This window comes from Apteryx mantelli, chromosome 17, assembly GCF_036417845.1.
Source record: "Apteryx mantelli isolate bAptMan1 chromosome 17, bAptMan1.hap1, whole genome shotgun sequence".
Lineage (NCBI taxonomy): Eukaryota > Metazoa > Chordata > Aves > Apterygiformes > Apterygidae > Apteryx > Apteryx mantelli.
The window spans coordinates 670,995-1,247,710 of NC_089994.1; positions in this window are offsets into that span (position 1 = coordinate 670,995).

Below are 576,716 nucleotides of genomic sequence, written 5' to 3' on the forward strand. Positions count from 1 at the left end.
CCGGGAATGGAATCCCTGGCAGGTAATTTTCTCCCCACCTACTGTAAAAGCAACCAGAGAAGTAGAGCAGAAATAGGAAACTGCCTCACAACATGAGAGAGCCCCATTCTCATCTGCTGCTGACTTCGTCCCAGCCTCCTCAGTACAGTGAAAACACTCCTTCCTGACAACACCTGCTTCATTATGCCACAGGAGACAGAAACTGAATCTGCAGGCTGAAAGAACTTCCTTGTCTTTTTCACAGAAAATGTTTCCCAGAAGATCCATGGGATGAATCAGAAACCAAGAGAAAGACACTAGAGCTGATGCCAGGTCCCAGCTTCTCTGAGCAGTCAATTCCGATGCACTGGGGCAGGAAGGTAAGCATTTCTGGGATAGGTTCAGCACTTCCTTGCCATCATTAATGCTTTGGGATGTTCTCTGTCTCTGCTGTTCCATCTTCATGCCCTCTCTCACAGACATCCACACACACACGATCACTGCGTAGAGTTACCCCCTCCTCATCTCCTGCTCCTCCCTCTCTATAAGTAGCAATGTTTTCTTCTGCTTCTTTTTTTTTTAACTCTGTTGAACTGCCTCACCCCGTCTTCCTGCTTCAACCTCTCCAAATTTCTGCATGATTTTGCCTTCTCCTCAATATGTAGCACCTTGCTGTTACCTTCCCAGACGTCAGCCATGCATACTCCGTGAGCGACAGCTGTCCCAGGCCACAAGGCTGTAAGTATAAAAGCAGTGTATCACTCACTAAATTCCCCTCTGTCTCTTGCAGAAACAGAGAGAAGAAGAAACTTTCTCCATTTTGGTTATTTCATAGTGACTGATCAGTTCATAATGCTCTCCTTTCAAAGCAGTTCAAGCCTGGCTGAAGGGACTAATTACAGTGGGACTGTGCAGAGCCGTCATATGCTCTCCTCAAGTTCATGGAGAGCTTCTGCCTCATCAGCTCTGCCTCTGGCATGGTGGGAAATGGCACAGTCCTGTGGTACCTCGGCTTCTGCATCCGGAGGAACCGCTTCACTGTCTACATCCTGAACCTGGCTGCCGCTGACTTTGGCTACCCGCTCTGCATCGCCATCGAAACAGTTCAGTACCTGAGGCAGTTCAATGTGGGAGTGCAGTTTGGGATATTCCTCTTCCTGGATCTTTTCACGTACGGGACTGGCTTGTATCTCCTGACAGCCATCAGCATCGAGAAGTGCCCGTCTGTCCTCTGTCCCATCTGGTGCCGAAGCCATCGCCGAAAGCACTTGTCTGGCATCATTTCCGGCCTGCTCTGGAGCCTCTCGCTGCTGCTGAACATGCTGGGGTAAGTTTCTAGCACTGTTCGCCTCTCTAGCAACTGCCACATACTCCTCATCACCATTGGAGTCCTGGACTTCCTCTTCTGCACGCCCCTCATGCTGGTATTCAGCCTCACCCTCTTCCTCAAAGTCAAGTGCACCTCCCAGCACCTCCAAACAGGCAGGCTCTTCACTGTGATTATGCTCACCATCCTCTTCTTCTGCTCGTTCCAAAGGGGAAGGAAACACACAGCCACACCACCAAGTCCATACTTGTCAGTTCCCAGCACACTCTCCTCCCTGAGATGCAGGTGCAAATCCCAGGCTAAGAGGCTTCTGAACCTCTTGAAGCCAAAGAGGGCTGCACTGATGCTCCCGTCGTCCGGGGCAAGTGCACTGCATTGGGTAGCGCTGCCCTGCCAGGGAGTGCTGGGCAAGCACTACTCGTAGGAGCACTACCATTCGACACCAGTGCTAGCAGCAAGGAGAGAGAGCAGGAGGGAGGGCTTTTCAAGTGAAAGGGTAGAAGATGCAGAGGAGCAGGAGCGCCTGGGCAGCAGCCCTCTCTGAGGGGACACAGTGAGTCAAATGTAAAACCAGATCAGCAAAGGTTGTGTCCCTTGAGGGATGCTCACAATTTTACAGCTCGGGTGGTTGTTTCCTTCGTAAGTGCTTAGCTGCCTTGGAGTTTCTCCAAAGTCTGGGGTAAAGTGTGTGTGGCGCCTTCAGCTGTTCGCTCTCGGCTCTTCCTGCTGCATCGCACAGCACTGCACTGCACAAAGGGGAAGGGCAGGAGCGCTCTCTCCTCCTGATTTTCTTGCCTGCTGTTTGCTTGATTTCTGTTTGCAGCGGGCAGAAGCAGGAAAAGAAAGACGACGCTCCCGTGGCCGCTTGCTCTGCGATGGACGTCTGCCAACGGCCATCTGCCAGGGCAGCTTTTGGATCTGCGCTCAGAAGGGCAGGCTGTGACCAGCCTCTGGCAGCTCTCCGTTGGGAAGAAGGCCCATTACCGCTGCCGATCCAGGCAAGCAAGCCTGGCAAGGGAGTTACCATTGCCCCAAGCCGATTTCTTGTGTTACAATGCCAGACGCGAGCCTTTAAAGCAGTGCGACGAACACGCCGGTCGCATCCGTGCCGAGGGCGCTGAGCCTCGGCGGGGCGAGCAGGAGAGCGCTGGGGAAGAGCAGCGCCCTGGGCTGGAGCGCCGCGGCTGCGGGGCGCGCTAGCACAGGCTGCGGCCGGGCGAGGCGGGCCGGGGCAGCGGCGGGGCAGAGCGCGGGCGCCGGGCGGCGAGGCGTCGGGGCGCGGGGCCGCTGCGCGGAGCCGAGAGCGCGACAGGCGCGGCGGGGGCGAGGGTGCGGGGGCAGCCGGCGCCGTGGGCGCTGCAGCCCCGGGCAGGCTCGCAGCCTCGGCGGGGCTCGGGGGCGCTTCCCGCCGCGAGGGCGGCTCCCGGCGCGGAGCGCGGCTGCCGGCGGCGCTGGGGGTCGCGGCGGGTCGCGGCGGGTGGGGGCCGGGCAGGCGCTGCGGGCGGGGGTGGGCGCCGGGGGAGCCGGGGGCTGGCGCGGCTCGGCTCGGCTCGGCTCGGCTCGGCTCGGCTCGGCTCAGCGAGGCGCGGCTCGGCTCGGCTCGGCGCGGCTCCGCTCGGCGCGGCTCGGCTCCGCTCGGCTCGGCTCGGCGCGGCTCCGCTCGGCTCCGCTCCGCTCGGCGCGACTCGGCTCCGCTCGGCTCGGCTCGGCGCGGCTCCGCTCGGCGCGGCTCGGCTCCGCTCGGCTCGGCGCGGCTCGGCGCGGCTCGGCTCGGCGCGGCTCGGCTCGGCTCGGCTCGGCGCGGCCGCCCGGGCGGAGAGCTGTGCCGGGAGAGCCGTGCCCGGCGGCGGAGCGGCTGCCGGGGGCGCTGGCGGGCCGAGAAGGGGGCCGGGGCCGAGGCGAGGGGCCGAGAGAGCGCGAGCGCCGCTTGCCGCCGAGCGGGCGGAGGAGAGCTGCTGGGGGGGGGCGGCGGGCAGCAGGCAGCGCTGCGGGCTGAGACGTGCCCGGGCGCGGGGCGCCCCGAGCACAGCAAAGTGCCGCTGCCTGGGGAAGAGTTTTCCTCCCCGACGCTTGCTGCAGGCTTGTTTTCCTTCTCTGAGAATCCCTGGGGGCGCGAGCAGGTCCGGAGAAGAATGACCTCTGCGCTGCCTTGCAACGTTGCCTAATAGACAACGGCATAGGCAGTAGCACAGGCGGCGCCAGAAAAACCGCCTGTCACCGTTTGGGCAAAGATGGTCGAGTTTTCCATTGCTTTCTTTTGAGAGAGGCTTTGAGAGAGGCACTGAGATTACTTGGAAGACGTCCAGATGTGTGTAGGTCAAAGGCACTGACGACCATTGGTCTCCTAAAAAAGCCAGGCACGAGACTTTCAGGCAATGCACATGCGAAAGGAAGGCTGAACGCCTCGATCTCAACAGATCATGTATGTATACGCAATAGGTTTGGAACACCAACAGCAACAAACAGCCAGTAAGAAAGCTTAAAAGGATTTATATGAGCTTTATTGGTATAGCCTCGCTATATTTTGATATATATACAAACAGATGTCTTTATATTATAACTACAGGCTCTCTTCACTGAATTGTGCACTGAGGACTAAACAGCAAATAATGAAAAAGAATGGCAGAGTAGAAGCACGCTTCCTGTTACTGAGCACGGGAGAAGTTTTCAATTTCTTCCTTCATTTCCTAAAAAAAGATAAAAAAAGATAAAAAAGGAATAATAATTGCCAACTAAACACAGGCAAACTTGCTATAAGCTGGAATAGAAATGTAAAATCCTGTAGCTAGCTGCTTTGTATGAAATGAAAGTCTGTGTAGGTGCCTTCCAGGTGGAAGTCAGCAACTCGTATGTAACACAGACTGCTAAGCAGGAAAGAGAGGAATAGCGAATAAGCAGGATATCCACAGTGCGCAAGGAAGAAGTGCAGAACAGTGACAGGAAGTGCTGTGTAAGCAAAGTACCTCTATCAACTGCGTTTTGTCATCGTCTTGCCGATGGCGGAAAACACACTGGCTGAGCACCAGGTGTAGTTTTTCGAGGTGGCAGATGTTGCAGCCCTTTGTTGCGTCGCCAACGACATTCAGCAGTTGCTGAAGAAAAAAGGGAGACAGTTCAAGTTTACGTTAGCACGAGATCATTTGAATAGGCTCTCGATGTGTTCAGACACAAAAGAAAATGGTCCCACACAACTCGCATCCTCCTTCCTTGTATGGCTAAATAAAAAAGGAGTGAAACGTCCAAGAACAGACTAAATATCGCAGCAGATTTCCATGGAGGAAATGAGCTCCTGTGTCCGACTTGCGAGAAAAAGCAAGGCTCCAGTTTCAGCTAGCATTGTGCTGCTCCTCAGGCTATCAGTCACCTCCACGATCCTAACTGCAAGTGAACTTCTCTGAGAACAGCGGGAACTGCCATGGCCCGTTTTGTAGTAAAGGACAGCGGCTGCCACAGCAAAGCCCCTCTTGCCTTGCATGAGCTTCTGTGGCTGCAATGCAGGGCCCTGCGAAATGCATCTTTTGAAGAGAGGCCACAGAGCCTCTAGAAAGAGGGCTGCCAGCTGGCAGTGGGAGCCTCCTCAGGTGCTTCTGTCTCCCCGTTAGCTGAATGTTGCCCATGCCTGCAGCTCTGCTGGCAGAACGGATAGCTCAAGGGTCGTCAGCAGAGCGGGAAGCAAAGGTGGATCAGTGAGCTCCAGCCTACCCTGAGAGAGAGGCTGGTTTCCTTCTCAGCAGGGGGTGAGTGTTTCCTCCTCTTCTCTGCTAGGCTCTCTGAGGGCGATGCGTTCCTCCTTCGCTTTTGTCTGCAGGCAGCTGCACGGAGATAGGAGAAAAAGCAAGCCAAAGCATTAGCTAAGCAGTTCTGTCTGCAAACTCTAGCACCGTCGTCTTACTCGGTGCACAAGGGAAATGGTGAGAGGGACTGAAGTACCATTGTGCTGGCTCACTACATGCATGTGTTGAGGGAGAGAGGGCAGCAAGTGAAGGGGGCCCAACTGTTATTAGAATTAAAAAGCGCAAGAACTATTAGATTATATCATGCATAAAAGAATGCCCTTGACGATTTTGTGCACAGAACAGACTGTAGACCGAAGGCATGAGCACAAAGCAAGGTCATAAGCTCAGGTGGCTTCGTCTCTCATCACAGGAAGTAAAAGAGGTGAGAAGCAGAAAAGGCTTTGGAGACAAGCTCTCCTTCCCCTGTGTTCCAAAAGCAGAGGTTGCCTAAGCCTCACAGACAGACGGCAATTACTTGGTGCGGGGGTGGCGGGCAGGAAGGCAAGAGGGAGAGGAAGAGAAAAAGGAAGCAAAAGCAAAGGAAAAATCCTCACTGTTTCCTATTACCATAAGAACTTGTGCAGTGTTCAGCAACTGCTCTAAACAACATGTTACATTTGAGGAGTTAGCCGTTGCGGGGCCATTGAGGCCAGTGTTTTACAGTGTGAGCCAAGCTCTGTGGCTGGGCTTTATTTCATAAGCACGTTGAGTGACTGTCCTGGGGACTGACCTCACATGCTGCGCCTAATTTGGAAATGGAATGCCTTTGGCATAAAGCCACCGGCATCACCAAAACCAGGTATGCCATGACAAGAGGGAAGATATCAATGTCATTGGCACCTTATCCAAAAAAGGAAAAAAGAAAAAAGAAAAAAGAAAAAAGAAAAAAGGAAGAAAGGACTTGCCAGTAGAGAGGGGTGTACTGGACTCTGCAGGCACCGCTGGCCGTGTCTCATCCCCTTGCTCTTCGAGCTGCCTCTCTTCCTCCTCCGTCAGCAGTCGAGGCTCAGTTGGTGATGCCGCAGGCAGGAGGACTTCCCGTGCCTGACAAGCTTCAGTCAACCAGAAAAGGTTAGCCAAGTGATGATACTCAGACACAAGCAGAGTAAACCTTCGTGCCAGGAAATCTATTACCAAAGCAAATGCCGAATGGCTGCTAAGCTAGAGATAGCAACGCTGTGTTTGTAGAATAGCCTCACCTGCTTTCTTCTGTGGTGCAGCAGGCTTAGCAGCTTGCTGGACAAGCAAGTCCTCGAAAAACTTTCTCCCTTCCTCCTCGCTAGGTGACTGGACACTGAAAACTTCTCCGTAAAGCTCAGAAAATAAAGCTCGTACCTGAGGTGGGAGGAGAAAAGACAGCGCAGCCGTAAGCCCCCCGCAAATTTGTGTTCTGCTCCACAAAGATGAATGCCTTTTCCAGTGAAGCTGAGGAATGCTTTGAATAAGGGAGAGACTAGAATAAGTTTGCTTCTTGGCCTTAAAGGCAAGATTGTAGTGGGTCGGCAGGGCAACTTAGGGCATCTTCTTTAAGGAACACCTCTAGGATTAAAGCTCTGTGAAGCGACCCAAGGTTCCAGTGCTCCAAGGGAGGACACTGAGCATCTCCTAGGTTGCCTGTTTTGGATTTACTTGCCTTGCTGCCCTTCAGGTTGAAGCCTTGTGGCAACTGCAGAGGGAAGAAATGCCAGCAGGGTGCCCTAGTAATGCCGGTGTTGAATGGCTTAGGAGAGCACAGTATTTCGGTGCTTAATGGAGTGATAAATTAACGTGAGACTGAAAGAAGCCGGGAAGGCAGTGAGAGAAATACCTCTGCCGGGAGATCTGCATGGCAAACATCCGACGTAGCGAGCAACAGCACTGGAGCATATGCTGGAACGCCCTCTAGCAATGTTGTGAGCGTAGCTCTCAAGGTGAGTCCAGCAGCCTCCCACCAGGCATGGATACGTGGAATATAAAGGATGCTCGGTGCTGTCCTCTGGGCTTCTCGGATCAACTGGTCAAAAGGAAGTTTGGAGAAGACTGTTGAAGCGGGCAGCAGAGGCTGCTGCTGAACAACAATGTATCAATCAAAATTGCCTGCAAAACGGGAGTGCACAAAGTGTCCAAACAAGCCACCAAGAATAAGGTAACGTTGCTGCTTGGAGCCAGTTCCTTCAGCCTCTCCACAGCGAGAGGCAGGCCTGAATCTCCGCCTGATTTCCAAACTGCTTAGATGTCAGGTAACTCGCCCAGAGCCTCACGCCCGGTGCGAGTGGTAGTGTGCTTGAAAAAACAGGCCCAGCCCTTCAGCAGGGTCCACATCAGCCTGGGGCCACTGCTACACCGCTCGAATGCAACAAGCGTGTTCTTGCCTCTTCCCTGCGGTATGATGAGAGAAGAGGAACCCTTTTCTTCCCCCCTCCCAAGCCTGGGTTGCGTTTCAGCGTTATAAAGAGGGAGGCTAGAGAAAGGGCAGGACGTGCAGTCAGGCTGAGGCAGAGGCGCCTCCTGGGAGCTACAGAGCCTGAAGAGGCAAGGGAAACAGCTCTGGAGAGCCCACTGTCATGAGCAGCAGCTCTTGCCATGCAGAGGGCTTTATCAAGAGCATCTTGGAGCTCCCTGAGCTGCTAGCAACATCCTTACTGTTTAGCCTGGAATGGAAAAGATGCTCATGCACAACGTCCTTCTTCTCCATTGGTCAGCGTACAAGAAAAGTGTTCTTTCAGCGCGAAATAACCACCACAGGAAGCAGAGGAAAGCCAGGCCACCACCATTAACCGCGGGAGGTCTGCCTGCTTCCCCTGAGTCTATTCATCCTGTGAGACTGCAGAGAGAAGAGGTACCTGTGCGCATCTTTCTTCGGGTGAGGTGCTGCTAGCAAAGAGAGCCGGCAGGTCCAGCACGTGAACCGCAAACCTCTCCAGCGCGTGTATTAGTGCAGGCGCCAAGTGGGAACTTTGCCCGTACCCGGGCTCTCCAGCGATTAAGAACCTGGGCCTGTGACATGCTGGCTGGCAACAAGCATTGCTAGGAGCGTAACTGCAAAACAAGAAGTTTGCAAAGGAAGTGATCGATCGAGACACAGATGTTAAAAGTATCTTTCTTTGTCCAGCACACACTGGTCTGGATCTCTTCCCCCCGGCCGTGAGGCTCTTATGTTCAGGATGTCTTGACTGAGCAGCCTTGAGGCCTCTGCCTTGGTCAAGTTTAGGTGCAGGGGGTCCACTGGAAATGGAGAAGGTGGTCAGGAAGGAGCAGAAGAACCTTGTGGGAAAAGAAATGCCGTGGGCTCTGAAAGGCCTTAGCTGTATCTAACAAAGTGCAAAACATTCCTGTGAGTCCATAGAACTGGAGGATATTTATCAGATTCCTTCGTTCAGATGGTTTCATCTTTCCTTGTGTGCTGTCTCCTAGATTGCAAATACAACTTTCTCGTGGTTTTTGCTCTGTTATCATGGAATATGTCTGTGAATAGCACCTTTTTTTTTCTTTTCTTTTTTTTTTTTTTTTGGCCATCTCAGTACTGCAGGACCTTTTCTGGCTCAGGCCAAGGAGCCTAGAGACTGGACCAAGTTCTGTGGGTCAGAAACCTTCCTGAGCAGCACAGTAAGAGAGAGTGAGAAAAATTACTGATGCAGCTGGGACCCCAAAAGCTAACTTCTCCACTGTGGGATTGAATTACTTTCACATTGCAATATCAAAATATGAATGTAAGCATAGTGGCTTAAAGATCGCAAATGAAGCCCTTTTTTGCAGGGTTTTTATTATGCCCTTTTAGCCGGCCATTCCTCAATTTTCTTCCTACGAAGTGAGTCACTCCTGCATTCCCAATCTGGGAAGCTAGGTGACTCCACAAACCCACGTTGCATTTTTTTAGCTAAGAGGAGAGACAACACATTTCTTTGGCCTTGAATCCTTGAAGAACAGCATGCATGAAATCAGCATGCCCTAATTGTCTGTGGATGTCTTTGGTGGAGGAAAAGGAGGCTGGCTCCTTCCGGATGATCGGCTGGAGCTACTTGCTTTCCTACAACTGTAGCACCTAGTTATATCTCCGTGCTTCCTGCTTGCAGTTTTTGATACCAAAGCACCCTGGACTAACTCTTCTGTCCTCCCTCATCTAACGCCCCTCCCACTTGCAACGGCCATGGCCACGACAGCTTGGAAAGCCCCAGCAATCGGAAGAATTTCAATGAAAGGACACGGCCAGTTACCTGTTACAGTTAAGGAAGGTTTGCTTTTGCTGGCCAGGCCTTGGAGGAAACGGCTCATCTTCAGGACCAGAAGGTGACTCCTCATCACTGTCCATGCAGTCATTTTCTAAGAAATGAGTGGTACCATGAGAAGGCAAGAGAGGCTTGTTAACTTTCCCGAAGAGTCTGCAACCTTCTCTTGTGCTAAGGCAGCTTCTAAATGTGAGCTGAAACCCGGGGCCTTGTATTTCTTCGTCTGAGGGGCATACGCTGAATGCCATTTTCCAAAGCCTTCAGTCTCTACAGAGCTCTCCTAAGTGTCTGGATTTGCGCAAGCTATGTTTTGCTAGCGGTGAAAGCTCCTTTTCTCCTTGCAAACGGGAAAGATGATGCTGACAGCCTTCAGAAACTGGATGCTCGAGTGGAGAACATAGAGTTCTGTACTGTGAAGTGGGAGGAGTTCCCGGCTCTGCCCTCTCTACCATTCAGTTTCACCTCATCCTGACTGAAAGGTTTTTTTCTGTTGCTTGCGCAAACTAGCAGTGTTTGCTTTGGGAGAGTTTTACGGCGGTGAAGGCAGTGAAGCCCTACCTGGCTGTTGGTCCTGCTGGAGTGCAAGTGCTGCGTGGGGAAATACCCTCTGCACGCCTCTTAGGAGTCTCTGTAGCGTGTTCTGAAGCAGTGGCTTGGAAAGGGGTGGCAGTGGTTGTCCAGGGGAAGCCACAGCCCTCTGTGAAGCTGGTGCAGTCTTCTGCATAGCCACAAGAAAATCTGTTGCTGTGATTTCAATGGCAGCAACATCGATGTGCAGCTTGTGACTGCTTGTGTAGATCTGCGGATAGTGTCGATGCAAAGCACAGAGGGCAGCTTCAGCGCAGAGGGCTTGAATATCGGCCCCGCAGTATCCTGAGCAACAAGAGCAGAATCCAAAGGGATGTCAGTCTCAGGCAGCAGAAAGCAGTCAAGGACAGGCTTTGCAAAGGGACACTCTCAAAGTCTTTGCATGTGGCCCAAAGGGGAAGAGTTTCATGGGCAATGGCAAAAGAGTTCCTGCACTGCAGAGCAGTGCCCTGATGGGGAGCCCAGCGCCCTACAGCCTGTGCTTTGGAAGTAGGCCTCTGAGCCAACCTTAGTTCCTGAGGAAGACGCCCCCCAGAGCCTTCCATGTTCTCAGAGGCAAGGGAAGGCAAGGAGACAGAAGCAGCTTGGGTACTGCCTGGCACAAGCTCAGACGCTGTCAGGAGCCAGGCGCAGGCAGGAACTCGGTGTGTTTTTTCATCTTACCGATGCATTTTTCAGCAAGCTCCTCAAGCAATGCGTCCAGGGGCTTAGGGCTCCAGTCTCTGGTGTGGATCTTGAAAATCTCTTTTCGAGCCTACAAACCAGGTGGTCACACTGTGGTTTGTCTTAAGCCTCTTTCTCAAAAAGAAAATAAGCAATGCGCAGTCCCCCTCCCCCCGTCACATTCCCGTAATTGCTTGTCTTCCTCTGCTAAAATTAAGAAATGTTTACATTCTAGTAACACACTGCCTGCTTTTCAAAGCTCAGTACTTTTCAAGTAGATAGGAAGAGTAAGTAGAGTAGCAGGAGCAAGAATTCTGACTCCAGCTGCTATCCTTGAACGAGCAAATGTCAAGCTGTGCCTATGTTCATCGCTGCTCTTTGCCAGAGCTTCAGTGAAGTGTTTCCTGTTTCTGTCCAGTATAGTGTGTTGTGCATTTTTCCTAGCCTTCAATCCAATAACCTTTTTCTCCTTTTCCCCACAAAATGCGAACTAAAGACAAAAGAATCTGGGGTAGGCAGAAAAAAAAAGAAAAAAGAAAAAGAAAAAGAGCCCGAGCTCCCTGCTAATACCAGTAACAATGTCAGCTCCCTAAATGCTTTTGGGCGGCTCCGAGGATTCCCAGCCCGGCCACACTCAAGCCCAAGTTTTCCCCCGAGGCTTTCCCAGCTGGAGAACTGAGAACAAGGCGGCAACCTCAGAAGGCAAGAGCCTAGGTGGACTCACTAACTAAGCAAAGAGCAAGCCCTTGGGCAAGGAAGAATGTCCATGTGCTCCAGCCAGAGTGAAACTCCTGTTTGCAGCCTTCCTGCCAGTTCTGTGTGGGGAACCGGGAGGTGTGGAGCATGTATGCCACTTGTTTCCTTGCTCGCTCTCGGAGATGCTGTGGGGCAAGCCGGTTTTCTTGTCAAGCAAGGCTTTGTGCCAGTAGCAGGAAGGTTGACGAAACAGCCTTACCTCTTTGTTTGGCAAGGTGAAAAGGAACTCCCTGTCAAAGCGTCCAGGCCTTCGTAAAGCAGGATCCAGGGAGTCTGGCCTGTTGGTGGCTCCAATGACCACGATCTCTCCTCTGCTGTCTAAGCCATCCATAAGCGCCAGGAGCGTTGTGACAATAGAGCTACCAAAAAAATGTTGTTTGGATTCCCTGGGTTAGTAGCTGTTGTTACCTTTGGCACGACTTTCTCCAAAGTCACGTCGCTCAGAAAGGATAAGCTTTTCCGGATGAGCTGTTGTTAGCGAAAGGACTCATGGTAAGACAGAAAAACCGAGGCAAGGTCTCGAGAGAGACCTTGTCCGGACACCAAGCTTAGTGACCTGATTTCAGCTCCTGCCTTTAAACTGCTACGAAGCTCTGTGTCATTGTACTCGAGGAGTTCAGAGTGTGGGTGTGCGTGTGTGTCCTAGAAAGGGAAGCAGGTGGGTCTTCTTTTCCTAGAGATGAAGCAGATGACATGGAAATGGAAGCGAAAGGAAGTACCTGTGAATCTGGTCTTGGCGACTGGAGCACACAGGAGCGAGACCGTCGATCTCATCGAAGAAAATAATCGAAGGCCGCATCTCATAGGCCTGGAAGGGAAGTACAGATGCAGGCATACTGACGTATGTGAAACCGAGCACCACGCAGCGAGAACATGCAGGATAAACATTATGGCTGCAAAGGCACTGGCGCTGTGTTGGACCCAACATCTGCAAGATTTCCAGCCCCTCAGGCAAAGCAGCACGGCACGGGAAAAGGAAACACTGATGTTCCCTTTTCAACAGGAGACACTGCCAAACTGCCCAAGAGGCCAAGTCCTCCTGGAAGACGTCCACCCCGGAAAAGTAGAGGTCCAACTCTGACCCAGCCTACTGCGCATTTCCTCCTTACCTGCTGAAATAATGCGCGCAGCTGTCGCTCGGATTCTCCCACCCACTGGCTGAGGCAGTCGGCACCTTTTCTCATGAAGAATGCTATTCTCTTGTCTCCCTGCCTACATTCATTTGCGAGCGCTCGAGCCACCAGTGTCTTTCCAGTGCCTGGTGGGCCGTAGAACAGACAGCCTCTGCAACATGAAAAAAAGAGATTTACGTAGCTACAACAAAAACATGGAAAAGTGCCCATGACAGCCCCTGTTGTGAAAGCAAAGCGGCCTTCCCTCCTAACCAAAACACTTCCCGTCTTAGACAGATTTGAGAGCAAAGCCTGTCTTTCTCCCTGCCACAGTTGGAGTCTCTTGGACTGTGCCTCCCAGAATTTGTTGGAAGCACTGGGGAGGAAGCCTTAAGCTGGGAGGCCAAAAAAGGTCTTCTGTGTTTCCACATCCTACTTAGAACATCAGCCAGAAAAGGGAATTCCTGTGAACAAAGCAGCAAAGCATCTGAAGATTTGCACACTTTTAAAGGTATGGAAAGGGAAGGATTTCAAGTCATATTTCAACATCGAGTGAGTCAAGCTTTGTTGGCCAAGAATATATAAAGCTAAGCATTACGTCTTGAGATATTGCCCCTCCAAAAAAAAAAGGAAAAAAAAAGGAGAATACTTTTCATGTTGAAAAGCATATTGCAGCAGTTAGCTCTGTAGTTCGAATGCACTGCCCGTTACCTGGGGGGTCGGATTTGGAATCTCTCAAAGAATTCTGGGTAAAGCAGTGGGAACAGGACCATCTCCTTTAAGGCTGAAATGTGGTGAGAGAGACCACCCACACCATCAAAGCATACCTAAAGAGACATGCAACAGAAGACATGTCAGAGGTCGGAGAAAGCTGCCACCTGGAAAAAAAAGGCTTCCTCCAAATTTACCCTATGCCAGCACAAAGGAAAGGCTCAGGACGATCTTGAACTTCCCTGAGAGGAAAGTGTAAGGCCCGGGAGCTGTCGGCAGCACAGCAGGGAAGGTTTTCATGACCCCTGGAAAAGTCCCCCCTGACACAATGAGTTACCACTGCTTACCGAACTCTGGATTTGCACTGGATCAGCTTCCGGCAGGGTGGTTCCGGTTTTCCTTCCATCCACGTGCTTTCCCTTGAATTCGTCTTTCCCAGAGCTTTGGGGAAGACACCAGATGTGAATGGAGGAGAAAGGGAAAAGGGCTTTCTAACTGAACATGCAGTTAGCGGGATTGCTGTGGTTTTCATGTTGGCAAGCGAGTGCAGAAGCGCTTATACACTGGCATAAACTTCCCAAACCATGAAATATTCCCTAGACTTGATTGGCGCTCACTATGCAAGCGTGAAGAAAGGCAGGTGGGCATTTTTATACTGCACGATGAAATCGTCTAATGACAATTTGTGGAAGGGGATTCTGGCTTCAAGTGCAGAACAGAAGAATTGCAGATCCCCAATCTCAGCCAGGACAATCCACAATCATCTCATCGCTGACCCCCAAATCCTGCCTTTTTAAAAGCCGTGGGCTAATGAAAGTTATCTTCTCTCCCAAAGGAAAAGCCTTGCTTCCTCTAGACCCTCCAGCTGTCCCAGCTACAATGCTGCGATTTTCCCATCACGGCCGTCAATCGGAAAATCTTTTCAAGCATTACTGAGTGATGGGAGTGGCAGCACTATGGATCCCTGAGAACTATCACTATCCGTACACCAACCTGTTTGTTCTTCTGCAGCATGGGCTTTGCGACGGAGCAGCCCTTTGCCTGTCAGGAGAAGACGGCCCTGAAGAAATGAAAAGCAGCAGTGAGCATGCACACTGGCCAAGAACTGCAGTGTGCGCAGGATACAGGCATCTCGATCCCAAAGGGAGAGTTTTACCTGCAGAAGGCAGGAATTTAAATGAAAGGTGTGTGTGTGGGGGGGGAGGTACATGTCTTTTCATTTAGCAACCTCTAGCCCACTATCCACAAGAAATCAGCTGTTCCGAGAAACTGTGCGTGGAACCTACTTTCCAGTGGATCCTGGAAGTACGTGATGGTCTTCCTGGGTCGAAGGTTATACTCCTTGCAGGGATCTTTGCCATCTTCCCCTTCTCGGCCTTCACCTTCTTGTGTTGCCCCTATGATTATAGAACCTAGCGAGAACTTCTTATTTGTCTGTGCGCGTATAGCTTTTCATTCAACAACGTGTATGCCACTTCTGCACAAGAAATTAGCCCTTCAGAGAGGCTCTGCATATAGCCTACCTTCCAGTGGGGCTTGAGTGTCTTCAGCAGTTTGCCTAAGGTTAGATGGCTTTGGAGTATCTTCGCCGTCATCCTCTTCCTGCTCTTCATCGTCCTCTGAGGACCCTGTAATTACAGTACCAAGTCATCATTTCTTGTTTGTCTCTGCGTATGCACATTTTCATTCAAGAACTTATAGCTCCCACCCTTAAGCACAAGGAATCAGCCCTTCTGACAAACTGTGCGCGTAACCCACATTCCAAAGGCTCTTGATACTGGACAACAGTATTCCTGCGCCGAAGGTTATACTCCTTGCGAGCATCTTGGCCATCTTCCCCTTCTTGGTGTCCACCGGCCTTTGATGGCCCTACAATTACAGAACCTAGACATAGTTTCTGATTGCACTGTGCGTAGCTACATTTTCATTTAACATCTTCTCTCCCCCTTATACAGGAGAGATTAGCCCTTCCGAGAAGCTGTGCCTATAACCTACTTTCCAGTGGAGCTTGATAGCATACAACAGGCTTCCTTTCTCTCACGCTATAGCGTGCCTATAGGGAGCAAAGATACAGGTTCTGTTAGACTGTGGTACACTTTGGAGGAAGTTCTTCTCAGCTGAGCGAAAAGTGCAGTGGCATCACTGTGCTGTGTGAAATCCATTACTTACCGAAAAGGAGTAAGGTAAAGTCATTTTAACTTCTGCAAGGACTCGCACAGTCTGCCTGAGGTCCATTCTTCCTCAGAACCTGAACTCAAAGAGCATATGAACCACAAATGAACTTTTGTAAGCACGGAAGTAAAGCTCTTTACTTTTGCAGAAGTTTCTCAGGCAAAGAAAATTGCTGAAGAGGACAAGGTAAATCTCCTGCAAGTGAAGCAAGCGTTTGGTTCACAAGAGAATACGTAAATTACTGAGCCCACAGACATGAGGGGCACAAGTTGGAAGGTTTAGTTGGAAAGATGATCCAAAACCGAAAACAGCAGCAACAGGGAAATACACAGGAGCTGTCTGCAAATTCTTCAGACATGAAGCACCTTTACAAGTCCTCCTCTCATGCACCTTCCCAGTGCTCAAAGACTCCAGTAGCCATGACTGTCCACCTCCAAAACACTCCTGTCAAACCAGGTTGGCTCCGCAGTGCCAAGGACCACAGGTGTGACAGCGGCAAAGGAGGAAAGAGTTATTGGAGCGAGGACCAAAGGTCCTATGGCCGCAGCTGACAAGGGACTAGTAACACGGGGGTGGACGCGCTGCCGGGGAGCAAAGATTCTAAACGTGCAAGTTCTGCAGCCCTGACAGCGCCATATTATGGAGGGCTCCCGCAGGCAGCAATTCCCAGCAGCACTGAGGACTTCCCTAGGGGCGCAGAGGGAATTCCCAGCCTACCGAGTTAGTCCAAAGAGCTCTTGTGGCCAGGAAGAAACGCTCCTCTCCAACAACCTCCTGGGAAGGTCACCAAACAGCGTCTCGCACTGTCCCACCGCCTCCTCTTGCCTTCTCCTGCTCGCTGCACAGCAGCTGCTCCAGAGCAGAGCAGGGCAGGGCAGAGTCGTGGCGAGAGCAGCCCCAAGCACCTGGGCTCAGCTCAGGCTCCCAGGGCCATAGGGGGAGGGTGCAGCTGTTGCTGCGATGCACTGCGTGATGCCCCAGGCCATGTCACAGAGGGGCTGCAGGGTCCCCTTGACCCCCCAGGTGCTGCCAAGGTGGGCCCTGCAAGGGCAAGGGGAGCCGCCTGGGGCACTTTAGGGAGCTGCCCGCACCTCACTGCCCACTCCCCAAGGACAACAGGGGGCACGGGGAGCCACAGGAGGGGTCCCCCAGGCTGGGACTCACCTCAGGCATGCCACTCCCGCAGTGTCCCCAGATCAGGGTTGCGGGGCTACAACTGCTGGCAGGGAGAGGCTCTGCTCAGGAAGGAAGGCCTAAATGAGCAAGTGAATGAATAAAGAGGAAGACTGTGACTGCACTCTCGCAGCCTCTGGGGAGGAAGGGCCAACTCCTAGCTGTTGCTTCCCTAGGCCACAGGCATGGAGATGGCATGGCCTAGCGAAGGAGCAGAGGGGTTTGCTCTCTCACCCTGAAAACTGTGTTAAGGCAAATCCACCATGAATGCCTCCAAACGGTGTCAAAGCCTGGGGGGGAAAAAAAAAAAAAAGGCTTATCGGAAAGGTCATTTCTTTCCCTCGGCACTAAATTCTCTCTGCATTAGAGACGACGTCTGGGAATCCTGGTCTTGGGGTGGGTTCTAACTGGAGGGGTTTTGAAGATGTGGTCCTAACAGGGCAAAACAGAAAGAAGGGTGGCGCCAGGTGGAGATTATCACTGGAGCCCCAAAAGCCCATTTCCATTCTAAAGTCACTCGTTTTGCAGAAGAAAAATGTGATGCTCAGATGGAGCCTGCAACACTCGCAGTGCCATCACACCGCTTGGGTTCCCAGTGGAGGAGACTGAGAGCAGCTTCCCATCTACAGCGTGACAGCGCAGTATCACACACCCGAACGAGGCACAGGAATAATGCCTGCACGCAGTACATTCTGGTGACCCTCTCTGGTTACTTCTCAGTCTGCCCTGAGGGTGGTCCGAGGAGCGGCCGGCCCTCTGGCCTCTTCGGAAGGAAACGATGCCTGAGGTCTTTGCTTTCTCACCTGCTTGGTAAGCACTGCAGGCTGGGAGACCCCTTGCAGAAGCAGAACAGATAGCTGAGATGGCTGCATGGAAAGCAGAGTGGCTTTACACCGAGTGCCCGAAAGGCATCCCCTGCACATTATTTTCCGCCCTGCAAATCTGAGGGAGCCTCAAAGGAAGCAACGGAGTGAGCGAGACAGTGGGAGCAGAGCTGAGTTCCTACTGACCCCCGCGCCCCAACTCTGCAGCTGCAGAGGTCTGTGGAAGGGGCACGGTGCCTTCGGCAGCAGCACTGCCTGCAGAAGAGAGAAGCTGTAGAAGGGAAGTGAGTGTGAGTGGGGGAAAGGGAGGGGATGCGAGCGTGCCGGGAGGTGAATGGAGGGGACGGGAGCACCGAGGGAAGGGGATGGAGGGGCTGAGGGTGCGCGTGGCGAGCAACGGAGGGGATCAGAGGAAGCCTTGGGGGAAATGGAAGGAAGGAGAGTGCTGCGGGCGGGGAAAGCAGGGGGCTCAGGTGCTCACGGAGGGAAACGGAAGGAACCTGAGGATGCAGGGAGAGGACTGGAGGAGACTTTAGCAGGTGTGAGGGGACCAGAGCATCAGAGCATGCATGGAGAAGGGATCTAAGGTCGCACAAAGGAGCCTGGAGTGTGCCAAGGAGGCAATTGAGGAGGTTGCAAGGCACACGACTGCACGCCCCCGGAAAGCAGACAGCGACGCACTGGCTGCGTAGAGCCCATGGCTTTAAGCTGGCGGGAAGGCAGCGCCCTCAGGCTGCCAGCGCCTCGGCTCCGCCACACCAGGGCCGGGCTGGCGGCAGCCACCCTCCCAGCATGCCCTGGGGCATCCCCACGGCCTGCTGGGAGCAGGGCTGCTATGGGGCACCACGGCTCCGCCCGGGGAGACGCGGCCCCTGCCCCCGTGGAGCCCCGGGGGCAGCTCTTTCCCCTGCCCCACAGCCCCAGCCCAGACCTCCTGCCCCACGGCCCCCGCTGCCACTCACTGCCCCAGGGCCCCAGCTCTGCCCCGGTGCCCCACAGAGCCCAGCACAGAGACCCCCTGCCCCATGGCCCCCGCTGCCACTCACTGCCCCAGGGCCCCAGCTCTGCCCCGGTGCCCCACAGAGCCCAGCACAGAGACCTCCTGCCCCATGGCCCCCGCTGCCACTCGCTGCCCCAAGGCCCCAGCTCTGCCCCGGTGCCCCACAGAGCCCAGCACAGAGACCTCCTGCCCCATGGCCCCCGCTGCCACTCGCTGCCCCAAGGCCCCAGCTCTGCCCCGGTGCCCCACAGAGTCCAGCACAGAGACCTCCTGCCCCACGGCCCCAGCTCGAACCTCCACAGCAGGGGCCCACAGGGGCAGTGACTGTGGCAGATTTCGAGCACCGGGCGCTCTGGCCTCCGTTCCCGAGACTCTGCCGGGGGATTGCCAGCACGGCCCCCAAGAAAGCAGCCTCCACGTCAGCCCCTGCTGTTCCTCTCTGCAGAGGAGGCAGCACCTTCTGCCTGAAGCACTGGCTGGGGCCCCGGGAGCTGCAGATGCTCTGCGGTGCGAAGGAGGTGCCTGGGCAGGAAGAAGCTGGCGGAGGAGGAATTGTGCCCCAGAAGCAGGAATTCCCTCATCCTCCTCTGGCCCTCCGGCACGTGCGTTGACACTTGCTGGTGAGTCGTGGGGACGTGTCACGTGGCAGGGCTGGACGCCATGGCACAGTGCTCAGGCTTCATGCTTGTCGGGAACGGCAGGCTCCAGCGCGGGAGTGGGAAGTGGAAGGAGAGGCACCCCTCGGTTTTCAGGCATGCCCACATTGCCTGCTGCATTGCCACCGTGGCCTCTGTGAAAAGCCTGTGCAGAGAGTGTGCAGCGTGACATGAGCAAGGGCAGGTTTGCAGGGGGGAGTGGGGCTGAGAGGTGAGCATGCAGACAGCTGGGACCAGATGGCGCCAGTGTGCAGGGGTGCACTTCTGTGTCCTTCAGCCCCCGGTCAAAGTGATGACTTGTGGTCTCCAAAACCAGCAGACTGGCTTTCACCTGGCAGCCTTTACACCCGTTTGAGCACCAGCCAGCACTGTTCCTCTTAGCAGTTCATTGCTCCTGAATAGCAGGCAAGGAGTGTTGAGGGCAAAGGGGGCTGCCCATATGAAATCTGGAGAGCCGCAGTGTTCACAGCAGAGCTTGTCCGTTCATGGGTATCCCCAGAGCTCTGGAGATGCAGGAGCCAAAGGCAGTCCTGGGAGGATGCCTTTTGGCTTAACGAAGCTTTGTGTCAGGCACCCCTGCCTCATTTCATCCTAGCTTTGGATCTCAAAGCAAATAGAAAGCTTGGAAGGAGAGGAGAAGTCTTTTTATGCATGCCATACTGCTGTTGAGATTTGTTTAGGCCTCTTCTTTGTACTGTGCATGCTACTGCATTGTGTAACCCTGCAGACTGGTGCTTCCACCGAGGGTCGTCGGCCTTATACCTGAGGAGCCATCACTGTGGGGTTTATGTAGGCAGCAGAGGGGCAAGTGTTTGTCTGGAGAAGGGCTTTGTTCAGCCCTCTCATGCCACACCAGGACTATGTTCCTGGAGTAACGCGATCAAAGCAATCTGATTTTGACTAATAGTGGAATTAATGAGCTTTGTCAGGTCTTGAGCTGTCCAGCTAAGGATGCTCGTTATGACCCCAGGCCAATTACAGACTTAGCTGCTGCCTTTAGACATGGGGCTGAGAACGATCCTTTTTTCTTTCATGGCCATTTGTGTTTCAGACATAGAGACAAGACGCTCTGAGGTAGTTCTGTTGCAAGGGAATAATCCCTCACTGCGTCTGACATTGCAGGTGGGCTCCATCCTCCCTGCTAGGCTCCCTCAGAATGTTCTTTATTCTAAAATTAAATTAAAAACTGGGTTTCTAATGAAAACTTTGTCCCCTGCTTTCCAGGTTCTGCAAAGGAGATGGAGTAGCAAGAAGAAATCTGCGGAGTAGGAGGCCTGGGACAGCAGAAGAAGACAGGGAAACTTGTGAATTGGCCTTATCTTTGCCAGAAACCATTTCTGAGTTTACTGCCTTTGCTATGTAGACCAAATTGGTCAGTCAGCTGTGTATCATCCCAGCAAAAAACAGAGTAGTTCAAAACCAGCTCAGTCCAGGCAGTTTTAAAGCTGCAGCCCCACTAGTGCAATGCAGGCAGCTCTGTTTGACCCATCATCTTTAAATGAAATAGATTAGACCAAGGTCTCTGTGGGTTTTTGGAGATACAGCAAAAGCATTGTAGAGATCCTGCCAGTTTTCACAGGCTGCTTTTCCTTCAAGGTGGTCTCTCACTGTCCCTAGATTAGAGCAATAATCACGTCTGACTGTAAGATGAGAGAGCTGCTAATTTCAAGGAGTGAAAGAACTTGAGATTTTAATGATGCACACTGGAGCCAATTTAAACACACTCACAAACTCACTTGCCAAGTTGCATCATTGCAATTTGTCAGGCACAAGTTTCTTAACTGTACCTACGGAGACCTTACTAAAATCATCCTAAGTCATTTCCTGGAAAGACAACCAATTATATTAAATTGCTTGCCTTGAGTCTTTAGACACAGGCTCCTTAAAGCTGTAACCTACCTGGAATTTGCATTTGGCTTCCTTGTCAAAGTCAGAGTGATTAGTTCAAATCAATACATGTAATAATCTGCATAGTGTTTCCTCAGAGAAAAGCAAAGGAAATCACAGACATTCCCCCTGGAGGAAAGGTAAAGCTTAAAAAAATAAACTAGGAAATTACAGTTTCACAATTACAGATGAAGCAATTAAAAAAAAATCTGAAATTCCACAGTTTTGTTCTTATGGCTATGTTAGCATCCATCAAATATTACTAGTCATCAGTTAATAAGTATCAGCCAGACGTGCCTGTTTTCCACAGTCTCTCCATTTTGCCTCACCAGCACAAAATGTCTTCTTAAAGGCATACATCTTAATGCTGAGAGAAATCAAACCGGCAACTGAGGAATCCAGTGCTGAAGTCCATCACTTCCACAATTTATGAAACGGGTGGCCCCTTCTGGGGAAAAAAAAAAAAAAAGAACTTTAATAATAAAATAATTGAAATTTGACAGTGTACATAATCCAGCCCAAATTGTTCTCTCTCCTGCCACCTCTCTCAGGTTATTAGGCAGAGCAGAGGGGTTGCCTTGGGCAGCAGATTAGTAATGGCAGCAAAATTGCCAAGACCCCAACAGAGCAGAACCCTGGAAAATTTCAGTGGGGCATAAATGGAGGTGGTCACTGAAGGAGTGGGGCAGGGAAGGAAGAACAGCCCCCTCCCCAAACTGGCACTTGTGTCCTTGTTTTTTGCTGTATCCTTAGCAGCGGGTAGTAAATTCCAGCTCTTCAGGGCTGTCCCTGCACAACTCTGTGGCCTCCTTTGCAAGGCCATGGCTGAAGAAGGTAGAGTCCAGGGGGTGGGGGAACCTGGATGTGTTGGTGGCTGGACAGGCTACAGCCAACACTGAGGCGGTCTGTGAAGTAAGTGCCAAGGTCTGGCTGAGCTCCTGGAGCAAGGGACTCAGCTGAGGAAGACTCCAGGGGCTGTTTGGGGAAAGAATGGTCTCGCTGTGGTGGCCTGGTTAGGTTGTGCGTGAGAACGCTGACTCTGGATGGAGGGAAGGCAGAGGAAGGGAGGAGAGGACTAAAAGGAGACATGGCTCAGCCTAGCAGGAGGAGAAGAAATGAGTAATTGGAGCAAGTGACAGAAGCGAGCGTGAGAAGCGCAGTTCAGGGCACTACCTAGATAAGCTCAAGCAGCTGGAAGTCCAGACTGGCACTCAACCTAGCCTCCACAGGTAATGACACAGACTGTGAATGCTCGTAATGGCAGAACTGAGCTGAGGCCAGGGTTTACCTTGTTTCAAGCAATGACAGGCTGTGAGGCGATCAGAAATTGCAAAAAAGTCATTTGCGCATCCTCTGCAGACATGTCCCTTGTTTGTAGCTGGCTAACTCAGCTCCTAAATTCACTGTTTCCACCATTCTTTTATTTCTCCCTGAAGTCCAGCTGAGCACATTACATACTCAGTTATTTCCAGTTGATAAACCTCGTGTGCTTAGAGATGCATGCGATGGACACACATGCGGAATTACCACTACCTTAATAGCCCTGGTATTCCTCCACGCATCCCACAGTGCCTCCATCTTCCCACAGGTCCCCTTCCCACTTCCAGCACAACATCTCCCAAGGAAAAATAAATAAATAAATAAATAAATCATCTCTGTAAGTGCTCCTATTCCCATGTTTTTAGCATTTCCTTTTAAACCAACTGCCCAGCTAGTCAGCTCGTATAGTTTGACTTTGAGCCATCCTTACATTTGGGGTGGAGAAGCACTTCCAGTTTCCAAAGCATTTTTCATACCTACTTTCTTCTCTAGCTTCGTTTAATTCAAAACACACTCTGTTATTACATACTATATGACTGTATTGCAATGTCTATGATATACATTCTGAAATATCTAATAATTTCTTTATTGAAATTAAATGATTCAAAATGATCAAAGAAGTGAAGCATTTTGATTTTTCTCAATTGAAATTTAGCATAATTGACCCAGAAGACATTTCAATGTTTCAACAAATCCAACAAATAAAATAGCCATCTTCAACTTACCGGAAAACATCAGCACCAGTGTATACACATTTATATACACTCAGGTTTGTGCCTTCGCCATCTGGTGGCAAAGCACGATCATAGCATGTCCACAGAGCTGAGAAAGTTTTCGGACCGTATATATTTGTTTGAAAATGAGAATTCGAAATAAGTAAGATGGTTGAGAAAGTTTCCGTTTTTCAATGTTTATTGATAATACCATCAGTTATCTATATACATCATTTGGAGAGCTTCTATTTTGTAAATAGGTGATACTTATTGTTTACTGCTGCTACTTGTTTTAATGTATTATCTTGTATTGTATTGTACTGACCAACATTGCATTGCATCATATCTGAGTGTTGTGGCACAAAAATATCCGACATGCTCTTTTCAGATAGTTGACTATGCATCTAGTCATAGGCTTGAGCAAAAGGCTGTCCCGGCTTATTCCAGTCATAGGTGGGCACATCATTGATTTATCTTACCCAAATTTAAACCTCTGCAGCAGATTTGAGTCCATCTGACCTCACCAATCTAATCTTCCTTTAAGGTTAAAAAAGAAAAGGGGGGGGCACTTCTTGGGCACTGTTCATCTTTTCTTAGAAGAGACATCTTCATAGCCCGGGATCCATGAATCTTCTTTGTAAACTATGAAGAACACAAGATGCAGAGCTTAGGTGAAGGCGATTACTTCTGAGATCATATACCTTATATCATAGACAGCCAAAGCACAGACAGCAAAAACCTCACATCTTGTCCTTCCAACTGGGGAATCCAAGTCAATGAGTGCAATTATAACTCGGTTACTTTCTCATGTATCCTGAAATATTGGAGCTGAGAAAGATATCTGAGCCATATTACATACTAAGATCAAATTTAAAAAAAAAGTACTTCTCTTTTTCTTTTTTCTAACTCTTACATTGTGTAGGAGGGGATTTACTAGTTGCACTGGATAGTATGAAATTTGCATTTTCCTGGCCTTAGAAATTAGTAGCTGAAAGATCTATTTCCCATCTCTAGTTTCTTTGCTATGAAGGATGGCCATTCATCTTCTTACACCCACTGCTTAATCCTGCCTGCTACAACACTGGATTTCAACACAGGTGGAGTTGCTTGCTTTCTCAGCTGGGAAGTAACATCTGGGTTCACTTTGGAAGTTCTTGTATGATCCAAGCATAAGTTGCTATGTAATTGCTTGCAAGGTTTTTTTTTTTTTTTTTTTTCCCCCAATAAGGACTGGATTATTTACCAGATTTGCTTATAGACCCTTGATCTCCAGATGTCTATACACACATATAGAAGCTCCATCGTTAACCAGATAGATAAAAGCCTGTTCTCCTTATTTTTCAGAGTGCTGGGTATTAGCAAGAGTGGAATAAATCCAAATCTTCTCAACATTTTGGAAAGAGACCATCTCTGTTATACAAAACAGAAATAACAGAGATAAAGTCTGTTTCTATTTAAAAGTAGACTGAAATTTAGCAAAACATCATTTCAGGACAATGTGGAACTAGAATGTTACAGTCTAGGAATCCTAGAATAGCCTCATTTTCACACGTGTTCTTTGTGGCTTGTATGTCCAATTTATTGATAGAATTGATACAGCAGCAGCAGATTGTAGTGATGTATTCTTCCGTGCAAACAAATTGCAGCTACTTACCTTTGGTTTAATGAAGTCATGATAAGTGAAAATGGATATGAATTTAACTCTTTTCATAGTCGTGGAGTTTAAGTGCAGCTGACATCTACTCTGGAATATCATTGTAATCCCATGCAGACAAATGCATTTGAAACCTTATTGTCCCCAAAGATGCTGACCATCCATTTCTGTCTTCCCAGGTAACTCTGTATATCCTGCACACCTTCAAAAGTCAGCTCATGAATTCATACGTCCATGTACCTACTAGTCAGACAGTCAGTTTGTTATGAGTGTGAATGGAGCTTGGTTTGGTGCAGGAATGAGCAGAATTAATCAAAGAGTGTTTTCTATCAGACATTTGTCTAGTAGAATGCTATCAAGTTGACTGGAAACAGTTGGAATCCAACCAGTGGACTTTAATATCCTTTTCTGAATTAAAAAAATATTAGTATCACAGTTATAAATATGGCAGTGAAGGAATAGTTGGTTTATTTGTAATAAATCTGGAGTAGCTCTACATGCATATGCCTGCTTATGGAATTCATCTCACCTAGAGATATACCTTTAAGCATGCCTTCGTTTCTGTCTTCCATCTTAGTTTCTTCTCAACAGGAAGGGGGAGAAAATAAAAAGTAACAGGTATTTTTACAGAATGGTTCATGTGAGTATCTTAGACATCTGCTACATGATGAGATGAGTGATGCCATAGAAGTGCCCATTTTTTCCTTCCTTTTCCCTGTTCAGGATGTGTAGAATGATAAGCTCAGGAGGCTGCAGCCAGGGCCTGTCCCTCTGGCCCTGAGCCAGGTGGGCAGAGAAGACCTAGAGATGGTAGCCGAGTTCAACCAAGAGTCCGGATGACCAGGAGAGTTCATGGTGATGAAGCAGGTATGAGGTCAAGCTGAGAAGTCAGCCTGCGGGTCAGAGTCAGGATCAGGCCTGGTGAGGGTAACCAGGGACAGAGACAGTCCAGTGCCTACTGGGCAGGCCCAAAGTGACAAGATAGGTCCAGGGTCAAGCTGGGAAGTCAGTCCACAGGGCAGGGTCCAGAGCAATGGAGTCTGCACGCTGAGCTGAGCTGAGCTGAGCTGAGCTGGAGATCAGTGCTCCTCTAGGGTAGCTCAGACAGAAACTGAAGGCCCAGGGTTGCGCTTAAATGGGGCTCCTGGGCCCATGGGCAGGAGGTGCAAGTGGCTGCCTCAGGCGAGGATGATCAGGCCCATTAAGGCCTATTAGTGCCCTCAGACCCTGGAAACAGTAGTAATTGAAATGCTCACTAGCATATGTAATTTTGATTTAAGAATTCAAAGAACTGGGAAATGTTACTACCTCTTTAAGATCTGTCAGAGACTATTTCTTCTGTTTCCAGTCTCATTTAGCCTACTTCCCACTAACAGCTCTTGAACATTGATACCTATGTATTTCCCATTATTACACTGTGACTTGGTGGCATTCATAGTGCTCCAGCTTCACACTGGAACAATCTAGGTAGATAATGTATGTTACAGCTGGTTTGGGATAACACAGACAAGTGATTACATTTCAGAATGGCATGTTGGATGAAATCAGTACTGTCCTCGTTGACCAAAGGAAGTAAGCTGTTCACCGCTAGCGGGAGCATATGATCATGATCGGTTTTTGCCAGTTGTTCTCCAGAGCGTATCAAGACAAGATTGCTTACCTAATGTGAACAAATATCTGAGCAAAACGGCAGGAGAAAATTACACCACAGTAGCTGAGTTCCTCCTCCCAGAGGTCTAGATCTAATCAACAAGGCAGAAGCACAGCCCACTCTCATTGTAATGCTTTTAGTTATTTACCTGATGACTGTAGTTGGAAGTCTGGGCTTGACTGCATTAATAAGGATTGTCTCCCCAAACCACCCTCCCAAATTGCTTTTCCTTAGCCATTTGGCAGTCTTAGAGCTCTGCTGCTCAGTCATCACCCTCAGGACGGTGGCCAGTCTCTTAGCAGAGAGCAAAGCTGTCTCGTTTGGTGGCTGTGCTGCCCAGATGTACTGTTTCTCTACATTTTGCACCAACGAATGTTTCATTCTGGCTGTGATGGCATATGACCAGCTGGAAACCACTGCTATACAAAGCTGTCATGTCATGAAGCCTCAGCATCCAGCTGTGACTTGGTTCTTACTTTTGTGGGTCTCTAATCTCAGTGATACACAGCAGCTGTGCCTTTGGGGTGTCCTTCTGCCATTCCAGCATCACCAGTCACTTCTGTGGTGTGGTACCCCTGATCTGTGGTATCTCCTGCTCTGACATCGGGTTAACAAGATCATCCTCACAGCATTTTGCATCTTAGGTGACATCTTCGTCATACTGCAGGTACGCATTTTGCTACATCTACATCATCTCTGCCATCCTGAGGTGTCACTCCAGCGAGGGAAGGCACAAAGCCTTCTCCTCCTGTGCACTTGATAGTTTATGCCATATCCTTTGGCACTCCAGCTACACACCCCACAGCTCTGGCTCCTTGCCTGACCAAGACCAGGTGATATCTGTGTTTTATACAATGGTAAGCCCCACAGTCTACAGCTTGAGGACCAAGGAGGTCCTCAAAATGAGGCACTGAACAGAGTGTTACATGGAGAAAATTGTTTGTCAGTCAATAAAACCTCCAAAGGAGTTGGAACAGGTGCTTAAAAAATTAAAATGATGAGTACAGCTGTTCATGGATGAATTTACTCTGAAATAATTGCTCGTTATGCAACAGAAGTAGGAGAAAAGTGAATGCAGAAGTGAAGAAAGAAATAACTGTAATATTTAAAGCTTTTCTGTAATAGCAAGAGCTACAGCTTTACTGTGAGAAAGTACAACTGTGACGCTTTTGAAGGTGATTAGTTTCACCTAAGTTTTTACTTTCAAGTTGGATGCCTTGAAGACATCCCAGCTTTGTTTTCAACTGTTGCTAACTAGTACCAGTTCAGCAGTATTGCTTCCATGTTCTGTTTCCATTCCCTTACCTCATACATCCTTGTGGTCTTTTTTTTCCTGACTCCCAGTCTGAAGGTGATCATTAACCTTTTAGCAAAAGTGGGTCACATTCATCAGGCACCTTAAACTGTTTACAGTATTAGTGATGTGGGCGACTCAAGTCTTCGATGCAAGAACAAAGTTACCACACAGCAGGTGGTCCTGAGGGACAGCCTACCCTCTTTTGTTGTGGGTGAACATCCTTGAACCAATTCACATGCATCGCAGGCTAAAAATGTGCACACAGAAGAATTTTTTACAAATGCTGAGGCTGGGATTCATCTTACCTAAGTTTAGACTTCTGTTAATGAGCTGCCAAAGCATAAACCAAACTTGTAGGCTCTTTCTATAGCTCATGAAGGCAAATAAAAGTCTGTTTGCCTCCATAGTTTTGGAAGAGAGATTGATCACACCTGTCTCTGTCTCCCTTGAAAGGTATATACTTATATCTATGAATTACAGGAAGAGTGTAGAGTGACCAGCTCAGGTTTATGGAATTATTTCAAGTCCAATGTTAATGCAGCTTAATGCTGCCCTGAGTTCTGGTTTTGGATCACATTCCATCTGACTCAGGGAGCTGGCTCGTAGAGAACAAAAAGCCACTGGCTTCAGTAGAGAAAGACTTCAGTCTCAGCTGCTTTGGCCATGGAAGTAGCACAGAGAAGGAAACGGAACCTGCTATAACACTGCCTCAATACACAGAGTTATTAGACAAATGGGTGTAAGACCATTTTTCCCTATCCTTAGGAAGGACTGCAAGTAAAGGTCCCATAAAAAGCTACACTCCCTCTCACTGGGGGTCATCACTCAGAGCAACCCATTCTGCCCATCCTGAACCACTTAGAGCCCTTAATGTGTAAACGTAGTGTCTGAGGAAGAAATATGTTCCACTCTTCCATATCCATAGATTTATCATTAAGACTGACAGGTGTTATTAAACAATAACCAGTCAGTTCCCAGAGCAACTCTGGCAGGATCTAGAAGTACAAATTTTCTGCAAGCAAACATTTTCATGCTTCCTCGAATACCGTGGAGGTTTCAGATATTTCTGACTAAACTGTGAGAGAGGACTACAGCAAAGAAAGATAAATAACCCAGACAAGCAATACCTGTTGATCCACTTTTAACCCAGCTATCTCCTGAACACCACGGCTTTCACGTAGTCTAGACGAGAACTCCGGAAGCCATTACATTGCCAGTCTAATCCAGTCTGGAAGAGGACTCGGTCCAATGCAGATACATTGCAGACCTCATGGTGCAGCCCAAAGAGACGAGCTTCCCTCACTCGTCATCTTACACATGGCACTGCACATTCATTGTCCCAGGAGTTGCCCCCACTCCACAACACGAGCAGCCACTGTAAGCACAGTCTAACCGGGGCTGCGTTACCTGGGACATTTCTGCCTGCCTAAGCCCCACTGATGACTTTCCCTGCTAGGGACAGTCAGAGCAGATCACTCTTCAGCTGAGCAATCCAATTCAGCTCTCTGTTCTGAAGGCCAACAGTTTGTCGAACAACCTCTAAGCCCTCGAAGTAGCACAAATAAGCTAGCTTTTCTGGCAGGTAGAGATGTCCTTAAACTCCTGCCAGAATCAGGGGAAGGGTCTTTGTTCATATGTCTCAAAGGCTCCTCAGCTTCCCAGAACAGCTGTCTTCATCATCTTATCGTAAAGCAATTTCAATAAGTGTCCAGTGATATTGCAAGAACAGAGAGAGGTTAATGGCAAACTGTTTACTAAAGCATGATATCTATGTCAACATCTTCCAATAGACCATTATTTTTCTTTTCTTCAAAAGAGTTAATTATTCAAGGATCTTAGAAGAAAAATATATGTGGGATTAGGTGCAAATGCAAAGGCAGTGTTAAGGCAGAGGCACCAGAACTCTAAGCAAATCACCAGCAATTACCTACTTGAAGAATTTTCTATCTGCATTTGAAGAAAAATCTACCCCGATGGATGGACACAGAATCTGAGCCTGGATGGTCCACAGATGAACAGGTTATCACAGCAAAATATATGCTCCACAGATGAGCAGGCTGCCTGAAACTAGATGGTCCATGAGACAAAGAGGTTATCTAACAAAAGGACACGAGTCCAAGGGTGGGTGTGTTATTAGAGACAACAGGAGTCTTCTGTGGAAAAACCAGCTAACTGTGTATCAGGACTGTGCATTTTAATGAGAGGAAGAATTATCAAGTTTGATCATAATTAATAACAGAGGTGGATTCACATTCAGATGGCATACTTAAACTCCACGGAGTTGCACTGCAGCTCTTCAGAATCAGATAAGCAGAACTGATTCCTCTGATATCTTACACTGTACTGCTATTTACGTGAATATGGTCTTGTTATTATTAAAAGAATTTATATTAAAGTTTGCAGTCTAAAGCTTTGTTAAGCTTTGTTTGTGAGTTGATAGGGACAGACCAGGGTTCACTGAATTTGCTAGGATACTTATGTCATCAGTTTCACTAGTAAAAAGTAGTAAGGGCAGGAATGAGACGGGCATGTCCTATAATCAATGACAACAAAGACACCCTTAGAGGATGATTCCTTCTGCTTATCACACTTATCTTAAGATGGGATGAATTGTCCTCTGAAGGTGATATTGCTTCCTTTGTCTATAGGGGGAGCCCAGAATAGATGTTGACTAGACCCCCAACCAAGGGTAGGGGAAATTAATTCACAGAAAGATTCTTCATTACAGTGCATCTGCTGAGACTCCTAATTAAGGCCTGGTGTCTTGCAGGAGATCTAATTTACAGACATTAAACTGCATCGAGAGTCATAAATACACCAAGTACTTCAGTAACACCATTTTTCTGAAGAAAGAATTCCAAAGCGGCAAGCTGAGTGTTAGAATATCACATTTCATATTTAAGTTGTTTCTCAGCGTGTCACTCCGCTAATGTTTCACAACGCCCAGGCTGCAGGTCAGCCGCAACATACAGGGAAAAGAAGGAGCTGTTGCTCCAAAGGCAGTACTGAATTGCGTAGTTCTGCAAACTTCTCAGCAAATAACATTTATCTGGGCAGGTGGAGCAGGGAGGGGCTCTATTGCAAGTTTGAAGTCCTAAAGATTTTCTATTTAGATAAATCTTCTGATTTGTTTCAGTAAGATGTCTTTGAAGTGAACAAGGAAGCTACTCACTATTACGAAGGTACATGAAATGTTTGTAGCTTTTGAAATAAGAGTTTATTTCTGGGATCAATACTGCCTAAAATATCTCGCACCTTCATGCAAGGAAGGTAGGCCTATTTCTTCATTTTAGAGATAAAAGAGATCATTTTCAATCTGCAGATGGAATCATAGAATAATTTAGGTTGGGAAGGATTTCTGGAGGTCATCAAGTCCAACCTCCTCCTCAAAGTGCTGAGTTACGAGTGCTGAGGGAGCTGGTGGACGTTATTGCTAAGCCACTCTCCATCATCTTTGAAAGGTCATGGAGAACAGGAGAGGTGCCTGAAGACTAGAAGAAAGCCAGTGTCACCCCAGTCTTCAAAAAGGGCAAGAAGGAGGACCCAGGGAACTACAGGCCAGTCAGCCTCACCTGCATCCCTGGAAAGGTGATGGAGCAGCTCATGCTGGAGGCCATCTCCAAGCATGTGGAGGAAAAGAAGGTGATCAGGAGTAGTCAGCATGGCTTCACCAAGGGGAAATCATGCTTAACCAATCTGATTGATAGCCTTCTCTGATGGGATGACTGGCTGGGTAGATGAGGGGAGAGCAGTGGATGTTGTCTCCCTTGACTTGAGGAAGGCTTTCGACACCGTCTCCCATAGCATCCTCATAGACAAACTCAGGAAGTGTGGTTTAGATGAGTGGACAGGGAGGTGGATTGAGAACTGGCTGAATGGCAGAGCTCAGAGAGTTGTGATCAGTGGCGCAGAGTCTAGTTGGAGGCCTGTAGCTAGCGGTGTCCCCCAGGGGTCAGGACTGGGTCCAGTCTTGTTCAACTTCTTCATCAATGACCTGGATGAAGGCACAGAGTGCACCCTCAGCAAGTTTGCTGACGATACAAAACTGGGAGGAGTGGCCGATACACCGGAGGGCTGTGCTGCCATTCAGAGAGACCTGGACAGGCTGGAGAGGTGGGCAGAGAGGAACCTCCTGAAGTTCAACAAAGGCAAGTGCAGGGTCCTGCACCTGGGGAAGAATAACCCCATGCACCAGGACAGGTTGGGGGTTGACCTGCTGGAAAGCAGCTCTGCGGAGAAGGACCTGGGAGTGCTGGTGGACACCAAGTTAAGCATGAGGCAGCAATGTGCCCTTGTGGCCAAGAAGGCCAATGGTCTCCTGGTGTGCATCAGGAAGAGTGTTGCCAGCAGGTGGAGGGAGGTGATTCTCCCCCTCTCCTCAGCCCTGGTGAGGCCACATCTGGAGTCCTGCGTCCAGTTCTGGGCTCCCCAGTGCAAGAGGGATGTGGCACTACTGGAGCAAGTCCAGTGAAGGGCTACAAAGGTGATTAGGGGACTGGAGCATCTCTCTTATGAGGAAAGACTGAGAGAGCTGGGCCTGTTTAGCCTGGAGAGGAGAAGGCTGAGAGGGGATCTTATCAACGTGTACAAGTACCTGAAGGGAGGGTGTCAAGAGGATGGGGCCAGACTCTTTTCAGTGGTGCCCAGCGACAGGACGCGAGGCAGCGGGCACAAACTGAAACACAGGCAGGTCCATCTGAACATGAGGAGAAACTTCTTCCCTGTGAGGGTGACACAGAGCACTGGCACAGGTTGCCCAGGGAGGTTGTGGAGTCTCCTTCTCTGGAGATACTCAAAACCTGCCTGGACGCGATCCTGTGCAAGGTGCTGTAGGTGACGCTGCTTGAGCAGGGGGGTTGGACTAGATGATCTCCAGGGGTCCCTGCCAGCCTCAGCCATGCTGTGCCTCTGTGATTCCGGGAAGGAGAGCTGCTCTGGGCCTAAATTGTAAACATTCAAACTCCTTCCACAGTGCAGTTCGCCAGGTCAGTTGATAATTTTCCCGAGCTCAGCTACCAGCGGCGCTGGGGCTGCGGCCGCTTTTCCCTGGGCAACGGTGCAAGCGGCCGGGAGCCGCCGCGGCGCTGCCCTGTCGCCGGCGCCTGGCAAACGCGCGCTGCTTGGGGAGGGCCCGGGCCGGGGGCGCCGGGTGTCCCTGGGCGGGTCCGGCCCGGGGTGACGCCGCCCGGCTGCGGCTGCGGCTGCGGCTCCTGCCCGCGCGGGGGCTGCCCAGGCCCTGCAGTGCCCCCGCAGCCGCCAAGCGGCGCCGCCATGCGCGGGCGAGCGGCGCTGAGGGGCAGCAGGTGCGCGGCGGCCCCGGAGCCCGAAGCGGCACTGCCCGGCCGGGCAGAGGCGGCAGCGGCAGCAGGAGCGGGCAGTGGCGGGCAGCGGGGTCCCGTGGAGGGCCGGGGCCGGGGGGGGCAGCCGGGGCACTAGCTCTGCCGCGGGGGCACCGGGAGAACCGGGCCGGCCCGCGTCTGTGCGCAGGGCAGAGCAGCCGGAGGCCCGGGCTGCCCCCGCCGGGAGCCGCGGGTCGAGGCCGGGATGCACCGGCAGGGGACGGGGGAGCCGCAGGACTCCCGCAGCGGCGCCGGCGGTGCCCGGGGCAGCGGGCGAGGCCGGGGCGGCGGGGCCGGGCCTGGGCGCTACCCGCGGGGCACAGGGGGTCTCTCCGCCGCCCCGGGAGCCGTGGGGGCCCGTCCTGGGCCGGGGCTGCCCCGGGAGACTCGGGCTGGCCCCGGGTCCCGACGGGACGGGACAGGCAGGGGAGCCCCAGGGAGGGCGGCTGCGAGCGCTCCCGGGACGCGTCTTCCCTTCCCTTCCTGCCGCGGGAGCCGGGAGCGGCGGGGCTGCAGCTGACCGGGACCGGGACCGAGCCCGCGGGAGCCGCCGCCGGGAGCGAGAGCCGCAGGAGCCGCGGCCGCGCCAGAGCTGCCGCTCGGGCCGAGGCCCCGGGCCAAAGCCGCCGGCTGCTGCCCAGCGCCGCGGGCTGGGGCCGCTCCGGTGCGGGGCCCCCGCGGGAGCGACGCGGCCGGGAACCAGCCGCTGCCCCGGGCACAGGGACGGCGCCGCGTCCTGCTGGGGCAGCCCCGAGCCCGGCGGCGGGGAAGGGGGGTCCGGCGCCAAGCCGGACGCTCGTGGCTATTGCCTGGAGCCGACTCCTGAGCTCGGGGATTTGGGAGCAGTGGGAGCAATTAGCTCCTGGGCAGTGGGGCAGTGTTGACGAAGGAGCTCACAGCTGTTCCCTGAATGGGGACCAAGGTGCTGCTGGACATTGACTCAGGACATGGGAGCTTCTGCAGACTGAAGCCAGGCTGACTAAAGAGCTTCCGAATACTGAATGCTGTTGACCAAGGAGCTGATGGCTATGGACTCCAGAGTGACTAACCAGCTACTACTGATTCAATAATTAGAGGCTAGTTGGTTAATTCTTAGGGAAAGTGGTGACAAGGCCACGGATTAGTCACTGTCACAGCTTGGAGATTGATGGCATCAGTTAATAGTGGAACAGTCTTGAACAAAGAGCTGCTATGCACTGCATCAACATTGACTAATGAGTTTATTAATAATAAATGCTGACCAATTTGCTTCTGTACAGTGAATCAATGTTGACTAATTAGTTAAGATACAGTTATTGTCCAGGAAGCACTGAAAGTCTGGGATGAATGTTGAATAAATACTGGCCCTGGAAGATGGTGTCTCCTGGTGTTGCCTCCCCCCAAAACCACTTTTGCGCCAGAAACTATCTCAGATGCGAGGTTGGGCCTGGTGCATGCCAGCCTCCCTGCCCTCGGGGCACTTGTGGATGGACCCCCCCTTTGGGGAGGGTCCACGCACCCTGCCTCCCCCCCCCACCCCAAAAAGGGCCCCCTCAGCCTCCATTTTGGGGCTGGAAACAGCTGAACTCACCTCCATTTCCAAGTCCCCAAAACACAGCACTTGGTCTCTGTTTTCAACCCCCAAAACAGCCCCCTGAGCCTCCATTCCTGGCCCCAACAAGGCAGCACTTAATCCCTGCTTGGAGCTCAGACACGCAGGGCTCAGGCTCCCCGAGTAACAAAAGCCGCCCCCTAAGCCGCCATTTGTGGAGCCAGAAACGCAGCGCTTGGCCTCCGTTTTCCACCCCAAAAAGCAGCACTTGGCCTCTGATTCTGAGCTCAAAAACCCAGGACTGAGCTGTTTGGGGGGGCTGAAAACAGAGACCGACAAAGCCGCTGTTCTGGACCCCAGAAGGCAGCACTCGCTCTTCGTTTCTGAGCACAGAAGCGCAGGGCTGCGTCTCCCTTTTCAGCCACAAACCAGCCCCCTCAGCCTCCGCTTCTGGCCCCTAAACGCAGGCCTGAGCCTCTCTCCCCAACCCCCAAGCAGCCCCCGAAGCCTCTGGGTGTGACCCCAAACCCAGGGCTTCAGCCTGCTGCTGAGCTCAGAAACACAGGCCTTGGGCACCTGCTCTGGGGCTCGAAGCCAGAGCCTGCGGCCCCACTGCCGGCCCCAAAACTCAGCCCCCCGGCTGCCTCCCCGAGGCTCCCAGTGCCCCCAGCCCCCCGCAGCCCCCACTTGCCCCTCAGCCCCTCCGCTCCCCCTGGGGTCCTCGGGGCCCCTCTCGTGCCCAGTCCCACCCCAGCGCCCCGCTCCCCCCAGTGACCCCGGTATTCCCTGGTGTCCCCAGGCACCTCCCAGTGCCCCCACTCACCCCGGTCTCTCCCCTCCCCCCTGTCCCCGCTCCCGCAGGCCGCGTCCCCAGGCAGGGCAGGGCCAGGGGGCACCAAGGCCATGTCCTGGGGGGGGCAGGGCCAGGCCAGCGCGAGACCCCCCCAGAGCCCAGACACAGCTGGCACCCCCAGCCCAGGGAGCCCCCGTTTGCACCCAGCGTCCCCCTTGCCACCCTGCTGACGGCAGGGCGAGGAGCGCGGCCCTAGTGCAGCCCCGCGTCTGCCTCTGCTCGGCTCCCCATGCTCCTCGAGCCCCGCGCACCTCTCCCCGGCGGCTCTCGGCTTCGGGCTGCGCTCAGAGCACAGGAAAGGCCGTCTCACCTTCGCGGGCGCTCCGCTGGCCACGTTGCCCACGCCTCTCACGGCCGTTTGCCCCGCGCTCCTGACGGGGTTGCACGATCTCTCTGTTAAGGCCTCTAAGAGGGGCTTCAGGAGCTCGCTCTGCTCCACCACTTGCTCCTTCATCAGCTGCAATAAAGCCACGGGGCCGCCAGCATCCCGACGCCGTTCACGCCAGGCAAGACGCAGCACTAGCCGCGGCCCGGCGCTCCAGGGTCGAGAAGCCCCTCAGCCCCCGACGGGTTCCCCCACAGCCGGGGGCTTTCCCTCCAGGCCGGCCCGGCTGCGGCTGCGGGGCCGGGCAGCTGCCGAAAGCAAAGCCGCGCAGCGCCCGGGGAGGCCTCGCGCACGGCCCACGCAGGGCGGCACCTCCTGGCAGGAAGCTGCACTCGGGCCCGGGGCCCCCGCAGCTCTGCCGCGGCCCCCCGAGCTCAGCAGCGCGTCCCGCCTGGGCTTGGGGTGCCTGGCAAAGGCGGCACCCAGCAAACACCCCTCCGCCTGACCTCCCCAGCAGCACCAGGCACGAGGGCCACGACGGGCTCGGCGGCACCAGCGACAAGCGCCAGCACGGGCCACTTGGCAGCGGCAAGAAGGGCCCTGGCAGAGCTCTGGCAAGGGCTCTGCAGGGGCCGGCGGGTGCCGCTCCCCAGAGGCTTCCTACAGAGCAGGAGCCAGTCGAGGCGCTCCAGCAACACTCGCTGCTGCCACCTTCCCCCAGAAAGGGACGCCCCGAGCAGCCGCTTCTTAGGGAACCCTCCGAGCCCTCCCTGCCCTGCTGCTGCCTCACCTCAGCAGAGAAAGCCGTGGCCGCGAGCCGCAGGTTTGCCGAGCGCCACTCCAGCCACGGGAAGAGGCTCTCCGCTAGGCGCTGCGGGACCAGCTCTGCACCGAGCAGCACGCTGCGCACAAAGCACCAGCGGGCTTGTGACGTGCAGTCACGCAGGACGGCCACAGGCGGCGACTCCCAAATCCCCCTGCTCTGACGCAGACGCTGCTCTGCACCTCAGCAGAGCTCCCGGGCACGCAGCGAGCTCCCAGCAGCCCTTTCCCCGCACACAGCCCCCGAGACAGGGCACGCCGCATCCCGGCGCTCTCACCTCGCCAGCAGACGCACGGCATGCCGGCGGTGTGAGCCCGGGCGTCTGCCAGCAATGCCCACGCTCCCTGCTCCCGCAGCAGCCGCAGCCACCGCTCCTCCAGGCACTTCACCAGCACCAGCTCTGAAGCCTCCGCAAAAAGCCTGGTGGAAAAGAAAAACCAGAGAAGTCGCCAGGCGCACAACTTTGGGGGAACATTTATCTCTAGCGGAGCTAAAACAGCTCAGCCGCTTGGCAAGGCACTCGTTCGCGCAGCCTAAACCCCGCTGAGGGAGAGGCAAAGTACCCCTGAAATGACACTCCGCAGTCGCCAAGGCTCAAGCTAACAGAAAACTGGCCCCTACTGCTCCTCACCTGCCCGGCGTCTCCTTGCTCCCCGGCTCCCCGAGGGACAGCGCCATCTCCTCCCCCAGCGTCTCCCTGATCTGCCCCAGCAGGCAGGGAAGCAGGAAGGGAAGCAGGCGCTGCACCAGCGCCTCGCTCCGCATCGTCGACACCACCTCGCAGAGGGCCTGGGTGATCTACAGAGAAATTCAACCGAGAAGCACCGGGTGAAACAAGGCCTTTGCCCACCATCCACGTCCCCCCACCGGCCTGCGAGGCTTTCACTGGCTCCAGGTCTCACTGCGGCCACAGCCTTGCGGCCCGCCAGCAGCAAACTGTCCTGCCTCCCCACACCGCTAACACTGCTGCTGCCCCGGCACAGCACCCCGCGAGGCTCCCCGGGCGCTCGCAAAGGGCACCAAACTCCCTCATGCTCAAGCCCAAGCTGGAAAGCAGACGTGAAGCGGCACCAACGCCTCCGCCGCTGGCCGTATCGCGCAAGGCTCCCGCGCTGCCCAGCTCCCAAGCGCAGCACTCGCTCCTCTGCCTGCTCTTTCCAGCTGCCCTGAACTTTTCAGGTAAGTGCACCAGCGTGCAGCCCCCCAGGGCGCCGCTCCCCAGGCTCCTCCACAGCTCCGCTGTGTCGCTGCAAGGGAACAGACGCTCGCCCGGGAGCCCGCATCCTCGCGCATCTGCGACACCCTCGCGAGAGGCCAAACACTCTCCTCGTCTGCAGCAACAGGGCTGCCGAGGCCCGGGCGGGCACGGGGACACGAGCCCCCGAGCCAGCAGAGCTCAGCCTTTCCTGGGGAAAATCCACCTGCTGCCCAGCGGGACCCCCCCACGCAGGGGTGCCCTGGGGCCGGCTCTCGCTGCCGAGGGAAGGGCCAGCGCACAGACCTGTCCGCGCGCAAGCACTTCTCAAGGAGGCTGTCAAGCACCAGCCGTTGGCGAGAGCGGGCCAGGAGCAACAACGCCCGCAGCACAACCCACCGCGGGGGGCTCTGCCAGGTGCTCCGCAGGCATGCGGAAAGGATGCTCACCATTTCGGGCACCTGGAAGGAGGAAGGCAACAAAGAACGGCTCGCTGCATCCTTTCCCTGTCCTTCTTTGGGGCCAACAGCCAACAACAGAGAACAACCAAAGGCAAACGGAGAAAACGCCTCTCTCTCACCTCCGCCTGCAGTAGTTGCTCTCCGCACTCCCCCAGGAACGGGAGCATCCACCACCCAGCGACCCGCGCACACACGGGCCTGGCGCACAGCAGGCTCTCCGCAGTGGGCCTCAGGAAGCCTGTGGCCTGGCCTCGGGGGAAACGTTTGCAAACAAGCTGGGGAGAAAGCAGAAACGGAAAAGACCACGTCACAGGTTGCTCAGAAGCAGAACTCACGTCCTGGCAACAGCGCTCACACACGTGCACAAATCACGGCATCTGCTCCTTTTGCTGTGGGCCAAAAGGACGGACTTGTCTCCAGCTCCCTGCTCTGTGCTCACATCACGCATCCCCACGCGACAGCTCGCTCGCAGAACTGCGCGAGACCCTGCAGGGAGCAGGGAGATGGGCAGGAGCCCCGCACCAGGCCCCCACCCCGCTTTGCGGGGCCCAGGTACCTTTGCGATGCTGACGGAGGTCGCCGGCAGAGACTCAGCGGCGGCAGCGGTCAGCCGCTCGCGTAGGGACCCAATCTCTTCAGCTGCCACTTCCGTGGTCTCGGCTGCAGCCAGCAGAGAGGGGAGTCACGTTCGCGGGCAGCGAACCTCCGGCCCTGCGCGCGGATAAAGCAGGACCTGAGGGAGGGCGGCGAAGGCCACGGCGAAGCCAGGGCTCCTCAACGTGGCGCAGCGGGTTCGCGAGCCAGGTGAGGGGCCGGCCGCGGAGGGCACCGGTCCCTGCCACCGGGGACCACGTCCTGCCCTCAGGCAGCAGCGGGCACCGGCCCTACGTGCTCTCCTCACCTCCAATTTGCAGCAGGCGGCCGAGGCAGGTCGCTGCCCACCGGCGGGACGCGGCTGGCACGGCGCTTGTCAGAGGCCCCAGCAGTGCCGCCAGGGAGCCCAACTGCTCGCGGGCACGGCCTCGCTGCGGGAGCAAGAGGCAGCCGAAAAGGTCACCGGCAGCCCCCGCAGCCGCTCGCCCTCTCCCGGCCGCACCCCCCCACCCCGAGCCGCGGCCGGGCAGGGGGCTAACGAGGGGCTGCCCCGCAGCCCGGGACACCCCAAACCCAGCGCTCGCCCGGGCGCAGCTCCCTGCCGGGGCCACGGCCGGCACGGAGGGGGCCGGGCAACGCGGGCACCCTGATCACCCTGCGCTCGCAGGCCTCTTCGTGAGCACCCAGCAGCTGGACGCGCACCCGCCCGCAGGGCCCTCTCCCACTCACACGCCTGCGCCAAGGCGAGCCGGCGCCGCAGCACCCGGCCACGGGCGCACCTGCCTCACCACGGGCCTCTTCCCGCCCGGCGCCCCTCGCCAGCCCCCTCCCTTCCCGGCCCTGCCGCCTCCACGGCCCTGGGCTCTCCAGGCCCCCCAGCCCCGGCCCAGGAGCCCTTCCCCACGGGCACCTCCCCGCTCGGGGCTCTCGCCGCAGCGCCCTGCACTTGGGCAGTGCCCCTCGCTCACGGCTGCGCCTGCGCAGAAGCTGTGGCGCATCCAGGCAGCTCCGCACCACACTGCGAGCTGCCTGCAAGGAAGCTGCTGCCCATAGGAAAAGCTTGGCTGCAAAACTAGGGCGAGGGCACCTCAAACTGGCACCCTTTCACTCGCTGCCAATTTGGGTGGGGTGTTGCACCTGCTTACAGGGAAGCTCCTCTCCTCGGAGCAGCCCCGCGGGCAGCATCCCCACGGCTCTGGCCGCCCCGCTCGGGCAGCAGCGACGCTTTCCCTGCCGCCCCACGGACGCTCACCTGCACCATGTCCTCGAAGCAGGCAGGGGCCGCCTCTGCCCGCAGAAGGGCTCTCAGGAGCTGGCGCAGCGCTCGCAGGGACGGCGCCCGCACACCCTGACACCAGAAAGGGCGACTGAGGCCGGGCACCCCGCGGAGACGCCAACGCAGCCAGCGGCTGCCAGAGCGCAGGGCGCCCGGAGCTGGGCCCCCACCGAGGGGCGGCTGAGAAGGGCCGGCGGGTACCCGCGTGCGTGCAGCAGCCACCACCACATCCCCTTCCTCTTCCCTCTGCTCCAGGTGACGAAGGCACACAACGCCCTCGCAGCACTGAGCCAGGAGGCTGCGCTTTTCCTCCCTGCTCACACGGGGCTGCAGCTTGCTGCCAGCAGAAAAAGGGACAGAAACCACAAAGAGGCCTTACTAGCGCTCTCCAGAGCGACTCAAAGGACCACTGCCGTTGTCCCCATCCACAGCCCCAAATCCAGCGCCCGCAGCCCCAGCCACACCAGCCAGCTGCGCTGGGACACGCAGCGACTCCCACAGCCCCGCACAGACCCTACCTCAACTGCTGCACGGCCACCACGGCCTGGGGGCTCACCGGGGGCTCCGGGGGCTCCTCCTCAATCACCTCCTGCAAGTCACAGGGACACAGGCACAAAGCGGGCAGCGCGCAGGGCTGCGGGAGAGCCCGCCCGCCCGACCCAGCCACGCGCTCTGCTGCCAGGTCCCACCAGCACCACCACCCCCACGGCTCCCACCAAGGCCCCGCAGGACGAGGCGGCACCTCCCCAGCGCCCGGACGCACCGCGCTCGCCCGCCACGGCCCTGAGCACCAGCACCCAAGCGCCCCGCCAGCTGGGGAGGCAGCTCAGGGCGCTCAGGACTTCGCGCACGGCCCCACGACACCAGCGCGCCCCTGCGCAAACCCACCCCAGGCACAGCCCAAAGCTCCCCTGCGCAGTGGCCCTGGCTCTGGGCGCTCACCAGCACCGTCTGCAGCAGCTCCCACTCGCAGCTCAGCTCAAACCCGGGGCAGGTGGCCACAGCCCGGACGGCCAGGCTGAGCTCAGCGATGCTCTGCACCACGGAGAGCTTCAGCTCTGCGTCCTGAGGCCAGGGGACAAAAACATGCTTGGAGCTCGGCCAAGGGCGGAAAGAGCAGCGCGGCTGGGGGCAATCTGCCTCCAAGCACAGCACCGGCAGCACACTGCGCCCTCCAGCAACCCAGCGCACCCCAGCTCGGCACCTGCGCCCCAGCCAGCAAACCTCCTCTCCCCTCCCACGAAGGAGCCTCCCGTGGCCAGGGAAGCAGCTGCCCTGGCTGCCACCCGGAAAGACCCCGCCGACCCCAGCCCAGGGCAGCAGGGCGAGCAGCGCTGGCACGGCTGCAACGGCAAAGGGGTGCACGGGAAGGGCGAGGAGAGGCCGGAGCTGGCGGCACCTGGCCCACTCTGCCCCGCGCCCCAGCACCCGCCCGGCAGCCCTCTCGGCACAGCCGCAGGACGCTCCCCACCACGTGGCTCTCAACGGGGGCGAGCAGCTGCTCCCTGGCGGCGCGCAGCGCCATCCTGCTCTAGACACCCACGAGCGCAGCCCGAGTCCTCACCGGGTCGCTCTGCTGCGCATTTGCCGGAGAAGCACCAAGACGCCACCCCACGGTCCCGCTGCGCCCGGCGCCCCCTGCGCTCCCCAGGCGGGAGCTGCTCCGCACCCCACCGGCGCCTCAGCTCCCCGCGCACCTCCCGGCACCTCCCCACGGCACTGCTCGAGCTCCCGGCAGCTCGGCGCCGGCGGCCGGCACCCACCCCACAGGCGCGGAGCTCGCACAGGCACGGGCCGAGGGCAGAGCCTCCCTCGCCCCCGCCGCTGGCGCTTCACCAACACGGCGGCGGGCAAGCGAGCGCTGCAGCTGCCTCGGCTGGGCAGCTCCCACCCACCAGGTGCCAACCCCCTCCGCCCTAAAACACCCCACGCGCCCCAGCCCCGCCACGGCCCCTTTCAAGCGCAGCGCTCAGGCGCTTCTTAACATGGGCGCAAACAAAACGCAGCAGCCGCCACCAGGCTGCCGCTGGGGCACAAGTGACAAGAGGCCAGAAGGAAAACAAACAGCGACACCCCGAGCCCTTTACCTCCTGCTGCTGCTGCTGCAAAGTCTCCGTGAACCCCTTGACCGAGGACAACGCCAGCTGGAAGTGGCTCTCAGCACAGCGAGACGCAACACAAGTCAGTGCCTGCAACGCACCAGAAAGGGGCAGTCGCTGCGGCCCCAACGCCCAGCCCTGGCCAGCTCCACCGCCCACGCAGGGAGCAAACCTTCTCCCAGGACGGGCGGGGAGAGCTGCCCAGCTGCCGCCTCAGCTCCCACCTCAGGCCCACGGTCCAGGCCTCGCTCTCGATGAGCTCCAGCGATGTTCGCGGGAACTAGGGCGAAGCGAGACATGAAGCAAACGCTCCCCTGCCCTTGGCCAGGGCCGTCTGCGCATCCATACGGCCCCACAGACTGTCGGCGCAGAGCTCCCCTTCGTGGCAGCCCCTCTCCCTGCTCGCCCCTCTTGCAACCCACCTCTCGCTCTTCCCCTAATGCAAAGCCCGAGGAAGCAAAAGCCCTCGCTCTCAGCCCAGCGAGCGCCACGGCAGGGCCCGGGCGCCTCCTTTGCGCTCCGACGCCCCAAAGCCTCAGGCCATCGCGCTGACAAGCGCTCGCCAACCCGCCACCATCGCCCTCCGCCAGCCTGGGCGGCTGAAGGCATCTTGCTGCCCCCTCCGCCGCCAGCCTCTCCCCCCCGCCGCCACTTCACCTGCCAGGAGCAGCAGCAGCAGCAGGGGGATCTCTGCAGCCCACCTCGCCCCCATGGCTCCGGGGACCGTGCTGGGCACTGGCCTCGGCACCAGCTCTCCCAGCCTCTCCCCTCGCCCTGGCCACAAAAGCTCTGTCCCCGGGGCCCCGCTACTCACCAGCGGGTGAGCCAGCAGCGCCTGGGCAGTGGGCAGAGCACCCACGGGCAGAAGGAAAGGCTGCGTGAGATGCTCAGCCCCGCCGGACCCTGCCCGTGCCATGGCCCACGGCCCCACACAGGGCTCAAGGGCACTCCGGCCGCACCGCCTCCGCACCAGCCCTGCCGGGCTCCTGTGGCTCAACAGCCGCCGCCGAAGGCAGCCCCGGCACGGCAGCAACCAGCCCCCGGGCCCCCGGCAAGAGCCGGGTGCAGCAGCGCCAGGCGGCTCCACCAGGGAAGGGGCAGAGCCCTCGCAGCCAGCAACAGGCACCGCTCTGCCCCGCGCTGGCCCAGGCCTCCTGTGCAGGGCTGACAGGGGACACAGGGACCCGCGTGGACCCACTCCCACCCAGGCCCATACAGCACGCCGGCACTTTCTGCTCACCACCTTGCTCCTCAGACTCCAGGGTCTCAGGCGCCTCCTCCTCTTCCTCGTGCTCTGCTCTCTCCTGTCTCTCAGCCAGTGCGCGCAGACAGCGTGTGATGGTGTGCTCCTTCCCCCCACTGATGCACTCTCTCCCCCTCAACCTGACCTCCCTGTAAGCAGCACCTATGTAGGGGTTAGTTGAGCGCGTGCCAACTAAGGTCCATCTAGCATGCAAATATGACGATGAGTCAATCATCTCCCCCCAGAAATAGGGGGCAGCCCAGAGCCCATGGAGCTCTCCTGAACGGCAGTGGGCTGCACTGCAGAACCTCCCCTTGAGCAGGGACACCTCTCAAGGTCACTCCTCAAGGCTGAGAGATTCCTTACCCACCACAGATCCTCGGGAAGTGATTAATAGCATGCTGAACTTTTGCGAACTTTGTGAAACTTTGCTGAGTTATATCTCAGATTAATTGCGCACATAACCCCTTAGACATAAACCGTTGACCAAGTCTGGGACTTGGACTGGATCCAGCAGCACCTAGGCTCCTCTCCAAAGGAGTTTAGAAAGCAAGGGGGTCCTTTCCGAACCTCGTGACTCAACGGCAGGGTCTCCGTTGTTGCACATGCATCTGACCCCGTCCTTCATGCAGTAAATAATTGAGTGAACCTTGCCAATCGAACCTCGTTAAATTGGTCTTATTTACGACTGAGCTTTGTTAAGTCGCTGTCTTACTGCAATAAATGTAGTGCTGCTTCCCTCTTACAAGTGAAGTGCATCACTCCTTTCACAACACCGTCCCAGCCAGGCCACAAAACCGGGCACACGGGAAGCAGAGAGACCCAGGCCAGAGCCTGAACAAAAATCCAGCGCACTCCCACTAGCGCACAGGGGCCATTGCTCCAGCACAGAGGCCCCGCGAGCCAGGAGCGGCTCGCGCCACTGCTCACACCAGCGCCGGGGCATTCGGCCGCCTAGAAAGCCTCGCTGGCACCCAGGGGCCCCATGGCAGCAGCACAAAAGCTGCCAGGTCACACAGGCTGCCAAACTGCTCTCCAGCTCCCCGGCCAGCCCACAACACAACCCTTTCTCAAATGTAGCAGGACTAATTCATCCCGATGCCATGGAAGAAAAGCCGGGGCCAGAGGCAAGGCAACATCATCGCCTTTCTCTTCTGCATTTCGGAGCTGCGTTTCTGGAGGCCCCAGAAGCCCTTCTGATAGACCCGGGGTCCCTGGGCTCAGCCCTGCACAAAGGCAAAGCAAAGCTGGGCCCTGGCCCACCCTGCTGCAGCCTCCGCACACATGGGGAGACACAGGAGGATGCGCACACCGAGCACGGGGCTCCCTGGAGACCCCAACGCGGGAAGGCCATGCATGGCGCTGCTTGGGACCAGACAGCCGTGGAGCTGCTTTCCAGGGATGGGGGGTTTCCCTGGGAACGTGGTCCTGAGGGAATCACCACTGCAGGCAGAACGGGGCTGGCCACAAGCAGCCGCTGGGGACGGACGGGGGCAGGCCGAGCTGCCAGCGAGGGCTGCAGCTTCTGCCCAAATCAGGCTGCCCGGGAACCCCATCACCTGACCCTTTTGCCTGTCGCCACCCAGCAATGCAGCCCACAGCGCCGCTGGCCCAGGCGCCTTTCTGAGCAACCTCCTGGGGGCTCCCAGACACGGACCTGCTCGGGGACTCATGCCACCCCCATCAAGGGACTCTTTTGGCTTTAAATGGATGAGGCAGCATGGCTTTGACACCATCTGCCTGCTCGCTGGCTTCACTCAGGGGGCTCCCAAAGCGGCACACGGGGCAGGCAGACCTACAAGCACAGGCAGGGGCAGTTCTCAGGGCCTCGACAAGCAGCCTCAAAAGAGGACAAGCTGACAAGGACTAAGCTGCTCTCAAGCTTTTTGGGCTGGGAGCAGGAAGAGCTGGGAGTTCATCTCTGAAACTCAACACGCAGCCAAACCAGGAGATCGCAGCGGTGCACGTGCCACACGGAAAATCCAGTTAAGGGGCATCTTTGGAGGTCTCAAATCGCATGGCAGAGGTATACTGCAAGAGCACTGATGAAGCGACCCAAATAAGGGGCAGGGGGCAGATGCGCTTCACACACAGCAGGCTTGCTGCGGGATTTGGACCCTCACCACCACCAGCTTTACTCGAGCCTCTAGCTAGGACCCATCCCAAGCAAAGCGGGCTCCAGTCTCATTGCCCACGTCCACCCACAACTCAGGCTAAAACCAGCGCCCCTGCAGCGCCAGCCCCAAACCCAGCCACAGCCAGCGCAGTCGCAGCTCTGCAGCTAGCGCCCTTGGCTGCTGCGCTGCACAGCTGTCACACTGCCTTGATGCCGGCTAAGAACTCGTACAGAGGGGAACTGGAGGGAAGAGAGACACCCCCCACTGGGCAGCCCTTTCAGGGGACCGGGCCCTCCTTTGGGCTTTCCTAGTTACAAAGCATGCAGTGGTCGAAGACAAAATCCACTGCTGGTCGGCTGAGGGCGTCTGCTTGGACAATGAGATTTTGAACAGGAAGGCATCGGCCACTTTAGGCCCTCTCCTAAGAATAGCCTTGCCCAGCCCAAAAGGGCCCCTCTTCTCAACTGGGTCCCTCTTCCAAAGAGCTTCAAGCAAACCATCAGCAACCCAGCAACTGCCAGCTCCCACCTCACCCCCGCAGCAAACACGGCTGCGCACAAAAGCCCTAAACACAAACGGCAAAGGAGAACAGGGCAGGGAAAGCGCACGAGGGACCCGACTCAGAGCAAGGTCCTTCCCAGCACGGCAAAATTGAAGATGCTTCCGTCCTTCGGAGCACCGCAGGCAGAAATGGCAGCAGACCTGCTTCTGTGCAGCCGGATTAAATCCTTCAAGCAGCAACCTGGGGAGAAGGCTGGGCCTCGAGTGTCAGACCCACACTAAGCAGGGGGGGCTGCGCTTTGGGAAGCCACAGGGCCTAATGCAGGATTGTTGCCGCTCCGTCACCGGACACAGCCCCTCTGCCCCCCATTTCCTTCCTTTAGGGGTACACGCACAGAAGAAAGGCCCTTTCTTTTACTCCCACAAGTCACATGAAAGCAAGCCTTGGGTTTTACAGCAAGGTCCAAGCAAGGCACGATTAGGAAGGGACTTCTCAAATAAAAGGGCAACTCCCTGTCTCCAGGTCGGCAGAAACGCCTGCGAGCACTAACAGCCTGATCAAGGAGGGCAAGCAGGCGCCTCGGGACCGAGCGAGCAAGGAAACGCAACGCTCCCCTTGCCTTGACGCTCAAGCTCGCCGAGGAGGAAGGAGGGAGGCCAGACCCCACGGCGTCCAGCTGACCACGACACAGCGCCAAAAGGGGCTGCAGGAAGAAAACTTTGGGCAGGGCAGCACCCTGGCACACCGCACAGATCCTGCCCTGCGTGGCGCTGCCCACCACTTCTCCACAGCCATTGCCGCACAGTTATAGTTGAGGACAAAGCCGCGGGGCTGCCTGCTCCCCCCGTACGCACCAGCCACCCAGCCATCAACACGTGGCAAGCACCGCTCTCCGGGCTCGCTCCTGGCAGCGGGGAAGCGCAGCCGGAGCGCGTTACCTTGGGACACCATCACTCCCCAGGGCACACTCTTCCCTGCAGGGCACCTGACCCCAAACTAGCTCTGCAGTGAGCGCAGACGCTGCGGCTGGGGCAGCACTCATGCTGCAGCAGAGTTTTGTGGCTCTGGCACGGCCGTGGCTCTGCTCAGCACCCGGGCGCCGCTGGGCAGGACTCGCACAGCGCAAGTGGCCAGGCACAGAGCTCCTCGCCGGCTGCAGCCCCACACAAAGTGCCCTGGCCTCAGACCACCCCACAACAGACCCCTCAGCGCTGGGCTGTCTCCGATACGTGACAGTGCATGCAGAAGGCTCTCGGACAGCGCGCAGAGGGATGCCACGCAGGAACCTAGAGAAGGAGAGCACAGAAGCTAGCAGCATCCTTATGAGCACACAGAAACAACTCCAAGCTCCTCCAGAAGCACCAGCGTTCTAGGCCACTTTCTGCACGGCTCCCAAAATCCCAAGGGCAAGCCACCGCAGAAGGGCTAAAGGGCTAGTGCAAAGCAGCACGGCACCAGCTCCTGTTACTGCCATTGGTGGGAAACCACACTGGGGCACAGCAAAGGTGCCTCAGGCTGGCCTTGCCTGCAGCTGCGCTATCTAGGGCCTGGCAAAGCTCACTTACCAGCATGCCTTGCAGATCAACCACCTTGTAGATGAGTGGAAGGGCCCCACAAGCCCAGACACATTTTCCCACCTGCTCCTACTTCAGCTGGGCTTTTGCAGCTACTCCTCTCCTACTTCTCCACAGAAGCAACTCCCCTAACACTTCCAGCTATCACTCCCAAGAAGGAAAAACCCACATCCTGTTTTTGACCTCTGCCAGGGGGTTCCCACAAGTTACTGGCTCAGAGGGCCCACTACAGTTAGTGCAGTCTTTGGCTTTCCTCCTAGCAAAGAGGAACAATTCTGAGCGGTAAACTTGTAGCAAATGAAGGCACGGCCTCAAGAAGTGGTGCATCTTGAGACATTTATTGTTTGTTTCTGAGCATATTTATACTAAGTAGTTAGCTGCTTCAGCGGTTTTACAGATACACTTTGCTAAGCCAGTCATCATGCTGATTACATCACAGGTAGCCAGTCATTACACCGATCACACACACGCGATCATGCCTTGTACCTCACTCCTTGCTTCTCCTTTCCCATACGCTTTGCTACTTGTAACTCCTTGTACCTCGCTACTTGCTTCTCCTTTCCCATACGATCTGCTACTTGTAACTTTCCACCAGTTGAAGCCTGTCATGACCCTCCACATCTCCCCCTTCCTTTAATAATTGAAAGGCTAAGGCGGTATGAACTTGCAGGGTCATGACTTGCTTCATGTTCCAGTCAATCATTCTTTGTATGCAATTCAATAAGCATGGCACACACATTAGTATTGCAACAAATACAAAAACTATAATAAGTCCTAGAATCAGGATGCGTTTTAACCAAGGTCCTACAGCAAGCATATTCAACCAGTCAAACATTCCCCATACGTTTTTCCCATCGTCTTCTTGCAATTGTTTTGTTAACGCCTTCAATCTTGCAATGCTCGTATGTGTTGACTCAGAATGATCACTCAGATTCATACAACACATTCCCTCAAAATCCTGACAGCCATGGCCTTGGGCCAATAGCAAAAAATCGATCGCAGCCCCATTCTGCAAGGTGGCATGTCTAACTGAATCTACGTCTCTTAACAGGGCGTTCAAAGCAGTACTAGTAGCATTTGCTTCCTCTGCAAGCCAGCATCCTAATTTGTGAAGTTGTGATAAAGCGGGAGCAGTCCCTACCCCTGCGAAAATACTACTCAAGACACGCTTAGTTGGGTCCCGCAATTCTATGTCGCTACTACAGTCTGATGTAAAGCTGTGGGTGGACCGTTTTGTCCGAACACGGGCAGTTCCATCAATTAACAACTTTTCGGGATGGAACAACGTCAGAAGCCCAAAGGTACCTGGGCCTCCCACTTAATAGGATACTGTTTTTGTCCTACCGGTTTAGCTCCAGATTTTAGAACAACCTTCACTGGTTTCGCCAATTTAGACCTACCTGGAATTCTGCTAGCCCATACAACTGGTAGTACTGCAGCCTATTAAAAGCTATCCAGGCCACTTCTAACATTTTCCCCAGATCTCTCAAATCTGCTCCTTCTAATTTTTGAAGTTTCCTTCTTATGTCTGGGCCAATTGTCCCATAAAAATTGAAGCTAACTGCTGGGCTTCCTCTGGTTTCTCAGGATCCAGGTTGGTAGATTTTCTGGCAGTAACTTCTAATCGTTCCATAAAAGCAGATGGGGATTCAGTCGGTTCTTGTCTGACCTCATTTATTTTGGACCAATTAACTGCTTTGGGCATACCATGTTTTACACCATACAATATCCATTTCTGATATCTTATTAGAAGTCCCCGGGGTCCTGGCAGGTTAGGATCCCACCCCGGGTCTGTAGCAGGAAAATTCTGATCTAGCATCCCCTGCAAATCCCTACCAGCAAGTGCTCCTTCCACTTGCTTCCGAGCAGTGTTTAATACCATCTTCTTTTCAGTATCATCTAGCAGCGTGTCTAATATTACCTGTAAATCATTCCAGTCTGGATCCTGAGTCCTAATTAGAGTTTCAAACACTTCTGCCACTCTCTCTGGATCTTCTCTACAGTCTCCTGCTATTTCCTTCCAGGACCTTAACTCCATTATACAGAAAGGCACTTGAACTGTTACAGGTCTGGTATTTCCAACCGCCTGCAGAAGGGAAGCCTGTAAAACCTCCCCCGCTTCCCCTTGTCGTCCTCTTGTTCTACCTGCAATCGGGCTAAATCCTTCTGCCTCTTCAGCCTCCCCAACAACATCCTTGACATCTCCCCCACACTTATGTCGGGGGGGGGGGGCCACCAACAGCTCCAAATCCTCCGCCTCCTCCCATTTACACTTTAAACACCTCTTTCCGATACTACAAGCAGAACAACACCTTTTCAACTTTTGACCCTTTCTCTCCTTCTCTACTGCTAGTATCATCGGATCCTTTGGAATCATCCCACAATCTTTCTGCCATTCAGGGTGGTTTCTTAATGCGAAGAACAAATCTACATACATTACTTCATCCCATTTCCCCTCCCTCCAGCAAAACAACATTAATTGTAATATGGTATTGTAGTTCACACTTCCATTCTTAGGCCATTTTTCCTGATCTTCTAAAGTATACATGATTACGATGATTACAGTATTCAATTAATTGTTCTCTTGGTAAGTGTACCTCCCAGCGGACCTGCCGCCTCTCTCCAATGCTTTAAAATACATCCCAGGGGTGAATTCTTCAAAATCCCCCCCTCTTTCGACGCTTGGTTACCCATAACCACAAAATCCACAAAACAAAGTCCAATAACGTTCCAAATGTCAAATTGCCACACAAATCGAGCAATGCAGGACTCTAACCCGACCTTTTCAAGAAAGGAAGGCCTTTATCTTTCCCAGGGGTCTTGTTCAGAGCTCTTTGGTCTGTGGATTGGAGGTTCTCCCCGAGAATCCCTCGGTGCCGGCTGGAGGTCCTGCGATCCCACGGATCCGACGAGGTTCAGAAGCAGAGTCCCATCTGGGGTGCCAAAACTGTCACCAAAATTGGGAGAAAAACTCCTTAACACCAATGTAGCATTAAGAAGCAGGCATTCTCTTTATTACAGCGCTGGGTACACGGGGGACAGCTCCACCCAGTGTGCACACCGTGTGTCATATCATCTAAAGTTTATATTGCTCTATCCTATGCATATGCATTAAATTTCCAGGAATGATTATACATATTCATTCTATTTCCTAGAACTAATTACTACATTTACATAATCATTACGCATGCGGTCTGAGTCTCTGGGGGTCTTCTGTGGGGGTCTCTGGTGGTGTCAGAAGAGGTGTCACTCAGCATCTTGCCATGAACTTTGCTCTGCTTTTCCATACATGGTCTCAACTTGGCCTGCTTCCTTGTTTGAGGAAAACTGTTTCAGTCCTAATCTTGCCTCCAACTGGCTTCTGCTGGTTTATCTGTACTTTCTCAGGATGTATCAGTCCCAGCTGCACCGGTGTCCTTGGGTATGTTTGTCTGAGCCTCCTGTTGAGACTCCTCCTTGTCCGAGCTGGTAACAGTTCCCCCATGTAGCCAAATGCTTACAAACCGCGACATCTCCAGTCCCCACTTCCTCATATAATCTCCGACCTACTTTTGCCCATTCATCGAGTTGAAACGTCCCATTTGCAGGGAAGTCAGGTACATTTCTCGTAATCCAGTCCAGGAGTGTTAGTAACTTTACCTCTGAAATGTCCCGATTGTGCCTGTCCAGAAGCCGTCTCAATGCGTTGAGACTTGGTTTCTGTTCTAGGGATAACCTTCCCCCCATGATTCCCGACTGCCCACCTTTGTCGAGGCGATGGGTGCGCACTCCTTGTAAGGCTTGGAGTCCCGGTTCAGTCTTGTTGTCCCGGTTCAGACAGGTTTTGCTACCGGATCGACGTCACCTTCTTACGTCAAGCTGGGTCCCTGTTCGGACGCCATTTGTAGCGAATGAAGGCACGGACTCAAGAAGTGGTGCATCTTGAGACATTTATTGTTTGTTTCTGAGCATATTTATACTAAGTAGTTAGCTGCTTCAGCGGTTTTACAGATACACTTTGCTAAGCCAGTCATCATGCTGATTACATCACAGGTAGCCAGTCATTACACTGATCACGCACGCACGATCATGCCTTGCACCTCACTCCTTGCTTCTCCTTTCCCATACGCTTTGCTACCTGTAACTCCTCGTACCTCGCTCCTTGCTTCTCCTTTCCCATAAGCTTTGCTGCTTGTAACTTTCCACCAGTTGAACCCTGTCATGACCCTCCCCAAAACTGAAGGGAAATACACTGCCTCCACAGAGCTGGCCCAGCAGCAGCAGCAAAAACACTCCTTGTCAAGGGCCTGCAATACAGCTTGCACTCCAGCCTGGGCAATTCCTGCAGCACACCACTGAGGCTGCAAGGACTCCAGGCTGCACCTCCAAAGACCCGAGAGCAAGGAGGGGACTGCCAAAAAAGAGAAACCGCAAGCCTCTTGTCATGCCTAGAGGATTGCCCAGGGCTCAAACAGCTGAGGCTTTTCAGGGTGCCTTTGGCACACAGCATTATAAATTGCCTCTCACTGCAGAGATTGCAGAGGGCTCCAACTCTGCAAAACTGCATCAACACCAGGAAGCTGCAGCAGTCCTGGCTCTGCTGAGCACCTTTCCCTCTTGCCATTATCCTGTGCCCTGCAGACACCGCTTGGCCACCGCTGCGTATGACAAAGCACAGAACGCCCCCAGAAGCGACCAACACAGCAAAGCCATTGCCACCAAAGAGAAGGCAGGGCACAACCGAGGGCCCACGCGCTCTGCCACAGCACTCTCAGGCTTTGGGTCCCAGCAAGCTGAGGCCTTTTACTAAGGAACACTTGCCATCAGTACAAACTGCATCTCTGGGCGCTGCCCCTCCTGGGCCTGAAAAGCAGAGCTGAGGCACATGCCCCCACCCTCCGAGATATCCCCAACTTCTTCAGAGCAGTCCTCTCTTGGCAAACACGGACCAGAAGCGGCCAAGCCCCAGGGAAAAGCTGCCGGACAGCACCAAAGAAGGGTGCGGGACCATCTCCCAAGGGCTTTGGCCAAAGCAGGTAACCCCCTCTGGGGCAAAGAGTCAGGGTCCAAGGCAGAGCACAAAAGGGAACCTTCCAAGAGAGAAGCACATCCCAGGAAGGGGCAGGCGCGTCCCCCAAAGCACCAAAAGGCAGTCCTGCGAAAGAAGGACTCATTTCTGCTCTCCCAGGCAACACCTCTCTGCCAGACCATCCCACTGCTCCATGCTCACACCTACCACCCTCCTTCCTTCTTTCCTGCTTTACAGACACTAAACACCCAGCCCTACTTGCTCCTCCAAACAAAAGGCACCTCCAGCTCTCCGCTCAACACCTGCACACACACCACTCACTCACACAGGAAACACAGCAGCTCCCCTGCACAGCATGCTCAAGTGGGCAGCTCCCACACCCACAACCCTGCGCATTGGCAACCTGCACTAGGTCTCAAGTACACAGCCAGCTGCCGGAATCGTTCCAGACAACCAGCCCCAAACTTCTCTCCACAACATCCTCTTCTCTTCCAAGGAAACCGCTGCCCCTCCACTTGGCAAAGCAGCTGCAGCTTTGGGCAGAAGGGCACAGACTGGACCACTAGAGCTGAGCTCTACTGACACCTGGGCAGGGGGAAGCCAAAGAGCCCTTGCTGCACTTGGCACCTGACAGCAATTCAGCCCGGGCAGCTTGGGAAAACTGCACACAAAAGCCATGCTCCCCAAAACACTGGGCTCACACTTGGGAGCCCTCTGTCCTCTCTGACCCTCACGAGCCCATTGGCACACCCCTACAGCTCCCCTGGCTGCTCCCACCTCATGGCAGGCTCTCCCTCACAAAGCCACACTGCAACTTCAGCCTGACATGCTCTGGGGGTCCTCAACTCCTCTGCCCTGCCCCACCAGCCCCCACACCCCCACTCTCCACCAGTGCCCCAGGCAGGCCTCAGCACCCTCCCTCCCACACCTTTAGGGCACACTACCTTCAGCTGTCCCACCTCAGCTGCTGGGGGGGTCAAACAGGCAAGACAGGCTGACACAGCAGGACAACAAGCCCAGCACATGTTAGCCTGCCTGCCTGCCTGCAGCAAGCTTGCTCTCACACTGCCCCATTTGCACTAAATGGCTTCCATGCACGGGCTCCTTGCCAAGCTGCTTTCTTGCCCTCCCTGGCTGCTCTCCCCTCTCCTCTAGCCTGCTCTTCTACCTTTTCCCCAAACACCAGCACTCAAAAATAACAGCAATCCTGCTCTCAAGCTCAAGGTGCTCCCAACACTTTTCTCCTCCTGCTTCCACCTGACATGCGGGGCCCCAAGGAACCATCCCCTTTACTGGGACATGCTCAACTCACTTGACTCCAGCAGGCAATACATACTGCCACTTCTCCCTGGCATAGGCCACTCCACCTGCTCTTCACTTCCACATTAATGCCCCAGTGACCACCTGCCTCCCACCTAGGGGGCTATGCCTCCAAGCTTCTGAAGCCTTTTAAGGCTTCTTCTTTCCTCAACTCCAAGACTTGTGTACAAGTACAGCAACCAGCCCTGCTAGCCTTCATTTTCCAGGCACAAAAGCACCTGCCACCCCCCACCTTTGCTCCAGCCACCAAGCCACCCTTGCAGCCCTCTCTGCAACTGTACTTTACAACAGGGCTATCACCCCCCCACACACACACACACACACCCTCCTCCCTCAGCAGCACTGGGCTCTGACAACAGTGTCACTCAACAGGCTGCCAAACCCCTCCTTGTCTCCGCAACTCTGCCCAGAGGAGATATGCCAAAGAGTTGGCTTCAAGGACTTTAGTCCATTCCCTCCCCCTCCGCCCCCCTCTACTACCCATTTGGCAGCTCCAAGTTACAGGAGTGCTCCTCATTTTCCAGAGAAACCCCTCTTGTAAAGGGCAACCTACTGGCACAAAGCACATCTGCTTGGGTGCCAGGGGCCCTGCCTGCAGGCACTAGCTGCCACCTGGCATCCTGGGCAGCACCAGCAGCACTCCTTCTCCCCCACCTCTTTGGCTTCTCAGCTGTGCATGCCACATGCCAGGGCTGCCCTGGGGGCAAGGCACCCCAGCAACACATGTCACACCTGCAGCTGCCTCAGCTCATCAGCTGCTGACAATCTTAAGCATCTGCCTTTGGGCAAGCCACCTGCACTACTTGGGCTCCCTGGCCTTGCTGGGACACTCCCTTGCATGGACAGCACTACCCCCAAATTCCCACCAGGCAACCCCCGCCCTCACCTCAACAGCACAGACAAAAGCCCTCCCCATCTGCCCCTGGCAAAAGGAGAGCGGCCCAACTTCTTAACATCATGCCACCCCCTTTCACTTCCAAAGGCTTTCCTCAGCTCCCAAGAAGGAGCAGCCCTCCACTCCACTCCTGCCATCACTGATCCCCTGACCAGCAGCAAGGCTTGCTTGGGCACACACAAGCCACACCTCTGCTCACTCTAACCCCCAGCCTTCTCCCTGCTTTCATACAGCATCAGCTCTGTTCATCCCGCCACCACCATAAACATAACCTGCCCTCCCAGAACTCTTCCCTTCTGGCCAGCTGTCCCTGCAGAGCAGCCAGCAGCTCACTCTCAGCTGAGCTCACCTCCTATTTCCAGGCATCTTAAGAGCAGCTTTTAAGCTCTATCTACTTTGTCAGTCTGGGCAGCAAGGCTGAGCTTCAAAAAAGTTACCCAGATAGAAGCAGAATTACCCTGGCACACCTGCAGTCCTGCTCCAGCCTCAGGTGGGCACCAACTCCTTGTCAGTGCAGCCATGCTCCAGCCAGCAAGAGCAGCTCATCCCTGCAGATCACCACCACGAACACCACAATGCTGAAAGACAGATTATCAGACATGTACAGCAGTCCCAAGCTCCTGGCAGAACTCGAAGAGGATGTGCCTGTGCTCCTCAACAAGAGGAGGCAAGCGCAGAGCAGACCACGGAAGGAAAGAGAAGCTGCTGCAGTTTCTTGGCTTCGGCCAAGAAACCACCACTGGGAAAAGGGAACCCTCTGCCTGCCAGCTGCTTCCACCTCCAACATGGATCTGACCAAGTCAACTGCTCCCTACCCACAGGGGGCAATGTGGCCCCAGAGGCATTCTTCTCCCAGCGACACATTAGAGTCCTAGTCCCAAACCAGAACTAAAACCATTGCCAGTGGGGGTACTTCTGGCCTGGCATCCAGCTCCTTTCACTCACTGCACCAGGCCCAGGCATGCTCTGTCCCTTACCAAACCACCTAGCACCCCTTCCTTTTGTAACCTTAAAAAAAAAAAAAAGAAAAATAAATCGGTTAGACGCTTTAACGGTTAGACGCTTTAACGGTTAGACGCTTTAACGGTTAGACGCTTTAACGGTTAGACGCTTTAACGGTTAGACGCTTTAACGGTTAGACGCTTTAACGGTTAGACGCTTTAACGGTTAGACGCTTTAACGGTTAGACGCTTTAACGGTTAGACGCTTTAACGGTTAGACGCTTTAACGGTTAGACGCTTTAACGGTTAGACGCTTTAACGGTTAGACGCTTTAACGGTTAGACGCTTTAACGGTTAGACGCTTTAACGGTTAGACGCTTTAACGGTTAGACGCTTTAACGGTTAGACGCTTTAACGGTTAGACGCTTTAACGGTTAGACGCTTTAACGGTTAGACGCTTTAACGGTTAGACGCTTTAACGGTTAGACGCTTTAACGGTTAGACGCTTTAACGGTTAGACGCTTTAACGGTTAGACGCTTTAACAATTAGACGCTTTAACAATTAGACGCTTTAACAATTAGACGCTTTAACAATTAGACGCTTTAACAATTAGACGCTTTAACAATTAGACGCTTTAACAATTAGACGCTTTAACAATTAGACGCTTTAACAATTAGACGCTTTAACAATTAGACGCTTTAACAATTAGACGCTTTAACAATTAGACGCTTTAACAATTAGACGCTTTAACAATTAGACGCTTTAACAATTAGACGCTTTAACAATTAGACGCTTTAACAATTAGACGCTTTAACAATTAGACGCTTTAACAATTAGACGCTTTAACAATTAGACGCTTTAACAATTAGACGCTTTAACAATTAGACGCTTTAACAATTAGACGCTTTAACAATTAGACGCTTTAACAATTAGACGCTTTAACAATTAGACGCTTTAACAATTAGACGCTTTAACAATTAGACGCTTTAACAATTAGACGCTTTAACAATTAGACGCTTTAACAATTAGACGCTTTAACAATTAGACGCTTTAACAATTAGACGCTTTAACAATTAGACGCTTTAACAATTAGACGCTTTAACAATTAGACGCTTTAACAATTAGACGCTTTAACAATTAGACGCTTTAACAATTAGACGCTTTAACAATTAGACGCTTTAACAATTAGACGCTTTAACAATTAGACGCTTTAACAATTAGACGCTTTAACAATTAGACGCTTTAACAATTAGACGCTTTAACAATTAGACGCTTTAACAATTAGACGCTTTAACAATTAGACGCTTTAACAATTAGACGCTTTAACAATTAGACGCTTTAACAATTAGACGCTTTAACAATTAGACGCTTTAACAATTAGACGCTTTAACAATTAGACGCTTTAACAATTAGACGCTTTAACAATTAGACGCTTTAACAATTAGACGCTTTAACAATTAGACGCTTTAACAATTAGACGCTTTAACAATTAGACGCTTTAACAATTAGACGCTTTAACAATTAGACGCTTTAACAATTAGACGCTTTAACAATTAGACGCTTTAACAATTAGACGCTTTAACAATTAGACGCTTTAACAATTAGACGCTTTAACAATTAGACGCTTTAACAATTAGACGCTTTAACAATTAGACGCTTTAACAATTAGACGCTTTAACAATTAGACGCTTTAACAATTAGACGCTTTAACAATTAGACGCTTTAACAATTAGACGCTTTAACAATTAGACGCTTTAACAATTAGACGCTTTAACAATTAGACGCTTTAACAATTAGACGCTTTAACAATTAGACGCTTTAACAATTAGACGCTTTAACAATTAGACGCTTTAACAATTAGACGCTTTAACAATTAGACGCTTTAACAATTAGACGCTTTAACAATTAGACGCTTTAACAATTAGACGCTTTAACAATTAGACGCTTTAACAATTAGACGCTTTAACAATTAGACGCTTTAACAATTAGACGCTTTAACAATTAGACGCTTTAACAATTAGACGCTTTAACAATTAGACGCTTTAACAATTAGACGCTTTAACAATTAGACGCTTTAACAATTAGACGCTTTAACAATTAGACGCTTTAACAATTAGACGCTTTAACAATTAGACGCTTTAACAATTAGACGCTTTAACAATTAGACGCTTTAACAATTAGACGCTTTAACAATTAGACGCTTTAACAATTAGACGCTTTAACAATTAGACGCTTTAACAATTAGACGCTTTAACAATTAGACGCTTTAACAATTAGACGCTTTAACAATTAGACGCTTTAACAATTAGACGCTTTAACAATTAGACGCTTTAACAATTAGACGCTTTAACAATTAGACGCTTTAACAATTAGACGCTTTAACAATTAGACGCTTTAACAATTAGACGCTTTAACAATTAGACGCTTTAACAATTAGACGCTTTAACAATTAGACGCTTTAACAATTAGACGCTTTAACAATTAGACGCTTTAACAATTAGACGCTTTAACAATTAGACGCTTTAACAATTAGACGCTTTAACAATTAGACGCTTTAACAATTAGACGCTTTAACAATTAGACGCTTTAACAATTAGACGCTTTAACAATTAGACGCTTTAACAATTAGACGCTTTAACAATTAGACGCTTTAACAATTAGACGCTTTAACAATTAGACGCTTTAACAATTAGACGCTTTAACAATTAGACGCTTTAACAATTAGACGCTTTAACAATTAGACGCTTTAACAATTAGACGCTTTAACAATTAGACGCTTTAACAATTAGACGCTTTAACAATTAGACGCTTTAACAATTAGACGCTTTAACAATTAGACGCTTTAACAATTAGACGCTTTAACAATTAGACGCTTTAACAATTAGACGCTTTAACAATTAGACGCTTTAACAATTAGACGCTTTAACAATTAGACGCTTTAACAATTAGACGCTTTAACAATTAGACGCTTTAACAATTAGACGCTTTAACAATTAGACGCTTTAACAATTAGACGCTTTAACAATTAGACGCTTTAACAATTAGACGCTTTAACAATTAGACGCTTTAACAATTAGACGCTTTAACAATTAGACGCTTTAACAATTAGACGCTTTAACAATTAGACGCTTTAACAATTAGACGCTTTAACAATTAGACGCTTTAACAATTAGACGCTTTAACAATTAGACGCTTTAACAATTAGACGCTTTAACAATTAGACGCTTTAACAATTAGACGCTTTAACAATTAGACGCTTTAACAATTAGACGCTTTAACAATTAGACGCTTTAACAATTAGACGCTTTAACAATTAGACGCTTTAACAATTAGACGCTTTAACAATTAGACGCTTTAACAATTAGACGCTTTAACAATTAGACGCTTTAACAATTAGACGCTTTAACAATTAGACGCTTTAACAATTAGACGCTTTAACAATTAGACGCTTTAACAATTAGACGCTTTAACAATTAGACGCTTTAACAATTAGACGCTTTAACAATTAGACGCTTTAACAATTAGACGCTTTAACAATTAGACGCTTTAACAATTAGACGCTTTAACAATTAGACGCTTTAACAATTAGACGCTTTAACAATTAGACGCTTTAACAATTAGACGCTTTAACAATTAGACGCTTTAACAATTAGACGCTTTAACAATTAGACGCTTTAACAATTAGACGCTTTAACAATTAGACGCTTTAACAATTAGACGCTTTAACAATTAGACGCTTTAACAATTAGACGCTTTAACAATTAGACGCTTTAACAATTAGACGCTTTAACAATTAGACGCTTTAACAATTAGACGCTTTAACAATTAGACGCTTTAACAATTAGACGCTTTAACAATTAGACGCTTTAACAATTAGACGCTTTAACAATTAGACGCTTTAACAATTAGACGCTTTAACAATTAGACGCTTTAACAATTAGACGCTTTAACAATTAGACGCTTTAACAATTAGACGCTTTAACAATTAGACGCTTTAACAATTAGACGCTTTAACAATTAGACGCTTTAACAATTAGACGCTTTAACAATTAGACGCTTTAACAATTAGACGCTTTAACAATTAGACGCTTTAACAATTAGACGCTTTAACAATTAGACGCTTTAACAATTAGACGCTTTAACAATTAGACGCTTTAACAATTAGACGCTTTAACAATTAGACGCTTTAACAATTAGACGCTTTAACAATTAGACGCTTTAACAATTAGACGCTTTAACAATTAGACGCTTTAACAATTAGACGCTTTAACAATTAGACGCTTTAACAATTAGACGCTTTAACAATTAGACGCTTTAACAATTAGACGCTTTAACAATTAGACGCTTTAACAATTAGACGCTTTAACAATTAGACGCTTTAACAATTAGACGCTTTAACAATTAGACGCTTTAACAATTAGACGCTTTAACAATTAGACGCTTTAACAATTAGACGCTTTAACAATTAGACGCTTTAACAATTAGACGCTTTAACAATTAGACGCTTTAACAATTAGACGCTTTAACAATTAGACGCTTTAACAATTAGACGCTTTAACAATTAGACGCTTTAACAATTAGACGCTTTAACAATTAGACGCTTTAACAATTAGACGCTTTAACAATTAGACGCTTTAACAATTAGACGCTTTAACAATTAGACGCTTTAACAATTAGACGCTTTAACAATTAGACGCTTTAACAATTAGACGCTTTAACAATTAGACGCTTTAACAATTAGACGCTTTAACAATTAGACGCTTTAACAATTAGACGCTTTAACAATTAGACGCTTTAACAATTAGACGCTTTAACAATTAGACGCTTTAACAATTAGACGCTTTAACAATTAGACGCTTTAACAATTAGACGCTTTAACAATTAGACGCTTTAACAATTAGACGCTTTAACAATTAGACGCTTTAACAATTAGACGCTTTAACAATTAGACGCTTTAACAATTAGACGCTTTAACAATTAGACGCTTTAACAATTAGACGCTTTAACAATTAGACGCTTTAACAATTAGACGCTTTAACAATTAGACGCTTTAACAATTAGACGCTTTAACAATTAGACGCTTTAACAATTAGACGCTTTAACAATTAGACGCTTTAACAATTAGACGCTTTAACAATTAGACGCTTTAACAATTAGACGCTTTAACAATTAGACGCTTTAACAATTAGACGCTTTAACAATTAGACGCTTTAACAATTAGACGCTTTAACAATTAGACGCTTTAACAATTAGACGCTTTAACAATTAGACGCTTTAACAATTAGACGCTTTAACAATTAGACGCTTTAACAATTAGACGCTTTAACAATTAGACGCTTTAACAATTAGACGCTTTAACAATTAGACGCTTTAACAATTAGACGCTTTAACAATTAGACGCTTTAACAATTAGACGCTTTAACAATTAGACGCTTTAACAATTAGACGCTTTAACAATTAGACGCTTTAACAATTAGACGCTTTAACAATTAGACGCTTTAACAATTAGACGCTTTAACAATTAGACGCTTTAACAATTAGACGCTTTAACAATTAGACGCTTTAACAATTAGACGCTTTAACAATTAGACGCTTTAACAATTAGACGCTTTAACAATTAGACGCTTTAACAATTAGACGCTTTAACAATTAGACGCTTTAACAATTAGACGCTTTAACAATTAGACGCTTTAACAATTAGACGCTTTAACAATTAGACGCTTTAACAATTAGACGCTTTAACAATTAGACGCTTTAACAATTAGACGCTTTAACAATTAGACGCTTTAACAATTAGACGCTTTAACAATTAGACGCTTTAACAATTAGACGCTTTAACAATTAGACGCTTTAACAATTAGACGCTTTAACAATTAGACGCTTTAACAATTAGACGCTTTAACAATTAGACGCTTTAACAATTAGACGCTTTAACAATTAGACGCTTTAACAATTAGACGCTTTAACAATTAGACGCTTTAACAATTAGACGCTTTAACAATTAGACGCTTTAACAATTAGACGCTTTAACAATTAGACGCTTTAACAATTAGACGCTTTAACAATTAGACGCTTTAACAATTAGACGCTTTAACAATTAGACGCTTTAACAATTAGACGCTTTAACAATTAGACGCTTTAACAATTAGACGCTTTAACAATTAGACGCTTTAACAATTAGACGCTTTAACAATTAGACGCTTTAACAATTAGACGCTTTAACAATTAGACGCTTTAACAATTAGACGCTTTAACAATTAGACGCTTTAACAATTAGACGCTTTAACAATTAGACGCTTTAACAATTAGACGCTTTAACAATTAGACGCTTTAACAATTAGACGCTTTAACAATTAGACGCTTTAACAATTAGACGCTTTAACAATTAGACGCTTTAACAATTAGACGCTTTAACAATTAGACGCTTTAACAATTAGACGCTTTAACAATTAGACGCTTTAACAATTAGACGCTTTAACAATTAGACGCTTTAACAATTAGACGCTTTAACAATTAGACGCTTTAACAATTAGACGCTTTAACAATTAGACGCTTTAACAATTAGACGCTTTAACAATTAGACGCTTTAACAATTAGACGCTTTAACAATTAGACGCTTTAACAATTAGACGCTTTAACAATTAGACGCTTTAACAATTAGACGCTTTAACAATTAGACGCTTTAACAATTAGACGCTTTAACAATTAGACGCTTTAACAATTAGACGCTTTAACAATTAGACGCTTTAACAATTAGACGCTTTAACAATTAGACGCTTTAACAATTAGACGCTTTAACAATTAGACGCTTTAACAATTAGACGCTTTAACAATTAGACGCTTTAACAATTAGACGCTTTAACAATTAGACGCTTTAACAATTAGACGCTTTAACAATTAGACGCTTTAACAATTAGACGCTTTAACAATTAGACGCTTTAACAATTAGACGCTTTAACAATTAGACGCTTTAACAATTAGACGCTTTAACAATTAGACGCTTTAACAATTAGACGCTTTAACAATTAGACGCTTTAACAATTAGACGCTTTAACAATTAGACGCTTTAACAATTAGACGCTTTAACAATTAGACGCTTTAACAATTAGACGCTTTAACAATTAGACGCTTTAACAATTAGACGCTTTAACAATTAGACGCTTTAACAATTAGACGCTTTAACAATTAGACGCTTTAACAATTAGACGCTTTAACAATTAGACGCTTTAACAATTAGACGCTTTAACAATTAGACGCTTTAACAATTAGACGCTTTAACAATTAGACGCTTTAACAATTAGACGCTTTAACAATTAGACGCTTTAACAATTAGACGCTTTAACAATTAGACGCTTTAACAATTAGACGCTTTAACAATTAGACGCTTTAACAATTAGACGCTTTAACAATTAGACGCTTTAACAATTAGACGCTTTAACAATTAGACGCTTTAACAATTAGACGCTTTAACAATTAGACGCTTTAACAATTAGACGCTTTAACAATTAGACGCTTTAACAATTAGACGCTTTAACAATTAGACGCTTTAACAATTAGACGCTTTAACAATTAGACGCTTTAACAATTAGACGCTTTAACAATTAGACGCTTTAACAATTAGACGCTTTAACAATTAGACGCTTTAACAATTAGACGCTTTAACAATTAGACGCTTTAACAATTAGACGCTTTAACAATTAGACGCTTTAACAATTAGACGCTTTAACAATTAGACGCTTTAACAATTAGACGCTTTAACAATTAGACGCTTTAACAATTAGACGCTTTAACAATTAGACGCTTTAACAATTAGACGCTTTAACAATTAGACGCTTTAACAATTAGACGCTTTAACAATTAGACGCTTTAACAATTAGACGCTTTAACAATTAGACGCTTTAACAATTAGACGCTTTAACAATTAGACGCTTTAACAATTAGACGCTTTAACAATTAGACGCTTTAACAATTAGACGCTTTAACAATTAGACGCTTTAACAATTAGACGCTTTAACAATTAGACGCTTTAACAATTAGACGCTTTAACAATTAGACGCTTTAACAATTAGACGCTTTAACAATTAGACGCTTTAACAATTAGACGCTTTAACAATTAGACGCTTTAACAATTAGACGCTTTAACAATTAGACGCTTTAACAATTAGACGCTTTAACAATTAGACGCTTTAACAATTAGACGCTTTAACAATTAGACGCTTTAACAATTAGACGCTTTAACAATTAGACGCTTTAACAATTAGACGCTTTAACAATTAGACGCTTTAACAATTAGACGCTTTAACAATTAGACGCTTTAACAATTAGACGCTTTAACAATTAGACGCTTTAACAATTAGACGCTTTAACAATTAGACGCTTTAACAATTAGACGCTTTAACAATTAGACGCTTTAACAATTAGACGCTTTAACAATTAGACGCTTTAACAATTAGACGCTTTAACAATTAGACGCTTTAACAATTAGACGCTTTAACAATTAGACGCTTTAACAATTAGACGCTTTAACAATTAGACGCTTTAACAATTAGACGCTTTAACAATTAGACGCTTTAACAATTAGACGCTTTAACAATTAGACGCTTTAACAATTAGACGCTTTAACAATTAGACGCTTTAACAATTAGACGCTTTAACAATTAGACGCTTTAACAATTAGACGCTTTAACAATTAGACGCTTTAACAATTAGACGCTTTAACAATTAGACGCTTTAACAATTAGACGCTTTAACAATTAGACGCTTTAACAATTAGACGCTTTAACAATTAGACGCTTTAACAATTAGACGCTTTAACAATTAGACGCTTTAACAATTAGACGCTTTAACAATTAGACGCTTTAACAATTAGACGCTTTAACAATTAGACGCTTTAACAATTAGACGCTTTAACAATTAGACGCTTTAACAATTAGACGCTTTAACAATTAGACGCTTTAACAATTAGACGCTTTAACAATTAGACGCTTTAACAATTAGACGCTTTAACAATTAGACGCTTTAACAATTAGACGCTTTAACAATTAGACGCTTTAACAATTAGACGCTTTAACAATTAGACGCTTTAACAATTAGACGCTTTAACAATTAGACGCTTTAACAATTAGACGCTTTAACAATTAGACGCTTTAACAATTAGACGCTTTAACAATTAGACGCTTTAACAATTAGACGCTTTAACAATTAGACGCTTTAACAATTAGACGCTTTAACAATTAGACGCTTTAACAATTAGACGCTTTAACAATTAGACGCTTTAACAATTAGACGCTTTAACAATTAGACGCTTTAACAATTAGACGCTTTAACAATTAGACGCTTTAACAATTAGACGCTTTAACAATTAGACGCTTTAACAATTAGACGCTTTAACAATTAGACGCTTTAACAATTAGACGCTTTAACAATTAGACGCTTTAACAATTAGACGCTTTAACAATTAGACGCTTTAACAATTAGACGCTTTAACAATTAGACGCTTTAACAATTAGACGCTTTAACAATTAGACGCTTTAACAATTAGACGCTTTAACAATTAGACGCTTTAACAATTAGACGCTTTAACAATTAGACGCTTTAACAATTAGACGCTTTAACAATTAGACGCTTTAACAATTAGACGCTTTAACAATTAGACGCTTTAACAATTAGACGCTTTAACAATTAGACGCTTTAACAATTAGACGCTTTAACAATTAGACGCTTTAACAATTAGACGCTTTAACAATTAGACGCTTTAACAATTAGACGCTTTAACAATTAGACGCTTTAACAATTAGACGCTTTAACAATTAGACGCTTTAACAATTAGACGCTTTAACAATTAGACGCTTTAACAATTAGACGCTTTAACAATTAGACGCTTTAACAATTAGACGCTTTAACAATTAGACGCTTTAACAATTAGACGCTTTAACAATTAGACGCTTTAACAATTAGACGCTTTAACAATTAGACGCTTTAACAATTAGACGCTTTAACAATTAGACGCTTTAACAATTAGACGCTTTAACAATTAGACGCTTTAACAATTAGACGCTTTAACAATTAGACGCTTTAACAATTAGACGCTTTAACAATTAGACGCTTTAACAATTAGACGCTTTAACAATTAGACGCTTTAACAATTAGACGCTTTAACAATTAGACGCTTTAACAATTAGACGCTTTAACAATTAGACGCTTTAACAATTAGACGCTTTAACAATTAGACGCTTTAACAATTAGACGCTTTAACAATTAGACGCTTTAACAATTAGACGCTTTAACAATTAGACGCTTTAACAATTAGACGCTTTAACAATTAGACGCTTTAACAATTAGACGCTTTAACAATTAGACGCTTTAACAATTAGACGCTTTAACAATTAGACGCTTTAACAATTAGACGCTTTAACAATTAGACGCTTTAACAATTAGACGCTTTAACAATTAGACGCTTTAACAATTAGACGCTTTAACAATTAGACGCTTTAACAATTAGACGCTTTAACAATTAGACGCTTTAACAATTAGACGCTTTAACAATTAGACGCTTTAACAATTAGACGCTTTAACAATTAGACGCTTTAACAATTAGACGCTTTAACAATTAGACGCTTTAACAATTAGACGCTTTAACAATTAGACGCTTTAACAATTAGACGCTTTAACAATTAGACGCTTTAACAATTAGACGCTTTAACAATTAGACGCTTTAACAATTAGACGCTTTAACAATTAGACGCTTTAACAATTAGACGCTTTAACAATTAGACGCTTTAACAATTAGACGCTTTAACAATTAGACGCTTTAACAATTAGACGCTTTAACAATTAGACGCTTTAACAATTAGACGCTTTAACAATTAGACGCTTTAACAATTAGACGCTTTAACAATTAGACGCTTTAACAATTAGACGCTTTAACAATTAGACGCTTTAACAATTAGACGCTTTAACAATTAGACGCTTTAACAATTAGACGCTTTAACAATTAGACGCTTTAACAATTAGACGCTTTAACAATTAGACGCTTTAACAATTAGACGCTTTAACAATTAGACGCTTTAACAATTAGACGCTTTAACAATTAGACGCTTTAACAATTAGACGCTTTAACAATTAGACGCTTTAACAATTAGACGCTTTAACAATTAGACGCTTTAACAATTAGACGCTTTAACAATTAGACGCTTTAACAATTAGACGCTTTAACAATTAGACGCTTTAACAATTAGACGCTTTAACAATTAGACGCTTTAACAATTAGACGCTTTAACAATTAGACGCTTTAACAATTAGACGCTTTAACAATTAGACGCTTTAACAATTAGACGCTTTAACAATTAGACGCTTTAACAATTAGACGCTTTAACAATTAGACGCTTTAACAATTAGACGCTTTAACAATTAGACGCTTTAACAATTAGACGCTTTAACAATTAGACGCTTTAACAATTAGACGCTTTAACAATTAGACGCTTTAACAATTAGACGCTTTAACAATTAGACGCTTTAACAATTAGACGCTTTAACAATTAGACGCTTTAACAATTAGACTGCAAAAACAAGCAAATTTACAAATAATTCAGCAACACTCACTCCCAGGTCCTGGCTTAACTCGAGTGTAATGAACCCAGGCTTTGATCCCTTCCACCTTGAGTGCAGTGCAAGTAGGTAGGAGTACCCGGAAAGGTCCTTTCCACCTCTCTTCTAAAGGTTTGGAGTTCCACCTTTTTAATGTATTCGAAATCTCTCGGTTGATACTGATGGACAGGAGTGTCCAACACGAGCAGTCCTGTCAAAATAATATGCCATCAGAGAGCTGCAAGGACTTCCCCTAAAGAAATCAGATAGAACTTTAATCTGTTTTTCCTTTTACGGGGATCTCCCCTGGAATCAGCGGCGCTTGGTATGGTTTCCCCATATAATACCTCATAAGGACTAATCTTACTCCTAGACCTTGACTGTATTCTGATTCTTAAAAGAGCCAGTGGAAGGGTCTGGGGCCATCTTAAAGAAGTTTCTGGACATATCTTACTAATCTGTTGCTTTCAAGTTTGATTCATTCTTTCTACCTTCCCACTCGACTGAGGCCTCCGCGGGGTATGTAAATCCCACTTGATACCAAGAATTTTACTTAGCTGTTGGACTATCTGCCACAAAATGTGGGCCCCCATCAGAGGACACTCCTATTGGTACCCCAAATCTTGGTATTATGTCTTTGAGCAATATTTCAGTTACTTGCCTAGCTTTATTGGTGCAACAGGGAAAAAAGCTTCCGGCCATCCCGAGAAGGTGTCAGCTAATACCAGGAGATATCTAGAACTGTCTTGCCTTGGTAATTCAGAGAAATCAATTTGCCAATAATCTCCGGGGGAACTTCCGGGCTTAGTGGTCCCCAGGGGCAGTCTTCTCCTGTTCATAGGATTAATTTTTAAACAAACAGGGCACTTTGCCATCACAGACTTTACTATTCCACTCATTCCTACACATATAATCGAGTTTTGAAGACTAGAAATCAGAGCCTCACTACCCCAGCGTGTTTCTTCGTGTCTCTTTTTTACAATTTCGGTCATTATCTGCGGTGGAACAATGACCTGTTTTGTAGGCGTTATTAACCAACCCTCTCCCTTTGGGGGTGCTTTTAACAGTGATGCTAATTGTTGATCTGCCTCACTGTAATTAGGTTTCAGAATTGGCAGCTTCACCTCTTTTACTGGTACCAATACAAGGATGCCTCATTCGGCCACCTCTAGCGGTTTTATCGGCTAATCGATTACCCACATTTACTGTGGCTTGTCCAAATTGGTGTGCCTTGCAACGCATTATTGCCACTTCCCCAGGTTTTTGAATATTCTCTACAAGTCGGAAAATTTCTTCCTTGTATTTAACAGGTGATCCTTGAGCAGTCAGCAATCCTCTCTCCTTCCAGGTAGCCCCATGTGTACGGACTACCCCAAATGCATACTTTGAGTCAGTCCTTATATTTACCTTTTTCCCTTCAGCTATCTTCAAGGCTTGTCTCAATGCTATCAATTCCGCCTTCTGGGCTGACACGTTAATGGCTAGGGACCCAGCCTCTGTTACCCATGTAGCTGTGACCACTGTGTATCCGGCCACCCGTTTCCCATCTTGTACAAAGCTGCCATCTGTAAACAGTTCCAAATCAGGATTAGTTAGCAGTTCATCTCTCAGATCCTGTCCGCTTGAATATACGTGTTCGATGCTTTGCAGACAATCATGGTGCAAGGGCTCAGGGTCCCTTACTTCTGAGTTCAAAAACATCGCCGGGTTGATTGCTGCGGTGGTTTTGAGTTCCACATCACCCTGTTCCAACAGGATAACTTGATATCTGAGCATACGGCTTGGAGACAGCCAATGTCCCCCCTCTTGTTCCCAGATGTGGAACATACACTATGATTCTTTGTCCTATTGTGAATTTTCCAGCTTCTTGGATCAAAAGAACAGTTGCGGCTACAGCACGCAAACACCCTGGCCATCCTTTACTCACACTGCCCAATTGTCTGCAGAAATAGCCCACAGCTCTTCTCCACGTTCCCAGTTTCTGAGTCAGCACACCCAGGGCAAGATGTTGTCGTTCATGTACAAATAGCTCAAAGGGTTTAGACAAATTGGGCAGTCCCAATGCAGGTGCTGACAGAGCCTTTTTTAAGTCTTTAAAAGCTATTTGGCATTCAGGGGTCCACAGTAGGTAGCTCTTGTTTGACCCCTTCAAAATTTCATAAAGGGGTTTTACTAATAGCCCATAGCTGGGAATCCACAGTCTGCACCATCCGGCCATACCCAAGAATGCCCTCAGCTCTCGTGCAGTTCTTGGTTCTGCAGTTTGGCAGATCGCTTCTTTTCTGTCAGCTCCCGGTCTCTGTTGTCCTTGTGAAATCTCGAGACCTAAATCAGTCACAGTCTTTTTCCCTACCTGAGCCTTACTTTTTGTTACACAATGGCCTCTTTGTCCTAGAAAATTCAACAGGCTTATGCTCATCTGTAGACACTCTCCCCTAGTCTCCACAGATGACAACAAAATGTCATCTACATACTGCAGTATTGTTCCTTCCAGGTTTTCCCTTTTCCATGATTCCAGCTCCTTGGCCAATTGCTTGCCAAATATTGTTGCACTGGTTTTGAACCCCTGAGGGAACACCGTCCAAGTAAGTTGTGTTTTGCATCCGGTGGTGGGGCTTTCCCATTCAAAGGCCAATATCGCCTGACTGTCTTTGTCTAGAGGTATGCAGAAAAAGGCATCCCCGAGATCAAGTACAGTGAACCATTTATGGTCCTCCTTCAGGGAGGTCAGCAAGGTAGATGGCTTAGCCGCTACCGGGTGAATATCTTGAACAATCTGATTCACGGCTCTTAAATCCTGAGCCAACCTATATTCCTTGCCATTTTGTTTCTTTACTGATAATACTGAGGTGTTATATTCCGATTCACACTATCAGTAACCCATAATTCAAAAATTTAGTTATTAATTCTTCCAACCCCTTTCTAGCCTCCCACCTAATAGGATACTGCTTTTGTCTTACCAGTTTAGTCACAGATTTTAGAACAACCTCCACTGGTTTCGCCAGTTTAGACCGACCTGGAATTCCACTAGCCCATACCAAGGGTACTACTGCATCTTCTACGTCAGCAGAAATCTCCTCCTCCGCTTTCTGCGTGCTGCTCTGTAACATAAAAATTCTTGTTTCCACAGCTTTTGATTCAGGTATTAGTGGCTGCACCTCTCCATTCTTAAAGGTTATCTGCATGTTCAACTTATCCAATAAATCCCTACCCATCAAGGGCATCAGACATTCAGGCATATATAAAAATTGATGAGTCACTCATTGGTTTCCCAATTTAAAATTTAAGGGCTGCAAAAAGGGCCCATTCTCTCCTTTCCCTGTAGCACCAACAACACTTACACTTTCATGGCTAAAGCTTCCTTTACAAGTATTAAGTACAGAGTAAGTGGCTCCTGTAGCAACTACAAATTCTACTTCTTCATTTCCCAGCCTTAGTGTAACCAGGGGTTCGGCTGCGGATGATTCCCCCAGTCCCCTTCAGGATTCATCCTTTAAGGTCATTAGCTTAATGGCTTGCAGGGCTGCGTCTAAGTTCCCAGCCTGAGGACACTCCCTTTGCCAATGCCCCCTTTCTTTGCAGATTGCGCACACTGATCTTCTGCTAGACGGGGTTGCACAAAAGGAGGTCATGTTCCCTTTCCCTTTCACACCTCGGTAACCCCCTCCTGGGCCTTCCCTTTCTCCATAGGCTCCTCCAGGAGCCCTGCTTAAAGCAGCAATCAATCTCCCTTCCCTTAGGTACTCCCTTCGAATATGTCACATTTCTTTTTCCTTTTCCCTATTATTAAAAGCCGTCCAGGCCACTTCTAACATTTTCCCCAGATCTCTCCAATCTGCCCCCTCTAATTCTTGAAGTTTCCTTCTTATGTCTGGGCCAATTGTCCCATAAAAGTTGAAGCTAACTGCCGGGCTTCCTCTGGTTTCTCAGGATCCAGGTTGGTAGATTTCCTGGTAGTAGCCTTTAATCATTCCACAAAAGCCGATGGGGATTCAGTTGGTGCTTGTTTGACCTCATATAGCTTAGACCAATTAACTGCTTTTGGCAGGGCGTGTCTTATGCCAAACATTATCCATCTCTGCTATCTTGTTAAGAGTCCCCGGGGTCCTGGCAGGTTAGGATCCCACCCCGGGTCTGTAGCAGGAAAATTCTGATCTAGCATTCCCTGCAAATCCCCACCAGCAAGTGCTCCTTCCACTTGCTTCCGAGCAGTGTTTAATACCATCTTCTTTTCAGTATCATCTAGCAGGGTGTCTAATATTACCTGTAAATCATTCCAATCTGGATCCTGAGTCCTAATTAGGGTTTCAAACACTTCTGCCACTTTCTCCGGATCTTCTCTATAGTTCCCTGCTATTTCCTTCCAGGACCTTAACTCCATTATAGAGAAAGGTACTTGAACTGTTACTGGTCCGGTATTTCCAACCACCTGCAAAAGGGAAGCCTGTAAACCACCCGCCCCCCCCCCCCCCCGCTTCCCCTTGTCATCCTCTTGTTCTCCTCTCAATCGGGCTAAATCCTTCTGCCTCTTCAGCCCCACACATAGCCTCAATATCCTCCCCCAACCTCTGTCGGGGAGCAACCATCAACTCCAAATCTTCTTCCTCCTCCTCTTCATACTTTAAACACCTTTTTCCAATACTACAAGCAGAACAACACCTTTTCAAATTTCGACCCTTTCCCTCCTTCTCTACTGCTAGTATCATTGGATCCTTTGGAATCATCCCACAATCTTTCTGCCACTCAGGGTGGTCTCTTAGTGCGAAGAACAAATCTACATACATTACTTCATCCCATTTCCCCTCCCTCCAGCAAAACAACATTAATTGTAATATGGTATTGTAGTTCACACTTCCATTCTTAGGCCATTTTTCCTGATCTTCTAAACTATACATGATTACAGTATTCAATTAATTGTTCTCTTGGTAAGTGTACCTCCCGGCAGACCTGCCGCCTCTCTCCAATGCTTTAAAATACATCCCAGGGGTGAATTCTTCCAAATCCCCCCCTCTTTCGACGCTTGGTTACCCATAACCACAAAATCCACAAAACAAAGCCAATAACGTTCCAAATGTCAAATTACCACATAAACACACAATTGTGCACAAATAACTAACTTCCTCCGCCTGAGGGACCTCTAGAGCCCAACCTGACCTCCCTGCATGGCTTTCGCCACACCTTACAGGCGGGCGACCCCACCTTTTCCACCCTTCTAACCCAGCTCTGCAAGGCTCACTGCATCTGACCAGCGGGCAACCCGACCTATCAAGGAAAGGAATGCCTTTACCTTCCCAGGGGGCTTACTCAGAGCTCTTTGGTCCGGGGATCAGAGGTTCTCCCTGAGAATCCCTCGGTGCTGGCTGGAGGTCCTGCAATCCCACAGATGCGTTGAGATTCAGAAGCACGGTCCCATCTGGGGTGCCAAAGCTGCCACTGAAATCGGGAAGAAAAACTCCTTAACACCAATGTAGTATTAAGAAGCAGGCATTCTCTTTATTACAGCGCCGGATGCACGAGGGATAGCTCCACCCAACGTGCACACCATGTCTCACATCATCCAAAGTTTCTATTGCTCTCTCACATACATATGTACTGAATTTCCCAGAATGATTATATATATTCATTCTATTCCCTGGAACTAACTATCATATTGACAGAATCATTACGCATGCGGTCCTGGTAACAGTCTTAGCTAAAGCTCCTGCACATCTTCCCAGGCAGGTGATCCACACCCAAGGAAGACAAGCATCTCGAATAAACCAACCCCACAAGGAGGCTGCAGAGCTTCCCACCACAAGGCACTGCTGAGAAGGAGCCCGCCCGCGCTCAAGGACAACTGCACATTCAGGCCAGCATAAAGCAGCTACAACTGATAACACACAAGCCACACACTCAAACAGCCAGCCACACAACACCAGCTGCCTTCAGCCTCGGGGCTAGCTACTCACTGAGAACATTCAGGCAAGTTCCCACCTGCTCTGCAAGGTAGCACAAGGCTGCCAGGAAAGGACCATAAAAAGCCTGCCCCAGAAGCACATTTCCACACCACAGGACACCAGCACCCTGCCTGCCTAAGACCACTGCCCACACCCACCTTGCCATTCCCCTGCAGCTAGCACAAGCTCAGCAGCTGTCTCTCCCACCTACAGCAACTCCTTTGCAGCCCATTCACAGCAGGAAGGTCCCACCCTGTGGTGCTTAACACAAAGGGACACACTCAATGACCACCCAGGGGCAATGGAGCCCTTGGAGCTCACTTCCTTTGGCTTTTCCCTCCTCAACACAGGCCACACAGTCACACTTATAAGCAAGCCAGGGCCAGACAGCCAGAAGCAGCCTAACACCTAGCCAAAGGGAAAAGCAGCTCTGCAGGGATGCACCTCAAAGGCCAAGCAACTCCACCAGGGCACCGCTGCTTATGTAGATACCAGCAGCACCTGATCAAGGCTCCTTGGCTTTGGTTGCTTCACTTTTTGCTTTCTCATTTATACTTCTGAAGCTGACGACAAGCAGTCAGGACTGACTGGGGTCTCCTTTCAGAGATACTTTCACAACTGACCCAACGCCTGAAAGTCACACCTCGCCTGTAACTCCCCAGGATAAACACCACTGCTTAAGGGACTCGGAAGGCAGCCTCAGGAAGCAACTGCCACCCAAGTCTACAAACCCTTCTACTCTCCACTGCGAGAGCAGACCCAGACCCACCAGCTTGCAACAAGCCACAGCTTTACTGCAAGGCAAATTCACATCACCCACACAAGTGATAGAGTCTGCTTTAAGAGGCCACTGGCCTTCAAGAAGGCACTCCCACACATTGCTAGCATTTAAAACACACACTTCAGAGGTGCCCTGAGCACAGCTGAAGCAAGGCATGACCAAAGAGCTGCTGCACACAGCTGCTTGCCTTCACTAGGGAACCCCCAGGCTGCACTGCACTAGCCTCCTTGCCTGCACTGGGACAGGCTGCACTAGGAAGCACTTTCAGGGCTTTGGAAACACAAACAAGGGCACTTCCAGGGGAGCGTCTGGGGGGCAACAGGCTGCAGACGTTATGCTGCAGCAGAAATGCCTCTCAACCGAGGGAAGAGCCACGAGTGCAGAGGCAAAGCTACCAAGAGGACACCAACACAGCCCAAAATGGCTTTAAAACCCAGGCATGCTCAGGGGTCACCTCACCACTCTCACCCCCACAGGCTTCCCCAGCACATGGCACAGGCAGCCGGGCAGCCCCACCGCTGGCTGCCACACAGCCCCACTCACCCCCAGCAGCTGCAGCCCCTGCAAGGCCTCTTTGGTGCCACCGCCGCCTCTTCCCCGCTCCCCGGGGACTGCGGGGCAGCAGCAATTTGCCTCCGTCTGGGTTCTGGCACCCGGACACCAGCCTACAGCTGCCTTCCCCCACAAGGCTGAGAACCAGCCCTTCTCCAGGACCGACGCTTTCTCTCGGCAGGACACCTCACCAAAACCCTCAACCCCCACCACACACGCCCCATCACAGCACCCAACAGCCACCCCCCACCGCAGCCCGCTCCCTTTAACGGCCGCCGCCGCGCGCCCCGCCCCTGCGCCCCGCCCTAACGGCCGCCGCGCGCTCCCCGCCCAGGCTGCCGTAACAGTCGCCGGCCCTTCTGCCTCGTTGTCGCCCTAACGGTCGCCGCGCGCCTCCCCCTCCCCCCCCCCCAACGGTCGCCGCGCGCCTCCCCCTTCCCCCCCCGCCTCGCCCTAGTGGTTGTTGCGCGCGGCAGGTACTTGCTGTAACGGGAAATCCGGCGAAAGCTGCGCCAAAACATCGTCCCAAGACACTGCTGAAATCAGCACTAGACATTCAAGCTAGAACTTTGTGGGTATTTTAGTAATTCAAGTGGACAAATCTGACTGATGATTGAATTATTAGTAAGAGCTTTATTCAGCCTGACTTGCATAAATCTCTGTTGGTTTTCGTTAGTGTACTCCACTTTCTCTGTCACGTAAACCTATGTGCTCGAGGTATTAGGTTTATATTTATTTATGCAATAGGGAAAATATGGTAAGTGTGCTACTGATTTCATTGATTGGAAAAATGTGACTAATACAACAAAGACTGTGGAATGGATATCAGCTGCCCAGAGGCTTCTGCAGTTAGATAAAGGATTAAGACATGAAAAGAGAAGTCATTTGAATGAGGTAACTGTATCAGGCTGCATAAATGCTTGTGTTCCTGCACACTCACAAATTGAAATGCAATGCTTGACGATTACGTAGGGATGTGTGAAGAAAAAGATTCTTACAAGAAACTCTACCCGGGCCATTTGCATTGATCCATAAAGAAAGAAAGAGAACAGCAAAGCACAGAGAGTCCCAGCCCACACATGTAGTGGGAAAAATGCAGCAATGTGAACTAATTTTTCTTAACCAGGTGCGCAAAACAGCAGGAGGCCAAACCCAGACTCTCTGCAGATTGAGAGGGGTAGGAAAGTATCAGCAGGCAAAGTTTCATTGCAGCAAGGCACTCTGCTTCAAATTATTTTTGTGGAGAAAAAGCAAATGCATGTACCCTGTCAGCTGGGGGAGACTTCTTTTTATTGTAAGCTGTGTATGACAAGCAGCACGTATGGGTTGTTATGGCTTTTGTGGTTACTTTTTTTAATACCTGAAAATCTTTGAAAACTGTTGGAAAATCTCCCAAAACTGAGGTATCCAGGCATTCAGCCCAACATTCCTGCAGAGCAGTGGCCTGCAAACCTAGAAGGAACTTTTCCCTTCTCCAAAAGGTCAGTCTGTTAGGCACAAAATAATAGATGTTGAAAGGAAGTAATTTCAAAATGTAAGATTAAGGTTGGCATCAGGGAGAGATGAGTTACCAGAATATGTCTTTGTTTTGCTGCCTCTTGAAGCCTCAATTTCTTCTAATGGAAGACTTCCATGTTTGGCTCATGTGCAGGTATATATGCGTGCTGCATTTAAGTTGCTGTGGAGCTGCAGCAACAGAAGGCTCAGGATGAAAAACTGCCTGAGAAGCAGGTCCAGAAGCAGTTACCCTATGGTGAGCTCTGCCCCGCTGGGGTTTTAGTACCAGTGGTACAAGAAATGGTAATTTCTGAGGTAAGTCAGTGGAAGCTGCAATCACTCTAAGAGTTCAGAGAGATATAGCCACCCAGGAAGAAGCGATGGGGATTTGGCCCCTGGAATTTCCCAGATCTGGTTGTTTTGTCTGCATGTGAGCACTTCAGTCCCAGTCTAACAGGAGCTGCTCTGGCTTTTCCTGAGGAGCTTCACTTTGTTTCTGGTACAGCCTAGTTGCTCTAGGGTTGAAATTACTGCATAGAGACCCCTGTGCATGTGCAAAGTCTAAGCAAATGAAGCAGAGATTAAATTAATAGGGGTCTTTGGAACTGACCTAGAAAGGCAAAAATGAAGAGAGAATTAAAGAGCAGATGCATGATTTCTTATTGAACTTACAGGGAGGTGCAAAAACTCTAGAATTGCTTTGTAACAAGTTATACAGAATCCTTTTTAATTATTACACACATATGCAAAGAAATAAGCAGAATTTTGTAAATAAAGTAGTCATAGAAGGAGAGTAATTAAAATGTTAATTCTAATTGTATGCTATGATCCTGCACTGATTTTCTTTTAAGCTCACTTTATCCATTAATTAGTTAATGCCTGTAAAAGTGCTTTGAAAACAGAAAATGCTATTGTTACTATCATTATCCACCAGTTTTAATTAGTTCTCTTACATTTTAATTGGATTATTGAGATGTAGACTTAGGAAAAGTGATTTGGGAGCAATTGCTATCCTCAGAATCCCAGTGAAGTGAACAGCTGCCACTGTCCATACAAAGAAATAAGACTGGCTTGTCCTCTATGTGTATTGATGGATAAATCTTCCTATGTGTCCTACATGAATGGGTGCAGATGATGGCTTTCCTCTCTCAAAATTATCTTGTCTAAGACCAGGATAGGACATATTCAGCCTGGTCTCGTGACAGCTTTTCTACAGAAAGATGTGTCACGGTGCTAAGCTGTGATTTATGACCCTGGAAGACTAGAAACAAGAAGATGGTAGCACAAAGATGGGGAGATTCCTAATTTCTGTGTGGGACCGACACGTTTCTCTCACTGTTTCAAGAAGGGATACTGGCTTTAAACCGATAATCTCTTTAATAGTATCTGGTTGTGGTTGTGCTTTTTCATGTCTTCAGGAGTGAGGAAACTTGCCCAACTAGTCCTTCATTCTTGCCTGTGGTTGAGAAGAACATATAGGAATAACCGTTTCTATTCAGACTTTCTTTTCCTTCTTTTTTTTCCCCCTGAAATAACTGCTTCTGAGGTGAGCTTCAACATCTGATCCTCTTGGGAGATTGTCTGGGGGAATTTGCTTTCCAATTTGGTCCAAGAATACCTCCCTTTCCCCTCCCCCCCCCAAACCAAGACCAGGGACTTTCTGAATTTGTGTAAATTTGTGGATGGTGTGGTTCCAGAATCTGTTTTATTTCCAAAACAATAACTGGGGAGCCAGCAAATCTTCCCGTGTGTGCTTGCCATTAGAGACTCTCTTTCATGCATTTTTATAACGTTTTGTTTTTAGTGCTGATAAGACTCCCTGCTTAAAAATCCCACAGAAAAGCATTCTAGTGGCGAAAGGAGTATATTTGCTCTTATTATAAAAGACATTTATCAAAGTTAAATCAGTTGGGGTTTTCTAGTGCATGGCTGACTTGCAAAAATCTCTTTAACAATTTTGCATTTTTGGTAATATAAGGAAGTTCTTACCATTTGGAGTACTGGAACTGTAAGGGGATGCCAGCTGTCAAGAGCAAAAAGAGGTGATTTCAGGGGTTTTTTTGAGCTTTTTTTTTTATTAGCTATATCCATCTTCTACTTTTTTCTGTCATTTTCCGTGTACAAATGGTAGCCTGCTTCTAATAAGAGATCAGGAATAAAGCTGACAGGTAAGTGATTGAGCAATACTTGATCCAGTGCTCCCCACAAATAATGGAAAGTTGCCTATTGAAGCCAGTGAGTTTTGGGACAAAGTCCTAAGACATCTGACAGCTGCCTACTTCCGTAGCGTTTGAGTACCTGATAAAAAAAATAGTTGAGGTACGTTCTTTTTAATCATAGCTTTTCAAGAGTCTCTTCTGGGGTCTTATGTAAAGGCATCTTATCTCCAGTTCTTCAGGCTTTGTAGTATTGAACCCAATTGTCTCTGGTTTCAGGTATTAGGAGGTTAAAATCTTATATTTAAATCTTTGATGAATGTTTGTTATGTTAGCCTAGAAAATTAGATTTCTGGATTAGATCTACTTCTCTATCACATGATGCTGCAGTTGCAAGAATTCCCTATGCAGTGATCTTGCTTTGTGTGCATTATTTATGTGATGTTACAAATAGGGAAAATACTAGTCCCCTGAAGAACATATTTTTGTTTGGCCTCTAATATTTCCTTGTCAGAAGTAATTGTTTGTACTGCAGCCTTTCCTTTTATCTTCAGAAGCACTTGCCCTTGGCAATTGTCCTACGTCAGTTGTGACAAAATGCACAGCAGTTTGGTTCTCTTTCCTTTCTGCTCCCCATATATTCCAAAAGTTATCATGTGTGTCATTCCTAATTGCTGGGAATTGACTGAGGATGGCAATGTTTTGCTGGCAATTCTGAAGCAGTGGCTTGCGCTCTACTTAGGTTAAATACTATTTCTTGGAAACTTTTCCAAGTTGTCTGCTGGGACAATGATGGTGGGCCATGAGGGGCACATTCTCCAGGTGCAACTGCCTTCTCCCAGAGCCAGCCCTCCTTGTGACCTGACACACCACAACCTCACGATTTACCGATGTGATTTACAAGAGAAAAGTGGAGATGTTAAGAACTTTAAACTTTCCTCTTAAGAATCAGAAATCTTCTTTAATGCTAAGTAATTATAAAATTGCAAAATTAAAGGTGGTAAGGGCCTGTTAATATGGCACCCTGCTCTGTCTGCAGGGGATTGTTCTGGGGGAACTAGGTAGTTTAAAAATGGGCATTCAATCAATCATTTACTTAATAATTTCTGTTCATCGACTTCTGTCATTGAGATATAATGTATCATCTTTTTTCATGAGCAACAAGAATAGATTAATTTCATTCTCAAATCATCTGCAAGGCAGATTTATATAGAGCCTTTGTATCTCTACGCAAATTGGAAAACGTAAGCCTTCCACAACGCACTTGCTAAATATTTTCAAAGAAGAAATATGAATATCCCAATCTTAATTACTTTTTCATGGTATGCTACCTTCAGCTTGAGTAAAGAGTTGGAGTACGGGACTGCATCTAGTTTTGTCTGGAAAGAATTAGGTCTATAAAGTTTAAATATTCCCATTGTAAATGAAAGATGAGGTGAAAGCTGCTGCGGTGCTGGCTTTTGGCGATCAACTGCGACTCGCAAACCGCCCTGTGAGAGGTACCAGAAGTTCTGTGAAGTTGAATGTGTTTGTACATTTATTTCCAGAAATAAAATTGCTTACTTAAGCGTCACTCAAACCACATGAGGGAAATGTGAGGCTTGTGTAGGCCTTAGGAGAGCGCTGATGCTCTGTTTAAGTGTGCTTTGAGCTGGGGGGGGGGCACAAAAGCAAATCCCTCCCTTTGGGCTTTCTGTGGGCGTTTTTTATGGGCTTCCATGGAGCTGCCCTGCCCCTTCGGGAGGGGGGGGGGGGGGGGGGGGGAGGACCAGCAGAGGGTAAGCGAAAGCAAACGGCTGTGCCCACCCCTCGCGCGGCAGCTCCGGGGTACCCGGCCCGCGTGTCCCGCCCGGGCCGCCGCGGCGAGCAGCCTCCGCAGGTGCCGCGCGGCCGCCGGTGCCGCCTCCCTCCCTCCCTCCTTCCCTCCCTGCCTCCCTCCCTGCCTCCCTCCCCCGCGCCCGCGCCCCGCTCCAAAGCCGCGCGCCGCCCCGCGCCCGCTCCCCGGCGCCGGCAGCGTCCGCCGGCGCCTCTGGCTGCTGCCGCCGCGCTGCCGCCCTGCGGGCACATGCCAAGGCGCGGGGCGGCCGCGCCGGCCCCCGCCTGCGCCCCTTCCCCTGGCCGCCGCCCGCGCACGGGGGCACGAAGCTGGCGGGAAGAGGCGGCTTCGGAGGAGCGCTTGCGGTCTCCCTGCGCGGATTCCCGCTTCTGCCCGCCCGCCCGTCCGTCCGTGCACGATGGGGCTTCGGCTCGGGACTCTGCGTTCATCTGTTGCGTGGCTTCATCTGCCACCCGAAGAGAAATCGATTGCCACAGCAGCCCTCGTTAGACAGCACGGCTTCAAGGGACGAGCAGCTCTTAAGGAGCAGGGAGGACGAGACGCGCGCTGCTACCGTTGACTTGTTGAAAGACCTGGTTTTTTTGTTTGTTTTTTTTTCCCCTTTGGAAGGGGGACGTTTGCTCCCCAGACTCTAGCCCGGCTTCCTCCACACCCTTTTCTTCTCCTCTTCCTCTCTTTTTCCAGGATCCGCTGCTTGGGGCCGGAGGTGATTCCCTTCGTATCCCCCCCCCCCAATCCTATACCGGCACAGGAGGCACGAACTAGCCGGGCGGAGCGCTGCCCGCCCTCGCTGGAAGCGGGGCGACCCCCCCCCCCCCTCCCTCCGGGAAGAGCTGCCCGCGGCGCTCCGGGCTCGCCCCCTTGCCCTCGGCTGGGGCGGTGTTGCGGGGCTGCCTCCGCGGGGCGCCTGGGGCGGGAGGAGCCCGCCGGGCTCGGGCTCGGGCCCTTTGGCCGCCACCACGTCGAAAGCGGCGGCGGCGGCGGCCGAGGACTTGTGCAAGGTGTCCGACGAGGAGCTGCTCGCGTGGAGCAAGGAGGAGCTGATCCGCAGCCTCCGCCGGGCCGAGGCTGAGCAGAGGAGCGCGATGCTGGACCGCAGCAGCCTCATGCGCGAGGTGAACCGCCGCCTCCAGCTCCGCCTCGGCGAGATCCGCGGCTTGAAGGTAGCGGGCGGCGGGGCGGCGGCGGGGGGGCGAGTTTCTCCGGTGCGTCCCCAGCGCATGGCGGCGGCGAGAAAGGGAGCCCGCCCGTGCCGGAGCGGCGGGCACGGAGTGGTGCCGGGGAGCAGGGCCGAAGCTGCGCCCGGCGGAGCTGCCGGCACGCGTGGGGCGTGGGCCGGCGGCCCCCGAGCTGCGACGGTGCCCCGGGGCCGAGGTGGGGGGCGCGGGGGCTGGCGACCTTCCCGCGGCGCAGGGTCCTTGCGCGGAAAATTTCCCTGCACGTAGGTGCCGGGCACACGAGTGCGTCTCCCGCGAGTGGCGTCGCCCAGCGCTCGTCAGGTGAATGTGCTGGCGGTTCTCGCCGAGAATGGCGTGAAAAGCGAATAGGATTGAGCCTGCTGGAAATGAAGTGCCCGGTTAAAAGCGGTGAGAAACTATTCCGCGGTCTGTGGAGCACAGCTGTTCTGTAATGTGTCCCACTGCGCTTTGGGCTGATGGGAACATCTAATTCTTGTCACCTTTGCAGTAGACTTCGTTGGTTTCTGGTAAGATTCAGTGTTTGTATTCTTTCACGTGTATTTCAGATAGAACGTGTGGAGCTGTAGAGATTCAAAAGGCTTTGTTTTGCCTATGCTGTTTTCTGTCACGTTTTTTAAGATGACTTCCTAGGCTCTGCCTTGGAGTGATGAGAATCATTCCCTAGTTTCCTTGTCTGGAAAGGACACCTGAGGATGCATCCCTAAGGAAGTCACTTTCAATGGTGTACTTCCACAGACTGCACTGAGAGGCAGACCAAGTCTGTGATGATTGATGCCTTCTTAATTTAACTCTTGCTAGGTGGGAAGCGTAGTCCCTAATGTTTCCTTCCCTGCTTCTGAGAATTGGGAAGACAGCGTAACTACTGCCAGAGAATTACCCTGATGTACCAGGTATAACTGTGTTGGAGAACTTGAAAGTTACTTTAAAGCGGACGTGACTACAAAGCATTATCTGTCTTGTTGCTGTGACACGTGGCACTTTTTGTAAAATTCCTTAGTTGAGGTGAGGTTGGAGAGGAGGAGAGACCCAGGTGCAGTGTGGCCTTTTGAATTGTTATGTGAGGGTACAACAGAAGAGAGTTCATGACTTGTAGAATGGTTTTAGACAACTAAATTATTGAGAAAGTGTCTTTGATAATCCAAGCTTTCCTGTTCTGCAGCGTACAGCAATCCTCCCTCCCTCCCTCCATTTTGACAATAGAAGGTGTCTGGGGGTAAGAGAGACCCATCAATGATATTAGCTTAGTAAAAACAGAGCTTACATTTTAAATGCAATTTAAATTACAGCAGCAATATCATTCTCCTGGTTATGTTCAAAGGTGTTGTGATGTTATATGGGTTTATCTATCTGCCAGCTAAGTAACAAAGCACACCAAAATGTGTAGGAAGGAGTGACAAATTCCTCTCTCAATTCTGAACTTCCTAAGTGATGTTCAACTTCCACCTTTTGTTCAGATGTCTCAGCTGAAACTTTTAAAAGGGATTTGGGAGAACAAGGTCTCTGGGCTGCAATGAGTTTCAGTGGTGTGTGGGTACCTACTTGCTTCTTTGTCCCATGTGAAGACACAGGTCCATGAGTAACGATGAACAGCTGTGCCTGGCTTGAGTGGATGGCTGCTGCCTGCTTAGATACTCTGACTGCTAAACTGTGGGCTGTCACTTCAACTTTTTTCCACCATGGGGTCATCTGAAGAATCCCTATCCTGTATAGGTTTTTCAGGTTACCTTGCGACCTCATTGAGACTTTTCCTTTGTCAAACCTGGGCTGAAACTGGTCAAGTTCAAAGTCATTTTGAGAGGAAGGTCACACACTCAGGCACGCACCCAGCAGAGTTGCAAAAGCTTCCTTTTTTATTTTAAGAAACTGTGCTAAAATGGTCTTTCCGTAAGGCTAAGCTTGTAATACCAGACATAAGGGAAGACTATTTAGACCAGAGAAGACAAATATGGTTACAAGCCAGTTTAGTAAAAGTAGGGTGGCGAAATACTGAAAATGTTTTCTTTGCTGTATTCTTCTGCTACAGTAAGAGCCTGAACGTTTTTTTCTTCAGATCATTACTGTTCTTCAGTTAGAGAAGGGCACTGGGAACATGTACTGCTTTGTTTTGTTAGAAGTGAAAAATCTATTAAAGCAGATTATTTCATTTTCAGAGTGATTGAACCAATTCTGATTAAGTGAGAACAGACAAGATTCTTTTATGCAAATCTGAAGCAAAATCAAACAAACCCCAAATATTTTAAATCTCTAAAAAGTTTGTTTTATATGTGAATATGCTTTAGGGAACAGAATATAAATGTTGTTAGTTATCTGAGCGAGATTACCATTTCTGATGTACTTTCTGGTTTTAGTCAGCAATAACTTTACAAGTGAGTATTTCTGAGGGAGTGAGAACATCATGAGAGAGTATGATCATCTGGATTTCTCATTGTGTTTTTGTTGTTTTGTTTTTCCTTTGGGCATTAATTAAACACCTGAAATTTTCATACCATATTGGAAGTTAGTCATTGAACCTTTCCAAATTAGCTCTGCATATTCAGTTTTGTACTGGACAGGTGTTCTGTTAGTATGAAACATGATGCAGTTATAATATGCCAGATCTGCACACACAATTGTTTATGCCTTACTTGAGTGCTTAGCTGATGGTTTGTAGCAGTGCTGTTCACTGACTTGTACAATGCTAATGGTATAATGTTAATTTTTTTGGATACTCTTCTCTCATGCTTATCTTTCTTTTAAAGGATATCAATCAGAAGCTGCAAGAAGATAACCAGGAACTGAGAGACCTTTGTTACCTTCTTGCCTTTCTGCCTATCATCATCCAGAAAGCACCCCGTGAGTGGCAGAGACTGGGCAGGCACAGTGCTAGCATTATGCACAAAGAGGTTGCCTTATACCTACAGAAGCTGAAAGGATTGGAAGTGAGGCAAGAAGAAGTGGTTAAGGAAAAGCTGGAGCTAAAAGAATTGTGTGTGTTGCTGGATGAGGAGAAGACTGGTGGAGCAGGCAGCCGGAGCTCTGTTGACAGCCAAATCAGCCTGTGCCAGTTAACTGCAACAAGCACATCCATAAGAGATGTTGGTGATGGGAGTAGTACTTCTAGCACTGGAAGTCCAGACAGTGCAGACCATCATAAACATCATCCTAGTAACTAGTCCAGAACACCTTCAAAAAACCAGGGGTGAAGGAAGCCCTGAGCATCAGAAACACAGGAGCATCAGCCCCGAGCATCTCCAGAAGCCTAGGGGTTCTGGCAGTCCTGATCATCACCTGAAAGGACCAAGTCCAGAACATCACAAAACCCTTGTCAAAGCACCTGAGCAACAAAAGCACAGCAGCAGCAGTCCAGAAACTCTCCCAAAGCACGTTTTGAGTAGTAGCCCTGAACACTTTCAAAAGCACAGGCCTGGCAGTAGCCCTGAGCATCAAAAGCACAGCAGTGGCAGCCCAGATCATCTTCAAAAGCACACACCAAGCGGAAGCCCAGAACATCTGCGCAAAGTGAGGGGTACCAGCCCTGAGCACCTCAAACAACATTTTGGAGGGAGCCCAGAGCACCTCAAACATCTCAGTGGAGGCAGCAGAGAAGGTCCCCTCAGGAGACAAGTAGCAGATGACCTGTCATCTCACCACAGAAGTATATACAATGGAATGAATGGTGGGTCAATATATTTAGTGAGAGCTCGTTTTTCAAAATTCCTAAGGCAGTTTCAGTTCTGTGTCAACACTTTTGGAAAAAGAATAATATTTTATGTGAAATGAAAGGTAACAAGTCTGATGTTAGTATTAACTGACTTGATAAATAATCGGGGTATACCCAGTTGTCCTTCTGCCAGGTTTTAGGGGGATTGATGAAAGAGTGGAGGAAAAAGTTCATCTTGAGTGCTTGTGTAAGGTATCAAGAAGCAACTTTTGGACTTGATTCTGCCCAGTGGTTGGTAGACATAAACTGTCCCTGTGTAGACTTATGTTTACATCAGGTATCAGATAGGGAGGAGTTATGCGTGTTTCTTATCCTGTCTGTATTTGAGTCAGCAGAATGGAGGTGAATGTCTCCAATTTCATTTCCACCTTTCTAAGCTAGTCTGTCTATAGCTTTGAAGATTTTAATTTCCTCTCTATTGATGGAAAGCTTCTTACATGCTTTTCCGTAAACTCTGGAGAAGATGCCAGATGAAGAGCTAGGCTCAGTATAAATGAATCTGATACTCCTAAAGCTTTCCAAAGCCTTGATTTTTGCATGTATTTAATTATAACAAATTAAAAATTAAGGAAGATCCTAAGGGATATTTGTTGTTATTGCTGCCCTTTAGGAAGATACCCAATACACATGCCTAGCTTTAAGGAGCTGATATCCCCACTGATTGCAATTAACTTTTTTTTTCCTAAGATAAGGCACAATGTAAGTATCTTGGTATTTTGGGAGACAAGTGGTTATGACAATATTATTGAAATGAATATAGATTGGAATAGAGTAAATGAAATAATTAAAAAAAAAATTCGAATAAACATCTTTCTGTTGTTGAAATAACTTTTTGTAGACTTAGCAAAATTTCTGTAGTCTGCTCATTTCTTCTACATGCTCTGAGATCTTTTCATAAAAGAAATCAGCATCTTATTTATAGCTGAAAACTCATTTCTCAGTTCTTTGTACGTAGAAAGTGAGGATTTTGCCATAGTAACTTGTCTCGGAGGGAGTTCATGTGTTGCCATTTTATAAGCAGCTGCGAGAAGTCTTTCTGCCATCGCTGGAACTGACTGCTTGTTGTTGGATCTGCTTGTGAGATGGAGACAGTGAGCTCTCTGCCGGGTGCTGTCCTCAGCATTTATCATGTTGCTGTCTCGCATCAGTCCATTTGTCTTTGATGAAGAACTTGCAGAATGCCTTCAGCTGAGATAACCTGCTTTGTAGGTGCAAGTCCAGATTACTTTCAGTGACATGTGCGTATTCCACAGGGCTGATAAACCCCAAAGCGGTAAGTGTGGAGACTTCAAATTAATTTTTAAAACAGGTAATTAATAAGGTGAATGTATGAAAACTATGTGAAGATGCAAATAAGTAAGTTCTAAAAGTTGACCTTGCCAGACTTCCTTTAAATGCTGTATTTCTTTCTCCCTTCAGTTCAGTTAAAATAAGGGAACAACACTGACTTGTAAGTAGCATGTAGTATGGAAACACGCTTCCTAGAGACTTCTTACTTTTACCCATGATGTTCACGAATGTATTCACTGGTTACGTAGAAAGGTGATTTAAGGTCTTAAGTATGCATTTTTCAAACTCTTTCACAGACAAGGATACAGGTTTTCTGCTCCCAGCACGGTGGGCTTTCTGGTGTTTTCAATCCAAATAGTTCTTTTTTGTTGTGTTTTTAACAGTGGGATGACAGCAGTTGTTACTTTAAACCTGAGGTGACTGACCCGCTTTGTGCAGGGCATCTCAAATAGCTGCAGTTGTGACTCAGATAACAGGGAGCTGGAGAGGGGAGCCAGTGATTTGGGAGTCTGTTTATCGACTTGAATCAGAGCATCGCCTGTCCCACCCTTTGTGTTAATCGCTTTTGCAGGGGAATTTGCACACGGATAAGTTGTCAAGCCTCTCTCATGTTTATGTAACTTGATATAAGCATGAGGTAGATGTTAGCTGTGAGTTGACTTCTGGCTTTGGTCTGACTTTTTGTCTCATTTTGGTCAAGTGTTAAACTCTTGTGAGCTTTGCTGTAAGGAATAACCCTTAAAAACTTGAGGAAAAGACTTTGTCTTCACATCCTCGCAGCTAGGCTCAACTGCTGCTCTCCTCCCTCCCCCCCCCTGCCCCGGCCTTTTAGGGAAGAAGTTGCACAAAAGTGCTAGAAGCGCTGACCAATATAATTTACCATCACTGCAAATGTAATCTGTAAACCTTAATTGGCATGTTTTGTGTGTTCCTGTATACATGAACCTGCCAACTGAGTACAGACTGGGAGCTGTACATTGAGCTTGTAGCAAAAATGCCAATTTTGCATCTGCGGCAAGAAATGCTAAAATTGTGCAAACATAGGTAAGAAAGTGGTGTGGAAACCTGGCCTTAAACTCAGATGAGCAATGTAAAAGGATGCTATTTTTGAATCTTATCCCCAAATCAAGTAGTAAGTCTATGTTCCATAGATGGGTTCTAAGTCATGTTGGTGAAAACCTAGTTTACTTTAAAATTCAGAATATATTCAGCTAGTAGGCTGATTGCGCGGCCATTTGATTATTTTGCAGGGCATTTCCAATGTTACAGCAGTACTTCTGTGACTGTCATTTGTTTGAGCAGCAAGAATGAAGTTTTTGTGTTGATAAATGGTAAATGGTGAAGAGTAACATCTTTTGACTCTTCTGTAGAAATAATATATTTTAATCATGTAATTGGAACTTACCCGGCTCAGTAGAGGCCTGGCCCATCTCCCTTTGGATGAGATGGAATGGCCTCCACTGCCTTATGTGGACTCCAGATCAGGTCTGAGAGGAGAAGGTATTCCTCTGCGTATCAGACCTTGCTCTGAGAAGTACTATACTGTCCACCTGAAATTGCTCTTCTTTCTTGGAAAGCATGTTTGCAGACAGCCCAGCTGTTTCTGTTGAAATAAAATGTTCCATCCATAACTAATAGCTCCTATTTACCCTGAGTTCTGGTCTTGTTAGCACTTGCATGACCACAGGGAAGCAATGTATTCAGTCATATGCAGTTATCTATACCAAAATTTTGTATGTAAATATACAGGGAGCAGAGAAGGAATCTCTGCAGGCTTTAGTCAAACTCTTAAGCAATATAATGTTGTGATGGTTTCAGAAATACGGTGTGTAGCTATAGTCTGCATTACAGGATATGGTATATGCATTCGTTGTTTGGGCCTCGTGCATCTTTTAAGCTCCCATGAGGGACATGAGAAGTTGTCTTTGGTCCGTTGTCTCTTCTGAAACGGGCGCCCTCAAGCCGTGGAGTCACAGAAGTGGGGTCTGAAAGCTCCGCTTGGCTTGGTGCTTGTTAGTTGAAAACATATTTCATTTTAAAGGCTCTAACCAAATTCAAGGTGTGTTGTAGCAGTTAATGATCTTGTGCTGGAATCCCTCTTAAAATGTTCTGGTTAATGAGCACAGGGCTATTTGGGATAGGAAGATGGCTGAAATTAGGTAGAAACTAGCAGTGGTAAAAACATTTTACAGTGAACACTTATGCAGTCTCAAATAATACATGACAATCTTTAACTCTGACACAAATATGTGGGTGCAAAAAATATAAATTAATGTGTGTTCAGGATTTGCAATCTAAGTGTTTTTTATTCTAAGCAGTTTATTGTAAATTTTCTATTTTAGAAGTCTTTTGTTTGATTCTGGGCTTTGACTTGTGTGTGACAGGAAACTATCAGAAGGCTTTCAGATGTGCTTTTTGCTTCCTGCTGAGGTTATTAATGACTAGAAATAAAAGTGCTGACTAACACTGTATGCACTGCTGGAGGTGCGAGGACTCATGTACAGAACAAATGCAATGCTGTCTCTTGAGCAAAAGTATTTGTTGTCTTAAATGGAGACTCAGCTTAAATTTTGAAAAATTCCGCTATAAATGCGTTGCTGCTTATAAGGAAAATAAAATAAGAGCCTACTGCTTTGAGTAAAAAGAGGAAAGTGCAATGTGACTTCAGAGAGCAAAAATAGGTAATAATGTGACTGAGTTAATTTCAGTGGAAATAGCTCCTATCCTGCTGCTCAAATAGTGAAATGATGTCACGTGTCTGTGTAGGCTTGCTTACATGTTACTTTTCATACAATTGAAATGAAAATAATTCGCTTGCCATTCGTAGCAGTGCACAATACTGTGTGTAAATTGAGCTTTCCTGATGGCACCCAATATACATCTGACATTTAGAGCCTAATACAGTGTTATTTATTCTTAAGAGTAACCTGCTGTATAAACAAAGGCTACAGGATTGATAGAATTTCTGCTTGTTGCTGTGAATTAATCTACTGTTTATTTCAGGGGTTTATTATTTTAAGTGTAGAGGTCTAAAACTTCCATGTCAATGGGAGTCTTTCAGTTGAATTCCATAGGATTTGCATCAGACTCATAAATCGGGTTCAGGCATTACAGACTGCAAGAGAACTGAGGCCTGATATGTGCGTATGTGTGTGATTAGAGCATGCTGTATTTATTGACAAAGTCCTTTCTGTGGGGTAATTTGCCAAGCTAAAACATGGCTTATAATATGAGAGCTATGAAACAACTAGAAACTCATGTCTGAGGGCTTACGGGAGAACTTTACATTTGCATTTCTTTAACTTCACTGGCAAAAATAGTTCTGCTTTAAATGTTTTAGTGTATGCTGGATCATCTTTCCAGTAAAAGTATGTGAATCTTAATGGGAAGACTGTGTGTTCATAAAGAAGCTTGTCTGGTTTAAACCAGCTGGCTGAATGTTCCAGCACTCTGGTTCCTGAGAAGTTCAGCTGAGGATCAGAGTGGGAATCAGCCAGTGCTGACTGCAGAGATGTGCTTCCCTCTGTAGCTATTTGGTGGGAGATAGGAGGTTGCACTACACTTTAAAGTGGGAATGCATAGGAAGGATTCGGCTTAACAGTCCCCCCCCTTCCAGGACTGCAAATAAACCACAGCCACACATGGTATGTAACACTTTGCGTGAACTCACCACTTGCAGCTTCTGTGCTAGTATTTCTGAAGTGCCTGGTGGAGGCTTCTGAATGCTGAAGTGTTGAATGCTTAGCTGAAGCCTTACCTACCCCCTTGGTTTTGTTAATGCTTTTAGGGCAGGCAGGACAAGCAGTACATGAATAACACCTGTCTTGGGTTGAAGGCTTGTTGTCAGCTGAGAGCATTCTGGGTGGGATTTTCTTACCTACTGTGGTGTTCTTCAAAACAAACAAAAATATCACTCACCAAGCAGCCTGTCCCCCTGCCATTTAAGGGCCCGGTGTGGAAGAAGGGTAGGCGGTACAGTTAAAGACCAGTGCATTTAGGTTGTGAGCTCCTCAGTGATTAGGAAATCAACACCGAAGTTCCCATAAAGTGGGAGTGAGATCCAGTTCCTCTGAGGGTAGAAGAAGAATGTGAGCTGAGGTGTTTTTGAGACCATACTTAAAAGAAACCACATGCATGAAAATGTGTGCACGGTACTATTTCTGCACTTGTGTACTGTAGAAGCCCATGAGGATGTAATGAGAAAGGCTGTTGGAAAGTACAGCTAACCAAGGGCTTAAAGGACAAAAGCATTCTGCAAGTATTTTACTATCACAAGGAGGATGACGGCTACTCTTCTACTTAATACCATCTACAAGTGATGCCGGATTTTTCATTGATGGATTTTTACTTTTTGATTCCATCTTAGTCCATTTAGTGAATGGTGATTGGATGGCTAAAACCATTCTAGTAAGACCTCAAACTTACAAAAAGGAAAGGGAAGAGGAAAAAAATAATTAGTGTTTTTTTTGTTTTTTTTCCTCCAAGTAAACTAGGCCTGATAAAGTTCATAGTAAATTCTCTAAGGAGAATCTCAATCTCTTCTTTGATATCTTGAAAGAAGATGAGTGAAGTTTTGGAAGAGAGACTATGCTGACTTTCCAGTCTTGAGGGGGGAAAAAAATGAGAAAACTGTGGAATTGTCAATTTAATAATAATATCTGGAAAAATACTGGAACAAGTAACTAAACTTTTTAAATGTCTAGGTGGTAAGGAGGAAATAAGTTGAGGTCAACTTGTTAAGAAGAATGATACAAAACAATCTCTCTCCTGTGTATTGTAAAGTAACAGGCGCTGGGGAGAGTGGGGGGTAGGGAATGTAACTATCTTGAACTAGGAAGGGTTTTGGCCCTGTCTCACCTGATATCCCCTAGCAAGCTAGGGAAGCATGGCTTGATTAAACTCCCATAAGGTAGGTCCACAGCAGTTTGGAAAATGTGTCTAGAGATGCATCTTCTCAGTAATTGTCTGTACTTCTTGCCCTTTCAGGAAGGCTGTATCAGAATTGAGCTTTCACAGGCGTCTGTCGTTCTCCACTGTTTTCTTTCATAACTTGCTAAAGGAATGGAGTGTATACTTTGTAAAATTCAAGATGACACACTTTGTGGGAAGGTCCGAAAGCAATTTCAGTGATAGCATCTTGACAACTAGCCTTAACAATACAATGGAATGTAATAAGGATGAATGCCAAATCCTACATTTAGGTAGGAATAGTTATTGCTCCATTAGAGGTTGGGGGATGTTTGGTTAGGTAGCTGTTCTGCAGATACAGTGTGGAGGTTATTTTGAATCACTGATTGAAAACATGAACCTTGTTATGCACTTAAAAAAAAGAGGATAAGCCTGCCTAGGGTTTACCTGTACAGAGCCTTCTTCTCATCTCTTTTCTCTGCTTCCTTACTTTTCCCTTTAGAGTGCTTATTCTGCTGCACAGATGTCTTTCTTTTGGCTGTCAGGACTTGATGCTAATTCAGTCTTTCCTTGATGCAGGCAGTGACCCTTTCACTGTGAGTGCCAGAGCAGGGAAGGGGTTCCTAGAAGGGATATGTTATCTTTAAATCATCACCAGTATGCCACATATCTTTAAGAGCAAAGTCTCTGTTAGCTAGCCTGTGATGACTGTGTGCATTAATAAGGCAGGAGGGAAGTGATGGTGAATAGAATAACAAGCAAGAGCTTTTGCCCTCTTGAGGTACCATTTTCAATTTGTGCAAAGGTAAGCACAGCAGAGCTAGACAGGTTCAAGGCTGGACAAGATGGGCAGTTTATTGAAGACAAATTATTTAAAGACTAGTTTCCTTCTGATTAATTGGCCCTCAAAGAGGGACTCACCAATAAAGGTAATGTTTCAAAGGCTATCGGAAATAACTTTCAAAAGGTAGAGAGTGGAGTGCAGATTTTATCCATTTTGAATAGCACCTCAGTGTGTTCCTGTTCTTTTAAACACAAATACCTTTCAGTGTGAAGGCCAGAAGAGTTTTAAAAAAAAAAAATTTTTTTTTTTTTTGGTGAATGGGGCTCCTATAGAGGGAATGGGAGATACCCCTAGTTCAGGCAAGTTATTTGGAAGAGATTTAAAAATATGTTTAATTTTAATTAGTCTTTTATGGGTGACTCATTTATGGGTGAATTAGTCTTTTCTGTTGCTGAACCAGTTCCTCACTTCCCCCAGTGTCTGTGGCCAGGGCCAGGCGTATTGCAGTTGCACAGAAGCATTGACACAGTGCCGTCAGTAACCCTCGCTTCAGACCTGAGTAGTGCCCTTATCTTCCAAGCATTTAACCAATATGAAATGGAGATTAGCGGCTATGCCAGCTGGCTAGTTAATTTGAGATTTATGGCCTTATCTCTTGTTTTGAGCGTCCATTAGAACTTCACTGGCATTTGAGCGCAGACCTCCAGAGGTGGAAGGCTGACGTAGTGCATCACTGTGCCGGTGTTGTCAGAGTCTTGACCAACTCTGCAAGCCAGCGTTTGTGTGGCTCCCCTGACTTTACTGGTGTTCTACGTGGGACGCATCTGATGCGTTGCGGGGTTTTTTGGTTTATTTAAATGTATGTTTTGAAAACAATAGATTTTTCAAGTAGTGAGTAGGAGGTTGTTTCATCATGTACTGAAGCCAACATAAAAGCTCATTTATTTTCATGATAATTGGGTCAAGTTGTAAGATATTTGCCTTCTCTTTGCCTTCCTGATGATTGCTGAGTCATCGGGAGCTTGGAGGGGCAGTTAGTGTTGTCTGCCTGAAATATATAGGCAGACTACTTTTGTACCAGGATGAAAAGTCTTTATGTTTAAGCCTAGTTGGAATGGTTGCTTGGGGAGAGCACCTTTAACTTCAGGAGGGGCCATTGTGCAACGTAGCCCTTCAAACAGCTTTCTGAGTTACTATGTTATGGTATTATTATAGTAAAATGTTTTTAGAACTATTGCAGTGATTAAATTGTCAAATTCTCTGGACTCTGGCAGTTTTAATGCAGAGTTGAAATATTATTATAATTCTTGGTAAGTGCTGCTTGTTTAAGCACTTCAGCCTTGCAGGATGTACTGTGCATGTTAATCAAAGGGTGTCTTGTCTTTCCAGCTCTACCTAGTAATGGAACCTTTCTTTTTCTTGTGAGTTTTTTTATTTTATTAGAAAAGTAATGGGGGCTGCAGATTGTACAGCGAGTTGAATGGGTTAATAATACCCAGTGAGGAACAAAGCAGTCAGTGTAGAGAGGTGCTGAAAATATTGTGCTTACTGTTCACACACCAAGTACATTCTTTAGATGTTGACAGGTGCTATAGGACAGTGAAGCATTCCAAATTAGAGGGTATTTAACGAGGTGTAATAAAGCTTTGTGTACTTAGAATGACTCTAGCAATGAGAACTGATTGGTTTCTGAGCTAGTAAGTCATGTCTCAATTAGTGAACTGAAGCACAGCTTATCTTAGGTCTTATTGTCAAATACACAGATCTATAGTAACTGAGAGAACACTTAGAATTACGTTCAAGTGACGATCTTGATATAAATCTTGTGTGTGTGTGCTTCTTGAACAGTTAAAGGGTGGGTTACATTGAGCAAAGTAGCTAGGATGGAAACACTGAGCTCTGAATTTTGCTGCTTCACGCAGAAAGAAGTCAGTCTTTAATATACCACATCTGTTCTTGCAAAAAGGTTAAACCTGAATCATGCAGTGCTTGTTTTACTACTACAGGTTTTACTACAACTGCATACTTGAAGCTGCAGAAGAGTCCACTGTATCCACTTGCCTGTCTGAAGAAAACTGTAGTATTAAGCCTTAGTAAAGAAAAAGGGCTAGAACACTTGACCATGGAATTTGGAAATGTATTTTAATAGGATGCTCAGTTGTAACTGAGCTCTTAAGCCCCATTAGCACATTTAGCCAGATGCTCGTTGCTGTGAAATGACACTGAGCCCAACAGCTGTCGAGGTCCTAAAAAGGATCATACATATTATCTTTCATTCAGTAGCATTCAAAGAAATGTAAAAACATGGGAATGCATGACACTTTGGAAGAGAGATGTGATCCTTTTGGTCTAAGGCATAAATTGCCATCTACCTAATGGAAACTAAGAATGAATTTCACTCTGACGTGTTATTCCATTTCTGTTTATGGCAAGAGGTTTTGTGTGCCTCCATCTAAAGCAGCTGGTACTGGTCACTATAGGAAAAGGAATGAAAGACTGATTGGGTCAATTGCCTGATCCAGTATAGCAAGCTGTAATTGTTGTAGGTGGTTCTTTTGTAGTCCTCTGTATGTGGATGCATTTTTCTTTTTTTCCATATCCTTGTTCTCCAGCAGTGGTTTGTAATATGCCTCAAGGGCTTAATAATATGGTCTTTACCTTCATGGCAAACCTGAAGTACTGTGAAGGGTTTTAGTGGTGCTTATATACATGAATTAAGAATCTTCCATAATGTGTGGGGCATTTACAATCAAGAAACCTAAAAGCACATCTAAATAAACAAGCAAGAAAAACCTACCTTTCTCTCTTACCCCCCCCCCCAAAAAAAAAAGGCTTGTTGTGTCTCAGGTCCTTCTTTTGAAACCTGATCACTTGTGATCAAATTTTCAGACAGTCTTACAACTCAAAGATACCAAATGAAATAAGGAAATGGAGGGATTAGCCTGGAAGGAGCCTTGGACAGTGGGACTGCAAGACAGTGAGATATACCATTAATAACAGTAACTTGTTTCAGAGGAAATTAATTCTACAGTTATAACATGGGAGGGGAAGAAAATACATCAGTCATTAAAAAAAAAAAAAAAAAAAGCCCTAATGATACTAGTCTATGCACACTTAGTATCTTTGTGAAATTTTTAATGCTTTTAATCTTGTAAAATCCATAGAAAAGAAACAGGATCATAGTTTGAGATCTGTCCGTGAGCATGTGGTCCACACCATGAAAAAAGTTGCAGATGTATTAATTGCAAATGGGAAAGGTGCCATATTGAGCTGGCTATCTTGAAGGATAAACAGATCTGTGAAGCCTGATTGTGAATAATAAATAAGCTTAGTTCAACATGTGTCAGTTTTGCTATAAAACTTCTGGTTTCTTTGCACTGGTGCCTACACATTGTTTGGGGAGGGGAGGGATCTAGCAGGTTTTTGCACCTGTGTACTTCAGCAAGCAAATCTTTGACCCTGTATTTTTCCTGTGCATGATTTGTGTGAACTTTGCACTAGCAAGGAATTATTTGGATTTTCAGTTTTGCTAGGTGCGTTTCTTCTCTTTTTGTGATTTGTTGCTGCAACAATAAATTCTTCAAATTAGTGTGTCAGCCATCTCTCCTCAAAGTGCAAAATGCATTACCCTAATGCTGTTGGGTTTGACAGAAGATTCAGCCAAGAAATATCTTGTACAAATGCAGTATTTGCTGATATGAGGGCTTGGTCTTGTTTTAATGGGCAAAGCTGTGCAAAGTTTTTTTCATTTAAGTTGGCACTACAAGAAATCACATGGTGCAGGGAATTTGTTGCAGACCTAAAGTTCAGACCGTGTTGATAAGTAAACTTTAATTAACTTTGGGTTTGGAAACTGTGCTTTGGACACTGCAAAACAAACCTAACGTAGATCAAAGTCATAGAAAACGTTTTCCAGACCTGGTTTACAAGTTCTGGTCTGCAGCACAAACCCAGCTGTGAGAGTCCTGTCTGTCCTCGTAAAACACATCATCCTATGATTGCTGCCTTTCATGCAGCACTTAGTTAATGTTTTCTGTTTCAGTTTTATTTCATCATCTCTTGTATATTGTGTGCAGTGTAGTAGTAAATAGGCTTAATTTCTTTTGTGTATTGGAAGAAGTTTAGTGTTTATGACTTTTACGTTTGTGTAATACATCTCATTAGATAAACTTGGGGTCACATCCAGATCTGACGTGATTCTTCTGCTTTCAACAGCACTATCCCTGTTCCCATGAAGTGGGACTTTCCCCCTAGCCCATACTGAGGTTTGTTACTGCAAATCTGGCAGTGACTACAAAAGATAATAGGTTCTTCTAAAATGTTTCCTTTACCTGGATTTATTTTTGATAGCAGATGAGGTATTATTCAGAGGGAGGCAGGGATGTAGGAATTCCTCCTGGTTCATCTTATTATTCCATGTCTAGCAGCTGTTTTAATGGGTGCTGTCTGGCTAATATGGAGTCATCATTTGGTGGTATGAAGAACTCCACAGCGTTTCCTAAATGTGCCTATGCTTTAGCACTCGGGGGGGAAAAAAAAAAATTGTGTAGATTATCTGAATGAGGGAAGAATATGATGATTCACATTGTGTTTCCTTACATGGTAGCAGTTATGAATTTAGGGAACCACTTCATTCAAATTCAGTAAAAAGTGTTCAGTCAACTGCTCGAATGCCATGATAATAGGTATGACAGATGGGTAGACCTATCAAATTAATTAAATTAAAACTAACAAATTAATTTCAGTTACTAAGGTTGTGTCGTGTGTCACTTGATAATCATATAGTTGTACATTGCATAGATGTAAGGTGCCACTGAACTAGCATGTTAAACTACCATCTACATATCATTTTAAACTTCTAATATCTTACAGCAGAATCCTGATATGTTTTCCACTAGCCAGTTCTCCAAGTTTTTCTATGGGCCTCAGGGAAGTTGTTTGTGTGTTACTTGCTCAGATTCTGGTCTTTAGAGTTGTCAGTTTAGGCTAGGCGTTTTTTTCTTTTTCCTTTTTCCTTTTTTCTTTTTTTCTTCTTCTCTCTTGTAGTGATAAATAGCAAACTCAAACATGAACTCCAGTTATAAAGGGGACACAATATTTAACAGTATCTCAGTGTGGCTTCCTCCTCCTGTTGGTCCCCCAGTGCTCTTCTATTTCTGCAGGACTGTAACCAGCTCTACTAGCGCTTTTCACTAGCAGTGAAAAACTGCTGAACTCATCACAAGTTGAAAAAAAGGAAAGGTTGTTATTGCTAAGAGAAAGAGGTTGTTTTTTTTAGAAACAGAACAATGAGTACTAGTTGGAACAAAAGCACTAAGCTCTTCCTACCTGTCTTTTTTCCGCCATCATTTCATATAGGTGGACTTGCAGCTCTCTGGATAATCGTACCCAGAAACAGAGCTGGGGGTGGGGAATAGCTGGATCTGTAATTTTTCATAAACTTCAGTCCTGTAAGATGTTTGGAGAGAGAGAGAGGAAGAAATGCAGCTTTCTGAAGTGGATGAAGTGTGTAGCGCTGGGTAGCGTTATCAAGGGACGTTGCCGTGAGGTTGTTTCCTAGTGTTTGGATTTTGGAGTCTGTATTTCAGTGCTGGAAAGTAAACTCATGGATGAAAATGGTAGCAAAGGATTTGTTCAGAGCCAGAAAAGTATAGAAAATCAGCGGCAGATGAAGGTTCTCAGAAGTATATTACACATTATACAAGGTATTCAGAGTGTCCAGGGGATGGTATGAGGTATTTTCTGAAGACTTTAGTAACTTTGGGAAGTGTGAGCACCTAATTTAGGCACCTAAGTTAGTCAAAGATGGACAATGTGAATATACTCGTAAAGGATGGATTCTAGCTTGGTCTGTCCTTCAGCTAAAGGGATTATGGAGCAGGAAGAAGAAAGAATTGTCCTTTTAGAGTCTTATTGACGTTATCTAGGCTTTGAATCCACACATGCAGGAAGGGCTGAAATGAAATTGCCTGTTTGCTGCCTCATGGAGGGAGAGAAGCAGGTAGTGAGGGGTCTCTCGTCTTCATTTTCAAGCCAAAGGGTTCGAGGCAGTACATTGCAGGCAGCAGTTTGTTGCTGGTGTAAGTCAGTGTTTCATTACCTTTGCAGCACTTGTGGAGCAAGGAGGAAGCAGGAGGGGAAATGATCCTTGGCAGAAGTTTGAATAATGATTTCTCCCCATTTCTTCTGTTTTTAATGTGGGTAAGTTTCCTTTCCCATGCCTTGCTCGAAGCATTGTCGAATTCATAATTCGTACATGGAACGAATCCTGCAAACCAGGCAGTACTTAAATGAACAGGGTAGAATTTGAAAAATCTGGAAAAAAAAAAAAATCTTAAATGTTAAATGGTTTCCCCCAATAGACTGGAATCACCATAATGACTGAGCAGATTTTAATAAACCTTTCCAAAATAATGTCTTTTGGTTCTTACTTAGCATGAAAAAGTACTGGACTACATAATCTGAGGAAATGAAAAATGAGTAAAGGGAGGTGGCAGGATAAGAAAGGCTGTCTTAGTGTTAGCTCCCTGTAGTGAACAGTGTTGTGATACAACACCAGAATGGATCACAAATCTCATTGACAGTACGCCAGTGAGAAGAAAGAAAATGCTTATGAAGAATGAGTTTGTTTGTGTGCATTTTTTATTTATTGTAGAAATATCCTCTCACATTAGCATATTTTCATAAAGAAAATACAGCATCAACCATAAACTCTTTAAAAATAATGACTACTTCTTATTCCAAGCTTTGCCTTAGTAATGCACTACTAAGTAAATGTATGTCTTTTAGTTAAGGTCTGAAAACAATTTCCTACAGTTCAGAAGACCAATTGAGGCTTTTTGGTAATTCATGATGAGTATTTTTTGTTGTTGCTTTGAAGATTATCAAGGAACTAACTAAATAATCTTTTGAAGGCTGTAGATGAGAAAGCTGTCTTGAGTAACTTGAAATCCATAGCCTTTAGCGTTATGACTCTTTTTGAGCGTAGCCTTGATTACCTTTAATTTTTCAGTTTGTCTAAATGTTACCTTTGGTTCCTGTTAACTATCAAAATTATTGTGGGAGTGAAAACTTTCATGGAAGATCAATGAGATGAGAAACAGATTTTAGAACTGGACCAAATTAACATGAAATTCCCTTTCTGTTTTAAAAAGTTTAAGTTAAGAGAGCAGATGCTTTGTCTTGGAGAGACTGGAGAGTAAAACGGTGCAAGTGCCTGGGGACTGTGGTCACACTGCCAAGGTTTTTGGTGAAAAGCAAAAATGTTTATCAGAGAGGATTTTTATGTTTCAGATTTCAGCACGGAGTGATATGTGCTCCTTCAGGAAAAGAGATAGATGTGGGCTATATTCTCCCCCATCCCCTTCCTTCCATGTATTATAGATACTTTTGTGCAAAACTCCAGGTATGATATGCACTTCTGTCTGGAAAATTCTATATCCATGTTTCAAAAAGATAGGTCAAATGCAAGAGCATATGCAATGTAATAAAGTATAGATTATATTCTAGCTCTGCAAATGAACTGTATGTTCAAATATACAGGCTGTCTGGGATTTAACAAGAGATGTAAAGTAGAATTAATCCAAGAGTGTTGCCACCTGTTGCCAGGCTATCGCTGTACTGATGGCACGAAGTGACACCTCCTCTGTGCAGGAAGTTAATTTTATGAGCGTCTATGAGACAGCCTTTCTGTATGCCAGGCTCGATGTAATGCTTCTAGGAGAAAACTATACATGAGTGAGCACTCAAGCTGTTCTAACGCGAGATATGATTGCGTTTCTGGAGACTAATCTGTTGCTTCTTTCCTTTTGACTTTGCTTTGGTGACAGCCAAGGGCCGGCAGTGTTTGCTTGCTAAAGAGATAATGGTAGACTGATAAAAGAAGACAACTCTGCTCCCTGAGTGATGTGCAGATGTTAGTCACTGATCTCTTAAAAGTCACAATTACTGTGGGTGTAATTTTGGCCATGCTGTTTGGAGCTTTTTCCTCACAAGTAAAGGAATTGCATTAAATATTTCACTGTTTTTCAGGAAAATGGAATTAGATTGGGAAAGGTGTTGTTGTTGTTGATGCTTTGGAGAGAGAGAAATGCAGGATTTTACTGCCCTTGGATTACGTTCTGCTGGGCTACAGTTAGTTCTGTCATTACTTTAGATGAGATGAAAGTCAATGTGAAGACTCCCATGGACTCCTGTTTCTGAGCAGTGGACCTGTGAATAGGAATATGAAGAAAGCCAAGGGATCAAGACTTACCAAGCAGCACAGAGTAAAAGGAAAGGCAAACAGAAATTTACAGTAGACACAAAGCTTCCTATAAAACTCCATATAGCTGTAAAATATGTTTTTAAATTTATTAGAGACTTTTCTCTTTAAGGTTAGTTTTTCTTATTTTGTCAGATAGGCAAAAGCAACAGATTTTCCTTGGCTATCTTTTGCTAGCTGGTCATTGTCAGTGTAACCAGTATCTGAGATCCCTGCACTGTGACCTGGCGTTCATCAGAGCAACGGACATGTTGTTGAAATAAGCCTAAAAGCTTGAGGGTAAATTAGCAGAACTTCCTGTAATCATTGAACTTTTCTTCACATCAGATGTTCTGGTCCTTATGTATTTCGAATAATAAGAGTATAGTATGCTTTTTCAGTAATCCCTTTTGCTACATATGTACAAAAAGAGAAATCCATACACATGCTCATCCCATGTAATTACATATATATATATGTGTGCACAAACACACACATACAGAGAAAGAGAGAAATCCAAAGTAGAATCAAGAAAATACTGAACTAGATGAATTGTAGGGCTTGTTTTCTTGCCAAACAGCAGTGTTCTTTGAAGCATGAATAAGAATTAATGCTACCAAGGTCAACAATTAACCCCTGGACAATTGGAGCGATGGAGGTTAGAAGGTGACATGGGTGGTTCCAAAGTGCTGCTTCCAGACTGTTCAACACCATTTTGGGTTTTGAGGAAAAGTGGAATGTTAGAAGGAGAGGAAAAAACTTATCTTACTGTTAAGAGCTGGTAGTACAGAATTGCCTTTTGATTTTATTTTCATGGGAATGTATGTTTCATACTTGATAGTGAACTTTTTCCCTAAACCTCTGTTTCCCATGATAGTTAGAAGTTTGAAAAATCAATGCGAAGGAAACAGCTGTGTGGGGTTGGAATAAAACCTTGACACACTAGGCCACAATTCATCCTTTAGAACATTAAACAGGGGATTGCACCAGAAAAGAATGGTCAGTAAAGCGTGGGGAGAAAGGACAGAGGAATTTGGAAACTGCTGAAGTTGCTTTCATTTCATTTTGGGCACGGGGGAAAAATCTGAATGAGAAGTTGATGGTAGAGGTTTTGATCTTGTCATTGAAATTGATAGAAATATTGCCATCGTTTCTAGAGGAAACGGATGTAGCCTCACTATTTAAGATTCAGTGCTTCTCCATTGGTATAGACTAATTCACTGACACTTAGAAAAGGTTAGGTTAGGGTTAGGTTATGGTGTGTTCCTTGAACTGATTTGTTCGGTATGACTTTTGAGACAGAATCACAGAATAGCTGAGGTTAGAAGGGACCTCTGGAGATTGTCCAGTCCCCCCCCGCCTTGCTCAGAGCAGGGTCACCTAGAGCAGGCTGCCAAAGACCATGCCCACTTGCATTTTGATCATCTCCAAGAATGGAGACTCCACAACCTTTCTGAGCAAGCTCTTCCACCAGCTGCCCTCACAGTAAATTCTTTTTTGTTATGCTTAAGTGGAGTTTCCTGTGTTTCAGTTTGTGCCCATTGCCTCTTATCCTGTCACTGGACTCCACTGAGAGTCTGGCCCTGTCGTTTTTACTGCCTCCCATCAGGTATTTGTACACATTAATACACTCGTTGCCCTTCCCCCCACCCCCGAGCCTTCTCTTCTCCAGGCTGAACAGTCCCAGTTCTCTCAGCCCCTCCTCATATGAGAGATGCTCCAGTTGCTTAATCATCTTTGCTGGACTCACTCCAGTATGTCCATGTCTCTCTTGTACTAGGGAGTCCAAACCTAGACCCAGCACTCCAGGTGTGGTCTCAGCACTGCTGAGTAGAGGGGAGGGATCACCTCCCTGGACCTGCTGGCAATGATCTTCCTAGTGCAGCCCAGGAGGCTGTTGGCCGCCTTTGCTGTGAGGGCACATTGCTGGGCCATGGTCAACTTGTTGTCCACCAACCAGGACGCTCAGGTCCTTCTCTGCAGAGCTGCTTTCCAGTCTGTTGGCCCCCAGCCTGTTTTGATACATGGGATTGTTCCTGCCCAAATACAGGACTTGGCATTTCCCTTTGCTGAATTTCATGAGGTTCCTTTCTGCACATTTCTCCAGCCTGTTGTGATCCCTCTAAGTGGCAGCCCAACCCTTCGGAGTATCAACCACTCCCACCAGTTCATGGTGCCCTTTCATCAGGTATCAGGGTGGTTCAAATGCCCCATGTGTCCCAGGGCCTGCAAACATGAGGCTTCCTCCAGTTGTCTGAAGAAGGCCTCATCTACTTCTTCCTGATCTGGCAGTCTGTAGCAGACACCCACCCACAAAGACTTTTTGCAGACTCTGCAAGTTGTACCTCAGATTTGTTTAGGAAATGCGAATTCATGCTGTTTGCCTTCCTTTTCCTAGACTAAATTTGACGTGACATCAACACACAGGCTGTCGCTGTTCTTCTGATGTAATCTGAGGGATGAAATAAAAGATAATTGCTTAAAATTTTGGTTAAACTTTAGGAAGTGACACGATCTCAGTTGGTGTGTGAGAAGGTGAGAGAAGAGGAGGAAGGTGCTGACTAGTTCAGTAGTTGAAATGGTTAAGTAATTTTCTAAAAATCCAGTAGGTACATGAAAATGAGAGAGTTTTCGATTTTATTTGAATCTCTGAGGAATATAATGTGAAAGCCTCTTCAGGTTCTACTGCCTGGCCAGAGACTGCAGTGAGTTTAATAAAAGCCACAGCTAAATTTACCAGGATGAATTGCTGCTTCGTGCATGAAATAGATGCTCTAGTCTTGTGCTGGTGATTTGGTGATGTATTGGTGATGACCTTTAAAACTGTGGAACCAACATGCAAAATTTTTAGTGGATTATTCACTTGATCACTTTTTGGTACCCCCTGGACTCTTATATGATTGATAAATATCATTTAAGAAACCCTCAAAAATAAGATATGAGAGATTTAAAGAATTGTGCTTTTCACAACAATAATACTTCCCTTTTCCCCAAGAGATGTTTAAGAAGCTAGTCTAACAGCAGTTTATGCTGCAAAAGATGTTTGTAGCTCACTGTAATCCGGTTCCATATGAAATTCCTGGTGTTATTCTTTAAAGCTCTCATGGGGCTTGACTTAAATGATGAGCCTGTCGTCCCTCTCTTTGTGTGCGGTGCTTTGTTACCCACTGCGGTGTCTGGGCTCATCTCTTGACAGGCCTTTGCTTGAAAGCCCAGGTGGGGAGAGAGAAGTCGCTGTATTTTTTTCAGGGCTAGATCAACTAAGGGATGCCCCGTTCCAGTGCCTAAGGGAGTCTTCAGCGCCAGCCTCTGTACCTAGGCTTCCCCTTTAACTTATGGTGAGAATAAAGCGTTTAGGAGTGGGATTAGCAAAGGCTGAGCAGAGAAGCCAACAGGAGGCGGAGGGGAGAAGTACATCAGGGGCATCACCTCTTAAAGGTAATAGGTCAGCTGTGGTATGGATGTTAGCTCTCCCCTGGAGAGAAAATGCCTAATGACACAGAGATGAGGGATTTCTGTTGGTACAGAAGAGACTTGGGTTTGAGTCGGGCGCTGTGGAGATTTGAAAATACTTGTGCTGTTTCCTAGGTGGGTATCTTAAATGCAGCATTATGTGAACATATACAGCCGGTTCCTGCTGAGAATCTCATTTTGGTAATCTTGACTAGATGGAATGAACTGTCAGTGTCCATTAGATCCTGGAGACAAGCAGTGTGTATTTGAGAGTCTTGCCAGAGTAAAGAGCAGCTCAGCTGGTGAATAGCTCAGCTGCATCAGGCTTTGCAGGAGCAGGGTGAGGGGTGTTTTATGTGCCTACTGGTGGAAACGCCAGTGTCTACAGGACTTTGGGAATCCGCAGAGTTAGGCCGCATATAGTAAAGACTTTGACAGTCTCACTAGCACCTAAATGCTGGACATAAGTGACTACTTGCTCTTTCAGATTCTTAGTGGTTTTGGTTCTGACCCTATGGGGATCAGGTGATCCTACAGTTTTGCTTTGTTCAGAGGTTATTGCGTAATCCACACTTATGCATAGGCTCTCATGCAGTTTCAGAATGGCAGAAGGTTCAGCAGTGTCTTAGCTAACTAAAGCAAAGACTCAGTGTAGAAAAGGAGAGTTTAATTCCTAATAGGAAGTGTTCTTTAGTTCTTTAGAGCTTTAGTTTTGCCGCATTTAAGTGACAAGCATGTTAGAAATGTATATGTGCCTAGGTTTTTATTGAAGTATTGTTTTTTCTTTATTTATGTGTGTTCTGTATAGTGTCTTCAAAATGCAGTTTGTCCCTATCTAAATAGCAGGTGGAATCTGAGAGCAGATCATCTGCTCACTTGGGCCTTCCCATGCTGCTGTACTTTAGCAAGTGAGGCTGTTCTTGGCATTTGTAAGCTAAGCGTGGTCAGTCTGGGTTATTGCTTGGATGTATAACCTCTGCAGAGGACACAGGTGTCCTAGGAAGTGATGGAAGAAAACATCATCTTTCCTTTGAGTCAGTCATAAATCCTGTTAGAGTAAAGTCTGAAAGATTAAGCTAAGATTCTTTCGACTTATTATTTAAAGTCCCAAAGACCAAGAGCAGTGACATTTTTCCAAGGCTCTCTGCTAACATAGCTGATGCATTTTGCTTCACGTGCATTTCTCCTGTTGTTTTGGCTGAAAATATTACCGTTCACTTCTTGTCGGGAACTGTTGCATAATACTGTTGTGTGCTTCTGAACAAATACAGCCTTTTACGCCGATCTGCTTCAAGTCCTGAAGCAGACTCACTTTCTCTTCTCTCATAGTAGTACCTATTTATTCTCTTTATCAAAACCGTCTTTTGCCTTATGTGATCTCTTTGCCCCTTTTTGTTCATTCCTGGTTCCCTGCCAGCCTTCAGTATTTTCTTTTTGGAAGTTCAAATAGATCTAATCATAAGCAAAAATACCTGCTGAGAGTGGAGATAGTCTGAGACTGTGTCTGGAAGAGATCATTGCCTTTGTGGGAAAAACTCTTCTTTGTCCTGTTGTTGGAAATGCTGTTTCCTCTCTGACTATGTGTCTTCAAAAAAAATCTGTGTTAAAGCATTTCAAAATATCTGAGCTGGATTTCTGCTTATCCTGGCTGGTGAAGTCAATATGTACCTGGTGACTATGCAATTGCCCCTACTCTGATTGCCTGAGAACCACCCGCTGCAGTGCCCTGTGACTCCCAGCTGCTCACAAGTGATCCTGTAAATTACAGGTTTCAATCCCTGTAGTGCAACAAACCAGAGAATATTCTGCCGGGTAAAAAAGGATCGTGATTATTCTTTACACATCTCCCTTTTTTTTCAATGTCATCTTGTATTTATCAGAACGAACAGCATTTGGACTCTCGTAGTTACATCTGGCTTGACTGTCTGATGAACAAGCGTAGTTATGAAAGAGACGGTTTCTTTAAGGGGCTGTTGGCATCCCAGTCTTCACCACTGGAAAAAGTTGTAAAAAAAAAATGAATGAACGTTGATGGTGCAGTAAACATGGGTGTGTGTGTTACCGTTCTCGTTCTTACCGAGGAGGCACGGGGCCTTCTCCCCAGACCCCGGACCATCACCACACAGACACCAATATGAGGAGTGGCAAAATGGCGTTTAATGAAGCGTGTCCTGCTCTTTTATAATGCTGTAAAGCCCCGCCTTCTTTTCCGGCAGCAGTGCTCCGCCTACCATGACCGGGTCTCTCCCCTACTTCTTCCCCTACATCTCCCCCTCTCCCATCCACCGCTTTTAGGCTCATGCGTAGCATAGCAGTCACTTAGCGTAGCATAGCAGTCACTTAGTCACGCGGGATCGTCCCCGGGCAGCTTCTTGCGTTCCTTGCGGTCCTGCTGACCTTCTCCTTTCTCCTGGGCGCTGTTGGTTATGCCCCCACGCGTTCGTAAGCGGGGCCGTTCATTTCCACGAGGGCAACGTAGTCCCCGCCTGTGTCTCCCTCCCGCAGGTGAGCAACCCAAACCTGACCGATCATCTTCCGCAATGCTCCCTTAATGCAGCTAAGCAAGATACATAAGCATATTCCTACCGTCAGGAGGATCAGCACAATGCGTACCCCTTCAGCAAGCAGCCCTACCAGCCACTGCGGCAGGTTCCCAAATATGCCTGCCAGCCATCCGTCTAGAAACCCATGATCCTGGCGGATCTTACCGGCGTGCTCCTTCAGCCACTGCAACTGCTTATGAATCGATTCTCCGTGGTCGGATAAGTTCATGCAGCACATGCCTTCAAAGTCCTCGCAGCCATGGCCCTGAGCTAGCAATAGAAAGTCAATTGCAGCCCGGTCTTGCAGGATGGCATGCCTTAGGCCCCGCTCTGCGACACACTTCGACAGCTGGTTCACTGCCTTCGGGTCGATGGGTGTCCACTCGACCAGGCCCCCAGGGGCCACTCTCACCGGCATGGCCGTTGGCGCCTCTGGGGGCGCAGTGAGTTTCAGGCCCCGCAGCGTCACAGCTCCCGCCGATAGCTGCCAGTCCGGCAGATACAATTCCGCTCGGGGCCTCTCCTCACCGGCATGCCCCCGGGGCCGGGTGCTGGCCATTTGTTGCAGCAATCGTTGTTGCTTCTGCACTTCCCTTTCCAACCTCTGCATTAACCGCAACGCCTGCTCCAAACCGACTTCTGTTTCCTCCGCCCCGCCTTCTCCCTCACTTCGTCCTTCCCCCTCCTCCTCTGCTCCCTCTTCTCGCTCCTCCCCTCGATAAATGCCCTGGAGTTGCTTAACCAGCTGTTCCATCTCATCTTCCCCTCCTTGTCCTCTCCTTTCTGGGTGCCCCGTCTCTTGAAACGTGACTCGCTTCCCTCTCCCGCTCGGGCCCTCGTCGCCATTCTTGGGCGCGGCCGCGCCTTGGCCCCAACTCTCATGGGGCACCATTAGAGCCCCGGGCAACCAGTCCTCCGGTCTCCTAATCCTCCCTCTGTCCTCCCCATCAGGGCCGCTGTGGGCAGCCGGGCAGGGGCGCCCCTCGCCCCTCGCCTGCCTCAGCTCGTCCCAGGGGTACTGAGGGGGTGGCGGTGGCGGTGATGGTTGCGAGCTCGAGCTCTCCAGTCTGGCGGGCATGACCAGCCGGCTGTCACAGGGCTCCTTCTCCCGCTCCTCGGACGCCTCCGAGCCCTCTTCCGACGACGCCTTCCCCTCCATCCCTTCATGTCCTCCCGTCTCCTGCGCCTCCGCCACCACCCCACTACCTCCCAGCGCCTCCCTAGCTGCCTTCCCCGTCTCCCGCTCTTCCCTCGCCCTCTGCAGGAGCATGCGTATCAGTCCCCACACCTTCAAATCCTTCGCCGACCCCCCGCTCATAGGGGTCTCCGCCAAGGCGGCCGTGCATTGCGGCCAACGGTCCTCCTGCAAAATCTCCATAGGAGAAGTAATCGCTCCCTCCTTTACGAGCCTCTCTACGCACGCTCGTATCGCGCTCGCCTTCAGCGGCGCCCGCCATTCCTTGGCGCAGGCCATCACTACCTTACATATGGCCTCCATAGTTCCGGATCCGGATCCCTTCCTCACGCTCCCGGTGCCTACGCCGGCCGAGCCGCCTCCCCGGAATCACGTCGGGGTCACCACTTGTTACCGTTCTCGTTCTTACCGAGGAGGCACGGGGCCTTCTCCCCAGACCCCGGACCATCACCACACAGACACCAATATGAGGAGTGGCAAAATGGCGTTTAATGAAGCATGTCCTGCTCTTTTATAATGCTGTAAAGCCCCGCCTTCTTTTCCGGCAGCAGTGCTCCGCCTACCATGACCGGGTCTCTCCCCTACTTCTTCCCCTACAGTGTGTTAAAAGACTAAGCTTAAGCTCAGTGTAGTCATAAAGCAATGATTTCAAATTATTGACTTCTGGAATGTGAAGTCATGAAGCTTCAGTTATGGAAAAATCTTTTTATATTAAAGAAATGCATCTTAGGTCACAAATAGTTTCCTTTGTCTTTCTCAACAGCCAGGCCTCTGTGGGCTCTTCACCAGCTCTCCGAAATGATCCTAATTCGGCAATATTAGTACTGGATTGTACTGTCTGGTCATAGTGGGGAAAAAGTTGGCCAAAATCAAGATCCAGTTTCTGCTGTTCCCTCTGCTATAGCCTTCCTGCATTGCCTGTAGATGTTCTGCATTACCTGTCAGGCTGCTCAAGGCACAAACTCTTTCAGGACCGCTCAACATTGGCTTTGTTGTCAGTGGTAGAATATGTTCTACTGCCTGCTTTTGTAAATACTACTACAGTTTCTCTTCTGTCTCCATGGTGTACTCCTGTCTTCCTTTACAATGTGAGTAATAATTGTAAATAAATAATAGAACCTTTTATTATTATGTATAGTAGTGAACATTTTGCTGAATCTAGTCATAGGCTTTAAGCCTATGGCCATTTACAGTACATTAGGGTTGCTAAGGGAAGAGACACTAAGATTTGTTACTATGCTTTAGATAGGATCCTGTGATCACTCCAGCAAAGTCTAGTTAGAGGATAATCAAACTAGCACTCTTCTGCAGGAAGTGTTAGATGCAACAGATCTAACAGATGACAGGTTGGGCTTAATTTTTATTTGAAGACATGAAAGATGCAGTGCATTTCAGGGCTGGTAAAAGTGCTGCTTCTCTGGAAGTTTTAGCAAAATTAAAATGGTTCTACAGGCCAAGCAGGTAGAAAAGTTAAAAAAAAAAAAAAAAAAAAAAAAAAAAGCCGCCTCTGGCCAAGAACAGAATGTGCATCCAAAATGTTCCTTTTTCAAATGTAAATAATTCTTATAATTCCAACTTCTGAAAAGCTAAAAGTGCTGTCAGACAGCATGGAATGAGAGAGCATCTCAAAACATAGGGGATAAAACCTTGGAATAGAAAACAGTGAAGGACTAATGGCTTGATCTTTTGTTGCCTGCTGTACCAGAGAAAGGAGTGTTGACTGGAGCCATGTGTTGCATCATATGAAGTGCTGTATTGCCAAAAAGTACAGGCCTGCTTCCAGCCTCTGACTCTGGCAATTCAGACAACTTGAGTATTACACTTGTACTTGGTGGTCTCAGTTGAATGCTGAAAAAATTCTTTCCCTTAGATACTTGCAGAAGCTTTATGCTTGCATCCAAAGGCAGCATTTAGTTTTGATGCATACGTTAAGATATATTGCACTTTATGTCGAATACGTACTTTGTACTATATGATTTGCTTTAGTGTTTCCTGGTTGAATAGACAAGGGAATGGCAAAAATGTGGTGGAGAAAGAAAGTACTTAGGATGTGTTGTTGTCAGAAATGGCGCATTCAGCAAAGTCATGTGAGAAGAAAGCAGCCCTAAAACTCTTCCCTAGGGAGCTAGAAGACGAAGCTCGGAATAATTGTGCCTTACCTGATCTGGTCTGTGCTTTCACCTGGCCTGTGGAAAGTTATCGCAGCTTTGTCTTTCCCTGGTTGTTACTAGATCATTGCTGAAAGCAACAGCAGAGATACAGAAAGCGATATTGCTCAGCTGACTGTATCGAGATGTCTCAATATTTGGAAGCTATGATGTGTCATGTTGATGAATGGTTCCATTCTCCCATTGCTACAGAGGACAGGGAGAAGAGTTGCAGAATATGTCAGGGTAGTTCATTATCTTCAGAGAATGTATTGGCCTGAAAAGACTTGGCTACCTTACAATCACTGGTTATTTATTCCTGAACACGGATCGCTAGGCCCTGGATCCTTACAGTAGAAGGTCCATGCCTCCCGCGTCCTTTGTTACTGACAGAAAAGAGCTTATGAGCATTCTTGAGATTAATGTTTCCTGATCATTCTCAGGAACAGAGCAGAGGACTGCATCACCCTGCTTGGTATGAGAGGAAAGGAAAGGTTAAATGTGAGGTGCCAGTTACAAGCTGCCTATTCTACTCAAATATTGTACTAGTTGTGAGTTTTCATTGTAAAGAGAAGTGAACTGTCTGGAGGAATCAAGTAGCCTGGAAAATGGGCCTCTTCTGATTCAGTGATATCAGGGTGGAATCGTAAGAACACAGACTAGTTTAGGCTTGGTGGAACCTTTGGAGGTTTCTAGTCCAACCTCCTGCTGAAAGCAGGACCAGCTTAGGTCAGGGTGCTCAGGGCCTCGTGCAGTTGCGCTCCGAGTATCTCCAAGGGTGGAGATTGCATGCCTCTCTGGGTAACCTGGCCAAGCATTTGATCACCCTCACTGTGAATCTTGTTTCCTAATAGCTCATCAGAATTTCCCTTGATGCACCTTGTGCTCGGAACCTTTTATTCTTTCCCCGTGCATCTGAGAAGAGTCTGACTCCATCTCCTCCGTAACCACCTGTTAGGTAGTCATAGACAGCAGTAAGACCCCCTTTGCCTTCTCTTCTGCAGACTGAACAACCCCGCTTCCTTCATATGCCATGTGTTCCAGCCCCGTGACCATTCTGGTGGCCCTCCCCTGGATTCGCTCCAGTTTGTCAATGTCTGTCTTGTATTGGAAGTCCAAAACAAAGGAGGACCAAATCCATTAGTGTGGATGAAGTTGCATTGTCTCTACACCTGCTTAGGCTGACACGCAGTTTAGAGGAAGCATTGGTTCTTCTTGATCTAGAAAGAAAAAAAATCAGAGCTCTTGCAAAGAAAGCACCCCAAAACATTTGACTGATTAATATGAGTTAAGTAAGGCAATTGATTTGATGGGATATTTCTTTTCTTGCTTTCTTTTTTTCCATTTTCTTAGAGAAACTGAAACAAAATCTTTTTCCAGATCTGAGATTTCCTAGGCAAGCAATGTCAGCAGGAATCATAAAAGCCTGAGAAGAGCAGGAGAATAAAGAAAAAGTGCAAGATCTAGTTGATCCTCAGTATTCCTTACACACAATGCAATGACTAGTTAAAATGATGAGAAGATTTCTAGTCAAGCTTTAAGGAAATTGTAGTGTGATCAAGAAGAGGGGAGAAAACTGGGAAGCACTGGGAGCAGTGATGGTGATGTTTGTTTAGACAGAAGACATTAATAGCAGGTATTCTGAAAGTAAATAGCAGTTGCAGAATGCCAGTGCTTTAATAATCTACTCCTTGAAATTCCTACTGTGGCTGGTTTGAGTTATGCTAAATGTGCAGGACCTAGAAACACATCCTGTGTTGAAGTGTAGAAAGATCAGTGTTGTCTTCAGAAGTCAAATTCTCCTGCTGAGTACCCTCAGTCCGTGTGGATTAGTCAGGGAAAGGCGTTCAATCCCAGTAACTCAATAATTGCTGCAACGCCAGATGTTGACTGACACGGCCTGATACTGAGCTTTAGTGATGTTCTGAATGTCATGTCAGAAGGAATAGATCCCAAGGAAAGTGTCTGGGAATATGTTGCAGTGCAAATAGTCGTAGTGTTTGTAGTATTTTTGGAATCTTTTCTCTTGCCTAGGGAGTATCTTGATGAAATCAAGACAGACTTGACTATGTTTAACATTTTGGAGAAAGAAGGCAATAATGATATTTTTCTTAAGGTCAGTTCTCATCTCAGAACCATTTCTTCATTTCTCCTTTTTCCAGTAAGAGGTGGCTCTGATTGCAGGAGATCATTTAATCCAATTTAGTAATAGCCAGAAAAGAGAGGCTTTTTGGTTACTTATTAATACATCTTTCTTGCTGTTTTCATTTTTTCCCTATTCTTCATGAAAGAGTTTTAAAAATGTGAAGACATTGTAGTGAGGAGGGAAGAAAATGATGAGCCATTATGTATCCAGAGCTAGATACAGCATTGAGGTAACTCTTCTGTCATTGCAGTGAATAGTATACCTCCCTTAACCTCAGGCTAAGCACAGACCGCTACGGAGCTGCTTTTTTTTTTTGGGGGGGGGGGGGGGGGATTTCGTGTACCTAACATGGACTTGCTTGAATATGAATATGACTGCAGGCATACCTCAGAGATATTGTGGGTTTGGTTCCAGACCACTGCCATAAAGCGAATATTGCAATATTTCTAATGCTTTTTTTAACCACTTCATTCTATTGCCATGGCAGCTGGTATTCATGGCTGGCTCCAAACTCTTGCTTGTCTACCTCATCTGTAGAAGCCTATGCAAAAAGGTATTTGTACATGTAGACCAATTCAGTCATCTCTTAGCTGTTCTGCAAGTGCTTAATGACACGTCCAAACGTATAGTTTGGAGGGTGTCCCAACAGTGCTGTAGCTTTTAACGCTCTCTCCTTAATGAGCTGACAGCCTGCAAAGGGCCACGTGTGTATTTTATAGTCTGATGCACAGCGAAGGCCTGATAGCAAATGCAAGCTGATCGATGCTGCAGAAGGACTTTAAAAATAAGGTGAATTAAATTGTGAACAGAGTTTTCTGATTTTGAACATTCTGCTTTGGGGTTCAAAGATAAGGAAATTAAGCTCCAAACCCTACTTCACGGGTAATTTTAGTTATAAGCGAACAGCTCCCTTGGGATCTTTTTAGCCTGACTTGAAAATCTAGCTTGATGGTTCCTGATAAATGGTCTGTCTCCTGGCCTTTTCTGAGGCTTTATGAAGAAATGTAAGCTGCATGTGAAGTTGCAAGAAGAGTAAGCTGTATTTCACTTTTACAGGGATTTTTATCAGCTGCTATTTTTATTCGTCTTATAATTTAACACCATTAATTTTCAGTATTGTGCCTTAAAGGTTTAAAACTAAAACTCACTAGAAGACAGCAGGCTTTCCAGCATCTCCTAGGAATGATAAAGGAAAACTTTAGACAAGGCAAGAAGCATCTCTGTTGGGTTAAAATAGGACATCCAACATTTTCCAGATAATGGGATAGGTGGGTTGCTAGAAACCTCTCTCAACTGAGGGGACATCTGAGCAGAAAAATACTGTCTCTGTGAAAGCTCTTTTGTGCTATACAGCACAGAAACACAGCTTACCTTCTCCCAGGTGGTCTGCAGGCAGCCAAAATCTGCGGTTACCTAGAGGAGAAGGTACTGGCAAGATAGAACTGTTTTCTGATTCAGCAGGGCCCCCGTCCTTGTCCTGTGGAGCTTCTGATGGTTACTGCAGCAGAAGACTGACTAGGAGGGCTGTGCAATGCCGCTGGTGTGAGCTGGCTCGGCGACTGAGCCCTCCGGGGTGCAGTGGCAGCCAGGCTGGCAGGAGGGCTTCGAGCTCTGCACGTATGGATGTAGCTCAGCCTTCCTAGGTATCCTGACGGGAAGTTATCTGTTCCCTTCAAAACAGGGGAAGGCATGATGCAGACATTGTAGGTAGGGTAAAACAGCAGGACCCATCTCTTAGTTAGAACTGCCTCTATGTTACTCTGCCTTTGGTTTACACCTGGAAGTGTGTGTAGCACAGGTGGCTACCTGAACTTTCATGCCCTTGCTGTCAGGATGGTCCTTACTCTTATTTTGGACCATGTTAGGTCAAAGGAAAGGAGACTTGGTCAATGTGAATGTAAGGCATTTACCTCCTTTTCTTTAAGTTCCTCATTCTGCCTTCTGATCCTCGCTAGTAAGGCTGGCCTGGGGACTGGAAGAGCAGGTCTCCCACCTGGCACCTGCGTATGCTCCCTCCGGTCGCTGGTTCTTGCTGTACCAGTTCTGCGGACTGTCAGCAGGAACAACTGGTGTAATATCTACAAATTCCAGCAGAGAAGACCCCACTACCACCAAAGTACTGACCTCGCAGGTGAGTGTGAAGTACTTGATTCCTCGCTGGCACTGGCTCTTAGTGACCGGTTGCCTTTTGGGACCTTGACTATAAAACTGCAAAGAGCACCTGAGGAGGAATACTGCTCCTTGCCTGGATTCGACCAGTGTCTGTCACCTGAAAATCAGGTGTTTGTACTGTAAGTGCCCATGCAGAAAGTGCTGCTCTTTTATTTGGGGCGCTTTAGTACAATACTGAACCCTCTGTTACCTCTGGTGAAAAACTTGACCTTTGTTGGAATTAATTTTTCTTAGTTCAGCTCTAAGCCCCTGCTGCATGCCGTTTCACTCTGCCTCTGGATAGCTCTTGCCGTGTGTCTATGGGTTTCTGAACAAGAGGAATGAAAGGAGCGTGAAGCAGGTGATGAGATTAAATTGACTACCGAACAGGACTGGAACCGAAAATGTTAAACTCTTGCTCTGCCTCGAGTTGCCCTTTTACCGAATAAGAAAAGCTGTCTTTAGATCAATGGTGGGCACCTGAAAAGAGAATGACATGTGAAAGAGAACAGAGGGAACCTCTGCAGAATTCACAGTGAAGGTGTGAGTACAGCAAGTAAAACCCAGTGGAAAAGTAGCAATTGAACAAAGATTGCCCCTGGAGGAAGTCTCAAATATTTGTCCTTCTGTCTCTTTTTAGAAAAAAGATTCAAATGCCTTTAGGAGTAAAAACACATTGTGGATAGTGTTTGCTTAATATGTGAGTCATGCCTGGAAAAATTCCACAGCAAAACAAACTTATTCATGATCAGCTTGCTTGAATATAATAAATTTTTCTGCAAAAATTTGATGCAAAGTCATCATATTGTATCAAGCAACATATTGAAAACCATTTCATCTTGGGATTTGTCTTGCTAGTGCTAGTTAACCCTCTTCCATTTTTAATGACGTACATGATACTTTCATTGGTGGTGTGAATTGCTTGCTCATGGGGAAGCTGTGGATACCCCTGCTACCTAAAGCGTTATATGTTACTGTTGTTTTCTTTCTGTGAGAAGCTAGGGTTGACAGTGTTGGATCAATGACTCTAGCTAGCTAGTTACATGTTGGAGCTTGATGATAGGAGAAATGGTTAACACCAGATGCCATACACTAGACGTGTTTAACAAGATGACTGATATGAATCATTTACACGTTTGCATTAATTTAAAATCTTGAAATTTGGTGCACTTGTTTCTTATAGGATATCAAGTGTGGGAAATGATTGCGTCTTTAATGCTTTCATCACAGTTCAGTGATAGATCACTAAAAAGACCAAGGATACAACTTGTCTTCAGAGCGATAAATTCTGTATACGGTGGTGAACTTAAACTACTGTAGTGGCTTAAATGGGTGTTGTATTGTTCCAAGCCTGCATATCCTGTAAAGAGTGATGGAAACCTGTGCCTAAGAAAGGTATTATGCAGGCTAGGGAGAGAGGCTGGCATTTGTTTGGATTCTTGAGACTAAAGAGCACAAGGCCACGATATGTGGCCTGAATATGACAGCCATACTGTCCAGCTAGGATAATTTTAACAGGGATGTGAAATAACTAAGATACTTTTCATAGCTCTAAAGTCATGGCATCATCAATACTGCTATTGAACCTGGGCATTGCAGCTGAATGAGGTCATATTCTCGTGTGGCATTGGTTAGAAAACGTGAAGGCGATGCTAGCTTGCATGGGACCTTGAATGCTATGGAGAATATGATAATACATGTATATTCTGTATAAGTCTTATCTTAAATAGTATGTCAAGTTCTGGTCATCTCCGTCTCATGAAAAAGATTCACTGAAGGGCAATTGAGAAAAGATTTTTAATCTTTAAGGAGAGGAAGAAGAGAAAATATTTTGAAAATATGTAAAGCATGAATAACTGCAGAATACAGTTTGGAGCTTTTTTCTTCTCTCATAGAAAAGAGATACTCCATGAAATTCAAAACCAGGAAATTCAAAATCAATGAAAACAATCTACATCTGTTGTTTAAATATATAAATAAAATTTACTACCCAAAGAAGTTGTCAATGCTTAAAATGTAGTTATATTTGAAAAAAGACTCAGATGTGGATATTAGGAATGTCCAGTGTCGTCATAATTAAATGGAATAAACTTTGCTCTAGAATAATTGTATTTCAGGATTTTGTTTGCTTCTGTCCAGTAAAGAACAAGATATGCTCCCTATGGACAGGGGCAAATTAACCTGCATGAGCCTGTGGTGGAGTGTTTGCCTGTTGCTCTGCAGCATCTTGATCCAATCACTGGTAGAGACTAGACTGACTTCAGCTCTTCAGTGTGATAATTCGTGTGTCCCTGAAACAGCAAGTTAGTTTGTCCACTTCAAGGCTGTATGTAGTCTTTTATTCTGGATCTTCATTTCGTCCTGAAGTGCTATTCCACGAATTGTTTGTATTACCTGTTTTTTGAATCGATTACTGTCATGCACAGAAACTTGCTCACCTGGTGAGGAGCCCTAAGTGCAGAAGAGTCTGCCTGTATATGCAGCATAGATAGAGCTGGTCTGGATCATTTGGTCTGCACACAAAGTGAGCTCATACTGAGCATGTTGTGATTGAAGACTAAGAGCATTAGGTACTGTGGCTTATTTTAGTGCTAGTGGATGGTTATAATTAAGGGAATTTGCAAGCAGAAATGTTGTTTAGGCTATATGTACAGAAATAACACCATATGGATTAAATCCTACAGATGTGCACATTTTTATATGAAAATGTGACTGAATAAAAATCAACATGAAACAAGGACAAGGGAGAAGCCCTCTAGCAGTATCTGCAAATGGGAGAAAGGCATTATTTACTTATTATGTGTTCAGCAGGATCAAACGGGACAAAAGTTGGAGGACCAAAAAGGAAGAAGGGCAGAGTGCAGTAGGTGTTTGGTTGGAGGTTTTAGTCCCTGCCCCCGCCAGTTCTGCACCCCAGCGATGCGGTGGTGTCGCATCTGGCATCTGCAAGGACAGCAGTAACAGCACTGGACAGTGCTACTGATCAGGGCTGAAGGGGTAGATTCAAACACTGCCAGCTCCTGCTCTCAAGACCATCCTGGTGCGTGGCCCAGAAGGGCATGGCAGATGCTAGAGCTGGAAGAGGAAGCAGTGTCACTTGTCAGCTGCCTTTGGACTCTTTGTACTGAACGCAAGCTGGCTAGGAAAGAGGATAAGTGGTGAAGTATTGAAGGAGGCACCAATTTCTTATTTGGTGGCTGAGCAAAAGCCAGTACGATTTATGCTCCCGGGAGGTAGAGCAGGATTTAAGTTGCAAGCTCCCCTGCTTTACCACTGGGCCTGCTGCTGAATTCAGTAAGAACCAGTCTATATTTCCGTAGCTGCCTTGGCAGGACAACAGTGGAATAGAGGTTTCCCAAAGCTTTTTGCCCAGAGAGTATGCCGAGATGGAAAAATCCCTTTTTTTCAGATGTCTAGTATACTCTTAATTTTCTTCTTAATATTTTTGGGACAAAATCTCCCCTCTGTCTCTCCTCTACAACCCCATATTTTTTTTTTTTTTTTTACAAAGGACAGGGTTTTCCTCTTAGGATTCTGCCTGGCACCAGATGGGAAAAGGTCAAAACTTCAATAGTAACTATTTTATCACCATTACGAGTCAAAGGGTGTGATAACATCAAATTACATCTTCTTGACCTATGTCATCTGCAGTCCTGGTACATGCTCTTTTTCTGATGGAGTCATAACTTATTCCAGGTCAAGCCTTGAGAGCAATATCCGAATCTGCTTACGAACACAGAAGACTGAATTAGTCAGATTTGTACTTTTTCCTCTGCTGCGGCAAGTGTTCGTTGCTGCACTTCTGCTGCTTTGTTTTGGCCTTTCCTGCTCTCTTTTACTCAATGAGCCTTGTAGGTGTCAGCCAGTGAGTTCTAAGGGGACAGATATTAGCTAGATTGTGGTGGCATCCCCAAAGTGTCCAGCACTGTCAAAACACAAAGGAATATTGTCTTTTCCACAAAGACGATAAACACTAGAAAAACAGCAAAAAAGGGATGCAGAGAGAGCTACACCAAGCAACTCTAACGATCGATGTGATCATAAATACATAGTTCATTGTTCACATATTTTTATGTAATTTTTACATTGTGTATGTATAACTAAACACAGTAAATTATCTTCCTCTTTCCATACATTGGCCCCCTCGCCCAGCTGTTTACCAGCTTTGGTTTATTCACTTTAAGGTAAATAAAATGTATTTAAAATTAAATAAAAATGGGACTAAGTAAAAGATTTTGCTCTGTAGTTTCCTGTAGACTGTGAAAATGGGTCAGTGAAGGAATTTAAATTCTTGGGTAGAAACGAGTGAAAGGTTCCTGTTTGCTCTCATTTGTCGTTTTGCTAGAAATGTAATAAATGCTAGGTACTAGAGTAGGATATTATTGTTTTCAGGTTGATAAAGTCTGCCTAGAAAGTACTGTTCAATTCCTTTAAATTAGAGACCTGCCAAGTTATAAACCAACCCAGTGGAACACAAGAAGTTCTTATGCGTTTTCTCTCTTTCATTTTATGCTGTGCAATATCCTGCCCTTTATTAAACCACCTTCAGGATGGACAGTGAGTGTCAAGGATAAGCCTGTTACTGTTCCCAAAGGCCTACTCAATGCCTCATTTCTTTGAATTCTTATTTTTCCTAAAACTAATATCTCTCATCTGGAAATGATGTCATGCTGTCAGGCACCCACATACACACAAAGAAAACCGTAGAAGATTCATGTGGAAGAGACTCTCAGAGGTCCCTTGGCTCATCTACCTGACTAAGGCAGAACCAACTCTATCTCAGCTATTCCTGGCAAATATTTCTCCAACCTTTTCTTCAGATCTCCAATGCTGAAGATTTTACAGTCTCCTCAGGCTGTCTATATCATTGCTTTGCTGTTAGCCTTATAAAGGTCTGGTGAATGTCTAACCCAAATTTTACTTGCGGTGATTCTTTATGTGGACATACTTGCTGGGAACAAATATTTCATGTATGGTTGTAGAGTTGCAGAAAATTTGAAGTATAGCCCTTGCCCTAAAAAAGAAGTCTAACTTCCATCAAACATATGGTATAGTGATTACAGAAAATGGCATTTCAGACACAAATACGTATTTTTATTCACTAAGCAGGGTGTTACTATCACAGAATCAGAATCACAGAATCACTGAGGTTGGAAGGGACCTCTGGAGATCATCTAGTCCAACCCCCCTGCTCAAGCAGGGTCACCTAGAGCACATTGCACAGGATTGCATCCAGGCGCATTTTGAATATCTCCAGAGAAGGAGACTCCACCACCTCTCTGGGCAACCTGTTCCAGTGCTCTGTCACCCTCACAGTGAAAAAGTTTTTCCTCATGTTAAGATGGAAGTGTCTGTGTTTCAGTTTGTGCCCATTGCCTCACGTCCTGTCGCTCGGCACCACTGAAAAGAGTCTGGCCCCATCCTCTCGACACCCTCCCTTCACATACTTGTACACGTTGATAAGATCTCCTCTCAGCCTTCTCTTCTCCAAGCTAAACAGGCCAAGCTCTCTCAGCCTTTCCTCATAAGAGAGATGCTCCAGTCCCCTAATCATCTTTGCAGCCCTTCGCTGGACTTGCTCCAGTAGTGCCACATCCCTCTTGTACTGGGGAGCCCAGAACTGGACGCAGTACTCCAGATGGGGCCTCACCAGGGCTGAGTAGAGGGGGAGAATCACCTCCCTCCACCTGCTGGCAACACTCTTCCTGATGCACCCCAGGATACCATTGGCCTTCTTGGCCACAAGGGCACATTGCTGCCTCATACTTAACTTGGTGTCCACCAGCACTCCCAGGTCCTTCTCAGCAGAGCTGCTTTCCAGCAGGTCAACCCCCAACCTGTCCTGGTGCATGGGGTTATTCCTCCCCAGGTGCAGGACCCTGCACTTCCCTTTGTTGAATTTCATGAGGTTCCTCTCTGCCCACCTCTCCAGCCTGTCCAGGTCTCTCTGAATGGCAGCACAGCCCTCTGGCGTATCGGCCACTCCTCCCAGTTTTGTATCGTCAGCAAACTTGCTGAGGGTGCACTCTGTGCCTTCATCCAGGTCATTGATGAAGAAGTTGAACAAGACTGGACCCAGGACTGACCCCTGGGGGACACCGCTAGCTACAGGCCTCCAACTAGACTCTGTGCCACTGAGCACAACTCTCTGAGCTCTGCCATTCAGCCAGTTCTCAATCCACCTCACTGTCCACTCATCTAACCCACACTTCCTGAGCTTGTCTATGAGGATGCTATGGGAGACAGTGTCAAAAGCCTTGCTGAAGTCTAGGTAGACAACATCCACTGCTCTCCCCTCATCTACCCAGCCAGTCATTCCATCATAGAAGGCTATCAGATTGGTTAGGCATGATTTCCCCTTGGTGAAGCCATGCTGACTACTCCTGATCACCTTCTTGTCCTCCACATGCGTGGAGATGGCTTCCAGGATGAGCTGCTCCATCACCTTTCCAGGGATGGAGGTGAGGCTGACTGGCCTGTAGTTCCCTGGGTCCTCCTTCTTGCCCTTTTTAAAGACTGGGGTGACATTGGCTTTCTTCCAGTCCTCGGGCACCTCTCCTGTTCTCCATGACCTTTCAAAGATGATGGAGAGTGGCTTAGCAATAACATCCGCCAGCTCCCTCAGCACTCGTGGGTGCATCCCATCAGGGCCCATGGATTTGTGGGTGTCAAGTTTGCTTAAATGATCTCTAACCCACTCCTCCTCCACCAAGGGAAAGTCTTCCTCTCTCCAGACTTTCTCTCTTGCCTCCAGGGTCTGGGGTTCCTGAGGGCTGGCCTGACCAGTAAAGACTGAAGCAAAGAAGGCATTCAGTAACTCTGCCTTCTCTGCATCCTTCGTCACCAGGGCACCCACCCCATTCAGCAAAGGGCCCACATTTTCCCTAGTCTTCCTCTTGCTGCTGATGTATTTGAAGAAGCCCTTCTTGTTGTCCTTGACATCTCTAGCCAGATTTAATTCCAAACGGGCCTTAGCCTTCCTCGTCGCATCCCTGCATACTCTGACAACATTCCTATATTCATCCCAAGTGGCCTGTCCCCCTTTCCACTTTCTGTAGACTTCCTTCTTCTGGTTGAGTTTTGCCAGGAGCTCCTTGCTCATCCATGCAGGTCTCCTACCTCCTTTGCTTGACTTCCTACTCATAGGGATGCACCGCTCTTGAGCCTGGAGGAAGTGATGTTTGAATATTAACCAACTCTCTTGAACACTCCTTCCTTCCAGGGCCCTCACCCATGGGATTCCTCCAAGTAGGTCCCTGAAGAGGACAAAGTTTGCTCTCCTGAAGTCCAGGGTTGCGATCCTACTTGGTGCCCTGCTGCCTCCTCGCAGGATCCTGAACTCCACCATCTCATGGTCACTGCAGCCAAGGCAGCCCCCAACCTTCACATCTTCCACCAGTCCTTCTTTGTTTGTTAGTACGAGGTCCAGCAGCACACCTCTCCTTGTTGGCTCCTCCACCACCTGGGTCAAGAAGTTGTCACCAATGCTCTGCAGGAATCTCCAGGACTGTTTGTGCCTAGCTGTGTTGTCTTTCCAGCAGATATCGGGGTGGTTCAAGTCCCCCATGAGAACCAGGGCCTGCGATCGTGAGGCTACTTCCAGCTGTCTGTAGAAGGCCTCATCAACTTCCTCATCCTGATCAGGTGGCCTGTAGTAAACACCCACAACAGTGTCACCTCTATTAGCCTGCCCTTTGATCCTTACCCATAAGCTCTCGACTCGCTCTTCATCCACCCCTAGGCACAGCTCAATACATTCCAGTTGCTCTCTCACATAAAGAGCAACTCCACCACCTCGCTTTCCTGGCCTGTCTTTCCTAAAAAGCACGTAGCCATCCATGACAGCACTCCAGTCATGCGAGCTATCCCACCATGTCTCTGTAATGGCAATGAGATCATGGCCCTGCGACCGCACAGATATCTCTAGTTCTTCCTGTTTGTTCCCCAAGCTGCGTGCATTGGTGTACAGGCATTTCAGGGAGGTGATCGAGCATGCAGGTTTCCCAGGAGGGCTAAAAGAGGGTCCTCCATAGCCACATCCCATGCGCACTTCCCTGGCTGCATTCACCTGTTGGAGGCATCCTGACTTGAGCAGTCTTTTGCCAACTACCCTGTCACTATAACTCTCCCCTTCCCCCATCTTTCCTAGTTTAAAGCCCTCCTTACCAGGTTGGCCAACCTGTTGGCAAAGACCTGTGTGCCCCGCCTCATGAGGTGGATCCCATCTCTCGCCATCAGTTGTCGATCTTCAGACAGGGTCCCATGGTCGTAGAAACCAAAACCCTGTTGCCAACACCAGCGGCGCAGCCAGTCGTTAACCTGGAAAGTCCGTCTCCTCCTCCTCTCATCCATCCCCCTCACTGGCAGGATTGAGGAGAAGATGACCTGGGCTCCCAGACCCTTGACCACCATCCCCAGAGCTCTGAAATCCTGCTTGATGGTCTCCAGTTTGCCCTTGGTGTCATTGGCGCCCACATGGAAGAGCAGCAGTGGGTAATAGTCCGAAGCGTGGACAAGCCTTGGCAGTCTTTGCATGACATCTCTCACACAAGCCCCCGGCAGGCCACAAACCTCTCTAGACAAGAGGTCAGGTCGGCAGATAGATGCCTCCGTCCCCTGCAGCAGGGAGTCCCCCACAACAATCACCCGCCGCTTCTTCCGGGTGTTCCGGCAGGGCACAGGGTCTGTTGTCCCGGTTACTTCCCTGGCAGCCATGCCCATCTCCTCCTCATCCTGGAGGGCACTAAACCTGTTCTTCAGCTTCAGGTCTTCAGGAGGAGTAGGAGCCTTTCTCCTCCCACGAGCAGTGACCAGTTTCCAGCCTTCTTCTGTGATGTTATGATGTACCGTTTCACACGGCACAGAGCCCTCTGGCAACTCCACTGCTGCAGGGGGTTGGGACTCCTGGAGCTGTACAGTCTCCGAGAATACCCTGTCTATCTCTTGCTCTGCTTCTCGGATGCTGCGCAGCCTACTGACCTCCTCCCGTAACTCCCTTACCTGACGACACAACTTGTCAACAGCAGCACACCTCCTGCAGGAGAGCTGACTGCCAGCCCAGGCCTCCCGGAGAGGCCCCAAGCACTCCCTGCAGCCTGAGACCTGTAGAGCTGCATCTACTGTCAGAGGGCCAGTCTGGGTCCAAGCCTCTGACACAGCAACTCCAGCAGCCGCTGGGGAACGCGCTGTGCGGCGTGTCACGACCATACTTGAGGAAGTGTACACCACAGGGAACAGAAATGAAGGTCCCTTCGCACGTCCCTTCGCGCACCCTTCTGCGCGAACTGCTGCGTCTGTTCGCTGCCTCTGTTAGCTGCGCTCTAGGCCTGGCTCTTATATAGGCCTCTCCCTAGCACTGACTCACAGGGTGCTTGACCGCCCAATCAAGGGCCACTGGGATCAAAGGCCCCAACCCCCTCTGGTCAGGGGCAACCCAGAGAGCTCGTTAGCAGCAGCCACTCCTAGCTGGAGCTTTTCCCACGAGCTTTTCCCAGGAGAAGTCAAGGCCTCCTGCAGTAGTCCTTGCCTAGCTTCCCCTGTCCTGTTCACAGCGATCACCTTCTAGGTCCTCGGGGGTCCTCAGAAAGCCCACAACTTCCACAAGATCCTCAAGTTCTAGTCAGAGCCCAACCACTGCTGCGCAAACTGCTGCCTCTGTTCGCTGCGCTCTGGGAGCTGCGCTCTAGGCCTGGCTCTTATATAGGCCTCTCCCTAGCACTGACTCACAGGGTGCTTGACCGCCCAATCAAGGGAGGTTTTAGTGCTTATTTATTTGGCTTAATTGTTTACTCCCTTAAGTTTATCAGGAAAGGGCTTAGTCATTCAACTCGCAAAGCAATTTTGTTGCCATCTCCCAGTGTGGAAAGGATAATTTATCTTGTGAATGTCCTGAATGGTTTTCATTTGCTCAGACAGACAGGAAATAACCATTCCCACGCTTGCCTAATTGGTTAAAAATGTGTTTATTTGTTGGAAGGTGAAACCTTGCCTCCCCTAGTGCTGGGAAGTGATCACAGTGCAGATTAATTATAATATAGATATTAATACACACATTTATATATATATACACCTGCACATGCATGCGCACACCAAGTTAGCAAGCTGTATGTCAAATCATATGATGATGATTAATGTAAGTAGCTATTTGCTGACTTCCATCTGCAGCCAGATGTGGTGATAGCTTCCCTGAGGTGATAATGGGTCTGCAGAGCTCAAGCCCTTTGCTGTTTTTGAGGGATGAGGTAAAAACCTTATTTCTGTGTGGCAAGCGAGTTATAGTGTATTTTCTGTTCATTAGCCCAGGTGTGTGAGATGAATTTGATCTAGAGACTTTGGCTTGGGAGAGTGAGCAGAGCCAGTGAAAAGAAGAGCAGTGGTTTGGAATAGATTCTAGGTCCCAGGTTTTTTTATAATATATATGTATTTTTTGCTTCTAAAGATATAAATTTAGAAACTCATTAAAGTTTTGTCCTCATGGATTAGACACTCTTAAAACAACCACTGGATTTTCTCTGAAAGAAGTGATAGAATTTGCTGCCAAGATTAAGGACAGACTATGGGTGTCAGCCGAAGCTCATGGAAGTCAGTGAGAAGCCTTCACTGACTTCTAAGGGCTTTGGGTATGGTTTGAAGGGCTTTGAATTTTTACAGGAAAAGCAAGCTTCTGTTATCTGCTGGATAAGTAATAATTCATTGCTCCTTGCTAATATAAGCCATGGGCATTGATTTTTCTATAGGTTTATGTATGATGGTTTATAAGACTCTAATTTTGATAAATGCTTTCTACTTGCAGATGTGAGTAATCTCTTACTGCAGTGCCTGTACAACTGCCATTTAGCATGTGGTTGTTATCAGAAGGTAATTTTTTTTAGAGCTTAACTTGACTTAAACGTTTGTTGTTTTTTAAAGTAGAAGAAATATCTGTAACATTGCAAAAATGGAAAAAAAGCCCATATGTCTTTCAGATGGCCGAGAAGTCTTTGAGACTATTGATTTAGGTTGTACCTTAAAAGGATGACCACTACTGTACCATTTTGCCTGTTGAAGATCATCGTGCACACAAAATCCACTGATGTCTAAAAAATTGAATTGGTATTTGAAAGATCTTTCTGCAAATCTCTATTCCTTCCACCCCTTTCCTCTGAGACTACTTCAACTTTTTAGATAGGTTTTTCTCCGCTTCTGATTATCAGCTGCAACTCAAAACATAACCTGTAAGAGTCTCACAAAAGATTGATGTTCTTGAGATGTTGAAGTTCTCATTTAGGGCCTTGCTGCGTTTGGGTATTTTGGAAGCATTTCAGAAGAAATCATAGATTCAAACCAGCCTTTTGTACCATTCATGGGTAATTATGTCTTCACTACACTACAGAAGGTAAACAGAAGGAAACTGGTATTTCTGCTTTCTGAAAAATTTCCTTATGTTGTTCCTTAGGTATGTGGCACAGCACTGGTTTTGGGACATATAGTTCACATTTGTCATCAAATACTCTGTACTTTTACTTGGAACAAGTGTGACTCAGCTAGGTTGTCTGCTCCCTTCATATACAGCCTTTTCTTTGAGCAAAAGTACTTGAAAATTTAGATCTTTCTAGAGCTACTGGGTAACAATATTGAAAATATTAACAGGAGATGTTTTTAACATAGCCCACTTGAAAAAGAACCTGCAAAGAGTGTTTCATGCAAAGCTCTTGTTTTGTTTTTTATTTTTTAGTATAAATTGCAATAATGGAAAATGAAACAGACCTTCGTCCTATAAACTGTTCAATTTACATAATGAAAAATAGAAATCTCCAGTTCTGTTCTCCTATATAGCTTTACTAGACAACCTTTTTGTTTTTTCAGTGCCCAATATCACACAGAAAGTGTCTTACTCTTCTGGTGCAGAAGTTTCATTCATTCATTCATAGCCTTATTGGCAGCAGATTATGCGAGGTGGGAGTAGGCTATTAAGTCACCATCAGTTTATTTTGAGGCAGAATATTCATTGTCAGACTGTTCCCTGCCCTTGATGTTTCTCCTGGGTCTACCTGATCTAGTGATGCAGATTCCTTCCTTTGTGAAAGAGAGGTGACTTGGACCCACGTGCCCACACTGCATGCATTCCTGTTGCATCGAATTGCATGGAAGGTCCAGCATATTTACATTCAGTAGTTAGTGTCAGATATTAATAATGTTGCTTACAGCTATTACTGTTGGTTTGTTAAGGGTTCATTGGTGCACTAGGGCTAGGTTTCTGGTGATATATTACCCTAATTTTGGTCAGGAGTGAAATACTATAATCCTTGGTTCTGATGGCATTCATCTAAACCTGTCTGTCGCCTGACAGGGTGTTTATGCTGAAAGAGTGAAAGATTTGCAAGTCTGGGTTATGCAGTGTTTTGGCAGACTAGTGTGTTGGAACTTATAAAGTTTTGGCACTTTGCATGGAAAATTTGGCTGAAACTTTTCAGGAGTTCCGACTGGTTGAACCGCAGATACATTGATCATAGCTCCCAGGCAGGACAAGTTTTTCATGGAAAGCACCAGGTCTCTGGACGTGGGGGTGCTGCCTGGTGAACTGCTGCCAGACCAGGGCACGGATTCTACCAGTGCCAGCTCTCTGAACACTTGCTGGGCTGGAAAATCCTGACCCCGTTAGGTAGGTAAAGCCACAGGCTGTGCTTTTTACTTGAAAAAAATTTGGCAATCAGCTTGTTTTGCTCTTCAGTTTGCTCCTATTTGGATATTTGCTAAAATGGCAAAAAATTGCTCAAGAAAGATTCTCAATCAGAGAGCACTCAGATACTGAAAAATAGAGATAGGTGCACAGTTAAAATATTTTGACCATCTGCCTATTAATTTTAAACAGAATTGTGTAAAGAGAAAAATACAGGAGAAAATCCAACTGCATGGAATAAATGTGTCTCTCAAATACGTGTACACTCTGCATTTAACTTACTTGCCCTGAAACCTTTTTTTTTTTTTTTTTTTGAGTCTTTTTTATCTTGTCCCAGGTAATCGAGCTTTCTTTAGCAGTCTCTCTTTAGAGTAACACCTAAGCCGAGGGAATGTGAAAATCATATTCTTAAAGCCCTATTTCTAGAGGTGTAGGACGGAAACATTAAAAAAATCACTCTCGGGTGAAAACTGCTGTGTGAAGTCTCTGGTGTCCTGGCAGTGAAAGGCTCACTGTTCCATTATCTGTTCTTTAGATCCTATGATATCCCCCAAAGTGTCTTTCTCAATTTATTTTTGTGTAGGAGAGAAGTAAGGGAGGGTGACTGAATAGCATCTTGGAAATACCATTGCTTTCAAGGCTTTTCACCATGAAGATCTCAGCTGAGATCTGACTTTGAAGGTGTCATGAGACAAGCACTGATCTTTCTGTAAAGGTAGGGCTTCTAAATCCAGCTCCTGGTGGCGATAGTTTGCTTTGAAAATCCACTGATGCATTTGATGCTCTTTTAAACAACTGTTATTAGAAATCCAGAGTAGTGGTCAGACCAGTTGTTCGGGGTATGTTTCAGCTGTACCTTCCGAGCAGATTCCAATCTCCGGTGACGTGAAACCAGAGCAGTTTTGGCTCGGTTATGATTGTTCCACAAAAGAGATGGAGCCACTCCGTAGTTGCCTAGGGACGAATGCCAGCAGACGGATTTCCTCGAAGAGTCCCTCAAAGGCACATACTTAGGCTATCATCCCTTCAGCATGTCCCATAGCTCTGTAGATGGAATTGGGTGCTGGGAGGAAACAGAATTTCTTGGGTTGTGGTAGTGCCAAATGTAAGATCCAGCCAGAAAAGCTGTTTTTTACTCTTTCATATACCATCACGCCTGCCAGGCCAGATCTTGTCCATGACAAACTTAGCTCCTACCGATCAGTTAACAGTGCTGACGTGACTTCATCTTTGGGAGAATGGAGATGTCAAGGGAGTGGAAGAGCTGGAGCATTTGGAGAGAATACAAACGTGATTGTGGTTGTTAAAATCTACCTGTGGCATAGATGCTGCAGCATTTCTCTTTAAGCAAAAAGTCACATAAAGATGGTTAGCGTGCAGTTTTTGTGGGCAGTAGGTGAGAGGCACTGTGATCTTGGAGGTGACCGTTTTGCATACGTGGGGAAAAAATGAATGCCCCAAACCAAATAAACCGTTGCAGCTGTCTAATACTACACGTGCTTAAAGCTTGTAAACTGCACATAGTTCTAGAGAGTCTCTGAAGGTCTTACAGGAGCTCTCTGATCCACTGAATTAATAATAAAAGGCACATTTTAGAAGTTACACGAAAAGCAGTTGATCAGAGTTTTACGAAAAGATATGGTAAGTGGAATGTTTTTCTCACCTTCCTCATCTTTAATTCTTTATAGGGAAAGCAAAGAAAAAGACATTAAAAAGTCGTCTTGTACAAAAGTGCTGAAAATGTAACAATGTTTGAAGGATAGTGTGTCTCATGATGGGTGGTAATGGAAGAGGCCACAAATGCCACAAATCAGATGATTGATAAAATGAATGCGCTTACAGATAGGAGATGCTCTGCCTATTGAGAGCTCAGTATTATGGTCCACAGAATAATTTGAGAAGGTGACCGCTGAAATACAGAGACATCTGTCCACCGTGTGCGATTTGAAACTGTTGCTGGCTTCAGATGTCATCTGTTCCTTAGTATGTTTTGCAATATATTCCGTTGTCATGATTTACAACAGACAGCATTTACTGAGAGCTATCGCATCCAAATAACTATGAATCTGCAAGTGTCTCACTATAATTTAAACGCCCCTCATTTAACTAATACCTTTGCAGAGGCTCATGCAAGAAGTCATTTTAGTAATAATTAATTGCTAGATTCTTATAACTATTGCCTTTGCCTCAAGGGCAAGCAAATCCTATTCGTTCAGTTTCAATTGCAGATGCTGACGTCTGCTCTTTTTCGTCTAGGCGGTGAAAGGGCTCAGGAGTATGACAGAGACTATTCTTCACTGGGATATGGCTTCTTGGATGTACCTAAACGCGCAGGTACTTAGGATCACGCTTAGGTGCGTGTGTTAGTGTTTGGATGGGAGATACTTCTGAAATGAATTGGGCATTTCTTGAGAAAATGGGTTTTTGTCCTGATGGGCTTTGGTCCTGTGAGCTGTGGTGCGCAGCCAAGGCTTTGTACTTGCTCTTCATGCCAACCTGGAGTTTACGTGCACGATCAGGTCCTGAGTAAAGGGAGCTCAGCATGACTAAAGGTAGCAATTTGGATCCTTATTTATTTAACAGAACTGCTGTTGTAAGTGGCCCTTAAGAAAACCCAATGTTTGGGAAGAATGTCTGTAGCGTTAGGATATGGTACTTCCTCTTCTACGTACAGAAAACTATATACAGCCTCTCAGATTCTGTCATGTTGAAAGTCCGGGTGTATGGTAGTTACTTCTTTAAACACACTAAACCGTTAGATTATTTGGTGAAGGTAAAATTATTTGCTCTAAGTGCTTTACTATTCCTTACACTCTCTGTTAAGAGTTTTAAAACCTATATGTGATGCTATTGTAATGCAACATATTATTTATTTAATATTTCTGTTAATCGCCTCTTAATTATTCATGTTACTTAAGTTTTATAAGTTACTGCTACAAGATATAGCTCCTTTTGCTGTAAGAAACATTGTGCTGCCGTGTGTTATACTTCAGGTCTAGGTTAAGACTCAAACATTATGCATTATGTCCAGATTTAAGAAACAAAGAGAGTCATGAATCTCAGTTCTCTCTCTCTGCTCCTCTTGGCTTTCATGTCTGCTGTGGCTTTGAAGTGAAATACCTGCAAACTGCAAAATTATTTTCTGAGGTAAATTTACAGAATTGTTTGAGCAATTTACATTTGTGTATACCCATTTTGTAAGCTTTTACATCTCCATGTAAGTTAGGATTTAAAAAAAATTCTGAGTGTTCCTCTAACTTTTCCGCTGAAGTCAAGAGAGACTTTTCCTGGTAACTTCAAGGAGAACAGAGCGGGCATTGGCTGCCTTTCAAAATCCGACCCGTAATTTATTAAACAATAAATCCATGTCAGCAACAGTGGATTTACAGCGGATGTCAGCATGTACAGTGTAAATACATTCGCCATATGCACACGTACAGTACTGTATGTAGAGCACTACAACACTCGCAGTATAGATATGCCCACTACATTAATCATTGCGAAAGCGTGAGAGTTACCACTGGATTAGCTGGGACGTTGCTCGGCTGTTAGCCAAGGCCAGACTGCCGAAGTGGGGCAGGTCGCAGGCGTCTCCTTAGGGAACTTGCCTTGGTGGCTGCTGGTTTACTCGCTGCCTGTGTATGGGGCCAGGCAGTATCGCAGCTCTGCTGGGACAGGCAGCATGCAGACACATCGCCCGAGGCAGTCCCTTTTCCTGAAGTGGTTACATCGGGAATAAAGAAATGAAGATGACCTGGGATTTACTCAGAAAGGCAGGTTTCAAACTGGGGTCAGCATCCACGGTCCTGACGCCAGCGACAATTTAACGCCTCTGGTCTTGGTGCCAGCTGCCCTTTACTTGGGGGGGGCTGTGCTTGTTGACACAAACTAGAGAGCTCTTATGGTGTCTGAAGAAATTACTGATACGGTAGTTGGTTATGGAAACACAAATACGTGTATGTGTTTTATATTATATATTACATTTCTATTATATTTTATATTATATATATATATATAATGTGAAGTAAAAATCAAGTGGTTCCGCTTTTACTGTGCTGAATACAGGTGTTCTAACAGCAGGAAGGATCACAGGGAAATCCAGTGTATGTAATGCAACAGGATTGCGTAAATGTACTACTGTCTAAAATATTTATTCTGTGTTAGTAGAGCTCGCATCTTCACAATTTTCTGTGTATTACGAGAGCCTGAGTCGGTGCATTTAGAAGAAAAGTGAATACTAGAAATGATGCTGGCACAGCTTCCTTCTGCCGGGGAGGTATTATTTGCCAGGGATATTTACTGGCGAGGGCTAGCGCCATTGAAGGGCGGAAGAAGAGACGCCTGTGGTCCGCACGTTGTTCCCCTCGGTCTGCAGTCTATGAAGTTAGTTGGGCGTCTCGGCACGGTGGCCCGAAACGACGGGAAAGCTGAGCCCCCGCTCGGCGCAGGGGGGCCCGGCACGGGGGCTGCTGCCAGGAAGGGCAGAGGGGGAAGGTAGTCCTGCACCCGTCTGCTCGCAGCCTGCTCTGTCTCTTCTGAAATGCAGAAGTAGGTCTCTTCCCCGCCTTGCTTTTGAGGACCAGACTCTTAGGATGATAGCTTCGCTGTCCCTTTTGTGCTCTGTTTTTACCTTAGTCTCCAATTAATTTTTTGCATGGTCGACCAGCAAGGGAAAGACTATCCGCTCTGCCTCGGTCCCTTCCTCTCCCACCAAGCCTGAGGCTTGGCGTGTCGAACGTTTGCCTGAGGTGCCAGCTCCACTCGGAGCTCCTTTGCTCTGTCAAGCTGGAGCCATTTTAGGCAAGTCCAGAGGCGTAACAGGTTCCCTGGCAAATTTTACAGTTTAAAATGTGATGTGACCAAGGAGCTTGGAGATGGTGTTTAAGCAGATTTTTTTCAAGGTTAGAGTCTTTGATGTGGAAGTCCAAGTTCCACCTAAATGCCCTTATAAGCATGGAACTCTGTTTTAAATCTGACTTGCAAGCATAGGCACATCTAAGTGGTAGAGGCACACTGTGATAAACGCACATATTTCTGTTTTACGAAGCGTCACTTGGTCTTCCAAGCAAAAAATGTTGTTGTTAACAGAACCAAGATGATGTTTGCATTCTCATGAAATCGTCTTCTTCTGTTTTCCGGCCATCAGGAGAGCCTGCTGCTCCACACCGGCTTTCTGTCTGGCCTAGCATCCTGTCTCCAACAGTGGCCATAAGTAAATGCCTAGGATCAAGGCAAACAGTGTTCTACTTTTCTCCCAATACCTCCAGCCTCCAAGTATTTTCATCTTGGAGGACTTTCTCTCTTATTGTGGCTTGTCTGCTTTGTTTATCCACTGTATTACAGTTTTTCTTCAAAGTTAGGAAACTCTAACCTTCTTTTAACATCAATGAAGCAACTAGTATCTTCTGCACTGATGATTTATTGTTTAGAGTTAATCAAAAGGCGGTATGTAGATACCCAGTGGTCAATTTTTGCAGAGAACTATTATTAGTATATTTGGAATCAACATTTTTTAAAAATCCAGAAAAACAGAGTTTTAGTTCTTGAGTTAAAGCAGTTTTAATGGATTATTTTCCGAGCTTATGTCAGTACTAGAGGTATTACATCTTCTACCCTTACTTTACCTCAAATGTAAAGGCATTAGATAATATCCCTTCCCCCTGCCTTATTGCGCTTGGCGCCCAAGCTCTCTTGAACAAGTAGAAGTATAGGTTGAACCCTTGAGTTTTTCCTTTGTATGGGATTCTGATCTATCTGTTTCACGAGGAGCTAACAGCTGGGTGAAGGTCCTCATATTTTAGGAAGTTCTCCAGTGCTGTCCCACATTTGCCTGTACCTTGTAACCCCCCTTGTCTCTGTAACTTCCATTAGCTCCAGGGTGCCAGAAACGACCTGCTAGATCATGCCCATTTCATCAGTGTGGGCTCTCTTACTCCCCGCACATCTTCTGCACCGCTCGTCTTCTCTTTACCAGCCTGTTTAAGAGACTGTCGCATCAGCTGGCTGGAAGAAGATATTGGTGTCCTGGTTAAACATTGTTCTGAGAAGGGAGGTTACAGGGAACATGGTTTTTGGAAAAAAAGTGTTTGTGTGAACCTATTTGGAGCTGGGAGAGCAGGATCAGGTGGACAGATGTCTGCTTAAGAGAGTGCATTACTTAGATGTCTGTCACATAGCAAAGGGTGGCAACTGTGAGTCTAACAACTCCATGTCCACATGCTGCTTACTGCGGGGATTTTGAGCTGCTGCCTCGAGTGCAGAGCTCACAAATCAGCATGACTGGGGAGTGCACCGGTTTCTAGAGGAGCAGGCCCTAGAGCAGCTTCTAGTAAACGAGGAGGTGAAGTGACAAGGACAGAGCTAACAAAAATTGGGATGTTGGAACAGAGTCTGAGTCAAGCTCTGCAGGGGAACTATGAGGGGAAGATGCTGCAGCTGTTGCAGTTCAGAAATGGTCATGGGGAATACTGTGGACTGAAGCCTGCAGGCTTTCCAAATCTTTTTGGTTACTTTGGATGTTTTAATGTTGTTAATAATTTGTTTTTCTCAATGTAATATTTGGGTTGTAATAGAGATAAGAGAAACAGAAGTTGGCTCTTTTATTATCCAATATATGCAATTTCACATACGCCGCAGAAAAATGAACAGATTAGTTACCCTGTAAACTGCCGGAGCACGCTGCCTTGCAATCCCCAGCCCTGCATCACTTTTCTCCGTGGTTTATCATGACTATATGAGAAAAGTGGTGCCCAGAACATCCTGTTTCTTCTTCTTCGCTCAAATTTTATGATGGTAGAAGTGATGGTACCTGTGCCAATGGTGACAGTTGTGTTTTCTAGTTATCCTTATAAGACCTGAAAATTGTGGGGCTACTTAGAAAGCACCACTTTATTTGGAGGGGAAAAAAGGACCTTGCTTCTCCAAATGGGTAAACAGGAGACCTGCTTAGCATCCTGGCATCATGAGACTTGGTACAACCAACAGCAGTTGATCACAAACCGTCCTGTAAGGCCATTCAGTCCACAAGACCATCAGCTAGTGTCCTTTGCTTTGACTGAGATGCTCGCACCTGGGAGGAATATATGAGTGCAGTTTGGGAACCTAGCATGCTCTGAGTAACCCATCATCTCAATCTCCAGTATTATTCCAGGCATAGTGCCTGTTTGTGCTGTCCTAAGGGCAGCTCATTTTTAATAACTCCATGCAAGTCTAGTGTTGCGGTACTGACATTTTACTTGCTAGTACCAGCTGGTTAGTAGTCGACCCCTTGGTAAGGAGCCTGCTCAGAGCTGATAGCATCCTATTTCTGTATCTCCACAGCCTCCATCACCTCAGTGCCTGGGCAGTGCAAGGCTTTACGCTAGTTACCCCCATCTACGTGACCCCATTTACCAGAGGGAATTCGCAACGGCAGGATGCTGCGGGTGTCTCAACACTGCTGCGTTGCGGCCCAGCATGGCTGGCGTCTTTGCGTTGCAGTGCACCCTGCTGCCTTCCTCTAAAGAAGGGCTGAAATGTTACCGCCATCTCCACTGGAAGAGTGGAGCTGCAGTAAGGAGCAGCTCATCCTGCCACGCTGGATCCCTGCCTTGGCACCAGCCAGAGCAGATGAAAGTCAGGAATGCAGAGAGCCAGAAGTGCTGAAGGGTGGAGACTGGGGACGCTTTGGGGAGGGTAGGTGAGCTCTCCTGTGAGGTATGGGGAGTCTGTCCCTGGTGTGACTTGGACTGGGGGCACAGGGGGAGGAAAGGAAGAGAAGGCGAGTGTGCAGCTCTGCAGCGTGAAAGCTTGTTTGTGAGAGGCTGCCGGCGTGCTGGGGACTCTCCCCCAGCTGTGCTCTGCAGTGTAGACAGAGGTGCCGCAGCGAGCGTGCGGGCTAGGAAGGCTGGTCTCCAAAGGGAGCCAGGCTCACGTGCACGTCCTCAGGGCTAACGCTGATGTGGAACAGAAAAGTCTTTTTTGGCTTTACTTGTCACTGGATCAATGCCTTTTTACTACTGGCCTTAAAAGGAGGAAAAAGAAAAAAAAAACAGAAAAGAAGGGAATCTGTCTTTAGAAAGTTAGAATTTAATGTGACATCTTCAACCATTCTAAAAGAGCAGAGGATAATCTAGCTTAAAGAACATTATGAGGTATTTAATAGAGTGAGATCAGGCATAGACACACAAAAAATGGATAAAGCCAAGGCACAAATATGCCCTTGGCAGCAACATACGGGTCTGATACAGTTTGACATAAGCCCAAAATATCTACCACCTTCAAGAGCGTAGATGTCAAAAGAAAAAGAGATCAGCTACATCAATATTGATGTTCTCTAATAACATGTTAGAATGATGGATTTGGAGAAAGAGCAGATTGTCACTGAATTTCGCTAAAAGCAAGATATTATTGTCTCTATAATAATTTGGAAAAGAATTTGAGTTTCATTCCTGAAATGAAGCACTGCACAGTGATCATATTTGCAATCATCTTAAGAGCGTGGGAAGCTAAACTGTGGAAGTTCCTTTGGTGAAATTGCAAAGTTTTTTCCGTTTTTTTCCACTGGAAAGATCAAATGAATTTGAATATTATTTGTCACTGAAATAAGACTTAGACTACACTAATGGTAAATTAATAGTCCTATAACTTAGTTCCTTGGTTTGCTCCTGGTCTTCTGATCATGTTTATTGCAGGTTTTCTTCACAAGCTCTTTTTTTGGAGTGAACCGATTAGTTCTCTCTGAGACAAAACCCGGGGATATTTTATTCTGGGAACTGCTTTCTACAGCTGTTATAGACAAGACCATGTCATGTTTAACTTCCTTCACCCTGCGTGATCTGACACTTTCCCAGCATGTGTTGTACACCTCCCACTCTGTCGTGTCATGTCCCACATACATACCATGCTGCATGCTTAAAAACACCGTTCCAGTAAGACGGGACATGTTCCTCACATTATTCCAGATGCTTTGCACTGAAGAAAACATGCAGGGATCTGTGGCTTAGAGCCCTAGGGGCAAACAAACTCGCTGAGTGTGGACTTGGGCAGGCCGCACTGGTGTGAACGAGAGCCACTGTGAACCCCTTGGCCTAAGAGTGGGTGACTTTAGCGGTGTGGATGTATCCCGAAGGAGCAATGTGTAAAGAAATATTTGGGAAAGAATATGAGAATGGGAGTTTTTTCCATCTTTAATAGATAGTGATATAATTTAGGAGCATTAATGTAGGAGCATTAATTTATTCGGTATAAATCTGGTAGTAGAGCTTTTATAGTGTTAATACAAATACCATTTTTTCCTTTTGTATTTTAGACAGAGGGAGCTCCCTTTAGAGCTGTATTTGGAAGTTTGTATATAAGCAGTCTACTACTCAAATTTAAGATCTGGCAAGTAATGCAGGGCTTTTATGTGTAGTTGCAGTTCTGTGGAAATTATAGATATTAAATAAATCTACTTGGGAAGGATAAAACAGAAAAGGTTTTATGACTAATGACATCAGCTGAAAAATCCTGTTTGCGCAGGTTATTTTTCAGAGCAGTGATTGCCTGATATATTGTAGCATCTTATAAAATGCTTTAATGTCAGATAATAATAATGTTATGAAGAAATGCTATGTTTCTGTTCTCCTTGACTTTGGGAGACATTTGTTTTCAGGTCAGATACATATTCTTGTTGAAAATAAAGCATTGTGATCATCAGTTCGTTCTGCCTCAGTTTAAACTTGCTTAATTTTCATGTGAAAATTTGCCCGGAACAACAAGGAGAGCGACAATAGGTGACCATTTTCTGGCAGGCAGTTTAAGGTCTACTTTTTAGTTAGGGCTCTTTACTGGTCTCCAGGCTAGTTAAGAATAGATGGATTTTATAGTCCCTTCCATAAATACTTTTACGATGCAACTTTTTGGGGATGGTTTGCTGTCGACATTACTGATGACAGCGTTTCACTTTGTGTATTTTCAATTCCTCGTTCTCTTGTGTCCTTGACTGCCTTTTCCACTCTCCCTTTCCTCTAAGCTCATGCATAGCATCACAGTAGAAATACATTAACAGATACTGAAATATATATGCATCTAGCCTATACGTAAAGTATCCTCACATAAATAAGGATTTGCTAGATCAGGCCTTTGGTAGCTGACCTAATTTTCAGTTTTCATCAGATTGCAAAAGGAAATTTAAACAAATGTTTCACACTTTAAAAGGGTTAAAACGCCAGGAGATTTTAGACCAGATCCTCAGCTGGTGTAAACTGGCACTGTGAGGTTCTGAGCTGACAGTGGAGCTGTCTTTTTGGAGGCAGCAGACATCTCAGCGCTAGACTCCAACATATAAGTGAAGGAATAAAACTGAGAGGCAAACTTTGCCGAGAGCTATGCAGCATATACGGAACTAATAAATGGTAACACAGAAAATGCCTCGGAGTTAACGGGAATTCAAAAGGGAGCTTGCATGAACTAAGCTGGTGAGCCCGGCATGCTCTGAAGGGGTCGCCGGGGGTATATTATACTGCTTTTGTAGCTGTGCTCAGGTTTGGCTCAGGCCTGTGGATCCGATTAGCTTGAGGCAATTGTGCCCCCATGTGCAAATCAGTGCCCGCCCTGCCCCTGGATTTTGGGGCCAGGAAAGCTGGCTGGCTTCCACCCGGGCAGAGCTGGGGTATTAGTCAATGCGTTGTCAGATGTGGATAACGGGGAAGTTGGACTTGAATGTGAGCTTGGTGCCCAAGCTGACATAGCAGCAGAATTGTAACCAACAAATTGGGAGATTGCTAGTGCCGAAGAAAGCCCCTACTTCAGTCCCTCAGAAAAGGTGGTTCCACAAAAAAACATCTTCTGTAGAAAACAACAGAGAGGAGAAAAGAAATGTGCTGGGAGCTATTGCCAACACTAATGGCCATACCAGTGAGGAAGCTTCTACAGCTCCTCGCAGAAGTGCTACTGCTGGGAAAGGAGCTGATTTGATGGGAGGGACCCTGTCGTCTATAGTTAATTGAATAAGCCGTTCATTTTCTAAGTGCTCATCCGAACCGGGCTTAGCAGCTCTCCAGAGATGCACCCATCACTAGCTATGAAAATCGTTATGCCGTAGAGCACACAGAACCTCAGATTACCTCTTTCCCTTTTGTTGTACAATGCTATTTTTAATGCAGTGCCTTGCTGTGCAGTAATCGTTCTTGACAAATTTCTGTCTGTTGTCCTCATGCTCTGTAAATTCGCATGCACTATCTGTGCGTGCATATTTTAGCCTGCTGCAGTCTCACAAGAGCAATAAGTGACGCCTCATGTCCTGTCACTTTTATTTTGTGGGCAGGCTGGCACGGTGATTTAGATATCAGAGGAGAAGGGTACACAAATTCATCTGATGATTTATATCAGAGAACTGCTCTGGTGTCAATGCAGCTTTGCAGGTTGATATCAACTGCCAGTACTGCCCTGACACCAATGGATTCCATACAGTTAGACATCAGAGATGTAGTTGTTTCTCTTTGTACACTAGTTACATGGTAGTGTGAGTACATATAAATTAATGGAATTGACTTCTCAAAGAAAGTTTAATGGATCGTTGAGTCAGGAGTCAATCCATGGTGGACTTGCACCTAAGTATGAGGAGGTCCTAGAGTCATAGCAGTGATTCTGTATTGAGAAGAGGTCTTTTCTCTTACAGTGACCAACTACTTTCTCAGGCATGTATTTTTTTCTAGGTACAGTATTTTAATGGCAGAATTTCTGTGTGCCCCCCAAAATGCATGATACAAGACCTCTCAGATGCTTCTAGCGATGGATCTTGGATCTACTCTTCTTACAGTAAATTCTTGGGAGCAGAACAGACCGTGACTCATTTTCCAGGGGGAAATAAGACCATTGATTGAAACATTCAGATGCTCTTTCAGTACTCATATCCACGGGAAATGTTATTCTCCATAATCAATCAATTTATCTTAGGAAGGCCAGTGATGTTACTCGTGAGTAGGGTGGGTGGGATTTTGCTCTGCAGCCAAGCAGCTTTACGAGAGCATATGCTAGTACGGTGCTGCCCTAGCTTGCACGAGGAATAATAGTTGTAAGGATGCTGTGTCTCAGGCGGTTGTGCACTCTATCAGCCAGACTCAAAGCTCTCTCAGGACCCTGGAGATGCACACAACTGATTCCCAGCACAGGCTAAAGCCAGGACAACGCACCTGATTCCCAGCACAGGCTATACCTTGTGCCTCCGTGCTGGCTAGCTGTGGTATTCCCTGCAGGCTGGATCACTGCTTGCATGGGAAGTCTGCATGTGCTGCACCAGCCCTCCGCTTCCTGGTGTGGAGGGACCTCTTTGGCTGCATCTGCCAGCAGAAGACAGTCTTCTCTTTCTGAGTTTTGAAGTGGTGACCCTGTAGAAGAATGCATTGCTCTTGTCCAAGCTCACAGAGCTTGGGGTATGGGATAGAAGAAATCAAGTCTGTGTTGCCTTTCTGTAAGGTTTCCTTTGTCTGAGAAGGGACTATAAATATTGTTTTAAAGTGCAGTAGTTTAGAATCAGAAGTGACGAAGAACTGGATTAATTCTAGTACCAGCATTATTTGCAGTGCCCTTGAGAGGAACAGAGCTGCATGTTTAAGGGGATTTTAAGAGAAGAAGGCTGCTGCGAGCACAAGTCAGCATGTGGCACAGGCTCTGACACTAGTCTACACAAGCAGATCTATGTGGATAATGAGAGTTTTTTTCTTTTTAATTTTAGAATCAGCCTTGTCCTATGTTAGGCAGCTGGAGGCAAGAGGGAGACAGCTGGAGGAGGAAAACCGCGTGCTGCCCCAGGTGGGTGACTTCCTGTTGGTGGGAGCAGTCGTGGGTAGCTAGACAGTAACTCTTGAGTCTCAGTGCTTCAGATAAAGTCAGCATTTCTGTGATCTGGCTTTGCATTTGGGTGATCAAAGGCTCTCGCATCTTTTCTTTCTCTCTCTCGTGATTGAGTGGAACATTTCTACTGGTGTATTTAAGACTATGACAATACTTTCATTCATTTTTCTCCTTTGCAGGTGTTGATACTTTACTGAGAAAAATTCACTGGAAACTGCTACTTATGTTCTAATTCAAAATTCCTTTAACAGTTGAAAATTACAGTAAGCTGACCCTTTACATTCTGGTTTCATTCCAAGAGGTTCTTGTAATTAGAATATCAAATACTTTTTAGAGTTAACTGAAATATTTTGCTCTAAATGTGCAATGATTTTAAATAATAATAATTGGGTTATATGATTTTTAATATTTTGAGGAGTATAGCAGTACTTAAATGCAAGACTGAAATTAAATTGAATAAATAAATAAGCAAATATGAAATTAAAGGTTTTCCTCATATGTTTCTAAAAATGAAAAATTTACAAGTTCATTAAGAATGAATCAAAGACACTTCTATTAAATTTCATTAAATAGTCCTTCAGAAAATCAGTAACGTCTCCAAGTGAAGTTGCCCACTGGAAAAAAAAAGCATTTTGGTTAATTGAAGCACTAGTTTAAATGAAGTAATTGCTGTGAAGAACGAAAATGCTTTTCATTGAACTTAGTCAGAACACTGTCATTTGAATATAAAACCCAAGATAACAGTGAAATGTAGGAAGAAGTAAAAGCCACTGACTCTGATTTATTCATTTATATAAGCCAAGATGCAAATTCTTTAGCTAGAAGCTATTTCCTTCCTTAAGCAGATTTTAAGCAAAGTTATTTTTCTCAGTCGCAGTGTAACAATTAGAAAGGCCTCTATAGTCCTATCGCTTGCTTTGGTCTTGACTTGTTAGGTGACCTCGTGAATTTATTTAATTTCTCTGTACCCTAATTTGTTAATCTGGAAAAGAAGAGCAACGGGAATGGTTAAATGTCTATGCAGTAACATTTATATGGTCTTAAATAGGAAAGAAAAAGTGAGATGCTCTCTGGTGAAGAATATTATTTTCTTGTCAAGGAAGGTATTCAGGGCAAATGCTAAAAAAAAAAAAAGTTGCCTGAAAACTACCATTGTGATTTGTCTTAGGTCTGGAAGAGCACTGGGAGATAAATCATGCAGACCGTTCTTGGTGGGCAGCCTTTAGCAGTGACCATATGTTTTATTTGTCCAGCTTTGGAGGTGTCCGGGTGGAGGCCCATTAAGCGGATTGCCCGATCGTGTCAAAGACTGGAACGCCCACGTTCTGAATGTTGAGTTCTTTGAAAATATTTTCGCTGGGGTGCCAAAACCAGAAATTGCTTGTGAGAACAGTGCCTCCCCCTGTAGCTATTGCAAAAGTAGTCCAAACAAAGTGTGCTGAATGTGGGACATTTAAGGGGGAAAACTAAGGCAGCAAGTCTGCAAATTGCTTTTCATTGATACACAGGTCTCAAGTCCCAGGTTTGCCATATGTTTGGTTTTGTTGGCACCAGGATCTACAGCAGAGTTCTGAAAAATATCCTAACGTCTCCGAATAGTTTATCGTAAGAAATAATGAGTGACATGGGTTCACATTTCCTGGCGTGCCTTCCTCACCTTTCCTGCTGAAGAAAGTCACTGCTTATGGGAGAGGAGGGAAGGGAAGACACGAGGCTTATTCTGAGTTTGCGCTTGGTCGCATTGGCGTTACGTGTGTACGAGTTTGTTCGGGGAGTTTGTTGTTCCTGTGGGTAACACCCTGAATGTGCTGTCTGTGCTGGTCAGGCCCCGTCGGAAACACGAGGACACTGGATGGAAATGCACGAGCTCCTGGCACGGGTCTGATTCCGTTTAATGGGAGGAACGGGAGGTTGTTAGGCGTTAAGCCAAACGCAGTGCTTTTGACAGATCAGCTGAAAATATGTGACAAGCTACACGACAGACGAGGGGTTTTGGCGCAGCTATTACCTAGTCCCGGTGTTGTGCCTTAAAATCTCAGCAGTGCTTCAGCGCGAGTGCCTTCTGGTTTTTGTATAGGCCTTCGTTATTTATCGCTGGTTGGCATATAGCAGCACTGGGAGGGTTTGAAAGTTGCAGAGCTGCACTTGGTGTGAGAGAGGTGACGGCTCCCACTCGTGGAAGTGACTCTTCTACTAGTTCTGTCCTGAAGAGTGCCCCCTCGCTATCTAAGACACTTTTTTCTCTCCTCCTGCTGCACTTCTCCTCTTTCTCCCCTCTGCTTTCTCTCAGTATCTATCCTATTCCTCCTTTTTTGCTTATTTATCACTCATGAAAATATACCAGCACATCTGTTGACACCCTCTTCAGATAAATCACTCCTTTCATTTACCACTTAGTTATGATTCTTTCCCAGCTTCTCTTGCTTTGCTTGTCTCCTTCCATACATATTATTTTTCTTTTCAAACCCCACCGACCTCTGATATAAAGGTTTTGTTAATATTTAGTGGCAAGAACATTTCCAGAGAAGATGGTATTAAGTGCTGCCATTGCTGCTCAAATGGAATCTGAGTTCAGTTCACTCTGCTGTACCGACAGACTTCCTTGTGTGGGGAAAAGCAGCAGCAGCCCTGAGTCAATATTTTAGTCTGATCAGGTAACAGAAAAGGTATAAAAATGCCAGTGTTCACTTAAGCCCGTTAGTGTCTCTTCCTGTGCTGCACAGTTGTGCTGGTGATGGTTTATAGCGTACTAGTGGGTTTAAGAGTTATGAGAAGCTATAGATGGGCTGTAGGTTTACTTTGTTGGTGCAGGCCATAATTAGCTGTTTTCTTCTTTTTCCCCCAGATAGCATGGAACAAGATATGATCCAGACCCTTTCAGTTTCTGGCCACAGATAGGATTTTTGTGCAAGAAAGCAGATACTTTCCAGGATTTATGGTATGCAGCTGGGTCTTCTGTAGAGAATGCCAAACTGAGGACTCGGCTGAGTCCGAGACGAGGGGTGTACACAGCTTGCACTGGTGCTTCTCAAACCCTGACGTGGGTAAGGGTGCTTGACAGCAGCGTGTAGAGGCAAAAGAATTTGAGAGAGAACATTTCTGTTCTGCCGGATGCGTTTCAACCCGGAGGAGTTCCCGCCGGGTTCAGCACACAGCTGCACGTTCCTTGTGCTGGGGCTGCAGCGATGCTGGCGCAGGGACGGCTCTCTGCAGCAGAGGGGCAGGGGGCTGCTTATTCCGGCAGTGGCTGTCTGCTGCTGCCTTGCAATGTTCAGGGAACTACAGCTTCGCTGTGGCTCAGTTTTTGCCGTAATGTTCAAAGAAATGCGTGGTAGTGCGGCCAGCAGTCTAGCCAGAACAAAATTTGTGTATTGTAATGAAGATGCCTAGCAATGATCAAGAAAATATGTACGGATCAAACAGTGGATTCAGATCCCAATTACAGCTTCATGGGCTGTGTTATGGTATCAGTTAGGCCAGTGAATAACTTCCGATAACTGAAAACAGGGGAGTTCTCCCAGACCTGATGTGGTGCAGAACTGCTAACCGTGTTTTACACTGGTGGAAGTGAGATCAGGATCTGGCACCCACATGTCAATTAACTGAAGACGTTCCTCAGTTTTTTTAGGGATGCTATTTCAGGGCTGAGAAGCTAAGCTGAAATGTTATGGGAATGCGGACATCTGTCCTAATGACAATGAATGCATTTCAAAAAGATGTTCTTGGCAAGGCACCAGTTTAAATTACTTCAATTTTTATTTGTTTTATGGGAGGAGGGAGCAAGTGGAGCAGATGGAAAGCTGTGAGATATCTCCGCCTTCTAATTCTTTGTATTCGTAATTTGGTTATACCTTTTAATGAAAGAGAAAGGAAATATCGCCAGGACGCTGCTTCCTGAGCAAGCAGAAAGAATCGGCCGCTGGGGCCAGAGGCTCCACGAGAGCGCTCAAGGAACGGAGTTTCCGACTTCCACGGCAACCCTGCCTCCGCTGGACCCAGTGGAGTTAACACGGCAACGTGCTAGTGCAGGGCTTGGCGAGCAAGTCGGCAAAAAGGGTCCCCAGGGGGATCTCTCATTTCCTCTCCGTTTTCTGCGTTAAGTTGCTTCCTTTCAGTTTCCTCTTTTGATCACTTATTGCTATTTGCTAATGTAACGTCTGGAGCAAAACCCACGCAGGACCAGATCTCTGCTCTGCCAGCTGCTGCTTGGATATTTAATGCGGGAGGCAGAGCCTGCCGCAAACAGCTTAAGCTCTGTAGTCACAACAGGATGGTTGAGAAGAAACACAAACCACGAGGAAACAGGCACCTAAAGTGCATCTCGTGTATTAAGCTGTGCCCGTTCCGCAAAGCCTTCCCTGGTCCCGCAGCCAGCCTGCTGTTCCTTCTTCCGCTTTCTCTGGGCCAGCTGGCAAGTGTCTAGTTTATCTGGAAGGCAGGATGGCAAAACGGGGACTGTCTTTTAACCCTCTGCTTAGTGGGTCCTTCAGGGCAGCAGAGAAAACCTGGAAATATTGATGTACAAGAATACACCGGCGTGTGTGTTATCGTTCTTCAGCATGTTCCTGGCAGGAGCCACCAGCTGTGCTTGGAGTACCCTTAACAGACCAAGTCAGCATCAAGAAGCAAGCACAAGAAGTCAGACGTTCATGCGAGTTTTGTGCAAAATGACATTGCGGGTTTAGATCATGGCAGGTTTGGAAGCCAGGCTTGTGGTTAAACTTGGAGAGCCCTTGGAAGAGCCTGGCACCCAGGCAGCAAAGCACTGTATAGACGCAGGATTTTTCAGGAAGCAGCTGCAGCGGCCAGCCCCCCCTTTTCCTCATCTGTGGCTGATCACAGAATTTTGCCCCCTTCCCGTGGATGTGGTGTGAGGCTTCATGCCTTCCAGGTCTGCCCTCACAATGTTCTGGGCCTCGCTGGGCCTGAGTTGAAGATTACCCACATGCTGTCACTGGCCTCAAAGTCTTTTTATGCCCAACTAAATGCACATCTTTCTCCAAAGGATTAGGGTTTCTTTCCTCTCATATCAGGGTTAGATCTTAAGACGTGTCCGTGAGGTCTGATGCAGGCATCCATCTCTGAGCTGGCCATGTATGAGCCAGCATTGGTCCCAAAGCCATGAGGGAGCTTTAACACAGGACTGAACCTGAACAATTCTGCTGTCACTCATGGGGGTTTTTCTGTCTCTGTTTCCTCATTCTTTCCCCAGCTTCCCTTTGCTAACCTTTATGTTCTTTTGCATCTCCTTTTGTTGCATCTCTTTCATATCTACTCTTGCTTCAAGCACTTTTTTCTTTTTTGCATCCTTGCTAGCCTTTTCCAGTCCTGGTATGTCTAAGTGTGAAATGGCAGACATGACCCTTGGGCACACGCTAATTTATTTTTAAGCACTTGCGACACTTTCCATTTCCGCCTTGCTTTCTTCTCTTCTGTTACATTATCACCTTTTATTTCAGCCTATATTTCCAAATCTTTCAGAAATCCTTTTGCTGAGATTTATGCTCTTGATTTTCCCTCTGCATGGCCTGATTCTAGTTATAAATCTAATTAGAAGATGGTAACTGTTTGGTTAAACAGTATTTCAATCACTTTGTGAAATCTGTGCCATTCACAATCTAATATTGTTTTGTCTCCTCCTTTCCATGGCATGTAGAAGAATAGAGGAGACTTCTTCAACCAGAATGTAATTAAACTCATTGAACAAGCCCATATTACCTAATCATGTCATCAATATTTGTCATCAAAAATTTGTGTATTGTAGTGAAGATACCTAGCAATAATCAAGAAAATCAATTTATAACAGCTGAGGTTCTGACCAGATTCTTTGTCTCAAGGTATCCTAAGTATAAAGTTTCCGCCTTGGTTTGTCTGGGCTTGCCCATATGGCAAGAACTTATTTGCTTGCCGTTACTAAGACACAAAATTCAAGAAAACCTGGGATACAAAAGGAGTTTCCCATTTAGAGGGAAGGACGTTTTTTTTTCCCCAGAGTAATTTCCAAATGTCCTGAGTTAACTTGTACTCAAAATTTTCTACTAGAGTTCACTGAATTTGCCAAATTTTAAGTTGTGTTGATTTGTATATGCATGTCCTATAAGATTCGGAGACACTAGAGCCCCGAGCCTTTTCCTCTTACAGGTTTATTAGCCAGCAAAAGAGGTTTATGAAGGGCCTGCTGAAAACGGCTGCTTCTGAAGGTGTGTAGCCAGCAGTAGCTTGGGCCGTGCAGAAAGACTGTGCATTTAATATGCCATGGAGATATGTGGATTTAGGCAGAAATGTGGAGAAGTACAAGTCTTTACTGAGGCCTCTGAGCACAGGAATTATGCTGAATAACAGCAGCATTTTTAAGTTGTATATTACAATTGACAGGAGTGTTTCCTAAAAAAAATTGTTGCTGATTTGTTTGGTGCCTGATTTATCCAGCAGAGCAACATACTGCAGTTTATTGCTTTCCGTTTTCCCTTTCTCCTGCCTGCTTGAAACAAGCTGACAAATGCAGCCTGTGTTTTCTTCGGAGCTAACGGGGAAATTGAGGGCTGAGGAAATAAGAAAACCGGTTTGAGAATCAAATAGTGCTTGAAGCGGCACGGCAGTTACCCAGCAGGAAGAATGCACTTCCCTAGTAAACCACTTGCCTCTGGGATCAAAGCTTCCTGAAGAACAAGGTCTTTTGCCTTTGCTGAGCTAGAACTGCCTCTGGTAAGTGTGCGGTGCGGTGCCTAGTGGGCAGGAAAGTTGTGTTTTCTCTGAAGCCTGCTCTGGAGGCGACTGCTGCTGTCCTTGGGGCAGTGATGTGCTGTGTGTCTTTCGCTTCTCGGCTATTCCTGCGTGGGATGGGGAGAGTGCTAGTCGGGCAGCAAGTGGCAAGCTTCCTTTGAAGGACGCTTGCAGGTAAACTGAATGTAATTTGAGTTACGCAGTGTGTTTTGCACTGCAGCGGTTTTCATTCATGACTGTCCTTATCATCTGTACAAATAGAAAAAACAGTGTTTTCTACTGGCTCAAGTAACCAAAGGCTCCTGATGAGTTTTCTCCACCAAGGAGAATCCTGTTCTGCACAGAGGTCTCTGTTCTGTCTGGGAACAGTGCACAGTGCGGCGTTTGCCTCCGGCACTGTGCGAGAATGGCCTGAGTATCCCTAACATTTTGCAGCCAACGAGAGGGAGATACTAAATTTCCATTCATCTGTTGCTTTGTTAAGTGGCATTATGGGCTTGAGGCAGGTTTCCTGTGCTTTCTGCTCACTAAAGAGTTGCTTATTGCCATTAGGTATTTTGTGGATTTACTTACAACAGAAGATGGATCTGCACATTTACTGATTGCACTTCTCTCTGTTATCTTTGCGACAAAATATGCAGGGAATATTACGTGTGTTCTGCCTCCTAAAGTCAATGTGCTTTCTGCAGCTGCATAATTTAGACACAGTATGCGTTTGACTCGGAGGAGCCAGTCTGCAAACCGTGCTGTAGCTTGGGCAGATGGGCTAGGCAGGGGCAATAGGGAAGTCTGACAGTGCAGGATGAAGGACAAAGTCAATTCTTTCTCTCACATTGACCGTGCGCAGTACCATTTACTCAAAATGGCTCAAGATGTTTAAGATCAATGCAGATTTCAGCACTGCTCTATGGAGCCATGACTTTATGACTGTTTGATTTGTTTCCATGTCCACAGCTTGGTTCCTGGATAATAGATGAGAAGATCTGTCCTAGACACGGGGACACGTGGGACGCCCATTTTGAGCGGCTGAAAACAAATGCACTGTGTGGTGTTAGAGAAGAGGAGAAAGGGAACAGGGAATTCTCCTCCCTTCCTCAAGTTCCTGCTCAGCATGTGGTTATAGTCGATCAGCCTTGGTCTGGCAGTGGTGGAAAAGGGACTCAGTGGAGAGAAAAGCAGGTCGCGTTTTGGTGGAAGGATGAACATTGCCATACTCCCCGCTGGCAAGCAGCTCCTGGGACAGTGGGTCTGAAAAGCCCACTTTTCTAGTCTCTTGAGGCATCTTGTTTGCAGATACCAGCACTTTGGAAAAATGTCTTTTCCTCTAGTTTTGCTTTACTGCGTCAGAAACTTGTCATGGAGTCAATAGGACCCAAGTATCTTTAGGCTCACAGGACTTGCCGAAGAAGAACAGACCCATGTTCAGACTGGTCCGGTCTTCTGTCTCCTCCGGTAGCTGGAATAAGCTTCCTCCAGAGAAGGCAGAAGCTGTACTGCATTTGCAGAGTGGCCTAACCTGAGGTCTAAATTGGTCTGAAACGCACTCAGAAGCAGATCTTCCATCTTTCTTCCTGTGTAGTTCATGCCCCTCTCAAATGACAGGTGCACCATGCAGAGGAGGATGGTGATGCAAAATTATCCTAGATTTCCCTCTTTAATCCAGATTAAGCATCTTAAAAATCTGTAATGTTTTGAAACATTAGCTAGTGCTCTTGTTTGCCATAGTTTTAAGGCAAACAGGCTTAACTTGGCATACCTTTAAGTATTTTTAAGCAGGGTCAGATTTCCATAAGGTGTCTCAAACTGTGTACACCAAAATGGGGTTTCTTAGAATAACCATTTACTTTGGGAAAGGAGGGCCTATCCCAAAGTTCCCAAACACCCTTACAGTCTCTTCCCAGTGTTGCTATGTGACATCAGCCCAGTGGCACCAGCTCTGGCACTGTGACCCTGATTCATCCTTCCTAATTTTAGGTACAAGTCAGGAGCACAGTGTCTCCTGCAAAATCAGTAGAGAGAATTAGGCATTTCCTAGCTTAATCTCTCTCTTTGATGCCTCTCTCTTCAGCAGTGAAAGGAGGAACCTGCTTACCTGTATGTCCACTTTTCCACTGCCCCTAGGAGCCTGCACTTTGGTAAGATAAATGCAGACTTGCTTGTACAAAGGAGAAAGCTGACTACCAGCTTTGGAAAGTGACTCTCAGGTCCAAGAGCATGACTTTGTATGCTTACAGGACCCAAAGTAGAATGGGGGCTGTAAACCTCCGCAGAGCTTTGGGAAGCGAAACCACCTTTCTGCCTGAAAATAGAGGTAAATCCAGATTCTGTTCTTAGGATGTGAAGCTAGCTAGGGGGGCTCATGAGAAGCCTCAAAGCCAGGAGGATGGGGTTTAAGGGCTGCAAAGCTTGTTTTAATTTTTAAGAAAAGTTTCTCTCTCTTCTAAAGGACAGGAGGAGGAGGGATAAGGAAGTCCACAGGGGAAATACTAATTTTCAGTCTTCTACTAGCATGTGTTGAGAACACTGTCTGCTTACAGCAATGAATGTTCACAACAAGCTTCTCATTCTCATGAAGGGAGACAGAAATGTGCTGCAGATGGCACAGAAGTGGCTGTGGAAGAAAGCTGCCTAGAGGCAGCTGAGCTCTGACAACAGCACAATTCGCAGGACTTTCAGGTTTTCTCATATCCAGGAGACTTTATATGTGTCTGTACTAATTTTACGTGCCTTTTAATAGCACTGTTTGTATGATACTGTTTGAAACTGGCCAAAATTGTTGCTGGCCCTTGAGCAGATAAAGAAACAGAATATCCTGACTTATAAAAACAAGGCTGGCTGAGGGAACTTGTCCTAAACCAGAATTGCTCCAATCTGCTTTATTACTCCTTTTCCTTCCTCTTTCATTTCCTTTTCCAAAGTATAGCATTAAGTCTGCCTAGTGGCTAACAGGTCTATAAATCCTTCCCAAAGGAAAATAAGTCCTAACTCTCCCTCCGTACATCACAGCCAATTGATAATAGTTGTTGCTGTGGAGAAGTGCAGGATGATGCACTGCACGTTGCCTTAAACGTGTGCCAGTGTTGTCAGCCTGGTTAGGAGACACATTACTGTCCACTACTGTGGCTTACGTTCCTGCCACCCATTCCTTGACGGGACGGGGGCACTTGAAGATGAGTGTGTGTACTGAACGGGATTTAATATTCAGACTCAAGATATCTGTTCTGTGGGCTAAGCATATGCAGCATTCCCATTTTTGAATTGCTTTTAGGGTTTTTTCGATGTGTGAGGTTCAGTGCTGCAGTCGGGGTGCACACGTGGCTTAAGGAAGCCTGGGATCAGGTCTGACATATTCAATAACGACAGCAGTTCTCTGTCCCTTGTGCTGTGGGTCATCATTTAGCCCTTGGCACTGGTGTGATCAGTGCAGCATCGCGTACAATGGATTGGGCATATTTTGATGAAGTCAGGCACAGATCTTGCTCTCTCTTCCTCGGTCCCTCTGCATTTCTCTTCTTGCCTCGCTCTCTCCTTCCCTCTCTTCTCTCACTAGCCTTGTTTCTCCTCTTTCTCTCTCCTTCACTCTTACTCTTTCTCTCTTTTTCTCTTGCTTTCTCTCTCCCGCTGTCTTTCTCTGCCTCGCTTGCTCTCTTTTGCTTTTTTCTCTTCTTTCTCTCCTATCTGCCCATCCTCCTCCCTCCTCCTGTCTTTCCCTCAGTTTGCCTCTCTCTCCTTCTCTCCTTCTTCTCTCCTTCTCACCTTCATTCTCCTCGACTCTCTTTCTCTGCCCTTCTTTCCTTCTCTCCTTTTCCCGCTTGGTCTCTTTCCCCCTCTGCTTCTCTCTTCCTCTCACCCTCCTCTTTCTCTCCCTCTTTCTCTTTACTATTCTTTCCCCCCCTTTTTCCTCCCTTCCTCCCTCTTTCCCTCTCTCTTTTCCTTTCCTTCCCCCTTTCTCTTTCCTGCTTTCTCTCTTTGCCTCTTTCTCTCTTGTTCTCGCTCCCTCTCTCTTCTCCTCTCTCTTACTCTCCGTCTTCTTCTTTCTCTCTCTCTTTCCCTCCCTCTCTCCCCCTTTCTCGCTCGGTTTTTCTCTTTATTTCTTTATTTCTTTCTCTTTCTCTGTTTCTCTCTCTCTTCCTTCTCTCTTTCCTTTGCTCTCTCTCTCTCTGTCTCCCTCTGTCTCTCCCTCTTTATCCTGCTTTTCCTGTCTTTCTCTCTTTCTCTGATTCTCTTTCCCTCTGTCATCTTTTCTTTCTCACTCTCTCCCTTTCTCTCTCTCCCCTTCTCCCTTCCCCACTCTTCTTCCTTCTCTCCCTCTCTTTCTCCTTCATTCTTTCTTTCTTTTTCACTCTCTCATTCTCTCCCTTTCTCCCTCCTGCTGTCACTCTCTCTCTCTCCCGGTCTTCTCCCTCTATCTTTATCTGTATCGATCTCCCTCTTACTCCCTCTCTCCTTCGCTTCTTTTGCCATTCCTTTCTCTTGCTCTTTTTCTCTTTGACTTTCTCTTTTCTTTTGCTGTCTTTTTCCCTCTCTCTCCCTCCCTCCCTGTTTTCTTTCCCTTTCGCTCTTTCCCTTTTTGCCTTTCCTCTTTTTCCCCTTGCTCTTCCTCTTTTCCCTTTCTCTCTCCCGCTTGCTTTCCTGCTCTCTCTCACCATCTTCCTGCCTCCATTCCTCCCTCCCTCCCTCCATTCCTCCCTCCCTGCCTCCTATCGTTCCTCCCTCCCTCCCTTCCTGTCTTTTCCTTTCTTTCCCACTTTCTCTCTCCCGCTTTCTCTCTTTCCCTCTCTCTCTCTCGTTCTCCCTCCCTCTCCCATCGCCTCTCTCTTCCCCCTCCCGCTGCTTTTTATCATGCTTTGCATCTCTCTCTGTCTTGGTCTTTTTCGCTGCCTCTCCTCCTCCTTCTCTCCCCCTTTCTCCCTCTTTCTTCCGCGTTTCCTTCTCTCCTGTCTTTTCTCGCTCGCTCTCCATCTTTCCTTCTCCTGCTTTCTTTCTCGTTCTGTTTCTCTTTTTCTCCCTTCCTCTTTTTCTCTCTTTCTCTCCCTCTTTATTCCCCTTTCCCTTTCTTTCTCTCTCTCTGGTTCTGTTTCCCTCTTTGTTCTTTCTTTCCTCTCTCTCTCTTTCTCTCTCTTTCTCTTGCTCTGGCTTCCTCCCTCTCTCTCTTTCTCTCCCTTCCTCCTCCTCTCTTTTCTCATGCTTTCCCTTTCTCTTTCTGTCTTGTTCTTTCTCTCTCCCTGTCTTTCCTTCTCTCCTTTTCTCTATCTCTGCCTCTCCTGCTCTTTCTTTCCCTTTCCCTCCTTATTTTTCTCTTTTATCCATCTCTCTTTGTCCCTTTCTCTCACTGTTTATCACCTTCTCTCTCTTCCTTGTCTCTTTTTCTTTCTCCCTCTCTCTCTCTCGTCCTTTCTTTCCTTCTCCTTTGTTTCTTCTTTTCTGTCTTTTTCTCTTTCTTTCTCTCTTCCGTCTTTCTCTTCCTCTCTCCTTCCTTATTCCGCTTTCCCTTTCTCTCTCTCTTTCCTTTTTTCTCCTTGTTTCCCTCTTTCTTTCCTTCTCTCCTCCCTCTCCCTTTCTGCCCCCTCTCTCTCCCTCTCTCTTTCTGTCTCCTCCCTTCCTTTTTCCCTCTCGCTCTTCTCCCCGCGGCTCCGGGCCCCGCCGCTGCCGCTGTCGCCGGTCGCGGAGCCCCGGGGCGCTGCCGCGCGGGGGCTGCCCGGGCCCTGCAGTGCCCCCGCGGCCGCCAGGCGGCGCCGCCGTGCGCGGGCGAGCGGCGCTGAGGGGCGGCAGGTGCGCGGCGGCCCCGCGCCGGGCCGGGCGGGCGCTACCGGAACCGGAACCGGAACCGGCGGGGCGGGGCGCTACCGGAACCGGAACCGGCGGCGGCGGCAGAAGCAGCGGGAGGAGCGGGCAGAGGAGCAGCAGCAGGGAGCGGGGAGGCGGGACGGGCTCCGGCTCTGCCGGGAGGCACCTGGGGCCCCCCCCGGGGGGGGGTCGCAGCGGGCGGCCCGGGCTTGTCCGCGGGGCAGCGGGGGGCGGAGGCCCGGCCCGGCCCGGCAGCCGCCGGGGCTGGCGGGAGCCGCGGCCGCCGGGAGCGCCGGGCCGGGCCGGGGGGAGTCGCGGGACCCCCCTGCTGCCTGCCTGCCTCGGGCGGGGCGGCCCCGGCCCCCGTGACACCCGCGGGCGGGCGGCGGCGGGGCCCGGCCGGGGAGGGCAGGGGAGGGCGGCACCGGGCACCCTCGGGGGAGCCCCGGGCCGGGCCCGGTGCGGAGCCCCGTGGGGCCGCGAGCGCTCCCGGGACGCCTCTGCCCTCTCGCGGGGGCCGCGAGCCGCGGGGCTGGCACGGACGGATGGATGGACAGCGCCAAGCGGGAGCTGGATGGAGCCGCCGCCGCCGGGAGCAGGAACTGGACGGAGGGACGGAGCCGCCGCCGGGAGCGGGACGGAGGGACGGAGCCACTGCCAGGAGCGAGCGCCGGACGGAGCCGCAGGCACAACAGAGCTGCTGCTCGGGCACAACAGCTGGTGCGGAGTGATGAGCTTGTGCACATGGCATCAGCCTGCACTGATGAGCTCACACTGATCCAATAGTTTACTCTTTAATTACTCTTTAATTACTCTTTAATTACTCTTTAATTACTCTTTAATTACTCTTTAATTACTCTTTAATTACTCTTTAATTACTCTTTAATTACTCTTTAATTACTGACAGGGCCATAAATCAGTTGCTATCACAGCTCAGAGCTTGGTGGCATCACTGAAGGTTGCATCAGTGTTGAAGCCTTAGCTGATGGATATGGGATCAGTGTTGGCTTATTCCCTTATGAATGTTCAGTGAAGGCTGAGTAATGAGCTCAGGGACATTGACTCAGGGATGACTAATGACCTTACACATATGGAATCCCTAGTGACTAGTTAGTTCATGTTGCTTCAAAACCTCTAAGCTAATTGTTTATTTAGTACTGAAAGTCTTGTGTGAATGTTGACTAATTGGTTTCTATATGTCCACTCCCTGTTGACTCCTCAAACTAATTGAGCATTTGGCTTGTGAATATTGAATCGATATTGACTCCCTGGTCAGGACTGATTCAATACTTCCAAGCTCATTGGTTAATTAGTGGTGAAAGTCTTGGATGAATGTTGAATAAATATTGGCCCTGGAAGATGGTGTCTCCTGGTGTTTCCTCCTCCCCAAAACCACTTTTGTGCCAGAAACTATCTCAGACGCGAGGTTCGGCCTGGTGCATGCCAGCCTCCCTGCCCTCAGGGTACTCGCGGATGGACTCCCCCCTTCGGGGAGGGTCCACGCACCCTCCCTCCCTCTCCCCCATCCCACCGTCTCCCCCCACCCTAAAAAGGGCCCCCTCAGCCTCCCCTTTGGGGCTGGAAACAGCCAAACTTGCCTCTGTTTCCAAGTCCCCAAAACGCAGGACTCAGTCTGTGTCTTCAGCCACAGAAACAGCCAAGGGAGCCTCCATTTGTGGCCCCCAAAACACAGGGCTTAGCCTCTCTTTTGGGCCCCCAAAATGCAGGACTCATTCACCTGTTCTTGTGCTTGAAAACAGGGACTAAGCTGCCCTCGGTGGCCCCAAAACACAGCACTGGCCTCTGTTTTTAGTGCCCAAAACAGCTGACCTCGCCTCCGCTGCCAAGTCCCAGAAACATGCGACTCCTTAGTCTCTGTTTCTGGACCTGACAACATACGACTTGGTCTCCGCTTTGAGGATTAGAAACAGCCACCTCAGCCTCCCTTTCAGGCCCCCCAAACACAGGCCTTAGTTGCTGTTTGCAACCACAGAACAGCCAACTGAAAGCCCCTGTTTCGGGCCCCGAAGGGCAGGCCTGTTCCCGCACTCCCCAGAGTTCCCGCGCTCGCCACAATTCCTGCGCTCCCCACAGTTCCTGTTCTTGCCACAGTTCCCGCACTCCCCAGATTTCCCGCGCTCGACACAGTTCCTGTGCTCCCCAGAGTTCCCACGCACGCCAGAGTTCGCTATCCCCAGCGTTCTCGCGCTTGGCAGAGTTTGCACTCGCCAGAGTTCGCGTGCTCGCAAGAGTTCACGCTCGCCAGAGCTCCTGCGCTCGCCAGTGTTCGCGCTTGCCAGAATTCCCGTGCTCCCAGAGTTCCCATGCTCGCCACAGTTCCCGCGCTCCCAGAGTTCCTGTGCTCGCCACAGTTCCCGCGCTCCCCAGAGTTCCGGCACTCCCCTGATTTCCCATGCTCGACACAGTTCCTGCGCTCACCAGAGTTAGCACTAACCAGAGTTCTCATGCTCGCCAGAGTTCTCGCGCTGGCCAGAGTTCCCGCGCTCCCCAGAGTTCTCACACTCCCCCGAGTACGCACTCCCCAGAGTTCTCACGCTCCCCAGAGTTCGCACTCACCAGAGTTTGCGCTCGCCAGAGTTCCCGCGCTCGCCAGACTTCTCACACTCGCCAGTTCTCATGCTCGCCAGAGTTTGTGCTCGCCAGAGTTCGCACTCCCCAGAGCTCCCGCGCTCCCCAGAGTTCTTACGCTCACCCGAGTTTGCACTCACCAGAGTTCTCGCACTCCCCAGAGTTCCTGCACTCGCCACAGTTCCCGCCCTCCCCAGACTTCCCCCACGCCCCAGAGTTCCCGCACTCCCCAAAGTTCTTGGAGTCCCCAAAGTTCTTGGAGTCCCCAGAGTTATGGCGCTCATCAGATTTCTCACGCTCCCCGGAGTTCCCGCGCTCGCCACAGTTCCTGCGCTCGCCACAGTTCCCGCGCTCCCCAGAGTTTGCGCTCGTCAGATTTCCCGCGCTCCCCAGCGTTCCCACGCTCGCCAGAGTTCTTGCACTCCGCAGAGTTCTCGCGCTCCCCAGAGTTCGCACTCACCAGAGTTCTTGAGCTCACCAGAATTCCCGCGCTCGTGAGATTTCGCGCTCACCTCAGTTCTCGCATTCGCCAGAGTTCGCACTCACCAGAGTTCTCGCACTCGCCAGAGTTTCTGCTCACCTGAGTTCTCACACTTTCCAGAGTACGCACTCACCAGGGTTCTCACGCTCACCGGAGTTTGCTATCCCCAGAGTTATCACGCTCCCCAGAGTTCCCGCGCTCACCAGAGTTCTTGCGCTCACCAGAGTTCGCACTCGCCAGAGTTCTCGTGCTCCCCAGATTTCCCACCCTCCCGAGAGATCTCACGCTTGCCAGAGTTCGCGCTCCCCAGAGTTCCCGCGCTCCCCAAAGTTCACACTCACCAGAGTTCTCATGCTCCCCAGAGTTCCCACCCTCCAGAGAGATCTCGTGCTCGCCAGAGTTCGCGCTCACCTGAGTTCTCGCGCTCGCCAGAGTTCGCACTCACCAGAGTTTGCGTTCGCCAGAGTTCTCATGCTCCCCAGATTTCCCGCGCTCGACACAGGTCCCGCGCTCACCAGAGTTCGCGCGCCCCAGATTTCTAATGCTCCCCAGAGTTCTCGCACTCCCCAGAGTGCACATTCACCAGAGATTGCGTTCGCCAGAGTTCTCGCGCTCCCCAGATTTCCTGCGCTCCCCAGAGTTCCCGCGCTCCCCAAAGTTCACGCCAGATTTCCTGCGCTCCCCTGATTTCCCACGCTCGACACAGTTCCTGCGCTCCCCAAAGTTCGCGCTCGCCAGATTTCTCACGCTCCCCACAGTTCCCGCCCTCTGCAGAGTTCCCACGCTCCCCAGATTAACCGCGCTCGCCAAAGTTCTCGCGCTCACCAGAGATCACGCTCGCCAGAGTTCCTGCCCTCCCAAGAGATCTCGCGCTCGCCAGAGTTCCCGCGTTCACCAGAGTTCGTGCTCACCTGAGTTCTCACGCTTGCCAGAGTTCACGCTCCCCAGATTTCCCATGCTCAGAGTTCCCATGCTCGCCAGAGTTCTCGTGCTCCCCAGAGTTCCCGCGCTCCCTAAAGGTCCCGCGCTCCCCAAAGTTCGCGCTCGCCAGAGTTCCCGTACTCCCCAGAGTTCCCGTACTCCCCAGAGTTCCCGCGCTCCCCAGATTTCGCACTTGCCAGATTTCTTTTGCTCCCCAGAGTTCCCGCCCTCCCGTGAGATCTCGCGCTCACCAGACTTCACACTCACCAGAGTTCTCGCGCTCCCCAGAGTTCGCGCTCGCCAGAATTCTTGCGCTCACCGCAGTTCCCGCGCTTGCCAGAGTTCCCGCACTCCCCAGAGTACGCACTGCCCAGAGTTCTCACGCTCGCCAGAGTTCGCTATCCCCAGAGTTTGCGCGCTTGTCAGAGTTCTCGCGCTCGCCAGATTTCCCTCGCTCACCAGAGTTCACACTCCCCAGAGTTCCCGCGCTCCCCAGATTTCGTGCGCTCCCCAGATTTCCCACGCTCGACACAGTTCCTGCGCTCCCCAGAGTTCGTGCTAACCAGAGTTCCCACGCTCCCCAGAGTTCGCACTCACCAGGGTTCTCGCGCTCACCAGAGTTCGCACTTGCTAGAGTTCGAGCTCCCCAGAATTCTTGTGCTCACCAGATTTCCCGCGCTCACCAGAGTTCCCGCGCTCGCCAGAGTTCGCACTCACCAGAGATCTCGCGCTCAGGAGAGTTCTCGCACTCCCCAGAGTTTGCACTCACCAGAGATCTCGCGCTCGGGAGAGTTCTCGCACTCCCCAGAGTACGCATTCACAAGAGTTCTCGCGCTCCCCAGAGTTCCCATGCTCACCAGAGTTCTCACACTCGCCAGAGTTCCTGCCCTCCCGAGAGATCTCGCGCTCACCCGAGTTCGCACTCACCAGGGTTCTCGCGCTTGCCAGAGTTCACACTCCCCAGAATTCCTGCACTACCCAGAGTTCCCGTGCTCGCCACAATTCCCGTGCTCCCCACAGTTCCCGCGCTCCCCACAGTTCCCGTTCTCGCCACAGTTCCCGCGCTCCCCAGATTTCCCGCGCTCGACACAGTTCCTGCGCTCCCCAGAGTTCCCGCGCTCCCCAGATTTCCCGTGCTCCCCAGATTTCCCATGCTCGCAACAGTTCTCGCGCTCCCCAGAGTTCCCACGCACGCCAGAGTTCGCTATACCCAGAGTTCTCGCGCTTGCCAGAGTTTGCACTCGCCAGAGTTCGCGTGCTCGCAAGAGTTCACGCTCGCCAGAGCTCCCACGCTCACCAGTGTTCGCGCTTGCCAGAATTCCCGTGCTCCCAGAGTTCCCATGCTCGCCACAGTTCCCGTGCTCCCCAGAGTTCCGGCGCTCCCCTGATTTCCCATGCTCGACACAGTTCCTGCGCTCACCAGAGTTCGCGCTAACCAGAGTTTGCGCTAACCAGAGTTCTCGCGCTTGCCAGAGTTCTTGCGCTGGCCAGAGTTCCCGCACTCCCCAGGGTTCGCGCTCACCAGAGTTCCCGCGCTCCCCAGAGTTCGCGCTCGCCAGAGTTCCCGCGCTCGCCAGAGTTCTCGCACTCCCCTGAGTACGCACTCACCAGAGTTTGCGTTCGCCAGAGTTCTCACGCTCCCCAGATTTCCTGCGCTCCCCAGAGTTCCCGCGCTCGACACAGTTCCCGCCCTCCGCAGAGTTTCCGCGCTCGACACAGTTCCCGCGCTCCCCAGAGTTCCCGCGCTCGTCAGATTTCCCGCGCTCGCCAGAGTTCTTGCACTCCGCAGAGTTCCCGTGCTCCCCAGAGTTCCCACGCTCGTCAGACTTCTCACGTTCCCCAGAGTTCCTGCGCTCACCAGAGTTCGCACTTGCCAGAGTTCTCACACTCCCCAGATTTCCCTCGCTCGCCAAAGTTCTCGCACTCACCAGAATTCCCGTACTCGCCAGAGTTCCTGCCCTCCCGAGAGTTCTTGAGCTCACCAGAGTTCTCACGCTCCCCAGAGTTCGCGCTCACCTGAGTTCTCGCGCTCGCCAGAATTTGCGCTCACAAGAGTTCTCACGCTCACCAGATTTCCCGCGCTCGATACAGTTTCCGCGCTCACCACAATTCCCACGCTCACCAGAGTTCGCGCACCCCAGATTTCTAATGCTCCCCAGAGTTCTCGCACTCCCCAGAGTGCAGACTCGCCAGAGATTGCGTTCGCCAGAGTTCTCGCGCTCCCCAGATTTCCTGCGCTCCCCAGAGTTCCCACGCTCGACACAGTTCCTGCGCTCCCCAAAGTTCGTGCTCGCCAGATTTCTCACGCTCCCCAGAGTTCCCGCGCTTGCCACAGTTCCCGCGCTCGCCACAGTTCCCGCCCTCCCAGAGTTCCCGCCCTCCCCGGAGTTCCTGCACTCCCAGAGTTCCCGTGCTCACCCCAGTTCCCACGCTCCCCAGAGTTCCCACGCTCACCAGATTAACCGCGCTCGCCAAAGTTCTCACGCTCACCAGAGATCGCGCTCGCCAGAGTTCCCGTGTTCACCAGAGTTCGCGCTCACCTGAGTTCTCATGCTTGCCAGAGTTCATGCTCCCCAGAGATCTCACGCTCACCAGATTTCCCATGCTCAGAGTTCCCACGCTCGCCAGAGTTCCCACGCTCCCCAGAGTTCCCGTGTTCCCCTGAGTTCTCGTGCTCACCAGAGTTCGCACTCCCCAGAGTTCCCACCCTCCCGAGAGATCTTGTGCTCCCCAGAGTTCGCACTCCCCAGAGTTAACACTCAGCAGAGTTCCCATGCTCGTCAGAGTTCGCGCTCCCCTGAGTTCTTGCGCTCGCCAGAGTTCTCGGGCTTGCCAGAGTTCTCGCACTCCCCACAGTTCACACTCGCCAGAGTTCGCGCGCTCCCCAGAGTTCCTGCCCTCCCGAGAGATCTCGTGCTCGCCAGATTTTGCGCTCACCTGAGTTCCCGCGCTCGCCAGAGTTCGCATTTGCCAGAGTTCCCGCGCTCGCCAGAGTTTGCGCTCACCAGAGTTCGTGCGCTCACCAGAGTTCCCGTGCTCCCCAGAGTTCCCGCTCGCCAGAGATCGTACTCCCCAGATTTGCACTTGCCAGAGTTCTCGCACTCCCCAGAGTCCCCGTGCTCCCCAGAGTCCCCGCACTCGCTCCCCAGAGTCCCCGCACTCGCTCCCCAGTGTTCTCACTCACCAGAGTTCTCGCTCACCAGAGTTCATCCTCTCGCTTGAGTTCTTGCTCACCAGAGTTCGCGCGCTCGCCAGAGTTCAAGCTCACCGGAGCGCTCGCTCTATGTCGTGCTCACTTGCCTGAGAGCTCTCTCATGTGAGTGCTTACTCACCGTACTGCTTGCTCACTGGAGTACTCATGCACCAGAGTGCTCAATCAGCAGAGTGCTCACTCACCGGAATTCTCGCTCACCGGAGTGATCGATCACTGGAGTGCTCCGACACGTGAGTGCTCACTCACCTGGGTGTTCACTCATGTGAGTGCTCGCTCAGAGTGTTCCCTCACTGGAGTTTCCACTCACTGGAGTGCTTGATCACCGGAGGGCTCACTCATGTTTGCGCTGTCACCAGAGTGCTCAAACACGTGAGTGCTCCCTAACCAGGGTGTTTGCTTCTGTGAGCGCTCGCTCACCGGAGCACTCGCTCCACAGGGTGCTTGCTCACCGCAGTGCTAACTCATGTGAGTGCTCACTCACCGGAGCACTCGCTCCGCAGGGTGCTCACTCACCGGAGTGCTCTGTCACCTCACTGTTCACTCAGAGTGCTCGCTCAACAGAGTGCTTGCTCATGTGAGCACTCACTCACCAGGGTGCTCGCTTACAGGAGTGCATGCTCTCTGTAGTGCTCAGTCCCTGGAGTTCATCTCACCAGAGTGCTCGCTCACTGGAGCGCTCAATTGTGCGAGCGCTCGCTCACCAGAGTGCTCGTTCACCAGAGTGCTCACTCTATGTAGTGCTCATTTGCCTGAGAGGTCACTCATGCGAATACTCGATCACCGGAGTGCTTACTCACTGCACTGCTTGCTCACTGGAGTGCTCACGTACCAGAGTGCTCGTTCACAGGAGTGTTGGCTCACTGGAATGCACATTCATGTGAGTCCTTCCTCACCGGAGTGCTTGCTCACCAGAGTGCCTACTTACTGGAGTGTTCACTCAAAGGTGTGCTCACTTACAGGAGGGCTCGCTCACATGAGTGCTCGCTGAACACAGTCCTTGCTCCACAGGGTGCTCACTCACCAGAGTGCTCTGTCACCTCAGTGTTCACTCACCAGAGTGCTCGCTCAACAGAGTGCTCTCACCACAGTGCTCGCACCCAAAGCGCTCGCTCATGTGATCACTCACTCACCAGAGCGCTCGCTCATGTGAGTGATCTCTCTCCCGAGTGCTCAGTCACGTGAATTCTCGCTCACCAGGGTGTTCACTCACCAGAATGCTCGCTCACCAGAGTCTTCCCTCACTGCAGTGCTCTCTGGCTCCACAGAGTGCTCACTTGTGTCAGTGCTCGCTCACCTGAATATTCATTCACCAGAGTGCTCACTCACCAGAGTCCTTGCTCACTGCAGTGCTCATTCATGTGAGTGCTCACTCACCACAGTGTTCGCTCACTGGAGTTTCCACTCACTGGAGTGCTTGATCACCGGAGTGCTCACTCATGTGTGTGCTCAATCACTGGACTGCTCGCGTGCCGGAGTGCTCGATCACTGGAGTGCTCACTCACATGAGTGTTCACTTAGCAGAGCGCTCGCTCACTGGATTTCTCACTCACCGGTGTGCACACTAACCGGAGTGCTAACTCATGTGAGCGCTTACCGGGGTGCTCGCTCACAGGGGTGAGCGCTCACTCACCGGAGGGCTCGCTAACCGGAGGGCTCTCTCGGTGGAAAGCTCGCTCACCTGAGCGCTCGCTCACTGGAGCGCTCTCTTGGTGGAATGCTCGCTCACTGCAGTGATAGCTCATGTGATGGCTCACTCACAGGAGTGATCACTCACCAGAGTGCTCGCTTGCCAGACTACTTGCTCGCTTACCAGACTGCTCGCTCACAGGGTGCTCACTAGAGTGTTCATTCACCATAGTGCTCATTAACCCGAGCGCTCACTCACCGGAGTGCTCACTCTTGTGAGTGCTCACTCACTGGAGCACTCGCTCGCCAGAGCGCTTATGCATGAGAGTGCTTGCTCACCAGAGTGCTTGCTCACTGGAGCGCTCTTTAATGCAAGTGCTCGTTCACCGGAGGGATCGCTTGCTGGAGTGCTCACATTTGTGAATGTTCACTCACCGGGGGGCTCACTCAAGTAAGTGCTCACTCACATGAGTGCTTTCTGGCTCACCAGAGTGCTCATTTGTGTGATTGCTCCCTCGCCGGAGCACTCCCTTGCTGTAGTGGTCCCTCATGTGAGTGCTCGCTCAGCAGAGTACTCACTGCAGTGTTCTCTTGCCGGAGTGCTCACTCACCGGGGCACTCACTCAGAGGAGTGCTCGCTCAGAGGAGCACACACTAATGTGAGTGGTCGCTCAACGGAGGTCTCACTAACTGGACTGCTCATTCACCAGAGTGCTCGCTCACAAAAGCACTCATTCACGTGAGTGCTCTCTCACCGGAGAGTCTACTTGCGAAAGTATTCACTCACTGGAGCGCCTGCTCATGTGAGTGCCCGCTCACCAGAGAGCTCACAAATGTGAGTGCTCGCTCACCGGAAAAACTCGCTCACCGGAGTGCTCACAAATGTGAGTGCTCAAACGTGCGATTGCTGCACTCAGAGTGCTCGCTCGCTCCCTGGAGTGCTCAGTCGTGTGAGGTGCTCGCTCCCCAGAGTGTTCTGTCACCGGAGTCCTCGCTCCCCAGAGTCCTTGCTCCCTGGAGTCCTCACTTGTGTGAGTGCTCGCTCACCAGAGTGTTCACTCACTGGAGTGCTTGCTCACTGGAGTACTCACTCACATGAGTCCTCGCTCACCGGAGTGCTCAATCATTTGAGTGCTCGCTCGCCAGAGTGCTCATTCATGTGAGTGCTCACTCACCAGATTGTTCGCACACTGAAGTTTCCACTTCCCATAGTGCTTGATCACCGGAGCGCTCACTCACTGGAGTGCTCGCTCACTGGGCTGATCACCTGCCCGAGTGCTCTCTCACAGGAGTGCCCGCCCGCCAGAGAGCTCGCTCGCCTGCTGGAGTCTTCACCCACCGGAGTGCTTGCTCAGCGGAGTCCTCGATAATCGGAGTGCCCCCTCACCGGAGTGCTCCCTCTTGTGACTGCTCACTCACCGGAGTGCTCACTTGCCTTTTGTGCTCACATGAGTGCTCGCTCATGTGTTCTCACGTGACTGCATGTTCGCTCACGTGAGTGCTCACGCGTGTGAGTGCTTGCTCAGCTGAGTGCATGATCGTGTGAGTGCATTCTCACGTGAGTGCTCGTTCGCATCTGTGCGTGGCTGTGTGAGCACTCACGCGAGCACGCACGAAAGGAGCGACGCACCTCACCCGTAAGAGGGAAGCAGCACTACATTTATTTCAGTAAGACAGCGACTTAACGTTGAACCTTTTCCGTAGGCACTGATAGCTCCTGCTCTCGACACGCGCGCATACCTTTCGGTCTGGGGCCAATGTTGCTCTTGGTAGGCACCGATGACTCTTGACGTTGACCGTTTTTGACCTCGACGGGCCTTGGCAAGTATTGATTTCCACATGTTTTGTCAGGGCACGACATCCCTAGCTGTCACTCTCGGTACGCATCGCTCCCGCTCCATCTCAACAGGCACCAAGGCCTGTGGATTTCCAGACCCGCTTCGAGGCATCGAGAGCACGACGGATCCTTAGTTCTCGGTAACTGTCGCTATCCATCCTTGCCGATAGCCATCGATACCTCTCCATCTCAACAGGCATCTCTTGCATTCACCCTCACTCCCAGTTTCCTCTTGGCAGGCATCGAACCTGTTGACCTCAGGCCCCCTCAATATCGAGCACCATCGATACCTGTCCAATTCCACACCTATCGAGAGGGTTCGATAACAATATTGATATCAAATCCTATTGATAAGCACCAGTACCCCTTGCTCCACACGCGCATGCATACCTTGCTCTCCGAGGCCCACGCTGCTCTCTCGAGGTACTGACAACTATCGACACGGACCATTTTTGACATCGATGGGCCTTGACGAATATTCATTTCCAGGTGTACCTCTAGGGCACGATACCCTACCTTATCCTTCCCTCTCGGTACACATCGATACCTCTCCATCCCAACAGGCTTCAAGGACTCTCCATTTCCAGACCCACGTAGGGGCATCAATAGCACTATGCATTGACAGCTATCGATAAGTGTCCGTATCCATCCCTGCCGACAGCCATCGATACCTCTCCATCTCGACAGGTATTGATCGCTTTCGATCTCGCCCCCCCTTTCCTCTTGCCAGGCATCAAATGTATCAACATCAATCCCTCTCAATATTGAGCATCATCGATGCCTGTCCAAAGCCACAGCTATAGAAAGCCATCGGTATCAAGAGCGAGCGTCAAAGGGGTATGATATGTCAGGGGGTTTAATAAATTGCAAGGGGCATAATAAAAGGGGGGGGCGCGATATCGATCGATACAGATATGAAACCCTATCGATAGGTACTGATACGTCTGCTTCCCCACACGCATGCTTACCTTTCGCTCTGTGGCCCATGCTGCTCTCCCTAGGCATCGACAACTATCGACATTGTTTTTGACATTGACAGGCCTCCACCAGTATCGATTTCCATACTGATCACTAGGGCACAGCTTCCAAGTATATCCATCCCTCTCACTACACATCCATACCTCTCCACGGCAACAGGCATGGAGGCTTTTCGATTGCCATATGCATTTAGCGGCATCAAGAACACTGTGCATCTAGATGTATCGGTGACCGTCGGTATCGACACGTGCCCACAGCCACCCATACCTCTCATCTCAACAGGCAGCTATCGCTTTTGTGCTCGCCCCCATTTTGCTCTTGGGAGGCATTGAACGTATCAGTATCGATCCCTCACAAGATCGAGCAGCATCGATGCCTGTCGAATTCCACACCTTTCGAAAGGGTTCGATGTAGATATCAAGAAGACATGGAGGGGGTGTGTGATATGTCAGGAGGGGCTGTAATAATGAGCAGGGAGGCATAAGAAGTGGCTGGGGGGCTTAATAAATGGCTGTGGGGGGCGTAATATGTCATAAAGGAGCGAAAGAGATGGCGGGGAGTGTAATATGTCAGCAGAGGGCATAATAACCGGCGGGGGGTGTAATAAGTGGCTGGGAGGGCATAATATCTCAGAAAGGGGCATAACACATGGCGGAGGAGCAAAATAATTTACAGGGGGCTTCATAAGTAACAGGGGGGCAATATCAATCAATACGGAACCCCAGTGATGATAGGCACCAATACCTCTCTTTCCCTACTCGCACACGTACCTTTTGGTCTAGAGCCCACGGTGCTTTCGGTAGCCACCGATGACTATTGACGTTGACCATTTTTGACATCAATAATAAGATATTAATAATAAGTGGAGGGGATGTGTGTTTTATCAGGAGGTGGTGTAATAATGAACAGGGAGGCCTAAGAACTGGATGGGGAGGTTAATAAATGGTTGAGGGGGCGCAGTATGTCCTAAGGGGGCGTAACAGTTGGCGGGATGGTGTAATACGTCGGAAGGGGACATAAGAACCTGCAGAGGGGTGTAAGAAGTGCCCAGGGCAGGGGGTGATAAGTTGTGGGGGGGAGGGCGTAAGAAATGGAGGAGGGGTGCAATATGTCTGAAGGGGCCAAATAAGTGGTGGGGGGGGCCTAATATGTTAGAAGGGGTGGGGGTGTAATAAATGGCAGGGGGACATTATATGGCGGAAGGGAGTGTAATAAGTGGCGGGGGGGCGCATTATGTCGGAAGGCGGCATACTACATGCCGGCGGTATAGATAAAGGCACAAGGTTGGTCCAGAGCACAAGGGTCTCGACCCTGCCACAGCCCCTAGGAAGCAGCCGAGACTCCGCAAGGGAGAGCGGGGGGCGGGGGGGGGCTGTCACCATAAGCTGCCTGCAAAGTGAGAAACCAGCAGTGCTGGGAGACGCCACGGCCTGAACCCGCTTCCAGGGAAGCCCCGCACGGGGCTTCTGACTTGTCCTTTCCGCAGAGCAGTGCCACGAGGTCGCTCTCCTCTGCCCAGCGCCGCCGGGAAAGCCTTTCCCGGCACATCACCCCCCTCACAGGGGCCGGACATGGCCCCTGGGTGCGAGGGCAGGGCTCCTCGCACGCTCCCAAGACCCGTGAGGCAGCGTAGCCTCCCCTCCCAAGCCGCTCGCCCCAGTGCCTCGCTGCTCCCTCCTGGCCCTCCTGCCTTGCTGGTTTCTTCCAGCAAGAGCCCAGGAAGCCACAGGCCCCTCTTCCCCCTGTTCCTGCTCAAAGGGGCCACGGCTCCTCCCAGCACCCTCCCCGACACCTTGCAGCATGTGCACAACTCCCAGCTGCACCGTGCCCTGCACGACACCTCGCCGCGGTCACCCCAAAGGGCTCCTGGACTTCTCAATGTTGTTGCAGGAGCCAGAGGAGCTGCTCCCAGGCATGCTTGTGGTGCTCCTCCGCGTGCACGAGGACACCCATCATGGCACCCATTGCCCTGAGGACAGCCTGCTTGACCTGCTGCGGGACAGGGACACACCGTGTCGAGGGCTGAGGGAGAGCTCACCTCCCCCAGGCACCAGCCTGCCCTTCCCGCACAGGGGGCTTTCCCTTCCCCTTCATCCCTGGCGAGAAGGGCTCGCTCGCCAGCACGGACAGCGTTTCCTCCCCGCGCCCCGGAGCCCACCCTGCCAAAAGGCCCCAGGATTCGCATGCTTCCCGGCATGTTCCCAGCCCCGCGGCTCCCAGCTCAGAGCCGCTACGGGGAGCTGCTGTCCTGCCGCCAGCCAGCACCGCTCGCTGCGGCACGTGGCCTGCAGGCTCCCGGCTTGGGGCACTTGCACGGCCAGCCTGCTCCCTTGGGCTCCTCGCACAGCGCCGCGCACAGCCCAGCCGGCCCCCGCGGATGTCCCCACCGCTGCCCACGGCTGCAAAAGCAGCAACGCTCACCTCTTCCTCCTCACAGCCCCACCAGTTCCTGCGCACGTAGCAGAAGAGGAGGTAAATGGGAGCACAGAGCTGGGCTGCCTCCAGGTGAGGGAAGGCACATTGCTCCCATTCGCGGAAGTACGTGGTTATCCCTCTGCACCACTGCTCCACAACCGCAGCACCACAAGGGAAACAGGATCGCGCCAAAGCCTCTGACCCGCAGAAGACCTTGCGCCAGCCCCCACGCCTGCTTGAAGCCCAGGCCAGGCTTGCCAGGGCTCAGGTTGCCAGGAGACCCGGCTTCAGGAACATGCTGGCCCACGGGCTGAGATGTCTGCACTGAAATGCTGCCTTCTTTCTCCCCTCTTCCACCCCAGCACCCCTTTCCCTCCGCACAGCCTCACTCCTCCACCACTGCCTGCTGCAGCCCCTGCCTCTTCCTTCCCAAGCGTTTGCCCCTCGGCCCAAGCCTGGAGGTTTGGGCAATTCTTTCTTGTGCTCTCCCTTAAAGCCCACAAAACCAGGCTGCCCTGCAGAAAAGGGAAGGGGGGGGGGCAAAACTGGCCAGAGCTCAGCCGAAGACAGCTAAAACTTGCCAGGAGGCAAGTGGGGCAACGGAGGCAGCGAAGGCACCCAGGAGCTCCTCGGGCCAGCTGCACCGAGCGCCAGCCCGGCCTGCCCGCAGACACCTCTGGCGGCACCTGCTGCTCCTATGCGTTCAGGGCTGCCGGGCTCAGTTTGGGGCTGCCGAGGCCAAGGCCGGAGCTTGCCGCAGGCTCAGCCCTGCCAGCACCACCTCCCTTACAGCCGTGCAGCAGAGTCTCTCCCCTCCCGAAGCCACCAGCTGCAAGTAGCAGCTGCATCTAGTCCAGGCTGCTCTCACAGCAACAGGCAGCTCCCACCCAGCCCCCTGTGTTTCCCCAGGTCCCGGCCCTGAGCTCAGCAGCCCCCGACCTCTGCAGAGCCCAGCACGGCCGCGCTGCCAGAAGCGCTCACGGCAGCAGGGGCTGCACGAGGTTGGTTGTAGGGGCTCTGGGGCTGACGACAGGTGAAATAACTAGCTCTGTGGTGAGCGTGGAGGCTGTGGCCGGGGCAGCACTCATGCTGCAGCAAAGAGTTTTGTGGTTCTGGCACGACCGTGGCTCTGCTCAGCACTTGGGCACTGTTGGGCAGGACTTGCACAGTGCAAGCGGCTCCTTGCTGGCTGCAGACCCTCATGGGCTCGCTCTGCCTCTGTCTCCCCTGCTTGTCTCATCTCGCAGCAGGGCCCGCTGCCAGCAGCGGCACCCCACGCAAAGTGCCGCGGCCTCAGCCCACCCCACAAAAGCCCCCTCAGCGCTGGGCTCCTCACAGCGCCTGATTCCAGCCCCGCAGCCTGGGGCCCCAGGGAACAGGCCCTGCTCTGCCCACTTAGGCTGCCTGCGCTTGCACCGGCTCTTTACTACTTTCAAATGCCCGGCCCAGCACCAGCTGTTAAAGCAACTTGCCCAAAACCTCCACGCAGCCTAAACTAGACGCTGCTTTGGGGAAAACTCCCTTGTCCTTGCTTAGAGAGGCTGCCTTTATTCCGCGAGCTGATCCTGTGCGTTATCTACACGAGCCCTCACCCTTTTCACTGCGCTTGCAACTTTTTCAGCCTTTCAGCCTTCTCAACCCTTTTTTGCCCTTTCCGCTGAGAAGCCCCTAATGGAATCACGCTACAGCAAGAGGACTCACTCTGCGCAGAGAGCAAGAAGGGTTTGTCCTTGATTCCAACAGTCAAGAAACCTTTTCTTGAGCTCAAAAGCTGCACATCCACTGCAAAGTAGATTCATGTGGCCCCAAACTATGTTCAGTAAGTGCTGCTGTATCCGAGTGACTTTCCTTACTACCATCCACACCCAGCTGTGTTTGCTTTAAGATTATCATTACCCCTGCAGCTAATTTGTTGCATCTGTGATGTATAGGGAAGGCATTGAGTTACGGGTAATCTGAAGGTTGGGCATCCTGTGGTGAATTTATTGTGGGGTTTGGGTTTGTTTTAGTTTCAAGTTTTATATGCCAGACATGCACAGAATCTCCCTTTAGGCTCAAGCAGATACAAACAGCTCTGTCTCAGTTTTCACAGTGCCAAGCTCATACATTCCTCCTATGGCACAACCAAACCAAGAGCTGTCCTTTAGTTTAAAGCAGAAAATGGTAGGCTGAGGCAAAATTAAACACACACAGAGAGAGAGAAATGAATCACCCCCCTATTCAGAACCACATGCGGAGGTTAAAAAATAAATAAATAAATAACCCAAAGCCTGGAAAAAAAACCCACCCACGGAAGATGTTTTGGTACTAACCCTGCTGGGGCAGCTGCTAACGCAACCACTTGCCAACCAAAGGGCATTAGCCCAACCAGCGTGTCAGCACAGCTGACCCAGGAAGGCTCGTGCATGCACAGCATGGCGCGCGCAGTGATTCCCTTTGCCTGCATTGATCTGACAGGGGGTTGGTAATTCTGCTTTGCCTCAACTGCTGCAAAAACAACAAACCTTTTCCGAAAGCCAGGCGGAGAGCTGATGGCATTGGAGCAGCTCAGTCTCAGGGGAGAAATCCAGCAATACCTGATCAAAAGAAAACTGGAAGCACAGGCTCAGTGTCGCTGCCCACATCCCCCATTCAAAATGCGCCTTCCCCCTCACCCCTCTGGGCTGTGTCCATTCCTGCCCTCCCATGACACCCCCAGCCCCATCCCACCCACATCCATGCTGGGAGCTGCCAGAAGACTGAAGATCCTCCCTGCTTGTCCCAAGCCACCCCCAGGCTCCAGAGGGTCATCTGACAACAGCAGAGCAACTGCCCCATTGCTCAAAGGGGCCTTGCTGGGGGACACACTGGGCACAGAGGGGACTGGCTGCCCCCAGCTGCTCTTCTGCAAAGCTCTCTGCCCTGGGCAGTGCAAGCCCAGGCAGATGGAGCAGGCATCTGAGAGAGACTAGTCTTCCCCTACAGAAAAAAAAAAAACAACAACCACCAACAAAACTGCTTGCTGGTTCACACAACCTCAGGTTTCTCAGGAGGTCTGACACAAATTGGACAAAGCAGCAAGGCTGAGCTCTTCCCAAGCACTGTCTGACCTGGGGGACTCAGCAGGACCAAGCCTTTCTGTGGGACCTTTCAGCAGCAGGAAGGACAGGGGAAAAACACTCGAGTGTCTTTGATGAGGAGGAGTTTGAGACCTACATGGGACAGTTGCAGCCTAATATTCCTCACTCTAATTGGTAAGGGAGGGAAACAAGCCTTTGCTTTAAAGAAGAGAGGAAGAACCAGACTTTGTGTGTTTGCTCTGCAGCTCCACAGGGGCTGGGCTGAGCCCAGAGTGCAGCAGTGAGAGGAGGCTGTGGAGCTGCAGAAGAGATTTGGAGGCCTGTCCCATCCCTGCTGCTGCCTGGGCCGTCCGTGGCGGCTGCTCTCACCCGGCTGCCCTGGTCCTTGCTCTGGGCTGTGGCCGTGGAGGTGAGGAGCTCTCTGGCACAGGCCTTCTCTCTCGCGAGGTGTTACAGCGCCCAGCACAAAGGGACCCTGGATTTAACTACAGCCTCCTCGAGCAAAGGGAGGAAATGTTAGTGTGTCCTTTTTTTCCTCTCCCCCAGGCTTTTTAAAGTCTTCACATCCTCAGTGAGGACTTTTAGACACAGCAATTCACCTCCCAGGCTGTCAGCTCACCATTTGGGGGCTTTGAAAAAGCAATAGGTTTTAAAGGGAGAGGAAAAGCCAGGGCAGCGAGCCCTTTTGGGGAGGAAAACATTTTGGCTGTTTGTCCTTTCTGGGCAGCTGGTGTTAAGGGCTCTTCTCTGAGGTGCCTCACTCCCATCAGTACGTGACCTTGTGGTGTTTGGCGCTGACTGTTGAGGTGCAACTGCCTCGTGGCCCTTGAAGCTACCATTCCTTATCTCCCCAAGAGAAGGATGGTGTGTGGAGGGGTGGCAGACAAAGCGGCATTTGATGATAAGCAATGGAGCCCCTTGAAAATACTTGAAATAAGAAAGCAGCCCAGCAAATGATCTTCCTCCTTCTGGACACAAAGGACCAAGAAAGCCACATAAGCAAATGACGAGGCAACTGCTCGGAGTCCGAGTCTCAGTTGCATGCAGCTCCCTTTGCCCCACTGTGCAGACATGATGCTCCCTTGCCAAGCTTCTGACCCCTCAGAGGTGGTTTGAAGAGGACTGTGCGGAAGTGAGACTAAGCCCCAGTGTTGTGGGGTTTCTTCCTCCCCTGTGCTCAGGCTGGGCAGCTGATGGGTAGGGCTTGACTAGTTTAACCATCGAGGGGAGTGGAAAGGTACCTGCTGAGTTGGAAGGCAACTCAGCTGGGCTTTTGGGGACCATTGTCTCAGCAAGGGAGAGGAATTGCTGATGGTGCCTTGGCAGCCTTTTGTAGCTGAGCTGGGGAGCAGCTCAAAGGAGATGCTCTTCGTTCGAAGCAAGGTGGCCTTGAGTTTTTCCGTACTATTTTTTTTGTCATGTGCTTTTTATGGGAAACTACAGTCCAAGAAAAGTTTCTTTCCTCTCGGAGGGAGGAGGGGGGCAGTGATAGGAGAGGAGAGGATGGGTAGTCAGTCCCTTGAGACAGCTTTTCTCGCATACTTTCTTCTGTTATTCCTCTTTGACTTTTGTGGGTTACTTCTAATTTAATGTTTTGTACCCTTTTCTATCAGAAGAACTGCACAGCATTTTGAAGAAATTGCCTCCCAGCCAATCAGTCCGAGCACTGCCATTCAACGTAATTGCTATTTTATTTTGCACCCTCTGTTTGATTTATGGAAGTAAGGTATAGCAAGTGTGTATGTATGTGCTTGGAGAACCTTTCCCTCAGCTGACAAGGTCAATGGTTAGGACTAGGATGTGAGATGGGGGGCAGTCCTGTGACCCCATCAGTGGGTGAAATGTGACCTGCTGCACCTGGAGTGATTTCTGGAGCAGGCATTCATGGCAGCTCTTCTCACAGTGGTTGTATTTTTCAAGTGCTTCTTGGTGTTTCTCCTGTTAATGGGAGAAGGATTTTCAGGAGCACAGAGAAGAGCCTGCTCTCCAGCAGGCAACTGAACTGCTCTGTGACCTTGCCTTCTTCACGCTCATATTTTGTCCTTGAGCAGCTGAGGTTTCTGTTTCCTTTGGAGGGAGCTCAGCCTGTGAGTCAAGGTGAAATTCAGTTGTGAGCTGCCTTGTTAACGTGTCTGGGGAGAACTTGCATCCTGTCCCCAGGCGGCCTTTGTGGCAGTGGAGGGGGAGGATATGTTGCCTTTGCGCAGGTGCCACCAAAGGTCTGAATTCTTCACCCACCTGTGGGGCAGCTTAAGGAGGGTGCGAGGTGACCGTGGGTTATGGTATTTGGCCTGCTCAGAGGGTGTGTGATTATTGGCAGTGGTGTCATCTGCCTGCTCCTTTGCGGGTTTAGCGTCTGGCCCCGATTTATTGCCTTGTCCTCTCCTGCTTTTCCTGATTGCTACCTGTGGCATGCTCCTCTTGCAAGGTTCATGCAGTCTGCTCCTGGATAAGCTGGAGGCTCCTTTGCTCCCGGGGGCAGGAGGGAGCCCTGGGTAGATGGTTCTCAGCCTTGTTCTTAGGCCTGGTAGGGACAAGGTTAGATGTCCATGTGCTCTGCAAATTCACAGAATCACAGAATGGTTGAAGTTGGAAGGGACCTCTGGAGATCATCTAGTCCACCCCCCTGCTCAAGCAGCGGCACCTACAGCACGTTGCACAGGATTGCATCCAGGAGGGTTTTGAATATCTCCAGAGAAGGAGACTCCACAACCTCTCTGGGCAACCTGTTCCAGTGTTCCGTCACCCTCACAGTGAAGAAGTTTTTCCTCATGTTCAGACGGACCTTCCTGTGTTTCCGTTTGTGCCCATTGCCTCGTGTCCTGTTGCTGGGCACCACTGAAAAGAGTCTGGTCCCATCCTCTTGACACCCTCCCTTCAGATACTTGTACACGTTGATAAGATCTCCTCTCAGCCTTCTCTTCTCCAGGCTGAACAGGCCCAGCTCTCTCAGTCTTTCCTCATAAGAGAGATGCTCCAGTCCCCTAATCGCCTTTGTAGCCCTTCGCTGGACTCGCTCCAGTAGTGCCACATCCCTCTTGTACTGGGGAGCCCAGAACTGGACGCAGGACTCCAGATGTGGCCTCACCAGGGCTGAGTAGAGGGGGAGAATCACCTCCCTCCACCTGCTGGCAATACTCTGCCTAATGCACCCCAGGATACCATTGGCCTTCTTGGCCACAAGGGCACATTGCTGCCTCATGCTTAACTTGGTGTCCACCAGCACTCCCAGGTCCTTCTCCGCAGAGCTGCTTTCCAGCAGGTCAACCCCCAACCTGGACTGGTGCAGGGGGTTATTCCTCCCTAGGTGCAGGAACCTGCACCTGCCTTTGCTGAACTTCATGAGGTTCCTCTCTGCCCACCTCTCCAGCCTGTCCAGGTCTCTCTGAATGGCAGCACAGCCCTCTGGGGTATCAGCCGCTCCTCCCAGTTTGCTATCATCAGCACCAGAGGTGCCTCCTGGCACCGGAGGCTGGACTTTGTGAGGCTGGCTTGTGTGCCTTCCCACCCTCCCCTCTTCATGTCGAGCTCCCCAGGTCACTTGTGGAGTTCTTCTCTGGAAAGAAGAAAGCAAGCAGTGAAGTGACTCTTTTCAAGGCAGGTGTTTTTGTGGAAGAGCCAAGCAGTAGGAACACTGTCATAATACAGCTAAAGTCATTTTACTTTTGTAGACTGCACTTTCTAATTTACATCTAACAAATTAGCAGAGTGTGCTTTAAGGATTAGTAAAGTTCAGTCATGGAGTGTAACAGAAGAAGGTGCCGGCCAAGTCTGCAGATGTTTTGTCCTTTTATTGTTGACAGATCCCAATCATATGATGGAGATCTTCTGGGTACATGGCTCAGCCCATGCGAAGCTCTGTGACTTCGCTGGCTTTCCAGCTGCTGCTTATACACATTACGTATTCTTCATCAAATGGGTTTTCATCTGAAACATACTGCTTTATGGATGCTTAATAAATTAAGCTTCAGTATGCTTCTTGATTTGAAGACAGAAGATAAATAAAGAAGGGAAACTGAGGCAATATAACATTTTAGTTGCCTTTGTAGCCTTTACTTTTCTGTAACACAATCTCTTTTATGCCTACCTTTGTTGCATCACAGGGTTCTAGTTTTGACGTCAGAGAAAACGTCGAGTTTCCTAACTGCAAGTTCAGAATGGAGCAGGTAGACGAGTTGGATAGAGATTGTTTTCTGTATGTTTAAGACAGAAACAAATAATCCACACAGTGGCAACTCTGCGAAACCTGAGCACTTTGAATATACATTCCTTTTGGTATAGAGCATTAAGGTTCAGCATGGCATAAAAGAAGTGCTCAGGTCTATTTTCCTTGTACGCATTTCACCTTCCCTCCACCAGCGTTCCCTCCTTGTGCTTACCATTACTTTTCTCAACAACCCTGTCTTAAGACTACACCAGGTAGCACACGCTAGCTCTTCTATGTCTAACTTCATGCTATGGCCTGAAAGATGCACTCCTGGCGGGGGACTTCTTGCACAGATTTTACCCGGAAATCCAGAAAACATTGCCTCTTTCGATCGTTGCTCTAGCATGTATCTAGCAAACATGTTCTGGCCCTGCTTAGCATGTCAGCTACTGGCCTATGGGGGTGTTATTTGGTTCTTTTTTCTTTTTGATGAAGGTGTTTAAGGAGCTGCACAATGACCAGAAAGATATGATTTTGACTCCTTGTCTCTTACTGGTGTCACTGAATGTTTAGGTTTAGCTTAAGAGAAAAATTTCTAGCCTCACTGAGCCTTGTGCACAACCGGAACCAAACAGAGGTCTCGTGTCCCTTTGTGCTCCTGGTGGCTTTTGCTGCTCTCGGCAAGAAGGAGTTCCTGACGCGCTCCCATATCCTGGCACTGGAAGCTGGACTTTGTGAGGATGGCTTGTGTGTCTTCCCACTCTGCGCTCCTCATGCTGAGAAGGAAAAAGCAGGCAACTGGAGAATACTGCCATTGCCCTCCCCCTTGAGAGACCCCAAACTGTGTGTCTGCCTGTTTCAATTACGGAGTCCCTCAGACCTGTTTACCAGGCCACCTGTGGACTTCAGGAGCTCACAGATGCAGTGTGACTTGAGGAAAAACTGTAGCCTCGACTCAGGCTGGCTCTGAGGCAGGGAGAGCAGCTTTCAAAAGAGACCTTTCTGAAGCTGAATAGCAGAGGGAGCAGGAGAGAGAGGCAAGCTGCCTCCTACTGCCTGGTCCTTCTCCATTCCCTTTTGTTCAGCTTCCTTGAGGCCTTCCCACTGTCCCCTGTGTTTCCCTTTCTCCTGTGCTGCAAGTAACAAGCCTTCCCAAGTTGGGTGTTTTCCCCTCCCGCATTGCCGGTGCTCTGGCTTAGTTCCGAGCAGAGCAGAAGAGGCTCAGCTAGGAGGAGCAGCTGTTGGAGAAGGAAGTGCAAGGTGTGCAGTGTAGCAGCTCTGGTGTGCTCAGAAGGGCTTGGGACCTTCAGGTGGCGCTTCTGAGCTGAGAAGCTCGCAGAATCTCTGAGCATGGGTGCTGACTCAGGCTTGCCTTTTCGGACCTAGCTGCACGTCTCTCAGTAACTCTAGCTCCGGAGGGATACACTTCTTTGTGGCATGGCAACGTTTACCAAGATGGGTCTAGGTGTTTAGAATTGGGACCTTTTTGGCTGGTGGGAGTAGAGGGGTAAAGCGGAAACGTCAGTGTCCATGTTTAGTGTTGCTTGTATGAGTTTTGCACAGCTTTGGTGTTACAGTACCACAGCTACTAGAGGCCCGCATCCCGGGTGTTTTCAGCCACGTGCCTCTTAAGAGAAATCCCCAAGCAGGAACTCCTTGACTGGCTGGAGAGCTTCCCTTCTCCGGCCATTGCTGCTCTGTTCCTGATGGGAGTGGCGAATACGCAAGCTCTTTGCTTGCCTTTCCCTCGAGTAGTGTAAGCAAATCATCTACTTCTTCCTTAACTCTTTTGGCTACGAGCATGGGGGTGCCCAACACTGGTGCAGGTAAAACCCTCACCTTTGTGCTGTGTCCTTTGAAGAGCTGGGACACTCGTGGTGTAGTCAACTGATGGCTTGCAGTCTTGGCAATAAGGTATTGGCCTGTAGGTGTCCCTCTCTAAGGCAGGAGTGACTGTTTGTGGCCCTGGTGATCAGGGGAACAGCACCTTTGGGAAGGGCAGGAAAGAGAACGGAAGGGCAGGGAGCTTCCTGCATTTTTCACACCTTCTGGTAGGGCTGGCATTCGTGGGCTGCGGTGGAGCAGCAGAGCTGAGCCTGCCCAGCCACCTGCCCCTGGCTTTCCTAGCAGAAGCACGGACCCTGTGTCTTAAGCACAAGCTCTTCCAGGCAAAGTGCATTGATTACATTTCCTCTTGTCCATTCAAGGTGATGTTGAGTGATTTCTGAGTCACAAAAGCTTGGGGGCAGGGGAGGCAGGAAAGGTCTCAGAGGAAAGAATCAGTGGCCCAGAAGAATGTACACAGGCAGGGAGGCATTTCTGTCTTTACTCATGGTTCGGCTTGCGCGTCCCCCGACTTCTACAATGACGCCACAGGAGCGTGAAGGGCTCTCTTCTGCAAGACCGGCCATAACTAGCACGCAGGTGGGTTCTGCCCCTTCCCAGGCGTGGACGTGAATCGTCCGCCTGGACACGAGTTTAAGATGCCCGAGGTGCAAATACTTCTCTTCCTGCAGGACCCAAGTTTCCAGTGGCAAGTAGGTGGCTTTGGAACAAAGCGTGGACATGCAGGCGCTGGCACAGTATTTGTTTCTTCTCAGAGCTTGTTGCCTCCTTATTTGCAGAGTCCAAGGCTGCTCTTCAGCTCTGAGGCACTTTGCTGTGGGTTTAGTTAGACGTGAGGAGGCAAAGAACGCCTCTGCCTCTGGAGGCGGCTGGGAAAGAGGCTCTTGTTGAGTCTGCTCCGATTCACAGAGCTGGTCTGTGGGACTTTTTGGCATGACTCCGTTTCCCTCCTGTTCCTGGGAAGTGGCATTTACTTTACTGCCATTTCTCTGTGCCCAGTGAGTGCTTCTCTGACTCCAAGCCAGTGTGTTTTGGTGTTCTCCCTTTTGGACTCCTTTGAGACGAGGGGGCAGGTAACCAATCTCATTTTCCTCAGCCCGCAGTTTTCAGACTGCAAGCATCTCCCATTGTGAGGGCTTTGTTTTTTCTCAGAAGCAAGTTTGGTCTTTGTTCCTATTTCCCCCTGCCGGGAGGCATTTCTTGTGCTTTGCCGTGGAGCAGTTGTTTGCAGATAAAAGCTCCATTGCTCACCACCTTCCGTTTCGGCTGCACGTTAAACACCACCGTTTTTTAGCATGCTGGCCAGGCCCTTATAGCTGTTGCTGTCGGAAGGAGGCCAGCGTGGGCTTCTCTGGGTGTGTACCCCCGAGAAAGGGGAGTGTGTTGACAAAGACATGGTCTGGCTTCTGGCTGGAGGGATGGAAGGAGCAGCTGGAGGGACTTTACCCACTCCCTAGAGGTCGCGTTCTCTTTCTAGGATAGCTTTATTCCCCGTTCCCGAACCATATGAACACCCGAGATTTTAATCCTTTAAAGGAGGAATTACAGGCAGTAAGGTCAAGCTTGCTCTTTTCGTGTCAGTAGTCTGAAGAAGGAATACAAATACACTCTCATCACCAATGTTAAGGAATTTCTGCTTTTTGGCCAACCCGGGAAGTTATTTTCATTGACCCTGTTTCAAGTTGATGCAACACAAGATGTTGGAGGCAGTCTTCCTGCAAAGGTGTGAGGAATGAAGAACAGAGGAGCTTGTTGGTCTATCATTCAGCGCAGCGTATGGTTCTGTAACATCGCAGCATATGAAAAGGCAGCATTCCTTCTGTAGCAGTCTCGTGTGCTCGTCTACAGCAGCACGATCAGTTTGGCAGCTGCCGAGAGAGAGGTCTTCCTCTCCCCAGACAACCGCCTAGTTCCAGAACGTTGAATATGCACATACTGGAGAATTATGCCATTGCTGGTTTTCTTGAGCCTACCCTTCTGCAACAGAGATACCCTCTTCTACAGGTGAGCAGCTGAGGCTGTCAGGATGACTTGCCCCTGTGTCTCTGTGGTGGCATGAGGAACGGAGCCTGGAACACCCGAGTCATGAACTGCCCAGTCCCGTCACAGCCATCCTCCATTTTGGTCTCAGTGTAATTAAGTAATGCAGATTATGCTACCTCTGTCTTTGAAGGCTCATTGCAAGAGATCTGAGGAGAGCGAAAGAAGAAGCAACTGCGGATCTGTAGTCTTAGTCTTTCTACCAAAGAGTGCATGCAGCATTCACTGTATTTTGGTCTCTTGGGGGACTGCAAGGGTCTTCTTCTCTTGTGATGCTCCGCAGGTTTTCAGCGCTGTCTGATCACACAGCCGGCATCGTCTTTGGCTCTGTTTTCAAGAAGTTCATTGCGCAAAGTTCTTTGGTCTTGCGTTACCAGCCAGTATTGCAGTTACCATCCAAGTTTAGTGGCTGTTTTGTGGGGTACTCCGTTTGGCAAAAAAAAAAAAAGCCATTGCCAAGCTGGTTTGATGGCTATCACTGTCCTTTTGGTCTTTAACATACCATCTCTTTGAATTTTTTACAGAGCTTGCTGGGGTGCTGCATCAGTGTCACGTTCGGGCATCAGAAATGGTCCATTTCATTCATCAAATGCAGTATTACATTACATTTGAGGTACACTTTATCCACCCAGTTGGTTGCTTAAAAAAGAAGCGCTTCTAATATGCTGTGCATGTTGTGTGTGTTAAATTTCAAAGAGCTTGTCATCTAGCAAATCAAAATAGCCCCATCCTGAATCATTGCTCCAGGTACTTGAATGTTCGTGGGATGAACTCTGGAACAAGGTCCGACAAGCACAGGACTTGGATCACATCATTGCGGCTCATGAGGTTTTTCTGGACACAATCATCGCTTGGTGCTTGCTGGATAGTGACTCCAGGGTAAGTCGTTACCTTTGCGTTAAGCTGTAGCTTTTGTGATCTTGGCTCATGGGTTAGCAGTTCTCCTCTGTTATGTTACAGGAACACCGGGAAAAGTCATTTTTCCCCCTCTGATATAAGACTTGTGGTAGGCTTTGTACCTAGTCCCTGCACACACACGTGGGTGCTGATTATAAAACTTGCTGCAATGATGTGAGCCAGTTGCTTTTGGTCCTGAGAAGCTGCATTCTCAGGCAGCAGCTGACCTGGGGCCCTGCAAAGCAGCCTGTCTGGCTGTGCTTAAAAAGATTAAATTTCTGCATGTTCCAAAGAGTCTCTTTCACTGTAGAACTCTCCTCAATGTTCTGCTGTTGTACGATCTCACAGGTACCTCTCAACCAGCTTCGGGCTGGTTTTGATCAGATCGTTGAGCTCCAGAATGCCCAAGATGCAATGTACAGAGCTGCTTTGGAAGAGTTGAAGAGCTGAGGTTGCAGTTTGAAGAGAGAAAGAAACAGCGTGAGCTTGAGGTACAGCAATGCTCTCACTAGAACATGGCAGTTAATTGAGGCAGATATAGGTGGGTTTTGCTCTCTAATGCTCAGGGTTTTTCTGACAGCATCTAGAGCTGAAACAAAAATTTAATGCTGGGACAAGTGTAAAAGTCATCCGTAGCAGGGAGTGAATTCAAACAAAAGCCCCCGAATGGTGTTTTTTTGCTGTGATAACTCACCCATGTTTTCCTTTCAGCTTGTAACAGTACAGTAGGTACAGGTTATTTACAGCAGCTATAATGGCGACTCTGTACCTTTTCAGCATGTGCACAGCATTTCCCAGCGCTTCTCTCCAGCAGTTTCCACCATAAGATCCATTTCTCTAGTGCCTACAGCTTTGCCAGGATATAGCTACCCTGGATGAAGTGCTGCATTGCCAAAAGAGTTCAGTTCACATGCAAGTTTGAGGGAAAACAGGTCAGAAGTGTTAAGGTCAGAAAATGCTGGTGGCTGTTGTTGGAGGCTGTACTGATCCCAAGCTATTGATGCAAGGACTTCAAGTTTGGGAGCAGTTTGCCCTCTGGCTCCAAATATGGCATTTTTCCTGCCTGTGAAAAATTGTGCTCAATTCTTTAAGAATTGAGAGCCCAGAATAAATTGTCATTTGCACGTTCAGAAGAACTGCTAGAGGTTGGCGATTTAGCTTCTGTCTGCCTGGACTATATTCTGGCTCAGCCCCACCATGAATTTCCCAGGCAGGACCTCCCTGGCCAGCCTCCGTCATGTCTGAAGGTCACTGGGTGCTCTCCCTACGCATACGTCCACACTAGCATTTCAGCGGAGATCAGGAGCGAGCTCTTGAAGTGAGTCTTCCCACGCTCCCTACCTCCTGAGCTGCGCTCCATCCTGGGGAGAGCTCCCGCAGCCCCTTGGCTGGAGCTGAAGGGCAAGAGGGGCTGCAGGCCTGTGCCTCCTGGGTCCTGACTGCTGCCGGCTGGGCAGTTTATAGATATTTATTATGATATAATCGTTGGCTGCCTCCACGACCGGACCTAAATGCCCCCAGGTTTCGACCGGCTCCAGCTGGTTCCAGTGCAGCAGCAGGGAAGCACAGGCGGGGGGCCGGGGGGCCGGGGAGGCGGTTTTGCAGGGGGCTGGACGGCACCGGGCACAGCGGGTGGCAGCTGCTGCTTCGCCCACGGCTGCATCTGGGCCGCGGCCGTTGGCTGCTGGTGCCCAGGTGCCGGGGCAGTGCTGGGGGGCCGCGAGGGCCGCGGCGGGGGCGGCCGGGGTGGGCGGCTGCCCGCGCGTGGTGGGTCCCCTTCTCTGGGGCGGCCGGGGCGGTTTTCCGGGGGCGAGGGGCGGCCGCTGGCGTTGGGTCCAGGTCTCCCGGGCGCCGGGGTGGGGGACCAGTTGTCCCGGCATGAGAGGCGTCCGCTGGCGTCCGCTCCGGATCTCTGGGCTGCGCGGAGGTTCCTGCGGGGAGAGGCGGCTGTTCAGGACACGCAGGCTGTGGGTCCCAGGGCGCAGGAGAGCCTGGAGCTGCCGGGGCGCAGCAGCCCCGCGGTGTGGACGGGCTCTGAGGGCTGCTGCTCCGGGCCCCATCGGCCGCCTGGCTGGGCCAGGCCACAGCTGATGCGAGGGTGCCGGCGGAGCGGCGTGCAGCCCCCGTGGTGCCTGGCACCCTGCCTCCGAGTAGGAGCTGTGGGGTACCGAAAGCTACACGTAGAAAACAGGGCACACTTGCACCCACACAGCGTTGGTTTTGCTCCCCTGCACCGGCCACCCAAGCCTAGCGGCCTCTCAAGTTCTTCTTGGCCCGTACCACATTGACCTGCCTTCTCTGCACACGCTGGGAGGGGGATCGAACTCTGAGAAACAGCGGGGACTGAAGTACTGCACAGTATGCCAGAATCTAGGAGAACTGCCTAGTCTTACTTCTCAGCGTGCCTGACAAAGACCAATACTCAACTTGTAATATTTGACTGACAGCGACTACCCAGGGCATCCCCAAGGAAACAAGATCACAACTTCTGCTGCAATGACAGCTAGGCTGAGCAGCACATTTGGAATTAATGGCATTAGATAACAAGGTGATTTCTGTCGCCAAATTCCCTCATAGTGGACTCTAGCTATTGCAGTTCTTGCTTTCTATGGCAATCTCGCCCTTCTTTGTTTCTCTTCCTGACTTGGCTTTGCCTTCGTCTGTGCCTGCGTCTTCTCTTTTAGCAACAGTGTCAGTATTAGGTAATACTGGCAACAGCAGGAATGGCTTTCAGCAAAGAATACTCATTGCTACGAACTAAGGGGCCAAACAGAAAATCTTACACCAGAAATCTCAGTAGAGCGCCGTCAACAGCTAACTTTGCCCTCCTGAAGACTACATCTGTAAACTCTTCCTTACTAATAGCAGCCGTCTAATACAGAATTTTAGGGAAAAAAAGCACACGCACCGTTTCCTCTTCCTCCGCAGCAAAATAACTAGGCAGCACAACACTGCTCCAGCCACAAGGATCCCCAAGGCTGCTGCAGTGCCTATCGCGCGATGCTTCCACACGTCCTTTGGATCTGCAGCAGCTGCGCTTCTCTCACTCGCCAAACCTGGAGGAAATTACATAAGGCCATATGTTACTGTGTTCTGAACTGCTAATAATCTCACAATGTGTTTGACATTCCCAGGAAATTTCCTTTTTCCCCTTTCTTAGCATCTCTGAAGGAGTGAAATCTTGGGGACTGCAACGCTTCCTTGGTTTCAGTAGCAGCAAAGTGCCCAAGTCACTGCAAATGAGCACGCTTTGGAGTCTCTCTTTAGCCTCTCAGCCTTGTTTACGTTCTGCGATGGCCATAATCCAGTTCTCCCAATTGGATGGGTTTGCTCCCCCTTTCTGGCGATCCTTTACATCCCACAATTCCTTTGGTGCTCTCTCGCCTTTCTGAGGCTCAAAAGTGCTGCTGCACGGAGGCATGCTCTGACCCTTTGGGACAAGTCGTCCCACTGAACAAGACTCATTAGGCCAGGCGGAGAGCACTCGGCGGTGCTCATCTGCTTTACCAATAACTCCTTTGAGTGACGTGGACAAAAGCCATCCCGGGTCCAGGGAGTGCCACTCCGACTCTTCCCTCCCCGGTCGGCACACTTGCCCCAAGGGGAAAGAGTCAGGCTCTCTTGGGCTCTGGCTTCCATAGCCCGTGACACTGGTATTCCTGGCTACACCGTGTGCTGGCTCCAGCTGAAATGGTGCTGGCTGCGCTCCCCAGCCCAGCAGCCAGGGCCGGCTCCTCTGGGGCGGCCGGCAGCAAAGGAGACACCTGAAGCTGGCTCTCTCCCTTTGCCTTTTCTCCAACACAGGCACCACCTCCCCTTCCTCCGCCCTCCGCTCTTCCAAACACCACTTGTGTGCTCCACATCTTCAGAACAACTCTCTCACTTAGGCATCCCTGCAAGACTGCTCAGTACCTCGGTGCTTTGGAAAAAAGGAGTATTTCCTGTCGTGGAGGGCTTCCCCGGGCCATGACACACTTGGAAGCCCTGTCAAGAATCAGAGAGAGGTAAAGCCTCAGCACTGCTCAGGCACGCAGCATGCAGAAGGACGGACGAGCTTCCCTCCAAACCCCTGCCCGACCGCTGAATCAGGGCATCACTTGGGACCTCCTTTCACAGCAGGCATCCCACTCTGTGCTCCTTCTGCGCCTAGGGCCTCTGGGGACTCCCTGCAAGTTCTGAGATGCAGACACGGCAGGAGGTCGAGTCGATTAAGAGTTGTGGAGCCTGTGGAACCTGCACTCAATGTGGTTAAAACTGCCTCGTTCCCCAAATGGCAAAGCCCCGAAATCCCTGGGAGCTGCTTGGGGGGGGGGGGGGAAGTGAGGCTGTCTAACAGGACCCACAAAGGTTGCTATGCACATCTCGGGCACACTAATTGCAATCATCTCCACATGCCAGAGACAAAAGTCATCTTCAGAAAGCCGTTCCCGGCTTGTTTCAGAACACTTCCGGTGCCCTCATACTTGAACATTTGGTTGCTGACATGCTGTGCAGTAGTGGGCCCCCAGGGAAGAGCCTGCAGACACACAGGGATTTGGAGTTCCTACACCAGATGACAATGGACAGCAAGTACCTGGCATGCCCGCTGCTTGAATTGCCTCTCCTTCTTCATCAGGGACTGCCGGAAAGGTCTCCTTCTCCAGGGTCTCCTGATGATTCTCTTTGGAAAGAAAGCAAGACAGCTTGATTAGAAGGAACTGTTCCTCATCCACTTTCTCACGGTATCTTCAGGAGGCAATACTTTTCAAAAGGCTTCAGGAAAAACCTCAGAAACAAAACCTGGCGTTTCAGGGCGGGCACCCAGTCACTAGCCCAAACAATGTGTCCTTTGTAGAGAAAAATCAAAGCGCGCAAAATCTTCCAGATAACCAATACGGGTAGCAACACCGGCTGTTTGGGTGGGGAGACGAGACAATTGCATGTGATCCTCTCGTTCCCATTCCACTTGGTGCCTTTTTGAGAATTGGCAAGAGAGATTTGGCATGATGAGCCTTGTTTCTCAGAAGGCCTTTTTCCCAGCTGAACCGGCTACAGCTTTTTCCTGCTCTCTTTGAAGGAAAGCATTCAATAAGGCTCATCATGCCAAATCCACCACACAGTATGCACAGCAGTCACATAGAGTGCACTGAGCCCCAAGCTCTTGCCGCTCTATATCCAGGGCGCTTTCACAAACATGGTGAAGAACACGCTCGTAGAAGAGACCCCGAACAAGCTCTGCAGCTTGCCAGCGCCTGCAAGGTGTGAAATGGTGCGTCACTGCGGCAAGGCTCTGGTCAATCCCTTTCTCCTGCGTAAGCTACAGCTTATCCATTCCTGTTTCTAAAACCTCGGGTTTACAATGATTGCGCTTAACACACAGTGAAATCTACCCACCAGCTGCTCTCTCCAAGTCCTTCAAGATTTCCTGTAGGACTTCAGAAGATTTCTGAGAAGACTTTTCCTTTCGCCGCCAAGGACCTAAACAGAAAGGATTAAGCTGAATTTCACATGAACGAGACATGCACAAAGAAATGCTGCTTCTTTCAAGTAAACCAAAACAGTAGGAGAATAGTCACGACCCACCTGCACGATTCCCCAGAGTCTCTAAACCTGCATCCAGCTGAGAAGCTGCAGAGACATCCTCTACGGCCACATCTGTAACCAAAGAGACGAGCAGAGCTCTTTCCGTAGGCTGCTTCAGATTTGAATGGGAGTCAATGAGCATGGAATGTATCATTAGACCAAGGCACTTGTCCCGCCCTTCCACTCCTGAGTCTTCTGCAAACACTTATCGGGTACCTGCAAAGGCACCATGTGGCTACAAATCTAAGCATGCAGGGAAAGGATGCCCTGGAGTTCACACAAGCTGTAACCTCAACCCCAAAAACCTGCTGCCTTTGCTGTAGGCGCTGCAAGAAGCACAAGGCTGGAGGAGCCAGGCAGAACACCCACCGTACATCTCTGAAGCCCTCCCAAAGCCCACTCTGCTCCTCTGCAGGCATGAGCCTCGGCCAAAGAATTAAGCTACACGGCCCATGAATAAAACTCTCAAACAAAATGCTCATTGCAGGAAGTGAATAAATCTCCACCACTTACTCCTCGCATGCCCCTCAGGCTCAGAGATGGGATCCAGCTGAGCAGCTGGAAGGCCACTGCCTGCAGGAACGCCTGTAAGCAAACACAGACAAGACAAGTTTTCATCACGTGGTGCCACATACTTCCGCAGAAGTGACTTGCCGTGAATTTCCGGAAGGGGAATGGGGGACACACATGTAGGTCGAGAGTCTCCCAGCTGCAGGAGGGCCAGGGGGACTTGTTGGCTGGGACCTGGCACCTCTCCAAATCCTCCTTCAAGGCGCTACCCAACAGCCCCCAAGCACCCCCAGGACAAACATCCGGCCCCTCGGTGCTTCCTTCTGCGGAGGTCTCTAACACACACCAGGGAAACCAGAACTTTACCAGCAGGCAAGCTGTAGAACCGGAGGACAACAAGGATCATTTACATTGCTCACGCACAGGAGCCCGCGGGCCGGTGGAAGACCGAACCAGCGTTACCCCTAGTTGTTCTGCTGCCCTTTGGTCAGGGGATGTGTGCTGCAGACTTTGGCTTCCTCAGGAGGGCGCTACAGAGTGAGAAAAGAAAGGCCTATTTGTTCAACTGACTATCTGCTGACTACTCACCTCCAGGTTCAAATCCAGGGTCCAGAGGAGAAGACAAATGTCCATCGCCTATGCCCACACCTGTAACCAAACACACATAGGAACAACTCCCATTACACAGATTTCCATATGCTTCTTCAGATTTGAATGGTAGTGAATGACGGCGGGGAACACAGAATCACAGCTAGGCACTTGTCTTGCCCTTCCACTCACGAGCATCTTGCAGACGCTCACCACGTGCGTGCCCAGGCACCGTATGGGTACCAATCTAAGCAGGCACAGAGCTGCTGCGGGAAAGCACACCCTGCAGTTCACACAAGCTGTAAACTCAACCCCAACAAGCCCGCTGGCTTTGCAGCAGGCTTTGGAAGCAGCACAAAGGCTCTGCAAGGCAAAGCACCCCGAGGCACATCTCTGAAGGCCTCCCGAGTCCCACTCTGCTCTTCCGTCTGTGCGAGCAGCAGCCAAGCACTTATTCAGTTACACTCCACACCAAGAAAAGTTGGAAACGGAAAAGCTTCTTCTGTGAAGTGAATGCATCTTAACTACCTACCCTGCAGATCCTCCCGAGGCTCGGGAAGGGGGTACAGCTGAAAATCTGGATAACCATTACCTACAGGCAGAGCAGAAAGCCAACACATAGGTGGCCAGTTTTCCTTACAAGCTGCTACCAGCTTCTTCACAAAGCAGGTGTAATGAATGGAAGGGGGGGGGGGGTCACGTCATGACATGGGACATATATGCAGGTCGAGAGTCTCAAAGCTGTGGAGGGGCAGAGATGACTTTTGGTCTGGCACCTGGCAGCTCTCAAAGTAAAGAAATGCTCACAACTTACCCCTGGGGCGCCCCCGCGGCTCTAAAGCCCTTGGACGACCTGAAGAGCAAGTATGAAGTACAATTTCATGTCAACAGAATAGTACAAAGTAAGTTCTTCTTCTTTCAGGGAAGTAAAAATGGACTACGTACCCCTGGGAAGACCCCGAGGCTCAGCAACAGGATGCAGCTGAGAAGCTGGATAAACGCCCACTACAGCCGCATCTGTAACCAAGCCGAGACGGGAACAGTTCTCATTAAGTATTTCCATAGACGACTGCTGATTTGAAGGGTGGTGAATGACGGGGAACATATAATTACACCATACTTCTGCTCCCGTGCACCTTGCAGACACCTAGCGGGTGTCTGCACTGGCACCGTATGGGCATAAATGTCAGCAGGCACAGAGCTGCTGGGGGAAGGGATGCCCTGGAGTTCACACAAGCTGTAAACTCCACCCCATCATGCCCCCGGGCTTTGCAGCAGCCACTGGCTCGGGGGCACTCGCCAACAGCGCTTTGCGAGCCAAAGCGGCCAGCGCAGATCTCGGAAGCCTTCCCCAGGTCACACAGGCAGGTCGAGAGCCTCACAACTGCAGAGGGGCCGGGGGCACCTGTTGGCTGCGACCTGGCAGCTCTCCAAACCCTCTGTCCAGGCGCTATACGACAGCCCCCAAGCGCCCCCGGCACAAACACACGGGGCCCCTCGGTGCCTTCTTCCGGGGAGCTCTCAAACGCCCACCAAGGAAGCCAGGACTCTACAAACGGGGAAGCCTCAGCACCGCAGCGCAGGAAGGCTCATTTACACCGCGTGGGCACAAGAGCCCGCCGGCCCGCTGAAGGCCAAAGCGGCGCGAGGACATCCGTGCTTCCAGCCTTTCCAGGGAAGATCCCCTGACGACTCGCCTCCAGCCCGTCCGTGAGGCTCACCGCTGGCACCCGGCCAAGCGCCGCCATCGCCATCGCCCCCAGGCACCGCTGAAGCCACGCGCGGGGACAGCAGCTCCCGCCACACAGCGCCAGGCGCTGCTCCACGGACAGCTCCCGGCGCCGGAGCTGCCCCGCACAGCGCCCCCAGCGCCCCCAGCCTCCCCGCGGCCCCACGAGCCTCGCGGAGCCGCTCCCGGCCCCCGACGCCGCCGCCGCCGCGGCCCCGCAGCCCGGCAGCCGCCTCCCGCCGCCCCGGCCGCAGCCGCCCCGGCCGCTCGCCAGCCGGCCCCGCGGCCCCCAGGCTGCCGCGCCGCGCCGTGCAGGGGCGGCGGTGCCTCCGTCGCCGCCCGCCCTACCTGGGCCCGGCGCTGCCCGCGGAGCAGCCCGGCTGTCCCGGGCACGCAGGGCCGCCAGGAGGCCGAGCAGCAGCAGCAGGCGGCGGCCGGGGGCGGACGCCCCCCGCGCTCGCACCATGCTGCCCGTCGCCAGCAGCCGCCCCCCGCCGGCGCCCTCGAGCAACGCGCGCGCGGAGCGGCGTCTGCCGGGCGCAGCGCAACAACACGCCGCAACACGCCGCAGCGCAACGCAACGCAGCGCAACACAGCGCAGCGCAACGCGGGGCCCCTCTGTGAGCTCACGGGCGCCCTCCGCGCGCCTCCGCGGGGGCGCCAGGGGCCGCGCACCCCCGCCGCGGCCCGCGCTCCCTCCGCGCGCCGGCGCCGCCCTGTGCGGGCAGCCCGGGCCTGCTGGCGGCTGCGGTTGCTGCTGCTGCTGCTGCTGCTGCTGCTGCCGCCCTCGAGGAGCCCCTCGGCGGCAGCCCGGCTCTCTGCCCGCACGCTCGGGCCCCTGCGCTCGCCTCGCTGCTCTGCAGCTCTGCGCCAGCGCCTGCTGCAGCCTCGCTCCCTGCTCTCCTGCCCGCCCCCCCTGCAGCCGCTTTGCTCCAGCCCCAGCTCTGCGCTTCGGCAGCTGGCCCGGGGGCAGCTGTGGAGAGGCGTGGGGGCTCCGGCGCCAAGCCTGTGCCCCAGCTCCCATCACCCGTCAAGCTGCGTTTCGTTCTCCTGCTTTCTTCCTGGCACCACTCCCTCTGTACGTTTGGCCTTAGCACGAACATTTCTAGCCTCGCTGAGCCTTGTGCATCGCCTGAAGCAACCAGAGCTCTCCTGGTGCTGTACATTTCCCTTAGTGCTCCTGGTGGCTTTGGTGCTCTCTCCCAGCAAGGAGGAGGTCCCGACGCTCTCACATATCACAGAATCGCAGAATCACAGAATGGTTGAGGTTGGAAGGGACCTCAGGAGAAGATCATCTAGTTCAACACCCCTGCTCAGGCAGGGTCACCTAGAGCACATTGCACAGGATCGCGTCCAGGCGGGTTTGGAGTATCTCCAGAGAAGGAGACTCCACAACCTCTCTGGGCAACCTGTGCCAGTGCCCTGCCACCCTCACAGGGAAGAAGTTTCTCCTCATGTTCAGATGGACCTGCCTGTGTTTCCGTTTGTGCCCGTTGCCTCTTGTGCTGTCGCTGGGCACCACTGAACAGAGTCTGGCCCCATCCTCTTGACACCCTCCCTTCAGATACTTGTACACGTTGATAAGATCTCCTCTCAGCCTTCTCTTCTCCAGGCTGAACAGGCCCAGCTCTCTCAGCCTTTCCTCATAAGAGAGATGCTCCAGTCCCCTAATCACCTTTGTAGCCCTTCGCTGGACTCGCTCCAGTAGTGCCACATCCCTCTTGTACTGGGGAGCCCAGAACTGGACGCAGGACTCCAGATGTGGCCTCACCAGGGCTGAGTAGAGGGGGAGAATCACCTCCCTCCACCTGCTGGCAACACTCTTCCTGATGCAGCCCAGGATACCATTGGCCTTCTTGGCCACAAGGGCACATTGCTGCATCATGGTCAGCTTGGTGTCCACCAGCACTCCCAGGTCCTTCTCCGCAGAGCTGCTCTCCAGCAGGTCAACCCCCAACCTGGACTGGTGCAGGGGGTTATTCCTCCCTAGGTGCAGGAACCTGCACCTGCCTTTGCTGAACTTCATGAGGTTCCTCTCCGCCCACCTCTCCAGCCTGTCCAGGTCCCTCTGAATGGCAGCACAGCCCTCTGGTGCATCGGCCACTCCTCCCAGTTTGGTGTCGTCAGCAAACTTGCTGAGGGTGCACTCTGTGCCTTCATCCAGGTCACTGATGAAGAGGTTGAACAAGGCTGGACCCAGTACTGACCCCGGGGGGACACCGCTACCTTCCTTGCTTCCTAGCTTCAAGGACAGCACCTGGGAACATGGCTATATCTGATCAGTCAGGAAAAAACAACAGCCAGCTGTAACCGAGAGTGAACTTTCTTCATTATAACACCATTATAATGCTAAAACTCACCCCCACCAGGCTGAAGACCCCCAGCCGTGGGAGCCCCTTCCCCACCGGGCGTGCGGAAGTGAGAAGCGCAGCGGAAGCAGCCCGCAACTAACTGAACCCGGCCTGTACCGGGGCAGGACAAGAGGCAGCTTCTGGCCGAGAAAACCCGTCCGGCCGGAGCGATGCCGAGCAGCCTGGCTGCTGCCTTTGGGGATTCACCCCCGGCGCCGACCGCGCGCAGCCGCGAAATGAACCCACGTCTCGGCTCCGTGGGCGCATTGACTCGTTGCAGCCCGGGCGACGAAGCCCCGATTTGGGACAACGCCGCCAGCAACGGCGCCCGCAGGGGCCGCGGCCGCCACGTGCCGCCTCGGGCAGAGCCGCGCCGCGCCGGTCACGCGGGGCACGAGCGGCCCCTTTGCGCCCTGCGGCGCCGCCACGCGGGACCCCGCGCACGGCGGCGCTTGGGGCAGATCCGCCGCGGCCCCGGGCGCCCCGCGAAGCCCCGCGCGGCTCCGTCCCGGCGGGGTTGGGGGGGGGAAGGGGGCGACGATGCCCCGCGCCGCCGCCCGTCACCGGGCTGCAGCCAACACGGAGCGACCCGCCCCGGCCCGCGCCCGCCCCCGCGCCGCCCCAGCCGCCCTCAGCCGGCCCCGGCCCCCGCGCCGCCCGCGGCAGGCAGAGCCGAGCCGAGCCGAGCCGAGCCGAGCGCGGGGTCCCCGCGCCGCCTCCGGGGCCGGCGCGGCTGCAGCCCGGGACGGGGATGGTGGGCGCGGAGGGCGCAGCGCAGCGCCGGGGCTGAGGCCGGGGCCGGGGCCGGGGCCGGACACGGGCAGCCCGGGCCCGCGGCGGGGCAGCGGCACCCGCCGATCACCCCCGCGCTGCCGGGACGTCGCCCAGCGCACGCGGCCCGGCCGAGAACGGCGCGCTCGTGACACGCGTGGCGACGGGGGCGGGGCCAGGGGAGCGGGGGCGGGGCGGAGCGGGAGGTAGCGGGCCGGGGGCGGGCAAGGGGGCGTGGCCAGGGGGCGGGGGCGGGGCGGGGCACTGGGGGCGGGGCGGGCGGCAGGGCGCGTGCGCGGGCTGCGGCGGGCGGCGCGCTCAGTTCGGTGCCTCGCGGCTGGCGGCCGCTCGCTGCCTCTGTGCCTCCGTCACGGCGCGGGCGCTCGGGGCCGGGCGGGCGGCGGCCCCAGGTGAGGAGCGGGGGGGCTCGGCCGCGGGGCCGGGCGGGGGCAGCCGGGGCCGGGGCTGCGAGCACGGCTGGGGCTGCCGGGCTGCGGCGGCCGGAGCCGGGCCCTGCTTCCTCCCGCGGCGCCGCCCGGCCCGGCCCGGCCCGGCCCGCGCAGCGCAGCTGCTCCCGCTGCGGCCGCGGCTCGTGTCCCGCCGCGCCGGGCCGGGGGCTAAAGCGCGAAGGGCCGGAGCCCGGCGCCCCCCCCGCCCGCCCGGGCTGCCCCGCACCCGGGGCCGGGGCCTCCGCTGCCCTCCGCTCCGCTGCCCTCCGCCGCCCTCGCCGCGGGGCCGCCCCGGCGCAGCTCCCGAGCAGGGCCCAGAGCCGCCCGGGGCCGCCCGGGCTGGGGCTGCTGCGCCGGGCCCCGCACACGGCCGGGGCAGGGGCGGGCGGGGGCGACACGGGCCGCGTGCGGGGCTGCGGGGCCGGACACGGGCTGGGGGAGCCCGGCTGCTCCCGGGGCTGGAAGCACGGCCTCATTCCCGGGCTACGTGCCCCGGAGCAGCGGCCGCGGGGGGCTTTGGGGGCTGGAGAAGGGAGGCGAGGTCGCTGCTTCCAGCTCTGCCGGGAGGGGCCGAATGCTGCGTTTTGGGGGCCTCAGGCTCTGCGTTCAAGCGGGTGCCCAAGGCCTGTGTTTCTGAGCTCAGCAGCAGGGCTGAAGCCCTGGGTTTGGGGTCAGAAACAGGCTTCGGGGGCTGTTTTGGGGGGTGGAGAGGGAGGTTCAGGCCTGCCTTTAGGGGCCCGAAACAGGGGCTTTTGGTTGGCTGTTCTGTGGTTGCAAACAGCAACTAAGGCCTGTGTTTTGGGGGCCTGAAAGGGAGGCTGAGGTGGCTGTTTCTAATCCTCAAAGCGGAGACCAAGTCGTATGTTGTCAGGTCCAGAAACAGAGACTAAGGAGTCGCATGTTTCTGGGACTTGGCAACGGAGGCGAGGTCAGCTGTTTTGGGCACTAAAAACAGAGGCCAGTGCTGTGTTTTGGGGCCACCGAGGGCAGCTTAGTCCCTGTTTTCAAGCACAAGAACAGGTGAATGAGTCCTGCATTTTGGGGGCCCAAAAGAGAGGCTAAGCCCTGTGTTTTGGGGGCCACAAATGGAGGCTCCCTTGGCTGTTTCTGTGGCTGAAGACACAGACTGAGTCCTGCGTTTTGGGGACTTGGAAACAGAGGCAAGTTTGGCTGTTTCCAGCCCCAAAGGGGAGGCTGAGGGGGCCCTTTTTGGGGTGGGGGGAGGTGGTGGTGTGGGGGGGAGGGTGCGTGGACCCTCCCCGAAGGGGGGGGGGGTCCATCCGCGAGTACCCCGAGGGCAGGGAGGCTGGCATGCACCAGGCCCAACCTCGCGTCTGGGATAGTTTCTGGCGCAAAAGTGGTTTTGGGGAGGAGGAAACACCAGGAGACACCATCTTCCAGGGCCAATATTTATTCAACATTCATCCAAGACTTTCACCACTAATTAACCAATGAGCTTGGAAGTATTGAATCAGTCCTGACCAGGGAGTCAATATCGATTCAATATTCACAAGCTAAATGCTCAGTTAGTTCGAGGAGTCAACAGGGAGTGGACATATAGAAACCAATTAGTCAACATTCACACAAGACTTTCAGTACTAAATAAACAATTAGCTTAGAGGTTTTGAAGCACCAGGAACTAACTAGTCACTAGGGATTCCATATGTGTGAGGTCATTAGTCATCCCTGAGCCAATGTCCCTGAGCTCATTACTCAGCCTTCACTGAATATTCATAAGGGAATAAGCCAACACTGATCCCATATCCATCAGCTAAGGCTTCAACACTCATGCAACCTTCAGTGATGCCACCAAGCTCTGAGCTGTGATAGCAACTGATTTATGGCCCTGTCAGTAATTAAACAGTAATTAAACAGTTGGCTATTGGATCAGTGTGAGCTCATCAGTGCAGGCTGATGCCATGTGCACAAGCTCATCACTCCGCACCAGCTGTTGTGCCCGAGCAGCAGCTCTGTTGTGCCTGCGGCTCCGTCCGGCGCTCGCTCCTGGCAGTGGCTCCGTCCCTCCGTCCCGCTCCCGGCGGCGGCTCCGTCCCCCGAGGGTGCCCGCTGCTGCCCTCCCCTGCCCTCCCCGGCCGGGCCTCGCCGCCGCCCGCCCGCGGCTGTCACGGGGGCCGGGGCCGCCCCCCCCGCGACTCCCCCCGGCCCGGCTCGGCCCCGGCCCGGCCCGGCGCTCCCGGCGGCCGCGGCTCCCGCCAGCCCCGGCGGCTGCCGGGCCGGGCCGGGCCTCCGCCCCCCGCTGCCCCGCGGACAAGCCCGGGCCGCCCGCTGCGACCCCCCCGGGGGGGCCCCAGGTGCCTCCCGGCAGAGCCAGAGCCCGTCCCGCCTCCCCGCTCCCTGCTGCTGCTCCTCTGCCTGCTCCGCCCGCTGCTTCTGCCGCCGCTGCCGGTTCCGGTTCCGGTAGCGCCCCGCCCCGCCGGTTCCGGTTCCGGTAGCGCCCGCCCGGCCCGGCGCGGGGCCGCCGCGCACCTGCCGCCCCTCAGCGCCGCTCGCCCGCGCACGGCGGCGCCGCCTGGCGGCCGCGGGGGCGCTGCAGGGCCCGGGCAGCCCCCGCGCGGCAGCGCCCCGGGGCTCCGCGACCGGCGACCGGCGACAGCGGCAGCGGCGGGGCCCGGAGCCGCGGGGAGAAGAGCGAGAGGGAAAAAGGAAGGAAGGAGACAGAAAGAGAGAGGGAGAGAGAGGGGGCAGAAAGGGAGAGGGAGGAGAGAAGGAAAGAAAGAGGGAAACAAGGAGAAAAAAGGAAAGAGAGAGAGAAAGGGAAAGCGGAATAAGGAAGGAGAGAGGAAGAGAAAGACGGAAGAGAGAAAGAAAGAGAAAAAGACAGAAAAGAAGAAACAAAGGAGAAGGAAAGAAAGGACGAGAGAGAGAGAAGGAGAAAGAAAAAGAGACAAGGAAGAGAGAGAAGGTGATAAACAGTGAGAGAAGGGACAAAGAGAGATGGATAAAAGAGAAAAATAAGGAGGGAAAGAAAGAGCAGGAGAGGCAGAGATAGAGAAAAGGAGAGAAGGAAAGACAGGGAGAGAGAAAGAACAAGACAGAAAGAGAAAGGGAAAGCATGAGAAAGAAGAGAGGAGGAGGAAGGGAGAGAAAGAGAGAGAGGGAGGAAGCCAGAGCGAGAGGGAGAGAGAGGGAGGGAAAGAAAGAACAAAGAGGGAAACAGAACCAGAGAGAGAAAGAAAGGGAAAGGGGAATAAAGAGGGAGAGAAAGAGAGAAAAAGAGGAAGGGAGAAAAGAGAAACAAAGAATGAGAGAGAAGGAGAAGGAAAGATGGAGAGCGAGCGAGAAAAGACAGGAGAGAAGGAAACGCGGAAGAAAGAGGGAGAAAGGGGGAGAGAAGGAGGAAGAGAGGCAGCAAAAAAGACCAAGACAGAGAGAGATGCAAAGCATGATAAAAAGGAGAGGGAGGGGGGAAGAGAGAGGGGAAGGGAGAGGGAGGGAGAACAAGAGAGAGAGAGGGAAAGAGAGAAAGACAAAAGGTGGGAGGAGGACGGGCAGATGGGAGAGAAAGAAGAGGAAAAAAGCAAAAGAGAGCAAGTGAGGTAGAGAAAGACAGCGGGAGAGAGAGAAAGCAAGAGAAAGAGAGAGAGAGTAAGAGCGAAGGAGAGAGAAAGAGGAGAAACAAGGCTAGTGAGAGAAGAGAGGGAAGGAGAGAGCGAGGCAAGAAGAGAAATGCAGAGGGACCGAGGAAGAGAAAGCAAGAGAAAGAGAAGACAGAGCAAGAGACAGAGGGAGAAGGAGACGAGAGAGAGGGAGAAGGAGACGAGAGAGAGGGAGAGGGAGGGAGAGAAGAGAGGGAAAGAGAGGGGGGCAGGGAGAGGGAGAAAGAGGGAGGGAGAGAGAAAGAAACCGAGAGATGAGGAAGCAAGAGAGAGAGAGAAGAGTACAAGTGAGAGAGAGAAAAAGAGAAAGAAGAGAGCAAAGGAGGGAGAGAGAGAGGGAGAAGGAACAAGAGAAAAAAGGGAGAGGAAGAAGAGATGGGGCAGAGAGAGAGAAAGAGGAGGAGAGAGCAAGAGAGAGAAAGAGAAAGAGACAGGGAAAGAGAGAGAAAGAAGGAGAGAGGGAAAGAGAGAGAGGAGAAGGAGGGAGAAAAAGCAGGGGGAAGGAAGAAAGCAGGAAAGAGCAAGAGGGAGAAAGGGAGAGAAAAAAGCCAGGAAGAAGAGTGGGACATAGGTGCAGAGAGGGAAAGAGAGGAGGAGGCAGAGAAGCAGAAAGAGACAGAGAACAAGAGAAAGAGAGGGAAAGAGAGACAGAACGAGAAGAGAAAGGGAAAGAAAGAAAGACAAAGATGGAAGGAAGACAGAAGGAGGGAGAAAGAAGAAGGGAGAAAGAGAGGGAAAGAGTGAGGAGAGAGAAGAGAAGAGACTGGGAAAAAGACAATGAGAGGACAGAAAGAGCAAGAGAGAAAGGCAGAATCGGGGAAAGGGAGGACAGAGAGAGAGAACAAGAGAGGAAGAACATGGGAGAAAGTAAAAGAGAGAGAGAGAGAGAGAAAGGGATAGAGGGAAAGTAAAGAAACAGGGAACGAGAAAGGGAGGTGGAGACACAGAGAGAGAGACAGAGAGAGAGAGAGAGACAGAGAGACCCCTGCAGCAGGGAGAAGCATTCCAGATTAGGGCTAGGGTTAGGGTTAGGGTTAGAGAAGAGAGGGAAGGAGAGAGCGAGGCAAGAAGAGAAATGCAGAGGGACCGAGGAAGAGAAAGCAAGATCTGTGCCTGACTTCATCAAAATATGCCCAATCCATTGTACGCGATGCTGCACTGATCACACCAGTGCCAAGGGCTAAATGATGACCCACAGCACAAGGGACAGAGAACTGCTGTCGTTATTGAATATGTCAGACCTGATCCCAGGCTTCCTTAAGCCACGTGGGCACCCCGACTGCAGCACTGAACCTCACACATCGAAAAAACCCTAAAAGCAATTCAAAAATGGGAATGCTGCATATGCTTAGCCCACAGAACAGATATCTTGAGTCTGAATATTAAATCCCGTTCAGTACACACACTCATCTTCAAGTGCCCCCGTCCCATCAAGGAATGGGTGGCAGGAACGTAAGCCGCAGTAGTGGGCAGTAATGTGTCTCCTAACCAGGCTGACAACACTGGCACACGTTTAAGGCAACGTGCAGTGCATCATCCTGCACTTCTCCACAGCAACAACTATTATCAATTGGCTGTGATGTACGGAGGGAGAGTTAGGACTTATTTTCCTTTGGGAAGGATTTATAGACCTGTTAGCCACTAGGCAGACTTAATGCTATACTTTGGAAAAGGAAATGAAAGAGGAAGGAAAAGGAGTAATAAAGCAGATTGGAGCAATTCTGGTTTAGGACAAGTTCCCTCAGCCAGCCTTGTTTTTATAAGTCAGGATATTCTGTTTCTTTATCTGCTCAAGGGCCAGCAACAATTTTGGCCAGTTTCAAACAGTATCATACAAACAGTGCTATTAAAAGGCACGTAAAATTAGTACAGACACATATAAAGTCTCCTGGATATGAGAAAACCTGAAAGTCCTGCGAATTGTGCTGTTGTCAGAGTTCAGCTGCCTCTAGGCAGCTTTCTTCCACAGCCACTTCTGTGCCATCTGCAGCACATTTCTGTCTCCCTTCATGAGAATGAGAAGCTTGTTGTGAACATTCATTGCTGTAAGCAGACAGTGTTCTCAACACATGCTAGTAGAAGACTGAAAATTAGTATTTCCCCTGTGGACTTCCTTATCCCTCCTCCTCCTGTTCTTTAGAAGAGAGAGAAACTTTTCTTAAAAATTAAAACAAGCTTTGCAGCCCTTAAACCCCATCCTCCTGGCTTTGAGGCTTCTCATGAGCCCCCCTAGCTAGCTTCACATCCTAAGAACAGAATCTGGATTTACCTCTATTTTCAGGCAGAAAGGTGGTTTCGCTTCCCAAAGCTCTGCGGAGGTTTACAGCCCCCATTCTACTTTGGGTCCTGTAAGCATACAAAGTCACGCTCTTGGACCTGAGAGTCACTTTCCAAAGCTGGTAGTCAGCTTTTTCCTTTGTACAAGCAAGTCTGCATTTATCTTACCAAAGTGCAGGCTCCTAGGGGCAGTGTAAAAGTGGACATACAGGTAAGCAGGTTCCTCCTTTCACTGCTGAAGAGAGAGGCATCAAAGAGAGAGATTAAGCTAGGAAATGCCTAATTCTCTCTACTGATTTTGCAGGAGACACTGTGCTCCTAACTGTTGTACCTAAAATTAGGTAGGATGAATCCGGGTCACAGTGCCAGAGCTGGTGCCACTGGGCTGATGTCACATAGCAACACTGGGAAGAGACTGTAAGGGTGTTTGGGAACTTTGGGATAGGCCCTCCTTTCCCAAAGTAAATGGTTATTCTAAGAAACCCCATTTTGGTGTACACAGTTTGAGACACCTTATGGAAATCTGACCCTGCTTAAAAATACTTAAAGGTATGCCAAGTTAAGCCTGTTTGCCTTAAAACTATGGCAAACAAGACCACTAGCTAATGTTTCAAAACATTACAGATTTTTAAGATGCTTAATCTGGATTAAAGAGGGAAATCTAGGATAATTTTGCATCACCATCCTCCTCTGCATGGTGCACCTGTCATTTGAGAGGGGCATGAACTACACAGGAAGAAAGATGGAAGATCTGCTTCTGAGTGCGTTTCAGACCAATTTAGACCTCAGGTTAGGCCACTCTGCAAATGCAGTACAGCTTCTGCCTTCTTTGGAGGAAGCTTATTCCAGCTACCGGAGGAGACAGAAGACCGGACCAGTCTGAACATGGGTCTGTTCTTCTTCGGCAAGTCCTGTGAGCCTAAAGAGACTTGGGTCCTATTGACTCCATGACAAGTTTCTGACGCAGTAAAGCAAAACTAGAGGAAAAGACATTTTTCCAAAGTGCTGGTATCTGCAAACAAGATGCCTCAAGAGACTAGAAAAGTGGGCTTTTCAGACCCACTGTCCCAGAAGCTGCTTGCCAGTGGGGAGTATGGCAATGTTCATCCTTCCACCAAAACGCGACCTGCTTTTCTCTCCACTGAGTCCCTTTTCCACCACTGCCAGACCAAGGCTGATCGATTATAACCACATGCTGAGCAGGAACTTGAGGAAGGGAGGAGAATTCCCTGTTCCCTTTCTCCTCTTCTCTAACACCACACAGTGCATTTGTTTTCAGCCGCTCAAAATGGGCGTCCCACGTGTCCCCGTGTCTAGGACAGATCTTCTCATCTATTATCCAGGAACCAAGCTGTGGACATGGAAACAAATCAAACAGTCATAAAGTCATGGCTCCATAGAGCAGTGCTGAAATCTGCATTGATCTTAAACATCTTGAGCCATTTTGAGTAAATGGTACTGCGCACAGTCAATGTGAGAGAAAGAATTGACTTTGTCTTTCATCCTGCACTGTCAGACTTCCCTATTGCCCCTGCCTAGCCCATCTGCCCAAGCTACAGCACGGTTTGCAGACTGGCTCCTCCGAGTCAAACGCATACTGTGTCTAAATTATGCAGCTGCAGAAAGCACATTGACTTTAGGAGGCAGAACACACGTAATATTCCCTGCATATTTTGTCGCAAAGATAACAGAGAGAAGTGCAATCAGTAAATGTGCAGATCCATTTTCTGTTGTAAGTAAATGCACAAAATACCTAATGGCAATAAGCAACTCTTTAGTGAGCAGAAAGCACAGGAAACCTGCCTCAAGCCCATAATGCCACTTAACAAAGCAACAGATGAATGGAAATTTAGTATCTCCCTCTCCTTGGCTGCAAAGTGTTAGGGATACTCAGGCCATTCTCACACAGTGCCGGAGGCAAACGCCGCACTGTGCACTGTTCCCAGACAGAACAGAGACCTCTGTGCAGAACAGGATTCTCCTTGGTGGAGAAAACTCATCAGGAGCCTTTGGTTACTTGAGCCAGTAGAAAACACTGTTTTTTCTATTCGTACAGATGATAAGGACAGTCATGAATGAAAACCGCTGCAGTGCAAAACACACTGCGTAACTCAAATTACATTCAGTTTACCTGCAAGCGTCCTTCAAAGGAAGCTTGCCACTTGCTGCCCGACTAGCACTCTCCCCATCCCACGCAGGAATAGCCGAGAAGCGAAAGACACACAGTACATCGCTGCCCCAAGGACAGCAGCAGTCGCCTCCAGAGCAGGCTTCAGAGAAAACACAACTTTCCTGTCCACTAGGCACCGCACTGCACACTTACCAGCGGCAGTTCTAGCTCAGCAAAGGCAAAAGACCTTGTTCTTCAGGAAGCTTTTATCCCAGAGGCAAGTGGTTTACTAGGGAAGTGCATTCTTCCTGCTGGGTAACTGCCGTGCCGCTTCAAGCACTATTTGATTCTCAAACCGGTTTTCTTATTTCCTCAGCCCTCAATTTCCCCGTTAGCTCCGAAGAAAACACAGGCTGCATTTGTCAGCTTGTTTCAAGCAGGCAGGAGAAAGGGAAAACGGAAAGCAATAAACTGCAGTATGTTGCTCTGCTGGATAAATCATGCACCAAACAAAGCAGCAACAATTTTTTTAGGAAACACTCCTGTCAATTATAATATACAACTTAAAAATGCTGCTGTTATTCATCATAATTCCTCTGCTCAAAGGCCTCAGTAAAGACTTGTACTTCTCCACATTTCTGCCTAAATCCACATATCTTCATGGCATATTAAATGCACAGTCCTTCTGCACGGTCCAAGCTACTGCTGGCTACACACCTTCAGAAGCAGCCGTTTTCAGCAGGCCCTTCATAAACCTCTTTTGCTGGCTAATAAACCTGTAAGAGGAAAAGGCTCGGGGCTCTAGTGTCTCAGAATCTTATAGGACATGCATATACAAATCAACACAACTTAAAATTTGGCAAATTCAGTGAACTCTCGCAGAAAATTTTGAGTACAAGTTAACTCAGGACATTTGGAAATTACTCTGGGGAAAAAAAAACGTCCTTCCCTCTAACCTGGAAACTCCTTTTGTATCCCAGGTTTTTCTTGAATTTTGTGTCTTAGTAATGGCAAGCAAATAAGTTCTTGCCATATGGGCAAGCCCATACAAACCAAGGCGGAAATTTTATACTTAGGATACCTTGAGACAAAGAATCTGGTCAGAACCTCAGCTGTTATAAATTGATTTTCTTGATTATTGCTAGGTATCTTCACTACAATACACAAATTTTGTTCTGGCTAGACTGCTGGCCACACTACCACGCATTTCTTTGAACATTAAGGCAAAAACTGATCCACAGCGAAGCTGTAGTTCCCTGAACATTGCAAGGCAGCAGCAGACAGCCACTGCCGGAATAAGCAGCCCCCTGCCCCTCTGCTGCAGAGAGCCGTCCCTGCACCAGCATCGCTGCAGCCCCAGCACAAGGAACGTGCAGCTGTGTGCTGAACCCGGCGGGAACTCCTCCGGGTTGAAACGCATCTGGCAGAACAGAAATGTTCTCTCTCAAATTCTTTTGCCTCTACACGCTGCTGTCAAGCCCCCTTACCCACGTCAGGGTTTGAGAAGCACCAGTGCAAGCTGTGTACACCCCTCGTCTCGGACTCAGCTGAGTCCTCAGTTTGGCATTCTCTACAGAAGACCCAGCTGCATACCATAAATCCTGGAAAGTATCTGCTTTCTTGCACAAAAATCCTATCTGTGGCCAGAAACTGAAAGGGTCTGGATCATATCTTGTTCCATGCTATCTGGGGGAAAAAGAAGAAAACAGCTAATTATGGCCTGCACCAACAAAGCAAACCTACAGCCCATCTATAGCTTCTCATAACTCTTAAACCCACTAGTACGCTATAAACCATCACCAGCACAACTGTGCAGCACAGGAAGAGACACTAACGGGCTTAAGTGAACACTGGCATTTTTATACCTTTTCTGTTACCTGATCAGACTAAAATATTGACTCAGGGCTGCTGCTGCTTTTCCCCACACAAGGAAGTCTGTCGGTACAGCAGAGTGAACTGAACTCAGATTCCATTTGAGCAGCGATGGCAGCACTTAAGACCATCTTCTCTGGAAATGTTCTTGCCACTAAATATTAACAAAACCTTTATATCAGAGGTCGGTGGGGTTTGAAAAGAAAAATAATATGTATGGAAGGAGACAAGCAAAGCAAGAGAAGCTGGGAAAGAATCATAACTAAGTGGTAAATGAAAGGAGTGATTTATCTGAAGAGGGTGTCAACAGATGTGCTGGTATATTTTCATGAGTGATAAATAAGCAAAAAAGGAGGAATAGGATAGATACTGAGAGAAAGCAGAGGGGAGAAAGAGGAGAAGTGCAGCAGGAGGAGAGAAAAAAGTGTCTTAGATAGCGAGGGGGCACTCTTCAGGACAGAACTAGTAGAAGAGTCACTTCCACGAGTGGGAGCCGTCACCTCTCTCACACCAAGTGCAGCTCTGCAACTTTCAAACCCTCCCAGTGCTGCTATATGCCAACCAGTGATAAATAACGAAGGCCTACACAAAAACCAGAAGGCACTCGCGCTGAAGCACTGCTGAGATTTTAAGGCACAACACTGGGACTAGGTAATAGCTGCGCCAAAACCCCTCGTCTGTCGTGTAGCTTGTCATATATTTTCAGCTGATCTGTCAAAAGCACTGCGTTTGGCTTAACGCCTAACAACCTCCCATTCCTCCCATTAAACGGGATCAGACCCGTGCCAGGAGCTCGTGCATTTCCATCCAGTGTCCTCGTGTTTCCGACGGGGCCTGACCAGCACAGACAGCACATTCAGGGCGTTACCCACAGGAACAACAAACTCCCTGAACAAACTCGTACAAATGTAACGCCAAGGTAACCAAGTGCAAACTCAGAATAAGCCTCATGTCTTCCCTTCCCTCCTCTCCCATAAGCAGTGACTTTCTTCAGCAGGAAAGGTGAGGAAGGCACGCCAGGAAATGTGAACCCATGTCACTCATTATTTCTTACGATAAACTATTCGGAGACGTTAGGATATTTTTCAGAACTCTGCTGTAGATCCTGGTGCCAACAAAACCAAACATATGGCAAACCTGGGACTTGAGACCTGTGTATCAGTGAAAAGCAATTTGCAGACTTGCTGCCTTAGTTTTCCCCCTTAAATGTCCCACATTCAGCATACTTTGTTTGGATTACTTTTGCAATAGCTACAGGGGGAGGCACTGTTTTCACAAGCAATTTCTGGTTTTGGCACCCCAGCGAAAATATTTTCAAAGAACTCAACATTCAGAACGTGGGCGTTCCAGTCTTTGACACGATCAGGCAACCCGCTTAATGGGCCTCCACCCGGACACCTCCAAAGCTGGACAAATAAAACATATGGTCACTGCTAAAGGCTGCCCACCAAGAACGGTCTGCATGATTTATCTCCCAATGCTCTTCCAGACCTAAGACAAATCACAACGGTAGTTTTCAGGCAACTTTTTTTTTTTTTAGCATTTGCCCTGAATACCTTCCTTGACAAGAAAATAATATTCTTCACCAGAGAGCATCTCACTTTTTCTTTCCTGTTCAAGACCATATAAATGGTACTGCATAGACATTTAACCATTCCTGTTGCTCTTCTTTTCCAGACTAACAAATTAGGGTACAGAGAAATTAAATAAATTCACGAGGTCACCTAACAAGTCAAGACCAAAGCAAGAGATAGGACTACAGAGGCCTTTCTAATTGTTACACTGCGATTGAGAAAAATAACTTTGCTTAAAATCTGCTTAAGGAAGGAAATAGCTTCTAGCTAAAGAATTTGCATCTTGGCTTATATAAATGAATAAATCAGAGTCAGTGGATTTTACTTCTTCCTACATTTCACTGTTATCTTGGGTTTTATATTCAAATGACAGTGTTCTGACTAAGTTCAATGAAAAGCATTTTCGTTCTTCAGAGCAATTACTTCATTTAAACTAGTGCTTCAATTAACCAAAATGCTTTTTTTTTTCCAGTGGGCAACTTCACTTGGAGACATTACTGATTTTCTGAAGGACTATTTAATGAAATTTAATAGAAGTGTCTTTGATTCATTCTTAATCAACTTGTAAATTTCTCATTTTTAGAAACATATTAGGAAAACCTTTAATTTCATATTTGCTTATTTATTTATTCAATTTAATTTCAGTCTTGCATTTAAGTACTGCTATACTCCTCAAAATATTAAAAATCATATAACCCAATTATTATTATTTAAAATCATTGCACATTTAGAGCAAAATATTTCAGTTAACTCTAAAAAGTATTTGATATTCTAATTACAAGAACCTCTTGGAATGAAACCAGAATGTAAAGGGTCAGCTTACTGTAATTTTCAACTGTTAAAGGAATTTTGAATTAGAACATAAGTAGCAGTTTCCAGTGAATTTTTCTCAGTAAAGTATCAACACCTGCAAAGGAGAAAAATGAATGAAAGTATTGTCATAGTCTTAAATACACCAGTAGAAATGTTCCACTCAATCACGAGAGAGAGAAACAAAAGATGCGAGAGCCTTTGATCACCCAAATGCAAAGCCAGATCACAGAAATGCTGACTTTATCTGAAGCACTGAGACTCAAGAGTTACTGTCTAGCTACCCACGACTGCTCCCACCAACAGGAAGTCACCCACCTGGGGCAGCACGCGGTTTTCCTCCTCCAGCTGTCTCACTCTTGCCTCCAGCTGCCTAACATAGGACAAGGCTGATTCTAAAATTAAAAAGAAAAAAACTCTCATTATCCACATAGATCTGCTTGTGTAGACTAGTGTCAGAGCCTGTGCCACATGCTGACTTGTGCTCGCAGCAGCCTTCTTCTCTTAAAATCCCCTTAAACATGCAGCTCTGTTCCTCTCAAGGGCACTGCAAATAATGCTGGTACTAGAATTAATCCAGTTCTTTGTCACTTTGGATTCTAAACTACTGCACTTTAAAACAATATTTATAGTCCCTTCTCAGACAAAGGAAACCTTACAGAAAGGCAACACAGACTTGATTTCTTCTATCCCATACCCCAAGCTCTGTGAGCTTGGACAAGAGCAATGCATTCTTCTACAGGGTCACCACTTCAAAACTCAGAAAGAGAAGACTGTCTTCTGCTGGCAGATGCAGCCAAAGAGGTCCCTCCACACCAGGAAGCGGAGGGCTGGTGCAGCACATGCAGACTTCCCATGCAAGCAGTGATCCAGCCTGCAGGGAATACCACAGCTAGCCAGCACGGAGGCACAAGGTATAGCCTGTGCTGGGAATCAGGTGCGTTGTTCTGGCTTTAGCCTGTGCTGGGAATCAGTTGTGTGCATCTCCAGGGTCCTGAGAGAGCTTTGAGTCTGGCTGATAGAGTGCACAACCGCCTGAGACACAGCATTCTTACAACTATTATTCCTCGTGCGAGCTAGGGCAGCACCGTACTAGCATATGCTCTCGTAAAGCTGCTTGGCTGCAGAGCAAAATCCCACCCACCCTACTCACGAGTAACATCACTGGCCTTCCTAAGATAAATTGATTGATTATGGAGAATAACATTTCCCGTGGATATGAGTACTGAAAGAGCATCTGAATGTTTCAATCAATGATCTTATTTCCCCCTGGAAAATGAGTCACGGTCTGTTCTGTTCCCAAGAATTTACTGTAAGAAGAGTAGATCCAAGATCCATCGCTAGAAGCATCTGAGAGGTTTTGCATCACACATTTTGGGGGGCACACAGAAATTCTGCCATTAAAATACTGTACCTAGAAAAAATACATGCCTGGGAAAGTAGCTGGTCACTGTAAGAGAAAAGACCTCTTCTCAATACAGAATCACTGCTATGACTCTAGGACCTCCTCATACTTAGGTGCAAGTCCACCATGGATTGACTCCTGACTCAACGATCCATTAAACTTTCTTTGAGAAGTCAATTCCATTAATTTATATGTACTCACACTACCATGTAACTAGTGTACAAAGAGAAACAACTACATCTCTGATGTCTAACTGTATGGAATCCATTGGTGTCAGGGCAGTACTGGCAGTTGATATCAACCTGCAAAGCTGCATTGACACCAGAGCAGTTCTCTGATATAAATCATCAGATGAATTTGTGTACCCTTCTCCTCTGATATCTAAATCACCGTGCCAGCCTGCCCACAAAATAAAAGTGACAGGACATGAGGCGTCACTTATTGCTCTTGTGAGACTGCAGCAGGCTAAAATATGCACGCACAGATAGTGCATGCGAATTTACAGAGCATGAGGACAACAGACAGAAATTTGTCAAGAACGATTACTGCACAGCAAGGCACTGCATTAAAAATAGCATTGTACAACAAAAGGGAAAGAGGTAATCTGAGGTTCTGTGTGCTCTACGGCATAACGATTTTCATAGCTAGTGATGGGTGCATCTCTGGAGAGCTGCTAAGCCCGGTTCGGATGAGCACTTAGAAAATGAACGGCTTATTCAATTAACTATAGACGACAGGGTCCCTCCCATCAAATCAGCTCCTTTCCCAGCAGTAGCGCTTCTGCGAGGAGCTGTAGAAGCTTCCTCACTGGTATGGCCATTAGTGTTGGCAATAGCTCCCAGCACATTTCTTTTCTCCTCTCTGTTGTTTTCTACAGATGTTTTTTTGTGGAACCACCTTTTCTGAGGGACTGAAGTAGGGGCTTTCTTCGGCACTAGCAATCTCCCAATTTGTTGGTTACAATTCTGCTGCTATGTCAGCTTGGGCACCAAGCTCACATTCAAGTCCAACTTCCCCGTTATCCACATCTGACAACACATTGACTAATACCCCAGCTCTGCCCGGGTGGAAGCCAGCCAGCTTTCCTGGCCCCAAAATCCAGGGGCAGGGTGGGGACTGGTTTGCACATGGGGGCACAATTGCCTCAAGCTAATCGGATCCACAGGCCTGAGCCAAACCCGAGCACAGCTACAAAAGCAGTATAATATACCCCCGGCGACCCCTTCAGAGCATGCCGGGCTCACCCGCTTAGTTCATGCAAGCTCCCTTTTGAATTCCCGTTAACTCCGAGGCATTTTCTGTGTTACCATTTATTAGTTCCGTATATGCTGCATAGCTCTCGGCAAAGTTTGCCTCTCAGTTTTATTCCTTCACTTATATGTTGGAGTCTAGCGCTGAGATGTCTGCTGCCTCCAAAAAGACAGCTCCACTGTCAGCTCAGAACCTCACAGTGCCAGCTTACACCAGCTGAGGATCTGGTCTAAAATCTCCTGGCGTTTTAACCCTTTTAAAGTGTGAAACATTTATTTAAATTTCCTTTTGTAATCTGATGAAAACTGAAAATTAGGTCAGCTACCAAAGGCCTGATCTAGCAAATCCTTATTTATGTGAGGATACTTTACGTATAGGCTAGATGCATATATATTTCAGTATCTGTTAATGTATTTCTACTGTGATGCTATGCATGAGCTTAGAGGAAAGGGAGAGTGGAAAAGGCAGTCAAGGACACAAGAGAACGAGGAACTGAAAACACACAAAGTGAAATGCTGTCATCAGTGATGTCGACAGCAAACCATCCCCAAAAAGTTGCATCGTAAAAGTGTTTATGGAAGGGACTATAAAATCCATCTATTCTTAACTAGCCTGGAGACCAGTAAAGAGCCCTAACTAAAAAGTAGACCTTAAACTGCCAGCCAGAAAATGGTCACCTGTTGTCGCTCTCCTTGTTGTTCCAGGCAAATTTTCACATGAAAATTAAGCAGGTTTAAACTGAGGCAGAACGAACTGATGATCACAATGCTTTATTTTCAACAAGAATATGTATCTGACCTGAAAACAAATGTCTCCCAAAGTCAAGGAGAACAGAAACATAGCATTTCTTCATAACATTATTGTTATCTGACATTAAAGCATTTTATAAGATGCTACAATATGTCAGGCAATCACTGCTCTGAAAAATAACCTGCGCAAACAGGATTTTTCAGCTGATGTCATTAGTCATAAAACCTTTTCTGTTTTATCCTTCCCAAGTAGATTTATTTAATATCTATAATTTCCACAGAACTGCAACTACACATAAAAGCCCTGCATTACTTGCCAGATCTTAAATTTGACTAGTAGACTGCTTATATACAAACTTCCAAATACAGCTCTAAAGGGAACTCCCTCTGTCTAAAATATAAAAGGAAAAAACGGTATTTGTATTAACACTATAAAAGCTCTAGTATTGTATTCTGAGTAACAGCACAAAACTGTTAACTGTTTTGAGATCAAATGCAGATAAAAACAGACAATAAATTTGGGTCAACATCTCAACAAGATCTGACCACAGAGACATGACACTGTGGTAGCCAAATTACCAGTTTCATCAACTACGGGCTTCTTGGTTGCATTATTTGTGCTCCTTCCAGTCTTCCTTTGCTAAGCAGAAGTTTTACTGAAATAACAATTTTGAACAATTTCCATTCTCACTACCAGATTTATACCGAATAAATTAATGCTCCTACATTAATGCTCCTAAATTATATCACTATCTATTAAAGATGGAAAAAACTCCCGTTCTCATATTCTTTCCCAAATATTTCTTTACACATTGCTCCTTCGGGATACATCCACACTGCTAAAGTCACCCACTCTTAGGCCAAGGGGTTCACAGTGGCTCTCGTTCACACCAGTGCGGCCTGCCCAAGTCCACGCTCAGCGAGTTTGTTTGCCCCTAGGGCTCTAAGCCACAGATCCCTGCATGTTTTCTTCAGTGCAAAGCATCTGGAATAATGTGAGGAACACGTCCCGTCTTACCAGAACGGTGTTTTTAAGCACGCAGCATGGTATGTATGTGGGACATGACACGACAGAGTGGGAGGTGTACAACGCATGCTGGGAAAGTGTTAGATCACGCAGGGTGAAGGAAGTTAAACGTGACATGGTCTTGTCTATAACAGCTGTAGAAAGCAGTTCCCAGAATAAAATATCCCCGGGTTTTGTCTCAGAGAGAACTAATCGGTTCACTCCAAAAAAGAGCTTGTGAAGAAAACCTGCAATAAACATGATCAGAAGACCAGGAGCAAACCAAGGAACTAAGTTATAGGACTATTAATTTACCATTAGTGTAGTCTAAGTCCTATTTCAGTGACAAATAATATTCAAATTCATTTGATCTTTCCAGTGGAAAAAAACGGAAAAAACTTTGCAATTTCACCAAAGGAACTTCCACAGTTTAGCTTCCCATGCTCTTAAGATGATTGCAAATATGATCATTGTGCAGTGCTTCATTTCAGGAATGAAACTCAAATTCTTTTCCAAATTATTATAGAGACAATAATATCTTGCTTTTAGCGAAATTCAGTGACAATCTGCTCTTTCTCCAAATCCATCATTCTAACATGTTATTAGAGAACATCAATATTGATGTAGCTGATCTCTTTTTCTTTTGACATCCACACTCTTGAAGCTAGTAGATATTTTGGGCTTATGTCAAACTTTATCAGACCCGTATGTTGCTGCCAAGGGCATATTTGTGCCTTGGCTTTATCCATTCTTTGTGTGTCTATGCCTGATCTCACTCTATTAAATACCTCATAATGTTCTTTAAGCTAGATTATCCTCTGCTCTTTTAGAATGGTTGAAGATGTCACATTAAATTCTAACTTTCTAAAGACAGATTCCCTTCTTTTCTGTTTTTTTTTTTTCTTTTTCCTCCTTTTAAGGCCAGTATTAAAAAGGCATTGATCCAGTGACAAGTAAAGCCAAAAAAGACTTTTCTGTTCCACATCAGCGTTAGCCCTGAGGACGTGCACGTGAGCCTGGCTCCCTTTGGAGACCAGCCTTCCTAGCCCGCACGCTCGCTGCGGCACCTCTGTCTACGCTGCAGAGCACAGCTGGGGGAGAGTCCCCAGCACGCCGGCAGCCTCTCACAAACAAGCTTTCACGCTGCAGAGCTGCACACTCTCCTTCTCTTCCTGTTCTACCCCTGTGCCCCCAGTCCAAGTCACACCAGGGACAGACTCCCCATACCTCACAGGAGAGCTCACCTACCCTCCCCAAAGCGTCCCCGGTCTCCACCCTTCAGCACTTCTGGCTCTCTGCGTTCCTGACTTTCATCTGCTCCGGCTGCTGCCAAGGCAGGGATCCAGCATGGCAGGATGAGCTGCTCCTTACTGCAGCTCCACTCTTCCAGTGGAGATGGCGGTAACATTTCAGCCCTTCTTTAGAGGAAGGCAGCAGGGTGCACTGCAACGCAAAGACGCCAGCCATGCTGGGCCGCAACGCAGCAGTGTTGAGACACCCGCAGCATCCTGCCGTTGCGAATTCCCTCTGGTAAATGGGGTCACGTAGATGGGGGTAACTAGCGTAAAGCCTTGCACTGCCCAGGCACTGAGGTGATGGAGGCTGTGGAGATACAGAAATAGGATGCTATCAGCTCTGAGCAGGCTCCTTACCAAGGGGGCTACTACTAACCAGCTGGTACTAGCAAGTAAAATGTCAGTACCGCAACACGAGACTGGCATGGAGTTACTAAAAATGAGCCGCCCTTAGGACAGCGCAAATAGGCACTATGCCTGGAATAATACTGGAGATTGAGATGATGGGTTACTCAGAGCATGCTAGGTTCCCAAACTGCACTCATATATTCCTCACAGGTGCGAGCATCTCAGTCAAAGTAAAGGACACTAGCTGATGGTCTTGTGGACTGAATGGCCTTACAGGACGGTTTGTGATCAACTGCTGTTGGTTGTACCAAGTCTCATGATGCCAGGATGCTAAGCAGGTCTCCTGTTTACCCATTTGGAGAAGCAAGGTCCTTTTTTCCCCTCCAAATAAAGTGGTGCTTTCTAAGTAGCCCCACAATTTTCAGGTCTTAAAAAGATAACTAGAAAACACAACTGTCACCATTGGCACAGGTACCATCACTTCTACCATCATAAAATTTGAGCAAAGAAGAAGAAACAGGATGTTCTGGGCACCACTTTTCTCATACAGTCATGATAAACCACGGAGAAAAGTGATGCAGGGCTGGGGATTGCAAGGCAGCGTGCTCTGGCAGTTTACAGGGTAACTAATCTGTTCATTTTTCTGCGGCGTATGTGAAATTGCATATATTGGATAATAAAAGAGCCAACTTCTGTTTCTCTTGTCTCTATTACAACCCAAATATTACATTGAGAAAAACAAATTATTAACAACATTAAAACATCCGAAGTAACCAAAAAGATTTGGAAAGCCTGCAGGCTTCAGTCCACAGTATTCCCCATGACCATTTCTGAACTGCAACAGCTGCAGCATCTTCCCCTCATAGTTCCCCTGCAGAGCTTGACTCAGACTCTGTTCCAACATCCCAATTTTTGTTAGCTCTGTCCTTGTCACTTCACCTCCTCGTTTACTAGAAGCTGCTCTAGGGCCTGCTCCTCTAGAAACCGGTGCACTCCCCAGTCATGCTGATTTGTGAGCTCTGCACTCGAGGCAGCAGCTCAAAATCCCCGCAGCAAGCAGCATGTGGACATGGAGTTGTTAGACTCACAGTTGCCACCCTTTGCTACGTGACAGACATCTAAGTAATGCACTCTCTTAAGCAGACATCTGTCCACCTGATCCTGCTCTCCCAGCTCCAAATAGGTTCACACAAACACTTTTTTTCCAAAAATCACGTTCCCTGTAACCTCCCTTCTCAGAACAATGTTTAACCAGGACACCAATATCTTCTTCCAGCCAGCTGATGCGACAGTCTCTTAAACAGGCTGGTAAAGAGAAGACGAGCGGTGCAGAAGATGTGCGGGGAGTAAGAGAGCCCACACTGATGAAATGGGCATGATCTAGCAGGTCGTTTCTGGCACCCTGGAGCTAATGGAAGTTACAGAGACAAGGGGGGTTACAAGGTACAGGCAAATGTGGGACAGCACTGGAGAACTTCCTAAAATATGAGGACCTTTACCCAGCTGTTAGCTCCTCGTGAAACAGATAGATCAGAATCCCATACAAAGGGAAAACTCAAGGGTTCAACCTATACTTCTACTTGTTCAAGAGAGCTTGGGCGCCAAGCGCAATAAGGCAGGTGGAAGGGATATTATCTAATGCCTTTATATTTGAGGTAAAGTAAGGGTAGAAGATGTAATACCTCTAGTACTGACATAAGCTCGGAAAATAATCCATTAAAACTGCTTCAACTCAAGAACTAAAACTCTGTTTTTCTGGATTTTTAAAAAATGTTGATTCCAAATATACTAATAATAGTTCTCTGCAAAAATTGACCACTGGGTATCTACATACCGCCTTTTGATTAACTCTAAACAATAAATCATCAGCGCAGAAGATACTAGTTGCTTCATTGATGTTAAAAGAAGGTTAGAGTTTCCTAACTTTGAAGAAAAACTGTAATACAGTGGATAAACAAAGCAGACAAGCCACAATAAGAGAGAAAGTCCTCCAAGATGAAAATACTTGGAGGCTGGAGGTATTGGGAGAAAAGTAGAACACTGTTTGCCTTGATCCTAGGCATTTACTTATGGCCACTGTTGGAGACAGGATGCTAGGCCAGACAGAAAGCCGGTGTGGAGCAGCAGGCTCTCCTGATGGCCGGAAAACAGAAGAAGACGATTTCATGAAAATGCAAACATCATCTTGGTTCTGTTAACAACAACATTTTTTGCTTGGAAGACCAAGTGACGCTTCGTAAAACAGAAATATGTGCGTTTATCACAGTGTGCCTCTACCACTTAGATGTGCCTATGCTTGCAAGTCAGATTTAAAACAGATTCCCATGCTTATAAGGGCATTTAGGTGGAACTTGGACTTCCACATCAAAAACTCTAACCTTGAAAAAAATCTGCTTAAACACCATCTCCAAGCTCCTTGATCACATCACATTTTAAACTGTAAAATTTGCCAGGGAACCTGTTACGCCTCTGGACTTGCCTAAAATGGCTCCAGCTTGACAGAGCAAAGGAGCTCCGAGTGGAGCTGGCACCTCAGGCAAACGTTCGACACGCCAAGCCTCAGGCTTGGTGGGAGAGGAAGGGACCGAGGCAGAGCGGATAGTCTTTCCCTTGCTTGTCGACCATGCAAAGAATTAATTGGAGACTAAGGTAAAAACAGAGCACAAAAGGGACAGCGAAGCTATCATCTTGAGAGTCTGGTCCTCAAAAGCAAGGCGGGGAAGAGACCTACTTCTGCATTTCAGAAGAGACAGAGCAGGCTGCGAGCAGACGGGTGCAGGACTACCTTCCCCCTCTGCCCTTCCCGGCAGCAGCCCCCGGGCCGGGCCCCCCTGTGCCGAGCGGGGGCTCAGCCTTCCCGTCGTTTCGGGCCACCGTGCCGAGACGCCCAACTAACTTCATAGACTGCAGACCGAGGGGAACAACGTGCGGACCACAGACGTCTCTTCTTCCGCCCTTCAATGGCGCTAGCCCTCGCCAGTAAATATCCCCGACAAATAATACCTCCCCGGCAGAAGGAAGCTGTGCCAGCGTCATTTCTAGTATTCACTTTTCTTCTAAATGCACCGACTCAGGCTCTCGTAATACACAGAAAATTGTGAAGATGCGAGCTCTACTAACACAGAACAATAAATATTTTAGACAGTAGTACATTTACGCAATCCTGTTGCATTACATACACTGGATTTCCCTGTGATCCTTCCTGCTGTTAGAACACCTGTATTCAGCACAGTAAAAGCGGAACCACTTGATTTTTACTTCACATTATATATATATATAATATAAAATATAATAGAAATGTAATATATATATAAAACACATACACGTATTTGTGTTTTCATCACCAACTACCGTATCAGTAATTTCTTCAGACACCATAAGAGCTCTCTAGTTTGTGTCAACAAGCACAGCCCCCCCCAAGTAAAGGGCAGCTGGCACCAAGACCAGGGGCATTAAATTGTCGCTGGCGTCAGGACCGTGGATGCTGACCCCAGTTTGAAACCTGCCTTTCTGAGTAAATCCCAGGTCATCTTCATTTCTTTATTCCCGATGTAACCACTTCAGGAAAAGGGACTGCCTCGGGCGATGTGTCTGCATGCTGCCTGTCCCAGCAGAGCTGCGATACTGCCTGGCCCCATACACAGGCAGCGAGTAAACCAGCAGCCACCAAGGCAAGTTCCCTAAGGAGACGCCTGCGACCTGCCCCGGTTCGGCAGCCTGGCCTTGGCTAACAGCCGAGCAACGTCCCAGCTAATCCAGTGGTAACTCTCACGCTTTCGCAATGATTAATGTAGTGGGCATATCTATACTGCGAGTGTTGTAGTGCTCTACATACAGTACTGTACATGTGCATACGGCGAATGTATTTACACTGTAAATGCTGACATCCGCTGCAAATCCACTGTTGCTGACATGGATTTACTGTTTAATAAATTACGGGTCGGATTTTGAAAGGCAGCCAATGCCCGCTCTGTTCTCCTTGAAGTTACCAGGAAAAGTCTCTCTTGACTTCAGCGGAAAAGTTAGAGGAACACTCAGAATTTTTTTTAAATCCTAACTTACATGGAGATGTAAAAGCTTACAAAATGAGTATACACAAATGTAAATTGCTCAAACAATTCTTTAAATTTACCTCAGAAAATAATTTTGCAGTTTGCAGGTATTTCACTTCAAAGCCACAGCAGACATGAAAGCCAAGAGGAGCAGAGAGAGAGAACTGAGATTCATGACTCTCTTTGTTTCTTAAATCTGGACATAATGCATGATGTTTGAGTCTAAACCTAGACCTGAAGTATAACACACGGCAGCACAATGTTTCTTACAGCAAAAGGAGCTATATCTTGTAGCAGTAACTTATAAAACTTAAGTAACACGAATAATTAAGAGGCGATTAACAGAAATATTAAATAAATAATATGTTGCATTAAAACAGCATCACATTTAGGTTTTAAAACTCTTAACAGAGAGTGTAAGGAATAGTAAAGCACTTAGAGCAAATAATTTTTACCTTCACCAAATAATCTAACGGTTTAGTGTGTTTAAAGAAGTAACTACCATACACCCGGACTTTCAACATGACAGAATCTGAGAGGCTGTATATAGTTTTCTGTACTTAGAAGAGGAAGTACCATATCCTAACGCTACAGACATTCTTCCCAAACATTGGGTTTTCTTAAGGGCAACTTACAACAGCAGTTTTGTTAAATAAATAAGGATCCAAATTGCTACCTTTAGTCATGCTGAGCTCCCTTTACTCAGGACCTGATCATGCACGTAAACTCCAGGTTGGCATGAAGAGCAAGTACAAAGCCTTGGCTGCGCACCACAGCTCACAGGACCAAAGCCCATCAGGACAAAACCCCATTTCCTCAAGAAATGCCCAATTCATTTCAGAAGTATCTCCCATCCAAACACTAACACACGCACCTAAGCGTGATCCTAAGTACCTGCGCGTTTAGGTACATCCAAGAAGCCATATCCCAGTGAAGAATAGTCTCTGTCATACTCCTGAGCCCTTTCACCGCCTAGACGAAAAAGAGCAGACGTCAGCATCTGCAATTGAAACTGAACGAATAGGATTTGCTTGTCCTACCTGGGAGCTATGATCAATGTATCTGCGGTTCAACCAGTCGGAACTCCTGAAAAGTTTCAGCCAAATTTTCCATGCAAAGTGCCAAAACTTTGTAAGTTCCAACACACTAGTCTGCCAAAACACTGCATAACCCAGACTTGCAAATCTTTCACTCTTTCAGCATAAACACCCTGTCAGGCGACAGACAGGTTTAGATGAATGCCATCAGAACCAAGGATTATAGTATTTCACTCCTGACCAAAATTAGGGTAATATATCACCAGAAACCTAGCCCTAGTGCACCAATGAACCCGTAACAAACCAATAGTAACAGCTGTAAGCAACATTATTAATATCTGACACTAACTGCTGAATGTAAATATGCTGGACCTTCCCTGCAATTCGATGCAACAGGAATGCATGCAGTGTGGGCACGTGGGTCCAAGTCACCTCTCTTTCACAAAGGAAGGAATTTGCATCACTAGATCAGGTAGACCCAGGAGAAACATCAAGGGCAGGGAACAGTCTGACAATGAATATTCTGCCTCAAAATAAACTGATGGTGACTTAATAGCCTACTCCCACCTCGCATAATCTGCTGCCAATAAGGCTATGAATGAATGAATGAAACTTCTGCACCAGAAGAGTAAGACACTTTCTGTGTGATATTGGGCACTGAAAAAACAAAAAGGTTGTCTAGTAAAGCTATATAGGAGAACAGAACTGAAGATTTCTATTTTTCATTATGTAAATTGAACAGTTTATAGGACGAAGGTCTGTTTCATTTTCCATTATTGCAATTTATACTAAAACAAACAAACAAACAAGAGCTTTGCATGAAACACTCTTTGCAGGTTCTTTTTCAAGTGGGCTATGTTAAAAACATCTCCTGTTAATATTTTCAATATTGTTCCCCAGTAGCTCTAGAAAGATCTAAATTTTCAAGTACTTTTGCTCAAAGAAAAGGCTGTATATGAAGGGAGCAGACAACCTAGCTGAGTCACACTGGTTCCAAGTAAAAGTACAGAGTATTTGATGACAAATGTGAAATATATGTCCCAAAACCAGTGCTGTGCCACATACCTAAGGAACAACATAAGGAAATTTTTCAGAAAGCAGAAATACCAGTTTCCTTCTGTTTACCTTCTGTAGTGTAGTGAAGACATAATTACCCATGAACGATACAAAAGGCTGGTTTGAATCTATGATTTCTTCTGAAATGCTTCCAAAATACCCAAATGCAGCAAGGCCCTAAATGAGAACTTCAACATCTCAAGAACATCAATCTTTTGTGAGACTCTTACAGGTTATGTTTTGAGTTGCAGCTGATAATCAGAAGCGGAGAAAAACCTATCTAAAAAGTTGAAGTAGTCTCAGAGGACAGGGGTGGAAGGAATAGAGATTTGCAGAAAGATCTTTCAAATACCAATTCAATTTTTTAGACATCAGTGGATTTTGTGTGCACGATGATCTTCAACAGGCAAAACGGTACAGTAGTGGTCATCCTTTTAAGGTACAACCTAAATCAATAGTCTCAAAGATTTCTCGGCCATCTGAAAGACATATGGGCTTTTTTTCCATTTTCGCAATGTTACAGATATTTCTTCTACTTTAAAAAACAACAAACGTTTAAGTCAAATTAAGCTCTAAAAAAAATTACCTTCTGATAACAACCACATGCTAAATGGCAGTTGTACAGGCACTGCAGTAAGAGATTACTCACATCTGCAAGTAGAAAGCATTTATCAAAATTAGAGTCTTATAAACCATCATACATAAACCTATAGAAAAATCAATGCCCATGGCTTATATTAGCAAGGAGCAATGAATTATTACTTATCCAGCAGATAACAGAAGCTTGCTTTTCCTGTAAAAATTCAAAGCCCTTCAAACCATATCCAAAGCCCTTAGAAGTCAGTGAAGGCTTCTCACTGACTTCCATGAGCTTCGGCTGACACCCATAGTCTGTCCTTAATCTTGGCAGCAAATTCCATCACTTCTTTCAGAGAAAATCCAGGGGTTGCTTTAAGTGTGTCTAATCCATGAGGACAAAACTTTAATGAGTTTCTAAATTTATATCTTTAGAAGCAAAAAAAATATATACAGATATATTATAAAAAAACCTGTGACCCAGAATCTATTCCAAACCACTGCTCTTCTTTTCACTGGCTCTGCTCACTCTCCTGAGCCAAAGTCTCTAAATCAAATTCATCTCACACACCTGGGCTAATGGACAGAAAATATACTATAACTCTCTTGCCACATAGAAATAAGGTTTTTACCTTATCCCCCAAAAACAGCAAAGGGCTTGAGCTCTGCAGACCCATTATCACCTCAGGGAAGCTATCACCACATCTGGCTGCAGATGCAAGTCAGCAAATAGCTACTTACATTAATCATCATCATATGATTTGACATACAGCTTGCTAACTCGGTGTGTGCATGCATGTGCAGGTGTATATATAATGTGTGTATTAATATATATAATTAATCTGCACTGTGATCACTTCCCAGCACTAGGGGAGGGAAGGTTTCACCTTCCAACGAATAAACACATTTTTAACCAATTAGGCAAGCATGGGAATGGTTATTTCCTGTCTGTCCGAGCAAATGAAAACCATTCAGGACATTCACAAGATAAATTATCCTTTCCACACTGGGAGACGGCAACAAAATTGCTTTGCGAGTTGAATGACTAAGCCCTTTCCTGATCAACTTAAGGGAGTAAACAATTAAGCCAAATAAATAAGCACTAAAACACTGGGAACATAAACTATTTCATAGCGATTCATAGTTTAAGCTAGTTCCATCAACCCGTGGGCTGTACGGTTACAAATGACTAGCTATGTCTCATTCCAACTGACTCCTTATTTCCTTTTACTTAGTAGCTTTTAAATGAAAGCGATTTTCTCTTAGAATGACTTAAATGGGAGAATGCTTAAAAAAGTGTATTTTATTAATTACATTTCTCACAAAACTGCCTTGATTTGGCAGAAAAAATATTATCTGCAATTTATTAAGCTTGACTATGCAGTTCATTGGCCATCTGAAGTTGCCTGTTTCTCTCTCCATTAACTACAGAGGGAGCCTTGGGTGACTAAGCTCCCAGCTTTCGCAGTCGGGAATGGGAAGAGAGATGGGAGGAATACAGCCTTCAATTCATCAGACTTGCCAGAAAGATTCAGAGACACCAGTCACTACTGAGCCTTTACTCTTCCCCAGGCTTAAAAAGCATAAAAGAAGATTTCTAGGGTCTGGAAAAAAAGATTGGAAAACTGAAGCTATATTTGAACTTAAATGTATTTGTCCAATTGCCTTTGAATTCCCCGCCTCAATAAATTCGTGTTCAGTAAAGGACCACAGACAAAACATTTCAGGTGGATTACTTTAGTTTTTACCAACCTGATGTGCGACTTCAGCTAGGGTTACTGGGATACCTGTCTTAACTATGGAGACAACGTAATAAACCTAAGCGTTCAGCATTCCCCTTGACTCTTTTGGTTTTCCAACAGAGAAAAATAATGTTAGGTAAAGTGGTGGTGTTAGTGAACATCCAGTCATCAAATGTGTAATGTAACACCCTGCTTAGTGAATAAAAATATGTATTTGTGTCTGAAATGCCATTTTCTGTAATCACTAAACCATACGTTTGATGGAAGTTAGACTTCTTTTTTAGGGCAAGGGCTATACTTCAAATTTTCTGCAACTCTACAACCATACATGAAATATTTGTTCCCAGCAAGCATGTCCACATAAAGAATCACAGCAAGTAAAATTTGGGTTAGACATTCACCAGACCTTTATAAGGCTAACAGTGAAGCAATGATATAGACAGCCTGAGGAGACTGTGAAAGCTTCAGCATTGGAGATCTGAAGAAAAGGTTGGAGAAATATTTGCCAGGAATAGCTGAGACAGAGTTGATTCTGCCTTAGTCAGGTAGATGAGCCAAGGGACCTCCTAGAGTCTCTTCCACATGAATCTTCTACGGTTTTCTTTGTGTGTATGTGGGTGCCTGACAGCATGACATCGTTTCCAGATGAGAGATATTAGTTTTAGGAAAAATAAGAATTCAAAGAAATGAGGGATTGAGCAGGCCTTTGGGAACAGTAACAGGCTTATCCTTGATACTCACTGTCCATCCTGAAGGTGGTTTAATAAAGGGCAGGATATTGCACAGCATAAAACGAAAGAGAGAAAACGCATAAGAACTTCTTGTGTTCCACTGGGTTGGTTTATAATTTGGCAGGTCTCTAATTTAAAGGAATTGAACAGTACTTTCTAGGCAGACTTTATCAACCTGAAAACAATAATATCCTACTCTAGTACCTAGCGTTTATTACATTTCTAGCAAAACGACAAATGAGAGCAAACAGGAACCTTTCACTCGTTTCCACCCAAGAACTTAAATTCCTTCACTGACCCATTTTCACAGTCTACAGGAAACTACAGAGCAAAATCTTTTACTTAGTCCCATTTTTATTTAATTTTAAATACATTTTATTTACCTTAAAGTGAATAAACCAAAGCTGGTAAACAGCTGGGCGAGGGGGCCAATGTATGGAAAGAGGAAGATAATTTACTGTGTTTAGTTATACATACACAATGTAAAAATTACATAAAAATACGTGAACAATGAACTATATATTTATGATCACATCGATCGTTAGAGTTGCTTGGTGTAGCTCTCTCTGCATCCCTTTTTTACTGTTTTTCTAGTGTTTATCGTCTTTGTGGAAAAGACAATATTCCTTTGTGTTTCGACAGTGCTAGATGCTTTGGGGATGCCACCACAATCTAGCTAATATCTGTCCCCTTAGAACTCGCTGGCTGACACCTACAAGGCTTATTGAGTAAAAGAGAGCAGGAAAGGCCAAAACAAAGCAGCAGAAGTGCAGCAACGAACACTTGCCGCAGCAGGTGAAAAAGTACAAATCTGACTAATTCAGTCTTCTGTGTTCGTAAGCAGATTCGGATATTGCTCTCAAGGCTTGACCTGGAATAACTTATGACTCCATCAGAAAAAGAGCGTGTACCAGGACTGCAGATGACATAGGTCAAGAAGATGTAATTTGATGTTATCACACCCTTTGACTCATAATGGTGATAAAATAGTTACTATTGAAGTTTTGACCTTTTCCCATCTGGTGCCAGGCAGAATCCTAAGAGGAAAACCCTGTCTTTTGTAAAAAAAAAAAAAAAAAAAAAAAAAAAAAAAAAAAAAAAAAAAAGGGGTTATAGAGGAGAGACAGAGGGGAGATTTTGTCTCATAAAAATATTAAGAAAATTAAAATAAGAGTATACTAGACATCTGAAAAAAAAGGGATTTTTCTATCTCTGCATACTCTCTGGGCAAAAAGCTTTGGGAAACCTCTATTCCACTGTTGTCCTGCCAAGGCAGCTATGGAAATATAGACTGGTTCTTACTGAATTCAGCAGCAGGCCCAGTGGTAAAGCAGGGGAGCTTGCAACTTAAATCCTGCTCTACCTCCCGGGAGCATAAATCGTACTGGCTTTTGCTCAGCCACCAAATAAGAAATTGGTGCCTCCTTCAATACTTCACCACTTATCCTCTTTCCTAGCCAGCTTGCGTTCAGTACGAAGAGTCCAAAGGCAGCTGACAAGTGACACTGCTTCCTCTTCCAGCTCCAGCACCTGCCATGCCCTTCTGGGCCATGCACCAGGATGGTCTTGAGAGCAGCAGCTGGCAGTGTTTGAATCTACCCCTTCAGCCCTGATCAGTAGCACTGTCCAGCGCTGTTACTGCTGTCCTTGCAGATGCCAGATGCGACACCACCGCATCGCTGGGGTGCAGAACTGGCGGGGGCAGGGACTAAAACCTCCAACCAAACACCTACTGCACTCTGCCCTTCTTCCTTTTTGGTCCTCCAACTTTTGTCCCGTTTGATCCTGCTGAATGCATAATAAGTAAATAATGCCTTTCTCCCATTTGCAGATACTGCTAGAGGGCTTCTCCCTTGTCCTTGTTTCATGTTGACTTTTATTCAATCTCTTTCATAACTCTTCAGTCACATTTTCATATAAAAATGTGCACATCTGTAGGATTTAATCCATATGGTGTTATTTCTGTACATATAGCCTAAACAACATTTCTGCTTGCAAATTCCCTTAATTATAACCATCCACTAGCACTAAAATAAGCCACAGTACCTAATGCTCTTAGTCTTCAATCACAACATGCTCAGTATGAGCTCACTTTGTGTGCAGACCAAATGATCCAGACCAGCTCTATCTATACTGCATAGACAGGCAGACTCTTCTGCACTTAGGGCTCCTCACCAGGTGAGCAAGTTTCTGTGCACGACAGTAATCGATTCAAAAAAAAACAGGTAATACAAACAATTTGTGGAGTAGCACTTCAGGATGAAGTGAAGATCCAGAATAAAAGACTACATACAGCCTTGAAGTGGACAAACTAACTTGCTGTTTCAGGGACACAGGAATTATCACACTGGAGATCTGAAGTCAGTCTAGTCTCTACCAGTGATTGGATCAAGATGCTGCAGAGCAACAGGCAAACACTCCACCACAGGCTCATGCAGGTTAATTTGCCCCTGTCTGTAGGGAGCATATCTTGTTCTTTACTGGACAGAAGCAAACAAAATCCTGAAATACAGTTATTCTAGAGCAAAGTTTATTCCATTTAATTATGATGACACTGGACATTCCTATATATCCACGTCTGAGTCTTTTTTCAAATATAACTACATTTTAAGCATTGACCACTTCTTTGGGTAGTAATTTTATTTATATATTTAAACAACAGATGTAGATTGTTTTCATTGATTTTGAATTTCCTGGTTTTGAATTTCATGGAGTATCTCTTATCTTTTCTATGAGAGAAGTAGAAAAAAAGCTCCAAAGTGTATTCTGCAGTTATTCATGCTTTACATATTTTCAATCTATTTTCTCTTCTTCCTCTCCTCAAAGATTAAAAATCTTTTCTCAATTGCCCTTCACTGAATCTTTTCCATGAGACAGAGATGACCAGAACTTGACATACTATTTAAGATAAGACTTATACAGAATATACATGTATTATCATATTCTCCATAGCATTCAAGGTCCCATGCAAGCTAGCATCGCCTTCACGTTTTCTAACCAATGCCACACGAGAATATGACCTCATTCAGCTGCAATGCCCAGGTTCAATAGCAGTATTGATGATGCCATGACTTTAGAGCTATGAAAAGTATCTTAGTTATTTCACATCCCTGTTAAAATTATCCTAGCTGGACAGTATGGCTGTCATATTCAGGCCACATATCGTGGCCTTGTGCTCTTTAGTCTCAAGAATCCAAATAAACGCCAGCCTCTCTCCCTAGCCTGCATAATACTTTTCGTAGGCACGGGTTTCCATCACTCTTTACAGGATATGCAGGCTTGGAACAATACAACACCCATTTAAGCCACTACAGTAGTTTAAGTTCACCACCGTATACAGAATTTATCGCTCTGAAGACAAGTTGTATCCTTGGTCTTTTTAGTGATCTATCACTGAACTGTGATGAGAACATTAAAGATGCAATCATTTCCCACACTTGATATCCTATAAGAAACAAGTGCACCAAATTTCAAGATTTTAAATTAATGCGAATGTGCAAATGATTCATATCAGTCATCTTGTTAAACATGTCTAGTGTATGGCATCTGGTGTTAACCATTTCTCCTATCATCAAGCTCCAACATGTAACTAGCTAGCTAGAGTCATTGATCCAACACTGTCAACCCTAGCTTCTCACAGAAAGAAAACATTAACATATAATGCTTTAGGCAACAGGGGTATCCACAGCTTCCCCATGAGCAAGCAATTCACACCACCAATGAAAGCATCATGTACGTCATTAAAAATGGAAGAGGGTTAACTAGCACTAGCAAGACAAATCCCAAGATGAAATGTTTTTCAATATGTTGCTTGATACAATATGATGACTTTGCATCAAATTTTTGCAGAAAAATTTATTATATTCAAGTAAGCTGATCATGAATAAATTTGTTTTGCTGTGGAATTTTTCCAGGCATGACTCACATATTAAGCAAACACTATCCACAATGTGTTTTTACTCCTAAAGGCATTTGAATCTTTTTTCTAAAAAGAGACAGAAGGACAAATATTTGAGACTTCCTCCAGGGGCAATCTTTGTTCAATTGCTACTTTTCCACTGGCTTTTACTTGCTGTACTCACACCTTCATTGTGAATTCTGCAGAGGTTCCCTCTGTTCTCTTTCACATGTCATTCTCTTTTCAGGTGCCCATCATTTATCTAAAGACAGCTTTTCTTATTTGGTAAAAGGGCAACTGGAGGCAGAGCAAGAGTTTAACATTTTCGGTTCCAATCCTGTTCTGTAGTCAATTTAATCTCATCACCTGCTTCACGCTCCTTTCATTCCTCTCGTTCAGAAACCCATAGACACACGGCAAGAGTTATCCAGAGGCAGAGTGAAACGGCATGCAGCAGGGGCTTAGAGCTGAACTAAGAAAAATTAATTCCAACAAAGGTCAAGTTTTTCACCAGAGGTAACAGAGGGTTCAGTATTGTACTAAAGCGCCCCAAATAAAAGAGCAGCACTTTCTGCATGGGCACTTACAGTACAAACACCTGATCTTCAGGCGACAGACACTGGTCGAATCCAGGCAAGGAGTAGTATTCCTCCTCAGGTGCTCTTTGCAGTTTTATAGTCAAGGTCCCAAAAGGCAACCGGTCACTAAGAGCCAGTGCCAGCGAGGAATCAAGTACTTCACACTCACCTGCGAGGTCAGTACTTTGGTGGTAGTGGGGTCTTCTCTGCTGGAATTTGTAGATATTACACCAGTTGTTCCTGCTGATAGTCCGCAGAACTGGTACAGCAAGAACCAGCGACCGGAGGGAGCATACGCAGGTGCCAGGTGGGAGACCTGCTCTTCCAGTCCCCAGGCCAGCCTTACTAGCGAGGATCAGAAGGCAGAATGAGGAACTTAAAGAAAAGGAGGTAAATGCCTTACATTCACATTGACCAAGTCTCCTTTCCTTTGACCTAACATGGTCCAAAATGAGAGTAAGGACCATCCTGACAGCAAGGGCATGAAAGTTCAGGTAGCCACCTGTGCTACACACACTTTCAGGTGTAAACCAAAGGCAGAGTAACATAGAGGCAGTTCTAACTAAGAGATGGGTCCTGCTGTTTTACCCTACTACAGTGTCTGCATCATGCCTTCCCCTGTTTTGCAGAACAGCTAAGAGATGACTGAATTGGTCTACATGTACAAATACCTTTTTGCATAGGCTTCTACAGATGAGGTAGACGAGCAAGAGTTTGGAGCCAGCCATGAATACCAGCTGCCATGGCAATAGAATGAAGTGGTTAAAAAAAGCATTAGAAATATTGCGATATTTGCTTTATGGCAGTGGTCTGGAACCAAACCCACAATATCTCCGAGGTATGCCTGCAGTCATATTCATATTCAAGCAAGTCCATGTTAGGTACATGGAATTCCCCCCCCCCCCCCAAAAAAAAAAAAGCAGCTCCGTAGTGGTCTGTGCTTAGCCTGAGGTTAAGGGAGGTATACTATTCACTGCAATGACAGAAGAGTTACCTCAATGCTGTATCTAGCTCTGCATACATCATGGCTCATCATTTTCTTCCCTCCTCACTACAATGTCTTCACATTTTTAAAACTCTTTCATGAAGAATAGGGAAAAAATGAAAACAGCAAGAAAGATGTATTAATAAGTAACCAAAAAGCCTCTCTTTTCTGGCTATTACTAAATTGGATTAAATGATCTCCTGCAATCAGAGCCACCTCTTACTGGAAAAAGGAGAAATGAAGAAATGGTTCTGAGATGAGAACTGACCTTAAGAAAAATATCATTATTGCCTTCTTTCTCCAAAATGTTAAACATAGTCAAGTCTGTCTTGATTTCATCAAGATACTCCCTAGGCAAGAGAAAAGATTCCAAAAATACTACAAACACTACGACTATTTGCACTGCAACATATTCCCAGACACTTTCCTTGCGATCTATTCCTTCTGACATGACATTCAGAACATCACTAAAGCTCAGTATCAGGCCGTGTCAGTCAGCATCTGGCGTTGCAGCAATTATTGAGTTACTGGGATTGAACACCTTTCCCTGACTAATCCACACGGACTGAGGCTACTCAGCAGGAGAATTTGACTTCTGAAGACAACACTGATCTTTCTACACTTCAGCACAGGATGTGTTTCTAGGTCCTGCACGTTTAGCATAACTCAAACCAGCCACAGTAGGAATTTCAAGGAGTAGATTATTAAAGCACTGGCATTCTGCAACTGCTATTTACTTTCAGAATACCTGCTATTAATGTCTTCTGTCTAAACAAACATCACCATCACTGCTCCCAGTGCTTCCCAGTTTTCTCCCCTCCTCTTCATCACACTACAACTTCCTTAAAGCCTGACTATAAATCTTCTTATCATTTTAACTAGTCATTGCATTGTGTGTAAGGAATACTGAGGATCAACTAGATCTTGCACTTTTTCTTTATTCTCCTGCTCTTCTCAGGCTTTTATGATTCCTGCTGGCATTGCTTGCCTAGGAGATCTCAGATCTGGAAAAGGATTTCAGTTTCTCTAAGAAAATGAAAAAAAAAGAAAGAAAGAAAGAAAGAAAGAAAGAAAAATATCCCATCAAATCAATTGCCTTACTTAACTCATATTAATCAGTCAAATGTTTTGGGGTGCTTTCTTTGCAAGAGCTCTGATTTTTTTTCTTTCTAGATTAAGAAGAACCAATGCTTCCTCTAAACTGCGTGTCAGCCTAAGCAGGTGTAGAGACAACGCGACTTCATCCACACTAATGGATTTGGTCCTACTTTGTTTTGGACTTCCAGTACAAGACAGACATTGACAAACTGGAGTGAACCCAGGGGAGGGCCACCAGAATGGTCACGGGGCTGGAACACATGGCATATGAAGGAAGCGGGGTTGTTCAGTCTGCAGAAGAGAAGGCAAAGGGGGTCTTACTGCTGTCTATGACTACCTAACAGGTGGTTATGGAGAAGATGGAGTCAGACTCTTCTCAGATGCACGGGGAAAGAATAAAAGGTTCCGAGCACAAGGTGCATCAAGGGAAATTCCGATGAGCTATTAGGAAACAAAATTCACAATGAGGGTGATCAAATGCTTGGCCAGGTTACCCAGACAGGCATGCAATCTCCACCCTTGGAGACACTCGGAGCGCAACTGCACGAGGCCCTGAGCACCCTGAGCTAAGCTGGTCCTGCTTTCAGCAGGAGGTTGGACTAGAAACCTCCAAAGGTTCCACCAAGCCTAAACTACTCTGTGTTTTTACGATTCCACCCTGATATCACTGAATCAGAAGAGGCCCATGTTCCAGGCTACTTGATTCCTCCAGATAGTTCACTTCTCTCTACAATGAAAACTCACAACTAGTACAATATTTGAGTAGAATAGGCAGCTTGTAACTGGCATCTCACATTTAACCTTTCCTTTCCTCTCATACCAAGCAGGGTGATGCAGTCCTCTGCTCTGTTCCTGAGAATGATCAGGAAACATTAATCTCAAGAATGCTAATAAGCTCTTCTCTGTCAGTAACAAAGGACGTGGGAGGCATGGACCTTCTACTGTAAGGATCCAGGGCCTAGCGATCCGTGTTCAGGAATAAATAATCAGTGATCGTAAGGAAGCCAAGATCACATATGCTCTGCAAATGAACTAGGGCTAAATTTTGTCGTGCACATCAACAGCGTTCACACAGGAGGAAGCTCATCCATGCCTGCTGCCTTCTGACAAACGCAAAACAAGATCGCAGAAGAGGAAGAACAAGCTTGTAGGTAAAGCTCCCAACCAGCTCCATGGAAAACACGATTCACTTGCAGCCCTGCCACAGGCCTTAGCCTGCAGCACTACCAACAAGATTGCCTGGTTACAGGGAAATTGGAAAAGGTCTCTCCTAGGCTCTGCTTGTCAGTGGGAAGCAGGTACCTAATTCTCAAAACTCACACTCACTTTCTCTGTACATCCTCAGCATTAGCTGCCGCCCATCACCATCAGCGTATCTTCCACATAATAGGAGCAGAGATTCCACAGGGTTCAGGCACTCCGTGAATCCGAAGGATAAGAATGCTGACTGGGGCAATTTGCAGCCAGAAATCTATCCCTCACAGGTACTTACACCTAAACCAGGGCTGCAAATGCTCAAATGTGGCATTGTTCTGATCATGTAATTCAAAGCCAAAAAAGTTTAACGTTGCCTCGTTTTGTCATTTGAGGTTTTGAGCTACAACATTTTCCTGTCTTTTATTTCTCATTTTCTCACCCCGATGCTTAAGAAAGAAGTTAAACACTCATTTCAATTCATTTTCCTACCCTTTGAGGAATAACAAATAGAATTTGAATATGCAAAAAGCAAACAAAAAAACACATAGCTTCATCCCACTCTAGCAAGTACTTTATTAATATTGAGAAGCTCATCAATTTGAATTTATTTGGAATCCACGAGTCAGTCACTAGTAAAATGACCTAGAGACTACAGTGATAACTCCCTTGCATTTCAACACAAAAGAAAACCTTCCACAATACACAATGTGAGCAAAACTTTTGGCTGAATATCATCATTTTCCTGTTTGCTTCAGCTACTACTTCAAGTGATGCTGTTGCTATTTTTCAGTGCACTGTCCCTAAGTAAATGGCTGCTCACACCATATAAGATAAAATTAAACAACAACAAAATTATATATATACACACATATATACGTTTTCCACATTCACAGTCTTTTCAGGCCAGTACATTCTCTGAAGATAATGAACTACCCTGACATATTCTGCAACTCTTCTCCCTGTCCTCTGTAGCAATGGGAGAATGGAACCATTCATCAACATGACACAGCATGGCTTCCAAATATTGAGACATCTCGATACAGTCAGCTGAGTAAAATCGCTTTCTGCATCTCTGCTGTTGCTTTCAGCAATGATCTAGTAACAACCAGGGAAAGACAAAGCTGTGATAACTTTCCACAGGCCAGGTGAAAGCACAGACCAGACCAAGTAAGGCACAATTATTCTGAGCTTCGTCTTCTAGCTCCCTAGGGAAGAGTTTTAGGGCTGCTTTCTTCTCACATGACTTTGCTGAACGCGCCATTTCTGACAACAACACATCCTAAGTACTTTCTTTCTCCACCACATTTTTGCCATTCCCTTCTCTATTCAACCAGGAAACACTAAAGCAAATCATACAGAACAAAGTACGTATTTGACATAAAGTGCAATATACCTTAAAGTACGCATCAAAACTAAATGCTGCCTTTGGATGCAAGCATAAAGCTTCTGCAAGTATCTAAGGGAAAGAATTTTTTCAGCATTCAACTGAGACCACCAAGTACAAGTGTAATACTCAAGTTGTCTGAATTGCCAGAGTCAGAGGCTGGAAGCAGGCCTGTACTTTTTGGCAATACAGCACTTCATATGATGCAACACATGGCTCCAGTCAACACTCCTTTCTCTGGTATAGCAGGCAACAAAAGATCAAGCCATTAGTCCTTCACTGTTTTCTATTCCAAGGTTTTATCCCCTATGTTTCGAGATGCTCTCTCATTCCATGCTGTCTGACAGCACTTTCAGCTTTTCAGAAGTTGGAATTATAAGAATTATTTACATTTGAAAAAGTAACATTTTGGATGCACATTCTGTTCTTGGCCAGAGGCTTTCTTTTTTTTAAAAAAAAAAAAAAAAAACTTTTCTACCTGCTTGGCCTGTAGAACCATTTTAACTTTGCTAAAACTTCCAGAGAAGCAGCACTTTTACCAGCACTGAAATGCACTGCATCTTTCATGTCTTCAAAGAAAAATTAAGCCCAACCTGCCATCTGTTAGATCTGTTGCATCTAACACTTCCTGCAGAAGAGTGCTAGTTTGATTATCCTCTAACTAGACTTTGCTGGAGTGATCACAGGATCCTATCTAAAGCATAGTAACAAATCTTAGTGTCTCTTCCATCAGCAACCCTAATGTACTGTAAATGGCCATAGGCTTAAAACCTATGACTAGGCTCAGCAAAATGTTCACTACTATACATAATTGTAAATAAATAATAGAACCTATTATTATTATTATTACTCACATTGTAAAGGAAGACAGGAGTACACCATGGAGACAGAAGAGAAGCTGTAGTAGTATTTACAAAAGCAGGCAGTAGAACATATTCCACCATTGACAACAAAGCCAATGTTGAGCGGTCCTGAAAGAGTTTGTGCCTTGAGCAGCCTGACAGGTAATGCAGAACATCTACAGGCAATGCAGGAAGGCTATAGCAGAGGGAACAGCAGAAACTGGATCTTGATTTTGGCCAACTTTTTTCCCACTATGACCAGACAGTACAATCCAGTACTAATATTGCCAAATTAGGATCATTTTGGAGAGCTGCTGAAGAGCCCGCAGAGGCCTGGCTGTTGAGAAAGACAAAGGAAACTATTTGTGACCTAAGGTGCATTTCTTTAATATAAAAAGATTTTCCATAACTGAAGCTTCATGACTTCACATTCCAGAAGTCAATAATTTGAAATCATTGCTTTATGACTACACTGAGCTTAAGCTTAGTCTTTTAACACACACCCATGTTTACTGCACCATCAACATTCACTCATTTTTTTAACAACTTTTTCCAGTGGTGAAGACTGGGATGCCAACAGCCCCTTAAAGAAACCGTCTCTTTCATAACTACGGTTGATCATCAGACAGTCAAGCCAGATGCAACTATGAGAGTCCAAATGCTGTTCGTTCTGATAAATACAAGATGACATTGAAAAAAAGGGAGATGCGTAAAGAATAATCATAATCATTTTTTACCCAGCAGAATATTCTCTGGTTTGTTGCACTACAGGGATTGAAACCCGTAATTTACAGGATCACTTGTGAGCAGCTGGGAGTCACAGGGCACTGCAGCAGGTGGTTCTCAGGCAATCAGAGTAGGGGCAATTGCATAGTCACCAGGTACATACTGACTTCACCAGCCAGGATAAGCAGAAATCCAGCTCAGATATTTTGAAATGCTTTAACACAGATTTTTTTTTTTGAAGATATATAGTCAGAGAGGAAACAGCATTTCCAACAACAGGACAAAGAAGAGTTTTTCCCACAAAGGGAATGATCTCTTCCAGACACAGTCTCAGACTATCTCCACTCTCAGCAGGTATTTTTGCTTATAATTAGATCTATTTGAACTTCCAAAAAGAAAATACTGAAGGCTGGCAGGGAACCGGGATTGAACAAAAAGGGGCAAAGAGATCATATAAGACAAAAGACGGTTTTGATAAGAGAATAAATAGGTACTACTATGAGAGAAGAGAAAGTGAGTCTGCTTCAGGACTTGAAGCAGATCAGCCTAAAAGGCTGTATTTGTTCAGAAGCACACAACAGTATTATGCAACAGTTCCTGACAAGAAGTGAACGGTAATATTTTCAGCCAAAATAACAGGAGAAATGCATGCGAAGCAAAATGCATCAGCTATGTTAGCAGAGAGCCTTGGAAAAATTTTACTGCTCTTGGTCTTTGGGACTTCAAACAACAAGTCGAAAGAATCTTAGCTTAATCTTTCAGACTTTACTCTAACAGGATTTATGACTGACTCAAAGGAAAGATGATGTTTTCTTCCATCACTTCCTAGGACACCTGTGTCCTCTGCAGAGGTTATACATCCAAGCAATAACCCAGACTGACCACGCTTAGCTTACAAATGCCAAGAACAGCCTCGCTTGCTAAAGTACAGCAGCATGGGAAGGCCCAAGTGAGCAGATGATCTGCTCTCAGATTCCACCTGCTATTTAGATATGGAAAAACTGCATTTTGAAGACGCTATACAGAACACACGTAAATAAAGAAAAAACAATACTTCAATAAAAACCTAGGCACATATACATTTCTAACATGCTTGTCACTTAAATGCGGCAAAACTAAAGCTCTAAAGAACTAAAGAACACTTCCTATTAGGAATTAAATTCTCCTTTTCTACACTGAGTCTTTGCTTCAGTTAGCCAAGACACTGCTGAACCTTCTGCCATTCTGAAACTGCATGAGAGCCTATGTATAAGTGTGGATTACGCAACAACCTCTGAACAAAGCAAAACTGTAGGATCACCTGATCCCCATAGGGTCAGAACCAAAACCACTAAGAATCTGAAAGAGCAAGTAGTCACTTACGTCCAGCATTTAGGTGCTAGTGAGACTGTCAAAGTCTTTACTATATGTGGCCTAACTCTGCGGATTCCCAAAGTCCTGTAGACACTGGCGTTTCCACCAGTAAGCACATAAAACACCCCTCACCCTGCTCCTGCAAAGCCTGATGCAGCTGAGCTATTCACCAGCTGAGCTGCTCTTTACTCTGGCAAGACTCTCAAATACACACTGCTTGTCTCCAGGATCTAATGGACACTGACAGTTCATTCCATCTACTCAAGATTACCAAAATGAGATTCTCAGCAGGAACCGGCTGTATATGTTCACATATACATTATCTGCATATATCTGCATATATCTGCATTTAAGATACCCACTTCGGAAACAGCACAAGTATTTTCAAATCTCCACAGCGCCCGACTCAAACCCAAGTCTCTTCTGTACCAACAGAAATCCCTCATCTCTGTGTCATTAGGCATTTTCTCTCCAGGGGAGAGTTAACATCCATACCACAGCTGACCTATTACCTTTAAGAGGTGATGCCCCTGATGTACTTCTCCCCTCCGCCTCCTGTTGGCTTCTCCGCTCAGTTTCCTAGCCTTCGCTAATCCCACTCCTAAACGCTTTATTCTCACCATAAGTTAAAGGGGAAGCCTAGGTACAGAGGCTGGCGCTGAAGACTCCCTTAGGCACTGGAACGGGGCATCCCTTAGGTGATCTAGCCCTGAAAAAAATACAGCGACTTCTCTCTCCCCGCCTGGGCTTTCAAGCAAAGGCCTGTCAAGAGATGAGCCCAGACACCGCAGTGGGTAACAAAGCACCGCACACAAAGAGAGGGACAACAGGCTCATCATTTAAGTCAAGCCCCATGAGAGCTTTAAAGAATAACACCAGGAATTTCATATGGAACCGTATTACAGTGAGCTACCAACATCTTTTGCAGCATAAACTGCTGTTAGACTAGCTTCTTAAACATCTCTCAGGGAAAAGGGAAGTATTATTGTTGTGAAAAGCACAATTCTTTAAATCTCTCATATCTTATTTTTGAGGGTTTCTTAAATGATATTTATCAATCATATAAGAGTCCAGGGGGTACAAAAAATGATCAAGTGAATAATCCACTAAAAGTTTTGCATGTTGGTTCCACAGTTTTAAAGGTCATCACCAAGACATCACCAAATCACCAGCACAAGACTAGAGCATCTATTTCATGCACGAAGCAGCAATTCATCCTGGTAAATTTAGCTGTGGCTTTTATTAAACTCACTGCAGTCTCTGGCCAGGCAGTAGAACCTGAAGAGGCTTTCACATTATATTCCTCAGAGATTCAAATAAATTGAAAACTCTCTCATTTTCATGTACCTACTGGATTTTTAGAAAATTACTTAACCATTTCAACTACTGAACTAGTCAGCACCTTCCTCCTCTTCTCTCACCTTCTCACACACCAACTGAGATCGTGTCACTTCCTAAAGTTTAACCAAAATTTTAAGCAATTATCTTTTATTTCATCCCTCAGATTACATCAGAAGAACAGCGACAGCCTATGTGTTGATGTCACGTCAAATTTAGTCCATGAAAAGGAAGGCAAACAGCATGAATTTGCATTTCCTAAACAAATCTGAGGTACAACTTGCAGAGTCTGCAAAAAGTCTTTGTGGGTGGGTGTCTGCTACAGACTGCCAGATCAGGAAGAAGTAGATGAAGCCTTCTTCAGACAACTGGAGGAAGCCTCATGTTTGCAGGCCCTGGGACACATGGGGCACTTGAACCACCCTGATACCTGATGAAAGGGCATCATGAACTGGTGGGAGTGGTTGATACTCCGAAGGGTTGGGCTGCCACTTAGAGGGATCACAACAGGCTGGAGAAATGTGCAGAGAGGAACCTCATGAAGTTCAGCAAAGGGAAATGCCAAGTCCTGTATTTGGGCAGCAACAATCCCATGTATCAAAACAGGCTGGGGGCCAACAGACTGGAAAGCAGCTCTGCAGAGAAGGACCTGAGCATCAACAAGTTGACCATGGCCCAGCAAAGTGCCCTCACAGCAAAGGCGGCCAACAGCCTCCTGGGCTGCACTAGGAAGATCATTGCCAGCAGGTCCAGGGAGGTGATCCTTCCCCTCTACTCAGCAGCGGTGAGACCACACCTGGAGTGCTGGGTCTAGGTCTGGGTGCCCTGGTACAAGAGAGACATGGACATACTGGAGTGAGTCCAGCAAAGATGATTAAGCGACTGGAGCATCTCTCCTATGAGGAGGGGCTGAGAGAACTGGGACTGTTCAGCCTGGAGAAGAGAAGGCTCGGGGGTGGGGGGAAGGGCAACGAGTGTATTAATGTGTACAAATACCTGATGGGAGGCAGTAAAAACGACAGGGCCAGACTCTCAGTGGAGCCCAGTGACAGGATAAGAGGCAATGGGCACAAACTGAAACACAGGAAACTCCACTTAAGCATAACGAAAAAGAAGTTACTGTGAGGGCAGTTGGTGGAAGAGCTTGCTCAGAAAGGTTGTGGAGTCTCCATTCTTGGAGATGATCAAAATGCAAGTGGGCATGGTCTTTGGCAGCCTGCTCTAGGTGACCCTGCTCTGAGCACGGCGGGGGGGGACTGGACAATCTCCAGAGGTCCCTTCTAACCTCAGCTATTCTGTGATTCTGTCTCAAAAGTCATACCAAACAAATCAGTTCAAGGAGCACACCCTAACCTAACCCAACCCTAACCTTTTCTAAGTGTCAGTGAATTAGTCTATACCAATGGAGAAGCACTGAATCTTAAATAGTGAGGCTACATCCGTTTCCTCTAGAAACGATGGCAATATTTCTATCAATTTCAATGACAAGATCAAAACCTCTACCATCAACTTCTCATTCAGATTTTTCCCCCGTGCCCAAAATGAAATGAAAGCAACTTCAGCAGTTTCCAAATTCCTCTGTCCTTTCTCCCCACGCTTTACTGACCATTCTTTTCTGGTGCGATCCCCTGTTTAATGTTCTAAAGGATGAACTGTGGCCTAGTGTGTCAAGGTTTTATTCCAACCCCACACAGCTGTTTCCTTCGCATTGATTTTTCAAACTTCTAACTATCATGGGAAACAGAGGTTTAGGGAAAAAGTTCACTATCAAGTATGAAACATACATTCCCATGAAAATAAAATCAAAAGGCAATTCTGTACTACCAGCTCTTAACAGTAAGATAAGTTTTTTCCTCTCCTTCTAACATTCCACTTTTCCTCAAAACCCAAAATGGTGTTGAACAGTCTGGAAGCAGCACTTTGGAACCACCCATGTCACCTTCTAACCTCCACCACTCCAATTGTCCAGGGGTTAATTGTTGACCTTGGTAGCATTAATTCTTATTCGTGCTTCAAAGAACACTGCTGTCTGGCAAGAAAACAAGCCCTACAATTCATCCAGTTCAGTATTTTCTTGATTCTACTATGGATTTCTCTCCTTCTCTGTGTGTGTGTGTGTGTGTGTGTGTGTGTGTGCGCGCACATATATATATGTACTTACATGGGATGAGCATGTGTATGGATTTCTCTTTTTGTACATATGTAGCAAAAGGGATTACTGAAAAAGCATACTATACTCTTATTATTCAAAATACATAAGGACCAGAACATCTGATGTGAAGAAAAGTTCAATGATTACAGGAAGTTCTGCTAATTTACCCTCAAGCTTTTAGGCTTATCATTTCAACAACATGTCCGTTGCTCTGATGAACGCCAGGTCACAGTGCAGGGATCTCAGATACTGGTTACACTGACAATGACCAGCTAGCAAAAGATAGCCAAGGAAAACCTGTTGCTTTTGCCTATCTGACAAAATAAGAAAAACTAACCTTAAAGAGAAAAGTCTCTAATAAATTTAAAAACATATTTTACAGCTATATGGAGTTTTATATGAAGCTTTGTGTCTACTGTAAATTTCTGTTTGCCTTTCCTTTTACTCTGTGCTGCTTGGTAAGTCTTGATCACTTGGCTTTCTTCATATTCCTATTCACAGGTCCACTGCTCAGAAACAGGAGTCCATGGGAGTCTTCACATTGACTTTCATCTCATCTAAAGTAATGACAGAACTAACTGTAGCCCAGCAGAACGTAATCCAAGGGCAGTAAAATCCTGCATTTCTCTCTCTCCAAAGCATCAACAACAACAACACCTTTCCCAATCTAATTCCATTTTCCTGAAAAACAGTGAAATATTTAATGCAATTCCTTTACTTGTGAGGAAAAAGCTCCAAACAGCATGGCCAAAATTACACCCACAGTAATTGTGACTTTTAAGACATCAGTGACTAACATCTGCACATCACTCAGGGAGCAGAGTTGTCTTCTTTTATCAGTCTACCATTATCTCTTTAGCAAGCAAACACTGCCGGCCCTTGGCTGTCACCAAAGCAAAGTCAAAAGGAAAGAAGCAACAGATTAGTCTCCAGAAACGCAATCATATCTCGCGTTAGAACAGCTTGAGTGCTCACTCATGTATAGTTTTCTCCTAGAAGCATTACATCTAGCCTGGCATACAGAAAGGCTGTCTCATAGACGCTCATAAAATTAACTTCCTGCACAGAGGAGGTGTCACTTCGTGCCATCAGTATAGCGATAGCCTGGCAACAGGTGGCAACACTCTTGGATTAATTCTACTTTACATCTCTTGTTAAATCCCAGACAGCCTGTATACTTGAACATACAGTTCATTTGTAGAGCTAGAATATAATCTATACTTTATTACATTGCATATGCTCTTGCATTTGACCTATCTTTTTGAAACATGGATATAGAATTTTCCAGACAGAAGTGCATATCATACCTGGAGTTTTGCACAAAAGTATCTATAATACATGGAAGGAAGGGGATGGGGGAGAATATAGCCCACATCTCTCTCTTTTCCTGAAGGAGCACATATCACTCTGTGCTGAAATCTGAAACATAAAAACCCTCTCCGATAAACATTTTTGCTTTTCACCAAAAACCTTGGCAGTGTGACCACAGTCCCCAGGCACTTGCACCGTTTTACTCTCCAGTCTCTCCAAGACAAAGCATCTGCTCTCTTAACTTAAACTTTTTAAAACAGAAAGGGAATTTCATGTTAATTTGGTCCAGTTCTAAAATCTCTTTCTCATCTCATTGATCTTCAATGAAAGTTTTCACTCCCACAATAATTTTGATAAAGTTAACAGGAACCAAAGGTAACATTTAGACAAACTGAAAAATTAAAGGTAATCAAGGCTACGCTCAAAAAGAGTCATAACACTAAAGGCTATGGATTTCAAGTTACTCAAGACAGCTTTCTCATCTACAGCCTTCAAAAGATTATTTAGTTAGTTCCTTGATAATCTTCAAAGCAACAACAAAAAATACTCATCATGAATTACCAAAAAGCCTCAATTGGTCTTCTGAATTGTAGGAAATTGTTTTCAGACCTTAACTAAAAGACATACATTTACTTAGTAGTGCATTACTAAGGCAAAGCTTGGAATAACAAGTAGTCATTATTTTTAAAGAGTTTATTGTTGATGCTGTATTTTCTTTATGAAAATATGCTAATGTGAGAGGATATTTCTACAATAAATAAAAATGCACACAAACTCACTCATTCTTCATAAGCATTTTCTTTCTTCTCATTGGCGTACTGTCAATGAGATTTGTGATCCATTCTGGTGTTGTATCACAACACTGTTCACTACAGGGAGCTAACACTAAGACAGCCTTTCTTATCCTGCCACCTCCCTTTACTCATTTTCATTTCCTCAGATTATGTAGTCCAGTACTTTTTCATGCTAAGTAAGAACCAAAAGACATTATTTTGGAAAGGTTTATTAAAATCTGCTCAGTCATTATGGTGATTCCAGTCTATTGGGGGAAACCATTTAACATTTAAGATTTTTTTTTTTTTTCTTCAGATTTTTCAAATTCTACCCTGTTCATTTAAGTACTGCCTGGTTTGCAGGATTCGTTTCATGTACGAATTATGAATTCGACAATGCTTCGAGCGAGGCATGGGAAAGGAAACTTACCCACATTAAAAACAGAAGAAACGGGGAGAAATCATTAGTCAAACTTCTGCCAAGGATCATTTCCCCTCCTGCTTCCTCCTTGCTCCACAAGTGCTGCAAAGGTAATGAAACACTGACTTACACCAGCAACAAACTGCTGCCTGCAATGTACTGCCTCGAACCCTTTGGCTTGAAAATGAAGACGAGAGACCCCTCACTACCTGCTTCTCTCCCTCCATGAGGCAGCAAACAGGCAATTTCATTTCAGCCCTTCCTGCATGTGTGGATTCAAAGCCTAGATAACGTCAATAAGACTCTAAAAGGACAATTCTTTCTTCTTCCTGCTCCATAATCCCTTTAGCTGAAGGACAGACCAAGCTAGAATCCATCCTTTACGAGTATATTCACATTGTCCATCTTTGACTAACTTAGGTACCTAAATTAGGTGCTTACAATTCCCAAAGTTACTAAAGTCTTCAGAAAATACCTCATACCATCCCCTGGACACTCTGAATACCCTGTATAATGTGTAATATACTTCTGAGAACCTTCATCTGCCACTGATTTTTTATACTTTTCTGGCTCTGAACAAATCCTTTGCTACCATTTTCATCCATGAGTTTACTTTCCAGCACCTGAAATACAGACTCCAAAATCCAAACACTAGGAAACAACCTCATGGCAACATCCCTTGATAACGCTACCCAGCGCTACACACTTCATCCACTTCAGAAAGCTGCATTTCTTCCTCTCTCTCTCTCTCCAAACATCTTACAGGACTGAAGTTTATGAAAAATTACAGATCCAGCTATTCCCCACCCCCAGCTCTGTTTCTGGGTACAATTATCCAGAGAGCTGCAAGTCCACCTATATGAAATGATGGCGGAAAAAAGACAGGTAGGAAGAGCTTAGTGCTTTTGTTCCAACTAGTACTCATTGCTCTGTTTCTAAAAAAACAACCTCTTTCTCTTAGCAATAACAACCTTTCCTTTTTTTCAACTTGTGATGAGTTCAGCAGTTTTTCACTGCTAGTGAAAAGCGCTAGTAGAGCTGGTTACAGTCCTGCAGAAATAGAAGAGCACTGGGGGACCAACAGGAGGAGGAAGCCACACTGAGATACTGTTAAATATTGTGTCCCCTTTATAACTGGAGTTCATGTTTGAGTTTGCTATTTATCACTACAAGAGAGAAGAAGGAAAAAGGAAAAAAGAAAAAGAAAAAAAATGCCTAGCCTAAACTGATAACTCTAAAGACCAGAATCTGAGCAAGTAACACACAAACAACTTCCCTGAGGCCCACAGAAAAACTTGGAGAACTGGCTAGTGGAAAACATATCAGGATTCTGCTGGAAGATATTAGAAGTTTAAAATGATATGTAGATGGTAGTTTAACATGCTAGTTCAGCGGCGCCTTACATCTATGCAATGTACAACTATATGATTATCAAGTGACACACGACACAACCTTAGTAACTGAAATTAATTTGTTAGTTTTAATTTAATTAATTTGATAGGTCTACCCATCTGTCATACCTATTATCATGGCATTCGAGCAGTTGACTGAACACTTTTTACTGAATTTGAATGAAGTGGTTCCCTAAATTCATAACTGCTATCATGTAAGGAAACACAATGTGAATCATCATATTCTTCCCTCATTCAGATAATCTACACGATTTTTTTTTTCCTGAGTGCTAAAGCATAGGCACATTTAGGAAACGCTGTGGAGTTCTTCATACCACCAAATGATGACTCTATATTAGCCAGACAGCACCCATTAAAACAGCTGCTAGACATGGAATAATAAGATGAACCAGGAGCAATTCCTACATCCCTGCCTCCCTCTGAATAATACCTCATCTGCTATCAAAAATAAATCCAGGTAAAGGAAACATTTTAGAAGAACCTGTTATCTTTTGTAGTCACTGCCAGATTTGCAGTAACAAACCTCAGTATTGGCTAGGGGGAAAGTCCCTCTTCAGGGGAACAGGGATAGTGCTGTTGAAAGCAGAAGAATCACATCAGATCTGGATGTGACCCCAAGTTTATCTAATGAGATGTACTACACAAACATAAAAGTCATATACACTAAACTTTTTCCAATACACAAAAGAAATTAAGCCTATTTACTACTACACTGCACACAATATATGAGAGATGATGAAACAAAACTGAAGCAGAAAACATTAACTAAGTGCTGCATGAAAGGCAGCAATCATAGGATGATGTGTTTTACGAGGACAGACAGGACTCTCACAGCTGGGTTTGTGCTGCAGACCAGAACTTGTAAACCAGGTCTGGAAAACGTTTTCTATGACTTTGATCTACGTTAGGTTTGTTTTGCAGTGTCCAAAGCACAGTTTCCAAACCCAAAGTTAATTAAAGTTTACTTATCAACACGGTCTGAACTTTAGGTCTGCAACAAATTCCCTGCACCATGTGCCAACTTTAATGAAAAAACTTTGCACAGCTTTGCCCTTTAAAACAAGACCAAGCCCTCATATCAGCAAATACTGCATTTGTACTTAAAATAAGGAACACACAGACAAGCTTGCAGAAGTCAGCAGGATCACTTCAGCACATTATGTTAGAGCTGTTGGTGAATGACCACGATTTAGAGCCAACAGTGTAAAGCTATGCACTTCATAACTGCAAGGGGAGAGGGAGGAGGGGGAAGGGGGAAATAAATGAGGATTGCAACCCTATGCATCTGCTAAGCTATTCTTTACTTCAGAGCAATGTGCACTGTCCCTGGCCTGATAGATCATTCTGATTATGCTTACATGCACATCACTACGCTTTTAAGCAGCTCTACAACGCTGAAAGAACAGTGCTGTGAGAGCCACCTGGATCTTCCACTGAAAGTCTTCATTATATCCTTAGGTACTGCTGGACTCTCTCTCTCTTTTGCCATATTGCTAAACCCATCTGATTTTGCTAGACTTTTCTTGTCTATTCCTGGACACAAACACATACCTCCAAAAAACCACACATGAAATGTGGTTGCCAAGCCAGGACTCATGAAAATTCCCTGTTCTCATGGGCAAGATATTTCTTGGCTGAATCTTCTGTCAAACCCAACAGCATTAGGGTAATGCATTTTGCACTTTGAGGAGAGATGGCTGACACACTAATTTGAAGAATTTATTGTTGCAGCAACAAATCACAAAAAGAGAAGAAACGCACCTAGCAAAACTGAAAATCCAAATAATTCCTCGCTTCCATTCCACCTGTAGATAGTCTAAACTATGCACATAGAATGTAGCAAGAGACTATCCCTGCCCAATACAGGTACTAGCACTGTAAAGCTTTTATCTTGTGTTAGACTTTTAGTTGCTCTTCTAGCATAATTTCTCCATTCTCAATCACAAGACAAGACTTACAGCAGACACCTCAAGCGCTTGAGACGTCAAACGCCACATAGAGTCAAGATGCTACAAAAGTGTCCTGACTGCCCACTATGAGCCAGTCAGAATCAGTACTGCCATGAGGCTAGCCACATCAGGACTGGCAGATGCTGTAAAACATCTCCTATTTCTTGTCTGATAATGGAAAGGGGGGAGGGATATCAATCTGATATCTGCAGCTCACAAAAACCATGCATATTCAATAACAAGGAAACCTTCAGCTATCAATCCTTTTGAAAGTAGAGGGTAGAAGAGTAGAACTTCTTGAAACAGAAGTTTAGATTTCCTTCACATCAGAACATTGCGGGCAAAAAGGGATTGCTATCGCTTCCCCTGGAATAAATTTCTAAGGCCCAGCTTGTTTGCATGGTGCCATGCAAAAACTACTGCTCCTGGAAGGCTGTGAACATGGTGGGAATCTGCAAGTGTATAAAGCCTGTCACCTGCATAAACAAATGCAGTATCAAACCCTAAACAGTCTCATTAGCAAGAACAGTATCTCCAGTGTGACAACACGGTGAGTCATTTTGTTTTCAGAAGTAAGATTACAGCACACATCTGTGCACACGTGCATTTCTATAGTACAGTATACAAGTGTCTAGAACAGGCAAGCATTTATTCTAAGTAGCATCAACAGGAGTTTCACATGTTGGTTTAATACTATTCGTGCATACTCCTAAAAGACATGCTAAAATTCTTTATTGAACCTTAATGCACAGGCTTAAGGCTTCAGATGTTAAAGGAAGCACTTTCTGGGAGCTTGTCTTTCAAAACCCGTCCAATTCAATCCTTACGTGCACTCAAGCTGCAGGCTCCTCTGTAACATAGCTCCTGGGAAGGCACAGGGCAGCACAAGGCCCTGTCACCAGTTTTTTTTTTTTACTAGTTGTATGCCCTAGAGCATTTCCTACATTGACAGGTAATACGGGTAATGCTTATCACATGCCCATACCTTGATACCTTACATTACTTCAAGACCACCACATTAATCAGCATCCTTGCTTTTCCACTGCTGCGGAAGAGGAGTAGTTTTAGATCTACACCACTCCTTGAGAAAAATATTTTTGCCCACTTCTAAAGAGGAAGTTTGTTTAACAAACTTTTGCTAATTCTCTCTCATGTTCGATAATGGTTTAGCAATGTGCAAAAGTACTCTGGTTATTCTGTTCCTCTAGAAGAACTAATACAAACTGTGTCAGCTATGCCAGGGTCTTCAGTCTCAAAAACATTTTCAGTTTTCCTTCACAGTATTTAATGTGTTATTCTGCATTCTTTGGTAAATGAGATTTCTTGCACATTCCAGAACAAACAGTAGTGAATGTATTTGCTGACCTTTCAAGGCTGTCAAATACCAAAACTCCTTGCTGTGTTCACTGCAAAATAAATAACTAATATTAAGTATGTATGTGTGTATATATATATACACACACACTCTGATTGTTCAAAAAGATAACTAGAATTATGAAGGATGCAATGTAGAAGTGTCTGAAAGACTGATTAAATTAATTTTTGCATGGTTTTCAATCGCAATCCAATTGCAAAGGAGAATTGAAAAGCCCAAACTGATACTGAAGGCAAATAAGCAATTAGAATGAGCCATTAATCGCTTATCATAGAAACTTTTAGTGGCTGCCTGATGAACTGAAACTGCACAGCAGAAGGCTTGAAAGGAGGGAGAAAGAGTAAAGAAAAGAGGAACCACCACCCCAAATAAACTCCCTTTACAGCCATCTGGAGAGACTGTCTCTGAAGGAGGCAAAGTGGTGCATGCACTGCTTACAAGTCTTCCTAAGAGTGGTCGACTATGTCTCTGCATATAACGCCCCGCTCCTAGGGCAGGAGAAAAAAGACCATACAATTTGCCTTTCTCAGCTCTTTATGACTAACACATCCAGTATCTTTTCCCTGAACACTAGAAAACTACTCCTTAGCAACTTTATGGAAGAATGAAGAAAGAAGGGACATAAAAAAAAAAATGTCCTCCCCACCTCCACCAGCTTTTGGAGGAAGCTTCCTCATCATCAATATCCCTTCCTCTCAAGGCAAGTCAGATGAAGTCTTATTGCCTCAGGTGATCTCCTTTACTGCTAAAAATTGACAATGGCCTGGATATGACCCAACAGGGAGGTTTCTGCAGTTGCAGTCTGACACTTTCTCCTGGATCCCATGAAAATCTTGTAAGAGAAACGCTCGTGCTAGTTACTGTAATGCACGCTTAGGAGAAGTTCTCCTTCGCTTGCATCCTCTTCCTAGAGCTATTCAACACAGCCAGTCCACGTGTTTCACTACTGCTGACTTCAAGAGCATTTTGGTTCTCAGACCAGACCGACTTTAAACATCCCTAGTGGTCAAGAAGTCAATCGTATGAGTGATTTCACCTGCATCTGGGTTTGGTAGACCTCTTCATTTGGACACAACTTGCTCCTCAAGCTGGGATGCCAAGCATGCACCAAGATGGGGAATTTACTAGTCACCAAAGGATCTACAATATTCTGACATTAACCCGCATATTGCTTGTCCTTTGCTGACACCGACTCCACTGTCGCATCAGCGCACATCTGTTTCTCCATGTCTGGCCATTCTCTTCCTATCGCCCTGTACTTAGAACCATCTCCCTGACACTTTCAGCCACTCCTCCACAGGAGTTTAAACATTTCAGACTGCAGTACTTGATAGATAGCAGCAGCAACCATCCACCTGCCAGAAATAAGTCTGCTGGAAAAAATAGAAGAATAATCAATTAACCAAAAATCTCAAAATATACTAGTTCACCAAGATCCAATCTTCTACATCTGCCAAGTCACACAGATGTTCACACTATGGCAGGCGCCATGGAGATTTACATCTACTAAGTACTACTTCCCCTGCTCCCTGGCACATTTGCAAGGTGGCACATTACTGATTGACACTAAGGGTCAAATGACCATCTTGCCACAGGTTGTGTTCAGATTTTATTTATTAAGTCTAAGACCACTTTCTTTTTCCATATTTAGTCTCATGGAAGATGAGAAACCTGAAAGCCCCAGCTAACAGCTAACTGCACCCCAGATTCATATCAGCATCTCGATTTCCCAAATGAAGACAATTACAGTCACATAACCATTTGACAACAGCAAAAACAGGCCACCAGAACCAAGACAGAGAAATACAGCTTGCTTTGCAAAAGCTATCGCAGCACTTCATTTTTACTCAAAATTGGGATTTATTGTGAACTTTGTGTTTTAAACCTGCAAGAAGAGTTCTTAAGCACCCCATAAATGGAAAAGGCACATTAACATATTCTGATGTCTGTTCCATGAAAAAAATATAAATAAAAATAGCTTTGTTCCTCACTGGCCTGTTTAGCATTTGTCAGGAAGGAAGGAAACAGTTTGCCTTAAAACTTGATTTGGAGAGGAAACACACTGAAAATGTCTGTATCAAGCTAATTGTTCATAAAGGTGTTTTCTAGGCATGTTAGTAACCTCAGCCCCATTCTTTACTCCACACACCAAGCACAGATTTCTATAAAAGAAGCTGTCAGAAAAGCGGTGTGATGCAAAAGAATAAGCAGCAGCCTAAAACTCAGAAGACCTAGATTTAAGGTCTAATTGGTGGTTGACTAATCCTGTTTGGTTATTTGTTTTGCTCAGTGTTCTTCAAGTGCAACATGAAGATCACAATACTTGCTTCCTTGGGAAATTGTTTTGAAGCCTACTGATAAAAAGTTCTAAATAATAATCAGGCACTACTAACAAGCATAATATTTAAGTCAGGTTAACAGTTCATCCATAGCTCTTCATAAGCATTAGGGCCTCCATTTTGCAAATACATTTTTTGACTTGTACTACTTCTGAGCTGTAGAGAAAAAAGGACCTTCTGATCGCTTCTCATTGCGATCAGGAGAACAAAGGAAGACAGCACTGTCTTGCACTCCTTCAGGTCCTCCAGCTGCTACCACAGCCCCCATCTCTGAAATTGCAGACTTCTTTGGGCCTTTGAGAAGCTGATAGGATCACTGAAAAGCAGAAGCAAGCTTGGCCAGCAAGAACCAGAGCAAGATTTTCACATCCAGAAGTGTAACAGATTGGGCCCAAAGAGAACAGACATACTGCAAATGCCATTTTCCAGCAGATGCACTAATCTGATTAGTCTGATGACCAATATATTAGAGATTTTCAGCCTCTCCTTTTGCCAGATGCTCATGAATTCAGCAAGATTTCAACATAGCACAGACAAAAAAGGTTACCACATAACATTCATTTTGGTGGCTTTCAGATCTGATATACATTTGGGTTTGGTTGTTTAGGGTTAGGGTCTGAGGGTTTCTTTACTTTTCTGCACAATACACCTCCAGATTCCTCATTAGGTTTCCGGAGCAATAAAGGAACTGACCCTCAGACAGCCTTTCTCAGTTTGTTTTACCAGATAGACTGGGACACAAGTTCAGTACTTAGCACTGTATAAACAGTCACGCTACCTGGCTGAGGAAGCCAGTTGGTTGATTTATTCATCATCTAGCTAGCACGACTAAACACCTGAGCTCAAGAGATACACCTGAGCACCCGAATACTACACTGATGAGCAGAAACACACAGAAGATACACTGAGCCTCAGTGTTTTGAATTAAGATGTTCCTGGTCCCCTCGGAAACAACATTAACTAATGTTTGCACTCTCTGGATTTATTCTCTCTATTTTTCCACATTTTGGACAGTGGAAATTCTACCACTTTCATCTTCTATTACAGACCCCTTCTGACCAGTTTCAAGATCCTATGACTTCCTTGCATCATGATGTATTTCTGGGTAGCACTTCAAAAACAAATCAAGAAAAATTTAGCCAAGTTTGGGGGTTATTAAAAGTACCTACTTAAAAATGTTAAGTTGGAGAGAAAACGTCCCCGACTGCATTTCCTCAGTCAGCACCTTCTTTTCCTATAACCAAGGCGATGAATACCCAAAATCTCACAACAGGAGGAGAATGGACACGTAGGACTGATAACTCTCATCAACTTACTGAAAGATACATCTGCTAAGTGCACCTTTATCAAACACAGAAACAGACCAAACCAAGACCTGCTACATTAAAAGCATAGAACCTTTCACATTGATAAATTCAACAAATATTTTGCTCTCAAGGAGTAATTATTTCATATTCAAACATCCTTATTAATCCTTCAAATGTACCTCCATTTTCCAAACAGATATCAGAATCATCTCTGTCAACTGAGTGGGTTAGTTAAATAACTATATATATTAAAATAAAAGCAGCATCAGGCAATAGAGCTGGAATAGAACATGTTGCCCAGGAAACTGGCTCCTAGCTTCAGCACCCACAGCACACATTTTCAGGTGGCAGCTGATATGCATTGACTTATCTGTTCCATGCAACACACTCTGCTTGATTTGGGTTGTTGTAGAGTTATCATGAAAGAGGGTAAAGCAAGTCCCTTTTTAGGCTTCCACAAGTATCTTTTCAGTACTCCACGGGTCTGTAACTGCATATAATTGCAGTAGTGTGATCAACACAAGGGGTTAGCACTATCCAATTCATTCTTGACAAAAGAAGGACAACGGAATGACTTGAGGTGATAAAACTCAGATCCAAGCTTCCAAAATAGTCTGATCAGTCATTTTTCATGCTGTCAGGCAACCCAGCAATTCATTTTTATCAGCCTAAGCACAACTCTTCAGCACATTATAAAAGATATCTTTCCATTTTACTACTTTTATATGGAAGGCAAAATGTCAGTACAGACACCTAAAGACTGAAAGCAGAGTTTGGCTTAATATGCTCAAGATGCTTTTTGTCCTCCTAACTCTCCAAATCATTCACCTGTGCTGTGGCAGCAAGCAGTCAACATGTAGCATTCAGTATTATTGATCGGAGTGTAGAGTTCAGGTGTTAAGTTCCAACAACAAGGAATAACTCAAAAAATTCTTAGCGCCTGTACCTGTAGGAGACCGATTCTGGGATCTTCTGCCTTAATTTAAGACTGCAGAGCCTTTGGTCTTGGAGGCTGGAGATCTGGTTAGGAAAAAAGAGTTGTTGGAATGCTTTGCTTTCATGTTATCTCTATGGACTGCATAATCTTTACTGCAGTATCTTTAATGATGCTGCAAAAACCTAAAATTCAAAGTCTAACTTCAGGTTACAAAAATCTTAAAATAGATACAAGCAAGCAAGACAAACTACAATAACAGGCAAGCAATGTCTGTAAAAGTGCTGCAAGAGCAAGGATATCTTGCTCTTGTCTGGACACCCAGCTTGAGGGCAAGTCAGGTGCCCAAGGAGTGAAATGATCAAATACTTTAAAGGACTAAGACAATCTGCATGTTTAACCTTTAAGCATTCAGTTGAACGCATTTGGTGTATTGTTTTATTAGCTGCCTTCAATTAAGTGTTCTTTTGCTCTTTCAGAAACAAAGAGTATTTTTTAGAGACCCGTCTTCAGGCCATCAGTAATGTTTTTTTTGTGGTCTGAGAATATAAGATGGATATTTAGCATTAAGATTCACCCACTGTAAAACTAAAACAGACTCACAAACCAACAGGGGATGTGGGTCACCCATCAATGCTTTTCCCCAGGTTTATCTGAGCTTAGCATGAATATGAGCAACGTAATGAATAAACCCTGCAACCTTTGGTAAAAGTATATATATTGTTTGAATCCAAGTTGCAAATATATATTCCAAAGCCTACAGCAAGTGCTGATCAAGCCAAATTTTTAAAATCCACAGGAATTTAAACAGATGCACTTAAAAGAAACAATCAGTTTTGAGGCCAAACATTTGAAAGAGATCTCACTATTTATCAAATAGAAGTTTGATATTGCAGGTTCTGTCTCATTAGAACCTTAAATTTAAACAATATCATAAAAGCTTCGGAATATTTAGGTAACTTTGATGAAGTACCAAAATAGAGAATTTCAAAAGATATTCAATACTGTCGTTTATCACAGGGCTCACTGATCATAGCTGAAAGATAATGCATCTCTTATTCCTGACAGTGTTTGAACAGTGCTGTGTTCGATTAGTCTAAACCACTTAAAATGATGATATGGATTTTTACAGGTCAGCATTACAAATACTGTCATCTTTCTCCCCATGCTCTGTCACCTGACACAATACGTGTCATCATCTAGTGCAAAGTTCACACAAATCACGCACAGGAAAAATACAGGGTCAAAGATTTGCTTGCTGAAGTACACAGGTGCAAAAACCTGCTAGATCCCTCCCCTCCCCAAACAATGTATAGGGACCAGTGCAAACAAACCAGAAGTTTTAGAGCAAAACTGACACATGTTGAACTAAGCTTACTTATTATTCACAATCAGGCTTCACAGATCTGTGTATCCTTCAAGATAGCCTAGCTCAATATGGCACCTTTCCCATTTGCAATTAATACATCTGCAACTTTTTTCATGGTGTGGACCACATGCTCACGGACAGATCTCAAACTATGATCCTGTTTCTTTTCTATGGATTTTACAAGATTAAAAGCATTAAAAATTTCACAAAGATACTAAGTGTGCATAGACTAGTATCATTAGGGCTTTTTTAATGACTGATGTCTTTTTTTCCCCTCCCTCCCATGTTATAACTGTAGAATTAATTTCCTCTGAAACAAGTTACTGTTATTAATGGTATATCTCACTGTCTTGCAGTCCCACTGTCCAAGGCTCCTTCCAGGCTAATCCCTCCATTTCCTTATTTCATTTGATATCTTTGAGTTGTAAGACTGTCTGAAAATTTGATCACAAGTGATCAGGTTTCAAAAGAAGGACCTGAGACACAACAAGCTGGGCAGGGGGGGAGGTAAGAGAGAAAGGTAGGTTTTTCTTGCTTGTTTATTTAGATGTGCTTTTAGGTTTCTTGATTGTAAATGCCCCACACATTATGGAAGATTCTTAATTCATGTATATAAGCACCACTAAAACCCTTCACAGTACTTCAGGTTTGCCATGAAGGTAAAGACCATATTATTAAGCCCTTGAGGCATATTACAAACCACTGCTGGAGAACAAGGATAGGGAAAAAAAGAAAAATGCATCCACATACAGAGGACTACAAAAGAACCACCTACAACAATTACAGCTTGCTATACTGGATCAGGCAACTGACCCAATCAGTCTTTTATTCCTTTTTCTATAGTGACCAGTACCAGCTGCTTTAGATGGAGGCACACAAAACCTCTTGCCATAAACAGAAATGGAATAACACGTCAGAGTGAAATTCATTCTTAGTTTCCATTAGGTAGATGGCAATTTATGCCTTAGACCAAAAGGATCACATCTCTCTCCCAAAGTGTCATGCATTCCCATGTTTTTACATTTCTTTGAATGCTACTGAATGAAAGATAATATGTATGATCCTTTTTAGGACCTCGACAGCTGTTGGGCTCAGTGTCATTTCACAGCAATGAGCATCTGGCTGAATGTGCTAATGGGGCTTAAGAGCTCAGTTACAATTGAGCATCCTATTAAAATACATTTCCAAATTCCACGGTCAAGTGTTCTAGCCCTTTTTCTTTACTATGGCTTAATACTACAGGTTTCTTCAGACAGACAAGTGGATACAGTGGACTCTTCTGCAGCTTCAAGTATGCGGCTGTAGTAAAACCTGTAGTAGTAAAACAAGCACTGCATGATTCAGGTTTAACCTTTTTGCAAGAACAGATGTGGTATATTAAAGACTGACTTCTTCCTGCATGAAGCAGCAAAATTCAGAGCTCAGTGTTTCCATCCTAGCTACTTTGCTCAATGGAACCCACCCTTTAACTGTTCAAGAAGCACACACACAGACAAGATTTATATCAAGATCGTTACTTGAACATAATCCTAAGTGTTCTCTCAGTTACTATAGATCTGTGTATTTGACAATAAGACCTAAGATAAGCTGTGCTTCAGTTCACTAATTGAGACATGACTTGCTAGCTCAGAAACCAATCAGTTTTCATTGCTAGAGTCATTCTAAGTACACAAAGCTTTATCACACCTCGTTAAATACCCTCTAATTTGGAATGCTTCACTGTCCTATAGCACCTGTCAACATCTAAAGAATGTATGTGGTGTGTGAACGGTAAGTACAATATTTTCAGCACCTCTCTACACTGACTGCTTTGTTCCTCACTGGGTATTATTAACCCATTCAACTCGCTGTACAATCTGCAGCCCCCCATTATTACTTTTCTAATAAAATAAAAAAAGTCACAAGAAAAAGAAAGGCTCCATTAATAGGTAGAGCTGGAAAGACAGGACACCCTTTGATTAACATGCACAGTACATCCTGCAAGGCTGAAGGGCTTAAACAAGCAGCACTTAACAAGAATTAGAATAATATTTCAACTCTGCATTAAAACTGCCAGAGTTCAGAGAATTTGACAATTTAATCACTGCAATAGTTCTAAAAACATTTTACTATAATAATACCATAACATAGTAACTCAGAAAGCTGTTTGAAGGGCTACGTTGCACCATGGCCCCTCCTGAAGTTAAAGGTGCTCTCCCCAAGCAACGATTCCAACTAGGCTTTAACGTAAGGACTTTTCATCCTGCTACAAAAGTAGTCTGCCTATATATTTCAGGCAGACAACACTAACTGCCCCTCCAAGCTCCCGATGACTCAGCAATCATCAGGAAGGCAAAGAGAAGGCAAATATCTTACAACTTGACCCAGTTATCATGAAAATAAATGAGCTTTTATGTTGGCTTCAGTACATGACGAAACAACCTCCTACTCACTACTTGAAAAATCTATTGTTTTCAAAACATACATTTAAATAAACCAAAAAAACCCGCAACGCATCAGATGCGTCCCACGTAGAACACCAGTAAAGTCAGGGGAGCCACACAAACGCTGGCTTGCAGAGTTGGTCAAGACTCTGACAACACCGGCACAGTGATGCACTACGTCAGCCTTCCGCCTCTGGAGGTCTGCGTTCAAATGTCAGTGAAGTTCTAATGGACGCTCAAAACAAGAGATAAGGCCATAAATCTCAAATAACCAGCCAGCTGGCATAGCCGCTAATCTCCATTTCGTATTGGTTAAATGCTTGGAAGATAAGGGCACTACTCAGGTCTGAAGCAAGGGTTACTGACGGGACTGTGTCAATGCTTCTGTGCAACTGCAATATGCCTGGCCCTGGCCACATACACTGGGGGAAGTGAGGAACTGATCCAGCAACATAAAAGACTAATTCACCCATAAATGATTCACCCATAAAAGACTAATTAAAATTAAACATATTTTTAAATCTCTTCCAAATAACTTGCCTGAACTAGGGGTATCTCCCATTCCCTCTAGATGAGCCCCATTCACCAAAAAAAAAAAAAAATTTTTTTTTTTTAAAACTCTTCTGGCCTTCACACTGAAAGGTATTTGTGTTTAAAAGAACAGGAACACATTGAGGTGCTATTCAAAATGGATAAAATCTGCACTCCACTTTCTACCTTTTGAAAGTTATTTCCGATAGCCTTTGAAACATTACCTTTATTGGTGAGTCCCTCTTTGAGGGCCAATTAATCAGAAGGAAACTAGTCTTTAAATATTTTGTCTTCAATAAACTGCCCATCTTGTCCAGCCTTGACCCTGTCTAGCTCTGCTGTGCTTACCTTTGCACAAATTGAAAATGGTACCTCAAGAGGGCAAAAGCTCTTGCTTGTTATTCTATTCACCATCACTTCCCTCCTGCCTTATTAATGCACACAGTCATCACAGGCTAGCTAACAGAGACTTTGCTCTTAAAGATATGTGGCATACTGGTGATGATTTAAAGATAACATATCACTTCCAGGAACCCCTTCCCTGCTCTGGCACTCATAGTGAAAGGGTCACTGCCTGCATCAAGGAAAGACTGAATTAGCATCAAGTCCTGACAGCCAAAAGAAAGACATCTGTGCAGCAGAAGCAGCACTCTAAAGGGAAAAGTAAGGAAGCAGAGAAAAGAGATGAGAAGGCGGCTCTGTACAGGTAAACCCTAGGCAGGCTTATCCTCTTTTTTTCTTAAGTGCATAACAAGGTTCATGTTTTCAATCAGTGGTTCAAAATAACCTTGCTTTCGGACCTTCCCACAAAGTGGGTCATCTTGAATTTTACAAAGTATACACTCCATTCCTTTAGCAAGTTATGAAAGAAAACAGTGAAGAACGACAGACGCCTGTGAAAGCTCAATTCTGATACAGCCTTCCTGAAAGGGCAAGAAGTACAGACAGTTACTGAGAAGATGCATCTCTAGACACATTTTCCAAACTGCTGTGGACCTACCTTATGGGAGTTTAATCAAGCCATGCTTCCCTAGCTTGCTAGGGGATATCAGGTGAGACAGGGCCAAAACCCTTCCTAGTTCAAGATAGTTACATTCCCTACCCCCCACTCTCCCCAGCGCCTGTTACTTTACAATACACAGGAGAGAGATTGTTTTGTATCATTCTTCTTAACAAGTTTACCTCAACTTATTTCCTCCTTACCACCTAGACATTTAAAAAGTTTAGTTACTTGTTCCAGTATTTTTCCAGATATTATTATTAAATTGACAATTCCACAGTTTTCTCATTTTTTTCCCCCCTCAAGACGGGAAAGTCAGCATAGTCTCTCTTCCAAAACTTCACTCATCTTCTTTCAAGATATCAAAGAAGAGATTGAGATTCTCCTTAGAGAATTTACTATGAACTTTATCAGGCCTAGTTTACTTGGAGGAAAAAAAACAAAAAAAACACTAATTATTTTTTTCCTCTTCCCTTTCCTTTTTTTAAGTTTGAGGTCTTACTAGAATGGTTTTAGCCATCCAATCACCGTTCACTAAATGGACTAAGACGGAATCAAAAAGTAAAAATCCATCAATGAAAAATCCAGCATCACTTGTAGATGGTATTAAGTAGAAGAGTAGCCGTCATCTTCCTTGTGATAGTAAAATACTTGCAGAATGCTTTTGTCCTTTAAGCCCTTGGTTAGCTGTACTTTCCAACAGCCTTTCTCATTACATCCTCATGGGCTTCTATAGTACACAAGTGCAGAAATAGTACCGTGCACACATTTTCATGCACGTGGTTTCTTTTAAGTATGGTCTCAAAAACACCTCAGCTCACATTCTTCTTCTACCCTCAGAGGAACTGGATCTCACTCCCACTTTATGGGAACTTCGGTGTTGATTTCCTAATCACTGAGGAGCTCACAACCTAAATGCACTGGTCTTTAACTGTACCGCCTACCCTTCTTCCACACCGGGCCCTTAAATGGCAGGGGGACAGGCTGCTTGGTGAGTGATATTTTTGTTTGTTTTGAAGAACACCACAGTAGGTAAGAAAATCCCACCCAGGATGCTCTCAGCTGACAACAAGCCTTCAACCCAAGACAGGTGTTATTCATGTACTGCTTGTCCTGCCTGCCCTAAAAGCATTAACAAAACCAAGGGGGTAGGTAAGGCTTCAGCTAAGCATTCAACACTTCAGCATTCAGAAGCCTCCACCAGGCACTTCAGAAATACTAGCACAGAAGCTGCAAGTGGTGAGTTCACGCAAAGTGTTACATACCATGTGTGGCTGTGGTTTATTTGCAGTCCTGGAAGGGGGGGGACTGTTAAGCCGAATCCTTCCTATGCATTCCCACTTTAAAGTGTAGTGCAACCTCCTATCTCCCACCAAATAGCTACAGAGGGAAGCACATCTCTGCAGTCAGCACTGGCTGATTCCCACTCTGATCCTCAGCTGAACTTCTCAGGAACCAGAGTGCTGGAACATTCAGCCAGCTGGTTTAAACCAGACAAGCTTCTTTATGAACACACAGTCTTCCCATTAAGATTCACATACTTTTACTGGAAAGATGATCCAGCATACACTAAAACATTTAAAGCAGAACTATTTTTGCCAGTGAAGTTAAAGAAATGCAAATGTAAAGTTCTCCCGTAAGCCCTCAGACATGAGTTTCTAGTTGTTTCATAGCTCTCATATTATAAGCCATGTTTTAGCTTGGCAAATTACCCCACAGAAAGGACTTTGTCAATAAATACAGCATGCTCTAATCACACACATACGCACATATCAGGCCTCAGTTCTCTTGCAGTCTGTAATGCCTGAACCCGATTTATGAGTCTGATGCAAATCCTATGGAATTCAACTGAAAGACTCCCATTGACATGGAAGTTTTAGACCTCTACACTTAAAATAATAAACCCCTGAAATAAATAGTAGATTAATTCACAGCGACAAGTAGAAATTCTATCAATCCTGTAGCCTTTGTTTATACAGCAGATTACTCTTAAGAGTAAATAACACTGTATTAGGCTCTAAATGTCAGATGTGTATTGGGTGCCATCAGGAAAGCTCAATTTACACACAAAGTATTGTGCACTGCTACGAATGGCAAGCAAATTATTTTCATTTCAATTGTATGAGAAGTAACATGTAAGCAAGCCTACACAGACACGTGACATCATTTCACTATTTGAGCAGCAGGATAGGAGCTATTTCCACTGAAATTAACTCAGTCACATTATTACCGATTTTTGCTCTCTGAAGTCACATTGCACTTTCCTCTTTTTACTCAAAGCAGTAGGCTCTTATTTTATTTTCCTTATAAGCAGCAACGCATTTATAGCAGAATTTTTCAAAATTTAAGCTGAGTCTCCATTTAAGCCAACAAATACTTTTGCTCAAGAGAGACAGCTTTGCATTTGTTCTGTACATGAGTCCTCGCACCTCCAGCAGCGCATACAGGGTTAGTCAGCACTTTTATTTCTAGTTATTAATAACCTCAGCAGGAAGCAAAAAGCACATCTGAAAGCCTTCTGATAGTTTCCTTTCACACAAAAGTCAAAGCCCAGAATCAAACAAAAGACTTCTAAAATAGAAAATTTACAATAAACTGCTTAGAATAAAAAACACTTAGATTGCAAATCCTGAACACACATTAATTTATATTTTTTGCACCCACATATTTGTGTCAGAGTTAAAGATTGTCATGTATTATTTGAGACTGCATAAGTGTTCACTGTAAAATGTTTTTACCACTGCTAGTTTCTACCTAATTTCAGCCATCTTCCTATCCCAAATAGCCCTGTGCTCATTAACCAGAACATTTTAAGAGGGATTCCAGCACAAGATCATTAACTGCTACAACACACCTTGAATTTGGTTAGAGCCTTTAAAATGAAATATGTTTTCAACTAACAAGCACCAAGCCAAGCGGAGCTTTCAGACCCCACTTCTGTGACTCCACGGCTTGAGGGCGCCCGTTTCAGAAGAGACAACGGACCAAAGACAACTTCTCATGTCCCTCATGGGAGCTTAAAAGATGCAGGAGGCCCAAACAACGAATGCATATACCATATCCTGTAATGCAGACTATAGCTACACACCGTATTTCTGAAACCATCACAACATTATATTGCTTAAGAGTTTGACTAAAGCCTGCAGAGATTCCTTCTCTGCTCCCTGTATATTTACATACAAAATTTTGGTATAGATAACTGCATATGACTGAATACATTGCTTCCCTGTGGTCATGCAAGTGCTAACAAGACCAGAACTCAGGGTAAATAGGAGCTATTAGTTATGGATGGAACATTTTATTTCAACAGAAACAGCTGGGCTGTCTGCAAACATGCTTTCCAAGAAAGAAGAGCAATTTCAGGTGGACAGTATAGTACTTCTCAGAGCAAGGTCTGATACGCAGAGGAATACCTTCTCCTCTCAGACCTGATCTGGAGTCCACATAAGGCAGTGGAGGCCATTCCATCTCATCCAAAGGGAGATGGGCCAGGCCTCTACTGAGCCGGGTAAGTTCCAATTACATGATTAAAATATATTATTTCTACAGAAGAGTCAAAAGATGTTACTCTTCACCATTTACCATTTATCAACACAAAAACTTCATTCTTGCTGCTCAAACAAATGACAGTCACAGAAGTACTGCTGTAACATTGGAAATGCCCTGCAAAATAATCAAATGGCCGCGCAATCAGCCTACTAGCTGAATATATTCTGAATTTTAAAGTAAACTAGGTTTTCACCAACATGACTTAGAACCCATCTATGGAACATAGACTTACTACTTGATTTGGGGATAAGATTCAAAAATAGCATCCTTTTACATTGCTCATCTGAGTTTAAGGCCAGGTTTCCACACCACTTTCTTACCTATGTTTGCACAATTTTAGCATTTCTTGCCGCAGATGCAAAATTGGCATTTTTGCTACAAGCTCAATGTACAGCTCCCAGTCTGTACTCAGTTGGCAGGTTCATGTATACAGGAACACACAAAACATGCCAATTAAGGTTTACAGATTACATTTGCAGTGATGGTAAATTATATTGGTCAGCGCTTCTAGCACTTTTGTGTAACTTCTTCCCTAAAAGGCCGGGGCAGGGGGGGGGAGGGAGGAGAGCAGCAGTTGAGCCTAGCTGCGAGGATGTGAAGACAAAGTCTTTTCCTCAAGTTTTTAAGGGTTATTCCTTACAGCAAAGCTCACAAGAGTTTAACACTTGACCAAAATGAGACAAAAAGTCAGACCAAAGCCAGAAGTCAACTCACAGCTAACATCTACCTCATGCTTATATCAAGTTACATAAACATAAGAGAGGCTTGACAACTTATCCGTGTGCAAATTCCCCTGCAAAAGCGATTAACACAAAGGGTGGGACAGGCGATGCTCTGATTCAAGTCGATAAACAGACTCCCAAATCACTGGCTCCCCTCTCCAGCTCCCTGTTATCTGAGTCACAACTGCGGCTATTTGAGATGCCCTGCACAAAGCGGGTCAGTCACCTCAGGTTTAAAGTAACAACTGCTGTCATCCCACTGTTAAAAACACAACAAAAAAGAACTATTTGGATTGAAAACACCAGAAAGCCCACCGTGCTGGGAGCAGAAAACCTGTATCCTTGTCTGTGAAAGAGTTTGAAAAATGCATACTTAAGACCTTAAATCACCTTTCTACGTAACCAGTGAATACATTCGTGAACATCATGGGTAAAAGTAAGAAGTCTCTAGGAAGCGTGTTTCCATACTACATGCTACTTACAAGTCAGTGTTGTTCCCTTATTTTAACTGAACTGAAGGGAGAAAGAAATACAGCATTTAAAGGAAGTCTGGCAAGGTCAACTTTTAGAACTTACTTATTTGCATCTTCACATAGTTTTCATACATTCACCTTATTAATTACCTGTTTTAAAAATTAATTTGAAGTCTCCACACTTACCGCTTTGGGGTTTATCAGCCCTGTGGAATACGCACATGTCACTGAAAGTAATCTGGACTTGCACCTACAAAGCAGGTTATCTCAGCTGAAGGCATTCTGCAAGTTATTCATCAAAGACAAATGGACTGATGCGAGACAGCAACATGATAAATGCTGAGGACAGCACCCGGCAGAGAGCTCACTGTCTCCATCTCACAAGCAGATCCAACAACAAGCAGTCAGTTCCAGCGATGGCAGAAAGACTTCTCGCAGCTGCTTATAAAATGGCAACACATGAACTCCCTCCGAGACAAGTTACTATGGCAAAATCCTCACTTTCTACGTACAAAGAACTGAGAAATGAGTTTTCAGCTATAAATAAGATGCTGATTTCTTTTATGAAAAGATCTCAGAGCATGTAGAAGAAATGAGCAGACTACAGAAATTTTGCTAAGTCTACAAAAAGTTATTTCAACAACAGAAAGATGTTTATTCGAATTTTTTTTTTAATTATTTCATTTACTCTATTCCAATCTATATTCATTTCAATAATATTGTCATAACCACTTGTCTCCCAAAATACCAAGATACTTACATTGTGCCTTATCTTAGGAAAAAAAAAGTTAATTGCAATCAGTGGGGATATCAGCTCCTTAAAGCTAGGCATGTGTATTGGGTATCTTCCTAAAGGGCAGCAATAACAACAAATATCCCTTAGGATCTTCCTTAATTTTTAATTTGTTATAATTAAATACATGCAAAAATCAAGGCTTTGGAAAGCTTTAGGAGTATCAGATTCATTTATACTGAGCCTAGCTCTTCATCTGGCATCTTCTCCAGAGTTTATGGAAAAGCATATAAGAAGCTTTCCATCAAGAAAGAGGAAATGTTAAAATCTTCAAAGCTACAGACAGACTAGCTTAGAAAGGTGGAAATGAAATTGGAGACATTCACCTCCATTCTGCTGACTCAAATACAGACAGCATAAGAAACACACATAACTCCTCCCTATCTGATACCTGATGTAAACATAGGCCTACATAGGGACAGTTTATGTCTACCAACCACCGGGCAGAATCAAGTCCAAAAGTTGCTTCTTGATACCTTACACAAGCACTCAAGATGAACTTCTTCCTCCACTCTTTCATCAATCCACCTAAAACCTGGCAGAAGGACAACTGGGTAAACCCCGATTATTTATCAAGTCAGTTAATACTAACATCAGACTTGTTACCTTTCATTTCACATAAAATACTATTCTTTTTCCAAAAGTGGTGATACAGAACTGAAACTACCTTAGGAATTTTGAAAAACGAGCTTTCACTAAATATATTGACCCACCATTCATTCCATTGTATATACTTCTGTGGTGAGGTGACAGGTCATCTGTTACTTGTCTCCTGAGGGGACCTTCTCTGCTGCCTCCACTGAGGTGTTTGAGATGCTCTGGGCTCCCTCCAAAATGTTGTTTGAGGTGCTCAGGGCTCGTACCCCTCACTTTGTGCAGATGTTCTGAGCTTCCGCTTGGTGTGTGCTTTTGAAGATGATCTGGGCTGTCACTGCTGTGCTTTTGATGCTCAGGGCTACTGCCAGGCCTGTGCTTTTGAAAGTGTTCAGGGCTACTACTCAAAACGTGCTTTGGGAGAGTTTCTGGACTGCTGCTGCTGTGCTTTTGTTGCTCAGGTGCTTTGACAAGGGTTTTGTGATGTTCTGGACTTGGTCCTTTCAGGTGATGATCAGGACTGCCAGAACCCCTAGGCTTCTGGAGATGCTCAGGGCTGATGCTCCTGTGTTTCTGATGCTCAGGGCTTCCTTCACCCCTGGTTTTTTGAAGATGTTCTGGACTAGTACTCAGATGATGTTTATGATGGTCTGGACTGCCTGGACTTCCAGTGCTAGAAGTACTACTCCCATCACCAACATCTCTTATGGATGTGCTTGTTGCAGTTAACTGGCACAGGCTGATTTGGCTGTCAATAGAGCTCCGGCTGCCTGCTCCACCAGTCTTCTCCTCATCCAGCAACACACACAACTCTTTTAGCTCCAGCTTTTCTTTAACCACTTCTTCTTGCCTCACTTCCAATCCTTTCAGCTTCTGCAGGTAGGAGGCAACCTCTTTGTGCATAATGCTAGCACTGTGCCTGCCCAGTCTCTGCCACTCACGGGATGCTTTCTGGATGATGATAGGCAGAAAGGCAAGAAGGTAACAAAGGTCTCTCAGTTCCTGGTTATCTTCTTGCAGCTTCTGATTGATATCCTTTAAAAGGAAGATAAGCATGAGAGAAGAGTGTCCAAAAAACTTAACATTATGCTATTAGCATTGTACAAGTCAGTGAACAGCACTGCTACAAACCATCAGCTAAGCACTCAAGTAAGGCATGAACAATTGTGTGTGTAGATCTGGCATATTATAACGGCATCATGTTTCATACTAGCAGAACACCTGTCCAGTACAAAACTGAATATGCAGAGCTAATTTGGAAAGGTTCAATGACTAACTTCCGATATGGTATGAAAATTTCAGGTGTTTAATTAATGCCCAAAGGAAAAACAAAAAAAACAAAAGCACAATGAGAAATCCAGATGATCATACTCTCTCATGATGTTCTCACTCCCTCAAAAACACTCACTTGTAAAGTTATTGCTGACTAAAACCAGAAAGTACATCAGAAATGGTAATCTCGCTCAGATAATTAACAACATTTATATTCTCTGTTCCCTAAAGCATATTCACATATAAAACAAACTTTTAGAGATTTAAAATATTTGGGGTTTGTTTGATTTTGCTTCAGATTTGCATAAAAGAATCTTGTCTGTTCTCAATCAAAATTGGTTCAATCACTCTGAAATGAAATAATCTGCTTTAATAGATTTTTCACTTCTAACAAAACAAAGTAGTACATGTTCCCAGGGCCCTTCTCTAACTGAAGAACAGTAATGCTCTGAAGAAAAAGCGTTCAGGCTCTTACTGTAGCAGAAGAATACAGCAAAGAAAACATTTTCAGTATTTCGTCATCCTACTTTTACTAAACTGGCTTGTAACCATATTTGTCTTCTCTGGTCTAAATGTTCTTCCCTTATGTCTGGTATTACAAGCTTAGCCTTATGGAAAGACCATTTTAGCACAGTTTCCTAAAATAAAAAAGGAAGCTTCTGCAACTCTGCTGGGTGCGTGCCTGAGTGTGTGACCTTCCTCTCAAAATGACTTTGAACTTGACCAGTTTCAGCCCAGGTTTGACAAAGGAAAAGTCTCAATGAGGTCGCAAGGTAACCTGAAAAACCTATACAGGATAGGAATTCTTCAGATGACCCCATGGTGGAAAAAAGTTGAAGTGACAGCCCACAGTTTAGCAGTCAGAGTATCTAAGCAGGCAGCAGGCATCCACTCAAGCCAGGCACAGCTGTTCATCGTTACTCATGGACCTGTTCCTTCACATGGGACAAAGAAGCAAGTAGGTACCCACACACCACTGAAATCCATTGGAGCCCAGAGACCTTGTTCTCCCAAATCCCTTTTAAAAGAAGTTTCAGCTGAGACATCTGAACAAAAGGTGGAAGTTGAACATCACTTAGGAAGTTCAGAATTGAGAGAGGAAGTTGTCACTCCTTCCTACACATTTTGGTGTGCTTTGTTACTTACCTGGCAGATATATAAACCCATATAACATCACAACACCTTTGAACATAACCAGGAGAACGATATTGCTGCTGTAATTTAAATTGCATTTAAAATGTAAGCTCTGTTTTTACTAAGCTAATATCATTGATGGGTCTCTCTTACCCCCAGACACCTTCTATTGTCAAAGTGGAGGGAGGGAGGCAGGATTGCTGTACGCTGCAGAACAGGAAAGCTTGGATTATCAAAGACACTTTCTCAATAATTTAGTTGTCTAAAACCATTCTACAAGTCATGAACTCTCTTCTGTTGTACCCTCACATAACAATTCAAAAGGCCACACTGCACCTGGGTCTCTCCTCCTCTCCAACCTCACCTCAACTAAGGAATTTTACAAAAAGTGCCACGTGTCACAGCAACAAGACAGATAATGCTTTGTAGTCACGTCCACTTTAAAGTAGCTTTCAAGTTCTCCAGCACAGTCATACCTGGTACATCAGGGTAATTCTTTGGCAGTAGTTATGCTGTCTGCCCAATTCTCAGAAGCAGGGAAGGAAACATTAGGGACTACGCTTCCCACCTAGCAAGGGTTAAATTAAGAAGGCATCAATCATCACAGCCTTGGTCTGCCTCTCAGTGCAGTCTGTGGAAGTACACCATTGAAAGGGACTTCCTTAGAGATGCATCCTCAGATGTCCTTTCCAGACAAGGAAACTAGAGAATGATTCTCATCACTCCAAGGCAGAGCCTAGGAAGTCATCTTAAAAAACGTGACAGAAAACAGCATAGGCAAAACAAAGCCTTTTGAATCTCTACAGCTCCGCACATTGTATTCTTTCACATGTATTTCAGATAGAAACACTGAATCTTACCAGAAACCAACGAAGTCTACTGCAAAGGTGACAAGAATTAGATGTTCCCATCAGCCCAAAGCGCAGTGGGACACATTACAGAACAGCTGTGCTCCACAGACCGCGGAATAGTTTCTCACCGCTTTTAACCGGGCACTTCATTTCCAGCAGGCTCAATCCTGTTCGCTTTTCACGCCATTCTCGGCGAGAACCGCCAGCACATTCACCTGACGAGGGCTCGGCGACGCCACTCGCGGGAGACGCACTCGTGTGCCCGGCACCTACGTGCAGGGAAGTTTTCCGCGCAAGGACCCCGCACCGCGGGAAGGTCGCCAGCCCCCGCGCCCCCCACCTCGGCCCCGGGGCACCGTCGCAGCTCGGGGGCCGCCGGCCCACGCCCCACGCGTGCCGGCAGCTCCGCCGGGCGCAGCTTCGGCCCTGCTCCCCGGCACCGCTCCGCGCCCGCCGCTCCGGCACGGGCGGGCTCCCTTTCTCGCCGCCGCCATGCGCTGGGGACACACCGGAGAAACTCGCCCCCCCCCGCCGCCCGCTACCTTCAAGCCGCGGATCTCGCCGAGGCGGAGCTGGAGGCGGCGGTTCACTTCGCGCATGAGGCTGCTGCGGTCCAGCATCGCGCTCCTCTGCTCGGCCTCGGCCCGGCGGAGGCTGCGGATCAGCTCCTCCTTGCTCCACGCGAGCAGCTCCTCGTCGGACACCTTGCACAAGTCCTCGGCCGCCGCCGCCGCCGCTTTCGACGTGGTGGCGGCCAAAGGGCCCGAGCCCGAGCCCGGCGGGCTCCTCCCGCCCCAGGCGCCCCGCGGAGGCAGCCCCGCAACACCGCCCCAGCCGAGGGCAAGGGGGCGAGCCCGGAGCGCCGCGGGCAGCTCTTCCCGGAGGGAGGGGGGGGGGGGCCGCCCCGCTTCCAGCGAGGGCGGGCAGCGCTCCGCCCGGCTAGTTCGTGCCTCCTGTGCCGGTATAGGATTGGGGGGGGGGGGATACGAAGGGAATCACCTCCGGCCCCAAGCAGCGGATCCTGGAAAAAGAGAGGAAGAGGAGAAGAAAAGGGTGTGGAGGAAGCCGGGCTAGAGTCTGGGGAGCAAACGTCCCCCTTCCAAAGGAGGAAAAAAAAAAACAAAAAGCCCAGGTCTTTCAACAAGTCAACGGTAGCAGCGCGCGTCTCGTCCTCCCTGCTCCTTAAGAGCTGCTCGTCCCTTGAAGCCGTGCTGTCTAACGAGGGCTGCTGTGGCAATCGATTTCTCTTCGGGTGGCAGATGAAGCCACGCAACAGATGAACGCAAAGTCCCGAGCCGAAGCCCCATCGTGCACGGGCGGACGGGCGGGCAGAAGCGGGAATCCGCGCAGGGAGACCGCAAGCGCTCCTCCGAAGCCGCCTCTTCCCGCCAGCTTCGTGCCCCCGTGCGCGGGCGGCGGCCAGGGGAAGGGGCGCAGGCGGGGGCCGGCGCGGCCGCCCCGCGCCTTGGCATGTGCCCGCAGGGCGGCGGCGCAGCAGCAGCAGCCAGAGGCGCCAGCGGACGCTGCCGGCGCCGGGGAGCGGGCGCGGGGCGCGCACCACGTGGGAGCCGGCGCGGGGGAGGGAGGCAGGGAGGGAGGCGGAGGGAGGCGGCACCGGCGGCCGCGCGGCACCTGCGGAGGCTGCTCGCCGCGGCGGCCCCGGGCGGGACACGCGGGCCGGGTACCCCGGAGCTGCCGCGCGAGAGGTGGGCACAGCCGTTTGCTTTCGCTTACCCTCTGCTGGTCCTCCCCCCCCCCCCACCTCCCGAAGGGGCAGGGCAGCTCCATGGAAGCCCATAAAAAACGCCCACAGAAAGCCCAAAGGGAGAGATTTGCTTTTGTGCCCCCCCCCCAGCTCAAAGCACACCTAAACAGAGCATCAGCGCTCTCCTAAGGACTACACAAGCCTCGCATTTCCCTCACGTGGTTTAAGTGACGCTTAAGTAAGCAATTTTATTTCTGGAAATAAATGTACAAACACATTCAACTTCACAGAACTTCTGGTACCTCTCACAGGGCGGCTTGCGAGTCGCATTTGATCGCCAAAAGCCAGCACCGCAGCAGCTTTCACCTCATCTTTCATTTACAATGGGAATATTTAAACTTTATAGACCTAATTCTTTCCAGACAAAACTAGATGCAGTCCCGTACTCCAACTCTTTACTCAAGCTGAAGGTAGCATACCATGAAAAAGTAATTAAGATTGGGATATTCATATTTCTTCTTTGAAAATATTTAGCAAGTGCGTTGTGGAAGGCTTACGTTTTCCAATTTGCGTAGAGATACAAAGGCTCTATATAAATCTGCCTTGCAGATGATTTGAGAATGAAATTAATCTATTCTTGTTGCTCATGAAAAAAGATGATACAATATATCTCAATGACAGAAGTCAATGAACAGAAATTATTAGGTAAATAATTGATTGAATGCCCATTTTTAAACCACCTAGTTCCCCCAAAACAATCCCCTGCAGACGGAGCAGGGTGCCATATTAACAGGCCCTTACCACCTTTAATTTTGCAATTTTATAATTACTTAGCATTAAGGAAGATTTCTGATTCTTAAGAGGAAAGTTTAAAGTTCTTAACATCTCCACTTTTCTCTTGTAAATCACATCGGTAAATCGTGAGGTTGTGGTGTGTCAGGTCACAAGGAGGGCTGGCTCTGGGAGAAGGCAGCTGCACCTGGAGAACGTGCCCCTCATGCCCCACCATCATTGTCCCAGCAGACAACTTGGAAAAGTTTCCAAGAAATAGTATTTAACCTAAGTAGAGCGCAAGCCACTGCTTCAGAATTGCCAGCAAAACATTGCCATCCTCAGTCAATTCCCAGCAATTAGGAATGACACACATGATAACTTTTGGAATATATGGGGAGCAGAAAGGAAAGAGAACCAAACTGCTGTGCATTTTGTCACAACTGACGTAGGACAATTGCCAAGGGCAAGTGCTTCTGAAGATAAAAGGAAAGGCTGCAGTACAAACAACTACTTCTGACAAGGAAATATTAGAGGCCAAACAAAAATATGTTCTTCAGGGGACTAGTATTTTCCCTATTTGTAACATCACATAAATAATGCACACAAAGCAAGATCACTGCATAGGGAATTCTTGCAACTGCAGCATCATGTGATAGAGAAGTAGATCTAATCCAGAAATCTAATTTTCTAGGCTAACATAACAAACATTCATCAAAGATTTAAATATAAGATTTTAACCTCCTAATACCTGAAACCAGAGACAATTGGGTTCAATACTACAAAGCCTGAAGAACTGGAGATAAGATGCCTTTACATAAGACCCCAGAAGAGAGTCTTGAAAAGCTATGATTAAAAAGAACGTACCTCAACTATTTTTTTTATCAGGTACTCAAACGCTACGGAAGTAGGCAGCTGTCAGATGTCTTAGGACTTTGTCCCAAAACTCACTGGCTTCAATAGGCAACTTTCCATTATTTGTGGGGAGCACTGGATCAAGTATTGCTCAATCACTTACCTGTCAGCTTTATTCCTGATCTCTTATTAGAAGCAGGCTACCATTTGTACACAGAAAATGACAGAAAAAAGTAGAAGATGGATATAGCTAATAAAAAAAAAGCTCAAAAAACCCCCCTGAAATCACCTTTTTTTGCTCTTGTCAGCTGGCATCCCCTTACAGTTCCAGTACTCCAAATGGTAAGAACTTCCTTATATTACCAAAAATGCAAAATTGTTAAAGAGATTTTTGCAAGTCAGCCATGCGCTAGAAAACCCCAACTGATTTAACTTTGATAAATGTCTTTTATAATAAGAGCAAATATACTCCCTTTGCCACTAGAATGCTTTTCTGTGGGAGTTTTAAGCAGGGAGCCTTATCAGCACTAAAAACAAAACGTTATAAAAATGCATGAAAGAGAGTCTCTAATGGCAAGCACACACGGGAAGATTTGCTGGCTCCCCAGTTATTGTTTTGGAAATAAAACAGATTCTGGAACCACACCATCCACAAATTTATACAAATTCAGAAAGTCCCGGGTCTTGGTTTGGGGGGGAAAGGGAGGTATTCTTGGACCAAATTGGAAAGCAAATTCCCCCAGACAATCTCCCAAGAGGATCAGATGTTGAAGCTCACCTCAGAAGCAGTTATTTCAGGGGAAAAAGAAAGAAGGAAAAGAAAGTCTGAACAGAAACAGTTATTCCTATATGTTCTTCTCAACCACAGGCAAGAATGAAGGACTAGTTGGGCAAGTTTCCTCACTCCTGAAGACATGAAAAGGCACAACCACAACCAGATACTATTAAAGAGATTATCGGTTTAAAGCCAGTACCCCTTCTTGAAACAGTGAGAGAAATGTGTCGGTCCCACACGGAAATTAGGAATCTCCCCATCTTTGTGCTACCATCTTCTTGCTTCTAGTCTTCCAGGGTCATAAATCACAGCTGAGCACCGTGACACATCTTTCTGTAGAAAAGCTGTCACGAGACCAGGCTGAATGTGTCCTATCCTGGTCTTAGACAAGATAATTTTGAGAGAGGAAAGCCATCATCTGCACCCATTCATGTAGGACACATAGGAAGATTTATCCATCAATCCACGTAGAGGACAAGCCAGTCTTATTTCTTTGTATGGACAGTGGCAGCTGTTCACTTCACTGGGATTCTGAGGATAGCAATTGCTCCCAAATCACTTTTCCTAAGTCTACATCTCAATAATCCAATTAAAATGTAAGAGAACTAATTAAAACTAGTGGATAATGATAGTAACAATAGCATTTTCTGTTTTCAAAGCACTTTTACAGGCATTAACTAATTAATGGATAAAGTGAGCTTAAAAAAAAAATCAGTGCAGGATCATAGCATACAATTAGAATTAACATTTTAATTACTCTCCTTCTATGACTACTTTATTTACAAAATTCTGCTTATTTCTTTGTATATGTGTGTAATAATTAAAAAGGATTCTGTATAACTTGTTACAAAGCAATTCTAGAGTTTTTGAACCTCCCTGTAAGTTCAATAAGAAATCATGCATCTGCTCTTTAATTCTCTCTTCATTTTTGCCTTTCGAGGTCAGTTCCAAAGACCCCTATTAATTTAATCTCTGCTTCATTTGCTTAGACTTTGCACATGCACAGGGGTCTCTATGCAGTAATTTCAATCCTAGAGCAACTAGGCTGTACCAGAAACAAAGCGAAGCTCCTCAGGAAAAGCCAGAGGAGCTCCTGTTAGACTGGGACTGAAGTGCTCACATGCAGACAAAACAACCAGATTTGGGAAATTCCAGGGGCCAAATCCCCATCGCTTCTTCCTGGGTGGCTATATCTCTCTGAACTCTTAGAGTGATTGCAGCTTTCATTGACTAACCTCAGAAATCACCATTTCTTGTACCACTGGTACTAAAACCCCAGCGGGGCAGAGCTCACCACAGGGTAACTGCTTCTGGACCTGCTTCTCAGGCAGTTTTTCATCCTGAGCCTTCTGTTGCTGCAGCTCCACAGCAACTTAAATGCAGCACGCATATATACCTGCACATGAGCCAAACACGGAAGTCTTCCATTAGAAGAAACTGAGGCTTCAAGAGGCAGCAAAACAAAGACATATTCTGGTAACTCATCTCTCCCTGATGCCAACCTTAATCTTACATTTTGAAATTACTTCCTTTCAACATCTATTATTTTGTGCCTAACAGACTGACCTTTTGGAGAAGGGAAAAGTTCCTTCTAGGTTTGCAGGCCGCTGCTCTGCAGGAATGTTGGGCTGAATGCCTGGATACCTCAGTTTTGGGAGATTTTCCAACAGTTTTCAAAGATTTTCAGGTATTAAAAAAAGTAACCACAAAAGCCATAACAACCCCTACATGCTGCTTGTCATACACAGCTTACAATAAAAAGAAGTCTCCCCCAGCTGACAGGGTACATGCATTTGCTTTTTCTCCACAAAAATAATTTGAAGCAGAGTGCCTTGCTGCAATGAAACTTTGCCTGCTGATACTTTCCTACCACTCTCAATCTGCAGAGAGCCTGGGTTTGGCCTCCTGCTGTTTTGCACACCTGGTTAAGAAAAATTAGTTCATATTGCTGCATTTTTCCCACTACATGTGTGGGCTGGGACTCTCTGTGCTTTGCTGTTCTCTTTCTTTCTTTATGGATCAATGCAAATGGCCCAGGTAGAGTTTCTTGTAAGAATCTTTTTCTTCACACATCCCTACGTAATCGTCAAGCATTGCATTTCAATTTGTGGGTGTGCAGGAACACAAGCATTTATGCAGCCTGATACAGTTACCTCATTCAAATGTCTTCTCTTTTCATGTCTTAATCCTTTATCTAACTGCAGAAGCCTCTGGGCAGCTGATATCCATTCCACAGTCTTTGTTGTACTAGTCACATTTTTCCAATCAATGAAATCAGTAGCACACTTACCATATTTTCCCTATTGCATAAATAAATATAAACCTAATACCTCGAGCACATAGGTTTACGTGACAGAGAAAGTGGAGTACACTAACGAAAACCAACAGAGATTTATGCAAGTCAGGCTGAATAAAGCTCTTACTAATAATTCAATCATCAGTCAGATTTGTCCACTTGAATTACTAAAATACCCACAAAGTTCTAGCTTGAATGTCTAGTGCTGATTTCAGCAGTGTCTTGGGACGATGTTTTGGCGCAGCTTTCGCCGGATTTCCCGTTACAGCAAGTACCTGCCGCGCGCAACAACCACTAGGGCGAGGCGGGGGGGGGGGGGGGGAGGGGGAGGCGCGCGGCGACCGTTAGGGCGACAACGAGGCAGAAGGGCCGGCGACTGTTACGGCAGCCTGGGCGGGGAGCGCGCGGCGGCCGTTAGGGCGGGGCGCAGGGGCGGGGCGCGCGGCGGCGGCCGTTAAAGGGAGCGGGCTGCGGTGGGGGGTGGCTGTTGGGTGCTGTGATGGGGCGTGTGTGGTGGGGGTTGAGGGTTTTGGTGAGGTGTCCTGCCGAGAGACAGCATCAGTCCTGGAGAAGGGCTGGTTCTCAGCCTTGTGGGGGGAGGCAGCTGTAGGCTGGTGCCCGGGTGCCAGAACCCAGACAGAGGCAAATTGCTGCTGCCCCGCAGTCCCCAGGGAGCGGGGAGGAGGCGGCGGTGGCACCAAAGCGGCCTTGCAGGGGCTGCAGCTGCTGGGGGTGAGTGGGGCTGTGTGGCAGCCAGCGGTGGGGCTGCCCGGCTGCCTGTGCCATGTGCTGGGGAAGCCTGTGGGGGTGAGAGTGGTGAGGTGACCCCTGAGCGCGCCTGGGTTTTAAAGCCATCTCGGGCTGTGTTGGTGTCCTCTTGGTAGCTTTGCCTCTGCACTTGTGGCTCTTCCCTCGGTTGAGAGGCATTTCTGCTGCAGCATAACGTCCACAGCCTGTTGCCCCCAGCAAAAAGGGAAGCAACCAAAGCCAAGGAGCCTTGATCAGGTGCTGCTGGTATCCACATAAGCAGCGGTGCCCTGGTGGAGTTGCTTGGCCTTTGAGGTGCATCCCTGCAGAGCTGCTTTTCCCTTTGGCTAGGTGTTAGGCTGCTTCTGGCTGTCTGGCTCTGGCTTGCTTAGAAGTGTGGCTGTGTGGCCTGTGTTGAGGAGGGAAAAGCCAAAGGAAGTGAGCTCCAAGGGCTCCATTGCCCCTGGGTGGTCATTGAGTGTGTCCCTTTGTGTTAAGCACCACAGGGTGGGACCTTCCTGCTGTGAATGGGCTGCAAAGGAGTTGCCGTAGGTGGGAGAGACAGCTGCTGAGCTTGTGCTAGCTGCAGGGGAATGGCAAGGTGGGTGTGGGCAGTGGGCTTAGGCAGGCAGGGTGCTGGTCTCCTGTGGTATGGAAATGTGCTTCTGGGGCAGGCTTTTTATGGTGCTTTCCTGGCAGCCTTGTGCTGCCTTGGAGAGCAGGTGGGAACTTGCCTGAATGTTCTCAGTGAGTAGCTAGCCCCGAGGCTGAAGGCAGCTGGTGTTGTGTGGCTGGCTGTTTGAGTGTGTGGCTTGTGTGGTATCAGTTGTGGCTGCTTTATGCTGGCCTGAATGTGCAGTTGTCCTTGAGGGTGGGCGGGCTCCTTCTCAGCAGTGCCTTGTGGTGGGAAGCTCTGCAGCCTCCTTGTGGGGTTTGTTTTATTCGAGATGCTTGTCTTCCTTGGCTGTGGATCACCTGCCTGGGAAGATGTGCAGGAGCTTTAGCTAAGACTGTTACCAGGACCGCATGCGTAATGATTCTGTCAATATGATAGTTAGTTCCAGGGAATAGAATGAATATGTATAATCCTTCTGGGAAATTCAGTGCATATGTATGTGAGAGAGCAATAGAAACTTTGGATGATGTGAGACACGGTGTGCACGTTGGGTGGAGCTATCCCCCGTGCATCCGGCGCTGTAATAAAGAGAATGCCTGCTTCTTAATACTACATTGGTGTTAAGGAGTTTTTTCTCCCGATTTCAGTGGCAGCTTTGGCACCCCAGATGGGACCGTGCTTCTGAATCTCGACGCATCTGTGGGATTGCAGGACGTCCAGCCGGCACCGAGGGATTCTCGGGGAGAACCTCTGATCCCCGGACCAAAGAGCTCTGAGTAAGCCCCCTGGGAAGGTAAAGGCATTCCTTTCCTTAATAGGTTGGGTTGCCCGCTGGTCAGACGCAGGGAGCCTTGCAGAGTTGGGTTAAAAGGGTGGAAAAGGTGGGGTCGCCTGCCTGTAAGGTGTGGTGAAAGCCATGCAGGGAGGTCAGGTTGGGCTCTAGAGGTCCCTCAGGGGGAGGAAGGTCAAGTTATTTGTGCACAATTGTGTGTTTATGTGGTAATTTGACATTTGGAATGTTATTGGACTTTGTTTTGTGGATTTTGTGGTTATGGGTAACCAAGTGTTGAAAGAGGGAGGATTTTGAAGAAATCACCCCTGGGAGGTATTTTAAAGCATTGGAAGGAGGCGGCAGGTCTGCTGGGAGGTACACTTTACAATATTCAATTAATTGTCCTTTGGTATCATCGGTGGCCAATGTGTACTTTAGATGATCAGGAAAAATGGCCTAAGAATGGAGGTGTGAACTACAATACCATATTACAATTAATGTTGTTTTGCTGGAGGGAGGGGAAATGGGATGAAGTAATGTATGTAGATTTCTTTTTCGCATTAAGAGACCACCCTGAATGGCAGAAAGATTGTGGGATAATTCCAAAGGATCCGATGATACTAGCACTAGAGAAGGAGGGAAAGGGTTGAAATTTGAAAAGCTGTTGTTCTGCTTGTAGTATTGGAAAAAAGTGTTTAAAGTATAAACGGGAGGAGGAGGATTTGGAGCTGTTGGTCGCCCCCCGACAGAGGTGGGGGGGGGATGTCGAGGATGTTGTTGGGGAGGCTGAAGAGGCAGAAGGATTTAGCCTGATTGCAGGGAGAACAAGAGGATGCCAAGGGGAAGTGGGGGAGGTTTTACAGGCTGCCCTTCAGCAGGTGGTTGGAAATACCAGACCAGTAACAGTTCAAGTGCCTTTCTCTGTAATGAGTTAAGGTCCTGGAAGGAAATAGCAGGGAACTATAGAGAAGATCCAGAGAGAGTGGCAGAAGTGTTTGAAACTCTAATTAGGACTCAGGATCCAGATTGGAATGATTTACAGGTAATATTAGACACCCTGCTAGATGATACTGAAAAGAAGATGGTATTAAACATATAGCTCGGCAACAGGCTGAAGGAGCACATGCTGGTGGGGATTTGCAGGGGATGCTAGATCAGAATTTTCCTGCTGCAGAGCCAGGGTGGGATCCTAACCAGCCAGGACCCTGGGGACTCTTAACAAGATATCAGAGATGGATAATGTTTGGCATAAGACATGCCATGCCAAAAGCAGTGAATTGGTCTAAGCTATATGAGGTCAAACAAGCACCAACTGAATCCCCATTGGCTTTTATGGAACGATTAGAAGTTACTGCCAGGAAATCTACCAACCTGGATCCTGAGAAACCAGAGGAAGCCCAGCAGTTAGCTTCAACTTTTATGGGACAATCAGCCCCAGACATAAGAAGAAAACTTCAAAAATTAGAGGGGGCAGATTTGAGAGATCTGGGGAAAATGTTAGAAGTGGCCTGGATAGCTTTTAATAATAGGGAAAAGGAAAAAGAAATGCGACATATTTGAAGGGAGTACCTAAGAGAAGGGAGATTGATTGCTGCTTTAAGCAGGGCTCCTGGAGGAGCCTATAGAGAAAGGGAAGGCCCAGGAGGGGGTTACCGAGGTGTGAAAGGGAGTAAGGGGAAGGGAACATGACCTCCTTTTGTGCAACCCCATCTAGCAGAAGATCAGTGTGCGCAATGTGCAAAGAAAGGGGGCATTGGCAAAGGGAGTGTCCTCAGGCTGGGAACTTAGCCCCAGCCCTGCAAGCCATTAAGCTAATGATATTAAAGGATGAATCGTGAAGGGGACTGGGGGAATCATCCACAGCCGAACCCCTGGTTACACTAAGGCTGGGAAATGAAGAAGTAGAATTTGTAGTTGCTCCAGGAGCCACTTACTCTGTACTTAATACTTGTAAAGGAAGCTTTAGCCATGAAAGTGTAAGCGTTGTTGGTGCTAGAGGGAAAGGAGAGAATGGGCCCTTTTTGCAGCCCTTAAAATTTAAATTGGGAAACCAATGGGTGACTCATCAGTTTTTATATATGCCTGAATGTCGGATGCCCTTGATGGGTAGGGATTTATTGGATAAGTTGAACACGCAGATAACCTTTAAGAATGGAGAGGTGCAGCCACTAATACCTGAATCAAAAGCTGTGGAAACAAGAATTTTTATGTTACAGAGCAGCACGCAGAAAGCGGAGGAGGAGATTGCTGCTGACGTAGAAGATGCAGTAGTACCCTTGGTATGGGCTAGTGGAATTCCAGGTCGGTCTAAAGTGGCGAAACCAGTGGAGGTGGTTCTAAAATCTGGGACTAAACCGGTAAGACAAAAGCAGTATCCTATTAGGTGGGAGGCTAGACAAGGGTTGGAAGAATTAATAACTAAATTTTTGAATTATGGGTTACTGATAGTGTGAATCGGAATATAACACCTCAGTATTATCAGTAAAGAAACAAAATGGCAAGGAATATAGGTTGGCTCAGGATTTAAGAGCCGTGAATCAGATTGTTCAAGATATTCACCCAGTAGCGGCTAAGCCATCTACCTTGCTGACCTCCCTGAAGGAGGACCATAAATGATTTACTGTACTTGATCTCAGGGATGCCTCTTTCTGCATACCTCTAGACAAAGGCAGTCAGGCGATATTGGCCTTTGAATGGGAAAGCCCCACCACCAGATGCAAAACACAACTTACTTGGACGGTGTTACCTCAGGGGGTCTAACGGTTAAAGCGTCTAACCGATTTATTTTTCTTTTTTTTTTTTTTTAAGGTTACAAAAGGAAGGGGTGCTAGGTGGTTTGGTAAGGGACAGAGCATGCCTGGGCCTGGTGCAGTGAGTGAAAGGAGCTGGATGCCAGGCCAGAAGTACCCCCACTGGCAATGGTTTTAGTTCTGGTTTGGGACTAGGACTCTAATGTGTTGCTGGGAGAAGAATGCCTCTGGGGCCACATTGCCCCCTGTGGGTAGGGAGCAGTTGACTTGGTCAGATCTGTGTTGGAGGTGGAAGCAGCTGGCAGGCAGAGGGTTCCCTTTTCCCAATGGTGGTTTCTTGGCCGAAGGCAAGGTCTGCAGCAGCTTCTCTTTCCTTCCATGGTCTGCTGTGCGCTTGCCTCCTCTTGAAGAGGATGTGCCTGTGCTCCTCAGCGAGTTCTGCCAGGGGCTTGGGACTGCTGTACATGTCTGATAATCTGTCTTTCAGCATTGTGGTGTTTGTGGTGGTGATCTGCAGGGATGAGCTGCTCTTGCTGGCTGGAGTATGGCTGCACTGACAAGGAGTTGGTGCCCACCTGAGGCTGGAGCAGGACTGCAGGTGTGCCAGGGTAATTCTGCTTCTATCTGGGTAACTTTTTTTCAGCTCAGCCTTGCTGCCCAGACTGACAAAGTAGATAGAGCTTAAAAGCTGCTCTTAAGATGCCTGGAAATAGGAGGTGAGCTCAGCTGAGAGTGAGCTGCTGGCTGCTCTGCAGGGACAGCTGGCCAGAAGGGAAGAGTTCTGGGAGGGCAGGTTATGTTTATGGTGGTGGCGGGATGAACGGAGCTGATGCTGTATGAAAGCAGGGAGAAGGCTGGGGGTTAGAGTGAGCAGAGGTGTGGCTTGTGTGTGCCCAAGCAAGCCTTGCTGCTGGTCAGGGGATCAGTGATGGCAGGAGTGGAGTGGAGGGCTGCTCCTTCTTGGGAGCTGAGGAAAGCCTTTGGAAGTGAAAGGGGGTGGCATGATGTTAAGAAGTTGGGCCGCTCTCCTTTTGCCAGGGGCAGATGGGGAGGGCTTTTGTCTGTGCTGTTGAGGTGAGGGCGGGTGTTGCCTGGTGGGGATTTGGGGGTAGTGCTGTCCATGCAAGGGAGTGTCCCAGCAAGGCCAGGGAGCCCAAGTAGTGCAGGTGGCTTGCCCAGAGGCAGATGCTTAAGGACAGGACACGAGGCAATGGGCACAAACTGAAACACAGACACTTCCATCTGAACATGAGGAAAAACTTTTTCACTGTGAGGGTGACAGAGCACTGGAACAGGTTGCCCAGAGAGGTGGTGGAGTCTCCTTCTCTGGAGATATTCAAAACGCGCCTGGATGCGATCCTGTGCAATGTGCTCTAGGTGACCCTGCTTGAGCAGGGTGTTGGACTAGATGATCTCCAGAGGTCCCTTCCAACCTCAGTGATTCTGTGATACTGTGATTGTCAGCAGCTGATGAGCTGAGGCAGCTGCAGGTGTGACGTGTTGCTGGGGTGCCTTGCCCCCAGGGCAGCCCTGGCATGTGGCATGCCCAGCTGAGAAGCCAAAGAGGTGGGGGAGAAGGAGTGCTGCTGGTGCTGCCCAGGATGCCAGGTGGCAGCTAGTGCCTGCAGGCAGGGCCCCTGGCCCCCAAGCGGATGTGCTTTGTGCCAGTAGGTTGCCTTTTACAAGAGGGGTTTCTCTGGAAAATGAGGAGCGCTCCTGTAACTTGGAGCTGCCAAATGGGTGGTAGAGGGGGGCGGAGGGGGAGGGAATGGACTAAAGTCCTTGAAGCCACCTCTTTGGCATATCTCCTCTGGGCAGAGTTGTGGAGACAAGGAGGGGTTTGGCAGCCTGTTGAGTGACACTGTTGTCAGAGCCTGGTGCTGCTGAGGGAGGAGGGTGTGTGTGTGTGTGTGGGGGGGGTGATAGCCCTGTTGTAAAGTACAGTTGCAGAGAGGGCTGCAAGGGTGGCTTGGTGGCTGGAGCAAAGGTGGGGGGTGGCAGGTGCTTTTGTGCCTGGAAAATGAAGGCTAGCAGGGCTGGTTGCTGTACTTGTACACAGGTCTTGGAGTTGAGGAAAGAAGAAGCCTTAAAAGGCTTCAGAAGCTTGGAGGCCTAGCCCCCTAGGTGGGAGGCAGGTGGTCCTTGGGGCATTAATGTGGAAGTGAAAAGCATGTGGAGCAGGTGGAGTGGCCTATGCCAGGGAGAAGTGGCAGTATGTATTGCCTGCTGGAGTCAAGTGAGTTGAGCATGTCCCAGTAAAGGGGATGGTTCCTTGGGGCCCCGCCTGTCAGGTGGAGGCAGGAGGAGAAAAGTGTTGGGAGCACCTTGAGCTTGAGAGCAGGGCTGCTGTGATTTTTGAGTGCTGGTGTTTGTTTGGGGAAAAGGTAGAAGAGCAGGCTAGAGGAGAGGGGAGAGCAGCCAGGGAGGGCAAGAAAGCAGCTTGGCAAGGAGCCCATGCATGGAAGCCATTTAGTGCAAATGGGGCAGTGTGAGAGCAAGCTTGCTGCAGGCAGGCAGGCAGGCTAACATGTGCTGGGCTTGTTGTCCTGCTGTGTCAGCCTGTCTTGCCTGTTTGACCCCCCCAGCAGCTGAGGTGGGACAGCTGAAGGTAGTGTGCCCTAAAGGTGTGGGAGGGAGGGTGCTGAGGCCTGCCTGGGGCACTGGTGGAGAGTGGGGGTGTGGGGGCTGGTGGGGCAGGGCAGAGGAGTTGAGGACCCCCAGAGCATGTCAGGCTGAAGTTGCAGTGTGGCTTTGTGAGGGAGAGCCTGCCATGAGGTGGGAGCAGCCAGGGGAGCTGTAGGGGTGTGCCAAGGGGCTCGTGAGGGTCAGAGAGGACAGAGGGCTCCCAAGTGTGAGCCCAGTGTTTTGGGGAGCATGGCTTTTGTGTGCAGTTTTCCCAAGCTGCCCGGGCTGAATTGCTGTCAGGTGCCAAGTGCAGCAAGGGCTCTTTGGCTTCCCCCCTGCCCAGGTGTCAGTAGAGCTCAGCTCTAGTGGTCCAGTCTGTGCCCTTCTGCCCAAAGCTGCAGCTGCTTTGCCAAGTGGAGGGGCAGCAGATTCCTTGGAAGAGAAGAGGATGTTGTGGAGAGAAGTTTGGGGCTGGTTGTCTGGAACGATTCCGGCAGCTGGCTGTGTACTTGAGACCTAGTGCAGGTTGCCAATGCGCAGGGTTGTGGGTGTGGGAGCTGCCCACTTGAGCATGCTGTGCAGGGGAGCTGCTGTGTTTCCTGTGTGAGTGAGTGAGTGGTGTGTGTGCAGGTGTTGAGTGGAGAGCTGGAGGTGCCTTTTGTTTGGAGGAGCAAGTAGGGCTGGGTGTTTAGTGTCTGTAAAGCAGGAAAGAAGGAAGGAGGGTGGTAGGTGTGAGCATGGAGCAGTGGGATGGTCTGGCAGAGAGGTGTTGCCTGGGAGAGCAGAAATGAGTCCTTCTTTCGCAGGACTGCCTTTTGGTGCTTTGGGGGACGCGCCTGCCCCTTCCTGGGATGTGCTTCTCTCTTGGAAGGTTCCCTTTTGTGCTCTGCCTGGACCCTGACTCTTTGCCCCAGAGGGGGTTACCTGCTTTGGCCAAAGCCCTTGGGAGATGGTCCCGCACACTTCTTTGAGGGTGCTGCCCGGCAGCTTTTCCCTGGGGCTTGGCCACTTCTGGTCCGTGTTTGCCAAGAGAGGACTGCTCTGAAGAAGTTGGGGATCTCTCGGAGGGTGGGGGCATGTGCCTCAGCTCTGCTTTTGAGGGCCAGGAGGGGCAGCACGCAGAGATGCAGTTTGTACTGATGGCAAGTGTTCCTTAGTAAAAGGCCTCAGCTTGCTGGGACCCAAAGCCTGAGAGTGCTGTGGCAGAGCGCGTGGGCCCTCGGTTGTGCCCTGCCTTCTCTTTGGTGGCAATGGCTTTGCTGTGTTGGTCGCTTCTGGGGGCGTTCTGTGCTTTGTCATACGCAGCGGTGGCCAAGCGGTGTCTGCAGGGCACAGGATAATGGCAAGAGGGAAAGGTGCTCAGCAGAGCCAGGACTGCTGCAGCTTCCTGGTGTTGATGCAGTTTTGCAGAGTTGGAGCCCTCTGCAATCTCTGCAGTGAGAGGCAATTTATAATGCTGTGTGCCAAAGGCACCCTGAAAAGCCTCAGCTGTTTGAGCCCTGGGCAATCCTCTAGGCATGACAAGAGGCTTGCGGTTTCTCTTTTTTGGCAGTCCCCTCCTTGCTCTCGGGTCTTTGGAGGTGCAGCCTGGAGTCCTTGCAACCTCAGTGGTGTGCTGCAGGAATTGCCCAGGCTGGAGTGCAAGCTGTATTGCAGGCCCTTGACAAGGAGTGTTTTTGCTGCTGCTGCTGGGCCAGCTCTGTGGAGGCAGTGTATTTCCCTTCAGTTTACCCCTTGGAATTGTTTCTCTTTGCTAGGAGGAAAGCCAAGGGCTGCACTAACTGTAGTGGGACCTCTGAGCCAGTAACTTGTGGGAACCCCCTGGCAGAGGTCAAAAATAGGATGTGGGTTTTTCCCTCTTGGGGGTGATAGCTGGAAGTGTTAGGGGAGTTGCTTCTGTGGAGAAGTAGGAGAGGAGTAGCTGCAAAAGCCCAGCTGAAGCAGGAGCAGGTGGGAAAATGTGTCTGGGCTTGTGGGGCCCTTCCACTCATCTACAAGGTGGTTGATCTGCAAGGCATGGTGGTAAGTGAGCTTTGCCAGGCCCTAGATAGCGCAGCTGCAGGCAAGGCCAGCCTGAGGCACCTTTGCTGTGCCCCAGTGTGGTTTCCCCCCAATGGCAGTAACAGGAGCTGGTGCCGTGCTGCTTTGCACTAGCCCTTTAGCCCTTCTGCGGTGGCTTGTCCCTGGGATTTTGGGAGCCGTGCAGGAAGTGGCCTAGGACGCTGGTGCTTCTGGAGGAGCTTAGAGTTGTTTGTGTGTGCTCATGAGGATGCTGCTAGCTTCTTTGCTCTCCTTCTCTAGGTTCCTGTGTGGCATCCCTCTGCGTGCTGTCCGAGAGCCTTCTGCGTGCACTGTCATGTATCGGAGAGCAACAGCTTCCTGGGCTGGATTTCGATCAGAGCCATCAAGATGAAGCGTGCACATCGTCCTGCATGGTCAACTCTCCAGGTGAGTCCAACTGACCAAAGTCTATTCTCTTTATGGGCTGGTGTCCCTGCCAGGATCCTTGAATATGTACCTGCCTGGGATAAGGGCTCATTGGATGCACAAGCAATTTGCAGAGCACGTGGACATCTAATGTTGTCCCTACGAGGCCTCAGAAGAAGGCTGAGAACCACCTAGTCAGGGCTGCCTCCTGCCCCCAGGAGCAACGGATGCTGCAGCTTGCCCAGGAGCAGAGTGCAAGAACCTTGCAAGAGGAGCATGCTGCAGAGCTGGCCTTAACCCTAGATACCCCCCAGAGTTGGAGCAGCCCTGACCAGTCCTCGCTGGCCCTTGACTTGCCAGTGACTGGAAAAGAACTGCAGTTGCAGTGCAGTGGGGTGACATTTGGCAGCCTTGAGACTGCAGTGCCAGGGACTGTGGCTGCGATGGGCACGAGCGCTTGCAGAGTGGCCTGAAGAAGGCAGAGAGCAAGGGGAGGCCCCTCTGGGTGAGCATGTGCCTCTGTAGGACCTTAGCAGCCCCCTGATGAGGTGTCGCAGCATGCATTGCAAGCAGCGGCGCCATGCCTCCCTTGGGCAGAGGTCAAGGACACAGGCAGCAGTGGGGAAAAGCAGGAGAGGACAAGGCAGTAAATTGGGGCCAGACGCTAAACCCGCAAAGGAGCAGGCAGATGCCACCACTGCCAATAATCACACAGCCTCTGAGCAGGCCAAATACCATAACCCGCGGTCACCTCAGGCCCTCTTTAAAGTGCCCCTCAGGTGGGTGAAGAATTCAGACCTTTGGTGGCACCCGTGCAAAGGGAACATATCCTCCCCCTCCACTGCCGCAAAGGCTGCCTGAGGACAGGATGCAAGCTCTCCGCAGACAGGTTTATGAGGCAGCTGCTGGAGAGCCAAATATGACCGTGAAGAAGGCAAGGTCACAGAGCATTTGAGTTGCCTGCTGGAGAGCAGGCTCTTCTCTGTGCTCCTGAAACTCCTTCAGGGAACGTTGGGGCTACGTTGCTTTGAATGAAGAGCTTCTCCTTTGAGCTGCTCCCCAGCTCAGCTACAAAAGGCTGCTGAGGCACCATGAGCAATTCCTCTCCCTTGCTGAGACAATGGTCCCCAAAAGCCCAGCTGAGTTGCCTTCCAATTCAGCAGGTACCTTTCCACTCCCCTTGATGGTTAAACTAGTCAAGCCCTACCCATCAGCTACGCAGCCTGAGCCCAGGGGAGGAAGAAACCCCAGGACACGGGGACTTAGTCTCACTTCCTAACAGGCCCCTTCCGAGCAGCTCCGAGGGGTGAGAAGCTTGGCAAGGGAGCATGATGTCTGTGCAGTGGGGCAAAGGGAGCTGCATGCAGTTGTGAGAATGAGCCTCGGAGCAGTGACCTGGTCATTTGCTTAGGTAGATCTCTTGGTCCTCTGTATCCAAAACGACGGCGCAGCATCGGCGGCTGGCTTTTGCGTCGGCGGCTGGCTTTTGCGTCGGCGGCTGGCTTTTGCGTCGGCGGCTGGCTTTTGCGTCGGCGGCTGGCTTTTGCGTCGGCGGCTGGCTTTTGCGTCGGCGGCTGGCTTTTGCGTCGGCGGCTGGCTTTTGCGTCGGCGGCTGGCTTTTGCGTCGGCGGCTGGCTTTTGCGTCGGCGGCTGGCTTTTGCGTCGGCGGCTGGCTTTTGCGTCGGCGGCTGGCTTTTGCGTCGGCGGCTGGCTTTTGCGTCGGCGGCTGGCTTTTGCGTCGGCGGCTGGCTTTTGCGTCGGCGGCTGGCTTTTGCGTCGGCGGCTGGCTTTTGCGTCGGCGGCTGGCTTTTGCGTCGGCGGCTGGCTTTTGCGTCGGCGGCTGGCTTTTGCGTCGGCGGCTGGCTTTTGCGTCGGCGGCTGGCTTTTGCGTCGGCGGCTGGCTTTTGCGTCGGCGGCTGGCTTTTGCGTCGGCGGCTGGCTTTTGCGTCGGCGGCTGGCTTTTGCGTCGGCGGCTGGCTTTTGCGTCGGCGGCTGGCTTTTGCGTCGGCGGCTGGCTTTTGCGTCGGCGGCTGGCTTTTGCGTCGGCGGCTGGCTTTTGCGTCGGCGGCTGGCTTTTGCGTCGGCGGCTGGCTTTTGCGTCGGCGGCTGGCTTTTGCGTCGGCGGCTGGCTTTTGCGTCGGCGGCTGGCTTTTGCGTCGGCGGCTGGCTTTTGCGTCGGCGGCTGGCTTTTGCGTCGGCGGCTGGCTTTTGCGTCGGCGGCTGGCTTTTGCGTCGGCGGCTGGCTTTTGCGTCGGCGGCTGGCTTTTGCGTCGGCGGCTGGCTTTTGCGTCGGCGGCTGGCTTTTGCGTCGGCGGCTGGCTTTTGCGTCGGCGGCTGGCTTTTGCGTCGGCGGCTGGCTTTTGCGTCGGCGGCTGGCTTTTGCGTCGGCGGCTGGCTTTTGCGTCGGCGGCTGGCTTTTGCGTCGGCGGCTGGCTTTTGCGTCGGCGGCTGGCTTTTGCGTCGGCGGCTGGCTTTTGCGTCGGCGGCTGGCTTTTGCGTCGGCGGCTGGCTTTTGCGTCGGCGGCTGGCTTTTGCGTCGGCGGCTGGCTTTTGCGTCGGCGGCTGGCTTTTGCGTCGGCGGCTGGCTTTTGCGTCGGCGGCTGGCTTTTGCGTCGGCGGCTGGCTTTTGCGTCGGCGGCTGGCTTTTGCGTCGGCGGCTGGCTTTTGCGTCGGCGGCTGGCTTTTGCGTCGGCGGCTGGCTTTTGCGTCGGCGGCTGGCTTTTGCGTCGGCGGCTGGCTTTTGCGTCGGCGGCTGGCTTTTGCGTCGGCGGCTGGCTTTTGCGTCGGCGGCTGGCTTTTGCGTCGGCGGCTGGCTTTTGCGTCGGCGGCTGGCTTTTGCGTCGGCGGCTGGCTTTTGCGTCGGCGGCTGGCTTTTGCGTCGGCGGCTGGCTTTTGCGTCGGCGGCTGGCTTTTGCGTCGGCGGCTGGCTTTTGCGTCGGCGGCTGGCTTTTGCGTCGGCGGCTGGCTTTTGCGTCGGCGGCTGGCTTTTGCGTCGGCGGCTGGCTTTTGCGTCGGCGGCTGGCTTTTGCGTCGGCGGCTGGCTTTTGCGTCGGCGGCTGGCTTTTGCGTCGGCGGCTGGCTTTTGCGTCGGCGGCTGGCTTTTGCGTCGGCGGCTGGCTTTTGCGTCGGCGGCTGGCTTTTGCGTCGGCGGCTGGCTTTTGCGTCGGCGGCTGGCTTTTGCGTCGGCGGCTGGCTTTTGCGTCGGCGGCTGGCTTTTGCGTCGGCGGCTGGCTTTTGCGTCGGCGGCTGGCTTTTGCGTCGGCGGCTGGCTTTTGCGTCGGCGGCTGGCTTTTGCGTCGGCGGCTGGCTTTTGCGTCGGCGGCTGGCTTTTGCGTCGGCGGCTGGCTTTTGCGTCGGCGGCTGGCTTTTGCGTCGGCGGCTGGCTTTTGCGTCGGCGGCTGGCTTTTGCGTCGGCGGCTGGCTTTTGCGTCGGCGGCTGGCTTTTGCGTCGGCGGCTGGCTTTTGCGTCGGCGGCTGGCTTTTGCGTCGGCGGCTGGCTTTTGCGTCGGCGGCTGGCTTTTGCGTCGGCGGCTGGCTTTTGCGTCGGCGGCTGGCTTTTGCGTCGGCGGCTGGCTTTTGCGTCGGCGGCTGGCTTTTGCGTCGGCGGCTGGCTTTTGCGTCGGCGGCTGGCTTTTGCGTCGGCGGCTGGCTTTTGCGTCGGCGGCTGGCTTTTGCGTCGGCGGCTGGCTTTTGCGTCGGCGGCTGGCTTTTGCGTCGGCGGCTGGCTTTTGCGTCGGCGGCTGGCTTTTGCGTCGGCGGCTGGCTTTTGCGTCGGCGGCTGGCTTTTGCGTCGGCGGCTGGCTTTTGCGTCGGCGGCTGGCTTTTGCGTCGGCGGCTGGCTTTTGCGTCGGCGGCTGGCTTTTGCGTCGGCGGCTGGCTTTTGCGTCGGCGGCTGGCTTTTGCGTCGGCGGCTGGCTTTTGCGTCGGCGGCTGGCTTTTGCGTCGGCGGCTGGCTTTTGCGTCGGCGGCTGGCTTTTGCGTCGGCGGCTGGCTTTTGCGTCGGCGGCTGGCTTTTGCGTCGGCGGCTGGCTTTTGCGTCGGCGGCTGGCTTTTGCGTCGGCGGCTGGCTTTTGCGTCGGCGGCTGGCTTTTGCGTCGGCGGCTGGCTTTTGCGTCGGCGGCTGGCTTTTGCGTCGGCGGCTGGCTTTTGCGTCGGCGGCTGGCTTTTGCGTCGGCGGCTGGCTTTTGCGTCGGCGGCTGGCTTTTGCGTCGGCGGCTGGCTTTTGCGTCGGCGGCTGGCTTTTGCGTCGGCGGCTGGCTTTTGCGTCGGCGGCTGGCTTTTGCGTCGGCGGCTGGCTTTTGCGTCGGCGGCTGGCTTTTGCGTCGGCGGCTGGCTTTTGCGTCGGCGGCTGGCTTTTGCGTCGGCGGCTGGCTTTTGCGTCGGCGGCTGGCTTTTGCGTCGGCGGCTGGCTTTTGCGTCGGCGGCTGGCTTTTGCGTCGGCGGCCGGCTTTTGCGTCGGCGGCCGGCTTTTGCGTCGGCGGCCGGCTTTTGCGTCGGCGGCCGGCTTTTGCGTCGGCGGCCGGCTTTTGCGTCGGCGGCCGGCTTTTGCGTCGGCGGCCGGCTTTTGCGTCGGCGGCCGGCTTTTGCGTCGGCGGCCGGCTTTTGCGTCGGCGGCCGGCTTTTGCGTCGGCGGCCGGCTTTTGCGTCGGCGGCCGGCTTTTGCGTCGGCGGCCGGCTTTTGCGTCGGCGGCCGGCTTTTGCGTCGGCGGCCAGGGCAGCCTCCCTCCACGCCGACCGAAACACGGAACTCGCTGCCGCCCCGCGCAACACTGACAGTGGCCTCGGCAACAGGCACCATCTCCCCGGCAAGAGGGACAAGCGCCCCCGCCCCAGACGCCCCCGCCCCCCCACTGGTACGCCAGCAAGCCTGGCACGAGGGCCGCGCGCAGGCACAAGGCCCAGCTCACAAACCCGGACACTGCTCCCGCCTCACCACACCTCTCCCGTCCTCTCTAGCACTTGAGGTTTGCTCTTGCAGAGAAGTTGTCTTCAGCTCCTCCTCTTGTCCTGCGTGCCTAGTCCAGAAAACAATAGCTGGCTTTTGGCACTTCCTCTTTTTTACAAGCTGACACCTTGTCTCCTCAGACATTGGCACAAAAATCACCCTGCCCCTGACAAGGTTCACACACCATCAAGGAAGCAGCCACAGCTTCTCTTGGGCCCCTGCTGCTTTCTTGCATGCCTACTCCAGTCAAACAAGAACTGTAACGCTGAGCTTCAGTGTTTTGCCATGATGTTCGTCCTTCCAGTTAGGAACCTCTTGGAAATACGTATATATCTAGTCAGTCAGCAGAAAACAGTAACTAGCTCTAACCTAAAGTGAACTCTCCTCATTATACTACTAAAAATGACACCACTAGGTTGAAGACCCCTAATTGTGGGCAGACATTCCCCACTAGTGAGAACTGCAGTGGAAGCAATATGCAAATACTTTAAGCAGTCATGTAATAGGGGCGGAACAAGAGGCAGCTTCTGGCTGAGAACAACTGTATAAATAGAAGGATAGAGAAAGAAATACCTGCTGTGCTAGCTTTGTGGATTTACCACCTAGCAACCGATTTTGTGCAACTTCGAAATAAAATGATATCTCGACTCTCTGTGTAGATTGACTCATTGCACACCAGGTAACGGATCCCCGGTTTGGGACAACAGTTGTGTCAACAACACCTATTTGCTTCCCAGACAGTAGGTTCTCAAGGTTAGCACAGCTGAGAGAAGGAACTAGTTGCAGTAGAGCAAAGGGGCCCTTAGGATGCATCAAGTGGAGTCTCGCCTGGGCTTCCAACCCATGCGTGCAGCAGCCTCCCATCAGCACCGCCTCCGTGCACTTCCCAGGGCTCCTCATGATGCTTGGAGTGCAAGTCCTTTAGTAAATCTACGCTGTTTAACCCCTCACCAACTCTGACTGTTTCTCTCAGCTAGCATCTGACCCTCTCTTGCCCACCTTGCCGTCACCTTTGGCGTAGTGGGCAGGATACGGGTGTGGAGATGCCTCTTTGTGGGTGAGAGGAGAAGGGGGAGGCAGGGAGCTGCATTCCCAGGTAGCCCGCTACGGGTCCATGTGCACCCATGGCTCACAAGGTGGCCGGGTGGGTGTGGAGTCGGGAGAGAATTTGGGAGGAAAGGAGGGGGAGGCACAAAGGAGACCCGTGTCAGACAAAGCATACCACCCTTTTGCAACGTGAGGAACAAACAAGCTGGGGAAGGCCGGAAAGTTTTATCCAGTTGCAGGGTGGAGGAGGGAGTGATATGAAGATATCGTGGCCCGCCCTTGACCACAAAGGGTTGCCTATTCAAAAAATTTGCTGGTCATGGACTAAGCGTTGACCTATAGTGCCTCTAGCCTCAGTATCCCCAATTACCATATTAAAAACCATGCCCTTTGCTGCATAACGATATGTAAGTAAGGGGGGCATACCCCACAGGAATTGAGCAAATGGCAATGTAGCCAATGAAGTATGACTGCCGCGCTTCACATCTCCTCCTCAGTGACTATAAAAGAGAGTACAGCTCCCTAAAGTTTTGGGAAGGGAAGAAAACGGAACCCCCAAACTGTTCACTGGAGATTGCTGACGAGTGAGCCTCCTTCTTCCCTCCCTCAAACAGCGACGCCTCTTTGGTAAGATTTGTGCCTCTGACAATGTCAGATGTTACCTGGGGAAACCTATTATTATTGAAAGCGCTTAATTCTTAGTTTGAGCTCAAAGAAAGAACATTTGTTGCAGCAAGTGCATTTATCACTGGCAATACGGAATCTGTTACATCTGTTGCTTTAATAAAATCTACAGCTTTGCAAAACTGTCTCAGGGAGAGTCCTTGAAGAAGGGGCTCTGGCAGGCCGACCTCAATTACCAAGCTAAGGAAGGGCCTTTCTTCCCTCCCTTCACGCCACACTGGGTCACCCGCGCAGCATGGCCGGAGGTAGAGAGTGAGCTGGGGGGATGCCCAGAGCAGCTAGTGGAACTGGTTTCCAAGCTCCAACTGCAAAAAGCAGGTCTAGCAATGCAAAAGGCAGCAGGGGATCTGGGGTGGATCTTCCTGCCTGCACTCCACACCCTGGACAAGGTGTTGCTGACGCAGCAGAAGCAAAATGGGCAGTTGGAAAGTGACCTCGAAGGTGCTAAGGAGGCTCGCCAACTGTCCCAAGAGGTTGTAACTGCAAGCGTGGATCAAGGCAAGAAGCTTGTCCCATTCTGGCTACCTACATTGCAACTAGCCCACAGCGACAGTGGGGACAGAGAGATGTCCATCCCCTGGTGCTGTGGGCACCGGTGCAAAAAGTGGGTTGGGATGCAGAAACTTGGGATGGCAATATGTGGGACTCCAACCACCTGCCTAGCTCAGAGTCACACCCAGAGCATGACAGCAAGGTAGTTGCCCGGCTAGTGGCAGAGCAGCAGCTCACCAGACTGAATGCAGCCCATCTGCAAGGAACCACAACTAGTTGTGATTTTAAAGCCTCAGAGGCACAGGAAACGCAGGGGTGACTTGCTGATTTCCCAGGAGGGGTGCAAGAGGATTCCCCAGAGTCTTGTCCTGGAGGTCCTGCCTTAGCTGCCTGCAATTGCTGGCAGTATCCCTGCTTGAGCCCTGTTTTGCTGACTGCATGGTCTCTACAATTCTCCCCTTCCCCATCTTTCCCAGTTAAAGCCCTGCGTACCAGGTTGGCCAGGCTGTTGGCAAAGAAGCGTGTGCCCCATTAGGTGAGGTGGATCCCACCTCTCCCAATCCATAGTCGGTCTTCAAACACAGTCCTAAGGTCATAGGAACCAAAACCCTGTTGCCAACACCAGCAGCACAGCCAGTTGCTTACTTGCAGCATCACTCTTTCCAAGCTGCCCTTGGCAGTATTGTTGGTGCCCACATGGAAGAGCAGCAGGGGGCAATAGTCAGAGGGGTGGGGGACAAGCCCCGGCAGTCTTTGCTTGGCATCTCAGATTCGAGTGCCCAGCAGGCAGCAAACCTCTGCTGACAAGAGGTCAGGTCAGCAGATGGGTGCTTCTGTGCCCTGCAGCAGGGAGTCACCCACAACAATCACGCACCACTTCTTCCAGGGGTTCCTGCATGGCACAGGGTCCATGAGCTCAGTTGCTTCACTTGAAGCCATGCCCAGCCCCTCCTCAGCTTGGAGGGCACTGAACCTGTTCATCAGCTGCAAGTCTTCAGGAGGAGCAAGAGCCTTTCTCCTCACTTGAGGAGTGACCAGTTCCCAGCCTTCATCTTCTATGGAGTTATGACTTGGCATTGCCACGGCACAGAGCCCACATGCACCTCCACTGCTGTGGGGGGATGAGACTCCTGAAGCTGTAGGGTCTCTGAGAAGATCCTATCCATCTCTTGCTCATCTCCTCAGATGCTACGCAGCCTACTTACTTCCTCCCATAGCTCCTTGACCTGGCAACAGCACTCGTCAACAGCAGCACACCTTCTGCAGAAAAGATGACTGCCAGCCCCAGGCTCACAGAGAGGCCCCAGGCACTCCCTGCAGCCCAAGACCTGCAGGGCTGCATCCACTGTCAGCAGGTCTGTCTGGGTGGGTGGAAGCCTCCCCCATGGCAGAGGCAGCAACTCCAACAGCTCCTGGCGAACGCACGCTGCAGTGTGTCATAACCATAGCTGAGAAAGTGTATGCTACTGTGGTCAGAGACAAGGGCCCCTTCTTTGCACCCAGCTGCCACACAAACTGCTGCCTCAGCCCCACTGCCCCAGGGAGCTGGGGCTCTGGGCCTGGCACTTCTCTAGGCCTCTCCCTAGCCCTGACTAACAGGGTGCTTGACCCACCCAAATCAAGGGTCAGCTGGAGCAAAGGCCCCACCTCCCTCTCTTGCCCTCAGCAAGGGCAACCAACAGAGCTCCTTAGCAGCAGCAGCAGCTACAGCTGGCTAGAGCTTCCCAGGAGAAGTTCAGGCCTGCTGTAGCTGTCCTTACCTAGCTCTGCTTACCTGTCAGCAGCAAGCACCTTCTAGTTGCTCTGAGGGTCCCCACAACGCCCCCACAACTTCCAGCAAGGTTCACAGAGGTTCTAAGCAGAGCCCAGACACTGCTGCATGAACTGCTGCATCTGTTCCCTGCCTCTGGGAGCGACGTGACCATCCTCAAGAGGCAGCATTGATAGAGTGAACAGGCTGCTTAAAGGCAAAATCTTGGGTAGTGCCAAGTAGAAGAGCAAGACCTACCTGGAGAATGGTCTGTGCCAACACAGCCCTTGCCATCAGCAAATGCTCTGTGATTTCCTGAGCAGGAAAAAGAGCAGCTGTGGCCGTTTTTTGTGGGCAAAGCAGCCAGCAGTTGTCTCAGGTGAAACATGGGTGGAATGATTTCAGAAGAGGCATGGCTGTTTTTGGCTTTGCCAGCATGCTGCCAAAGGGAATGCAGCATGTGCCTGTGTGGGGGCTAGCCCACCTTTGGCAGAGCATCAAGAGAAAGGTGCGAGCAAGTGCCCGACTTGGGAAAGGACCTGGCACAAGCAGAAGTCCTGTATGCATCTTCCAGGCATCTAGTCCCTTCTGAAAGAGATGCTGCTGCTTTGGGGTCTCAGAAGGCAAGCTATCCCAAACATCATTCAAAAGCACCAAACCCAACACAGGCGCTGGCTCAGAGGTGTTGAGAGAGCTAGTAGCAGGTCATCTTCTACGCTGTAAGGTGTACTTAGAAGGGTAAGAGGAGGGCAGCCTTGAGGAATAGCCTTTCTAAAAGGCACCAGCAGCAACAGCAGCTCTGCAGGAAGTGGAAGGCACAGCTCCCTGCAGGCTTTGCTTTTGCCTGCCTCGGCTTGCTGGAAATGGCCTTGGCTTGACCAGCCTCAGGAAAGCAGCTTGGCAGCCTGCTGCTTCTCGGTGCCTGCTCTTTGGTGGCACCTTGCAAAGGCTCTTGTGCCACTGAGGGAGGTGATAGATACATCCGCAGCTGCATGCTGCAAGATGGCGAGCAGCTCCTGCTGCATTTGGGTGGCCAGCATAAAGTATGGAAAGGCCTGCCTGTGCTTGCAAGAGCAAAGCTGTCAGAAGAGCAGCCTGACTTCCTGACACCAACTCCCAAAGCACAGGTGGAGGAGGTGTTTCTTGGCTTCTTCTTTTTGCTCTGGATGAGTTGCCTTGTTAGGCACACTGCTGCCTCTTCCCCAATGCAATAGGCAAACACAAAGAGGCACTCAGCTAGCATCGTTTCTTTAATACAGTGTGTCCTGCTTTGAAACAAGGTGACAAGACGCCTGTTTCTCCTGAGCAGTGGGAATGCCCGCAGCTGACGCCGGCGCGCTCGCCTCCACCGCCAAGACGCACGACCCGGGGACACCGTCGGGAGCTCCTCGATGCCATCGGGAGCTGCTCAGCACCATGCTCGGCCGCCGGACAAAGGAGAAGGAGGAGCGCGGCCATCAGTGGCTGATGCCAGTGCCAGCCCCCCAAGAAACAAGCCCCCTCACCCAAAGTGCCCGGCCCCAGGGGATGCCCTTTTTGCTGCCCTGGGGCACTCCATGGAGATGCCCAAGGCACCAGGCAGGAGCACCCAGAAGGGCCCTGGCGACTCTCCTGGCCCTCCCGCACACCTACGCCTCCCCCAACTGGCCCGGCACGCAGCCGCTGACCTCACATGCCGCACAGGCCCCCTTCGCACGCCAAGGCTGCTGTCATCGCCTGCGCACCACCAAGCCGCACGGCCCCGGTATGCCCTCGGGAGCTGAGCGCCACCGCCATGCTCGTGCGGCATGCAAAGCAAAGCAGGAAGGAGACCATCAGCGACTGCTGATGGGCTCCAGCCCCCGAGAAACAAGCCCCCCGTCACCCAAAGTGCCCGGCCCCAGGGGATGCCCTTTTTGCTGCCCTGGGGCACTCCATGGAGATGCCCAAGGCACCAGGCGGGAGCACCCAGAAGGGCCCTGCCACCTCTCCCCAAACTCCCCAGCACCCCCTGCCCCCTGTGTCCAGCAACGGGGCCACGTACCTGTGCTGCGGCGAAGGCCCCCCTCCGCACACCAACGCTGCCGTTCTCGCCTCTGCGCTGCACGGCACCACACGTGCCCGGGACGTTCTCGGGAGCTGCTTGCAGCCACACTCGGCCAGCGGGCAAAGGAAAAGGAGGAGCGAGGCCATCAGCGGCTGCCACCGGGCCACAGATCCCCCAGAAACAAGCCCCCCGCACCCCGACCGCCCCGCAGGACCCTCCTGGCACCAGTGTGCAGGACTCCTTTGAGAGCCCCGAGGCACCAGGCAGGACCACCCAAAAGGGTCCTCGGGTCTCTCCCACCCCCCCCATCACCCCCAACCCTCCGGGGCCCACCACGCGGCTGCTTACGTCTGCCACAGCACAGGCCCCCTCCACACGCCAACGCCGGCGCGCTTGCCTGCGCCGCGTGGGCCCGGCATTTCCTCGGGAGGTGCTCAGCGCCGCGCTCAGCCACCGCACAAAGCAAAGCAAAGGAGGAGAGAAGTTGCCGTGAGGAAATGCCCACAGCTCCCTCTGCCCCAATGCCCAGAGACAGCTCAGCGCCCCCCGCACTACCGCAGGCCGATGACGGTGCTGGGCCCCCCGCCAGCACGCCGGCTGCCCAGCAGGACACCAAGCCTGCAGCCAGGGCAGCCTCCCTCCACGCCGACTGGAACACGGAACTCGCTGCCGCCCCGCGCAACGCTGACAGTGGCCTCGGCAACAGGCACCATCTCCCCGGCAAGAGGGACAAGCGCCCCCGCCCCAGACGCCCCCACCCCGCCACTGGCACGCCAACAAGCATGGCACAAGGGCCGCGCACAGGCACAAGGCCCCGCTCACAGACCCGGACACTGCTCCCGCCTCAGCCCCACCTCTCCACTCCTTTCCAGCACTCGAGATTTGCTCTTGCAGAGAAGTTGTCTTCAGCCCCTCCTCTTGTCCTGCATGCCTAGTCCAGAAAACAATAGCTGGCTTTTGGCACTTCCTCTTTTTTACAAGCTGACACCTTGTCTCCTCAGACATTGGCACAAAAATCACCCTGCCCCTGACAAGGTTCACACACCATCAAGGAAGCAGCCACAGCTTCTCTTGGGCCCCTGCTGCTTTCTTGCATGCCTACTCCAGTCAAACAAGAACTGTAACGCTGAGCTTCAGTGTTTTGCCATGATGTTCGTCCTTCCAGTTAGGAACCTCTTGGAAATACGTATATATCTAGTCAGTCAGCAGAAAACAGTAACTAGCTCTAACCTAAAGTGAACTCTCCTCATTATACTACTAAAAATGACACCACTAGGTTGAAGACCCCTAATTGTGGGCAGACATTCCCCACTAGTGAGAACTGCAGTGGAAGCAATATGCAAATACTTTAAGCAGTCATGTAATAGGGGCGGAACAAGAGGCAGCTTCTGGCTGAGAACAACTGTATAAATAGAAGGATAGAGAAAGAAATACTTGGTGTGCTAGCTTTGTGGATTTACCACCTGGCACCCGATTCTGCGCAACATCGAAATAAAACGGTATCTCAACTTTCTGTGTAGATTGACTCATTGCACACCAGGTAACGAATCCCCAGTTTGGGACAACAGTTGTGTCAACAACACCTATTTGCTTCCCAGACAGTAGGTTCTCAAGGTTAGCACAGCTGAGAGAAGGAACTAGTTGCAGTAGAGCAAAGGGGCCCTTAGGATGCACCAAGTGGAGTCTCGCCTGGGCTTCCAACCCATGCGTGCAGCAGCCTCCCATCAGCACCCCCTCCGTGCACTTCCCAGGGCTCCTCATGCAGCTTGGAGTGCAAGTCCTTTAGTAAATCTACGCTGTTTAACCCCTCACCAACTCTGACTGTTTCTCTCAGCTAGCATCTGACCCTCTCTTGCCCACCTTGCCGTCACCTTTGGCGTAGTGGGCAGGATACGGGTGTGGAGATGCCTCTTTGTGGGTGAGAGGAGAAGGGGGAGGCAGGGAGCTGCATTCCCAGGTAGCCCGCTACGGGTCCATGTGCACCCATGGCTCACAAGGTGGCCGGGTGGGTGTGGAGTCGGGAGAGAATTTGGGAGGAAAGGAGGGGGAGGCACAAAGGAGACCCGTGTCAGACAAAGCATACCACCCTTTTGCAACGTGAGGAACAAACAAGCTGGGGAAGGCCGGAAAGTTTTATCCAGTTGCAGGGCGGAGGAGGGAGCGATAGGAAGATATCGTGGCCCGCCCTTGACCACAAAGGGTTGCCTATTCAAAAAATTTGCTGGTCATGGACTAAGTGTTGACCTATAGTGCCTCTAGCCTCAGTATCCCCAATTACCATATTAAAAAACACACTCTCTGCTGCATAAAGATATTATTATTGAAAGCACTTAATTGCTAGTTTGAGCTCAAAAGGAAGAAAATTTGCTGCAGCAAGTGCTTTTATCAGTGGCAATTCTGAACATGTTGTATCTGTTGCTTTAATAAAATCTACAGCTGTGTGAAGCTGACTCAGGGAGAGTCCTTGAAGAAGGGGCTCTGGCAGGCCAACCTCAATTACCAAGCTAAGGAAGGGCCTTTCTTCCCTCCCTTCACGCCGCACTGGGTCACCCGCGCAGCATGGCCGGAGGTAGAGAGTGAGCTGGGGGGATGCCCAGAGCAGCTAGTGGAACTGGTTTCCAAGCTCCAACTGCAAAAAGCAGGTCTAGCAATGCAAAAGGCAGCAGGGGATCTGGGGTGGATCTTCCTGCCTGCGCCCCGCACCCTGGACAAGGTGTTGCTGACGCAGCACCAGCAGAATGGGCTGTTGGAAAGGGACCTCGAAGGTGCTAAGGAGGCTCGCCAACTGTCCCAAGAGGTTGCAGCTGCAAGCACGGATCAAGGCAAGAAGCTGGAGCCCCAATGTGCTATTCTGGCTACCTACATTGCAAATTGCCCACAGCTACAGTGGGGACGGAGAGATTTCCATCTGCTGACAGTGCGGGCACTGGTGCAAAAAGCAGGTTGGGATGCAGAAACTTGGGATGGCAATATGTGGGACTCCAACCACCTGCCTAGCTCAGAGTCACACCCAGAGCATGACAGCAAGGTAGCTGCCCAGCCAGTGGCAGAGCAGCAGCTCACCAGACTGAATGCAGCCCATCTGCAAGGAACCACAACTAGTTGCGATTTCAAAGCCTCAGAGGCACAGGATATGCAGGGGTGCTACAGGCAGCAGCACCGTGAAGGGTTATTAGAGTGGCTGTCAAGGCTGTGGGATGACGGGGTGGATGCGGTTGCTTTTACTAGAGGGGAACTCGATGGAATGGAGGCTCTGCCCCAGGATGCCATGCTGCGCAGCACCTCCATACCCTGCAGCAGCAAAACCAAAGCGTTTCCCCCTTCCTAATGGAGGGGGTGCTGTGTGCAGCGCAGCTAACCTGGCTGACTGCCATCAGTGACAGGCTCACCGAGTGGACTACTGTGGCAGCAGGAATAAACCAGCTGCAGCAATCAGGAATGCTGTCCAGAATTCACTCCCCTGAGTTTACAGGACTGGATCAGATCCCCATGAGCAAAACCATCCGGACTAAGATGCTGCAAAGCACCACACAGACTCACAGAATGGTTGAGGTTGGAAGGGACCTCTGGAGATCATCTAGTGCAACCCCCTGCTCAAGTAGGGTCACCTAGAGCACGTTGCACAGGATGGCATCCAGGCGGCTTTTGAAAATCTCCAGAGAAGGAGACTCCACAACCTCTCTGGGCAACCTGTTGCAGGGCTCTGTCACCGTCACAGTGAAGAAGTTTTTTCTCATGTTCATAGGGAATTCCCTCTATTTCAGTTTGTGCCCATTGCCTCGCGTCCTGTCGCTGGGCACCACTGACAAGAGTCTGGCCCCATCCTCTTGACACCCTCCCTTCAGCTATTTGTATACATTGATAAGATGCCCTCTCAGTCTTCTCTTCTCCAGGCTGAACAGGCCCAGCTCTCTCAGCCTTTCCTCATAGGGGAGATACTCCAGTCCCCTAATCATCTTTGTAGTCCTCTGCTGGACTCGCTTCAGTGGAACTAGACACAGTACTCCAGATGCGGCTTCACCAGGGCTGAGGAGAGGGGGGGAGCATCACCGCCCTCTGCCTGCTGGCAACACTCTTCCTGATGCACCCAAGGATCCCATTGGCCTTCTTGGCCACAAGGGCACATTGCTGCCTCATGGTCAACTTCGTGTCCACCAGCACTCCCAGTCCTTCTCCACAGAGCAGAACCCTCTGAGCTCTGCCTTTCAGCCACGTCTCAATGCACCACACTCTCCACTCATCTAACGCACACTTCCTGAGCTTGCCAAAAAGGATGTAATGGGAGACAGCATCAAAAGCCTCCCTGAAGTCAAGGGAGACAACATCCACTGCTCTCCCCTCATCTACCCAGCCAGTCATCCCATCAGAGAAGGCTATCAGATTGGTTAGGCATGATTTCCCCTTGGTGAAGCCATGCTGACTACTCCTGATCACTTTCTTGTCCTCCACATGCTTGGAGATGGCCTCCAGGATGAGCTGCTCCATCACCTTTCCAGGGATGGAGGTGAGGCTGACTAGCCTGTAGTTCCCTGGCTCCTCCTTCTTGCCCTTTTGGAAGGCTGCAGTGACAGCAGCTTTCCGCCAGTCCTCAGGCACCTCTCCCGATCTCCATGCTCTTTCCAGGATGATGGAGAGTGGCCTAGCAATGGTGTCCACCAGCTCCCTCAGCACTCGTGGGTGCATCCTATCAAGGCCCACAGACCTGTGGATGTCAGGTTTGCCTAAATGATCTCTAGCCTGACCCTCTTCCACCAAGGGCAAGTCTTCCTTTCTCCACACTTTCTGCCTGGGCTCCAGGGTCTGGGATTCCCGAGGGCTGGTCTTAGCAGTAAAGACTGAAGCAAAGAAGGCACTCAGCATCTCTGCCTTCTCTGTACCCTTTGTCACCAGGGCCCCTGCCCCAGGCAGCAGCAGGCCCACATTCTCCCTAGTCTTCCCTTTGGTACAGATGTATATAAGGAAGCCCTTCTTGCTGTCCTTGACATCCCTTGCCAGTTGCAGCTCCAAATGGGCCTTGGCCTTCCTAGTGCTCTCCCTGCACGCTCCAACGACATCCCTGTACTGCTCCCCAGTGGCCTGTGCCTGCTTCCACCTTCCGGCCACTTCCTTCTTGTGGAGGAGTTTTGCCAGGAGCTCCTTGCTCATCCCTGCAGCTCTCCTGCCCCCTTTGCTCGACTTCCAGCTCCAGAGCAGTGCATCCCAATGAGCAGGGAGGAAGCGATCCTTGACTATTAACCAGCTCTCTTGGACCCCCCTTCCTCCTAGGTCCCTATCCCCCAAGGGATTCTTCCAGCAAGGTCCCTGAAGAGGCCAAAGTTTGCCCTGCCCAAGTCCAGGCTTGTGCTCCTACTTTTTGCCCTGCTTCCTCCTCACAGGAGCCTCAGCTCCACCATCTCATGGTCTCTGCAGCCAAGGCAGCCCCCAGCCTTCACATCTCCAGCCAGCCCTTCCTTGTTTGGTAGTACAGAGTCCAGCAGCACACCTCTCCTCCTTGGCTCCTCCATCACCTGTGTCAGAAAGTTATCCTATCAGTGCTCTGCAGGAACCTCCTGGATTGCCTGTGCCTTGCTGTGTTGTTCCTCCAGCAGATACCAGGGTGGTTCAAGTCCCCCATGAGAACCAGGGCCTGGGATTGTGAGGAAACTTCCAGGTTTTTGCAGGCGGCCTCATCTACTTCCTCTTCCCAATCAGGTGGCCTGTAGCAAACACCCACAACAGTGTCACCCATGTTAGTCTGCCCTTTAGTCCTCACCCATAAGCTCTCAACACACTCAGCATCCACCCCTAGGCACAGCTCCATACCTTCCAGTTGCTCTCTCACATAGAGGGCCTAGCTGTGTTGTCTTTACAGCAGATATCGGGGTGGTTCAAGTCCCCCATGAGAACCAGGGCCTGCGATCGTGAGGCTACTTCCAGCTGTCTGTAGAAGGCCTCATCGACTTCCTCTTCCTGATCAGGTGGCCTGTAGTAAACACCCACAACAGTGTCACCCGTGCTAGCCTGCCCTTTAATCCTCACCCATAAGCTCTCGACTCGCTCTTCATCCACCCCTAGGCACAGCTCGATACATTCCAGTTGCTCTCTCACATTAAGAACAATGCCACCACCTCACTTTCCTGGCCTGTCTTTCCTAAAAAGCATGTAGCCATCCATGACAGCACTCCAATCATGTGAGCTATCCCACCATGTCTCCGTAACTGCAATGAGATCACGGCCCTGCAACCGCACACAGATCTCTAGTTCTTCCTGTTTCTTCCCCATGCTGTGTGCATTGGTGTACAGGCATTTCAGAGAGGTGATCGAGCATGCAGGTTTCCCAGGAGGGATGCAAGAGGATCCTCCATAGCCACATCCCATGCGCACTTCCCTGGCTGCATTCACCTGCTGGAAGCGTCCTGACTTCAGCTGTCTTTTGCCAGCTGCCCTGGCACTATAACTCTCCCCTTCCCCCGTCTTTCCTAGTTTAAAGCCCTCCTTACCAGGTTGGCCAACCTGTTGGCAAAGACACACATGCCCTGCTTAGTGAGGTGGATCCCATCTCTCCCAATCCATAGTCAATCTTCAGACAGGGTCCCATGGTCATAGAAACCAAAACCCTGTTGCCAACACCAGCGGCGCAGCCAGTCGTTAACTTGGAAAGTCCGTCTCCTCCTCCTCTAATCCATCCCCCTCACTGGCAGGATTGAGGAGAAGATGGCCTGGGCTCCCAGACCCTTGACCACCATCCCCACAGCTCTGAAATCCTGCTTGATGGTCTCCAGTTTGCCCTTGGTGTCATTAGCGCCCACATGGAAGAGCAGCAGTGGGCAATAGTCCGAAAGGTGGACAAGCCTTGGCAGTCTTTCCATGACATCTCTCACACGAGCCCCTGGCAGGCAACAAACCTCCCTAGACATGAGGTCAGGTCGGCAGATAGATGCCTCCATCCTCTGCAGCAGGAAGTCCCCCACAACAACCACCCGTTGCTTCTTCTGGGTGTTCCTGCAAGGCACGGGGTCTGTTGTCCCCGGTACTTCCCTTGCAGCCATGCCCATCTCCTCATCCTGGAGGACACCAAACCTGTTCTTCAAATGCAAGTCCTCAGGAGGAATAGGAGCCTTTCTCCTCCTACGAGCCGTGACCAGCTTCCAGGTGCCTTCTACAGTGTTATGATGTACTGTTTCACACGGCACAGAGCGCTCCAGCAACTCCACTGCTGTGGGGGGTTGGGACTCCCAAAGCTGCAGTCTCCGAGAATACCCTGTCTATCTCTTGCTCATCTTCTCGGATGCTACAGAGCCTACTGACCACCTCCCCTAACTCCCTTACCTGACGACATAGCTCATCAACAACAGCACACCTCCTGCAGGAGAGCTGACTGCCAGCCCAGGCCTCCTGGAGAGGCCCCAAGCACTCCCTGCAGCCTGAGACCTGTAGAGCTGCAACTACTGTCAGAGGGTCCATCTGGGTCCCAGCCTCAGACACAGCCGACACAGCAACTCTAACAGCCACTGGGGATTGCGCTCCGTGGCGTCATGACCATACTTGAGGAAGCATACACCACAGGGATCAGAAACGAAGGTATCTTCGTGCACCCTTCTGCGCGAACTGCTGCACAAACTGCTGCATCTGTTGGCTGCCTCTGTTAGCTGTTGCTTTAATAAAATCTACAGCTTTGTGAAACTAGACTCAGGGAGAGTCCTTGAAGAAGGGGCTCTGGCAGGCCAACCTCAATTACCAAGCTAAGGAAGGGCCTTTCTTCCCTCCCTTCACGCCACAGTGGGTCACCCGCGCAGCATGGCCGGAGGTAGAGAGTGAGCTGGGGGGATGCCCAGAGCAGCTAGTGGAACTGGTATCCAAGCTCCAACTGCAAAAAGCAGGTCTAGCAATGCAAAAGGCAGCAGGGGATCTGGGGTGGATCTTCCCGACTGCACTCCACACCCTGGACAAGGTGTTGCTGATGCAGCAGAAGCAAAATGGGCAGTTGGAAAGTGACCTTGAAGGTGCTAAGGAGGCTTGCAAACTGTCCCAAGAGGTTGCAGCTGCAAGCGCAGAGCAAGGCAAGAAGCTGGAGCCCCAATGTGCCATTCTGGCTACCTACATTGCAACTAGCCCACAGCGAGAGTGGGGACGGAGAGATGTCCATCCCCTGGTGCTGCGGGCACTGGTGCAAAAAGCGGGTTGGGATGCAGAAACTTGGGATGGCAATATGTGGGACTCCAACCACCTGCCTAGCTCAGAGTCACACCCAGAGCATGACAGCAAGGTAGTTGCCCGGCTAGTGGCAGAGCAGCAGCTCACCAGACTGAATGCAGCCCATCTGCAAGGAACCACAACTAGTTGTGATTTTAAAGCCTCAGAGGCACAGGAAACGCAGGGGTGACTTGCTGATTTCCCAGGAGGGGTGCAAGAGGATTCCCCAGAGTCTTGTCCTGGAGGTCCTGCCTTAGCTGCCTGCAATTGCTGGCAGTATCCCTGCTTGAGCCCTGTTTTGCTGACTGCATGGTCTCTACAATTCTCCCCTTCCCCATCTTTCCCAGTTAAAGCCCTGCGTACCAGGTTGGCCAGGCTGTTGGCAAAGAAGCGTGTGCCCCATTAGGTGAGGTGGATCCCACCTCTCCCAATCCATAGTCGGTCTTCAAACACAGTCCTAAGGTCATAGGAACCAAAACCCTGTTGCCAACACCAGCAGCACAGCCAGTTGCTTACTTGCAGCATCACTCTTTCCAAGCTGCCCTTGGCAGTATTGTTGGTGCCCACATGGAAGAGCAGCAGGGGGCAATAGTCAGAGGGGTGGGGGACAAGCCCCGGCAGTCTTTGCTTGGCATCTCAGATTCGAGTGCCCAGCAGGCAGCAAACCTCTGCTGACAAGAGGTCAGGTCAGCAGATGGGTGCTTCTGTGCCCTGCAGCAGGGAGTCACCCACAACAATCACGCACCACTTCTTCCAGGGGTTCCTGCATGGCACAGGGTCCATGAGCTCAGTTGCTTCACTTGAAGCCATGCCCAGCCCCTCCTCAGCTTGGAGGGCACTGAACCTGTTCATCAGCTGCAAGTCTTCAGGAGGAGCAAGAGCCTTTCTCCTCACTTGAGGAGTGACCAGTTCCCAGCCTTCATCTTCTATGGAGTTATGACTTGGCATTGCCACGGCACAGAGCCCACATGCACCTCCACTGCTGTGGGGGGATGAGACTCCTGAAGCTGTAGGGTCTCTGAGAAGATCCTATCCATCTCTTGCTCATCTCCTCAGATGCTACGCAGCCTACTTACTTCCTCCCATAGCTCCTTGACCTGGCAACAGCACTCGTCAACAGCAGCACACCTTCTGCAGAAAAGATGACTGCCAGCCCCAGGCTCACAGAGAGGCCCCAGGCACTCCCTGCAGCCCAAGACCTGCAGGGCTGCATCCACTGTCAGCAGGTCTGTCTGGGTGGGTGGAAGCCTCCCCCATGGCAGAGGCAGCAACTCCAACAGCTCCTGGCGAACGCACGCTGCAGTGTGTCATAACCATAGCTGAGAAAGTGTATGCTACTGTGGTCAGAGACAAGGGCCCCTTCTTTGCACCCAGCTGCCACACAAACTGCTGCCTCAGCCCCACTGCCCCAGGGAGCTGGGGCTCTGGGCCTGGCACTTCTCTAGGCCTCTCCCTAGCCCTGACTAACAGGGTGCTTGACCCACCCAAATCAAGGGTCAGCTGGAGCAAAGGCCCCACCTCCCTCTCTTGCCCTCAGCAAGGGCAACCAACAGAGCTCCTTAGCAGCAGCAGCAGCTACAGCTGGCTAGAGCTTCCCAGGAGAAGTTCAGGCCTGCTGTAGCTGTCCTTACCTAGCTCTGCTTACCTGTCAGCAGCAAGCACCTTCTAGTTGCTCTGAGGGTCCCCACAACGCCCCCACAACTTCCAGCAAGGTTCACAGAGGTTCTAAGCAGAGCCCAGACACTGCTGCATGAACTGCTGCATCTGTTCCCTGCCTCTGGGAGCGACGTGACCATCCTCAAGAGGCAGCATTGATAGAGTGAACAGGCTGCTTAAAGGCAAAATCTTGGGTAGTGCCAAGTAGAAGAGCAAGACCTACCTGGAGAATGGTCTGTGCCAACACAGCCCTTGCCATCAGCAAATGCTCTGTGATTTCCTGAGCAGGAAAAAGAGCAGCTGTGGCCGTTTTTTGTGGGCAAAGCAGCCAGCAGTTGTCTCAGGTGAAACATGGGTGGAATGATTTCAGAAGAGGCATGGCTGTTTTTGGCTTTGCCAGCATGCTGCCAAAGGGAATGCAGCATGTGCCTGTGTGGGGGCTAGCCCACCTTTGGCAGAGCATCAAGAGAAAGGTGCGAGCAAGTGCCCGACTTGGGAAAGGACCTGGCACAAGCAGAAGTCCTGTATGCATCTTCCAGGCATCTAGTCCCTTCTGAAAGAGATGCTGCTGCTTTGGGGTCTCAGAAGGCAAGCTATCCCAAACATCATTCAAAAGCACCAAACCCAACACAGGCGCTGGCTCAGAGGTGTTGAGAGAGCTAGTAGCAGGTCATCTTCTACGCTGTAAGGTGTACTTAGAAGGGTAAGAGGAGGGCAGCCTTGAGGAATAGCCTTTCTAAAAGGCACCAGCAGCAACAGCAGCTCTGCAGGAAGTGGAAGGCACAGCTCCCTGCAGGCTTTGCTTTTGCCTGCCTCGGCTTGCTGGAAATGGCCTTGGCTTGACCAGCCTCAGGAAAGCAGCTTGGCAGCCTGCTGCTTCTCGGTGCCTGCTCTTTGGTGGCACCTTGCAAAGGCTCTTGTGCCACTGAGGGAGGTGATAGATACATCCGCAGCTGCATGCTGCAAGATGGCGAGCAGCTCCTGCTGCATTTGGGTGGCCAGCATAAAGTATGGAAAGGCCTGCCTGTGCTTGCAAGAGCAAAGCTGTCAGAAGAGCAGCCTGACTTCCTGACACCAACTCCCAAAGCACAGGTGGAGGAGGTGTTTCTTGGCTTCTTCTTTTTGCTCTGGATGAGTTGCCTTGTTAGGCACACTGCTGCCTCTTCCCCAATGCAATAGGCAAACACAAAGAGGCACTCAGCTAGCATCGTTTCTTTAATACAGTGTGTCCTGCTTTGAAACAAGGTGACAAGACGCCTGTTTCTCCTGAGCAGTGGGAATGCCCGCAGCTGACGCCGGCGCGCTCGCCTCCACCGCCAAGACGCACGACCCGGGGACACCGTCGGGAGCTCCTCGATGCCATCGGGAGCTGCTCAGCACCATGCTCGGCCGCCGGACAAAGGAGAAGGAGGAGCGCGGCCATCAGTGGCTGATGCCAGTGCCAGCCCCCCAAGAAACAAGCCCCCTCACCCAAAGTGCCCGGCCCCAGGGGATGCCCTTTTTGCTGCCCTGGGGCACTCCATGGAGATGCCCAAGGCACCAGGCAGGACCACCCAAAAGGGTCCTCGGGTCTCTCCCACCCCCCCCATCACCCCCAACCCTCCGGGGCCCACCACGCGGCTGCTTACGTCTGCCACAGCACAGGCCCCCTCCACACGCCAACGCCGGCGCGCTTGCCTGCGCCGCGTGGGCCCGGCATTTCCTCGGGAGGTGCTCAGCGCCGCGCTCAGCCACCGCACAAAGCAAAGCAAAGGAGGAGAGAAGTTGCCGTGAGGAAATGCCCACAGCTCCCTCTGCCCCAATGCCCAGAGACAGCTCAGCGCCCCCCGCACTACCGCAGGCCGATGACGGTGCTGGGCCCCCCGCCAGCACGCCGGCTGCCCAGCAGGACACCAAGCCTGCAGCCAGGGCAGCCTCCCTCCACGCCGACTGGAACACGGAACTCGCTGCCGCCCCGCGCAACGCTGACAGTGGCCTCGGCAACAGGCACCATCTCCCCGGCAAGAGGGACAAGCGCCCCCGCCCCAGACGCCCCCACCCCGCCACTGGCACGCCAACAAGCATGGCACAAGGGCCGCGCACAGGCACAAGGCCCCGCTCACAGACCCGGACACTGCTCCCGCCTCAGCCCCACCTCTCCACTCCTTTCCAGCACTCGAGATTTGCTCTTGCAGAGAAGTTGTCTTCAGCCCCTCCTCTTGTCCTGCATGCCTAGTCCAGAAAACAATAGCTGGCTTTTGGCACTTCCTCTTTTTTACAAGCTGACACCTTGTCTCCTCAGACATTGGCACAAAAATCACCCTGCCCCTGACAAGGTTCACACACCATCAAGGAAGCAGCCACAGCTTCTCTTGGGCCCCTGCTGCTTTCTTGCATGCCTACTCCAGTCAAACAAGAACTGTAACGCTGAGCTTCAGTGTTTTGCCATGATGTTCGTCCTTCCAGTTAGGAACCTCTTGGAAATACGTATATATCTAGTCAGTCAGCAGAAAACAGTAACTAGCTCTAACCTAAAGTGAACTCTCCTCATTATACTACTAAAAATGACACCACTAGGTTGAAGACCCCTAATTGTGGGCAGACATTCCCCACTAGTGAGAACTGCAGTGGAAGCAATATGCAAATACTTTAAGCAGTCATGTAATAGGGGCGGAACAAGAGGCAGCTTCTGGCTGAGAACAACTGTATAAATAGAAGGATAGAGAAAGAAATACTTGGTGTGCTAGCTTTGTGGATTTACCACCTGGCACCCGATTCTGCGCAACATCGAAATAAAACGGTATCTCAACTTTCTGTGTAGATTGACTCATTGCACACCAGGTAACGAATCCCCAGTTTGGGACAACAGTTGTGTCAACAACACCTATTTGCTTCCCAGACAGTAGGTTCTCAAGGTTAGCACAGCTGAGAGAAGGAACTAGTTGCAGTAGAGCGAAGGGGCCCTTAGGATGCACCAAGTGGAGTCTCGCCTGGGCTTCCAACCCATGCGTGCAGCAGCCTCCCATCAGCACCGCCTCCGTGCACTTCCCAGGGCTCCTCATGCAGCTTGGAGTGCAAGTCCTTTAGTAAATCTACGCTGTTTAACCCCTCACCAACTCTGACTGTTTCTCTCAGCTAGCATCTGACCCTCTCTTGCCCACCTTGCCGTCACCTTTGGCGTAGTGGGCAGGATACGGGTGTGGAGATGCCTCTTTGTGGGTGAGAGGAGAAGGGGGAGGCAGGGAGCTGCATTCCCAGGTAGCCCGCTACGGGTCCATGTGCACCCATGGCTCACAAGGTGGCCGGGTGGGTGTGGAGTCGGGAGAGAATTTGGGAGGAAAGGAGGGGGAGGCACAAAGGAGACCCGTGTCAGACAAAGCATACCACCCTTTTGCAACGTGAGGAACAAACAAGCTGGGGAAGGCCGGAAAGTTTTATCCAGTTGCAGGGCGGAGGAGGGAGCGATAGGAAGATATCGTGGCCCGCCCTTGACCACAAAGGGTTGCCTATTCAAAAAATTTGCTGGTCATGGACTAAGTGTTGACCTATAGTGCCTCTAGCCTCAGTATCCCCAATTACCATATTAAAAAACACACTCTCTGCTGCATAAAGATATTATTATTGAAAGCACTTAATTGCTAGTTTGAGCTCAAAAGGAAGAAAATTTGCTGCAGCAAGTGCTTTTATCAGTGGCAATTCTGAACATGTTGTATCTGTTGCTTTAATAAAATCTACAGCTGTGTGAAGCTGACTCAGGGAGAGTCCTTGAAGAAGGGGCTCTGGCAGGCCAACCTCAATTACCAAGCTAAGGAAGGGCCTTTCTTCCCTCCCTTCACGCCGCACTGGGTCACCCGCGCAGCATGGCCGGAGGTAGAGAGTGAGCTGGGGGGATGCCCAGAGCAGCTAGTGGAACTGGTTTCCAAGCTCCAACTGCAAAAAGCAGGTCTAGCAATGCAAAAGGCAGCAGGGGATCTGGGGTGGATCTTCCTGCCTGCGCCCCGCACCCTGGACAAGGTGTTGCTGACGCAGCACCAGCAGAATGGGCTGTTGGAAAGGGACCTCGAAGGTGCTAAGGAGGCTCGCCAACTGTCCCAAGAGGTTGCAGCTGCAAGCACGGATCAAGGCAAGAAGCTGGAGCCCCAATGTGCTATTCTGGCTACCTACATTGCAAATTGCCCACAGCTACAGTGGGGACGGAGAGATTTCCATCTGCTGACAGTGCGGGCACTGGTGCAAAAAGCAGGTTGGGATGCAGAAACTTGGGATGGCAATATGTGGGACTCCAACCACCTGCCTAGCTCAGAGTCACACCCAGAGCATGACAGCAAGGTAGCTGCCCAGCCAGTGGCAGAGCAGCAGCTCACCAGACTGAATGCAGCCCATCTGCAAGGAACCACAACTAGTTGCGATTTCAAAGCCTCAGAGGCACAGGATATGCAGGGGTGCTACAGGCAGCAGCACCGTGAAGGGTTATTAGAGTGGCTGTCAAGGCTGTGGGATGACGGGGTGGATGCGGTTGCTTTTACTAGAGGGGAACTCGATGGAATGGAGGCTCTGCCCCAGGATGCCATGCTGCGCAGCACCTCCATACCCTGCAGCAGCAAAACCAAAGCGTTTCCCCCTTCCTAATGGAGGGGGTGCTGTGTGCAGCGCAGCTAACCTGGCTGACTGCCATCAGTGACAGGCTCACCGAGTGGACTACTGTGGCAGCAGGAATAAACCAGCTGCAGCAATCAGGAATGCTGTCCAGAATTCACTCCCCTGAGTTTACAGGACTGGATCAGATCCCCATGAGCAAAACCATCCGGACTAAGATGCTGCAAAGCACCACACAGACTCACAGAATGGTTGAGGTTGGAAGGGACCTCTGGAGATCATCTAGTGCAACCCCCTGCTCAAGTAGGGTCACCTAGAGCACGTTGCACAGGATGGCATCCAGGCGGCTTTTGAAAATCTCCAGAGAAGGAGACTCCACAACCTCTCTGGGCAACCTGTTGCAGGGCTCTGTCACCGTCACAGTGAAGAAGTTTTTTCTCATGTTCATAGGGAATTCCCTCTATTTCAGTTTGTGCCCATTGCCTCGCGTCCTGTCGCTGGGCACCACTGACAAGAGTCTGGCCCCATCCTCTTGACACCCTCCCTTCAGCTATTTGTATACATTGATAAGATGCCCTCTCAGTCTTCTCTTCTCCAGGCTGAACAGGCCCAGCTCTCTCAGCCTTTCCTCATAGGGGAGATACTCCAGTCCCCTAATCATCTTTGTAGTCCTCTGCTGGACTCGCTTCAGTGGAACTAGACACAGTACTCCAGATGCGGCTTCACCAGGGCTGAGGAGAGGGGGGGAGCATCACCGCCCTCTGCCTGCTGGCAACACTCTTCCTGATGCACCCAAGGATCCCATTGGCCTTCTTGGCCACAAGGGCACATTGCTGCCTCATGGTCAACTTCGTGTCCACCAGCACTCCCAGTCCTTCTCCACAGAGCAGAACCCTCTGAGCTCTGCCTTTCAGCCACGTCTCAATGCACCACACGCTCCACTCATCTAACGCACACTTCCTGAGCTTGCCAAAAAGGATGTAATGGGAGACAGCATCAAAAGCCTCCCTGAAGTCAAGGGAGACAACATCCACTGCTCTCCCCTCATCTACCCAGCCAGTCATCCCATCAGAGAAGGCTATCAGATTGGTTAGGCATGATTTCCCCTTGGTGAAGCCATGCTGACTACTCCTGATCACTTTCTTGTCCTCCACATGCTTGGAGATGGCCTCCAGGATGAGCTGCTCCATCACCTTTCCAGGGATGGAGGTGAGGCTGACTAGCCTGTAGTTCCCTGGCTCCTCCTTCTTGCCCTTTTGGAAGGCTGCAGTGACAGCAGCTTTCCGCCAGTCCTCAGGCACCTCTCCCGATCTCCATGCTCTTTCCAGGATGATGGAGAGTGGCCTAGCAATGGTGTCCACCAGCTCCCTCAGCACTCGTGGGTGCATCCTATCAAGGCCCACAGACCTGTGGATGTCAGGTTTGCCTAAATGATCTCTAGCCTGACCCTCTTCCACCAAGGGCAAGTCTTCCTTTCTCCACACTTTCTGCCTGGGCTCCAGGGTCTGGGATTCCCGAGGGCTGGTCTTAGCAGTAAAGACTGAAGCAAAGAAGGCACTCAGCATCTCTGCCTTCTCTGTACCCTTTGTCACCAGGGCCCCTGCCCCAGGCAGCAGCAGGCCCACATTCTCCCTAGTCTTCCCTTTGGTACAGATGTATATAAGGAAGCCCTTCTTGCTGTCCTTGACATCCCTTGCCAGTTGCAGCTCCAAATGGGCCTTGGCCTTCCTAGTGCTCTCCCTGCACGCTCCAACGACATCCCTGTACTGCTCCCCAGTGGCCTGTGCCTGCTTCCACCTTCCGGCCACTTCCTTCTTGTGGAGGAGTTTTGCCAGGAGCTCCTTGCTCATCCCTGCAGCTCTCCTGCCCCCTTTGCTCGACTTCCAGCTCCAGAGCAGTGCATCCCAATGAGCAGGGAGGAAGCGATCCTTGACTATTAACCAGCTCTCTTGGACCCCCCTTCCTCCTAGGTCCCTATCCCCCAAGGGATTCTTCCAGCAAGGTCCCTGAAGAGGCCAAAGTTTGCCCTGCCCAAGTCCAGGCTTGTGCTCCTACTTTTTGCCCTGCTTCCTCCTCACAGGAGCCTCAGCTCCACCATCTCATGGTCTCTGCAGCCAAGGCAGCCCCCAGCCTTCACATCTCCAGCCAGCCCTTCCTTGTTTGGTAGTACAGAGTCCAGCAGCACACCTCTCCTCCTTGGCTCCTCCATCACCTGTGTCAGAAAGTTATCCTATCAGTGCTCTGCAGGAACCTCCTGGATTGCCTGTGCCTTGCTGTGTTGTTCCTCCAGCAGATACCAGGGTGGTTCAAGTCCCCCATGAGAACCAGGGCCTGGGATTGTGAGGAAACTTCCAGGTTTTTGCAGGCGGCCTCATCTACTTCCTCTTCCCAATCAGGTGGCCTGTAGCAAACACCCACAACAGTGTCACCCATGTTAGTCTGCCCTTTAGTCCTCACCCATAAGCTCTCAACACACTCAGCATCCACCCCTAGGCACAGCTCCATACCTTCCAGTTGCTCTCTCACATAGAGGGCCTAGCTGTGTTGTCTTTACAGCAGATATCGGGGTGGTTCAAGTCCCCCATGAGAACCAGGGCCTGCGATCGTGAGGCTACTTCCAGTTGTCTGTACAAGGCCTCATCAACATCCTCTTCCTGATCAGGTGGCCTGTAGTAAGCACCCACAACAGTGTCACCCGTGCTAGCCTGCCCTTTAATCCTCACCCATAAGCTCTCGACTCACTCTTCATCCACCCCTAGGCACAGCTCGATACATTCCAGTTGCTCTCTCACATAAAGAGCAACTCCACCACCTCACTTTCCTGGCCTGTCTTTCCTAAAAAGTACGTAGCCATCCTTGGCAGCATTCCAGTCATGTGAGCTATCCCACCATGTCTCTGTAACGGCAATGAGATCACGGCACTGCGACTGCACACAGATCTCTGGTTCTTCCTGTTTCTTCCTCATGCTGTGTGCATTGGTGCACAGGCATTTCAGAGAGGTGATCGAGCATGCAGGTTTCCCAGGAGGGATGCAAGAGGATCCTCCATAGCCACATCCCATGCGCACTTCCCTGGCTGCGTTCCCCTGCTGGAAGCGTCCTGACTTCAGCTGTCTTTTGCCAGCTGCCCTGGCACTATAACTCTCCCCTTCCCCTGTCTTTCCTAGTTTAAAGCCCTCCTTACCAGGTTGGCCAACCTGTTGGCAAAGACACACATGCCCTGCTTAGTGAGGTGGATCCCATCTCTCCCAATCCATAGTCAATCTTCAGACAGAGTCCCATGGTCGTAGAAACCAAAACCCTGTTGCCAACACCAGCGGCGCAGCCAGTTGTTAACTTGGAAAGTCCGTCTCCTCCTCCTCTAATCCATCCCCCTCACTGGCAGGACTGAGGAGAAGATGGCCTGGGCTCCCAGACCCTTGACCACCATCCCCACAGCTCTGAAATCCTGCTTGATGGTCTCCAGTTTGCCCTTGGTGTCATTAGCGCCCACATGGAAGAGCAGCAGTGGGCAATAGTCCGAAGGGTGGACAAGCCTTGGCAGTCTTTCCATGACATCTCTCACACGAGCCCCTGGCAGGCAACAAACCTCTCTAGACATGAGGTCAGGTCGGCAGATAGATGCCTCCGTCCCCTGCAGCAGGGACCCCACAACAACCACCCGCTGCTTCTTCTGGGCGTTCCTGCAAGGCACGGGGTCTGTTGTCCCCGGTACTTCCCTTGCAGCCATGCCCATCTCCTCCTCATCCTGGAGAGCACTAAACCTGTTCTTCAGCTGCAAGTCTTCGGGAGGAGTAGGAGCCTTTCTCCTCCTACGAGCTGTGACCAGCTTCCAGCCGCCTTCTACAGTGTTATGATGTACCGTTTCACACGGCACAGAGCCCTCCAGCAACTCCACTGCAGTGGGGGGTTGGGACTCCCGAAGCTGCACAGTCTCCGAGAATACCCTGTCTATCTCTTGCTCATCTTCTCGGATGCTGTGCAGCCTACTGACCTCATTTTTACTTCTCATTCCATATAGTAAAAATAAACTATTTGAGCTCATGAAATAGTTAGATAAGAATATGCAGTGTCTGAATAGATGTCTGCCTGTGCAGGATCTTGTCTCCAACAGTGGCCAATAGCAGGTGTTTGAGGAGGGAGTGCAAGAGTGGCATAAGGAGCAGGGGGATGCTGGGCATCCTCCAAAAGCTCTGCAGTCTGCACTCCAGGCTCTTACTGACGCAGAGCATCTTTTACACATCTTCCACAAGCTTGGCTAATTCATAATTTTCACACGTAATCTGGCTTGCTTGATTTTATGGACATGTCACCTCAGAAGAGATCTGCTGGCCATGGAATTGTGATTTATGATGAGTATGCTTTATCTTGGGGGGGACTGTGGTGGAAGCAGTTGAGAAAATCCGTAGATTATGGAAACTAACCAAACCGCTAAACTGCACAGGGAAGTGTTCGTAGCCACTTAAGTAGCTGTTGGTTGTAGTGTCCCCAAAGCTTACTGCAGCCTGCTTCTCTGAAAAATGGGAAAGAGACGCAAAAGTGACAGCTATGTGCAACTTAGTTTCCTTCTTTCACTAACATTGAAAGCAGCTCTACTGAAAGCTGGCCAGTTCGCGTTAGCAGAGGGTTTTGTCCAGCCTGATTTGAAATGGGTATTCTGTGTGGTGCCGTGGATCATATGTCTCTTTCTCTGTAGAAATAAATCTATTCTTGTTGGAGGTCTCGTGTGCTAGTTTGCTGACCTTGGGATATGCCTGTTGTCAGAAACTTTGAAATTACAAAGCTGCATCTTGAAACCCCAAAGTGAACCACAGTTTGGTGGAATTCAGCTCCCTTGCTTGGTTGTTGTAATTTTTCCTTTCCCATGTTGGCAGATTGTGTTGGGTAGAAAAGGAACTCTGAAATGTGGAGAGTAGTCCTCTGCATACGTGCACATCGCTTTCATGCTCAGGGGATGATCATGTTAGTTTATAACAGTTCACTGTCTTACCAGATATCTGAAAACTGAAGCCTTGGGCTTTTTTCATCTATTTACTGAGATATGTATTGGTATCATAAGTCTGAGTTGCCAGTTTTCTACAAATGCTCAAATTTATGGTTTTTAGAAGTACTGTATTGTGAAATGATAGTTCTGTTCCATGAAGTGTTTTGTCCTTCTCCTTGCTTTGTGAATAGCTGACAAAACTTGAAAAACAACAACAAAGAAAAGAGAAGACCAGAACCTAGGTACCCTCTGAATCAAGTAGAGAAAGAAATGCCCCCCGTAACAAGGATGACCCCAGCGCAAGCAGCGGAGCAGAAGGAGATGTGTCTTCAGAGAGAGAGCCTTAGCTAATCCAAAGCAGGCCTCAGGTATGGCTCTTCCAGCCCTCTGTAAAGCTGTGTCCTACTGCTTGGCAGTCTCTAACAGCACCTGGAGACTGCAGAGAGTTACCTTGAAAGTACTACAAGGTGAAATTCTCATAATCCTGTTAGCTCTGTGAAGCCTGCAGGGCTGCTGGCAGGAAACCTCCTCTTCTGTGTGCAGCGGGTACCTGGAGTTTGCTCTGAAGTAGCCAGCTCCAGAAGATTACTGCTTTTGATTTTAGAGTATTTAAAGCAGTATCCAGGGTTTCTTTAAGCTTCTTAGCAGGACTTTTTCTCCTTTTTGCATTTACAACCATTAGTAAGTTTTGAAGCACATGCTACAGTGGGGATGGGAAGGCCTTTGCTGACACTGACTCAAAAATTTGCTTTCGGGGATCCGGGGGGAGAGCTCCAGTAGTGCCCAGTCCAAGGGGAAAGTGGGGGAGAAGGTGTGTTGACTAAGGGCTGCTGTTACACAAATTTTGGAGGAGGCTGCAGTAACTTAGATAAGTGTCTCTAACATAATTCCACTAGCCCTCAAAACTCAGTGTGATTTAAACTCAAAATATGAAAAGCAGACATCATTCTACCTAATTTTAGATATTAAACTTTCCCCTTCTTGCTTTTGATAATCAGTGGAGAAGAAATTCCCTCTGGATGTACTCATCTCTCTACTGACTAGAGAGTGAACTGCAGGTTACTGTGCTCCTAGCATAGCACATCAATGCAAGATGCATGAATCTGGGCAGAAAAGGATGATCATGTCAAAATTGGATTGTCATGTAATGCAACAACTGGAATCACGTGTGCTCCTGCTCTCTTATGCTTTGTGCTTCAGAGCAAGTAAGCCCTTCCTGTTTTAACTTTGGAGAAGAGTAGCCACATAGGGAAGGAGATGTTGTTAGAAAGTAAAGCAAAAAAGTACTACTTCTCAGCAGCTGTCAGCCTTGCTGCTGTGCTGCAGGAATGCAAGATGTCATTTGTCCCGTCCACTCCCCAGCTGCTGTTTATCGGTTGTGTGTTGGGATAAGAACATTTTAGCAGACAGGCGTTCATATGCCTTCTGGAATACTTTGATGGGTCTCATCTTTTCAATAGTGTTTGAAAATCTGGTGACCTGAGGAATGTTATATACTGATAATTCAGCATTAATTTTCATGCTGTGACAATAAGTGAAGATACTTTTCTTTATGTAAGTTGAAGGAATCCTGTACTTTCTGTTCTGTTTGTAGTAATGTTCCTGTTTGTTTGCCTTCAACAGTTTCTTGTACAAAAGCTACACTGGATTCTTGAAGAGAGACCTAAAAGACATTCAGCTCAGCACCACTCTTCTAGGACTTTGGAAAAGAATGAAAAATGGGAAAGTGGAATGAAGACGATCGATAGAAACCAGTATTATTCTGTATTGAAACAACCAAAGCAATGTTATCAGATTCAGTTGTTAATGTGTAGCTTCAGTAGTAAAAAAGGACTTGTAACATTTGTGCGTGTGTATTTTCACAGGACTGCTGAATGAAGGATGACTGTAGACAGATTGTAGCAGAACAGTCTCTCTCAGTACATATGCTCCACTTCAGAAAGAAATCAGGGTTTTTCCTTAAAGTTAAACTTGAATTCTGAAAATTATTGAGCAAGCTTGTATTTGGATTCTTACAGTGTCCTGTGCCGCCCGTTTCCATGGCAGTGTGTATGTCTATGTATATTTTGGTATACTGTTCAGCTGCTATGTAACACCAAGTTAGGCAGTCCAGTCTTTCTGCATGGATTAAGATATTTAAAAAAAAAATGGCCGCCAGTCATTTATCATGTGAAACATGTGTCTTGTAAACTTTTTTAAAACCAGGAAAGACTTTATTAAAGAAATGATGCTAACTGAGTGCTTCTATGTGTTTGCCTGTTGCACTGGGGAAGAGGCAGCAGTGTGCCTAACAAGGCAACTCATCCAGAGCAAAAAGAACAAGCCAAGAAACACCTCCTCAGGCAACTCCTCCACCTCTCTAATGTGACTATGTGATGGTGCGTGAATGTTGTGAGGGGCATGGCGATTTTGTGCCAATGTCTGCATGGGCATGGTGTGGGTTTGGGAGGAGCGAGTGGAAGCAGAGAGGGGCAGTTCTCTTGAGGCTGCACTTGGCATGCCACTGCTATGGCAGGGGCCGAAGAGGACTTCTTGGCAAGGCCTTGTTGGCGGGGGAGCCGTTTCAGAAGCTCTTGCATGCTGTGCCCATCTCTGCGTGCTGCAGAGTTGAGAGTTGTGTTCTCATTAGCGCCTCATGCCCCTTTGTGCAGTGGGCAGAGCGAGCGTGGTCTTTGTCCCTGCAGCATGGGGGCGGATGGATGGGGGAGCTGCTGCCCTTGGGCAGAAGTGTCCTGGTGCAGAGTCCCCACGTAGCCCTTTTTCTTCTGCCAAGCTGAGCCTGCCCCTTGCCACTGCCTTTGGGCAAAGAGACAGAAAAAGGAGGGTGGCAACAGGGCAACGTGGGGCCAGAGCACTAGCGTTGGGTGTGGTGGTGATTTGGGGCACTTTGGGGTTTTTCGTCACTTTGGCAAGGCAGCAGCTTCTTCCCGCTTTGCTTTGCATGGCAGCTGAGTGCCTGCCTTCTTCCTTGTGGGGTGTCCTTGCATTACAAAGCCTTTGGGAGAGCAACTCTCGAGTGCTGGAAAGGAGTGGAGAGGTGGGGCTGAGGCGGGAGCAGTGTCCGGGTCTGTGAGCGGGGCCTTGCGCCTGTGCGCGGCCCTTGTGCCATGCTTGTTGGCGTGCCAGTGGCGGGGTGGGGGCGTCTGGGGCGGGGGCGCTTGTCCCTCTTGCCGGGGAGATGGTGCCTGTTGCCGAGGCCACTGTCAGCGTTGCGCGGGGCGGCAGCGTGTTCCGTGTTCCAGTCGGCGTGGAGGGAGGCTGCCCTGGCTGCAGGCTTGGTGTCCTGCTGGGCAGCCGGCGTGCTGGCGGGGGGCCCAGCACCGTCATCGGCCTGCGGTAGTGCGGGGGGCGCTGAGCTGTCTCTGGGCATTGGGGCAGAGGGAGCTGTGGGCATTTCCTCACGGCAACTTCTCTCCTCCTTTGCTTTGCTTTGTGCGGTGGCTGAGCGCGGCGCTGAGCACCTCCCGAGGAAATGCCGGGCCCACGCGGCGCAGGCGAGCGCGCCGGCGTTGGCGTGTGGAGGGGGCCTGTGCTGTGGCAGACGTAAGCAGCCGCGTGGTGGGCCCCGGAGGGTTGGGGGTGATGGGGGGGGTGGGAGAGACCCGAGGACCCTTTTGGGTGGTCCTGCCTGGTGCCTCGGGGCTCTCAAAGGAGTCCTGCACACTGGTGCCAGGAGGGTCCTGCGGGGCGGTCGGGGTGCGGGGGGCTTGTTTCTGGGGGATCTGTGGCCCGGTGGCAGCCGCTGATGGCCTCGCTCCTCCTTTTCCTTTGCCCGCTGGCCGAGTGTGGCTGCAAGCAGCTCCCGAGAACGTCCCGGGCACGTGTGGTGCCGTGCAGCGCAGAGGCGAGAACGGCAGCGTTGGTGTGCGGAGGGGGGCCTTCGCCGCAGCACAGGTACGTGGCCCCGTTGCTGGACACAGGGGGCAGGGGGTGCTGGGGAGTTTGGGGAGAGGTGGCAGGGCCCTTCTGGGTGCTCCCGCCTGGTGCCTTGGGCATCTCCATGGAGTGCCCCAGGGCAGCAAAAAGGGCATCCCCTGGGGCCGGGCACTTTGGGTGACGGGGGGCTTGTTTCTCGGGGGCTGGAGCCCATCAGCAGTCGCTGATGGTCTCCTTCCTGCTTTGCTTTGCATGCCGCACGAGCATGGCGGTGGCGCTCAGCTCCCGAGGGCATACCGGGGCCGTGCGGCTTGGTGGTGCGCAGGCGATGACAGCAGCCTTGGCGTGCGAAGGGGGCCTGTGCGGCATGTGAGGTCAGCGGCTGCGTGCCGGGCCAGTTGGGGGAGGCGTAGGTGTGCGGGAGGGCCAGGAGAGTCGCCAGGGCCCTTCTGGGTGCTCCTGCCTGGTGCCTTGGGCATCTCCATGGAGTGCCCCAGGGCAGCAAAAAGGGCATCCCCTGGGGCCGGGCACTTTGGGTGAGGGGGCTTGTTTCTTGGGGGGCTGGCACTGGCATCAGCCACTGATGGCCGCGCTCCTCCTTCTCCTTTGTCCGGCGGCCGAGCATGGTGCTGAGCAGCTCCCGATGGCATCGAGGAGCTCCCGACGGTGTCCCCGGGTCGTGCGTCTTGGCGGTGGAGGCGAGCGCGCCGGCGTCAGCTGCGGGCATTCCCACTGCTCAGGAGAAACAGGCGTCTTGTCACCTTGTTTCAAAGCAGGACACACTGTATTAAAGAAACGATGCTAGCTGAGTGCCTCTTTGTGTTTGCCTATTGCATTGGGGAAGAGGCAGCAGTGTGCCTAACAAGGCAACTCATCCAGAGCAAAAAGAAGAAGCCAAGAAACACCTCCTCCACCTGTGCTTTGGGAGTTGGTGTCAGGAAGTCAGGCTGCTCTTCTGACAGCTTTGCTCTTGCAAGCACAGGCAGGCCTTTCCATACTTTATGCTGGCCACCCAAATGCAGCAGGAGCTGCTCGCCATCTTGCAGCATGCAGCTGCGGATGTATCTATCACCTCCCTCAGTGGCACAAGAGCCTTTGCAAGGTGCCACCAAAGAGCAGGCACCGAGAAGCAGCAGGCTGCCAAGCTGCTTTCCTGAGGCTGGTCAAGCCAAGGCCATTTCCAGCAAGCCGAGGCAGGCAAAAGCAAAGCCTGCAGGGAGCTGTGCCTTCCACTTCCTGCAGAGCTGCTGTTGCTGCTGGTGCCTTTTAGAAAGGCTATTCCTCAAGGCTGCCCTCCTCTTACCCTTCTAAGTACACCTTACAGCGTAGAAGATGACCTGCTACTAGCTCTCTCAACACCTCTGAGCCAGCGCCTGTGTTGGGTTTGGTGCTTTTGAATGATGTTTGGGATAGCTTGCCTTCTGAGACCCCAAAGCAGCAGCATCTCTTTCAGAAGGGACTAGATGCCTGGAAGATGCATACAGGACTTCTGCTTGTGCCAGGTCCTTTCCCAAGTCGGGCACTTGCTCGCACCTTTCTCTTGATGCTCTGCCAAAGGTGGGCTAGCCCCCACACAGGCACATGCTGCATTCCCTTTGGCAGCATGCTGGCAAAGCCAAAAACAGCCATGCCTCTTCTGAAATCATTCCACCCATGTTTCACCTGAGACAACTGCTGGCTGCTTTGCCCACAAAAAACGGCCACAGCTGCTCTTTTTCCTGCTCAGGAAATCACAGAGCATTTGCTGATGGCAAGGGCTGTGTTGGCACAGACCATTCTCCAGGTAGGTCTTGCTCTTCTACTTGGCACTACCCAAGATTTTGCCTTTAAGCAGCCTGTTCACTCTATCAATGCTGCCTCTTGAGGATGGTCACGTCGCTCCCAGAGGCAGGGAACAGATGCAGCAGTTCATGCAGCAGTGTCTGGGCTCTGCTTAGAACCTCTGTGAACCTTGCTGGAAGTTGTGGGGGCGTTGTGGGGACCCTCAGAGCAACTAGAAGGTGCTTGCTGCTGACAGGTAAGCAGAGCTAGGTAAGGACAGCTACAGCAGGCCTGAACTTCTCCTGGGAAGCTCTAGCCAGCTGTAGCTGCTGCTGCTGCTAAGGAGCTCTGTTGGTTGCCCTTGCTGAGGGCAAGAGAGGGAGGTGGGGCCTTTGCTCCAGCTGACCCTTGATTTGGGTGGGTCAAGCACCCTGTTAGTCAGGGCTAGGGAGAGGCCTAGAGAAGTGCCAGGCCCAGAGCCCCAGCTCCCTGGGGCAGTGGGGCTGAGGCAGCAGTTTGTGTGGCAGCTGGGTGCAAAGAAGGGGCCCTTGTCTCTGACCACAGTAGCATACACTTTCTCAGCTATGGTTATGACACACTGCAGCGTGCGTTCGCCAGGAGCTGTTGGAGTTGCTGCCTCTGCCATGGGGGAGGCTTCCACCCACCCAGACAGACCTGCTGACAGTGGATGCAGCCCTGCAGGTCTTGGGCTGCAGGGAGTGCCTGGGGCCTCTCTGTGAGCCTGGGGCTGGCAGTCATCTTTTCTGCAGAAGGTGTGCTGCTGTTGACGAGTGCTGTTGCCAGGTCAAGGAGCTATGGGAGGAAGTAAGTAGGCTGCGTAGCATCTGAGGAGATGAGCAAGAGATGGATAGGATCTTCTCAGAGACCCTACAGCTTCAGGAGTCTCATCCCCCCACAGCAGTGGAGGTGCATGTGGGCTCTGTGCCGTGGCAATGCCAAGTCATAACTCCATAGAAGATGAAGGCTGGGAACTGGTCACTCCTCAAGTGAGGAGAAAGGCTCTTGCTCCTCCTGAAGACTTGCAGCTGATGAACAGGTTCAGTGCCCTCCAAGCTGAGGAGGGGCTGGGCATGGCTTCAAGTGAAGCAACTGAGCTCATGGACCCTGTGCCATGCAGGAACCCCTGGAAGAAGTGGTGCGTGATTGTTGTGGGTGACTCCCTGCTGCAGGGCACAGAAGCACCCATCTGCTGACCTGACCTCTTGTCAGCAGAGGTTTGCTGCCTGCTGGGCACTCGAATCTGAGATGCCAAGCAAAGACTGCCGGGGCTTGTCCCCCACCCCTCTGACTATTGCCCCCTGCTGCTCTTCCATGTGGGCACCAACAATACTGCCAAGGGCAGCTTGGAAAGAGTGATGCTGCAAGTAAGCAACTGGCTGTGCTGCTGGTGTTGGCAACAGGGTTTTGGTTCCTATGACCTTAGGACTGTGTTTGAAGACCGACTATGGATTGGGAGAGGTGGGATCCACCTCACCTAATGGGGCACACGCTTCTTTGCCAACAGCCTGGCCAACCTGGTACGCAGGGCTTTAACTGGGAAAGATGGGGAAGGGGAGAATTGTAGAGACCATGCAGTCAGCAAAACAGGGCTCAAGCAGGGATACTGCCAGCAATTGCAGGCAGCTAAGGCAGGACCTCCAGGACAAGACTCTGGGGAATCCTCTTGCACCCCTCCTGGGAAATCAGCAAGTCACCCCTGCGTTTCCTGTGCCTCTGAGGCTTTAAAATCACAACTAGTTGTGGTTCCTTGCAGATGGGCTGCATTCAGTCTGGTGAGCTGCTGCTCTGCCACTAGCCGGGCAACTACCTTGCTGTCATGCTCTGGGTGTGACTCTGAGCTAGGCAGGTGGTTGGAGTCCCACATATTGCCATCCCAAGTTTCTGCATCCCAACCCACTTTTTGCACCGGTGCCCACAGCACCAGGGGATGGACATCTCTCTGTCCCCACTGTCGCTGTGGGCTAGTTGCAATGTAGGTAGCCAGAATGGGACAAGCTTCTTGCCTTGATCCACGCTTGCAGTTACAACCTCTTGGGACAGTTGGCGAGCCTCCTTAGCACCTTCGAGGTCACTTTCCAACTGCCCATTTTGCTTCTGCTGCGTCAGCAACACCTTGTCCAGGGTGTGGAGTGCAGGCAGGAAGATCCACCCCAGATCCCCTGCTGCCTTTTGCATTGCTAGACCTGCTTTTTGCAGTTGGAGCTTGGAAACCAGTTCCACTAGCTGCTCTGGGCATCCCCCCAGCTCACTCTCTACCTCCGGCCATGCTGCGCGGGTGACCCAGTGTGGCGTGAAGGGAGGGAAGAAAGGCCCTTCCTTAGCTTGGTAATTGAGGTCGGCCTGCCAGAGCCCCTTCTTCAAGGACTCTCCCTGAGACAGTTTTGCAAAGCTGTAGATTTTATTAAAGCAACAGATGTAACAGATTCCGTATTGCCAGTGATAAATGCACTTGCTGCAACAAATGTTCTTTCTTTGAGCTCAAACTAAGAATTAAGCGCTTTCAATAATAATAGGTTTCCCCAGGTAACATCTGACATTGTCAGAGGCACAAATCTTACCAAAGAGGCGTCGCTGTTTGAGGGAGGGAAGAAGGAGGCTCACTCGTCAGCAATCTCCAGTGAACAGTTTGGGGGTTCCGTTTTCTTCCCTTCCCAAAACTTTAGGGAGCTGTACTCTCTTTTATAGTCACTGAGGAGGAGATGTGAAGCGCGGCAGTCATACTTCATTGGCTACATTGCCATTTGCTCAATTCCTGTGGGGTATGCCCCCCTTACTTACATATCGTTATGCAGCAAAGGGCATGGTTTTTAATATGGTAATTGGGGATACTGAGGCTAGAGGCACTATAGGTCAACGCTTAGTCCATGACCAGCAAATTTTTTGAATAGGCAACCCTTTGTGGTCAAGGGCGGGCCACGATATCTTCATATCACTCCCTCCTCCACCCTGCAACTGGATAAAACTTTCCGGCCTTCCCCAGCTCGTTTGTTCCTCACGTTGCAAAAGGGTGGTATGCTTTGTCTGACACGGGTCTCCTTTGTGCCTCCCCCTCCTTTCCTCCCAAATTCTCTCCCGACTCCACACCCACCCGGCCACCTTGTGAGCCATGGGTGCACATGGACCCGTAGCGGGCTACCTGGGAATGCAACTCCCTGCCTCCCCCTTCTCCTCTCACCCACAAAGAGGCATCTCCACACCCGTATCCTGCCCACTACGCCAAAGGTGACGGCAAGGTGGGCAAGAGAGGGTCAGATGCTAGCTGAGAGAAACAGTCAGAGTTGGTGAGGGGTTAAACAGCGTAGATTTACTAAAGGACTTGCACTCCAAGCTTCATGAGGAGCCCTGGGAAGTGCACGGAGGCGGTGCTGATGGGAGGCTGCTGCACGCATGGGTTGGAAGCCCAGGCGAGACTCCACTTGGTGCATCCTAAGGGCCCCTTCGCTCTACTGCAACTAGTTCCTTCTCTCAGCTGTGCTAACCTTGAGAACCTACTGTCTGGGAAGCAAATAGGTGTTGTTGACACAACTGTTGTCCCAAACCGGGGATCCGTTACCTGGTGTGCAATGAGTCAATCTACACAGAGAGTCGAGATATCATTTTATTTCGAAGTTGCACAAAATCGGTTGCTAGGTGGTAAATCCACAAAGCTAGCACAGCAGGTATTTCTTTCTCTATCCTTCTATTTATACAGTTGTTCTCAGCCAGAAGCTGCCTCTTGTTCCGCCCCTATTACATGACTGCTTAAAGTATTTGCATATTGCTTCCACTGCAGTTCTCACTAGTGGGGAATGTCTGCCCACAATTAGGGGTCTTCAACCTAGTGGTGTCATTTTTAGTAGTATAATGAGGAGAGTTCACTTTAGGTTAGAGCTAGTTACTGTTTTCTGCTGACTGACTAGATATATACGTATTTCCAAGAGGTTCCTAACTGGAAGGACGAACATCATGGCAAAACACTGAAGCTCAGCGTTACAGTTCTTGTTTGACTGGAGTAGGCATGCAAGAAAGCAGCAGGGGCCCAAGAGAAGCTGTGGCTGCTTCCTTGATGGTGTGTGAACCTTGTCAGGGGCAGGGTGATTTTTGTGCCAATGTCTGAGGAGACAAGGTGTCAGCTTGTAAAAAAGAGGAAGTGCCAAAAGCCAGCTATTGTTTTCTGGACTAGGCATGCAGGACAAGAGGAGGGGCTGAAGACAACTTCTCTGCAAGAGCAAATCTCGAGTGCTGGAAAGGAGTGGAGAGGTGGGGCTGAGGCGGGAGCAGTGTCCGGGTCTGTGAGCGGGGCCTTGTGCCTGTGCGCGGCCCTTGTGCCATGCTTGTTGGCGTGCCAGTGGCGGGGTGGGGGCGTCTGGGGCGGGGGCGCTTGTCCCTCTTGCCGGGGAGATGGTGCCTGTTGCCGAGGCCACTGTCAGCGTTGCGCGGGGCGGCAGCGAGTTCCGTGTTCCAGTCGGCGTGGAGGGAGGCTGCCCTGGCTGCAGGCTTGGTGTCCTGCTGGGCAGCCGGCGTGCTGGCGGGGGGCCCAGCACCGTCATCGGCCTGCGGTAGTGCGGGGGGCGCTGAGCTGTCTCTGGGCATTGGGGCAGAGGGAGCTGTGGGCATTTCCTCACGGCAACTTCTCTCCTCCTTTGCTTTGCTTTGTGCGGTGGCTGAGCGTGGCGCTGAGCACCTCCCGAGGAAATGCCGGGCCCACGCGGCGCAGGCAAGCGCGCCGGCGTTGGCGTGTGGAGGGGGCCTGTGCTGTGGCAGACGTAAGCAGCCGCGTGGTGGGCCCCGGAGGGTTGGGGGTGATGGGGGGGGTGGGAGAGACCCGAGGACCCTTTTGGGTGGTCCTGCCTGGTGCCTTGGGCATCTCCATGGAGTGCCCCAGGGCAGCAAAAAGGGCATCCCCTGGGGCCGGGCACTTTGGGTGAGGGGGCTTGTTTCTTGGGGGGCTGGCACTGGCATCAGCCACTGATGGCCGCGCTCCTCCTTCTCCTTTGTCCGGCGGCCGAGCATGGTGCTGAGCAGCTCCCGATGGCATCGAGGAGCTCCCGACGGTGTCCCCGGGTCGTGCGTCTTGGCGGTGGAGGCGAGCGCGCCGGCGTCAGCTGCGGGCATTCCCACTGCTCAGGAGAAACAGGCGTCTTGTCACCTTGTTTCAAAGCAGGACACACTGTATTAAAGAAACGATGCTAGCTGAGTGCCTCTTTGTGTTTGCCTATTGCATTGGGGAAGAGGCAGCAGTGTGCCTAACAAGGCAACTCATCCAGAGCAAAAAGAAGAAGCCAAGAAACACCTCCTCCACCTGTGCTTTGGGAGTTGGTGTCAGGAAGTCAGGCTGCTCTTCTGACAGCTTTGCTCTTGCAAGCACAGGCAGGCCTTTCCATACTTTATGCTGGCCACCCAAATGCAGCAGGAGCTGCTCGCCATCTTGCAGCATGCAGCTGCGGATGTATCTATCACCTCCCTCAGTGGCACAAGAGCCTTTGCAAGGTGCCACCAAAGAGCAGGCACCGAGAAGCAGCAGGCTGCCAAGCTGCTTTCCTGAGGCTGGTCAAGCCAAGGCCATTTCCAGCAAGCCGAGGCAGGCAAAAGCAAAGCCTGCAGGGAGCTGTGCCTTCCACTTCCTGCAGAGCTGCTGTTGCTGCTGGTGCCTTTTAGAAAGGCTATTCCTCAAGGCTGCCCTCCTCTTACCCTTCTAAGTACACCTTACAGCGTAGAAGATGACCTGCTACTAGCTCTCTCAACACCTCTGAGCCAGCGCCTGTGTTGGGTTTGGTGCTTTTGAATGATGTTTGGGATAGCTTGCCTTCTGAGACCCCAAAGCAGCAGCATCTCTTTCAGAAGGGACTAGATGCCTGGAAGATGCATACAGGACTTCTGCTTGTGCCAGGTCCTTTCCCAAGTCGGGCACTTGCTCGCACCTTTCTCTTGATGCTCTGCCAAAGGTGGGCTAGCCCCCACACAGGCACATGCTGCATTCCCTTTGGCAGCATGCTGGCAAAGCCAAAAACAGCCATGCCTCTTCTGAAATCATTCCACCCATGTTTCACCTGAGACAACTGCTGGCTGCTTTGCCCACAAAAAACGGCCACAGCTGCTCTTTTTCCTGCTCAGGAAATCACAGAGCATTTGCTGATGGCAAGGGCTGTGTTGGCACAGACCATTCTCCAGGTAGGTCTTGCTCTTCTACTTGGCACTACCCAAGATTTTGCCTTTAAGCAGCCTGTTCACTCTATCAATGCTGCCTCTTGAGGATGGTCACGTCGCTCCCAGAGGCAGGGAACAGATGCAGCAGTTCATGCAGCAGTGTCTGGGCTCTGCTTAGAACCTCTGTGAACCTTGCTGGAAGTTGTGGGGGCGTTGTGGGGACCCTCAGAGCAACTAGAAGGTGCTTGCTGCTGACAGGTAAGCAGAGCTAGGTAAGGACAGCTACAGCAGGCCTGAACTTCTCCTGGGAAGCTCTAGCCAGCTGTAGCTGCTGCTGCTGCTAAGGAGCTCTGTTGGTTGCCCTTGCTGAGGGCAAGAGAGGGAGGTGGGGCCTTTGCTCCAGCTGACCCTTGATTTGGGTGGGTCAAGCACCCTGTTAGTCAGGGCTAGGGAGAGGCCTAGAGAAGTGCCAGGCCCAGAGCCCCAGCTCCCTGGGGCAGTGGGGCTGAGGCAGCAGTTTGTGTGGCAGCTGGGTGCAAAGAAGGGGCCCTTGTCTCTGACCACAGTAGCATACACTTTCTCAGCTATGGTTATGACACACTGCAGCGTGCGTTCGCCAGGAGCTGTTGGAGTTGCTGCCTCTGCCATGGGGGAGGCTTCCACCCACCCAGACAGACCTGCTGACAGTGGATGCAGCCCTGCAGGTCTTGGGCTGCAGGGAGTGCCTGGGGCCTCTCTGTGAGCCTGGGGCTGGCAGTCATCTTTTCTGCAGAAGGTGTGCTGCTGTTGACGAGTGCTGTTGCCAGGTCAAGGAGCTATGGGAGGAAGTAAGTAGGCTGCGTAGCATCTGAGGAGATGAGCAAGAGATGGATAGGATCTTCTCAGAGACCCTACAGCTTCAGGAGTCTCATCCCCCCACAGCAGTGGAGGTGCATGTGGGCTCTGTGCCGTGGCAATGCCAAGTCATAACTCCATAGAAGATGAAGGCTGGGAACTGGTCACTCCTCAAGTGAGGAGAAAGGCTCTTGCTCCTCCTGAAGACTTGCAGCTGATGAACAGGTTCAGTGCCCTCCAAGCTGAGGAGGGGCTGGGCATGGCTTCAAGTGAAGCAACTGAGCTCATGGACCCTGTGCCATGCAGGAACCCCTGGAAGAAGTGGTGCGTGATTGTTGTGGGTGACTCCCTGCTGCAGGGCACAGAAGCACCCATCTGCTGACCTGACCTCTTGTCAGCAGAGGTTTGCTGCCTGCTGGGCACTCGAATCTGAGATGCCAAGCAAAGACTGCCGGGGCTTGTCCCCCACCCCTCTGACTATTGCCCCCTGCTGCTCTTCCATGTGGGCACCAACAATACTGCCAAGGGCAGCTTGGAAAGAGTGATGCTGCAAGTAAGCAACTGGCTGTGCTGCTGGTGTTGGCAACAGGGTTTTGGTTCCTATGACCTTAGGACTGTGTTTGAAGACCGACTATGGATTGGGAGAGGTGGGATCCACCTCACCTAATGGGGCACACGCTTCTTTGCCAACAGCCTGGCCAACCTGGTACGCAGGGCTTTAACTGGGAAAGATGGGGAAGGGGAGAATTGTAGAGACCATGCAGTCAGCAAAACAGGGCTCAAGCAGGGATACTGCCAGCAATTGCAGGCAGCTAAGGCAGGACCTCCAGGACAAGACTCTGGGGAATCCTCTTGCACCCCTCCTGGGAAATCAGCAAGTCACCCCTGCGTTTCCTGTGCCTCTGAGGCTTTAAAATCACAACTAGTTGTGGTTCCTTGCAGATGGGCTGCATTCAGTCTGGTGAGCTGCTGCTCTGCCACTAGCCGGGCAACTACCTTGCTGTCATGCTCTGGGTGTGACTCTGAGCTAGGCAGGTGGTTGGAGTCCCACATATTGCCATCCCAAGTTTCTGCATCCCAACCCACTTTTTGCACCGGTGCCCACAGCACCAGGGGATGGACATCTCTCTGTCCCCACTGTCGCTGTGGGCTAGTTGCAATGTAGGTAGCCAGAATGGGACAAGCTTCTTGCCTTGATCCACGCTTGCAGTTACAACCTCTTGGGACAGTTGGCGAGCCTCCTTAGCACCTTCGAGGTCACTTTCCAACTGCCCATTTTGCTTCTGCTGCGTCAGCAACACCTTGTCCAGGGTGTGGAGTGCAGGCAGGAAGATCCACCCCAGATCCCCTGCTGCCTTTTGCATTGCTAGACCTGCTTTTTGCAGTTGGAGCTTGGAAACCAGTTCCACTAGCTGCTCTGGGCATCCCCCCAGCTCACTCTCTACCTCCGGCCATGCTGCGCGGGTGACCCAGTGTGGCGTGAAGGGAGGGAAGAAAGGCCCTTCCTTAGCTTGGTAATTGAGGTCGGCCTGCCAGAGCCCCTTCTTCAAGGACTCTCCCTGAGACAGTTTTGCAAAGCTGTAGATTTTATTAAAGCAACAGATGTAACAGATTCCATATTGCCAGTGATAAATGCACTTGCTGCAACAAATGTTCTTTCTTTGAGCTCAAACTAAGAATTAAGCGCTTTCAATAATAATAGGTTTCCCCAGGTAACATCTGACATTGTCAGAGGCACAAATCTTACCAAAGAGGCGTCGCTGTTTGAGGGAGGGAAGAAGGAGGCTCACTCGTCAGCAATCTCCAGTGAACAGTTTGGGGGTTCCGTTTTCTTCCCTTCCCAAAACTTTAGGGAGCTGTACTCTCTTTTATAGTCACTGAGGAGGAGATGTGAAGCGCGGCAGTCATACTTCATTGGCTACATTGCCATTTGCTCAATTCCTGTGGGGTATGCCCCCCTTACTTATATATCGTTATGCAGCAAAGGGCATGGTTTTTAATATGGTAATTGGGGATACTGAGGCTAGAGGCACTATAGGTCAACGCTTAGTCCATGACCAGCAAATTTTTTGAATAGGCAACCCTTTGTGGTCAAGGGCGGGCCACGATATCTTCATATCACTCCCTCCTCCACCCTGCAACTGGATAAAACTTTCCGGCCTTCCCCAGCTCGTTTGTTCCTCACGTTGCAAAAGGGTGGTATGCTTTGTCTGACACGGGTCTCCTTTGTGCCTCCCCCTCCTTTCCTCCCAAATTCTCTCCCGACTCCACACCCACCCGGCCACCTTGTGAGCCATGGGTGCACATGGACCCGTAGCGGGCTACCTGGGAATGCAACTCCCTGCCTCCCCCTTCTCCTCTCACCCACAAAGAGGCATCTCCACACCCGTATCCTGCCCACTACGCCAAAGGTGACGGCAAGGTGGGCAAGAGAGGGTCAGATGCTAGCTGAGAGAAACAGTCAGAGTTGGTGAGGGGTTAAACAGCGTAGATTTACTAAAGGACTTGCACTCCAAGCATCATGAGGAGCCCTGGGAAGTGCACGGAGGCGGTGCTGATGGGAGGCTGCTGCACGCATGGGTTGGAAGCCCAGGCGAGACTCCACTTGATGCATCCTAAGGGCCCCTTCGCTCTACTGCAACTAGTTCCTTCTCTCAGCTGTGCTAACCTTGAGAACCTACTGTCTGGGAAGCAAATAGGTGTTGTTGACACAACTGTTGTCCCAAACCGGGGATCCGTTACCTGGTGTGCAATGAGTCAATCTACACAGAGAGTCGAGATATCATTTTATTTCGAAGTTGCACAAAATCGGTTGCTAGGTGGTAAATCCACAAAGCTAGCACAGCAGGTATTTCTTTCTCTATCCTTCTATTTATACAGTTGTTCTCAGCCAGAAGCTGCCTCTTGTTCCGCCCCTATTACATGACTGCTTAAAGTATTTGCATATTGCTTCCACTGCAGTTCTCACTAGTGGGGAATGTCTGCCCACAATTAGGGGTCTTCAACCTAGTGGTGTCATTTTTAGTAGTATAATGAGGAGAGTTCACTTTAGGTTAGAGCTAGTTACTGTTTTCTGCTGACTGACTAGATATATACGTATTTCCAAGAGGTTCCTAACTGGAAGGACGAACATCATGGCAAAACACTGAAGCTCAGCGTTACAGTTCTTGTTTGACTGGAGTAGGCATGCAAGAAAGCAGCAGGGGCCCAAGAGAAGCTGTGGCTGCTTCCTTGATGGTGTGTGAACCTTGTCAGGGGCAGGGTGATTTTTGTGCCAATGTCTGAGGAGACAAGGTGTCAGCTTGTAAAAAAGAGGAAGTGCCAAAAGCCAGCTATTGTTTTCTGGACTAGGCATGCAGGACAAGAGGAGGAGCTGAAGACAACTTCTCTGCAAGAGCTGGGCCTTGTGCCTGCGCGCGGCCCTCGTGCCAGGCTTGCTGGCGTACCAGTGGGGGGGCGGGGGCGTCTGGGGCGGGGGCGCTTGTCCCTCTTGCCGGGGAGATGGTGCCTGTTGCCGAGGCCACTGTCAGCGTTGTGCGGGGCGGCAGCGAGTTCCGTGTTTCGGTCGGCGTGGAGGGAGGCTGCCCTGGCTGCAGGCTTGGTGTCCTGCTGGGCGGGCAGCCAGCCGCCGATGCAAAAGCCAGCCGCCGATGCAAAAGCCAGCCGCCGATGCAAAAGCCAGCCGCCGATGCAAAAGCCAGCCGCCGATGCAAAAGCCAGCCGCCGATGCAAAAGCCAGCCGCCGATGCAAAAGCCAGCCGCCGATGCAAAAGCCAGCCGCCGATGCAAAAGCCAGCCGCCGATGCAAAAGCCAGCCGCCGATGCAAAAGCCAGCCGCCGATGCAAAAGCCAGCCGCCGATGCAAAAGCCAGCCGCCGATGCAAAAGCCAGCCGCCGATGCAAAAGCCAGCCGCCGATGCAAAAGCCAGCCGCCGATGCAAAAGCCAGCCGCCGATGCAAAAGCCAGCCGCCGATGCAAAAGCCAGCCGCCGATGCAAAAGCCAGCCGCCGATGCAAAAGCCAGCCGCCGATGCAAAAGCCAGCCGCCGATGCAAAAGCCAGCCGCCGATGCAAAAGCCAGCCGCCGATGCAAAAGCCAGCCGCCGATGCAAAAGCCAGCCGCCGATGCAAAAGCCAGCCGCCGATGCAAAAGCCAGCCGCCGATGCAAAAGCCAGCCGCCGATGCAAAAGCCAGCCGCCGATGCAAAAGCCAGCCGCCGATGCAAAAGCCAGCCGCCGATGCAAAAGCCAGCCGCCGATGCAAAAGCCAGCCGCCGATGCAAAAGCCAGCCGCCGATGCAAAAGCCAGCCGCCGATGCAAAAGCCAGCCGCCGATGCAAAAGCCAGCCGCCGATGCAAAAGCCAGCCGCCGATGCAAAAGCCAGCCGCCGATGCAAAAGCCAGCCGCCGATGCAAAAGCCAGCCGCCGATGCAAAAGCCAGCCGCCGATGCAAAAGCCAGCCGCCGATGCAAAAGCCAGCCGCCGATGCAAAAGCCAGCCGCCGATGCAAAAGCCAGCCGCCGATGCAAAAGCCAGCCGCCGATGCAAAAGCCAGCCGCCGATGCAAAAGCCAGCCGCCGATGCAAAAGCCAGCCGCCGATGCAAAAGCCAGCCGCCGATGCAAAAGCCAGCCGCCGATGCAAAAGCCAGCCGCCGATGCAAAAGCCAGCCGCCGATGCAAAAGCCAGCCGCCGATGCAAAAGCCAGCCGCCGATGCAAAAGCCAGCCGCCGATGCAAAAGCCAGCCGCCGATGCAAAAGCCAGCCGCCGATGCAAAAGCCAGCCGCCGATGCAAAAGCCAGCCGCCGATGCAAAAGCCAGCCGCCGATGCAAAAGCCAGCCGCCGATGCAAAAGCCAGCCGCCGATGCAAAAGCCAGCCGCCGATGCAAAAGCCAGCCGCCGATGCAAAAGCCAGCCGCCGATGCAAAAGCCAGCCGCCGATGCAAAAGCCAGCCGCCGATGCAAAAGCCAGCCGCCGATGCAAAAGCCAGCCGCCGATGCAAAAGCCAGCCGCCGATGCAAAAGCCAGCCGCCGATGCAAAAGCCAGCCGCCGATGCAAAAGCCAGCCGCCGATGCAAAAGCCAGCCGCCGATGCAAAAGCCAGCCGCCGATGCAAAAGCCAGCCGCCGATGCAAAAGCCAGCCGCCGATGCAAAAGCCAGCCGCCGATGCAAAAGCCAGCCGCCGATGCAAAAGCCAGCCGCCGATGCAAAAGCCAGCCGCCGATGCAAAAGCCAGCCGCCGATGCAAAAGCCAGCCGCCGATGCAAAAGCCAGCCGCCGATGCAAAAGCCAGCCGCCGATGCAAAAGCCAGCCGCCGATGCAAAAGCCAGCCGCCGATGCAAAAGCCAGCCGCCGATGCAAAAGCCAGCCGCCGATGCAAAAGCCAGCCGCCGATGCAAAAGCCAGCCGCCGATGCAAAAGCCAGCCGCCGATGCAAAAGCCAGCCGCCGATGCAAAAGCCAGCCGCCGATGCAAAAGCCAGCCGCCGATGCAAAAGCCAGCCGCCGATGCAAAAGCCAGCCGCCGATGCAAAAGCCAGCCGCCGATGCAAAAGCCAGCCGCCGATGCAAAAGCCAGCCGCCGATGCAAAAGCCAGCCGCCGATGCAAAAGCCAGCCGCCGATGCAAAAGCCAGCCGCCGATGCAAAAGCCAGCCGCCGATGCAAAAGCCAGCCGCCGATGCAAAAGCCAGCCGCCGATGCAAAAGCCAGCCGCCGATGCAAAAGCCAGCCGCCGATGCAAAAGCCAGCCGCCGATGCAAAAGCCAGCCGCCGATGCAAAAGCCAGCCGCCGATGCAAAAGCCAGCCGCCGATGCAAAAGCCAGCCGCCGATGCAAAAGCCAGCCGCCGATGCAAAAGCCAGCCGCCGATGCAAAAGCCAGCCGCCGATGCAAAAGCCAGCCGCCGATGCAAAAGCCAGCCGCCGATGCAAAAGCCAGCCGCCGATGCAAAAGCCAGCCGCCGATGCAAAAGCCAGCCGCCGATGCAAAAGCCAGCCGCCGATGCAAAAGCCAGCCGCCGATGCAAAAGCCAGCCGCCGATGCAAAAGCCAGCCGCCGATGCAAAAGCCAGCCGCCGATGCAAAAGCCAGCCGCCGATGCAAAAGCCAGCCGCCGATGCAAAAGCCAGCCGCCGATGCAAAAGCCAGCCGCCGATGCAAAAGCCAGCCGCCGATGCAAAAGCCAGCCGCCGATGCAAAAGCCAGCCGCCGATGCAAAAGCCAGCCGCCGATGCAAAAGCCAGCCGCCGATGCAAAAGCCAGCCGCCGATGCAAAAGCCAGCCGCCGATGCAAAAGCCAGCCGCCGATGCAAAAGCCAGCCGCCGATGCAAAAGCCAGCCGCCGATGCAAAAGCCAGCCGCCGATGCAAAAGCCAGCCGCCGATGCAAAAGCCAGCCGCCGATGCAAAAGCCAGCCGCCGATGCAAAAGCCAGCCGCCGATGCAAAAGCCAGCCGCCGATGCAAAAGCCAGCCGCCGATGCAAAAGCCAGCCGCCGATGCAAAAGCCAGCCGCCGATGCAAAAGCCAGCCGCCGATGCAAAAGCCAGCCGCCGATGCAAAAGCCAGCCGCCGATGCAAAAGCCAGCCGCCGATGCAAAAGCCAGCCGCCGATGCAAAAGCCAGCCGCCGATGCAAAAGCCAGCCGCCGATGCAAAAGCCAGCCGCCGATGCAAAAGCCAGCCGCCGATGCAAAAGCCAGCCGCCGATGCAAAAGCCAGCCGCCGATGCAAAAGCCAGCCGCCGATGCAAAAGCCAGCCGCCGATGCAAAAGCCAGCCGCCGATGCAAAAGCCAGCCGCCGATGCAAAAGCCAGCCGCCGATGCAAAAGCCAGCCGCCGATGCAAAAGCCAGCCGCCGATGCAAAAGCCAGCCGCCGATGCAAAAGCCAGCCGCCGATGCAAAAGCCAGCCGCCGATGCAAAAGCCAGCCGCCGATGCAAAAGCCAGCCGCCGATGCAAAAGCCAGCCGCCGATGCAAAAGCCAGCCGCCGATGCAAAAGCCAGCCGCCGATGCAAAAGCCAGCCGCCGATGCAAAAGCCAGCCGCCGATGCAAAAGCCAGCCGCCGATGCAAAAGCCAGCCGCCGATGCAAAAGCCAGCCGCCGATGCAAAAGCCAGCCGCCGATGCAAAAGCCAGCCGCCGATGCAAAAGCCAGCCGCCGATGCAAAAGCCAGCCGCCGATGCAAAAGCCAGCCGCCGATGCAAAAGCCAGCCGCCGATGCAAAAGCCAGCCGCCGATGCAAAAGCCAGCCGCCGATGCAAAAGCCAGCCGCCGATGCAAAAGCCAGCCGCCGATGCAAAAGCCAGCCGCCGATGCAAAAGCCAGCCGCCGATGCAAAAGCCAGCCGCCGATGCAAAAGCCAGCCGCCGATGCAAAAGCCAGCCGCCGATGCAAAAGCCAGCCGCCGATGCAAAAGCCAGCCGCCGATGCAAAAGCCAGCCGCCGATGCAAAAGCCAGCCGCCGATGCAAAAGCCAGCCGCCGATGCAAAAGCCAGCCGCCGATGCAAAAGCCAGCCGCCGATGCAAAAGCCAGCCGCCGATGCAAAAGCCAGCCGCCGATGCAAAAGCCAGCCGCCGATGCAAAAGCCAGCCGCCGATGCAAAAGCCAGCCGCCGATGCAAAAGCCAGCCGCCGATGCAAAAGCCAGCCGCCGATGCAAAAGCCAGCCGCCGATGCAAAAGCCAGCCGCCGATGCAAAAGCCAGCCGCCGATGCAAAAGCCAGCCGCCGATGCAAAAGCCAGCCGCCGATGCAAAAGCCAGCCGCCGATGCAAAAGCCAGCCGCCGATGCAAAAGCCAGCCGCCGATGCAAAAGCCAGCCGCCGATGCAAAAGCCAGCCGCCGATGCAAAAGCCAGCCGCCGATGCAAAAGCCAGCCGCCGATGCAAAAGCCAGCCGCCGATGCAAAAGCCAGCCGCCGATGCAAAAGCCAGCCGCCGATGCAAAAGCCAGCCGCCGATGCAAAAGCCAGCCGCCGATGCAAAAGCCAGCCGCCGATGCAAAAGCCAGCCGCCGATGCAAAAGCCAGCCGCCGATGCAAAAGCCAGCCGCCGATGCAAAAGCCAGCCGCCGATGCAAAAGCCAGCCGCCGATGCAAAAGCCAGCCGCCGATGCAAAAGCCAGCCGCCGATGCAAAAGCCAGCCGCCGATGCAAAAGCCAGCCGCCGATGCAAAAGCCAGCCGCCGATGCAAAAGCCAGCCGCCGATGCAAAAGCCAGCCGCCGATGCAAAAGCCAGCCGCCGATGCAAAAGCCAGCCGCCGATGCAAAAGCCAGCCGCCGATGCAAAAGCCAGCCGCCGATGCAAAAGCCAGCCGCCGATGCAAAAGCCAGCCGCCGATGCAAAAGCCAGCCGCCGATGCAAAAGCCAGCCGCCGATGCAAAAGCCAGCCGCCGATGCAAAAGCCAGCCGCCGATGCAAAAGCCAGCCGCCGATGCAAAAGCCAGCCGCCGATGCAAAAGCCAGCCGCCGATGCAAAAGCCAGCCGCCGATGCAAAAGCCAGCCGCCGATGCAAAAGCCAGCCGCCGATGCAAAAGCCAGCCGCCGATGCAAAAGCCAGCCGCCGATGCAAAAGCCAGCCGCCGATGCAAAAGCCAGCCGCCGATGCAAAAGCCAGCCGCCGATGCAAAAGCCAGCCGCCGATGCAAAAGCCAGCCGCCGATGCAAAAGCCAGCCGCCGATGCAAAAGCCAGCCGCCGATGCAAAAGCCAGCCGCCGATGCAAAAGCCAGCCGCCGATGCAAAAGCCAGCCGCCGATGCAAAAGCCAGCCGCCGATGCAAAAGCCAGCCGCCGATGCAAAAGCCAGCCGCCGATGCAAAAGCCAGCCGCCGATGCAAAAGCCAGCCGCCGATGCAAAAGCCAGCCGCCGATGCAAAAGCCAGCCGCCGATGCAAAAGCCAGCCGCCGATGCAAAAGCCAGCCGCCGATGCAAAAGCCAGCCGCCGATGCAAAAGCCAGCCGCCGATGCAAAAGCCAGCCGCCGATGCAAAAGCCAGCCGCCGATGCAAAAGCCAGCCGCCGATGCAAAAGCCAGCCGCCGATGCAAAAGCCAGCCGCCGATGCAAAAGCCAGCCGCCGATGCAAAAGCCAGCCGCCGATGCAAAAGCCAGCCGCCGATGCAAAAGCCAGCCGCCGATGCAAAAGCCAGCCGCCGATGCAAAAGCCAGCCGCCGATGCAAAAGCCAGCCGCCGATGCAAAAGCCAGCCGCCGATGCAAAAGCCAGCCGCCGATGCAAAAGCCAGCCGCCGATGCAAAAGCCAGCCGCCGATGCAAAAGCCAGCCGCCGATGCAAAAGCCAGCCGCCGATGCAAAAGCCAGCCGCCGATGCAAAAGCCAGCCGCCGATGCAAAAGCCAGCCGCCGATGCAAAAGCCAGCCGCCGATGCAAAAGCCAGCCGCCGATGCAAAAGCCAGCCGCCGATGCAAAAGCCAGCCGCCGATGCAAAAGCCAGCCGCCGATGCAAAAGCCAGCCGCCGATGCAAAAGCCAGCCGCCGATGCAAAAGCCAGCCGCCGATGCAAAAGCCAGCCGCCGATGCAAAAGCCAGCCGCCGATGCAAAAGCCAGCCGCCGATGCAAAAGCCAGCCGCCGATGCAAAAGCCAGCCGCCGATGCAAAAGCCAGCCGCCGATGCAAAAGCCAGCCGCCGATGCAAAAGCCAGCCGCCGATGCAAAAGCCAGCCGCCGATGCAAAAGCCAGCCGCCGATGCAAAAGCCAGCCGCCGATGCAAAAGCCAGCCGCCGATGCAAAAGCCAGCCGCCGATGCAAAAGCCAGCCGCCGATGCAAAAGCCAGCCGCCGATGCAAAAGCCAGCCGCCGATGCAAAAGCCAGCCGCCGATGCAAAAGCCAGCCGCCGATGCAAAAGCCAGCCGCCGATGCAAAAGCCAGCCGCCGATGCAAAAGCCAGCCGCCGATGCAAAAGCCAGCCGCCGATGCAAAAGCCAGCCGCCGATGCAAAAGCCAGCCGCCGATGCAAAAGCCAGCCGCCGATGCAAAAGCCAGCCGCCGATGCAAAAGCCAGCCGCCGATGCAAAAGCCAGCCGCCGATGCAAAAGCCAGCCGCCGATGCAAAAGCCAGCCGCCGATGCAAAAGCCAGCCGCCGATGCAAAAGCCAGCCGCCGATGCAAAAGCCAGCCGCCGATGCAAAAGCCAGCCGCCGATGCAAAAGCCAGCCGCCGATGCAAAAGCCAGCCGCCGATGCAAAAGCCAGCCGCCGATGCAAAAGCCAGCCGCCGATGCAAAAGCCAGCCGCCGATGCAAAAGCCAGCCGCCGATGCAAAAGCCAGCCGCCGATGCAAAAGCCAGCCGCCGATGCAAAAGCCAGCCGCCGATGCAAAAGCCAGCCGCCGATGCAAAAGCCAGCCGCCGATGCAAAAGCCAGCCGCCGATGCAAAAGCCAGCCGCCGATGCAAAAGCCAGCCGCCGATGCAAAAGCCAGCCGCCGATGCAAAAGCCAGCCGCCGATGCAAAAGCCAGCCGCCGATGCAAAAGCCAGCCGCCGATGCAAAAGCCAGCCGCCGATGCAAAAGCCAGCCGCCGATGCAAAAGCCAGCCGCCGATGCAAAAGCCAGCCGCCGATGCAAAAGCCAGCCGCCGATGCAAAAGCCAGCCGCCGATGCAAAAGCCAGCCGCCGATGCAAAAGCCAGCCGCCGATGCAAAAGCCAGCCGCCGATGCAAAAGCCAGCCGCCGATGCAAAAGCCAGCCGCCGATGCAAAAGCCAGCCGCCGATGCAAAAGCCAGCCGCCGATGCAAAAGCCAGCCGCCGATGCAAAAGCCAGCCGCCGATGCAAAAGCCAGCCGCCGATGCAAAAGCCAGCCGCCGATGCAAAAGCCAGCCGCCGATGCAAAAGCCAGCCGCCGATGCAAAAGCCAGCCGCCGATGCAAAAGCCAGCCGCCGATGCAAAAGCCAGCCGCCGATGCAAAAGCCAGCCGCCGATGCAAAAGCCAGCCGCCGATGCAAAAGCCAGCCGCCGATGCAAAAGCCAGCCGCCGATGCAAAAGCCAGCCGCCGATGCAAAAGCCAGCCGCCGATGCAAAAGCCAGCCGCCGATGCAAAAGCCAGCCGCCGATGCAAAAGCCAGCCGCCGATGCAAAAGCCAGCCGCCGATGCAAAAGCCAGCCGCCGATGCAAAAGCCAGCCGCCGATGCAAAAGCCAGCCGCCGATGCAAAAGCCAGCCGCCGATGCAAAAGCCAGCCGCCGATGCAAAAGCCAGCCGCCGATGCAAAAGCCAGCCGCCGATGCAAAAGCCAGCCGCCGATGCAAAAGCCAGCCGCCGATGCAAAAGCCAGCCGCCGATGCAAAAGCCAGCCGCCGATGCAAAAGCCAGCCGCCGATGCAAAAGCCAGCCGCCGATGCAAAAGCCAGCCGCCGATGCAAAAGCCAGCCGCCGATGCAAAAGCCAGCCGCCGATGCAAAAGCCAGCCGCCGATGCAAAAGCCAGCCGCCGATGCAAAAGCCAGCCGCCGATGCAAAAGCCAGCCGCCGATGCAAAAGCCAGCCGCCGATGCAAAAGCCAGCCGCCGATGCAAAAGCCAGCCGCCGATGCAAAAGCCAGCCGCCGATGCAAAAGCCAGCCGCCGATGCAAAAGCCAGCCGCCGATGCAAAAGCCAGCCGCCGATGCAAAAGCCAGCCGCCGATGCAAAAGCCAGCCGCCGATGCAAAAGCCAGCCGCCGATGCAAAAGCCAGCCGCCGATGCAAAAGCCAGCCGCCGATGCAAAAGCCAGCCGCCGATGCAAAAGCCAGCCGCCGATGCAAAAGCCAGCCGCCGATGCAAAAGCCAGCCGCCGATGCAAAAGCCAGCCGCCGATGCAAAAGCCAGCCGCCGATGCAAAAGCCAGCCGCCGATGCAAAAGCCAGCCGCCGATGCAAAAGCCAGCCGCCGATGCAAAAGCCAGCCGCCGATGCAAAAGCCAGCCGCCGATGCAAAAGCCAGCCGCCGATGCAAAAGCCAGCCGCCGATGCAAAAGCCAGCCGCCGATGCAAAAGCCAGCCGCCGATGCAAAAGCCAGCCGCCGATGCAAAAGCCAGCCGCCGATGCAAAAGCCAGCCGCCGATGCAAAAGCCAGCCGCCGATGCAAAAGCCAGCCGCCGATGCAAAAGCCAGCCGCCGATGCAAAAGCCAGCCGCCGATGCAAAAGCCAGCCGCCGATGCAAAAGCCAGCCGCCGATGCAAAAGCCAGCCGCCGATGCAAAAGCCAGCCGCCGATGCAAAAGCCAGCCGCCGATGCAAAAGCCAGCCGCCGATGCAAAAGCCAGCCGCCGATGCAAAAGCCAGCCGCCGATGCAAAAGCCAGCCGCCGATGCAAAAGCCAGCCGCCGATGCAAAAGCCAGCCGCCGATGCAAAAGCCAGCCGCCGATGCAAAAGCCAGCCGCCGATGCAAAAGCCAGCCGCCGATGCAAAAGCCAGCCGCCGATGCAAAAGCCAGCCGCCGATGCAAAAGCCAGCCGCCGATGCAAAAGCCAGCCGCCGATGCAAAAGCCAGCCGCCGATGCAAAAGCCAGCCGCCGATGCAAAAGCCAGCCGCCGATGCAAAAGCCAGCCGCCGATGCAAAAGCCAGCCGCCGATGCAAAAGCCAGCCGCCGATGCAAAAGCCAGCCGCCGATGCAAAAGCCAGCCGCCGATGCAAAAGCCAGCCGCCGATGCAAAAGCCAGCCGCCGATGCAAAAGCCAGCCGCCGATGCAAAAGCCAGCCGCCGATGCAAAAGCCAGCCGCCGATGCAAAAGCCAGCCGCCGATGCAAAAGCCAGCCGCCGATGCAAAAGCCAGCCGCCGATGCAAAAGCCAGCCGCCGATGCAAAAGCCAGCCGCCGATGCAAAAGCCAGCCGCCGATGCAAAAGCCAGCCGCCGATGCAAAAGCCAGCCGCCGATGCAAAAGCCAGCCGCCGATGCAAAAGCCAGCCGCCGATGCAAAAGCCAGCCGCCGATGCAAAAGCCAGCCGCCGATGCAAAAGCCAGCCGCCGATGCAAAAGCCAGCCGCCGATGCAAAAGCCAGCCGCCGATGCAAAAGCCAGCCGCCGATGCAAAAGCCAGCCGCCGATGCAAAAGCCAGCCGCCGATGCAAAAGCCAGCCGCCGATGCAAAAGCCAGCCGCCGATGCAAAAGCCAGCCGCCGATGCAAAAGCCAGCCGCCGATGCAAAAGCCAGCCGCCGATGCAAAAGCCAGCCGCCGATGCAAAAGCCAGCCGCCGATGCAAAAGCCAGCCGCCGATGCAAAAGCCAGCCGCCGATGCAAAAGCCAGCCGCCGATGCAAAAGCCAGCCGCCGATGCAAAAGCCAGCCGCCGATGCAAAAGCCAGCCGCCGATGCAAAAGCCAGCCGCCGATGCAAAAGCCAGCCGCCGATGCAAAAGCCAGCCGCCGATGCAAAAGCCAGCCGCCGATGCAAAAGCCAGCCGCCGATGCAAAAGCCAGCCGCCGATGCAAAAGCCAGCCGCCGATGCAAAAGCCAGCCGCCGATGCAAAAGCCAGCCGCCGATGCAAAAGCCAGCCGCCGATGCAAAAGCCAGCCGCCGATGCAAAAGCCAGCCGCCGATGCAAAAGCCAGCCGCCGATGCAAAAGCCAGCCGCCGATGCAAAAGCCAGCCGCCGATGCAAAAGCCAGCCGCCGATGCAAAAGCCAGCCGCCGATGCAAAAGCCAGCCGCCGATGCAAAAGCCAGCCGCCGATGCAAAAGCCAGCCGCCGATGCAAAAGCCAGCCGCCGATGCAAAAGCCAGCCGCCGATGCAAAAGCCAGCCGCCGATGCAAAAGCCAGCCGCCGATGCAAAAGCCAGCCGCCGATGCAAAAGCCAGCCGCCGATGCAAAAGCCAGCCGCCGATGCAAAAGCCAGCCGCCGATGCAAAAGCCAGCCGCCGATGCAAAAGCCAGCCGCCGATGCAAAAGCCAGCCGCCGATGCAAAAGCCAGCCGCCGATGCAAAAGCCAGCCGCCGATGCAAAAGCCAGCCGCCGATGCAAAAGCCAGCCGCCGATGCAAAAGCCAGCCGCCGATGCAAAAGCCAGCCGCCGATGCAAAAGCCAGCCGCCGATGCAAAAGCCAGCCGCCGATGCAAAAGCCAGCCGCCGATGCAAAAGCCAGCCGCCGATGCAAAAGCCAGCCGCCGATGCAAAAGCCAGCCGCCGATGCAAAAGCCAGCCGCCGATGCAAAAGCCAGCCGCCGATGCAAAAGCCAGCCGCCGATGCAAAAGCCAGCCGCCGATGCAAAAGCCAGCCGCCGATGCAAAAGCCAGCCGCCGATGCAAAAGCCAGCCGCCGATGCAAAAGCCAGCCGCCGATGCAAAAGCCAGCCGCCGATGCAAAAGCCAGCCGCCGATGCAAAAGCCAGCCGCCGATGCAAAAGCCAGCCGCCGATGCAAAAGCCAGCCGCCGATGCAAAAGCCAGCCGCCGATGCAAAAGCCAGCCGCCGATGCAAAAGCCAGCCGCCGATGCAAAAGCCAGCCGCCGATGCAAAAGCCAGCCGCCGATGCAAAAGCCAGCCGCCGATGCAAAAGCCAGCCGCCGATGCAAAAGCCAGCCGCCGATGCAAAAGCCAGCCGCCGATGCAAAAGCCAGCCGCCGATGCAAAAGCCAGCCGCCGATGCAAAAGCCAGCCGCCGATGCAAAAGCCAGCCGCCGATGCAAAAGCCAGCCGCCGATGCAAAAGCCAGCCGCCGATGCAAAAGCCAGCCGCCGATGCAAAAGCCAGCCGCCGATGCAAAAGCCAGCCGCCGATGCAAAAGCCAGCCGCCGATGCAAAAGCCAGCCGCCGATGCAAAAGCCAGCCGCCGATGCAAAAGCCAGCCGCCGATGCAAAAGCCAGCCGCCGATGCAAAAGCCAGCCGCCGATGCAAAAGCCAGCCGCCGATGCAAAAGCCAGCCGCCGATGCAAAAGCCAGCCGCCGATGCAAAAGCCAGCCGCCGATGCAAAAGCCAGCCGCCGATGCAAAAGCCAGCCGCCGATGCAAAAGCCAGCCGCCGATGCAAAAGCCAGCCGCCGATGCAAAAGCCAGCCGCCGATGCAAAAGCCAGCCGCCGATGCAAAAGCCAGCCGCCGATGCAAAAGCCAGCCGCCGATGCAAAAGCCAGCCGCCGATGCAAAAGCCAGCCGCCGATGCAAAAGCCAGCCGCCGATGCAAAAGCCAGCCGCCGATGCAAAAGCCAGCCGCCGATGCAAAAGCCAGCCGCCGATGCAAAAGCCAGCCGCCGATGCAAAAGCCAGCCGCCGATGCAAAAGCCAGCCGCCGATGCAAAAGCCAGCCGCCGATGCAAAAGCCAGCCGCCGATGCAAAAGCCAGCCGCCGATGCAAAAGCCAGCCGCCGATGCAAAAGCCAGCCGCCGATGCAAAAGCCAGCCGCCGATGCAAAAGCCAGCCGCCGATGCAAAAGCCAGCCGCCGATGCAAAAGCCAGCCGCCGATGCAAAAGCCAGCCGCCGATGCAAAAGCCAGCCGCCGATGCAAAAGCCAGCCGCCGATGCAAAAGCCAGCCGCCGATGCAAAAGCCAGCCGCCGATGCAAAAGCCAGCCGCCGATGCAAAAGCCAGCCGCCGATGCAAAAGCCAGCCGCCGATGCAAAAGCCAGCCGCCGATGCAAAAGCCAGCCGCCGATGCAAAAGCCAGCCGCCGATGCAAAAGCCAGCCGCCGATGCAAAAGCCAGCCGCCGATGCAAAAGCCAGCCGCCGATGCAAAAGCCAGCCGCCGATGCAAAAGCCAGCCGCCGATGCAAAAGCCAGCCGCCGATGCAAAAGCCAGCCGCCGATGCAAAAGCCAGCCGCCGATGCAAAAGCCAGCCGCCGATGCAAAAGCCAGCCGCCGATGCAAAAGCCAGCCGCCGATGCAAAAGCCAGCCGCCGATGCAAAAGCCAGCCGCCGATGCAAAAGCCAGCCGCCGATGCAAAAGCCAGCCGCCGATGCAAAAGCCAGCCGCCGATGCAAAAGCCAGCCGCCGATGCAAAAGCCAGCCGCCGATGCAAAAGCCAGCCGCCGATGCAAAAGCCAGCCGCCGATGCAAAAGCCAGCCGCCGATGCAAAAGCCAGCCGCCGATGCAAAAGCCAGCCGCCGATGCAAAAGCCAGCCGCCGATGCAAAAGCCAGCCGCCGATGCAAAAGCCAGCCGCCGATGCAAAAGCCAGCCGCCGATGCAAAAGCCAGCCGCCGATGCAAAAGCCAGCCGCCGATGCAAAAGCCAGCCGCCGATGCAAAAGCCAGCCGCCGATGCAAAAGCCAGCCGCCGATGCAAAAGCCAGCCGCCGATGCAAAAGCCAGCCGCCGATGCAAAAGCCAGCCGCCGATGCAAAAGCCAGCCGCCGATGCAAAAGCCAGCCGCCGATGCAAAAGCCAGCCGCCGATGCAAAAGCCAGCCGCCGATGCAAAAGCCAGCCGCCGATGCAAAAGCCAGCCGCCGATGCAAAAGCCAGCCGCCGATGCAAAAGCCAGCCGCCGATGCAAAAGCCAGCCGCCGATGCAAAAGCCAGCCGCCGATGCAAAAGCCAGCCGCCGATGCAAAAGCCAGCCGCCGATGCAAAAGCCAGCCGCCGATGCAAAAGCCAGCCGCCGATGCAAAAGCCAGCCGCCGATGCAAAAGCCAGCCGCCGATGCAAAAGCCAGCCGCCGATGCAAAAGCCAGCCGCCGATGCAAAAGCCAGCCGCCGATGCAAAAGCCAGCCGCCGATGCAAAAGCCAGCCGCCGATGCAAAAGCCAGCCGCCGATGCAAAAGCCAGCCGCCGATGCAAAAGCCAGCCGCCGATGCAAAAGCCAGCCGCCGATGCAAAAGCCAGCCGCCGATGCAAAAGCCAGCCGCCGATGCAAAAGCCAGCCGCCGATGCAAAAGCCAGCCGCCGATGCAAAAGCCAGCCGCCGATGCAAAAGCCAGCCGCCGATGCAAAAGCCAGCCGCCGATGCAAAAGCCAGCCGCCGATGCAAAAGCCAGCCGCCGATGCAAAAGCCAGCCGCCGATGCAAAAGCCAGCCGCCGATGCAAAAGCCAGCCGCCGATGCTGCGCCGTCGTTTTGGATACAGAGGACCAAGAGATCTACCTAAGCAAATGACCAGGTCACTGCTCCGAGGCTCATTCTCACAACTGCATGCAGCTCCCTTTGCCCCACTGCACAGACATCATGCTCCCTTGCCAAGCTTCTCACCCCTCGGAGCTGCTCGGAAGGGGCCTGTTAGGAAGTGAGACTAAGTCCCCGTGTCCTGGGGTTTCTTCCTCCCCTGGGCTCAGGCTGCGTAGCTGATGGGTAGGGCTTGACTAGTTTAACCATCAAGGGGAGTGGAAAGGTACCTGCTGAATTGGAAGGCAACTCAGCTGGGCTTTTGGGGACCATTGTCTCAGCAAGGGAGAGGAATTGCTCATGGTGCCTCAGCAGCCTTTTGTAGCTGAGCTGGGGAGCAGCTCAAAGGAGAAGCTCTTCATTCAAAGCAACGTAGCCCCAACGTTCCCTGAAGGAGTTTCAGGAGCACAGAGAAGAGCCTGCTCTCCAGCAGGCAACTCAAATGCTCTGTGACCTTGCCTTCTTCACGGTCATATTTGGCTCTCCAGCAGCTGCCTCATAAACCTGTCTGCGGAGAGCTTGCATCCTGTCCTCAGGCAGCCTTTGCGGCAGTGGAGGGGGAGGATATGTTCCCTTTGCACGGGTGCCACCAAAGGTCTGAATTCTTCACCCACCTGAGGGGCACTTTAAAGAGGGCCTGAGGTGACCGCGGGTTATGGTATTTGGCCTGCTCAGAGGCTGTGTGATTATTGGCAGTGGTGGCATCTGCCTGCTCCTTTGCGGGTTTAGCGTCTGGCCCCAATTTACTGCCTTGTCCTCTCCTGCTTTTCCCCACTGCTGCCTGTGTCCTTGACCTCTGCCCAAGGGAGGCATGGCGCCGCTGCTTGCAATGCATGCTGCGACACCTCATCAGGGGGCTGCTAAGGTCCTACAGAGGCACATGCTCACCCAGAGGGGCCTCCCCTTGCTCTCTGCCTTCTTCAGGCCACTCTGCAAGCGCTCGTGCCCATCGCAGCCACAGTCCCTGGCACTGCAGTCTCAAGGCTGCCAAATGTCACCCCACTGCACTGCAGTTGCACTTGTCTTTCAGTCACTGGCAAGTCAAGGGCCAGCGAGGACTGGTCAGGGCTGCTCCACCTCTGGGGGGTATCTAGGGTTAAGGCCAGCTCTGCAGCATGCTCCTCTTGCAAGGTTCTTGCACTCTGCTCCTGGGCAAGCTGCAGCATCCGTTGCTCCTGGGGGCAGGAGGCAGCCCTGACTAGGTGGTTCTCAGCCTTCTTCTGAGGCCTCGTAGGGACAACATTAGATGTCCACGTGCTCTGCAAATTGCTTGTGCATCCAATGAGCCCTTATCCCAGGCAGGTACATATTCAAGGATCCTGGCAGGGACACCAGCCCATAAAGAGAATAGACTTTGGTCAGTTGGACTCACCTGGAGAGTTGACCATGCAGGACGATGTGCACGCTTCATCTTGATGGCTCTGATCGAAATCCAGCCCAGGAAGCTGTTGCTCTCCGATACATGACAGTGCACGCAGAAGGCTCTCGGACAGCACGCAGAGGGATGCCACACAGGAACCTAGAGAAGGAGAGCAAAGAAGCTAGCAGCATCCTCATGAGCACACACAAACAACTCTAAGCTCCTCCAGAAGCACCAGCGTCCTAGGCCACTTCCTGCACGGCTCCCAAAATCCCAGGGACAAGCCACCGCAGAAGGGCTAAAGGGCTAGTGCAAAGCAGCACGGCACCAGCTCCTGTTACTGCCATTGGGGGGAAACCACACTGGGGCACAGCAAAGGTGCCTCAGGCTGGCCTTGCCTGCAGCTGCGCTATCTAGGGCCTGGCAAAGCTCACTTACCACCATGCCTTGCAGATCAACCACCTTGTAGATGAGTGGAAGGGCCCCACAAGCCCAGACACATTTTCCCACCTGCTCCTGCTTCAGCTGGGCTTTTGCAGCTACTCCTCTCCTACTTCTCCACAGAAGCAACTCCCCTAACACTTCCAGCTATCACCCCCAAGAGGGAAAAACCCACATCCTATTTTTGACCTCTGCCAGGGGGTTCCCACAAGTTACTGGCTCAGAGGTCCCACTACAGTTAGTGCAGCCCTTGGCTTTCCTCCTAGCAAAGAGAAACAATTCCAAGGGGTAAACTGAAGGGAAATACACTGCCTCCACAGAGCTGGCCCAGCAGCAGCAGCAAAAACACTCCTTGTCAAGGGCCTGCAATACAGCTTGCACTCCAGCCTGGGCAATTCCTGCAGCACACCACTGAGGTTGCAAGGACTCCAGGCTGCACCTCCAAAGACCCGAGAGCAAGGAGGGGACTGCCAAAAAAGAGAAACCGCAAGCCTCTTGTCATGCCTAGAGGATTGCCCAGGGCTCAAACAGCTGAGGCTTTTCAGGGTGCCTTTGGCACACAGCATTATAAATTGCCTCTCACTGCAGAGATTGCAGAGGGCTCCAACTCTGCAAAACTGCATCAACACCAGGAAGCTGCAGCAGTCCTGGCTCTGCTGAGCACCTTTCCCTCTTGCCATTATCCTGTGCCCTGCAGACACCGCTTGGCCACCGCTGCGTATGACAAAGCACAGAACGCCCCCAGAAGCGACCAACACAGCAAAGCCATTGCCACCAAAGAGAAGGCAGGGCACAACCGAGGGCCCACGCGCTCTGCCACAGCACTCTCAGGCTTTGGGTCCCAGCAAGCTGAGGCCTTTTACTAAGGAACACTTGCCATCAGTACAAACTGCATCTCTGCGTGCTGCCCCTCCTGGCCCTCAAAAGCAGAGCTGAGGCACATGCCCCCACCCTCCGAGATATCCCCAACTTCTTCAGAGCAGTCCTCTCTTGGCAAACACGGACCAGAAGTGGCCAAGCCCCAGGGAAAAGCTGCCGGGCAGCACCCTCAAAGAAGTGTGCGGAACCATCTCCCAAGGGCTTTGGCCAAAGCAGGTAACCCCCTCTGGGGCAAAGAGTCAGGGTCCAGGCAGAGCACAAAAGGGAACCTTCCAAGAGAGAAGCACATCCCAGGAAGGGGCAGGCGCGTCCCCCAAAGCACCAAAAGGCAGTCCTGCGAAAGAAGGACTCATTTCTGCTCTCCCAGGCAACACCTCTCTGCCAGACCATCCCACTGCTCCATGCTCACACCTACCACCCTCCTTCCTTCTTTCCTGCTTTACAGACACTAAACACCCAGCCCTACTTGCTCCTCCAAACAAAAGGCACCTCCAGCTCTCCACTCAACACCTGCACACACACCACTCACTCACTCACACAGGAAACACAGCAGCTCCCCTGCACAGCATGCTCAAGTGGGCAGCTCCCACACCCACAACCCTGCGCATTGGCAACCTGCACTAGGTCTCAAGTACACAGCCAGCTGCCGGAATCGTTCCAGACAACCAGCCCCAAACTTCTCTCCACAACATCCTCTTCTCTTCCAAGGAATCTGCTGCCCCTCCACTTGGCAAAGCAGCTGCAGCTTTGGGCAGAAGGGCACAGACTGGACCACTAGAGCTGAGCTCTACTGACACCTGGGCAGGGGGGAAGCCAAAGAGCCCTTGCTGCACTTGGCACCTGACAGCAATTCAGCCCAGGCAGCTTGGGAAAACTGCACACAAAAGCCATGCTCCCCAAAACACTGGGCTCACACTTGGGAGCCCTCTGTCCTCTCTGACCCTCACGAGCCCCTTGGCACACCCCTACAGCTCCCCTGGCTGCTCCCACCTCATGGCAGGCTCTCCCTCACAAAGCCACACTGCAACTTCAGCCTGACATGCTCTGGGGGTCCTCAACTCCTCTGCCCTGCCCCACCAGCCCCCACACCCCCACTCTCCACCAGTGCCCCAGGCAGGCCTCAGCACCCTCCCTCCCACACCTTTAGGGCACACTACCTTCAGCTGTCCCACCTCAGCTGCTGGGGGGGTCAAACAGGCAAGACAGGCTGACACAGCAGGACAACAAGCCCAGCACATGTTAGCCTGCCTGCCTGCCTGCAGCAAGCTTGCTCTCACACTGCCCCATTTGCACTAAATGGCTTCCATGCATGGGCTCCTTGCCAAGCTGCTTTCTTGCCCTCCCTGGCTGCTCTCCCCTCTCCTCTAGCCTGCTCTTCTACCTTTTCCCCAAACACCAGCACTCAAAAATCACAGCAGCCCTGCTCTCAAGCTCAAGGTGCTCCCAACGCTTTTCTCCTCCTGCCTCCACCTGACAGGCGGGGCCCCAAGGAACCATCCCCTTTACTGGGACATGCTCAACTCACTTGACTCCAGCAGGCAATACATACTGCCACTTCTCCCTGGCATAGGCCACTCCACCTGCTCCACATGCTTTTCACTTCCACATTAATGCCCCAAGGACCACCTGCCTCCCACCTAGGGGGCTAGGCCTCCAAGCTTCTGAAGCCTTTTAAGGCTTCTTCTTTCCTCAACTCCAAGACCTGTGTACAAGTACAGCAACCAGCCCTGCTAGCCTTCATTTTCCAGGCACAAAAGCACCTGCCACCCCCCACCTTTGCTCCAGCCACCAAGCCACCCTTGCAGCCCTCTCTGCAACTGTACTTTACAACAGGGCTATCACCCCCCCACACACACACACACACACCCTCCTCCCTCAGCAGCACCAGGCTCTGACAACAGTGTCACTCAACAGGCTGCCAAACCCCTCCTTGTCTCCACAACTCTGCCCAGAGGAGATATGCCAAAGAGGTGGCTTCAAGGACTTTAGTCCATTCCCTCCCCCTCCGCCCCCCTCTACCACCCATTTGGCAGCTCCAAGTTACAGGAGCGCTCCTCATTTTCCAGAGAAACCCCTCTTGTAAAAGGCAACCTACTGGCACAAAGCACATCCGCTTGGGGGCCAGGGGCCCTGCCTGCAGGCACTAGCTGCCACCTGGCATCCTGGGCAGCACCAGCAGCACTCCTTCTCCCCCACCTCTTTGGCTTCTCAGCTGGGCATGCCACATGCCAGGGCTGCCCTGGGGGCAAGGCACCCCAGCAACACGTCACACCTGCAGCTGCCTCAGCTCATCAGCTGCTGACAATCACAGTATCACAGAATCACTGAGGTTGGAAGGGACCTCTGGAGATCATCTAGTCCAACCCCCTGCTCAAGCAGGGTCACCTAGAGCACATTGCACAGGATCGCATCCAGGCGCGTTTTGAATATCTCCAGAGAAGGAGACTCCACCACCTCTCTGGGCAACCTGTTCCAGTGCTCTGTCACCCTCACAGTGGAAAAGTTTTTCCTCATGTTCAGATGGAAGTGTCTGTGTTTCAGTTTGTGCCCATTGCCTCGCGTCCTGTCCTTAAGCACCTGCCTCTGGGCAAGCCACCTGCACTACTTGGGCTCCCTGGCCTTGCTGGGACACTCCCTTGCATGGACAGCACTACCCCCAAATCCCCACCAGGCAACACCCGCCCCCACCTCAACAGCACAGACAAAAGCCCTCCCCATCTGCCCCTGGCAAAAGGAGAGTGGCCCAACTTCTTAACATCATGCCACCCCCTTTCACTTCCAAAGGCTTTCCTCAGCTCCCAAGAAGGAGCAGCCCTCCACTCCACTCCTGCCATCACTGATCCCCTGACCAGCAGCAAGGCTTGCTTGGGCACACACAAGCCACACCTCTACTCACTCTAACCCCCAGCCTTCTCCCTGCTTTCATACAGCATCAGCTCCGTTCATCCCGCCACCACCATAAACATAACCTGCCCTCCCAGAACTCTTCCCTTCTGGCCAGCTGTCCCTGCAGAGCAGCCAGCAGCTCACTCTCAGCTGAGCTCACCTCCTATTTCCAGGCATCTTAAGAGCAGCTTTTAAGCTCTATCTACTTTGTCAGTCTGGGCAGCAAGGCTGAGCTGAAAAAAAGTTACCCAGATAGAAGCAGAATTACCCTGGCACACCTGCAGTCCTGCTCCAGCCTCAGGTGGGCACCAACTCCTTGTCAGTGCAGCCATACTCCAGCCAGCAAGAGCAGCTCATCCCTGCAGATCACCACCACAAACACCACAATGCTGAAAGACAGATTATCAGACATGTACAGCAGTCCCAAGCCCCTGGCAGAACTCGCTGAGGAGCACAGGCACATCCTCTTCAAGAGGAGGCAAGCGCACAGCAGACCATGGAAGGAAAGAGAAGCTGCTGCAGACCTTGCCTTCGGCCAAGAAACCACCATTGGGAAAAGGGAACCCTCTGCCTGCCAGCTGCTTCCACCTCCAACACAGATCTGACCAAGTCAACTGCTCCCTACCCACAGGGGGCAATGTGGCCCCAGAGGCATTCTTCTCCCAGCAACACATTAGAGTCCTAGTCCCAAACCAGAACTAAAACCATTGCCAGTGGGGGTACTTCTGGCCTGGCATCCAGCTCCTTTCACTCACTGCACCAGGCCCAGGCATGCTCTGTCCCTTACCAAACCACCTAGCACCCCTTCCTTTTGTAACCTTAAAAAAAAAAAAAAAGAAAAATAAATCGGTTAGACGCTTTAACCGTTAGACCCCCTGAGGTAACACCGTCCAAGTAAGTTGTGTTTTGCATCTGGTGGTGGGGCTTTCCCATTCAAAGGCCAATATCGCCTGACTGCCTTTGTCTAGAGGTATGCAGAAAGAGGCATCCCTGAGATCAAGTACAGTAAATCATTTATGGTCCTCCTTCAGGGAGGTCAGCAAGGTAGATGGCTTAGCCGCTACTGGGTGAATATCTTGAACAATCTGATTCACGGCTCTTAAATCCTGAGCCAACCTATATTCCTTGCCATTTTGTTTCTTTACTGATAATACTGAGGTGTTATATTCCGATTCACACTATCAGTAACCCATAATTCAAAAATTTAGTTATTAATTCTTCCAACCCTTGTCTAGCCTCCCACCTAATAGGATACTGCTTTTGTCTTACCGGTTTAGTCCCAGATTTTAGAACCACCTCCACTGGTTTCGCCACTTTAGACCGACCTGGAATTCCACTAGCCCATACCAAGGGTACTACTGCATCTTCTACGTCAGCAGCAATCTCCTCCTCCGCTTTCTGCGTGCTGCTCTGTAACATAAAAATTCTTGTTTCCACAGCTTTTGATTCAGGTATTAGTGGCTGCACCTCTCCATTCTTAAAGGTTATCTGCGTGTTCAACTTATCCAATAAATCCCTACCCATCAAGGGCATCCGACATTCAGGCATATATAAAAACTGATGAGTCACCCATTGGTTTCCCAATTTAAATTTTAAGGGCTGCAAAAAGGGCCCATTCTCTCCTTTCCCTCTAGCACCAACAACGCTTACACTTTCATGGCTAAAGCTTCCTTTACAAGTATTAAGTACAGAGTAAGTGGCTCCTGGAGCAACTACAAATTCTACTTCTTCATTTCCCAGCCTTAGTGTAACCAGGGGTTCGGCTGTGGATGATTCCCCCAGTCCCCTTCACGATTCATCCTTTAATATCATTAGCTTAATGGCTTGCAGGGCTGGGGCTAAGTTCCCAGCCTGAGGACACTCCCTTTGCCAATGCCCCCTTTCTTTGCACATTGCGCACACTGATCTTCTGCTAGATGGGGTTGCACAAAAGGAGGTCATGTTCCCTTCCCCTTACTCCCTTTCACACCTCGGTAACCCCCTCCTGGGCCTTCCCTTTCTCTATAGGCTCCTCCAGGAGCCCTGCTTAAAGCAGCAATCAATCTCCCTTCTCTTAGGTACTCCCTTCAAATATGTCGCATTTCTTTTTCCTTTTCCCTATTATTAAAAGCTATCCAGGCCACTTCTAACATTTTCCCCAGATCTCTCAAATCTGCCCCCTCTAATTTTTGAAGTTTTCTTCTTATGTCTGGGGCTGATTGTCCCATAAAAGTTGAAGCTAACTGCTGGGCTTCCTCTGGTTTCTCAGGATCCAGGTTGGTAGATTTCCTGGCAGTAACTTCTAATCGTTCCATAAAAGCCAATGGGGATTCAGTTGGTGCTTGTTTGACCTCATATAGCTTAGACCAATTCACTGCTTTTGGCATGGCATGTCTTATGCCAAACATTATCCATCTCTGATATCTTGTTAAGAGTCCCCAGGGTCCTGGCTGGTTAGGATCCCACCCTGGCTCTGCAGCAGGAAAATTCTGATCTAGCATCCCCTGCAAATCCCCACCAGCATGTGCTCCTTCAGCCTGTTGCCGAGCTATATGTTTAATACCATCTTCTTTTCAGTATCATCTAGCAGGGTGTCTAATATTACCTGTAAATCATTCCAATCTGGATCCTGAGTCCTAATTAGAGTTTCAAACACTTCTGCCACTCTCTCTGGATCTTCTCTATAGTTCCCTGATATTTCCTTCCAGGACCTTAACTCCATTACAGAGAAAGGCACTTGAACTGTTACTGGTCTGGTATTTCCAACCACCTGCTGAAGGGCAGCCTGTAAAACCTCCCCCACTTCCCCTTGGCATCCTCTTGTTCTCCCTGCAATCAGGCTAAATCCTTCTGCCTCTTCAGCCTCCCCAACAACATCCTCGACATCCCCCCCCCACCTCTGTCGGGGGGCGACCAACAGCTCCAAATCCTCCTCCTCCCGTTTATACTTTAAACACTTTTTTCCAATACTACAAGCAGAACAACAGCTTTTCAAATTTCAACCCTTTCCCTCCTTCTCTAGTGCTAGTATCATCGGATCCTTTGGAATTATCCCACAATCTTTCTGCCATTCAGGGTGGTCTCTTAATGCGAAAAAGAAATCTACATACATTACTTCATCCCATTTCCCCTCCCTCCAGCAAAACAACATTAATTGTAATATGGTATTGTAGTTCACACCTCCATTCTTAGGCCATTTTTCCTGATCATCTAAAGTACACATTGGCCACCGATGATACCAAAGGACAATTAATTGAATATTGTAAAGTGTACCTCCCAGCAGACCTGCCGCCTCCTTCCAATGCTTTAAAATACCTCCCAGGGTGAATTCTTCAAAATCCCCCCTCTTTCAACACTTGGTTACCCATAACCACAAAATCCACAAAACAAAGTCCAATAACATTCCAAATGTCAAATTACCACATAAACACACAATTGTGCACAAATAACTTGACCTTCCTCCCCCTGAGGGACCTCTAGAGCCCAACCTGACCTCCCTGCATGGCTTTCACCACACCTTACAGGCGGGCGACCCCACCTTTTCCACCCTTCTAACCCAACTCTGCAAGGCTCCCTGCGTCTGACCAGCGGGCAACCCGACCTATTAAGGAAAGGAATGCCTTTACCTTCCCAGGGGGCTTACTCAGAGCTCTTTGGTCCGGGGATCAGAGGTTCTCCCCGAGAATCCCTCGGTGCCGGCTGGACGTCCTGCAATCCCACAGATGCGTCGAGATTCAGAAGCACGGTCCCATCTGGGGTGCCAAAGCTGCCACTGAAATCGGGAGAAAAAACTCCTTAACACCAATGTAGTATTAAGAAGCAGGCATTCTCTTTATTACAGTGCCGGATGCACGGGGGATAGCTCCACCCAACGTGCACACCGTGTCTCACATCATCCAAAGTTTCTATTGCTCTCTCACATACATATGCACTGAATTTCCCAGAAGGATTATACATATTCATTCTATTCCCTGGAACTAACTATCATATTGACAGAATCATTACGCATGCGGTCCTGGTAACAGTCTTAGCTAAAGCTCCTGCACATCTTCCCAGGCAGGTGATCCACAGCCAAGGAAGACAAGCATCTCGAATAAAACAAACCCCACAAGGAGGCTGCAGAGCTTCCCACCACAAGGCACTGCTGAGAAGGAGCCCGCCTGCCCTCCCTCAAGGACAACTGCACATTCAGGCCAGCATAAAGCAGCCACAACTGATACCACACAAGCCACACACTCAAACAGCCAGCCACACAACACCAGCTGCCTTCAGCCTCGGGGCTAGCTACTCACTGAGAACATTCAGGCAAGTTCCCACCTGCTCTCCAAGGCAGCACAAGGCTGCCAGGAAAGCACCATAAAAAGCCTGCCCCAGAAGCACATTTCCATACCACAGGACACCAGCACCCTGCCTGCTTAAGCCCACTGCCCACACCCACCTTGCCATTCCCCTGCAGCTAGCACAAGCTCAGCAGCTGTCTCTCCCACCTACGGCAACTCCTTTGCAGCCCATTCACAGCAGGAAGGTCCCACCCTGTGGTGCTTAACACAAAGGGACACACTCAATGACCACCCAGGGGCAATGGAGCCCTTGGAGCTCACTTCCTTTGGCTTTTCCCTCCTCAACACAGGCCACACAGCCACACTTCTAAGCAAGCCAGGGCCAGACAGCCAGAAGCAGCCTAACACCTAGCCAAAGGGAAAAGCAGCTCTGCAGGGATGCACCTCAAAGGCCAAGCAACTCCACCAGGGCACCGCTGCTTATGTAGATACCAGCAGCACCTGATCAAGGCTCCTTGGCTTTGGTTGCTTCCCTTTTTGCTGGGGGCAACAGGCTGTGGACGTTATGCTGCAGCAGAAATGCCTCTCAACCGAGGGAAGAGCCACAAGTGCAGAGGCAAAGCTACCAAGAGGACACCAACACAGCCCGAGATGGCTTTAAAACCCAGGCATGCTCAGGGGTCACCTCACCACTCTCACCCCCACAGGCTTCCCCAGCACATGGCACAGGCAGCCGGGCAGCCCCACCGCTGGCTGCCACACAGCCCCACTCACCCCCAGCAGCTGCAGCCCCTGCAAGGCCGCTTTGGTGCCACCGCCACCTCCTCCCCGCTCCCTGGGGACTGCGGGGCAGCAGCAATTTGCCTCTGTCTGGGTTCTGGCACCCGGGCACCAACCTACAGCTGCCTCCCCCCACAAGGCTGAGAACCAGCCCTTCTCCAGGACTGACGCTGTCTCTCGGCAGGACACCTCACCAAAACCCTCAACCCCCACCACACACGCCCCATCACAGCACCCAACAGCCACCCCCCACCGCAGCCCGCTCCCTTTAACGGCCGCCGCCGCGCGCCCCGCCCCTGCGCCCCGCCCTAACGGCCGCCGCGCGCTCCCCGCCCAGGCTGCCGTAACAGTCGCCGGCCCTTCTGCCTCGTTGTCGCCCTAACGGTCGCCGCGCGCCTCCCCCTCCCCCCCCAACGGTCGCCGCGCGCCTCCCCCTTCCCCCCCCCGCCTCGCCCTAGTGGTTGTTGCGCGCGGCAGGTACTTGCTGTAACGGGAAATCCGGCGAAAGCTGCGCCAAAACATCGTCCCAAGACACTGCTGAAATCAGCACTAGACATTCAAGCTAGAACTTTGTGGGTATTTTAGTAATTCAAGTGGACAAATCTGACTGACGATTGAATTATTAGTAAGAGCTTTATTCAGCCTGACTTGCATAAATCTCTGTTGGTTTTCGTTAGTGTACTCCACTTTCTCTGTCACGTAAACCTATGTGCTCGAGGTATTAGGTTTATATTTATTTATGCAATAGGGAAAATATGGTAAGTGTGCTACTGATTTCATTGATTGGAAAAATGTGACTAATACAACAAAGACTGTGGAATGGATATCAGCTGCCCAGAGGCTTCTGCAGTTAGATAAAGGATTAAGACATGAAAAGAGAAGTCATTTGAATGAGGTAACTGTATCAAGCTGCACAAATGCTTGTGTTCCTGCACACTCACAAATTGAAATGCAATGCTTGACGATTACGTAGGGATGTGTGAAGAAAAAGATTCTTACAAGAAACTCTACCCGGGCCATTTGCATTGATCCATAAAGAAAGAAAGAGAACAGCAAAGCACAGAGAGTCCCAGCCCACACATGTAGTGGGAAAAATGCAGCAATATGAACTAATTTTTCTTAACCAGGTGTGCAAAACAGCAGGAGGCCAAACCCAGGCTCTCTGCAGATTGAGAGTGGTAGGAAAGTATCAGCAGGCAAAGTTTCATTGCAGCAAGGCACTCTGCTTCAAATTATTTTTGTGGAGAAAAAGCAAATGCATGTACCCTGTCAGCTGGGGGAGACTTCTTTTTATTGTAAGCTGTGTATGACAAGCAGCATGTAGGGGTTGTTATGGCTTTTGTGGTTACTTTTTTTAATACCTGAAAATCTTTGAAAACTGTTGGAAAATCTCCCAAAACTGAGGTATCCAGGCATTCAGCCCAACATTCCTGCAGAGCAGCGGCCTGCAAACCTAGAAGGAACTTTTCCCTTCTCCAAAAGGTCAGTCTGTTAGGCACAAAATAATAGATGTTGAAAGGAAGTAATTTCAAAATGTAAGATTAAGGTTGGCATCAGGGAGAGATGAGTTACCAGAATATGTCTTTGTTTTGCTGCCTCTTGAAGCCTCAGTTTCTTCTAATGGAAGACTTCCGTGTTTGGCTCATGTGCAGGTATATATGCGTGCTGCATTTAAGTTGCTGTGGAGCTGCAGCAACAGAAGGCTCAGGATGAAAAACTGCCTGAGAAGCAGGTCCAGAAGCAGTTACCCTGTGGTGAGCTCTGCCCCGCTGGGGTTTTAGTACCAGTGGTACAAGAAATGGTGATTTCTGAGGTTAGTCAATGAAAGCTGCAATCACTCTAAGAGTTCAGAGAGATATAGCCACCCAGGAAGAAGCGATGGGGATTTGGCCCCTGGAATTTCCCAAATCTGGTTGTTTTGTCTGCATGTGAGCACTTCAGTCCCAGTCTAACAGGAGCTCCTCTGGCTTTTCCTGAGGAGCTTCGCTTTGTTTCTGGTACAGCCTAGTTGCTCTAGGATTGAAATTACTGCATAGAGACCCCTGTGCATGTGCAAAGTCTAAGCAAATGAAGCAGAGATTAAATTAATAGGGGTCTTTGGAACTGACCTCGAAAGGCAAAAATGAAGAGAGAATTAAAGAGCAGATGCATGATTTCTTATTGAACTTACAGGGAGGTTCAAAAACTCTAGAATTGCTTTGTAACAAGTTATACAGAATCCTTTTTAATTATTACACACATATACAAAGAAATAAGCAGAATTTTGTAAATAAAGTAGTCATAGAAGGAGAGTAATTAAAATGTTAATTCTAATTGTATGCTATGATCCTGCACTGATTTTTTTTTAAGCTCACTTTATCCATTAATTAGTTAATGCCTGTAAAAGTGCTTTGAAAACAGAAAATGCTATTGTTACTATCATTATCCACTAGTTTTAATTAGTTCTCTTACATTTTAATTGGATTATTGAGATGTAGACTTAGGAAAAGTGATTTGGGAGCAATTGCTATCCTCAGAATCCCAGTGAAGTGAACAGCTGCCACTGTCCATACAAAGAAATAAGACTGGCTTGTCCTCTACGTGGATTGATGGATAAATCTTCCTATGTGTCCTACATGAATGGGTGCAGATGATGGCTTTCCTCTCTCAAAATTATCTTGTCTAAGACCAGGATAGGACACATTCAGCCTGGTCTCGTGACAGCTTTTCTACAGAAAGATGTGTCACGGTGCTCAGCTGTGATTTATGACCCTGGAAGACTAGAAGCAAGAAGATGGTAGCACAAAGATGGGGAGATTCCTAATTTCCGTGTGGGACCGACACATTTCTCTCACTGTTTCAAGAAGGGGTACTGGCTTTAAACCGATAATCTCTTTAATAGTATCTGGTTGTGGTTGTGCCTTTTCATGTCTTCAGGAGTGAGGAAACTTGCCCAACTAGTCCTTCATTCTTGCCTGTGGTTGAGAAGAACATATAGGAATAACTGTTTCTGTTCAGACTTTCTTTTCCTTCTTTCTTTTTCCCCTGAAATAACTGCTTCTGAGGTGAGCTTCAACATCTGATCCTCTTGGGAGATTGTCTGGGGGAATTTGCTTTCCAATTTGGTCCAAGAATACCTCCCTTTCCCCCCCAAACCAAGACCCGGGACTTTCTGAATTTGTATAAATTTGTGGATGGTGTGGTTCCAGAATCTGTTTTATTTCCAAAACAATAACTGGGGAGCCAGCAAATCTTCCCGTGTGTGCTTGCCATTAGAGACTCTCTTTCATGCATTTTTATAACGTTTTGTTTTTAGTGCTGATAAGGCTCCCTGCTTAAAACTCCCACAGAAAAGCATTCTAGTGGCGAAGGGAGTATATTTGCTCTTATTATAAAAGACATTTATCAAAGTTAAATCAGTTGGGGTTTTCTAGTGCATGGCTGACTTGCAAAAATCTCTTTAACAATTTTGCATTTTTGGTAATATAAGGAAGTTCTTACCATTTGGAGTACTGGAACTGTAAGGGGATGCCAGCTGTCAAGAGCAAAAAGAGGTGATTTCAGGGGGGTTTTTTGAGCTTTTTTTTTTATTAGCTATATCCATCTTCTACTTTTTTCTGTCATTTTCTGTGTACAAATGGTAGCCTGCTTCTAATAAGAGATCAGGAATAAAGCTGACAGGTAAGTGATTGAGCAATACTTGATCCAGTGCTCCCCACAAATAATGGAAAGTTGCCTATTGAAGCCAGTGAGTTTTGGGACAAAGTCCTAAGACATCTGACAGCTGCCTACTTCCGTAGCGTTTGAGTACCTGATAAAAAAAATAGTTGAGGTACGTTCTTTTTAATCATAGCTTTTCAAGAGTCTCTTCTGGGGTCTTATGTAAAGGCATCTTATCTCCAGTTCTTCAGGCTTTGTAGTATTGAACCCAATTGTCTCTGGTTTCAGGTATTAGGAGGTTAAAATCTTATATTTAAATCTTTGATGAATGTTTGTTATGTTAGCCTAGAAAATTAGATTTCTGGATTAGATCTACTTCTCTATCACATGATGCTGCAGTTGCAAGAATTCCCTATGCAGTGATCTTGCTTTGTGTGCATTATTTATGTGATGTTACAAATAGGGAAAATACTAGTCCCCTGAAGAACATATTTTTGTTTGGCCTCTAATATTTCCTTGTCAGAAGTAATTGTTTGTACTGCAGCCTTTCCTTTTATCTTCAGAAGCACTTGCCCTTGGCAATTGTCCTACGTCAGTTGTGACAAAATGCACAGCAGTTTGGTTCTCTTTCCTTTCTGCTCCCCATATATTCCAAAAGTTATCATGTGTGTCATTCCTAATTGCTGGGAATTGACTGAGGATGGCAATGTTTTGCTGGCAATTCTGAAGCAGTGGCTTGCGTTCTACTTAGGTTAAATACTATTTCTTGGAAACTTTTCCAAGTTGTCTGCTGGGACAATGATGGTGGGGCATGAGGGGCACGTTCTCCAGGTGCAGCTGCCTTCTCCCAGAGCCAGCCCTCCTTGTGATCTGACACACCACAACCTCACGATTTACCGATGTGATTTACAAGAGAAAAGTGGAGATGTTAAGAACTTTAAACTTTCCTCTTAAGAATCAGAAATCTTCCTTAATGCTAAGTAATTATAAAATTGCAAAATTAAAGGTGGTAAGGGCCTGTTAATATGGCACCCTGCTCCGTCTGCAGGGGATTGTTTTGGGGGAACTAGGTGGTTTAAAAATGGGCATTCAATCAATTATTTACTTAATAATTTCTGTTCATCGACTTCTGTCATTGAGATATATTGTATCATCTTTTTTCATGAGCAACAAGAATAGATTAATTTCATTCTCAAATCATCTGCAAGGCAGATTTATATAGAGCCTTTGTATCTCTACGCAAATTGGAAAACGTAAGCCTTCCACAACGCACTTGCTAAATATTTTCAAAGAAGAAATATGAATATCCCAATCTTAATTACTTTTTCATGGTATGCTACCTTCAGCTTGAGTAAAGAGTTGGAGTACGGGACTGCATCTAGTTTTGTCTGGAAAGAATTAGGTCTATAAAGTTTAAATATTCCCATTGTAAATGAAAGATGAGGTGAAAGCTGCTGCGGTGCTGGCTTTTGGCGATCAAATGCGACTCGCAAGCCGCCCTGTGAGAGGTACCAGAAGTTCTGTGAAGTTGAATGTGTTTGTACATTTATTTCCAGAAATAAAATTGCTTACTTAAGCGTCACTTAAACCACGTGAGGGAAATGCGAGGCTTGTGTAGGCCTTAGGAGAGCGCTGATGCTCTGTTTAGGTGTGCTTTGAGCTGGGGGGGGGGGCACAAAAGCAAATCTCTCCCTTTGGGCTTTCTGTGGGCGTTTTTTATGGGCTTCCATGGAGCTGCCCTGCCCCTTCGGGAGGTGTGTGGGGGGGGGAGGACCAGCAGAGGGTAAGCGAAAGCAAACGGCTGTGCCCACCCCTCGCGCGGCAGCTCCGGGGTACCCGGCCCGCGTGTCCCGCCCGGGGCCGCCGCGGCGAGCAGCCTCCGCAGGTGCCGCGCGGGGGCGGCAGGGGGCGCTCGCGAGCCGCGCGGCCGCCGGCGCCGCCTCCCTCCCTCCCCCCCCGCCTCCCTCCCTCCCCCCCCGCCTCCCTGCCTCCCTCCCCCGCGCCGCGCGGGCTCCCACGTGCTGCGCGCCCCGCTCAAAAGCCGCGCGCCGCCCTGCAGGCACATGCCAAGGCGCGGGGCGGCCGCGCCGGCCCCCGCCTGCGCCCCTTCCTCTGGCCGCTGCCCGCGCACGGGGGGCACGAAGCTGGCGGGAAGAGGCGGCTTCGGAGGAGCGCTTGCGGTCTCCCTGCGCGGATTCCCGCTTCTGCCCGCCCGCCCGTCCGTCCGTGCACGATGGGGCTTCGGCTCGGGACTTTGCGTTCATCTGTTGCGTGGCTTCATCTGCCACCCGAAGAGAAATCGATTGCCACAGCAGCCCTCGTTAGACAGCACGGCTTCAAGGGACGAGCAGCCCTTAAGGAGCAGGGAGGACGAGACGCGCGCTGCTACCGTTGACTTGTTGAAAGACCTGTTTTTTTTTTTTGTTTTTTTTTTTTCCCCTTTGGAAGGGGGAAGTTTGCTCCCCAGACTCTAGCCCGGCTTCCTCCACACCCTTTCCTTCTCCTCTTCCTCTCTTTTTCCAGGATCCGCTGCTTGGGGCCGGAGGTGATTCCCTTCGTATCCCCCCCCCCAATCCTATACCGGCACAGGAGGCACGAACTAGCCGGGCGGAGCGCTGCCCGCCCTCGCTGGAAGCGGGGCGGCCCCCCCCCCTCCCTCCCTCCGGGAAGAGCTGCCCGCGGCGCTCCGGGCTCGCCCCCTTGCCCTCGGCTGGGGCGGTGTTGCGGGGCTGCCTCCGCGGGGCGCCTGGGGCGGGAGGAGCCCGCCGGGCTCGGGCTCGGGCCCTTTGGCCGCCACCACGTCGAAAGCGGCGGCGGCGGCCGAGGACTTGTGCAAGGTGTCCGACGAGGAGCTGCTCGCGTGGAGCAAGGAGGAGCCGATCCGCAGCCTCCGCCGGGCCGAGGCCGAGCAGAGGAGCGCGATGCTGGACCGCAGCAGCCTCATGCGCGAGGTGAACCGCCGCCTCCAGCTCCGCCTCGGCGAGATCCGCGGCTTGAAGGTAGCGGGCGGCGGGGCGGGGCGGGGGGCGAGTTTCTCCGGTGTGTCCCCAGCGCATGGTGGCGGCGAGAAAGGGAGCCCGCCCGTGCCGGAGCGGCGGGCACGGAGCGGTGCCGGGGAGCAGGGCCGAAGCTGCGCCCGGCGGAGCTGCCGGCACGCGTGGGGCGTGGGCCGGCGGCCCCCGAGCTGCGACGGTGCCCCGGGGCTGAGGTGGGGGGCGCGGGGGCTGGCGACCTTCCCGCGGTGCGGGGTCCTTGCGCGGAAAACTTCCCTGCACATAGGTGCCGGGCACACGAGTGCGTCTCCCGCGAGTGGCTTCGCCGAGCCCTCGTCAGGTGAATGTGCTGGCGGTTCTCGCCGAGAATGGCGTGAAAAGCGAACAGGATTTGAGCCTGCTGGAAATGAAGTGCCCGGTTAAAAGCGGTGAGAAACTATTCCGCGGTCTGTGGAGCACAGCTGTTCTGTAATGTGTCCCACTGTGCTTTAGGTTGATGGGAACATCTAATTCTTGTCACCTTTGCAGTAGACTTCGTTGGTTTCTGGTAAGATTCAGTGTTTCTATCTGAAATACATGTGCAAGAATACAATGTGCGGAGCTGTAGAGATTCAAAAGGCTTTGTTTTGCCTATGCTGTTTTCTGTCACGTTTTTTAAGATGACTTCCTAGGCTCTGCCTTGGAGTGATGAGAATCATTCTCTAGTTTCCTTGTCTGGAAAGGACATCTGAGGATGCATCTCTAAGGAAGTCCCTTTCAATGGTGTACTTCCACAGACTGCACTGAGAGGCAGACCAAGGCTGTGATGATTGATGCCTTCTTAATTTAACCCTTGCTAGGTGGGAAGCGTAGTCCCTAATGTTTCCTTCCCTGCTTCTGAGAATTGGGCAGACAGTGTAACTACTGCCAGAGAATTACCCTGATGTACCAGGTATGACTGTGCTGGAGAACTTGAAAGCTACTTTAAAGTGGACGTGACTACAAAGCATTATCTGTCTTGTTGCTGTGACACGTGGCACTTTTTGTAAAATTCCTTAGTTGAGGTGAGGTTGGAGAGGAGGAGAGACCCAGGTGCAGTGTGGCCTTTTGAATTGTTATGTGAGGGTACAACAGAAGAGAGTTCATGACTTGTAGAATGGTTTTAGACAACTAAATTATTGAGAAAGTGTCTTTGATAATCCAAGCTTTCCTGTTCTGCAGCGTACAGCAATCCTCCCTCCCTCCCTCCCTCCACTTTGACAATAGAAGGTGTCTGGGGGTAAGAGAGACCCATCAATGATATTAGCTTAGTAAAAACAGAGCTTACATTTTAAATGCAATTTAAATTACAGCAGCAATATCGTTCTCCTGGTTATGTTCAAAGGTGTTGTGATGTTATATGGGTTTATCTATCTGCCAGGTAAGTAACAAAGCACACCAAAATGTGTAGGAAGGAGTGACAACTTCCTCTCTCAATTCTGAACTTCCTAAGTGATGTTCAACTTCCACCTTTTGTTCAGATGTCTCGGCTGAAACTTCTTTTAAAAGGGATTTGGGAGAACAAGGTCTCTGGGCTCCAATGGATTTCAGTGGTGTGTGGGTACCTACTTGCTTCTTTGTCCCATGTGAAGGAACAGGTCCATGAGTAGCGATGAACAGCTGTGCCTGGCTTGAGTGGATGCCTGCTGCCTGCTTAGATACTCTGACTGCTAAACTATGGGCTGTCACTTCAACTTTTTTCCACCATGGGGTCATCTGAAGAATCCCTATCCTGTATAGGTTTTTCAGGTTACCTTGCGACCTCATTGAGACTTTTCCTTTGTCAAACCTGGGCTGAAACTGGTCAAGTTCAAAGTCATTTTGAGAGGAAGGTCACACACTCAGGCACGCACCCAGCAGAGTTGCAGAAGCTTCCTTTTTTATTTTAGGAAACTGTGCTAAAATGGCCTTTCCATAAGGCTAAGCTTGTAATACCAGACATAAGGGAAGAACATTTAGACCAGAGAAGACAAATATGGTTACAAGCCAGTTTAGTAAAAGTAGGATGACGAAATACTGAAAATGTTTTCTTTGCTGTATTATTCTGCTACAGTAAGAGCCTGAACGTTTTTTCTTCAGAGCATTACTGTTCTTCAGTTAGAGAAGGGCACTGGGAACATGTACTACTTTGTTTTGTTAGAAGTGAAAAATCTATTAAAGCAGATTATTTCATTTCAGAGTGATTGAACCAATTCTGATTAAGTGAGAACAGACAAGATTCTTTTATGCAAATCTGAAGCAGAATCAAACAAACCCCAAATATTTTAAATCTCTAAAAAGTTCGTTTTATATGTGAATATGCTTTAGGGAATAGAGAATATAAATGTTGTTAATTATCTGAGCGAGATTACCATTTCTGATGTACTTTCTGGTTTTAGTCAGCAATAACTTTACAAGTGAGTGTTTTTGAGGGAGTGAGAACATCATGAGAGAGTATGATCATCTGGATTTCTCATTGTGCTTTTGTTTTTTTTGTTTTTCCTTTGGGCATTAATTAAACACCTGAAATTTTCATACCATATCGGAAGTTAGTCATTGAACCTTTCCAAATTAGCTCTGCATATTCAGTTTTGTACTGGACAGGTGTTCTGCTAGTATGAAACATGATGCAGTTATAATATGCCAGATCTACACACACAATTGTTCATGCCTTACTTGAGTGCTTAGCTGATGGTTTGTAGCAGTGCTGTTCACTGACTTGTACAATGCTAATAGCATAATGTTAAGTTTTTTGGACACTCTTCTCTCATGCTTATCTTCCTTTTAAAGGATATCAATCAGAAGCTGCAAGAAGATAACCAGGAACTGAGAGACCTTTGTTACCTTCTTGCCTTTCTGCCTATCATCATCCAGAAAGCATCCCGTGAGTGGCAGAGACTGGGCAGGCACAGTGCTAGCATTATGCACAAAGAGGTTGCCTCATACCTACAGAAGCTGAAAGAATTGGAAGTGAGGCAAGAAGAAGTGGTTAAAGAAAAGCTGGAGCTAAAAGAATTGTGTGTGTTGCTGGATGAGGAGAAGACTGGTGGAGCAGGCAGCCGGAGCTCTATTGACAGCCAAATCAGCCTGTGCCAGTTAACTGCAACAAGCACATCCATAAGAGATGTTGGTGATGGGAGTAGTACTTCTAGCACTGGAAGTCCAGGCAGTCCAGACCATCATAAACATCATCTGAGTACTAGTCCAGAACATCTTCAAAAAACCAGGGGTGAAGGAAGCCCTGAGCATCAGAAACACAGGAGCATCAGCCCCGAGCATCTCCAGAAGCCTAGGGGTTCTGGCAGTCCTGATCATCACCTGAAAGGACCAAGTCCAGAACATCACAAAACCCTTGTCAAAGCACCTGAGCAACAAAAGCACAGCAGCAGCAGTCCAGAAACTCTCCCAAAGCACGTTTTGAGTAGTAGCCCTGAACACTTTCAAAAGCACAGGCCTGGCAGTAGCCCTGAGCATCAAAAGCACAGCAGTGACAGCCCAGATCATCTTCAAAAGCACACACCAAGCGGAAGCCCAGAACATCTGCACAAAGTGAGGGGTACCAGCCCTGAGCACCTCAAACAACATTTTGGAGGGAGCCCAGAGCATCTCAAACACCTCAGTGGAGGCAGCAGAGAAGGTCCCCTCAGGAAACAAGTAACAGATGACCTGTCACCTCACCACAGAAGTATATACAATGGAATGAATGGTGGGTCAATATATTTAGTGAAAGCTCATTTTTCAAAATTCCTAAGGTAGTTTCAGTTCTGTATCACCACTTTTGGAAAAAGAATAGTATTTTATGTGAAATGAAAGGTAACAAGTCTGATGTTAGTATTAACTGACTTGATAAATAATCGGGGTTTACCCAGTTGTCCTTCTGCCAGGTTTTAGGTGGATTGATGAAAGAGTGGAGGAAGAAGTTCATCTTGAGTGCTTGTGTAAGGTATCAAGAAGCAACTTTTGGACTTGATTCTGCCCGGTGGTTGGTAGACATAAACTGTCCCTATGTAGACCTATGTTTACATCAGGTATCAGATAGGGAGGAGTTGTGTGTTTCTTATGCTGTCTGTATTTGAGTCAGCAGAATGGAGGTGAATGTCTCCAATTTCATTTCCACCTTTCTAAGCTAGTCTGTCTGTAGCTTTGAAGATTTTAACATTTCCTCTTTCTTGATGGAAAGCTTCTTATATGCTTTTCCATAAACTCTGGAGAAGATGCCAGATGAAGAGCTAGGCTCAGTATAAATGAATCTGATACTCCTAAAGCTTTCCAAAGCCTTGATTTTTGCATGTATTTAATTATAACAAATTAAAAGTTAAGGAAGATCCTAAGGGATATTTGTTGTTATTGCTGCCCTTTAGGAAGATACCCAATACACATGCCTAGCTTTAAGGAGCTGATATCCCCACTGATTGCAATTAACTTTTTTTTTTTAAGATAGGCACAATTTAAGTATCTTAGTATTTTGGGAGACAAGTGGTTATGCCAATATTATTGAAATGAATATGGATTGGAATAGAGTAAATGAAATAATTAAAAACAAAATTCAAATAAACATCTTCTGTTGTTGAAATAACTTTTTGTAGACTTAGCAAAATTTCTGTAGTCTGCTCTTTTCTTCTACATGCTCTGAGATCTTTTCATAAAAGAAGTCAGCATCTTATTTATAGCTGAAAACTCATTTCTCAGTTCTTTGTACGTAGATTTGAAACAGAGCTCAGAAGAAAGTGAGGATTTTGCCATAGTAACTTGTCTCGGAGGGAGTTCATGTGTTGCCATTTTATAAGCAGCTGCGAGAAGTCTTTCTGCCATCATTGGAACTGACTGCTTGTTGTTGGATCTGCTTGTGAGATGGAGACAGTGAGCTCTCTGCTGGGTGCTGTCCTCAGCATTTATCATGTTGCTGTCTCGCATCAGTCCATTTGTCTTTGATGAATAACTTGCAGAATGCCTTCAGCTGAGATAACCTGCTTTGTAGGTGTAAGTCCAGATTGCTTTCAGTGACATGTGCGTATTCCACAGGGCTGATAACCCTCAAAGCGGTAAGTGTGGAGACTTCAAATTAATTTTTAAAACAGGTAATTAATAAGGCGAATGTAAGAAAACTATGTGAAGATGCAAATAAGTAAGTTCTAAAAGTTGACCTTGCAAAACTTCCTTTAAATGCTGTATTTCTTTCTCCATTCAGTTCAGTTAAAATAAGCGAACAACACTGACTTGTAAGTAGCATGTAGTATGGAAACACACTTCCTAGAGACTTCTTACTTTTACCCGTGATGTTCACGAATGTATTCACTGGTTACGTAGAAAGGTGATTTAAGGCCTTAAGTATGCATTTTTCAAACTCATTCACAGACAAGGATACAGGTTTTCTGCTCCCAGCACGGTGGGCTTTCTGGTGTTTTCAATCCAAATAGTTCTTTTTTGTTGTGTTTTTAACAGTGGGATGACAGCAGTTGTTACTTTAAACCTGAGGTGACTGACCTGCTTTGTGCAGGGCATCTCAAATAGCCGCAGCTGTGACTCAGATAACAGGGAGCTGGAGAGGGGAGCCAGTGATTTGGGAGTCTGTTTATTGACTTGAATCAGAGCATCGCCTGTCCCACCCTTTGTATTAATCACTTTTGCAGAGGAATTTGCACCCCGATAAGTTGTCAAGCCTCTCTTATGTTTATGTAATTTGATATAAGCATGAGGTAGATGTTAGCTGTGAGTTGACTTCTGGCTTTGGTCTGACTTTTTGTCTCATTTTGGTCAAGTGTTTAAACTCTTGTGAGCTTTGCTGTAAGGAATAACCCTTAAAAACTTGAGGAAAAGACTTTGTCTTCGCATCCTCACAGCTAGGCTCAACTGCTGCTCTCCTACCTCGCCCCCCGCCCCCCCCCCCCCCCGGCCTTTTAGGGAAGAAGTTGCACAAAAGTGCTAGAAGCACTGACCAGTATAATTTACCATCACTGCAAATGTAATCTGTAAACCTTAATTGGCATGTTTTATGTGTTCGTGTATACATGAACCTGCCAACTGAGTACAGACTGGGAGCTGTACGCTGAGCTTGTAGCAAAAATGCCAATTTTGCGTCTGCGGCAAGAAATGCTAAAATTGTGCAGACATAGGTAAGAAAGTGGCATGGAAACCTGGCCTTAAACTCAGATGAGCAATGTAAAAGGATGCTATTTTTGATTCCTATCCCCAAATCAAGTAGTAAGTCTATTATATCATGTTGGTGAAAACCTAGTTTACTTGAAAATTCAGAATATATTCAGCTAGTAGGCTGATTGCGCGGCCATTTGATTATTTTGCAGGGCATTTCCAATGTTACAGCAGTACTTCTGTGACTGTCATTTGTTTGAGCAGCAAGAATGAAGTTTTTGTGTTGATAAATGGTAAATGGTGAAGAGTAACATCTTTTGACTCTTCTGTAGAAATAATATATTTTAACCATGTAATTGGAACTTACCCGGCTCAGTAGAGGCCTGGCCCGTCTCCCTTTGGATGAGATGGAATGGCCTCCATTGCCTTATGTGGACTCCAGATCAGGTCTGAGAGGAGAAGGTATTCCTCTGCATATCAGACCTTGCTCTGAGAAGTACTATACTGTCCACCTGAAATTGCTCTTCTTTCTTGGAAAGCTTGTTTGCAGACAGCCCAGCTGTTTCTGTTGAAATAAAATCTTCCATCCATAACTAATAGCTCCTATTTACCCTGAGTTCTGGTCTTGTTAGCGCTTGCATGACCACAGGGAAGCAATGTATTCAGTCATGTGCAGTTATCTATACCAAAATTTTGCATGTAAATATACAGGGAACAGAGATGGAATCTCTGCAGGCTTTAGTCAAACTCTTAAGCAATATAATGTTATGATGGTTTCAGAAATACGGTGTGTAGCTATAGTCTGCATTACAGGATATGGTATATGCATTCGTTGTTTGGGCCTCCTGCATCTTTTAAGCTCCCATGAGGGACATGAGAAGTTGTCTTTGGTCCGTTGTCTCTTCTGAAACGGGCGCCCTCAAGCCGTGGAGTCACAGAAGTGGGGTCTGAAAGCTCCGTTTGGCTTGGTGCTTGTCAGTTGAAAACATATTTCATTTTAAAGGCTCTAACCAAATTCAAGGTGTGTTGTAGCAGTTAATGATCTTTTGCTGTAATCCCTCTTAAAATGTTCTGGTTAATGAGCACAGGGCTATTTGGGATAGGAAGATGGCTGCAATTAGGTAGAAAATAGCAGTGGTAAAAACATCTTACAGTGGACACTTATGCAGTCTCAAATAATACATGACAGTCTTTAACTCTGACACAAATATGTGGGTGCAAAAAATATAAATTAATGTGTGTTCAGGATTTGCAATCTAAGTGTTTTTTTATTCTAAGCAGTTTATTGTAAATTTTCTATTTTAGAAGTCTTTTGTTTGATTCTGGGCTTTGACTTTTGTGTGAAAGGAAACTATCAGAAGGCTTTCAGATGTGCTTTTTGCTTCCTGCTGAGGTTATTAATAACTAGAAATAAAAGTGCTGACTAACCCTGTATGCGCTGCTGGAGGTGCGAGGACTCATGTACAGAACAAATGCAAAGCTGTCTCTCTTGAGCAAAAGTATTTGTTGGCTTAAATGGAGACTCAGCTTAAATTTTGAAAAATTCTGCTATAAATGCGTTGCTGCTTATAAGGAAAATAAAATAAGAGCCTACTGCTTTGAGTAAAAAGAGGAAAGTGCAATGTGACTTCAGAGAGCAAAAATCGGTAATAATGTGACTGAGTTAATTTCAGTGGAAATAGCTCCTATCCTGCTGCTCAAATAGTGAAATGATGTCACGTGTCTGTGTAGGCTTGCTTACATGTTACTTCTCATACAATTGAAATGAAAATAATTTGCTTGCCATTCGTAGCAGTGCACAATACTTTGTGTGTAAATTGAGCTTTCCTGATGGCACCCAATACACATCTGACATTTAGAGCCTAATACAGTGTTATTTACTCTTAAGAGTAATCTGCTGTATAAACAAAGGCTACAGGATTGATAGAATTTCTACTTGTCGCTGTGAATTAATCTACTATTTATTTCAGGGGTTTATTATTTTAAGTGTAGAGGTCTAAAACTTCCATGTCAATGGGAGTCTTTCAGTTGAATTCCATAGGATTTGCATCAGACTCATAAATCGGGTTCAGGCATTACAGACTGCAAGAGAACTGAGGCCTGATATGTGCGTATGTGTGTGATTAGAGCATGCTGTATTTATTGACAAAGTCCTTTCTGTGGGGTAATTTGCCAAGCTAAAACATAGCTTATAATATGAGAGCTATGAAACTACTAGAAACTCATGTCTGAGGGCTTATGGGAGAACTTTACATTTACATTTCTTTAACTTCACTGGCAAAAATAGTTCTGCTTTAAATGTTTGAGTATATGCTGGATCATCTTTCCAGTAAAAGTATGTGAATCTTAATGGGAAGACTGTCTGTTCATAAAGAAGCTTGTCTGGTTTAAACCAGCTGGCTGAATGTTCCAGCACTCTGGTTCCTGAGAAGTTCAGCTGAGGATCAGAGTGGGAATCAGCCAGTGCTGACTGCAGAGATATGCTTCCCTCTGTAGCTATTTGGTGGGAGATAGGAGGTTGCACTACACTTTAAAGTGGGAATGCATAGGAAGGATTCAGCTTAACAGTCCCCCCCCTTCCAGGACTGCAAATAAACCACAGCCACACATGGTATGTAACACTTTGTGTGAACTCACCACTTCCAGCTTCTGTGCTAGTATTTCTGAAGTGCCTGGTGAAGGCTTCTGAATGCTGAAGTGTTGAATGCTTAGCTGAAGCCTTACCTACCCCCTTGGTTTTGTTAATGCTTTTAGGGCAGGCAGGACAAGCAGTACATGAATAACACCTGTCTTGGGTTGAAGACTTGTTGTCAGCTGAGAGCATCCTGGGTGGGATTTTCTTACCTACTGTGGTGTTCTTCAAAACAAACAAAAATATCACTCACCGAGCAGCCTATCCCCCTGCCATTTAAGGGCCCGGTGTGGAAGAAGGGTAGGTGGTACAGTTAAAGACCAGTGCATTTAGGTTGTGAGCTCCTCAGTGATTAGGAAATCAACACCGAAGTTCCCATAAAGTGGGAGTGAGATCCAGTTCCTCTGAGTGTAGAAGAAGAGTGTGAGCTGAGGTGTTTTTGAGACCATACTTAAAAGAAACCACATGAATGAAAATGTGTGCACGGTACTATTTCTGCACTTGTGTACTGTAGAAGCACATGAGGATGTAATGAGAGGCTGTTGGAAAGTACAGCTAACCAAGGGCTTAAAGGACAAAAGCATTCTGCAAGTATTTTACTATCACAAGGAAGATGACAGCTACTCTTCTACTTAATACCATCTACAAGTGATGCTGGATTTTTTCATTGATGGATTTTTACTTTTTGCTTCCATCTTAGTCCATTTAGTGAACAGTGATCGGATGGCTAAAACCATTCTAGTAAGACCTCAAACTTAAAAAAAGGAAAGGGAAGAGGAAAAAAATAATTAGTGTTTTTTTTGTTTTTTTTCCTCCAAGTAAACTAGGCCTGATAAAGTTCATAGTAAATTCTCTAAGGAGAATCTCAATCTCTTCTTTGATATCTTGAAAGAAGATGAGTGAAGTTTTGGAAGAGAGACTATGCTGATTTTTCCAGTCTTGAGGGGGAAAAGAATAATGAGAAAACTGTGGAATTGTCAATTTAATAATAATATCTGGAAAAATACTGGAACAAGTAACTAAACGTTTTAAATGTCTAGGTGGTAAGGAGGAAATAAGTTGAGGTAAACTTGTTAAGAAGAATGATACAAAACAATCTCTCTCCTATGTATTGTAAAGTAACAGGCGCTGGGGAGAGTGGGGGGTAGGGAATGTAACTATCTTGAACTAGGAAGGGTTTTGGCCCTGTCTCACCTGATATCCCCTAGCAAGCTAGGGAAGCATGGCTTGATTAAACTCCCATAAGGTAGGTCCACAGCAGTTTGGAAAATGTGTCTAGAGATGCATCTTCTCAGTAATCGTCTGTACTTCTTGCCCTTTCAGGAAGGCTGTATCAGAACTGAGCTTTCACAGGCGTCTGTCGTTCTTCACTGTTTTCTTTCATAACTTGCTAAAGGAATGGAGTGTATACTTTGTAAAATTCAAGATGACCCACTTTGTGGGAAGGTCCAAAAGCAATTTCAATGATAGCATCTTGACAACTAGTCTTAACAATACAATGGAATGTAATAAGGATGAATGCCAAATCCTACATTTAGGTAGGAATAGTTATTGCTCCATTAGAGGTTGGGGGATGTTTGGTTAGGTAGCTGTTCTGCAGATACAGACGTGGAGGTTATTTTGAATCACTGATTGATTGAAAACATGAACCTTGTTATGCACTTAAAAAAAAAAAAAAAAAAAAAAAGAGGATAAGCCTGCCTAGGGTTTACCTGTACAGAGCCGCCTTCTCATCTCTTTTCTCTGCTTCCTTACTTTTCCCTTTAGAGTGCTTATTCTGCTGCACAGATGTCTTTATTTTGGCTCTCAGGACTTGATGCTAATTCAGTCTTTCCTTGATGCAGGCAGTGACCCTTTCAGTCTGAGTGCCAGAGCAGGGAAGGGGTTCCTGGAAGTGATATGTTATCTTTAAATCATCACCAGTATGCCACATATCTTTAAGAGCAAAGTCTCTGTTAGCTAGCCTGTGATGACTGTGTGCATTAATAAGGCAGGAGGGAAGTGATGGTGAATAGAATAACAAGCAAGAGCTTTTGCCCTCTTGAGGTACCATTTTCAGTTTGTGCAAAGGTAAGCACAGCAGAGCTAGACAGGTTCAAGGCTGGACAAGACAGGCAGTTTATTGAAGACAAAATATTTAAAGACTAGTTTCCTTCTGATTAATTGGCCCTCAAAGAGGGACTCACCAATAAAGGTAATGTTTCAAAGGCTATTGGAAATAACTTTCAAAAGGTGGAGAGTGGAGTGCAGATTTTATCCGTTTTGAATAGCACCTCAATGTGTTCCTGTTCTTTTAAACACAAATACCTTTCAGTGTGAAGGCCAGAAGAGTTTAAAAAAAAAAATTTTTTTTTTGGTGAATGGGGCTCCTATAGAGGGAATGGGAGATAACTTGCCTGAACTAGGGGTATTTGGAAGAGATTTAAAAATATGTTTAATTTTAATTAGTCTTTTATGGGTGACTCATTTATGGGTGAATTAGTCTTTTCTGTTGCTGGATCAGTTCCTCCCTTCCCCCAGTGTATGTGGCCAGGGCCAGGCATATTGCAGTTGCACAGAAGCATTGACACAGTCCCGTCAGTAACCCTCGCTTCAGACCTGAGTAGTGCCCTTATCTTCCAAGCATTTAACCAATACGAAATGGAGATTAGCGGCTATGCCAGCTGGCTGATTAATTTGAGATTTACGGCCTTATCTCTTGTTTTGAGTGTCCATTGGAACTTCACTGACATTTGAACGCAGACCTCCAGAGGCGGAAGGCTGACATAGTGCATCACTGTGCCGGTGTTGTCAGAGTCTTGACAAACTCTGCAAGCCAGCGTTTGTGTGGCTCCCCTGACTTTACTGGTGTTCTACGTGGGATGCATCTGATGCGTTGTGGGTTTTTTTGGTTTATTTAAATGTATGTTTTGAAAACAATAGATTTTTCAAGTAGTGAGTAGGAGGTTGTTTCATCATGTACTGAAGCCAACATAAAAGCTCATTTATTTTCATGATAATTGGGCCAAGTTGTAAGATATTTGCCTTCTCTTTGCCTTCCTGATGATTGCTGAGTCATCAGGAGCTTGGAGGGGCAGTTAGTGTTGCCTGCCTGAAATATATAGGCAGACTACTTTTGTACCAGGATGAAAAGTCCTTACGTTAAAGCCTAGTTGGAATGGTTGCTTGGGGAGAGCACCTTTAACTTCAGGAGGGGCCATTGTGCAACGTAGCCCTTCAAACAGCTTTCTGAGTTACTGTGTTATGGTATTATTATAGTAAAATGTTTTTAGAACTATTACAGTGGTTAAATTGTCAAATTCTCTGAACTCTGGCAGTTTTAATGCAGAGTTGAAATATTATTATAATTCTTGGTAAGTGCTGCTTGTTTAAGCACTTCAGCCTTGCAGGATGTACTGTGCATGTTAATCAAAGGGTGTCCTGTCTTTCCAGCTCTATCTATTAATGGAGCCTTTTTTTTTTCTTGTGAGGTTTTTATTTTATTAGAAAAGTAATAATGGGGGGCTGCAGATTGTACAGCGAGTTGAACGGGTTAATAATACCCAGTGAGGAACAAAGCAGTCAGTGTAGAGAGGTGCTGAAAATATTGTACTTACCGTTCACACACCACGTACATTCTTTAGGTGTTGACAGGTGCTATAGGACAGTGAAGCATTCCAAATTAGAGGGTATTTAACGAGGTGTAATAAAGCTTTGTGTACTTAGAATGACTCTAGCAATGAAAACGGATTGGTTTCTGAGCTAGTAAGTCATGTCTCAATTAGTGAACTGAAGCACAGCTTATCTTAGGTCTTATTGTCAAATACACAGATCTATAGTAACTGAGAGAACACTTAGGATTATGTTCAAGTAACGATCTTGATATAAATCTTGTCTGTGTGTGTGCTTCTTGAACAGTTAAAGGGTGGGTTCCATTGAGCAAAGTAGCTAGGATGGAAACACTGAGCTCTGAATTTTGCTGCTTCATGCAGGAAGAAGTCAATCTTTAATATACCACATCTGTTCTTGCAAAAAGGTTAAACCTGAATCATGCAGTGCTTGTTTTACTACAACCGCATACTTGAAGCTGCAGAAGAGTCCACTATATCCACTTGTCTGTCTGAAGAAACCTGTAGTATTAAGCCTTAGTAAAGAAAAAGGGCTGGAACACTTGACCATGGAATTTGGAAATGTATTTTAATAGGATGCTCAATTGTAACTGAGCTCTTAAGCCCCATTAGCACATTTAGCCAGATGCTCATTGCTGTGAAATGACACTGAGCCCAACAGCTGTCGAGGTCCTAAAAAGGATCATACATATTATCTTTCATTCAGTAGCATTCAAAGAAATGTAAAAACATGGAAATGCATGACACTTTGGAAGAGAGATGTGATCCTTTTGGTCTAAAGCATAAATTGCCATCTACCTAATGGAAACTAAGAATGAATTTCACTCTGACGTGTTATTCCATTTCTGTTTATGGCAAGAGGTTTTGTGTGCCTCCATCTAAAGCAGCTGGTACTGGTCACTATAGGAAAAGGAATGAAAGACTGATTGGGTCAGTTGCCTGATCCAGTATAGCAAGCTGTAATTGTTGTAGGTGGTTCTTTTGTAGTCCTCTGTATGTGGATGCATTTTTCTTTTTTTCCATATCCTTGTTCTCCAGCAGTGGTTTGTAATATGCCTCAAGGGCTTAATAGTATGGTCTTTACCTTCATGGCAAACCTGAAGTACTGTGAAGGGTTTTAGTGGTGCTTATATACATGAATTAAGAATCTTCTATAATGTGTGGGGCATTTACAATCAAGAAACCTAAAAGCACATCTAAATAAACAAGCAAGAAAAACCTACCTTTCTCTCTTACCCCCCCCCCCAGCTTGTTGTGTCTCAGGTCCTTCTTTTGAAATCTGATCACTTGTGATCAAATTTTCAGACAGTCTTACAACTCAAAGATACCAAATGAAATAAGGAAATGGAGGGATTAGCCTGGAAGAAGGAGCCTTGGACAGTGGGACTGCAAGACAGTGAGATATACCATTAATAACAGTAACTTGTTTCAGAGGAAATTAGTTCTACAGTTATAACATGGGAGGGGGAAAAAAATACATCAGTCCTTAAAAAAGCCCTAATGATACTAGTCTATGCACACTTAGTATCTTTGTGAAATTTTTAATGCTTTTAATCTTGTAAAATCCATAGAAAAGAAACAGGATCATAGTTTGAGATCTGTCCGTGAGCATGTGGTCCACACCATGAAAAAAGTTGCAGATGTATTAATTGCAAATGGGAAAGGTGCCATATTGAGCTGGCTATCTTGAAGGATAAACAGATCTGTGAAGCCTGATTATGAATAATAAATAAGCTTAGTTCAACATGTGTCAGTTTTGCTATAAAACTTCTGGTTTATTTGCACTGGTCCCTCCCTATACATTGTTTGGGGAGGGGAGGGATCTAGCAGGTTTTTGCACCTGTGTACTTCAGCAAGCAAATCTTTGACCCTGTATTTTTCCTGTGCATGATTTGTGTGAACTTTGCACTCGATGATTACACATATTGTGTCAGGTGACAGAGCATGGGGAGAAAGATGACAGTATTTGTAATGCTGACCTGTAAAAATCCATATCATAATTTTAAGTGGTTTAGACTAATCGAACACAGCACTGTTCAAACACTGTCAAGAATAAGAGATGCATTATCTTTCAGCTATGATCAGTGAGCCCTGTGATAAACGACAGTATTGAATATCTTTTGGAGTTCTCTATTTTGGTACTTCATCAAAGTTACCTAAATATTCCGAAGCTTTTGTGATATTGTTTAAATTTAAGGTTCTAGTGAGACAGAACCTGCAATATCAAACTTCTATTTGATAAATAGTGAGATCTCTTTCAAATGTTTGGCCTCAAAACTGATTGTTTCTTTTAAGTGCATCTGTTTAAATTCCTGTGGATTTTAAAAATTTGGCTTGATCAGCACTTGCTGTAGGCTTTGGAATATATATTTGCAACTTGGATTCAAAAAATGTACATACTTTTACCAAAGGTTGCAGGGTTTATTCATCATTACGTTGCTCATATTCATGCTAAGCTCAGATAAACCTGGGGAAAAGCACTGATTGGTGACCCACATCCCCTGTTGGTTTGTGAGTCCGTTTTAGTTTTACAGTGGGTGAATCTTAATGCTAAATATCCATCTTATGTTTTTTTGTGGTCTGAGAATATTATTGATGGCCTGAAGATGGGTCTCTAAAAAATACTCTTTGTTTCTGAAAGAGCAAAAGAACACTGCATTGAAGGCAGCTAATAAAACAATACACCAAATGTGTTCAACTGAATGCTTAAAGGTTAAACATGCAGATTGTCTTAGTCCTTTAAAGTATTTGATCATTTCACTCCTTGGGCACCCGACTTGCGCTCAAGCTGGGTACCCAGACAAGAGCAAGATATCCTTGCTCTTGCAGCACTCTTACAGACATCGCTTGCCTGTTATTGTAGTTTGTCTTGCTTGCTTGTATCTATTTTAAGGTTTTTGTAACCTGAAGTTAGACTTTGAATTTTAGATTTTTGCAGTATCATTAAAGATACTGCAGTAAAGATTATGCAGTCCATAGAGATAACATGAAAGCAAAGCATTCCAACAACTCTTTTCTTCTAACCAGATCTCCAGCCTCCAAGACCAAAGGCTCTGCAGTCTTAAATTAAGGCAGAAGATCCCAGAATCAGTCTCCTACTGGTACAGGCGCTAAGAATTTTTTGATTTATTCCTTGTTGTTGGAACTTGACACCTGAACTCTACACTCCAATCAGTAATACTGAATGCTACATGTTGACTGCTTGCTGCCACAGCACATGTGAATGATTTGGAGAGTTAGGAGGACAAAAAGCATCTTGAGCATATTAAGCCAAACTCTGCTTTCAGTCTTTAGGTGTCTGTACTGACATTTTGCCTTCCATATGAAAGTAGTAAAATGGAAAGATATCTTTTATAATGTGCTGAAGAGTTGTACTTAGGCTGATAAAAATGAATTGCTGGGTTGCCTGACAGCATGAAAAATGACTGATCAGACTATTTTGGAAGCTTGGATCTGAGTTTTATCACCTCAAGTCATTCCGTCGTCCTTTTGTCAAGAATGAATTGGATAGTGCTAACTCCTTGTGTTGATCACACTGTTGCAATTATATGCAGTTACAGACCCGTGGAGTACTGAAAAGATACTTGTGGAAGCCTAAAAAGGGACTTGCTTTACCCTCTTTCATGATAACTCTACAACCACCCAAATCAAGCAAAGTGTGTTGCATGGAACAGGTAAGTCAATGCATATCAGCTGCCACCTGAAAATGTGTGCTGTGGGTGCTGAAGCTAGGAGCCAGTTTCCTGGGCAACACGTTCTATTCCAGTTCTATTGCCTGATGCTGTTTTTATTTTAATATATATAGTTATTTAACTAACCCACTCAGTTGACAGAGATGATTCTGATATCTGTTTGGAAAATGGAGGTACATTTGAAGGATTAATAAGGATGTTTGAATATGAAATAATTACTCTTTGAGAGCAAAATATTTGTTGAATTTATCAGTGTGAAAGGTTCTATGCTTTTAATGTGGCAGGTCTTGGTTTTGTCTGTTTTTGTGTTTGATAAAGGTGCACTTAGCAGATGTATCTTTCAGTAAGTTGATGAGAGTTATCAGTCCTACATGTCCATTCTCCTCCTGTTGTGAGATTTTGGGTATTCATTGCCTTGGTTATAGGAAAAGAAGGTGCTGACTGAGGAAATGCAGTCAGGGGACGTTTTCTCTCAAACTTAACATTTTTAAGTAGGTGCTTTTAATAAGCCCCAAACTTGGCTAAATTTTTCTTGATTTGTTTTTGAAGTGCTACCCAGAAATACATCATGATGCAAGGAAGTCATAGGATCTTGAAACTGGTCAGAAGGGGTCTGTAATAGAAGATGAAAGCGGTAGAATTTCCACTGTCCAAAATGTGGAAAAATAGGGAGAATAAATCCAGAGAGTGCAAACATTAGTTAATGTTGTTTCCGAGGGGACCAGGAACATCTTAATTCAAAACACTGAGGCTCAGTGCATCTTCTGTGTGTTTCTGCTCATCAGTGTAGTATTCAGGTGCTCAGGTGTATCTCTTGAGCTCAGGTGTTTAGTCATGCTAGCTAGATGATGAATAAATCAACCAACTGGCTTCCTCAGCCGGGTAGCGTGACTGTTTATACAGTGCTAAGTACTGAACTTGTGTCCCAGTCTATCTGGTAAAACAAACTGGGAAAGGCTGTCTGAGGGTCAGTTCCTTTATTGCTCCAGAAACCTAATGAGGAATCTGGAGGTGTATTGTGCAGAAAAGTAAAGAAACCCTCAGACCCTAACCCTAAACAACCAAACCCAAATATATATCAGATCTGAAAGCCACCAAAATAAATGTTATGTGGTAACCTTTTTTGTCTGTGCTATGTTGAAATCTTGCTGAATTCGTGAACATCTGGCAAAAGGAGAGGCTGAAAATCTCCAATATATTGGTCATCAGACTAATCGGACTAGTGCATCTGCTGGAAAATGGCATTTGCAGCATGTCTGTTCTCTTTGGGCCCAATCTGTTACACTTCTGGATGTGAAAATCTTGCTCTGGTTCTTGCTGGCCAAGCTTGCTTCTGCTTTTCAGTGATCCTATCAGCTTCTCAAAGGCCCAAAGAAGTCTGCAATTTCAGAGATGGGGGCTGTGGTAGCAGCTGGAGGACCTGAAGGAGTGCAAGACAGTGCTGTCTTCCTTTGTTCTCCTGATCGCAATGAGAAGCGATCAGAAGGTCCTTTTTTCTCTACAGCTCAGAAGTAGTACAGGTCAAAAAATGTATTTGCAAAATGGAGGCCCTAATGCTTATGAAGAACTATGGATGAACTGTTAACCTGACTTAAATATTATGCTTGTTAGTAGTGCCTGATTATTATTTAGAACTTTTTATCAGTAGGCTTCAAAACAATTTCCCAAGGAAACAAGTATTGTGATCTTCATGTTGCACTTGAAGAACACTGAGCAAAACAAATAACCAAACAGGATTAGTCAACCACCAATTAGACCTTAAATCTAGGTCTTCTGAGTTTTAGGCTGCTGCTTATTCTTTTGCATCACACCGCTTTTCTAACAGCTTCTTTTATAGAAATCTGTGTTTGGTGTGTGGAGTAAAGAATGGGGCTGAGGTTACTAACATGCCTAGAAAACACCTTTATGAACAATTAGCTTTGATACAAACATTTTCAATGTGTTTCCTCTCCAAATTAAGTTTTAAGGCAAACTGTTTCCTTCCTTCCTGAATTATGCTAACCAGGCCAGTGAGGAACAAAGCTATTTTTATTTATATATTTTTCATGGAACAGACATCAGGATATGTTAATGTACCTTTTCCATTTATGGGGTGCTTAAGAACTCTTCTTGCAGGTTTAAAACAAAAAGTTCGCAATAAATCCAAACTTTGAGTAAAAATGAAGTGCTGTAATAGCTTTTGCAAAGCAAGCTGTATTTCTCTGTCTTGGTTCTGGTGGCCCGTTTTTGCTGTTGTGAAATGGTTATGTGACTGTAATTGTCTTCATTTGGGAAATCAAGATGCTGATATGAATCTGGGGTGCAGTTAGCTATTAGCTGGGGCTTTCAGGTTTCTCATCTTCCATGAGATTAAATATGGAAAAAGAAAGTGGTCTTAGACTTAATAAATAAATAAATAAAATCTGAGCACAACCTGTGGCAAGATGGTCATTTGACCCTTAGTGTCAATCAGTAATGTGCCACCTTGCAAATGTGCCAGGGAGCAGGGGAAGTAGTACTTAGTAGATGTAAATCTCCATGGCGCCTCCCAGAGTGTGAACATCTGTGTGACTTGGCAGATGTAGAAGATTGGATCTTGGTGAATAGTATATTTTGAGATTTTTGGTTAATTGATTCTTCTGTTTTTTCCAGCAGACTTATTTCTGGCAGGTGGATGGTTGCTGCTGCTATCTATCAAGTACTGCAGTCTGAAATGTTTAAACTCCTGTGGAGGAGTGGCTGTGTTTGAGAGAAGACTGGGTAAAGGCTCTCATTGTCTGCCAAAAGCTGAAGATTACTTGGACCAAGTAACTAACCCAGTCGTTTCTGAAAATGTTTTATGAATGGCACCTATCAGAATTCAGTCCAAGACTTTCAAAGCTCTGCAGTAATGTACACTCGCTGGGGAATCAGGCTGCTGTGTTCAAAAATGTCAGCCTAAACATTTCCGTTCTGTGATAAGTGATGACAGTACTAAGGTAAAAATTCTTTTCATGAGAACAGAAAGTTACTGCAATTACAGCAGCTTCCTGCCACACTAAGTATTGAGTTTTTAGTGGTTCTTTTTATCATGAAATACCATCTGAGTGCAATGTAATGTCTCAGAATTGTCCAGAGATTAGAGATGTGGGTACTGTTACTATTTTAATCCTACTTATGAACTAGAGCAAACTTCAGGTTATGTGTCCTGAGCATGATTTAGTGACCTGTTAGTCTTTTAATTATCTACTTCTTAATTAGATTGGTCTGATTACTTGATACTTGAAATAAGTGTACATTTTTAAGACCTCAGGGCAGTAACTTTTGGGAAAAACTTCATTGCTTTTTATTTTATAGGCATTTTGTCCTTCATGCTGAAGCATGAGAACATATGGTGCTACTTCTGATGTAGCACATGTCTAAATATCTTGGCTTGTAAAATTTTCTGCAGAGCCATGTAATTTTGCCCGTAAAAAACATTCCTAATGTAGCTAACCAACTTAAAAATGCAATAATCCTATGCTGTACTTGTAGTCATTTTAAACTTTTACTGCTTATAGGTCGGGAAATTAAACTGTGAACCCCTGAATGAGGAAAAATGAACAGCAAGCAGTTAAACTTTAAAGAGCCTACTAAGAAATATAATGCAGTGATAATTGCATAAACCAATTATCTTATCAAAACACTTCTCAGATATTTTGAAAGGGTCAAAATATCAGAGTGCAATCCCAGCCATTTTATTTTTGAGCTGAACTCATGGGATAGCACTGACAGTCAGTAAAAAAATACTCGCATGGTAATGGGTTACTTCTCATGTTTTGTGTTCAGCCTACTGAACACATTTTCCAAGTGCTGGTGTTTCTTCTGCCTGAGCCATTTGAAGCTTGAGTTATCAGCATGCCCCTGAGCTGAAAGTGTCAGGGAGATGGTTCTAAATACAGGGCGATAGGAAAAGAAAGGCCAGACATGGAGAAACATATGTGCGCTGATGCGACAGTGGAGTCGGTGTCAGCAAAGGACAAGCAATATGCGGGTTAATGTCAGAATATTGTAGATCCTTTGGTGACTAGTAAATTCCCTGTCTTGGTGCATGCTTGGCATCCCAGCTTGAGGAGCAAGTTGTGTCCAAATAAAGAGGTCTACCAAACCCAGATGCAGATGAAATCACTCATACGATTGATTTCTTGACCACTAGGGATATTTAAAGTCGGTCTGGTCTGAGAACCAGAATGCTCCTGAAGTCAGCAGTAGTGAAACATGTGGACTGGCTGTGTTGAATAGCTCTAGGAAGAGGATGCAAGCGAAGGAGAACCTCTCCTAAGTGTGCATTACAGTAACTAGCATGAGTGTTGCTCTTACAAGATTTTTATGGGATCCAGAAGAAAGTGTCACACTGCAACTGCAGAAACCTCACTGTTGGGTCATATCCAGGCCATTGTCAATTTTTAGCACTAAAGGAGATCACCTGAGGCAATAAGACTTCATCTGACTTGCCTTGAGAAGAAGGGATATTGATGATGAGGAAGCTTCCTCCAAAAGCTGGTGGAGGTGGGGAGGACTTTTTTTTTTGATGTCCCTTCTTTCTTCATTCTTCCATAAAGTTGCTAAGGAGTAGTTTTCTAGTGTTCATGGAAAAGATACTGGATGTGTTAGTCATAAAGAGCTGAGAAAGGCAAATTGTATGGTCTTTTTTCTCCTGCCCTGGGAGCAGGACGTTATATGCAGAGACATAGTCAGACCACTCTTAGGAAGACTTGTAAGCAGTGCATGCACCGCTTTGCCTCCTTCAGAGACAGTCTCTCCAGATGGCTGTAAAGGGAGTTTATTTGGGGTGGTGGTTCCTCTTTTCTTTACTCTTTCTCCCTCCTTTCAAGCCTTCTGCTGTGCAGTTTCAGTTCATCAGGCAGCCACTAAAAGTTTCTATGATGAGCGATTAATGGCTCATTCTAATTACTTATTTGCCTTCAGTATCAGTTTGGGCTTTTCAATTCTCCTTTGCAATTGGATTGTGATTGAAAACCATGCAAAAATTAATTTAATCAGTCTTTCAGACACTTCTACATTGGATCCTGTGTAATTCTAGTTATCTTTTTGAACATATCAGTGTGTGTGTGTGTATATATATACACACATACATACTTAATGTTAGTTATTTATTTTGCAGTGAACACAGCAAGGAGTTTTGGTGTTTGACAGCCTTAAAAGGTCAGCAAATACCTTCACTACTGTTTATTCTGGAATGTGCAAGAAATCTCATTTACCAAAGAATGCAGAATAACACATTATATACTGTGAAGGAAAACTGAAAATGTTTTTGAGACTGAAGACCCTGGCATAGCTGACACAGTTTGTATTAGTTCTTTTAGAGGAACAGAATAACCAGAGTACTTTTGCACATTGCTAAACCATTATTGAACATGAGAGAGAATTAGCAAAAGTTTGTTAAACAAACTTGCTCTTTAGAAGTGGGCAAAAATATTTTTCTCAAGGAGTGGTGTAGATCTAAAACTACTCCTCTTCCACAGCAGTGGAAAAGCAAGGATGCTGATTAATGTGGTGGTCTTGAAGTAATGTAAGGTATCAAGATATGGGCATGTGATAAGCATTACCCGTATTACCTGTCAATGTAGGAAATGCTCTAGGGCATGCAACTAGTAAAAAACTGATGACAGGGCCTTGTGCTGCCCTGTGCCTTCCCAGGAGCTATGTTACAGAGGAGCCTGCAGCTTGAGTGCACGTAAGGATTGAATTGGACAGGCTTTGAAAGACAAGCTCCCAGAAAGTGCTTCCTTTAACATCTGAAGCCTTAAGCCTGTGCATACAGAATTGCCTTTTGATTTTATTTTCATGGGAACATATGTTTCGTACTTGATAGTGAACTTTTTCCCTAAACCTCTGTTTCCCAGGATAATTAGAAGTTTGAAAAATCAATGTGAAGGAAACAGCTATGTGGGGTTGGAATAAAACCTTGACACACTAGGCCACAATTCATCCTTTAGAACATTAAACAGGGGATCGCACCAGAAAAGAATGGTCAGTAAACCGTGGGGAGAAAGGACAGAGAAATTTGGAAAATGCTTAAGTTGCTTTCATTTTATTTTGGGCATGGGGGAAAAATCTGAATGAGAAGTTGATGGTAGAGGTTTTGATCTTGTTGTCATTGAAATTGATAGAAATATTGCCATCGTTTCTAGAGGAAACGGATGTAGCCTCGCTATTTAAGATTCAGTGCTTCTCCGTTGGTATAGACTAATTCACTGACACTTAGAAAAGGTTAGGTTAGGGTTGGGTTAGGTTAGGGTGTGTTTCTTGAACTGATTTGTTTGGTATGACTTTTGAGACAGAATCACAGAATAGCTGAGGTTAGAAGGGACCTCTGGAGATTGTCCAGTCCCCCCCCGCCGTGCTCAGAGCAGGGTCACCTAGAGCAGGCTGCCAAAGACCATGCGCACTTGCATTTTGATTATCTCCAAGAATGGAGACTCCACAACCTTTCTGAGCAAGCTCTTCCACCAGCTGCCCTCACAGTAAATTCTTTTTTGTTATGCTTGAGTGGAGTTTCCTGTGTTTCAGTTTGTGCCCATTGCCTCTTATCCTGTCACTGGGCTCCACTGAGAGTCTGGCCCTGTCGTTTTTACTGCCTCCCATCAGGTATTTGTACACATTAATACACTTGTTGCCCTTCCCCCCACCCCCGAGCCTTCTCTTCTCCAGGCTGAACAGTCCCAGTTCTCTCAGCCCCTCCTCATATGAGAGATGCTCCAGTTGCTTAATCATCTTTGCTGGACTCACTCCAGTATGTCCATGTCTCTCTTGTACCAGGGCACCCAGACCTAGACCCAGCACTCCAGGTGTGGTCTCACCACTGCTGAGTAGAGGGGAAGGATCACCTCCCTGGACCTGCTGGCAATGATCTTCCTAGTGCAGCCCAGGAGGCTGTTGGCCGCCTTTGCTGTGAGGGCACATTGCTGGGCCATGGTCAACTTGTTGATGCTCAGGTCCTTCTCTGCAGAGCTGCTTTCCAGTCTGTTGGCCCCCAGCCTGTTTTGATACATGGGATTGTTCCTGCCCAAATACAGGACTTGGCATTTCCCTTTGTTGAACTTCATGAGGTTCCTCTCTGCACATTTCTCCAGCCTGTTGTGATCCCTCTAAGTGGCAGCCCAACCCTTCGGAGTATCAACCACTCCCACCAGTTCATGATGCCCTTTCATCAGGTATCGGGGTGGTTCAAGTGCCCCATGTGTACCAGGGCCTGCAAACATGAGGCTTCCTCCAGTTGTCTGAAGAAGGCCTCATCTACTTCTTCCTGATCTGACAGTCTGTAGCAGACACCCACCCACAAAGACTTTTTGCAGACTCTGCAAGTTGTACCTCAGATTTGTTTAGGAAATGCAAATTCATGCTGGTTGCCTTCCTTTTCATAGAATAAATATGACGTGACATCCACACACAGGCTATTGCTGTTCTTCTGATGTAATCTGAGGGATGAAATAAAAGATAATTGCTTAAAATTTTGGTTAAACTTTAGGAAGTGACACTATCTCAGTTGGTATGTGAGAAGGTGAGAGAAGAGGAGGAAGGTGCTGACTAGTTCAGTAGTTGAAATGGTTAAGTAATTTTCTAAAAACCCAGTAGGTACATGAAAATGAGAGAGTTTTCAATTTATTTGAATCTCCGAGGAATATAATGTGAAAGCCTCTTCAGGTTCTACTGCCTGGCCAGAGACTGCAGTGAGTTTAATAAAAGACACAGCTAAATTTACCAGGATAAATTGCTGCTTCATGCATGAAATAGATGCTCTAGTCTTGTGCTGGTGATTTGGTGATGTCTTACCTTTAAAACTGTGGGACCAGCATGCAAAATTTTTAGTGGATTATTCACTTGATCGCTTTTTGGTACCCCCTGGACTCTTATATGATTGATAAATATCATTTAAGAAACCCTCAAAAATAAGATATGAGAGATTTAAAGAATTGTGCTTTTCACAACAATAATACTTCCTTTTTCCCCAGGAGATGCTTAAGAAGCTAGTCTAACAGCAGTTTATGCTGCAAAAGATGTTTGTAGCTCACTGTAATCCGGTTCCATATGAAATTACTGGTGTTATTCTTTAAAGCTCTCATGGGGCTTGACTTAAATGATGTGCCTATCGTCCCTCTCTTTGTGTGCGGTGCTTTGTTACCCACTGCAGTGTCTGGGCTAATCTCTTGACAGGCCTTTGTTTGAAAGCCCAGGCGGGGAGAGAGAAGTCACTCTATTTTTTTCAGGGCTAGATCAACTAAGGGATGCCCCGTTCCAGTGCCTAAGGGAGTCTTCAGCGCCAACCTCTGTACCTAGGCTTCCCCTTTAACTTAGGGTGAGAATAAAGCGTTTAGGAGGGGGATTAGTAAATGCTAGGAAACTGAGCGGAGAAGCCAACAGGAGGCCGAGGGGAGAAGTACATCGGGGCATCACCTCTTAAAGGTAATAGGTCAGCTGTGGTATGGATGTTAGCTCTCCCCTGGAGAGAAAATGCCTAATGACACAGAGATGAGGGATTTCTGTTGGTACAGAAGAGACTTGGGTTTGAGTCGGGCGCTGTGGAGATTTGAAAATACTTGTGCTGTTTCCTAGGTGGGTATCTTAAATGCAGCGTTATGTGAACATATACAGCCGGTTCCTGCTGAGAATCTCATCTTGGTAATCTTGACTAGATGGAATGAACTGTCAGTGTCCATTAGATGCTGGAGACAAGCAGTGCGTATTTGAGAGTCTTGCCAGAGTAAAGAGCAGCTCAGCTGGTGAATAGCTCAGCTGCATCAGGCTTTGCAGGAGCAGGGTGAGGGGTGTTTTATGTGCCTACTGGTGGAAACGCCAGTGTCTACAGGACTTTGGGAATCCGCAGAGTTAGGCCACATATAGTAAAGACTTTGACAGTCTCACTAGCACCTAAATGCTGGACGTAAGTGACTACTTGCTCTTTCAGATTCTTAGTGGTTTTGGTTCTGACCCTATAGGGATCAGGTGATCCTACAATTTTGCTTTGTTCAGAGGTTATTGCATAATCCACACTTATACATAGGCTCTCATGCAGTTTCAGAATGGCAGAAGGTTCAGCAGTGTCTTAGCTAACTAAAGCAAAGACTCAGTGTAGAAAAGGAGAGTTTAATTCCTAATAGGAAGTGTTCTTTAGTTCTTTAGAGCTTTAGTTTTGCCCCCATTTAAGCGACAAGCATGTTAGAAATGTATATGTGCCTAGGTTTTTATTGAAGTATTGTTTTTTCTTTATTTACGTGTGTTCTGTATAGCGTCTTCAAAATGCAGTTTGTCTGTATCTAAATAGCAGGTGGAATCTGAGAGCAGATCATCTGCTCACTTGGGCCTTCCCATGCTGCTGTACTTTAGCAAGCGAGGCTGTTCTTGGCATTTGTAAGCTAAGCGTGGTCAGTCTGGGTTATTGCTTGGGTGTATAACCTCTGCAGAGGACACAGGTGCTCTAGGAAGTGATGGAAGAAAACATCATCTTTCCTTTGAGTCAGTCATAAATCCTGTTAGAGTAAAGTCTGAAAGATTAAGCTAAGATTCTTTCGACTTGTTATTTAAAGTCCCAAAGACCGAGAGCAGTAAAATTTTTCCAAGGCTCTCTGCTAACATAGCTGATGCATTTTGCTTCGCATGCATTTCTCCTGTTATTTTGGCTGAAAATATTACCATTCACTTCTTGTCAGGAACTGTTGCATAATACTGTTGTGTGCTTCTGAACAAATACAGCCTTTTACGCCGATCTGCTTCAAGTCCTGAAGCAGACTCGCTTTCTCTTCTCTCATAGTAGTAACTATTTATTCTCTTTATCAGAACCGTCTTTTGTCTTATATGATCTCTTTGCCCCTTTTTGTTCATTCCCGGTTCCCTGCCAGCCTTCAGTATTTTATTTTTGGAAGTTCAAATAGATCTAATTATAAGCAAAAATACCTGCTGAGAATGGAAATAGTCTGAGACTGTGTCTGGAAGAGATCATTGCCTTTGTGGGAAAAACTCTTCTTGTCCTGTTGTTGGAAATGCTGTTTCCTCTCTGACTATATATCTTCAAAAAAAATCTGTGTTAAAGCATTTCAAAATATCTGAGCTGGATTTCTGCTTATCCTGGCTGGTAAAGTCAATATGTACCTGGTGACTATGCAATTCTCCCTACTCTGATTACCTGAGAACCACCCACTGCAGTGCCCTGCAAACCAGAGAATATTCTGCCGGGTAAAAAATGATTATGATTATTCTTTACGCATCTCCCTTTTTTTCAATGTCATCTTGTATTTATCAGAATGAACAGCATTTGGACTCTCATAGTTACATCTGGCTTGACTGTCTGATGAACAAGCGTAGTTATGAAAGAGACGGTTTCTTTAAGGGGCTATTGGCATCCCAGTCTTCACCACTGGAAAAAGTTGTAAAAAAATGAGTGAATGTTGATGGTGCAGTAAACATGGGTGTGTGTTAAAAGACTAAGCTTAAGCTCAGTGTAGTCATAAAACAATGATTTCAAATTATTGACTTTTGGAATGTGAAGTCATGAAACTTCAGTTGTGGAAAAATCTTTTTATATTAAAGAAATGCATCTTAGGTCACAAATAGTTTCCTTTGTCTTTCTCAACAGCCAGACCTCTGTGGGTTCTTCGCCAGCTCTCAGAAATGATCCCAATTCGGCGATGTTAGTACTGGATTGTACTGTCTGGTCATAGTGGGGAAAAAAATTGCCCAAAATCAAGATCCAGTTTCTGCTGTTCCCTCTGCTATAGCCTTCCTGCATTGCCTGTAGATGTTCTGCATTACCTGTCAGGCTGCTCAAGGCACAAACTCTTTCAGGACCGCTCAACATTGGCTTTGTTGTCAATGGTAGAATATGTTCTACTGCCTGCTTTTGTAACTACTACTGCAGTTTCTCTTCTGTCTCCATGGTGTACTCCTGGCTTCCTTTACAATGTGAGTAATAATAATAATAAAAGGTTCTATTATTTATTTACAATTATGTATAGTAGTGAACATTTTGCTGAATCTAGTCATAGGTTTTAAGCCTATGGCCATTTACAGTACATGAGGGTTGCTAATGGAAGAGACACTAAGATTTGTTACTATGCTTTAGATAGGATCCTGTGATCACTCCAGCAAAGTCTAGCTAGAGGATAATCAAACTAGCGCTCTTCTGCAGGAAGTGTTAGATGCAACAGATCTAACAGATGGCAGGTTGGGCTTAATTTTTCTTTGAAGACATGAAAGATGCAGTGCATTTCAGTGCTGGTAAAAGTGCTGCTTCTCTGGAAGTTTTAGCAAAGTTAAAATGGTTCTACAGGCCAAGCAGGTAGAAAAGTTTAAAAAAAAAAAAAAAAGCCTCTGGCCAAGAACAGAATGTGCATCCAAAATGTTACTTTTTCAAATGTAAATAATTCTTATAATTCCAACTTCTAAAAAGCTGAAAGTGCTGTCAGACAGCATGGAATGAGAGAGCATCTCAAAACATAGGGGATAAAACCTTGGAATAGAAAGCAGTGAAGGACTAATGGCTTGATCTTTTGTTGCCTGCTGTACCAGAGAAAGGAGTGTTGACTGGAGCCATGTGTTGCATCATATGAAGTGCTGTATTGCCAAAAAGTACAGGCCTGCTTCCAGCCTCTGACTCTGGCAATTCAGACAACTTGAGTATTACACTTGTACTTGGTGATCTCAGTTGAATCCTGAAAAAATTCTTTCCCTTAGATACTTGCAGAAGCTTTATGCTTGCATCCAAAGGCAGCATTTAGTTTTGATGCATACTTTAAGATATATTGCACTTTATGTCAAATACGTACTTTGTACTATATGATTTGCTTTAGTGTTTCCTGGTTGAATAGAGAAGGGAATGGCAAAAATGTGGTGGAGAAAGAAAGTACTTTGGATGTGTTGTTGTCAGAAATGGCGCATTCAGCAAAGTCATGTGAGAAGAAAGCAGCCCTAAAACTTTTCCCTAGGGAGCTAGAAGACGAAGCTCAGAATAATTGTGCCTTACCTGGTCTGGTCTGTGCTTTCACCCGGCCTGTGGAAAGTTATCACAGCTTTGTCTTTCCCTGGTTGTTACTAGATCATTTTTGAAAGCAACAGCAGAGATACGGAAAGCGATATTACTCAGCTGACTGTATCGAGATGTCTCAATATTTGGAAGCCATGATATGTCATGCTGATGAATGGTTCCATTCTCCCATTGCTACAGCGGACAGGGAGAAGAGTTCCAGAATATGTCAGGGTAGTTCATTATCTTCAGAGAATGTACTGGCCTGAAAAGACTATGAATGTGGAAAACATATATATGTGTGTGTGTATATATACATATTTTGTTGTTGTTTAATTTTATCTTATATGGTGTGAGCAGCCATTTACTTAGGGACAGTGCACTGAAAAATAGCAACAGCATCACTTGAAGTAGTAGCTGAAGCAAACAGGAAAACGATGATATTCAGCCAAAAGTTTTGCTCACATTGTGTATTGTGGAAGGTTTTCTTTTGTGTTGAAATGCAAGGGAGTTATCACTGTAGTCTCTAGGTCATTTTACTAGTGACTGTGACTCGTGGATTCCAAATAAATTCAAATTGATGAGCTTCTCAATATTAATGAAGTACTTGCTAGAGTGGGATGAAGCTATGGGTTTTTTTGTTTGCTTTTTGCATATTCAAATTCTATTTGTTATTCCTCAAAGGGTAGGAAAATGAATTGAAATGAGTGTTTAACTTCTTTCTTAAGCATCGGGGTGAGAAAATGAGAAATAAAAGACAGGAGAATGTTGTAGCTCAAACCCTCAAATGACAAAACGAGGCAATGTTAAACTTTTTTGGGCTTTGAATTACATGGTCAGAACAATGCCACATTTGAGCATTTGCAGCCCTGGTTTAGGTGTAAGTACCTGTGAGGGATAGATTTCTGGCTGCAAATTGCCCCAGGCAGCATTCTTATCCTTCGGATTCGTGGAGTGCCTGAACCCTGTGGAATCTCTGCTCCTATTATGTGGAAGATACGCTGATGGTGATGGGTGGCAGCTAATGCTGAGGATGTACAGAGAAAGTGAGTGTGAGTTTTGAGAATTAGGTACCTGCTTCCCACTGACAAGCAGAGCCTAGGAGAGACCTTTTCCAATTTCCCTGTAACCAGGCAATCTTGTTGGTAGTGCTGCAGGCTAAGACCTGTGGCAGGGCTGCAAGTGAATCATGTTTTCCATGCAGCTGGTTGGGAGCTTTACCCACAAGCTTGTTCTTCCTCTTCTGCGATCTTGTTTTGCGTTTGTCAGAAGGCAGCAGGCATGGATGAGCTTCTTCCTGTGTGAACGCTGTTGATGTGCACGACAAAATTTAGCCCTAGTTCATTTGCAGAGCATATGTGATCTTGGCTTCCTTACAATCACTGATTATTTATTCCTGAACACGGATCGCTAGGCCCTGGATCCTTACAGTAGACGGTCCATGCCTCCCACGTTCTTTGTTACTGACAGAAAAGAGCTTATTAGCATTCTTGAGATTAATGTTTCCTGATCATTCTCAGGAACAGAGCAGAGGACTGCATCACCCTGCTTGGTATGAGAGGAAAGGAAAGGTTAAATGTGAGATGCCAGTTACAAGCTGCCTATTATACTCAAATATTGTACTAGTTGTGAATTTTCGTTGTAAAGAGAAGTGAACTATCTGGAGGAATCAAGTAGCCTGGAAAATGGGCCTCTTCTGATTCAGTGATATCAGGGTGGAATCGTAAAAACACAGACTAATTTAGGCTTGGTGGAACCTTTGGAGGTTTCTAGTCCAACCTCCTGCTGAAAGCAGGACCAGCCTAGATCAGGGTGCTCAGGGCCTCGTGCAGTTGCGTTCCGAGTGTCTCCAAGGGTGGAGATTGCATGCCTGTCTGGGTAACCTGGCCAAGCATTTGATCACCCTCACTGTGAATTTTGTTTCCTAATAGCTCATCAGAATTTCGCTTGATGCACCTTGTGCTCGGAACCTTTTATTCTTTCCCCGTGCATCTGAGAGGAGTCTGACTCCATCTGCTCCGTAACCACCTGTTAGGTAGTCATAGACAGCAGTAAGACCCCCTTTGCCTTCTCTTCTGCAGACTGAACAACCCCGCTTCCTTCATATGCCATGTGTTCCAGCCCCCGATCATTCTGGTGGCCCTCCCCTGGATTCACTCCAGTTTGTCAATGTCTGTCTTGTATTGGAAGTCCAAAACAAAGTAGGACCAAATCCATTAGTGTGGATGAAGTCGCATTGTCTCTACACCTGCTTAGGCTGACACGCAGTTTAGAGGAAGCATTGGTTCTTCTTAATCTAGAAAGAAAAAAAATTAGAGCTCTTGCAAAGAAAGCACCCCAATGCATTTGACTGATTAATGAGTTAAGTAAGGCAATAGATTTGATGGGATATTTCTTTTTCTTTCTTTCTTTCTTTCTTTTTTTTCATTTTCTTAGAGAAACCGAAACAAAATCCTTTTCCAGATCTGAGATTTCCTAGGCAAGCAATGTCAGCAGGAATCATAAAAGCCTGAGAAGAGCAGGAGAATAAAGAAAAAGTGCAAGATCTAGTTGATCCTCAGTATTCCTTACACACAATGCAATGACTAGTTAAAATGATGAGAAGACTTATAGTCAAGCTTTAAGGAAATTGTAGTGTGATCAAGAAGAGGGGAGAAAACTGGGAAGCACTGGGAGCAGTGATGGTGATGTTTGTTTAGACAGAAGACATTAATAGCAGGTATTCTGAAAGTAAATAGCAGTTGCAGAATGCCAGTGCTTTAATAATCTACTCCTTGAAATTCCTACTGTGGCTGGTTTGAGTTATGCTAAACGTGCAGGACCTAGAAACACATCCTGTGCTGAGGTGTAGAAAGATCAGTGTTGTCTTCAGAAGTCAAATTCTCCTGCTGAGTACCCTCAGTCTATGTGGATTAGTCAGGGAAAGGCGTTCAATCACAGTAACTCAATAATTGCTGCAATGCCAGATGCTGAATGACACAGCCTGATACTGAGCTTTAGTGATGTTCTGAATGTCATGTCAGAAGGAATAGATCGCAAGGAAAGTGTCTGGGAATATGTTGCAGTGCAAATAGTCGTAGTGTTTGTAGTATTTTTGGAATCTTTTCTCTTGCCTAGGGAGTATCTTGATGAAATCAAGTAAGACTTGACTATGTTTAACATTTTGGAGAAAGAAGGCAATAATGATATTTTTCTTAAGGTCAATTTTCATCTCAGAACCATTTCTTCATTTCTCCTTTTTCCAGTAAGAGGTGGGTCTGATTGCAGGAGATCATTTAATCCAATTTGGTAATAGCCAGAGAAGAGAGGCTTTTTGGTTACTTATTAATACATCTTTCTTGCTGTTTTCATTTTTTCCCTATTCTTCATGAAAGAGTTTTAAAAATGTAAAGACATTGTAGTGAGGAGGGAAGAAAATGATGAGCCATTATGTATCCAGAGCTAGATACAGCATTGAGGTAACTCTTCTGTCATTGCAGTGAATAGTATACCTCCCTTAACCTCAGGCTAAGCACAGACCGCTACGGAGCTGCTTTTTTTTTTTTTTTTTGGGGGGGGGGGGGGGAAATTCCATGTACCTAACATGGACTTGCTTGAATATGAATATGACTGTAGGCATACCTCAGAGATATTGTGGGTTTGGTTCCAGACCACCGCCATAAAGCGAATATCGCAATAAGGCAAGTCACATGAATTTTTTGGTTTTCCAGTGCATATAAAAGTTATGTTTACACTATACTGTAGTCTATTAAGTGTGCAATAGCATTATGTCTTAAAAAAAAAAATGTGACACAGAGACACGAAGTGAGCATATGCTGTTGGAAGAATGGTGCCGATAGACTTGCTTGACACAGGGTTGCTGCAAACATTCAGTTCGTGTTTAAAAAAAAAAAAATCTGCAAAGCACAATAAAACGAGGTACGCCTGTATTGAGTGATATGTTTCAGGACTGGAACTGATTTATTAAATTTCTAATGCTTTTTTAACCACTTCATTCTATTGCCATGGCACCTGGTATTCATGGCTGGCTCCAAACTCTTGCTCGTCTACCTCATCTGTAGAAGCCTATGCAAAAAGGTATTTGTACATGTAGACCAATTCAGTCATCTCTTGGCTGTTCTGCGAATGCTTAATGACACGTCCAAACGTATAGTTTGGAGGGTGTCCCAACAGTGCTGTAGCTTTTAACGCTCTCTCCTTAATGAGCTGACAGCCTGCAAAGGGCCACGTGTGTATTTTATAGTCTGATGCACAACGAAGGCCTGATAGCAAATGCAAGCTGATCGATGCTGCAGAAGGACTTTAAAAATAAGGTGAATTAAATTGTGAACAGAGTTTTCTGATTTTGAACATTCTGCTTTGGGGTTCAAAGGTAAGGAAATTAAGCTCCAAACCCTACTTCATGGGTAATTTTAGTTATAAGCGAACAGCTCCCTTGGGATCTTTTTAGCCTGACTTGAAAATCTAGCTTGATGGTTCCTGATAAATGGTCTGTCTCCTGGCCTTTTCTGAGGCTTTATGAAGAAATGTAAGCTGCATACGAAGTTGCAAGAAGAGTAAGCTGTATTTCACTTTTACAGGGATTTTTATCAGCTGCTATTTTTATTCGTCTTGTAATTTAACACCATTAACTTTCAGTATTGTGCCTTAAAGGTTTAAAACTAAAGCTCACTAGAAGACAGCAGGCTTTCCAGCATCTCCTAGGAATGATAAAGGAAAACTTTAGACAAGGCAAGAAGCATCTCTGTTGGGTTAAAATAGAACATCCAGCATTTTACAGATAATGGGATAGGTGGGTTGCTAGAAACCTCTCTCAACTGAGGGGACATCTGAGCAGGAAAGTACTGTCTCTGTGAAAGCTGTTTTGTGCTATACAGCACAGAAACACAGCTTACCTTCTCCCAGGTGGTCTGCAGGCAGCCAAAATCTGCAGTTACCTAGAGGAGAAGGTACTGGCAAGATAGAACTGTTTTCTGATTCAGCAGGGCCCCCGTCCTTGTCCTGTGGAGCTTCTGATGGTTACTGCAGCAGAAGACTGACTAGGAGGGCTGTGCAATGCCGCTGGTGTGAGCTGGCTCGGCGACTGAGCCCTCCGGGGTGCAGTGGCAGCCGGGCTGGCAGGAGGGCTTAGAGCTCTGCACGTATGGATGTAGCTCAGCCTTCCTAGGTATCCTGACGGGAAGTTATCTGTTCCCTTCAAAACAGGGGAAGGCATGATGCAGACATTGTAGGTAGGGTAAAACAGCAGGACCCATCTCTTAGCTAGAACTGCCTCTATGTTACTCTGCCTTTGATTTACACCTGAAAGTGTGTGTAGCACAGGTGGCTACCTGAACTTTCATGCCCTTGCTGTCAGGATGGTCCTTACTCTCATTTTGGACCATGTTAGGTCAAAGGAAAGGAGACCTGGTCAATGTGAATGTAAGGCATTTATCTCCTTTTCTTTAAGTTCCTCACTCTGCATTCTGATCCTCGCTAGTAAGGCTGGCCTGGGGACTGGAAGAGCAGGTCTCCCACCTGGCACCTGCGTATGCTCCCTCCGGTCGCTGGTTCTTGCTGTACCAGTTCTGCGGACTGTCAGCAGGAACAACTGGTGTAATATCTACAAATTCCAACAGAGAAGACTCCACTACCACCAATTGGTGGTGTGAATTGCTTGCTCATGGGGAAGCTGTGGATACCCCTGTTACCTAAAGCATTATATGTTAATGTTGTTTTCTTTCTGTGAGAAGCTAGGGTTGACAGTGTTGGATCAATGACTCTAGCTAGCTAGTTACATGTTGGAGCTTGATGATAGGAGAAATGGTTAACACCAGATGCCATACACTAGACATGTTTAACAAGATGACTGATATGAATCATTTACACGTTCGCATTAATTTAAAATCTTGAAATTCGGTGCACTTGTTTCTTATAGGATATCAAGTGTGGGAAATGATTGCATCTTCAATGTTCTCATCACAGTTCAGTGATAGATCACTAAAAAGACCAAGGATACAACTTGTCTTCAGAGCGATAAATTCTGTATACGGTAGTGAACTTAAACTACTGTAGTAGCTTAAATGGGAGTTGTATTGTTCCAAGCCTGCATATCCTGTAAAGAGTGATGGAAACCTGTGCCTAAGAAAGGTATTATGCAGGCTAGGGAGAGAGGCTGGCATTTATTTGGATTCTTGAGACTAAAGAGCTCAAGGCCACGATATGTGGCCTGAATATGACAGCCATACTGTCCAGGTAGGATAATTTTAACAGGGATGTGAAATAACTAAGATACTTTTCATAGCTCTAAAGTCATGGCATCATCAATACTGCTATTGAACCTGGGCATTCCAGCTGAATGAGGTCATATTCTCGTGTGGCATTGGTTAGAAAACATGAAGGCGATGCTAGCTTGCATGGGACCTTGAATGCTATGGAGAATATGATAATACATGTGTATTCTGTATAAGTCTTATCTTAAATAGTATGTCAAGTTCTGGTCATCTCAGTCTCATAAAAAAGATTCAGCAAAGGGCAATTGAGAAAAGATTTTTAATCTTTGAGGAGAGGAAGAAGAGAAAATAGATTGAAAATATGTAAAGCATGAATAACTGCAGAATACACTTTGGAGCTTTTTTTCTACTTCTCTCATAGAAAAGATAAGAGATACTCCATGAAATTCAAAACCAGGAAATTCAAAATCAATGAAAGAAATCTACATCTGTTGTTTAAATATATAAATAAAATTACTACCCAAAGAAGTTGTCAATGCTTAAAATGTAGTTATATTTGAAAAAAGACTCAGACGTGGATATTAGGAATGTCCGGTGTCGTCGTAATTAAATGGAATAAACTTTGCTCTAGAATAACTGTATTTCAGGATTTTGTTTGCTTCTGTCCAGTAAAGAACAAGATATGCTCCCTACTGACGGGGGCAAATTAACCTGCATGAGCCTGTGGTGGAGTGTTTGCCTGTTGCTCTGCAGCATCTTGATCCAATCACTGATAGAGCTAGACTGACTTCAGATCTTCAGTGTGATAATTCGTGTGTCCCTGAAACAGCAAGTTAGTTTGTCCACTTCAAGGCTGTATGTAGTCTTTTATTCTGGATCTTCACTTCATCCTGAAGTGCTATTCCACAAATTGTTTGTATTACCTGTTTTTTTGAATTGATTACTGTCGTGCACAGAAACTTGCTCACCTGGTGAGGAGCCCTAAGTGCAGAAGAGTCTGCCTGTATATGCAGTATAGATAGAGCTGGTCTGGATCATTTGGTCTGCACACAAAGTGAGCTCATACTGAACGTGTTGTGATTGAAGACTATGAGCGTTAGGTACTGTGGCTTATTTTAGTGCTAGTGGATGGTTATAATTAAGGGAATTTGCAAGCAGAAATGTTGTTTAGGCTATATGTACAGAAATAACACCATATGGATTAAATCCTACAGATGTGCACATTTTTATATGAAAATGTGACTGAAGAGTTATGAAAGAGATTAAATAAAAATCAACATGAAACAAGGACAAGGGAGAAGCCCTCTAGCAGTATCTGCAAATGGGAGAAAGGCATTATTTACTTATTATGTGTTCAGCAGGATCAAACGGGACAAAAGTTGGAGGACCAAAAAGGAAGAAGGGCACAGTGCAGTAGGTGTTTGGTTGGAGGTTTTAGTCCCTGCCCCCGCCAGTTCTGCACCCCAGCGATGTGGTGGTGTTGCATCTGGCATCTGCAAGGACAGCAGTAACAGCACTGGACAGTGCTACTGATCAGGGCTGAAGGGGTAGATTCAAACACTGCCAGCTCCTGCTCTCAAGACCATCCTGGTGCGTGGCCCAGAAGGGCATGGCAGATGCTAGAGTTGGAAGACGAAGCAGTGTCACTTGTCAGCTGCCTTTGGACTCTTTGTACTGAACGCAAGCTGGCTAGGAAAGAGGATAAGTGGTGAAGTATTGAAGGAGGCACCAATTTCTTATTTGGTGGCTGAGCAAAAGCCAGTACGATTTATGCTCCTGGGAGGTAGAGCAGGATTTAAGTTGCAAGCTCCCCTGCTTTACTACTGGGCCTGCTGCTGAATTCAGTAAGAACCAGTCTATATTTCCGTAGCTGTCTTGGCAGGACAACAGTGGAATAGAGGTTTCCCAAAGCGTTTTGCCCAGAGAGTATGCCGAGATGGAAAAATCCCTATTTTTCAGATGTCTAGTATACTCTTATTTTAACTTTCTTCTTAATATTTTTATGAGACAAAATCTCCCCTCTATCTCCTCTACAACCCCATATATGTAATTTTTTTTTTTTTTTTTTTTTTTTTTTTTTTTTTTTTTACAAAAGACAGGGTTTTCCTTCTAGGATTCTGCCTGGCACCAGATGGGAAAAGGTCAAAACTTCAATAGTAACTATTTTATCACCATTATGAGTCAAAGGGTGTGATAACATCAAATTACATCTTCTTGACCTATGTCATCTGCAGTCCTGGTACACGCTCTTTTTCTGATGGAGTCATAACTTATTCCAGGTCAAGCCTTGAGAGCAATATCCAAATCTGCTTACGAACACAGAAGACGAAATTAGTCAGGTTTGTACTTTTTCATCTGCTGCAGCAAGTGTTCGTTGCTGCACTTCTGCTGCTTTGTTTTGGCCTTTCGTGCTCTCTTTTACTCAATAAGCCTTGTAGGTGTCAGCCAACGAGTTCTAAGGGGACAGATATTAGCTAGATTGTGGTGGCATCCCCAAAGTGTCCAGCACTGTCGAAACACAAAGGAATGTTGTCTTTTCCACAAAGACGATAAACACTAGAAAAACAGTAAAAAAGGGATGCAGAGAGAGCTACACCAAGCAACTCTAACGATCAGTGTGATCATAAATATATAGTCCATTGTTCACATATTTTTATGTAGTTTTTACATTGTGTATGTATAACTAAACACAGTAAATTATCTTCCTCTCTCCATACATTGGCCCCCTCACCCAGCTGTTTACCAGCTTTGGTTTATTCACTTTAAGGTAAATAAAATGTATTTAAAAATTAAATAAAAATGGGACTAAGTAAAAGACTTTGCTATGTAGTTCCCTGTAGACTGTGAGAATGGGTCAGTGAAGGAATTTAAATTCTTGGGTAGAAACGAGTGAAAGGTTACTGTTTGCTCTCATTTGTCGTTTTGCTAGAAATGTAATAAACCCTAGGTAATAGAGTAGGATATTACTGTTTTCAGGTTGATAAAGTCTGCCTAGAAAGTACTGTTCAATTCCTTTAAATTAGAGACTTGCCGAATTATAAACCAACCCAGTGGAACGCAAGAAGTTCTTATGAGTTCTCTCTCTTTCATTTTATGATGTGCAATATCCTGCCCTTTATTAAACCACCTTAAGGATGGACATCAAACATATGGTTTAGTGATTACAGAAAATGGCATTTCAGACACAAATACGTATTTTTATTCACTAAGCAGGGTGTTACATTAGTGAGCATCCAATCATCAAATGTGTACCACCACCACTTTACATAACATTATTTTTCTCTGTTGGAAAACCAAAAGAGTCGAGGGGAATGCTGAACGCTTAGGTTTATTATGTGGTCTCCATAGTTAAGACAGGTATCCCAGTAACCCTAGCTGAAGTCACACATCAGGTTGGTAAAAACTAAAGTAATCCACCTGAAATGTTTTGTCTGTGGTCCTTTACTGAACAAGAATTTATGGAGGCGGGGAATTCAGAAGGCAATTGGACAAATACATTTCAGTTCAAATATAGTTTCAATTTTCCAATTTTTTTTCCAGACCCTAGAAATCTTCTTTTGTGCTTTTTAAGCCTGGGGAAGAGTAATGGCTCAGTAGTGACTGGTGTCTCTGAATCTTTCTGGCAAGTCTGATGAACTGAAGGCTGTATTCCTCCCATCTGTCTTCACACTCCCAACTGCGAAAGCTGGGAGCTTAGTCACCCAAGGCTCCCTCTGTAGTTAATGGAGAGAGAAACAGGCAACTTCAGATGGCCAATGAACTGTAGAGTCAAGCTTAATAAATTGCAGATAATATTTTTTCTGCCAAATCAAGGCAGTTTTCTGAAAAATGTAATTAATAAAATACACTTTTTAAAGCATTCTCCCATTTAAGTCATTCTAAGAGAAAATCGCTTTCATTTAAAAGCTACTAAGTAAAAGGAAATAAGGAGTCAGTTGGAATGAGACATAGCTAGTCATTTGTAACCGTACAGCCCACGGGTTGATGGAACTAGCTTAAACTATGAATCGCTATGAAATAGTTTATGTTCCCAGTGTTTTAGTGCTTATTTATTTGGCTTAATTGTTTACTCCCTTAAGTTTATCAGGAAAGGGCTTAGTCATTCAACTCACAAAGCAATTTTGTTGCCATCTCCCAGTGTGGAAAGGATAATTTATCTTGTGGATGTCCTGAATGGTTTTCATTTGCTCGGACAGACAGGAAATAACCATTCCCACGCTTGCCTAATTGGTTAAAAATGTGTTTATTCGTTGGAAGGTGAAACCTTCCCTCCCCTAGTGCTGGGAAGTGATCACAGTGCAGATTAATTATAGTATAGATATTAATACACACATTTATATATACACATGCACATGCATGCACACACCGAGTTAGCAAGCTGTATGTCAAATCATATGATGATGATTAATGTAAGTAGCTATTCGCTGACTTCCATCTGCAGCCAGATGTGGTGATAGCTTCCCTGAGGTGATAATGGGTCTGCAGAGCTCAAGCCCCTTGCTGTTTTTGAGGGATAAGGTAAAAACCTTATTTCTTTGTGGCGAGAGAATTATAGTATATTTTCTGTCCATTAGCCCAGGTGTGTGAGATGAATTTGATCTAGAGACTTTGGCTCAGGAGAGTGAGCAGAGCCAGTGAAAAGAAGAGCAGTGGTTTGGAATAGATTCTAGGTCACAGTTTTTTTTATAATATCTCTATATATATTTTGCTTCTAAAGATATAAATTTAGAAACTCATTAAAGTTTTGTCCTCATGGATTAGACACACTTAAAGCAACCACTGGATTTTCTCTGAAAGAAGTGATAGAATTTGCTGCCAAGATTAAGGACAGACTATGGGTGTCAGCCAAAGCTCATGGAAGTCAGTGAGAAGCCTTCACTGACTTCTAAGGGCTTTGGATATGGTTTGAAGGGCTTTGAATTTTTCAGGAAAAGCAAGCTTCTGTTATCTGCTGGATAAGTAATAATTCATTGCTCCTTGCTAATATAAGCCATGGGCATTGATTTTTCTATAGGTTTATGTGTGATGGTTTATAAGACTCTAATTTTTATAAATGCTTTCTACTTGCAGATAGATGTGAGTAATCTCTTACTGCAGTGCCTGTACAACTGCCATTTAGCATGTGGTTGTTATCAGAAGGTAATTTTTTTGAGAGCTTAATTTGATTTAAACGTTTGTTGTTTTTTAAAGTAGAAGAAATATCTGTAACATTGCAAAAATGGAAAAAAAGCCCATATGTATTTCAGATGGCCGAGAAATCTTTGAGACTATTGATTTAGGTTGTACCTTAAAAGGATGACCACTACTGTACCGTTTTGCCTGTTGAAGATCATCGTGCACACAAAATCCACTGATGTCTAAAAAATTGAATTGGTATTTGAAAGATCTTTCTGCAAATCTCTATTCCTTCCACCCCTTTCCTCTGAGACTACTTCAACTTTTTAGATAGGTTTTTCTCCGCTTCTGATTATCAGCTGCAACTCAAAACATAACCTGTAAGAGTCTCACAAAAGACTGATGTTCTTGAGATGTTGAAGTTCTCATTTAGGGCCTTGCTGCATTTGGGTATTTTGGAAGCATTTCAGAAAAAATCATAGTTTCAAACCAGCCTTTTGTATCGTTCATGGGTAATTATGTCTTCACTACACTACAGAAGGTAAACAGAAGGAAACTGGTATTTCTGCTTTCTGAAAATTTTCCTTATGTTGTTCCTTAGGTATGTGGCACAGCACTGGTTTTGGGACATATAGTTCACATTTGTCATCAAATACTCTGTACTTTTACTTGGAACCAGTGTGACTCAGCTAGGTTGTCTGCTCCCTTCATATACAGCCTTTTCTTTGAGCAAAAGTACTTGAAAATTTAGATCTTTCTAGAGCTACTGGGGAACAATATTGAAAATATTAACAGGAGATGTTTTTAACATAGCCCACTTGAAAAAGAACCTGCAAAGAGTGTTTCATGCAAAGCTCTTGGGTTTTTTTTAAAGTATAAATTACAATAATGGAAAATGAAACAGACCTTCGTCCTATAAACTGTTCAATTTACATAATGAAAAATAGAAATCTTCAGTTCTGTTCTCCTATATAGCTTTACTAGACAACCTTTGTTTTTTCAGTGCCCAATATCACACAGAAAGTGTCTTACTCTTCTGGTGCAGAAGTTTCATTCATTCATTCATAGCCTTATTGGCAGCAGATTATGCGAGGTGGGAGTAGGCTATTAAGTCACCATCAGTTTATTTTGAGGCAGAATATTCATTGTCAGACTGTTCCCTGCCCTCGATGTTTCTCCTGGGTCTACACGATCTAGTGATGCAAATTCCTTCCTTTGTGAAAGAGAGGTGACTTGGACCCACGTGCCTACATTGCATGCATTCCTGTTGCATCAAATTGCATGGAAGGTCCAGCATATCTACATTCAGCAGTTAGTATCAGATATTAATAATGTTGCTTACAGCTATTACTATTGGTTTGTTAAGGGTTCATTGGTGCACTAGGGCTAGGTTTCTGGTGATATATTACCCTAATTTTGGTCAGGAGTGAAATACTATAATCCTTGGTTCTGATGGCATTCATCTAAACCTGTCTGTCGCCTGACAGGGTGTTTATGCTGAAAGAGTGAAAGATTTGCAAGTCTGGATTATGCAGTGTTTTGGCAGACTAGTGTGTTGGAACTTAGAAAGTTTTGGCACTTTGCATGAAAAATTTGGCTGAAACTTTTCAGGAGTTCCGACTGGTTGAACCCCAGATACATTGATCATAGCTCACAGGTAGGACAAGGCTTTCATGGAAAGCACCAGGTCTCTGGACGTGGGGGTGCTGCCTGGTGAACTGTTGCCAGACCAGGGCACGGATTCTACCAGCACCAGCTCTCTGAACACTCGCTGGGCTGGAAAATCCTGACCCCGTTAGGTAGGTAAAGCCACAGGCTGTGCTTTTTACTTGGAAAAAAATTGGCAATCAGCTTGTTTTGCTCTTCAGTTTGCTCCTATTTGGGTATTTGCTAAAATGGCAAAAAATTGCTCAAGAGAGATTCTCAATCAGAGAGCACTCAGATACTGAAAAATAGAGATAGGTGCACAGTTAAAATATTTTGACCATCTGCCTATTAATTTTAAACAGAATTGTGTAAAGAGAAAAATACAGGAAAAAATACAACTGCATGGAATAAACGTGTCTCTCAAATACGTGTACACTCTGCATTTAACTTACTTGCCCTGAAACCTTTTTTATTTTTTTTTTAAGTCTTTTTGATCTTGTCCCAGGTAATCGAGCTTTCTTTAGCAGTCTCTCTTTAGAGTAACACCTAAGCCGAGGGAATGTGAAAATCATATTCTTAAAGCCCTATTTCTAGAGGTGTAGGACGGAAACATTAAAAAAATCACTCTTGGGTGAAATCTGCTGTGTGAAGTCTCTGGTGTCCTGGCAGTGAAAGGTTCACTGTTCTATTATCTGTTCTTTAGATCCTATGATATCCCCCAAAGTGTCTTTCTCAATTTATTTTTGTGTAGGAGAGAAGTAAGGGAGGGTGATTGAATAGCATCTTGGAAATACCATTGCTTTCAAGGCTTTTCACCATGAAGATCTCAGTTGAGATCTGACTTTGAAGGTGTCATGAGACAACCACTGGTCTTTCTGTAAAGGTAGGGCTTCTAAATCCAGCTCCTGGTGGCGATGGTTTGCTTTGAAAATCCTCTGATGCATTTGATGCTCTTTTAAACAACTGTTATTAGAAATCCAGAGTAGTGGTCAGACCAGTTGTTCGGGGTATGTTTCAGCTGTACCTTCCGAGCAGATTCCAATCTCCGGTGACGTGAAACCAGAGCAGTTTTGGCTCGGTTATGATTGTTCCACAAAAGAGATGGAGCCACTCCATAGTTGCCTAGGGACGAATGCCAGCAGACGGATTCCTCGAAGAGTCCCTCAAAGGCACATACTTAGGCTATCACCCCTTCAGCATGTCCCATAGCTCTGTAGATGGAATTGGGTGCTGGGAGGAAACAGAATTTCTTGGGTTGTGGTAGTGCCAAATGTAAGATCCAGCCAGAAAAGGCAGTCTCCTGTTTTTTACTCTTTCGTATACCATCACGCCTGCCAGGCCAGATCTTGTCCATGGCAAACTTAGTTCCTACCGATCAGTTAACAGTGCTGACGTGACTTCATCTTTGGGAGAATGGAGATGTCAAGGGAGTGGAAGAGCTGGAGCGTTTGGAGAGAATACAAACGTGACTGTGGTTGTTAAAATCTACCTGTGGCATAGATGCTGCAGCATTTCTCTTTAAGCAAAAAGTCACATAAAGATGGTTAGCGTGCAGTTTTTGTGGGCGGTAGGTGAGAGGCACTGTGATCTTGGAGGTGACCGTTTTGCATATGTGGGGAAAAAATGAATGCCCCAAACCAAATAAACCGTTGCAGCTGTCTAATACTACACGTGCTTAAAGCTTGTAAACTGCACATAGTTCTAGATAGTCTCTGAAGGTCTTACAGGAGCTCTCTGATCCACTGAATTAATAATAAAAGGCACATTTTAGAAGTTACACGAGAAGCAGTTGATCAGAGTTTTATGAAAAGATATGGTAAGTGGAATGTTTTTCTCACCTTCCTCATCTTTAATTCTTTATAGGGAAAGCAAAGAAAAATACGTTAAAAAGTCGTCTTGTACAAAAGTGCTGACAATGTAACAATGTTTGAAGGATGGTGTGTCTCATGATGGGTGGTAATGGAAGATGCCACAAATGCCACAAATCAGATGATTGATAAAATGAATGCGCTTACAGATAGGAGATGCTCTGCCTATTGAGAGCTCAGTATTATGGTCCGAAGAATAATTTGACAAGGTGACCGCTGAAATACAGAGACATCTGTCCACCGTGTGCGATTTGAAACTGTTGCTGGTTTCAGATGTCGTCTGTTCCTTAGCATGTTTTGTAATATATTCCGTTGTCATGATTTACAACAGACAGCATTTACTGAGAGCTATCGCATCCAAATAACTATGAATCTGCAAGTGTCTCACTATAATTTAAACGCCCCTCATTTAACTAATACCTTTGCAGAGGCTCATGCAAGAAGTCATTTTAGTAATAATTAATTGCTAGATTCTTATAACTATTACCTTTGCCTCAAGGGCAAGCAAATCCTATTCGTTCAGTTTCAATTGCAGATGCTGATGTCTACTCTTTTTCATCTAGGCGGTGAAAGGGCTCAGGAGTATGACAGAGACTATTCTTCACTGGGATATGGCTTCTTGGATGTACCTAAACGCGTAGGTACTTAGGATCACGCTTAGGTGCGTGTGTTAGTGTTTGGATGGGAGATACTTCTGAAATGAATTGGGCATTTCTTGAGGAAATGGGGTTTTGTCCTGATGGGCTTTGGTCCTGTGAGCTGTGGTGCGCAGCCAAGGCTTTGTACTTGCTCTTAATGCCAACCTTGAGTTTACGTGCACGATCAGGTCCTGAGTAAAGGGAGCTCAGCATGACCAAAGGTAGCAATTTTGATCCTTATTTATTTAACAGAACTGCTGTTGTAAGTTGCCCTTAAGAAAACCCAATGTTTGGGAAGAATGTCTGTAGCATTAGGATATGGTACTTCCTCTTCTAAGTACAGAAAACTATATACAGCCTCTCAGATTCTGTCATGTTGAAAGTCCGGGTGTATGGTAGTTACTTCTTTAAACACACTAAACTGTTAGATTATTTGGTGAAGGTAAAAATTATTTGCTCTAAGTGCTTTACTATTCCTTACACTATCTGTTAAGAGTTTTAAAACCTAAATGTGATGCTATTTTAATGCAACATATTATTTATTTAATATTTCTGTTAATCTCCTCTTAATTATTCGTGTTACTTAAGTTTTATAAGTTACTGCTACAAGATATAGCTCCTTTTGCTGTAAGAAACATTGTGCTGCCATGTGTTATACTTCAGGTCTAGGTTAAGACTCAAACATTATGCATTATGTCCAGATTTAAGAAACAAAGAGAGTCATGAATCTCAGTTCTCTCTCTCTGCTCCTCTTGACTTTCATGTCTGCTGTGGCTTTGAAGTGAAATACCTGCAAACTGCAAAATTATTTTCTGAGGTAAATTTAAAGAATTGTTTGAGCAATTTACATTTGTGTATACCCATTTTGTAAGCTTTTACATCTCCATGTAAGTTAGGATTTAAAAAAAATTCTGAGTGTTCCTCTAACTTTTCCGCTGAAGTCAAGAGAGACTTTTCCTGGTAACTTCAAGGAGAACAGAGCGGGCATTGGCTGCCTTTCAAAATCCGACCCGTAATTTATTAAACAATAAATCCATGTCAGCAACAGTGGATTTACAGCGGATGTCAGCATGTACAGTGTAAATACATTCACCGTATGCACATGTACAGTACTGTATGTACAGCACTACAACACTCGCAGTGTAGATATGCCCACTATATTAATCATTGCGAAAGCGTGAGAGTTACCACTGGATTAGCTGGGACGTTGCTCGGCTGTTAGCCAAGGCCAGGCTGCCGAACCGGGGCAGGTCGCAGGCGTCTCCTTAGGGAACTTGCCTTGGTGGCTGCTGGTTTACTCGCTGCCTGTGTATGGGGCCAGGCAGTATCGCAGCTCTGCTGGGACAGGCAGCATGCAGACACATAGCCCGAGGTAGTCCCTTTTCCTGAAGCGGTTACATCTGGAATAAAGAAATGAAGATGACCTAGGATTTACTCAGAAAGGCAGGTTTCAAACTGGGGTCAGCAGCCGTGGTCCTGACGCCAGCGACAATTTAATGCCTCTGGTCTTGGTGCCAGCTGCCCTTTACTTGGGGGGGGCTGTGCTTGTTGACACAAACTAGAGCGCCTCTTATGGTGTCTGAAGAAATTACTGACACAGTAGTTGGTGATGAAAACACAAATACGTGTATGTGTTTTATATTATACATATATTACATTTCTATTATATTTTATATTATATATATATAATGTGAAGTAAAAATCAAGTGGCTCCACTTTTACTGTGCTGAATACAGGTGTTCTAATAGCAGGAAGGATCACAGAGAAATCCAGTGTATGTAATGCAACAGGATTGCGTAAATGTACTACTGTGTAAAATATTTATTGTTCTGTGTTAGTAGAGCTCGCATCTTCACAATTTTCTGTGTATTACGAGAGCCTGAGTCGGTGCATTTAGAAGAAAAGTGAATACTAGAAATGACGCTGGCACAGCTTCCTTCTGCCGGGGAGGTATTATTTGTCGGGGATATTTACTGGCGAGGGCTAGCGCCATTGAAGGGCGGAAGAAGAGACGTCTGTGGTCCGCACGTTGTTCCCCTCGGTCTGCAGTCTATGAAGTTAGTTGGGCGTCTCGGCACGGTGGCCCGAAACGACGGGAAGGCTGAGCCCCCGCTCGGCGCAGGGGGGCCCGGCACGGGGGCTGCTGCCGGGAAGGGCAGAGGGGGAAGGTAGTCCTGCACCCGTCTGCTCACAGCCTGCTCTGTCTCTTCTGAAATGCAGAAGTAGGTCTCTTCCCCGCCTTGCTTTTGAGGACCAGACTCTCAAGATGATAGCTTCGCTGTCCCTTTTGTGCTCTGTTTTTACCTTAGTCTCCAATTAATTTTTTGCATAGTCGACAAGCAAGGGAAAGACTATCCGCTCTGCCTCGGTCCCTTCCTCTCCCACCAAGCCTGAGGCTTGGCGTGTCGAACATTTGCCTGAGGTGCCAGCTCCACTCGGAGCTCCTTTGCTCTGTCAAGCTGGAGCCATTTTAGGCAAGTCCAGAGGCGTAACAGGTTCCCTGGCGAATTTTACAGTTTAAAATGTGATGTGATCAAGGAGCTTGGAGATGGTGTTTAAGCAGATTTTTTTCAAGATTAGAGTTTTTGATGTGGAAGTCCAAGTTCCACCTAAATGCCCTTATAAGCATGGGAATCTGTTTTAAATCTGACTTGCAAGCACAGGCACATCTGATTGGTAGAGGCACACTGTGATAAACGCACATATTTCTGTTTTACGAAGCGTCACTTGGTCTTCCAAGCAAAAAATGTTGTTGTTAACAGAACCAAGATGATGTTTGCATTCTCATGAAATCGTGTTCTTCTGTTTTCTGGCCATCAGGACAGCCTGCTGCTCCACACCGGCTTTCTGTCTGGCCTAGCATCCTGTCTCCAACAGTGGCCATAAGTAAATGCCTAGGATCAAGGCAAACAGTGTTCTACTTTTCTCCCAATACCTCCAGCCTCCAAGTATTTTCATCTTGGAGGACTTTCTCTCTTATTGTGGCTTGTCTGCTTTGTTTATCCACTGTATTACAGTTTTTCTTCAAAGTTAGGAAACTCTAACCTTCTTTTAACATCAGTGAAGCAACTAGTGCCTCCGTGCTGGCTAGCTGTGGTATTCCCTGCAGGCTAGATCACTGCTTGCATGGGAAGTCTGCATGTGCTGCACCAGCCCTCCGCTTACTGGTGTGGAGGGACCTCTTTGGCTGCATCTGTCAGCAGAAGACAGTCTTCTCTTTCTGAGTTTTGAAGTGGTGACCCTGTAGAAGAATGCATTGCTCTTGTCCAAGCTCACAGAGCTTAGGGTATGGGATAGAAGAAATCAAGTCTGTGTTGCCTTTCTGTAAGGTTTCCTTTGTCTGAGAAGGGACTATAAATATTGTTTTAAAGTGCAGTAGTTTAGAATCAAAAGTGACAAAGAACTGGATTAATTCTAGTACCAGCATTATTTGCAGTGCCCTTGAGAGGAACAGAGCTGCATGTTTAAGGGGATTTTAAGAGAAGAAGGCTGCTGCGAGCACAAGTCAGCATGTGGCACAGGCTCTGACACTAGTATACACAAGCAGATCTATGTGGATAATGAGAGTTTTTTTCTTTTTAATTTTAGAATCAACCTTGTCCTATGTTAGGCAGCTGGAGGCAAGAGTGAGACAGCTGGAGGAGGAAAACCACGTGCCACCCCAGGTGGGTGACTTCCTGTTGGTGGGAACAGTAGTGGGTAGCTAGACAGTAACTCTTGAGTCTTAGTGCTTCAGATAAAGTCAGCATTTCTGTGATCTGGCTTTGCATTTGGGTAATCAAAGGCTCTCGCATCTTTTGTTTCTCTCTCTCGTGATTGAGTGGAACATTTCTACTGGTGTATTTAAGACTATGACAATACTTTCATTCATTTTTCTCCTTTGCAGGTGTTGATACTTTGCTAAGAAAAGTTCACTGGAAGCTGCTACTTATATTCTAATTCAAAATTCATTTAACAGTTGAAAATTACAGTAAGCTGACCCTTTACATTCTGGTTTCATTCCAAGAGGTTCTTGTAATTAGAATATCAAATACTTTTTAGAGTTAACTGAAATATTTTGCTCTAAATATGCAACGGTTTTAAATAATAATAATTGGGTTATATGATTTTTAATATTTTGAGGAGTATAGCAGTACTTAAATGCAAGACTGAAATTAAATTGAATAAATAAATAAGCAAATATGAAATTAAAGGTTTTCCTAATATGTTTCTAAAAATGAAAAATTTACAAGTTGATTAAGAATGAATCAAAGACACTTCTATTAAATTTCATTAAATAGTCCTTCAGAAAATCAGTAATGTCTCCAAGTGAAGTTGCCCACTGGAAAAAAAAAAAAGCATTTTGGTTAGCTGAAGCACTAGTTTAAATGAAGTAATTGCTCTGAAGAACGAAAATGCTTTTCATTGAACTTAGTCAGAACACTGTCATTTGAATATAAAACCCAAGATAACAGTGAAATGTAGGAAGAAGTAAAAGCCACTGACTCTGATTTATTCATTTATATAAGCCAAGATGCAAATTCTTTAGCTAGAAGCTATTTCCTTCCTTAAGCAGATTTTAAGCAAAGTTATTTTTCTCAATCGCAGTGTAACAATTAGAAAGGCCTCTGTAGTCCTATCTCTTGCTTTGGTCTTGACTTGTTAGGTGACCTCATGAATTTATTTAATTTCTCTGTACCCTAATTTGTTAGTCTGGAAAAGAAGAGCAACAGGAATGGTTAAATGTCTGTCCAGTAACATTTATATGGTCTTGAACAGGAAAGAAAAAGTGAGATGCTCTCTGGTGAAGAATATTATTTTCTTGTCAAGGAAGGTATTCAGGGCAAATGCTAAAAAAAAGTTGCCTGAAAACTACCATTGTGATTTGTCTTAGGTCTGGAAGAGCACTGGGAGATAAATCATGCAGACCGTTCTTTGTGGGCAGCCTTTAGCAGTGACCATATGTTCTATTTGTCCAGCTTTGGAGGTGTCCGGGTGGAGGCCCATTAAGCGGATTGCCCGATCGTGTCAAAGACTGGAACGCCCACGTTCTGAATGTTGAGTTCTTTGAAAATATTTTCGCTGGGGTGCCAAAACCAGAAATTGCTTGTGAAAACAGTGCTGTAGCTATTGCAAAAGTAATCCAAACAAAGTATGCCGAATGTGGGACATTTAAGGGGGAAAACTAAGGCAGCAAGTCTGCAAATTGCTTTTCATTGATACACAGGTCTCAAGTCCCAGGTTTGCCATATGTTTGGTTTTGTTGGCACCAGGATCTACAGCAGAGTTCTGAAAAATATCCTAACGTCTCTGAATAGTTTATCATAAGAAATAATGAGTGACATGGGTTCACATTTCCTGGCGTGCCTTCCTCACCTTTCCTGCTGAAGAAAGTCACTGCTTATGGGAGAGGAGGGAAGGGAAGACATGAGGCTTATTCTGAGTTTGCGCTTGGTCGCATTGGCGTTACGTGTGTACGAGTTTGTTCGGGGAGTTTGTTGTTCCTGTGGGTAACACCCTGAATGTGCTGTCTGTGCTGGTCAGGCCCCGTCGGAAACACGAGGACACTGGATGGAAATGCACGAGCTCCTGGCACGGGTCTGATTCCGTTTAATGGGAGGAATGGGAGGTTGTTAGGCGTTAAGCCAAACGCAGTGCTTTTGACAAATCAGCTGAAAATATATGACAAGCTACACGACAGACGAGGGGTTTTGGCGCAGCTATTACCTAGTCCCAGTGTTGTGCCTTAAAATTTCAGCAGTGCTTCAGCGCGAGTGCCTTCTGGTTTTTGTGTAGGCCTTCATTATTTATCACTGGTTGGCATATAGCAGCACTGGGAGGGTTTGAAAGTTGCAGAGCTGCACTTGGTGTGAGAGAGGTGACGGCTCCCACTCGTGGAAGTGACCCTTCTACTAGTTCTGTCCTGAAGAGTCCCCCCTCGCTATCTAAGACACTTTTTTCTCTCCTTCTGCTGCACTTTTCCTCTTTCTCCCCTCTGCTTTCTCTCAGTATCTATCCTATTCCTCCTTTTCTGCTTATTTATCACTCATGAAAATATACCAGCACGTTTGTTGACACCCTCTTCAGATAAATCACTCCTTTCATTTACCACTTAGTTATGATTCTTTCCCAGTTTCTTTTGCTTTGCTTGTCTCCTTCCATACATATTATTTTTCTTTTCAAACCCCACAGACCTCTAATATAAAGGTTTTATTAATATTTAGTGGCAAGAACATTTCCAGAGAAGATGGTATTAAGTGCTGCCATCACTGCTCAAATGGAATCTGAGTTCAGTTCACTCTGCTGTACCGACAGACTTCCTTGTCTGGGGAAAAGCAGCACCAGCACTGAGTCGATATTTTAGTCTGATCAGGTAACAGAAAAGGTATAAAAATGCACGTATTCACTTAAGCCCGTTAGTGTCTCTTCCTGTGCTGCACAGTTGTGCTGGTGATGGTTTATAGCGTACTAGTGGGTTTAAGAGTTATGAGAAGCTATAGATGGGCTGTAGGTTTGCTTTGTTGGTGCAGGCCATAATTAGCTGTTTTCTTCTTTTTCCCCCAGATAGCATGGAACAAGATATGATCCAGACCCTTTCAGTTTCTGGCCACAGATAGGATTTTTGTGCAAGAAAGCAGATACTTTCCAGGATTTATGGTATGCAGCTGGGTCTTCTGTGGAGAATGCCAAACTGAGGACTCGGCTGAGTCCGAGACGAGGGGTGTACACAGCTTGCACTGGTGCTTCTCAAACCCTGACGTGGGTAAGGGGGCTTGACAGCAGCGTGTAGAGGCAAAAGAATTTGAGAGAGAACATTTCTGTTCTGCCGGATGCGTTTCAACCCAGAGGAGTTCCCGCCGGGTTCAGCACACAGCTGCACGTTTCTTGTGCTGGGGCTGCAGTGATGCTAGCGCAGGGACGGCTCTCTGCAGCAGAGGGGCAGGGGGCTGCTTATTCCGGCAGTGGCTGTCTGCTGCTGCCTTGCGATGTTCAGGGAACTACAGCTTCGCTGTGGATCAGTTTTTGCCTTAATGTTCAAAGAAATGCGTGGTAGTGTGGCCAGCAGTCTAGCCAGAACAAAATTTGTGTATTGTAGTGAAGATACCTAGCAATAATCAAGAAAATCAATTTATAACAGCTGAGGTTCTGACCAGATTCTTTGTCTCAAGGTATCCTAAGTATAAAATTTCCGCCTTGGTTTGTATGGGCTTGCCCATATGGCAAGAACTTATTTGCTTGCCATTACTAAGACACAAAATTCAAGAAAAACCTGGGATACAAAAGGAGTTTCCAGGTTAGAGGGAAGGACGTTTTTTTTTCCCCAGAGTAATTTCCAAATGTCCTGAGTTAACTTGTACTCAAAATTTTCTGCGAGAGTCCACTGAATTTGCCAAATTTTAAGTTGTGTTGATTTTTATATGCATGTCCTATAAGATTCTGAGACACTAGAGCCCCGAGCCTTTTCCTCTTACAGGTTTATTAGTCAGCAAAAGAGGTTTATGAAGGGCCTGCTGAAAACGGCTGCTTCTGAAGGTGTGTAGCCAGCAGTAGCTTGGACCGTGCAGAAAGACTGTGCATTTAATATACCATGAAGATATGTGGATTTAGGCAGAAATGTGGAGAAGTACAAGTCTTTACTGAGGCCTTTGAGCAGAGGAATTATGATGAATAACAGCAGCATTTTTAAGTTGTATATTATAATTGACAGGAGTGTTTCCTAAAAAAAATTGTTGCTGATTTGTTTGGTGCCTGATTTATCCAGCAGAGCAGCATACTGCAGTTTATTGCTTTCCGTTTTCCCTTTCTCCTGCCTGCTTGAAACAAGCTGACAAATACAGCCTGTGTTTTCTTCGGAGCTAACGGGGAAATTGAGGGCCGAGGAAATAAGAAAAACGGTTTGAGAAGCAAATAGTGCTTGAAGCGGCACGGCAGTTACCCAGCAGGAAGAATGCACTTCCCTAGTAAACCACTTGCCTCTGGGATAAAAGCTTCCTGAAGAACAAGGTCTTTTGCATTTGCTGAGCTAGAACTGCCTCTGGTAAGTGTGCAGTGCGGTGCCTAGTGGACAGGAAAGTTGTGTTTTCTCTGAAGCCCGCCCTGGAGGCGACTGCTGCTGTCCTTGGGGCAGTGATGTACTGTGTGTCTTTTGCTTCTTGGCTATTCCTGCATGGGATGGGGAGAGTGCTAGTCGGGCAGTAAGTGGCAAGCTTCCTTTGAAGGACACTTGCAGGTAAACTGAATGTAATTTGAGTTATGTAGTGTGTTTTGCACTGCAGCGGTTTTCATTCATGACTGTCCTTATCATCTGTACAAATAGAAAAAACAGTGTTTTCTACTGGCTCAAGTAACCAAAGGCTCCTGATGAGTTTTCTCCACCAAAGAGAATCCTGTTCTGCACAGAGGTCTCTGTTCTGTCTGGGAACAGTGCACAGTGCGGTGTTTGCCTCCAAGTATCTTTAGGCTCACAGGACTTGCCGAAGAAGAACAGACCCATGTTCAGACTGGTCCGGTCTTCTGTCTCCTCCGGTAGCTGGAATAAGCTTCCTCCAGAGAAGGCAGAAGCTGTACTGCATTTGCAGAGTGGCCTAACCTGAGGTCTAAATTGGTCTGAAACGCACTCAGAAGCAGATCTTCCATCTTTCTTCCTGTGTAATTCATGCCCCTCTCAAATGACAGGTGCACCATGCAGAGGAGGATGGTGATGCAAAATTATCCTAGATTTCCCTCTTTAATCCAGATTAAGCATCTTAAAAATCTGTAATGTTTTGAAACATTAGCTAGTGGTTTTGTTTGCCATAGTTTTAAGGCAAACAGGCTTAACTTGGCATACCTTTAAGTATTTTTAAGTAGGATCAGATTTCCATAAGGTGTCTCAAACTGTGTACACCAAAATGGGGTTTCTTAGAATAACCATTTACTTTGGGAAAGGAAGGCCTATCCCAAAGTTCCCAAACACCCTTACAGTCTCTTCCCAGTGTTGCTATGTGACATCAGCCCAGTGGCACCAGCTCTGGCACTGTGACCCGGATTCATCCTACCTAATTTTAGGTACAACAGTTAGGAGCACAGTGTCTCCTGCAAAATCAGTAGAGAGAATTAGGCATTTCCTAGATTAATCTCTCTCTTTGATGCCTCTCTCTTCAGCAGTGAAAGGAGGAACCTGCTTACCTGTATGTCCACTTTTACACTGCCCCTAGGAGCCTGCACTTTGGTAAGATAAATGCAGACTTGCTTGTACAAAGGAAAAAGCTGACTACCAGATTTGGAAAGTGACTCTCAGGTCCAAGAGCATGACTTTGTATGCTTACAGGACCCAAAGTAGAATGGGGGCTGTAAACCTCTGCAGAGCTTTGGGAAGCGAAACAACCTTTCTGCCTGAAAATAGAGGTAAATCCAGATTCTGTTCTTAGGATGTAAAGCTAGCTAGGGGGGCTCAAGAGAAGTCTCAAAGCCAGGAGGATGGGGTTTAAGGGTTGCAAAGCTTGTTTTAATTTTTAAGAAAAGTTTCCTTCTCTTCTAAAGGACAGGAGGAGGAGGGATAAGGAAGTCCACAGGGGAAATATTAATTTTCAGTCTTCTACTAGCATGTGTTGAGAACACTGTCTGCTTACAGCAATGAATGTTCACAACAAGCTTCTCATTCTCATGAAGGGAGACAGAAATGTGCTGCAGATGGCACAGAAGTGGCTGTGGAAGAAAGCTGCCTAGAGGCAGCTGAACTCTGACAACAGCACAATTCGCAGGACTTTCAGATTGTCTCATATTCAGGAGACTTTATATGTGTCTGTACTAATTTTACGTGCCTTTTAATAGCACTGTTTGTATTATACTGTTTGAAACTGGCCAAAATCATTGCTGGCCCTTGAGCAGAAAAAGAAACAGAATATACTGACTTATAAAAAACAAGGCTGGCTGAGGGAACTTGTCCTAAACCAGAATTGCTCCAATCTGCTTTATTACTCCTTTTCCTTCCTCTTTCATTTCCTTTTCCAAAGTATAGCATTAAGTCTGCCTAGTGGCTAACAGGCCTATAAATCCTTCCCAAAGGAAAATAAGTCCTAAATCTCCCTCCGTACATCACAGCCAATTGATAATAGTTGTTGCTGTGGAGAAGTGTAGGATGATGCACTGCACGTTGCCTTAAACGTGTGCCAGTGTTGTCAGCCTAGTTAGGAGACACATTACTGTCCACTACTGTGGCTTACGTTCCTGCCACCCATTCCTTGACGGGACGGGGGCACTTGAAGATGAGTTTGTGTACTGAACGGGATTTAATATTCAGACTCAAGATATCTGTTCTGTGGGCTTAGCATATGCAGCATTCCCATTTTTGAATTGCTTTTAGGGTTTTTTTCGATGTGTGAGGTTCAGTCCTGCAGTCGGGGTGCCCACGTGGCTTAAGGAAGCCTGGGATCAGGTCTGACATATTCAATAACGACAGCAGTTTTCTGTCCCTTGTGCTGTGGGTCATCATTTACCCCTTGGCACTGGTATGATCAGTGCAGCATCGCGTACAATAGATTGGGCATATTTTGATGAAGTCAGGCACAGATCTTGCTCTCTCTTCCTCGATCCCTCTGCATTTCTCTTCTTGCCTCGCTCTCTCCCTTCCCTCTCGTCTCTCACTAGCCTTGTTTCTCCTTTCTCTCTCCTTCACTCTTACTCTTTCTCTCTTTTTCTCTTGCTTTCTCTCTCCTGCTGTCACTCTACCTCGCTTGCTCTCTTTGCTTTTTTCTCTTCTTTCTCTCCTATCTGCCCGTCCTCCTCCCTCCTCCTGTCTTTCCCTCGGTTTACCTCTCTCTCCTTCTCTCTCCTTCTCTCTCTCCTTCTCTCTCTCCTTCTCTCTCTCCTTCTCTCTCTCCTTCTCTCTCTCCTTCTCTCTCTCCTTCTCTCTCTCCTTCTCTCTCTCCTTCTCTCTCTCCTTCACTCTCTCCTTCTCTCTCTCTCCTTCTCTCTCTCCTTCTCTCTCTCTCCTTCTCTCTCTCTCCCTCTCTCTCTTCCTCTCTCTCTCTCCTTCTCTCTCTCTCCCTCTCTCTCTCCCTCTCTCTCTCCCTCTCTCTCTCCCTCTCTCTCTCCCTCTCTCTCTCCCTCTCTCTCTCCCTCTCTCTCTCCCTCTCTCTCTCCTTCTCTCTCTCCTTCTCTCTCTCCTTCTCTCTCCTCTCTCTCCTTCTCTCTCTCCTTCTCTCTCTCCTTCTCTCTCTCCTTCTCTCCTTCTCTCTCTCCTTCTCTCTCTCCTTCTCTCTCTCCTTCTCTCTCTCCTTCTCTCTCTCTCTCTCCTTCTCTCTCTCCTTCTCTCTCTCTCCTTCTCTCTCTCTCCTTCTCTCTCTCTCCTTCTCTCTCTCTCCTTCTCTCTCTCTCCCTCTCTCTTCCCTCTCTCTCTCCCTCTCTCTCTCCCTCTCTCTCCCTCTCTCTCTCCTTCTCTCTCTCTCCCTCTCCTCTCTCTCTCCCTCTCTCTCTCCCTCTCTCTCTCCCTCTCTCTCTCCCTCTCTCTCTCCCTCTCTCTCTCCTCTCTCTCTCCTCTCTCTCTCCTTCTCTCTCTCCTTCTCTCTCTCCTTCTCTCTCTCCTTCTCTCTCTCCTTCTCTCTCTCCTTCTCACCTTCATTCTCCTGGACTCTCTTTCTCTGCCCTTCTTTCCTCTCTCCTTCTCCCCGCTTGGTCTCTTTCCCTCTCTGTTTCTCTCTTCCTCTCACCCTCCTCTTTCTCTCCTCTTTCTCTTTACTATTCTTTCTCCCTTTTTCCTCCCTTCCCCCCTCTTTCCCTCTGTCTTTTCCTTTCCTTCCCTCTTTCTCTTTCCTGCTTTCTCTCTTTGCCTCTTTCTCTCTTGTCTCTCTCCCCTCGCCCTTCCTCCTCTCTTGCCCTGCCTTGTTCTTTCTTTCCCTCTTTCCCTCCCTCTCTCTCCCTTCTTGCTCGGGTTTTCTTTCTTTCTCTTTCTTTCTCTGTTTCTCCCACCCTTCCTCCCTCTTCCTTCCCTCTTTCCTTTTCTCTCTCCCCTCCCTCCCTCTTTATCCCACTTCCCCTTTCTCTTTCTCCCTCTCTTTCTCTGCTTCTCTTTCCCTGTCGTCTTTCTTTCTCACTCTCCTCTCCCTTTCTCTCCCTCCCTCCCCTTCCTTTCCCCCTCCTCCTTTTCTTTCTCCTTCATTCTTTCTTTTTCACTCTCATTCTCTCCCTTCCTCCCTCCTGCTGTCTCTCTCTCTCCCCCCCCTCTCTCTTCTCCCTCTATCTGTATTGATCTCCCTCCTACTCCCTCTCTGTTGTTTCTTTCACCATTCCTTTCTCTTGCTCTTTTTCTCTCCTCGACTTTCTTTTCTCTTGCTCTCTTTTTCCCTCTTTCTCCCTCCCTCCTTCCCTCACAATTTTCTTTCACTCTTTCCCTTTTTGCCTTTGCTCTTTTTTCCCATGCTCTTCCTCTTTTCTCTTTCTCTCCCTCTCGCTTGCTTTCTTGCTCTCTCTCACCATCTAGCTCCTTCTCGCTCCTTCTCTCTCTCAGGGCTTCCTTCCCTCCTTTCTTTCTTTCTCTTTCTTTCTTCCCCTTTCTTTTTCTTTCTTTTCTTTCTTTCTCGCTTTCTTTTCCTTTCTCGCTCTTCTCTTCCTCCCTCTTTCCCTCTTTTTCTCTCTCTCCCTGTCCCTCCCTCTCTTTTCCCCCTCTCTTTTCCTCAGTGCCTCTCCCTCTTTCTGCCCTTCTCTCGCACGCCCTTTCTTTCTCTCCTCTCCCTCGCTTTCCCTCCCTCTCGCTTTCTTTCTCTCTCTGCACCTTTCTCTTTTTTCCCTTTTCCTTCTCTCCCTTTCTTGCTCTTGCTCTTTCCTTCTTTCTTCCTTCCCTCCCTTTTTCTCCTTCCTGCTCTTCTCTCTTGCCCTCTTTCTCTTTCCCTCCCCATCTCTCATTCTCTTGCTCTTTCTTTCCTCCTCTCTTTCTCTCTCTCTCTGCCTCCTCTCTTCTTCCTCTCCCTTTTTTCTCTCGCTCCTTCTCCCTCCCTCTCTCTCCCTCCTTTGCTCTCTTCTCTTTCTCTCTCACTCATACTTTTCTTTTCTCTCTCTCGCCTTCTCTCACCTTCCTCTTTCTCTGGTCCTTTCTCTCCCCCAGCCTATATTTCTCCCTCTACCTGCCCCTCTCTCTTCTCTCTCTCCTTTTCTGTTATTCTCTCCCTCACTCCCTCCCTCCCTTTATCTCGTCTCCTTCTCCCTCTGTCTCTTGCTCTGTCTTCTCTTTCTCTTGCTCTCTCCTCCTCGGTCCCTCTGCATTTCTCTTCTTGCCTCGCTCTCTCTTTCCCTCTCTTCTCTCACTAGCCTTGTTTCTCCTTTTTCTCTCTCCTTCACTCTTACTTTCTCTCTCTTTTTCTCTTGCTTTCTCTCTCTCCCGCTGTCTTTCTCTACCTCGCTTGCTCTCTTTTGCTTTTTTCCTCTTCTTTCTCTCCCATCTGCCCGTCCTCCTCCCCCCTTTTGTCTTTCTCTCTTTCCCTCTCTCTCTCTTGTTCTCCCTCCCTCTCCCTTCCCCTCTCTCTTCCCCCCTCCCTCTCCTTTTTATCATGCTTTGCATCTCTCTCTGTCTTGGTCTTTTTCGCTGCCTCTCTTCCTCCTTCTCTCCCCCTTTCTCCCTCTTTCTTCCCCGTTTCCTTCTCTCCTTTTATCACTCGCTCTCCATCTTTCCTTCCCCCCTCCTTCTCTCTCTTTCTCATTCTTTGTTTCTCTTTTCTCCCTTCTTCTTTTTCTCTCTTTCTCTCCCTCTTTATTCCCCTTTCCCTTTCTTTCTCTCTCTGGTTCTGTTTCCCTCTTTGTTCTTTCTTTCCCTCTCTCTCTCTCTCGCTCTGGCTTCCTCCCTCTCTTCTTTCTCATGCTTTCCCTTTCTCTTTCTGTCTTGTTCTTTCTCTCTCCCTGTCTTTCCTTCTCTCCTTTTCTCTATCTCTGCCTCTCCTGTTCTTTCTTTCCCTTTCCCTCCTTATTTTTCTCTTTTATCCATCTCTCTTTGTCCCTTTCACTGTTTATCACCTTTTCTGTCTTCCTTGTCTCTTTTTCTTTCTCCCTCTCTCTCATCCTTTCTTTCCTTCTTTTTTTCTTTCTGTCTTTTTCTTTCTTTCTCTTCCGTCTTTCTCTTCCTCTCTCCCTCCTTATTCCGCTTTCCCTTTCTCTCTCTCTTTCCTTTTTTCTCCTTGTTTCCCTCTTTCTTTCCTTCTCTCCTCCCTCTCCCTTTCTGCCCCCTCTCTCTCCCTCTCTCTTTCTGTCTCCTTCCTTTCTTTTTCCCTCTTGCTCTTCTCCCCGCGGCTCCGGGCCCCGCCGCTGCCGCTGTCGCCGGTCGCCGGTCGCCGGTCGCGGGGCCCCGGGGCGCCGCCGCGCGGGGGCTGCCCGGGCCCTGCAGCGCCCCCGCGGCCGCCAGGCGGCGCCGCCGTGCGCGGGCGAGCGGCGCTGAGGGGCGGCAGGTGCGCGGCGGCCCCGCGCCGGGCCGGGCGGGCGCTACCGGAACCGGAACCGGCGGGGCGGGGCGCTACCGGAACCGGAACCGGCAGCGGCGGCAGAAGCAGCGGGAGGAGCAGGAAGAGGAGCAGCAGCAGGTAGCGGGGAGGCGGGACGGGCTCCGGCTCTGCCGGGAGGCACCTGGGCCCCCCCCCGGGGGGGGGTCGGAGGCCCGGCCCGGCCCCGCAGCCGCCGGGGCTGGCGGGAGCCGCGGCCGCCGGGAGCGCCGGGCCGGGCCGGGGGGAGTCGCGGGGGGGGCGGCCCCGGCCCTCGTGACACCCGCAGGCGGGCGGCGGCGGGGCCGGGCAGGGGAGGGCAGCACCGGGCACCCTCGGGGGAGCCCCGGGCCGGGCCCGGTGCGGAGCCCTGTGGGGCCGCGAGCGCTCCCGGGACGCCTCTGCCCTCCCGCGGGGGCCGCGAGCCGTGGGGCTGCCACGCACGGACGGATGGATGGATGGATGGACGGATGGACAGCGCCAAGCGGGAGCTGGATGGAGCCGCTGGGAGCAGGAACTGGATGGAGGGACGGAGCTGCCGCCGGGAGTGGGACGGAGCGCCGGAGCCACTGCCAGGAGCGAGCGCCGGACAGAGCCGCAGGCACAACAGAGCCGCTGCTTGGGCACAACAGCTGGTGCGGAGTGATGAGCTTGCGCACATGGCATCAGTCTGGACTGATGAGCTCAGACTGATCCAATAGCTAATTGGTTAGTTATTGATGAGTTATTGATTAGTTATTGATTCGTTATTGACAGGGCCATAAATCAGTTGCTATCACAGCTCAGAGCTTGGTGGCATCTTGTGCACATGGCATCAGTCTGGACTAATGAGCTCAGACTGATCCAATAGCTTACTGATTCATTACTGTTTCATTACTGACAGGGCCATAAATCAGTTGCTATCACAGGTCAGAGCTTGGTGGCATCACTGAATGTTGCATCAGTGTTGAAGCCTTAGCTGATGGATATTGGATCAGTGTTGGCTAATTCCCTTATGAATATTCAGTGAAGGCTGAGTAATGAGCTCAGGGACATTGACTCAGGGATGACTAATGACCTTACACATATGGAATCCCTAGTGACTAGTTAGTTCATGTTGCTTCAAAACCTCTAAGCTAATTGTTTATTTAGTACTGAAAGTCTTGTGTGAATGTTGACTAATTGGTTTCTGTATGTCCACTCACTGTTGACTCCTCAAACTAATTGAGCATTTGGCTTGTGAATATTGAATCGATAGTGACTCCCTGGTCAGGACTGATTCAACACTTCTAAGCTAATTGGTTAATTAGTGGTGAAAGTCTTGGATGAATGTTGAATAAATATTGGCCCTGGAAGATGGTGTCTCCTGGTGTTTCCTCCTCCCCAAAACCACTTTTGCGCCAGAAACTATCTATCTCAGACGCGAGGTTGGGCCTGGTGCATGCCAGCCTCCCTGCCCTCGGGGCACTCGCGGATGGACCCCCCCCCCCTTTGGGGAGGGTCCACGCACCCTCCCTCCCCCCCATCCCACCACCTCCCCCCACCCCAAAAAGGGCCCCCTCAGCCTCCCCTTTGGGGCTGGAAACAGCCAAACTTGCCTCTGTTTCCAAGTCCCCAAAACGCAGGACTTAGTCTGTGTTTTCAGCCACAGGAACAGCCAAGTGAGCCTCCATTTGCGGCCCCCAAAACACAGGACTTAGCCTCTCTTTTGGACCCCCAAAATGCAGGACTCATTCACCTGTTCTTGTGCTTGAAAACAGGGACTAAGCTGCCCTCTGTGGCCCCAAAACACAGCACTGGCCTCTGTTTTTAGTGCCCAAAACAGCTGACCTCGCCTCCGTTGCCGAGTCCCAGAAACATGCGACTCCTTAGTCTCTGCTTCTGGACCTGACAACATACGACTTGGTCTCCGCTTTGAGGATTAAAAACAGCCACCTCAGCCTCCCTTTCAGGCCCCCAAAACACAGGCCTTAGTTGCTGTTTGCAACCACAGAACAGCCAACTAAAAGCCCCTGTTTCGGGCCCCTAAAGGCAGGCCTGAACCTCCCTCTCCACCCCCCAAAACAGCCCCCGAAGCCTGTTTCTGACCCCAAACCCAGGGCTTCAGCCCTGCTGCTGAGCTCAGAAACACAGGCCTTGGGCACCCGCTTGAACGCAGAGCCTGAGGCCCCCAAAACGCAGCATTCGGCCCCTCCCGGCAGAGCTGGAAGCAGCGACCTCGCCTCCCTTCTCCAGCCCCCAAAGCCCCCCGCGGCCGCTGCTCCGGGGCACGAAGCCCGGGAATGAGGCCGTGCTTCCAGCCCCGGGAGCAGCCGGGCTCCCCCAGCCCGTGTCCGGCCCCGCAGCCCCGCACTCGGCCCGTGTCGCCCCCGCCCGCCCCTGCCCCGGCCGTGTGCGGGGCCCGGCGCAGCAGCCCCAGCCCGGGCGGCCCCGGGCAGCTCTGGGCCCTGCTCGGGAGCTGCGCCGGGGCGGCCCCGCGGCGAGGGTGGCAGAGGGCAGCGGGGCGGAGGGCAGCGGAGCGGAGGGCAGCGGAGGCCCCGGCCCCGGGTGCGGGGCAGCCCGGGCGGGTGGGGGGGGCGCCGGGCTCCGGCCCTTCGCGCTTTAGCCCCCGGCGCGGCGGGACACGAGCCGCGGCCGCAGCAGGAGCCGCTGCGCTGCGCGGGCCGGGCCGGGCCGGGCCGGGCGGCGGCGGCGCCGCGGGAGGAAGGAGGGCCCGGCTCCGGCCGCCACAGCCCGGCAGCCCCAGCCGCGCTCGCAGCCCCGGCCCCGGCTCCCCCCGCCCGGCCCCGCGGCCGAGCTCCCCCGCTCCTCACCTGGGGCCGCCGCCGCCGCCGCCGCCCGCCCGGCCCCGAGCGCCCGCGCCGTGACGGAGCCACAAAGGCAGCGAGCGGCCGCCAGCCGCGAGGCACCGAACTGAGCGCGCCGCCCGCCGCAGCCCGCGCACGCGCCCTGCCGCCCGCCCCGCCCCCAGCCCCGTTCCCCTGGCCCCGCCCCCGCCGCCACGTATGTCACGAGCGCACCGTTCTCGGCCGGGCCGCGCGCGCTGGGCGACGTCCCGGCAGCGTGGGGGCGATCGGCGGGTGCCGCTGCCCCGCCGCGGGCCCGGGCTGCCCATGTCCGGCCCCGGCCCCGGCCTCGGCGCTGCGCTGCGCCGCCCGCGCCCGCCATCCCCATCCCGGGCTGCAGCCGCGCCGGCCCCGGCGGCGGCGGCGGCGCGGGGACCCCGCGCTCGGCTCGGCTCGGCTCGGCTCGGCTCGGCTCGGCTCTGCCTGCCGCGGGCGGCGCGGGGGCCGGGGCCGGCTGAGGGCGGCTGGGGCGGCGCAGGGGCGGGCGCAGGCCGGGGCGGGTCGCTCCGTGTTGGCTGCAGCCCGGTGACGGGCGGCGGCGCGGGGCATCGTCGCCCCCCGCCCCAACCCCGCCGGGACGGAGCCGCGCGGGGCTTCGCGGGGCGCCCGGGGCCGCGGCAGATCTGCCCCAAGCGCCGCCGTGCGCGGGGTCCCGCGTGGCGGCGCCGCAGGTCGCAAAGGGGCCGCTCGTGCCCCGCGTGACCGGCGCGGCGCGGCTCTGCCCGGCGCGGCACGTGGCGGCCGCGGCCCCTGCGGGCGCCGTTTCTGGCGGCGCCGGTGTCACCGAAATCGGGAGCAAAACTCCTCAACACCAGTGTTGCACTAAGCAGCAGGCGTTCTCCGTATCACAGCGCCGGATGCGCGGGGGGGGGGGGTCGCTCCGCTCCGCCCAACGTGCATGCCGTGTGTTGCATTAGCCAAAGTTTCTGTTGCTCTGTTACATCCGTAGGCATCAAATTTCCCGGAATGATTATACATATTCATTCTATTTCCTGGAAGGAATTATCACATTTACATAGCCATTACGCAGGCGGTCTGAGTCTCCGGGGGGCTTCGATGGGGGTCTCTGGTGGTTGCTGACGAGGTGCCTTTTCCAGGAACGCTGAGCTCCTTCGCCATATTGGTCTCGGCTTGGCTCGTTTCTTTGCTTGAGACGGCTGCCTTGTTCCTGGCCTTGATCTCAACTGGGTTCTGCTGGTTTCGCTGTGCTCCTTGAGGCTGCATCAGTCACAGCTGCGAGAACTGTGTCCTTGGGTGCATTCTCGTCTGAAGCTCCTGGCAGCAGCCCCCCCCCCCCCTTTCCCTCCCCCTCTTGAGACTCCTTGTCTGAGGCCCCTGCTAACACCGGGGCTGGGGCTGCTTTTCCCTGGGAAACAGCCCAAGCAGCCGGGAGCCGCCGCGGCGCTGCCCTGTCACCGGCACCTGTCAAACCCGCACTGCTCGAGGAGGGCTTGGGGGCAGCACGGCAGTGCCCACTCGCACGGGGGGCCTGGGCTGGGGGCGCTGGGGGTCCCTGGGCAGGTCCCGGCCCGGGGTGACCCTGCCCAGCTCCAGGCCTGGCTCTGGCTGCCCCGGGGGGCTCGGGCTGGCCCTGGTGCCTGGCGCTACGGGACAGGACGGGACGGGACAGGACGGGGGGCCCCGGGGTGGCGGCAGGGCCCAGCCGGGGAGGGCAGCACCGGGGGGCCCTGCCCTGGGGGGAGCTGCGAGCGCCCATCCCACCATTTATTACAACCCCCCCCCCCCAGCCACTTATGACAACCCTTTCAAATCATTAAATGCCCTGCTGACATACCCTGCCCCCCCCCCCCCCCGCCACTCGTTCTTGATATCCATCTCGATGCCTTTTGGTAGGTCTGGCATTGGAGGGGCATCGATGCTGCTTGCTATTGAGAGGGAGCGATGTCGACACCTTCGATGCCTGGCAAGAGGAAAAGGGGGGGGGCGAGAGCAAAAGCGATCGATGCCTGTCGAGATGGAGAGGTATCGATGCGTCCCGAGAGGGAAGGATAGGTAGGGATGTCGGGCCCTAGCGGTACGTCTGGAAAAGAATATTCGCCAAGGCCCACTGATGTCAAAAACGGTCCATGTCAATAGTTGTCTGTGCGTAGGGAGAGCAGCACGGGCCGCAGAGCGGAAGGTATGCACGGGTGTGGGGAAGCAGAGGCATTGGTACCTGTCGACAGGGTTTCATATCTTTATCGATCGATATCGCCCCCCCCACCACCACTTTTTGCACCCCCCTGCCACTTGTTACCGCAACACCCCCACGTGTTAGGCCACCTTCCGACATATCTCGTGCCACCTCCACTTATTATTGACATCCACATCGAACCCTATGGATAGGTGTGGAATTTGACAGGCATCGATGCTGCTCCATTTTCAGAGGGATCCATGTCGATACGGTCGACGCCTACCGAGAGCGAAACGGGGCAGCGAGCAAAAGCCATAGATGCCTGTGGAGATGGAGAGGTATCGATGGCTATCGGCAAGGATCGATAGTGACAGCTACCAAGAACCAAGGATCTGTTGTGCTTTCGATGCCTCGAAGCAACTCTGGAAATGGACAGGCCTCGATGCCTGTCAAGATGGAGCGGGAGCAATGCGTATCGAGAGCTACGGAGAGCTAGGGATGTCATGCCTTGGCGATAAGTGTGAAAATTAATACTCACCGAGACCCGTCGAGGTCAAAAACGGTCAATGTCGAGAGTCATCGGTGCCTACCAAGAGCAACATCGGCCACAGACCAAAAGGTATGCGTGCGTGTCGGCAACGGGACGTATCGGTGCCTATCGATGGTCTTCAATATTAATATCGAAGCCAATCGACAGGTGTGGAATTCGACAGGCCTCGATGACGTGACAGTGTGCTCCTTCCCCCCCCCCCCCCCCCCCCCACTGATGTGCTCTCTCCCCCCTCAACCTGACCTCCCTGTAAGCAGCACCTATGTAGGGGCTAGTTGAGCGTGCGCCAACTAAGGCCCATCTAGCATGCAAATATGACTGTGAGTCAATCATCCCCCCCCCCCCCCCCCATAAATAGGGGGCAGCCCAGAGCCCATGGAGCTCTCCTGCACAGCAGCGGGCTGCACTGCAGAACCTCCCCTTGAGCAGGGACACCTCTCACGGTCACTCCTCGAGGCTGAGAGATTCCTTACCCGCCACAGATCCTTGGGAAGTGATTAATAGCGTGCTGAACCCCTGCGAACTTTGCCGAGTTATATCTCTGACTAACTGCACACCTAATCCCTGAGACATAAACCGTTGAGCAAGTCTGAGACTAGGACAGGATTCAGCCACGCCTAGGCTCCTCTCTGAAGGAGTCTCACTCAGGCAAGCATGCATTCACACGAGCGAGTACTCATGTGAGCACACACTCATGTGAGCATGCACTCACCTACGTGAGCACTCACCTACACGAGCGAGCACTCACGTGAGCAAGCACTCACATAAGTGAGAACATGAGCGAGCACTCATGCGAGTGAGCACTCACTTGAGCACTCACCTATGTGAGTGAGCACTCACTTGAGCAAGCACTCACATGAACACTCACCTATGTGATCAAGCACTCACGTGAGTGAGCACTCACACAAACACTCACACTCACCCACTCATGCATGCAAGCAAGCACTCAGGTGAGCAAGCACTCATGCAAGTGAGCACGCATGTGAACAAGCACTCAGGTGAGGGAGGACTCAGGCAAGGGTGCACTCCTGTGAGTGCGCACTATGGGGAGCATGCACTTCTGTTAGTTTGCACCCCCCGTGAGAACCCCCGTGAGTGGGCGCTCCCGTGAGAGGGCGCTCTGGGGAGTGGGCACTCCGGGGAGTGTTCTCTGCCATGATTAGGCGCTCCGGTGAGTGGGTGCTCTGGTGCATGGGTGCTCCAGTGAGTGCATGCTCCGGAGGGTGGGTACTCCAGGGAGCAAGCACTCCGGGGAGTGTGCACTCTGGTGAGTGGGTACTCCAGAGAATGTGCACTCCCGTGAGTGGGCACTCTGGGGAGTAGGCACTCTGGGGAGTGTTCTCTGCCATGACTGGGCGCTCCAGTGAGTGGGGGCTCTGGTGCGTGGGCGCTCCAGTGAGTGGGCGCTCCGGGGAGTGTTCTCTGTCATGACTGGGCGCTCCCGTGAGCGGGTGCTCTGCTGAGTGTGCACTCACGTGAATGGGCTATCCCGGGAGTGGGTACTCTGGGGAGTGGGCACTTCTGTGACTGCACACTCTGGGGAATGTGCACTCTGGGGAGTGTGCACTCACTCCCTAGAGTGTTCACTCACTGGAGTGCTTGCTCACTGGAGTACTCTTTTGTATGAGTGCTCACTCACGAGGGCTCACTCACCGTAATGCTCACCGGAGTATTGATTCACGTGATTGCTCGCTCACTGGAGGGCTCACTCATGTGACTGCTCAATCACTGGAGTGCTGGCTCACCAGAGTGCTTGCTCACCAGAGTGCTCACTCACAAGAATGCTCACTGGAGTAATCACTCACCGGAGTGCTCGCTCGCCAGAGTGCCCGCTTCCCAGGGTGCTTGCTCACTGGAGTGCTCATTCACTGCCATGGTAACTCATGTGAGGCTCGCTCACCAGAGAGCTCGCTCACCAGAGAGCTCGTTCGCAAGAGTGGTCACTGGAGTAATCGCTCACTGGAGTCCTCGCTCACCGGAGTGCTTGCTCACTGGAGTGCTCACTCACCAGAGTGCTTGCTCACAATAGTGCTCTCTCACAATAGTGCTCTCTCAGAAGAGTGCTTGCTAACTGGAGTGCTCGCTAACTGGAGTGCTCACTTGAATGAGTGCTGGCTCATTGGAGTGCTCACATGCCGGAGGGCTCTCTCAGCGGAGGGCTGGCTCACAGCAGTCCTCACTCACCGCAGTGCTCCCTCAGCGGAAGGCTCTCTCAGCGGAGGGCTGGCTCACAGCAGTCCTCACTCACCGCAGTGCTCCCTCACCAGGGAGTTCACTCATTTGAGTGCTCACTCACCACAGTGCTCGCTCACTGGAGCCATCACTCACCAGAGTGCTTACTAACCAGAGTTCTCACTCATGTGAATGCTCACTCACCGGAGTCATCACTCACCAAAGTGCTTGCTCAAAAGAATGCTCATTCACCGGACTGATCACTCACTGGAGTGCTCGCTCACCAGCGTACTCACATGCATGAGTGCTCACTCACCAGGGTGTTCACTCACCAGAGTGCTCAGTCACTGGAGTGCTCCCTCACAGGAGTACTTGCTCACTGGATTGTTCACTCACTGGAGTGATTTCCTCAGCGGAGTCATCCCTCACCTGAGTTGTTGCTCCCCGGAATACTCGCTCACTGGAAAACTTCCTCACTGGAGTGCTCGCTCACTTGAGTGTTCGCTCACCAGAGTGCTCACTCAAAGGGTTTCTTGCTTGCCGGAGTGCTCCCTCACCGGACTGCTCGCTCACTGGAGTGCTCGCTCACCGGAGTGATTCCTCACCTGAGTGCTTGCTTACAGAAGTGCTCTCTCAACAGTGTTCACTCACCAGAGTGCTCCCTCACCAGAATGTCCACTCACAGGAGTGCTCCCTCACCGGAGTGATCTCTCGCCGCAGGGCTCACTCACCAAAGCACTCTCTCACTAGAGTGCTCGCTCAATGGACTGCTCGATCACCGGAGTGCTCAACTCCCTGGAGTGCTCATTCACATGAGTGCTCATTAACCGGCATGCTCTCTCATGTGAGTGCTGACTCAGCAGAGTGCTCACTCACCAGAGTGCTCCCTCACTGGATTACTCGATCACCAGTGTGCTCACTCACTGGACTGCCCGCTCTGAAGAGTGCTGCCTCACCGGAGTTCTCACTCACTAGAGTGCTCACTGAACAGAGTGCTCACTTGAATGAGTACTCACTCCCCAGAGTGCTCACTTGCCAGAGTGATCGCTGGAGTAAGCGCTCACTGGAGTGCTTGCTCGCCAGAGTGCCCGCTTGCTAGTGTGCTCACTCACCGGACTGCTCGCTGGCAAGAGACCTCACTTGCCGGAGTGCTCGCTCGCTGGAGTGCTTGTTCACCGCTGTGGCCACTCATGTGAGGCTCGCTCACTGGAGTGCTCACTTACCCGAGTGCTTGCTCAATTGAGTGTTCCCTCACCAGAGTGCTTGCTCACTGGAGTGATGCTCACTACTCCGTTCGCTCAGCAGAGTGCTCCCTCACCTGAGTGCTTGCTTACAGGAGTGCTCTCTCAACAGTGTTCACTCACTGGAGTCCTCGCTCACCAGAGTGCTCACTGGCCGGTATGCTCGCTCACCAGAGAGATCGCTCACCAGCGTGCTCGCTCACCAGGGTGTTCACTGTGTGAGTGTTCACTCACCGGAGTGCTCATGCACCAAAGTGTTCACTCACATGAATTCACACTCAGCGGAGTGTTCACTTGCCGGAGAGCTCACTCGCTAGACAGCTCACTCGCTAGACTGCTCGCTCTCGTGAGTGCTCACTCACCAGGGTGATCATTCGTATGAGTGCTCCCTCACCCAAGTGCTTGCTAATGAGAGTGTTCACTTATTGGAGTACTTGCTCACCGGAGTGCTCACTCGTGTAACTGCTCACTCCCCAGAGTGCTCACTTACCAGAGTGCTCCATTGCCGGAGTGCTTCATCGCCATATGGCTCACTCAACGGAGCACTCGCTCACCAGAGTGCTCACTCACTGGAGTGCTCTCTCCCTGCAGTGTTCACTCACCGGAGTACTTGCTCACTGGAGTGCTCATACATGTGAGCGCTCACTCACTGGAGTGCTCAGTAACAGGAGTGCTAGCATACCGGTGTGCTCGCTCACCGGAGTGCTTGCTTGCCGGACTGCTCGCTCGCCATGGTGATTATTCGTATGAGTGCTCCCTCACCTGAGTGCTCACTAATGAGAGTGTTCAATCACCGAGGTGCTCACTCCTGTAACTGCTCCCCGGAGTGCTCGATTGCCGGAGTGCTTGATCGCTGGAGCTGACTGACTGGAGCGTTCGCTCAAAGGAATTTTTGCTCACTGGAGTGCTCATACGTGTGAGTGCTCACACAGAGTTCTCACTCACCAGAGTGCTCGCTCACATCAGTGCTCCCTCACCAGAGTGCTCGCGCACAAGTGTACTCACTGCAGGCATGAATATCGTCAGCTCCTGACACCTACGGAGACCCAGCGCTATCGATCCCTAGGAGGAGGCATGGAAAGGGCCGGGCCTCGGGGCCTCTGGAAGCTCAGAGGGAGCGATGCACACCGAGGGGCACGGCGAGCTACGGACGTCGTGCCCGAGCAACGCGGACGGAAATCAAGACTCGTGGAGGCCTGTCGCTATCAAAGACGGTCAACGTCGATAGGCAGCGGTGCCTCCCGAGAGCGACATCCGCCCCAGAGCAAAGGCTAGGCGTGCATGAGTGCTCGCGCGACAGAGCGCGTGAGTGCGTGCGCGAGTGCGTGAGCGAGTGCATGAAAGAGTGAATGCGTGAGTGAGTGCGTGAGAGCTTGCTCACGTGAGAAAGTGCATGGGTGAGAGAGTGCTCGCGTGCGTGAGTGCTTGCCTGGGTGAGTGCGTGAGGGAGTGCTCGCATGAGTGCTTGCGTGAGTGAGTGATCGTGTGAGGCAATGCGTGAGTGCTCACATGAGTGAGTGCGTGCGTGCTCGCGTGAGTGCGTGTGTACTCACATCAGTGTTTGCTCACATGAGTGCGTGCTTGCCTGAGTGCTTACTCACACAAGCACTCACGTGAGCACTCACTCATCCGAGCACTCACGCACTCATGCACACACTCACGTGAGCACTTGCTCCAGCACTCACTCATGTGAGCACTCACTCACATGAGGACACTCTCGCACGAGCATTCACACACACACAGGAACTCACGCACTCGCGAGCACTCATGCACACACTCACTGACTCATGCACTCACTGATGTACACACTCCTGTGAATGAGAACTCACGTGAGGGAGCACTCACACAAGTACTCACATGAGCACTCATGCGAGCATGCACTCACACGAGCATGCTCTCACACAAGCACTCACGCGAGCAAGCACTTAGACGAGCACGCACTCACGCGAGCACTCATGAAAGCAATCACTCAGGTGAGCACTCACGGAAGCACTCAGTCCTGCGAGCACTCACTCACGCATTCAGTCACTCACACAAGCACTCACGCACTAACACACTCGCGCACTCATGCACTCTCTCACGCGAGCACTCTCAGAACAGCAATCTCTCACGCGAGCACTCACGCACTCTGACTCATGCACTCATGCACTCAACTCATGTGAGCACTCACATAAGCACTGACTCACATGAGCGGGCACTCACGTGAGCACACACTCATGCAAGCAAGCACTCATGTGAGCACTCACGCGAGCGAGCCATCATGCAAGCACGCACTCATGCGAGCATGCACTCACGAGCACTGAAGTGAGCAAGAACTTACACGAGCATGCACTCACACGAACACTCTCACATGCGAGCAATCACACGAGCACTCACTCGCGCGAGCAATCACGCACGCACTTACGCGAGCACTGATGCGAGCCCTCTCTCACGTGAGCACTCACTCACACGAGCACGCACTCACTCAAGTGAACACTCAAGTGAGCACTCACTCACGCGAGCCCTCACGCAGTCACTCATGCACTCACTCTCATGCGAGCCCTCACTCATGTGAGTGCTCATTCACATGAGCGCTCATGTGAGCTCTCATGCGAGCACTTATTCATGCAGTCACGAACTCACTCAGGCATTCACGCAAGCACTCATGCACTCACGCGAGCAATCACTCACGCACAGACTAGAGCACTCTCTCACGTGAGCACTCACACACTCAGGCGACCACTCACACACTCACTCACATGAGCACTCACGTGAGCACTCACTCACTGAGTCACAAAATCATGCACTCAGGCATTCACGCACTCACTCAAAAACTCACGCACTCCCTCACGCACTCACTCCTGTGAGCACTCATTCACGTGAGCGCTCACGTGAGCACTCATTTCAGTGAGCACTCATGCACTCATGCACGCACTCATGCATGCACTCATGAACTCACGCGAGCACTCAAACGAGCAATCACGTGAGCACTAACTCACGTGAGAACTCACGCACGCACTCATGTGCTCACTCACGTGAACACTCACTCACATGAGCAATCATACATTCGAGCACTCAGGCACTCATTTGCTCACACACTCACGTGAGCACTCACGCGAGGACTAACGCACTCATGTGAGTGGGCACTCACACACTCACGCGAGCACGCATGCATGGAAGCTCTCACGCACGCATGCACGGACTCAGGCACTCAGGCTCTGCTGTTGTCAGATGACCCTCTGGAGCCTGGGGGTGGCTTGGGACAAGCAGGGAGGATCTTCAGTCTTCTGGTAGCTCCCAGCATGGATGTGGGTGGGATGGGGCTGGGGGTGGCATGGGAGGGCAGGAATGGACACAGCCCAGAGGGGGTGAGGGGGAAGGCGCATTTTGAATGGGGGATGTGGGCAGCGACACTGAGCCTGTGCTTCCAATTTTCTTTTGATCAGGTATTGCTGGATTTCTCCCCTGAGACTGAGCTGCTCCAATGCCATCAGCTCTCCGCCTGGCTTTCGGAAAGGTTTTGTTATTTTTGTGGCAGTTGAGGCAAAGCAGAATTACCAACCCCCTGTCAGGTCAATACAGGCAAAGGGAATCACTGCGCACGCCATGCTGTGCGTGCACGAGCCTTCCTGGGTCAACTGTGCTGACACGCTGGTTGGGCTAATGCCCTTTGGTTGGCAAGCAGTTGTGTTAGCAGCTGCCCCAGCAGGGTTAGTACCAAAACATCTTCCGTGGGTGGGTTTTTTTCCCAGGCTTTGGGTTATTTATTTATTTATTTTTTAACCTCCTCATCTGGTTCTGAATAGGGGGGTGATTCATTTCCTCTCTCTCTCTCTCTCTGTGTTTAATTTTGCCTCAGCCTACCATTTTCTGCTTTAAACTAAAGGACAGCTCTTGGTTTGGTTGTGCCATAGGAGGAATGTATGAGCTTGGCACTGTGAAAACTGAGACAGAGCTGTTTGTATCTGCTTGAGCCTAAAGGGAAATTCTGTGCATGCCTGGCATATAAAACTTGAAACTAAAAAAAACCCCCACAATAAATTCACCGCAAGATGCACGACCTTCAAATTATCCATAACTCAACTGTCTTCCCTATACATCATAGATGCAGCAAATTAGCTGCAGGGGTAATGATAATCTTAAAGCAAACACAGCTGGGTGTGGATGGTAGTAAGGAAAGTCAACTTGATACAGCAGCACTTACTGAACATAGTTTGGGGCCACATGAATCTACTTTGCAGTGGATGTGCAGCTTTTGAGCTCAAGAAAAGGTTTCTTGACTGTTGGAATCAAGGACAAACCCTTCTTGCTCTCTGCGTAGAGTGAGTCCTCTTGCTATAGCGTGATTCCATTAGGGGCTTCTCAGTGAAAAGGTCGAAAAAGGGTTGAGAAAGTTGAAAGGCTGAAAAAGTTGCAAGCGCAGTGAAAAGGATGAGGGCTCATGTAGATAACGCACAGGATCAGCTCACGGAATAAAGGCAGCCTCTCTAAGCAAGGACAAGGGAGTTTTCCCCAAAGCAGTGTCTAGTTTAGGCTGTGTGGAGGTTTTGGGCAAGTTGCTTTAACAGCTGGTGATGGGCCGGGCATTTGAAAGTAGTAATGAGCTGGTGCAAGCGCAGGCAGCCTAAGTGGGCAGAGCAGGGCCTCTTCCCTGGGGCCCCAGGCTGCAGGGCTGGGATCAGGCACTGTCAGGAGCCCAGCGCTGAGGGGTCTTTTGTGGGGTGGGCTGAGGCTGGGGAACTTTGCGTGGGGTGCCGCTGCTGGGCGGGCCCTGCTGCAAGATGAGACAAGCAGGGGAGACAGAGGCAGAGCGAGCCCATGAGGGTCTGCAGCCAGCAAGGAGCCGCTTGCACTGTGCAAGTCCTGCCCACCAGTGCCCAAGTGCTGAGCAGAGCCACGGTCGTGCCAGAACCACAAAACTCTTTGCTGCAGCATGAGTGCTGCCCCGGCCACAGCCTCCACGCTCACCACAGAGCTAGTTATTTCATCTGTCGTCAGCCCCAGAGCCCCTACAACCAACCTCGTGCAGCCCCTGGTGCCGTGAGCGCTTCTGGCAGCGTGGCTGTGCTGGGCACTGTGGAGGTCAGGGTCTGCTGAGCTCAGGGCCGGGACCTGTGGAAACGCAGGGGGCTGGGTGGGAGCTGCCTGTCACTGTGAGAGCAGCCTGGACTAGATGCAGCTGCTACTTGCAGCTGGTGGCTTTGGGAGGGGAGAGACTCTGCTGCACAGCTGTAAGGGAGGTGGTGCTGGCAGGGCTGAGCCTGCGGCAAGCTCCGGCCTTGGCCTCGGCAGCCCCAAACTGAGCCTGGCAGCCCTGAACACATAGGAGCAGCAGGTGCCGCCAGAGGTGTCTGCGGGCAGGCCGGGCTGGCGCTCGGTGCAGCTGGCCCGAGGAGCTCCCGGGTGCCTTCGCTGCCTCCGTTGCCACACTTGCCTCCTGGCAAGTTTTAGCTGTCTTCAGCTGAGCTCTGGCCAGTTTTCCCCTCCCCCCCCTTCCCTTCCCTTTTCTGCAGGGCAGCCTGGTTTTGTGTTTGTGGGCTTTAAGGGAGAGCACAAGAAAGAATTGCCCAAACCTCCAGGCTTGGGCCGAGGGGCAAACGTTTGGGAAGGAAGAGGCAGGGGCTGCAGCAGGCAGTGGTGGAGGAGTGAGGCTGTGCGGAGGGAAAGGGGTGCTGGGGTGGAAGAGGGGAGAAAGAAGGCAGCATTTCAATGCAGACATCTCAGCCCGTGGGCCAGCATGTTCCTGAAGCCGGATCTCCTGGCAACCTGAGCCCTGGCAAGCCTGGCCTGGGCTTCAAGCAGGCGTGGGGGCTGGCGCAAGCTCTTCTGCGGGTCAGAGGCTTTGGCGCGATCCTGTTTCCCTTGTGGTGCTGCAGTTGTGGAGCAGTGGTGCAGAGGGATGACCACGTACTTCCGCGAATGGGAGCAATGTGCCTTCCCTCGCCTGGAGGCAGCCCAGCTCTGTGCTCCCATTTACCTACTCTTCTGCTACGTGCGCAGGAACTGGTGGGGCTGTGAGGAGGAAGAGGTGAGCGTTGCTGCTTTTGCAGCCGTGGGCAGCGGTGGGCACATCCGCGGGGGCCGGTCGGGCTGTGCGCGGCGCTGTGCGAGGAGCCCAAGGGAGCAGGCTGGCCGTGCAAGTGCCCCAAGCCGGGAGCCTGCAGGCCACGTGCCGCAGCGAGTGGTGCTGGCTGGCAGCAGGACAGCAGCTCCCCGTAGCGGCTCTGAGCTGGGAGCCGCGGGGCTGGGAACATGCCGGGAAGCATGCGAATCCTGGGGCCTTTTGGCAGGGTGGGCTCCAGGGCGCGGGGAGGAAACGCTGTCCGTGCTGGCGAGCGAGCCCTTCTCGCCAGGGATGAAGGGGAAGGGAAAGCCCCCTGTGCGGGAAGGGCAGGCTGGTGCCTGGGGGAGGTGAGCTCTCCCTCAGCCCTCGACACGGTGTGTCCCTGTCCCTCAGCAGGTCAAGCAGGCTGTCCTCAGGGCGATGGGTGCCATGATGGGTGTCCTCGTGCCTGCAGAGGAGCACCACAAGCATGCCTGGGAGCAGCTCCTCTGGCTCCTGCAACAATATTGAGAAGTCCAGGAGCCCTTTGGGGTGACCACGGCGAGGTGTCGTGCAGGGCACGGTGCAGCTGGGGTTGTGCATGCGCTGCAAGGCGTCGGGGATGGTGCTGGGAGGAGCCGTGGCCCCTTTGAGCAGGAACAGGGGGAAGAGGGGCCTGTGGCTTCCTGGGCTCTTGCTGGAAGAAACCAGCAAGGCAGGAGGGCCAGGAGGGAGCAGCGAGTGACTGGGGTGAGCGGCTTGGGAGGGGAGGCTACGCTGCCTCACGGGTCTTGGGAGCATGCGAGGAGCCCTGCCCTCGCACCCAGGGGCCATGTCCAGCCCCTGTGAGGGGGGTGATGTGCCGGGAAAGGCTTTCCCGGCGGGGCTGTGCAGAGGAGAGAGACCTCGTGGCGCTGCTCTGTGGAAAGGACAAGTCAGAAGCCCCGTGTGGGGCTTCCCTGGAAGTGGGTTCAGGCCGTGGCGTCTCCCAGCGCTGCTGGTTTCTCGCTTTGCAGGCAGCTTATGGTGACAGCCCACCCCCTCCCTCTCGCTCTCCCTTGCAGAGTCTCGGCTGCTTCCTAGGGGCTGTGGCAGGGTCGAGACCCTTGTACTCTGGACCAACCTTGTGCCTTTATCTATACCGCCGGCATGTATTATGCCGCCTTCCGATATAATGCGCCCCCCCGCCACTTATTACGCTCCCTTCCGCCATATAATGTCCCCCTGCCATTTATTACACCCCCACCCCTTCTGACATGTTATGCCCCCACCACCACTTATTTGGCCCCTTCAGACATATTGCACCCCTCCTCCATTTCTTATGCCCTCCCCCCCACAACTTATCACCCCCTGCCCTGGGCACTTCTTACACCCCTCTGCAGGTTCTTATGTCCCCTTCCGACGTATTACACCATCCCGCCAATTGTTACGCCCCCTTATGACAAACTACGCCCCCTCAACCATTTATTAACCTCCCCATCCAGTTCTTATGCCTCCCTGTTCATTATTACACCACCTCCTGATAAAACACACATCCCCTCCACTTATTATTAATATCTTATTATTGATGTCAAAAATAGTCAACGTCAATAGTCATCGGTGGCTACCGAAAGCACCGTGGGCTCTAGACCAAAAGGTACGTGTGCGAGTAGGGAAAGAGAGGTATTGGTGCCTATCACTAGGGTTCCGTATTGATTGATATTGCCCCCCTGTTATTTATGAAGCCCCCTGTAAATTATTTTGCTCCTCCGCCATGTGTTATGCCCCTTTCTGAGATATTATGCCCTCCCAGCCACTTATTACACCCCCCGCCGGTTATTATGCCCTCTGCTGACATATTACACTCCCCGCCATTTCTTTCGCTCCTTTATGATATATTACGCCCCCCACAGCCATTTATTAAGCCCCCCAGCCACTTCTTATGCCTCCCTGCTCATTATTACAGGCCCTCCTGACATATCACACACCCCCTCCATGTCTTCTTGATATCTACATCGAACCCTTTTGAAAGGTGTGGAATTCGACAGGCATCGATGCTGCTCGATCTTGTGAGGGATCGATATTGATACGTTCAATGCCTCCCAAGAGCAAAATGGGGGCGAGCGCAAAAGCGATAGCTGCCTGTTGAGATGAGAGGTATGGGTGGCTATGGGCATGTATCGATACCGACAGTCACCGATACATCTAGATGCACAGTGTTCTTGATGCCGCTAAATGCATATGGCAATCAAAAAGCCTCCATGCCTATTGACATGGAGAGGTATGGATGTGTAGTGAGAGGGATGGACATACTTGGAAGCTGTGCCCTAGTGATCGGTATGGAAATCAATACTGGTGGAGGCCTGTCAATGTCAAAAACAATGTCGATAGTTGTCGATGCCTAGGGAGAGCAGCATGGGCCACAGAGCGAAAGGTAAGCATGTGTGTGGGGAAGCAGACGTATCAGTACCATCGATAGGGTTTCATATCTGTATCGATCGATATCGCGCCCCCCCCATTTATTATGCCCCTTGCAATTTATTAAACCCCCTGACATATCATACCCCTCTGACACTCACTCTTGATACCGATGGCTTTCTATAGCTGTGGCTTTGGACAGGCATCGATGATGCTCAATATTGAGAGGGATCGATGTTGATACATTTGATGCCTGGCAAGAGGAAAGGGGGGGCGAGATCGAAAGCGATCGATGCCTGTCGAGATGGAGAGGTATCGATGGCTGTCGGCAGGGATGGATACGGACACTTATCGATAGCTGTCAATGCACAGTGCTATTGATGCCTCTACGTGGGTCTGGAAATGGAGAGTCCTTGAAGCCTGTTGGGATGGAGAGGTATCGATGTGTACCGAGAGGGAAGGATAAGGTAGGGTATCGTGCCCTAGAGGTACACCTGGAAATGAATATTCGTCAAGGCCCATCGATGTCAAAAATGGTCCATGTCGATAGTTGTCATTACCTCGGGAGAGCAGCATGGGCCTTGGAGAGCAAGGTATGCATGCGCGTGTGGAGCAAGGGGTACTGGTGCTTATCAATAGGATTTGATATCAATATTGTTATCGAACCCTCTCGATAGGTGTGGAATTGGACAGGTATCGATGGTGCTCGATATTGAGGAGGCCTGAGGTCAACAGGTTCGATGCCTGTCAAGAGGAAACTGGGAGTGAGGGTGAATGCAAGAGATGCCTGTTGAGATGGAGAGGTATCGATGGCTATCGGCAAGGATGGATAGCGACAGCTACCAAGAACCAAGGATCCGTTGTGCTCTCGATACCTCGAAGTGGGTCTGGAAATCCACAGGCCTTGGTGCCTGTTGAGATGGAGCGGGAGCGATGCGTACCGAGAGTGACAGCTAGGGATGTCGTGCCCTGACAAAACATGTGGAAATCAATACTTGCCAAGGCCCGTTGAGGTCAAAAACGGTCAACGTCAAGAGTCATCGGTGCCTACCAAGAGCAACATTGGCCCCAGACCGAAAGGTATGCGCGCGTGTCGAGAACAGGAGCTATCAGTGCCTACGGAAAAGGTTCAACGTTAAGTCGCTGTCTTACTGCAATAAATGTAGTGCTGCTTCCCTCTTACGGGTGAAGTGCATCGCTCCTTTCGTGCGTGCTCGCGTGAGCGCTCACACAGCCACGCACAGATGCGAACGAGCACTCACGTGAGAATGCACTCACACGATCATGCACTCAGCTGAGCAAGCACTCACACGCGTGAGCACTCACGTGAGCGAACATGCAGTCACGTGAGCACACATGAGCGAGCACTCATGTGAGCACAAAAGGCAAGTGAGCACTACGGTGAGTGAGCAATCACAAGAGGGAGCACTCTGGTGAGGGGGCACTCTGATTATCGAGGACTCCGCTGAGCAAGCACTCCGGTGGGTGAAGACTCCAGCAGGCGAGCGAGCTCTCTGGCGGGCGTGCACTCCTGTGAGAGAGCACTCTGGCAGGTGATCAGCCCAGTGAGCGAGCGCTCCAGTGAATGAGCACTCCGGTGATCAAGCACTATGGTAAGTGGAAACTTCAGTGTGCGAACAATCTGGTGAGTGAGCACTCACATGAATGAGCACTCTGGCGAGCGAGCACTCAAACGATTGAGCACTCCGGTGAGCGAGGACTCATGTGAGTGAGTACTCCAGTGAGCGAGCACTCTGGTGAGTGAACACTCTGGTGAGCGAGCACTCACACAAGTGAGGACTCCAGGGAGCAAGGACTCTGGGGAGTGAGGACTCTGGTGACAGAACACTCTGGGGAGCGAGCACCTCACACGACTGAGCACTCCAGGGAGCGAGCACTCTGAGTGCAGCAATCACATGTTTGAGCACTCACATTTGTGAGCACTCCGGTGAGCGAGTTTTTCTGGCGAGCGAGCACTCACATTTGTGAGCTCTCTGGTGAGCGGGCACTCATGTGAGCAGGCGCTCCAGTGAGTGAATACTTTCACAAGTAGACTCTCTGGCGAGAGAGCACTCACGTGAATGAGTACTTTTGTGAGTGAGCACTCTGGTGAATGAGTAGTCCGGTTAGTGAGACCTCTGTTGAGTGACCACTCACATTAGTGTGTGCTCCTCTGAGCGAGCACTCCTCTGAGTGAGTGCCCCAGTGAGTGAGCACTCCGGCAAGAGAACACTGCAGTGAGTATTCTGCTGAGCGAGCACTCACATGAGGGACCACTACAGCAAGGGAGTGCTCCGGCGAGGGAGCAATCACACAAATGAGCACTTTGGTGAGCCAGAAAGCACTCATGTGAGCGAGCACTTACTTGAGTGAGCCCCCCGGTGAGTGAACATTCACAAATGTGAGCACTCCAGCAAGCGATCCCTCTGGTGAGCGAGCACTTGCATTAAAGAGCGCTCCAGTGAGCAAGCACTCTGGTGAGCAAGCACTCTCATGCATAAGCGCTCTGGCGAGCGAGCGCTCCAGTGAGTGAGCACTCACAAGAGTGAGCACTCCGGTGAGTGAGTGCTCGGGTTAATGAGCACTACGGTGAATGAACACTCTAGTGAGCACCCTGTGAGCGAGTAGTCTGGCAAGCGAGCACTCTGGTGAGTGATCACTCCTGTGAGTGAGCCATCACATGAGCTATCACTGCAGTGAGCGAGCATTCCACCAAAAGAGCGCTCCAGTGAGCGAGCGCTCAGGTGAGTGAGCTTTCCACCGAGAGAGCCCTCCGGTTAGCGAGCCCTCTGGTGAGTGAGCACTCACCCCTGTGAGCGAGCACCCCGGTAAGCGCTCACATGAGTTAGCACTCCAGTTAGTGTGCACACCAGTGAGTGAGAAATCCAGTGAGCGAGCGCTCTGCTAAGTGAACACTCATGTGAGTGAGCACTCCAGTGATCGAGCACTCCGGCACGCGAGCAGTCCAGTGATTGAGCACACACATGAGTGAGCACTCCGGTGATCAAGCACTCCAGTGAGTGGAAACTCCAGTGAGCGAACACTGTGGTGAGTGAGCACTCACATGAATGAGCACTGCAGTGAGCAAGGACTCTGGTGAGTGAGCACTCCGGTGAATGAATATTCTAGTGAGCGAGCACTGACACAAGTGAGCTTTCTGTGGAGCCAGAAAGCACTGCAGTGAGGGAAGACTCTGGTGAGCGAGCATTCTGGTGAGTGAACACCCTGGTGAGCGAGAATTCACGTGACTGAGCACTCGGGAGAGTGATCAATCACATGAGCAAGCGCTTTGGTGTGTGAGCACTGCGGTGAGAGAGCACTCTGTTGAGCAAGCACTCTGGTGAGTGAACACTGAGGTGACAGAGCACTCTGGTGAGTGAGCACCCTGTGGAGCGAGGACTCTGTTCAGCGAGCACTCATGTGAGCAAGCCCTCCTGTAAGTGAGCACACCTTTGAGTGAACACTCTGGTAAGTAGGCACTCGGAGCAAGCACTCCAGTGAGGAAGGACTCACATGAATGTGCACTCCAGTGAGCCAACACTCCTGTGAATGAGCACTCTGGTACGTGAGCACTCCAGTGAGCAAGCAGTACAGTGAGTAAGCACTCCGGTGATCAAGTATTCACATGAGTGAACTCTCAGGCAAATGAGCACTACATAGAGTGAGCACTCTGGTGAACAAGCACTCCGGTGAGCGAGCGCTCACACAATTGAGCACTCCAGTGAGCGAGCACTCTGATGAGATGAACTCCAGTGACAGCACTACAGAGAGCATGCACTCCTGTAAGCGAGCACCCTGGTGAGTGAGTGCTCACATGAGCAAGCACTCTGTTGAGCGAGCACTCTGAGTGAACAGTGAGGTGACAGAGCACTCCGGTGAGTGAGCACCCTGTGGAGCAAGCACTCTGGTGAGTGAGCACTCACATGAGTTAGCACTGCGGTGAGCAAGCACCCTGTGGAGCGAGTGCTCCGGTGAGCGAGCGCTCACAGAAGCAAACACCCTGGTTAGGGAGCACTCACGTGTTTGAGCACTCTGGTGACAGCGCAAACATGAGTGAGCCCTCCGGTGATCAAGCACTCCAGTGAGTGGAAACTCCAGTGAGGGAACACTCTGAGCGAGCACTCACATGAGTGAACACCCAGGTGAGTGAGCACTCACGTGTCGGAGCACTCCAGTGATCGATCACTCCGGTGAGCGAGAATTCCGGTGAGTGAGCACTCTGCTGATTGAGCACTCTGGTGCATGAGTACTCCAGTGAGCAAGCAGTACGGTGAGTAAGCACTCACATGAGAGAGCTCTCAGGCAAGTGAGCACGACATAGAGCGAGCGCTCCGGTGAGCTTGAACTCTGGCGAGCGCGCGAACTCTGGTGAGCAAGAACTCGAGCGAGAGGATGAACTCTGGAGAGCGAGAACTCTGGTGAGTGAGAACACTGTGGAGTGAGCACGGGGACTCTGGGGAGCGCGGGAACTCTGGGGAGCTCGAGAACTGTGGTGAGCGTGAACTCTGGGGAGTGAGAACACTGGGGAGCAAGCACGGGGACTCTGGGAAGCGCGGGGACTCTGGGGAGTGCGAACTCTGGGGAGTGCAAGAACTGTGGTGAGCACGGGAACTCTGGGGAGTGCAGGAACTCTGGTGAGTGCGAACTCTGGGGAGCGCGAGAACTCTGGCAAGTGCAAATCTGGGGAGTACGATCTCTGGCGAGTGTGGGAACTGTGGCGAGTGTGGGAACTGTGGTGAGCGCGAACTCTGCGGAGCGCGGGAACTCTGGCAAGGACGGGAAATCTGGCGAGCGCGAGAACTCTGGTGAGTGGGAACTCTGGGGAGCGCAAGAACTCTGGGGAGCGCGAACTCTGGGGATAGCGAACTCTGGCAAGCGTGAACTCTGGCGAGCGCGAGAACTCTGGCGAGGACGGGAAATCTGGCGAGCGCGGGAACTCTGGTGAGTGCAAGAACTCTGGGGAGCGCGAACTCTGGGGAGCGCGGGAAGTCTGGCGAGTGCGAACTCTGGTGAGCACGAGAACTCTGGGGAGCGCGGGAAATCTGGCGAGCGCGAGAACTCTGGTGAGTGCGAACTCTGGCGAGTGCAAGAACTCTGGGGAGCGTGGGAATTCCAGCAAGTGCGAACTCTGGGAAGGGCAGGAACTCTGGGGAGCGCAAGAACTCTGGTGAGCACGAGAACTCTGGTGAGTGCGAACTCTGGCGAGCACGAGATCTCTCGGGAGCGCGGGAACTCTGGAAAGCGCGAGAACTCTGGCGAGCGCAAACTCTGGCAAGAGCGAGAACTCTGGTGAGCGCGAACTCTGGCGAGCGCGAGATCTCTCGGGAGCGCGGGAACTCTGGAAAGCACGAGAACTCTGGCGAGCGCAAACTCTGGCAAGAGCGAGAACTCTGGTGAGCGCGAACTCTGGCGAGCGCGAGATCTCTCGGGAGCGCGGGAACTCTGGAAAGCGCGAGAACTCTGGCGAGCGCAAACTCTGGCAAGAGCGAGAACTCTGGTGAGCGCGAACTCTGGCGAGCGCGAGATCTCTCGGGAGGGCGGGAATTCTGGGGATCACGGGAACTCTGGGGAGTAGGAACACTGGCGAGCGCGAGAACCCTGGTGAGTGCGAACTCTACTGAGCATGAGAACTCTGGGAAGAGCAGGAACTCTGGGGAGCATGGGAACTCTGGCAAATGAGAACTCTGACATTTGCGAGAACCCTGGTGAGTGCTAACTCTGACAAGCGCGAGAACTCTGGTGAGTGCGAACTCTGGTGAGCGTGAGAACTCTGGGGAGTGGGGGAACTCTGGCGAGTGCGAACTCTGGGGAGTGCGGGAAATCTGGCGAGCGCGAGAACTCTGGTGAGGGTGAACTCTGGGGAGCACAAGAACTCTGGGGATAGTGAACTCTGGCGAGCGCGAGAACTCTGGGGAGCGCGAACTCTGGGGAGCGCAGGAACTCTGGCGAGCGCAGGAACTCTGGCGAGTGCGGGAACTCTGGCAAGCATGGGAATTCTGGTGGGCGCGAGAGTTCTGGGGACCGCGGGAACTCTGGGGAGTGTGGGAACTCTGGCGAGTGCGAACTCTGGTGAGTGCGGGAACTCTGGTGAGCGCGAACTCTGGTGAGCGGAAGAACTCTGGTGAGCACGAACTCTGGGGAGTGCATACTCTGGGGAGTACGAGAACTCTGGAGAGCGCGGGAACTCTGGGGAGCGCGGGAGCTGTGGCGAGCGTGAGAATTGTGGCAAGCACGGGAACTGTGGCGAGCGCCGGAACTGTGGTGAGCGCGAGAACTCTGGCGAATGCAAACTCTGGGGAGCGCGAACTCTGGGCAGTGTGTACTCTGGGGAGTGCAAGAACTCTGGCAAGCGCGAACTATGGCGAGCGTGAGAACTCAGGTGAGCATGAGAACTCAGGTGAGCGCGAACTCTGGCGAGCGTGGGAACTCTGGGGAGCACAGGAACTCTGGCGAGCGTGAGAACTGTGGCGAGCACGAGAATTGTTGTGAGCACGGGAACTCTGGGGAGCACTGGAATTCTGGTGAGGGTGAACTCTGGGAGCACAAGAACTCTGGGGAGTGTGGGAAATGTGGCGAGCACGGGAAATCTGGTGAGCGTGAACTCTGGTGAGTGCGAACTCTGGTGAGCGCAAGAACTCTGGGGAGCGCGGGAACTCTGGGGAGTGAGAACTCTGGGGAGCACAAGATCTCTTGGGAGGGTGGGAACTCTGGCGAGCGCAAGAACTCTGGTGAGTGCAAGAACTCTGGGGAGCACGGGAATTCTGGCGAGCGCGAACTCTGGGGAGGGCGGGAACTCTGGGGAGCGCGGGAACTCTGGGGAGCACGAGAAATCTGACGAGCGCAAACTCTGGGGAGCGCGATAACTCTGGGGAGTGCGTACTCTGGGGAGTGCAAGAACTCTGGGGAGTGCGAGAACTCTGGCGAGCACGAGAACTCTGGTGAGTGCGAGAAATCTGGGGAGCGTGGGAACTCTGGCGAGCGCGAGAACTCTGGTGAGTGCGAGAAATCTGGGGAGCGTGGGAACTCTGGCGAGCGCGAGAACTCTGGTGAGCGCGAGAAATCTGGGGAGCGCGGGAACTCTGGTGAGCGCGAGCACTCTGGTGAGCGTGAGAAATCTGGGGAGCGCGGGAACTCTGGCGAGCGCGAGAAATCTGGGGAGCGCAGGAACTCTGGCGAGTGTGAACTTTGGGGAGCGCAAGAAATCTGGTGAGCACGAGAACTCTGGGGAGTGGGAACTCTGGGGAGCGCAAGAACTCTGGGGAGTGCGAACTCTGGCGAGCGCGATCTCTGGCGAGCGCGACAACTTTGGCGAGCGCGGGAACTCTGGGGAGCGCGGGAACTCTGGCGAGCACGAGAACTGTGGCGAGTGCGTGAACTCTGGCGAGCCCAAACTCTGGGGAGCGCGAAATCTGGGGAGTGCGTACTCTGGGGAGCGCGAGAACTCTGGGGAGTGCGAACTCTGGCGAGCGTGAGAACTCAGGTGAGCGCAGGAACTCTGGGGAGCGCGAACTCTGGCGAGCGTGAGAACTCAGGTGAGCGCGGGAACTCTGGGGAGCGCGAACTCTGGCGAGCGTGAGAACTCAGGTGAGCGCGGGAACTTTGGGGAGCGCGGGAACTCTGGCAAGCGCGAGAACCCTGGTGAGTGCGAACTCTAGTGAGTGCAAGAACTCTGGGGAGCGCGAATTCTGGTGAGCGTGGGAACTGTTGTGAGCACGGGAACTCTGGAGAGCGCGGGAACTCTGGGGAGCACGGGATCTGTGGCGAGCGCGGGAACTGTGGTGAGCGCAGGAACTGTGGCGAGTACGAGAACTGTGGCGAGCACGGGAACTCTGGCGAGCGCAAACTCTGGCGAGCACGAACTCTGGGGAGTGCGAGAACTCTGGCGAGCGCGAGAACTCTGGCAAATGCGAACTCTGATGAGCGTGGGAACTCTGGGGAGTGCAGGAACTCTGGCAAGCGCGTGAACCCTGGCGAGGGCGAACTCTAGCGAGCGCGAGAACTCAGGTGAGCGCGAGAACTCTGCTGAGCGTTAACTCTGGTGAGTGCGAACTCTGGCGAGCCCGAGATCTCTCGGGAGGGTGGGAACTCTGGCGAGCGCGGGAACTGTGGTGAGCATGGGAACTCTGGCGAGTGAGGGAATGTGGCGAGTGCAGGAACTCTGGTGAGCGCGAAATCTGGTGAGCGCGAGATCTCTCGGGAGGGCGGGAATTCTGGGGAGAGCGGGAACTCTGGCGAGTGCGAACTCTGGTGAGCGCGAGATCTCTCAGGAGGGCGGGAACTCTGGGGAGCGCGGGAAGTCTGACGAGTGCGAACTCTGGGGAGGGTGGGAACTCTGGTGTGTGCGAACTCTGGTGAATGCAAACTCTGGTGAGCACAAGAACGCTGGGGAGTGCAAGAACTCTGGTGAGTGTGAACTCTGGTGAGCACGAGAAATCTGGGGAGTGCAGGAACTCTGGGGAGTGCGAACTCTGGCGAGGACGGGAAATCTGGCGAGCGCGAGAACTCTGGTGAGTGGGAACTCTGGGTAGTGCAAGAACTCTGGGTAGCGCGAACTCTGGGGATAGCGAACTCTGGCGAGCACGAGAACTCTGGCGAGGACGGGAACTCTGGGGAGCGAGGGGTACTGTGGTGAGTGCGAGAACTCTGGAAAGCGTGAACTCTGGCAAGCGTGAGAACCCTGGGGAGTGCGAACTCTGGGGAGCGCAGGAACTCTGGCAAGCGCGAACTCTGGCAAGCGCTATCTCTGGGGAGCGCGGGAACTGTGGCGAGCACGAGAATTGTGGCGAGCGCGGGAATTCTGGGGAGCGCGGGAACTCTGGCGAGTGTGAACTCTGGCGAGTGCTTGAACCCTGGCGAGTGCGAACTCTGGAGAGCGCAAGAACTCAGGTGAGCACGAGAACTCAGGTGAGCGCGAACTCTGGCAAGCGCAGGAACTCTGCTGAGCGTTAACTCTGGGAAGTGCGAACTCTGGTGATCGCGGGAACTCTGGCGAGCGCGGGAACTCTGGCAAGTGCGAACTCTGGTGAGCACAATCTCTGGTGAGCGCAAGAACTCTGGCGAATGCAAACTCTGACAAGCACGAGAACCCTGGTGAGTGCGAACTCAGGTGAGCGCGAGAACTCAGGTGAGCGCAAACTCTGGCGAGTGCGGGAACTCTGGGGAGCGCAAACTCTGGTGAGTGCAGGAACTGTGGCGAGCACGGGAAATCTAGCAAACGCGAGAACTCCGGTGAACGCAAACTCTGGTGAGTGCGAGATCTCTCGGGAGGGCAGGAAATCTGGGGAGCGCGTACTCTGGGGAGTGCAAGAACTCAGGTGAGCGCGAACTCTGGCGAGCGCGGGAATTCTGGTGAGCGCAAACTCTGGTAAGTGCGAACTCTGGTGAGCATGAGATCTCTCGGGAGGGCGGGAACTCTGGCGAGCACGAGAACTCTGGTGAGTGCGGGAATTCTGGGGAGCGCGAGAACTCTGGCAAGCACGAGATCTCTGGGGAGTGCACGAACTCTGGGGCGCGTGGCAACTGTGGCAAGCGTGAGAACTGTGGTGAGCACGGGAACTCTGGCAAGCGCAAACTCTGGCAAGCATGAGAACCCTGGTGAGTGCGAACTCTGGCGAGCGCAAGAACTCAGGTGAGCGTGAGAACTCTGGGGAGCACGAGATCTCTCGGGCGGGTGGGAAATCTGGGGAGCGCGAAAACTCTGGGGAGCGCAGGAATTCTGGCAAGCGCGATCTCTGGTGAGCGCGAGAACTTTGGCGAGCGCGGGAACTCTGGGGAGCGCGGGAACTGTGGTGAGTGCAAGAACTCTGGCAAGCGCGAACTCTAGCGATCGTGAGAACTCTGGGGAGTGTGAGAACTCTGGTGAATGCGAACTCTGACAAGCGTGAGAACTCAGGTTAGCACAAACTCTGGCGACCGTGGGAACTCTGGTGAGTGCGAACTCTGGTGAGCGCGAGAACCCTGGTGAGTGTGAAAGCAGGCGAGCGCGAGAACTCTCGGGAGGGCAGGAACTCTGGGGAGCGTGAACCCTGGCGAGCATGAGAAACCAGGCAAGCGCGAACTCTGCCGAGCGCGAGAACTCTGGGGATCGCGGGAACTCTGGTGAGTGCGTACTCTGGGGAGTGCAAGAACCTTGGTGAGTGCGGACTCTGGCGAGCGTGAGAACTCAGGTGAGCGCGAGATCTCTCAGGAGGGCAGGAATTCTGGGGAGAGGAAGAGAGAAGCAGAGGGGGAAAGAGACCAAGCGGGAGAAGGAGAGAAGGAAAGAAGGGCAGAGAAAGAGAGTCCAGGAGAATGAAGGTGAGAGGAGAGAAGGAGAAAGAGGCAAACCGAGGGAAAGACAGGAGGAGGGAGGAGGACGGGCAGATAGGAGAGAAAGAAGAGAAAAAAGCAAAAGAGAGCAAGTGAGGGAGAGAAAGACAGCGGGAGAGAGAAAGCAAGAGAAAAAGAGAGAAAGAGTAAGAGTGAAGGAGAGAGAAAGGAGAAACAAGGCTAGTGAGAGACGAGAGGGAAGGAGAGAGCGAGGCAAGAAGAGAAATGCAGAGGGATCGAGGAAGAGAGAGCAAGATCTGTGCCTGACTTCATCAAAATATGCCCAATCCATTGTACGCGATGCTGCACTGATCATACCAGTGCCAAGGGGTAAATGATGACCCACAGCACAAGGGACAGAGAACTGCTGTCGTTATTGAATATGTCAGACCTGATCCCAGGGTTCCTTAAGCCACGTGTGCACCCCGACTGCAGGACTGAACCTCACATATTGAAAAAAACCCTAAAAGCAATTCAAAAATGGGAATGCTGCATATGCTAAGCCCACAGAACAGATATCTTGAGTCTGAATATTAAATCCCGTTCAGTACACAAACTCATCTTCAAGTGCCCCCGTCCCGTCAAGGAATGGGTGGCAGGAACGTAAGCCACAGTAGTGGGCAGTAATGTGTCTCCTAACTAGGCTGACAACACTGGCACACGTTTAAGGCAACGTGCAGTGCATCATCCTACACTTCTCCACAGCAACAACTATTATCAATTGGCTGTGATGTACGGAGGGAGATTTAGGACTTATTTTCCTTTGGGAAGGATTTATAGGCCTGTTAGCCACTAGGCAGACTTAATGCTATACTTTGGAAAAGGAAATGAAAGAGGAAGGAAAAGGAGTAATAAAGCAGATTGGAGCAATTCTGGTTTAGGACAAGTTCCCTCAGCCAGCCTTGTTTTTTTATAAGTCAGTATATTCTGTTTATTATCTGCTCAAGGGCCAGCAACGATTTTGGCCAGTTTCAAACAGGATAATGCAAACAGTGCTATTAAAAGGCACGTAAAATTAGTACAGACACATATAAAGTCTCCTGAATATGAGACAATCTGAAAGTCCTGCGAATTGTGCTGTTGTCAGAGTTCAGCTGCCTCTAGGCAGCTTTCTTCCACAGCCACTTCTGTGCCATCTGCAGCACATTTCTGTCTCCCTTCATGAGAATGAGAAGCTTGTTGTGAACATTCATTGCTGTAAGCAGACAGTGTTCTCAACACATGCTAGTAGAAGACTGAAAATTAATATTTCCCCTGTGGACTTCCTTATCCCTCCTCCTCCTGTCCTTTAGAAGAGAAGGAAACTTTTCTTAAAAATTAAAACAAGCTTTGCAACCCTTAAACCCCATCCTCCTGGCTTTGAGACTTCTCTTGAGCCCCCCTAGCTAGCTTTACATCCTAAGAACAGAATCTGGATTTACCTCTATTTTCAGGCAGAAAGGTTGTTTCGCTTCCCAAAGCTCTGCGGAGGTTTACAGCCCCCATTCTACTTTGGGTCCTGTAAGCATACAAAGTCATGCTCTTGGACCTGAGAGTCACTTTCCAAATCTGGTAGTCAGCTTTTTCCTTTGTACAAGCAAGTCTGCATTTATCTTACCAAAGTGCAGGCTCCTAGGGGCAGTGTAAAAGTGGACATACAGGTAAGCAGGTTCCTCCTTTCACTGCTGAAGAGAGAGGCATCAAAGAGAGAGATTAATCTAGGAAATGCCTAATTCTCTCTACTGATTTTGCAGGAGACACTGTGCTCCTAACTGTTGTACCTAAAATTAGGTAGGATGAATCCGGGTCACAGTGCCAGAGCTGGTGCCACTGGGCTGATGTCACATAGCAACACTGGGAAGAGACTGTAAGGGTGTTTGGGAACTTTGGGATAGGCCTTCCTTTCCCAAAGTAAATGGTTATTCTAAGAAACCCCATTTTGGTGTACACAGTTTGAGACACCTTATGGAAATCTGATCCTACTTAAAAATACTTAAAGGTATGCCAAGTTAAGCCTGTTTGCCTTAAAACTATGGCAAACAAAACCACTAGCTAATGTTTCAAAACATTACAGATTTTTAAGATGCTTAATCTGGATTAAAGAGGGAAATCTAGGATAATTTTGCATCACCATCCTCCTCTGTATGGTGCACCTGTCATTTGAGAGGGGCATGAATTACACAGGAAGAAAGATGGAAGATCTGCTTCTGAGTGTGTTTCAGACCAATTTAGACCTCAGGTTAGGCCACTCTGCAAATGCAGTACAGCTTCTGCCTTCTCTGGAGGAAGCTTATTCCAGCTACCGGAGGAGACAGAAGACCGGACCAGTCTGAACATGGGTCTGTTCTTCTTCGGCAAGTCCTGTGAGCCTAAAGATACTTGGAGGCAAACACCGCACTGTGCACTGTTCCCAGACAGAACAGAGACCTCTGTGCAGAACAGGATTCTCTTTGGTGGAGAAAACTCATCAGGAGCCTTTGGTTACTTGAGCCAGTAGAAAACACTGTTTTTTCTATTTGTACAGATGATAAGGACAGTCATGAATGAAAACCGCTGCAGTGCAAAACACACTGCGTAACTCAAATTACATTCAGTTGACCTGCAAGCGTCCTTCAAAGGAAGCTTGCCACTTACTGCCCGACTAGCACTCTCCCCATCCCACGCAGGAATAGCCAAGAAGCAAAAGACACACAGTACATCACTGCCCCAAGGACAGCAGCAGTCGCCTCCAGGGCGGGCTTCAGAGAAAACACAACTTTCCTGTCCACTAGGCACCGCACTGCACACTTACCAGAGGCAGTTCTAGCTCAGCAAATGCAAAAGACCTTGTTCTTCAGGAAGCTTTTATCCCAGAGGCAAGTGGTTTACTAGGGAAGTGCATTCTTCCTGCTGGGTAACTGCCGTGCCACTTCAAGCACTATTTGCTTCTCAAACCGTTTTTCTTATTTCCTCGGCCCTCAATTTCCCCGTTAGCTCCGAAGAAAACACAGGCTGTATTTGTCAGCTTGTTTCAAGCAGGCAGGAGAAAGGGAAAACGGAAAGCAATAAACTGCAGTATGTTGCTCTGCTGGATAAATCAGGCACCAAACAAATCAGCAACAATTTTTTTTAGGAAACACTCCTGTCAATTATAATATACAACTTAAAAATGCTGCTGTTACTCATCATAATTCCTCTGCTCAAAGGCCTCAGCAAAAACTTGTACTTCTCCACATTTCTGCCTAAATCCACATATCTTCATGGTATATTAAATGCACAGTCTTTCTGCACGGTCCAAGCTACTGCTGGCTACACACCTTCAGAAGCAGCCGTTTTCAGCAGGCCCTTCATAAACCTCTTTTGCTGACTAATAAACCTGTAAGAGGAAAAGGCTCGGGGCTCTAGTGTCTCAGAATCTTATAGGACATGCATATAAAAATCAACACAACTTAAAATTTGGCAAATTCAGTGGACTCTCGCAGAAAATTTTGAGTACAAGTTAACTCAGGACATTTGGAAATTACTCTGGGGAAAAAAAAACGTCCTTCCCTCTAACCTGGAAACTCCTTTTGTATCCCAGGTTTTTCTTGAATTTTGTGTCTTAGTAATGGCAAGCAAATAAGTTCTTGCCATATGGGCAAGCCCATACAAACCAAGGCGGAAATTTTATACTTAGGATACCTTGAGACAAAGAATCTGGTCAGAACCTCAGCTGTTATAAATTGATTTTCTTGATTATTGCTAGGTATCTTCACTACAATACACAAATTTTGTTCTGGCTAGACTGCTGGCCACACTACCACGCATTTCTTTGAACATTAAGGCAAAAACTGATCCACAGCGAAGCTGTAGTTCCCTGAACATCGCAAGGCAGCAGCAGACAGCCACTGCCGGAATAAGCAGCCCCCTGCCCCTCTGCTGCAGAGCGCCGTCCCTGCGCCAGCATCACTGCAGCCCCAGCACAAGAAACGTGCAGCTGTGTGCTGAACCCGGTGGGAACTCCTCTGGGTTGAAACGCATCCGGCAGAACAGAAATGTTCTCTCTCAAATTCTTTTGCCTCTACACGCTGCTGTCAAGCCCCCTTACCCACGTCAGGGTTTGAGAAGCACCAGTGCAAGCTGTGTACACCCCTCGTCTCGGACTCAGCCGAGTCCTCAGTTTGGCATTCTCCACAGAAGACCCAGCTGCATACCATAAATCCTGGAAAGTATCTGCTTTCTTGCACAAAAATCCTATCTGTGGCCAGAAACTGAAAGGGTCTGGATCATATCTTGTTCCATGCTATCTGGGGGAAAAAGAAGAAAACAGCTAATTATGGCCTGCACCAACAAAGCAAACCTACAGCCCATCTATAGCTTCTCATAACTCTTAAACCCACTAGTACGCTATAAACCATCACCAGCACAACCGTGCAGCACAGGAAGAGACACTAACGGGCTTAAGTGAATACGTGCATTTTTATACCTTTTCTGTTACCTGATCAGACTAAAATATCGACTCAGTGCTGGTGCTGCTTTTCCCCAGACAAGGAAGTCTGTCGGTACAGCAGAGTGAACTGAACTCAGATTCCATTTGAGCAGTGATGGCAGCACTTAATACCATCTTCTCTGGAAATGTTCTTGCCACTAAATATTAATAAAACCTTTATATTAGAGGTCTGTGGGGTTTGAAAAGAAAAATAATATGTATGGAAGGAGACAAGCAAAGCAAAAGAAACTGGGAAAGAATCATAACTAAGTGGTAAATGAAAGGAGTGATTTATCTGAAGAGGGTGTCAACAAACGTGCTGGTATATTTTCATGAGTGATAAATAAGCAGAAAAGGAGGAATAGGATAGATACTGAGAGAAAGCAGAGGGGAGAAAGAGGAAAAGTGCAGCAGAAGGAGAGAAAAAAGTGTCTTAGATAGCGAGGGGGGACTCTTCAGGACAGAACTAGTAGAAGGGTCACTTCCACGAGTGGGAGCCGTCACCTCTCTCACACCAAGTGCAGCTCTGCAACTTTCAAACCCTCCCAGTGCTGCTATATGCCAACCAGTGATAAATAATGAAGGCCTACACAAAAACCAGAAGGCACTCGCGCTGAAGCACTGCTGAAATTTTAAGGCACAACACTGGGACTAGGTAATAGCTGCGCCAAAACCCCTCGTCTGTCGTGTAGCTTGTCATATATTTTCAGCTGATTTGTCAAAAGCACTGCGTTTGGCTTAACGCCTAACAACCTCCCGTTCCTCCCATTAAACGGAATCAGACCCGTGCCAGGAGCTCGTGCATTTCCATCCAGTGTCCTCGTGTTTCCGACGGGGCCTGACCAGCACAGACAGCACATTCAGGGTGTTACCCACAGGAACAACAAACTCCCCGAACAAACTCGTACACATGTAACGCCAATGCGACCAAGCGCAAACTCAGAATAAGCCTCATGTCTTCCCTTCCCTCCTCTCCCATAAGCAGTGACTTTCTTCAGCAGGAAAGGTGAGGAAGGCACGCCAGGAAATGTGAACCCATGTCACTCATTATTTCTTATGATAAACTATTCAGAGACGTTAGGATATTTTTCAGAACTCTGCTGTAGATCCTGGTGCCAACAAAACCAAACATATGGCAAACCTGGGACTTGAGACCTGTGTATCAATGAAAAGCAATTTGCAGACTTGCTGCCTTAGTTTTCCCCCTTAAATGTCCCACATTCAGCATACTTTGTTTGGATTACTTTTGCAATAGCTACAGGGGGAGGCACTGTTTTCACAAGCAATTTCTGGTTTTGGCACCCCAGCAAAAATATTTTCAAAGAACTCAACATTCAGAACGTGGGCGTTCCAGTCTTTGACACGATCGGGCAATCCGCTTAATGGGCCTCCACCCGGACACCTCCAAAGCTGGACAAATAGAACATATGGTCACTGCTAAAGGTTGCCCACAAAGAACGGTCTGCATGATTTATCTCCCAGTGCTCTTCCAGACCTAAGACAAATCACAATGGTAGTTTTCAGGCAACTTTTTTTTAGCATTTGCCCTGAATACCTTCCTTGACAAGAAAATAATATTCTTCACCAGAGAGCATCTCACTTTTTCTTTCCTGTTCAAGACCATATAAATGTTACTGGACAGACATTTAACCATTCCTGTTGCTCTTCTTTTCCAGACTAACAAATTAGGGTACAGAGAAATTAAATAAATTCATGAGGTCACCTAACAAGTCAAGACCAAAGCAAGAGATAGGACTACAGAGGCCTTTCTAATTGTTACACTGCGATTGAGAAAAATAACTTTGCTTAAAATCTGCTTAAGGAAGGAAATAGCTTCTAGCTAAAGAATTTGCATCTTGGCTTATATAAATGAATAAATCAGAGTCAGTGGCTTTTACTTCTTCCTACATTTCACTGTTATCTTGGGTTTTATATTCAAATGACAGTGTTCTGACTAAGTTCAATGAAAAGCATTTTCGTTCTTCAGAGCAATTACTTCATTTAAACTAGTGCTTCAGCTAACCAAAATGCTTTTTTTTTTTTCCAGTGGGCAACTTCACTTGGAGACATTACTGATTTTCTGAAGGACTATTTAATGAAATTTAATAGAAGTGTCTTTGATTCATTCTTAATCAACTTGTAAATTTTTCATTTTTAGAAACATATTAGGAAAACCTTTAATTTCATATTTGCTTATTTATTTATTCAATTTAATTTCAGTCTTGCATTTAAGTACTGCTATACTCCTCAAAATATTAAAAATCATATAACCCAATTATTATTATTTAAAACCGTTGCATATTTAGAGCAAAATATTTCAGTTAACTCTAAAAAGTATTTGATATTCTAATTACAAGAACCTCTTGGAATGAAACCAGAATGTAAAGGGTCAGCTTACTGTAATTTTCAACTGTTAAATGAATTTTGAATTAGAATATAAGTAGCAGCTTCCAGTGAACTTTTCTTAGCAAAGTATCAACACCTGCAAAGGAGAAAAATGAATGAAAGTATTGTCATAGTCTTAAATACACCAGTAGAAATGTTCCACTCAATCACGAGAGAGAGAAACAAAAGATGCGAGAGCCTTTGATTACCCAAATGCAAAGCCAGATCACAGAAATGCTGACTTTATCTGAAGCACTAAGACTCAAGAGTTACTGTCTAGCTACCCACTACTGTTCCCACCAACAGGAAGTCACCCACCTGGGGTGGCACGCGGTTTTCCTCCTCCAGCTGTCTCACTCTTGCCTCCAGCTGCCTAACATAGGACAAGGTTGATTCTAAAATTAAAAAGAAAAAAACTCTCATTATCCACATAGATCTGCTTGTGTATACTAGTGTCAGAGCCTGTGCCACATGCTGACTTGTGCTCGCAGCAGCCTTCTTCTCTTAAAATCCCCTTGAACATGCAGCTCTGTTCCTCTCAAGGGCACTGCAAATAATGCTGGTACTAGAATTAATCCAGTTCTTTGTCACTTTTGATTCTAAACTACTGCACTTTAAAACAATATTTATAGTCCCTTCTCAGACAAAGGAAATCTTACAGAAAGGCAACACAGACTTGATTTCTTCTATCCCATACCCTAAGCTCTGTGAGCTTGGACAAGAGCAATGCATTCTTCTACAGGGTCACCACTTCAAAACTCAGAAAGAGAAGACTGTCTTCTGCTGACAGATGCAGCCAAAGAGGTCCCTCCACACCAGTAAGCGGAGGGCTGGTGCAGCACATGCAGACTTCCCATGCAAGCAGTGATCTAGCCTGCAGGGAATACCACAGCTAGCCAGCACGGAGGCACTAGTTGCTTCACTGATGTTAAAAGAAGGTTAGAGTTTCCTAACTTTGAAGAAAAACTGTAATACAGTGGATAAACAAAGCAGACAAGCCACAATAAGAGAGAAAGTCCTCCAAGATGAAAATACTTGGAGGCTGGAGGTATTGGGAGAAAAGTAGAACACTGTTTGCCTTGATCCTAGGCATTTACTTATGGCCACTGTTGGAGACAGGATGCTAGGCCAGACAGAAAGCCTGTGTGGAGCAGCAGGCTGTCCTGATGGCCAGAAAACAGAAGAACACGATTTCATGAGAATGCAAACATCATCTTGGTTCTGTTAACAACAACATTTTTTGCTTGGAAGACCAAGTGACGCTTCGTAAAACAGAAATATGTGCGTTTATCACAGTGTGCCTCTACCAATCAGATGTGCCTGTGCTTGCAAGTCAGATTTAAAACAGATTCCCATGCTTATAAGGGCATTTAGGTGGAACTTGGACTTCCACATCAAAAACTCTAATCTTGAAAAAAATCTGCTTAAACACCATCTCCAAGCTCCTTGATCACATCACATTTTAAACTGTAAAATTCGCCAGGGAACCTGTTACGCCTCTGGACTTGCCTAAAATGGCTCCAGCTTGACAGAGCAAAGGAGCTCCGAGTGGAGCTGGCACCTCAGGCAAACGTTCGACACGCCAAGCCTCAGGCTTGGTGGGAGAGGAAGGGACCGAGGCAGAGCGGATAGTCTTTCCCTTGCTTGTCGACCATGCAAAGAATTAATTGGAGACTAAGGTAAAAACAGAGCACAAAAGGGACAGCGAAGCTATCATCTTGAGAGTCTGGTCCTCAAAAGCAAGGCGGGGAAGAGACCTACTTCTGCATTTCAGAAGAGACAGAGCAGGCTGTGAGCAGACGGGTGCAGGACTACCTTCCCCCTCTGCCCTTCCCGGCAGCAGCCCCCGTGCCGGGCCCCCCTGCGCCGAGCGGGGGCTCAGCCTTCCCGTCGTTTCGGGCCACCGTGCCGAGACGCCCAACTAACTTCATAGACTGCAGACCGAGGGGAACAACGTGCGGACCACAGACGTCTCTTCTTCCGCCCTTCAATGGCGCTAGCCCTCGCCAGTAAATATCCCCGACAAATAATACCTCCCCGGCAGAAGGAAGCTGTGCCAGCGTCATTTCTAGTATTCACTTTTCTTCTAAATGCACCGACTCAGGCTCTCGTAATACACAGAAAATTGTGAAGATGCGAGCTCTACTAACACAGAACAATAAATATTTTACACAGTAGTACATTTACGCAATCCTGTTGCATTACATACACTGGATTTCTCTGTGATCCTTCCTGCTATTAGAACACCTGTATTCAGCACAGTAAAAGCGGAACCACTTGATTTTTACTTCACATTATATATATATAATATAAAATATAATAGAAATGTAATATATGTATAATATAAAACACATACACGTATTTGTGTTTTCATCACCAACTACTGTATCAGTAATTTCTTCAGACACCATAAGAGCTCTCTAGTTTGTGTCAACAAGCACAGCCCCCCCCCAAGTAAAGGGCAGCTGGCACCAAGACCAGAGGCATTAAATTGTCGCTGGCGTCAGGACCACGGCTGCTGACCCCAGTTTGAAACCTGCCTTTCTGAGTAAATCCCAGGTCATCTTCATTTCTTTATGTCAGATGTAACCACTTCAGGAAAAGGGACTGCCTCGGGCGATGTGTCTGCATGCTGCCTGTCCCAGCAGAGCTGCGATACTGCCTGGCCCCATACACAGGCAGCGAGTAAACCAGCAGCCACCAAGGCAAGTTCCCTAAGGAGACGCCTGCGACCTGCCCCGGTTCGGCAGCCTGGCCTTGGCTAACAGCCGAGCAACGTCCCAGCTAATCCAGTGGTAACTCTCACGCTTTCGCAATGATTAATGTAGTGGGCATATCTATACTGCGAGTGTTGTAGTGCTCTACATACAGTACTGTACGTGTGCATACGGCGAATGTATTTACACTGTAAATGCTGACATCCGCTGTAAATCCACTGTTGCTGACATGGATTTACTGTTTAATAAATTACGGGTCGGATTTTGAAAGGCAGCCAATGCCCGCTCTGTTCTCCTTGAAGTTACCAGGAAAAGTCTCTCTTGACTTCAGCGGAAAAGTTAGAGGAACACTCAGAATTTTTTTTAAATCCTAACTTACATGGAGATGTAAAAGCTTACAAAATGGGTATACACAAATGTAAATTGCTCAAACAATTCTTTAAATTTACCTCAGAAAATAATTTTGCAGTTTGCAGGTATTTCACTTCAAAGCCACAGCAGACATGAAAGCCAAGAGGAGCAGAGAGAGAGAACTGAGATTCATGACTCTCTTTGTTTCTTAAATCTGGACATAATGCATAATGTTTGAGTCTTAACCTAGACCTGAAGTATAACACATGGCAGCACAATGTTTCTTACAGCAAAAGGAGCTATATCTTGTAGCAGTAACTTATAAAACTTAAGTAACACGAATAATTAAGAGGAGATTAACAGAAATATTAAATAAATAATATGTTGCATTAAAATAGCATCACATTTAGGTTTTAAAACTCTTAACAGATAGTGTAAGGAATAGTAAAGCACTTAGAGCAAATAATTTTTACCTTCACCAAATAATCTAACGGTTTAGTGTGTTTAAAGAAGTAACTACCATACACCCGGACTTTCAACATGACAGAATCTGAGAGGCTGTATACAGTTTTCTGTACTTAGAAGAGGAAGTACCATATCCTAATGCTACAGACATTCTTCCCAAACATTGGGTTTTCTTAAGGGCAACTTACAACAGCAGTTCTGTTAAATAAATAAGGATCAAAATTGCTACCTTTGGTCATGCTGAGCTCCCTTTACTCAGGACCTGATCGTGCACATAAACTCAAGGTTGGCATGAAGAGCAAGTACAAAGCCTTGGCTGCGCACCACAGCTCACAGGACCAAAGCCCATCAGGACAAAACCCCATTTCCTCAAGAAATGCCCAATTCATTTCAGAAGTATCTCCCATCCAAACACTAACACACGCACCTAAGCGTGATCCTAAGTACCTGCGCGTTTAGGTACATCCAAGAAGCCATATCCCAGTGAAGAATAGTCTCTGTCATACTCCTGAGCCCTTTCACCGCCTAGATGAAAAAGAGCAGACGTCAGCATCTGCAATTGAAACTGAACGAATAGGATTTGCTTGCCCTTGAGGCAAAGGCAATAGTTATAAGAATCTAGCAATTAATTATTACTAAAATGACTTCTTGCATGAGCCTCTGCAAAGGTATTAGTTAAATGAGGGGCGTTTAAATTACAGTGAGACACTTGCAGATTCATAGTTATTTGGATGCGATAGCTCTCAGTAAATGCCGTCTGTTGTAAATCATGAGAACGGAATATATTGCAAAACATGCTAAGGAACAGATGACATCTGAAACCAGCAACAGTTTCAAATCGCACATGGTGGACAGATGTCTCTGTATTTCAGCGGTCACCTTGTCAAATTATTCTTCGGACCATAATACTGAGCTCTCAATAGGCAGAGCATCTCCTATCTGCAAGCGCATTCATTTTATCAATCATCTGATTTGTGGCATTTGTGGCATTTGTGGCATCTTCCATTACCACCCATCATGAGACACACTATCCTTCAAACATTGTTACATTTTCAGCACTTTTGTACAAGATGACTTTTAATGTATTTTTCTTTGCTTTCCCTATAAAGAATTAAAGATGAGGAAGGTTAGAAAAACATTCCACTTGCTATATCTTTTCGTAAAACTCTGATCAACTGCTTTTCGTGTAACTTCTAAAATGTGCCTTTTATTATTAATTCAGTGGATCAGAGAGCTCCTGTAAGACCTTCAGAGACTCTCTAGAACTATGTGCAGTTTACAAGCTTTAAGCACGTGTAGTATTAGACAGCTGCAACGATTTATTTGGTTTGGGGCATTCATTTTTTCCCCACATATGCAAAACGGTCACCTCCAAGATCACAGTGCCTCTCACCTACCGCCCACAAAAACTGCACGCTAACCATCTTTATGTGACTTTTTGCTTAAAGAGAAATGCTGCAGCATCTATGCCACAGGTAGATTTTAACAACCACAGTCACGTTTGTATTCTCTCCAAACGCTCCAGCTCTTCCACTCCCTTGACATCTCCATTCTCCCAAAGATGAAGTCACGTCAGCACTGTTAACTGATCGGTAGGAGCTAAGTTTGCCATGGACAAGATCTGGCCTGGCAGGCGTGGTGGCATATGAAAGAGTAAAAAACAGGAGACTGCCTTTTCTGGCTGGATCTTACATTTGGCACTACCACAACCCAAGAAATTCTGTTTCCTCCCAGCACCCAATTCCATCTACAGAGCTATGGGACATGCTGAAGGGGTGATAGCCTAAGTACGTGCCTTTGAGGGACTCTTCGAGGAAATCCGTCTGCTGGCATTCGTCCCTAGGCAACTATGGAGCGGCTCCATCTCTTTTGTGGAACAATCATAACCGAGCCAAAACTGCTCTGGTTTCACGTCACCGGAGATTGGAATCTGCTCGGAAGGTACAGCTGAAACATACCCCGAACAACTGGTCTGACCACTACTCTGGATTTCTAATAACAGTTGTTTAAAAGAGCATCAAATGCATCAGAGGATTTTCAAAGCAAACCATCGCCACCAGGAGCTGGATTTAGAAGCCCTACCTTTACAGAAAGACCAGTGGTTGTCTCATGACACCTTCAAAGTCAGATCTCAACTGAGATCTTCATGGTGAAAAGCCTTGAAAGCAATGGTATTTCCAAGATGCTATTCAATCACCCTCCCTTACTTCTCTCCTACACAAAAATAAATTGAGAAAGACACTTTGGGGGATATCATAGGATCTAAAGAACAGATAATGGAACAGTGAACCTTTCACTGCCAGGACACCAGAGACTTCACACAGCAGATTTCACCCAAGAGTGATTTTTTTAATGTTTCCGTCCTACACCTCTAGAAATAGGGCTTTAAGAATATGATTTTCACATTCCCTCGGCTTAGGTGTTACTCTAAAGAGAGACTGCTAAAGAAAGCTCGATTACCTGGGACAAGATCAAAAAGACTTAAAAAAAAAATAAAAAAGGTTTCAGGGCAAGTAAGTTAAATGCAGAGTGTACACGTATTTGAGAGACACGTTTATTCCATGCAGTTGTATTTTTTCCTGTATTTTTCTCTTTACACAATTCTGTTTAAAATTAATAGGCAGATGGTCAAAATATTTTAACTGTGCACCTATCTCTATTTTTCAGTATCTGAGTGCTCTCTGATTGAGAATCTCTCTTGAGCAATTTTTTGCCATTTTAGCAAATACCCAAATAGGAGCAAACTGAAGAGCAAAACAAGCTGATTGCCAAATTTTTTCCAAGTAAAAAGCACAGCCTGTGGCTTTACCTACCTAATGGGGTCAGGATTTTCCAGCCCAGCAAGTGTTCAGAGAGCTGGCGCTGGTAGAATCCATGCCCTGGTCTGGCAGCAGTTCACCAGGCAGCACCCCCACGTCCAGAGACCTGGTGCTTTCCATGAAAACCTTGTCCTGCCTGGGAGCTATGATCAATGTATCTGGGGTTCAACCAGTCAGAACTCCCGAAAAGTTTCAGCCAAGTTTTTCATGCAAAGTGCCAAAACTTTCTAAGTTCCAACACACTAGTCTGCCAAAACACTGCATAATCCAGACTTGCAAATCTTTCACTCTTTCAGCATAAACACCCTGTCAGGCGACAGACAGGTTTAGATGAATGCCATCAGAACCAAGGATTATAGTATTTCACTCCTGACCAAAATTAGGGTAATATATCACCAGAAACCTAGCCCTAGTGCACCAATGAACCCGTAACAAACTAATAGTAATAGCTGTAAACAACATTATTAATATCTGACACTAACTGCTGAATGTAAATATGCTGGACCTTCCCTGCAATTTGATGCAACAGGAATGCATGCAGTGTGGGCACGTGGGTCCAAGTCACCTCTCTTTCACAAAGGAAGGAATTTGCATCACTAGATCAGGTAGACCCAGGAGAAACATCAAGGGCAGGGAACAGTCTGACAATGAATATTCTGCCTCAAAATAAACTGATGGTGACTTAATAGCCTACTCCCACCTCGCATAATCTGCTGCCAATAAGGCTATGAATGAATGAATGAAACTTCTGCACCAGAAGAGTAAGACACTTTCTGTGTGATACTGGGCACTGAAAAAACAAAAAGTTTGTCTAGTAAAGCTATATAGGAGAACAGAACTGAAGATTTCTATTTTTCATTATGTAAATTGAACAGTTTATAGGACGAAGGTCTGTTTCATTTTCCATTATTGTAATTTATACTTTAAAAAAAACCCAAGAGCTTTGCATGAAACACTCTTTGCAGGTTCTTTTTCAAGTGGGCTATGTTAAAAACATCTCCTGTTAATATTTTCAATATTGTTCCCCAGTAGCTCTAGAAAGATCTAAATTTTCAAGTACTTTTGCTCAAAGAAAAGGCTGTATATGAAGGGAGCAGACAACCTAGCTGAGTCACACTTGTTCCAAGTAAAAGTACAGAGTATTTGATGACAAATGTGAACTATATGTCCCAAAACCAGTGCTGTGCCACATACCTAAGGAACAACATAAGGAAAATTTTCAGAAAGCAGAAATACCAGTTTCCTTCTGTTTACCTTCTGTAGTGTAGTGAAGACATAATTACCCATGAATGGTACAAAAGGCTGGTTTGAATCTATGATTTCTTCTGAAATGCTTCCAAAATACCCAAATGCAGCAAGGCCCTAAATGAGAACTTCAACATCTCAAGAACATCAATCTTTTGTGAGACTCTTACAGGTTATGTTTTGAGTTGCAGCTGATAATCAGAAGCGGAGAAAAACCTATCTAAAAAGTTGAAGTAGTCTCAGAGGACAGGGGTGGAAGGAATAGAGATTTGCAGAAAGATCTTTCAAATACCAATTCAATTTTTTAGACATCAGTGGATTTTGTGTGCACGATGATCTTCAACAGGCAAAACGGTACAGTAGTGGTCATCCTTTTAAGGTACAACCTAAATCAATAGTCTCAAAGATTTCTTGGCCATCTGAAAGACATATGGGCTTTTTTTCCATTTTTGCAATGTTACAGATATTTCTTCTACTTTAAAAAACAACAAACGTTTAAGTCAAATTAAGCTCTCAAAAAAATTACCTTCTGATAACAACCACATGCTAAATGGCAGTTGTACAGGCACCACAGTAAGAGATTACTCACATCTATCTGCAAGTAGAAAGCATTTATAAAAATTAGAGTCTTATAAACCATCACACATAAACCTATAGAAAAATCAATGCCCATGGCTTATATTAGCAAGGAGCAATGAATTATTACTTATCCAGCAGATAACAGAAGCTTGCTTTTCCTGAAAAATTCAAAGCCCTTCAAACCATATCCAAAGCCCTTAGAAGTCAGTGAAGGCTTCTCACTGACTTCCATGAGCTTTGGCTGACACCCATAGTCTGTCCTTAATCTTGGCAGCAAATTCTATCACTTCTTTCAGAGAAAATCCAGGGGTTGCTTTAAGTGTGTCTAATCCATGAGGACAAAACTTTAATGAGTTTCTAAATTTATATCTTTAGAAGCAAAAAATATATATATATATTATAAAAAAACCTGTGACCTAGAATCTATTCCAAACCACTGCTCTTCTTTTCACTGGCTCTGCTCACTCTCCCGAGCCAAAGTCGCTAGATCAAATTCATCTCACACACCTGGGCTAATGGACAGAAAATATACTATAACTCTCTTGCCACAAAGAAATAAGGTTTTTACCTTATCCCTCAAAAACAGCAAAGGGCTTGAGCTCTGCAGACCCATTATCACCTCAGGGAAGCTATCACCACATCTGGCTGCAGATGTAAGTCAGCAAATAGCTACTTACATTAATCATCATCATATGATTTGACATACAGCTTGCTAACTCGGTGTGCGCATGCATGTGCAGGTGTATATATAAATGTGTGTATCAATATCTATATTATAATTAATCTGCACTGTGATCACTTCCCAGCACTAGGGGAGGGAAGGTTTCACCTTCCAACGAATAAACACATTTTTAACCAATTAGGCAAGCGTGGGAATGGTTATTTCCTGTCTGTCCGAGCAAATGAAAACCATTCAGGACATCCACAAGATAAATTATCCTTTCCACACTGGGAGATGGCAACAAAATTGCTTTGCGAGTTGAATGACTAAGCCCTTTCCTGATAAACTTAAGGGAGTAAACAATTAAGCCAAATAAATAAGCACTAAAACACTGGGAACATAAACTATTTCATAGCGATTCATAGTTTAAGCTAGTTTCATCAACCCGTGGGCTGTACGGTTACAAATGACTAGCTATGTCTCATTCCAACTGACTCCTTATTTCCTTTTACTTAGTAGCTTTTAAATGAAAGTGATTTTCTCTTAGAATGACTTAAATGGCAGACTGCCTAAAAAAGTGTATTTTATTAATTACATTTTTCAGAAAACTGCCTTGATTTGGCAGAAAAAATATTATCTGCAATTTATTAAGCTTGACTCTACAGTTCATTGGCCATCTGAAGTTGCCTGTTTCTCTCTCCATTAACTACAGAGGGAGCCTTGGGTGACTAAGCTCCCAGCTTTCGCAGTCGGGAATGGGAAGAGAGATGGGAGGAATACAGCCTTCAATTCATCAGACTTGCCAGAAAGATTCAGAGACACCAGTCACTACTGAGCCTTTACTCTTCCCCAGGCTTAAAAAGCATAAAAGAAGATTTCTAGGGTCTGGAAAAAAAAAATTGGAAAATTGAAACTATATTTGAACTGAAATGTATTTGTCCAATTGCCTTCTGAATTCCCCGCCTCCATAAATTCTTGTTCAGCAAAGGACCACAGACAAAACACTTCAGGTGGATTACTTTAGTTTTTACCAACCTGATGTGCGACTTCAGCTAGGGTTACTGGGATGCCTGTCTTAACTATGGAGACCACATAATAAACCTAAGCGTTCAGCATTCCCCTTGACTCTTTTGGTTTTCCAACAGAGAAAAATAATGTTATGTAAAGTGGTGGTGTTACACATTTGATGATTGGATGCTCACTAATGTAACACCCTGCTTAGTGAATAAAAATACGTATTTGTGTCTGAAATGCCATTTTCCGTAATCACTAAACCATATGTTTGATGGAAGTTAGACTTCTTTTTTAGGGCAAGGGCTATACTTCAAATTTTCTGCAACTCTACAACCATACATGAAATATTTGTTCCCAGCAAGCATGTCCACATAAAGAATCACAGCAAGTAACATTTGGGTTAGACATTCACCAGACCTTTATAAGGCTAACAGCAAAGCAATGATATAGACAGCCTGAGGAGACTGTAAGATCTTCAGCATTGGAGATCTGAAGAAAAGGTTAGAGAAATATTTGCCAGGAATAGCTGAGATAGAGTTGGTTCTGCCTTAGTCAGGTAGATGAGCCAAGGGACCTCCTAAAGTCTCTTCCACATGAATCTTCTACGGTTTTCTTTGTGCGTATGTGGGTGCCTGACAGCAATGACATCATTTCCAGATGAGAGATACTAGTTTTAGGAAAAATAAGAATTCAAAGAAATGAGGCATTGAGCAGGCCTTTGGGAACAGTAACAGGCTTATCCTTGATACTCACTGTCCATCCTGAAGGTGGTTTAATAAAGGGCAGGATATTGCACATCACAAAATGAAAGCGAGAAAACACATAAGAACTTCTTGTGTTCCACTGGGTTGGTTTATAATTTGGCAGGTCTCTAATTTAAAGGAATTGAACAGTACTTTCTAGGCAGACTTTATCAACCTGAAAACAATAATATCCTACTCTAGTACCTAGCGTTTATTACATTTCTAGCAAAACGACAAATGAGAGCAAACAGGAACCTTTCACTCGTTTCCACCCAAGAACTTAAATTCCTTCACTGACCCATTTTCACAGTCTACAGGAAACTACAGAGCAAAATCTTTTACTTAGTCCCATTTTTATTTAATTTTTAAATACATTTTATTTACCTTAAAGTCATAAACCAAAGCTGGTAAACAGCTGGGCGAGGGGGCCAATGTATGGAAAGAGGAAGATAATTTACTGTGTTTAGTTATACATACACAGTGTAAAAATTACATAGAAATACGTGAACAATGAACTATGTATTTATGATCACACCGATTGTTAGAGTTGCTCGGTGTAGCTCTCTCTGCATCCCTTTTTTACTGTTTTTCTAGTGTTTATCGTCTTTGTGGAAAAGACAATATTCCTTTGTGTTTCGACAGTGCTAGACGCTTTGGGGATGCCACCACAATCTAGCTAATATCTGTCCCCTTAGAACTCGTTGGCTGACACCTACAAGGCTCATTGAGTAAAAGAGAGAAGGAAAGGCCAAAACAAAGCAGCAGAAGTGCAGCAACGAACACTTGCCACAGCAGGTGAAAAAGTACAAATCTGACTAATTCAGTAAGCAGATTCGGATATTGCTCTCAAGGCTTGACCTGGAATAACTTATGACTCCATCAGAAAAAGAGCGTGTACCAGGACTGCAGATGACATAGGTCAAGAAGATGTAATTTGATGTTATCACACCCTTTGACTCATAATGGTGATAAAATAGTTACTATTGAAGTTTTGACCTTTTCCCATCTGGTGCCAGGCAGAATCCTAGAAGGAAAACCCTGTCTTTTGTAAAAAAAAAAAAAAAAAAAAAAAAAAAAAAAAAAAAAAAATTACATATATGGGGTTGTAGAGGAGATAGAGGGGAGATTTTGTCTCACAAAAATATTAAGAAAATTAAAATAAGAGTATACTAGACATCTGAAAAATAGGGATTTTTCCATCTCGGCATACTCTCTGGGCAAAACGCTTTGGGAAACCTCTATTCCACTGTGTCCTGCCAAGACAGCTACGGAAATATAGACTGGTTCTTACTGAATTCAGTAGCAGGCCCAGTGGTAAAGCAGGGGAGCTTGCAGCTTAAATCCTGCTCTACCTCCCGGGAGCATAAATCGTACTGGCTTTTGCTCAGCCACCAAATAAGAAATTGGTGCCTCCTTCAATACTTCACCACTTATCCTCTTTCCTAGCCAGCTTGCGTTCAGTACGAAGAGTCCAAAGGCAGCTGACAAGTGACACTGCTTCCTCTTCCAGCTCTAGCATCTGCCATGCCCTTCTGGGCCACGCACGAGGATGGTCTTGAGAGCAGGAGCTGGCAGTGTTTGAATCTATCCCTTCAGCCCTGATCAGTAGCACTGTCCAGCGCTGTTACTGCTGTCCTTGCAGATGCCAGATGCAACACCACTGCATCGCTGGGGTGCAGAACTGGCGGGGGCAGGGACTAAAACCTCCAACCAAACACCTACTGCACTCTGCCCTTCTTCCTTTTTGGTCCTCCAACTTTTGTCCCGTTTGATCCTGCTGAACACATAATAAGTAAATAATGCCTTTCTCCCATTTGCAGATACTGCTAGAGGGCTTCTCCCTTGTCCTTGTTTCATGTTGACTTTTATTCAGTCACATTTTCATATAAAAATGTGCACATCTGTAGGATTTAATCCATATGGTGTTATTTCTGTACATATAGCCTAAACAACATTTCTGCTTGCAAATTCCCTTAATTATAACCATCCACTAGCACTAAAATAAGCCACAGTACCTAATGCTCATAGTCTTCAGTCACAACATGCTCAGTATGAGCTCACTTTGTGTGCAGACCAAATGATCCAGACCAGCTCTATCTATACTGCATAGACAGGCAGACTCTTCTGCACTTAGGGCTCCTCACCAGGTGAGCAAGTTTCTGTGCATGACAGTAATCAATTCAAAAAAACAGGTAATACAAACAATTTGTGGAATAGCACTTCAGGACGAAATGAAGATGCAGAATAAAAGACTACATACAGCCTTGAAGTGGACAAACTAACTTGCTGTTTCAGGGACACACGAATTATCACACTGAAGAGCTGAAGTCAGTCTAGCCTCTATCAGTGATTGGATCAAGATGCTGCAGAGCAACAGGCAAACACTCCACCACAGGCTCATGCAGGTTAATTTGCCCCTGTCCGTAGGGAGCATATCTTGTTCTTTACTGGACAGAAGCAAACAAAATCCTGAAATAGTTATTCTAGAGCAAAGTTTATTCCATTTAATTATGATGACACTGGACATTCCTATATATCCATGTCTGAGTCTTTTTTCAAATATAACTACATTTTAAGCATTGACAACTTCTTTGGGTAGTAATTTTATTTATATATTTAAACAACAGATGTAGATTTCTTTCATTGATTTTGAATTTCCTGGTTTTGAATTTCATGGAGTATCTCTTATCTTTTCTATGAGAGAAGTAGAAAAAAAGCTCCAAAGTGTATTCTGCAGTTATTCATGCTTTACATATTTTCAATCTATTTTCTCTTCTTCCTCTCCTCAAAGATTAAAAATCTTTTCTCAGTTGCCCTTCGCTGAATCTTTATGAGACAGAGATGACCAGAACTTGACATACTATTTAAGACTTATACAGAATATACATGTATTATCATATTCTCCATAACATTCAAGGTCCCATGCAAGCTAGCATCGCCTTCATGTTTTCTAACCAATGCCACATGAGAATATGACCTCATTCAGCTGGAATGCCCAGGTTCAATAGCAGTATTGATGATGCCATGACTTTAGAGCTATGAAAAGTATCTTAGTTATTTCACATCCCTGTTAAAATTATCCTAGCTGGACAGTATGGCTGTCATATTCAGGCCACATAGAGTGGCCTTGTGCTCTTTAGTCTCAAGAATCCAAATAAACGCCAGCCTCTCTCCCTAGCCTGCATAATACCTTTCTTAGGCACAGGTTTCCATCACTCTTTACAGGATATGCAGGCTTGGAACAATACAACACCCATTTAAGCTACTACAGTAGTTTAAGTTCACTGTATACAGAATTTATCGCTCTGAAGACAAGTTGTATCCTTGGTCTTTTTAGTGATCTATCACTGAACTGTGATGAGAACATTGAAGATGCAATCATTTCCCACACTTGATATCATATAAGAAACAAGTGCACCAAATTTCAAGATTTTAAATTAATGCAAATGTGTAAATGATTCATATCAGTCATCTTGTTAAACATGTCTAGTGTATGGCATCTGGTGTTAACCATTTCTCCTATCATCAAGCTCCAACATGTAACTAGCTAGCTAGAGTCATTGATCCAACACTGTCAACCCTAGCTTCTCACAGAAAGCAAACAACATTAACATATAACGCTTTAGGTAGCAGGGGTATCCACAGCTTCCCCATGAGCAAGCAATTCACACCACCAATGAAAGTATCATGTATGTCATTAAAAATGGAAGAGGGTTAACTAGCACTAGCAAGACAAATCCCAAGATGAAATGTTTTTCAATATGTTGCTTGATACAATATGATGACTTTGCATCAAATTTTTGTGGACAAGTTTATTATATTCAAGCAAGCTGATCGTGAATAAGTTTGTTTTGCTGTGGAATTTTTCCAGGCATGACTCACATATTAAGCAAACACTATCCACAATGTGTTTTTACTCCTAAAGGCATTTGAATCTTTTTTCTAAAAAGAGACAGAAGGACAAATATTTGAGACTTCCTCCAGGGGCAATCTTTGTTCAATTGCTACTTTTCCACTGGCTTTTACTTGCTGTACTCACACCTTCATTGTGAATTCTGCAGAGGTTCCCTCTGTTCTCTTTCACATGTCATTCTCTTTTCAGGTGCCCACCATTGATCTAAAGACAGCTTTTCTTATTTGGTAAAAGGGCAACTGGAGGCAGAGCAAGAGTTTAACATTTTCGGTTCCAGTCCTGTTCTGTAGTCAATTTAATCTCATCACCTGCTTCATGCTCCTTTCATTCCTCTTGTTCAGAAACCCATAGACACATGGCAAGAGCTATCCAGAGGCAGAGTGAAACGGCATGCAGCAGGGGCTTAGAGCTGAACTAAGAAAAATTAATTCCAACAAAGGTCAAGTTTTTCACCAGAGGTAACAGAGGGTTCAGTATTGTACTAAAGCGCCCCAAACAAAAGAGCAGCACTTTCTGCATGGGCACTTACAGTACAAACACGTGATCTTCAGGTGACAGACACTGGTAGAATCCAGGCAAGGAGTAGTATTCCTCCTCAGTTGCTCTTTGCAGTTTTATAGTCAAGGTCCCAAAAGGCAACCGGTCACTAAGAGCCAGTGCCAGCGAGGAATCAAGTACTTCACACTCACCTGCGAGGTCAGTACTTTGGTGGTAGTGGGGTCTTCTCTGTTGGAATTTGTAGATATTACACCAGTTGTTCCTGCTGACAGTCCGCAGAACTGGTACAGCAAGAACCAGCGACCGGAGGGAGCATACGCAGGTGCCAGGTGGGAGACCTGCTCTTCCAGTCCCCAGGCCAGCCTTACTAGCGAGGATCAGAAGGCAGAATGAGGAACTTAAAGAAAAGGAGGTAAATGCCTTACATTCACATTGACCAAGTCTCCTTTCCTTTGACCTAACATGGTCCAAAATGAGAGTAAGGACCATCCTGACAGCAAGGGCATGAAAGTTCAGGTAGCCACCTGTGCTACACACACTTTCAGGTGTAAACCAAAGGCAGAGTAACATAGAGGCAGTTCTAACTAAGAGATGGGTCCTGCTGTTTTACCCTGCTACAGTGTCTGCATCATGCCTTCCCCTGTTTTGCAGAACAGCTAAGAGATGACTGAATTGGTCTACATGTACAAATACCTTTTTGCATAGGCTTCTACAGATGAGGTAGACAAGCAAGAGTTTGGAGCCAGCCATGAATACCAGCTGCCATGGCAATAGAATGAAGTGGTTAAAAAAAGCATTAGAAATATTGCGATATTCGCTTTATGGCAGCGGTCTGGAACCAAACCCACAGTATCTCCGAGGTATGCCTGTAGTCATGTTCATATTCAAGCAAGTCCATGTTAGGTACATGGAATTTCCCCCCCCCCCCCCCCAAAAAAAAAAAGCAGCTCCGTAGCGGTCTGTGCTTAGCCTGAGGTTAAGGGAGGTATACTATTCACTGCAATGACAGAAGAGTTACCTCAATGCTGTATCTAGCTCTGGATACATAATGGCTCATCATTTTCTTCCCTCCTCACTACAATGTCTTTACATTTTTAAAACTCTTTCATGAAGAATAGGGAAAAAATGAAAACAGCAAGAAAGATGTATTAATAAGTAACCAAAAAGCCTCTCTTCTCTGGCTATTACCAAATTGGATTAAATGATCTCCTGCAATCAGACCCACCTCTTACTGGAAAAAGGAGAAATGAAGAAATGGTTCTGAGATGAAAATTGACCTTAAGAAAAATATCATTATTGCCTTCTTTCTCCAAAATGTTAAACATAGTCAAGTCTTACTTGATTTCATCAAGATACTCCCTAGGCAAGAGAAAAGATTCCAAAAATACTACAAACACTACGACTATTTGCACTGCAACATATTCCCAGACACTTTCCTTGCGATCTATTCCTTCTGACATGACATTCAGAACATCACTAAAGCTCAGTATCAGGCTGTGTCATTCAGCATCTGGCATTGCAGCAATTATTGAGTTACTGTGATTGAACGCCTTTCCCTGACTAATCCACATAGACTGAGGGTACTCAGCAGGAGAATTTGACTTCTGAAGACAACACTGATCTTTCTACACCTCAGCACAGGATGTGTTTCTAGGTCCTGCACGTTTAGCATAACTCAAACCAGCCACAGTAGGAATTTCAAGGAGTAGATTATTAAAGCACTGGCATTCTGCAACTGCTATTTACTTTCAGAATACCTGCTATTAATGTCTTCTGTCTAAACAAACATCACCATCACTGCTCCCAGTGCTTCCCAGTTTTCTCCCCTCTTCTTGATCACACTACAATTTCCTTAAAGCTTGACTATAAGTCTTCTCATCATTTTAACTAGTCATTGCATTGTGTGTAAGGAATACTGAGGATCAACTAGATCTTGCACTTTTTCTTTATTCTCCTGCTCTTCTCAGGCTTTTATGATTCCTGCTGACATTGCTTGCCTAGGAAATCTCAGATCTGGAAAAGGATTTTGTTTCGGTTTCTCTAAGAAAATGAAAAAAAAGAAAGAAAGAAAGAAAGAAAAAGAAATATCCCATCAAATCTATTGCCTTACTTAACTCATTAATCAGTCAAATGCATTGGGGTGCTTTCTTTGCAAGAGCTCTAATTTTTTTTCTTTCTAGATTAAGAAGAACCAATGCTTCCTCTAAACTGCGTGTCAGCCTAAGCAGGTGTAGAGACAATGCGACTTCATCCACACTAATGGATTTGGTCCTACTTTGTTTTGGACTTCCAATACAAGACAGACATTGACAAACTGGAGTGAATCCAGGGGAGGGCCACCAGAATGATCGGGGGCTGGAACACATGGCATATGAAGGAAGCGGGGTTGTTCAGTCTGCAGAAGAGAAGGCAAAGGGGGTCTTACTGCTGTCTATGACTACCTAACAGGTGGTTACGGAGCAGATGGAGTCAGACTCCTCTCAGATGCACGGGGAAAGAATAAAAGGTTCCGAGCACAAGGTGCATCAAGCGAAATTCTGATGAGCTATTAGGAAACAAAATTCACAGTGAGGGTGATCAAATGCTTGGCCAGGTTACCCAGACAGGCATGCAATCTCCACCCTTGGAGACACTCGGAACGCAACTGCACGAGGCCCTGAGCACCCTGATCTAGGCTGGTCCTGCTTTCAGCAGGAGGTTGGACTAGAAACCTCCAAAGGTTCCACCAAGCCTAAATTAGTCTGTGTTTTTACGATTCCACCCTGATATCACTGAATCAGAAGAGGCCCATTTTCCAGGCTACTTGATTCCTCCAGATAGTTCACTTCTCTTTACAACGAAAATTCACAACTAGTACAATATTTGAGTATAATAGGCAGCTTGTAACTGGCATCTCACATTTAACCTTTCCTTTCCTCTCATACCAAGCAGGGTGATGCAGTCCTCTGCTCTGTTCCTGAGAATGATCAGGAAACATTAATCTCAAGAATGCTAATAAGCTCTTTTCTGTCAGTAACAAAGAACGTGGGAGGCATGGACCGTCTACTGTAAGGATCCAGGGCCTAGCGATCCGTGTTCAGGAATAAATAATCAGTGATTGTAAGGAAGCCAAGATCACATATGCTCTGCAAATGAACTAGGGCTAAATTTTGTCGTGCACATCAACAGCGTTCACACAGGAAGAAGCTCATCCATGCCTGCTGCCTTCTGACAAACGCAAAACAAGATCGCAGAAGAGGAAGAACAAGCTTGTGGGTAAAGCTCCCAACCAGCTGCATGGAAAACACGATTCACTTGCAGCCCTGCCACAGGTCTTAGCCTGCAGCACTACCAACAAGATTGCCTGGTTACAGGGAAATTGGAAAAGGTCTCTCCTAGGCTCTGCTTGTCAGTGGGAAGCAGGTACCTAATTCTCAAAACTCACACTCACTTTCTCTGTACATCCTCAGCATTAGCTGCCACCCATCACCATCAGCGTATCTTCCACATAATAGGAGCAGAGATTCCACAGGGTTCAGGCACTCCACGAATCCGAAGGATAAGAATGCTGCCTGGGGCAATTTGCAGCCAGAAATCTATCCCTCACAGGTACTTACACCTAAACCAGGGCTGCAAATGCTCAAATGTGGCATTGTTCTGACCATGTAATTCAAAGCCCAAAAAAGTTTAACATTGCCTCGTTTTGTCATTTGAGGGTTTGAGCTACAACATTCTCCTGTCTTTTATTTCTCATTTTCTCACCCCGATGCTTAAGAAAGAAGTTAAACACTCATTTCAATTCATTTTCCTACCCTTTGAGGAATAACAAATAGAATTTGAATATGCAAAAAGCAAACAAAAAAACCCATAGCTTCATCCCACTCTAGCAAGTACTTCATTAATATTGAGAAGCTCATCAATTTGAATTTATTTGGAATCCACGAGTCACAGTCACTAGTAAAATGACCTAGAGACTACAGTGATAACTCCCTTGCATTTCAACACAAAAGAAAACCTTCCACAATACACAATGTGAGCAAAACTTTTGGCTGAATATCATCGTTTTCCTGTTTGCTTCAGCTACTACTTCAAGTGATGCTGTTGCTATTTTTCAGTGCACTGTCCCTAAGTAAATGGCTGCTCACACCATATAAGATAAAATTAAACAACAACAAAATATGTATATATACACACACACATATATATGTTTTCCACATTCATAGTCTTTTCAGGCCAGTACATTCTCTGAAGATAATGAACTACCCTGACATATTCTGGAACTCTTCTCCCTGTCCGCTGTAGCAATGGGAGAATGGAACCATTCATCAGCATGACATATCATGGCTTCCAAATATTGAGACATCTCGATACAGTCAGCTGAGTAATATCGCTTTCCGTATCTCTGCTGTTGCTTTCAAAAATGATCTAGTAACAACCAGGGAAAGACAAAGCTGTGATAACTTTCCACAGGCCGGGTGAAAGCACAGACCAGACCAGGTAAGGCACAATTATTCTGAGCTTCGTCTTCTAGCTCCCTAGGGAAAAGTTTTAGGGCTGCTTTCTTCTCACATGACTTTGCTGAATGCGCCATTTCTGACAACAACACATCCAAAGTACTTTCTTTCTCCACCACATTTTTGCCATTCCCTTCTCTATTCAACCAGGAAACACTAAAGCAAATCATATAGTACAAAGTACGTATTTGACATAAAGTGCAATATATCTTAAAGTATGCATCAAAACTAAATGCTGCCTTTGGATGCAAGCATAAAGCTTCTGCAAGTATCTAAGGGAAAGAATTTTTTCAGGATTCAACTGAGATCACCAAGTACAAGTGTAATACTCAAGTTGTCTGAATTGCCAGAGTCAGAGGCTGGAAGCAGGCCTGTACTTTTTGGCAATACAGCACTTCATATGATGCAACACATGGCTCCAGTCAACACTCCTTTCTCTGGTACAGCAGGCAACAAAAGATCAAGCCATTAGTCCTTCACTGCTTTCTATTCCAAGGTTTTATCCCCTATGTTTTGAGATGCTCTCTCATTCCATGCTGTCTGACAGCACTTTTAGCTTTTTAGAAGTTGGAATTATAAGAATTATTTACATTTGAAAAAGTAACATTTTGGATGCACATTCTGTTCTTGGCCAGAGGCTTTTTTTTTTTTTTTTAAACTTTTCTACCTGCTTGGCCTGTAGAACCATTTTAACTTTGCTAAAACTTCCAGAGAAGCAGCACTTTTACCAGCACTGAAATGCACTGCATCTTTCATGTCTTCAAAGAAAAATTAAGCCCAACCTGCCATCTGTTAGATCTGTTGCATCTAACACTTCCTGCAGAAGAGCGCTAGTTTGATTATCCTCTAGCTAGACTTTGCTGGAGTGATCACAGGATCCTATCTAAAGCATAGTAACAAATCTTAGTGTCTCTTCCATTAGCAACCCTCATGTACTGTAAATGGCCATAGGCTTAAAACCTATGACTAGATTCAGCAAAATGTTCACTACTATACATAATTGTAAATAAATAATAGAACCTTTTATTATTATTATTACTCACATTGTAAAGGAAGCCAGGAGTACACCATGGAGACAGAAGAGAAACTGCAGTAGTAGTTACAAAAGCAGGCAGTAGAACATATTCTACCATTGACAACAAAGCCAATGTTGAGCGGTCCTGAAAGAGTTTGTGCCTTGAGCAGCCTGACAGGTAATGCAGAACATCTACAGGCAATGCAGGAAGGCTATAGCAGAGGGAACAGCAGAAACTGGATCTTGATTTTGGGCAATTTTTTTCCCCACTATGACCAGACAGTACAATCCAGTACTAACATCGCCGAATTGGGATCATTTCTGAGAGCTGGCGAAGAACCCACAGAGGTCTGGCTGTTGAGAAAGACAAAGGAAACTATTTGTGACCTAAGATGCATTTCTTTAATATAAAAAGATTTTTCCACAACTGAAGTTTCATGACTTCACATTCCAAAAGTCAATAATTTGAAATCATTGTTTTATGACTACACTGAGCTTAAGCTTAGTCTTTTAACACACACCCATGTTTACTGCACCATCAACATTCACTCATTTTTTTACAACTTTTTCCAGTGGTGAAGACTGGGATGCCAATAGCCCCTTAAAGAAACCGTCTCTTTCATAACTACGCTTGTTCATCAGACAGTCAAGCCAGATGTAACTATGAGAGTCCAAATGCTGTTCATTCTGATAAATACAAGATGACATTGAAAAAAAGGGAGATGCGTAAAGAATAATCATAATCATTTTTTACCCGGCAGAATATTCTCTGGTTTGCAGGGCACTGCAGTGGGTGGTTCTCAGGTAATCAGAGTAGGGAGAATTGCATAGTCACCAGGTACATATTGACTTTACCAGCCAGGATAAGCAGAAATCCAGCTCAGATATTTTGAAATGCTTTAACACAGATTTTTTTTGAAGATATATAGTCAGAGAGGAAACAGCATTTCCAACAACAGGACAAGAAGAGTTTTTCCCACAAAGGCAATGATCTCTTCCAGACACAGTCTCAGACTATTTCCATTCTCAGCAGGTATTTTTGCTTATAATTAGATCTATTTGAACTTCCAAAAATAAAATACTGAAGGCTGGCAGGGAACCGGGAATGAACAAAAAGGGGCAAAGAGATCATATAAGACAAAAGACGGTTCTGATAAAGAGAATAAATAGTTACTACTATGAGAGAAGAGAAAGCGAGTCTGCTTCAGGACTTGAAGCAGATCGGCGTAAAAGGCTGTATTTGTTCAGAAGCACACAACAGTATTATGCAACAGTTCCTGACAAGAAGTGAATGGTAATATTTTCAGCCAAAATAACAGGAGAAATGCATGCGAAGCAAAATGCATCAGCTATGTTAGCAGAGAGCCTTGGAAAAATTTTACTGCTCTCGGTCTTTGGGACTTTAAATAACAAGTCGAAAGAATCTTAGCTTAATCTTTCAGACTTTACTCTAACAGGATTTATGACTGACTCAAAGGAAAGATGATGTTTTCTTCCATCACTTCCTAGAGCACCTGTGTCCTCTGCAGAGGTTATACACCCAAGCAATAACCCAGACTGACCACGCTTAGCTTACAAATGCCAAGAACAGCCTCGCTTGCTAAAGTACAGCAGCATGGGAAGGCCCAAGTGAGCAGATGATCTGCTCTCAGATTCCACCTGCTATTTAGATACAGACAAACTGCATTTTGAAGACGCTATACAGAACACACGTAAATAAAGAAAAAACAATACTTCAATAAAAACCTAGGCACATATACATTTCTAACATGCTTGTCGCTTAAATGGGGGCAAAACTAAAGCTCTAAAGAACTAAAGAACACTTCCTATTAGGAATTAAACTCTCCTTTTCTACACTGAGTCTTTGCTTTAGTTAGCTAAGACACTGCTGAACCTTCTGCCATTCTGAAACTGCATGAGAGCCTATGTATAAGTGTGGATTATGCAATAACCTCTGAACAAAGCAAAATTGTAGGATCACCTGATCCCTATAGGGTCAGAACCAAAACCACTAAGAATCTGAAAGAGCAAGTAGTCACTTACGTCCAGCATTTAGGTGCTAGTGAGACTGTCAAAGTCTTTACTATATGTGGCCTAACTCTGCGGATTCCCAAAGTCCTGTAGACACTGGCGTTTCCACCAGTAGGCACATAAAACACCCCTCACCCTGCTCCTGCAAAGCCTGATGCAGCTGAGCTATTCACCAGCTGAGCTGCTCTTTACTCTGGCAAGACTCTCAAATACGCACTGCTTGTCTCCAGCATCTAATGGACACTGACAGTTCATTCCATCTAGTCAAGATTACCAAGATGAGATTCTCAGCAGGAACCGGCTGTATATGTTCACATAACGCTGCATTTAAGATACCCACCTAGGAAACAGCACAAGTATTTTCAAATCTCCACAGCGCCCGACTCAAACCCAAGTCTCTTCTGTACCAACAGAAATCCCTCATCTCTGTGTCATTAGGCATTTTCTCTCCAGGGGAGAGCTAACATCCATACCACAGCTGACCTATTACCTTTAAGAGGTGATGCCCCGATGTACTTCTCCCCTCGGCCTCCTGTTGGCTTCTCCGCTCAGTTTCCTAGCATTTACTAATCCCCCTCCTAAACGCTTTATTCTCACCCTAAGTTAAAGGGGAAGCCTAGGTACAGAGGTTGGCGCTGAAGACTCCCTTAGGCACTGGAACGGGGCATCCCTTAGTTGATCTAGCCCTGAAAAAAATAGAGTGACTTCTCTCTCCCCGCCTGGGCTTTCAAACAAAGGCCTGTCAAGAGATTAGCCCAGACACTGCAGTGGGTAACAAAGCACCGCACACAAAGAGAGGGACGATAGGCACATCATTTAAGTCAAGCCCCATGAGAGCTTTAAAGAATAACACCAGTAATTTCATATGGAACCGGATTACAGTGAGCTACAAACATCTTTTGCAGCATAAACTGCTGTTAGACTAGCTTCTTAAGCATCTCCTGGGGAAAAAGGAAGTATTATTGTTGTGAAAAGCACAATTCTTTAAATCTCTCATATCTTATTTTTGAGGGTTTCTTAAATGATATTTATCAATCATATAAGAGTCCAGGGGGTACCAAAAAGCGATCAAGTGAATAATCCACTAAAAATTTTGCATGCTGGTCCCACAGTTTTAAAGGTAAGACATCACCAAATCACCAGCACAAGACTAGAGCATCTATTTCATGCATGAAGCAGCAATTTATCCTGGTAAATTTAGCTGTGTCTTTTATTAAACTCACTGCAGTCTCTGGCCAGGCAGTAGAACCTGAAGAGGCTTTCACATTATATTCCTCGGAGATTCAAATAAATTGAAAACTCTCTCATTTTCATGTACCTACTGGGTTTTTAGAAAATTACTTAACCATTTCAACTACTGAACTAGTCAGCACCTTCCTCCTCTTCTCTCACCTTCTCACATACCAACTGAGATAGTGTCACTTCCTAAAGTTTAACCAAAATTTTAAGCAATTATCTTTTATTTCATCCCTCAGATTACATCAGAAGAACAGCAATAGCCTGTGTGTGGATGTCACGTCATATTTATTCTATGAAAAGGAAGGCAACCAGCATGAATTTGCATTTCCTAAACAAATCTGAGGTACAACTTGCAGAGTCTGCAAAAAGTCTTTGTGGGTGGGTGTCTGCTACAGACTGTCAGATCAGGAAGAAGTAGATGAGGCCTTCTTCAGACAACTGGAGGAAGCCTCATGTTTGCAGGCCCTGGTACACATGGGGCACTTGAACCACCCCGATACCTGATGAAAGGGCATCATGAACTGGTGGGAGTGGTTGATACTCCGAAGGGTTGGGCTGCCACTTAGAGGGATCACAACAGGCTGGAGAAATGTGCAGAGAGGAACCTCATGAAGTTCAACAAAGGGAAATGCCAAGTCCTGTATTTGGGCAGGAACAATCCCATGTATCAAAACAGGCTGGGGGCCAACAGACTGGAAAGCAGCTCTGCAGAGAAGGACCTGAGCATCAACAAGTTGACCATGGCCCAGCAATGTGCCCTCACAGCAAAGGCGGCCAACAGCCTCCTGGGCTGCACTAGGAAGATCATTGCCAGCAGGTCCAGGGAGGTGATCCTTCCCCTCTACTCAGCAGTGGTGAGACCACACCTGGAGTGCTGGGTCTAGGTCTGGGTGCCCTGGTACAAGAGAGACATGGACATACTGGAGTGAGTCCAGCAAAGATGATTAAGCAACTGGAGCATCTCTCATATGAGGAGGGGCTGAGAGAACTGGGACTGTTCAGCCTGGAGAAGAGAAGGCTCGGGGGTGGGGGGAAGGGCAACAAGTGTATTAATGTGTACAAATACCTGATGGGAGGCAGTAAAAACGACAGGGCCAGACTCTCAGTGGAGCCCAGTGACAGGATAAGAGGCAATGGGCACAAACTGAAACACAGGAAACTCCACTCAAGCATAACAAAAAAGAATTTACTGTGAGGGCAGCTGGTGGAAGAGCTTGCTCAGAAAGGTTGTGGAGTCTCCATTCTTGGAGATAATCAAAATGCAAGTGCGCATGGTCTTTGGCAGCCTGCTCTAGGTGACCCTGCTCTGAGCACGGCGGGGGGGGACTGGACAATCTCCAGAGGTCCCTTCTAACCTCAGCTATTCTGTGATTCTGTCTCAAAAGTCATACCAAACAAATCAGTTCAAGAAACACACCCTAACCTAACCCAACCCTAACCTAACCTTTTCTAAGTGTCAGTGAATTAGTCTATACCAACGGAGAAGCACTGAATCTTAAATAGCGAGGCTACATCCGTTTCCTCTAGAAACGATGGCAATATTTCTATCAATTTCAATGACAACAAGATCAAAACCTCTACCATCAACTTCTCATTCAGATTTTTCCCCCATGCCCAAAATAAAATGAAAGCAACTTAAGCATTTTCCAAATTTCTCTGTCCTTTCTCCCCACGGTTTACTGACCATTCTTTTCTGGTGCGATCCCCTGTTTAATGTTCTAAAGGATGAATTGTGGCCTAGTGTGTCAAGGTTTTATTCCAACCCCACATAGCTGTTTCCTTCACATTGATTTTTCAAACTTCTAATTATCCTGGGAAACAGAGGTTTAGGGAAAAAGTTCACTATCAAGTACGAAACATATGTTCCCATGAAAATAAAATCAAAAGGCAATTCTGTATGCACAGGCTTAAGGCTTCAGATGTTAAAGGAAGCACTTTCTGGGAGCTTGTCTTTCAAAGCCTGTCCAATTCAATCCTTACGTGCACTCAAGCTGCAGGCTCCTCTGTAACATAGCTCCTGGGAAGGCACAGGGCAGCACAAGGCCCTGTCATCAGTTTTTTACTAGTTGCATGCCCTAGAGCATTTCCTACATTGACAGGTAATACGGGTAATGCTTATCACATGCCCATATCTTGATACCTTACATTACTTCAAGACCACCACATTAATCAGCATCCTTGCTTTTCCACTGCTGTGGAAGAGGAGTAGTTTTAGATCTACACCACTCCTTGAGAAAAATATTTTTGCCCACTTCTAAAGAGCAAGTTTGTTTAACAAACTTTTGCTAATTCTCTCTCATGTTCAATAATGGTTTAGCAATGTGCAAAAGTACTCTGGTTATTCTGTTCCTCTAAAAGAACTAATACAAACTGTGTCAGCTATGCCAGGGTCTTCAGTCTCAAAAACATTTTCAGTTTTCCTTCACAGTATATAATGTGTTATTCTGCATTCTTTGGTAAATGAGATTTCTTGCACATTCCAGAATAAACAGTAGTGAAGGTATTTGCTGACCTTTTAAGGCTGTCAAACACCAAAACTCCTTGCTGTGTTCACTGCAAAATAAATAACTAACATTAAGTATGTATGTGTGTATATATATACACACACACACACTGATATGTTCAAAAAGATAACTAGAATTACACAGGATCCAATGTAGAAGTGTCTGAAAGACTGATTAAATTAATTTTTGCATGGTTTTCAATCACAATCCAATTGCAAAGGAGAATTGAAAAGCCCAAACTGATACTGAAGGCAAATAAGTAATTAGAATGAGCCATTAATCGCTCATCATAGAAACTTTTAGTGGCTGCCTGATGAACTGAAACTGCACAGCAGAAGGCTTGAAAGGAGGGAGAAAGAGTAAAGAAAAGAGGAACCACCACCCCAAATAAACTCCCTTTACAGCCATCTGGAGAGACTGTCTCTGAAGGAGGCAAAGCGGTGCATGCACTGCTTACAAGTCTTCCTAAGAGTGGTCTGACTATGTCTCTGCATATAACGTCCTGCTCCCAGGGCAGGAGAAAAAAGACCATACAATTTGCCTTTCTCAGCTCTTTATGACTAACACATCCAGTATCTTTTCCATGAACACTAGAAAACTACTCCTTAGCAACTTTATGGAAGAATGAAGAAAGAAGGGACATCAAAAAAAAAAGTCCTCCCCACCTCCACCAGCTTTTGGAGGAAGCTTCCTCATCATCAATATCCCTTCTTCTCAAGGCAAGTCAGATGAAGTCTTATTGCCTCAGGTGATCTCCTTTAGTGCTAAAAATTGACAATGGCCTGGATATGACCCAACAGTGAGGTTTCTGCAGTTGCAGTGTGACACTTTCTTCTGGATCCCATAAAAATCTTGTAAGAGCAACACTCATGCTAGTTACTGTAATGCACACTTAGGAGAGGTTCTCCTTCGCTTGCATCCTCTTCCTAGAGCTATTCAACACAGCCAGTCCACATGTTTCACTACTGCTGACTTCAGGAGCATTCTGGTTCTCAGACCAGACCGACTTTAAATATCCCTAGTGGTCAAGAAATCAATCGTATGAGTGATTTCATCTGCATCTGGGTTTGGTAGACCTCTTTATTTGGACACAACTTGCTCCTCAAGCTGGGATGCCAAGCATGCACCAAGACAGGGAATTTACTAGTCACCAAAGGATCTACAATATTCTGACATTAACCCGCATATTGCTTGTCCTTTGCTGACACCGACTCCACTGTCGCATCAGCGCACATATGTTTCTCCATGTCTGGCCTTTCTTTTCCTATCGCCCTGTATTTAGAACCATCTCCCTGACACTTTCAGCTCAGGGGCATGCTGATAACTCAAGCTTCAAATGGCTCAGGCAGAAGAAACACCAGCACTTGGAAAATGTGTTCAGTAGGCTGAACACAAAACATGAGAAGTAACCCATTACCATGCGAGTATTTTTTTACTGACTGTCAGTGCTATCCCATGAGTTCAGCTCAAAAATAAAATGGCTGGGATTGCACTCTGATATTTTGACCCTTTCAAAATATCTGAGAAGTGTTTTGATAAGATAATTGGTTTATGCAATTATCACTGCATTATATTTCTTAGTAGGCTCTTTAAAGTTTAACTGCTTGCTGTTCATTTTTCCTCATTCAGGGGTTCACAGTTTAATTTCCCGACCTATAAGCAGTAAAAGTTTAAAATGACTACAAGTACAGCATAGGATTATTGCATTTTTAAGTTGGTTAGCTACATTAGGAATGTTTTTTACGGGCAAAATTACATGGCTCTGCAGAAAATTTTACAAGCCAAGATATTTAGACATGTGCTACATCAGAAGTAGCACCATATGTTCTCATGCTTCAGCATGAAGGACAAAATGCCTATAAAATAAAAAGCAATGAAGTTTTTCCCAAAAGTTACTGCCCTGAGGTCTTAAAAATGTACACTTATTTCAAGTATCAAGTAATCAGACCAATCTAATTAAGAAGTAGATAATTAAAAGACTAACAGGTCACTAAATCATGCTCAGGACACATAACCTGAAGTTTGCTCTAGTTCATAAGTAGGATTAAAATAGTAACAGTACCCACATCTCTAATCTCTGGACAATTCTGAGACATTACATTGCACTCAGATGGTATTTCATGATAAAAAGAACCACTAAAAACTCAATACTTAGTGTGGCAGGAAGCTGCTGTAATTGCAGTAACTTTCTGTTCTCATGAAAAGAATTTTTACCTTAGTACTGTCATCACTTATCACAGAACGGAAATGTTTAGGCTGACATTTTTGAACACAGCAGCCTGATTCCCCAGCGAGTGTACATTACTGCAGAGCTTTGAAAGTCTTGGACTGAATTCTGATAGGTGCCATTCATAAAACATTTTCAGAAACGACTGGGTTAGTTACTTGGTCCAAGTAATCTTCAGCTTTTGGCAGACAATGAGAGCCTTTACCCAGTCTTCTCTCAAACACAGCCACTCCTCCACAGGAGTTTAAACATTTCAGACTGCAGTACTTGATAGATAGCAGCAGCAACCATCCACCTGCCAGAAATAAGTCTGCTGGAAAAAACAGAAGAATCAATTAACCAAAAATCTCAAAATATACTATTCACCAAGATCCAATCTTCTACATCTGCCAAGTCACACAGATGTTCACACTCTGGGAGGCGCCATGGAGATTTACATCTACTAAGTACTACTTCCCCTGCTCCCTGGCACATTTGCAAGGTGGCACATTACTGATTGACACTAAGGGTCAAATGACCATCTTGCCACAGGTTGTGCTCAGATTTTATTTATTTATTTATTAAGTCTAAGACCACTTTCTTTTTCCATATTTAATCTCATGGAAGATGAGAAACCTGAAAGCCCCAGCTAATAGCTAACTGCACCCCAGATTCATATCAGCATCTTGATTTCCCAAATGAAGACAATTACAGTCACATAACCATTTCACAACAGCAAAAACGGGCCACCAGAACCAAGACAGAGAAATACAGCTTGCTTTGCAAAAGCTATTACAGCACTTCATTTTTACTCAAAGTTTGGATTTATTGCGAACTTTTTGTTTTAAACCTGCAAGAAGAGTTCTTAAGCACCCCATAAATGGAAAAGGTACATTAACATATCCTGATGTCTGTTCCATGAAAAATATATAAATAAAAATAGCTTTGTTCCTCACTGGCCTGGTTAGCATAATTCAGGAAGGAAGGAAACAGTTTGCCTTAAAACTTAATTTGGAGAGGAAACACATTGAAAATGTTTGTATCAAAGCTAATTGTTCATAAAGGTGTTTTCTAGGCATGTTAGTAACCTCAGCCCCATTCTTTACTCCACACACCAAACACAGATTTCTATAAAAGAAGCTGTTAGAAAAGCGGTGTGATGCAAAAGAATAAGCAGCAGCCTAAAACTCAGAAGACCTAGATTTAAGGTCTAATTGGTGGTTGACTAATCCTGTTTGGTTATTTGTTTTGCTCAGTGTTCTTCAAGTGCAACATGAAGATCACAATACTTGTTTCCTTGGGAAATTGTTTTGAAGCCTACTGATAAAAAGTTCTAAATAATAATCAGGCACTACTAACAAGCATAATATTTAAGTCAGGTTAACAGTTCATCCATAGTTCTTCATAAGCATTAGGGCCTCCATTTTGCAAATACATTTTTTGACCTGTACTACTTCTGAGCTGTAGAGAAAAAAGGACCTTCTGATCGCTTCTCATTGCGATCAGGAGAACAAAGGAAGACAGCACTGTCTTGCACTCCTTCAGGTCCTCCAGCTGCTACCACAGCCCCCATCTCTGAAATTGCAGACTTCTTTGGGCCTTTGAGAAGCTGATAGGATCACTGAAAAGCAGAAGCAAGCTTGGCCAGCAAGAACCAGAGCAAGATTTTCACATCCAGAAGTGTAACAGATTGGGCCCAAAGAGAACAGACATGCTGCAAATGCCATTTTCCAGCAGATGCACTAGTCCGATTAGTCTGATGACCAATATATTGGAGATTTTCAGCCTCTCCTTTTGCCAGATGTTCACGAATTCAGCAAGATTTCAACATAGCACAGACAAAAAAGGTTACCACATAACATTTATTTTGGTGGCTTTCAGATCTGATATATATTTGGGTTTGGTTGTTTAGGGTTAGGGTCTGAGGGTTTCTTTACTTTTCTGCACAATACACCTCCAGATTCCTCATTAGGTTTCTGGAGCAATAAAGGAACTGACCCTCAGACAGCCTTTCCCAGTTTGTTTTACCAGATAGACTGGGACACAAGTTCAGTACTTAGCACTGTATAAACAGTCACGCTACCCGGCTGAGGAAGCCAGTTGGTTGATTTATTCATCATCTAGCTAGCATGACTAAACACCTGAGCTCAAGAGATACACCTGAGCACCTGAATACTACACTGATGAGCAGAAACACACAGAAGATGCACTGAGCCTCAGTGTTTTGAATTAAGATGTTCCTGGTCCCCTCGGAAACAACATTAACTAATGTTTGCACTCTCTGGATTTATTCTCCCTATTTTTCCACATTTTGGACAGTGGAAATTCTACCGCTTTCATCTTCTATTACAGACCCCTTCTGACCAGTTTCAAGATCCTATGACTTCCTTGCATCATGATGTATTTCTGGGTAGCACTTCAAAAACAAATCAAGAAAAATTTAGCCAAGTTTGGGGCTTATTAAAAGCACCTACTTAAAAATGTTAAGTTTGAGAGAAAACGTCCCCTGACTGCATTTCCTCAGTCAGCACCTTCTTTTCCTATAACCAAGGCAATGAATACCCAAAATCTCACAACAGGAGGAGAATGGACATGTAGGACTGATAACTCTCATCAACTTACTGAAAGATACATCTGCTAAGTGCACCTTTATCAAACACAAAAACAGACAAAACCAAGACCTGCCACATTAAAAGCATAGAACCTTTCACACTGATAAATTCAACAAATATTTTGCTCTCAAAGAGTAATTATTTCATATTCAAACATCCTTATTAATCCTTCAAATGTACCTCCATTTTCCAAACAGATATCAGAATCATCTCTGTCAACTGAGTGGGTTAGTTAAATAACTATATATATTAAAATAAAAACAGCATCAGGCAATAGAACTGGAATAGAACGTGTTGCCCAGGAAACTGGCTCCTAGCTTCAGCACCCACAGCACACATTTTCAGGTGGCAGCTGATATGCATTGACTTACCTGTTCCATGCAACACACTTTGCTTGATTTGGGTGGTTGTAGAGTTATCATGAAAGAGGGTAAAGCAAGTCCCTTTTTAGGCTTCCACAAGTATCTTTTCAGTACTCCACGGGTCTGTAACTGCATATAATTGCAACAGTGTGATCAACACAAGGAGTTAGCACTATCCAATTCATTCTTGACAAAAGGACGACGGAATGACTTGAGGTGATAAAACTCAGATCCAAGCTTCCAAAATAGTCTGATCAGTCATTTTTCATGCTGTCAGGCAACCCAGCAATTCATTTTTATCAGCCTAAGTACAACTCTTCAGCACATTATAAAAGATATCTTTCCATTTTACTACTTTCATATGGAAGGCAAAATGTCAGTACAGACACCTAAAGACTGAAAGCAGAGTTTGGCTTAATATGCTCAAGATGCTTTTTGTCCTCCTAACTCTCCAAATCATTCACATGTGCTGTGGCAGCAAGCAGTCAACATGTAGCATTCAGTATTACTGATTGGAGTGTAGAGTTCAGGTGTCAAGTTCCAACAACAAGGAATAAATCAAAAAATTCTTAGCGCCTGTACCAGTAGGAGACTGATTCTGGGATCTTCTGCCTTAATTTAAGACTGCAGAGCCTTTGGTCTTGGAGGCTGGAGATCTGGTTAGAAGAAAAGAGTTGTTGGAATGCTTTGCTTTCATGTTATCTCTATGGACTGCATAATCTTTACTGCAGTATCTTTAATGATACTGCAAAAATCTAAAATTCAAAGTCTAACTTCAGGTTACAAAAACCTTAAAATAGATACAAGCAAGCAAGACAAACTACAATAACAGGCAAGCGATGTCTGTAAGAGTGCTGCAAGAGCAAGGATATCTTGCTCTTGTCTGGGTACCCAGCTTGAGCGCAAGTCGGGTGCCCAAGGAGTGAAATGATCAAATACTTTAAAGGACTAAGACAATCTGCATGTTTAACCTTTAAGCATTCAGTTGAACACATTTGGTGTATTGTTTTATTAGCTGCCTTCAATGCAGTGTTCTTTTGCTCTTTCAGAAACAAAGAGTATTTTTTAGAGACCCATCTTCAGGCCATCAATAATATTCTCAGACCACAAAAAAACATAAGATGGATATTTAGCATTAAGATTCACCCACTGTAAAACTAAAACGGACTCACAAACCAACAGGGGATGTGGGTCACCAATCAGTGCTTTTCCCCAGGTTTATCTGAGCTTAGCATGAATATGAGCAACGTAATGATGAATAAACCCTGCAACCTTTGGTAAAAGTATGTACATTTTTTGAATCCAAGTTGCAAATATATATTCCAAAGCCTACAGCAAGTGCTGATCAAGCCAAATTTTTAAAATCCACAGGAATTTAAACAGATGCACTTAAAAGAAACAATCAGTTTTGAGGCCAAACATTTGAAAGAGATCTCACTATTTATCAAATAGAAGTTTGATATTGCAGGTTCTGTCTCACTAGAACCTTAAATTTAAACAATATCACAAAAGCTTCGGAATATTTAGGTAACTTTGATGAAGTACCAAAATAGAGAACTCCAAAAGATATTCAATACTGTCGTTTATCACAGGGCTCACTGATCATAGCTGAAAGATAATGCATCTCTTATTCTTGACAGTGTTTGAACAGTGCTGTGTTCGATTAGTCTAAACCACTTAAAATTATGATATGGATTTTTACAGGTCAGCATTACAAATACTGTCATCTTTCTCCCCATGCTCTGTCACCTGACACAATATGTGTAATCATCGAGTGCAAAGTTCACACAAATCATGCACAGGAAAAATACAGGGTCAAAGATTTGCTTGCTGAAGTACACAGGTGCAAAAACCTGCTAGATCCCTCCCCTCCCCAAACAATGTATAGGGAGGGACCAGTGCAAATAAACCAGAAGTTTTATAGCAAAACTGACACATGTTGAACTAAGCTTATTTATTATTCATAATCAGGCTTCACAGATCTGTTTATCCTTCAAGATAGCCAGCTCAATATGGCACCTTTCCCATTTGCAATTAATACATCTGCAACTTTTTTCATGGTGTGGACCACATGCTCACGGACAGATCTCAAACTATGATCCTGTTTCTTTTCTATGGATTTTACAAGATTAAAAGCATTAAAAATTTCACAAAGATACTAAGTGTGCATAGACTAGTATCATTAGGGCTTTTTTAAGGACTGATGTATTTTTTTCCCCCTCCCATGTTATAACTGTAGAACTAATTTCCTCTGAAACAAGTTACTGTTATTAATGGTATATCTCACTGTCTTGCAGTCCCACTGTCCAAGGCTCCTTCTTCCAGGCTAATCCCTCCATTTCCTTATTTCATTTGGTATCTTTGAGTTGTAAGACTGTCTGAAAATTTGATCACAAGTGATCAGATTTCAAAAGAAGGACCTGAGACACAACAAGCTGGGGGGGGGGGGGTAAGAGAGAAAGGTAGGTTTTTCTTGCTTGTTTATTTAGATGTGCTTTTAGGTTTCTTGATTGTAAATGCCCCACACATTATAGAAGATTCTTAATTCATGTATATAAGCACCACTAAAACCCTTCACAGTACTTCAGGTTTGCCATGAAGGTAAAGACCATACTATTAAGCCCTTGAGGCATATTACAAACCACTGCTGGAGAACAAGGATATGGAAAAAAAGAAAAATGCATCCACATACAGAGGACTACAAAAGAACCACCTACAACAATTACAGCTTGCTATACTGGATCAGGCAACTGACCCAATCAGTCTTTCATTCCTTTTCCTATAGTGACCAGTACCAGCTGCTTTAGATGGAGGCACACAAAACCTCTTGCCATAAACAGAAATGGAATAACACGTCAGAGTGAAATTCATTCTTAGTTTCCATTAGGTAGATGGCAATTTATGCTTTAGACCAAAAGGATCACATCTCTCTTCCAAAGTGTCATGCATTTCCATGTTTTTACATTTCTTTGAATGCTACTGAATGAAAGATAATATGTATGATCCTTTTTAGGACCTCGACAGCTGTTGGGCTCAGTGTCATTTCACAGCAATGAGCATCTGGCTAAATGTGCTAATGGGGCTTAAGAGCTCAGTTACAATTGAGCATCCTATTAAAATACATTTCCAAATTCCATGGTCAAGTGTTCCAGCCCTTTTTCTTTACTAAGGCTTAATACTACAGGTTTCTTCAGACAGACAAGTGGATATAGTGGACTCTTCTGCAGCTTCAAGTATGCGGTTGTAGTAAAACAAGCACTGCATGATTCAGGTTTAACCTTTTTGCAAGAACAGATGTGGTATATTAAAGATTGACTTCTTCCTGCATGAAGCAGCAAAATTCAGAGCTCAGTGTTTCCATCCTAGCTACTTTGCTCAATGGAACCCACCCTTTAACTGTTCAAGAAGCACACACACAGACAAGATTTATATCAAGATCGTTACTTGAACATAATCCTAAGTGTTCTCTCAGTTACTATAGATCTGTGTATTTGACAATAAGACCTAAGATAAGCTGTGCTTCAGTTCACTAATTGAGACATGACTTACTAGCTCAGAAACCAATCCGTTTTCATTGCTAGAGTCATTCTAAGTACACAAAGCTTTATTACACCTCGTTAAATACCCTCTAATTTGGAATGCTTCACTGTCCTATAGCACCTGTCAACACCTAAAGAATGTACGTGGTGTGTGAACGGTAAGTACAATATTTTCAGCACCTCTCTACACTGACTGCTTTGTTCCTCACTGGGTATTATTAACCCGTTCAACTCGCTGTACAATCTGCAGCCCCCCATTATTACTTTTCTAATAAAATAAAAACCTCACAAGAAAAAAAAAAGGCTCCATTAATAGATAGAGCTGGAAAGACAGGACACCCTTTGATTAACATGCACAGTACATCCTGCAAGGCTGAAGTGCTTAAACAAGCAGCACTTACCAAGAATTATAATAATATTTCAACTCTGCATTAAAACTGCCAGAGTTCAGAGAATTTGACAATTTAACCACTGTAATAGTTCTAAAAACATTTTACTATAATAATACCATAACACAGTAACTCAGAAAGCTGTTTGAAGGGCTACGTTGCACAATGGCCCCTCCTGAAGTTAAAGGTGCTCTCCCCAAGCAACCATTCCAACTAGGCTTTAACGTAAGGACTTTTCATCCTGGTACAAAAGTAGTCTGCCTATATATTTCAGGCAGGCAACACTAACTGCCCCTCCAAGCTCCTGATGACTCAGCAATCATCAGGAAGGCAAAGAGAAGGCAAATATCTTACAACTTGGCCCAATTATCATGAAAATAAATGAGCTTTTATGTTGGCTTCAGTACATGATGAAACAACCTCCTACTCACTACTTGAAAAATCTATTGTTTTCAAAACATACATTTAAATAAACCAAAAAAACCCACAACGCATCAGATGCATCCCACATAGAACACCAGTAAAGTCAGGGGAGCCACACAAACGCTGGCTTGCAGAGTTTGTCAAGACTCTGACAACACCGGCACAGTGATGCACTATGTCAGCCTTCCGCCTCTGGAGGTCTGCGTTCAAATGTCAGTGAAGTTCCAATGGACACTCAAAACAAGAGATAAGGCCGTAAATCTCAAATTAATCAGCCAGCTGGCATAGCCGCTAATCTCCATTTCGTATTGGTTAAATGCTTGGAAGATAAGGGCACTACTCAGGTCTGAAGCGAGGGTTACTGACGGGACTGTGTCAATGCTTCTGTGCAACTGCAATATGCCTGGCCCTGGCCACATACACTGGGGGAAGGGAGGAACTGATCCAGCAACAGAAAAGACTAATTCACCCATAAATGAGTCACCCATAAAAGACTAATTAAAATTAAACATATTTTTAAATCTCTTCCAAATACCCCTAGTTCAGGCAAGTTATCTCCCATTCCCTCTATAGGAGCCCCATTCACCAAAAAAAAAATTTTTTTTTTTAAACTCTTCTGGCCTTCACACTGAAAGGTATTTGTGTTTAAAAGAACAGGAACACATTGAGGTGCTATTCAAAACGGATAAAATCTGCACTCCACTCTCCACCTTTTGAAAGTTATTTCCAATAGCCTTTGAAACATTACCTTTATTGGTGAGTCCCTCTTTGAGGGCCAATTAATCAGAAGGAAACTAGTCTTTAAATATTTTGTCTTCAATAAACTGCCTGTCTTGTCCAGCCTTGAACCTGTCTAGCTCTGCTGTGCTTACCTTTGCACAAACTGAAAATGGTACCTCAAGAGGGCAAAAGCTCTTGCTTGTTATTCTATTCACCATCACTTCCCTCCTGCCTTATTAATGCACACAGTCATCACAGGCTAGCTAACAGAGACTTTGCTCTTAAAGATATGTGGCATACTGGTGATGATTTAAAGATAACATATCACTTCCAGGAACCCCTTCCCTGCTCTGGCACTCAGACTGAAAGGGTCAGTGCTTGTATCAAGGAAAGACTGAATTAGCATCAAGTCCTGAGAGCCAAAATAAAGACATCTGTGCAGCAGAATAAGCACTCTAAAGGGAAAAGTAAGGAAGCAGAGAAAAGAGATGAGAAGGCGGCTCTGTACAGGTAAACCCTAGGCAGGCTTATCCTCTTTTTTTTTTTTTTTTTTTTTTTAAGTGCATAACAAGGTTCATGTTTTCAATCAATCAGTGATTCAAAATAACCTCCACGTCTGTATCTGCAGAACAGCTACCTAACCAAACATCCCCCAACCTCTAATGGAGCAATAACTATTCCTACCTAAATGTAGGATTTGGCATTCATCCTTATTACATTCCATTGTATTGTTAAGACTAGTTGTCAAGATGCTATCATTGAAATTGCTTTTGGACCTTCCCACAAAGTGGGTCATCTTGAATTTTACAAAGTATACACTCCATTCCTTTAGCAAGTTATGAAAGAAAACAGTGAAGAACGACAGACGCCTGTGAAAGCTCAGTTCTGATACAGCCTTCCTGAAAGGGCAAGAAGTACAGACGATTACTGAGAAGATGCATCTCTAGACACATTTTCCAAACTGCTGTGGACCTACCTTATGGGAGTTTAATCAAGCCATGCTTCCCTAGCTTGCTAGGGGATATCAGGTGAGACAGGGCCAAAACCCTTCCTAGTTCAAGATAGTTACATTCCCTACCCCCCACTCTCCCCAGCGCCTGTTACTTTACAATACATAGGAGAGAGATTGTTTTGTATCATTCTTCTTAACAAGTTTACCTCAACTTATTTCCTCCTTACCACCTAGACATTTAAAACGTTTAGTTACTTGTTCCAGTATTTTTCCAGATATTATTATTAAATTGACAATTCCACAGTTTTCTCATTATTCTTTTCCCCCTCAAGACTGGAAAAATCAGCATAGTCTCTCTTCCAAAACTTCACTCATCTTCTTTCAAGATATCAAAGAAGAGATTGAGATTCTCCTTAGAGAATTTACTATGAACTTTATCAGGCCTAGTTTACTTGGAGGAAAAAAAACAACAAAAACACTAATTATTTTTTTCCTCTTCCCTTTCCTTTTTTTAAGTTTGAGGTCTTACTAGAATGGTTTTAGCCATCCGATCACTGTTCACTAAATGGACTAAGATGGAAGCAAAAAGTAAAAATCCATCAATGAAAAAATCCAGCATCACTTGTAGATGGTATTAAGTAGAAGAGTAGCTGTCATCTTCCTTGTGATAGTAAAATACTTGCAGAATGCTTTTGTCCTTTAAGCCCTTGGTTAGCTGTACTTTCCAACAGCCTCTCATTACATCCTCATGTGCTTCTACAGTACACAAGTGCAGAAATAGTACCGTGCACACATTTTCATTCATGTGGTTTCTTTTAAGTATGGTCTCAAAAACACCTCAGCTCACACTCTTCTTCTACACTCAGAGGAACTGGATCTCACTCCCACTTTATGTGAACTTCGGTGTTGATTTCCTAATCACTGAGGAGCTCACAACCTAAATGCACTGGTCTTTAACTGTACCACCTACCCTTCTTCCACACCGGGCCCTTAAATGGCAGGGGGATAGGCTGCTCGGTGAGTGATATTTTTGTTTGTTTTGAAGAACACCACAGTAGGTAAGAAAATCCCACCCAGGATGCTCTCAGCTGACAACAAGTCTTCAACCCAAGACAGGTGTTATTCATGTACTGCTTGTCCTGCCTGCCCTAAAAGCATTAACAAAACCAAGGGGGTAGGTAAGGCTTCAGCTAAGCATTCAACACTTCAGCATTCAGAAGCCTTCACCAGGCACTTCAGAAATACTAGCACAGAAGCTGGAAGTGGTGAGTTCACACAAAGTGTTACATACCATGTGTGGCTGTGGTTTATTTGCAGTCCTGGAAGGGGGGGGACTGTTAAGCTGAATCCTTCCTATGCATTCCCACTTTAAAGTGTAGTGCAACCTCCTATCTCCCACCAAATAGCTACAGAGGGAAGCATATCTCTGCAGTCAGCACTGGCTGATTCCCACTCTGATCCTCAGCTGAACTTCTCAGGAACCAGAGTGCTGGAACATTCAGCCAGCTGGTTTAAACCAGACAAGCTTCTTTATGAACAGACAGTCTTCCCATTAAGATTCACATACTTTTACTGGAAAGATGATCCAGCATATACTCAAACATTTAAAGCAGAACTATTTTTGCCAGTGAAGTTAAAGAAATGTAAATGTAAAGTTCTCCCATAAGCCCTCAGACATGAGTTTCTAGTAGTTTCATAGCTCTCATATTATAAGCTATGTTTTAGCTTGGCAAATTACCCCACAGAAAGGACTTTGTCAATAAATACAGCATGCTCTAATCACACACATACGCACATATCAGGCCTCAGTTCTCTTGCAGTCTGTAATGCCTGAACCCGATTTATGAGTCTGATGCAAATCCTATGGAATTCAACTGAAAGACTCCCATTGACATGGAAGTTTTAGACCTCTACACTTAAAATAATAAACCCCTGAAATAAATAGTAGATTAATTCACAGCGACAAGTAGAAATTCTATCAATCCTGTAGCCTTTGTTTATACAGCAGATTACTCTTAAGAGTAAATAACACTGTATTAGGCTCTAAATGTCAGATGTGTATTGGGTGCCATCAGGAAAGCTCAATTTACACACAAAGTATTGTGCACTGCTACGAATGGCAAGCAAATTATTTTCATTTCAATTGTATGAGAAGTAACATGTAAGCAAGCCTACACAGACACGTGACATCATTTCACTATTTGAGCAGCAGGATAGGAGCTATTTCCACTGAAATTAACTCAGTCACATTATTACCGATTTTTGCTCTCTGAAGTCACATTGCACTTTCCTCTTTTTACTCAAAGCAGTAGGCTCTTATTTTATTTTCCTTATAAGCAGCAACGCATTTATAGCAGAATTTTTCAAAATTTAAGCTGAGTCTCCATTTAAGCCAACAAATACTTTTGCTCAAGAGAGACAGCTTTGCATTTGTTCTGTACATGAGTCCTCGCACCTCCAGCAGCGCATACAGGGTTAGTCAGCACTTTTATTTCTAGTTATTAATAACCTCAGCAGGAAGCAAAAAGCACATCTGAAAGCCTTCTGATAGTTTCCTTTCACACAAAAGTCAAAGCCCAGAATCAAACAAAAGACTTCTAAAATAGAAAATTTACAATAAACTGCTTAGAATAAAAAAACACTTAGATTGCAAATCCTGAACACACATTAATTTATATTTTTTGCACCCACATATTTGTGTCAGAGTTAAAGACTGTCATGTATTATTTGAGACTGCATAAGTGTCCACTGTAAGATGTTTTTACCACTGCTATTTTCTACCTAATTGCAGCCATCTTCCTATCCCAAATAGCCCTGTGCTCATTAACCAGAACATTTTAAGAGGGATTACAGCAAAAGATCATTAACTGCTACAACACACCTTGAATTTGGTTAGAGCCTTTAAAATGAAATATGTTTTCAACTGACAAGCACCAAGCCAAACGGAGCTTTCAGACCCCACTTCTGTGACTCCACGGCTTGAGGGCGCCCGTTTCAGAAGAGACAACGGACCAAAGACAACTTCTCATGTCCCTCATGGGAGCTTAAAAGATGCAGGAGGCCCAAACAACGAATGCATATACCATATCCTGTAATGCAGACTATAGCTACACACCGTATTTCTGAAACCATCATAACATTATATTGCTTAAGAGTTTGACTAAAGCCTGCAGAGATTCCATCTCTGTTCCCTGTATATTTACATGCAAAATTTTGGTATAGATAACTGCACATGACTGAATACATTGCTTCCCTGTGGTCATGCAAGCGCTAACAAGACCAGAACTCAGGGTAAATAGGAGCTATTAGTTATGGATGGAAGATTTTATTTCAACAGAAACAGCTGGGCTGTCTGCAAACAAGCTTTCCAAGAAAGAAGAGCAATTTCAGGTGGACAGTATAGTACTTCTCAGAGCAAGGTCTGATATGCAGAGGAATACCTTCTCCTCTCAGACCTGATCTGGAGTCCACATAAGGCAATGGAGGCCATTCCATCTCATCCAAAGGGAGACGGGCCAGGCCTCTACTGAGCCGGGTAAGTTCCAATTACATGGTTAAAATATATTATTTCTACAGAAGAGTCAAAAGATGTTACTCTTCACCATTTACCATTTATCAACACAAAAACTTCATTCTTGCTGCTCAAACAAATGACAGTCACAGAAGTACTGCTGTAACATTGGAAATGCCCTGCAAAATAATCAAATGGCCGCGCAATCAGCCTACTAGCTGAATATATTCTGAATTTTCAAGTAAACTAGGTTTTCACCAACATGATATAATAGACTTACTACTTGATTTGGGGATAGGAATCAAAAATAGCATCCTTTTACATTGCTCATCTGAGTTTAAGGCCAGGTTTCCATGCCACTTTCTTACCTATGTCTGCACAATTTTAGCATTTCTTGCCGCAGACGCAAAATTGGCATTTTTGCTACAAGCTCAGCGTACAGCTCCCAGTCTGTACTCAGTTGGCAGGTTCATGTATACACGAACACATAAAACATGCCAATTAAGGTTTACAGATTACATTTGCAGTGATGGTAAATTATACTGGTCAGTGCTTCTAGCACTTTTGTGCAACTTCTTCCCTAAAAGGCCGGGGGGGGGGGGGCGGGGGGCGAGGTAGGAGAGCAGCAGTTGAGCCTAGCTGTGAGGATGCGAAGACAAAGTCTTTTCCTCAAGTTTTTAAGGGTTATTCCTTACAGCAAAGCTCACAAGAGTTTAAACACTTGACCAAAATGAGACAAAAAGTCAGACCAAAGCCAGAAGTCAACTCACAGCTAACATCTACCTCATGCTTATATCAAATTACATAAACATAAGAGAGGCTTGACAACTTATCGGGGTGCAAATTCCTCTGCAAAAGTGATTAATACAAAGGGTGGGACAGGCGATGCTCTGATTCAAGTCAATAAACAGACTCCCAAATCACTGGCTCCCCTCTCCAGCTCCCTGTTATCTGAGTCACAGCTGCGGCTATTTGAGATGCCCTGCACAAAGCAGGTCAGTCACCTCAGGTTTAAAGTAACAACTGCTGTCATCCCACTGTTAAAAACACAACAAAAAAGAACTATTTGGATTGAAAACACCAGAAAGCCCACCGTGCTGGGAGCAGAAAACCTGTATCCTTGTCTGTGAATGAGTTTGAAAAATGCATACTTAAGGCCTTAAATCACCTTTCTACGTAACCAGTGAATACATTCGTGAACATCACGGGTAAAAGTAAGAAGTCTCTAGGAAGTGTGTTTCCATACTACATGCTACTTACAAGTCAGTGTTGTTCGCTTATTTTAACTGAACTGAATGGAGAAAGAAATACAGCATTTAAAGGAAGTTTTGCAAGGTCAACTTTTAGAACTTACTTATTTGCATCTTCACATAGTTTTCTTACATTCGCCTTATTAATTACCTGTTTTAAAAATTAATTTGAAGTCTCCACACTTACCGCTTTGAGGGTTATCAGCCCTGTGGAATACGCACATGTCACTGAAAGCAATCTGGACTTACACCTACAAAGCAGGTTATCTCAGCTGAAGGCATTCTGCAAGTTATTCATCAAAGACAAATGGACTGATGCGAGACAGCAACATGATAAATGCTGAGGACAGCACCCAGCAGAGAGCTCACTGTCTCCATCTCACAAGCAGATCCAACAACAAGCAGTCAGTTCCAATGATGGCAGAAAGACTTCTCGCAGCTGCTTATAAAATGGCAACACATGAACTCCCTCCGAGACAAGTTACTATGGCAAAATCCTCACTTTCTTCTGAGCTCTGTTTCAAATCTACGTACAAAGAACTGAGAAATGAGTTTTCAGCTATAAATAAGATGCTGACTTCTTTTATGAAAAGATCTCAGAGCATGTAGAAGAAAAGAGCAGACTACAGAAATTTTGCTAAGTCTACAAAAAGTTATTTCAACAACAGAAGATGTTTATTTGAATTTTGTTTTTAATTATTTCATTTACTCTATTCCAATCCATATTCATTTCAATAATATTGGCATAACCACTTGTCTCCCAAAATACTAAGATACTTAAATTGTGCCTATCTTAAAAAAAAAAAGTTAATTGCAATCAGTGGGGATATCAGCTCCTTAAAGCTAGGCATGTGTATTGGGTATCTTCCTAAAGGGCAGCAATAACAACAAATATCCCTTAGGATCTTCCTTAACTTTTAATTTGTTATAATTAAATACATGCAAAAATCAAGGCTTTGGAAAGCTTTAGGAGTATCAGATTCATTTATACTGAGCCTAGCTCTTCATCTGGCATCTTCTCCAGAGTTTATGGAAAAGCATATAAGAAGCTTTCCATCAAGAAAGAGGAAATGTTAAAATCTTCAAAGCTACAGACAGACTAGCTTAGAAAGGTGGAAATGAAATTGGAGACATTCACCTCCATTCTGCTGACTCAAATACAGACAGCATAAGAAACACACAACTCCTCCCTATCTGATACCTGATGTAAACATAGGTCTACATAGGGACAGTTTATGTCTACCAACCACCGGGCAGAATCAAGTCCAAAAGTTGCTTCTTGATACCTTACACAAGCACTCAAGATGAACTTCTTCCTCCACTCTTTCATCAATCCACCTAAAACCTGGCAGAAGGACAACTGGGTAAACCCCGATTATTTATCAAGTCAGTTAATACTAACATCAGACTTGTTACCTTTCATTTCACATAAAATACTATTCTTTTTCCAAAAGTGGTGATACAGAACTGAAACTACCTTAGGAATTTTGAAAAATGAGCTTTCACTAAATATATTGACCCACCATTCATTCCATTGTATATACTTCTGTGGTGAGGTGACAGGTCATCTGTTACTTGTTTCCTGAGGGGACCTTCTCTGCTGCCTCCACTGAGGTGTTTGAGATGCTCTGGGCTCCCTCCAAAATGTTGTTTGAGGTGCTCAGGGCTCGTACCCCTCACTTTGTGCAGATGTTCTGGGCTTCCGCTTGGTGTGTGCTTTTGAAGATGATCTGGGCTGTCACTGCTGTGCTTTTGATGCTCAGGGCTACTGCCAGGCCTGTGCTTTTGAAAGTGTTCAGGGCTACTACTCAAAACGTGCTTTGGGAGAGTTTCTGGACTGCTGCTGCTGTGCTTTTGTTGCTCAGGTGCTTTGACAAGGGTTTTGTGATGTTCTGGACTTGGTCCTTTCAGGTGATGATCAGGACTGCCAGAACCCCTAGGCTTCTGGAGATGCTCGGGGCTGATGCTCCTGTGTTTCTGATGCTCAGGGCTTCCTTCACCCCTGGTTTTTTGAAGATGTTCTGGACTAGTACTCAGATGATGTTTATGATGGTCTGGACTGCCTGGACTTCCAGTGCTAGAAGTACTACTCCCATCACCAACATCTCTTATGGATGTGCTTGTTGCAGTTAACTGGCACAGGCTGATTTGGCTGTCAATAGAGCTCCGGCTGCCTGCTCCACCAGTCTTCTCCTCATCCAGCAACACACACAATTCTTTTAGCTCCAGCTTTTCTTTAACCACTTCTTCTTGCCTCACTTCCAATTCTTTCAGCTTCTGTAGGTATGAGGCAACCTCTTTGTGCATAATGCTAGCACTGTGCCTGCCCAGTCTCTGCCACTCACGGGATGCTTTCTGGATGATGATAGGCAGAAAGGCAAGAAGGTAACAAAGGTCTCTCAGTTCCTGGTTATCTTCTTGCAGCTTCTGATTGATATCCTTTAAAAGGAAGATAAGCATGAGAGAAGAGTGTCCAAAAAACTTAACATTATGCTATTAGCATTGTACAAGTCAGTGAACAGCACTGCTACAAACCATCAGCTAAGCACTCAAGTAAGGCATGAACAATTGTGTGTGTAGATCTGGCATATTATAACTGCATCATGTTTCATACTAGCAGAACACCTGTCCAGTACAAAACTGAATATGCAGAGCTAATTTGGAAAGGTTCAATGACTAACTTCCGATATGGTATGAAAATTTCAGGTGTTTAATTAATGCCCAAAGGAAAAACAAAAAAAACAAAAGCACAATGAGAAATCCAGATGATCATACTCTCTCATGATGTTCTCACTCCCTCAAAAACACTCACTTGTAAAGTTATTGCTGACTAAAACCAGAAAGTACATCAGAAATGGTAATCTCGCTCAGATAATTAACAACATTTATATTCTCTATTCCCTAAAGCATATTCACATATAAAACGAACTTTTTAGAGATTTAAAATATTTGGGGTTTGTTTGATTCTGCTTCAGATTTGCATAAAAGAATCTTGTCTGTTCTCACTTAATCAGAATTGGTTCAATCACTCTGAAATGAAATAATCTGCTTTAATAGATTTTTCACTTCTAACAAAACAAAGTAGTACATGTTCCCAGTGCCCTTCTCTAACTGAAGAACAGTAATGCTCTGAAGAAAAAACGTTCAGGCTCTTACTGTAGCAGAATAATACAGCAAAGAAAACATTTTCAGTATTTCGTCATCCTACTTTTACTAAACTGGCTTGTAACCATATTTGTCTTCTCTGGTCTAAATGTTCTTCCCTTATGTCTGGTATTACAAGCTTAGCCTTATGGAAAGGCCATTTTAGCACAGTTTCCTAAAATAAAAAAGGAAGCTTCTGCAACTCTGCTGGGTGCGTGCCTGAGTGTGTGACCTTCCTCTCAAAATGACTTTGAACTTGACCAGTTTCAGCCCAGGTCTGACAAAGGAAAAGTCTCAATGAGGTCGCAAGGTAACCTGAAAAACCTATACAGGATAGGGATTCTTCAGATGACCCCATGGTGGAAAAAAGTTGAAGTGACAGCCCACAGTTTAGCAGTCAGAGTATCTAAGCAGGCAGCAGGCATCCACTCAAGCCAGGCACAGCTGTTCATCGCTACTCATGGACCTGTTCCTTCACATGGGACAAAGAAGCAAGTAGGTACCCACACACCACTGAAATCCATTGGAGCCCAGAGACCTTGTTCTCCCAAATCCCTTTTAAAAGAAGTTTCAGCCGAGACATCTGAACAAAAGGTGGAAGTTGAACATCACTTAGGAAGTTCAGAATTGAGAGAGGAAGTTGTCACTCCTTCCTACACATTTTGGTGTGCTTTGTTACTTACCTGGCAGATAGATAAACCCATATAACATCACAACACCTTTGAACATAACCAGGAGAACGATATTGCTGCTGTAATTTAAATTGCATTTAAAATGTAAGCTCTGTTTTTACTAAGCTAATATCATTGATGGGTCTCTCTTACCCCCAGACACCTTCTATTGTCAAAGTGGAGGGAGGGAGGGAGGGAGGATTGCTGTACGCTGCAGAACAGGAAAGCTTGGATTATCAAAGACACTTTCTCAATAATTTAGTTGTCTAAAACCATTCTACAAGTCATGAACTCTCTTCTGTTGTACCCTCACATAACAATTCAAAAGGCCACACTGCACCTGGGTCTCTCCTCCTCTCCAACCTCACCTCAACTAAGGAATTTTACAAAAAGTGCCACGTGTCACAGCAACAAGACAGATAATGCTTTGTAGTCACGTCCACTTTAAAGTAGCTTTCAAGTTCTCCAGCACAGTCATACCTGGTACATCAGGGTAATTCTCTGGCAGTAGTTACACTGTCTGCCCAATTCTCAGAAGCAGGGAAGGAAACATTAGGGACTACGCTTCCCACCTAGCAAGGGTTAAATTAAGAAGGCATCAATCATCACAGCCTTGGTCTGCCTCTCAGTGCAGTCTGTGGAAGTACACCATTGAAAGGGACTTCCTTAGAGATGCATCCTCAGATGTCCTTTCCAGACAAGGAAACTAGAGAATGATTCTCATCACTCCAAGGCAGAGCCTAGGAAGTCATCTTAAAAAACGTGACAGAAAACAGCATAGGCAAAACAAAGCCTTTTGAATCTCTACAGCTCCGCACATTGTATTCTTGCACATGTATTTCAGATAGAAACACTGAATCTTACCAGAAACCAACGAAGTCTACTGCAAAGGTGACAAGAATTAGATGTTCCCATCAACCTAAAGCACAGTGGGACACATTACAGAACAGCTGTGCTCCACAGACCGCGGAATAGTTTCTCACCGCTTTTAACCGGGCACTTCATTTCCAGCAGGCTCAAATCCTGTTCGCTTTTCACGCCATTCTCGGCGAGAACCGCCAGCACATTCACCTGACGAGGGCTCGGCGAAGCCACTCGCGGGAGACGCACTCGTGTGCCCGGCACCTATGTGCAGGGAAGTTTTCCGCGCAAGGACCCCGCACCGCGGGAAGGTCGCCAGCCCCCGCGCCCCCCACCTCAGCCCCGGGGCACCGTCGCAGCTCGGGGGCCGCCGGCCCACGCCCCACGCGTGCCGGCAGCTCCGCCGGGCGCAGCTTCGGCCCTGCTCCCCGGCACCGCTCCGTGCCCGCCGCTCCGGCACGGGCGGGCTCCCTTTCTCGCCGCCACCATGCGCTGGGGACACACCGGAGAAACTCGCCCCCCGCCCCGCCCCGCCGCCCGCTACCTTCAAGCCGCGGATCTCGCCGAGGCGGAGCTGGAGGCGGCGGTTCACCTCGCGCATGAGGCTGCTGCGGTCCAGCATCGCGCTCCTCTGCTCGGCCTCGGCCCGGCGGAGGCTGCGGATCGGCTCCTCCTTGCTCCACGCGAGCAGCTCCTCGTCGGACACCTTGCACAAGTCCTCGGCCGCCGCCGCCGCTTTCGACGTGGTGGCGGCCAAAGGGCCCGAGCCCGAGCCCGGCGGGCTCCTCCCGCCCCAGGCGCCCCGCGGAGGCAGCCCCGCAACACCGCCCCAGCCGAGGGCAAGGGGGCGAGCCCGGAGCGCCGCGGGCAGCTCTTCCCGGAGGGAGGGAGGGGGGGGGGCCGCCCCGCTTCCAGCGAGGGCGGGCAGCGCTCCGCCCGGCTAGTTCGTGCCTCCTGTGCCGGTATAGGATTGGGGGGGGGGATACGAAGGGAATCACCTCCGGCCCCAAGCAGCGGATCCTGGAAAAAGAGAGGAAGAGGAGAAGGAAAGGGTGTGGAGGAAGCCGGGCTAGAGTCTGGGGAGCAAACTTCCCCCTTCCAAAGGGGAAAAAAAAAAAACAAAAAAAAAAAACAGGTCTTTCAACAAGTCAACGGTAGCAGCGCGCGTCTCGTCCTCCCTGCTCCTTAAGGGCTGCTCGTCCCTTGAAGCCGTGCTGTCTAACGAGGGCTGCTGTGGCAATCGATTTCTCTTCGGGTGGCAGATGAAGCCACGCAACAGATGAACGCAAAGTCCCGAGCCGAAGCCCCATCGTGCACGGACGGACGGGCGGGCGGGCAGAAGCGGGAATCCGCGCAGGGAGACCGCAAGCGCTCCTCCGAAGCCGCCTCTTCCCGCCAGCTTCGTGCCCCCCGTGCGCGGGCAGCGGCCAGAGGAAGGGGCGCAGGCGGGGGCCGGCGCGGCCGCCCCGCGCCTTGGCATGTGCCTGCAGGGCGGCGCGCGGCTTTTGAGCGGGGCGCGCAGCACGTGGGAGCCCGCGCGGCGCGGGGGAGGGAGGCAGGGAGGCGGGGGGGGAGGGAGGGAGGCGGGGGGGGAGGGAGGGAGGCGGCGCCGGCGGCCGCGCGGCTCGCGAGCGCCCCCTGCCGCCCCCGCGCGGCACCTGCGGAGGCTGCTCGCCGCGGCGGCCCCGGGCGGGACACGCGGGCCGGGTACCCCGGAGCTGCCGCGCGAGGGGTGGGCACAGCCGTTTGCTTTCGCTTACCCTCTGCTGGTCCTCCCCCCCCCACACACCTCCCGAAGGGGCAGGGCAGCTCCATGGAAGCCCATAAAAAACGCCCACAGAAAGCCCAAAGGGAGAGATTTGCTTTTGTGCCCCCCCCCCCAGCTCAAAGCACACCTAAACAGAGCATCAGCGCTCTCCTAAGGCCTACACAAGCCTCGCATTTCCCTCACGTGGTTTAAGTGACGCTTAAGTAAGCAATTTTATTTCTGGAAATAAATGTACAAACACATTCAACTTCACAGAACTTCTGGTACCTCTCACAGGGCGGCTTGCGAGTCGCATTTGATCGCCAAAAGCCAGCACCGCAGCAGCTTTCACCTCATCTTTCATTTACAATGGGAATATTTAAACTTTATAGACCTAATTCTTTCCAGACAAAACTAGATGCAGTCCCGTACTCCAACTCTTTACTCAAGCTGAAGGTAGCATACCATGAAAAAGTAATTAAGATTGGGATATTCATATTTCTTCTTTGAAAATATTTAGCAAGTGCGTTGTGGAAGGCTTACGTTTTCCAATTTGCGTAGAGATACAAAGGCTCTATATAAATCTGCCTTGCAGATGATTTGAGAATGAAATTAATCTATTCTTGTTGCTCATGAAAAAAGATGATACAATATATCTCAATGACAGAAGTCGATGAACAGAAATTATTAAGTAAATAATTGATTGAATGCCCATTTTTAAACCACCTAGTTCCCCCAAAACAATCCCCTGCAGACGGAGCAGGGTGCCATATTAACAGGCCCTTACCACCTTTAATTTTGCAATTTTATAATTACTTAGCATTAAGGAAGATTTCTGATTCTTAAGAGGAAAGTTTAAAGTTCTTAACATCTCCACTTTTCTCTTGTAAATCACATCGGTAAATCGTGAGGTTGTGGTGTGTCAGATCACAAGGAGGGCTGGCTCTGGGAGAAGGCAGCTGCACCTGGAGAACGTGCCCCTCATGCCCCACCATCATTGTCCCAGCAGACAACTTGGAAAAGTTTCCAAGAAATAGTATTTAACCTAAGTAGAGCGCAAGCCACTGCTTCAGAATTGCCAGCAAAACATTGCCATCCTCAGTCAATTCCCAGCAATTAGGAATGACACACATGATAACTTTTGGAATATATGGGGAGCAGAAAGGAAAGAGAACCAAACTGCTGTGCATTTTGTCACAACTGACGTAGGACAATTGCCAAGGGCAAGTGCTTCTGAAGATAAAAGGAAAGGCTGCAGTACAAACAATTACTTCTGACAAGGAAATATTAGAGGCCAAACAAAAATATGTTCTTCAGGGGACTAGTATTTTCCCTATTTGTAACATCACATAAATAATGCACACAAAGCAAGATCACTGCATAGGGAATTCTTGCAACTGCAGCATCATGTGATAGAGAAGTAGATCTAATCCAGAAATCTAATTTTCTAGGCTAACATAACAAACATTCATCAAAGATTTAAATATAAGATTTTAACCTCCTAATACCTGAAACCAGAGACAATTGGGTTCAATACTACAAAGCCTGAAGAACTGGAGATAAGATGCCTTTACATAAGACCCCAGAAGAGACTCTTGAAAAGCTATGATTAAAAAGAACGTACCTCAACTATTTTTTTTATCAGGTACTCAAACGCTACGGAAGTAGGCAGCTGTCAGATGTCTTAGGACTTTGTCCCAAAACTCACTGGCTTCAATAGGCAACTTTCCATTATTTGTGGGGAGCACTGGATCAAGTATTGCTCAATCACTTACCTGTCAGCTTTATTCCTGATCTCTTATTAGAAGCAGGCTACCATTTGTACACAGAAAATGACAGAAAAAAGTAGAAGATGGATATAGCTAATAAAAAAAAAAGCTCAAAAAACCCCCCTGAAATCACCTCTTTTTGCTCTTGACAGCTGGCATCCCCTTACAGTTCCAGTACTCCAAATGGTAAGAACTTCCTTATATTACCAAAAATGCAAAATTGTTAAAGAGATTTTTGCAAGTCAGCCATGCACTAGAAAACCCCAACTGATTTAACTTTGATAAATGTCTTTTATAATAAGAGCAAATATACTCCCTTCGCCACTAGAATGCTTTTCTGTGGGAGTTTTAAGCAGGGAGCCTTATCAGCACTAAAAACAAAACGTTATAAAAATGCATGAAAGAGAGTCTCTAATGGCAAGCACACACGGGAAGATTTGCTGGCTCCCCAGTTATTGTTTTGGAAATAAAACAGATTCTGGAACCACACCATCCACAAATTTATACAAATTCAGAAAGTCCCGGGTCTTGGTTTGGGGGGGAAAGGGAGGTATTCTTGGACCAAATTGGAAAGCAAATTCCCCCAGACAATCTCCCAAGAGGATCAGATGTTGAAGCTCACCTCAGAAGCAGTTATTTCAGGGGAAAAAGAAAGAAGGAAAAGAAAGTCTGAACAGAAACAGTTATTCCTATATGTTCTTCTCAACCACAGGCAAGAATGAAGGACTAGTTGGGCAAGTTTCCTCACTCCTGAAGACATGAAAAGGCACAACCACAACCAGATACTATTAAAGAGATTATCGGTTTAAAGCCAGTACCCCTTCTTGAAACAGTGAGAGAAATGTGTCGGTCCCACACGGAAATTAGGAATCTCCCCATCTTTGTGCTACCATCTTCTTGCTTCTAGTCTTCCAGGGTCATAAATCACAGCTGAGCACCGTGACACATCTTTCTGTAGAAAAGCTGTCACGAGACCAGGCTGAATGTGTCCTATCCTGGTCTTAGACAAGATAATTTTGAGAGAGGAAAGCCATCATCTGCACCCATTCATGTAGGACACATAGGAAGATTTATCCATCAATCCACGTAGAGGACAAGCCAGTCTTATTTCTTTGTATGGACAGTGGCAGCTGTTCACTTCACTGGGATTCTGAGGATAGCAATTGCTCCCAAATCACTTTTCCTAAGTCTACATCTCAATAATCCAATTAAAATGTAAGAGAACTAATTAAAACTAGTGGATAATGATAGTAACAATAGCATTTTCTGTTTTCAAAGCACTTTTACAGGCATTAACTAATTAATGGATAAAGTGAGCTTAAAAAAAAAATCAGTGCAGGATCATAGCATACAATTAGAATTAACATTTTAATTACTCTCCTTCTATGACTACTTTATTTACAAAATTCTGCTTATTTCTTTGTATATGTGTGTAATAATTAAAAAGGATTCTGTATAACTTGTTACAAAGCAATTCTAGAGTTTTTGAACCTCCCTGTAAGTTCAATAAGAAATCATGCATCTGCTCTTTAATTCTCTCTTCATTTTTGCCTTTCGAGGTCAGTTCCAAAGACCCCTATTAATTTAATCTCTGCTTCATTTGCTTAGACTTTGCACATGCACAGGGGTCTCTATGCAGTAATTTCAATCCTAGAGCAACTAGGCTGTACCAGAAACAAAGCGAAGCTCCTCAGGAAAAGCCAGAGGAGCTCCTGTTAGACTGGGACTGAAGTGCTCACATGCAGACAAAACAACCAGATTTGGGAAATTCCAGGGGCCAAATCCCCATCGCTTCTTCCTGGGTGGCTATATCTCTCTGAACTCTTAGAGTGATTGCAGCTTTCATTGACTAACCTCAGAAATCACCATTTCTTGTACCACTGGTACTAAAACCCCAGCGGGGCAGAGCTCACCACAGGGTAACTGCTTCTGGACCTGCTTCTCAGGCAGTTTTTCATCCTGAGCCTTCTGTTGCTGCAGCTCCACAGCAACTTAAATGCAGCACGCATATATACCTGCACATGAGCCAAACACGGAAGTCTTCCATTAGAAGAAACTGAGGCTTCAAGAGGCAGCAAAACAAAGACATATTCTGGTAACTCATCTCTCCCTGATGCCAACCTTAATCTTACATTTTGAAATTACTTCCTTTCAACATCTATTATTTTGTGCCTAACAGACTGACCTTTTGGAGAAGGGAAAAGTTCCTTCTAGGTTTGCAGGCCGCTGCTCTGCAGGAATGTTGGGCTGAATGCCTGGATACCTCAGTTTTGGGAGATTTTCCAACAGTTTTCAAAGATTTTCAGGTATTAAAAAAAGTAACCACAAAAGCCATAACAACCCCTACATGCTGCTTGTCATACACAGCTTACAATAAAAAGAAGTCTCCCCCAGCTGACAGGGTACATGCATTTGCTTTTTCTCCACAAAAATAATTTGAAGCAGAGTGCCTTGCTGCAATGAAACTTTGCCTGCTGATACTTTCCTACCACTCTCAATCTGCAGAGAGCCTGGGTTTGGCCTCCTGCTGTTTTGCACACCTGGTTAAGAAAAATTAGTTCACATTGCTGCATTTTTCCCACTACATGTGTGGGCTGGGACTCTCTGTGCTTTGCTGTTCTCTTTCTTTCTTTATGGATCAATGCAAATGGCCCGGGTAGAGTTTCTTGTAAGAATCTTTTTCTTCACACATCCCTACGTAATCGTCAAGCATTGCATTTCAATTTGTGGGTGTGCAGGAACACAAGCATTTATGCAGCCTGATACAGTTACCTCATTCAAATGACTTCTCTTTTCATGTCTTAATCCTTTATCTAACTGCAGAAGCCTCTGGGCAGCTGATATCCATTCCACAGTCTTTGTTGTACTAGTCACATTTTTCCAATCAATGAAATCAGTAGCACACTTACCATATTTTCCCTATTGCATAAATAAATATAAACCTAATACCTCGAGCACATAGGTTTACGTGACAGAGAAAGTGGAGTACACTAACGAAAACCAACAGAGATTTATGCAAGTCAGGCTGAATAAAGCTCTTGCTAATAATTCAATCATCAGTCAGATTTTTCCACTTGAATTACTAAAATACCCACAAAGTTCTAGCTTCAATGTCTAGTGCTGATTTCAGCAGTGTCTTGGGACGATGTTTTGGCGCAGCTTTCGCCGGATTTCCCGTTACAGCAAGTACCTGCCGCGCGCAACGACCACTAGGGCGAGGCGGGGGGGGGGAGGGGGAGGCGCGCGGCGACCGTTAGGGCGACAACGAGGCAGAAGGGCCAGCGACTGTTACGGCAGCCTGGGCGGGGAGCGCGCGGCGGCCGTTAGGGCGGGGCGCAGGGGCGGGGCGCGCGGCGGCGGCCGTTAAAGGGAGTGGGCTGCGGTGGGGGGTGGCTGTTGGGTGCTGTGATGTGGTGTGTGTGGTGGGGGTTGAGGGTTTTGGTGAGGTGTCCTGCCGAGAGACAGCGTCAGTCCTGGAGAAGGGCTGGTTCTCAGCCTTGTGGGGGGAGGTAGCTGTAGGCTGGTGCCCGGGTGCCAGAACCCAGACAGAGGCAAATTGCTGCTGCCCCGCAGTCCCCAGGGAGCGGGGAGGAGGCGGCGGTGGCACCAAAGCGGCCTTGCAGGGGCTGCAGCTGCTGGGGGTGAGTGGGGCTGTGTGGCAGCCAGCGGCGGGGCTGCCCAGCTGCCTGTGCCATGCGCTGGGGAAGCCTGTGAGAGTGGTGAGGTGACCCCTGAGTGTGCCTGGGTTTTAAAGCCATTTTGGGCTGCGTTGGTGTCCCCTTGGTAGCTTTGCCTCTGCACTCGTGGCTCTTCCCTCGGTTGAGAGGCATTTCTGCTGCAGCATAATGTCTGCAGCCTGTTGCCCCCCAGACGCTCCCCTGGAAGTGCCCTTGTTTGTGTTTCCAAAGCCCTGAAAGTGCTTCCTAGTGCAGCCTGTCCCAGTGCAGGCAAGGAGGCTAGTGCAGTGCAGCCTGGGGGTTCCCTAGTGAAGGCAAGCAGCTGTGTGCAGCAGCTCTTTGGTCATGCCCTGCTTCAGCTGTGCTCAGGGCACCTCTGAAGTGTGTGTTTTAAATGCTAGCAATGTGTGGGAGTGCCTTCTTGAAGGCCAGTGGCCTCTTAAAGCAGACTCTAGCACTTGTGTGGGTGGTGTGAATTTGCCTTGCAGTAAAGCTGTGGCTTGTTGCAAGCTGGTGGGTCTGGGTCTGCTCTCACAGTGGAGAGTAGAAGGATTTGTAGACTTGGGTGGCAGTTGCTTCCTGAGGCTGCCTTCCGAGTCCCTTAAGGAGTGGTGTTTATCCTGGGGAGTTACAGGCGAGGTGTGACTTTCAGGCGTTGGGTCAGTTGTGAAAGCGTCTCTGAAAGGAGACCCCAGTCAGTCCTGACTGCTTGTCGTCAGCTTCAGAAGTATAAATGAGAAAGCAAAAAGGGAAGCAACCAAAGCCAAGGAGCCTTGATCAGGTGCTGCTGGTATCCACATAAGCAGCGGTGCCCTGGTGGAGTTGCTTGGCCTTTGAGGTGCATCCCTGCAGAGCTGCTTTTCCCTTTGGCTGGGTGTTAGGCTGCTTCTGGCTGTCTGGCCCTGGCTTGCTTAGAAGTGTGGCCGTGTGGCCTGTGTTGAGGAGGGAAAAGCCAAAGGAAGTGAGCTCCAAGGGCTCCATTGCCCCTGGGTGGTCATTGAGTGTGTCCCTTTGTGTTAAGCACCACAGGGTGGACCTTGCTGCTGTGAATGGGCTGCAAAGGAGTTGCTGTAGGTGGGAGAGACAGCTGCTGAGCTTGTGCTAGCTGCAGGGGAATGGCAAGGTGGGTGTGGGCAGTGGGCTTAGGCAGGCAGGGTGCTGGTCTCCTGTGGTGTGGAAATGTGCTTCTGGGGCAGGCTTTTTATGGTCCTTTCCTGGCAGCCTTGTGCTGCCTTGGAGAGCAGGTGGGAACTTGCCTGAATGTTCTCAGTGAGTAGCTAGCCCCGAGGCTGAAGGCAGCTGGTGTTGTGTGGCTGGCTGTTTGAGTGTGTGGCTTGTGTGGTATCAGTTGTGGCTGCTTTATGCTGGCCTGAATGTGCAGTTGTCCTTGAGGGCGGGCGGGCTCCTTCTCAGCAGTGCCTTGTGGTGGGAAGCTCTGCAGCCTCCTTGTGGGGTTTGTTTTATTCGAGATGCTTGTCTTCCTTGGCTGTGGATCACCTGCCTGGGAAGATGTGCAGGAGCTTTAGCTAAGACTGTTACCAGGACCGCATGCGTAATGATTCTGTCAATATGATAGTTAGTTCCAGGGAACAGAATGAATATGTATAATCCTTCTGGGAAATTCAGTGCATATGTATGTGAGAGAGCAATAGAAACTTTGGATGATGTGAGACATGGTGTGCATGTTGGGTGGAGCTGTCCCCCGTGTACCCAGTGCCATAATAAAGAGAATGCCTGCTTCTTAATGCTACATTGGTGTTAAGGAGTTTTTCTCCCAATTTTGGTGACAGTTTTGGCACCCCAGATGGGACTCCGCTTCTGAACCTCGTCGGATCCGTGGGATCGCAGGACCTCCAGCCGGCACCGAGGGATTCTTGAGGAGAACCTCCGATACCCGGACCGAAGAGCTCTGAACAAGACCCCTGGGAAAGGTAAAGGCATTCCTTTCTTGAAAAGGTCGGGTTAGAGTCCCGCATTGCTCGATTTGTGTGGCAATTTGACATTTGGAACGTTATTGGACTTTGTTTTGTGGATTTTGTGGTTATGGGTAACCAAGTGTTGAAAGAGGGGGGGATTTGGAAGAATTCACCCCTGGGATGTATTTTAAAGCATTGGAGAGAGGCGGCAGGTCCGCCAGGAGGTACCCTTACCAAGAGAACAATTAATTGAATACTGTAATCATCGTAATCATGTATAGTTTAGAAGATCAGGAAAAATGGCCTAAGAATGGAAGTGTGAACTACAATACCATATTACAATTAATGTTGTTTTGCTGGAGGGAGGGGAAATGGGATGAAGTAATGTATGTAGATTTGTTTTTCGCATTAAGAAACCACCCTGAATGGCAGAAAGATTGTGGGATGATTCCAAAGGATCCGATGATACTAGCACTAGAGAAGGAGAGAAAGGGTCAAAAGTTGAAAAGGTGTTGTTCTGCTTGTAGTATCGGAAAGAGGTGTTTAAAGTGTAAACGGGAGGAGGCGGAGGATTTGGAGCTGTTGGTGGGCCCCCCCCCCCCCCGACATAAGTGTGAGGGAGATGTCAAGGATGTTGTTGGGGAGGCTGAAGAGGCAGAAGGATTTAGCCCGATTGCAGGGAGAACAAGAGGACGACAAGGGGAAGCGGGGGAGGTTTTACAGGCTGCCCTTTGGCAGGCGGTTGGAAATACCGGACCTGTAACAGTTCAAGTGCCTTTCTGTATAATGGAGTTAAGGTCCTGGAAGGAAATATCAGGGAACTATAGAGAAGATCTGGGGAGAGTGGCAGAAGTGTTTGAAACTCTAATTAGGACTCAGGATCCAGATTGGAATGATTTACAGGTAATATTAGACATGCTGCTAGATGATACTGAAAAGAAGAAGGTATTAAACACTGCTCGGAAGCAAGTGGAAGGAGCACTTGCTGGTGGGGATTTGCAGGGGATGCTAGATCAGAATTTTCCTGCTACAGACCCGGGGTGGGATCCTAACCTGCCAGGACCCCGGGGACTTCTAATAAGATATCAGAAATGGATATTGTATGGTGTAAAACATGGTATACCCAAAGCAGTTAATTGGTCCAAAATAAATGAGGTCAGACAAGAACCAACTGAATCCCCATCTGCTTTTATGGAACGATTAAAAGTTACTGCCAGAAAATCTACCAACCTGGATCCTGAGAAACCAGAGGAAGCCCAGCAGCTAGCTTCAATTTTTATGGGACAATCGGCTCCAGACATAAGAAGGAAACTTCAAAAATTAGAAGGAGCAGATTTGAGAGATCTGGGGAAAATGTTATAAGTGGCCTGGATAGCTTTTAATAGGATGCAGTACTACCAGTTGTATGGGCTAGCAGAATTCCAGGTAGGTCTAAACTGGCGAAACCAGTGAAGGTTGTTCTAAAATCTGGAGCTAAACCGGTGGGACAAAAACAGTATCCTATTAAGTGGGAGGCCCAGGTACCTTTGGGCTTCTGATGTTGTTCCATCCCGAAAAGTTGTTAATTGATGGAACTGCCCGTGTTCGGACACAACGGTCCACCCACAGCTTTACATCAGACTGTAGTAGCGACATAGAATTGTGGGACCCAACTAAGCGTGTCTTGAGTAGTATTTTCGCAGGGGTAGGAACTGCTCCCGCTTTATCACAACTTAAAAAATTAGGATGCTGGCTTGCAGAGGAAGCAAATGCTACTAGTACTGCTTTGAACGCCCTGTTAAGAGACGTAGATTCAGTTAGACGTGCCACCTTGCAGAATGGGGCTGCGATCGGTTTTTTGCTATTGGCCCAAGGCCATGGCTGTCAGGATTTTGAGGGAATGTGTTGTATGAATCTGAGTGATCATTCTGAGTCAACACATACGAGCATTGCAAGATTGAAGGCGTTAACAAAACAATTGCAAGAAGACGATGGAAAAAACGTGTGGGGAATGTTTGATTGGTTGAATATGCTTGCTGTAGGACCTTGGTTAAAACGCATCCTGATTCTAGGACTTATTATAGTTTTTGTGTTTGTTGCAATACTAATGTGTGTGCCATGCTTATTGAATTGTGTACAAAGAATGATTGACTGGAGCATGAAGCAAGTCATGACCCTGCAAGTTCATACCGCCTTAGCCTTTCAATTATTAAAGGAAGGGGGAGATGTGGAGGGTCATGACAGGGTTAAACTGGTGGAAAGTTACAAGTAGCAAAGCGTATGGGAAAGGAGAAGCAAGGAGCGAGGTATGACGAGTTACAGGTAGCAAAGTGTATGGGAAAGGAGAAGCAAGGAGCGAGGTACGAGGAGTTACAGGTAGCAAAGCGTATGGGAAAGGAGAAGCAAGGAGCGAGGTACGAGGAGTTACAGGTAGCAAAGCGTATGGGAAAGGAGAAGCAAGGAGTGAGGTACGAGGAGTTACAGGTAGCAAAGCATGCTTTTGGAGGAGCTTGGAGTTGTTTCTGTGTGCTTATGAGGATGCTGCTAGCTTCTGTGCTCTCCTTCTCTAGGTTCCTGCGTGGCATCCCTCTGCGCGCTGTCCGAGAGCCTTCTGCATGCACTGGCACGTACCGGAGAGCAACAGCTTCCTGGGCTGGATTTCGATCAGAGCCATCAAGATGAAGCGTGCACATCATCCTGCATGGTCAACTCTCCAGGTGAGTCCAACTGACCAAAGTCTATTCTCTTTATGGGTTGGTGTCCCTGCCAGGATCCTTGAATATGTACCTGCCTGAGATAAGGGCTCATTGGATGCACAAGCAATTTGCGGAGCACGTGGACGTGTAACCTTGTCCCTACGAGGCCTCAGAAGAAGGCTGAGAACCACCTAGTCAGGGCTGCCTCCTGCCCCCAGGAGCAACGGATGCTCCGGCTTGCCCAGGAGCAGAGTGCAAGAACCTTGCAAGAGGAGCATGCCGCAGAGCTGGCCTTAACCCTAGATACCCCCCAGAGTTGGAGCAGCCCTGACCAGTCCTCGCTGGCCCTTGACTTGCCAGTGACTGAAAGACAAGTGCAACTGCAGTGCAGTGGGGTGACATTTGGCAGCCTTGAGACTGCAGTGCCAGGGACTGTGGCTGCGATGGGCACGAGCGCTTGCAGAGTGGCCTGAAGAAGGCAGAGAGCAAGGGGAGGCCCCTCTGGGTGAGCATGTGCCTCTGTAGGACCTTACCAGCCCCCTGATGAGGTGTCCCAGCATGCATTGCAAGCAGCGGCGCCATGCCTCCCTTGGGCAGAGGTCAAGGACACAGGCAGCAGTGGGGAAAAGCAGGAGAGGACAAGGCAGTAAATCAGGGGCAGATGCTAAACCCGCAAAGGAGCAGGCAGATGCCACCACTGCCAATAATCACGCACCCTCTGAGCAGGCCAAATACCATAACCCGCGGTCACCTCGGGCCCTCTTTAAAGTGCCCCTCAGGTGGGTGAAGAATTCAGACCTTTGGCGGCACCCGTGCAAAGGGAACATATCCTCCCCCTCCACTGCCGCAAAGGCTGCCTGAGGACAGGATGCAAGTTCTCCGCAGACAGGTTTATGAGGCAGCTGCTTGAGGGCCAAATATGACCGTGAAGAAGGCAAGGTCACAGAGCATTTCAGTTGCCTGCTGGAGAGCAGGCTCTTCTCTGTGCTCCTGCAAATCCTTCTCCCATTAACAGGAGAAACACCAAGAAGCACTTGAAAAATAGAACCACTGTGAGAAGAGCTGGCATGAATGCCTGCTCCAAAAATCACTCCAGGCACAACGTGTCACGTTTCACCCAATGATGGGCTCACAGGACTGCCCCCCATCTCGCGTCCTGGTCCTCACCATTGATGTTGTTGGCTGAAGGAAAGGTTCTCCAAGCAAGTGCAAGGTGTCCAAATATGCTTTATGTATTCTGCTTCCATAAATCAAATAAGAGGGTATAAAAGGAGGTAGTGATTATGTTGAAGAAGGCTGCCCCATAGAAAATCAGTTCAAGAACTGCTGGTCAAAGTGCTGTGTACATCTGTCTACTGAGAAGTTGATAAGACCATGAAAGTAAAAGCAACTGGAGAAATCCAAAGATGAACAGAAAAGAACCCAGGAAAAGCTGTCTCAAGGTACAATCTGATGAACTCGGAGTATTGCTCTGTCACGAAGTTGCTTTTCCCATAAAAAAACAGATCAGACAAGATTGTACAGAGAAGGTTGGGGCTATGTTGCTCTGAATGAAGAGCTTCTCCTTTGAGCTGCTCTTCAGCTCAGCTACAAGAGACTGTAGAAACACCGTGAGCAATTCCTCTCCCTTGCTGAGAAGATGGTCCCCAGAAGCCTGGCTGAGTTGCCTTCCAACTCAGCAGGCACCTTTCCCCTCCCCTGGAGGGGAACCTGGTCAAGCCCTACCCATCAGCTGCCCAGCCTGAGCCCAGGGGAGGAAGAAACCCAAAAGAGCTCACTGCCCTGGCTTTTCCTCTCCCTTTGAAACCTGGAGCTTTTTCAAAGCCCCAAAACCCTGAGCTGACAGCCTGAGGGGTGAATGACTGTGTGTAAAAGCCCTCACCGAGGATGGGAAGACCTTAAAAAGCCTGGGAGAGAGGAAAGGAAAGAAAGGACACACTAACATTTCCTGCCTTTGCTCAAAGAGGCTGTAGTGAAATCCAGGGCCCCTTTGTGCCGGGCGCCGTAACACCTCGCGAGAGAGAAGGCCTGTGCCAGAGAGCTCCTCACCTCCATGGCCCTGGCGCAGAGCAAGGACGAGGGCAGCCGGGTGAGAGCAGCCACCACGGACGGCTCAGGCAGCAGCAGGGAGGAGACAGGCCTCCGAATGTCTTGGCTGCACAGCCTGCTCCCAGCCCTGTGCTCTGCAGGGACAGGCTCAGCCCATCCCCTGCAGAGCTGCAGAGCAAGCGCCAAGTCTGGTTCTTCCTCTCTTCTTTAAAGCAAAGGCTTGTTTCCCTCCCTTACAAGTTAGAGTGAGGAATATTAGGCTGTAACTGTCCTGTGTAGGTCTCAAACTCCTCCTTGTCCAAGACGCTCGAGTGTTTTTCCCCTGTCCTTGCTGCTGCTGCAAGGTCCCCCCCCCAAAGGCTTGGTCCTGCTGAGTCCCCAAGGTCAGACAGTGCTTGGGAAGAGCTCAGCCTTGCTGCCTTGTCCAGTTTGTGTCAGACCTCCTGAGAAACCTGAGGTTGTGTGAACCAGCAAGCAGTGTGTGTGTTTGTGTGTGTTTGTGTTTTTCCCCCTTTTAGGGGAAGACTAGTGGGTGGATGTGGGTGGGATGAGGATGGGGGTGGCATGGGAGGGCAGGAATGGATACAGCCGGGGGTAGGGAGGGGGAGGTGCATTTTGAAGGGGGGATGTGGGCAGCGACACTGAGCCTGTGCTTCCAGTTTTCTTTTGGTCAGGTGTTGCTGGATTTCTCCCCTGAGACTGAGCTGCTCCAATGCCATCAGCTCTCCGCCTGGCTTTCGGAAAAGGTTTGTTGTTTTTGCAGCAGTTGAGGCAAAGCAGAATTACCAACCCCCTGTCAGGTCAATACAGGCAAAGGGAATCACTGCGCACGCCATGCTGTGCGTGCACGAGCCTTCCTGGGTCAACTGTGCTGACACGCTGGTTGGGCTAATGCCCTTTGGTTGGCAAGCAGTTGTGTTAGCAGCTGCCCCAGCAGGGTTAGTACCAGAATATCTTCGTGGGCTGGGTGGGGTTTTGTCCCCCCTCTCCCCAAGCTTTGGGGTATTTTTTTTTTTATCTCCTCATGTGGTTCTGAATAGGGGAGTGATTCATTTCTCTCTCTCTCTCTTTCTCTCTCTCTCTTAAAGGACAGCTCTTGGTTTGGTCATGCCATGGGAGGAATGTATGAACTTGGCACTGTGAAAACAGCAACAGAGCTGTTTTGTATCTGCTTGAGCCTAAAGGGAGATTCTGTGCATGTCTGGCATATAAAACTTGAAATTAAAAAAAACCCACAAAACCCACAATAAATTCACCGCAGGATGCCCAACCTTCAGATTACCCGTAACTCAATGCCTTCCCTCTAGATCACTAATTTGCTGCAGGGGCAGTGATAACCTTAAAGCAAACGGAGCTGGGTGTGGATGGTAGTAAGGAAAGTCACTTGGATACAGCAGCGCTTCCTGACCGTAGTTTGGGGCCCCGTGAATCTCCTTTGCAGTGGATACGCAGCTTTTGAGGAAAAGGTTTCTTGACTGTTGGAATCAAGGACAAACCCTTCTTGCTCTCTGCGCAGAGTGAGTCCTCTTGTTATAGCGTGATTCCATTAGGGACTTCTCAGTGGAAAGGTCAAAAAAGGGTTGAGAAGGCTGAAAGGCTGAAGAAGCTGCAAGCGCAGTGGAAAGGGTGAGGGCTCGTGTAGGTAGCGCCCAGGATCAGCTGCTGGAATAAAGGCAGCCTCTCTAAGCCAGGCCCAAGGAGTTTTCCCCAAAGCAGCGTCTAGTTTAGGCTGTGTGGAGGTTTTGGGCAAGTTGCTTTAACAGCTGGTGATGGGCCGGGCATTTGAAAGTAGTAATGAGCCGGTGCAAGCGCAGGCAGCCTAAGTGGGCAGAGCAGGGCCTGTTCCCTGGGGCCCCAGGCTGCGGGGCTGGGATCAGGCGCTGTGAGGAGCCCTGCGCTGAGGGGTCTGTTGTGGGGTGGTCTGAGGCCAGGGCACTTTGTGTGGGGCTGCAGCCGGCGAGGAGCTCTGTGCCCGGCCACTTGCGCTGTGCGAGTCCTGCCCAGCGGCGCCCGGGTGCTGAGCAGAGCCACAGCCGTGCCAGGGCCACAAAACTCTGCTGCAGCATGAGCGCTGCCCCAGCCCCAGCGTCTGCACTCACTGCAGAGCTAGTTTGGGGTCAGGTGCCCTGCAGGGAAGAGTGTGCCCTGGGGAGTGATGGTGTCCCAAGGTAACGCGCTCCGGCTGCGCTTCCCCGCTGCCAGGAGCGAGCCCGGAGAGCAGTGCTTGCCACGTGTTGATGGCTGGGTGGCTGGTGCGTATGGGGGGAGCAGGCAGCCCCGCGGCTTTGTCCTTAACTATAACTGTGCGGCAATGGCTGTGGAGAAGTGGTGGGCAGCACCACGCAGGGCAGGATATGTGCGGTGTGCCAGGGTGCTGCCCTGCCCAAAGCTTTCTTCCTGCAGCCCCTTTTGGCGCTGTGCCGTGGTCAGCTGGACGCCGTGGGGTCTGGCCTCCCTCCTTCCTCCTCGGCGAGCTTGAGCGTCAAGGCAAGGGGAGCGTTGCGTTTCCTTGCTCGCTCGGTCCCGAGGCGCCTGCTTGCCCTCCTTGATCAGGCTGTTAGTGCTCGCAGGCGTTTCTGCCGACCTGGAGACAGGGAGTTGCCCTTTTATTTGAGAAGTCCCTTCCTCTTCATGCCTTGCTTGGGCCTTGCTGTAAAACCCAAGGCTTGCTTTCATGTGACTTGTGGGAGTAAAAGAAAGGGCCTTTCTTCTGTGCGTGTACCCCTAAAGGAAGGAAATGGGGGGCAGAGGGGCTGTGTCCGGTGACGGAGCGGCAACAATCCTGCGTTAGGCCCTGTGGCTTCCCAAAGCGGAGCCCCCCCTGCTTAGTGTGGGTCTGACACTCAAGGCCCAGCCTTCTCCCCAGGTTGCTGCCTGAAGGATTTAATCCGGCTGCACAGAAGCAGGTCTGCTGACATTTCTGCCTGCGGTGCTCCGAAGGACGGAAGCATCTTCAATTTTGCCGTGCTGGGAAGGACCTTGCTCTGAGCCGGGTCCCTCGTGCGCTTTCCCTGCCCTGTTCTCCTTTGCCGTTTGTGTTTAGGGCTTTTGTGCGCAGCCCTGTTTGCTGCGGGGGTGAGGTGGGAGCTGGCAGTTGCTGGGTCGCTGATGGTTTGCTTGAAGCTCTTTGGAAGAGGGACCCAGTTGAGAAGAGGGGCCCTTTTGGGCTGGGCAAGGCTATTCTTAGGAGAGGGCCTAAAGTGGCCGATGCCTTCCTGTTCAAAATCTCATTGTCCAAGCAGACGCCCTCAGCCGACCAGCAGTGGATTTTGTCTCCAACCACTGCATGCTTTGTAACTAGGAAAGCCCAAAGGAGGGCCCGGTCCCCTGAAAGGGCTGCCCAGTGGGGGGTGTCTCTTCCCTCCAGTTCCCCTCTGTACGAGTTCTTAGCCAGCATCAAGGCAGTGTGACAGCTGTGCAGCGCAGCAGCCAAGGGCGCTAGCTGCAGAGCTGCGACTGAGCTGGCTGTGGCTGGGTTTGGGGCTGGCGCTGCAGGGGCGCTGGTTTTAGCCTGAGTTGTGGGTGGATGTGGGCAATGAGACTGGAGCCCGCTTTGCTTGGGATGGGTCCTAGCTAGAGGCTCGAGTAAAGCTGGTGGTGGTGAGGGTCCAAATCCCGCAGCAAGCCTGCTGTGTGTGAAGTGCATCTGCCCCCTGCCCCTTCTTTGGGTCGCTTCATCAGTGCTCTTGCAGTATACCTCTGCCATGCGATTTGGGACCTCCAAAGATGCCCCTTAACTGGATTTTCCATGTGGCACTTGCACCACTGCAATCTCCTGGTTTGGCTGCGTGTTTAGTTTCAGAGATGAACTCCCAGCTCTTCCTGCTCCCAGCCCAAAAAGCTTGAGAGCAGCTTAGTCCTTGTCAGCTTGTCCTCTTTTGAGGCTGCTTGTCGAGGCCCTGAGAACTGCCCCTGCCTGTGCTTGTAGGTCTGCCTGCCCCGTGTGCCGCTTTGGGAGCCCCCTGAGCGAAGCCAGCGAGCAGGCAGATGGTGTCAAAGCCACGCTGCCTCATCCATTTAAAGCCAAAAGAGCCCCTCAATGGGGGTGGCATGAGTCCCTGAGCAGGTCCATGTCTGGGAGCCCCCAGGAGGTTGCTCAGAAAGGCGCCTGGGCCAGCGGCGCTGCGGGCTGCATTGCTGGGTGGCGACAGGCAAAAGGGGCAGGTGATGGGGTCCCCGGGCAGCCTGATTTGGGCAGAAGCTGCAGCCCTCGCTGGCAGCTCGGGCTGCCCCCGTCCGTCCCCAGCGGCTGCTTGTGGCCAGCCCTGCTCTGCCTGCAGTGGCGATTCCCTCAGGACCACATTCCCAGGGAAACCCCCCCCATCCCTGGAAAGCATCTCCATGGCTGTCTGGTCCCAAGCAGCGCCATGCACGGCCTTCCCGCGTTGGGGTCTCCAGGGAGCCCCGTGCTTGGTGTGCACATCCTCCTGCGTCTCCCCATGTGTGCGGAGGCTGCAGCAGGGTGGGCCAGGGCCCAGCTTTGCTTTGCCTTTGTGCAGGGCTGAGCCCAGGGACCCCGGGTCTATCAGAAGGGCTTCTGGGGCCTCCAGAAACGCAGCTCCGAAATGCGGAAGAGAAAGGCGATGATGTTGCCTTGCCTCTGGCCCCGGCTTTTCTTCCATGGCATCGGGATGAATTAGTCCTGCTACATTTGAGAAAGGGTTGTGTTGTGGGCTGGCCGGGGAGCTGGAGGGCAGTTTGGCAGCCTGTGTGACCTGGCAGCTTTTGTGCTGCTGCCATGGGGCCCCTGGGTGCCAGCGAGGCTTTCTAGGCGGCCGAATGCCCCGGCGCTGGTGTGAGCAATGGCACAAGCCGCTCCTGGCTCGCGGGGCCTCTGTGCTGGAGCAATGGCCCCTGTGCGCTAGTGGGAGCGCGCTGGATTTTTGTTCAGGCTCTGGCCCGGGTCTCTCTGCTTCCCGTGTGCCCGGTTTTGTGGCCTGGCTGGGACGGTGTTGTGAAAGGAGTGATGCACTTCACTCGTAAGAGGAAAGCAGCACTACATTTATTGCAGTAAGACAGTGACTTAACAAAGTTCAATCGTAAATAAGAACGATTTAACGAGGTTCGATTGGCAAGGTTCACTCAATTATTTACTGCATGAAGGACAGGGTCAGATGCGCATGCAATGGAGACCCTGCCATTGAGTCACGAGGTTCAGACTGGAGCCCCTTGCTTTCTAAACTCTTTTGGAGAGGAGCCTAGGTGCAGCTGGATCCAGTCCTAGTCCCAGACTTGGTCAACGGTTTATGTCTAAGGGGTTATGTGCGCAATTAATCTGAGATATAACTCAGCAAAGTTTCACAAAGTTCGCAAAAGTTCAGCACGCTATTAATCACTTCCCAAGGATCTGTGGCGGGTAAGGAATCTCTCAGCCTCGAGGAGTGACCGTGAGAGGTGTCCCTGCTCAAGAGGAGGTCCTGCAGTGCAGCCCGCTGCTGTTCAGGAGAGCTCCATGGGCTCTGGGCTGCCCCCTATTTCTGGGGGGGGATGACTGACTCACAGCCATATTTGCATGCTAGATGGGCCTTAGTTGGTGCACGCTCAACTAGCCCCTACATAGGTGCTGCTTACAGGGGGGTCAGGTTGAGGGGGAGAGAGCACATCAGTGGGGGGGGGGAAGGAGCACACTGTCACGTCATTGAGGCCTGTCGAATTCCACACCTGTCGATTGGCTTCGATATTAGTATTGAAGACCATCGATAGGCACCGATACGTCCCGTTGCCGACACGCACGCATACCTTTCGGTCTGTGGCCGATGTTGCTCTTGGTAGGCACCGATGACTCTCGACATTGACCGTTTTTGACCTTGACGGGTCTCGGTGAGTATTAATTTTCACACTTATCGCCAAGGCATGACATCCCTAGCTCTCCGTAGCTCTCGATACGCATTGCTCCCGCTCCATCTCGACAGGCATCGAGGCCTGTCCATTTCCAGAGTCGCTTCGAGGCATCAAGAGCACAACGGATCCTTGGTTCTTGGTAGCTGTCACTATCGATCCTTGCCAATAGCCATCGATACCTCTCCATCTCCACAGGCATCTATGGCTTTTGCTCTCTGCCCTGTTTCGCTCTCGGTAGGCGTCGACCGTATCGACACAGATCCCTCTGAAAATGGAGCAGCATCGATGCCTGTCAAATTCCACACCTATCCATAGGGTTCGATGTGGATGTCAATAATAAGTGGAGGTGGCACGAGATATGTCGGAAGGTGGCCTAACACGTGGGGGTGTTGCGGTAACAAGTGGCAGGGGGGTGCAAAAAGTGGTGGTGGGGGGGGCGATATCGATCGATAAAGATATGAAACCCTGTCGACAGGTACCAATGCCTCTGCTTCCCCACACCCGTGCATACCTTCCGCTCTGCGGCCCGTGCTGCTCTCCCTACGCACAGACAACTATTGACATGGACCGTTTTTGACATCAGTGGGCCTTGACGAATATTCTTTTCCAGACGTACCGCTAGGGCCCGACATCCCTACCTATCCTTCCCTCTCGGGACGCATCGATACCTCTCCATCTCGACAGGCATCGATCGCTTTTGCTCTCGCCCCCCCCCTTTTCCTCTTGCCAGGCATCGAAGGTGTCGACATCGCTCCCTCTCAATAGCAAGCAGCATCGATGCCCCTCCAATGCCAGACCTACCAAAAGGCATCGAGATGGATATCAAGAACGAGTGGCGGGGGGGGGGGGGGGGGGCAGGGTATGTCAGCAGGGCATTTAATGATTTGAAAGGGTTGTCATAAGTGGCTGGGGGGGGGGGGGTTGTAATAAATGGTGGGATGGGCGCTCGCAGCTCCCCCCAGGGCAGGGCCCCCCGGTGCTGCCCTCCCCGGCTGGGCCCTGCCGCCACCCCGGGGCCCCCCGTCCTGTCCCGTCCCGTCCTGTCCCGTAGCGCCAGGCACCAGGGCCAGCCCGAGCCCCCCGGGGCAGCCAGAGCCAGGCCTGGAGCTGGGCAGGGTCACCCCGGGCCGGGACCTGCCCAGGGACCCCCAGCGCCCCCAGCCCAGGCCCCCCGTGCGAGTGGGCACTGCCGTGCTGCCCCCAAGCCCTCCTCGAGCAGTGCGGGTTTGACAGGTGCCGGTGACAGGGCAGCGCCGCGGCGGCTCCCGGCTGCTTGGGCCGTTTCCCAGGGAAAAGCGGCCCCAGCCCCGGTGTTAGCAGGGGCCTCAGACAAGGAGTCTCAAGAGGGGGAGGGAAAGGGGGGGGGGGGGCTGCTGCCAGGAGCTTCAGACGAGAATGCACCCAAGGACACAGTTCTCGCAGCTGTGACTGATGCAGCCTCAAGGAGCACAGCGAAACCAGCAGAACCCAGTTGAGATCAAGGCCAGGAACAAGGCAGCCGTCTCAAGCAAAGAAACGAGCCAAGCCGAGACCAATATGGCGAAGGAGCTCAGCGTTCCTGGAAAAGGCACCTCGTCAGCAACCACCAGAGACCCCCATCGAAGCCCCCCGGAGACTCAGACCGCCTGCGTAATGGCTATGTAAATGTGATAATTCCTTCCAGGAAATAGAATGAATATGTATAATCATTCCGGGAAATTTGATGCCTACGGATGTAACAGAGCAACAGAAACTTTGGCTAATGCAACACACGGCATGCACGTTGGGCGGAGCGGAGCGACCCCCCCCCCCCCGCGCATCCGGCGCTGTGATACGGAGAACGCCTGCTGCTTAGTGCAACACTGGTGTTGAGGAGTTTTGCTCCCGATTTCGGTGACACCGGCGCCGCCAGAAACGGCGCCCGCAGGGGCCGCGGCCGCCACGTGCCGCGCCGGGCAGAGCCGCGCCGCGCCGGTCACGCGGGGCACGAGCGGCCCCTTTGCGACCTGCGGCGCCGCCACGCGGGACCCCGCGCACGGCGGCGCTTGGGGCAGATCCGCCGCGGCCCCGGGCGCCCCGCGAAGCCCCGCGCGGCTCCGTCCCGGCAGGGTTGGGGGGGGGGGGCGGGGGGCGACGATGCCCCGCGCCGCCGCCCGTCACCGGGCTGCAGCCAACACGGAGCGACCCGCGCCGCCCCAGCCGGCCCCGGCCCCCGCGCCGCCCCCCGGGGCGCCCCCGGCAACGCCGCGGCTGCCGCGGGCAGAGCCGAGCCGAGCGCGGGGTCCCCGCGCCGCCGCCGGGGCCGGCGCGGCTGCAGCCCGGGACGGGGATCGCGGGCGCGGGGGGCGCAGCGCAGCGCCGGGGCCGGGGCCGGACACGGGCAGCCCGGGCCCGCGGCGGGGCAGCGGCACCCGCCGATCGCCCCCGCGCTGCCGGGACGTCGCCCAGCGCGCGCGGCCTGGCTGAGGACGGTGCGCTCGTGACACACGTGAGGCGGGGGCGGGGCGAGGCGGCGGGGGCGGCCTGGAGTGGGGCGGGGTGGAGCGGGGCCAGAGCGCGGGGCGGGGGCGGGGCGCCAGGGCGCGTGTGCGGGCTGCCGCGGGCGGCGCGCTCAGTTTGGTCCCTCGCGGCTGCCGTCCGCTTCCTCCCTCTGTCGCTCTGTCGCTCCGTGGCGGCGCGGGCGCTCGGGGCCGGGAGGGCAGCGGCGGCCCCAGGTGAGGAGCGGGGGGGCTCGGCCGCGGGGCCGGGCGGGGGAGCCGGGGCCGGGAGCAGGGCTGGGGCTGCCCGGCTGCGGCGGCCGGAGCCGGGCCCTGCTACCCCCCGCGGGGCCGCCGCCCGGCCCGGCGCCTCCCGCTGTGGCCGCGGCTCGTGTCCCGCCGGGCCGCACCGCGGAATAAAGCCCGAAGGGCCGGAGCCCGGCGCCCCCCGCCCGCGGTGCCCCGCTCCCGGGGCCGGGCCCTCCCCTCGCCGCGGGGCCACCCCGGCGCAGCTCCCGAGCAGGGCCCAGAGCCGCCCGGGGCCACCCGGGCTGGGGCTGCTGCACCGGGCCCCGCACACGGCCGGGGCAGGGGCGGGCGGGGGCGACACGGGCCGAGTGCGGGGCTGCGGGGCCGGACACGGGCTGGGGGAGCCCGGCTGCTCCTGGGGCTGGAAGCATGGCGTCATTCCCGGGCTTCGGGCTCCAGAGCAGCGGCCGCGGGGGGCTTTGGGGGGCTTGAAAAGGGAGGCGAGGGCCGCTGTCCTCAGGTCTCCCAAAAGAGGCCAAATGCTGCGTTTTGGGGGCCGGCAGTGGGGCTGCAGGCTCTGTGTTCCAGCACAAGAACAGGTGCCCAAGGCCTGTGTTTTTGAGCTCAGCAGCAGGGCTGAAGCCCTGGGTTTTGGGGTCAGAAACAGAGGCTTAGTGCACTGTTTTGGGGGTTGGAGACAGAGGCTCAGGCCTGCGTTTAGGGGCCAGAAGCAGAGGCTGAGTGGGCTGTTTTTGTGGCTCAAAATGGAGACGAAGCCCTGCATTTTTGTGCTCAGAAACGAAGACCGAGTGCTGCATTTTTGGGTCCAGAATGGTGGCTTTTTCAGTCTCTGTTTTCAGCCCCCCCCCCCCCCCCCAAAAAAAAAAAAACAGCAGCTCAGTCCTGTGTTTTTCAGCTCAGAAACAGAGGCCAAGTCCTGCTTTTTGGGGTTGAAGAAAAAGTGCTGCATAAGGCTTTGGCTAAGTGCTGCATTTCTGGCTCCACAAATGGAGGCTTAGGGGGCTGCTTCTGTTACTGTGAGACTGAGCCCTGCCTGTCTGAGCTCACAAACAGGGATTAGGTCCTGCCTTTTTGGGGTCAAGAATGGAGGCTTAGTGGGCTGTTTTTGTGGTTGAAAACAGAGACCAAGTCCTGCATTTTTGAGCTCGAAAATGGAGGCTAAGTCCTGCATTTTGGGGACTTGGAAAGGGAGGTGAGTTCAGCTGCTTCCAGCCCCAAAGCGGAGGCCGGGGGGTGGGGGGAGGCAGAGGGGTGGGGGGAGGCAGGGTGTGTGGACCCTCCCCGAAGGGGGGGGGTCCGTCCACGAGTGCCCCCAGGGCAGGGAGGCTGGCATGCACCAGGCCGAACCTCGTGTCTGAGATGGTGTCTCCTGGTGTTTCCTGCCCCAAAACCGCTTTCGCGCCAGAAACTATCTTCTAGGGCCAATATTTATTCAACATTCATCCAAGACTTCCAACACTAATTAACCAATTAGCTTAGAGGTATCGAATCAATCCTGACCAGGGAGTCACTATCGATTCAACAGTCATAAGCTAAATGCTCAATTAGTCCAAGTAGTCAACAGTGAGTCAACATATATAAACCAGTTAGTCAACGTTCACACAATACTTTCAATACTAAATAAACAGTTAGCTTATAGTTTTTGCAGCAATATTAAGTGACTGATTAGTCAATAGGGATTCCATAGATGTTAGGTCATTAGTTGTCCCTGAGTCAATGTACCTAAGCTCATTGCTCAACTGAATATTCATAAGGTAATTAGTCAACACTGATCCAATCTTCATCAGCTAAGGCTTCAATACTGATGCACTATTAAATGATGCCACAATCTCTAAGCTGTGGCAGCAACTGATTTATGGCCCTGTCAATAGTTAATCAATTAGCTTATAGTTATTGGATCAGTATGGACGCATTAGTCACTATCGATGCCACGTGCACAAGCTTGTCACTCGGCGCCGCTTCCGTGCCCCCGTGCTCGCTCGGTGCCAGACACCCCTTCCCCGCCGCCGGGCTCGGGGCTGCCCCGGTGGGACGCGGCGCCACCCCTGTGCCCGGGGCAGCGACTGGTTCCCGGCCGCGTCGCTCCTGCGGGGGCCCCGCACCAGAGCGGCCCCAGCCCGCGGCGCTGGGCAGCAGCCGGCGGCTTTGGCCTGGGGCCTCGGCCTGAGCGGCAGCTCCGGCGCGGCCGCGGCTCCTGTGGCTCTCGCTCCCGGCGGCAGCTCTGGCGCTCCATCCGGCTCTCGCTCGGCGCCGTCCATCCGTCCATCCGTGCCAGCCCCGCGGCTCGGGGCTCCCGCGGGAGGGCAGAGGCGTCCCGGGAGCGCTCGCGGCCCCACGGGGCTCCGCACCGGGCCCGGCCCGGGGCTCCCTCGCGCTGCTGCCCTCCCGGCCCTGCTGCCGCCCGCCCGCGGGTGTCACGGGGGCCGGGGCCGCCCCGCCCGAGGCAGGCAGGCAGGCAGCAGGGGGGCCCCGCGACTCCCCCCGGCCCGGCCCGACGCTCCCGGCGGCCGCGGCTCCCGCCAGCCCCGGCGGCTGCGGGGCCGGGCCAGGCCTCCGCCCCCTGCTGCCCCGCGGACAAGCCCGGGCCGCCCGCTGCGACCCCCCCCGGGGGGGGCCCCAGGTGCCTCCCGGCAGAGCCGGAGCCCGTCCCGCCTCCCCGCTACCTGCTGCTGCTCCTCTTCCTGCTCCTCCCGCTGCTTCTGCCGCCGCCGGTTCCGGTTCCGGTAGCGCCCCGCCCCGCCGGTTCCGGTTCCGGTAGCGCCCGCCCGGCCTGGTGCGGGCCGCCGCGCACCTGCCGCCCCTCAGCGCCACTCGCCCGCGCACGGCGGCGCCGCCTGGCGGCCGCGGGGGCGCTGCAGGGCCCAGGCAGCCCCCGCGCGGCGGCGCCCCGAGGCCCGGCGCCCGGCGCCCGGCGACAGCGGCAGCGGCGCGGCGGGGCCCAGAGCCCCGGGAGCCGCCTCGCCCCGGCGCTGCCGGTGCGCGGGGAGTGGGAGGCGAGAGCCCGGCGACGCGGTGGCGGCACCGCTGGGCACCGCAGCCCCTGCCCGGCTGCTCGCTGCCTGCAGCCCCCGCGCGACCTGCCGCTGCCGGGGGCGCTCGCTGCCAGGCCGTGGCTGGCGCGAAGGCCTGGCCGCCTCCGGAAGGGCCGTGAGCCCCGGGCGTGCGCAGGCCCGGAGCTGCCCCGCTGGGCGGCCCACGCAGCCTTCGCAGCGCGGGGGACTCGCGCTCCCGCAGCTGTCACGCTGGCTCCTGAGCGGGGACAGCCTGGAGATTAGTCAGGGGCCTTCTTCCTCCCTCCCCTCCGCTCCCCTTCCCACCGAAAACAGATCACCTAATATACATCTTTTCTATATTTCTACTACGAGAAAGCCTGTCAATTAAAGAGCAAAGCAAATCAGACTCCACCAGTTCGATGGCTGGAGATGGGGAAGGAGAGGGGGGAAGAGGAGGGGGGAGGAGGAGGAAAATGGAGGGGAAGAGGGAAGCGGGGAAAGGGGAGGAAAGAGGGGGGAAGGGGAGAAAGGGGGGGAGGAGGGAAGGGGGAGGTGGGGAAGGGGGGGTGAGAGAAAAGGAAAAGAAAGCAGGAGAGAAAGGGAAAGAGAAGAGAGGGGGAAGAGAGAAAGGGAGAGAGGAGAAAGAAGGGGAGCACAAAAAGCCCAGAGAGAGGAGAGAGTGAGAGAAAAATAGCACAAGAGAAGAGCAGAAGTACAGAGAAATGAGACAAAAAAGGAAAGGGAGAGAAGAGACAGAAGGGAGGAGAGAAGACAGGAGAGAAAAGAGAAGAGAGGGAAAGAGAAAAAAGGAGTGAGAACAAGGTAGAGAGAAAAAGAAAGCAAGAGGGAGGAAGAGGGAGAAAGTGGGAGAGAAAGGGAGAGAACAGAAGAGAGAAAGAAGGAGCAGGAAAAGAAGGAGGGAAAAAGAGAAGGAGAAAAGCAGAAAGAAAAGGAGACAAGGGGGAGAGAAGAGAGAGGAAAGGGGAGAAAGCAAGAGAGGGAGAGAAAGAAAAAAGGGAGAGAGGGAGAGAAACGAAAGGAAAGGAGAAAGTGAAAAAAGATAAGGAGAGAAAGAGAGAAGAAAGAAGGAGAGGGAAAAGGAAAAAGAGGAAATGGAGAAAGAACAAGAGCAAGAAAAAGGCAAAGAGAAGGGAGGGATAGAGAGAGGGAGAGAGAAAGAGGAAGAAAGAGGGAGGGAGAAGGAGAAGAAGAGGGATAAAGGGGAAGAAAAACAGAAGGAGAAGCAAAAAGAGGAAGAGGGAGTGGGAGAGAGGGAAAGAGTGAGAGAGAGGGACAGAAAGAGGGAGGGAGAAAGAAGAGGGAAAGAAGGAAAGGAAGAAAAGGGAGAGAGCAGGAAAAAGGGAGAAAGCAAGAAAGAAGGAAGGGGGAGATATAGTATAAGAGAAAAAGAGAAAGAGAAAGGGAGGCAGAGAGGAGGAGGAGGCAGGGGGAGGAAGGAGAGAGAGAAGGGAGAAAGGAAAGCAACAGAGGGAAAGAGAAAGTGAGGGAAAGAGAAAGAGAAGGAGGGAGAGAAGGAGAGAACAAGAGTGAGAAGAGAAAGCGAGTGAGAGGAAGAGAAATACAGAAGGACAGAGGAAGAGAGCAACAAAGAGAAAGACAAGACAGATGAGAGAAAGGGGAAGGTAGAGAAAGTGACACAGAGAGAAGAGACAAAAGGAGAGAGAGAGGGAGGAAGAAGGAGAGAGAGGCTGAGGGAGAGTGAGAAGAGCAAGAGGGTGAAGGAGAGAGAAAAAGGAAGAAAGGGAGAGACAAAGAGGAAGGAGAGAGGGAAAAGAAAGAAGAAAAGAAACAGAAAAGGAAAAGGAAAAAGAGAAAGGACAAGAGGGAGAAAGGGAGAAAGAAAAAAAGACAAGGAAGAGAGAGGAGGTGATAAACAGAAAGGGAGAAAGAGATGGATAAAAGAAATAAAAGGGAGAGAAAGGGAAAGAAAGAACAGGAGAGGTAATGAGATAGAGAAAAGGAGAGAAGGAAAGAAAGTGAAAGAGAGATGGGGAGAGAGAAAGAACAAGAGAAAGAGAAAGGGAAAGCATGAGAGGAGAGGAGGAGGAAGGGAGAAAAAGAAGGAGGAAGAGCGAGACAGAAAGCAAGAGAAATGGAGAGAGAGAAAGAAAGAAGAGTGAAAGAAAATAGGGAGGGAGAAAGGGAAAAAGAGCAAGAGAAAAGAGAAAGAGTCAAAGAGAAAAAGAGCAAGAGAAAGGAATGGTGAAAGAAGCGACAGAGAGAAGGAGTAAGAGCAAGATCAATACAGATAAAGATAGAGGGAGAAGAGAAGGAAGAGAGTGACAGCAGGAGGGAGAAAGGGAGAGAATGAGTGAAAAAGAAAGAATGAAGGAGAGAGGGAGAGAAGGCATAAGAGGGGGAAAGGGAGAGGGGGAGAAGGAGAGAGAGAAAGAGAGAGAGTGAGAAAGCAAAGACAGGGAAAGAGAAGCAGAGAGAAAGAGAGAAAGGGAAGGGGGATAAAGAGAGAGAGGGAGACAGAAAAGGAGAGAGAAGGAAGAGAGAGGGAGGGAGGGAGAAACAGAGAAAGAAATAAAGAAATAAAGAGAAAAACCGAGTGAGAAAGGGAGAAAGAGGGAGAAAGGGGGAGAGAGGGAGGGAAAGAGGGAGAGAAAGAAAGAACAAGACAGGGCAAGAGAGGAGGAAGGGCGAGGGAGAGAGAACAAGAGAGAAAGAGGCAAAGAGAGAAAGCGGGAGAGAGAAAGAGGGAAGGAAAGGAAAAGAGAGAGGGAAAGAGGGGGAGGAAGGGAGGAAAAAGGGGGGGAGAATAATAAAGAGAAAGAGGGAGGGAAAGAGGAGGGTGAGAGGAAGAGAGAAGCAGAGGGGGAAAGAGACCAAGCGGGAGAAGGAGAGAAGGAAAGAAGGGCAGAGAAAGTCCAGGAGAATGAAAGAGAGAAGGAGAGAAGGAGAGAGAGGCAAACCGAGAGAAAGACAGGAGGAGGGAGGAGGACGGGCAGATAGGAGAGAAAGAAGAGAAAAAAGCAAAAGAGAGCAAGCGAGGTAGAGAAAGACAGTGGGAGAGAGAGAAAGCAAGAGAAAGAGAGTAAGAGTGAAGGGGAGAGAAAAACGAAAAACAAGGCTAGTGAGAGAAGAGAGGGAAGGAGAGAGCGAGACAAGAAGAGAAATGCAGAGGGACTGAGGAGGAGGAAGCAAGAGAAAGAGAAGACAGAGCAAGAGACAGAGGGAGAAGGAGATGAGAGAGGGAGGGAGGGAGAGAAGAACAGAGAAGGAGAGAGAGGAGGGGGGGACAGGTAGAAGGAGAAAGAGAGGGCAGGAGAGAGAAAGAAACAGGGAGAGGAAGGCAAGAGAAGGCGAGAGAGAAGAGACAAGCAAGAGCAAGAGAGAGAAAGAGAGAAAGAAGAGAGCAAAGGAGGGAGAGAGGGGGGAGAAGGAGCGAGAGGAAGAAGAGAAGGGGCCATAGAGAGAGAGAGAGAAAGAGAGAGGAGGAAAGAGAGAGAGAGCAAGAGAGAGAATGAGAAAGAGACAGGGAGGGAAAGAGAGAAAGAGAGAAAGAACAAGAGAGGGAAACAGGGAGAGAAGAGAAGGAGGGAGAAAAAGGGAGGGAAGGAAGAAAGAAGGAAAGACCAAGAGCAAGAAAGGGAGAGAAGGAAAAAGGGAGGTAGAAGAGAGTGAGACACAGGTGCAGAGAAAGAGAACGAGGCAGAGAAGCAGAAAGAGAGAACAACAGAGAACAGAGAACAACAGAGAGAAAGAGAAAAAGAGAGAAAGAGAGAAAGAAAGAAAGAGAAAAAGAAAGAAAGAAAGAGAGAAAGAAAGGGAGAAAGGATGAGAGAAAGAGAGGGAGGGAAAGAGAAAGGAAGAGTGAGAGAGAGGAGAGAAAGAAAGCGCGTGTGAGAGAAAAGGGCAGAAAGAGGGAGAGGCACTGAGGAAAAGAGGGAGGGGGAAGAAAGAGGGGGACAGAGGGAGAGAGAGAAAAAGAGAGAAAAAGCAGTCCAGTTTGGGGGAAAAGCATTCCAGTTTCAGGGAAATGCCCAGCTCGGCTTTGCGGCCCTCCTGTCACTCCAGCTCTACCCAACCAGGCTCTGCTGTGGCTTTCCAATGCTTTTAGGAGCAGTGTCTCAGCTCCAAGTAGGTGCAAGAAAGCCACCCAGTCTGACAAAACACATCCCTCCCCCCTCTTCCTTAGAGCTCCCGCTGGGCCACACCACCTCCGGCACCTCTTGTGCTCAGAGTTTTGCCCGCAGCAATAAAAGTGAACGTGCACAAGAGAACTGCCAGGACACGCGCAGAGCCCCACTTCCTCGACACTTCCTACCAGCAGGCTGACATTTCCCCCGCCCTGAAGACGCTAGGAGCCACCTGCCCTAGCACAGAGCTGCTAAGTCACTTGGGGCATCCTGACGAATCGAGAAAAACAGGAACCTTGGACTCATTTGCCTGGCGAAGAACCGAACTGCTGATCTACCCCACAGGCACCTTTTCTCTACCCAAGCGACAGCGGCGATTCTCACGAGCTGGCGCATGATCAGCACCTCCGTTTTCACCAGGGCCTCGGTGCTCTCTGCTGCTGCTGCAGGAGGTAAATCCCTCCACAACCCGGGGCTCCACCAAGAAGGGCTCCTGTCAGAAGCACCGGGAGCCCACAGGCCTGGTAAGAGCTGCCAGACACAGGCCAACACACAGCTAACTGCAACCTGCGTTTTCCGGAAAGCGCCCGAAGCGCACTGGCAGCCACAGAAGGTGGCCAGCAAAGACTCGCGGACCCAGGAGCGATGGACCCGCACACCCCAGCCTGGAGCTTGGAGAACAAGTCAGGAAGAGCAATGCTGGCTCCTTGCTCTTCCAGAGCTCTCAGGCAGGAGAAAGGGGACCTTTTTGCGATTGCAATGCTACTTGCAAAGACAGCAAACGCTGTCGGCCACAAGCCTGCACTCATCAACTCTGGAGGAAAAGACCTCCCTTGAGCACACCGAGACGGGGCACAAAGGGCATGGGAAGAGGCAGCCGAACCCCAAAGGCTGCAATGACTCTATTTGGGAAATCTTCACAGGTTGAAAAGCTTTGATATAGTGACATGCCTGCCGCAATGCAAATACAATCACACGAAACATCAACCAGCCAAACAAGTGAAAACAGTTACCCCGCACGTAACAGGAGCAGGAACAGAGCATCTCCCTGGCTCCCAGCCAAGGTTGGCTTGGCGCACGCCTCGCATCGCTACCAAACTCCCCGAGGTAAAGACGCACCGTGGAACCACACAACAGCAAGGAACCCATCAACGGTTTCCACTAAGGTGGTGTGGAGTTAAACTGCCACTGAGGCACAAACACCGACGATTCCAAACCTGGAGCGGATGAGACGACCTTCAGGGCCCCCAGTTCAGCACTGCTCCGCACACCTGCAGTCAGCCTTCCCGTACCCAGGGCTTCCCGTGCACTTCTCTGTAACACATCCCTCCAGAGAAGCAGCCGTCCTGGCACTCTAGAGAGATGCTGGCTGATGAGGGCAACGCTGCTGGTAAAAAGCCAGGTGCCAGCTCTGCATGGATCAGGAACAGCTCCCGCATCAGCTGCCCCCAGGCGACACACTGTCTCTCCGGCGCTGCCCAGAGCGGGATGGATCGAGCCCTGCGGGCAGCAGCTGGGCACTGCTGATTTCTCACCACCCCCAAGCAGATGAAGACCACGGAGCACTTCAGGAAGCACTGCCACCCTGCTTAATCCACAGCTGCAAATGAACAGCAACCGTGGCACTTTAAACCCAAACCGCCCCTTAAAAAACCCTTCAAGGGATTCAAGTCACCCTGCAGAGGCTCCACTGCAAAGCTGAGGAAAGAGGAAACAAGAAGAAAAATGGGGCGAAGGTAGGCAAGGATAGGACCAGCCTCTGGGGTCACCGAGAACAGCTCCCAAAGCACCTTCCCGTCCCCTTGCCTGCACACACTGTGTCCCACAGTCACGCAACCAGCAGAGGAGGAAAGTGCTGCCAACTCCTCACCCCACAGAAACTCCAGCTGCTGCTGTGGCAGCAAGGGAAGACCGGGTGGCATGGGATCGCCGACAACATAACAAGTTAGTATGACTGCTTTTAATTACCTGCAGCATTAGGCACACGGACAACAGAGGGCTCACAAGTCATGCTTCAAATAAGCCTGCATATACAGGGGGCTTTGTGAGAACCTCAAGATAAACGAAAACTGCATAAGAATGCATCCAGTGTCTTTTTTATTAGTAAACACATGTGGAATTGCCCGTTATATTGAAGGGAAGCAGATCGCTACCTGTGTAACAGTAACCCCACATTCAACCTACGGGAATCAGAAAAGGCTCCAGGTGACAGCCAGGCAGCACCAGGAGCGGGTAGCTCAGATCAAACCAGAGCGCTGTCACAGGGGAGAAATGCAAACTCAGTTAAGCAAAGCCCATCACCACACACGCACACGCACAGTTACGTTCAGGCAGCCAGAGATCTCCTGGGCCAATGTCACTCCCCAGCACCATTTCCTTAAAGCACCTGGCAAAGTGCAGCGAGCTGCAGCCTTGCTCCTTTGACTCCCAGGGCAGCAGCGGCACAACAGGAAGCCTGCTGCCAGGCTTGAATTTGTACTGCACTGAACAGTCTACAAAAGGGGAAACGATGCACCAGCAACAAGCAAATCCCAAGAAATGCCACGCATTTGTCTGCAAGGAAACAGCCCTGGGGGGGTTAATTAGCAGAAGCCATAACAACCCCTTCACACGCAGCAGAAACAGCCGTCGCTAAAAGCAAACAGCGGCAGAGGGCGTGGAAGGAGCACCGCAAGCTCGGCAGCAAGTCGCGGCTCGGCAACCGACAGAACCAACGGGCAGCGAGCGGCTCCTGCAATTCCCTTGCGGGCTCCACGTTTCAGGGAGCTCGGGCACTCCTCGCTTAGGGCTTCGGCAACACGCGGCAGCAGCTCCATCCTCCGCTGCCTGGGGGCAGCAACGACGCGCCCAGCTCCCACTTAAGCCTCTCCTACACCCCGAGTATTGTCAGGTGCCGACACGCTCAGGGCTGGCCGTGCTCAGCCTTCGCCTCTTCCCTGCCTGGCAGAGCTGGCGGCCCCAAAGGCTCAGCAACGAGAGCTGCCGCCTGGAGCGCAGGGAAACACGGCCCCCGCTGAAGATGTCTGCTGAATGAGCCCATCAGCTCTCCCCCGGGGACCGCCTGCCATAGATGAGATAGAGCCTCCAGCTACCTGTCGCAGCCAGGTACTAGCGAGTCAGCGGAGAAAGGACGCCTTGGTCACACTTTAGATCAACAGTCCCTTGACAGTCTGTGGTGTGGCGAGACGGGATAACTCCTGTCCTCCAAGACCAGTCTTGCAGTCACAGAGCAGAAAGGTGCATCACCTGCTTCTGCCTCCCCCAGCAGCAGAAAGGCATTTTCCTCCTGCAGATCTCCTGGCCCAGCTGCCAGCCCTGGGACCCCGGGCCCAGAAGTCCAGGCAAAATGAACATCCAGACCACCTCGGGGCAGGGGACCTTAATAAAGCACAACCAAGTACCAGGGCTGCAGCTGCAGACCTGCATGGTTTGACCTCCTCCTCTTAGGGCACCAAAGCAACCAAACTCGCCTGCGATATTAAGCAAAGACACGCTGGTTTTCTTTCTTTCTTTCTTTACTCGCCAGTGAGGTGGGAAACTCAAGCCCTCCAACTGCGTGCAGGGGCAACAAGTCCTGGCCGCTCTCCCCGGCTGGCACAGAGCCACCCTTCCACGCCACGGAGATGGCGCAGACCAGCACACTCCAGCTGCTGGATGCGTCCGGGAGCCCGGGGACGCTGCTGTGCTCGGAGCTGGGGGAGCTGCAGCACCCCAGCTGCATGACAGATGGGGCAGAGCTGGGCTTTTTCCAGGGCCTCCTTTGACAGAGCAGCAGTTCCCCTCTCTCCGGGCTGAGGTGCAGCGCGAGGGGAGAAAAGGGCCGGCACCTCGGTTTCATCACCAGCACACAGCCCTCGTTGAGCTGCCACCGAGTCCCACACTGAAACGCTTTGGGAGCTGCCTGCCTGAAGCACGGTGCTCAGCAGGTCCTGTGCCAAGTCCCTTCCCACTGCAGGGCAGCAGCCACAGGCAGAGGGTGCAGGTGCTGGTGCCCACAGACCCATGAGCCAGCAGAGTCCCCTATTCCGCCCAGGAGCAGGCAAAGCTCTGCAGTGGGGGCCAATGAGCCAGGGAGACATCACAGCCCTCCACGGGGGGCAAGTTTCCTAGCGATGGCCAAGGCAGGCCGGTCCTCTGGAGCCCTGAGGCTGAGTCCAGCAGGAGCAGTGCTCAGCCGCTGCAGAAAGCGCCCCAAGTCCTGCAGGGCACTGAAGTCTCCTCGCGGCAGCGCTAAATGAGGCCACGCCAGAGCCTTTGTCCTCCCTTGCACAGGGGATTTCTTTCTCTGCAGCATTTCGCCCTGCTCAGGCGCCAGCACTAATGCCCAGACCGGCTCCATACAACCTCTCTCCCAAGGCAGGGAAGGGAGCGGCAAAACCAGGGAAATGGCTCAGCCCGGGAAACAGCAGGTCGAGCTCCTGCCTTGAGCCCTGAGCAGCAGCACCGAGCCTGACACAAGGCTGCAGCATCGCTCCCCTGGCGCAAATGCAGTGAGCAGCCCAAACCTGCTCTGCCCAAGCTGCCCTGCTCCCGAGGGAGGTGTTTGGCTCCCGGGGACATAGTTATGGAAGTGGCAAAGCAGGAAGGAAAGGAGCATGGTAGAGATGCACATGGAGAATTCAGCATCGTCTGCCCTGCCTGGCTCCAACAGTTGTGGGCAATGAGGGAGCTCAGTCCTGAGCAGAGGGTTGAGATCCTGCACTGCAGCTCATCACTCAAAGCGAGAGCCACTCCCCCCCCTTTGCAGAAGGCTACAAAAAGGCCAGCAGAATTTTATTGTCTTTTCTCTTCCCCCTCCTCCTCCCCCCGCCCCCGCAATTTCTAAAAAGCTTTTACAAAACAAAAGCGTGCACCTCATTCAACTTCTGCTCCATCAAGCACATTGCTGTGGACTTTGACTTCTAAGTTCACCTGCTTCACCCTCCCACCTTTCACCTTGGAGGCACCCCCAGCTTCCCTCAGGATATTAATATTCCTCACAGGGCAGGACTGGCTGTTCACAGCCTTCTCCACTCCCTTGGGCAGCTCCACCTTGGTGGTCAGGGGATGCTCCTCCGCCATGGCTCTGGCAGCCTCTTGCTTCCCCTGCAGCTTTCAACACTTCCTGGGGATGAAGCAAACTCCCAAAAGCACCAGCAGCAGCACGATGGCAGCAAACGCACTCCCGAGGGAAGTGCCTGTCTGTGATAAGGAGGCTCCCCCATCTCCAAGAGCAGCAACCTCATGTTGGTGCCACTCGCGAGCTGGTCGCCTTCATTGTCATAGGCCGAGGAGTCGTCCAGCATCAGCCTCCCATCACTGTCAACCAAGGCCCTGCGGCCACGTTTCAAGAGGCAAGCGAGAGTCTCTGGAGCTGAGCAAGAGGCCACTTCTGGCACAACAGGCATCCTCGCTTCCACGGGTTTGCTTCCTCCCTCCTCTTTTGCTGGCATCCTCCCTCTGCTACAAGCCCAGCTCCTTGAGAAAGGACTCTACAGAAAGCTAATCACATTGCATGATTCATGCACACCTTAATCTGAGAGTCTCATTTAAATACAGCAGGTGAAAGTCATGTTCAGACAGCATGTCCTATCTGTCTCTCTCTGATGGGGGTCTTGTTTCTGTGACCTCTAACGTGTGTGACTGCAGAGCAGCATTAGAAAGATGAAAAATAGAATTGGCTCAAGAGCTACTACACTGACAATTTCTTTTTCCTTTTCTGAAAGAGACCTGTTGCTTCTTTAGCCGATTCCTAAATCTTAGCCTCTGCTTTCAAAATGTTCAGGGCCATTAAACCCTTCCACCATTTTAAATCATTCTGGGCAAAGCCCCAAGGGGAGCAAGGAATAGGAACATTTAAGGAAAGGGGATAACTATTGCACCTTTGAATGCCCATCGGAGTGGGCCTCTTCCTTTCTTGGGGCATTAGTTGCATTCAAACTTCACAACTGAAAACAAAATTTCCTTTCCAGAAAAGAGGCTCAGTTTCTTTGGAGCTGATGGTTTTGCTTTTGCTACAGAAGCCCCACGTTTGTCTTGTGAAATTGCCTGAGGAGTCTGTCAGTCCAGAAATTCATCCTCACACGCCTTATCAGAAGCTGCTCCAGCAGACTAGACCAGGCTTTTATCGCAGCACCAAAAGCAGACTGGCCTGGAGATTGCTTGGCTGGACTTGGCCTTCCTTACTGGAAGGCCTCTCAGACCAGAAGGGTCTTCTTTCAAACCGCCCCTTCCACGTAAGCCAACTCCCCCCACCTCATCTCACCAGCCGCTTCAACCCCAGGAACACTTCCCTACAGCGCCTTGCACACAAACACCGGGAAACACCCTCAACAGCACACAACACCAAGGCAAACAAGTTCCCCCAAACGGTGATTTCGTACACCAGGAAGTTTCGACGGGTGTCCTGGGGGGGATGTAAGCAGCACTTGTAGCGACGCAGATGCGCTGTACTGCTGCCACTCCAGGCGAGAGCTGCCAGGCAAGGTTGCAAGGGTTGGCCAGGGGCCTCACTGACCTTCAGAGGGGCCGTCGGGGCCCCCTTCCCCTCTCCCACACCCACCAGCTCTGCACAGCAGCCCAGTCCTCCGTGCACCATTTCAGCCCACAAAACACAGCTTTCAACCAGTTCTGCGAGCTGAGCTGCTGCACCCCTGGGTCACACGTGCACTGGAGCACACTCGAGGGAAGCAGGAGGACAGAGAGGGGAGACAGCATCACCAAGCAGCAGGCGAGCTACCCCTCTCTGCAACAGCAAGCTGCTACATCAACAAGCTACAGCGGGATGCCTCAGCCCCACCAGCATAAACCACAACGGTCCCGTGGAGAGCAGTTTGTAACACCGCTTTTCTCCAGCCAAAAGCCTGGCCCGGCACTCTGACTGCAAGCCTGCTCTGGCCCCCTTCAAACCCACAGCAGCAGTTCTGCTGCCTTCCACAAGCAGCTGGGCCCTGGCTGATCCAACAGTAACTGTTTGGGAAATGGCTGCTCCAGCTACGCTAGAAAAGGAATACATGGTTTGTAGGCAAACACAGTCAGAAAGCATGGCCCACCGGCACTTCCTCACTGAACATGATCTTTTATGTGCAACTTCAAAACAGCACATCAAAACACTAGCCCTGCAAAATTATCCCCACCTTCTGCATCCACACTCTCCTCCGGGCACGTACCAGTACCACTAGTGAAGGATCCCAAACCAAACCCAACTACAACCCACGTCAGCAGCACAGGGCAACAGATGAGCAGATCTCCTGCCCCACATCCCCGTTCTGTTACGTTACTGCCCTGGCAGGCCTGCGGGGCGCAAGGGAGAACGACCTGCCACACAGTTTACTGGTGCCAGCAGCATGCAGGCAGACTTTCCCAGCCCCTCTGCAGCACTGGGAGGCTCCATCACACACCACAAATGGAAACAAGTGCACTCAGCCTGCCCCAGCTTCTCCCAAACCACCTACCAAGGACTCTCACCTCCAGCTATTCCCCCCGGCTTCCCCTCGGCCCAGAAAAGCTCCCACGACCCGCGGTGGGCTGGAAAGCCCAGGAATGACCTGCCGCCACTCACGTCCCATCACACGGCGCTCACATGCATCCTATCCACAGCTGGGCACATTGCTCCAGAGCGCCGAGGGGAACGAAGCCCCCAGGCCCAGGGCCCCCACAGGCACTGCAGGCGGCTTTCCTGCCTGCAGCAAGAAGTCCCTGAGAAAACCTGCTTGGGGACAGCAGGCAGCAGCAAAAGCGCTTCCAAAAAGCAAATTGCTTGGCTGTTTCCTTTTTCCCCAGAATCCCTCACCAAGGCCAAGGAGCATCACACAGCAAAATACAGTTTGCACAAGCATCACCTAGCCAGCGGTAAGCAGTGGTTGTCTGCAATTCCAAGAAAGTTACTCAGGGGCTCTGTGCACTGGAGGGGAAACAGTGCAGGTGTCACAGCAAAACACGTGGGTTTGAAAAACGAGAGAGTCAAGGCACATGACATTTTTATCATACTCGGGGCAGAGAAAAATATTAAACCATTTTGCCATTAAGAGCTTATTAATTCAGGGCAAAACTGCAGGACAGACCCCAGGATTACTGAGGTATTTTACAAAACATGACCTACCCTGCCGAGGCCTGTGGGCTGATGATTCACATCACTTGCACGAACCTTCAAACCTCACGTGCCTTTTCACACACTGGACAAGGAAGGAGACCCAGCTAGAAGCAGGCACAGAGCTCTACTCAAAGGGACTATGGTCGGGGCAGCAAAGGCCCAGAGAGAATTTCAGGCCTTCCTGAAGGCCCTAAGTAGTTTGCCATTGTTTCCCTGAAGGCTCGCAGCACCCTCACTTTCTCCAAGTTCAGCCACCCCGCTCACAAAGGTGACAAAACCAGGAGCCCGACTCTCCAGTTCAAGCTTGAAAGCTCAGCAGCCCCTTCTCAAGCAAGCACTTGCCCCAGCACAACATGTTCAAGCTGACTTACCTCAAATAACCAGGCTTGCGAGACAAAACAGAAAATGCATTAGAAGCGAATAGCACCAGCTGGCTCACCAGGGAACTGCTGCCTTACAGGAGAGCACATAACAGTAGGGGCAGCCCAATATGCTTCCAGCAAAGCTCAGGCCTTCTTCGCACACAGCGCTGAGAGTCTTGCACACTTGGGGCACTCACCCTTCCCAGCAAGGACAGGGGCCTTGGCATGCATTCGGGGGACCAAGAAAGAAAAACAGAGATACAAACACTGAAGAGGACCTATTGTTAGCTAAGTGGTAAGGCAGGCTCCTAATTTATTGACATCCTCCAGCTTTCCTCTTCCTTCTCCTGCTTGCTTGAAGACGACAGACAGAGCAGGCAGACCACTGGCAACAGCCCTGCAGCCACTGCCCTGTTACACTCCCCAGGACACAATGCTGCCAAGAGCGGCCCGGCCCAGCCCAGTGTGCAGGGGCTGGAGAGGTTCCCCACCACAATGCTGGTGGCAAACTCACCCACACATCTGCTGTCCCCCAAGCAAGAAGCTTCGGGATGTTTGGTTTTGGCCACGAGCTTCTTTTGCCTACTTCTCTAGGTTCCTACAGAGCATCCCTCCGCACACTGAGACTCTTCTGCACACACCATCAACAACTTCCTGGCCTCGACAGGAATCAGAGACCTCCAGAAGAAACGCACCATCTTCCGCCAAACACCTCCAAGTCAGGCAAATCCACAAAACCCCATTGCTTTGTATGCACTGGCATCAACAAAGAAATATACTCTACCCTTTTTATGCCAGGGTACCCGATTTGGTGCCTGCCTATAATAAGGATCCATTCAACACACAAGCGCAGCTAACAGAGGCAGCGAACAGACACAGCAGTTTGCGCAGCAGTTTGCGCAGAAGGGCACATGAAGGTACCTTTGTTTCTGATCCCTGTGGTGTATGCTTCCTCAAGTGTGGTCATGACACGCTGCAGAGCACATTCCCCAGTGGCTGTTGGAGTTGCTGTGTCAGAGGCTGGGACTCAGACAGACCCTCTGACAGCAGATGCAGCTCTCCAGGTCTCAGGCTGCAGGGAGTGCTTGGGGCCTCTCCGGGAGGCCTGGGCTGGCAGTCAGCTCTCCTGCAGGAGGTGTGCTGCTGTTGATGAGTTGTCATCAGGTAAGGGAGTTACGGGAGGAGGTCAGTAGGCTGCGCAGCATCTGAGAAGCTGAGCAAGAGATAGACAGGGTATTCTCGGAGACTGTGCAGCTTCGGGAGTCCCAACCCCCTGCAGCAGTGGAGTTGCCGGAGCGCTCTGTGCCGTGTGAAACGGTACATCATAACACCGTAGAAGGCGGCTGGAAACTGGTCGCTGCTCGTGGGAGGAGAAAGGCTCCTACTCCTCCCGAAGACTTGCAGCTGAAGAACAGGTTTAGTGCCCTCCAGGATGAGGAGGAGATGGGCATGGCTGCAAGGGGAGTAACTGGGACAACAGACCCTGTGCCTTGCCAGAACACCCAGAAGAAGCAGCGGGTGATTGTTGTGGGGGACTCCCTGCTGCAGGGGACGGAGGCATCTATCTGCCGACCTGACCTCTTGTCTAGAGAGGTTTGTGGCCTGCCAGGGGCTCGTGTGAGAGATGTCATGGAAAGACTGCCAAGGCTTGTCCATGCTTCGGACTATTACCCACTGCTGCTCTTCCATGTGGGCGCCAATGACACCAAGGGCAAACTGGAGACCATCAAGCAGGATTTCAGAGCTCTGGGGATGGTGGTCAAGGGTCTGGGAGTCCAGGTCATCTTCTCCTCAATCCTGCCAGTGAGGGGGATGGATGAGAGGAGGAGGAGATGGACTTTCCAAGTTAACAACTGGCTGTGCTGCTGGTGTTGGCAACAGGGTTTTGGTTTCTATGACCATGGGACCCTGTCTGAAGATCGACAACTGATGGCAAGAGATGGGATCCACCTCACAAGGCGGGGCACATGGGTCTTTGCCAACAGGTTGGCCAACCTGGTAAGGAGGGCTTTAAACTAGGAAAGACAGGGGAAGGGGAGAGTTATAGTGCCAGGGTAGCTGGCAAAAGACTGCTCAAGTCGGGACGCCTCCAGCAGGTGAATGCAGCCGGGGAAGTGCGCATGGGATGTGGCTGTGGGGGATCCTCTTGTTCCCCTCCTGGGAAACCTGCATGCTCGATCACCTCTCTGAAATGCCTGTACACCAATGCACGCAGCATGGGGAACAAACAGGAAGAACCAGAGATCTGTGTGCGGTCGCAAGGCCATGATCTCATTGCCATTACAGAGACATGGTGGGATAGCTCGCATGACTGGAGTGCTGTCATGGATGGCTACGTGCTTTTTAGGAAAGACAGGCCAGGCAAGCGAGGTGGTGGAGTTGCTCTTTATGTGAGAGAGCAACTGGAATGTATGGAGCTGTGCCTAGGGGTGGATGAAGAGCGAGTCGAGAGCTTATGGGTAAGGCTTAAAGGGCAGGCTAGCATGGGTGACACTGTTGTGGGTGTTTACTACAGGCCACCTGATCAGGAAGAGGAAGTCAATGAGGCCTTGTACAGACAACTGGAAGTAGCCTCACGATCCCAGGCCCTGGTTCTCATGGGGGACTTCAACCACCCCAATATCTGCTGGAAAGACAACACAGCTAGGCACAAACAGTCCCGGAGGTTCCTGCAGAGCATTGGTGACAACTTCTTGACACAGGTGGTGGAGGAGCCAACAAGGAGAGGTGTGCTGCTGGACCTCGTACTAACAAACAAAGAAGGACTGGTGGAAGATGTGAAGGTTGGGAGCAGCCTTGGCTGCAGTGACCATGAGATGGTGGAGTTGAGGATCCTGCGAGGAGGAGGCAGGGCACTAAGTAGGATCGCAACCCTGGACTTCAGGAGAGCAAACTTTGTCCTCTTCAGGGACCTACTTGGAGGAATCCCATGGGTTAGGGCTCTAGAAGGAAGGGGGGTCCAAGAGAGCTGGTTCATATTCAAGAATCACTTCTTCCAGGCTCAAGAGCGGTGCATCCCTATGAGTAAGAAGTCAAGCAAAGGAGGTAGGAGACCTGCATGGATGAGCAAGTTGCTCCTGGCAAAGTCAACCAGAAGAAGGAAGTCTACAGAAAGTGGAAAGGGGGACAGGCCACTTGGGAGGAATATAGGAACGTTGTCAGAGTATGCAGGGATGCGACAAGGAAGGCTAAAGCCCGTTTGGGATTAAATCTGGAGAGAGATGTCAAGGACAACAAGAAGGGCTTCTTCAAATACATCAGTAGCAAGAGGAAGACTAGGGAAAATGTGGGGCCTTTGCTGAATGGGGTGGGTGCCCTGGTGACGAAGGATACAGAGAAGGCGGAGTTACTGAATGCCACCTTTGCTTCAGTCTTTACTGCTCAGGCCGGCCCTCAGGAACCTCAGACCCTGGAGGCAAGAGAGAAAGTCTGGAGAAAGGAAGACTTTCCCTTGGTCGAGGAGGATCGGGTTAGAGCTCATTTAAGCAAACTTGACACCCACAAATCCATGGGACCCGATGGGATGCACCCACGAGTGCTGAGGGAGCTGGCGGATGTTATTGCTAAGCCACTCTTCATCATCTTTGAAAGGTCATGGAGAACAGGAGAGGTGCCTGAAGACTGAAAGAAAGCCAATGTCACCCCAGTCTTCAAAAAGGGCAAGAAGGAGGACCCAGGGAACTACAGGCCAGTCAGCCTCCCCTGCATCCCTGGAAAGGTGATGGAGCAGCTCATGCTGGAGGCCATCTCCAAGCATGTGGAGGACAAGAAAGTGCTCAGGAGTAGTCAGCATGGCTTCACCAAGGGGAAATCATGCTTAACCAATCTGATAGCCTTCTCTGATGGGATGACTGGCTGGGTAGACGAGGGGAGAGCAGTGGATGTTGTCTCCCTTGACTTCAGCAAGGCTTTCGACACTGTCTCCCATAACGTCCTCATAGACAAGCTCAGGAAGTGTGGGCTGGATGAGTGGACAGGGAGGTGGATTGAGAACTGGCTGAATGGCAGAGCTCAGAGTTGTGATCAGTGGCGCAGAGTCTAGTTGGAGGCCTGTAGCTAGCGGTGTCCCCCAGGGGTCAGTACTGGGTCCAGTCTTGTTCAACTTCTTCATCAATGACCTGAATGAAGGGACAGAGTGCACCCTCAGCAAGTTTGCTGATGGTACCAAACTGGGAGGAGTGGCTGATACACCAGAGGGCTGTGCTGCCATTCAGAGAGACCTGGACAGGCTGGAGAGGTGGGCAGAGAGGAACCTCATGAAGTTCAACAAAGGCCAGTGCAGGGTCCTGCACCTAGGGAGGAATAACCCCATGCACCAGTCCAGGTTGGGGGTTGACCTGCTGGAAAGCAGCTCTGCTGAGAAGGACCTGGGAGTGCTGGTGGACACCAAGTTAAGCATGAGGCAGCAATGTGCCCCTGTGGCCAAGAAGGCCAATGGTATCCTGGGGTGCATCAGGAAGAGTGTTGCCAGCAGGTCAAGGGAGGTGATTCTCCCCCTCTACTCAGCCCTGCTGAGGCCACATCTGGAGTACTGTGTCCAGTTCTGGGCTCCCCAGTGCAAGAGGGATGTGGCACTACTGGAGCGAGTCCAGCGTAGGGCTACAAAGATGATGAGGGGACTGGAGCATCTCTCTTATGAGGAAAGGCTGAGAGAGCTGGGCCTGTTTAGCCTAGAGAAGAGAAGGCTGAGAGGGGATCTTATCAACGTATACAAGTATCTGAAGGGAGGGTGTCAAGAGGATGGAGCCAGACTCTTTTCAGTGGTGCCCAGCGACAGGACACGAGGCAACGGGCACAAACTGAAACACAGGAAGCTCTGTCTGAACATGAGGAGAAACTTCTTTATTGAGAGGGTGACTGAGCACTGGAACAGGTTGTCCAGAGAGCTTGTGGAGTCGCCATCCTTAGAGATATTCCAAAGCCGTCTGCACAAGGTCCTGAGCAACCTCCCCTTGGTGATGTTGCTTGAGCGGGGTTGGACTACATGATCTCCAGAGGTCCCTTCCAACCTCAACCATTCTGTCATTCTGTGAAGATATCACCTGCAGTGCTGTGGAATCAAAGAAGAATTTTTCTTTCTTAAGTAGGTCTTGAGTTTATTATTATTGTTTTTTTTTGTTTTTTTTTTCTTGAGGGCTCAGTCTGCCCTCTGTAATCGAAGCCCTGCTTTTGCAGGTGGGAACATACAGTCAGCATCGCTGTGTGAGCGTAAAGTACTATTTCATAAGTGTAAGGTTCCAGAATCTAGCTGTTCGATTTGTGTTGTAACAAAAATTGTGTTCCTGCAAAGGCTGTAAGATTGCATTTTCCTCAGCTCATTTTGGTAATGGAAAGTATGTAAGGGTTTCTGAGTTCTCAGAAATACCTGAGAAGCAGTATCTCTGACTGTTAGTGGGATCTTCTGTCATACAATACTTCTCCCTTTTTAAATTATAATCACTAGGCAAAAGTAGACTATTCTGTCTGAGAAGAATAAATGCCTTTCAGTTTTCTTCTTTTCTTCAGTCTGGTGTATCATCTTTGTTCCCAATTTTATTTCACTTTATTTCTCTTCTGCAAGGCTATAGGCTGTGATTCCTGTAAGACATTCTGAGGTCACGTATTGCTGATACAAGTAAACATGGATGTGATTAATTTCATCTTAGATCTGATAAGCAATAAATTAGAAAGTGTAATAGTGGATTACAGTTCAAATTGTCATTTGGCATTTTCAAGATTTTCTCCTAGGTTGTGCACAGTAGGTTATTCAAAGAAAGTAGATTTCCAGCCGTAGGATTTTTCTCAATTATATGCTTGGCTGTAACAGGTGGCTGATGTGATTCCAGGGTGTCATTCAGTATCTGCGTGGCACAATTCGTCCATCAAGTAATATATCTTTGAGAAGCTTGACTAATGCTGCATATGCCTTTGAAATCCTTGGGCAAGACTTTCTATATAGTGCAAACTGTTAATCAGATCATTAAATAATTCTGGAATAGTAATGTTCCTACAACTGAAAAGTTTAATTGATAGAGATGTGATCTGACTAAATAGCATACTAGTGTTCCCTCTTTTCCCCTCTGACACACATAGTTTGAGTACCTGGGGCTTTGACCTGAGATTGCAAGAGCTTATAGTTAATAAAAACGTCAATAATTTGGACTGGGGTCTGTAACCGAGAAGAGGATTTGTAATTTCAGAGGAAAAATAATGAGAAAAGTTGCTCAACGCATAAATTGTCTGTATAAGATCATTGACAGATTATCTCTAGATGATAGAAGGAGGCAAAAAATGGAGGTTGGGGAGAAGAGGAATGAACACACATTTACTCAGAGGTATGCCCTAATTTATGGCAAAATAACACACGATTGGAATATTAGCGCAGAAGAATGTGGCTTATTAGGAATTGTGGACATGTAAGAAAAAGATAGTAGTAGCTTATAGAGCAAGGATTACACGTATCTTCCAAAATCGGGAAGCAGTGGAAATAAACTTGTTGAAGATTCACAGTTATTGATTTAAAAATAAAAAAAAAAAAAGAGAGAGAGAGAATGCAATGCTGTCATGGCAGCAGCTTTGTACAGACACTACCAAGTCAGATAGACAAGGTTTCCAATAGCAGAATTATCCAGTGCCTGGGACTTGGTTTAAATGGGTAAATTTGCCAATATATCTGAGCATTAAAGGAATATTGCAGGACAAACTGTCCAAAAATTTTGGAATTTGCTGGGAACAGCAGCTGTTTCTTGTAAACAGAGATTTCGTAGACGTTGATTCCTGCCAATACAGAGTATTGTGAAATAATATAAGGCAGAAGACAATTTGATCATGTAAGTTGTGAGGAAGATAGACAGAAGAGAGATGTAAGAAGGATAGTAAACAGCATAATAAAGTAGACTAAGTTAACTGGGAAGCAGGTAGGCTGCATGGAGCTTAGAACAGAAAAACGATTAGTGTTTGGCAATTCCTTAAACATTTTTCAGAAAGGAAGCACAAACTATTCAGCATGGATCCAAACTAAAAACGTAGGAGAAGAGTGGGTCTGGAAGATTCTCTCTTTTATAACCTGAAACTCAGGACGGAAATGTGCAGGAAATAAAAAACCATGTCAGATTCCAGAGGATAAATACTCTAAGTCTCTGTGGATGAAGACAGAAAATCCAGGTGCAAAACAGCAGTCTAGCAATAGCTAGAGACTAAATGGAAAGAAAGAAATATTGTTTAAGTGTGGGAGTAGTAAGAAGATAACTAGGAAAATTTGATGGGCTGCTCATTAAGGAAAGGAAAGTTATCAGAAGTCATCAGAGGCTGCAATATGTATTAATTTTTTTGTCTGCTTTTGCTTAGAAGGTAACTGATTAGGTGGCTCATATCATTAATGCCAGTGATAAAGGGTCTGGAGCTTCCAAGAAAAATGCAGTTTAAATGATACTTAAATGTTTTCACACCCTGAGTACCTGGCTCTTGAAAATCATATATAATTGATAAGGTCCTAGAGACTAGAAAAAAAGAAGGGAAGTGCTTGCCTTCAAGAAAGGAGGAGCCAGGGAGTTGTATACTAATCAGCTTATACTCTGGTTTGGAGGTGGGGAAGCCTTACAATCCAGTGGGCTGAGTTTGGCTTCACTGTAAAAAGAGACTTGTATTAAAGTCAATAAGGAAAACTTTCTAAGTGAACAGACAGGTAAGCACTACAGTAGGTGTTTGAGAGAGATGATACAACTTTTCATGGGATTCTTAAAGCCAAAAATCATCAAAATTGGGTATGGTGCTTTAGTTGATCCTTCCTCTTCTTGAGGAGAAAGATCAACTAGATGGTCTCTTCAAGGTCTTTCTGTTTCTGTGGTGATGATTCATGAATATATTACTTTTTTTTCCCCTACAGGAAAAAGGTCTTTGCAGGAAGACAGTGACAATGATGGTGAACCAAATGAATATGATCTTAATGACAGCTTTATAGATGATGACAAAGAGTGCGAACCTACTGATGAAGATTCTGACTGGGAACCAAATTCAGAAGAAAAGGATAATGAAGATGTTGAAACTCTTTTGAAAGAAGCACACAAATTTGTTAATACCAAAAAGTAGCTGCACTTAACATCAAAAACTCCCTCTCCAGTTGAGTTAAAACATGAATGTATGAGAAGGGGAACTGCTTTGATAACTGTTTTTTTCCTCAGTGATGTAGGCACTATGGAAAGATTTTAGTGGGGGTGAGGGGACTGAGCAATACTTTTCATTTCATATATATTGTTTTGACCTTTGTTTTCTCAAGTGGTGGCATCCAGTGATTGAGCAGTGATAGAAGTGTGGGTTTTTTGTTTTTTGTTTTTTTTTTTTATGGAAGTTTCTTCTCTGTTTCTTTTCCAACCCTGTTAGTGTCTCATAGTTTGAAATACAATTTTAAAAGTTGTTATGCTTCATCATTCTGTGCTTGAAATAAATATTGGCATTAGGAAAGCCTTTAGTTTTGCTAAAGCATAATATGTACAGTGCTGAATGAAGAGGAGTTGCACTTCACGCCTGCAGCAGCACAAACTAATTCTTGACTATCAGTGGGGAATCTGCCTAAACCATTTTTTAATGTTCTTTTGAGTTAGCGTAATCTTAAATTTCATTAGTCTGCTAATAGCTTTCCTTTTGGTGTTATTTCTTTGATGCTCTTGATGTACAGTAGCTAAATACAGGCTCTCTAAATAATTTGAACAATATCTAAGTGTACTGAACCTCTGGTTATGTCCCAACACCAATCATGGAGTATTTGTTCTAATTACAGTATCTCTTTCAGTACATGTGCATCACTGAAATTGTGTTCAATCTTACAGCAAAGATGAGATTTTAACAACTTTTTTTTTTTAAACACAGAAAACAATTAAACTTATCATTGGTATACTGTAGGAAAAATTTGTAACTGTGTCTCTGCATGTGATTTCTAAAGAATATGCTGTAGAAACTTACCTTCAGTGTGTTAACAACTTTCCTGAACTTTCTGGAAAGAAATTTGGCCTGTCTTGAGTTTAAAAAAAAAATTTTAGTATGTTTCAGGGCAGATGACTTAAGCCATTTCTAAGAACACGATTAGGAGAAAACAACATTTTGCTGTGTTGATCTTGCACTTTGTTTTGATTCATAATACTGAAATTTGGCAGGGGAATCATTCCTGCGTGCCTCTTGATACCCTGTGAAAATCTGTCCAATTATGGTGGAATAATAGGAATCCAAATAAACTCAAGCCTTTTAGGTTGGTGGTGAAATGCTTTCTGCAGGTACACTTCAGGGAGTACCTGTTCCAGCTCTCCTGCAGCCCAGCTGCTCGCGCAGCCTGTCCCTGCAGTGCGGACGAGAATGCCACGTTCCTGGGCTTTGGAAGAAGCAGAACTTTGTAGTTGCCCCTTCTGTGTGCTGTGGCTGCTGGAGAGGGTTTAGGAGAAGAAGGATTTTTTTTTTTCTGTGCTGTCAGAACTGTCCCAGCCTGTCCCGTTCTTGACTTGCGTTAATTATGAAGCTGGGGGGGAAGCAAGTGAACTGGCTGAAATACAGGAGGCTAAAGATCAGAGGAAAGGCAGAAGGACAACTGGAGAAGTGACGTGGAGCTCAACTAACAGAAGATTTGTGTTCAGTTTTGTATTTGAAGTGGCAATGAGAATGAAACTAGAGAACTGAAGATCTCGTAGTGCGTGTGTGTTATCCTTAAAGACTGCATATGTTAATTCCCTACCTCTTTAATATGGTTTTGCAGTCTTACATTTTTTAACCTTTTCTTTTTATATGTAGTTGTAATTCCATGTAGTTCCATGCTTGTAGAGGTTGAGTGTTATCAGAAGCAAGCTCTGCTATTCAGGTTTGTACTCGGACAACATAACTTTTTTGTAAGGTCTTCAGAAAATTGCTTTAAACGGATTAGTCACTTCCCCAGCCTGTTTTGGGGTGCAGGATAATGTTTTGGCCAATTGTGTATTAGAAGTTTCTCTAAAAAATGTAGATACTAAAAACAGAAACATTCATGCTTGGTGACCATTCTGTATTTTGAGAACATGAGAGTAATTGGCTTACTGTTTATTAGAGCTATTTCATATAAAAAGAATCTTATTGGTGGGTTTTTGTAGTGTCTGATGATTTCTGTGACCTTAACCTTCATCAAGCAGAAACATTCTGTTTTGTAGTGTTACACTGTGAATGGCTATTTAAACTATTCCAAGAAGTTATAATTTACTTTGCAAGTAGAAATAGCTTTTCATAACTGGAGGCTTCCAGTCAGATATGTAATCACAGAAACAAATCTAGACATCGTTCCTAGTTTTGCATGGTAGATTGAGTTTATTACTGATGCCTCAGGTTTGAAAAACTATGTATGACCAAAGTAGTACATTGGAAATGTCAAAGCTGTAATCAAGCTGCTACGTAATGGTAAACTGAAATGATGTCTGTTTAAGAATATTTTTCTGTTCTTGTATTCTTTCCTTAACAACGAGATGTATTTTTATGCTTCTGGATTGGCGGACTTGTAACTCTAAAAGGTATCTGAATATCAATCAGAACTATTCAGTTCAAGGTACAGATGAGACTACTCAGAACACTTTATTTTTTTCTTTCTTTTTTTCTTCCTCTTTTTTATGTCAAGTTATCCAGCGTTTTTTCAGTGAGTCAAGTATGCATTACAATGTAGAGGGCTGAGTCCAAATCAAAATATATGTGAACTTAAATACAGGTATGGGTTGAGTGAAAGTACTTGGAGGTCAATTTTTGAAGTTAGTTATATGATTAAACTCTCTCTGACTATAGTTCATTCTGTAAATACATTAGTGCTACTGCTCGAAGAATGGCAGGGTCCAATACAGAGAAGCAAAAGTGCATTGTGGATATACCATCTGTCTCAGTACAGCAGTTGTTACACCAACTTTGGAGGTTTATATTTATGCTATTTTTAATTCATATTTCTAATAGACTGAGCCTTGACTGTGTATACCTTTCTGTTAATGAAATTAGGAGCAATTTGGTTGCCAAGGTCAATTTAGAAATGATCTGGGAATACAGAGCGAGTACCACCACAAGCTCATCAGCCTTAATATGCTAGCTGTTGGAGTCTGGTAGAAAACATGCTGAAGAGACAGATGCTCCTATGTTTCTGTGGTAGGTCATAACTGAGGATCAGCAAGAGGAGGCACATACTTCCGTATTATGTGACAGGAGCTTGTGTGGCCTATACATCATTGAGACAAAAACTGACAAAACAGTTCAGTCTTTTTCTTAGCCACGGTTATTAAGTGTCTAAAGCAGACTGCCATAAAATTAGACAAAGCTACAAAGCTGTTAACTTGCAGCATCTCGCATAAGTGTTTTGTATGCAGTTGAAACCTAATAGGCTATGCAGATGACTAATGGGGTCATGCTAAGTAGTGTAGTTCATGTATCACTTAGGTTTGGGTTGGAGTGAAGATTCTAGTACTGCTAGGGTATGCGCCTCCTCTCTCTTTCTGAGCCTCTGTGGTGCCCTACCATAAAATTATGGGAGCATCCATGTCTTTAAGGGGTCTCCTACCAACCTCGAATATCTAGCATATCAAGGATGATCTTGTGGTAGTACTCGTGTGCAAGTTCATATTTAAATTGACCCTTGCAATTAAATTGTTCCTAACTTGATTGCTGTGCCTACATCCCCCTTGCTACGTGCCATTCATTTTCTGCTGTTTCGCAGATGCCTAGCTTTTAAGTTGCTTTCAGAAAGTCCTTACAGCAGCACAACTACTTAAAACTCAAAGTCGGCTACTTTTCTGGTTATTATCTTTAATCTCTATTTTTTGAAATGGCCTGTCAAGCCAGCTGGGACTGGTAATTTGATAGGAACCTTTCCAATACATAAGGATCTATGTGTCTGATGCTGCCAGCTCTCTGGCAGGCTGTGCTGTTGGAGCTGATCTGCTGATAAAAACACAGTCAGTGTTTGTACAAGCCTTATTCTTTCACTGATGTTATTTTTTTCCAAATAAATTAATGGTCAAGTGCTGAGTACATGCTGTGCCTTTCTACTGATCACACTGCGTGATGCAAACATGCTAGGCTTGGGTATGCTTTCTTAAATCTTATGGTGCTTGGCTTAAACATATTGATGATTAATGATGGCTGCAATCTTAGAGCCATGTGATTTGCTTCAGAAACAAGTAGGATTTTAAGGTGGATGGGTTTTGTTACCAACAAGATGTAGATGCAAGGTACCAGATCTTGCAAACTTTCTGAGTTTTGGAGCACCTTCAGGACTGCCCCCTCCCCCCACCCCCGCTCACTCGCTCGTTCCACCCTCTGCTCGCTCGGTTCCCCCCCCACCCCACTCACTTGCTCGGTTTCCTCCTCTCTGAATATCTCATACTTGCCAGTTAGCTTAGTCAAGATTTCAGTAAGAGCTACTCTCGCCAGCTTATGGAAACTCCCCTGCCCTATAGATGGAAGTGGGCCCACAGCTTCTGCTCCAGTTCCTCAGAGCAGAAAAAGGCAGCTCATAATGTGACTTTTGATGATGGGAAACGAGTGGCTCTTGGTGGGAGCAGATCTCTAGCAATGGCTCTTTGAAAAGGAAACGGGTTCCTCTTCCAGAGAGGCAGCTGTGCAGGTAACGAGCAGGTGGCTGCTTGGAATTTGCCTGGTTCTTCCACAAAAATCTCATGGGAGTTCTGTTAAATTGAACTCAAATGCAACACTGTGCTGCTGAATTTGTGCTTAGCTTTCATGCATGTTACTAAAAAAAAATAAAAAAATCCTCACATGAATACCCTACCCAGCATGAAAATCCTGAAATCTTGTACGTGAAATATGAGAAGTTCCTGTCAAAAATCCTATATGTGTTCCCTTCTGTTTAGGGTTAGTAATGGGGAGATCTTATGACACACCTTCATCCAGTCAATTTTAGATTCTGTCTTTGTGCTGCTCCAGTTTTTACAAGCCAGGACAAACCAGATTTTTGCTGAGGTTCAGGTCATGGCAAGAGCTGTAATGGCCAAAGAGCCATGCAGCACAGTGCTCTGAGGCATTGGATGCCCACAGAAGAGTATAAGAACAGGATAAGCGTATAGAGATATTTCTTCAGTATTTTCTCCCTGCTTCCAGCCACCTGCAGCTCAGGGATAAGTTTGTCTAATTACTTTTTGGATTTCCTGTTAACTTTTGGCATCTCCAACACTCTGCAGCCAGTTCTGCAGCTCAACTACATGAGATATGAAGAAACATGTCTGTTCTTATTGAATCTGCCAGCTGATAACTTCATGTAATGCTCTCTATTCCTTGTATTATGTGAGGTAAACAATAATTCCTTATTCTCCTTCTTGTCACTCATGATATTACAGATTTCTTTCAAACTGTCTCTGAATTCTTTCCATAATGCCTAAACTAAATTTCCTTTGCTGGCTTTAAAGCTCATTCCTCCTTGTCCTGAATATAGTGCACAGTGAGAAGTTTATTCCCTTTTTATTTGCAGCATCCTTTTACATATTTGCAGACTCTTATCTCCTAAATCTCTTTTGCTTTCTCTTCTTGACACTAAACAACTGAAGCCCATTAATTCTATGATTAATCCTTCCTCAGGGACCACGGTTTCTAAAACTCTGATCCTTCTTAGCTTTATTCTTCAGATGCTTTCTAATTGGCCTGTATCTTTCTTGAAATAGTGTCCACTTCTGGGAATTAAATTTCAGTTGTGGACTTACCAGCACAGTAGGTCAGGAGGACTTTGTCACATGTTCTTTGTGCAACACTCCTGTTGGCATAGTGCATTATGTTTGCGTTTTAAAAGTAATGTGACATTGATTTGTGTTCATATCGGCATCTGTTGCCATGTCACAGATCCTGTCCTGCAGTCTTGATATCCGGTCTTTCCCCATCTTGTAGAAACAACCAATTACATAAATATTGATCCTAGTACTTTCTGTTCAACCTTACTAACTTGCATCTGATCTCTTTTTCCCAGTGCTTCCATTTTTAGCCTGAAATTCTAACCTTCCTCCCAGCTTGCTCTCACAGGGAATTTAATACATGTATTCTCTAATTCATCATCCACATCAATGAAAATAATAATACAAGCACGCACAGGGAAGATCTCTGACAGACCCCTGCTCTGTGCATGTCCCAGAGCAGTTTTCCATCGACCATCAGTAATTTGGTCTAGACCAACTTTCTTTAGCCTGCTTATGGGAACATCAGGCGAGAGTGTGTTGGAGGCTTTCTGAAGTCAATATAGAGGTATCTTCCCTATTGACAAGGTGTTAAGCTGTCAGAGAAGGAAATTGATTTGTTATTTGTTTCTGACAATCCCTTCTTTGCTGCTATTTTCCCCCTTTTTTGCCTAAAGACTCATGAACTATTGCATAGTTTCTTCTAGTATTTCTGTGGGAACTGATTAGTTAATGTAACTTAAATTTTAAATCAAATTAATTACATTTAGTTTTCAATATAATTTAATATAATTTTTATTTTTGCTCCTCCTCCCTTTTTTTACCTGTAGACATCACCTTCACCCTTCCCTGGTGCTCTAATACCAGACTGGTTTCTCTTTGGGAACTGAGAGAGGACTAGTAATGGCACTGAGGTTGCTTCAGTCACTTTAATACCCTTGGATGAATTTCACTAGGCACAAATATTTGAAAACCTCTAACTTATCTCCTGCCAGTCCTTCCCCAGTCTGGCCTGCCTTCTTACCCTTTTGCTCCCAGGGTTAAGCCTTCTGTAAAATTGCGTTTCTCCCCGTTAGTCTTGTTGTGGCGTCAGAGGTGTGTTTTGACCAAAGCAGATTCTCATCCTACGGAAGTGTCCATAGGTGACAATGGGGAGACTCATGCGGAGTCTCTAGAGGACTGCTATCCTACCATGACAAACCTTGTTGCTTTGGGGACATGGCTGAGCCCCTAAGGTCCTGTGGGGTTGGTAGACATACCTTCTCTGCTTTCTGCAGTCACATGCACTTGGACCACAGGTACACTTTCCTTTTCAGAAACCAGCTTGATTGCCTTAAGTAGCAACATTGGTTTTCATTGATTCCTTCAGCTTTTGTTGTGTCATTTATCATCCATGTTTAGGCAGGGCCATAGTTAGAAAACAGGGATCCATCTCAGTTTATAGCAAGAAATAAATGTCTCGCCTCACAGATGGTAATTCATATTTCAAATGACCTAATATTTGGGGTGCCTAGCAGTGGCTGATGTCCTGGATTTGCTCTTGGAGCTGATTCTACCTTTACTTTCCCCTTTCCTCTTCCCTCCTCCTGTCTCATAAGGTGCCTCCAGCAGCAAGGAGAAGGGGAGGGAGGTTAGCGGTGTGCTTCATGTCTTCCCAGGAGGACAAGGCACTGCTGATTCCCTAAGCTTTTCCTTCACAGAGGTTCGCCTGAATCTCTCCCTCTCTCAGTGGGCTGGAAATGTTAATTTGCCCCACTCAGCCCTTCAGGGTTCAGTGGCCTAGCTTTTAGCAAAATCAATCAAAAATTTTTTTTGTACTCTTAAAATAAAAGCATATCCTTTATTTCCAGTTTGTTTTGCCTCTTGTCCCAATTTGTAAGAAGCCTGCCTAGCCACCCTGTTCTACCAAACTGTATCTGTAGTATGTATCTGCCAAACTGTCATGAAATCACCCCTTTAAAATCAATATGGAGAAGACTGTTTTCTTTGTGATAATTGGTAAGACATCTGCTTTTGCTCCACTATTTTCCTCAGGGCTGTTCCACGCTTGATGGTAAATGGGACTGCATACGATGCAATCGTGTGCATGTAGCTATTCTATTTCTTTTTTTTCGCATCTTTTTTCCCCTCAATGCTTTAAGGAAGATTTAGTGAACAAATGACAATAATGGAGGCAAAAAAAAACCTCTTCGTTTTCTCTATCTTCTATTTAAGCCACTGGAGAAACACACCACCATTAGTGTGATGTTCGCCTGCTCTTCCTGCAGTTGGGTTAATCCTCAAAATTGAAAGAAGGAAGATGGAACCTTTCTGGACCTGGCTCATATTTATAAGAACCATGAATCTTGAAAATGGCATCTAATAATTAATTGCACACTTGGTGTCTCAGTACTTCCAAAGAACTTCCAGCCTCTTTTCAGTGGTGCCCAGCAATAGGACGAGAGGCAACGGGCACAAACTGAAACAGAAGACGTTCCGTCTGAACGTGAGAAAAAAACCTCTTTACTGTGAGGGTAACAGAGCACTGGAACAGGTCACCCAGAGAGGTTGTGGAGTCTCCTTTCTTGGAGATATTCCAAAGCCGTCTGGACACAAGCCTTGGAAACGTGCTCTAGGTGACCCTGGTTGAGCAGGGGCATTGGACTAGATGATCTCCAGAGGTCTCTTCCAACCTCAACCATTCTGTGAATGTGTCTATGGAATTAAAGATTAAAAACTGAGAAAAATAAGAATATGGAAACTTTCCAGAGCTATTCAAAGACTACTACAAGAAGCTGAAGCAAAAGCCCCATGTGTCAGTGGAATTATTGAGTAATATTTTGCCTAAGTCAGTGTTAAGACTCCTTTCAATGGGTCCTTGGAGCCTGTTCCCATAATTTCTTTCTGTTCCCGGAAAAGTCCCGCTTTGCTCATGATCCTGTGGCTCTGGGCATTTTGCCACTTGCAGTGCTGAAGTTGCGGACGATGGCAACAAATCTCTTGTCACCACAACAGATTGCGCTGACTTGCGAGCTCTGGTGGTGCTCTTCCTCTTGCGCTCCTCCCTGATTCATTTGGGAAAACACTAAGGTTCTCAGGTGACAGCTTTTTAAAAAGAAAGGGCCAGCAGCAGGTTCTTCCATTTAAAAGACAAAAAAGAAAGATAGGGCTTTGGTTTGGCTTGGCCTGTGAAGAGCAGGTAACTATTCGCTCAAGTTTTTTTTGACCTCTTATTGGGCTGCTTTTAATAAAATATTCCCCTCAGAGAAAAGGTGACATAAAATAAAACACCCCATCGGCTGGGCCACTGTGTCAGGAGGAGCCCCAGCCTCGCTGGCCTGGCTGTGGGCAGGGCTAGGGCGCGTGCAGCAGGGATGCCACTCCTGCGGTGAGCCGTGTGTGGCCTCAGCCCTCTGCACTGGGCTGCTTCCCGCCGCCCCGTGCCCTCCCGCTGCCCCAGGGGTTGCGCTGGGGAGGGCAGCGCTGGGTGGCTGGGCCGGGCCGGGGCAGTGCCAGGGGGGTGGAGGGGAGGGCGGTGCTGGGGCAGGCTGGGCCTGGAGCCGGCCGGGGCAGGTGCTGCCGTCGCCTAGCAATGGGGCAGCTGGTCGCTTCCCATTGGCTATGCTGAGGGCACTGAGGCCCCCAGCCAATCAGGTGGTGCCTCAAGGTATTGCATCATCATAATGGGGTAGCAGGCCTGGGGGGTGCTTCCCATTGGCTATGCTGAGGGGTGCAGAGGCCCCCAGCCAATGAGGTGGCACCTCAGGGTATTGCGTCATCATAATGGGGTAGCACTTTGCCATGGCTTGTCTCCGGTCTCAGCTTTGTGCCCGGTTGCTCCCGCCCTGGGGAGGGAAAGAGCCTCTTGCTGAGAAGCGTCTGGCCTCCCTGTGGGCAGGTGAGGCCTGGGCGGCCTCTGTGCGCTGCGAGAGCGTGGGGCTCGCGCAAAGGTTGCAGCTTGCACCAGCGGTGAGTCTGGTCAGGTTTGCCCTAGGAGCTGGCAGCTCTGGGCGCCCGAAGCTTCAGCGGTGGTGCCAGGATGGAGATCAGAGAGCGAGTCTGGAGGCTGTGCTTAATCCTGGGCTGAAACCACTGAGGAGCTGGTGTCAAGAGGTAGGTGAGGAGAAGCCTGTGTGTCGTGATGGCTGGGCTTTTTTGTGTGCGTGTGCTTGTTTTGGAGTTTGGGGTTCTTTGTCTGTTTTGTTTGTTTGTTTTGAGGGACTATTGCCATTAGGAGTCAGGTTAGGTCTGTATCATGTGTTCACAGGTCTAGTGAACTGGTTTGTTTTTCTTCTGGCAGAAGGCCATAGTCCTTGTTCCTCAAAGAAAGGCTCTGTAGTTGTAGGAGCTGAAGCCCTGACTATACCAACAGCCAGACAGGATTAAGCAGCAGCAGGATGCGTCTGCTCCTCTATGAGCCTTGCTCCCTCACAGAAAGGACTGAGGACAACACTGTCCGGGCCCCCTGCTCTTCACCCTTGACTGATGCTTGAGGTTAGCCTGCCACTGACATTGGTGCCCATGTGGATGAGCAGCCGGGGGTAATAGCCTGATGAGCCTCATCAGTCTTTCTGCAACATCTTGGAGCTGAGCATGCACTAAGCTGCAAACCACCTAAGGCTTCAGGTCAGATTTGCAGAAGGGTGACGCTGCACCCTGCAGGAGGGGAGTCTCTGGTAACTGCCGCCCTCCTTTTCTTCCTGCAGACATTTAGGTGAGGCTCAGGGGCACTGCTGAACTCCTTCAGCTGCCTGAGAGAAAGCTGGGGAGGAGAGGAAGGTATTCTGATGCTAGAATAATTCTGTATGTGCAGAGAAAAGCCCTGTCTTGCCTGGCCTGTCTGTATGCCTTGCAGGTAGTCATTCTACAGTCTGTGTATCTAAAAAGCCTGGCTTTGCCTCTCCATGGGTAGGTAGAGGAAGATAGTCTATACGCTGACAGAAAAGCCTCACCTTGTTGTTGGCATGTAGTCTATGCACAGACAGTATCTGTTTAATGTACAGATAGAAAAGCAGCACCTTGCCTGTGTATGTACTGTATATGCAGACAGAAAAGCCTCTCATCACCTTGCATGTGCATATTCTGTATGTGGAGAGGGTGTGTTCTTTATCTGGACAAACTTTCATCCCCTGTCTTTCTCTATATGTTCTGTATGTAATATATATTACAGATAGACAGTATATTTTCTGTATACAGACAGAAAAGCCCTGCCTTGCCTGCTTATGTATGTACAGATGTCTGTCTAACGTGTATACATGTACCTATGTTCCAAATACAGACAGTATACATTGCATATACAAAAATATGCCTTACCTCCTTCTGCCTGTCTAGCTATATTCCGGGTAGAGACAGTATGCATTCCATATAAAGGCAGAAAAGCCTTGCATACCCTTACTTGTGCGTATTCTCTGTACATATGTAGGCACTATACAAATGTTATATATGCTAGGTATGTATTCTGTGTAATATTGTATATAGAGATAGAGAGGTAACACATGGCACTGTCTCTCTTTATGTATAAAGATGACATGTATTCTGTATACAGTGCCTCAATGAGATGAGCTGAGGCTTTTCTCCCTGGGTACAGAGTATACCCTGTCTGTGGGTATTCTATAGCTACTGTGTGTAAATATAGTCTAGCAGTATGTCCATGCATACCTATATGTAAGTACATGCATGTACCTATATATTTTGTATCTAGTCCCTGCATACTTTCCATAGCTAGTCTATGTGTATGACTCCATCCAGAATGTATAATACCTGTATGTATTTTGTATCCAGACAGAATGGCCTTAGCTAGGCAAGGCAAGACTTTTTCTGTACATGGAATAGATGCCAGCTATACATTACCTACTTTGGCCATATAGGCCTGGGAATAGCAGGAGCACTTAGGAATTTCCTGGCTCCATCTAAGAGCATGTGAATCTAGATGCTTCCAAAGACATATGCCAGGGCATCGAAGGAACTGCTGTGCCAGGAAATTTTACAGGAATGGCCTGAAGCTGCTTGCCAGGGATTGCCAGTGCTGCTTCCTAGGACACTTATGAACAGATAGCCAACTTCCAAATAAATAGTCAAGAGGAGGTGCCTTTTGGCAGGAAGGAACTGCCAATTGGTGCGCAGGACTGGCAGAGGAGCAGGAGGAAGCGCCACCTACTGGCGTGCAGGCCTGGCAGAGGAGGAGGAGGAGGAGGCACCACCCTTTGGGGCACAGGCATGGCAGCGGAGGAGGAGGAGCGCAGAAATGCCTCGTGCGTCTCTGCTCCTCCACTGCCTGCTCAGAGCAAGGAGCTCGGCACGCTGCGCAGGAGCCTCTCGGAGGCAGCCCTGTCCTTCCCGGGCCGCTGGCGAGGCTGCAGAAGGCGCCAGAGGGGCACCAGCCAGGCGCCCAGTGTTGCGGATGGTCAGCAACAGCTGGGCATGGAGAAGGGGGCCCTGGAAAAGCCAGCTGCCATGGAGGCGGCACCACTCTCGGCTGCCTCTGCACCCGCACCGTCCTCCAGGTGCTCCCTGGAGAGCTGCCGGGCTGCTTCGCGGGGCCCCTCCATAAGCCTCCTGGGAGCTGCTGCCGTTCCCGCTTGCTGCTTGCCGGCGGCGAGAGCTGTGAGAAAGAGAAGGAGACGGAGGAGGAGACAGAGAAGGAAAAGAAGAAGGAGAGAGAGAAGGAGAAAGAGGGAGACAAAGAGAAGGCGAAAGAGAAGGCGAAAGAGAAGGAGAAGGCGAAGGCAAAAGCAAAGGAGAAGGAGAAGAAGAGAGAAAGAAAGAGAAGGAGGAAGAGAAAGGGAAAGGGAAGAAGGAGAAGAAATGGAGAGCAAATAAAGGGAGGAGAAAAGAAAGAAAGAAAAGAGATGGAGAGAAAACCAAGAGAAAGAAAAGAAATGGCGTAAAAAGAAATGGAGAGAAAAGAAAGGGAAAGAAAAGGAAGGGGTAGGGCAAGAAGGTGAAGAGAAAAAAGCGGGGAGAAAAAAGGTGTAGAAAGGAAGGGGGAGAGAAAAGTGAGGGCAAAAAAGGGGGAGAAAAGGGAGAAGAAGAAAAGGGAGCAAAGAAGATGGAGCTAAGAGAAGAGGAGAAAGAGGAGGGAGAAAAGGAAGAGGGAGAAAAAAGGAAGAGGGAGGAAAAAAGGGGGGGGGAGAAAGAAAGGGGAGCAAAAGGGTGAAAAAAGCGGCCAAATGAAGGGGTGCTAGAAAAGGGGAGGAAAGGGAGAGGGAGGAAAGGGAGGAAGAAGAGAGGGGGAGAAAAAGAGTGAGAAAAGGGAGAAGAAAAGGAGGGGAAGGGGAAATAAGGAAGAGAGAAGCAAAGGGGGACTAAAAAAGGAGGGTGGAAATGGGAGAGAAAGGGGAACAAAGAGAGGAGGAAGAAAGGGGAGCAAAAAGGAGGGAGATAAGAAAGCGAGGGAAAAAATGGAGAGAGAAGAAGAAGGGAGAAGAAGGGGGAGGTAAGAAAGGGTGAGAAAAGAGGTGTCAGGAAAAAAGGGGGAGAAAAGAGTGAAGAGAAATGGGGAGGAAAAGCAAAGGGAGAAGAACGGAAGAGAAAAAAGGGGGAAGAAAAATGGGGAGAAAGGAGGGGGAAATAGCAAAAAGGCGGGGAGGGGGGAAGAAATAAAAGGGAGAGAAAAGACAGGCAGAGAGAAAAATGAGGAGAAAAAAGGGGTGGGAGAGGGGAGCTAAGAAAAGAGGGAAAAAAAGAGGGGAAGCTAAAAGGGGAGAAAAGCGGGGAGAGAGGCAGAGCAAAAAGGGGGGAGAGAAAAAAGGGGGAGAAAGCGTGAGGAGGAAAAAGAGGGAGAGAAAAGGGAAGAGGAGAGAGGAGAGGAAAAAGGAGGAGGGGCAAGGGGGCAAGAAGCGGAGGGGAAAGGCGAAAAGGAGAAGAAAGGGGGAGAAAGAAGGGGGAAGGAAAAGGGGAAGGAAAGAAGGGAAAGGAATAGAAAAAAGGGGGCGAGAAATGGGAGAAATCAAAGGGGTAGAAAAGGAAGGCAGAGCAAAGACGGGGAGAAAAAGGGGGTGGAAAGGAGGAGCTAAGAAAAGAGGGAAGAAAAAAGGGGAAGGAAAAGGGGTAGAGAAAAAGGGGGAGAGAAATGGGAGGAAAAGGGGAGAGAAAAGGGGGAAGAAAGAAGGGGGGAGAAAAGAAAGCAGGAGAAAAAGAGGGGGAGAGAGAAAGGAGGAGGAAAGGGTGAGAGAAAAAGGGGGAGCAAAGAAGAGGGGGACCAAAAGCAGGGGAGAAAAGGGGGGAGAAAAAAGGTGGGGAAAAATGGAGAGGAAAGAAAGGAGGGGAGAAAAAGAAGGGAGATAAAAGGTGGAGAAAAAAGGGAGGGAGGGAGGGAGGGAGGAGGGGGAGAGGAAAAGGCGGAGAAGAAAGGGTGAGAAAAGCGGGGAGAGAAAAAGGGGGGAGAAAAAAGGGGGAGAAAAAAGGGAGAAAATAAGCGAAGGCAGAAGAAAAATGGGAGACAAAGGGGAGGAAAATGGTGGGAAAGGGGGAGAAAAGAAAAGAGGGAAGAAAAGAGGGGAAGATGAAAGGGGAGGAAAAAGGGGGAGATAAGAAAGCAAGAGAAAGAAGGGGGAGAGAAAAAAGAGGTAGAAAAAATGGAGAAAAGAATGGAGAAAAAGGAGGAGAGGAAAAAGGGGGAGAGCAATTGAGGAGAAAAAAGGGGGAGAAGAAAAAGGGGGAGGAAGGGGGAGAAAAGGGGGGAGAAGAAAAGGGGGAGAAAGAAGAAAGGGAGAAAAAAGGGAAGAAAGAAGGGGGAAGAAAGAAGGGGGAAAAGAGGGGGGGAGGAAGAGAAAAGGGGGAGAAAAGAAAGGCAGAGAAAAGGTGGGGGGGAGAGGGGGGCTGGAAAGGGGGAGATGAGAAAAGAGGGAAGAGCAAAGGGGAAGAGAAGGGAGGACAGGAATGGGAGAAAAAAGGGGGAGAAAAGGTGGAGAGGAAAGGGGGCAGGAAAGCAGGGGGAACAAAAAGGGAGGAGAAAAAGGTGAGGAAAAATGGGGAGAACATCAAAGAAGGGAGAAAAAAAGGGAGCTAAAAGGGGGAGAAAAACGGGGGGAAGGGGGAGAAAAGAGGGAAGAAAAAGTGGGAAGAAGAGAAGGGGGACAAAGATGGGAGAAAAAAGGGGGAAGATGATAAAAGGGGGGGGAAGGGAGGAAAAGGGGTGAGAAAAAAAGGGAGGAGAAGGGAAGGGAAAAAAGGGGAAGAAAAAATGGGGAGAAGACCTGGTGAGAAAAGCGGGGAGAAAAGAAACGGGGAGATGAGCAAGGCGGATAAGGGGGCAGATTAGCAAGGGGGAGATAAGGAAGCAGGGAGAAAAAGGAGGGGAAGAGAAGGAGGGGAAGCAAAGGAAGGGGAAGAAAAGCGGGGGAAGAAAAGAAAGGGGCCAAAGAAGAAAGGGAAAAAAAGGACAGGGAAAAGGGAAAGGAAAGAGAAAAAAGGAAAGACAAAAGGGACGAAGGAAAGGAAAGGAAAAAGGAGAAGGTAAAAAGGAAGGAAAAAAAGGAAAGAACAAAAAGGAAAGGAACCCCTCCCCCCCCCCAACCCCGCCTTTGGCGGCATCCTCATCCCCTTGTAACAGCGGGAAGCCTGCCGGGACGGGCAGTGTGCTTCTACCTGTGGGAACTTGTCTGTGGTTAGCACTGACCTCCCCGCTGAGGGCCCCGGGGAGCCTCGGACCAGGAGCAGGGGGACTTTGGATTTACGCCCGTGTAACTTCACTGCAATAAAGCCCTTTTCCGCAGGACGATTTGACGGCTCCTTGTCTCTCCCTGCAACACTCGGGCGCCAAATGTCCTCCACCGACTTTGGGATGGTTCTGCAGGTGCGGCGGGGCTGTTTGCATGCCCTGGCGTGCACACCGCCGTAGCAGCAGGGCAAGGCACTGAGCAGCGGTAGCACTGCTGCTGCTGCTGCTGCTGCTGCTGCTGCTGCTGCTGCTGTTGTGGGAGAGGGCAAGGGAGATTTGGGGAAGCAATGCCTCTGTGGCAGGGAGTCAAGGGCCACCGCCGAGAGCAGCAGTCGCCAGGGAGGGGCAGAGAGAAGCTGCCGAGAGGTGATGCTGCTCCAGAAGGGGCGTGCGAGAGAAGGAGGCCACGGGCACGGCAGGGCTGCTGCTTCCCGGGTGCGGCTGTTGCCCGGACACCGAGGAAAGGGGCAGGAGAGCACCTGGCCTGGCAGGAGGCGCGAGCGGCAGAAGCCGCATGCTGGCAGGCTGCAGCTAGGGAAGGTGCCCCCTCCGTCGGCCCCTGTCGGCAGGGGCACTCTCCTCGCAAGGCAGCCGAAGGAGAGGGGCCCGCTGCCACTTGCAAAAGGCATTGGCCATCCTCGGCCATCTGCAGCTCTTCCGTCGCGTGGCGTTCAGCTCTTCCTTGCAGAAACCAGAAGCATTTTGTCCTGCTGGCACGCGTGGGCAGGAAGAGACGGCCCATGCCGTTGGTGCAGAGGAAAGACCCAGAGGCCACAGAAGCCTCCAGCTGCCTCTAAGCAGAAACACAAGGATTTCTTTGGCAGGGGCTGACTCACTGCAGTATGGGACTGTGAGCAGCCTGGGGGTGCCAGGAAGAGGACGTGCCCGTTTCCTGGCCTCTAAGCAGCCCAGACAACCCAGGGAGGAGGAGCCCAGGCACTTGCCCAGAGAGGAAGGCGGTCTCTCTTTGGGCCCAAGGGGGTGGCCCAGGGCCAACGGGACAGTGATGCTCAGCAAGCTTAGCCGGCCTCCCAATACTCAGCACACATGGGCCTGAACCTTCCCACTTGCAGCTTCTGGCTAAGAAAAGAGGCCTTGGTCCTCTGGGAGCCTCTTTCCAGGCACTTGCAGCACGCCGAAGGAAAGCAAGAGAGGGGCACCAAACGCAGAGGAGCTCTACACATCGGTCACAAGCAAGGGCTGGGGGGAAGGAGTTGCCTAAAACTGTGCTCCAGCCCCTCTCAGCTTACTCTTGCAAGTGCAAGAAGCACCACGATCGAACAAGACCTAAATGGAAACGCACCCCACAGGAGATGTAGCCCCTCCCTCCTCTCCAGAGAGCCTTTGTCTCCCTCCATCTCTTTCCTTAAGGACTTGCCCTGTCAGTCCACCTGTCCCTTTACACAGGTGACCTCCAGACACGCACTTGGCAGGCCTCCAAAGACTAGAAGCCCACAGAAGGCAGAGGGCTTTGCTTTAGTGCGCCACGTTCTGCCTTCAGCTCGGAAAACTGCTTTACCCAGCTACCAGAGCGCCCGACCACAAGCACGGGGCCAGCCCAGCCCTCCTGGCCTCCAAGGCTAAGGCCCCCGAACCACTGTCGCCAACAGGGGAATTCTCTGGGGGCCTTTGCCAAAGCTGCCTTTGGCTCCCTAGCCACAAAGACCAAAAGCCCTTTGACCAACAGCTGCATCGACGGGAGCTGCCTTTGGGCACAGGAGCCAAGTGATGTCGGCGAGGCCCCTCTGCTCCTTGGGCTACTCCATGACGACTATTGCACCCCATGCTTCGCACATCCCGTTTTCTGTTTAAGTGCCAGGAAGACACTCTAATCATACCAGCATGAGTAAAGCAGAAGAGCCAAGCATTGCCGTGGCAGACAATGCTGGAATTAAGCCTCCTGCTGGGGCCGCCTGAGTGAAGCTCCTGGCGTCTGCATCCTGCGGCTGTTTTAAGTCACACGATGCACTCTCTTCTTGCCAACCAAATGCACCTGCCCTGGGGAGGAAGCATGGCTGAGCTGCAAAGGGGAAAAGCTGAGCTCTGGCATTGCCCAGCTCAGCTCGCCCAGCACAGCAGCCTGCCTTTGAGCAGCACGGCACGTCTGGTTTTCTAGGCTTTGCAAGAGCAAAGAGAAGAACAAGGGAGTTCAGAGAATCGCAGAACGGTGGAGGCTGGAAGGCACCGTCAGAGACCATGCGCTCCTAGCGCCCTGCTCAAGCAGGCTCACCTAGAGCAGGCTGCCCAGGACCGTGTGCAGACAACTTCTGAATATCCCCAAGGATGGCGTCTCCACACGCCCTCTGAGCAACCTGTGCCAGTGCTCAGGCACCCTCACCGCAAAAGAGTTTTGCGTAGCTTCAGACGGAATTGCCTGTGCAATTTCAGTTTGTGCCCGTTGCCTCTCGTCCTGTCGCTGGGCAACGCTGAAAGAATTCAAGCGCAGGGAGGCTTTGGCCTTCCCAGCCCTAGTGCTGCTTGCTCCAACAATGTCCCTGCGTTCCTCCCAGGTCACCTCTCCCTGCTTCCACCTTCTGCACACTTGCTTCTTCTGTCTGGCTTTTGCCAGCACCTCCTTGTTCGTCCAGGCAGGCTTCCCATGCCCTTTGCTCAGCTCCTGGCTCAATGGCATGGACTGTTCTGGAGCTTGGCAGAGGGGATGCTGGACTATCAAGCAGCTTTCTCGGAGCCCTCTTCCCTCTCGAGCCTTGTCCCATGGGACACTTCCTCCTGGAGCAGCACACCCTCGTGCACCAGCGAGCTGCAACCTCTTGCTCTGCCACACACATCTCAGCCACTTGCTGAGAGGAGAGCAATTGCAGCAAAAGCACTTTGGCATCCCCTCGAGAGCCGAGCACCGGTGAAGGCTGAGAGAAGGACCATCGCTGCCGCTTTCACAGCCATTGGGACTGGCACTCGCATGCAGACCGCACACATGGCTACCTCCGTTTCCCTAGCTGTATACAAGCATTTTGGTGAGCCTGCCTCATCTCCTGCGCAGTCGGCCTTTGAGTCTCTCTGCAGACTCCTGGGACGCACCTGAGTCGAGGTGGGATTCAGCTGCCCAAAAGCCCGTGTCTACAGGCATTTGGGTATGCCAGGGCACCGCCAGGAATTGCCAAAGGCATCACAAATGGATGCCGGTCCTGGAGCTTAGGCAGCTGAATCCTGCCCTAAACTCTTCTCTGACTGTGGCTGGAGGCGAGATTCCCACTTCACATGGGGAGGCCACATGTTGGCACCTGGAGGGGAGGTCACTCTCATCGCCGGCTCACCACTACCGGGACTGAGTGCAGAGGAAGCGTGAAAGCTGGGAAAGTTGGGACACCGCCTGGGCCCTGATGTGATCTCCAGCGGGCACAGGCCCCCTTGCTTGCCCCCTCCACAGCTTGAGGCCTCCTGTCCCAGCAGCAACAGGGCATGTTGCAGCCGTGCGGGGAGGCGTGTGCATTGGGGGTTTTCACTGACACAGAGCCAGCTGCTGAAGCCGGCAGCTCCTGCAACACCAAGCCCGGAGACGCAGAGCAAAGGGGGCATGGCGGGAGCCAGCAGCGGTGCCCGGCCCCACCAGCCGCGCTCCCACCCCGCAGACGGGACAATGCCGTGGCGGCGTCGGAGGTGCCGGGCAGCGGGGAGACTCCCCTTTGCGCCCGCGGCCCCCGGCCCACGCCCCGGCGCTGCCCCGCGACCCGGCCGCCGCATCACAATGTGCCACAGTGGCACCCGGGTGGCCACGGCCACCAGCGCCCGCCCGGCCCCAGTGCGGCGCTGTGCCAGTGCGGGGCAGCGGGGAGACGCAGGCTCCCGGCCCAGCGCAGCGGCACCACTCGGCACAGGCGCACCGCTCTTGCCTTGGCGCAGGCCTGACCGGCGCCTGGCGCTGCCCGCCGCGGGGCACGCACGCACCGCAGCCCTCTGCGCGCGCACGGCGCCATGGGACAGGCCAGCTGCTGCGGCACCCGGGGCGCTGCCGGCCCCGCTGCCGGCACGCAGGCACAGCCTGGGGACCCTGGCCGCGCGGCTCCTCGCGCCGGCCTCGGGCTCGCGCCCAGGGCAGCCTCCCGGCCCCCGGCGCCGCTTGGTGCCTTTGTGTCGCGCAGGAGCCCCCGGCTCCTGCTCAGCGAGCGCGTGCGGGTGACTCGGCACCAGCGGACGAGGGACAGGCACCTCCTGCTCTTCTCCGACGCCATCGCCGTCGCCAGATTCAGGTAAGAAGAGCAACCAGAGCCGTCCTCCCCCCCGCCACCGCCTCTGCCACCTGCCCCCAGGCACCGCTGCTCCCCGCATCTGCTCCCACCGGAGCAGAAAGTGCCTCCTCGGGGCTGCTCTTCCCATTGCTTCCTTCCTCAACAGCACCTCTCGACAAGGAACAGCAATGCTGCCAAATCCTGCTGCTCACAGCCTCTAGCATCCAGTCGCCCGCAAGGAGGCCTTCCTCCTCTCCTCACTGCCTCGCCCAGGGCTCCATGCCCCTTGCTCCCCACCACCACTGGTGCTCCATATGGCCTGCAGCCCCCTGCATGGGTGCACCTGCGCTGCGGGCAGGGACAGCCTTGCCCTTTAATTCGGGGAGGTGTGAGCGGAAAGGGGCAGGCTCCGCGTGTTGCCGCCCTGACCGGCAGCCCCTGAGCAAGCGCCCGCCAGCACTGCTTTGCAGCAGCGACTTCTCCAGAGCGCCCTGTGTGCGTGCTGGCACGCAGGCTGCTTTCTGCCGCCCGAGCCCCGCGCTGGCTGCCCCAAGCCTCTGCCCCCGGCACACGGCTCTCCCCGGGAGGCCTGCTGCGGCTGCCCCCAGCACACAGCCTCCAAGGCGGTCCCTGCTCTTCCTCCTGGCAGATGTGGTTCCACCTTCCTGCTCAAGCACCGGGTGCCTCTCAGCGACCTCTGGGTGCTGTGCGAGAAGGACGAGGCAGCGTGCGGCTGTGAAGATGAGGAGGACGTTTTTGGCCTCAAATGCGCCAATTCCCTCGTCCTGGTCTGGACCACCAAGGTCTGCGTGGTCACCTTCCGGTGAGTCTTGGGGGCGCGTCCAGGGCTGGGGGGGTGCAGGGCACCGTGCTCGCCTTCAGTCCTCTCCGGGCTTGCTGGGGCTCAGCCCCGGCTGCGGCAGAGAAAGCAGAGGCCCCGCTGCGCTTTCAGACGCACCCACGGGCACCTCCAGGCGTGCACAAGCCACCCGCCACTGCCGCCACGACCCTGCAGCTCTGCTCAGCCCAGCGACACGGTGGGGGGACACCGAGCGGGGGCTCTGCTGTATGGCGGTGTGGAGCGGTGCCAAGCAGGCCAGCTGTGTCTGGGGCCCTGTGCCACTCCCCAGCAGCAGCAGCAGGAGCGGGCTCTGAGGCTGTTTCTCCTTCTCGCTGCAGGTCGCAGGAGGTGAAGGAGCGGTGGCTGAACACCATGCTCAGGTGAGCCCTGCCGGGGAGCTCAGCCTGCCTGCGGCGGCGTCAAGGCTGCAGGCGGTGCAGAGCTGCCGGGGCAGCTGCCCGCAGCACAGCAGCACGGGAGGTGGGGGAAAGGGACGCCGCCTGCGCGGGGCAGCTCTGGGGCCGAGCGGCAGCAGCTGCTTCGCCTTGGCACGGCAAACGAACAGCAGCGCCCTGGAGCTGGCCCCACAGCTCCTGGCTTGCGTGGATGGGGAGCCCGAGCTGCCGCTGCCCCTTTCCCGACGCAAGAGGCCCGGAGGCAGCGGGGCCGGGGGCGCTGCAGAGCGGTGCTGCCAGCCAGCGCCGCACGAAGCTCTGCTGTGCCGGGGTGGCGTGGGGGTGCGGGGCTGGTGTCGGGGCAGCGAGCAGAGGGGGCTGCCTGTGACCGAGCTCTGCCTTCGTCCCTGCGCTGTGCCCAGGCAAAGCCCAGGAGCCCAGGAGACCCAGCTCAGCCGCCTGCCCTGCCTTCGGCTCCTCATCAAGTCCATCGGCTTCGACGCTCCCGTAAGTGTCCCGGGGGGTTCCGCTGTGCCCCGAGCGCCACGGGGCTTTGGGGAAGGGCCCCCGCCACCAGCTGCTCACGTGGCTTCTCTGCTCTCTTGCCTAGTCGGGGTCGCCGACTGCCCGCAGCGTGGAGGCCTTGACTGCGGCGGAGGTGAGTAGGGGCTGCCTCTGCCCCGGCCCTGGCTGGGTGCTGGCGGGAGGCATCGGAGCTTCGGGAGGGCACGTGGCAGGGCCCGAAGCCCTGCAGACACCGGTCGGTCGCTGCTGCATGGGGCCATTCCTGCAGCCCAGCATCTCCTCCACAGGAGTGTGACGCCCTCGGCTCTTCGCTGCAGCTGCTCACAGCTCTCTGCGCGCCTGAAGCAGCTCCGGAGGCACCCGAGCACACGGGCAGCTCCGCAGGTAGGACGATGCACTGAGCATTGGCACCGAGCAGGGCTGCTGGTGCCAGTTGTGCAGCTGGAGATCGCAAGGCGCCTGTGGCCATGCCGAGGGGGGCAGAGGGCTCGAGACCTTCTGGCAGTGCTTTCCTCCTGCCACACTTCCCAGAAGTTCACAACGACAAGACTCACTGCACAAAAGGCATCGCACGTGCTGAACCTCTGTAGCCCTCTGCTCTTCACAGCGCTGCTCACTAGGGACTGCAGCTGCACTCCCCGGGCAGGATACTGCCCCCGCGGGCACTTGGCTCTCCTCCTGAACTGCTCCTCACCTCCATAGCTGCTAAGGTTGCCCCTTGCCATGTGCCATGTGCCATGTGCCATGTGCCATGTGCGGGGCTGCGTGCTCCCACCGGGAAAGTGCCCTTTTGGCCCTTCAGAGGCCCAGGAAAAAGGAGCTGACAGCCTCTTTCTCCCCACAGCACACCCAGGTGCTGCTCTGGAGGACGCCTCTGCCCTCCACAGCCCAGAGGCTGAAGCTGCCTGCGGCCCCCCAACCGCTGAGACGCAGCAGCCCAGAGGCAGAAGCCCCAGCGGGAGGCGCAGAAATGCCGCTTGCGTCTCTGCTCCTCCGCTGCCTGCTCAGAGCAAGGAGCTCGGCACGCTGCGCAGGAGCCTCTCGGAGGCAGCCCTGTCCTTCCCGGGCCGCTGGCGAGGCTGCAGAAGGCGCCAGAGGGGCACCAGCCAGGCGCCCAGTGTTGCGGATGGTCAGCAACAGCTGGGCATGGAGAAGGGGGCCCTGGAAAAGCCAGCTGCCATGGAGGCGGCACCACTCTCGGCTGCCTCTGCACCCGCACCGTCCTCCAGGTGCTCCCTGGAGAGCTGCCGGGCTGCTTCGCGGGGCCCCTCCATAAGCCTCCTGGGAGCTGCTGCCATTGCCGCTTGCTGCTTGCCAGCGGCGAGAGCTGCGAGAAAGAGAAGGAGACGGAGGAGGAGACAGAGAAGGAGAAGAAGAAGGAGAGAGAGAAGGAGAAAGAGGGAGACAAAGAGAAGGCGAAAGAGAAGGCGAAAGAGAAGGAGAAGGCGAAGGCAAAAGCAAAGGAGAAGGAGAAGAAGAGAGAAAGAAAGAGAAGGAGGAAGAGAAAGGGAAAGGGAAGGAGAAGGAGAAGAAATGGAGAGCAAATAAAGGGAGGAGAAAAGAAAGAAAGAAAAGAGATGGAGAGAAAACCAAGAGAAAGAAAAGAAATGGCGTAAAAAGAAATGGAGAGAAAAGAAAGGGAAAGAAAAGGAAGGGGTAGGGCAAGAAAGTGAAGAGAAAAAAGCGGGGAGAAAAAAGGTGTAGAAAGGAAGGGGGAGAGAAAAGTGAGGGCAAAAAAGGGGGAGAAAAGGGAGAAGAAGCAAAGGGAGCAAAGAAGATGGAGCTAAGAGAAGAGGAGAAAGAGGAGGGAGAAAAGGAAGAGGGAGAAAAAAGGAAGAGGGAGGAAAAAAGGGGGGGGGAGAAAGAAAGGGGAGCAAAAGGGTGAAAAAAGCGGCCAAATGAAGGGGTGCTAGAAAAGGGGAGGAAAGGGAGAAGGAGAAAAGGGAGGAAGAAGAGAGGGGGAGAAAAAGAGTGAGAAAAGGGAGAAGAAAAGGAGGGGAAGGGGAAATAAGCAAGAGAGAAGCAAAGGGGGACTAAAAAAGGAGGGTGGAAATGGGAGAGAAAGGGGAACAAAGAGAGGAGGAAGAAAGGGGAGCAAAAAGGAGGGAGATAAGCAAGCGAGGGAAAAAATGGAGAGAGAAGAAGAAGGGAGAAGAAGGGGGAGGTAAGAAAGGGTGAGAAAAGAGGTGTCAGGAAAAAAGGGGGAGAAAAGAGTGAAGAGAAATGGGGAGGAAAAGCAAAGGGAGAAGAACGGAGGAGAAAAAAGGGGGAAGAAAAATGGGGAGAAAGGAGGGGGAAATAGCAAAAAGGCGGGGAGGGGGGAAGAAATAAAAGGGAGAGAAAAGAAAGGCAGAGAGAAAAATGAGGAGAAAAAAGGGGTGGGAGAGGGGAGCTAAGAAAAGAGGGGAAAAAAGAGGGGAAGCTGAAAGGGGAGAAAAGCAGGGAGAGAGGCAGAGCAAAAAGGGGGGAGAGAAAAAAGGGGGAGAAAGCCTGAGGAGGAAAAAGAGGGAGAGAAAAGGGAAGAGGAGAGGGGAGAGGAAAAAGGAGGAGGGGCAAGGGGGCAAGAAGCGGAGGGGAAAGGGCAAAGGGAGAAGAAAGGGGGAGAAAGAAGGGGGAAGGAAAAGGGGAAGGAAAGAAGGGAAAGGAATAGAAAAAAGGGGGAGAGAAATGGGAGAAATCAAAGGGGTAGAAAAGGAAGGCAGAGCAAAGACGGGGAGAAAAAGGGGGTGGAAAGGAGGAGCTAAGAAAAGAGGGAAGAAAAAAGGGGAAGGAAAAGGGGTAGAGAAAAAGGGGGAGAGAAATGGGAGGAAAAGGGGAGAGAAAAGGGGGAAGAAAGAAGGGGGGAGAAAAGAAAGCAGGAGAAAAAGAGGGGGAGAGAGAAAGGAGGAGGAAAGGGTGAGAGAAAAAGGGGGAGCAAAGAAGAGGGGGACCAAAAGCAGGGGAGAAAAGGGGGGAGAAAAAAGGTGGGGAAAAATGGAGAGGAAAGAAAGGAGGGGAGAAAAAGAAGGGAGATAAAAGGTGGAGAAAAAAGGGAGGGAGGGAGGGAGGGAGGAGGGGGAGAGGAAAAGGCGGAGAAGAAAGGGTGAGAAAAGCGGGGAGAGAAAAAGGGGGGAGAAAAAAGGGGGAGAAAAAAGGGAGAAAATAAGCGAAGGCAGAAGAAAAATGGGAGACAAAGGGGAGGAAAATGGTGGGAAAGGGGGAGAAAAGAAAAGAGGGAAGAAAAGAGGGGAAGATGAAAGGGGAGGAAAAAGGGGGAGATAAGAAAGCAAGAGAAAAAAGGGGGAGAGAAAAAAGAGGTAGAAAAAATGGAGAAAAGAATGGAGAAAAAGGAGGAGAGGAAAAAGGGGGAGAGCAATTGAGGAGAAAAAAGGGGGAGAAGAAAAAGGGGGAGGAAGGGGGAGAAAAGGGGGGAGAAGAAAAGGGGGAGAAAGAAGAAAGGGAGAAAAAAGGGAAGAAAGAAGGGGGAAGAAAGAAGGGGGAAAAGAGGGGGGGAGGAAGAGAAAAGGGGGAGAAAAGAAAGGCAGAGAAAAGGTGGGGGGGAGAGGGGGGCTGGAAAGGGGGAGATGAGAAAAGAGGGAAGAGCAAAGGGGAAGAGAAGGGAGGACAGGAATGGGAGAAAAAAGGGGGAGAAAAGGTGGAGAGGAAAGGGGGCAGGAAAGCAGGGGGAACAAAAAGGGAGGAGAAAAAGGTGAGGAAAAATGGGGAGAACATCAAAGAAGGGAGAAAAAAAGGGAGCTAAAAGGGGGAGAAAAACGGGGGGAAGGGGGAGAAAAGAGGGAAGAAAAAGTGGGAAGAAGAGAAGGGGGACAAAGATGGGAGAAAAAAGGGGGAAGATGATAAAAGGGGGGGGAAGGGAGGAAAAGGGGTGAGAAAAAAAGGGAGGAGAAGGGAAGGGAAAAAAGGGGAAGAAAAAATGGGGAGAAGACCTGGTGAGAAAAGCGGGGAGAAAAGAAACGGGGAGATGAGCAAGGCGGATAAGGGGGCAGATTAGCAAGGGGGAGATAAGGAAGCAGGGAGAAAAAGGAGGGGAAGAGAAGGAGGGGAAGCAAAGGAAGGGGAAGAAAAGCGGGGGAAGAAAAGAAAGGGGCCAAAGAAGAAAGGGAAAAAAAGGACAGGGAAAAGGGAAAGGAAAGAGAAAAAAGGAAAGACAAAAGGGACGAAGGAAAGGAAAGGAAAAAGGAGAAGGTAAAAAGGAAGGAAAAAAAGGAAAGAACAAAAAGGAAAGGAACCCCTCCCCCCCCCCAACCCCGCCTTTGGCGGCATCCTCATCCCCTTGTAACAGCGGGAAGCCTGCCGGGACGGGCAGTGTGCTTCTACCTGTGGGAACTTGTCTGTGGTTAGCACTGACCTCCCCGCTGAGGGCCCCGGGGAGCCTCGGACCAGGAGCAGGGGGACTTTGGATTTACGCCCGTGTAACTTCACTGCAATAAAGCCCTTTTCCGCAGGACGATTTGACGGCTCCTTGTCTCTCCCTGCAACACTCGGGCGCCAAATGTCCTCCACCGACTTTGGGATGGTTCTGCAGGTGCGGCGGGGCTGTTTGCATGCCCTGGCGTGCACACCGCCGTAGCAGCAGGGCAAGGCACTGAGCAGCGGTAGCACTGCTGCTGCTGCTGCTGCTGCTGCTGCTGCTGCTGCTGCTGTTGTGGGAGAGGGCAAGGGAGATTTGGGGAAGCAATGCCTCTGTGGCAGGGAGTCAAGGGCCACCGCCGAGAGCAGCAGTCGCCAGGGAGGGGCAGAGAGAAGCTGCCGAGAGGTGATGCTGCTCCAGAAGGGGCGTGCGAGAGAAGGAGGCCACGGGCACGGCAGGGCTGCTGCTTCCCGGGTGCGGCTGTTGCCCGGACACCGAGGAAAGGGGCAGGAGAGCACCTGGCCTGGCAGGAGGCGCGAGCGGCAGAAGCCGCATGCTGGCAGGCTGCAGCTAGGGAAGGTGCCCCCTCCGTCGGCCCCTGTCGGCAGGGGCACTCTCCTCGCAAGGCAGCCGAAGGAGAGGGGCCCGCTGCCACTTGCAAAAGGCATTGGCCATCCTCGGCCATCTGCAGCTCTTCCGTCGCATGGCGTTCAGCTCTTCCTTGCAGAAACCAGAAGCATTTTGTCCTGCTGGCACGCGTGGGCAGGAAGAGACGGCCCATGCCGTTGGTGCAGAGGAAAGACCCAGAGGCCACAGAAGCCTCCAACTGCCTCTAAGCAGAAACACAAGGATTTCTTTGGCAGGGGCTGACTCACTGCAGTATGGGACTGTGAGCAGCCTGGGGGTGCCAGGAAGAGGACGTGCCCGTTTCCTGGCCTCTAAGCAGCCCAGACAACCCAGGGAGGAGGAGCCCAGGCACTTGCCCAGAGAGGAAGGCGGTCTCTCTTTGGGCCCAAGGGGGTGGCCCAGGGCCAACGGGACAGTGATGCTCAGCAAGCTTAGCCGGCCTCCCAATACTCAGCACACATGGGCCTGAACCTTCCCACTTGCAGCTTCTGGCTAAGAAAAGAGGCCTTGGTCCTCTGGGAGCCTCTTTCCAGGCACTTGCAGCACGCCGAAGGAAAGCAAGAGAGGGGCACCAAACGCAGAGGAGCTCTACACATCGGTCACAAGCAAGGGCTAGGGGGAAGGAGTTGCCTAAAACTGTGCTCCAGCCCCTCTCAGCTTGCTCTTGCAAGTGCAAGAAGCACCACGATCGAACAAGACCTAAATGGAAACGCACCCCACAGGAGATGTAGCCCCTCCCTCCTCTCCAGAGAGCCTTTGTCTCCCTCCATCTCTTTCCTTAAGGACTTGCCCTGTCAGTCCACCTGTCCCTTTACACAGGTGACCTCCAGACACGCACTTGGCAGGCCTCCAAAGACTAGAAGCCCACAGAAGGCAGAGGGCTTTGCTTTAGTGCGCCACGTTCTGCCTTCAGCTCGGAAAACTGCTTTACCCAGCTACCAGAGCGCCCGACCACAAGCACGGGGCCAGCCCAGCCCTCCTGGCCTCCAAGGCTAAGGCCCCCGAACCACTGTCGCCAACAGGGGAATTCTCTGGGGGCCTTTGCCAAAGCTGCCTTTGGCTCCCTAGCCACAAAGACCAAAAGCCCTTTGACCAACAGCTGCATCGACGGGAGCTGCCTTTGGGCACAGGAGCCAAGTGATGTCGGCGAGGCCCCTCTGCTCCTTGGGCTACTCCATGACGACTATTGCACCCCATGCTTCGCACATCCCGTTTTCTGTTTAAGTGCCAGGAAGACACTCTAATCATACCAGCATGAGTAAAGCAGAAGAGCCAAGCATTGCCGTGGCAGACAATGCTGGAATTAAGCCTCCTGCTGGGGCCGCCTGAGTGAAGCTCCTGGCGTCTGCATCCTGCGGCTGTTTTAAGTCACACGATGCACTCTCTTCTTGCCAACCAAATGCACCTGCCCTGGGGAGGAAGCATGGCTGAGCTGCAAAGGGGAAAAGCTGAGCTCTGGCATTGCCCAGCTCAGCTCGCCCAGCACAGCAGCCTGCCTTTGAGCAGCACGGCACGTCTGGTTTTCTAGGCTTTGCAAGAGCAAAGAGAAGAACAAGGGAGTTCAGAGAATCGCAGAACGGTGGAGGCTGGAAGGCACCGTCAGAGACCATGCACTCCTAGCGCCCTGCTCAAGCAGGCTCACCTAGAGCAGGCTGCCCAGGACCGTGTGCAGACAACTTCTGAATATCCCCAAGGATGGCGTCTCCACACGCCCTCTGAGCAACCTGTGCCAGTGCTCAGGCACCCTCACCGCAAAAGAGTTTTGCGTAGCTTCAGACGGAATTGCCTGTGCAATTTCAGTTTGTGCCCGTTGCCTCTCGTCCTGTCGCTGGGCAACGCTGAAAGAATTCAAGCGCAGGGAGGCTTTGGCCTTCCCAGCCCTAGTGCTGCTTGCTCCAACAATGTCCCTGCGTTCCTCCCAGGTCACCTCTCCCTGCTTCCACCTTCTGCACACTTGCTTCTTCTGTCTGGCTTTTGCCAGCACCTCCTTGTTTGTCCAGGCAGGCTTCCCATGCCCTTTGCTCAGCTCCTGGCTCAATGGCATGGACTGTTCTGGAGCTTGGCAGAGGGGATGCTGGACTATCAAGCAGCTTTCTCGGAGCCCTCTTCCCTCTCGAGCCTTGTCCCATGGGACACTTCCTCCTGGAGCAGCACACCCTCGTGCACCAGCGAGCTGCAACCTCTTGCTCTGCCACACACATCTCAGCCACTTGCTGAGAGGAGAGCAATTGCAGCAAAAGCACTTTGGCATCCCCTCGAGAGCCGAGCACCGGTGAAGGCTGAGAGAAGGACCATCGCTGCCGCTTTCACAGCCATTGGGACTGGCACTCGCATGCAGACCGCACACATGGCTACCTCCGTTTCCCTAGCTGTATACAAGCATTTTGGTGAGCCTGCCTCATCTCCTGCGCAGTCGGCCTTTGAGTCTCTCTGCAGACTCCTGGGACGCACCTGAGTCGAGGTGGGATTCAGCTGCCCAAAAGCCCGTGTCTACAGGCATTTGGGTATGCCAGGGCACCGCCAGGAATTGCCAAAGGCATCACAAATGGATGCCGGTCCTGGAGCTTAGGCAGCTGAATCCTGCCCTAAACTCTTCTCTGACTGTGGCTGGAGGCGAGATTCCCACTTCACATGGGGAGGCCACATGTTGGCACCTGGAGGGGAGGTCACTCTCATCGCCGGCTCACCACTACCGGGACTGAGTGCAGAGGAAGCGTGAAAGCTGGGAAAGTTGGGACACCGCCTGGGCCCTGATGTGATCTCCAGCGGGCACAGGCCCCCTTGCTTGCCCCCTCCACAGCTTGAGGCCTCCTGTCCCAGCAGCAACAGGGCATGTTGCAGCCGTGCGGGGAGGCGTGTGCATTGGGGGTTTTCACTGACACAGAGCCAGCTGCTGAAGCCGGCAGCTCCTGCAACACCAAGCCCGGAGACGCAGAGCAAAGGGGGCATGGCGGGAGCCAGCAGCGGTGCCCGGCCCCACCAGCCGCGCTCCCACCCCGCAGACGGGACAATGCCGTGGCGGCGTCGGAGGTGCCGGGCAGCGGGGAGACTCCCCTTTGCGCCCGCGGCCCCCGGCCCACGCCCCGGCGCTGCCCCGCGACCTGGCCGCCGCATCACAATGTGCCACAGTGGCACCCGGGTGGCCACGGCCACCAGCGCCCGCCCGGCCCCAGTGCGGCGCTGTGCCAGTGCGGGGCAGCGGGGAGACGCAGGCTCCCGGCCCAGCGCAGCGGCACCACTCGGCACAGGCGCACCGCTCTTGCCTTGGCGCAGGCCTGACCGGCGCCTGGCGCTGCCCGCCGCGGGGCACGCACGCACCGCAGCCCTCTGCGCGCGCACGGCGCCATGGGACAGGCCAGCTGCTGCGGCACCCGGGGCGCTGCCGGCCCCGCTGCCGGCACGCAGGCACAGCCTGGGGACCCTGGCCGCGCGGCTCCTCGCGCCGGCCTCGGGCTCGCGCCCAGGGCAGCCTCCCGGCCCCCGGCGCCGCTTGGTGCCTTTGTGTCGCGCAGGAGCCCCCGGCTCCTGCTCAGCGAGCGCGTGCGGGTGACTCGGCACCAGCGGACGAGGGACAGGCACCTCCTGCTCTTCTCCGACGCCATCGCCGTCGCCAGATTCAGGTAAGAAGAGCAACCAGAGCCGTCCTCCCCCCTGCCACCGCCTCTGCCACCTGCCCCCAGGCACCGCTGCTCCCCGCATCTGCTCCCACCGGAGCAGAAAGTGCCTCCTCGGGGCTGCTCTTCCCATTGCTTCCTTCCTCAACAGCACCTCTCGACAAGGAACAGCAATGCTGCCAAATCCTGCTGCTCACAGCCTCTAGCATCCAGTCGCCCGCAAGGAGGCCTTCCTCCTCTCCTCACTGCCTCGCCCAGGGCTCCATGCCCCTTGCTCCCCACCACCACTGGTGCTCCATATGGCCTGCAGCCCCCTGCATGGGTGCACCTGCGCTGCGGGCAGGGACAGCCTTGCCCTTTAATTCGGGGAGGTGTGAGCGGAAAGGGGCAGGCTCCGCGTGTTGCCGCCCTGACCGGCAGCCCCTGAGCAAGCGCCCGCCAGCACTGCTTTGCAGCAGCGACTTCTCCAGAGCGCCCTGTGTGCGTGCTGGCACGCAGGCTGCTTTCTGCCGCCCGAGCCCCGCGCTGGCTGCCCCAAGCCTCTGCCCCCGGCACACGGCTCTCCCCGGGAGGCCTGCTGCGGCTGCCCCCAGCACACAGCCTCCAAGGCGGTCCCTGCTCTTCCTCCTGGCAGATGTGGTTCCACCTTCCTGCTCAAGCACCGGGTGCCTCTCAGCGACCTCTGGGTGCTGTGCGAGAAGGACGAGGCAGCGTGCGGCTGTGAAGATGAGGAGGACGTTTTTGGCCTCAAATGCGCCAATTCCCTCGTCCTGGTCTGGACCACCAAGGTCTGCGTGGTCACCTTCCGGTGAGTCTTGGGGGCGCGTCCAGGGCTGGGGGGGTGCAGGGCACCGTGCTCGCCTTCAGTCCTCTCCGGGCTTGCTGGGGCTCAGCCCCGGCTGCGGCAGAGAAAGCAGAGGCCCCGCTGCGCTTTCAGACGCACCCACGGGCACCTCCAGGCGTGCACAAGCCACCCGCCACTGCCGCCACGACCCTGCAGCTCTGCTCAGCCCAGCGACACGGTGGGGGGACACCGAGCGGGGGCTCTGCTGTATGGCGGTGTGGAGCGGTGCCAAGCAGGCCAGCTGTGTCTGGGGCCCTGTGCCACTCCCCAGCAGCAGCAGCAGGAGCGGGCTCTGAGGCTGTTTCTCCTTCTCGCTGCAGGTCGCAGGAGGTGAAGGAGCGGTGGCTGAACACCATGCTCAGGTGAGCCCTGCCGGGGAGCTCAGCCTGCCTGCGGCGGCGTCAAGGCTGCAGGCGGTGCAGAGCTGCCGGGGCAGCTGCCCGCAGCACAGCAGCACGGGAGGTGGGGGAAAGGGACGCCGCCTGCGCGGGGCAGCTCTGGGGCCGAGCGGCAGCAGCTGCTTCGCCTTGGCACAGCAAACGAACAGCAGCGCCCTGGAGCTGGCCCCACAGCTCCTGGCTTGCGTGGATGGGGAGCCCGAGCTGCCGCTGCCCCTTTCCCGACGCAAGAGGCCCGGAGGCAGCGGGGCCGGGGGCGCTGCAGAGCGGTGCTGCCAGCCAGCGCCGCACGAAGCTCTGCTGTGCCAGGGTGGCGTGGGGGTGCGGGGCTGGTGTCGGGGCAGCGAGCAGAGGGGGCTGCCTGTGACCGAGCTCTGCCTTCGTCCCTGCGCTGTGCCCAGGCAAAGCCCAGGAGCCCAGGAGACCCAGCTCAGCCGCCTGCCCTGCCTTCGGCTCCTCATCAAGTCCATCGGCTTCGACGCTCCCGTAAGTGTCCCGGGGGGTTCCGCTGTGCCCCGAGCGCCACGGGGCTTTGGGGAAGGGCCCCCGCCACCAGCTGCTCACGTGGCTTCTCTGCTCTCTTGCCTAGTCGGGGTCGCCGACTGCCCGCAGCGTGGAGGCCTTGACTGCGGCGGAGGTGAGTAGGGGCTGCCTCTGCCCCGGCCCTGGCTGGGTGCTGGCGGGAGGCATCGGAGCTTCGGGAGGGCACGTGGCAGGGCCCGAAGCCCTGCAGACACCGGTCGGTCGCTGCTGCATGGGGCCATTCCTGCAGCCCAGCATCTCCTCCACAGGAGTGTGACGCCCTCGGCTCTTCGCTGCAGCTGCTCACAGCTCTCTGCGCGCCTGAAGCAGCTCCGGAGGCACCCGAGCACACGGGCAGCTCCGCAGGTAGGACGATGCACTGAGCATTGGCACCGAGCAGGGCTGCTGGTGCCAGTTGTGCAGCTGGAGATCGCAAGGCGCCTGTGGCCATGCCGAGGGGGGCAGAGGGCTCGAGACCTTCTGGCAGTGCTTTCCTCCTGCCACACTTCCCAGAAGTTCACAACGACAAGACTCACTGCACAAAAGGCATCGCACGTGCTGAACCTCTGTAGCCCTCTGCTCTTCACAGCGCTGCTCACTAGGGACTGCAGCTGCACTCCCCGGGCAGGATACTGCCCCCGCGGGCACTTGGCTCTCCTCCTGAACTGCTCCTCACCTCCATAGCTGCTAAGGTTGCCCCTTGCCATGTGCCATGTGCCATGTGCCATGTGCCATGTGCGGGGCTGCGTGCTCCCACCGGGAAAGTGCCCTTTTGGCCCTTCAGAGGCCCAGGAAAAAGGAGCTGACAGCCTCTTTCTCCCCACAGCACACCCAGGTGCTGCTCTGGAGGACGCCTCTGCCCTCCACAGCCCAGAGGCTGAAGCTGCCTGCGGCCCCCCAACCGCTGAGACGCAGCAGCCCAGAGGCAGAAGCCCCAGCGGGAGGCGCAGAAATGCCGCTTGCGTCTCTGCTCCTCCGCTGCCTGCTCAGAGCAAGGAGCTCGGCACGCTGCGCAGGAGCCTCTCGGAGGCAGCCCTGTCCTTCCCGGGCCGCTGGCGAGGCTGCAGAAGGCGCCAGAGGGGCACCAGCCAGGCGCCCAGTGTTGCGGATGGTCAGCAACAGCTGGGCATGGAGAAGGGGGCCCTGGAAAAGCCAGCTGCCATGGAGGCGGCACCACTCTCGGCTGCCTCTGCACCCGCACCGTCCTCCAGGTGCTCCCTGGAGAGCTGCCGGGCTGCTTCGCGGGGCCCCTCCATAAGCCTCCTGGGAGCTGCTGCCATTGCCGCTTGCTGCTTGCCAGCGGCGAGAGCTGCGAGAAAGAGAAGGAGACGGAGGAGGAGACAGAGAAGGAGAAGAAGAAGGAGAGAGAGAAGGAGAAAGAGGGAGACAAAGAGAAGGCGAAAGAGAAGGCGAAAGAGAAGGAGAAGGCGAAGGCAAAAGCAAAGGAGAAGGAGAAGAAGAGAGAAAGAAAGAGAAGGAGGAAGAGAAAGGGAAAGGGAAGGAGAAGGAGAAGAAATGGAGAGCAAATAAAGGGAGGAGAAAAGAAAGAAAGAAAAGAGATGGAGAGAAAACCAAGAGAAAGAAAAGAAATGGCGTAAAAAGAAATGGAGAGAAAAGAAAGGGAAAGAAAAGGAAGGGGTAGGGCAAGAAAGTGAAGAGAAAAAAGCGGGGAGAAAAAAGGTGTAGAAAGGAAGGGGGAGAGAAAAGTGAGGGCAAAAAAGGGGGAGAAAAGGGAGAAGAAGCAAAGGGAGCAAAGAAGATGGAGCTAAGAGAAGAGGAGAAAGAGGAGGGAGAAAAGGAAGAGGGAGAAAAAAGGAAGAGGGAGGAAAAAAGGGGGGGGGAGAAAGAAAGGGGAGCAAAAGGGTGAAAAAAGCGGCCAAATGAAGGGGTGCTAGAAAAGGGGAGGAAAGGGAGAGGGAGAAAAGGGAGGAAGAAGAGAGGGGGAGAAAAAGAGTGAGAAAAGGGAGAAGAAAAGGAGGGGAAGGGGAAATAAGGAAGAGAGAAGCAAAGGGGGACTAAAAAAGGAGGGTGGAAATGGGAGAGAAAGGGGAACAAAGAGAGGAGGAAGAAAGGGGAGCAAAAAGGAGGGAGATAAGAAAGCGAGGGAAAAAATGGAGAGAGAAGAAGAAGGGAGAAGAAGGGGGAGGTAAGAAAGGGTGAGAAAAGAGGTGTCAGGAAAAAAGGGGGAGAAAAGAGTGAAGAGAAATGGGGAGGAAAAGCAAAGGGAGAAGAACGGAAGAGAAAAAAGGGGGAAGAAAAATGGGGAGAAAGGAGGGGGAAATAGCAAAAAGGCGGGGAGGGGGGAAGAAATAAAAGGGAGAGAAAAGACAGGCAGAGAGAAAAATGAGGAGAAAAAAGGGGTGGGAGAGGGGAGCTAAGAAAAGAGGGAAAAAAAGAGGGGAAGCTAAAAGGGGAGAAAAGCGGGGAGAGAGGCAGAGCAAAAAGGGGGGAGAGAAAAAAGGGGGAGAAAGCGTGAGGAGGAAAAAGAGGGAGAGAAAAGGGAAGAGGAGAGAGGAGAGGAAAAAGGAGGAGGGGCAAGGGGGCAAGAAGCGGAGGGGAAAGGCGAAAAGGAGAAGAAAGGGGGAGAAAGAAGGGGGAAGGAAAAGGGGAAGGAAAGAAGGGAAAGGAATAGAAAAAAGGGGGCGAGAAATGGGAGAAATCAAAGGGGTAGAAAAGGAAGGCAGAGCAAAGACGGGGAGAAAAAGGGGGTGGAAAGGAGGAGCTAAGAAAAGAGGGAAGAAAAAAGGGGAAGGAAAAGGGGTAGAGAAAAAGGGGGAGAGAAATGGGAGGAAAAGGGGAGAGAAAAGGGGGAAGAAAGAAGGGGGGAGAAAAGAAAGCAGGAGAAAAAGAGGGGGAGAGAGAAAGGAGGAGGAAAGGGTGAGAGAAAAAGGGGGAGCAAAGAAGAGGGGGACCAAAAGCAGGGGAGAAAAGGGGGGAGAAAAAAGGTGGGGAAAAATGGAGAGGAAAGAAAGGAGGGGAGAAAAAGAAGGGAGATAAAAGGTGGAGAAAAAAGGGAGGGAGGGAGGGAGGGAGGAGGGGGAGAGGAAAAGGCGGAGAAGAAAGGGTGAGAAAAGCGGGGAGAGAAAAAGGGGGGAGAAAAAAGGGGGAGAAAAAAGGGAGAAAATAAGCGAAGGCAGAAGAAAAATGGGAGACAAAGGGGAGGAAAATGGTGGGAAAGGGGGAGAAAAGAAAAGAGGGAAGAAAAGAGGGGAAGATGAAAGGGGAGGAAAAAGGGGGAGATAAGAAAGCAAGAGAAAAAAGGGGGAGAGAAAAAAGAGGTAGAAAAAATGGAGAAAAGAATGGAGAAAAAGGAGGAGAGGAAAAAGGGGGAGAGCAATTGAGGAGAAAAAAGGGGGAGAAGAAAAAGGGGGAGGAAGGGGGAGAAAAGGGGGGAGAAGAAAAGGGGGAGAAAGAAGAAAGGGAGAAAAAAGGGAAGAAAGAAGGGGGAAGAAAGAAGGGGGAAAAGAGGGGGGGAGGAAGAGAAAAGGGGGAGAAAAGAAAGGCAGAGAAAAGGTGGGGGGGAGAGGGGGGCTGGAAAGGGGGAGATGAGAAAAGAGGGAAGAGCAAAGGGGAAGAGAAGGGAGGACAGGAATGGGAGAAAAAAGGGGGAGAAAAGGTGGAGAGGAAAGGGGGCAGGAAAGCAGGGGGAACAAAAAGGGAGGAGAAAAAGGTGAGGAAAAATGGGGAGAACATCAAAGAAGGGAGAAAAAAAGGGAGCTAAAAGGGGGAGAAAAACGGGGGGAAGGGGGAGAAAAGAGGGAAGAAAAAGTGGGAAGAAGAGAAGGGGGACAAAGATGGGAGAAAAAAGGGGGAAGATGATAAAAGGGGGGGGAAGGGAGGAAAAGGGGTGAGAAAAAAAGGGAGGAGAAGGGAAGGGAAAAAAGGGGAAGAAAAAATGGGGAGAAGACCTGGTGAGAAAAGCGGGGAGAAAAGAAACGGGGAGATGAGCAAGGCGGATAAGGGGGCAGATTAGCAAGGGGGAGATAAGGAAGCAGGGAGAAAAAGGAGGGGAAGAGAAGGAGGGGAAGCAAAGGAAGGGGAAGAAAAGCGGGGGAAGAAAAGAAAGGGGCCAAAGAAGAAAGGGAAAAAAAGGACAGGGAAAAGGGAAAGGAAAGAGAAAAAAGGAAAGACAAAAGGGACGAAGGAAAGGAAAGGAAAAAGGAGAAGGTAAAAAGGAAGGAAAAAAAGGAAAGAACAAAAAGGAAAGGAACCCCTCCCCCCCCCCAACCCCGCCTTTGGCGGCATCCTCATCCCCTTGTAACAGCGGGAAGCCTGCCGGGACGGGCAGTGTGCTTCTACCTGTGGGAACTTGTCTGTGGTTAGCACTGACCTCCCCGCTGAGGGCCCCGGGGAGCCTCGGACCAGGAGCAGGGGGACTTTGGATTTACGCCCGTGTAACTTCACTGCAATAAAGCCCTTTTCCGCAGGACGATTTGACGGCTCCTTGTCTCTCCCTGCAACACTCGGGCGCCAAATGTCCTCCACCGACTTTGGGATGGTTCTGCAGGTGCGGCGGGGCTGTTTGCATGCCCTGGCGTGCACACCGCCGTAGCAGCAGGGCAAGGCACTGAGCAGCGGTAGCACTGCTGCTGCTGCTGCTGCTGCTGCTGCTGCTGCTGCTGCTGTTGTGGGAGAGGGCAAGGGAGATTTGGGGAAGCAATGCCTCTGTGGCAGGGAGTCAAGGGCCACCGCCGAGAGCAGCAGTCGCCAGGGAGGGGCAGAGAGAAGCTGCCGAGAGGTGATGCTGCTCCAGAAGGGGCGTGCGAGAGAAGGAGGCCACGGGCACGGCAGGGCTGCTGCTTCCCGGGTGCGGCTGTTGCCCGGACACCGAGGAAAGGGGCAGGAGAGCACCTGGCCTGGCAGGAGGCGCGAGCGGCAGAAGCCGCATGCTGGCAGGCTGCAGCTAGGGAAGGTGCCCCCTCCGTCGGCCCCTGTCGGCAGGGGCACTCTCCTCGCAAGGCAGCCGAAGGAGAGGGGCCCGCTGCCACTTGCAAAAGGCATTGGCCATCCTCGGCCATCTGCAGCTCTTCCGTCGCATGGCGTTCAGCTCTTCCTTGCAGAAACCAGAAGCATTTTGTCCTGCTGGCACGCGTGGGCAGGAAGAGACGGCCCATGCCGTTGGTGCAGAGGAAAGACCCAGAGGCCACAGAAGCCTCCAACTGCCTCTAAGCAGAAACACAAGGATTTCTTTGGCAGGGGCTGACTCACTGCAGTATGGGACTGTGAGCAGCCTGGGGGTGCCAGGAAGAGGACGTGCCCGTTTCCTGGCCTCTAAGCAGCCCAGACAACCCAGGGAGGAGGAGCCCAGGCACTTGCCCAGAGAGGAAGGCGGTCTCTCTTTGGGCCCAAGGGGGTGGCCCAGGGCCAACGGGACAGTGATGCTCAGCAAGCTTAGCCGGCCTCCCAATACTCAGCACACATGGGCCTGAACCTTCCCACTTGCAGCTTCTGGCTAAGAAAAGAGGCCTTGGTCCTCTGGGAGCCTCTTTCCAGGCACTTGCAGCACGCCGAAGGAAAGCAAGAGAGGGGCACCAAACGCAGAGGAGCTCTACACATCGGTCACAAGCAAGGGCTAGGGGGAAGGAGTTGCCTAAAACTGTGCTCCAGCCCCTCTCAGCTTGCTCTTGCAAGTGCAAGAAGCACCACGATCGAACAAGACCTAAATGGAAACGCACCCCACAGGAGATGTAGCCCCTCCCTCCTCTCCAGAGAGCCTTTGTCTCCCTCCATCTCTTTCCTTAAGGACTTGCCCTGTCAGTCCACCTGTCCCTTTACACAGGTGACCTCCAGACACGCACTTGGCAGGCCTCCAAAGACTAGAAGCCCACAGAAGGCAGAGGGCTTTGCTTTAGTGCGCCACGTTCTGCCTTCAGCTCGGAAAACTGCTTTACCCAGCTACCAGAGCGCCCGACCACAAGCACGGGGCCAGCCCAGCCCTCCTGGCCTCCAAGGCTAAGGCCCCCGAACCACTGTCGCCAACAGGGGAATTCTCTGGGGGCCTTTGCCAAAGCTGCCTTTGGCTCCCTAGCCACAAAGACCAAAAGCCCTTTGACCAACAGCTGCATCGACGGGAGCTGCCTTTGGGCACAGGAGCCAAGTGATGTCGGCGAGGCCCCTCTGCTCCTTGGGCTACTCCATGACGACTATTGCACCCCATGCTTCGCACATCCCGTTTTCTGTTTAAGTGCCAGGAAGACACTCTAATCATACCAGCATGAGTAAAGCAGAAGAGCCAAGCATTGCCGTGGCAGACAATGCTGGAATTAAGCCTCCTGCTGGGGCCGCCTGAATGAAGCTCCTGGCATCTGCAGCCCCTCCCATTGGGGAGAACACAAGGGTGCCCGGGACCATCTCTGAGGCCTCTCTATTTCTACCTCAACCCTTTAGATATGGTCGGAGACAACAAGAGGAGGAGGAGGAAACTCCCAAGTAGTGCTGCTTAACCCTTTGCATTGAGAATTACCTAATGCTGGATCGATGAAGTACCTATTGGGAAAAGCTAGCGCTAATTTTTCAAGCAGCAGCCAATCCTGCTAGTGATGCTGTAAAAGTCCTTACTGCTGCAGGATCAGCAATACAGAAAATGGTGTTGCAAAATCGGATGGCACTCAATTTCATCTGAGCTGTCAAAGGCCTTTTTTGTACCCTGATTGGTAAAGAATGTAGTACCTTTCTACCCCCAAATGACGAGGAAGTGTGCCATGATATTCAGAAAATACTTGTCGGAATAAACCCATGACATCAAAGTGACAATTGGTCCTTGTGGTTTTCGGGAATACTTCGACATGGAACTTCTCTTGTTTTACAAAGTATGTTTGTTATCATCATCCTGCTCTGTTAGTGTGTTTAATAGTTGTGCTAATATGCTACTTGTTGTTAATTGTGCTAATATGCTGTTGCTTGTCATGTAGTAAACACACCGAGCCTGTGTCATGTGACTCTCCCATCCCAGTGTATCCAACATTTGAACCACAAAAAATGGTTTGTGCAAAAATGAATATGAAATGTTTCAAACGGTTGAGATTTCTGATAGTCGGCTATTGCCTCGGGTGTCCACAGCCTGAGGCACCACACCTGCACCGTGATTCCTCCATGACTGAC